This window comes from Bufo gargarizans, chromosome 1 (assembly GCF_014858855.1).
Source record: "Bufo gargarizans isolate SCDJY-AF-19 chromosome 1, ASM1485885v1, whole genome shotgun sequence".
In the NCBI taxonomy this organism is placed as follows: Eukaryota; Metazoa; Chordata; class Amphibia; order Anura; family Bufonidae; genus Bufo; species Bufo gargarizans.
In genome coordinates this window covers 281702587-282279302 of record NC_058080.1, presented here as the reverse complement: position 1 = coordinate 282279302, position 576716 = coordinate 281702587, and the positions used below count along the sequence as shown (strand labels likewise).

General features: G+C 44.1%; 2 protein-coding genes across 6 annotated transcripts; one reads left to right on the top strand and one right to left on the bottom strand.

Moving 5' to 3' along the window:
- The first annotated feature begins 91052 nt into the window (after positions 1-91052).
- On the top strand, positions 91053-177346 carry CDS1 (CDP-diacylglycerol synthase 1). The gene is made up of 13 exons (XM_044304238.1): positions 91053-91454; positions 127506-127636; positions 134425-134521; positions 137421-137518; positions 139623-139762; positions 142702-142760; positions 154775-154857; positions 163076-163163; positions 164371-164439; positions 167413-167565; positions 172190-172309; positions 172438-172541; positions 174264-177346. Exons 1-13 carry the CDS (start codon positions 91395-91397, stop codon positions 174373-174375), a joined length of 1314 nt encoding a protein of 437 aa, XP_044160173.1. The 5' UTR covers positions 91053-91394; the 3' UTR covers positions 174376-177346.
- A 25248-nt stretch (positions 177347-202594) lies between these two features.
- WDFY3 (WD repeat and FYVE domain containing 3) lies at positions 202595-517641 on the bottom strand. 5 transcript variants are annotated; one of them, XM_044304189.1, is made up of 67 exons: positions 517240-517641; positions 485167-485269; positions 437673-437778; positions 398152-398362; positions 396988-397111; positions 395534-395643; positions 393776-393937; positions 382113-382305; positions 354395-354581; positions 340158-340324; positions 337579-338046; positions 335612-335713; positions 334642-334835; positions 327956-328413; positions 319704-319881; positions 318870-319084; positions 318025-318137; positions 312885-313113; positions 308131-308231; positions 307496-307714; positions 305069-305250; positions 302339-302570; positions 298799-298959; positions 293205-293316; positions 291625-291815; positions 288446-288598; positions 284918-284991; positions 282916-283077; positions 282499-282593; positions 282128-282248; positions 280253-280470; positions 278260-278495; positions 276953-277087; positions 276671-276850; positions 267599-267832; positions 265869-265968; positions 262762-262940; positions 259258-259487; positions 255797-255903; positions 254851-255033; positions 254191-254348; positions 252608-252685; positions 248738-248965; positions 248160-248222; positions 245279-245447; positions 244210-244373; positions 242781-242929; positions 242379-242499; positions 236738-236823; positions 236346-236426; positions 231194-231248; positions 230032-230151; positions 226648-226765; positions 225928-226034; positions 225592-225745; positions 222463-222554; positions 221715-221927; positions 219647-219794; positions 218535-218689; positions 218293-218451; positions 210774-210953; positions 209712-209894; positions 208465-208561; positions 208023-208355; positions 207174-207285; positions 204112-204309; positions 202595-203128 (listed from the first exon to the last, which is right to left on the bottom strand). In XM_044304189.1, the coding sequence occupies exons 4-67, from the start codon at positions 398329-398331 to the stop codon at positions 203008-203010; spliced, it is 10527 nt and encodes a 3508-aa protein (XP_044160124.1). In that variant the 5' UTR covers positions 398332-398362; positions 437673-437778; positions 485167-485269; positions 517240-517641; the 3' UTR covers positions 202595-203007. The 5 variants fall into 5 exon arrangements, with proteins under 5 accessions (XP_044160124.1, XP_044160132.1, XP_044160144.1 ...); XM_044304197.1 differs by having other exon boundaries at positions 262780-262940; XM_044304209.1 differs by having other exon boundaries at positions 278305-278495.
- Between the last annotated feature and the right edge of the window lie 59075 nt (positions 517642-576716).

The following is a 576716-nucleotide window of genomic DNA, read 5'->3' as shown; positions in this document are numbered from 1 at the left end:
ACTGCCCTTCTGGTGCTCGCCACTTCACCATGTTGTACGGCAGTGCTGGTACTAGGTCCAGGGTGGGCTGCGCTGCTGGTGTATGCCTCACCACGTAATACGACAGCGCCAGCCCCACTCTGCTGCCCTTGAAGCGGATCCTGCGCAACCTGTGGTGTAGAAACACGGGGCCGGGTACGCCTGTTGGTATCAGGGACCTCAACCTTCTCGTCCGAACTTTGGGTCAGACTGCCACTGCTTTCTACAGGTTCATATTCTGACCCGCTGGATTCGTCAGATGAGGGTTCCCATTCCTCATCCGACTGGGTCAGAAGTCTGTAGGCCTCTTCAGAAGAACACCCCTTGTTTGACATTTGGACTACTAAATTTAGGGGGTATTCCCTGAGACTACCCAAGAAAAAAAGCAAGCCTGTCTTACAAATGGGAGGCTAGCGAAGTACCGGAGGCTGCTGCGATTGATAAAAAATATCAAAACTGATTTTTTTTATCGCCGCAGCGCTTGTAAAGTGATTGTGCATTTATCAAAAAAAATAAAAGATTTTGTCACTGTGGCGGGGCGGGCGTGGGTGAACGCACGTGTGGGCGACCGATACTATTATAGATCTGACTGTGATTAGTTCTGATCACTTACAGATACTATAAAAGTTCAAATGCTGATTAGCGATACGCTAATCAGCGAATCAGTGACTGCGGTGCGGTGGGCCTGGGCGCTAAACGATCGCTAACTACCTAACCAAGGGGCCTAAACTGTCCTAAAACCTATCAGTCAATACCTTTCACTAGGTGATTGACAGGGGCGATCAAGGGGTTAATTGGGGTGATGGGGGGTGATCTGGGGGCTAAGTGTGGTGTTTGGTGTACTCACTGTGATGTGTGCTCCTCTGCTGAGACCAACCGACCAAAAGAATCAGCAGAGGAGCAGAGAAGCCATTTAACACCTTATATTTATAAATATAAGGTGTTAAATGGCCTGTGATTCGTGTTTTTAAAAATCATCAGCCTGCCAGCGATGATCATTGGCTTGCAGGCTGATGATGTAACTATCTTTTGCCGGCCCGCGATGCGCATGCGAGGGCCGGCTGTGAGCGTCATCCCGCGTCTCGCGAGATGACGCGTATATGCGTGACTCTGCCTCACACTGCCGCCTCCGGACCGCGATCCTGCATTAGGCGGTCCGGAGGCGGTTAAAGGGCTTCTGTCACCCCACTAAAGTCATTATATTTTTTTTGGGCTACTTAAATTCCTTATACTGCGATATATGAAAATATAATGCTCTTACTTACTTTCCTTCAGCAGTTTTTTCTAAAAACTAACTTTTATAATATATAAATTAGGTCTCTACCAGCAAGTAGGGCGTCTCTTGAGATGAGGAGGCTCGCCTGCGCCGATGACGTCTTCTCTTTCGGTGATGTCATCGGCGCAGGCGCACTGAGGGAGTTCTGAGGAGGCGAGCCTCCTCATCTCAGAGCGCCTGCGCCGAATGAACACAGGCGCGCGATTTTTGAAATGCTGACAGGGCCAGCCGGAGGAGGAGATTGCGGCTGGCCCTGTCAATCAACACAACGAGGGGGCGGTTTTTTAAAAGTTCGTTTTTAGAAGAAACTGCTGAAGGAAAGTAAGTAAGAGCATTATATTTTCATATATCGCAGTATAAGGAATTTAACTAGCCCCAAAAAAAAAAATGACTTTAGTGGGGGGACAGAAGCCCTTTAAGTAACTAGTAGGCAAAATAAAATGCTGAAATGTGACTACTCAGCTAGCATACTAAAGCTACTTCACACTGGCGTTTTGGTTTCCATTTGTGAGATCCGTTCAGGGATCTCACAAGCGGTCCAAAACGGATCAGTTTTGCCCTTAAAGCATTCTGAATGGATAAGGATCAGCTCAGAATGCATCAGTTTGGCTCCGTTCCGCCTCCATTCCGCTGCAGCGTTTTGGTGTCCGTCTGACGAAACTGAGCCAAATGGATTCGTCCTGACACACAATGTAAGACAATGGGGAGGGATCCGTTTTCACTGACACAATATGGCACAACAGAAAACGGATCCGTCCCCCATTGACTTTCAATGGTGTTCAAGACGGATCCGTTTTGGCTATGTTAAAGATAATACAAACGGATCCGTTCTGAACGGATGCATGCGGTTGTATTATCTCAACGGATGCGTTTGTGCAGATCCATGACGGATCCGCACCAAACGCGAGTGTGAAAGTAGCCTAATATGCATAAGTTTTCCAAGATATTTAAAGGGGTTTTCTTAATAATGTAAATGACAATACCTTTCTAACAAAGCTAAAACCAGCCCTGTACCTCACATGGGTCCAGAGATCTCCCCATTCATTGCTCTGCTAGATTTATATCAAGCTGGCAGCTCAAGGGGAGTGTATTTTCTGCTACAGATAGGGAGAGCATGGACATGCCCCCTTATCTCAGCTCAGGAGGCAGTTGAAGAACAAGACTGAGCATGTGCGGCCATCTCAGTGAGCAGGACAAATAAATAAGAAAAAAAAAAAAACAGCAGGTGGTGCTATACAGATACATTTTATTGAATAACTCAGTGGTTTTTTATTACATACAATTACAAAAGTGTTCCGATCCAAGTGCTGGTTTGAAAACTGTAGAATATTTTTTGTGGGACAATCCCTTTAAAGAAAAATTGCCACAGAGCAAGAACCTGTATAAAATAAGATAAAAAATATTGCTCACCCTTTAAAGGGACTCTCTCACCACATTTTCACAAATTAAACATCTTTTGAGCCATATTTCAACTAACTGAAAATATACTAAGAGGTGGTAGCCAGGGCCAACTGAGCCCACAGAACAATCCCTTTCTAGATGTCTTGTAATGATTATACAGTTTATTGTCTGTATCACCGCCTGATGTTCTACTGATCTTTACTTAGAACAGGCTCAGTAGATCCGTGGGTGGTCTGAATGTTGAGGCCATAATAAAATTGCTAAAGTGTGGCTGTCCTGTGCCTTGTGAATCCAGTCTTACGCTGGGTTCACACCTGAGCGTTTTACAGCGCGTTCCTACGCGCTGTAAAACGCACAACAGGCAAGAACCAATGATTCCCTATGGGAATGGTTCTCACCTGGGCGTTTTACAGCGCGTACGATCGCGCTGTAAAACGCCCGACGCTCAAACAAGTGCTTGAGCTTTTTTTTGGGCGTTTGTCGCGCGTTCCCGCACATAGAAATTCGGGAACGCGCGACAATGTGTGAACGCCAGTCTCTGTATGCGCGATTGTAAACGCCCGTACAATCGCGCATACAGAGCGCTCGTTTCAGAACGCTCAGTTCTGAACCCAGCGTAAGTGTGAGGCCTCATGCACACGACCGTTGTGTGCATCCGTGGCCGTTGTGCCGTTTTCCGTTTTTTTTTCGCGGACCCATTGACTTTCAATGGGTCCGTGGAAAAATCAGAAAATGCACCGTTTTGCAGCCGAGACCGTGATCCGTGTATCCTGTCTGTCAAAAAAATATGACCTGTCCTATTTTTTTGACGGACAACAGTTCACGGACCCATTCAAGTCAATGGGTCCGTGAAAGAACACGGATGCACACAAGATTGGCATCCGTGTCCGTAGGTTACTTTCATACAGACGGATCTGAAGATCCGTCTGCATAAAAGCTTTTTCAGAGCTGAGTTTTCACTTCGTGAAAACTCAGATCCGACAGTATATTCTAACACAGAGGCGTTCCCATAGTGATGGGGACGCTTCAGGTTAGAATATACTAAAAGAACTGTGTCTATGACTGCCCCCTGCTGCCTGGCAGGTGCTGCCAGGCAGCAGGGGGCAGACCCCCCCCCCCTCCCCCCTGTAGTTAACACATTGGTGGCCAGTGCGGCCGCCCCCCCCTCCCTCCCCTGTTGTTAACTCATTGGTAGCCAGTGGGCCCCCCTCCTCCCTCCCCTGTAGTTAACTCGTTGGTAGCCAGCCCCCCCCCCCTCCCCTGTAGTTAACTCGTTGGTGGCCAGCCCCCCCTCCCTCCCCTGTAGTTAACTCATTGGTGGCCAGTGGGCCCCCCCCCATCCCTCCCCTGTAGTTAATTCGTTGGTGGCCAGCCCCACCCTCCCTCCCCTGTAGTTAACTCATTGGTGGCCAGTGGGCCCCCCCTCCTAATTAAAATCTCCCCCCCTATCATTGGTGGCAGTGGAGAGTACCGATCGGAGTCCAGTTTAATCGCTGGGGCTCCGATCGGTAACCATGGCAACCAGGACGCTACTGCAGTCCCGGTTGCCATGGTTACTTAGCAATTTGTAGAAGCATCATACTTACCTGCGAGCTGCGATGTCTGTGTCCGGCCAGGAGCTCCTCCTACTGGTAAGTGACAGGGCTGTGCGGTGCATTGCCTAATGATCTGTCACTTACCAGTAGGAGGAGCTCCCGGCCGGACACAGACATCGCAGCTCGCAGGTAAGTATGAAGCTTCTACAAATTGCTAAGTAACCATGGCAGCTGGGACTGCAGTAGCGTCCCGGTTGTCATGGTTACCGATCAGAGCCCCAGCGATTAAACTGGGACTCCGATCGGTACTCTCCACTGCCACCAATGATAGGGGGGAGATTTTAATTAGGAGGGGGAGGGAGGGGAGAGGGCCCACTGGCCACCAACGAGTTAACTACAGGGGAGGGAGGGGGGCCCACTGGCCACCAATGAGTTAACTACAGGGGAGGGAGGGGGGGCCCACTGGCTACAAATGAGTTAACTACAGGGGAGGGAGGGGGGGCTGGCTACCAACGAGTTAACTACAGGGGAGGGAGGGGGGGCCCACTGGCCACCAATGAGTTAACTACAGGGGGGAGGGGGGGGCCGGCCGCACTGGCCACCAATGAGTTAAAAAAAGGGGGGGGTCTGCCCCCTGCTGCCTGGCAGCACCTGCCAGGCAGCAGGGGGCAGTCATGTACACAGTTTTTTAGTATATTCTAACCTGAAGCGTCCCCATCACCATGGGAACGCCTCTGTGTTAGAATATACTGTCGGATCTGAGTTTCACGATGTAACTCATATCCGACAGTATATTCTAACATAGAGGCGTTCCCATGGTGATGGGGACGCTACAAGTTAAAATATACCATCGGATTGGAGAAAACGCCGATCCGATGGTATAAAGGGACTCCTGACTTTACATTAAAAGTCAATGGGGACGGATCCGTTTGCAATTGCACCATATTGTGTCAACGTCAAACGGATCCGTCCCCATTGACTTGCATTGTAATTCAGGACGGATCCGTTTGGCTCCGCGCGGCCAGGCGGACACCAAAAATCAAGGAAGACCCACGGATGAAAAAACGGTCACGGATCACGGACCTACGGACCCCGTTTTTGCGGACCGTGAAAAAATACTGTCGTGTGCATGAGGCCTTATGGTCACACTGAGGGTCATTTACAAAATATGTAAAAAATGTTTTCTGACACATACAGTTTTTGTGTAAATGCAAGTTTTGGAGTTTCATCCCACCATTACAGCCCCCCACACTATACAGTACAGCAGTATAGCACTCCACAATATACAGCACCCACAGTATATAGCCCCCCACAATATACAGTACAGCAGTATAGCACTCCACAATATACAGCACCCACAGTATACAGCCTCCCACACTATACAGTACAGCAGTATAGCACTCCACAATATACAGCACCCACAGTATACAGTATACAGCCCCCACAGTATACAGTACAGCAGTATAGCACTCCACAATATACAGCACCCACAGTATACAGCCCCCCCCACAGTATACAGCCTCCCCACAGTATACAGCCCCCCCACACTATACAGTCCCCCCACACACTATACAGGCCCTCACACTATACAGTACTTTACAGTATATTAGCATAACAGCCCCTGTCACCTTTTTCTGATGCAATATTCACAAAAAAAGCTCCACAGTTAAGGCAAACTTCTCCTGCAACACTCCTGGTAGAAAGGACCTTGATGACCTCATAGCCATGTGACCAGTAATATTGCTAGGTTACTGGTCACATGGTGATTATGTCATCTAAGGTCCTAGAGAATCACAGCTCTCACAGTACGCTGCCTGGAGTGCCGGCAGGCATGGCATGGCAGCACCCCCTGTGTAGCTGACAGCCTGACACCCGGGGCAGTGGCTAGCAGGGCTCAAGAGGCAGCTGCCTTGGGCCCTCCAGGAGCAACTGGGCCCGGGCAGCTGCCCCTTTTGCCCCTTGTTAAAGATGGCCCTGTCTATCTCTATGAACGTATCTATGCTTCAAGAGGGACAACTGATTAATTCCTTAACATATGGAAGCTCATAAACTCTCAGAAGAATCTTGTCACCCACACTTTTAAAAATATGAGGTTCTTAGCACACAATCTGGTGACATTGTGTGAGCCCATCTGCCACGTCAAGGCGACCTCATTCAGATAGGTCCCTACACTAAGACTGTTTTTTTTTTTTATAACATGATTTACACTGATTTGCACTATTAATTTGAAAAGCCAAACTGATAAGCAGTATATTGGTGTTTCTCTATAACAACTGACTACTGTATATAAAATAATGTAAAAGCACACTGTAAGTGATAACACCAGTTACACTCAATATATCCTGTTATATGTATAACGTGTTAGTGTAGGGACCCACCTAAACAAGGAGGGATTAAGCACTGCAAAAGGGCTAACAAAACAGATGTGAATTTAATATATGAAATAGAATTCAACCCATGTAATGTTATAACAATATTGAGTGCAACTGGTACACCATGCAATGTTTGTATAGTCAGTCACTGCAGAGGAAAAGCTTTTTTGTTTTTGGTGCATTATGTGGCGGAGGCCAAGCTTTGATTTTTCTAAAATGTAAAATTTAGGACAGAACTTTTCTCCTATAACTGTGTAACATTTTATGGATATCACGCAGGAAGTGATATCATACACTATATACACTACACTTAATCTATATACAGACACTATATAAATTACACTGATCCTATATACACACTGCATACATTTACCATATACATAGACTACACTTACCTTTCACATACACTATACAGATAGCACTTACCCTGTGTATGCACAGAATATATATATATATATATATATATATATACACACACTACATTACACCACTACATTACACTTACCTGATATACATACTATATAGACTACACTTACTGTAAATATACACTAGACTATTCTTACTCTATATATATATATATATATATATATATATATATATATATTACATAGAGTACATGTACCCTAAATATACACTATATACATTATACTTGCCTTATACATACACTATATACTGTACACATACCTTATACACACAATATTGACACACTTACCATATACAAGCACTATATACATGATATATACACTATATACTCTACACATACTCAATATACAGGCTAACTATAAAGATTACACCTATATACACACTACATAGACTACACTATACATATGCTATATACACTACATTAATCCTATATGCTGACACTATATAGATTGTAAAAAAGGTAAGTGTAGTGTGTATATAGCATGTATATGGGATAAGCAGACATTAAATATATTACACTTTTCCTAAAAGCACACTATATAGATTATACCTATCCTATGTACACACTATGTAGACTACCCTTACCTTACACATAAACTATATACACTACACTTACCCTATACACACTATATACACTATACAAACACTATATATACTACACTTACCCTATATACAGGCACTTTATAGAAAAATTATCCTATATACACACTATATACACACTACACTGCATATGTAACGCTATAATGACTACACATATCATATACACTGAACCTACACCATATACAGAAACTATATAAATTACACGTATCCTATACATGCAATATATACATTGCACTTACTCGACATATATATATATATATATATATATATTCACACACTACACATACCCTATATACAGATAATATATAAATTAACACTTACCCTGTACAAACACTATATACACACTATACATTTACTATATACTCTACACATACCAAATATACAGACTAGTTATAAAGATTATACTTATATATACAAAACATAAATACTAAATTTATGCTATATACATACTACATAGACTACACTATGCAGATATACAATACACTTACCCTATACATAAACTATATACACTGCATTTATCCTATATGCAGACACTATATAAATTGCTTACCCCTATATACACACTATATATACTACACTTACCTTATATACAGACATTAATTAGATTACACTTACCCTATAAGCACACTATATAGATTATACCTATGTACACACTATGCAGACTACACTTACCCTACATAAACTACACTTACCCTATATAACAGTATATACACTATACATACACTAACTACACTACACTTACCATATATACAGACACTATGTAGATTAATTATCATATATACACATTATATGCACTACACTTACCGTATGCTCACATTATATTAACTACACATATCATATACATACACTATATACACTACACTTACCGCATATACAGACACTAAAAATTACACTTATCCTATACATACAAATTATACTCTAAACTTACCCTATATACAGACACTATATAAATTACACAACACTTACCCTATAAAAACACTATGCATACACTATATACAGACTAACTATAAAGATTACACTTATCCTATATGCAAAACAAAGACAACACTTATCCTATATACACACACTACATATACTAGACTATAAATATACTATATACAGTACACCTACCATATGCATAAACTATATTTATCCTATATGCAGACACTATATAAATTGTTTATCCTATATAGACACTATATATACTACACTTACCTTATATACAGACATTAAAAAGATTAAGCTTATCCTATAAGCACACTATATAGATTATACCTATCCTATGTACACACTATGTAGTCTACACTTACCTTACACATTCACTATATACACTACACTTACCCTAAACACACACTATATACACTATCCATACACTATATATACACACTACACTTACCCTATATACAGGCAATATATAGATTAATTATCCTATATATACACACACTAAATGCACTACACTTACCGTATATATACACTGCATTGATGAGACATATTATGTGCATACACTATATACACTAAACTTACCCAATATACAGAAACTATATAAATTACACTTATTCTATACATACAATATATACATTACACTTACCCTACATTTATAACATATATACACTACACTTACCCTATATACAGACAGTATCCAGAAAACAAAGGATCAATTCCAGCTTCTGACGCATAAAATAGTTTGTTCTTTATTTGGCTTCCAAAATTTAAGATCCAACATACATCACATGGAGAGACACAAGGTAATTGTGATGCGTTTCAGGCTATAGTATTGAGCCCTTTATCAAGACAAGTATGTAGAATAACTATCATATATGCACACTATATGCACTACACTTACCGTATGTACACACTATATAGACTACATATACCATATACAGACAATATATATATTACACTTAGCCAATATACAGGCACTGTATAAATTACACAACACTTACCCTATAAAAACACTATATATACTATACATACACTATATACTCTACACATACCCAATATACAGACTAACTATAAAGATTACACTTATCTTATATATAAAACGTAGACTACAGTTATCCTATATATACAATACATAGACTACACTATATATATACTATATACAGTACACTTACACTATATAAACTATATACAGTACAATTACACTATATATAAACTATATACACTACATTTATCCTATATGCAGACACTATATAGATTGCTTATTCTTATATAAACGCTATATATACTACACTTACCTTATATGCAGACATTAAATATATTACGCTTATCCTATAAGTACACTATATAGATTACACCTATCCTATGTACACACTATATAGACTACACTTACATTACAAATACACTCTATTCACTACACTTACCCTGTGTACCCACTATATTAACTACACATACCCTATACATACACTATATACACTACCCTTATCCAGTATACAGACACATTATAGATTACACCAATCCTATATACACACTACATAGACTACACTTACCCTACACATACACCAAAATCATTGCACTTACCGTATAATACAATATATACACTACACTTACCCTATGCACAAACACTATAAAGATTCACTTATCCTGCATACACACTATGTAGACTACACTTACCTTATATACTGTAAGGGATCATCTCTCTTTCAGGGGGTCACACTCACAGACAGCTTCACAGACACCAGTATTTAAGGGCCAAACCTGTGTTTTATTGCGGCACAGTGAGACCACACACAGAGCCTCTGCTCCAGTATCACAGACACTTCTCCCTCCTCAGACTGACCTACTCTCAGGCGCTTTATGCCAGCCTGATTACAGCAGGCCTCACCTGCGATAACCTCAGGTAGAAAGGAAAACCCGTACTGGAAGGGTGTGGACTGGCAACTCCCTCTACCAAGCCTAGCCACCAGTCCAAGTAAAGCCCAGCCCAGAAAATGTATAAAAAAATATCTCAGCAAACTATGCTTTGCTGAGACTACTGCCACTCTCTGGATTTTCTGTCTCACCTATCTGAGGTACCTGAAGTGGGACAACACACCTTCCAGCACTGTGCACATTACCACAATACACACACACTATGTAGACTACACTTACCTTATATACACACACTATGTAGACTACACTTACCCTATGTACATACTGTATAGACTACATTTACAATATATAGAAACTTTATAGACAATACTTACCCTATATATACACTACATATATTATAGTTACCATATACATACACTATGTACACACTACACTTACACTATATAGATTACACTTATCCTACACACATACGCTATATACACTACGGTTATCCTATATACACACTATTACACTACACCTTATTCATACACTATATATACTTACCCTATATACAGACTAACTATAAAGATTATACCTGTCCTATATACACAACATAAAGACAACACTTATCCTATACACAAACTACATAGACTACACTTTTCCTATACATACACTATAGTTACACATATGTACCTTATACATTCACTATGTACATGACACATACCCTATACACACACTATATACACTACACATACATCATATATAGACACTATATTGATTACATTTTTCTATATACACACTATATAGGCTACACTGTATATACATACTATATACACTACACTTACCCCACATACAGATTAACTATAAGAATTACACTTTTCCTACATACACAACATAAAGACTACACTGATCTTATATATACAAACTATATGGACAAAACATGTCCTATAAACAAACTAAATAAACTACACTTACCCTATATATACGCTGCACTTACCATATAAATAAGCTATATACACTACACTTACTCTAGATACAGACACTATATAGATTACACGTATCCTTTATACACACACTAAATAGACAACACTTACCCCATACATACACTACACTTATCTTATACATACACTCTATACACAACACTTACCCTATACAACCACTATATACACTACATATACACTATATAAACTACAAGACACTGTATATATTGCTTATATAAACTACACTTACCCTATATACACTATAATTACCACATATTCACACTCTATAGACTATACCTAACCTATATATACACACTATATAAACAATACTTTTATTATATGCAGATTGCATAGCCTACACTAACCCTATACATACACTGTATACCAAGGATGCCCAATCTGCGGTCTTCCGGCTGTTGTAAAACTACATCTCCCACCAAGTCCAGCTGTAGGCTGTCCAGGCATGCTGGGATTTGTAGTTATGCAACAGCAGGAGGGCCGCTGGTTGGCATCCATGCTATATACACTACACTTACCCTTTATGCAGACGCTATAAAAATTATACTTATACTATATTCACACTATATTGACTACAGTTACCCTATACTGTATATACACACTACATAGACTACACTTGCCCTATACATACACTTACACTATATACAGACACTTTATAGATTACACTTATCCTATACACACATTATATAGTGCGTTTACCTTATAGACACACTGTATACATTACACTTGCCCTATACATACACTACACTTCCCCCTAACTATAAAGCTGACACATTCTATAAACACAACACATAGAGTACACTTACTGTTTATACACTAATACATACTACATAGACTACACTTACCCTATACATTATCTATATACCCTAGCCCTAAGTCACATGACAGTGACATTACTTACGGCAGCAGCTATTTTCCAATATTGAGGACATGTTGAGGACATATTGCAATAAAAACAGAGTAAACAGAGCTGTGGCAGGGACGTGGACTGTGACTCGGCACTTGTGCACATTGATCTGCTGCCACTTCTCAAACAGTGCAGATCCAGAAAGTGCATGCTCCAATGATGCAAGACTTCACCTGAAAGTGAAGGCACCGAACCTGGCACCTTCACTTCAGGGTGGACTGACATGTCTCGGTGCATGTGCAGTCGGAATCTGCTCAGGAAGCAGTAGATCAGGTCCACAAGAACTGAGTCACAGCACAGGCACGAAAATCCTGGGCTAGGCAAGATGTCAGGCCCTGTCAATCAGAGAGGAGATGGACATTTCAAAAGCGGAGCACCAAGGCTTCTGGCCATCCCCTTCTGCTCGAAAGAGCGAACTTGCATAATAATAAAAAAACTGATATTTAAGGAATGCTGCTATATATAAAGATACTAAGGTATCATTTTAATGGCATGATCAACCCTGCCAGGCAACATGCCTGGTTTAATAGGGTTGATCATGCTGACAGACGCTCTTTAAGAATATACTTTACACTGAGAATATATGTAATGCCTGTTGATGTTTTCTCCTGTGGTCCGTGAGAAGGTTCTCTGTGAAGACTGCGGAGACTGCGGAGACTGAAGATTGTGTCTGAATTAAAAAGAAAACATGACATAAATATTGCAGCAGTTGTTGGACTCTTTAACACATACTGTCTATCAGGATGGACCCCGTGCCTCAATCTTGTATCAAACAACGAGTGACCCCGATGTCCATTGTAACTTGTCACACCTCACCTTTCATTTGCTAGGTGAACTGGACAACTGCAACTTCTGATACTCACTAATTTCCAACATTCTGTCATTTTCTGTGATTTTGTTGATGTCGTCACATAAAAAATGTACATGTAGCCTCAGCCCAATGGAGACTTGGAAAGGGTTGCAAAAAGAGGTATAAAAAGTATTCCCAAATCGTGCACCGAGACCCTAATTAGCATATTCATTAAGATATCTCTACAACAGCAATTTGGGCAATTTGGGTAATAAAAGTAGCAAGCATATTTATATTTGTTATTCACATAGCCGTATCAGGGCTTGTCTTTTGTAGTACAAGATGTACTTTCTAATGGCGCCATTTATGGTTGCATACAATGTGAATGGGAAGCGGAAACAAATTTCAAATGGGGTGGAATTAGAAAAAACTAAACAATTCTGCAACAGTTTTATATTTGTTTGTTTTTTAACACCGTTTCCTATGCATTAAAACTGACCTATTATTTTTATTCTTGGTCATTACGATCACATTAGTCCCAGGTGCCTGCAGTTTAAAACAGAAGGCCCCTGGCGGATATCGCGCCCGCTCTGCTCATGCGGTTTTTGTTGCAGAAGCGCACAGAAATCCCTACAGAAATTTGTGCTGACTTTCTGCACCTTACCCTACACCTGTGTACAGGCACCCTAAGGCTTGGAGGGGAGTATGCAAATTAACTCATACCAGCCCAACCAACTGAATAAAAAATTACCCTTTTTGGGAGGGTTTTTCCGATATTTATATGACTGTGTCTGTAGTAATAGAGCAAGATTTGCATTTATGGGTTCAATACAAAAAAGCTGGTTTCACAAGCTAAGGCCTCATGCACACGACCGTGCCTTTTTTGCGGAAGCCGCCCGTGTTGCCTTCCGCAATTTGCGGAACGGAATGGGCGCCGGCAATATAAAAGCGCGGACAAGAATAGGACATGTTAGATTTTTTTAGCGGGGCCGCGGAACGGAGCCACGGATGTGGATGGGTCTGCATCTGAGCCGTCGAAATGGCGGCTCGGATGCGGACCCAAACAACGTTTGTGTGCATGAGGCCTAAAGCTGCAATGCATATGAAGAACCTCACTTACAGGCAACTACATGAGATGAGTTTAATGAGTTTAAAGACGCCAAGAATTATCAAAATTTTTCACACAGTCAGTGTTTGGTCAGTGATTTCCATCAGTGATTGTGAGCCAAAACCAGGAGTGGATCCTAGACAGACATAAGGTAGAAGGGAAAGATCTGCACCTGGTTTTGGTGTTTTGGACCAGCACTTGGTTTTGGCTCAAAATCACTGATGGAAATCACTGACCAAACACTGACTGTGCGAATAAGGCCCTAATGCAATCATCTGCAGTGTCTGCCATTCTTTATACTTCACCTTTCCTTAGGTAACTTCACCACAAGTGTTGTAGACCTGACCAAAAGTCCTATTTTCCCTAGACACATAATAAACTGTTCAAATTTAGGGAAAACGCTAACCATCTTTTCCTGTTTTATTGTATTTATTGTAGCTTACTAAAAACACACCAGTTTTATACGGAGATATCGCACACCCGAATATAACATTTAGATATATCTCAGTATCTTACCCCAGAAATCCCACCGTGAGCAGTGGGCGTAAAAGCAGCTCCTCCGGGTGTCTCCGAAATCCATCACTAACCATAAAATCAGTTTCATCTCCCAAGGAGCCAACTGATGATTTTTAGATTCAAGCCGACCAATAGCTGTCTGTTTACTGCTGTTGCCATGGTGATGTCAACATCAGAGTTAAAGGGGACATTACCTTCCTGATCACTTTTTCTTTTCAAATACTAATCTTGATGAATTCCTGCACTTGTGTCAAGTGTGAATGAAATCCAAATAATCTTTACATTTTATGCCATGGAGAGGTAGAAATTAAAGGGGGTTTGTCACCTATTTGTGCTGCCTTATCTCAGGGCAGTATATAAAGGTGACAGAAATCCCGATTGTTTTTTAAGTAGTGGCAATCTCCAACGGGATCTTAGTGCTGGAGCGCCTGTTAGGCCAGGTTCACATCACCGTTTAGCTTTCCGTTCTTCTGTATTGTAAGCATCCGTTATGCTCAGTTATGCACATGTTGCATCCTTTTTAGCTATTTCCGTCTGGGATCCGTTATTTTAGAGGGAAAAAATTCCGACATAAAGTGTTTTTTTTTGCAGTCTGAAATAACGGATCATAGACAGAAATGGCTAAAACGAAGGCAACATGTGCATAACAGATGCTTAAAATACATGTGAACTCAGCCTTAGGCCTCATGCACACGGCCGTTGTGCGGTCGTTCCGTACATTGGGGACTGCAATTTGCGGTCCCTAATGCACGGGCAATGTCCGTGCGGCGGCCATGACGAATCGAGACCTATTTAACTTGAATGGAACTGTGATTTGTCCGCACCGCAAAAAAACAGAACATGTATGAACCCGCAGCTCTGGATTACTGAAGTGACACAATCCCTTTAAGGCCTAATGCACACAGCCGTTGCCCGGCTGTGGGCAACGGCTGTGTGCATGAGGCCTTAAAGGGATTGTGTCACTTCAGTAAATAGTATTTATCATGTAGAGAAAGTTAATACAAGGCACTTACTAATGTATTGTGATTGCCCATATTGCCTCCTTTGCTAGCTGTCATTTTTCCATCACATTATACACTGCTTTTTCCCATGGTTACGACCACCCTGTAAACCATCAGTGGTGGCCCTGCTTGCACACTATAGGAGAAAGCACCAGCCTATGTGAGTTTCCACAGTCCTGGTCACCAGAGAGGATTACAGGGTGGTCACGCACCAGAGTGGCATTACCACTTCTTCACCCCGCTACTATCTCTAATGTGCTAATATCATGTCATCTTGTGTATTTATTTCAGGTCCACTACACTGTGCATTTCTAATGTTTGCAACTGTTGTGTTTAAATGTAATTTGCCTGGTTTACCAGCAGGTGGCAGCAAATACGGCAGAGCTATAGTTGGGTAGAATGGAGCTTTCCATTCCAAACCCCCTCGGTGGAGGAGTGGGCCAGTCCCACTTCCTGCAGGAAGGGTGGGGATTAGTGAGAGTCAGTTCCAGCTTACCCCCTGCCAAGGGAGGGTGTGCTGGGCACGTCTCTCCTGGACATGCCCAAGCCAAGCCATCCAGAGCACCCTCAGCTCTGCTGGACATGGAGGCCAAAGCTTGAAGCCTCAGGAGCCAGGAGGAGTATTTCCTTGCCAAACAAGGACTACTAAGTGTTGTGCAGCATAAAGAAGAAGCAAAGTTATACAGAAAGCCTGATAGTACAGCAGAGCCAGAGAGCAACAAATGTAGCAGTGATGAGTTTGCCTGCCAGAGTTTTAATGCTAAAGCCTGCTGGGACCAAGGCAAAATTGGAACTGCATCTCAAGATCTGGACTCAAGTTATTCTTTTATCCCTCAACTATTCCCCATATTTGTTTGCTTCGGATCCAACGCCTTTGATCCAGCCGTATCCATGTAGGAGCACCGTGACACTCACACCTCATATAAAGGGACATTTTAGGCCACCCTATACCACTCGGCCGTTCCTACACCTGGGACGCGACATAGAGGGCCCAGTGGCGCGGCCGCCCATTGCATATATTGTGATACCTCATCCACTTGCACACAAAGAGACAGTAACTCCTCTTTTGATTGAAGAGGATCTGTCGCGCTGGGAGCGTGCAATGACATCATCACGCTGAGCGCCGGTCCTTCGGCAGGTCCTTTTCATTCAATAGAGGAGCAAGAGGATGAGGTGAGTATATATTTTTTTTTCTGAAATGAAACATTACAGCAGGGAGCCACTATGGGGCATTATTACTGCAGGGGTCACTATGGCGAACATTATGGGCCACCATGGGGAACATTAGTACTGCTAATGGCCACTATGGGAGACATTATTACTGCCGGGGGGCACTATGGGGGATATTATTACTGCTGGGGGCCACTATGGGGGACATTATTACTGCTGGGGGGGTATTATGTACACTGAGGGCACTGCAGGGGTTGGGATCTTTGTTTTTTTTAAAAAAGCCATTTTTAACAGCCGTGAATAACAGATGCAAAACGGGCATTAAAAACTGACAGTGTGCCTTAGGAAATGGTTGGAAAATGGCCACAAAAATCTGACAGTGTGCCTTAGGCCTCATGCACACAGTCATTGTTTGGGTCTGCATCCGAGCCTGCTGGTCCAAAACACAGAACAGGTGCAGATCTTTCCCTTCTACCTTATGTCTGTGTAGGATCCACTCCTGGTTTTGGCTCACAATCACTGATCGAAATCACTGACCAAACACTGACTGTGTGAATGAAGCCCTAAAATTTGAAAATTCTTGGCGTCATCTCACGTAGTTGCCTGTAAGTGAGGTTCTTCATATGCATTGCAGCTTTAGGCCTCATGCGGATGCGGACCCATTCATTTCAATAGGGCCGCAAAAGATGCGGACAGCACTCCGTGTGCTGTCCACATCCGTGTCTCCGTTCCGCGGCCCAGCAAAAATATATAACATGTCCTATTCTTGTCCGCGATTTGCACCGTTTGCCATCCGCATCCGTGATCCGTGGTTCCAGTCCGTCAAAAAAATATAACCTGTCCTATTATTTTCGCAAAAAAGGTTCGCGGACCCATTCAAGTCAATGGGACCGCTAAAAAACGCGGAGGCGCACAAGATTGTTATCCACGTCCGCGTGTCAGTTTTTTTCCTATCATTTGCATTGCAAACCTGTCTTAGACTTTTTTTTACTTTCCTTTATGTCTGGTGGTCCTCCAAAAATAAAGGAAGACACACGGAAACAGATCACGGAACAACGGAACCCCATTTTGCAGAATGGAACACAACAACGGTCGTGTGCATGAGACCTAAATCTGTGAAAAGGGGGTCGGTGATGCCTCCATGAAGATATCTGTGAAGGATCCATGTGTGGTCCGTGTGTGCATATTTTGCTGTCCGTGTGTCATCCGTGTTTCACTGCACAGCTGAAAAATTATTTTCAAAGCATCTCTTCCTAATGATCCGTGAAACACTGATGGATCCGTGTTGCATTCGTGGTTTTCACGGATACATAAACTATAATGGGCATGATGGATCCATGAACACGGACAAAGTAGAGCATTTATCCGTGCTGAAAACACAGACCCACGGACCGTGCTAAAACTCTGATGTGTGAAAACACACATTAAAATGAATGAGGACGTGAGCTGTCTGTGGAGAACATGCACAGCGCACATGCGTGGAACACTGAGGTGTGAATGAGGCTTTATAGAGCTCAGAGCGTTTAGGACTGTACGGTAAAAGAATTCAGACATGTCGGTTCAGCATGTTAGGGATCAGCTCCCTGAAAAGATTGTACTGAAAGGCCCAATAGCCTTGTGCCATTTCCACTCATTAGTAGCTACAGTAGATGCATTTCTCCAGGGTGGAAATGGGGCCAGTTTTTTCCTTTGTAAGTAAAATGTATTTCACACCTCCACTAGGTGGCAGCAGTGTACTGGTTACCTGTTCATATGACTGCTGATATTGCCAGATATTCAGACAGACAACACAACACAGGTGTGAATACAGCCTTACCATAACTTGTTAACCCCTTCTCACCCTGTGACATTTTAATACATCATGGGAACTATGTAGTTCCAGCCAATTGACATAATAGCAGAAGTTGTTCCTGTGTGGTCGCTGTGGGAGGACAGTTTTGACTGAAAAGGCCTGGCTGTTTAATGCCTTGGATGCTGCAAACAATAGCAACCGTAGCATCTAAGGAGTTTAAGAGATGAAAGGGGTACCTATGTCAGCACGTTGCAACAAAATGGTGTGGTGCCACTGGGTTGCTATAGGAGTAGGAGGCCTGACAAAGGCCCCCAGGTCAGCCATGTGCAGAAGTGTAATAGCACCTATGGCAGAGTCTAATAGTATACTTTTTTATCTGTATTTCCCGGCCTGACCACGGTCATCTTAAACGGGTTGTCTCACTTCAGCAAATAGCATTTATCAGGGGCGTAGCTATAGGGGGTACAGAGGTAGCAGTCGCTACCGGGCCCAGGAGCCTGAGGGGGCCCAAAGACCCTTGTGCTGCATAAGAAGACACACAAAGCACTGAGGGAAGGGGGGCCCAAGCCTAACTCTTGCACCAGGGCCCATGAGGCACTTACTAGTGTAGTGGTATTATCCAAATTGCTTCCTTTGACTGGATTCATTTTTCTATCACATTATACACTGCTCGCTTCCATGGCTGCGACCACCAGCCTATATAAGCTCCCACTGTACCAGCCACCAGAGAGGCTGGTGTTTTTTTCTACAGTGTGTAAGCACGGCCACCACTGATGGATTGCCGGGTGGTCGTAACCATGGAAACGAGCAGTGTATAATGTGATGGAGTCCAGCCAGCAAAGGAAGCAATATGCACAATCACAATACATTAGTAAGTGCCTTGTATTAACTTTCTCTACATGACAAATGCCACTTGCTGAAATGACACAATCCCTTTAAAGGTAGGTTTTGTCAGCTCCAAAATCTTCTGTGTATCCCACGTCAGAATCCGATGAGCTGTGTTTTCTGCCACTGAACGAAGCTAAACCACTAGCAGGCTCTGGGTACGGCTTTGTGGGGGGCAATAACCCTCGGCTGCATGAACTGCCGCTTGGCCTCCCGTTGAATACAATGGGAGGCGGTTTCAGCGCATATTCAGACAGGTTTTCTGCACCAATGAAATGAACTCAGTGAGAGAGTGCAGTGAGAGAGTGCAGTGAGAGCACAGCATGGACACGCAAGATAAGGTAGACCTCGCGGCACATTGCATTTGCCACTCTAATATTTTGGTCAGTTATTTCTATCAGTGATTTTGAGCCAAGACCAGGTGCGGGTCTAACCACAGAACAGGTGCAGATCTTTCCCTTCTACCTTACGTCTGTGGAGGCTTCACTCCTGGTTTTGGCTCACAATCACTGATGGAAATCACTGATCAAACACTGATGTGTGAATGAGGCCTAACACTGCCCTCACTGATTGCACAGTATCAGCAGGGCCGGTGCAAGGATTTTTGCACACACAAGCGAAGCTACATTTTGGCACCCCTCCACAATTCGGTGGGGGTGATGTAAAAAGGAGGGCGTGATATGACATGGAGGGGGTTGAAATGTGACATGGGGGGGGGTTGAAATGTGACATGGGGGGGTTGAAATGTGACATGGGGGGGGGAATGTGACACGGGGGGGAATGTGACACAAAGCGGGTGATGTAAAAAGCAGGGGGTTATGTGACATGGAGGGGGAGAAATGTGACATTTCTCCCCCTCCATGTCACATCACCCCCTGCTTTTTACATCACCCGCTTTGTGTCACATTCCCCCCCCCATGTCACATTTCAACCCCCTCCATAGCGCATTTCTCCCCCCCCCCCCCATGTCACATCACCCCCTCTATTAATGTTGTGTAAAAAAAATAATTATGCCCCTCACCTGGGCCTGTTCCCATCTGCAGCAGCTCCCCTTCTCCTCTGTGTGGTCCTGGTATCTTCTCTCTGTGCTCCCGACAAGTCTTTGAGGACCTTTCCCACTCAGCCAATCAGTGGCTGCAGCTGTGTCATGTGCCAGAACAGTGAATGGCTCAGCAGGAAATCCCTGCCGTGACACAGCTGCGGCCACTGATTGGCAGAGTTGGAAAGGTCCTCAAACAACTTGTCAGGACTCGGGAGCCCAGAGAGAACATATGAGGACCACCACACAAAGGAGAACAGCCGCAGGTGGCCGGCGGCATGCAAGTGATTAATGAAAAAAAATAAAAAAGTTTCATTTTTCTGCCCCCCCTTCTCAGCGCCCTAAGGCGGCTGCTTGGTCTGCCTTATTATAGCACCGGGCCTGAGTATCAGAGTGGTAAAGAGAAATGAGAGCTGGTGGCCGCCCCGTGATATATAAATGCCCCAATAACAATAAGATCTCTTTCACACGTCCGTGATGACATCTGTGACAAGCTGGTCAGTCTTTCATCCGTGAAAATGTCTGTGAAGGATCCGTGTGTCCATTTTTTGCCCTCCAGGTGTCATCTGTATTCCATATACACTGCTAGGCTGAAAATGAAGTTTCAATCACAGCTCCTACCAATGGTCAGTGAATATCACTGAGAGAACGAAGTGGTTTTCACGGACCCGTAGACTCCAATGGGCTGGTTTGGTTTTAGGCAGTTTTAGGTAACAAGCTGCATCTGAGCAGCCTCCTATTTAGTTCACCACAGTGGAGAGGTCATGTTAGAATACCACAGCACCTGCCGCAGGAGCAAAGTAGTAGCTGTCGCTCCGAAATTATGGCTCAAATTCTTTGTCTTCCCTACCATCCCAGTATTTTGAAGCAATGTACCCACCTTTCAAAAACAGGGAGGATGCTGCATGCACGCCTGGACACATGGCATACTGCGGAAGACGCTTGTGGGTGCTTATTTTCCATGTTGTTAGCTGTTGTCTCCCAGTTGTTGACAAGGCAGGCGGATAGGGCTGATCTGACTGGTTAGGCGATAGGGCTGATCTGGCTGACTAGGCGGGCGTCCCCTTCCTCCCTCTACAGATGGTGAAGCTCCAGGTCTCCAGACACATCAAGCATGGCTCTGCAAATGGCCGTTTGTCCTTCTGTTATGGAACCTTCATCTGTGGGTTCTTTATGTCATAGACTTATGCATCTATGACATCAGCAGCACAGTTGCCATAGTTACTACAGGGGCTTATTATCGATACCTACCTCATGCACTTTAACTGTGAAGTCAGCCACAGTGGTCCCAAGTATTAACCCCTTCTTGACTGACTGGAGACTCTACAATATACTTGTCACTAGAAAGGCCCCTAATCACTATGGCATTTAAAAGCTGCCCTAACAATAGTAAGTTAGGGAGTGTAATGACAGATTTGAGGTGTAATATGCACACCCATGCCCTCAAGTCCATTTGCTACATCTGAATTTACACAGATTCCGGTGGACTTTTCTTTTGGTGCCAATAAGTAGCGATCTACCAAACCATCACAGTAACAAGATTTTAGTATAACCAGTTTCTTATACATTGTCTTTGAAATGACCAATAGCTCATCTAAAAATCAGCAAGGAAGCTTCCGCAAAGAGTACACATTCAAAACGAATAGGAATCAGGATTGGTACAGAGAAGAATTAAGGGGGTCATTTATCAAACTGGTGTAAAGTAGAACTGGCTTAGTTGCCCATAGCAACCAACCAGATTCCTCATTACATTTTCCAAAGGAGCTGTCCAAAATGAAAGATAGAATCTGATTGGTTTAATTTATGCTACAGATTTCCACTGTATATTTCACCGTTTGCAATGCGTAGGGTTAGATCTTTGGTAAATCCGCACCGAAATCCACTGTGGAATGTCAGCAACATCTGCAGTAAAATTTCCATGTTCGGCAATTTTCCCCATGTGGCCATGCCATAGCAGCCAGAACTGGTAGTGTACGTGCGTATGTCCTACCAGCTCTACAACATAATGAAGGTGACATTCCAGGATCTGCTTAGAGGGTGCTGTGTCCTCTGTTATTAAAGGGCTTGTTCTATCTGGAAATGTATGGCACATTCCCAGGTTACAGTGTCTAGGTTCCTACCTCTGACACCTGCTGTTGTCTCAAGAACGGGACCCTGTCACACACGGCCAGGAAAGGGGAAAGTGGCCAACGTTGTGCTGCTCTCTCCTTTCACTTTAGTGGGGCTTAAGAAAATAGCCAAGTAGGCGAGCTCCGCTCTTTTCGGATGTGACATTTTATATATGTATATAGCGTTAATGGGCAGATATTTTACCCCGCAGCGCAGGTTTTGTCTATCAATCTGAAACAGTTAGTTTCCAACCACATATTTACTATGCTTTTCTGTGCTTCTATAGGAACTTGACTTTATGGATTAAACACACAGCAGTCATAGCATCACCAAAATTTATGATGCAGCGACCAAGCAGGTCCAATCACCAACCACACAGAGACGCTTCCAACAGTCTTCCTATCTGCGTGGCATGCCGGTGGACGCCAGGCTGATAGTTAAGGCAAGAAGCTTTCAGGATACAAGCCCCAGACCAGCAACCCAGATGGAGAAACCAAACCGAGTCAACAGAGATCACAACAGTCTTCGTCTCCGTGTGCACATCCAACATGGAGGTCAGATGGGCATATTTCAATATATTTCCATCCTTCACAATATGTAAGTGAGATATACAGGTAAGTAGACCCCAATCAGGTGGAATTATCAATGGCTCTGATCCAGGGTCTTCCGACCGATGGCCTTTTCTCAGGGTCAAGAAGGATTTTTTTCCCTGTGACACAAACTGGCCAAATGTGTCCAGGTTTTTGCCTTCTTCTGGATCACAATTTTTCTCTGCAGGGATTTTGTTTTAATAAATGATTTTGAAATGGATAACCGTGTCTTATCGTATTTTTCGCCCTTTAAGACGCACTGGCCCATAAGACGCACCTAGGTTTTTGGGGGAGGAAAATAAGAAAAAAAATATTTTTAACCAAAAGGTGTGCTTTTGGTGGGTTTGGAACTAATGGTGGTCTGTGGATGGCACTATTACTGGGGATCTGAGGATGACGGACACTGTAATGGGGGGATCTGTGGATGACGGACACTGTTATGGGGGATCTGTGGATGACGGACACTGTTATGGGGGGATCTGTGAATGACAGACACTGTTATGGGGGGATCTGTGGATGATGGACAGTGTTATGGGGGGATCTGTGGATGACAGACAGTGTTATGGGGGATCTGTGGATGACGGACTGTGTTATGGGGGGATCTGTGGATGACAGACACTGTTATGGGAGATCTGTGGATGACGGACACTGTTATGGGGGGATCTGTGGATGACGGACACTGTTACGGGGGGATCTGTGGATGATGGACACTGTTACAGGGGGGATCTGTGGCAGGCACTGTTACAGGGGGGATCTGTGGCTGGCACTGTTATATATGTGCCATCCACAGACCCCCCACCCAATAACAGTGCCATCCACAGAACCCCCCAGCCTAAAACAGTGCCATCCACAGACCCCCACCCCTTAACTGTGCCATCCACGGATGTTATCCACAGATCCCCCCCCCCCCCGCCGCTCCAGTGCTGCACAAATATAAAATGTCTTATTCAATTAAAAGTGATTACACATGCCCCCTCACTCCTATTAGTACCGTACATCCTAACAGCTTCAGTAGAATGCCAGCAGGCAGGCCGGATGGCCGGCGCGTCACTCACTGACGTCACTTGCCTGCGCCGCCTGCTTCATTCATAAAGTAGGCGGCGCAGGCACGTGACATCAGGGAGATACGCTTATGGGGCGAAAAATATGGTATGTTTATTTCTCTATGTGATAAGGAGCCCAAATAAAAGTATCCTGCTGTTTTCCCCTATGACCACTTACACTGAAGTAAGCTATGACTTTCATTTTGAAACAGAACTGGTTAAGTGACATCTAAGAATTTTCAGGACAGTTGGAGGACTTTGAGGTTATTCATCAAGAATGGAATTTTCTGACCAGTTAGGTAGACGGCCTATCTTGTAGTGTGTATTATATATCTTATTGTGTGAGTTGTATCTCATATTGCAAACTAACAAGTGGTCCATCTGGACCTATTTACGTCTTTTTAGCATGTGCCTTCATGTAAATAAAACTTTACTTTTATCAGTGTGCCTTTAAAATCCTATATTATTACACACAACTTGTACTAGACAAATTAAAACCATCAGTGGTACGGGTAGCTCCGAATTGGGCTGTTACTTCACAGCTGGTGTGTGTCACCTCTATTGATTATACTCTGTATAGTTATATACCTCTTGCTTGTGGTTCCTATACTAGCTGTACATTAACTCCTATTAGGGAGCTCCCTGTCTACCACTTTTAATAGTTCGTATTGTGTGTCATATTCGTCACCACCAATGGGATAGCTTGGCGTCTTACACGCCTTCCTCATTACCCCTTCTACTATCTTCCTATAGGTTCTCCTTGATTGAGAACTTTTAGGCCAAGTCTCGCAATGTAACAGGTTTATTCGCGCATGCGCCCGATCTTTGAAATTTTCGGATCGGGTACCTGGCCTTCACGCATGCGCGCGGACTTGATGTTCTTGCGATGTGACAGATATACTTGTGCATGAGACTTTAGGATTTCCGGATCTTGTACCTAGCATTCACGCATGTGCTCAGACTTAGCCATTGATGGAGAATGTCTCTCAATATATCTGATACACTCTCGGGTAATATTTTCTTCCCAATTGTCTTATTACGTTCACCTATACTGGTACTGTTGTCTGGACATCCCTATATGTATTTTTTATACCCTTACACTTGTGCACGAACTTTGATGTTTTTAATCTGCCAATATCTATTGTCTATTTGCACCTGTGCACGAACTTAAAGCATTTCTCTCTTCCCTATATTTCCACTTACGTGGGGACATTTGAGGATGCTGTAGTTTTAAGTTGTCTACTCGCATCCATCTCTAGCTGGCGGTACATATCTTATTCTACCTATTTATACATATGCTTCTTCTTACAGTTTTTTGCATATTTTGTATTGTTATTCTAATATTCCCTCTATTCCCCTCTATAGCTTTTTTATATCTAGATCATCGCATAATTACATGGACGGTTCATCTTGTTTATGTCACATACAGTCATTCCACATCTAAGTGTTTTAGGGAATTTTTGATATCTATTTTCTATCCTGCATTGATATCTCGATGTTTACCTTCTTCCATAAACTGCTCTAGCACATGGGCACTTTGTCAGATCTATACTCTAATTTTTTCTTTTTACCCTCAGGGGTCTCTTCCAGATGATGTTACAGCCCATCTGGACCGGAGGAGGGACGAGCATCAGTCTTGATGGTAATTATTTAGTTTTTCTTGTGTAATTTTATTTTTCTTACTTTTTCTTTTAGTAGTATCTACATAGAAATGGTCCCCTATCTGTCTATGCCATTTGTATTTTATTTTTAGTTACTTCTATTTTTTTTAACTATTTTTACTGTTCTTTTCATGGTTATCTTGCTGTTCCTTTATTTTTCAGTTTGTTTCTATTATACATTATCAGAGAAATGGAGAGAAGGTGAACCCTTCATTTATTCCTATTGGTGATAGAGATTTCAGGCGGTATATCCATTTAGCTTCCTCATGTTGTAGCCTTATGTCGATATCTCCCTGTCTTGGGCCTGATTTTACTTTCTGTATTCCCCAGATTCTAAGGCCTGAGGAATTACCTCTATGATATTTATTCAGATGTCTTACAAGAGGGGTGTCATCCTTGGTTGTAAGGTTGCTGAGATGTTTAGAGATTCTCCTTCTCAGTTCTTGTATCGTCTTACCCACATATATTTTGGGGCATTCTCATTGTATCGCATATACTACTCCAGTAGTTCTACAGGTAATGTAGTCTTTTATGATGAATGTTTTCCCGTCATGGAGGTTTTCAAATTCTTTTTTTGTGCCATATATTTACAAAATGTACATCCTCCACAGGGATAAGATCCCTGTGTTGATAGCCAAGTGGTTTTAAATTTTTTCTTTTGAAAATGGCTATGCACCATGATCTTAGATTTTTCCCCCTTCTATAGGTAATGGATGGATTGTTGGATATTACCTCCCTGAGGTCCTTATCTGATCTGAGAATATGCCAGTATTTTTTAAGGATAGTGTATACCCTTTGGCGTTGGGAATCAAAAGTCATTATGCATCGTATTGTTTTTTCGTTATTTCTCTGTTCCTTCCTCCTAAAAAGGCTGTCTCTCTCTATATGTTTTGCTCTGTTGTAAGCCTTGTATAGTGTCTTCCTAGGATAACCTCTGGCCAAGAATCTCTGATATAGTAATTTGCTTTCCTCCTCAAAGGCTGCTTCATTTGTGTTATTCCTCTTTGCCCTCAAGTATTGGGCTACTGGTATGCCTTTTTTAAGGGGCCGAGGATGACAACTTTCCCAATGGAGGAAGCTGTTGGTTGCCGTTGGTTTCCTATATATCTCTGTGCTGATTTTACCACCGTTTTCAAGATTTATTTTCAAATCTAGGAAGTTGAGACTTTTCTTCTGTATCTCTGTTGTAAGTGTTAGGCCTAAATCAGATTCAGTGCCATCCCAAAAAATTAAAATATCGTCTATATACATTCCCCAGTATAAAATGTGATCAGTGTGTTGTGATTGTGTCTCAGTGAATACAAATTTATCTTTCCACCACCCCAAAAATAAATTAGTGAAACTAGGTGCACAAACCGTCCCCATCGCGGTGCCTGTTGTCTGTAAATAAAACCGTCCATCAAACATAAAAAAGTTGTGTGTGAGAAGAAAACGTAATAACGTGATAAGAAAATTATTGTGTTTGTGAAATTGGGTGCCCTTTGTGTATAGGTAAGTGTGAGGCAGGGACATGCCTCATGGTTGTTAGGGGAGATATATGGCAGGATTTGCTGTGTCTTTCCTCAGAATCGCCAGGTCTGAAGAAAGACCAGGTGCAGTAATCACCTGGGGATAAAGGAATCCTCAGAGTGAGAGGGGGTGGGGACTTGCACACAGAAGGCTGGAGTGGCTCTGTGTGGTCTGAGCCGGGAGGGCTGAGAGACCTCTATCCCCAAGGAGACATTGTTGTGGGAGCAGCCAGGAGGCTGTGGGACATTGGCTGACAAAGCCGCATGGGTTCACAGGGTGTGGACTGGGACTTAGGTGAGTCAGGAACGTCATGTTTAGTTAGAGCCCAGCCAGGCAGGTGTTTATTTTGTATTTATGTTTGGTTTGCTGAGGCGCAATAAATGCACTGTTTGGACCTGAAACCTGGTGTCCTGAAGCCGTATCTGTGAGAATGACCCCGAAGAAGAGCTAAACCCCCACAGTAATATTCTACCGCTTTGATACCTATTTCATGGTGTATGCTCGTGTATAATGCCTCAACATCTAGGCTTGCTAATAAGGTATTCTCATTCACATGTATATCCTGTAATTTAAGTACAGTGTCACTGGTGTCCTTAAGGTAGGAAGGGAGCGTTTGTATGAAGGGTCTGATGATTGCATCTACATAGGTGCTGATGCCTTCACACATATTATTATTACCTGAGATTATGGGTCTTCCAGGTACCGGTTCTCTTTTTTTGTGAATTTTTGGTAATGCATAAAATGTTGCTATTGTTGGATGTGGTCTGTATAATACTTTATACTCCTCTTTTGTTATTAATTCTCTGTCTCTGGCCTCTGTTTTTTTTCAGATCTTTATTATATTTCTCTGTGGGATTACTTTCTAGTTTTTTATATGTTACTTTGTCATCCAGCAATCTCATAACCATCCCTATATACTCTTCTCTATTCATCAATACTACATTGCCCCCTTTATCAGATGGCTTTATTATAATATCCTCTCTCTCAGTGATTTCTCCAATAGCCCTCCTTAGTATCCTATATTGTTCTGATCCTTCTGTATTTGATAAAGGATGACTTTCGGCTCCACTGAATCTGGGAGGCTGTGTGGTGATAGGAACATCTATTTTTTGATCCAATTCAATTATGCTAATACCAGATGTTGGGTCAACTGGGCCATTGTGGTATTGTTTAATAAGATAAGCACCAATCTTCACACAAGCAAATCACTTAATCCCATGGAACTGTATGGAGATCTAGAGATAAAGTCTCCACTAACAGCATGAGGTGGAGAGGCTGTAGGTCTACATAGGAATACGAGTAAATATACATATTAGGGCTCATGTACGCGGTCGTAAGTGTTTTATTGTCTGTAAATGGCGGATACGCTAAAAGCAGGATCCCAGCCGAGTGCATGCCACCATTTATTTTTAAACTTCTGTAGAAATTTCCAATCCTTGTCCACAAAATGGACAAGAATAGGACATGTTCTACCGTTCTACAGTTATTGGAGTGACTGTAAACACATTTGTGTGATCCTCTGAGGTGGAAGCAGGTAGACACAGACCCTGTTTTATCCTTAAAGGGGTTATCCCATGACTAATGTAAAAAATTCTAATCAGACATCATATAGTACATGACAACCTCTTTCTAACAAAGCTAGAACCAGCCCTGTACCTCACATGGATCCAGAGATCTCCCCATTCATTGCTCTGCTAGATTGATATCAAGCTGGCAGCTCAAAGGGAGTGTCTTCTCTGCTGCAGCTAAGGGGGCATGTCCATGTTCTCCCTATCCCAGCTCAGGAGCCAGTTGAAGGATGAAACTGAGCATGTGCGGCCATCTCAGTGAGCAGGTCAAAGAAATAAGAAAAAAAGCAAACAGCAGGTGGCTCTATACAGATACATTTTATTGAATAACTCTGTGGCTTTGCTAACTTTTTAATTACATATAAATACAAAAGTATTCAGACCCAGGTGCTGGTTTGAAAACTGTAGAATATTTTCTGCGGGACAACCCCTTTAAATGCTGTGGGGAGAAAAAATGTTTCCCTCTGTAATGGAGATCGCAAATTTGAATAATACATCTGGTATGTCACTGTCCATGTTGTGGGACTATTTGTGAGGTATTCCAGCTCCGCCTGCCTTTAAAGCGAATGGGGCCCGCTGCGAACTTGCGGTTTGCGAACATTTGGTCGCGTTCGCGAACCGTCCCGGCCGATGTTCGTCCATCGCTACACCCGGGACCCCTGTTTGAGAAGGCAGTAGTGCCACAGCTTTCTCTCAGCTTTCCCTAGGCCATGTGACATCACATTCATTGGTCACATGGCCTAGGTGCAGCTCTATACAATGTACAGCGCTCTGATTGGTAAACTGTGAGAAGGTCTGTTGCATTCTCAAACAGCTGATCAGCGAGGGTCCCGGATGTCAGACCACCACTGATCAGATATTGATGACCTATCCAGAGGATAGGACATCAGTATAAAACTCCCAGAAAACCACTTTAATGTGTGGAGGCTGACTCAAGGAGGAAGATGTTGAGCCAGACTGAAATTATCAGATATACAACTACATTAGGCATATTAATCCTAACATCTCCTTTTAGAGATGGATTGCACAAGGTATTAAATCATTCGTTGATATACAGTATGTACTAATTTTAGTTATATACCTTTAAAAGGGTATTGCGGTAGGAAAAAGTTATCAGATCAGGTTGGTGGGGGTACTACCTGTGGGACCCCCACCAATCACAAGAACAGGGCCCTGTACCCCCGGCAAGCCCCCTGCTGCTCCCCTGAAATGACCTGCGTGGCCGGTCGCACAAGCGCACGGCTGCTCCATTCATTTCTGTGGGTGTTCCGGAGATAGCCAAGCACTGTACTCGCCTATCTCCGGAACTTCCATAGAGCAGGATGACTTTCACCTACCGGAATACCCCTTTGAGAAGTTTTAGCCAAAGGCCTCTGATTTGTTAGCATATCTTCAGATTAAGGGCTTGTTCACACAAACGTGCCGTGTTTTGCGGTCCTCAAATTGCGGATCCGCAAAACACGGATGGTCCTTTATAGAAATGCCTATTCTTGTCAGCAAAACGGACAAGAATAGGACATGATATATAATTTTTGCAGGTCTATGGAACGGAGCAACGGATGCGGACAGCACACGGAGTGTCTTGGCGCTAACATGGACCTGTAAGGCTGAGTTCATACTTGAGTTATTTGGTCCGTTTTGGCCCCGTAACTGCCCAAATAAGTGAAGTGTGCAGTGATTCTAAGGCCTCTTTCACATGTTAAAACCGCCCTAAATTAGGGCATTTAAGATACACTCTGGTGTTCCAAATCAATGTACCCCCCCAGGGGTTAATATCCACGCGTGGCTGAGAGACTGGACACTGACACAGAAGTTGGTCAAGGCAATCTCTAACTTTAATTACATGGGGTAAGCGTATATACATTTTCAGAAGAGGGCAGTCCTCACTGAGGCTAAAACATTGTTTCATTGGTCAAAAAGGAAGAAGAGATAAGAGAGAGGAGATAGCACCCTGGCTTCTGCGCACTGGGTCCTACTTTGGAATGTGAACTAATGTAAACATCTGGTTACCATCGCCATTTTGTAATGGAGTTTATTCTAAAAAGAATACTGCCTACGTCATATGTGACACTTCAAAGAGGTGCTTCTCTATAGGCAGTGAATAATATATACATATCATCAAGCCATATGATTGGCTTACGCATTCCACCACACTCTATGGGACACCTGTAGAAAGATGAGAAATCAGACACTTCCCACAGCACAGCTCTTTGCCCCCCTCTCTCTCCTCTCCAGTCTTGAAACAAAGAGGGGGGTGGGTGGGCACTTGGAAGTAGAAAAAGTTAACTCATTACAATCCTAGATATACAAAATATAGAATAAAATTCACACATCTTTAACAGTCCCCCCTTGAATTTCATTCTCTCCCTAAACCTAAACATCTGTCCCAATGCTCCGCCTCCTCATCACCAGCTTCCACGACAAGCCATTCCTAGCGAACAGCCTCCCGTGACACTGGATTTGAGCACAGGGAAGTCAGATGATCTTTCCCTAACTGTCGTTGACATTATATGGGGGAGACTGGAGGTCATCAGTGCTTCTGATTTTCTGGATCAAAGTTTTCATACAATTTTTCCATATTCTTTTGAGTCATGATCAACAGTCACACAAGGGAAAACCAGTCTCAACACTTCCTTGAAATCAATCCAATTATCCTTGTCTTTGAGCTTCACTGTGCATGTGGTCAACAACACTCGGAATGGACCATCAAACCAGGGTTTTAGGACTTTTCTAACGTGTCTTTTTCTACCACCCAATCTCCAGACACAAGTGGGTGGGTTCCTGGTACTTTATCAAAACCTGGAAGTGAAGCAAAAACTCGAAAATGTACTTTAGTCAAATGCTTATACAAAACCGATCACATAATCTGTCAGACAACCATGTTGCATCTGAAGCTGCTGTGGGAAATAAAATCCTATTCTAGGGGCTGACCCAAAAAGGACCTTATAGGGACAAAGGCCTGTCTCACGGTTAGGCGTATACCTTACTAAAAGAGGGATACCAGCAGGCACTCTATTAAGCTACACCCGGGACCCCTGTTTGAGAAGGCAGTAGTGCCACAGCTTTCTCTCAGCTTTCCCTAGGCCATGTGACATCAATGGTGAGTGGTTTGTTTTTCTCAGCTTCTGGGAGTACTGATACAAACATGGACCAGGGAATTTTATCACTAATGGCCAACAAACAAAGTTCTTGGTCGTGGAGGGCACCTGTAAGCTTCACAGTGCCGTCCTCCTGATGTGAGATACCAGCATGTACTTTTGCAAACAAATCTGCACCTAGGAGGCAACAAGGGGCGTTACCACTGACCAGCAAATGGGCAAGCGCATCTTGGTTAGGGGCAAATCTAATATGGATGGTTTCTGTTGAAAAAAAGGGAGCGTACTACTTTCCCATCCACTTCTACCCAAAGGCTGGTGTCCTTGGAGAGTAAATCAGGGGAGGCCATGTTTGCTGTGCACAACTGTCTTGGCTGCTCCAGTATCAATCAAAAAACGGGACTACTTCTTTATCACCCAGAGTGAGGGATATCATTGGGCCAGACTGAATCTGCTAAAAATGTTTAAAAGTAGGGCCGATACTGGATTTCCTGTTTCCTAATCTTGATCTAACTCCCCCCCCCCCTCACCTGTCTGTGTTCTCCTTATGACAAAAAAAAAATATAGGTGTCTGTGGGGACGGACAGTGATCCGGGCATGGTCAACATAGAATACAATCCTCTCGTGTGGTGTGGACGAGGAGTACGAAACACAGCACAACACTCTCTCTTCTGGGATCTGGGTCCCACAGACTCTGCAGGCCCACCATAGGGTGGCAGACTTACTTTTCCCTCACTTCAATGAGGCGTTTGACATCAGGGCTGAAGCAATGTCAAAGGAACACTACCTATGGTTGGCACCACTGAACCACCCAATGCTGCTTGATGTTACTCTGCATTTTGGCTTACAGAAGTATCCAACTTTTCCTATCGCAGAATTAATAGACTGGAAAACAAAACAGGACTTCTCATCTTCCATGGGAGTGTCTTATAACTAGGGGATGGGCACAAGGGCTGTCGTTGTCTGTAACGTCCACCCCTATCCTCCTCCCTCCGCTCTGAGTCATCTAAGTCCACCCCCTTCAGTCCTCCTTTTGCTCGTCAGTAATCTGCCAGCTATCCATAAGAACAGAACTTTGATGTTTAGCACAACACTTAACATGTAACACGTAACTTCAAACATTGAAACAAACAGATCTGACAATACAGACATGAACACACAAAGGGCCCATAAGAAACTTTTCATTGACTTCAATTTAAAAATAAAATAAAATAAATAAATAAAAAAATGTACAGCTTGATCAATGCTGTTGGCACCAATAAAAACCAAAAGCTTCCAAGAAAAATAAAATAAAATCCTCAATGCGCATATTATTTAAAAATCAAATATCGTACTCCATACGCATTCATATGTTCATGTACTCATTTTCATTTTCACAAACAGCTCATAACCACGCCCTCATACATAAAATATGAATTGCATTCACAGCTCTGCTAAAAACCTCCATCAGTCTTCACACATATTTGCCTCAACTACAACTCAAAGCCACACCCATTCACATTCCACTGAATCATTTATGTCTTCCAACCCACATTGTTTAATCCCAAAACTTGCAGCACAGACAAACACAGCTTTCCTGGAAACAGATAGCCACACCACACCCAGAATTGCTGATGGTCTGTCGCTGTAAGACAATATACATGTTATAATCATACAATCATTTTGTTAAAAGCTGGATTCCCACAGTACCTTGCTTGGGAAAGAAGAAAGAAAATTATTGAACAATTCTTTGTCTTGTATAATATATTACACATCACTTACTCTGCATCATTCCCTCATTCCCTCCCCCCTTTTTCCTTCGCCTGCTCCCCTTATCTCAGGAATGTTTTTGTTAAGGTGGGGGAAGTGAGTCTCTGTAGCTCACACTGGATACAACACCTATCCATTAACTGACCATCTTTTACTGCTGTAATCTCTAGGATATTCCCTATTTAAACACACACATATTATTAGGGTAACAAAACTTAACCGGTTCATTTCGGAACATTTAACACAAGCGCCGTTCTGATTGCAGACACTGGGGCACTTTCTTTCTTTCTTGTTAATGCCATCAATTAACATCCTGACACTGCTCTGTTTCTCACTCATTAGAACTCCCCCCCCCCTCAAAATCACGGGAGTTCTGATGCCCACAGTCTGTAAGCTCTAACTTCACAGATTCTTACAGACTTTCATCCCTGTTGCCAGGGGACGACCTCTGTCCGAGTCTACACTTTCTCTAACATTCTTTGTCACATTTTTAACTTTATTTGTCACATTCTTAACTGTCTTTGTCACATTTTTTTTTTCTTTTCTTTTCAATTTTCCTTCTTTATGTGAGTGGGACTGACCCATCTCAAAACAACAGTATTTCAGACTGACACACACAGAAAACAGAGGAGTGATCAGCACCTTTAACCCTTTCCTCCGCAGACAAAGGATTCACCCTCCCCTCTGGTTGGCTCAAATCTGACTATCACGTCTGACTAGTCAGCTGGGACTCCCCGCACGTCTTCCCCAAGACCAGGGGTCAGAAGGGCTCCGTCGCATCTTCCTGGGGTCAGGTCAGGTGGAGAATATCTCCGCAGTCTTCCCTTATCTCAAGGATCTAAGGATCATACGGCTCCACGCGTCTTCCTAAGGTCAGGTCAGATGGAGAATATCACCGCAGTCTTCCCTTATCTCAAGGATCTAAGGATCATACGGCTCCGCGCGTCTCCCTGCCAGGTCAGCCGGAGTTTACTTTGTCCCACACCTCGGCGCTACAGCGCCCCCTTCCCAACCAGGAGGTTACTGTCCCCTCCCTTGTCTGTGGTCTTACTGTCTGTGCTCAACTCACTCCTCACATAAATCACAGACACACACAAAACATATACACACCAGAGTGATCTATCATTTCAGACTATTGGTTCTATAGACTCCAAGCTTTCAGCATTACAGCCGACTACTATACTTACATGGGTACCACCTCACAGCAGACTGAGCCATCTGAGCATGATGAAGTAACTAGCAGAAAGGCAGATGAGATAAAAAGTTTTCTCACCTTTCTTTGAGGTTGCAATCCTCTCTCCTCTGCCGTTCGTCAAGCTCAGGGGCCCGTCTTGTCAGCTGTTTGACGCTACGTTCACTCAGAGTGCCATCTGGGGTGCCATTTGTTAAAACCGCCCTAAATTAGGGCATTTAAGATACACTCTGGTGTTCCAAATCAATGTACCCCCCCCCCCCAGGGGTTAATATCCACACGTGGCTGAGAGACTGGACACTGACACAGAAGTTGGTCAAGGCAATCTCTAACTTTAATTACATGGGGTAAGCGTATACACATTTTCAGAAGAGGGCAGTCCTCACTGAGGCTAAAACATTGTTTCATTGGTCAAAAAGGAAGAAGAGATAAGAGGGAGGAGATAGCACCCTGGCTTCTGCGCACTGGGTCCTACTTTGGAATGTGAACTAATGTAAACATCTGGTTACCATCGCCATTTTGTAATGGAGTTTATTCTAACAAGAATACTGCCTACGTCATATGTGACACTTCAAAGAGGTGCTTCTCTATAGGCAGTGAATAATATATACATATCATCAAGCCATATGATTGGCTTATGCATTCCACCACACTCTATGGGACACCTGTAGAAAGATGAGAAATCAGACACTTCCCACAGCACAGCCCTTTGCCCCCCTCTCTCTCCTCTCCAGTCTTGAAACAAAGAGGGGGGTGGGTGGGCACTTGGAAGTAGAAAAAGTTAACTCATTACAATCCTAGATATACAAAATATAGAATAAAATTCACACATCTTTAACACACACGAGCGTGACGGATTAGGTCCGGATGCGTTCAGGGTGCGTTCTGTGAAACTCGCACTATTTTGCAAGCAAGTTCAGTCAGTTTTGTCTGTGAATGCAGTCAGTTGTTCATTTTTTTTCCGCACGGCTGCAATGCGTTTTGATGCGTTTTTCAAGCGCGTGATAAAAAACTGAAGGTTTACAAATAACATCTCTTAGCAACCATCAGTGAAAAGCGCATCGCACCCACACCTGCTTGCGGATGCATGCGTTTTTCACGTAGCCCCATTCACTTCTATGGGGCCAGGGCTGAAAGACGCAGAATGAAACGCGTGTGAAAGGGGCCTAAGAGTGACGCCTGTCATCTGCAGGTCATACTAACTCACACTATTATTTTACTACCACAGCAGACTCCATATGTGTGTAACTGCAAGGCACGGTGTTCTACATCACTAAAAAGGCTCTCTGCAGCCAGCAAATAGTTTTTTTACGTAATTCGCTGGGAATTCATTCGGATCGAACCAAATTTTTTCAAAAAAATTTGGCGAAACAGCGAATGGAATTTTTGAAAAATTCACTCATCTCTAGTTGCCAGGGGAGAAAGGTCAGCCTTTCAAATGGGAGACTATTTTGTTGCGTTCCAGTCTTCTGGACTCACAAAGGAGTGTCTTCGACTCCTATACACTGGGCATTCCATGACTGGTTTCATGATCCTCCCATCAATTGGTCCAGCAATTTCATTTATTCCTCTTATTAAAAATGTGATACAGCAATATTAATGTTAAATTAAAAATATCAATGTTTAATACCCTGAAGCACAAAAACACTTTTGTATTGATTCATCCAAACAAAACTAAATAAAAAAAATAATAAAAAGGAGGACAAAATTTTCTTTGGGCAAAAACACTTGTCTCACTTCAGCAAATGGCATTTATTATGTAGAGAAATTTAATACAAGGCAATTACTAATGTATTGTTATTGTCCATATTGCCTCCTTTGCTGGCTTGATTCATTCATTCAGTCACATTATAGACTGCTCATTTCCATGGTTACGACCACCCTGTAATCCAGCAGTGGTGGTCGTGCTTACACAATATAGGAAAAGGCACTGGCCTATGTGCACTCCCACAGTCCTGGCCACCAGGTGGTGAGGTGACAGGTTCTCTTTAAGTTCTGTTGAAATTAAGGGGGACATTTATTAGGCCCGGCGTTTTAGACGCCGGTCATAATAAAAGCCTGTAGCTAGCGGGGTATCCGCCGAAGTTATGAAGAGGCGCATGCCTCTGCATCACTTCCCCGCATCCACTTTCTACGCCTAAAACAGCAACTAAGCATTGACCCGCCATCTGTACCTGAAATAAGCCTAATTTAGGAGTATTTCAGTATAGTAAATGACCCCCTAAATCTGTGCAGCAGCTCTAGCCATTCTGACAGCTCCCTGACCGGATGTAGCTGCTTGCAGAATTGTTATATGTAATGTACATTCCAGGGGCATAGCAAGTAACTGTGGGGCTTCATAGCAAAATTGACTTGGGCCCCACTCTATCATGACCACCTTCTGCAGCAATTCCAGTACATGAATCTTATGATTATTATGGTCTCCCTGATGCACAAGGATAATGTAAAAGTTGAAGTCACTTTATTGTACATATTGTAGATAATTTTCACAGTCATGTCACAAAATAGCAATAATGCACACAGTGATGTCACTAGTAGGAGAATATAGGTCATTGCATAGGAATGACACACATAGAAAGGTCATCATGTATCCCTTCTCTATGTTGAGAAGGGGTAATACAGGGTGGCCCAGGAATTTTTGGGCACGTCGGAATATGTCGGCTGATACTACTTGTAATGTTGCGGATAGTGTTTGGGATATTTTCCTTGAGTTCATCCAGGGATGTGGATTGTTAGCGGACATTTTTTGAAATTCCCAACAGATAAAAATTGCATGAGGACAAGTCTGAGGAACGTGGTGGCCATAACCCCTTGCTCACAGTTTGCTCCTACATCAACAGTTCATGAATCCGTATGACCCTGTATACCCCTAGGTCATTATCATTTTCCATGCAATTTTTTTGGCATGGTAAATGGCTTAAATGTACACCAGCAAGAGGGCTGACTTAGAGTTAAATCTGTCGCATGGCCTGCCATACAAAGAGCCAAACTTATGTAGAAGCCTGCACCTCTACGTAACTTAGGCACTTCATCCAGCAGCTCAGAGGGACTTAATACCAGGGTGGAAAACGCTGGTCTTAATAAATGTCCCCTGATGTGTTTTATTTAACATGGGGTCCTATACATGACATACCGCCATAAGAGATACAGTATCATATTGAAGGACTGCAGTCTAAAGGCTGTGTTAGACAGCCCGATTTTGCCAATGATTTGCAGGATGGAAGTGTTCTGTCCCGGCAATAGCCTGCTCACTAGCAGAGGAGACTGCTGCTATTTCATGCAGCAATCTCCTCCTCAGTATAGGGAGGAGCAATCGTTATACCATCTCTCTTCCCTATAGTGAATCACTGTTTTGCCGGCAGAAGATCGTAATTAGACAGCACAATCTGCCTCCTGCAAACGATAATTTTTAAACCTGTCAAAAGATTTTGAGAGAGAGTGCTCTAAGATCTCAATTCCATGCACTTTCAAGGCAGTAAATAGCAAGAAAATTCTGTAATATTGCCAAAGGGATTTTGTATATTGATCGGATGCCTTATGTAGGTAGAACATAGTTTAGTTTGCTCCAATAGATTTTTCCTACAGTAAGCTAGAAATTAAGAATAAAATGTTAAACCTAATGATGGCACACAGAATTTCATTACTTACAAGACTTGGCATCCAGTGTCGTGGAATATAAAGATTATGGCTTATAAAGTGAATGATGTGTGAACCTCACCCCAGTTTTCAGACAAACCCTGCTACATATTACTGAGTAATGGGCATGTGACACCCTTAGACATTATCGTGTTATCTTAAAGTGAAGAACTTGAAACCATTTACCTCTTATAACCCTCATGGAATTGAATCTAGCATGTGAACATACAGATGCTCAGCTTTCCATGGATAGCTTTAAAAGTGTGGCGCTTGAGCAGCGAGCCCCTGATGAGCCAGTGTAGAAAATGGGAGTGATCATGGCCCTGATGACGTGTTATGTCATGGTGTACTCCCTCAGGCTGTTGCTCCCTGGGAATCAGTAAAGTGAAATGGTAGGTTAAAGAATCGGGCCAGAAGTAAAAGAATAAAAGCCTCTCTTTACTCAGTGCAAAATATACATTTGAGTACATCCAGCAGTAGTTTAGAAAGTGCAATTTCTATTCCAGATGATGAGGTGTGGTGGTAGGCAAAGTTAAAGTGGTTATCCCATGATTATTACAAAAAATGAATACCAGACATCATATAGTACATGACAACCTCTTTCTAACAAAGCTAGAACCATCCCTGTACCTCACATGGATCCAGAGATCTCCCCATTCAATGCTCTGCTAGATTGATATCAAGCTGGCAGCTCAAAGGGCGTGTCTTCTCTGCTGCAGCTCAGGGGGCGTGTCCATGCTCTCCCTATCACAGCTGAAGGGGAGTGTCTTTTCTGCTGTGTCCATGCTCTCCCTATCACAACTCAGGAGGCAGTTAAAGTATGAAATTGAGAATGTGCGACCTTCTCCGTGAGAAATTAGAAAAATAACAAACAGCAGGTGGCGCTATACAGATACATTTTATTGAATAACTTAGTAGCTAAACAAAATTTTAGAGGGAAGGCTGTCAATCACTGATAGGACCGTCTCCTTGTCTTCAGTCAGTGACTGACAGCTATCTCTGTATACAGAGTCATAGATGGAAGGCTGTCAGTCACTGATAGGACCGTCTCCTTGTCTTCAGTCAGTGACTGACAGCTATCTCTGTATACACAGTCATAGAGGGAAGGCTGTCAGTCACTGATAGGACCTCCTCCTTGTCTTCAGTCAGTAATTGATAGCTATCTCTGTATACACAGTCATAGAGGGAAGGCTGTCAGTCACTGATAGGACCGTCTCCTTGTCTTCAGTCAGTAACTGACAGCTATCTCTGTATACACAGTCATAGAGGGAAGGCTGTCAGTCACTCATAGGACCGTCTCCATGTCTTCAGTCAGTGATTGACAGCTATCTCTGTATACACAGTCATAGAGGAAAGGCTGTCAGTCACTGATAGGACTGTCTCCTTGTCTTCAGTCAGTGACTGACAGCTATCTCTGTATACACAGTCATAGAGGGAAGGCTGTCAGTCACTGATAGGACCGTCTCCATGTCTTCAGTCAGTGACTGACAGCTATCTCTGTATACAGAGTCATAGAGGGAAGGCTGTCAGTCAATGATAGGACCGTCTCCATGTCTTCAGTCAGTGACTGACAGCTATCTCTGTATACACAGTCATAGAGGGAAGGCTGTCAGTCACTGATAGGACCGTCTCCTTGTCTTCAGTCAGTGACTGACAGCTATCTCTGTATACACAGTCATAGAGGGAAGGCTGTCAATCACTGATAGGACAACCTCCTTGTCTTCAGTCAGTGACTGACAGCTATCTCTGTATACACAGTCATAGAGGGAAGGCTGTCAGGCACTGATAGGACCTCCTCCTTTTCTCCAGTCAGTGACTGACAGCTATCTCTGTATACACAGTCATAGAGGGAAGGCTGTCAATCACTGATAGGACCTCCTCCTTGTCTTCCGTCAGTGACTGACAGCTATCTCTGTATACAGAGTCATAGAGGGAAGGCTGTCAGTCACTGATAGGACCGTCTCCATGTCTTCAGTCAGTGACTGACAGCTATCTCTGTATACACAGTCATAGAGGGAAGGCTGTCAATCACTGATAGGACCTCCTCCTTGTCTTCAGTCAGTGACTGACAGCTATCTCTGTATACACAGTCATAGAGGGAAGGCTGTCAGTCACTGATAGGACCTCCTCCTTGTCTTCCGTCAGTGACTGACAGCTATCTCTGTATACAGAGTCATAGAGGGAAGGCTGTCAGTCACTGATAGGACCGTCTCCATGTCTTCAGTCAGTGACTGACAGCTATCTCTGTATACACAGTCATAGAGGGAAGGCTGTCAATCACTGATAGGACCTCCTCCTTGTCTTCAGTCAGTGACTGACAGCTATCTCTGTATACACAGTCATAGAGGGAAGGCTGTCAATCACTGATAGGACCACCTCCTTGTCTTCAGTCAGTGACTGACAGCTATCTCTGTATACACAGTCATAGAGGGAAGGCTGTCAGTCACTGATAGGACCTCCTCCTTGTCTTCAGTCAGTGACTGACAGCTATCTCTGTATACACAGTCATAGAGGGAAGGCTGTCAATCACTGATAGGACCGCCTCCTTGTCTTCAGTCAGTGACTGACAGCTATCTCTGTATACAGAGTCACAGAGGGAAGGCTGTCAATCACTGATAGGACCGTCTCCTTGTCTTCAGTCAGTGACTGACAGCTATCTCTGTATACACAGTCATAGAAGGAAGGCTGTCAATAACTGATAGGACAGTCTCCTTGTCTTCAGTCAGTGACTGGCAGCTATCTCTGTATACACAGTCATAGAGGGAAGGCTGTCAATCACTGAGGACCTCCTCCTTGTCTTCAGTCAGTGACTGGCAGCTATCTCTGTATACACAGTCATAGAGGGAAGGCTGTCAGTCACTGATAGGACCGTCTCCTTGTCTTCAGTCAGTGACTGACAGCTATCTCTGTATACACAGTCATAGAGGGAAGGCTGTCAATCACTGATAGGACCGCCTCCTTGTCTTCAGTCAGTGACTGACAGCTATCTCTGTATACAGAGTCACAGAGGGAAGGCTGTCAATCACTGATAGGACAGTCTCCTTGTCTTCAGTCAGTGACTGGCAGCTATCTCTGTATACAGAGTCACAGAGGGAAGGCTGTCAGTCACTGATAGGACCTCCTTCTTGACTTCAGAGCCCAGAATGAGCAGGAATTTAAATGAACAAAATACAACATTTTACCATAGCTTTACTGGAAAATGGGAAAAATTCTTTGTGCAGTTGAAAAAATGCCAATTCCACCAAGATTTTTTAGGTTTTATTTTTACGACATTCACTGTGCACTAAAAATGATATTATTCTGCGGGTCATTACATTCACCTGCACTAGGTCTACATGGCACTCTGCCTGGTTTAAAGGGGCTGCCCAAGACAATTTAGAATCTCGGACAAGCCCCCGAATTTCCTACAATAAAAAATCATGTTATACTCACCACTTTTTTACCTTTTCCAACTCGTTCAGGACCCGACTAGAGGGACGGCCATACTGGACTTAATATTAATCAATAGACCTAACAGAACAACAGACATGCAGGTTGGGGGAAACCTGGGAAATAGTGACCATAAAATAATAACCTTCCAATTATCATTCAAAAGAGTGTCTCTTCAGGGAGGAACAAAAATACCAAACTTCAAAAAAGCTAAATTTAGCCAACTAAGTGAGGTAATTGGCCACACAAGCGTTTCTATTTTCCGGTATTGAGATCCGTCATGGGGTATCAATGCCGGAAAAAAACGCTTCTGTTTTGTCCCCATTCATTGTCAATGGGGACAAAACGTAACTGAATAGAGAGCAATTCGCATATTGGGACACCAGAACGCCTCAACGTTTCTCAGATATATGGGGTCCATGGAAGAAGTTTAGAGGGTTTGTAGACTAAATCCAATGGTAACGTTTAGAAAGATATACCGTTCTCTAGTAATGGTGTTTGAAGTAACGATAATAGGAGATCATGATTTACATTATTCCCTACCCTCCACCTTTCAGACTCTCCCCCCCCCCTTTTGTCTTTCCCCTCTCTCCACTTTGTAATGGTTCTCCAAGTTCCTGTTCTTCCAGACAAAGTGGCACAACGATTATATAATTATCTTTACGAAGAATGTATTAGTTGTTGTAATAGCATGCCAATATACATTTGACATAGCCATTGTTAAATTTTCTTCTACCTGTCGGTATATATTCACTTTGAAACAATAAAAACAATTTAAAAATAAAATAAAACGTAACTGAACATAACGGAATGCTCCAAAATGCATTCCGTTCCATTTGGTTGCGTTCCCATACCGTAGAGCAAACAGCAGCTTTCTTTCCATCATGGGATACGAAGCAAGATGGATCTGTCATAACCCACAATGCAAGTCAATGGGGACCATGATGGATCCGTCTTGGCTATGTTATACAACCGGATCCGTTCATAATGGAAGCAGATGGTTGCATTATCAGTAACGGAAGCGTTTTTGCTGAACCCTGCCGGATCCAGCAAAAACGCTGGTGTGAAAGTAGCCTAACTGGGACAAACTTCTCAAAAATAAAAAGACAGCCACAAAATGGGATTTTTTAAAATATCCTAAAATCTAATTGTGAGAGGCACATACCTTATCGGAATAAAAGGGTAAGGAATAAGATTTTTTTTTTTGGATAAATAGAATTGTAAGGAAAGCAATAAATGACAAAAAGAAAGAATTAAAATCACTAAAACAGGAGGGTAGCGAGAAAGCATTGGAAAACTATAAGAAAAAAAAAGAATATGTAAAAGACAAATGAAAGCAGCCAAACTACAGACAGGGAGATTAATTGTCAAAGAAAGTAAAACTAACCCTGAAATGTTCTTCAATTCTATAAATGGTAAAAAGTATAAACCTGAAGGTGTCGGCCCTTTACAGAGTAATGAGGGGGGAGTTGCAGACAGCAAAGCTATTAAATATATAGTTTTTCTACTGTATTCACTGAGGAAAAGAAACTGTCAGATGAAATGCAGAATGTAAAAGCAAATTCTCCATTAAAAGTGGCCTGTCTGACCCAGAAAGAAGTACAATAGCATCTTAAAAAGATTAAAATAGACAAATCGTCGGCACCAGATTGCATACACCCCCGTAGCCTAAGAGAATTAAAGGTGTTGGCCACCATACACATAAAAAATAAAGGGTCCCAGATAAAAAACTAAATCCACAAGGTATTTGTATCATGAGAGATATACTGTGTACATATAATTTTTCTAATGTGTTCAGCATAGCATGCTCCCATTGATGAGAGGCTGTGTGGGTGGAGCAGCTTCAAAGTGAAAGTAAAAATCCCAGCATGCATCACCGCAAGCATCTTCAGAGGAGTGATCACATGACATCCCTGTCAAAACAAAACAAATCATGTTTTTTCTGTGTTACCATTTTCTGAAAGCTATACTTTTTCTGCCAATCATCTTGTGCATGCGGTCATTTTTTGTGGGAAGAGTTGATGTTTTTATTGGTACCATTTTTGGGTACATATGATTTTTGGATCATTCAATATCACTCTTTACGGGTCAAGGTGACCAAAAAAATTGGTTGTTTTGACACAGTTTTTATTTTATTGTTTTACGTCCCATTCACCTGAGGGGCTATACCATGTGATATTTTTTATAGAGCAGGTCGTTACAAATGCAGCGATACCTAATATGTCTACTTTAAAAAAATATATAATCTGTTTTACACAATGAAAGCATTTTTGAAAAAAAGTCAAGTTTTAGTGTATCCTTTTTCTGAAAGACATCTTTTTTTATTTTTTGGGCGATTGCCTTATGTAGGATGAGATAATGGTTTTATGGGTACTATTTTAGGGTACATGATTTTTTGATCGCTTTATATTACGCTTTTTGTTAGGCAAGGTAACCAAAAATAGCTGTTCTGAAACAATTTTTATTTTTTGCTTTTGTTCCAATAATTTTTAGTTTCAATAGTTTTTTATTTTATCAATAAAAACAAAGAGGTATGCGGGCATGGACAACATCACAGCAGTCCGCTGAGAGCATGAGCAACGACAATACATCTGTGGACGCAGCCACTGTTAAACAGTAATAAACAATAACTGTTATCAGAGGTCTGTCAAGTATAATCGACACCAAAACCGTACATATCAATAGTAAGACAGGTGTAGCACTAAAACACCTACAAGTGTTATCCATATTCCGCAGCATAGGCATTGCAGTCATAACAAACTGAGAGCACATAAATACACAAAAGAGTGACCCATGAGGTCGCTGTTTAGTGACAACCAACAGTATAAACAACAAACAAAACCAAGAGCTGTGGGTTACCACAGAGCAACCTAGGGTAAGGCCACTTCAAGGGAAGAGGAAATAATGGAGAGAGGGAAAAGGAGGACGCAGAAGGAAGGGGTTAAGAAATACCCGAATCATATTTCAGTTGTATCTCCGCTGCTTCCGCCTTTATCCAGGGTTCCCCCTCAAGGGGAGTAGAAGGGACTACGGATCCACCCACTCCAAGTCGCCAGCCTCAATTTAATGGGAATGGTTGATGAGGGTAAAGAATGTTCATACCTGCAAGTCTGATTAATCTCTTGCATAACTTCGGAAATTGAAGGAGGGACCTGGTTTTTCCAGTGTCGGGTAACTACCAGTTTGGCGCTGAGCAGAATGTGGCCTACGATGTGTCTATCCGGAAGCGGTATCCCCTTAATCCCAACGAACAACAAGGCTAACTCTGGGGATGGGTCTATTTTTCGCCCCACTAGATTGGAAACTAAACGGAAGACTGACTTCCAATAGTCATTGAGAATGGGACATGACCAAAGGATATGGAGTAAGGATCCGCCACCTCCACAGTTTCTCCAACAGTACAGTTCCAATAATTTTTATTAGTTTTTTTCAGGTAATTAACATATTCAAATATGTCTGTTGCCAGACATGTGTCATATTTCGCAAGAAGATGTACATAACAAAATATTCTTGTACATGTTCAGTAGTTTGTTACATAAAATTAAACAATAAATCATGTTTAACCGCCTCCGGACCGCCTAACGCAGATGTGCGGTCCGGAGGCGGCAGCGCTGCGCACAGTCACGCATATACGCGTCATCTCGCGAGACGACGCGCTATGCGGCCCGCGCATGCGCAGTTCGCGCCGGCATTTCGAAGAGGACCATTTCGTCATCAGCTTGCCAGCCAATGATCGCGGCTGGCAAGCTGATGATTTTCAAAAAAGCCAATCACAGAGCTATATATCAGATCATATTTGTAAATATGATCTGTTATATGGCTGCCTGCTCCTCTGCTGGTTCTTTTCGTCGGTTGGATCCAGCAGAGGAGCAGGCTTCACAGTGAGTACACCAAACACTACACTTTAGCCCCAGATCACCCCCCTGAACCCCAATTAACCCTTTGATCACCCCTTTGTCAATCACTAGTGAAAGGAAAAAAGTGATCAGTGTAAACTGTCACTTTTTTTTTTCACTGGTATTGACCGTTAGGTTTTAGGTATAGTTTAGGCCCCTCGGTTAGGTAGTTAGCGATCAGTTAGCGCCCAGCCCACCGCACCGCAGTCCGTTATTCGCTGATTAGCGTATCGCCCACGCCCGCCCCACCGCAGTGACAAAAAAAAATTTTTTTTTGATCCCTGCACAATCACTTTACACGCACTGCGGCGATAAAAAAATCAGTTTTGATATTTTTTATCAACCGCAGCGGCCTCCGGTACTTCGCTAGCCTCCCCTTTTTTTTTCTTGGGTAGTCTCAGGGAATACCCCTAAATTTAGTTGCCCAAAATGTCAAACAGGGGGTATTCTTCTGAAGAGGCCTACAGGCTTCTGACCCAGTCGGATGAGGAGTGGGAACCCTCATCTGATGAATCCAGCGGGTCAGAATACGAACCTGTAGAAAGCAGTGGCTCTCTGACCCAAAGTTCGGACGAGGAGGCTGAGGTCCTTGATACCACCAGGCGTACCCGGCCCCATGTCGCTAGACCACAGGTTGCGCAGGATCCGCTTCAAGAGCAGCAGAGTGGGGCTGGTGCTGTCAGATTACGTGGTGAGGCATACACCAGCAGCGCAGCCCTTCCTGGACCTAGTACCAGCACTGCCGTACAACCTGGTGAAGTAGCGAGCACCAGAAGGGCAGTTGAAGCTGGTACGGTGGCACGTGCAGTAGTGACCCTGTCGCAGCCACCGCAAAGACGTGCCCGTAGAGCCCCTAGAATCCCAGAGGTGCTGGCAAACCCTGATTGGCAGTCCCCAACTTCAGCCGCACCTGTAGTTTTCCCTTTCACTGCCCAGTCTGGAGTTCGGGTTGAGACAGCTCAGATCGGTTCGGCCCTGGGATTTTTTGAGCTGTTCTTGACTGCGGAGCTCTTAGACATAGTTGTGGCCGAAACAAACAGGTATGCCACACAATTTATCACCGCTAACCCGGGAAGCTTTTATGCCCAGCCTTTCCGGTGGAAACCAGTCCAAGTTTCCGAAATTAAAACTTTTCTGGGCCTCCTCCTCAACATGGGCCTGACAAAAAAGCATGAATTGCGGTCATATTGGTCCACGAACCCGATTCATCACATGCCCATGTTCTCTGCTGCTATGTCCAGGGCACGTTTTGAGGCCATCCTGCGTTTCCTGCACTTTAGTGACAACACCGCCTCCCGTCCAAGGGGCCACCCTGCTTTTGACCGGCTCCACAAAATTCGGCCCCTCATAGACCATTTCAACCAGAAATTTGCAGATTTGTATACCCCAGAGCAAAACATCTGCGTAGACGAGTCCCTGATACATTTTACCGGGCGCCTTGGCTTCAAACAATACATCCCAAGCAAGCGCGCCCGGTATGGGGTCAAATTGTATAAGCTCTGTGAAAGGGCCACAGGCTATACCCACAAATTTCGGATCTATGAGGGAAAAGATCAGACCCTGGAGCCGGTCGGTTGCCCTGACTACCTGGGGAGCAGTGGGAAGACAGTTTGGGACTTGGTGTCACCCTTATTCGGCAAGGGGTACCATCTTTATGTGGACAATTTTTACACAAGTGTGGCCCTCTTTAGGCATTTGTTTCTAGAACGGATTGGCGCCTGTGGTACCGCGCGAACTAGTCGCGCGGGCTTCCCCCAACGGCTCGTTACCACTCGTCTTGCAAGGGGGCAGAGGGCCGCACTGTGTAACGAAGAACTGCTCGCGGTGAAATGGAGAGACAAGCGTGACGTTTACATGCTCTCCTCCATTCACGCAGACACGACAATACAAATTGAGCGAGCAACCCGTGTCATTGAAAAGCCCCTCTCAGTCCACGACTATAACCTTCACATGGGAGGGGTGGACTTCAATGACCAGATGTTGTCTCCGTATTTAGTTTCCCGCAGAACCAGACGCTGGTATAAGAAGGTGTCTGTATATTTAATTCAATTGGCTCTGTACAATAGTTTTGTTCTCTACAGTAAGGCTGGGAGAACTGGATCCTTCCTCAAATTTCAGGAAGAGATCATCGAGAACCTCCTGTACCCAGGAGGTTCCGTGGCCCCATCCACCAGTGTAGTTAGCCGTCTACACGAGCGACATTTCCCCAATGTCGTTCCTGGTACCTCAACCCAACCGTCACCCCGAAAAAGATGTTGTGTCTGTAGCAGGAGTGGAATAAGGCGTGACACCCGCTATTTCTGTCCTGACTGTCCTGACCACCCTGCCCTATGCTTTGGAGAGTGTTTCCGGAAGTACCACTCACAGGTACACTATTAGCATAGGGATCATCTCACCAGGACAGGCACACAGGGCTATTAGGGCCCATTCACTCACTGCTGCTGCAAACGTCTCCTTTCACATGGGACAAAGTGCATAACGCACTTCGCCACATCTTTGGGCGATTTGCGCTTTGCACATTGACCCATGGGGAAGGAGAGGTTTGTTCTATAAAGGTAAAAAAACAAAAAAAAACACCAGTAAGCAAAAAGGTTAATGTTCAGTTAAAAAAAGTTAAAGTTTATATGTTCTGTTGCAAAGTTAATAAAATTATTGCGTTGCGGCCTGGTTTTTTCTTTTTTTTTTTTTTTACCTTCCAGGTGGACCAACCGATCGACCAGCTGCAGCACCGATGTGCATTCTGACAGAAGCATTGCGCTGCTGTCAGATTACACGCAAGTCGGTGTATGCGGCGCTGCAAGACGGGATTTTCTCCTCTGCAGTAACAGATATGTTTGCCGAGGCATACGAGCTGAGGAGGAGGCGGCGTTCCTATGCTTTGGCAAACACTTTGTATATATATTAAAAAAAAAAAAAAAAAAATCCCGGCAATGATTTATTCATCCACATCGATTGATGTGAATGGAGAAATCTGGTTTGCCAGGGCATACGAGCTAAGTGGGTATGGATGTAGGGCGGAGCTCCTATGTCCTGGCAGACGCCTTTCCCCTCCATTTTTTTTTTTTGGCAGAGATTTTTTCATCCACATTGATCGATGCAAATGAAGAAATCTGTGCCGTTCATTTTCTTCTTTCAGCCCAGAGGCTGATAGGAAAAAAAATCTCATTACCTGTATGCTCAATATAAGGAGAATAGCAGAAACTCCTAATGCTGGCCATACATGTAATGATTGCGGAGACCCTCAAATGCCAGGGCAGTACAAACACCCCACAACTGACCCCATTTTGGAAAGAAGACACCCCAAGGTATTTGCTGAGGGGCATATTGAGTCCATGAAAGATTTAAATTTTTGTCCTAAGTTAGCGGAAAGTGAGACTTTGTGAGAAAAAACAAAAAAAAAAACAATTTCCGCTAACTTATGCGGAAAAAAAAAAATTCGATGAACTTGCCAGGCCCCTCATTGGATACCTTGGGGTGTCTTCTTTCCAAAGTGGGGTCACATGTGGGGTATTTATACTGCCCTGGCTTTTTAGGGGCCCTAAAGCGTGAGAAGAAGCTTGGGATCCAAATGTCTAAAAATGCCCTCCTAAAAGGAATTTGGGCACCTTTGCGCATCTAGGCTGCAAAAAAGTGTCACACATCTGGTATCGCCGTACTCAGGAGAAGTTGGGGAATGTGTTTTGGGGTGTCATTTTACATATGCCCATTCTGGGTGAGATAAACATCTTGATCAAATGCCAACTTTGTATAAAAAAAATTGGAAAAGTTGTCTTTTGCCAGGATATTTCTCTCACCCAGCATGGGTATATGTAAAATGACACCCCAAAACACATTCCCCAACTTCTCCTGAGTACGGCGATACCAGATGTGTGACACTTTTTTGCAGCCAAGGTGGGCAAAGGGGCACATATTCCAAAGTGCACCTTTCAGATTTTGCAGGCCATTTTTTACACATTTTGATTGCAAAGTTCTTCTCACACATTTGGGCCCCTAAATTGCCAGGGCAGTATAACTACCCCACAAGTGACCCCATTTTGGAAAGAAGACACCCCAAGGTATTCCGTGAGGGGCATGGCGAGTTCCTAGAATTTTTTATTTTTTGTCGCAAGTTAGTGGAATATGAGACTTTGTAAGGAAAAAAGAGAAAAAAAAAAATCATCATTTTCCGCTAACTTGTGACAAAAAATAAAAAAATTCTAGGAACTCGCCATGCCCCTCACGGAATACCTTGGGGTGTCTTCTTTCCAAAATGGGGTCACTTGTGGCGTAGTTATACTGCCCTGGCAATTTAGGGGCCCAAATGTGTGAGAAGTACCTTGCAATCAAAATGTGTAAAAAATGGCCTGCAAAATCCGAAAGGTGCACTTTGGAATATGTGCCCCTTTGCCCACCTTGGCAGCAAAAAAGTGTGACACATCTGGTATCGCCGTACTCAGGAGAAGTTGGGGAATGTGTTTTGGGGTGTCATTTTACATATACCCATGCTGGGTGAGAAAAATATCTTGGTCAAATGCCAACTTTGTATAAACAAATGGGAAAAGTTGTCTTTTGCCAAGATATTTCTCTCACCCAGCATGGTTATATGTAAAATGACACCCCAAAACACATTCCCCAACTTCTCCTGAGTACGGCGATACCAGATGTGTGACACTTTTTTGCTGCCAAGGTGGGCAAAGGGGCACATATTCCAAAGTGCACCTTTCGGATTTCACCGGTCATTTTTTACACATTTTGATTGCAAAGTTCTTCTCACACATTTGGGCCCCTAAATTGCCAGGGCAGTATAACTACCCCACAAGTGACCCCATTTTGGAAAGAAGACACCCCAAGGTATTCTGTGAGGGGCATGGTGAGTTCCTAGAATTTTTTATTTTTTGTCGCAAGTTAGTGGAATATGAGACTTTGTAAGAAAAAAATAAAAAATAAAATCATCATCATTTTCCGCTAACTTGTGACAAAAAATAAAAAGTTCTATGAACTCACTATGCCCATCAGCGAATACCTTAGGGTGTTTACTTTCCGAAATGGGGTCATTTGTGGGGTTTTTCTACTGCCTGGGCATTGTAGAACCTCAGGAAACATGACAGGTGCTCAGAAAATCAGAGCTGTTTCAAAAAGCGGAAATTCACATTTTTGTACCATAGTGTGTAAACGCTATAACTTTTACCCAAACCATTTTATTTTTTTTGCCCAAACATTTTTTTTTTATCAAAGACGTGTAGAACAATAAATTTGGCGAAATTTTTTTATATGGATGTCGTTTTTTTTGCAAAATTTTACAGCTGAAAGTGAAAAATGTCATTTTTTTGCAAAAAAATCGTTACATTTTGATTAATAACAAAAAAAGTAAAAATGTCAGCAGCAATAAAATACCACCAAATGAAAGCTCTATTAGTGAGAAGAAAAGGAGGTAAAATTAATTTGGGTGGTAAGTTGCATGACCGAGCGATAAACGGTGAAAGGAGTGTAGTGACGAAGTGTAAAAAGTGCTCTGGTCATGAAGGGGGTTTCAGCTAGCGGGGCTGAAGTGGTTAACAAGCCAGAGTATTGTGAAGGTTTCATTTCTGTTCAACGGACATAATGCGACCTAGGTAAGGTAGATCTATATCAGGTCAACTTCTTGAGCTATATGTACTCTTAGACCATAAGTGCCATGTATTATGTAGAGAGTTGATTGACATAATAGAAGGTGTCAATGCTTTTTCATATTGCCATATGGTATTAATGGTTGATATTGCTTTTTCTATTGGAGGAGCTATGTGTTCCTTCCAATGTCTAGTAATCACTAGCTTAGCGATCACTAGGATTTTACCGCATAGTGTTCTACCTTTCTGAGGAATTTCATCTAGGTCTAAGTATAACAATGCCATATATGTTGAGTTGTGTATTGTAAAGCCCATAATAGAGGCTAGAATATGAAAAATTGCCTCCAAACATATCTTTAGTCTGGGACAGGACCATAGCTTGTGTATTAGAGTGCCCTTCTGGCCACAATTTCTCCAACACATTGGAGACGTTGTAGGATATATCTTGTGGAGTCTGTCTGGAGTCATATAACATCTTAGAAATGTTTTCATTGCCGCTTCATAGTGTGAGCTGCATTTGCATGGTGTATTTTTAATTTATTTTTAAACATATTTTTATTGAGGTAGACAGAGGATATCATGTTAACAAATTATACAGCGACAAATTACATCGATTTTGGTAACACAAATACTGCCAGTTTCTTTCTGAATACATCAAAACCGCGTTTGAGACATACATGACATTTTACTCTCTGCTGCCCATTTTATTTCTCAGAATCCCCCCAACCAACCGAACAAAACATAAAACTTCAAAACACATTTAGCTGAGTTCCATGGCTGAACCCGCCTCTTCCTGTCCTCCTTACTTTGCCCTATCTTCTTTGATTGGACCTTTCCTCATTCAGTGTCAATTCTCCCAGGGTACCTCTAATCTGTTCCTCAAGGAACCACTTAGTGTCCTTAAATGGCTTCAACACATCACTTAACTCTTCTTTTGTCAGGGAATTAACCATGAATTTTTTCCACTTCTGGAAAAAGTTTTTAGTCGCCTTTTCCTTATGTCTTTCTGTATCTAATCTGTCCATGTATAGTAAATGTTTCATGGTATCTATCACTTCCTTGAAGGTTGGAGAGGTAGGAACCAACCAATGTCTTAATATGTTCTATTTGACAGATAGCAATAGAAAATGAATTCCCTTTATGTTTATCACCTTTGAGGAGTCCCCATTAGGATCCAATGGGATATAATGAAAAATACAATGTTGTGGATCAGGTTGCATTTCCAATTCCCACATCCTCTTTATATAGTCAATAGCCTCCTTCCATACTTGGGTTAAGTTAGGACACTCCCATAATCCGTGTAACAGATTCGCTTTTGGTAATCGGCAGTTTGGGCAACAGCGAAGGTAATGTGCTGGGGCGTCCCTATAGGAAAGGTCATAGGCATATGTGGCTTTATGTATTATCCTGAAGTGCATTTCTCTCCAAGTCTCACTATGAGTTGCCTGTCTCACCCTCCCCACCCATTCTGATCTTGTATGTCAAGGAAGTGTTCCCTTTCCCACTTCTTATAAACCCTGTCTGCAAGTAGGTGTTTTGAATTTTTCAGTAGAGGGTCGACAGGGAGCTCAGCTCCCCTTCCCGTCCCATCAAGGCCCCAAATCACACCAGTTTTTCCGGGTCTCCCAATGTGTTTGCCTGTGATCTACAGTACGAAATTATCTGGCTGAAGCGGAGGAAGTGGGAAGTCGGGAGTTGATATTTACTTTGGAGCTCCTGCCACGAGAGTATCCCTGTTCCCGAGCACGATAGTAACTCCTTCACTGTGTGGATCCCCCTTTCCCTCATCCTCCTAAACATCTGAGATTGACTACCCGATGGGAAGGCCGGTAGGGACCATATTGTCATGTACGTGTGAGATACATGGGTAACCCATAGAGTTTTCTGACCGCCCTCCAGGTTGCAGTTGTATCCTTAATCAGAGCAAAGTTTTTAATCAAGGGTGGTATACCTTTAACTTTAGTGTGTATAGCGCCGTTAGGTCCCAATGGGCCACTAGCTCACTTTCCAGAGGTGTATTGGAGTAATATGACGTGTTAAAACAAAATCACAGAAATATAGTGGCAAATATGGGGGAACTGCTTAAACCCCAAACACTGTAACGTGTTTCTCATTGGGGGAGCAGTCCCACCGCATGTGGACCGCAGCAAACGACCATCCCCAGCAAAAAATGCGTACAATGGAGGATGCCGGCGCGGTCCACATGCACCACAAAGGAATCCTACACAAAACGGAGCATTGTGCGGATGAAAATATAATTATATAAATCACAGAAAAAAATGCACCAAACGGATATGCCAGTGACTATACTAGCAAGTCATACAAGCAGATATTAAAAGCTGAGGTTTTCATCCGCACAATGCTCCGTTTTGTGTAGGATGCCTTTGTGGTGCATGTGGACCGCGCCGGCATCCTCCATTGTACGCATTTTTTGCTGGGGATGGTCGTTTGCTGTGGTCCACATGCGATGGGACTGCTACACGCTACAGTGTTTGGAGTTTGAGCAGTTCCCCCATATTTGCCACTATATTTCTGTGATTTTGTTTTATATATATTGAATGTGCCTTTACCTGGCATTTAAACATTCTTTTGCACCTGGTAACCTCCATCACACGGTCTGATATGGGTGTGGCTTACAGTCTGGCTTTATTCACATTGCATTAGTAGTCCTGCTATGCGGTTGTGTGGAAGCTTGGCTGTGAGCTGGATTACATCACCTTCAGACCGTGTTCACACCATACTTAGCGTAGTGGTAGGACCCTTGCCATGCTGAGAGACCGTGACGTGGTGCATGATGTGCTCCGATATGTTCCTGACAGGAATATATTGGCAAAAGTCTCAGCTTTTAATATCTGCTTGTATGACTAGCTAGTATAGTCAGTGGCATATCCGTATGGTGCATTTTTTTCTGTGATTTATATAATTATATTTTCATCCGTACAATGCTCCGTTTTGTGTAGGATGCCTTTGTGGTGCATGTGGACCGCGCCGGCATCATCCATTGCACGCATTTTTTGCTGGGGATGGTCGTTTGCTGCAGTCCACATGCGGTGGGACTGCTCCCCCAATGAGAAACACGCTACAGTGTTTGGGGTTTGAGCAGTTCCACCCATATTTGCCACTATATTTCTGTGATTTTGTTTTATATGTATTGAATGTGCCTTTACCTGGCATTTAAACATTCTTTTGCACCTGGTAACCTCCATCACACGGTCTGATATGGGTGTGGCTTACAGTCTTGCTTTATTTACGTTGCATTAATTGTCCTGCTAGGCGGTTGTGTGGAAGCTTGGCTGTGAGCTGGATTTCATCACCTTCAGACCGTGTTCACACCATAGTTAGCGTAGTGGTAGGACCCTTGCCATGCTGAGAGACCGTGACGTGATGCATGATGGGCTTTGATATGTTCCTGACAGGAATATATTGGCAAAAGTCTCAGCTTTTAATATCTGCTTGTGTGACCAGCTAGTATAGTCAGTGGCATATCCGTTTGGTGCATTTTTTTCTGTCATTTATATAATATGACGTGTTCCCTATCCAATCTTTGACGTGTCTAATCAGAGCTGCTAAATTATAGTTTCTAATGTTAGGTAGTTGTAACCCCCCCTCCCATTTCAACAAACATAACTCTTCATAGGCAATTCTAGGTCTCTCATTCTTCCCAGGGCCGTCTTTAATATTGATTGGACCCTGGGCAAAAATTTACTTGGGCCTCCTGGATCCCGCCTTCCCACACCTTAGCAGGCAATCACACCCTCCACCACAACACATACAAAAAATCCACACATCTGGTAGAGTCCAGTGAATGACTGTAAATACTTCCAGTTCTGAAGACTCCAGCGGCTCAGGATCAGTGCTCTGGGCAGCTGGGCTCAGGCTGTAAGTGGGCACCACTTTGCAGGAAGGAGACCAGGGCTCGGCTCACCCCAGTGTTACAGTGCACCCAAGCACCCCAAAGTATGCAGTATAGCACCCTATAGTATACAGCACCACACAGTATGCAGTATAGCACCCCACACTATACAGTACCCCACAGTATATAGTAGAGCAATATAGCAGCCCACAGTATACAGCACCCCACAGTATACACCTTACAGTATACAACACCTCACTGTATACAGCACCCCAAACTATACACGATACAGCCCCCCACACTATACAGTACAGCAGTATAGCACTCCACACTATACCGCACCCACAGTATACAGACCCCCACAGTATACAGTACAGCAGTATAGCACTCCACAATATACAGCCCCCACACTATACAGGCTCCCCACACTATACAGGCCCCCCCCCACACACTATACAGCCCCCCACAGTATACAGGCCCCCACACAGTATACAGGCCCCCACACAGTATACAGCCCCCACAGTATACAGCCCACCACACAGTATACAGCCCACCACACAGTATAAGCCCCCCACACAGTATACAGCCCTCCACACAGTATACAGCCCCCCACACAGTATAAGGCCCCCCCACAGTATACAGGCCCCCCCACAGTATACAGACCACCACACAGTATACAGGCCCCCACACAGTATACAGCCCCTCCACACAGTATACAGACCCCCCACACAGTATACAGCCCCCACACACAGTATACAGGCCCCCCACACAGTATACAGGCCCCCCACACAGTATACAGCCCACCACACAGTATACAGGCCCCCACAGTATACAGGCCCCCACACAGTATACAGCCCCCCACACAGTATACAGCCCTACCACACAGTATAAGCCCCCCCCACAGTATACAGGCCCCCCCACACAGTATACAGCCCACCACACAGTATGAAGCCCCCCCCCCCCACAGTATACAGGCCCCCACACAGTATACAGCCCACCACACAGTATACAGGCCCCCCACAGTATACAGCCCCACACAGTATACAGCCCACCACACAGTATACAGGCCCCCACACAGTATACAGCCCACCACACAGTATACAGTCCCACACAGTATACAGCCCCCACACAGTATACAGCCCCCACACAGTATACAGCCCACCACAGAGTATACAGCCCACCACAGAGTATACAGCCCCACAGTATACAGGCCCCCCACAGTATACAGCCCACCACACAGTATACAGTCCCACACAATATACAGCCCCCCACTATACAGTAGTTTACTGTATATTAACATAACAGCCCCTGTCACCTTTTTCTGATGTAATCTTCACACAAAAAAGCTCCACAGTTAACTTTTGCAACACCCCTGCTAGGACCTGTGATGACCTCATAGCCATGTGACCAGTAATTGCTAGGTTACTGGTCACATGGTGATGATGTCATTAAGGTCCTAGATCACAACGTTAAAGTACACAGACAGCTTGACACCCGGGGCAGTAGCTAGCAGGGCTCAAGAGGCAGCTGCCTTGGGCCCCCCAGGAGCAACTGGGCCCGGGGCAGCTGCCCCTTTTGTCCCTTGGTAAAGACGGCCCTGATTCTTCCAGAGGAAGGACACAAAGACTTTTTGTAATTTCTTAATGTCTGCATGTTTTATTAATAGGGGAATCGTTTTCATGGGGTAAAGCAGCCTGGCAAAACTGATCATTTTTAAGAGGTGTGCTCTGCCAAAGAAGGATAGTGGTAAAGTTGACCATCTCTCCAGCTCCTGTTCTATTTTCCTAATCAGTGGTATATAATTTATTGTGTACAGTGAGGAGGGTTGCTTATCTATCCCAATACCCAGATATATCAGGTGATGTGACATGACCTCCACTTGATGGCAGAGTGTCAACCCAAGTTCTTGGCCTCGGAGGTAGAGGAGTTGGCTCTTATTTACATTAATTTTATATCCCGTGGCTTTCCCAAAGTAAAGGAATGTCTCCAGCACTTTTCCCAGGTACTTTTCTGGGGAATTCAAGAACAACAAAAGGTCATCCGCAAAACAGACAAGTTTTACTTCCCTTTGTCTTACCTGGATTCCTTGGAATGCATCCGATTGAATCAAGAAACGTGCCAAGGGCTCCAGTGCTATATTAAAGAGAAGGGGAGAAAGGGGGAAGCCCTGTCTGGTACCCCTTTGGAGGATAAATATCCCGGAACACATATTCTTGCCTGCGGACTTTTATATATGTCGTCCAAAAAGGATCTACGAACCCCTTATGCCAAAAGCATCAAGAGCCCGATTGAGCCACTTCCAGTTCACATTGTCAAACGCCTTTTCCGCGTCTACTGACAATAAGGCCGGATGACAACTTCCCTTATGGTTATAAGCAATGTGATCTTGGACCACTAGGACTGTCCTTATATTTGTCACTGCTGCTCTCCCTTTTGTGAACCCTACTTGGTGTGGGCCAATAATCACTGGCATGAGGTCCACTAGTCTATTTGCTATCAATTTAGATAAGATCTTTAAATCCTGGTTTACAAGGGATATTGATCTATACTAGCTTACTAGGGTTGAGTCTTTGCCTGGTTTTGGGATTACCCTTATGTGGGCCATATTTCCTGAGGACATTATTTCCCCTTCTTGTAAACAATAATTAAATAGGGTACAAGGGTCGGGGTTATCTCTCCACATAGTGCCTTAAAGAATTCAGCTGGGAATCCATCTGGCCCCGGTGCCTTTCCATTATGTAGTGATTTAATAGTTTTCTACACTTCCTCATTTGTTATCTGGGCATTAAGATAACCTAACATTTACTCTGTGACGTGAGGTAATTTCACGCCAGTCAGAAGCTCCTCTGGTAGCATCATACTCATCTTGTTGGTATAACTTAGCATAGAATCACCCAAAACAATCTCTTATGTTTTTGAGGTCAGTTAATTTGTCACCTGACTCACTGAATACGCCCTTAATCTGGGAAAACGATTTTTGGGCTCTTGTTAGGTTTGCTAGCATTTTGCCTGCCTTATTTCCGAATTTAAACAGTTCTGCTGACTTCTGGTCTAAGAACATTCTTGTTTTCTGTTCCAAGTAATAATCATTATTATGCTTTGTTTTGTTCTCATCCGTTGGATCTGACAAGAAAGTTGTGAATGCCTCTCTTAGGCTGCTTTCACACTAGCGTTCGGGTGTCCGCTCGTGAGCTCCGTTTGAAGGGGCTCACGAGCGGACCCGAACGCAGCCGTCCAGCCCTGATGCAGTCTGAATGGAGCGGATCCGCTCAGACTGCATCAGTCTGGCGGCGTTCAGCCTCCGCTCCGCTCGCCTCCGCACGGACAGGCGGACAGCTGAACGCTGCTTGCAGCGTTCGGGTGTCCGCCTGGCCGTGCGGAGGCGTGCGGATCCGTCCAGACTTACAATGTAAGTCAATGGGGACGGATCCGTTTGAAGATGCCACAATATGGCTCAATCTTCAAGCGGATCCGTCCCCCATTGACTTTACATTGAAAGTCTGGACGGATCCGTCCCAGGCTATTTTCACACTTAGCTTTTTTTTGCTAATATAATGCAGACGGATCCGTTCTGAACGGAGCCTCCGTCTGCATTATTACGATCGGATCCGTTCAGAACGGATCCGATCGAACGCTAGTGTGAAAGTAGCCTTAACATGTCAGTAGCTTGAGCATAGTGCGCTTGTACGTTCTTTTTTTTTTCTTGCTTGTGTAAATGATATTATGTCCCCCCCCCCCAGAATAACCTATGTTCATTTTTGCTCTTTGTTCTTGTCAAAGAATTCCCAACACCATCCACTCAGCCTGTCATTGAATTCCTCATCAGTGGCCAGGTGACCGGGAAGACGCCATATATAATCAGTTCCCCTAGGTATATTTTCGGCTATGTGTATGATCACTGGAGCATGATCTGATATGACCATGTCCACAATTTCTGCCAGATCCATTCTATGCATAAGCCGCGGAGAGGCCAAGACATAATCTAGCCTTGCCCATGACTGTTGGACATGGGAGTAGTGTGTGTATTCCCTTTCAGTCGGGTTATAAAATCTCCAGACATCTGTTAAGTCAGTGGACTCCAAGAAGTGTGTATACTCCTGAGTTTCTATTACAGGGGACGTGTCTATGATGGCGAAGGTCTTCTTGTATATCATGGACTACATTTATATCTCCTGCTACTAGTATTTGTTCCATTCCCTCTTGTATTATATCTATCGCCAATTCTTTAAAGAAAGTCGCCTGTGCTGAGTTGGGCCCATATAGTAAGCAATCCCGCATCTTTTGCCATGTTTACTTTTAATAAACAACCTTTTTTATCCTGATCTACTGAAATAATCTCATGGCGTAATCTTCTATGAATCAACAGTAAAACTCCCGCCTTCCTACCCTCTGAGCCTAATACCAGTCCCACCTAAAAATATTTCATTCTCCAGAAGTCAGTCTCCTCGAGGTGTGTCTCCTGCAATAATGCTATATCAACATTTAATCTCCTGAGGCGACGCAGGACCATTATCCTTTTTTGCGGGGCTCTCAGTCCCTTCACATTCCACACCACTACTTTCATGTTATAATACTTGGATATGATGCTTTTGGATAGCCGCCTGGAGGACCCTGCCACCCGTTTCGCATTCTGTTCCCCTTGACTTTAGTGCATCCACAGAGCTCAGCACAACTTTTAACTCCCCTCTCCCTCTCACCCTTCCCAATATTCAACATCTGGATCCCCTTTCTGGGGATAAACATCCAACGTGTCTCCCATTTGGACTTCACTTTTCTGGCTGGAATCGTTGTGCACTCCTACTTCAGAAAGTTCAGTTTTCTCCATATTATCTGCCTACTGTCACTCGTGTGACCTCAGGGTGTACTTAAGACATAAGTGTAACACTTCTCTCCTTTTTCCCGTGATGCTTGCCCCACGAATACTCAAGTGAGGAGGGGGAGGGACAATCAAAAAGGGAAATGTACAGAAGTAATAGTAGAACATATCTATCCGTATATATCAATTTTTACATTTCTTTTCAACTCCAGCTCTCCCCTCAATTATAACCTGTTGCCTATTGCTACAGTTTCATTTCTATTGCATCTTTATTGTCTCCCCTCCCTCTTTTCACTTAGTGCACCAAAGGATATCACCTCAGTCCCAATCTGGGCCCGAGTTCTGATGTGAGTCTTGTCTGGCTGGGGTGGGGGAGGATCCAAAGGACCTTTTTCGAGGTACTCCTTGGTGATGGTTTCCTCTCAGTGAGCAGTCCACTCTGGATGAAGAATCCCCTCTATTGCTGTTATGGGCGATTTCGCCCTCCAGTGCTGCCATGGCATCTCCCGGCGACATATACGTGTCAATGACATCTCCCGCTTTGAAGACTCGCAGGACAGATCAATGCAAACTTGATTTTCTTCTGTACCAGCTGTGTACATATGGAAGAGAAAGACCGTCTTTTCCTGGCTATCTCTGCTGAGTAATCGCCAAAGAGTAATATCTTGTGCCCCCTCACTTTTAGGGGCTGGGTTGCCCGTCTGTATTTAATCATAAGGGACTCTTTTTAAGCATAGTTGAGGTATATCACAATTGTAGGCCTCGGCCTCTGTATGGCTCCCTCCTCCCTGGTGTTTCTTGGGGGGCCTACCCAATGCGCTTTTTCAACTGTGAGTGGGCCTTGAATTCCTAGAGCCTGGGGCAATTCTACCGCGCATATCTGAGCAAGTTGGTTTGGTAAAATCGACTCCGGAATCCCAATAATTCTGAGGTTATTCCTTCTGGAACGGTTTTCCAGGTCCTCTACTTCATCTTTCAGCGCTTGGTTTGTCCTAAGCGTCTCCTGGACCTGTGTCTGTGCACTCTCTAGTTCGTCTCCTATGAGGCCTACTCTATGTTCCAGCTCCTGGATCTGCGCCAAATGGTGTATCACTTCGGTTTGGAGCTGTTGCATAGTGGAAGCCACGGTTACTTTTATATCTGGTGCCAGGAGTTTGGCCACTGCCATGGCCAGCTCTTTACACGGGATTGTCAGTCCCTGTATTTGTAGGGGAGCGTCCGGTGCTGAGGCGTTAGACTCACTATCTGTTGGTATCGGGGGAGGTTACGGTGACGAACGCATGAGTCTTGTCGGCCATCTTGCCTATCGGCTGGTTGCCGCTCACATGCTGCGAGAGAAGAGTTTCAGGTAGTGGGGAGCTGATGCGCACAATAAAATTTTCCATAGATATCTGCTGACTTGCGGGCACTGTTCTGGGGGTTCTGGTTCCCCGTTCTGCGGCTAATTCTACTGATATTGGGTCCCAGATCCTCTTCCCATTGTGTATATGGTTGGGATTTATAGAAAGAAACATGGGAGTCAATTAAACCATATGCATATTTCATAATCTTAGTTTTATTTTGGAGGATTGGTAATATTTGTGGATTCCCTGCATTGATTCTTTGATGGTGATTGTTGAGAAAATGTCTTATTCCAAATACTTAAATAATTCCATGTTCGGAATGGAGTATGTTTCCTTCAATTGTTCAAAAGTAAGTAATGTTCCATCATTGTATAATTGGGAGATTTGTGTAATACCTGTATCTGACCATTTAGAGATTTCTAAATCGCAAGTATGAATGTTCAAATATTGCAATAGTACCGTGTCCCAAGATGGTCGGTTTTCTCCCAAAGTTTTCAGGTGGAAATCCCTCCAGCATGGTAGTGTAGCCTGCGTCAATAGTAAAGCTTTTTCTATTTGGGGAGGCTTTTTTGTATGTTCAAAAGTAAGGGCTTGGAGAGATGTTGGGCGGACTCGGCTGTTTTCTATCTGTTTCCAGTTCGTTACTTCTCCCTTTTTCCATTTAGCTATCATTTCAATTTGTATCGCTATGTAGTATGCTTTAATGTTGGGTACTCCTATGCCTCCATATAATTTGTTTAGTTAACAATGAATAAGCTATTCTAGGTTTGCGGCCTGCCCATATAAATTGTGATATACAATGTTAGAGTGCTGTGAAGAATCTGGCTGGTATTTTTATGGGTACTGTGCGGAATAGGTATAATAATTTTGGTAATAGTAACATTTTAAAGGCTGCAATTCTGCCTATCCATGAAATTTCAGATTTAGATAGTCGGGATGTTTCTTCTCGTATATGTGATAGCATTATATTTGCACAAATGGCCAAATGTAGAGGAAATATTAGTGCCAAGATATCCTATCTTTTCTGTTTGCCAATCTAGTGGGAAATGTGTTTTTAAGTAATTCACGAAGGAGGAAGTGGGGGACACTGGCATGACATGTAATTTGGATGTGTTAAGTTTATATAAGGATATGCATCCGAACTGCAGAATCCATTCCAAGGCTTTGGATAATGAACATTCGGGATCAGATAGGGTCAATATCACGTTGTCTGCATATAACGAGATGGTATGTTCACGGTTACCTATACGTATGCTTTTTACCTCTGGGTCTGTCCTGAGAAGAGTCGCCAGTGGTTCTATGCACAGTGCAAATATTAATGGAGAAAGAGGGCAGCCTTGGCGTGTGCCATTGGTGATATTAAAGCTGTTTGATAAAGTTCTATTAGTCAGTACCTTGGCTGAAGGGGCCAAATATAGAGCTTTAATGGCCTGTAATATTCCATCTCTAAAACCAAATTGTTCCAAGACCGAGAATGCATGATACCAGTTGATACGGTCAAATGCCTTCTCGGCATCTAGGGATACCAACACTGAAGGTATTTTGTATTTTGTTTACCCATCAAGCATTGGGCAGCTGCCACAGCACAGCAGCAGCCTGATGGGAGAGGGAGGAAGCTCCCTCCATCTCTTAACCCCTTCTATACAGTGGTCCCTAAGGACCGCAGTATGGAAGGGGTTAAACGGCCGACATCGGTGCCAACACCGATGTCGGCCGTTTCAAGCATAGTGTGAGCTGTATATTATAGCTGATACTGTTAACCGCTTGGCCATCCTGAAACAGATCGGGGCGGTGGGGGGGGGGGGCAGAAGGGGGATCAACAGCACTGCCGCCGGCCATCCCGAAATTAGGGGGGCACAATGGGGGCTGGAGCCCACGGAGGGGAAGGGGGATATTATATACACACACATTTTAGAAGGTTCTGATCCTTTCAGCAGGCATTAGGACCCTGTGATTGACTAGTCTGTACAGACTAGCCAATCAGAGCGATCGCCAGGGAGGCAGACTGGGCATGCGCTGCTCTTAGGCAGATTAGGAAAATGCAGATACAATAAAGGCTCTCTCAGGGGGCGTGGCTTACTATAAAAAGATTACCAGACTGATTTTTTAAATAAAGTATATTTGGAATCTATTTTTTACCCTGCCTCCAACAATGTTGTGTAAAGTACTGATATAGTGGCCAACCCCTTTAAGTAATGTCATAGCCAGACCCTTATTTCTGACATTTAAGGACTCTATATTGACAGGGAGTGTTCCACAGGATTGGCGCATAGGAAATGTGGTACAAATATTCAAAAACGGTTCAAAAACAGAGCCCAGAAACTATAGGCCAGTAAGTTTAACACCTGTCGTGGGTAAACTGAAGGTTTTCTAAGAGATGCTATCTTGGAGTACCTCAATGAAAATAAGCAAATAACGCCATATCAGCATGGCTTCTCGAGGGATCGGTCATGTCAAACTAATTTAATCAGTTGCTATGAGGAGGTAAGGGTACTTTCACACTAGTGGCAAGGAACTCCGGCAGGCTGTTCCAGTGGGTGAACAGCCTGTCGGATCCATGCTGCCGCTAGTGCACGTGTGCCCGCGGACTACCACTCTGGCCCAATCGACTACAATGAGGGCAGGCCGGACTTTCGGCACCAGCACGGCAATGTCGTAGTTTTATTCCGGTCGCCTCTTGGCAAGTTTGCCGTGCTGCCGCCAGAACTCCTCCTATTCTAGTCAATGGGGCCGGAGCGGTAGTCCGCGGGCACACGTGCACTTGCGGCAGCACGGATCTGACAGGCTGTTCCGGCGGGTGAGTTCCTTGCCTCTAGTGTGAAACTAGCCTTCGTTCTAGACTTGACCGCGGCGAATCAATGGATATTGTATATCTGGACTTCTCCAAAGCATTTGACTGTACCGCATAAAAGGTTAGTATATAAAACGAGAATGCTCGGACTGGGAGAAAACGTCTGTATGTGGGTAAGTAACTGACTGAGTGATAGAAAACAGGGTGGTTATTAATGGTACACACTCAGATGACAGATCACTGTCACTAGTGGAGTACCTCAGGAGTCAGTACTGGGCTCTATTCTCTTCAATATATTTATTAATGATCTTGTAAAAGGCTTGCACAGTAAAATATAAATTTTCGCAGATGACACTAAACTGTGTAAAGTAATTAACACTGAAGAGGACAGTATACTGCTACAGAGGGATCTGTACAGATTTAAGGCTTGGGCAGAGAAATGGCAGATGAAATTTAAGGCCTCTTGCACACAACCGTATGTCTTTTTCAGTATTTTGTAGTCCACAAAAAACGAATCTGCAAAAAATAAGGATGATGTCCGTCTGCATTCCGTTTTTTGCTGAACGGAACAGCTGGCCCCCGATAGAACAGTACTATGCTTGTCCGTTATGCGGACAATAATAGGACATGTTCTATCTTTAACGAAAATACAGAAACGGAAGGCATACAGAGTACCTTCCTTTTTTTGCGGATCTATTGAAAATAATGGTTCCATATATATGGTCCGTAAACGGAACGCAAAAAACGGAACGTAAACGGAAAAAAGGCCTAACACCCTGTGCAAGAGGCCTAACACTGTCAAATGTAAGGTTATGCACATGGGAAGGAAAAATACATGTCACCAGTACATACTAAATGGTAAAACACTGGGTAACACTGACATGGAAAAGGACCTAGGAATGTTAGTGAACAGCAAACTGAGCTGTAGAAACCATAGTCAGGCAGCTGCCGCCAAGGCCAATAAGAAAATGGGTTGCATCAAAAGGGGCATAGAGGCCCGTGATGAGAACATAGTTCTACCACTTTACAAATCACTAGTCAGAATACACATGGAGAACTGTGTACAGTTCGGGGCTCCTGTGAACAAGGCAGACATAGCAGAGCTGGAGAGGGTTCAGAGGGGGGCAACTAAAGTAATAACTGGAAGGGGTGGACTATAGTATCCTGAAAGATTATCAAAATCTAGAGGAAAGTAGGTTTCTACACAAACATAGAAGAGGATTCTTTACGGTAAGAGCAGTGAGACTATGGAACTCTCTGCCTGAGGAGGTGGTGATAGGGAGTTCACTAAAAGAGTCCAAGCGGGACCTGGATGTACTGTATTTCTGGAGGGCAGTGCAACAGTAGAATAAAGGAGTGGGGGTGGCACTGCTGAATGTCCCTCTTACAGGTGATGGTCTCCCTCGTACCTTGTCAGACGCACAGTACAGGTGGTGCTCAGCCCGATGTATATGGGTTAATAAAATCACGTAGTAATAGATAAAGGAAAGAAGGCAGCACTTACCACTGTTGCAGTTACGTTTCTTTATTCTTTTCTCTTCCATGTACAAACAAGTATAAAAGATAGGGCTGGGGCGGACTATTTCTCACATAGAATGCTGAATGGTGAAGGCCGTTTCGCGCTACCGTGCTTCCTCGGGCCACTGACCTCATTGCGCAAGTCTGTGCCTCTTTTTAACGGCATTGCGCATGGTTGTCATAGTAACCTCGGATGCTTTTTCATTCATTAAAAACAAGTCTACACATTTACACACTATAATAAAATACTACGGATACATTTCATATAAAGACACTCAGGAATCATGGGGACCCATGGCTGCCGCCTGGATGATCCACCTAGACTCCTTTTGTAACAGTAAGCGGTGAATACCTGCAAAGGTTAGACAATTTGGGTTGCCTCTATGGGTCTCGCGTACATGATTAATAAGTCTCGGACATCCCTTTCCTGTTTTTACGGAATCCACATGTTCTCTGAACCTTTCATATAGGGGTCTAATTGTTTTACCTATATACACTGAACAAAAATATAAACTCGACACTTTCGGTTTTGCTCCCATTTTGCATGAGCTGAACTACATACACAAAATATCCATTACTCTCAAATATTGTTCATAAATCTGTCTAAATCTGTGTTAGTGAGCACTTCTCCTTTGCCGAGATAATCCATCCCACCTCACAGGTCTGGCATATCAAGGTGCTGATTAGACAGCATTAATATTTCTCTGGTGTGCCTTAGGGCTCTTTCACATCTGCGTTCTTTTCTTCCAGCATAGAGTTCCGTCGTCGGGGCTCTATGCCGGAAGAATCCTGATCAGTTTTATCCTAATGCATTCTGAATGGAGTGAAATCCGTTCAGGATGCATCAGGATGTCTTCAGTTCCGGAACGGAACGTTTTTTGGCCGGAGAAAATACCGCAGCATGCTGCGCTTTTTGCTCCGGCCAAAAATCCTGAAGACTTGCCGCAAGGCCGATCCGGAATTAATGCCCATTGAAAGGCATTGATCCGGATCCGGCCTTAAGCTAAATGTCGTTTCGGCGCATTGCCGGATCCGACGTTTAGCTTTTTCTGAATGGTTACCATGGCTGCCGGGACACTTGCGTTTTTCCGGATCCGGCGTGTAATTCCGGCAAGTGGAGTACACTCCGGATCCGGACAACGCAAGTGTGAAAGAGGCCTTAGACAGCGCACAATAAAAGGACACTCTGAAATGTGCACTGTTTTGCCTTACTGGGGAACGGGGGGGAAGGGGGGGGTCAGAAAACCAGTCAGCATTTTTGTCACACAGTGCAACACATCTCTGTCAAATAGAGTTGCTCAGGTTGTTGATTGTGGCCTGTGGAATGTTGGTCTACTCCTCTTCAATAACTGTGCGAAGTTGCAGAATATTGGCAGGAACTGGAACACGCTGTCGTATACGCCGATCCAGAGCATCTCAAAGATGCTCAATGGGTGACATGTCCGGTGAGTATGCTGGCCATGCAAGAACTTGGATTTTTTCAGCTTCCAGGAATTGTGTACAGATCCTAGCACTATGGGGCCGTGCATTATCATGCTGCAACATGAGGTGATGGTTGTGGATGAATGGCACAACAATGGGCCTCAGGATCTCGTCACGGTATCTCTGTGCATTCAAAATGAATGCCATCAATAAAATACACCTGTGTTTGCTGTCCATAACATACGCCTGCCCATACCATAACCCCACCGCCACCATGGGCCAATCGATCCACAATGTTGATGTTAGCAAACCGCTCACCCACACGATGCCACACACGTTGTCTACCATCTGCCCTGAACAGTGAAAACCGGGACTCATCCGTGAACAGAATGCCTCTCCAACGTGCCAGACGCCATCGAATGTGAGTATTTTCCCACTCACGTCAGTTACGATGACGAACTGCAGTCAGGTCCAGACCCCGATGAGGACGATGTGCATGCAGATGAGCTTCCCTGAGATGGTTTCTGACAGTTTGTGCAGAAATTCTTTGGTTATGCAAACAGATTGTTGCTGCAGCTGTCCGGGTGGCTGGTCTCAGACGATCATGGAGGTGAACATACAGGATGTGGAGGTCCTGGGTTGGTGTGGTTACACGTGGTCTGCGGTTGTGAGGCCGGTTAGATGTACTGCCGAATTCTCTGAAATGCCTTTGGAGGCGGCTTATGGTAGAGAAATGAACATTCATTGCATGGGCAACAGCTCTGGTAGACATTCCTGCAGTCAGCATGCCAATTGCATGCTTCCTCAAATGTTGCGAAATCTGTGGCATCGTGCTGTGTGATCAAACTGCACATTTCAGAGTGGCCTTTTATTGTGGGCAGTCTAAGGCACACCTGTGCAATATTCATGCTGTCTAATCTGCACCTTGAAAAAAAAAGTGCTCACGAACACAGATTTAGACAGATTTGTGAACAATATTTGAGAGTAATGGGTCTTTTGTGTATGTAGAAAATGTTTCAGATCTTTGAGTTCAGCTCATGCAAAATGGAAGCAAAACCGAAAGTGTTGCGATTATATTTTTGTTCAGTGTAGAAGGTAGGTACAATTTTGAAAAAAAATCCTTGATGTTTGGAGGTATGTATATAGCATAAAGTAACTCAATTCATTAAGTGCAGAAGTAATATGTAGTGTATCTACTGTTATGCTTCTGTGGTGCCTTCTATATAGGTAAAACAATAAGACCCCTATATGAAAGGTTCAGAGAACATGTGGATTCCGTAAATATAGGAAAGGGATGTCTGAGACTTATTAATCATGTACGCGAGACCCATGGAGGCAACCCGAATTGTCTAACCTTTGCAGGTGGAGTTAGGCACCGCTTACTGTTACAAAAAGAGGCTAGGTGGATCATCCAGGCGGCAGCCATGGGTCCCATTGGTCTTAATGAGAAGAATGACCTGAGTGTCTTTATATGAAATGTATCCGTAGTATTCTATTATAGTGTGTTGATGTGTAGGGACGATATGGATAAAATACGCTCCAGAGTTAAAGAAACAGAATTATCCCTAATTACTACTAAAAATGAAGTCTCCTTAATGGGGGAAAAAAGTAGAATCTTTTTCATCATTATTTATAGTCGAACGGGCACACAGGGTTCCTAACAAAAAACCGCCTGTCGGAAGGTCCCCACGTAGCCGTCTTGCTAAAACTCTCTGTACCAGTGATCGAGATAAAATATTGAAACGAAAGAGAGAACTAGGCGATTTGATGTATAACGGGAACAAAATCTCGATCTACCCAGATTATTCTTTCTCTACTCAACTTAGGCTACTTTCACACTAGCGTTCGGGGTTCCGCTTGTGAGCTCCGTTTGAAGGGGCTCACAAGCGGCCCCGAACGCTTCCGTCCAGCCCTAATGCATTCTGAGTGGATGCGGATCCGCTCAGAATGCATCAGTCTGGCACCGTTTGTCCTCCGCTCAGCAGACGGACACCTGAACGCTGCTTGCAGCGTTCGGGTGTCCGCCTGGCCGTGCGGATCCGTCCAGACTTACAATGTAAGTCAATGGGGACGGATCCGTTTGAAGATGACACACTGTCTCAATCTTCAAACGGATCCGTCCCCCATTGACTTTACATTGAAAGTCTGGACGGATCCGTCTGAGGCTACTTTCACACTTAGAAATTTTTTAACATTATAATGCAGACGGATCCGTACTGAATGGAGCCACCGTCTGCATTATATGAGCGGATCCGTCTCAGACGGATCCGCTCTGAACGCAAGTGTGAAAGTAGCCTTAAGAGGAAGCAATTTGGGGAGATTAAGAAACGTCTTATTAATGCCAATATTAAATATTCAATGCTGTTCCTGGCTAAATTGAGAATAGTATATAAGGATTCTGTTATCTTTCTTCCTAGTACTGAGGAAGCCTCCACCTGGCTGGATGCCAAGGGGCTATGAGAATCCTAGTCGGAGGGTCTCTCTATTTTTTATTTTTTTTTGCTTCTCGGTTTTCTCTTTTCTTTCGTGTTCAATCAAGAGTTATTTGTTCAGGGTATTTTTTGTTATTTAGGTATTGGTGATTCTCTGTACCGTATATATAACATGAAAGAAATTGTTTAGAGCGTCGGGGAGATGGAGGGGGGGCTGGGGGGAGGAGGCCTAGGCGATGTGTAAGAGAAGCATGGAACTTCATTGTCTTGTGCACCATGGGGTGGGGTTTCTTTCACTGCTGCGGGACCCGATGCAAAATTTGGGAAGGAAGCAGAAAAGCCTGACCATCCCCCGTTACTTTGTAAATGTCACGTATACTGACATGGAATGTCCGCGGATTGGTGGACAAATTTAAATGGAGGGTGGTATACGATACCATCTCCAGACATTAACCTGCTATCGTGGGGCTGATTGAGACACATTTCACTGTTGAAAAATTGAAATATATGCGAAAACCTTGGACGCAGTACGAGTACCACTCCCTCTACTCAGCCTATTCGCGAGGAGTTAGTGTCTACATACATAAGAAGGTGGATTATGAGCCGTATGATCAATAGATTGATAAGGAGGGAAGATTTGTTTTTCTATATGGCCAGTGGATGGGACTGGTATGCGTACTTGCGTTTGTATATATTCCTCCCCCTTTTCCTCGGAAGTGTTGAGGAAACTTGCAGAATATGTAGGTAAGTGGGATCCGTGCCCTATATTAGTGTCAGGAGATTTTAATTCCGTCATGGATAACAAGGATAGGGTATCTGAGCATAGTGGAAAGGGGAGCATCAACGTTCAGCCCACGACCCTTGGCAGGATCTGCCAGGAGATGGGCCTTATAGATGTGTGGCAGTCTCTGTACGGGAAAAAAAAATGGCCTTCTCCTGTTTTTGCAGATCCTGCAAGGCCATGTTTAGGATAGATTTATTTTTAGCAAGTCCAGAATTCCTGGAACTGATTCAAAAAATGAAGTACGAGCCACATGGTATATCCGATCATACTCCAATGTTACTTTCGAGGGCTGACTCTCTACCCTCAGTAGGGAGAAAATATTTTAGGTTAAACCCACATTGGATCCATGTGGTTGGTGACCAAGAAAGGATTGGGAAAGATATTTTAGAATTCTGAGCACTAAATTATGGATCCACACACATACATTACGTGTGGGATTCCCTGAAGGCCATGATAAGAGGGGCATACAGTATGCGGATAAGGAAGAAAAGGGCGGAATATGCAAAACTGAAAAAGAATTGGTAGAGAGAGTTGGGGCCCTTGAGGCGGACTTGGCTAATCAAAATGCGGAAAATACCCAATTATTACTAATAGAGGCGAAGAGGAAATACCAGACTTTTCTTTACGAAAAAGTGCAGCACAGACGCTTTTTTGCTAGACAGCAAGATTTTTTTGAGAAAGGAAAAACAGGTAGAATGTTGTCATCTGTAATCACTAATCAAAAGACCCAAATCCCAATAAAGCAAATTAAATTGCCCACTGGTGTACTAACCAACGACTGTTTTAAAATTAAAACTGCTTTTATAGAACATTTCACTAGAGTATATCGGTCGGATCTTGGGGTGGATGACGAAGCCCAGGCTCTTTTTTTTGATAGTGTGGCACTCCCTTGCCTTTCCGATCAAGATAGCTCCAAACTAAATTTGCCAATGACTCTTGACGAGGTGGAGAAAGCCGTTGATAGCATAATAAAGCAATACGGCTCTGGGCAGGGATGGCTTACCCTTTGAATTCTATAGAGCATATCACAAAACGGTACTGCCTCTCCTTCTTCCATTTCCTTAATTTTGAAGAAATATAAAGATAAGACTGAGGTGGGGGCGTATCGCCCAATTTCATTACTCAATACCGACTACAAGATACTAGCGAAAGTGCTAGCAAACAGGTTAAGTGGGTTGTTCACTGCCTGATCCATCCGGATCAGACGGGCTTTATCCCAAAACGAGATATACAATCCAATATCCGTAGGGCCTTTCTTAATGTATATGTTGTGGAAGGGGAGGACCGCTCCATCCTGTCTCTGGATGCCGAGAAGACCTTTGACAGGGTGGAGTGGCCCTTCCTTTGGGGAACTTTGGATAGAATGAATTTGGGAGAACACTTTATTAAATGAATACAATTGCTTTATTCTGATTCCATGGCCAGGGTTAAGATAAATGGGATTGACTCGGAACAGCTTCCCCTACAGCGAGGTACACGGCAGGGATGTCCCCTCTCACCTTTGATATTTGCCCTGGCTTTGGAACCTCTCGCTTGTAAAATCCGTCAATCAAATCAGATCGTAGACTTTGGAGGGAGAGGTGAGGAAGACTAGATCAGTTTATACGCGGATGATATTCTTGTATTCCTGAGGCAGGGATGGAAGGCTGTTACACCTGTCATGAATATCCTGAAAGAATATGGGGCATTATCGGGGTATAAAGTAAACTGGGATAAATCTGAACTTCTCCTCCTTGTCCGAGCACCTCCTGACAGCCCCTTAGGTATTAAGTTACTTGGACCAACTGACTCCATTCGATATCTGGGTATTAGAATAAGTGCGGATCTGTCTCGATATAATCTCTTAAATATAATTCCTATGATTAATAAGATCAGGGAGAAGATCCGGTCTTGGCAGAAGCTGCCCCTGTCACAGGAGGAAAGGATTGCACTGGTCAGGATGGTGGTCCTCCTTATCGCACTTTACCCTCTGACAGCATGTCCGATATGGATTGATGATTCCTTTTTTGGGTTGTTGGATAAACAGTTGAATGAGCTAATCTGGGGGAGGGGAAGGGTCAGGATCAAGCAAAAATATCTCTGCCTTTCGGAGAGAAGGGGTAGCCTTTCCCTTCCATTCCTCCAGGGATACTATATTGCAACACAGATAAAGTGGTGTTGGGGGGGGGGGGATCATCAGGCCGCTTTGCTACTAGGTTTCCTTTCAAGGGACTTTCAGGGGCCATATGGGGACATTTTTTCTATTTTGGAGACTGGTCACCCGGGCAAGAGGAAAAAACTGTGTCTAATTAGAGATACATTAAATAGGGTTTGGAATAAGATTAAAAAAAATATGAGGTGTAACATGCCCTACTCACTTTACCCCACTTTGGCACAATTATAATTTAAAATAATTTAAGTCAATTGTAGATTATAAATACTGGAAATCACGTGGAATTAACCGCTTAACTCATATAATATCACACAGTAATATTATTTCTTTAGATGAATTAATAAAAGGTATACCGGTAACCCTTTTAGATAGATATAGGAATGCACAAATTAGTCACGCATATATGAGCACTCAGAATAAAAGCCTATTGACTATTAGGGCAAGCCCTTTTTTGGATTATTGCTTTAGATCAGGCATGCCCAACCTGCGGCTCTCCAGCTGTTGTAAAACTACAACTCCCACAATGCCCTGCTGTAGGCTGATAGCTGTAGGCTGTTCGGGCATGCTGGGAGTTGTAGTTTTGCAACAGCTGGAGGGTCGCAGGTTGAGCATGCCTGCTTTAGATTTAAGGACACCCAACTTACACTCTCTCAAATATATCATAGATTTCGGGATTGTCTGGGGGAAATAACTACATTTAAAAGTGAGGGAGGCTGGGAAGCTGAACTGGGCGATGGGAGCATCCTGGAATGGGATACAGTATATCAAAATATAAAAAAAGTATTGATCTCTCAGATATATAGATTGATTCAGTTCAGGATTGTACATCGCCTATACTACTCCCCAGCCTTCCTCGCCAAAATATATAAGGAAAGGAAGGACTTGTGTTGGAAATGTTCATCAGAAAATGCGGATTTAGGTCACTTACTATGGAATTGTCCAGAAGTGAGTGGGTTTTGGACCAGTATTTATGAGGAATTATACAAAAGATAAAAGATTAAACTGAACCGAAGCTTTACGCAGGCAATACTTGGTCTCTTTTCCCCTTCTGAGTTGACCCCCCACCAACTACGAGTCAGTATGGAAGGCTTCATGGTCGCAAAGGCCTTAAATATTGGGGTACAAAGAATAGCCCTAGCTTCCACGAATGGAGGGCCCAGGTAGACACTATTGAGGCCTACAGAAGAATAGCAAGGAAACCGGTGTGACAATACTTTGAGAGGACAGGTTCTCTTCTTTGCTCCAGGTTCCCAAGACCACTTACAGTGGAAATTTTTGGAAACAGAAATTAAGGTAGAAATCAAAATACGGGCCCGCAGCAGTGAATTAAAAAGGGGAGGGGTGGGTTAAAAGGATCAAATGTATTAAATTGTGTAAAATATTTCTGTAGACTTGAATTGTTTGATATGGAAATCTATATATTTGGTTCAGAAAATAATAAAGGATTTATATATATAAAAAAATAATAATAATTGTGTGATGATGTGTAAACTTGTTTTTAATGAATGAAAAAGCATCCGAGGTTACTATGACAACCATGCCTAATGACGCTAAAATGAGGCGCAGACTTGCGCGATGAGGTCAGTGGCCCAAGGAAGCGCAGTAGTGCGAAATGGATGTTGCCATTCAGCGTTCTATGTGAAATAGTCCGCCCCAGCCCTATCTTTTATACTTGTTTGCACATGTAAGAGAAAAGAATAAAGAAACTTAACTGCAACAGTTGTGAGTGCCGCCTTCTTTCCTTTATCTATTACTACGTGATTTTATTTCTGGATAGCAATAATATTACAAGTTATAGTTACTAGATTTATGGAGAGGGGCCGTTGATCCAGGGAGTTATTCTGATTGCCTGATTGGAGTCGGGAAAGATTTTTTTCCCTTAGTGAGGAAAATTAGCTTCTATCTTACAGGGTTTTCTTCCTCTTGATCAACCTGGAGGATAACAGGCTGAACAGGTTGGACAGATGTCTTTTTTCAGCCTTATAAACTATGTTCTCCAGCGCCACTGCACGGTCCTCCTGTCGCTGCTTTTTTACAAACTACAGTGGTGATGTGCAGTATACCTGCATGTTACTGTGCATGTGTTAGGTAACTCTATGGCACATGACTACTGCAGCCAATCATTGTCCTCGATGGCAGACCACTGAGCACCACTTGTGCAAGCTTCGATGCCTGGCTCTATGAAGCTCACTGGGAAAAGAATGGCAACAGGGAAAATAGGTGGTGAAGTGGTGCCCTGAAGGGCTAGGCAAGCCTCTTGGTGCTCCCAGTACCTTTTTTGCATATAACTAATCATAAGTATTTATCTGCATTGGTAACACTAATTACAGAGATAAAGGGCTCCTTTAAGTCACCATGATCAACCCATTAACAAACATCACAGTCACACAGTAAGGCCTCCTGCACACGAACGTGTGCGTCCCGTGGTCGTGCTGCGGCCCACAAAATGCGGGCTGCAATGCACGAACACCGTAAGTGGGGCAGCCGCAGCGGATCGGAGACCCATTCACAAAAAGATAGGACATGTTCTGTCTTTTTGCGGAACGGAAGTACGGGACGAAACCCCACGAAAGCACTCCGTAGTGCTCCCGTAGGGTTCTGTTCCGCAGCATTCTCCAGATTTGCGGACCCATTAAAGTGAATGGGTCTGCATCCGTCATGCGGAATGGCCACAGAACGGGGCGCCCGTGTATTGCGGATCTGCAAATGCGGTCTGCAATACGGCAACGGGAAGCACACGTTTGTGTGCAGGAGGCCTAAAGCAAACAGCAGTCTCTGCGATCCTCTGTCTCCCCACCTCTCCTTTCACTGTGTTTTAGTGACAGAAGAGACAAACATCTGCAGGGAACGTGGAGAAAATCTTTACCGACTCTGTAACAATTAAAAAAAAGTGTAAAAAAAAAGAAAGAACATTTTATGATAGTTTTAGAAAACCATTAGGACTTGTATTAGAGGTTAGGTTGGACTAGGTATAGTGCTGCAAAAAAAAAAAAAAAAAATCTGTTACTGTTTTTCTTTTGTTCCTACATACTAAAAAAAATTGTTTTACATTTAATGTTCTGTATTTGCAGTCATAAAATATTACAATGGCGCATAGAAGCTACAGCGCAGAGGAAGGTTATGCTATTTAGTGCTCTGATTTGGGTAGCGACACTGAGACCTCCTCAAAAGGGAAATATTCCTGTAGTGATGACACCTCAAGTACTTCATCTGAAGCTTCTGTCGTAAGACCCTATAGTCCAATGGAGGAATCCAGTTGCCAAAGGTGCAAATGTGGAAAGTAGCGGTCATGTACTATCACCAAATATTTTTTGGCATCCTACAGAAAATTTTCACCACAGGTTCCCCAATTTATGGAAACTCCAGGCAGAAAAAAACTGATATTTCTGATTTTGCCCCATTCAATTATTTTCTAATATTTCTTATGAACGAGCTTCTACAATCTACTGCGAGGCAATATTTTAACAGAAAACTGCATCCTGTTATGCAAGGGTCTGGGCTGTATTTAAAATGTTTTTAGGGCTCATTTTGAACATGGGCATTGTGAAAAGCCGTTCAGCCCTGCATATTGGTCCACAAGATTTTCCCATGCAACCCCATTCTTTAGTTCGGTAATGTCAAGGGGTTGATTTGATCAATATGCTTGCTTTTATGCCATAGATTCACGGATAACAGTATAAGCACGCGTTGCGGCCCGTCCAGCCTTCATCAGTTGGACGGGCCGCAAAGCGTCCTTATACTATTATCCGTGAATCTATGGAATAAAAGCAAGCATATTGATAAAAGAGATAACGTCCGCTGAGAATTATTATACGAAGTACTGGAAGTTCTCCTCCTCGTGCGGACTAAGTCAAAAGTAGAGTGCCGACTGCTCTTTATCTTGATCAAGGGGTTGATTTGAGACATTAACGCAGTTCCTGCATTTTAATAACAATTTAAAAAATCCCCAAAGTGATCTAAGCTGTGATCGCCTTCACAAACTGTGGCCACTTATCACCACATATATGTGGCAGACGACTATATCTGTTTTGTGGTCTGTAAACTGCGGATTCACAAAACACTGACACTGGCTGGGTGCATCCCCCACTTTCCCGTCCCACCCTATTGTAAAAATGCCCATTCTTGTCCACGAAATGGGGAAAAATAGAACATTCTATTTTTCTTGCGGGACAGACATACGGCCACATGAATGTGGACGGCACGCAGATGACATCAGGACACCAGAATGTCCAGAAAACCGTGGTGCTGGTGGAAAAATTGTCTGGGACCTAATGTAGAGGTTTCTTCACAGGCTACAGACCATACATGGACAAATTTTACTCCAGTGTATCGCTATTCAAAAGCCTTCATGCTGCTAAAACAGGGGCCTGTGGGACCATCCGCAGAAATGAGAAAGAACTGCACCTACTTCTCTCAAATTGTCTAGCATAGGAAAAACCATTTGCTTTAGCAATGACCGCAAAGAGGTGTTCATGCTAAGCACTATACTTGCTGACACTAAGGTCACCGTAAGGCCTCTTGCCCACGAACGTAATGCACGGGCACAGACCGTGGGGCAGCCGCATGTGGATCATGGACCCATTCACTTAAAAGGGGTCCGCGATCCGGCCGTTCCGCAAAAAAGATAGAACAAGTTCTAATTTTTTGTGCAACGGAAGCACTTCGTAGTGCTTCCATGGGGTTCCGTGCTTCCGTTCCTCACCGCACCTCCGGATATGAAAGGCGCTCCTGTGGAGAGACACTATCACAGGGTACAACAGGTTCATGGGGGGTGTCGACCTCTCAGATCACGCTCTCCAACCTTACTTAATAAAAAGAAAAACATAAGCCTGGTACAAGAAGGTGGCATTATACCTGACGCAGGTGGCTACTTTTAACAGGACAGGATCCTTCATTACATTTCTTCTAGGTTTTATTCTGGAACGCCAAAGAACCAGGTATGGGAAAAAGTCTCCACTGGGCCGCTTTTCTCTGGCTTCTTCCACCTGACACAGCTTGACTGACAGGTCTGCATCCTCAGAAGACACATGTCTATGAGGCCAATCCAAGCAGGGAGAAGCCAGAGAAGAGCCGCCTAGTGGACAATTCTCTCTTTGCCTGGCAGCGTTTCAGAGTAAAACCTAGGTAAGGCCTCTTGCCGTATAGCTTTTTCATGGATCCATGGTTCAGTTTTTTGTTTCCGTTTCGCAATCCGTTTCTGTATGGTTTCCGTATGCAATCCGTTGTTTGCAGAATGCAAACAGAAACATAACATTTTTAATCATTAATGTAATGTACAGTAATGTGTTTTAACAGTATACACATGGGAAAAGTGGGCATGGATCCGCAAAAAACGCATGACATACGGATGTGTTCCGTATTTTTTGTGGACCCGTTGACTTGAATGGAGCCAAGTATCGTTATTTGCGGCCAATAATAGGACAAGTTCTATCTGTCAGCGGAACGGATATACGGAATGCATATGGAGTACATTCAGGTTTTTTTGCGGAACCATTGTAATGAATGGTTCCGCATACGGAATCTGCAAAAACAGAAGAAAAAAAAAACGTTTGTGTGCAAGAAGCCTAATTGGAATGAGGGAGACTGCCGGTATTTCATGCTGACTATAGTTTCTGACAAATTCCCTAATGTATCTTAAAATGAAGATAAATCCCTGGATGAATATCTTGTGCTGTATAATATAATACACGGGGACATAACTATCAGGGTAACCGGCACAGCAGCTACTGTGGGGTCTAGTAACTAAGGGGGCCCATCTCCACTCTCTGCATTTATTTCTGGGTTGATTCTGTACTGATTTATTTGTGTACATTACCATGCATTTTATCATACTGTAAAATAATGACATTACTGTGAGCTTTATTGCTATACTGTGACATCACTTTGCCCATTATGCCCACTGATGCAACATCGATTTGTCCATTATTCCTCTGCAATCGGAAAAGCCAACATAATCATGAGCTTCTGTGGTCATGGTGGACTAGGGTCCCATTCCAAGCTTTGTTGTCCTAGTTACACCGCACACAATATCTCAACAGTAATCTAGGAAGTTTGAAAATAGATGTTAGTTCATCAAGGTCAACCAATAATTCTACCTGGTTGATCTAGAGCAGGCATGCTCAACCTGCGGCCCTCCAGCTGTTGTAAAACTACAACTCCCACCATGCCCTTCTGTAGGCTGTCTGGGAATGATGGGAGTTGTAGTTTTACAGCTGGAGGGCCGCAGGTTGAGCATGCCTGATCTAGAGGAAGCAAAAATTTGAAAGAACTACACCTGTTGTAAGCACCCTGCAGGGTATTCTTCCCAGGTGGAGTCATGCACTCTTTATGATTTGACACCTCAGCCTCAGCAAACACAATATGAGGCTTAGGGTACCAGCACACGGGTGCAGGTAAACGCATGGAAGATCTGCACAACTTTCCATCTGGATTTCTGCACCCAAAACTACAATTTCTAATAGCAGTTTTCGGCGTAGTGTTGCCACAGATCTCTCATTAGAAAGGGTTAAAACTGCAAGATACAGTAGGTCAATTTCCGTGCAGAAAAATGGCAGATTTGTCTAATCTCTTACACTTTGCTGGTACTGTGCTATGCTGCTTTTTCCGCACTGGAACCCACGAGGAAAAACTACACGTAACCCCCCAACGTGTGCCAATACCCTTAGGCCAAAATGCCCCAATTCCGTTCTAGGCAATGCCAAGTGCCTAGTAACATAAAAACAGGAGGGATAGGAGAATTTTTATTTTATGTTATATATATGTATATATTTTGCTACATTTTGTGTGTCACTTTTCAGCAAAAGCCTGAAAAAAACTAGAGGAAAACAGGGCAAACTCTCCCCATTGGCGTGTACTTTTGGATGTGTGGTAATGCAAGTAGTGTGCTTTAGGGATGTTTATTCTTCTGCTTTTATGCTTTGCTCAACCAAGTAATGTCAGTTTATATCCCCTTTTTGAAAATATGATTTCCTTTTTAAATTTAAAAGACAACAACATATTTTAACCCCTTCAGGACCCTGCGATTTTCCGTTTTCATTTTTTACACCCTGCCTTCGCGGAGCCATAACTTTTTTATTTTTCCATTCACATGTGGGGTTTGTTTTTGTGGAACAAGTTGTACTTTCTAATGGCAGGATTTAATGTTGCATACAATACAGTGGGAAGCTGGAAAAATAAATCCAAATGGGATGAAATTGGATTTAAAAAAATGCAATTCCACCATAGTTTTATGGGTTTCGTTTTCACGGCATTTCCTATGAGTCAACACTGACCTGTACCTTCATTCTCTGGGTCAGTACAATGACAGTGATGCCACATTTGTATAGATTTTCTTGTGTTTTAAATACAAAAAACTTTGGAATTTTTTTTTTCTTTGAATTGCCATATTCCAACCCCCACATATTGGTTCTGTCTACAGAGCTGAGTGAGGGCTCATTTGGAGGGGGTGGGGTGATCTGTATTTTTACTGTTCTGAAGTCAATACGACTTTCTGATCACTTTTTGTGGTGAAGCGAATTGGTCTTTTTGATTTTCTTCTGTTACAGCATTCCCCGTACAGGATAGGAAGATGAATATGCCTTAGTAATGCTCATTAACAGAGCGCTGCTAAGGGACATTTCTGGGCAAGTTTTCAAAATAAACTATATTACAAAAATAAAAATTGACAGTCATGACAGTTACACTTTAGGCCCAGAATACATACAAGGGGAAGGGGTTAATAGGGTTGATCATGGTGACAGATGCTCTTTAATCCCTTCCCGAACAGCTGCGTTATAGTACGGCGCAGCGGGACATGACTTGCCGGGCAGCGCAGTACTACTACGGCGCGCTGATCAGGTGGGTGCAGATGCTGCGCCCGCCCGATCAGCTGTAACCGTTAGCCGGATCCCTGCTGTATGCGCCTGCATCAGTGAAAACACAGATGCCGGTGCATTAACCCCTTATATGCTGCAGTCAGCGCAGACCGCAAAATAGAAGGGGTTTGCTGCAGGTGAGGGAGCCAATGGTGACAGATGCTCTTTAACCCCTTCCCAACCAGCGCCGTAATAGTACGGCACAGCGGGACGTGACTTGCCGGGCAGCGCAGTACTTTTAAGGCGCGCTGATCGGGCGGGTGCAGATGCAGAAAGGGTTTGCTGTGGGTGAGGGAGCCCATCATGTCCCCACGCTGCTGTGGCGGGGACCCGATGGGTGAGAAGGCAGCCCGATGCCATCAAGAGGCTGCCCAATGCCTTGTACGGCATCGGGACCTGCCTTCTACGGGTGCCCAGGAGATCCAGCCTCAGGCTGGGTCTCCTAGGCAACCTGTTAGTGTATTACTCAGTGTAATACACTAGCAGGCAATGCATTATAATACAGATGTATTGTAATGCACTGCAGAGGGGATCAGACCCCAAAAGTCCGAAATAAAGTAAAAAAAAAAAAAAATAAGTGTTTAATAAAAAAAAGTTAAAGAAGAAAATGACGCCCCTTTCCCCTGATTTTTATATATATATATATATATATATATATATATATATATATATATGTATAAAAAAAAATAATAATAATATGAAAAAACACACATATTAGGTATCACAGTGTCCGTAATGACCGGCTCTATAAATATATCACATGATCTACCCTGTCTGATAAACACCATTAAAAAATGTTTTTTAAAAATGCCAATAAAAGCAATTTTTGTCACCTTACATCACAAAAAGTGCAACACCAAGTGATCAAAAAGGCGTATGTCCCACAAAAAGATACCAATAAAACAGTCACCTCATTCTGCAAAAAATAAGCCCCTACATAACAAAATCGTATTGTTTATTGTGTTAAAGTGAAATAAATAAGGTAGGTATTTCCGCGTCCGTAACAACCAGCTCTATAAAAATATCACATGACCTAACTCCTCACATGAACCGTAAAAAATAAAAACTGTATAAAAAAAAGCCATTTGTCACCTTACATCACAAAAATTGCAACACGAAGCGACCAAAAAGGCATATGCACCCCAAAATAGTAACATTCAAACCGTCATCTCATCCTGCAAAAAATAAGACCCTACCTAAGACAATCGGTTAAAAAATAAAAAAGCTATGGCTCTCAGACTATGGAGACACTAAAACATAATTTTTTTTGTTTCAAAAATGCTATTATTGTGTAAAACTTAAAGGGCTTCTGTCACCCCACTAAAGTGATTTTTTTTTTTTGGGCTGGTGAAATTAGTTATATTGCGATATATCACAATATAATTGTGTTACTTACTTTGATCCAGCAGTTTCTTCAAAAAACGAAGTTTTATCATATGTAAATTCGGTCTCTAACAGCAAGTAGGGCGGCTACTTGCTGCTAGCTGCTGCAGAAATCCGCCCCCTCGTCTTGTTGATTGACAGGGCCAGCCGGGATCTCCTCCTCCGGCCAGCCCTGTCGGCATTTCAAAAATCGCGCGCCTCTGTTGATTCAGTGCAGGCGCTCTGAGATGAGGAGGCTCGTCTCCTCAGCACTCCCTCAGTGCGCCTGCGCCGATGACGTCTTCTATTTCGGTGATGTCATCGGCGCAGGCGCACTGAGGGAGTGCTGAGGAGACGAGCCTCCTCATCTCAGAGCGCCTGCGCCGAATCAACAGAGGCGCGCGATTTTTGAAATGCCGACAGGGCTGGCCGGAGGAGGAGATCCCGGCTGGCCCTGTCAATCAATAAGACGAGGGGGCGGATTTCTGCAGCAGCTAGCAGCAAGTAGCCGCCCTACTTGCTGTTAGAGACCGAATTTACATATGATAAAACTTCGTTTTTTGAAGAAACTGCTGGATCAAAGTAAGTAACACAATTATATTGTGATATATCGCAATATAACTAATTTCACCAGCCCAAAAAAAAAAAATCACTTTAGTGGGGTGACAGAAGCCCTTTAAATAAATAAGAAAAAATATACATATTAGGTATTGCCACATCTGTACCGATCTGTTCTATAAAAAATATTACATGAGCTAACCCATCAGGTGAACGCTGTAAAAATAAATAAATATTAACTGTGCCAAAATTACAAATTTTTGGTCACCTTGTCCCATAAAGTGTAATCATGAATGATCAAAAAAATCATATGTACCCAAAAATGGTACCAATAAAAACGTAAACTCTTCCTGCAAAAAACGAGCCCCTGCACAAGACAATCGGCAGAAAAATAAAAAAAATAAGGCGCTCAGAAAATGGAGACACAAAAACATTTTTTTTTTCAAAAATGATTTATTATGTAAAACTAAAACAAAGAAAGTAGACATATTTGATATAATTGCGTCAGTAACAACCTGCTCTATAAAAATAGCACATGATCTAACCTGTCAGATGAATGTTCTAAAAAATAAAAACGGTGCAAAAACAGGCATTTTTTGGTTACCTTGCCTCACAAAAAAATGTAATATAGAGCAATTAAAAATCATATGTCCCTCAAAAAAGTACCCATAAAAAGGTCACCTTATCCCATAGTTTTCAAAATGGGGTCACTTTTTGGGAGTTTCTACCGTAAGGGTGCATCGGGGGGGGGGGGGGGGGGCTTTAAATGGCACATGGTGTCTAAAAACCAGTCCAGCATAACCTGCCTTCCAAAAACCATATGGCGTTCCTTTCCTTCTGCGCCCTGCCGTGTGCACTTACATCAGTTTACAACCACATATGGGGTGTTTCTGTAAACCGCAGAATCAGGGCAACAAATATTGAGTTTTGTCTGGCTGTTAACCCTTGATGTCTTAAAGAACAAAATTGATTAAAATGGAAAATGTCAAAAAAGTTACATTTTTAAATTTAATATCCATTTTCTTTTAATTCTCGTGGAACAACTAGAGGGTTAAAGTTTGTAAAATCAGTTTTGAGTAACTTGAGGGGTGTAGTTTCTACAACAGGGTCATTTATGGGGGGGTTTACACTATGTAAGCCCCCACAAAGTGACTTCAGACCTGAACTAGTCCTTAAAAAGTGGGTTTTGGAAATTTTCTTGAAAACATTTTAAGAATTGCTTCTAAACTTCTAACGTCCTAAAAAAATTTAATGACATTTACAAAATGATGCCAAAATAAAGTAGACATATGGGGAATGTTAAGTAATAAATATTTTATGAGGTATCACTTTCTGTTTTAAAAGCAGAGAAATTGAAATTTTGAAAACTGCTAATTTGTCAAAATGTTTGGAAAATTTGGGATTTTTTCATAAATAAAAGGCGAAATACAGTACAGACCAAAAGTTTGGACACACCTTCTCATTCAAAGAGTTTTCTTTACTTTCATGACTATGAAAATTGTAGATTCACACTGAAGGCATCAAAACTATGAATTAACACATGTGGAATTATATACATAACAAAAAAGTGTGAAACAACGGAAAATATGTCATATTCTACGTTCTTCAAAGTAGCCACCTTTTGCTTTGATTACTGCTTTGCACACTCTTGGCATTCTCTTGATGAGCTTCAAGAGGTAGTCACCTGAAATGGTTTTCACTTCACAGGTGTGCCCTGTCAGGTTTAATAAGTGGGATTTCTTGCCTTATAAATGGGGTTGGGACCACCAGTTGCGTTGTGGAGAAGTCAGGTGGATACACAGCTGATAGTCCTACTGAATAGACTGTTAGAATTTGAATTATGGCAAGAAAAAAGCAGCTAAGTAAAGAAAAACGAGTGGCCATCATTACTTTAAGAAATTAAGGTCAGTCAGTCCGAAAAATTGGGAAAACGTTGAAAGTGTCCCCAAGTGCAGTCACAAAAACCATCAAGCGCTACAAAGAAACTGGCTCACATGCGGACCGCCCGAGGAAAGAAAGACCAAGAGTAAGCTCTGCTGCGGAGGATAAGTTCATCCGAGTCACCTGCCTCAGAAATCGCAGGTCAACAGCAGCTCAGATTAGAGACTAGGTCAATGCCACACAGAGTTCTAGCAGCAGACACATCTCTAGAACAACTGTTAAGAGGAGACTGTGTGAATAAGGCCTTCATGGTAGAATATCTGCTAGGAAACCACTGCTAAGGACAGGCAACAAGCAGAAGAGACTTGTTTGGGCTAAAGAACACAAGGAATGGACATTAGACCAGTGGAAATCTGTGCTTTGGTCTGATGAGTCCAAATTTGAGATCTTTGGTTCCAACCACCGTGTCTTTGTTCGACGCAGAAAAGGTGAATGGATGGACTCTACATGCCTGGTTCCCACCGTGAAGCATGGAGGAGGAGGTGTGATGGTGTGGGGGTGCTTTGCTGGTGACACTGTTGGGGATTTATTCAAAATTGAAGGCATACTGAACCAGCATGGCTACCACAGCATCTTGTAGCGGCATGCTATTCAATCCGGTTTGCGTTTAGTTGGACCATCATTTATTTTTCAACAGGACAATGACCCCAAACACACCTCCAGGCTGTGTAAGGGCTATTTGACCATGAAAGAGAGTGATGGGGTGCTGCGCCAGATGACCTGGCCTCCACAGTCACCGGACCTGAACCCAATCGAGATGGTTTGGGGTGAGCTGGACCGCAGAGTGAAGGCAAAAGGACCAACAAGTGCTAAGCATCTCTGGGAACTCCTTCAAGACTGTTGGAAGACCATTTCAGGTGACTACCTCTTGAAGCTCATCAAGAGAATGCCAAGAGTGTGCAAAGCAGTAATCAAAGCAAAAGGTGGCTACTTTGAAGAACCTAGAATATGACATATTTTCCGTTGTTTCACACTTTTTTGTTATGAATATAATTCCACATGTGTTCATTCATAGTTTTGATGCCTTCAGTGTGAATCTACAATTTTCATAGTCATGAAAATAAAGAAAACTCTTTGAATAAGAAGGTGTGTCCAAACTTTTGGTCTGTACTAGGGGTGGGCGATATGGCCTAAAATGTATATTGCGATATAATTTTAAGCATGTGCGATATGCAATATATATCGCGATATATTGTTTTCTATATTTGGGGGGGGGGGGGGGCGTGTTTAAACTTTTTTTTTTTTTTTAAACTTTTTATTTAATAACTATTAGCCTCCTTAAGGGCTTGAACCCTTGTCATATTCACCCTAATAGAGCTCTATTAGGGTGAATAGGTCTTTACACTCTCCCTGCTGCCCTGTGCTTTGTGCACGCAACAGCAGGGAGCTGAGTCCCCTCCCCTAAACAGTGCCATCCACAGATTCCCCCTCCCCTAAACGGTGCCATCCACAGATCCCCCCTCCCCTAAACGGTGCCATCCACAGATCCCCCCCCCCTCCCCTAAGGCTGGGTTCACACCTGAGCGTTTTACAGCGCGTTCCTACGCGCTGTAAAACGCTCAACAGGCAAGAACCAATGATTCCCTATGGGAATGGTTCTCACCTGAGCGTTTTACAGCGCGTACGATCGCGCTGTAAACCGCCCGACGCCCCGAGAAGTACAGGAGCTTCTTTGGGGCGTCTTGTCGCGCGTTCCCGTACATAGACTTCCGAGAACGCGGGACAATGGGCGTTCGCTTCTTCAGGAGCCGCGATTGTAAACGCGCAGACAATCGCGCTCCATCCCGTACGCTCAGGTGTGAACGCAGCGTTAACGGTGCCATCCACAGATTCCCCCCCCCCCCCTACGCTCACAGGAATACATTTATAAACTAATCAGTAACTTTAACTTTATTCATTGGTAATCTCTTTACTGTATACCTTACTAGGTCTTAAGCCTAGTGGGAGGAGCAGGCGCGTGACGTCAGTGAGTGAGCGCCGCCCGCACTGCCTGCTGTTACGGAGTTAAGACAGAGTAAGGTATACAGTAAAGAGATCACCAATGAATAAAGTTAAAGTTACTGATTAGTTTTTAAATGTTCTACTGTGAGTGGCGTGACCCTGTATATTCTAACCCCCAGGCAAGCGTCCCTGTCACCATGGGAACGCCTGGGGGTTAGAATATACCATCGGATTTGAGTTTTCACAAGCTCACTGAGATCGTGAAAACTCAATGATTTACTGTCAGTCCCTCCCCTCCTCCTCCTCCTTGGTCATTGGTGGTCAGCGGCAGCCGCGCACAGTGGGGAGGGAGGGACTCTCTCCTTCTCCACTGTGCCCAGTGTGCCGGCTCAGGAGAACATAGTGCGCACAGAGAGCGCGATCATATCGCGGTCCAGCGATATGCACAAATTTATATCGCATATCGCCCACCCCTAGTCTGTACTGTATATCGACTTAAATTTATGACTGTAATGAAGTACAATGTGTCATGAGAAAACAATCTCAGAATGGCTTGGATAAGTAAAGGCGTTTCAAAGTTATTACCACATAAAGTGGGCAGGAAGGTGAAAACTGGCCCGGGGTAGAAAGGGTTAAAGGGTTGTGCAGTGTCATGATATTAATAACCTATCCACAATATCAGACTGACGGGGGACCAACTCCTGGCCGATCAGCTCCTTGAAGAGGCTGTGGCACTCATGCGAGCCCTGCGTCCAATATTTACCTGCATGCCGTCTAGTGAGGAGTAATTACTGCTCATTCGTGTGAACGGGAGACACCGCAGCACAATGTAGACCGCAAGCAGGCAATCAGGGGAAAGGACACAGCGCTCGCACAAGTGCAGCAGCCTCTTCAAACAGCTAAGCGGCCGGGAGTTGGTCTCCCGCCAGCCTGATATTGATGACCTAGTGACTTCTGCCCCCTCCCGGCAGTGCTTGCACTGGTGACCTCTGCCCACTCCCGGCAGTGCTTGCACTGGAGACTTCTGCCCCCTCCTCGCTGTGCTTGCACTGGTGACTTCTGCCCCCTCCTCGCTGTGCTTGCACTGGTGACTTCTGCCCCCTCCTCGCTGTGCTTGCACTGGAGACTTCTGCCCCCTCCTCGCAGTGCTTGCACTGGTGACTTCTGCCCCCTCCTCGCAGTGCTTGCACTGGTGACTTCTGCCCCCTCCTCGCAGTGCTTGCACTGGTGACTTCTGCCCCCTCCTCGCAGTGCTTGCACTGGTGACTTCTGCCCCCTCCTCGCAGTGCTTGCACTGGAGACTTCTGCCCCCTCCTCGCTGTGCTTGCACTGGAGACTTCTGCCCCCTCCTCGCTGTGCTTGCACTGGAGACTTCTGCCCCCTCCTCGCTGTGCTTGCACTGGAGACTTCTGCCCCCTCCTCGCTGTGCAAGCACTGGAGACTTCTGCCCCCTCCTCGCAGTGCTTGCACTGGAGACTTCTGCCCCCTCCTCGCAGTGCTTGCACTGGAGACTTCTGCCCCCTCCTCGCAGTGCTTGCACTGGTGACTTCTGCCCCCTCCTCGCAGTGCTTGCACTGGTGACTTCTGCCCCCTCCTCGCAGTGCTTGCACTGGTGACCTCTGCCCCCTCCTCGCAGTGCTTGCACTGGTGACCTCTGCCCCCTCCTCGCAGTGCTTGCACTGGTGACCTCTGCCCCCTCCTCGCAGTGCTTGCACTGGTGACTTATGCCCCCTCCTCGCAGTGCTTGCACTGGTGACTTATGCCCCCTCCTCCCAGTGCTTGCACTGGTGACTTATGCCCCCTCCTCCCAGTGCTTGCACAGGTGACTTATGCCCCCTCCTCCCAGTGCTTGCACTGGTGACTTATGCCCCCTCCTCCCAGTGCTTGCACAGGTGACTTATGCCCCCTCCTCGCAGTGCTTGCACTGGTGACTTCTGCCCCCTCCTCCCAGTGCTTGCACTGGAGACTTCTGCCCCCTCCTCACTGTGCTTGCACTGGAGACCCCTCCTCGCTGTGCTTGCACTGGAGACTTCTGCCCCCTCCGGGCTGTGCTTGCACTGGAGACTTCTGCCCCCTCCTCGCAGTGCTTGCACTGGAGACTTCTGCCCCCTCCTCGCAGTGCTTGCACTGGAGACTTCTGCCCCCTCCTCGCAGTGCTTGCACTGGAGACTTCTGCCCCCTCCTCACAGTGCTTGCACTGGTGACTTCTGCCCCCTCCTCCCAGTGCTTGCACTGGTGACTTCTGCCCCCTCCTCACTGTGCTTGCACTGGAGACCCCTCCTCGCTGTGCTTGCACTGGAGACTTCTGCCCCCTCCGGGCTGTGCTTGCACTGGAGACTTCTGCCCCCTCCTCGCAGTGCTTGCACTGGAGACTTCTGCCCCCTCCTCGCAGTGCTTGCACTGGAGACTTCTGCCCCCTCCTCGCAGTGCTTGCACTGGAGACTTCTGCCCCCTCCTCACAGTGCTTGCACTGGTGACTTCTGCCCCCTCCTCCCAGTGCTTGCACTGGTGACTTCTGCCCCCTCCTCCCAGTGCTTGCACTGGTGACTTATGCCCCCTCCTCCCAGTGCTTGCACTGGTGACTTATGCCCCCTCCTCGCAGTGCTTGCACTGGCGACTTCTTCCCCCTCCTCGCAGTGCTTGCACTGGAGACTTCTGCCCCCTCCGGGCTGTGCTTGCACTGGTGACTTATGCTCCCTCCTCGCAGTGCTTGCACTGGTGACTTATGCTCCCTCCTCGCAGTGCTTGCACTGGTGACTTATGCTTCCTCCTCGCAGTGCTTGCACTGGAGACTTCTGCCCCCTCCTCGCAGTGCTTGCACTGGAGACTTCTGCCCCTCCCAGCAGTGCTTGCACTGGTGACTTCTGCCCCCTCCTCGCAGTGCTTGCACTGGTGACTTCTGCCCCCTCCTCGCAGTGCTTGCACTGGTGACTTCTGCCCCTCCCAGCAGTGCTTGCACTGGTGACTTCTGCCCCCTCCTCGCAGTGCTTGCACTGGTGACTTCTGCCCCCTCCCAGCAGTGCTTGCACTGGCGACTTCTGCCCCCTCCCAGCAGTGCTTGCACTGGCGACTTCTTCCCCTCCCAGCAGTCTTTGCACTGGTGACTTCTGCCCCCTCCTCGCAGTGCTTGCACTGGTGACTTATGCCCCCTCCCAGCAGTGCTTGCACTGGCGACTTCTTCCCCTCCCAGCAGTCTTTGCACTGGTGACTTCTGCCCCCTCCTCGCAGTGCTTGCACTGGTGACTTATGCCCCCTCCTCACAGTGCTTGCACTGGTGACTTATGCCCCCTCCTCGCAGTGCTTGCACTGGAGACTTATGCCCCCTCCTCGCAGTGCTTGCACTGGAGACTTCTTCCCCCTCCTCGCAGTGCTTGCACTGGAGACTTCTGCCCCCTCCTCGCAGTGCTTGCACTGGAGACTTCTGCCCCCTCCTCGCAGTGCTTGCACTGGAGACTTCTGCCCCCTCCCCGCAGTGCTTGCACTGGAGACTTCTGCCCCCTCCTCGCAGTGCTTGCACTGGAGACTTCTGCCCCCTCCTCGCAGTGCTTGCACTGGGGACTTCTGCCCCCTCCTCGCAGTGCTTGCACTGGTGACCTCTGCCCCCTCCTCGCAGTGCTTGCACAGGTGACTTCTGCCCCCTCCTCGCAGTGCTTGCACTAGTGACTTATGCCCCCTCCTCCCAGTGCTTGCACTGGAGACTTCTGCCCCCTCCTCACTGTGCTTACACTGGAGACTTCTGCCCCCTCCTCGCTGTGCTTGCACTGGAGACTTCTGCCCCCTCCGGGCTGTGCTTGCACTGGAGACTTCTGCCCCCTCCTCGCAGTGCTTGCACTGGAGACTTCTGCCCCCTCCTCGCAGTGCTTGCACTGGAGACTTCGCCCCCTCCTCGCAGTGCTTGCACTGGTGACTTCTGCCCCCTCCTCGCAGTGCTTGCACTGGTGACTTATGCCCCCTCCTCCCAGTGCTTGCACTGGCGACTTCTTCCCCCTCCTCGCAGTGCTTGCACTGGAGACTTCTGCCCCCTCCTCGCTGTGCTTGCACTGGTGACTTATGCCCCCTCCTCGCAGTGCTTGCACTGGTGACTTCTGCCCCCTCCTCGCAGTGCTTGCACTGGTGACTTCTGCCCCCTCCTCGCAGTGCTTGCACTGGTGACTTCTGCCCCCTCCTCGCAGTGCTTGCACTGGTGACTTCTGCCCCCTCCTCGCAGTGCTTGCACTGGTGACTTCTGCCCCCTCCTCGCAGTGCTTGCACTGAAGACTTCTGCCCCCTCCCAGCAGTGCTTGCACTGGCGACTTCTTCCCCTCCCAGCAGTCTTTGCTCTGGTGACTTCGGCCCCCTCCCAGCAGTGCTTGCACTGGCGACTTCTTCCCCTCCCAGCAGTCTTTGCTCTGGTGACTTCTGCCCCCTCCTCGCTGTGCTTGCACTGGCGACTTCTTCCCCTCCCAGCAGTCTTTGCTCTGGTGACTTCGGCCCCCTCCCAGCAGTGCTTGCACTGGCGACTTCTTCCCCTCCCAGCAGTCTTTGCTCTGGTGACTTCTGCCCCCTCCTCGCTGTGCTTGCACTGGCGACTTCTTCCCCTCCCAGCAGTCTTTGCTCTGGTGACTTCGGCCCCCTGCCGGCTGTGTGTGGTACAGTCCCGTCTGGTTTGTTTTGCTCGCCTACTACTTGAATGGTGCTCGGTGTGCTCTCCTCGGTATCCCCGCCCTGCTGTCAGGAGTGGAGGCGGAAGGAGGGGTAAAGTGCACGGGCGGCAGCACCTCAGTCACCTGGTAACAAGCGACAGTGACGCCGCTTATTCCCTCCCGCTCACCTCCCGGGAAGAGAGTCCCGAGCCCCATAGAGGGGAGGCTGCAGCTCTCGAGCGTCTCCAGTGGCATGCTTCCGGGTGCAGCGCGGACCGCCTTGTCAGCCTGCAGATCCATCTGAGCTCTTCTATCCGCTTACCTGCACCTCATCCGCGCGAGACATGGCCGCGCTCCGGAGAAGAGGGGCCGCTGGAGAGGCCGAGCGCGACCACAGTGACCGGGTAAGTGAGCCCTGCATTCCACCTCCCCGCCCGTCACTGGCCTTGGCCTCATTCTGTCACCGTGCACTCGCCTGACACATAAAGTTTATTCATGAAAACTAGCAAAAGAAAAAAGGAAAAAAAAAAAAAAGACATCGCTGTTGCCTGTAGCAACCAATCAGCTTATCTATCACTCCAGGAAGCCGCCTCCTTGGTTGCAACAAGGAAATGCTGCATTTGACCTTTCCACTAGTTCCACATACCTGTGTTGTGGTTACACTTCTGGAGTTGGCTGTGTTCACACCTTGTGTTTATAAAGGAAGCCATGCTGCTTTGTTGGGTCCTTACTGCAGTACCATTGTCCTGTCAGAGCTGACGCAATGGGGGGTCTGGAGATAAATGTGAACAGGACCATAGAGAACCAGCAAAGGGCAGGTTGAATTGAGCACAGTTTAGAAAAACAGCACCATTCCTCTGCATGTGTTGTCTCTGGTATTGCAGCTTGGTTCCATTGGAGTCAATGGTGCAGGGCTGCAGTACTGCACACAATCTGTGGACAGGGGTGGTGCTGTTTTTGAAAAACAAAGAAAAACCAGCCATGTTTTTTTAACACTGGACAACCGCTTTAAGGATACAACCGCACTGTCCAGTCGTGTGGTGCTTGTGACACGGCCGGTAAAAAGGGCCTATGGTCTCAGCGGGCTCTAATTAGACTAATGAAGGATTGCTCGTTTCTTGCTAATCGTGAGTTTCATCCTGCTAAGGCCTCATTCACACATACGTGGATTTTCACGGAAACCCTGCCTGCCTTCCTTCCTGCTGAGGTTATGGCGCCATTGGTTGCTATGACGCTGTGCGCTTCGTGCCCCCCACTGCTGTACAGTAATACACTCGTATAGATCAGGGTATTATTGTACAGCGGTGGCAGCACGAAGCGCACAGCGTCATAGCAACCAATGGCACAGGAAGCAAGGCAGGGTTTTCACGGACCGTGGTCTGTGAAAATCCACGTATGTGTGAATGAGGCCTAAAAAAATGATCTTTCCTTAGTCACAGATCCGTTCGTATAATATGAAGTCCTCTACTTCACAGATCACACAGAGATGTGGTACTTTATAGTGAGCGATTAATGTGCAAGAGTGCGAACATCACTCTGTGTAATAAGTCGAAACATCTTTGCTCTATAATCGTTATCTGCTGGTCTAATACCAGCAACTGTTCTAAAACTACAACTCCCAGAATCCTCCTTTCACTCCAATGAGAGTTACAAGAACAGCCGAGTAACTGTGCATGCTGGGAGTTGTAGTTTCACAGCAGCTGGCGTGCCGAAGTTCGCTGATCCCTGATTTAGAGGGGATGTAAAAGTTAGGTTCTCTGTATCCCTTTAGCACTCCATGATGGAGGCAGCTACACGTCGCCATACCGTAAGCAGACTGCCATTGCATAAAACGATACCAGGCGGCATACTTTCTTTGGAGTCTGTGCTTATGTTTGCCTATAACGTAGCCTTCCATTGGAAAACTTCCAGACGTACACCACCCACGGCATGCACAGGGTAACATAGGACTCTTGGCTGCCCTCATCTCTGCCCCGTCATCTGCAGATAGGGCTCTCATTGATAAGATCTGGTTGTCACAGAAAGGAAACGGTGATCGGAGGCGGCACGAGCATAATGTGGCCCAGTGATTGGCAGTTGTCAGATGCCCCTACAAGGAGCGATGTTGTAGTGACCGGTGTTTAAAGTCTGATCATCCTTAGCCCCGTTCCCAGTTATGTGGCATCATTTTACATCAGAATCCTATGAGGAACACACAACTTTTCACACTTGTTCCTATAAAATGGTGTAGTGCAAGGCTGGAAAAATCCAGGTCGCCGGGGCGGAAAGTTTAGTCGGCATCCCTGCAGTCCTCCCAGACATTCAGTGTGGTGGAGTCTTCCTTTCTACCAAACATGTGGGAAAGGTGGTGCTACTACTGAGCGGAAGGCTGAGGGACCTACTACTACTACTACTACTACTACTACTAGCATTTCACCGAGGGGTGTATTTTTTACGTCTGTCTATATACCACTCTTTGTAATGACACCAGTCAGGATTGTTCCTAGCCCTGCCTGCTGCTATGTTTGGGTTAAGGGCATGAGGTTGGCCCCAATGTCCTGGACATGTAAAAACCTAAGAGAAGAATTAGGATGTACCGTAATAAAATGAGTACTGTATTACTCACCCGGAAAAGCTGCTGGTGATCCGGTGTTCTTGTCGGTCTCTGTGCTGCAGTGATGACATTGCAGGACCTGGCTGCTGCTGGAATTGCTGATTTATTTTATTTTATTTTCCCCATTTACCCACCCTCCCAAAAAAGAGTTAGGCTAGGAAAAAACCACGACAAAACGCACGGATTACATGCAGTTTCTGCTGCGGAAAAGCCAGCAGATTTTACCCTCTCCATTGAGAAGGGTGAAATCTGCAGGAGAAATCTGCTGTATAAATTAACATGCGGCAGATTTCAAATACGTAATACCGCTCTGCGTGTGGATGGAAATCCTCTCTTTGCTGGCACTGTACAACGCTGTGGATTTTTTACATAGTTTCATAGGTAACATGGTTGAAAAAAAGACATAAGTCCATCAAGTTCAACCAAGGGATAGGTGGGGACGCGAATCCCAGAAGGAAGTGAGACTCAGATTTCTACACATTTTCATTTACTTTTAAGAATTCGTCTAAACCCTTTTTGAAACTGTCCACTGTTCCTGCTGTGACCACGTCCTGAGGAAGTCTATTCCACAGCTTCACAGTTCTTACAGTAAAGAAGCTTTGACGCTTCTGGAGAACTGCCCCCTTGTCTTATGAGGGCATTTTTCATGGAACAGTTTTTCACCGTATTTTTTGTACGGCCCATTTATATATTTGTATAGGTTAATCATGTCCCCCCTTAGACGTCTCTTCTCAAGACCAAATAAATTAAATTATTTTAATCTTTCTTCATAACTAAGCCCCTCCATGCCCCTTATCAGTTTAGTCGCTCTCCTCTGTACTTTTTCCAGCTGCAGTGCATCCTTTCTATGGCCTGGTGCCCAGAACTGAACTGCATATTCCAGATGAGGCCGCACCAACGCTTTGTAAAGTGGTAATTACATCCCTGCTCCTTATCAATTTAGTCGCTCTCCTTTGTAATCTCTCCAATTTCCCTACAAAAATCCACATTCAGTGACTTGTGACCCCAGCCTTATAGATATCCAAAATTAATCAAGCCTTCTCGGTGAGATTGTTTGTTTGTAGGCCAGAACGGTACCACTGAAAAAATATAACTGGTCCTGCTAAAAAAATAAAAAGCCCTTATGAAGCTACGTGAACAAAAAACAACGTTGTGGCTCTTGGAATATAGTGGTGCAATTTAAATAATTATTATTTATTTTTTATGAAAAATGCCTTTATTGTGCTAAATAGGGATGAGCGAATGTTTAATCCAAAGTCAATTCGCATAAAACTTTGTTTCATTCTGTACGGGTCTCCCGCTCCGTACAGTATTAGAATGTATTGGCTCTGGTGAGCCGAAGTTATTACTTTGGAAAGTCTCATGAGACTTTGTGTTATAACTTTGGGAATAGATTTTTACTGTAAAAAACCTTGATACAGAACTCTGGTTCGGTTCCAAGGTAAACAAAAAATAACATGGTGCAATATATATAATATATATATATATATATATATATATATCATTTTTTATTTATTTTTTATAAAAAAATTATTGTACTAAATAGGGAGGAGCGAGTCGACTACCCAAGTTCGCTCCGTACAGTATTAAAATGAAGTTCTATGCGAATCGGCTTCAGATGAAGCATCCGAAGTACATTCGCTCATCCCTAGTGCTAAAGTAGTGAACTAAATAAAATAAAAAAACACTGAAGGAGATTTATCAAACTGGTGTAAAGTAGAACTGGCTTAGTTTCTCATAGCAACCTATCAGATTCCACCTTTCATTTTTCACATCTTCTTTGCAAAATTAAAGGTGGGATCTGATTGGTTGCTATGGGAAACTAAGCCAGTTCTACTTTAAACCACTATATATACCTGGTATAGTATTGACATAAATCTAGGATGCTGTAGAATAAATTTTAAAGGGTAACTGTCATATTTTTTTTATTTTTTATTTGCTAGTTTATTACTGATAGGCATGTATACCTGAGTTAGTCTGTTAATGATTGTCAAAAGATCTGTAATTACCTTATAATAACAGCTTTCATTAATGTCTCCTGTCCCTTTCCACTGCTCCCTTAAAAGACCTTTGCTATGGCGGCTCATCTGTCTCCGGCTAGGAAGACAGAGGGGCGGTCCTTCACACTGCATTCCTGCATTAGGCTTCAGAGTGAGGAGGCGTGTCTCTCAGTAAACCAATCTGATTGGCTGCAGGAAGCTGCTGGCTATAGCAAGTTTGTATGTCACCTGAGGGAATGCAGTTTTGGCCTCAGAGAACTGGCAAAGGAGCCATCTTGAAAAGGTACTCACCATGTAGGATTCAAAACAGCCGTAACTAAGGGGAAAACTCAAGGAAAATAGTGGTAAGTGAAGAAACTAAAGATTGCTTTATGCATAGTGCTGCAGCAGCAGTAACATATGCTAACATAGATTTTTTTTGATGAAAACATGACAGTTATCCTTTAAATGTATGCTGTGTGTTGGTGGCAATGACTGGCTTAAAGGGGTTGTCTAGGATTTTGATATTGATGGCCTATCCTCAAGATAAGGGCTGTTTTATACGAGCAAGTTTTCGGTATGAATGCGATGCGTGTAGCGAACATATGGCATCTGGGCTGAATCCTGACCCATTCTTTTCATTGGCTCTGTGTACATGTTTTTCACACATCATCTTTGCGTTCAGGAAAATCGCAGCATGTTCTATATTGTACGTTTTTCAAACAGCTCTGGCTCCATAGAAGTGAATGGGGCTTGTGTGAAAAACGGAAGGCATCCAGATACAATGTGTTTATCCCTGATGAGTGCTACGAGATGTAGATTGTTTTTCTTCATGCTTGTAAAAAAAAACGCCTTCAATGTGGACAAAAACAAACAAACGCTGATCGCAGAATAAACTGATTGAACTTGTGTGTAAAACCATCATTTTTTTCCTGAACAGATCCTGACAAATCCGTGTCACTCGTGTGAAAGAAGTTGCATGTGCGAAATGAATGGGGTTGAGCTGCGATACCAAGCACAACCACTATCAAATGGGCAGCGCTGTGCGCAGAGAGAAGGCCGTGACGCTCACAGGCGCCTTCTCAAACAGCAGATTGGCTGGGGTCCTGGGACTCCCACTGATCAGATACAGAGGATACGTCATAGTAACATATCGTATTTTTTGCTTTATAAGACGCACCTAGTTTTCAGAGGAGGAAAATGGGGGGGAAAAATAATTTGAACTAAAAGGTGGGATAAAACATTTTAATAAAATAGCATGTAATGTGTAGACATTACCAAACAGCTAACAGCAGCATTAGGAAACATTATTACTGTAATTAACGGTAACAGATGAGGAAAGATTTAGAACAGTTTCTTCCTTCACTGACTGCCATGAAGACTTCACCCACTCGCAGACTTGGGTGATAGTGGGCCTTTTCATCCGTCCACTGGGTGTACGATCGGGATTCCCAGCAGCCATCCACTTATTTCACTCCTCTCTCCTAAAAAAAACCTTGAATGGCTTGTTGCGTGACACATCCAAAAGGCTGCAGCTGGCTGGTAAGCCCCCCAGGAATCACCGCTAGATGAGTGTTCACATCCCTGAACCCCTTTTTTGTGGGTTCACTGATATGTGCCCTAAACTGGTCAAGCACAAGTAGGGCCGGTTTCTTCAGAAGCCCTCCAGGGAGTTTGGACCACACTTTGTCAACCCATATTCTCATTCCATTTTCGTCTATCCACCCTTTGTCGTGTACATGCACTACGCCTCTTGGAATCGCCTCTTTTGGCATGTTCTTCCTCTTGAAAATCACCAGTTTGGTCCAGTCTGTGCAGCAGGACAACACAAACGTGTAATGGGTTTTCTCTTGTCCTGAGGTCTTCACCATTACGTTTTTTTGCGCCTCTCACATCAACGGTCCTGTTCGATGGAACATCAAAAGTTAAGTGGACCATCCATATTCCTTATCTGGCCTATTTCATAGCCATTTTTCTTTCTTGCATCCAGCACATATTTGTGAAAAGAAAGATTCTTGGACTCATATTCTTTTGGCATTTGTTGCACAATTCTAGTTTTGGTGCGCATAGCAAGGCCGCACATCTCATGAACCTGTAGCACCATGAAGGGGATCCAGTGAACTCATCAATGCCTTTCTTCAGCTAGACACTTGGCTTCATATATGATCATTTTTGTAGATACGGAGAAGACATTGTTCCTGTGACGTGTGATCTACTCTTTCATTTCCACATCAGTCTGTGACCATTTTGCAGTATGCCCACGAAAAGTGTCTGATTTTATCTTCCTTTTGCAGCTGATCCTCCTGTTTCCTCCACTGTTGTATCATTTTTCTGTTGGAGGCGGCCCAGAATGTCTCTCAGCAGTCCTGTTTCCATGTTCTTTTGGCGTATTTTATCACCTCCAGTTTAAAAGGGATCTTATATGAAAGCCTTTTCTATCTTTCTAAGTTTGGATGCAGCAGGAGACTACAGTACGGTAGTTTTCTATGACAAAATACAGTAATAAAAGAACTGTCAGCATTGTGTCCTTCATAGTCATGGGGACACTGTAGGTGAGAATATCTGCGGATGACGCACTGTTCTGGGGGATCTGCGGATGACGCACTGTTCTGGGGGATCTGCGGATGACGCACTGTTCTGGGGGATCTGCGGATGACGCACTGTTCTGGGGGATCTGCGGATGACGCACTGTTCTGGGGGATCTGCGGATGACGTACTGTTCTGGGGGATCTGCGGATGACGCACTGTTCTGGGGGATCTGCGGATGACGCACTGTTCTGGGGGATCTGTTATGTGATTATAACCCCCCCCCCCCCCCCCCAGTAATATAAACACTGTCCAGGGACACTTTTGTAATTTGCATGTGTTTATATTAAATAGGACTGTAACCCCCCTCATCCATAGGAATCCACCCATATACTGCAGTACATGGGTGCATTCCTATGGATGAGGGGGGTTATAGTCATATTTAATATAGACCCATGCCAATTACAGAACAGTGTTTATTTTAACCTGCTCAGGACCGCCGTACGCAGGATTGGGTCCTGCCGGCGGCCCTGCTCTTCTGGGTGGACGCATATACGCGTCCTCCCACGAGAGCCGAGATTTCCTGTGAACGCGCGCACACAGGCGCGCGCGCTCACAGGAACGGAAGGTAAGCGAGTGGATCTCCAGCCTGCCAGCAGCGATCGTTCGCTGGCAGGCTGGAGATGTGATTTTTTTTTTTAACCCCTAACAGGTATATTAGACGCTGTTTTGATAACAGCGTCTAATATACCTGCTACCTGGTCCTCTGGTGGTCCCTTTTGTTTGGATCGACCACCAGAGGACTCAGGCAGCTCACTAAAGTAGCACCAAACACCACTACACCCCCCCCCCCCCTGTCACTTATTAACCCTTTATGAACCACTGATCACCCCATATAGACTCCCTGATCACCCCCCTGTCATTGATCACCCCCCTGTAAGGCTCCATTCAGACGTCCGTGTGATTTTTACGGATACATGGATCTGATCCGCAAAACGCATACGGACGTCTGAATGGAGCCTTACAGGGGGGTGATCAATGACAGGGGGGTGATCACCCATATACACTCCCTGATCACCCCCCTGTCATTGATCACCCCCTGTAAGGCTCCATTCAGACGTCCGTATGATTTTTACGGATCCATGGATACATGGATCAGATCCGCAAAACACATGCGGACGTCTGAATGGAGCCTTACAGGGGGGTGATCAATGACAGGGGGGTGATCACCCATATACACTCCCTGATCACCCCCCTGTCATTGATCACCCCCCTGTAAGGCTCCATTTTTTGCCCAAACATTATTATTATTTTTTTATCAAAGACATGTAGAACAATAAATTTAGCGAAAAATTTATATATGGATGTCGGTTTTTTTGCAACATTTTACAGCTGAAAGTGAAAAATGTCATTTTTTTGCCAAAAAATCGTTAAATTTTGATTAATAACAAAAAAAGTAAAAATGTCAGCAGCAATGAAATACCACCAAATGAAAGCTCTATTAGTGAGAAGAAAAGGAGGTAAAATTCATTTGGGTGGTAAGTTGCATGACCGAGCAATATACGGTGAAAGTAGTGTAGTGCAGAAGTGTAAAAAGTGGCCTGGTCATTAACCCCTTAAGGACCGGGCTCATTTTCACCTTAAGGACCGGGCCATTTTTTGCAAATCTGACCAGTGTCACTTTAAGTGCTCATAACTTTAAAACGCTTTGACTTACCCAGGCCGTTCTGAGATTGTTTTTTCGTCACATATTGTACTTCATGACACTGCTAAAATTGGGTCAAAAAAGTTATTTTTTTTGCATAAAAAAATACATTTTTTACCAAAAATTTAGAAAAATTAGCAAATTTCAAAGTTTCAGTTTCTCTACTTCTGTAATACATAGTAATACCCCCAAAAATTGTGATGACTTTACATTCCCCATATGTCTACTTCATGTTTGTAGCATTTTGGGAATGATATTTTATTTTTTGGGGATGTTACAAGGCTTAGAAGTTTAGAAGCAAATTTTGAAATTTTTGAGAAATCTTCAAAATCCCACTTTTTATGGACCAGTTCAGGTTTGAAGTCATATTGTGAGGCTTAGATAATAGAAACCTCCCAAAAATGACCCCATTCTAGAAACTACACCCCTCAAGGTATTCAAAACTGTTTTTTCAAACTTTATTAACCCTTTAGGTCTTCCACAAGAGTTAATGGCAGATAGAGAAACAATTTTGAAATTTCTATTTTTTGAAAATTTTCCAATATAATCAATTTTTTCCAGGAGTAAAACAAGGGTTAACTGCCAAACAACACTCAAAATGGGTTGCCCTGATTCTGTAGTTTGCAGAAACACCCCATATGTGGTCGTAAACTACTGTTTGGCCGAACGGTAGCACATAGAAGGAGGGGAACACCATATGGGTTTTGGAAGGCAGATTTTGCAGGACTGGTTTTGTTTATACCATGTCCCATTTGAAGCCCTCTGTTGCACCCCAAGAATAGAAATGTCAGAAAAGTGACTCCATCTAAGAAAGTACACCCCTCAAGGTATTCAAAACTGGGTTTACAAACTTTGTTAACCCTTTAGGTGTTCCACAAGAGTTAATGGCAGATGGAGAAACAATTTAGAAATTTCTATTTTTGGGAAAATTTTACAATATAATCAATTTTTTCCAGGAGTAAAACAAGGGTTAACTGCCAAACAACACTCAAAATGGGTTGCCCTGATTCTGTAGTTTGCAGAAACACCCCATATGTGGTGGTAAACTACTATTTGGCTAAACGGCAGGACATAGAAGAAGGGGAACGCCATATGGTTTTTGGAAGGCAGATTTTGCTGGACTGGTTTATTTACACCATGTACCCTTTCAAGCCCCCTGATGCACCCCTAGAGTAGAAACTCCATAAAAGTGACCCCATCTAGGAAACTACGGGATAAGGTGGTTGTTGTTTTGGGACTATTTTAGGGGTAAATATGATTTTTGGTTGCTCTATATTACTCTTTTTTGAGGCAATGTAACAAAAAAATTAAATTCTAAAATTGTTTCTACATTCGCTATTTAGTTTTGTGGAACACCTAAAGGGTTAACATAGTTTGTAAAGTAACTTTTGAATACCTTGAGGGGTGTAGTTTCTTAGATGGGGTCACTTTTTTGGAGTTTCTAGTCTAGGCTACATCAGGGGGGGCTTCTAATGGGACATGGTGTCAAAAAAAAAACTGTCCATCAAAATCTGCCTTCCAGAAACCGTATGGCGTTCCCTTCGTTCTATGCCCTGCCGTGCGGCTATATAGCCATTTACGACCACATATGGGGTGTTTCTGCAAACTACAGAATCAGGGCCATAAATATTGAGTTTTGTTTGGCTGTTAACCCTTGCTTTATTACCGGCAAAATGGATTTAAATTGAAATTTTGCCCAAAAATAGGTGTTTTGGCACAGTTTTTATTTTATATTTTTAACACCGTTCACCCGAGGCGTTTGGTCAAAAGTTATTTTTATAGCGACGACTTTTACGCACGCGACGATGCCCAATATGTATGGCTCTCAGACTTTGGACACACTAAGCAGGCATCCTAAAACTGCGGCCCTCCAGATGTTGTAAAACTACAATTCCCACTATGCCCTGATGATGGCTGTAGGTTGTCTGGGCATGCTGGGAGTTATAGTTTTACAACATCTGGAGGGCCGCAGTTTGAGGATGCCTGCACTAAAACTAATATTTTTTGGGGAAAGAAAAATAGTTTTCGTGTCTCCAAAGTCTGAGAGCCATAGTGTTTTATGTTCTCTAGTGAACTGTTGGGGATTATAAAAATTTAGTACTCCATGGAAGTGTGATACTCCCTGAAGCAATTGATAATGCAGAGGCCCGGATGATCGGGGCACGTGTCACACTGAGTTGTGGTGTCCTTCCGTATCCCCCTCTTGTGACACACTCTGCACTTTTTTTGGGTTCGTCCCTTCTTTCCAGTATGGGGGACCACACCTGGAAAGTGTTGGCCAGGGACGATCCGGGCGCCTCCAGTTCCCGAGGTACTCCAGCCTGCTCTTTCCCGGTCCGAAAAGATCAGGTCCTTGAGGACTGCCTCATAGAATTGGAGGAATGTCCCTGTGCTGCCAGCGCTTCGGGATAGTACAAAAGAGTTGTACATGGCAACCTGCACCAAGTAGACCGCAACTTTTTTGTACCATGCCCGGGTTTTGCGCATGGCGTTATATGGCGTGAGGACTTGATCAGAGAGATCAACTCCTCCCATATACCGATTGTAGTCGACGATACAATCGGGCTTGAGGACCGTTGCCGCGGTACCTCGCACAGGGACTGGGGTGGTGCCGTTACCGTGGATTGTGGACAGCATAAGGACATCCCTCTTGTCCTTATACCTGACCAGCAACAGGTTTCCACTGGTAAGTGCACGGGTCTCACCCCTGGGGATAGGTACCTGGAGGGGGTAGGCAGGGAGGCCGCGCTGATTTTTCCGCACGGTCCCACAAGCGAACGTGGATCTGGCGGCAAGGGACCTGAACAAGGGAATGCTGGTATAAAAGTTATCCACGTACAAGTGGTAACCACTATCCAGCAGTGGGTACATAAGGTCCCACACGAGTTTCCCGCTAACACCCAGAGTGGGGGGACATTCTGGGGGTTGAATACGGGAATCTCGCCCCTCGTACACACGAAATTTGTAAGTGTACCCTGAGGTACTCTCACAAATTTTGTATAGCTTCACGCCATACCTCGCCCGCTTTGTGGGAATATATTGGCGGAAACTGAGTCTCCCCTTGAACGCAATGAGCGACTCATCAACCGCGACCTCCCTTCCAGGTATGTAGGCCTGCTGAAATGTGGCCCCAAAGTGATCGATGACCGGCCGTATCTTATACAGCCGGTCATAGGCAGGATCACCTCGGGGTGGACATGCTGCATTATCGGAATAATGCAGACATTTCCGGATGGCCTCAAACCGGTGACGTGTCATGACCATACTGTACAGTGGGGTCTGGTACAAGGACGTCCCCACTCCAGTATTGTCCTGACACTGGGTTTTTGGACTAGACCCATATGCAGCACGAGGCCCCAAAATGTCCTCATTTCGGCTGCACTGACCGGCGTCCAGCCACCGGGTCTAGCCAAAACTGAGCCTGGGTTTTGAGCGACGAACTGTTGCTGGTGGGGGGGGGGGCAAGTGGCAGGGGGGGGTCTGGGTTAGGGTTAGATGGATAGATGGAAGTTTGGATAATTTTTTTTTTTTTTTTTTTTTTTTTTTTTTTTTCCTAACTTACTTTTCCCTTCTTTCCCTGCCTAACGGTGCCTCTCCCTCACTGACCCTAACCTACCTGGGTGGCGATGGGTGCAGGAGGGTGATGGATGCCGATTAGGGGGACACAGGAGCTGGTGCTGGACGATGCTGCCGGGTGCTCGTGCAGAACAGGAAGAGGAGGGGAGAGAGGAGCGCAGGAAGTTTGAATCTCGCGCCTCTCTCCCCTGCACCAATCAGCACCCTGGACAGCAGTGTTCAGCACCAGGGCCAGCACCGCCTCCTCAAATCCTCGGACTGCGATTGGTGGTGTATAATTACGCCACCGATCGCAGTCTTTTTCCGGTTCATCGGGTCACAGGACACCCGAATGGACCGGAAACGCAGAAAACCGCAGGTCTGAATTGACATGCGGTTTTCTGCGATCGCCGATACGGGGGGGTCAAATGACCCCCCCCTGCGTTGTTACGGGATGCCGGCTGAATGATTTCAGCCGAAATCCCGTTCCGATTAACCCCCGCGGCGCCGGAGTTACGGTTTTAAGTCAGGACGTACCGGTACGTCCTCGGTCCTTAAGGACTCGGGAAATAGGGCGTACCGGTACGTCCTCGGTCCTTAAGGGGTTAAGGGGGTTTTAGCTAGCGGGGTTGAAGTGGTTAAATATGACTATAACCCCCCACATCCATAGGAATCCACCCATATAGTGCAATACATGGGTGGATTCCTATGGATGAGGGGGTTATAGTCATATTTGGCACACCTTTTTCATTAGGGTACCATATATTGCCCCTGAGGTGTCCTCCACCAAGGGACTTGGGCAACAATCTATGGTACCAGGAAAAGGGAGAGCTGGCGGGAGAAATGTGGGGAGCGCGTCACCAATCAGCTGGATGGCCAGGCAGCACAGAGAAAGGGATCCTCCTGCTGCTGTGAGTAAAGGACATGCGGGCTGGTGGCAGTACAGTGCATACAGAGAAGCCGCCAGCCCGCCCAGCGATGTCAGTGAAAGCATCATTTAGTGAAGCCCCCAGCCCACCCACGGTGTTGCTTAGTGCCACGATGTATGCGCAGGCTGGAGGCTCCTGCTCGCCCACAGTTTGGCAGCTCAGAAGCCGTTAGTGAGAGGTCCTGAGCTGCCGCAGCCTGCACATTTGGGGTCACCTTGCGTTTATAAGATGCACTGACTTTTTCCCTCCACTTTGGATTTTTTGGGGGGACAAGGTGGCAATTCGCGTAGTTTTTATTAAATTTTTTCTGTTACGGCGCTCACCGCATAGGACATTTTAAAAAATATTTATAGTTTAGACTTTTCAGATGTGGCGATATGTTTATTTATTGTTTATATATAATTTTTTATGTAAAATTGGGAAGGGTGGTGATTGATATTTAATATCAATCTTTTTTTAAAACTTTTTATTTAATAACTATTAATCCCTTGTCTATTCACCCTAATAGAGCTCTATTAGGGTGAATAAGGCTTCACACTGTCCCTGCTGCCCTGGGCTTTATGCACACAGCAGCAGGGAGATCACCATGGCAGCCAGTAGCATCCTGGCTGCCATGGTAACCAATCGGAGCCCCAGGATTACACTGCTGGGGCTCCGATCAGAAGCTGCCACTGCCACCAATGAGGAGGAGGGGAAGGGACCCTGTGGCCACTGCCACCAATGATTTTAATACTGGAGGGGTTGAGGTGACGGGGCGCACTGCACCACCAATGATTTTAATATTGGGGGGGATTGAGGGGAGGAGGCGCACTGCACCACCAATGATTTTAATACTGGAGGGGTTGAGGTGACGGGGCGCACTGCACCACCAATGATTTTAATATTGGGGGGGTTGAGGGGAGGGGGCGCACTACGCCACCTATGATTTTAATACTGGGGGGGAGGGCGCACTATAATATAATTTACATTTAATACAGTAGGCGGTTACGGCACCTGAGGGGTTAACTGCCGCTAATCGCAGCTCTCCGCCAGCACCCGCCTCCGGGATTTGTATTAAACATTTAGTTTCATTGGTGGCACAGTGTACCCGCCCCTCTCTGGCGGCGGTTGAATGGTGGAATTGAGCATGTGTACCCACCTCTGTGAGGTGTACAGAAAAGTACAAGACTAATTGCTAGCTTTCATACGACTATTAAAAACTGTGCACCATTCTATTGCGCAGCCAATTCCGCCATCTCGACTGTGTTTATGTGCCTGCCTGACTGGCTGTGGGCTCTTCCACATATCTCAACCAGATATGCCCCAACGGCTCCCTGTTTAGCTGCATGTACATCATGTAGCTGAACAGGACGACATAGGAGCATATGTGGCCAAAGGCATTAGCCCAAATTGCGGAATCGGCGGCGCAGCGGAACTGTAAGTAGTTGTGAAACAATCTTCCTTACAGGTTATATGAAAACTAGAATTTTGTCAAAGCTCCGGTGGACCCCTTTATGAAAGGCCAGTAATATCACATTGTTGGGGATCCATATGATTGGTGGTTTGAAATGTTGCTACATGTAAGTGAGCATACTGTAAGGCTACATGCACACGACCGTATGCGTCTTGTGGTCTGCAAATTGCGTATCCCAAAAATAAAAATGGATGACATCCGTATGCCATCTATTTTATTTTATTTTAATTTTTTTTGCGGATCCATTGTAACAATGCCTAAAACGGACAAGAATAGGACATGTTCTATTTTTTTTTTTTTGCGGGGCTACGGAACGGACATACTGATGCGGACAGCACACAGATTTAAAGCGGTATCCCCATCTGGGACATTGATGATATATCACTAGGATATGCCATCAGTGTCGGATGGGTGCGGGTACCACCTTTAGGACCTGCTCCTATCTCCAGAAAAAGGCCTTTTAAAGTGAAGGAGAGTGTGCACTGCGCATGCTGCTTTTTCACCGTTCACTGCAATGGGACTTAAGAAAATAGCCCAGTAAGTGCACTTAGTGCAGAAGTCCCACAGCGGTAAATGGAGAGCAAGTCTCACAAGTGCGGCCACCTCTTCATTCGCCACTATACGATTGCCGGAAATAGCGGAGCCAGCTTTTCGGAACTCACAAAGCGGTGAGTGGCGGGTGGCTGCTCTCCGTTCACTTCATGGGCCTCATACTGGAGATAGGTGCTGGTCCCAGACGTAGGCCTCGCACCTGTCTAACATTGATGGCATGTCCAAGTGATATGCCATTAGTGCCCCAACGGAAAAACCCCTTTAAGCCAGATGTATCAACTGAGAATTGTCACAGGCGTGCTCCAGCAAATTGTGCAATATTTGATAAATTTGGTGCAAATTACAGCAACCCGGACTTCTGCAAAACTAACTGTAGAAATTCTCCTCAAGATAAATCTCGCTGTAAAAAAAAAAAATATATATGGTGTCCATTCCCTATTACTGAATCCAGCTAAGGTGGATTTCACAGGACCAAGTTTTCCGTTCGGATGCGATACATGTAGTGAGTCCTGACCCGTTCCTTTCAATGTGTCTGTGTACATGAGCGTCCTTTTTCATGTATCATTTTATGTGTTCGAGAAAAATCCCAGTGCGTTCTATCTTGTGCGTATTTCACACAGGCCTGGCTCCATAGAGGTGAATGGACTTTGCATGAAAAACAGAAGACATCTGGATGTGGTGCGGTTTTTCACTGGTGGCTAGGAGATGTTGAGTGTTATTTTATTTTTTTTCAGTTTTTCTTCACGTGCAGTAAAAAACTGAAACGCTGAAGGCAGTCGTAGACAAAAGTTATTCCATCCATTTTTTCCCTGTACAGATCATGATCATGGTGAACTCAGAAGTAAACTGCTTGATCCTTATGTCCCTCGAAATCTGCAGTTGGGGGGGAGGAAGGTGTCGGGAGGCCTTATACACCATCTAGGTCAGCCAGTCTCACCATAATTGGGGGGTTTAAGCCAACCGTAATTTAATGTGTATATATGGCCAACTTAAATGGGTTGTCCAAGATAATTAAAAATCTCGGAAACCCCTATAATGTCTTCACATAAACATGATAGGCTCACCCGTTTCTCCAGTGCAGTTCTCTGTGGCACTGATCTGGTATTCCCACCTTGGCTTCTTTTGTTTGCAGCGATGTACCAGTAGCGGAAAAGGCTTCCTGCCCACAGGTACTAATTTCCCAGCCGGCGGTGAAAATATCTTAGCTGATCTTATCTTACTATTATGGTTGTTGCGTGCCAAGCCGTGCTCGCCTGCAGCAAAATCGTGCAGCCATTGTCTGCCACTGGTAGGTATGGCTTGGCTGTGCGTTGTCAGCCATACCATCATGCCATATGCTTAATGCTTATTGTAGCTAGTGGAATTATACACTGATCAGCCCTGCCTGATACTAAGTAGGTCCTGCTCGTTACGCCAGAAGAGCTCTAACCCATCAATGCATGGACTTCACAAGACCTTTTGAGGGAGCCCTGTGATATCTAGGTCAACCTATTCCTGAACAAATTGTTTTCAATGTGACAGGGGGCATTATCCTGATGAAAGAGACCTCTGGCATGAAGGGGTGTACTTGGCCTGCAACAATGATTAAGTAGGTAGGTGCTACGTGTTAGGGAGCATTCACACAACCGTAAGTGTTTTGTGGTCCGCAAATTGCGAATCCACAAAACGGAGATACTGGCCATGTGTGTTCCGCATTTTGCGGACCGCACATGGCTAGGGCTATATAGAGAATGCCTATTCTTTTCTACAACCACGGACAAGAATAGGAGATGCTCCATATTTTTTTGCTGGGCTGCGGAACGGAAAAACTGTCCGCATCTTGAAATGAATGGGCCCACACCCGTTTTGCTAAATTGCGGAACGGATGCGGATCCGTTTATACGGTCGTGTGAATGCACCCTTAAAGTAACATCCACATGAAAGCTAGGGCCCATTTTTTTACAACAGAACATTGCCTAGTGTATCACAGTGCCTCCGCCAAGTTGTCTTCTTGCCATAGTGCATCCTGATGTCATCTCTTCCCCAGGTATACGATGTACATGTACCCACCTTCCACATGATGTCAAGAGAAATGTGATTTATCGGACGAGGCCATCTTCTACTATTGCTCCATGGTCCAGTTCGTACTCTCATGTGCCCATTGTAGGCAAACCTGAGTGTTGGTGCAGAATGGGCACTGTCACTGGTCTGCAGCTACTCATGCCACATAGGCAGCCAGCAGTGATGCACTGTTTTGTTATAAAAACTTTCTATTATAGCCAATGTAAACTTCTTCAGCAATTGGGGTGTGGCACCACTACAGGAGACCAGACAGGCTAGCCTTCACTCCCTACATGCATCAGGGACCCTTAGGTGCCGATGACCACCCTGTCACCAGTTCATTTTCTCTCCTTCCACTTATGGAACACCCCACAAGACCTTCCGTTTTGGGGATAAACGGACCCAGTCGTCTTGCCTTCACATTTGGCCTTTATCACTGTTGCTCAGATCCTTACATTAGCTTTGTTTTTTTGTTTTTTTCGCTATTGTGATGAAATGATTTTAATTCACTTTAGAGTTATGGCTGATCAGGTATGTCATTGCTCTAGATCAGAAGTCCCATAGGTTATGCATATAAGACATGAGCAGGTCAGGCTTTTGGAAGGACTTCTGCTCTACTTTGGAACCTTTGGCTTTCTGGAAGGTACATTCCCTGGCCACATGTTGTCTACCTCATATCTTTAGATAATAATGAGATAGCAGATACTGGATGACGGCCAATACAGTGATCATAGGGGTTGCCACCAAGTTATCCTCATATATTGAACGGTATTCTTGTTCCTTTGCAAGTGCTATTGGTAGAGACCGAAAACTCCTGGTGTATAAAAAGCTGGGGGACATTATGCTTGGGAAGTCCCAATATCCGTTACAAGAAAATACCCTGGCAAGTGCTGAATAGAGAAGATTACTTCTCAGGGACTTGGATTTCCGGGATATTTTTTATTTTTATTTGGAAAAATATTCTGGAATGATATTTTCTATTCCTTATATATTTGATATGTTACCGTTGTGTTTGAACTACTACTTTATTCCAAAGAAAAGAGCAAAGGAAATCCAGCGTATTATATTGTCACCTACCAGCTACATGTGACATTTAGTAGCTGCTAAGGCTGATCGGTGAGTGCTCCTAACAGAGGAGTCTTGTTTCAACACGTGGCATTGTGCCCTAGGCAAACAAAGGAGCGGAGATGCAGATGGAGTAATCCACCTTGGCTCCGTGGAAAGTCAATGCTCCTGTCCCACACTGGACTTTAGATCCATTGCCAGTGAAAGTCTTATCAGGACTACTACTTTCTAGGGGATCTCTGCACCTGTTAACAGCCACAGCTATGGATTATATTATCCGTTTCATACAGGGTGTATTTTTGACCTTATTTGCCACTGATTAATTTTTTGTCTCGTCCAGCGTTGATGAGTTGAGATTGCATTCATTGTTTGCTGTGGGTTTGCAGCAGTTTCAGGGCATGCTGTATGGGAACGTGTCGATGAACACGGTGTTTAAGCTACAGGCAGCATGTTATAGGATGGAGGAGCTGAGCAGATTTATATATAGTCATGTAGGAAAAGATTGAGTATAAGGGCTAATTTACACGACTGTGGACCGAAAATTGCGGCCAGCAATGCACAGGCACCAGCAGTGTGAATCCTGTATTGCAGTGCGGACCCGTTTAAGTCAATGGGCTGCAATATACGGCACGTTCTATCTTTTGCGGTGCAGAAGCACGGAATTGCACAGGTGTAGACCCATTGACTTGAATAGGTCTGCAAGATACGGCGCAGGGAGGAACGGAGGCATGGATTGGAAGCGCTTCATGTGCCTCTGCTCCGCACTGTGCTGTATCTTGCAGATTGCGGATCTATTAAAGTCAGTGGGTCCACATCCGTGATACGGGATTTACAGAGCCAGTGCCCATATATTGCGGACCTGCTGTTTGCAGTCTACAATACGGGCACGGATGGCCTACGGTCGTGTGAATGAGCCCTTGCTTGTACTTTATTCCTTTTATATCCATGCTCATACTGGGCTTTTGAAGCTAAGGAGGTGCTTCTGTAGCTCACATTGCATTTTCATGGTGACAGGTGCCCTTTAATTATTGTGATGGCATGGAGCTTGGGGCAGAGCACTTTGACCTTTGTTATCCTGAGAGTCCAGGACTCCGTGTGGTGAAGCGGCAGATTTTACTTCCCTGGTGACATGGAAGAGCGGCGTTTTCTCCTGGACCTTTTTTTAGGACTAGTGAACTTTAATGGGATCATTAGATGGCTATATATGGCCAAAATGATCCTCATCATTGCGTTGGAATAATAATAAAAAATTGCATGTTACAGATAACCGGTCGATTTCCACGGGCAGTATGTTATGTATTATTTACCTTGTGCTGCAAAGACATTGATAACTTGCTAAACAAGTTTCTCTGCCAATTGCTGTTCATGGCTTTAGATTCACAGTAAAAACAAAATTTTTATTTTTTTTTCTAATTTTTTTGCACAGTGGTATTTAATGACCTACATATGCCACTGCATACAATGGCATACATCTCTGTATACCTCTGATGTGCCTAAAACACTAAATAGAACGTGAAAGGCCGATAACCCCTGTGCGGTGTATTCAGACAGTGTGGCTGGGTTAGATAAACATGCATGCAGCTCTGCGATGGTTTTTGGCGCACTTGTATTAAATAAATGTTTCGCCTGTAAAAAAAACTCAACTGTATCAAAAAATAACGGCAAAAGTCCATCCAGTCCATTTTATTATTTATTTATTTTTTGTGCTGCTGTAACCACATTTAAGGGTAGGTTCACACCGCTATTAAAGGGATCCAGTGGGCTGTTACGGCAGAGAACTTACAGAGTTCACTATAATGGGATCCGGCAAGGATTCCGCCACTTTCCGGCATAAGTGCCAATTTTTGGCTAGACATTGCATGCAACGGTTTTTGTCCGTATGAAAGCTGGCATTTCACCTTATAGTAGCCGGATCCCATTAGAGTCAATGGGATCCAGCAGTGAACAGCAGTACCTGGCTAGGCCGGATCCAGTGAACTCCTGAAGGCTCTTCGATGCCTTAATGACGTGGCAAATCCATTCAATGGAGGTGTCAACCTACCCTTACCACACAGTCCTGTATTTTTCTGTATTTCTGTTCCATCTTAAGAACAGGAAGGTGAAAATAACTGCAGTGCACATGATGGACACCGGCGACGAGTGGAATAGCGTGGTAAACTAAGCTATACTGTCCAGGAGCGGACTGGAAACTTAAAATGGTCTCATGTTGTAAGCGGGTCCAGATTGACAGGAGGCAGGGACAACAGAAGTAGGCAGGGCCATCAGCACCGTAGTGCAACACAAAATACCGCTCCAGCAGAACCAAATATCACAGCGCAGCACAAAATACTGCTGCCCCCGCTTCAGTATTAAACTGTATCAGTTGGATTCCTGAAGGCTGCTGTGTTCTTTAGCCCGGTCCATAAGTACCTGATATAATCCTGAGAGCATCAGATATATACACTCACCTAAAGAATTATTAGGAACACCATACTAATACGGTGTTGGACCCCCTTTTGCCTTTCATTCTACGTGGCATTGATTCAACAAGGTGCTGATAGCATTCTTTAGAAAATATGTTGGCCCATATTGATAGGATAGCATCTTGCAGTTGATGGAGATTTGAGGGATGCACATCCAGGGCACAAAGCTCCCATTCTACCACATCCCAAAGATGCTCTATTGGGTTGAGATCTGGTGACTGTGGGGGCCATTTTAGTACAGTAAACTCATTGTCATGGTCAAGAAACCAATTTGAAATGATTCAAGCTTTGTGACATGGTGCATTATCCTGCTGGAAGTAGCCATCAGAGGATGGGTACATGGTGGTCATGAAGAGATGGACATGGTCAGAAACAATGCTCAGGTAGCCTGTGGCATTTAAATGATGGCCAATTGGTACTAAGGGGCCTAAAGTGTGCCCAGAAAACTTCCCCCACACCATTACACCACCACCACCAGCCTGCACAGTGGTAACAAGGCATGATGGATACATGTTCTCATTCTGTTTACACCAAATTCGGACTCTTTGAATGTCTCAACAGAAATCAGGACTCATCAGATTAGGCAACATTTTCCAGTCTTCAACAGTCCACTTTTGGTGAGCTTGTGCAAATTGTAGCCTCTTTTTCCTATTTGTAGTGGAGATGAGTGGTACCCGGTGGGGTCTTCTGCTGTTGTAGCCCACCTTTCTTTCCCATTCTGACATTCAGTTTGGAGTTCAGGAGATTGTCTTGACCAGGACCACAACCCTACATGCATTGAAGCAACTGCCATGTGATTGGTTGACTAGATAATCGCATTAATGAGAAATAGAACAGGTGTTCCTAATAATTCTTTAGGTGAGTGTATCTGGCTGATGATGTAAGGAGCACTTGGGCGGCCCACTGGACATCGGTCCACCAGGAAATTTCCCTGTAGACTCTATGGCTAGTCCGCCACCTTTACTTTCTACGGATAGAAAAGAACGCAAAGTAGGTGAAACAGAGTCCAAAGATGAATCCTTTGACGTATACCCTTGAAGGAAAGCCCAGTGGGGGGCTGAGCATTGTGTGAACTGCTTAGGCGACTTTCACACTAGCGTTAATATTATGGCTGCAACGATTAATCGACTTTATCTATAATATTCGATAACTGGATTCGTTGTCGGCGAAATCCAGTTATCAAATATTTGCCGATTCGTTGCTATGCGGGCGGGCGGTTTACTTTAAATCAGCACATCTTTATTTTACCTTACAATGAAGCTCCAGTAACAGGCAGAGCGGATGGCGGCGTAACGTCACTTACTCACATGACGCGCCTGCTCCGCCTCCTTTATTCATAAAGTGGGCGGAGCAGGTGCGTCACATGAGTAAGTGACGTTACGCCGCTGCCCGCTCTGCCTGTTACCTGAGCTTCATTGTAGGGTAATAAAGATGCGCTGAGTAAAAGTTACTGCCAGAATAGTCTGCTGTAAGCAGCGGGGCCGGGGCTGTTATGGGGAGGGGGATCTGTGGATGGCACTGCTATGGGGAGGGGATCTGTGGATGACACATATAGCATAAGATGCTATCATCCCCCTCCCCACAACAGTGCCACCCACAGATCCCCCTCCCCACAACAGTGCCACCCACAGATCCCCCTCCCCACAACAGTGCCACCCACAGATCCCCCTCCCCACAACAGTGCCACCCACAGATCCCCCTCCCCACAACAGTGCCACCCACAGATCCCCCTCCCCACAACAGTGCCACCCACAGATCCCCCTCCCCACAACAGTGCCACCCACAGATCCCCCTCCCCACAACAGTGCCACCCACAGATCCCCCTCCCCACAACAGTGCCACCCACAGATCCCCCTCCCCACAACAGTGCCACCCACAGATCCCCCTCCCCACAACAGTGCCACCCACAGATCCCCCTCCCCACAACAGTGCCACCCACAGATCCCCCTCCCCACAACAGTGCCACCCACAGATCCCCCTCCCCACAACAGTGCCACCCACAGATCCCCCTCCCCACAACAGTGCCACCCACAGATCCCCCCTCCCCACAACAGAGCCACCCACAGATCCCCCTCCCCACAACAGAGCCACCCACAGATCCCCCCTCCCCACAACAGCGCCACCCACAGATCCCCCCTCCCCACAACAGCGCCACCCACAGATCCCCCCTCCCCACAACGGCGCCACCCACAGATCCCCCCTCCCCACAACGGCGCCACCCACAGATCCCCCATCCCCACAACGGCGCCACCCACAGATCCCCCCTCCCCACAACGGCGCCACCCACAGATCCCCCCTCCCCACAACAGCGCCACCCACAGATCCCCCCTCCCCACAACAGCGCCACCCACAGATCCCCCCTCCCCACAACAGCGCCACCCACAGATCCCCCCTCCCCACAACAGCGCCACCCACAGATCCTCCCTCCCCACAACAGCGCCATCCACAATTTTGTTTTAATATGGCCTTTGAACATAATTTTTCAAGTAAAATCATATAAACCTCTTTGTTTTGTAATTTTTGTGTTTTTTCCCGATTTAATCAATTAAATCATCGACAACTAATCATATATTCAAATAATTGTTAGCTGCAGCCCTAGTTAATAATATTTTCTGTTAATACCAGAAAAAAACGCTTCCATTTTGTCCCCATTCATTGTCAATGGGGACAAAACGTAACTGAACAGAACGGAATGCTCCAAAATGCATTCCATTCTCATACCAGAGAGCAAACCAAGCATGCTGCAGTCTGCTTTCCGTCCTGGGATGCGGAGCAAGACGGAACCGTGCAAGTCAATGGGGATGGATCTGTTTTCTCTGACACAATAGAAAACGATCCGTCCCCCATTGACTTTCAGTGGTGTTCATGACGGATCCGTCTTGGCTATGTTACACATAATACAATATCAGTAACGGAAGCGTATTTGCTGAACCCTGCCGGATCCAGAAAAGACGCTGGTGTGAAAGTAGCCTTAGAAGTGCTGTTAGAGACTTGTGGTCTTGTTGAAGTCCCATTAAAAATGACCTTTTATTACCATGCTGTAGATGAGTACACTTGCCGTGTGCCCCATGGTTCACTGCAGACAATGGACAGATCTGCATAGAAGGAACTTGACTCCTCTCCATTATCCTCACGTTCCTGTCATCTGATTCTTGTAACATTTGCTCTTGGCATGGGTGTAAAGTTACTCTATTCACATGGCCGACCCGTAACTCAGCTTGATGTAAACTGGAATGGCAGCCAAGCTGAAGCGCCTCTCGAGTTTTCCTAAGCATGTGCTCTTGAGTTGGCAGTGGTTCTCACAGATTCTTTAGGCCTCTTTCACATGAGAGATCTGGAATATGTCAGGGTCTGATGGTTGTGCATGCACGTTCAGTCCGCTTTCTCTGTGATTGTATTCAGTGTTTCAGCTTTTTCTGTCAGGACTGCATCCACTTTGCATCCGTTTTTCACACGCGTGAAGAAAAACTGAAGAATAAGGCTTCATGCACACGGCCGTTGTTTGGGTGCGCATCCGAGCCGCCGTTTTGGCGGCTCGGATGCCGATCCATTCACTTTAATGGATGCGGACAGCACTCCGTTGCTCCGTTTCGCGGCCCCGCTAAAAAAATATAACATGTCCTAACGGAGTGCTGTCCGCGCTTTGCGGACAAGAATAGGCATTTATATTGACTGTCGTCCGTTCCGCAAATTGCGGTCCACAGTTTGCGGACCACAAAAAACAGAACTGTTGTGTGCATGAGGCCTAAGACACATGTGGTGTGTTTTTTTTTTTTTTACTGACCGATTGACCATAATGGACCAGTCCTGCATGAAAAACAGAAAAATAGAACAGGCAGCAATTTTTCCGGAATAGACAGATGGTCAGTGAAAAAACGAATGAATGAAGGGGTCAGAGTTCAGTCCGGAGGCTGTCCAATCGCAAAACAGATTGCATCCAGACGGAAAATTCGCTCCTGTGAAAAGTGTGCAGCTGGAACTAAAGTATGAAACTTCATTCAAAAGACAGCTGTTTAGGTGCTGTCAATAGGGGAGATTATCAAAAACTGGATTGGTTGCCCATAGCAACAAGTTAAAGGAGTTTTCCGGGATAGTAATATTGATGACCTATCCTTAGGGCAGGGGTGCAGGGTGTCGGACAGCTGATTGAAGAACGCAGCCTTCCCTTCATTGTTTACCTGCTCGCAGCTGACATCGCAGCGCTAAGCAGGTGTAATTACAAACTGTCCTATTCACTGCTATGGGACGGCTCCTGTCTGCACCATAGGTCCGTACCGAGAAAATCGCATGTTCTCTATTTGTTCGCTTTTCCTGAAAGACTCATTGAAATGAACGGGCCCGCAGGAAAAATGGACCAACCACAGACTTTATCCATGTGCGTTCTGTTTAAACATTTCTTTATGTTCACCATCTGGAACATGGACGAGTTTGCTATTGGCCGTCTGAAAGAGGCCTAGGGATAATTCTGCCTGTGGAGGACATTTACTAAGCTAAATGTGCCAGAAATTTGGCTTGCCGTATTTTTTGCCCCATAAGACACACCTAGGTTTTAGAGGAGGAAAATAAGAAAACAAATATTTTTGATTAGACCTCAGATAAGAAACATAGAAACATAGAATGTGTCGGCAGATAAGAACCATTTGGCCCATCTAGTTTGCCCAATATACTAAATACTATGGATAGCCCCTGGCCCTATCTTATATGAAGGATGGTCTTATGCCTATCCCATGCATGCTTAAACTCCTCCACTGTATTTGCAGCTACCACTTCTGCAGGAAGGCTATTCCATTCATCCACTACTCTCTCAGTAAAGTAATACTTCCTGATATTACTTTTAAACCTTTGCCCCTCTAATTTAAAACTATGTCCTCTTGTAGCAGTTTTTCTTCTTTTAAATATTCTTTCCTCTTTTACCTTGTTGATTCCCTTTATGTATTTAAAAGTTTCTATCATATCCCCTCTGTCTCGTCTTTCTTCCAAGCTACACATGTTAAGGTCCTTTAATCTTTCCTGGTAAGTTTTATCCTGCAATCCATGTACCAGTTTAGTAGCTCTTCTCTGAACTCTCTCCAAAGTATCAATATCCTTCTGGAGATATGGTCTCCAGTACTGAGCACAATACTCCAAATGAGGTCTCACTAGTGCTCTGTAGAGCGGCATAAGCACCTCCCTCTTTCTACTGGTAATTCCTCTTGCTATACACCCAAGCATTCTGCTAGCATTTCCTGCTGCTCTGTGACATTGTCTGCCTACCTTTAAGTCTTCTGAAATAATGATCCCTAAATCCCTTTCCTCAGATACTGAGGTTAGGACTGCATCACTGATCTTATATTCTGCTCTTGGGTTTTTACGTCCCAGGTGCATTATCTTGCACTTATCAACATAAAATTTTAGTTGCCAGATTTTTGACCATTCCTCTAGTTTTCCTAAGTCCTTTTCCATTTGATGTATCCCTCCAGGTACATCAACCCTGTTACAAATCTTTGTATCATCAGCAAAAAGACACACCTTACCATTGAGGCCTTCTGCAATTTCGCTGATAAAGATATTAAACAATATGGGTCCCAGAACAGATCCCTGAGGTACCCCACTGGTAACAAGACCTTGGTCTGAATATACTCCATTGACTACAACCCTCTGTTGTCTGTCCCTCAGCCACTGCCTAATACATTCAACAATATGGGAGTCCACTTTATTGATAAGCCTTCTATGTGGGACAGTATCAAAAGCCTTACTAAAGTCTAGATAGGCGATGTCTACTGCACCTCCTCCATCTATTATTTTAGTCACCCAATCAAAAAAATCAATAAGATTAGTTTGACATGATCTCCCTGAAGTAAACCCATGCTGTTTTTCATCTTTCAATCCATGGGATTTTAGATGGTCCACAATCCTCTCCTTAAGTATGGTTTCCATTAATTTCCCCACTATTGATGTCAGGCTTACTGGCCTATAGTTGCCCGATTCCTCCTTACTACCTTTCTTGTGAATGGGCACAACATTTGCTAATTTCCAATCTTCTGGGACGACTCCTGTTGCCAGTGATTGGTTAAATAAATCTGTTAATGGTTTTGCTAGTTCACCGCTGAGCTCTTTTAATAGCTGTGGGTGTATCCCATCAGGCCCCTGTGACTTATTTGTATTAATTTTAGACAGTTGACTTAGAACCTCTTCCTCTGTAAAGACACATGCGTCAAAAGATTCATTAGTCTTCTTTCCTAACTGAGGTCCTTCTCCTTCATTTTCCTTTCTAAAAACTGAACAGAAGTATTCATTGAGGCAGTCAGCTAGTTCTTTATCTTCTTCCATATACCTTCCTTTAGTTTTTAATTTGGTAATTCTTTGTTTTAGTTTCCTTTTTTCATTTATGTATCTGAAGAATGCCTTATCGCCTTTTTTCCCGGACTGAGCTAATTTCTCTTCTGCCTGTGCTTTAGAAGCTCTTATAACTTGTTTGGCCTCTCTCTGCCTAATCTTATAAATTTGTCTGTCATCCTCATTTTTGTTTTTTTTTATAATTCCTAAATGCTATCTTTTTGTTTTTAATAATTTTGGCCACTTCTGCTGAGTACCACAGTGGTCTCTTCCTTTTTTTGCTTTTACTGACAAGCCTAATGCAATTTTCTGTTGCCTTCAATAGTGCAACTTTTAAGTAGCCCCATTTCTCCTGGACTCCTATCAGACTGTTCCAGTCTGATAGGGACTCGTGTACCACTAATCTAATTTTAGAAAAGTCAGTTTTTCTAAAATCTAAAACTTTTGTTTTTCTGTGGTGTGACTCAGTCACTGTACTTATAGTAAACCACACTGACTGGTGATCACTAGATCCCAAGCTTTCCCCTACAGTAATATCAGATACTAAATTCCCATTTGTGAATACTATATCTAAAATGGCCTCCTTCCGGGTTGGCTCCTCCACTACTTGCTGTAGAGATAATCCCAGTAGGGAATTTAGAATATCTGTACTCCTGGCAGAACTAGCTATTTTGGTTTTCCAGTTTACATCAGGAAGATTGAAGTCTCCCATAATGATAACTTCCCCCTTCAATGTCATTTTAGCTATTTCCTCAACTAGTAGATCATCTAATTCTTTGACTTGGCTAGGTGGTATATATATCACACCTACACGAGTTACCTTATGATTATCAAGCTGCAAGGTAACCCAAACTGACTCCAAATTGTTCTCGCTAACTTGTATCAAATTAGATTTTATGCTATCTTTCACATACAGGGCCACCCCTCCCCCCTTCTTGCCTACTCTGTCTTTCCTGTATAGAGAGAACCCTGGTATTGATGTATCCCAGTCATTACTCCCCTTGAACCATGTCTCAGTAACAGCCACTACATCTATATTCTCAGATGCCATTATAGCCTCAAGTTCATTGATCTTATTCCCTAGACTGCGAGCATTTGTAGACAAGACTCTGAGCTTGTCATTTCTTAACCTTTGTGCTACTGGCCTCTTCTGGCATTGTTCCGGGGGGCAGTCGGACTGCTGGATTATCACTCTTTTGCCCCCCTTTCCTAGTTTAAATGATTCTTAGCAAATACTTGGAACTGTTCACCGAGGACATTCGTTCCCTTGAGAGAAAGATGCAAACCATCTTTCTTGTACAGTTCTTTTCCATTCCAACAAGAGCTAACATGAGACACAAAGCCAAACCCTTGGTTCAGACACCATTCACCAAGCCATACATTGAATTCCTTAATGCGCATCTTCCTGTCAACTGCAGAGAATGAAACAGTTGATGCAACCTCCTGTATATCCTTTCCAAGTGTGTGAAAAGCTTCCCTCACCTTTGAAACCTCATTGCATGCCAGATCGTTTGTCCCAAGATGGAGAATAACATCCACTTCCCTTTCCTGGGGAACCAGACCCACAATGTTAATAAGACCCTCAATCAGACCTCAGTTCTGATCCCAATGTACAAACCGGATTCCAAAAAAGTTGGGACACTATACAAATCGTGAATAAAAACTGAATGCAATGATGTGGAGGTGCAAACTTCTATAATATTTTATTCAGAATAGAACATAAATCACGGAACAAAAGTTTAAACTGAGAAAATGTACCATTTTAAGGGAAAAATATGTTGAATCAGAATTTCATGGTGTCAACAAATCCCCAAAAAGTTGGGACAAGGCCATTTTCACCACTGTGTGGCATCTCCCCTTCTTCTTACAACACTCAACAGACGTCTGGGGACCGAGAAGACCAGTTTCTCAAGTTTAGAAATAGGAATGCTCTCCCATTCTTGTCTAATACAGGCCTCTAACTGTTCAATCGTCTTGGGCCTTCTTTGTTGCACCTTCCTCTTTATGATGCGCCAAATGTTCTCTATAGGTGAAAGATCTGGACTGCAGACTGGCCATTTCAGTACCCGGATCCTTCTCCTACGCAGCCATGATGTTGTGATTGATGCAGAATGTGGTCTGGCATTATCTTGTTGAAAAATGCAGGGTCTTCCCTGAAAGAGATGACGTCTGGATGGGAGCATATGTTGTTCTAGAACCTGAATATATTTTTCTGCATTGATGGTGCCTTTCCAGACATGGAAGCTGCCCATGCACTCATGCAACCCCATACCATCAGAGATGCAGGCTTCTGAACTGAGCGTTGATAACAACTTGGGTTGTCCTTGTCCTCTTTGGTCCGGATGACATGGCGTCCCAGATTTCCAAAAAGAACTTTGAATCGTGACTCGTCTGACCACAGAACAGTCTTCCATTTTGCCACACTCCATTTTAAATGATCCCTGGCCCAGTGAAAATGCCTGAGCTTGTGGATCTTGCTTAGAAATGGCTTCTTCTTTGCACTGTAGAGTTTCAGCTGGCAACGGCGGATGGCACGGTGGATTGTGTTCACTGACAATGGTTTTTGGAAGTATTCCTGAGCCCATTCTGTGATTTCCTTTACAGTAGCATTCCTGTTTGTGGTGCAGTGTCGTTTAAGGGCCCGGAGATCATGGGCATCCAGTATGGTTTTACGGCCTTGACCCTTACGCACAGAGATTGTTCCAGATTCTCTGAATCTTCGGATGATGTTATGCACAGTTGATGATGATAAATGCAAAGTCTTTGCAATTTTTCGCTGGGTAACACCTTTCTGATATTGCTCCACTATCTTTCTGCGCAAGATTGTGGGAATTGGTGATCCTCTACCCATCTTGGCTTCTGAGAGACACTGCCACTCTGAGAAGCTCTTTGTATACCCAATCATGTTGCCAATTGACCTAATTAGTGTTAATTGGTCTTCCAGCTCTTCGTTATGCTCAAATTTACTTTTTCTAGCCTCTTATTGCTACTTGTCCCAACTTTTTTGGGATTTGTTGACACCGTGAAAATTTGAATCAACGTATTTTTCCTTTAAAATGATACATTTACTTGGATTAAACGTTTGATCTGTCATCTATGTTCTATTACAAATAAAATATTGACATTTGCCATCTCCACATCATTGCATTCAGTTTTTATTCACAATTTGTTTAGTGTCCCAACTTTTTTGGAATCCGGTTTGTAAAAAAGACCCCCCAATGTGAATTACCACCTAGACCTCAGATCAGAGCCCCCACATGAATGAGACCCCCCCCCTCATTTAAAACATCAGATCAGACCCCAATGTGAATGACCAAAAGACCTCCGATCAGAATCCCATTAAAGTGTAACTGCCGTTTCATTGTTTATTCCCTAATGGGTACACCCTGCTGTATAAGTGCTTTTGTGATTTAAAATTTAAACATTTTCTGTTTCACCTGCTAATGACTCCCACAAGTGCATGCTACTTTCCTATTCAGCAGCTCTCATCTCACAGCGTTGCAGTGTGCAGTCCGTCTTCTCAGTATTATAACAAGAGACAGATGAGCTCAGCCCTGACAGCCTGGAGCTGGGCTGGGGGAGAAAGTGGAGGGGGAGGGCTGCTTTAGATGGTGATGTCATCTCAATGGTAGCAGCTAGAAATATGCAACTGGTCTTGTTTGAAAGCTGACAGTCCAGCTTTCATACAAGACTAGAATGACCGCTCTAGTCCAAGGAGAAACAGAGGAGAAATCGCTGTTAGAAATAGAATCGGGAATAATACCTGGTAAAATCTGCTTTTACTGTCGGCTTCATTCACAGTACTGAACAGATTTATGTCATTTTGTTATTGTCAGCCTTCAGACAATACAAAGTGTCATGTAAATCACGTGCCTGCGCCGCCCCGTTTAGTATTGGGCGCAGTAAGTGAAGGACACGCTCCTGCTGCCGGCTTCCTTCCTTCGGCACAGGCGCAGTGAGGAAGCCGGCAGCAGGAGCGCGTCCTTCACTCACTGCGCCTGTGCCGAATACTAAACAGGACAGCGCAGGATTTACGGGACACTGAGGAGAACTCGAAAGTCAATCAACTAGACCTGGGTGTGCCAAAGGGTGCATAGACCGAGCCTCTAGGTGCTGAAGCAAGCCCTCATAGCACCTTGAGGCTCATTAGCATATTATAAAAGTCTTTATTTTGAGGGAACAGCGGCAGGCAGGGAGATTCTATTATGTACTGCTGCCATTAGCACATCGCTAATGTCAGCCAGATACATAACGTTATTTCTCATGACAGAAACCCTTTAATATTGGACTAATTTACTATTCAGACGCACAAACCTTTATACATTTGGTGTATCCTAAATCCTGTGCCAGATTTACACAAGAGATGATGTCCATCCACCAAAATTTTGTTCAACTTTCAGAACTATGCCGTTTTTTCCAGCAATTGAGAAGGCAGTGGGGATATAATCATGGTGAATACAGGACGAGTAAATTTGCCTCAGTGTTGATTTCAGTTCCCTAGAATTTACCAGGCATTCTGAAAAGGCTTCTTCTTTTTTATCTGTCATGGGTACAATTGGAAAACTTCTATAGCCAAGACGACTACAGTTGTCATAGAGTGGGGTCACCTACTGTGTGAGCTAGGACTGAGAACCACAAAGTGCTAGTGGGTGACGCCACCCCTGCAGTGGTGACTGGTGGTAAAATGTATGGCTGGTTTAACTTTCAGCTTTTATACAGATGCCAGCTTTATACCTAATAGGGTTGGTCCTGGTGAGAAATCTTTGCTAGAATTTCTTCAGTTTTCCATGGGTATTGGGTGAACGTGCAGTGATCTCTACCTGGCAGTAGATGATTCACTCCATACTGTAGAAGTTTCAGTTTCGGGATAGATGTGTCATCTTCATTACGGCAGGCACCTTTCTTGATTGCACAAAACTGACCTAATTCTAGTCTGATGTCGAAGTACCAGTTATTCAGACAATTCTTTGTTTCTTTATACGTGAATATTGGCTAAAATTCATACTCCGCCTTTCCAGTCACTTTAGTGATAAATGCTGCTGGAATGTTCTGCTGATGGTACAGCAGGATGTGCCCATGCCCAGCATCCCCATACACATATATACTCGACGAGCATGCAGGGGTTTTCAGTGGAAAGTTAGGAGAAAGCAACTGCCAGACACATATGGCACCTTACCTGCCAGAACTAGTGTTGAGCGAAGCGAACTTCGGATGCTTCATCTGAAGTCGCTTTGTTCAAAACTTCGGAATAATACTGTACGGAGATCCGTCTCGTACCTCGGAACCGAAGCCAAGTTCGGTGTCAAGTTTTAAAGTGGTTTTTCACTTTAAAAATCAACTACCGAAGTAATTCAACGAAGTCTCGCGCGACTTCGCAACTAACTTACTTTGCCTCATCGGAGCCCATACATTCTAATACTGTATGGAGATGGATCTCCGTACAGTAGTTTTCCAAAGTTTTTAATGAATCTACTTCGGATTAAGCATTGGAAGCTCGCTTCACACAACACTAGCCAGAACTAAAGGATCGAGCGTTGGAATTCAGATTGCTTGAGCCTTTTCTCCCCTCATGTCAGGAGGCCACCATACACATTAGACAGTTGGCCATCCCTGTAAAAAAAAAAAAAAAAAAACTGTGTTCAACTGGCAATAATCTTCCGTTTTCATATTTTTGCTCACAGCCCTGCCAAAACCATAACTGCTTGTTTTTTGCGGGACAAGATGCACTTTCTAATGGCACCATTTACAAATTGGGTGGAAACACCATTCTACCACAGTTTTATGAGGTTTTGTTTTTACACCGTTTCCTATGCGGTAAAACTGTCCCTGTTACTCTTATTCTCTGGGTCACTATGATTACAACGATACCACATGTTTATAGTTTTTATCACGTTTTAATACCGAAAAAAATTAAACTTTGGGGAATTTTTTTTTTTTCCCTTTAGTATTGCCATATTCTGACCCAGATAACTTTATTTTTTGCAGAACAATTTTGAGGTGTGTACGACTTTTTATTTTTTTATCACTTCTTATTAAAAAAAATTGTGGGCGGCGAAGCGACCCCCCCAAAAAACGGCAAATCAGCCATTTTGACTTTTTTTTTTTTTCATTTTGCAGTTTGCCATAAAGGATAAATATTTTAATAGTACGGGTGTTTTAACATGTGATTATGCCCATGATGTTAATTTTTTTACATTATTTATGTATTTTTATTTAAATTGTAGGGAAAGGGGGTGATTTTGAATTACATTTATTTTATTTTTTTAAAACTTTTTTTTTTTTTTACACTTTTTTAATAGTTCTCAGATTGCTTCTCTAAGGCCCCTTTCACACGAGCGAGTATTCCGCGCGGGTGCGATGCGTGAGTTGAACGCATTGCACCCGCACTGAATCCTGACCCATTCATTTCTATGGGGCTGTTCACATGAGCGGTGATTTTCACGCATCACTTATGCGTTGCGTGAAAATCGCAGCATGCTCCTCTTTGTGCGTTGCGGTGCGATAATCCACGCAACGCAGGCCCCATAGAAGTGAATGGGGTTGCGTGAAAATCGCAAGCATCCGCAAGCAAGTGCGGATGCGGTGCGATTTTCACGCATGGGTTCTAGGTGACAGTCTATTCACTGTATTATTTTCCCTTATAACATGGTTATAAGGGAAAATAATAGCATTCTGACTACAGAATGCATAGTATAATAGTGCTGGAAGGGTTAAAAAAAATTAAAAAGTTAACTCGCCTTATCCTCTTGTTCGCGTAGTTCGTTCCCGGTCTGTTCTTTGCTAGCTGTGGGCTTGGGCTAAAGGACCTTTGATGACGTCAGATCACATGCTCCATCACCATGGTGATGGACCATGTGATTGGAGCATGTGATCTGACATCACCACAGGTCATTCAGCCCAAGCCCACAGCTAGCAAAGAACAGACCGGGAATGAACTACGCGAACAAGAGGATAAGGCGAGTTAACTTTTTTATTTTTTTAACCCTTCCAGCCCTATTATACTATGTATTCTGTAGTGAGAATGCTATTATTTTCCCTTATAACCATGTTATAAGGGAAAATAATACAATCTTCAGAACATCAATCCCAAGCCCGAACTTCTGTGAAGAAGTTCGGGTTTGGGTACCAAACATGCGCGATTTTTCTCACGCGAGTGCAAAACGCATGACAATGTTTTGCACTCGCGCGGGAAAATTGTGCATTTTCCCGCAACGCACCCGGCTCTTATCCGGGCAAAAAACATGACGCCCGTGTGAAAGAGGCCTTATAGACTTCAATGCATTAGCATTGGAGTCTACTCCATGTTCCAAATTAATATGCAGATTTGATGTAAGTGTCACAAAGATGTAATTTTTTTGTTTTTCAATTGGACTCCTGGATGGTATTGTGTCTCAGGGCTCTTAGATCACTATGATTCTGTAGAAATAAGGTCAAGCAGAGGCACACAGCATTATAAGTCCGTATAATGCCGTGCGCTCCTGCAAGTCCAGAACAGAGGATCACACTCGCACACGGAGCACGATTCCTGCAATTGACTCGCTCATGTGAAACAGCCCTAAGAAGGATGTTCCACATTACTAAGGAGGCCATAAGTTTCAAGCAATATGGGAAAGAACAAGGATTGCTCTGCTGCTGAAAAGCGTCAAATAGTGCAATGCCTTGGACAGGGTATGAAAATATTAGATATTTCATGAAAACTCATCTTACTGTGAAGAGATTAGTGGCTGATTCAGAGCACAGAGGAAACTCAACGTATGGCCACCATCCTCCCCTGACCTCAATGCTATGGAATACCTTTTAGAGTATCCTCAAGCAAAAGATCTAGGAGGGTAGAAGGCAATTCACATCAAAACGTCAGCTCTGGGAGGCTTTTCTGACATCCTGCAAAGAACACCACGGCCAGGAGCGCGCGCTGCCGGTCTTTAACTTCCCAGATGACATGGTCACATTTGACCACAGCATCATCGATTGCATACATTAGTCCAGGGTGCCTGCTGTTTAAATGCCCGACTGCTGATGTAAATTTACGTGGTGTGGCCAGGAAGGGGTAAATCCTTTTCCGTTCTGTAACGGGCTATTAGTGCACAGACTGTGGGTAGTTAATGCTCTGTGCCGTAATAGCAGGAGCTGAGTCCGCACCATCGCTTGCTGGTGCCAGCTGTTTTATACTGCAGACACCCGGCTCCCACTACCTCTGATCAACTCTGATCCCGGAGTTTAGATGCCACAGTCAGTGTCGACCACAGCATCTGAGGGGTTAAACAGGAAGGTAGCATGCTCTATCCTGCAATTGGCAAATAGTTGCCATGTCCCAGCCACTATTATATCCTGCCTCTGACTGGATTTGGATGTGGTAGAGTCTACTTGTCAGAGTCACTACGTACATAAACATAATTGGTATCACTACGACCCAACCTATTAAAGGCCTCTGTCAGCAGATTTGTACCTATGACACTGGTTGACCTGTTACATGTGCACTTGGCAGCTGAAGGCATCTGTGTTGGTCCCATGTTCATATGTGCCTGCAGTACTGAGAAATATGTTTTACTATATGCAAAAGAGCTTCTAGGAGCAATGGGGGGCCTGTTAATTGTCTGGCCTTGTCAATCCAAATGAAGAGGGTGCACCTTGCCGGTGTCCGTGTTTTGCAGATCTGCAATTTGCGGATCCGCAAAACACATGCGGACGTGTTCAATGTGAGGGGCCCGGCATATGGGGGCATTTTATAGTCTTTGATTAACCCTTTAAATATAAATGCCTAATAGACGAGGGCTCTACCTTTTTGAACGGCTCTGTGACCACCTTTCACCAATTCACGTCAGCTGCTTTCTCCATAAAATTGAAAGGAGAAGTGGTGAGGACCATACCAGCTTGGCCTCCACTTTTTTACTTCAGTGTGAATCAGTCACGTAACCTCTGTTCCTCCAAAGTAGTAGGGTCCTAGGGGTGACATTTATGTTGCAGCCACCTTGTGACATGTCTATGAGGACTGCCTGACTATATCATCTCTCATGGTAGCACAGGTTCTAATACAGTCTTGCCCTGTTGTGTCCTCCAGACAGGCAGGTTATTGAGTAAGATGTGTGAGGTACAGTAGCTGTTTAGCTGCTCTGTGTCATACATCTGGTCCATGGAGAAGTGTGTATGGCCCTTGTGCCTAGGCAGCTCTAGGACATGTAGTGCTGTACTTCACTTCCCCTAAGTGAAACCCATTAGTATAAGTGGCTCCTTTATTTCAGCGTGGCCTGTGAAATCCTATGTACTTATCTTTTATCTTATAGGAACCGGTGGAGGACAAGTATGTCGAGGCAGATGCTGACTCAGCATTTGAAGGTGATGTTGCAGATGCCCCGCCTCCTACAGATGGCACCCCACAGCTGCTGAACAATGCTCTATCTGGCATGTCATCTAGGTACGTACCATATGTCCTTGTCTATCAGTCATTACAACATGGGTCAGGAAAACCGTTTGGAAATGAGAGACATCAGTAGATCATTGTAGAAGTGATTATATTAAAGGGGTTGTCTCACAAATGGCATTTATCATGTAAACAAAGTTAATACAAGGCACTTACTAATGTACTGTGATTGTGCATATTGCCTCCTTTGCTGACTGGATTCATTTTTCCATCACATTATATCACTTATACACGTTTACATAGATTACGGGCACCTCTGCAGCGCAGATATGAGGTGGCCTGTGTGCGTTCTCATGATCTTGGGCCACCAGGGAGCCTGGCACCTTTTCCTATACCGTGCAAGCACAACCACCACTGCTGGATTGTAGGGTGATCTTAGCCCCTGGATATGATGGGTAATGTGATGGAAAAGTGAATCCAGCCAGCAAAGGAGGCAATATGGACAATGACAATACATTAGTAAGTGCCTTGTATTAACTTTCTCTACATGACAAATTGCTGAAGTGAGACAACCCCTTTAACCCCTTAAGGACACATGACTTACCGGTACGTCATGTGTTGTTCCGATCACTGCCGTGCGGCCGGCTGTGATCGGAACAAGGTGCCTGCTCAAATCATTGAGCAGGCACCTCGGCTAAATGCGCGGGGGGGTCCCGTGACCCCCCCATGTCCGCGATCGCAACAAACCGCAGGTCAATTCAGACCTGCGGTTTGTTGCGCTTTCTGCAGTTTCTGATCGCTGCGGTCCCTGACCGCGGCGATCAGAAACTTTAGTGTGGCGAAAATATATATTTATCACCCCCCCCTGCACCTCTGAATGATTTTAGCCCGGTGGGAGGTGCAGGGGGGGTGTTGCGGGCGGTGGGGGCGGTGCGGGAGGCGGGCGGTGCGGCAGGCGGGATCGCGATCCCCCGCCCGCCTCCTATTGTGTAATCGTTGGTGTACAGTGGGTATACCAGGGTGCCAGCACATTGCTGGCACCCTGGTATAAACGGCTGACATCGGTGATGCGATGTCAGCCGTTTAACCCTTTCCATACAGCGGTCCGTACGGACCGCTGTATGGAAAAAGTTAACAGTAAGAGGGAGCTCCCTCCCTCTCCGATCGGGGGGCTGCAGTGCATTTGCAGCCCCCCGATGGAGAGGGAGAGAGCCCCCAGACAGCCCCCCAGAGCCCCGTCCTTACCCTTCCCCGTCTGCGCAGTTCTGACCATAACTGAGCAGACGGGGAAGGTTCCCATGGCAACAGGACGCCTGCTCAGGCGTCCTGCTGTCCATGGTGCTGAACAGATCTGTGCTGAAAGCATAGATCTGTTCAGTGTAAGTAAAATACAGTACAGAGCCCTATATAGAGTACAGTACTGTATTATACAGACATCAGACCCACGGGATCTTCAAGAACCAAGTGGGTCTGGGTCAAAAAAAAAGTGAAAAAAAGGTAAAAATCAAAAAACACATTTATCACTGATTAAAAATTAAAAAAATAAAATTCCCTACACATGTTTGGTATCGCCGCGTCCGTAACGACCTGATCTATAAAACGGTCATGTTACTTTACCCGAACGGTGAACGCCATAAAAATAAAAAATAAAAAACTATGATGAAATTGAAATTTTGTCCACCTTACTTCCCAAAAAAAGGTAATAAAAGTGATCAAAAAAGTCGCATGTACGCCAAAATTGTAACAATCAAACCGTCATCTCATCCCGAAAAAAATGAGACCCTACTTAAGATAATCGCCCAAAAACTGAAAAAACTATGGCTCTTAGACTATGGAAACACTAAAACATCATTTTTTTTGTTTCAAAAATGAAATCATTGTGTAAAACTTACATAAATAAAAAAAAAGTATACATATTAGGTATCGCCGCGTCCGTATCGACCGGCTCTATAAAAATATCACATGACCTAACCCCTCAGGTGACCACCGTAAAAAAATAAAAATAAAAACGGTGTAAAAAAAGCCATTTTTTGTCATCTTACGTCACAAAAAGTGTAATAGCAAGCGATCAAAAAGTCATATGCACCCCAAAATAGTGCCAATCAAACCGTCATCTCATCCCGCAAAAAATGAGACCCTACTTAAGATAATCACCCAAAAACTGAAAAAACAATGGCTCTTAGACTATGGAGACACTAAAACATTTTTTTTGTTTTAAAAATGAAATCATTGTGTAAAACGTACATAAATAAAAAAAAATTGTATACATATTAGGTATCGCCGCGTCCGTGACAACCTGCTCTATAAAATTACCACATGATCTAACCTGTCAGATGAATGTTGTAAATAAAAAAAATAAAAAACGCTGCCAAAAAAGCTATTTCTTGTTACCTTGCCGCACAAAAAGTGTAATATAGAGCAACCAAAAATCATATGTACCCTAAACTAGTACCAACAAAACTGCCACCCTATTCCGTAGTTTCTAAAATGGGGTCACTTTTTTGGAGTTTCTACTCTAGGGGTGCATCAGGGGGGCTTCAAATGGGACATGGTGTAAAAAAAAACAGTCCAGCAAAACCTGCCTTCTAAAAACCGTATGGCATTCCTTTCCTTCTGCGCCCTGCCGTGTGCCCGTACAGCGGTTTACGACCACATATGGGGTGTTTCTGTAAACTACAGAATCAGGGCCATAAATAATGAGTTTTGTTTGGCTGTTAACCCTTGCTTTGTAACTGGAAAAAAAAAAATAAAATGGAAAATCTGCCAAAAAAGTGAAATTTTTAAATTGTATCTCTATTTTCCATTAAATCTTGTGCAACACCTAAAGGGTTAACAAAGTTTGTAAAATCTGTTTTGAATACCTTGAGGGGTGTAGTTTCTTAGATGGGGTCACTTTTATGGAGTTTATAATCTGGGGGTGCATCAGGGGGCTTCAAATGGGACTTGGTGTCAAAAAACCGGTCCATAAAAATCAGCCTTCCAAAAAACAAACGGCGCACCTTTCCCTCTACGCCCCGCTGTGTGGCCGTACAGTAGTTTACGGCCACATATGGGGTGTTTCTGTAAACAGCAGAGTCAGGGCAATAAAGATACAGTCTTGTTTGGCTGTTAACCCTTGCTTTGTTAGTGGAAAAAATGGGTTAAAATGGAAAATTAGGCAAAAAAATGAAATTCTCAAATTTCATCGCCATTTGCCAATAACTCTTGTGCAACACCTAAAGGGTTAACGACGTATGTAAAATCAGTTTTGAATACCTTGAGGGGTGTAGTTTCTTAGATGGGGTCACTTTTAGGGAGTTTCTCCTCTAGGGGTGCATCAGGGGGCTTCAAATGGGACATGGTGTAAATAAACCAGTCCATAAAAATCAGCCTTCCAAAAACCAAACGGCGCTCCTTTCACTCTACACCCCGCTGTGTGGCCGTACAGTAGTTTACGGCCACATATTGGGTGTTTCTGTAAACGGCAGAGTCAGGGCAATAAAGATACCGTCTTGTTTGGCTGTTAACCCTTGCTTTGTTAGTGGAAAAAATGGGTTAAAATGAAAAATTAGACAAAAAAATAAAATTCTCAAATTTCCTCCCCATTTGCCAATAACTCTTGTGCAACACCTAAAGGGTTAACAACGTATTCAAAATCAGTTTTGAATACCTTGAGGGGTGTAGTTTCTTAGATGGGGTCATTTTTGGGTGGTTTCTATTATGTAAGCCTCGCAAAGTGACTTGAGACCTGAACTGGTCCCTAAAAATTGAGTTTTTGTAAATTTCTGAAAAATTTCAAGATTTGCTTCTAAACTTCTAAGCCTTATAACATCCCCAAAAAATAAAATATCATTCCCAAAATAATTCAAACATGAAGTAGACATATGGGGAATGTAAAGTCATCCAAATTTTGGGGGTATTACTATGTATTACAGAAGTAGAAAAACTGGAACTTTGAAATTTGCAAATTTTTCCAAATTTTTGTTAAATTTGATATTTTTTGGTGCAAAAAATATAATTTTTTTGACTTCATTTTACCAGTGTCATGAAGTACAATATGTGACGAAAAAACAATCTCAGAATGGCCTGGATAAGTCAAAGCGTTTTAAAGTTATCAGCACTTAAAGTGACTCTGGTCAGATTTGCAAAAAATGGCCTGGTCCTTAAGGTGAAATAGGGCTGTGTCCTTAAGGGGTTAAGAGATGAGCAATGATAGTTTCTAGATTATAAAAAAAAAAACTTAAGACACAGTGTTATGCAATGTTATGATGGAACTGTCTCTTGAGAGCTTGGTGGGGTTCTTTTGCAGATTCTCTTATTTCTGTCTTTCCGTGTTATTCCGGCCAGCCAGCCTCAGTAATGTTTAGATCAACGCACTATAATTTCAGAACTGTTTGTTTTACCTTGAATTTTGAGATCGAAGAAAAAAAACATAAGCTTAGCACAGGCTTGAAGAGGACCTTTCATCGGTCCAAACATTGTGAACTAAGTATCATGACATGACATATACAGCGGCGCCCAGGGATCTCACTGCACTTACTATTACCCCTGGGCGCCGCTCCGTTCTCCCGTTATGTCCTCCGGTATCTTCGCTCACTTGGTTATAGTAGGCGGAGTCTGCCCTTGTTCTGCTGGGCGTCTCCTTCTCCTAGGCTCTAGCACTGGCCAATCGCAGCGCAGAGCTCACAGCCTGGGAGTTTTTCTCTCCCAGGCTATGAGCTCTGCGATGCAATTGGCCAGCGCTACAGCCTAGGAGAAGGAGACGCCCAGTAGAACAAGGGCAGACTCCGCCTACTATAACCAAGTGAGCGAAGATACCGGAGGACATAACGGGAGAACAGAGTGGCGACCAGGGATAATAGTAAGTGCAGGGAGATCCCTGGGCACCGCTGTATATGTCATGATACTCAGTTCACAATGTTTGGACCGATGAAAGGTCCTCTTTAAAGGGATTCTGTCATCAGACTTAACCCCTCTAACCTAAACATATGCTCATGTCCAGACTTATAAGAAGAATCCTAAGCTGGCCTTATTAAACCTCACTGTGGCTCTATTTGCCCAAAAAACAGGTTTTTATAACCTGTCAATCACTTACTTAAGGTGCCCAAGGGAGGTCCGTTAATAGAGGGTGCCCGGCCGCACCACTCGCCATCCAGTGCCCAGCGCCGCCTTCCCCGTCTTTAGCGCCGCCTTCCCCGTCTTTAGCGCCGCCTTCCCCGTCTTTAGCGCCGCCTTCCCCGTCTTTAGCGCCGCCTTCCCCGTCTTTAGCGCCGCCTTCCCCGTCTTTAGCGCCGCCTTCTACAGCTCAGCCCCGCCTCCGCTATCCTCCCTGTCCCTCTGCCAGATCCCGCGCCTCGCACTAGTCGCAGCCTGATGCGCCCGTACGGACTCCTGGCAGCGGCTTCGTTGCGCGAAGTGCGCATGCGCCGGCCTGATGCGAAGCCGCTGCCAAGAGTCCGCACGGGCGCATCAGGATGAGCCTAGTGCGCAGGCACGGGATCTGGCAGAGGGACGGGGAGGATTTAGAAGGCGGCGCTGAAGACAGGGAAGGCGGTGCTGGGCACCGGACGGCGAGTGGTGCGGCCGGGCACCCTGTATTAACAGACCTCCCCTTGGGCACCTTAAGTAAGTGATTGACAGGTTGTAAAAACCTGTTTTTTGGGCAAATAGAGCCACAGTGAGGTTTAATAAGGCCAGCTTAGGATTCTTCTTATTAGTCTGGACATGAGCATATGTTTAGGTTAGAGGGGTTAAATCTGATGACAGAATCCCCTTTAAAGGAGTTGTCTCACTTCAGCAAATAGCATTTATCATGTGGAGAAAGATAATACAAGGCATTTACTAATGTATTGTTATTATCCTTATTGCTACCTTTGCTGGCTGGATTCATTTTTCTATCACATTCTACACTGCTTGTTTCCATGGTTACGCCCACCCTGCAATCCATCAGCAGTGGTTGTGCTTGAACACTATAGGAAAAAGCACCAGCCTATGTGCGCTCCCACGGTCCTGGCCACCAGAGAGGCAGGCACTTTTTCCTATAGTGTGCAAGCACGACCAACTACTGATGGATTGCAGGGTGGTTGTAACCATGGAAGCGAGCAGTGTAGAATGTGAGGGAAAAATGAGTCCAGCCAGCAAAGGAGGCAATATGGATAATAACTCTGAGGCAATATGATCTTATGAGTGCAGGACAATAGCCCCATGATGCTGTGCGCACAATGTATGCCGCTCCGGGACATATGACCTGCTCACGGACCGGATGTCTCGGATGGCATACGGTGGTGTGCATGAGCCCTTAGACCATTTTCTACACCTAAAACAGGCTTAAAAAATGGTAATTCAGACGGACCTGCTGGCCCGTCTCCTTTCCCATCCTTGCCACAGCTCCTTTTTTAAACATGGTGTGACCGGCCTAAGCAGCACTGCAAGTGGAGGCAACCAGTCCTGCTCGCATTTGCTGGCGGCCATTTTAACTGATTCCTGGAGAACCCCTTTAAGTTAATAACAACTCAGTCGTAATAGTAAATTTTTAATTACATGCAATTATTAAAGTATTCAGATCCAGGTGCTGGTTTGAAAAATGTAGAGTATTTTTCGTGGGACACCCCCTTTTTTTAAAATAAAGAAACTGCACCATGTTTGGACCAAGTAGACCTTTTATTGCAGAACAAACACATGCGGACAGTATCAGTCTACATAGTCTTCTCAGAGTAGAGATTGATGTAGATGGTCTACTGAACTGATGCACATCTGATGTGCTCCGCTGAATTTTCACATCACTTACAGGCCTTGTTGTAATTCTGGCTGATTGGATCACAGATCATAATGTTAAAAGCTGATTTAATATTTTTATATTTCAGATGGAAAAACTGGTGGATTCGGGGTATTTTCAGCTTAACAATGATTACATCGTTTTTTTTCCTCATCTACTTGGGTCCTGTCATGCTGATACTTTTGGTACGTTTTCCAGCTTGTTTTACATTTCAGCGAGTTGTTCTGTATTTCCAGAAACTGCGCCAAGCTTGTCTATGGGCTGCGTCTAGTATCTCAGTTCAGTCCCATTAACTTGAACAAAGCTGTGTGGGCTTTAACTAAACCGAAAACGAAAAATGCTGTTGTGATAAAATACCTTTTTACCACACCCTTCTTGTTTTGACCATTGCTTTGGCAAGGTTTACAGTTTTCTTTCCACTGACTTTTCATTGCAATCTGTTAAAAACCATAGCAATCCCAGAAACCCACTTTAATATCAGATTACACAGAAACTGCTGTTAACTGGAGCTTTTAAAGAGCCAATGAGTTGTGAAATTGGCCATTTAAAGGGGTTGTGCAGTGGAGTAATATTGAGAATTCTTGTATTTCCCATAATCTACTAATTTGGGATCCTTCGTTCTTCTATCTCTGCTATCTGCTGTTACTCCTCTTGTACATTTAGAATTACATTGATAACTGGGAGTCACCAGTTGAGGGTGTGTCCCTACACAGTCTAGCACTGTCAATGACCGTGTCAGATTGTGTAGGGACACACCTGTTGACAACATGAATGGTAACAATGTCAATTTATTAAGAATAAGAAGTACTGGATAATGTGGCTCTATTCAAGTCAACGGGTCCGTATAAAAAAACGGAATGCATACGGAATACATGTTTGTATGTCATCCGTTTTTGGGAGAAATGCTATGCCCAGCCCATTTTGCACATGTGTTTGGTGTTTGCAATGATTAGAAAGTTCCTGTTTTTGCGGAAAAATGGAACGAAAACAAAACGGAAACGCAACGAATTCCAAAAAACTGAACAACGGATCCATGAAAAACAGACTGCAAAAAAGCTTTCCAGAATTGATATTTCTCTCTCATAGACTCTAATAGTCAGGAGAGGTGACAGGGCCTTTTTAACAAAAGGTTTTTGCCATGCAGTGTTGAGTAGATGTAGAAGATATAATACTGCATTGTTATTTTGCATGTACAGTATGTGTTAGGCATAGTGATGGTTTTCATTTCTTACATAGGGATAAATGCTGAACTTGGACCTCCATGATATCAAAGGTTATATAAGGCTCTTGGCCTGTTCATTACATCTGCCGCCTTGTATTATCACCCTGCAGGCAAAGTCCTCATGTGTTCCTGTCTTGTTGTCTGTAGTTTATGGCTGATAAATTCACTAAATTGCTCTTGTTACTACATAGCAGTTGTACATTACTTAAAGGGATTCTCACTTTTGCATATTTTAATGTCTTATTGCACTAATGAGAGAATGACTTCTGTTACTATGCAAAAAGTTACTTTTACCACACATTGGGGCAGATCTAGGAAGACTGTCTCATCTCAGACAATGGGGGTATATCGCTAGGATATAAGGGCCTATCGCTTTATAAGTGTGGGCCCCACCGCTGGGACCTGCACCTATATTGGGAATGGAGCCCCACAAAGTGGTGGCTGGAGTACTCCGCACCGCGCCTGACTGGTCAGTGCTCCCATTCACTTCTATGGGCCCGACAGAAATAGCCGAGCCAGTGCTCGGCTATTTTTGGTGGTCCCTTAGAAATGAATGGAGGGCAGCTTCGCATGCGCAGTGAGCCCTCCTGTCACGCCTTGCCCTGTGAATGTGTGGAGATCTGTTAGACTGGCTGCACATGTCTGACTTCTTTGTTTTGATTTGGGTTTGAGCAGGATCCACCTTCCTTCAGGTGTACTGGGTTTCATTGTTAGTGAGGCTATTTATCCCTCCCCCAGTGGCCTGTGCGGGTTATAGTTCTTTCCTGGGAGCTCTTGATTTCTGGTGGATGCTCTGCTCAAGATAAGATAAGTCCTCTCCTTTATTTCCCTTTGTGTATTTTATCTAGGCCTCTAGGGAGACGCTTGCTTCCTTCTGGTTTGAAGAAGCAGGTAATATCTTCCCTTTTCCCTGCTGCTTAGGGTTTGCCCAGGGCGCTTAGGTTTTAGGCCCGAGGGCATGTGCATATCCACCCTTAGGGTATGCACATGGGCACAGCAGTTTAGGGAAAGCTTTTAGGGATCGCTAGGAGGTGACCCTTTTCTTGCTAGCTTTTGGGCCTAGTAGTTTGTTCTGTTTGTTTTCCCGTGTTTGGGTTTTTCCTCGCTCACCTAGCTGTCGTGACACCTCCACCACTTTCGGGGCTCCGTTCTCGATATAGGTGTGGGTCCCAGCATCAGATAATAGGGGTATATCCTACTAATATGCCCCCATTGAGATGAGACAACCCCTTTAAGTACTTTAATAAATGTGACCTGTCCATGCACCACAAACTGAAATCTATGCCAGCTATGAGTTGGTATGCATTTTAAGATCATTTGCCAGTTTTCTGTCCTAAATTATGATAAATCTATGTGCCCGAGGAGGCCCAGATCCTTTCTTTAATATCCACAAACATATTGAAAAGTGCCCTGAGAGGCATCAAAACTCAAGTCACAAAATTTAATTCAAAAATGGCGTTTTCAAAGTGTGCTACATTTTTCCACCTGAAAACTGGTGCACATGCCTTGATAAATCCCCCCTTTTCCCCCTTCCCCCTTTGAGTTTGAAAGGGAACTTCAGCTATAACAACTCTTTTTCACATTTCTAGTCCCATGGAGTAAACTGGTGGACATGCCTTGATAAACTGGTGCACATGCCTTGATAAATCCCCCCTTTTCCCCCTTCCCCCTTCCCCCTTTGAGTTTGAAAGGGAACTTCAGCTATAACAACTCTTTTTCACATTTCTAGTCCCATGGAGTAAACTGGTCTCTGGAGATTGAACATCCCCAGATGTTCAATCTAAACTTTTCACCAGGATGGGCAGATTAGATGGATATGATATATTTCCTTTGTAATGCTGTCATTTACTTCTGTGTTTCAGGTATCTGCGATCCAAGTGAAATGCTTCCATGAAATAATATCTATCGGCCACCGATTCTACAAGTCTTATGAGCTACCTTGGTTTAGAAGTCTTAGTTGGTAGGTAATAGTGTATGTGTTCTTTTTGGTTAAGTTGTAATTTCTAGAAGCATCTATGAAATATATGTGCTGAAACCACGAGAAGAATGTTGTTGTTGTGTTTTTTTTTTTTTTTTCCAGCTAAATGAATTTCATACATAGTTACCATTAAAATCAATAGGAGGCTGATTGGGAGCAGTTTCTGTGCTATTAAATTGAACATCTCCAATATTTTCTATTGTGCGCTTTTTAATCACGAGCTAAGCTGGGGCTGAGACTTAGATATGTACTGGATGTCCGTGTTTCCGCTTTGAAGGCTTGGCATGCTCCTTCCTGTTCTCTCCTTTCACTTAAGATTAAAATAGGCCAGAACACAGTGGGACTTAGGATGTTAACACACTGCATGAAAATCCTGTTCTTGCTCTGCTGCTGGGTGTAGCTGGCAAACACCTTACATTTGGCAAAGGTTGTTTCTGCAGTCATGAAAGCCCTGTGCTATATACAAATGTGCACATCGCTCTTTGCAAGGAATCAGGAATTGTTATCCGGGATAAAGAACGGGATATTATTTATTGTATACCATATTGTATTATACTGTCGCGCCTGAACTGCATTAAATCACCTGCTTGTCAGATACCCGGTAATTTGTCTCTGCATTTGCAGCATATACAGATTGCGGCTTCTAAGTATACAAGAAGTAAAGAAAACTTGCTCCAAATGTTTGAAGAAAAAAACATATAGCCTACATATGGTGTAATGCAGATCTGTTATCATAATGATTAAAGAAGTACTGTAGCATTTTTTCCTTAAAGGGGTTCTCTGAGAATTAATAAAATTAAAATTACTAAAAATACTAAATGTTACGTTATTATAAATATATTTCCAAATACCTTTCATTAGTTCTAATGGCTCATTTTGTCTGGAGGGCATTCATCAGAGGAAATAAAATGGCCGCTGTCCTATTAGTACACACAAAACCTGTCCTAATCACAGAGCAGGACAAGTTACTTCACAACACTGAGCTAAAGAGCTGCCTCACCCTCCTCTCTGCTCTACTTGTCAGGGATTAGGATCCTGGATACACTGATAAGATCTTCAGCTCAATCTCTGTAGGAATGGAGTTCATGAGGAGACATAAAGTACAGAGAGGAGGGTGGGGTATATAATGAGCAGTGCTTGTATGTAGTCGACTACATTACCATAGCCCCACATTACCACAGTCTGTCATATCTGTCCATCCTCTGCTAAAGAAGAATGTAGAAGCTCTTTTATATGGCTCCACTCTTTATCTCACCTCTTTCTTTACCTTCGATATAGGTCCCCGAAAGCAGCCTGCAATTGTCCTTATTTTTTGGCTCATCAGAGTCGTAGGGTTCACACTGCCCTTGCTCTCACTCCAATCTAAGGGCAGCAAGTGATAGATCAGCTGTCCACTAACTCATACTGCAGAGTCGCCTCTGTGTTCTATGAGATACTGCCTTACACTGCCCTTCCTAGTCCCATGATTGGCATGTACTGTATTTCTCCCTTTCAGCTCTTACAAGCAGGAGGATGGAAGAGCAGTGTGACGCAACATCTCATAGGATACTCTGGAGATGCTGCACACAGCAGATAGAAGAGAAAATCAGTGCGAGTCAGGGGAGTTGTATAACTGCAGCTAATCATTGTAGGGTCTTGCTTACTAGATCACTGTATGTCTGGTCTCTTAGATAGGACAGAAATGACATCTTCACCAACACTATATACACGTGGGGTATACAGTGAAACAAGGAAGGAAGAGCTTAAAGATTTGATAGATGATGATGCTGTCTAGAAGTTCAAAGGAAGTCAGCCATACAGGGAAGACTGACATCCTGTCTGCACAGAAGAGCAATCTCTGGATTGCTGGTTAGACTGGTGATCCCATGACAGAAGCTGCTCGTGATGATGGGGTTCTAAATATATGGATGCCACTGAGTGCGGATGAAACAAATCACATTGCTAGTAAGGTCTATTAATATATGTCCAAAAATTATGGAATGCCTCTTTAAGCCACTTTTCTGTGTAAATATCTACACCAAAATCACATGATAACTTCTATTAAACATCTTAACAGGTTCAATCATCTTAATGTCCTTTCTTTCAGGTACTTCCTTCTGTGTGTTAACTACTTTTTCTATGGGGAGACTCTGGCAGACTATTTTGCTACTTTTATACAAAGGGAAGAATTTCTCCAATTCCTCATCCGCTATCATCGTTTTATATCATTTGCACTTTATGTCATAGGTAAGTTGCCATAGTGTACTACCTTACCACTTTATGTGCAGTCATTATGTTTCGCTTCTTTGTTGACTATGAATGGAAAAGCAAACTATTGTAAGGTGGAGTTAGAATACTGAAGACCATGTATATGAAGACTGTCAACCACTCCTCTAACGTACAGGCATTAGCAGTTGTTTGACATACATCTGTGGTATGTTGTCATGCTCTGCAAATATTAAAGGGGTTGCCTTGGAGCCAGCAATCCCAGGGGTCCTAACCTGTGGTCCTTAACATAAAAAACCCTATTCATTTGTATGTGGACCTGTCATTGCTTCGTTCCTGAATGCTTCTGGTTCCATGACCACTGCAGCCAATCAAAGGCCTCCGCAGTCACATTGACTTAAATGATATGGCATACTTGTGTGAGTCCAACGGCTGGGACCACCATCAGTATGTAAGGGGTCCTATGTCCTCAGTTTGACACTACTATGCCAGCAGTGAGGAGGAGTTTAGAATGGTAGTCCACCATGCCTCCCACTGTCATACAGCTCTGTGGGAGATACAATACTTGGCATATAGATTTGTGTACTTACTCACTTCTCCCATAACCCCAGCATTCTTACTTAAAGGGCACCTGTCAGCAGATTTGTACCTATGAAGCTGGCTGACCGGTTACATGTGCGCTTGGCAGCTGAAGGCATCTGTGTTGGTCCTATGTTCATATGTGTCTGCATTGCTGAGAAAAATATTTTATTTTATGCAAATGAGCCTCTTTTGCAATTGTCGTGCCCTCTCCACTTTAATTGACAGGGGCAGGCATGACAATGTTTACACTTCCTGAATCTGTCAATCAAAGTGGATTGGACGTGGCAGTTGCAGAGAGAGCTGAGCCTCTAGGAGTAACAGCAACGCCCTCGTTGCTCCTAGAGTCTCATTTGCATATATAAAAACCTAATTGTTCTCAGCAATGTGGGCACATATGACCATGGGACCAACATAAATGCGCACATGCCACAGGTCAGCCAGTTTCATAGGTCCAAATCTGCAGACAGATCTCAGCTTTTCCTAGGACTGTGACTAGGTGCAGCTCAGCCCCATAGAAGGGAATGAGGCTGCGTGCCGTGGTGAGCACGGAGAAGGCCGCAGCGCTCACACGAGTGCAGGTGCCTTCTCAAACAGCCTTCTCAAACTCTTGGAAAACCCTTTACTGCAATTTTATGACAAAATTTAATTTTTTAAATAAAAAAAATTATTTAAAAATTGATTAGTGGTTAGCGGATAAAAATCGAACAGAAAGCTATATGCACCACACCTCCTAAAGTTCAACATGTGCAGAGTTGCCACAAACAACTTGGGCCTAAAGTTACATACACATAACTTCATGAAAGCATCAGAACTGGAAAAGACCAAAAATCGGATTTTAAGATGGAAATTTTAAAAAGTAACAAAAAATATAGGGATTACACTCCTTGAAAAGTAAGTGAACGCCCAAAACCTATATATTTGCAGAAAACGGATATACTGATGATTGCAGTTGCCTTGATGGACTATGTGCACCTTGATGTAATGTTGTGAAAAAGTGGAATTATAAAAAAAAAACTAAACATAAAAAATGCACCTCAAACACATATCTAAGCAGAAGTGTACATACAAAAGCAATGTGAAAACAATATATTGTGTAAAGCTCATATATGTGTACATCACAGCTTGTGCTCTTAAAAACACTGGAACAGAGGCCATGCAATGCAATTTGACCGTTATCCATAAACGCATTAAAAATGCCTGTTGTACGTGGTAAACAGCTGCCATGTTGCCAAAATCGACACAAAACATACTGTGTATACAATGATAACTTAATAATTAATAAACACTACCACCCTCACAAGCGACCTTGGAGCAAACCGTGCTTATATCGATAATTGGACGAAAATATGGGAGTAAAATGTGTACCCTAATCTTCAGGCCCCATGATAAATAAAATATAGGAGGTCATTTATTATACTGAAATAGGCATATATTAAGTTAGTTGCGCCACCATCTGCAACCCCGCACATGCCAGGTCTAAAATTGTGGGCAGGGAAGGGGATGGGCAGGGAGGCCAGTCTCATTTACCATTCTCTGCGTCTGTTTCAGGCGTAGAAAAAGGTCTAAATGTTAGACGGCTCGGAAGCTGTCCTACATTTAGAAATGGCGCTGGATGTGCCGAAGTTATGGAGAGGCCAGCTCCCCATAGTCCTCTAAAAACCATAAGATGGAAGGAGTTCATACATACCACACATGTCTACACACTAAAGAAATGCAAAAAAACCGCAGGAATGCCCCAGACAACTTTTGCATACAAAATTGGGAATTATGTAGTATATTCTGTAGTTTCCATACCCCTATACACACTGTAACCTTAATAAAAAAATGCTACATTTCGACAAAAAAACGAACGAAGACGGGTATAGTACGTGTGCTTTATTGTCTCCGTATTATATACACAACACCTCCTGGTTACCTCCATAATACGGGGAGAGAAAAAGCCCCTGTACTACACCAGTCAGAAAAGCGGCTGGATACATTTTATTTATATATTTTTTAATTTATTTTTTATTTAAAAAAAACAACGGTAAGTGAATATGATTGTTGGCAACAGTGAATAAGTGAAAATGTCTTTTCTGACGAAAATTTTTTCCATTGTCAGAAATATGTTTTCGCTGTTTATGCAGTGTGTAACTGGTATCGCTAGAGAAGTGCCCTGTATATTGTTCCCTGGCACTCATGCTGGAAAGCGGCTGGATCCCTGCCGGATGCCATTATAGTCTATGGAGTCCGGCGGTGAACAGCAGTATCCGGCAATGCTGGATCCGGTGAACTCCACGTTTTACCAGAGATGTGAACGAAGCCTTAGATGTTTCCTCTCGCTGGATGCACAAATGTATATTAAGCCGTCTGAATGTTTTTATTTTTCTGTCACACAGGTTTCTGCATGTTTGTCTTGAGCCTAGTGAAGAAGCACTACCGTCTCCAGTTTTACATGGTTTGTATCCGTTCTTTTTTTTCCTGTCTAATGATATCCTTTGCCAAGTGATAAGACTCCTGTATATACACTGGACTGCATATATCCATTTAATCCAATGCTATCTGTGAGCGTTGGTGCTTTTGGAGAACCATTTAGGTTACATCCACACAGGAAGGATACACAGCAGGTTTGTTTCTGTGGATTTTTGTGCAGGAAATCTGCAGCGTATTGGGGTATGACAAATCACTGAACTGACCGGGCAGGAGTCCGTATCCCAATATATAAGCGGTTAGGAATCAACACGTTTCTCATAGAATGGCCATCTATAAAACATAACCTTTATTATACTGTTAATAAAATGAAAGTCTCCTATTGTTAAAAATACTTTAAACGCAACAGAACCAACACCCTACAATCAGCCAATGTAACTAATAGCCCTGCCTATCAAAAAGGAATGGCCGCCCCAATAAGGCCGATCCCGTATCAGGAACCTCCTATAATTCCCTGACTGGAAAGAAGACCAACCCCGACAAAATGGCAGTACGGGTGAACAACACGTTTAACAAACTTGGCACAAATGTAACTCGTGGTGCTAGGTCATGTGGTCTGAGCCTGATTCCACAGGAGCAATACCAGGCTCAGACCACTTGACATAGGACCCATCATCCAGGACATAAAATACATAGTTCCTTGGGCTCATGCAAGTAACAAGCTTTCCCCATACCCCGGTGGAAGCTCCTATTGTCTATTATATGTAGTGGCTATAGATACCTTATTTATTGTCTTAGGGTGCCACTGGAGACACTATTATGTGGTAGTGGCTGTATCTGGGCAAGGTATCTTCTATCATGTACCCCAATTATCTTAGTGAGTGTGCTTTGAATGTCTTTATTGCCCCCTGATAAACTGTGGAGGAATCTACAGGGAAACGGTCAGGACACATGATTTGTGAATACGACAATATTTTAATCTGTCTGATTTAATGGATATATAGGAGAACACATAATTGGATATCAGTATGTGATTGTGGGGTTTACACCTCATTGTAGAAAGTATTTAAGGTACAGTATTGCTATGTTTCTAGTGACAAGCATTTAATTCACGGGTGATACTGAATCACAGCACACAAGTCCTAGTATGCACCTGTGGTGACTATCAGCGCCACGAGTGACATTTGTGCCAGGTTTTTTAAACATGATGTACACCCGTACTGCCATTTTTCAAGGGTGGCCCTCTGTCCGGTCAGGGCCTAGGAGGTTCCTGATGCAGGATTGCCCTTATCATGCGGCAATTCCATTTTTGATAGGCAGGGCTATTAGTTACATAGGGTGATTGTAGGGTGAATTTAACCCATCGCTAGCCCTTTTTGTTCTTCTGTGTTTAAAGTATTTTTAACAACAGCAGACTTTCTTTTTTATAGCAGCATAATAAAGGTTACGTTTTATCGGTGGCCTTTCTGTGAGAAGGCATATTACAGTACCAGAAATTTGGATATTTAAAGGGAACCTGTCACCCAAAAATCGCCTATTAAGCTGTTTACAGTACCTTATAGTGCTGTATAGTCGTTTCCTGATGCACTTTTTGTTAGTTTTGCAGCATGTATGCTCAGTCAGAAATCGATGTTATATTCAGCTGCTGCCCCGTGCTTCAAGTCAGGCTTGAAGTCACGGGGGCAGCGGCCTCGGCGTCTTACATGGCCCTCTCCCCGCCCCCTGCCTCTGTGACTGACAGCCGAAATCCGATTTCGGGACCGCGCTCAACGGCCGCATGCGCAGTAAAGGGCGGCAGGAGCGCGGTCCCGGCTGCCGCGCGTACTACGCGCCGTCTTACTTTCGCCGCACTGCGCATGCGCCCGACATCCTGTATCAAACGCGCCCGCGCCCGGCATCTGGGCGCGGGCGCGTTTGATACAGGATGTCGGGCGCATGCGCAGTGCGGCGAAAGTAAGACGGCGCGTAGTACGCGCGGCAGCCGGGACCGCGCTCCTGCCGCCCTTTACTGCGCATGCGGCCGTTGAGCGCGGTCCCGGAATCGGATTTCGGCTGTCAGTCACAGAGGCAGGGGGCGGGGAGAGGGCCATGTAAGACGCCGAGGCCGCTGCCCCCGTGACTTCAAGCCTGACTTGAAGCACGGGGCAGCAGCTGAATATAACATCGATTTCTGACTGAGCATACATGCTGCAAAACTAACAAAAAGTGCATCAGGAAACGACTATACAGCACTATAAGGTACTGTAAACAGCTTAATAGGCGATTTTTGGGTGACAGGTTCCCTTTAAGCGTAAATTGACCTATGAATTGATGGTTTATGCGGTGGATTTATCACAGCTGATTCCACCCTTTGCAATGCGGAGGGTGAAATCCACTTCAGATCTGTGGCAAAATCAGTTTCCTGTGTGGACGTACTTTTTTAAAGGGTTTCTTCACTTTTTGAACAAATTTTGGTTCTCCCTCTTCTCTCTGGACCTTGAAGTCACGCATACTTACCTGATCCCTTCAGAGCCGCTATTTTGTTGGTCAAGTAACAACATTTGCTGGTGAATACCTGTCTCCCAGGTTTAAGAACAGCTTAAAACTTATGTACACCTTTACAACCATTTTTATTTATCCAAAGTATCTAGAATTAAAAATGAAGCAACCTTTTAAAAAAACATCCTTCTGCAGCGTATATGCAGTCCTATGTGTCACCTTGGTTACAGACTACAAACAAGATCTGTGTTGTCTGATCCTGCAGATAGTCTCCTTTCACACTAAAGGAAGTATGACTGTAGGATCAGACAACACAAGGCTTGTTTGTAGTCTGTAAACAAGAGGACCTATAGGACAGTATAGAAGCTGTAGATTTTATTTTTTGAAGTTTCATTTTAGATCCATTGGAGCTATAAAATGGTTGCACATAAGCTTATGTAGCCCTCATTTCTGTTTTTTGGTGCTCTGTGATTATGACTAGGAGGGAAGATGTGGGATAAAGTGTGACTGGAGTTGTTCCTTTTAAGGGGTTCTCCGATTTCATAATGATCATTTTATGTGCCCAGTATATCCCAAACACTGCATATTTTGGCCCCCTATACCTATATCTTTCATGTCAACACTTTCCTTGCTCTTTTCTCAGCTTCACTGCATCCTGGCAGGATGTTTACATGCAGAGCTTCCTGGTTTTCTCAGCTTCCTGATGGGTTTTTCTAACCAAAATGCTTTGCTATGTAATGTTTCACAGGGCCCGCTAGCTAACTTGGAGAATGGAGTTCTAGAGGGTGTGGCTGCTGCCGTGAAAACAGTGGGGCAAATCATGTGACACATTACGGAGCAAAGAATACTGGGTTTGGTTATGTAACCCAGTAGGAAGATGAGAACAGGAAGTTCTGCTTCTAAACATTTTGCCAGGATGCAGCAATGCTGGGAAAACGGGAAGGAACGCGCTGGCATGAAAAACGGGTATATGAGACAAAAATATGCAGAGTTCGACATATGAAGAAGATAATAATGTGAACTTCAGAATGCAGAAAATTTTTGATTTAAAAAGAGTCCATGTTATTTCATAAACATATTAAAAACAGAAATTAAGTAGATTGCTTTTTGTTTGTTTTTTTACAGTGATGCGTGCATCCTGTTTTTTATTATGTTTTTGAAATACAATTATTTAAATTAAAAAATTCTACCTATTGTGGATGTTGCAGTTCAAATTATTATCTTCTCCTTCATATCAACCTGAAAAATAATCACAAAAAGGGGGGATGCTAAAAAGCTAAAATATTAAACGATCATCAATGTAGGAATAAGTGAATACCCCCCCCCCCCCCCCCACCCTTGTTAGTTCACACCAAATGCTACTTACTTATATAATAACTTCAAGCTGGGATACTTTTTCTTTTACAAAGGCCGAAGGTTGAAATAGAACAACCCCCAGGGCAACTATCCCTTAAAACCAAATTGAGTCAGCAATGGTGTAATGATACTGGTAAGCGGACGTAGGCAGCTTATTTGAGTTATAATATATGCCCAAACGTCCCAAACCACAACCAAAATAGGAACTATTTCTATGGAGACTGTTGTTATACCGTTGTGCCCTCATCTCTCCTGTTATTTATGAGAGCAATCGGCGATTTACCACTCGCCAAAACTCGTCATCTCTATGAAATGTTACTATTAATGTAGCAATTTGCCCTCTTTACTCTAAAAGGCTACACATCAACTTGTAATTGCGGCTCAGCGTGTTTCCACATCTATAATGATGTCTCATCAGGAGCCTAGAATGTGACCGAATATCTAGAGCCAAATCTAAGTGTACATAGGCAATAACAATGCGCAGCCCCTCCCTCACAGGGACGGCGCTATGATGGCCGTGGGCTTTGAAAAAGAAAGTATCCCAGCTTGAAGTTATTATATGAGTAGTAGCATTAGGTGTGAACTAACAAAGGTTTTTTTTTTATTTACTTATTCCTACATTGATGATCGTTTAATAAATATTTTTTGATTGGTCCTTTTTAGCATCTCCCTTTTTGTAATTATTTTTAAAGTATTAAGGGGTTGCAAACCTGGTTTGTTTGATTCTTTATGTGAGTTCATAACCACCTGGCCTCAAGTCCAGTGATTCTTCGGGCAACATGACTTCTGTAAACATCTTAACAACGGCTGTTTAATTTTGTGGACCGGTGAGCTGATTTCATTTTTTCCCTCAGTGTATGGGGTACTCTGGGCAGATAAAGTATTATTTATGAAACAGGAGAGCATCTTTAAACACAGCATAAGAGTACCTTAAATGATAGTAGGCTAAATAAGCAGCAAACAGCAACAAATGCTACTAACCACTTAATGACTGTGGTATTTTGACATACAATTTGTATGCGTATAATCTTGTTATTATTAGGGCTAAAAAAAAAAGCTTGTTTTGCTTCATTTTGCATCTAACCAGACTTTTCTGTGTGTGTATGTGTGTGTATATGTATATATATATATATATATATATATATGGGTATGGATCATCTTTACCTTGAATTGCTTCCTAATTGCAATATCATTTGCATCTGCAGAGTGTGAGTATGTGTAATTCCTTCATCTAGTTGTTGGTGCTGCTGAATGTGACATATCTGCCACGGCTCTGCTCCTGTTTCTGATGGCTCTCTCTGCTCTCCACCCTCCCTTGTGACAGTGCTAGAGGTAACAGCAGGAGGTTATTCACAGCATATGTGTGTGGAGGGGAGGAAAACGCACACCAGGCAGTTTTCAAGGTGAAGACTGCAGCATCCTGGACACACAGATCCTGCATGTATTACTAGGAGAGATCACAACAAACATAAGAATAGTCTATAGCCTCATTTTTTCCAGGTCAGAGGTGTCCGTAGTCTTTTTGTGTATATTCAATGGCCTGATTCATTCGACCCATTGGTAATTGTGTGGAATGATATGGTATTTAGGAAGTAGAGCTGTACCCTGTGCTCTTCCTCTAATGCCAGCTATGCTCTGCTGGTTGCTTGGCATATCTTCACCGGCACAGACTGGGGGTCTCTTTTGATATGCAGGCTGCATGCCACACTTTATTGATGGAGGAAGCGTTGATCCCTGTTTGCATGAGGAGAATTCTCTGGGAATCTGTAAAAGTAGGGTTCATCCTCAAGACCTTTCTCAATGGCTTTCTATACTGTACTCCAGCCTCCGGTATTCACTTTGTACTATTAATTCTATTAATCTGTCTTTCCATCCAGACATTATTTAATGTGCTATGTGACCTGCTGCGCGTGATTTATGTTTCTGAATACATGTATATGTCACTTTTTTGTTTCGTGTTTACCCCATTTCAGATATTAAATAAGGATTCACTTTTCTCTTCCCTTTTTGTCGGATGTCTGCTGTTTAGGTCACCCCAGAAAAATTAAAAATGTAAATAAAAAAATGGGGTCATATACCAATCGCCACAGAACTAGTCTGTCAGAAGATTTATGTCTATTAATTGATTGCCAGTGTATTGTAGGGTACTTCTGCGTATATGACACGGTATTAATTATACCAACACACTGTGAAGATGCGTTTGCGGTATATGTTCACACCCAAATATAACTGAATTGTATTGTGATTAGGAATTTTAAAACATAACATTTACTAAATCATTTAAAATAAATGCCACTTGGTGAGAAACATTGAGGACAAACACCTCCACTATAGCATAAATAAATAAAGGGTGGATCTTACCCCGTTTGATGGGTTCCACAGCCTGTGGAGGACGGTTCAGGTAGTAGGTGGACCACCGGAACCTGTGTGACCAAGGTGCTGATGTCTATAGGCAATATGGCACTCCTGTATAGCCCTAATATGTCTTTCCTACCTACATACAGGTGGGGGGCTACTTGAGCAGCTGCCTAGCACACATGGAACACCCGCCCCGACAGGGGCGACCCCATACCGATCCTGTCCCTCAGTATGGGCCTTGTGCTATTTTTTCCCTAATACAAAACCCTACATGCCATGTTTCGGTCCTAGACTCCAGACCTCCTCAGGGGTTTCATAGACGTATTCAGGGGTAATGAAAGAAGATCGTTTTTAGCCTCCTACTTTCAATCCGGATCTATGGTGTATGGTATCCGAGCCTTGACATGAGAGGTGTCCCAAGCAAGTGCTGTGTCTCACCTCAAATAGTGGCCTATTGAGGTGAGACACAGCACTTGCTTGGGACACCTCTCATGTCAAGGCTCGGATACCATACACCATAGATCCGGATTGAAAGTAGGAGGCTAAAAACGATCTTCTTTCATTACCCCTGAATACGTCTATGAAACCCCTGAGGAGGTCTGGAGTCTAGGACCGAAACATGGCATGTAGGGTTTTGTATTAGGGAAAAAATAGCACAAGGCCCATACTGAGGGACAGGATCGGTATAGGGTCGCCCCTGTCGGGGCGGGTGCTCCATGTGTGCTAGGCAGCTGCTCAAGTAGCCCCCCACCTGTATGTAGGTAGGAAAGACATATTAGGGCTATACAGGAGTGCCATATTGCCTATAGACATCAGCACCTTGGTCACACAGGTTCCGGTGGTCCACCTACTACCTGAACCGTCCTCCACAGGCTGTGGAACCCATCAAACGGGGTAAGATCCACCCTTTATTTATTTATGCTATAGTGGAGGTGTTTGTCCTCAATGTTTCTCACCAAGTGGCATTTATTTTAAATGATTTAGTAAATGTTATGTTTTAAAATTCCTAATCACAATACAATTCAGTTACTTCTGCGTATATGCCTTTTTGGCACAGAATAAAAAAACTTTAACCACTTGCCGACTGCCCATAGACTTTAAAGAGGCTCTGTCGCCAAGATCAACCCTATTCCAGACATACTGCCTGGTAGGGCTAATTATGCTTATTAAAAATATAACTGCTGCAGAGATATCAGCTTTTTTATACAGATGCAAATAAGCAAGTTTGAGCACCAGTAGGTGGAGCTGAATCCTTTTGAGCACTGCTTTGTAACGCCCTTTGTTCTCTGTACACCCCCCCTCCACTTGATTGACCGGGCTAGACTTCATGCTGAGTGCAGAGCCGTGTCCTAGCATCTACATATCAAATACACTATGTATTATAGCATTCCCACATTGAGATATGCTCAGAAAGCTAATATGCATATCACTACTTTATTCACAAGCACAATATATGATTCTAAAGACATCAGTAATATCTGTTAGCTTAGAAGTATATAAAAAAACATGCATCTCTATGTGTTAATGCTATAGCTTTGTGGTAAGTGTTTGGTTTTGTATGTAGAGATCCCAGGTTTGAATCTTCGGAGACACTTCAAGTTTTTTTTTTTTCCTTCAGATATTTTATTTTCTACCACATTTAACCCATTATAAAAGATTATATTCTTTAGCCTATCATGTTTCTAGGCTTAAAAAGCTAATATTGCTGGTTTCTTTATAATCATACAGTAATAGGTTTATGTAAGTCTCTCCTGGGACAGGAATTTAGGATCTCTACATGCATGGCAGACCACTTATCACTAAGCTATAGCATTACCACCTAGAGATACATGATTTTTCTGTGCTTAGAAGCTAACACATATTACTGGTGTCTTTTATGATCATGTGTTGTGCTTGTGAATAAAGGAGTAGTGTGTATATTGGCTTTGTGAGCAGCTCTCAGTGTGGTGAAGCTATAGTACATAGTGTATAAGATGTGTAGATGCTAAGACATAGCTCTGTCCTCAGCATGTCTAGCCCTGTCAATCAAGGGGAGGGTGTGTGTGCAGAGCACAGGGGGGTGTTACAAAGTAGTGCTCAAAGAATTCAGCCCCACCTCCTGGTGCTCAAACTTGCTCATTTGCATATGAATCAAATGCATATTTCTCTGCAGCTGTTTAACATACGGACAAGTACAGTTTTAATCAGCATGATGAGCCCTACCTGGCAGCGTGCCTGGTTTTAATAGGGTTGATCCTGATGACAGAGCCTCTTTAAATGTCTTGGCTGACAGCAACTAACTGTGAGGACGTCCCTGTCACTACTCTTCTTTGCTAGGGGAGGTTTTTCCTTGCTGTGACGATCCCTGTCACAGAGAAGCAATTTGTAGCATGATCTCGCGAAAACTGCGAGTTCTCACAAGACTGTGCGGGATCATAGTTCTGACGGGCCACCGTCTCCATAAGACACAGCTGCTGCCGGCCTGTTCTCGGCAATGTCTCATTCTGGTCTGAGTGAGACGCTGTCCTATCTGTACTATGACGTTGCCTGGACTCGTGAGAACTCCCAGTTCTTGCGATATTACGCTGCAACTTGATTCTCTTAATGGAGATCACAGAGAATCAAGTTGCAGCATCACCTAGCAAAGAAGAGGAGTGAATGGCACCACTATTCTCAGCGGACATAACTCCACAGTGGAGGGGAACCACATTCATGAAATACACAGTCTAAAATGCTGTGCCATACTAACCCAATGGAGCGCACTCCTGTGCACATGCACAGCAGTCCTGACAATGTATTTCAGAGCAGATTAAAACACTTACAGCAAGGGAACGGGGGGGCAGTAGGAAAATAAAAACTACCTTTCTTAATTCCTTATCTGCAGTACTACCTATGTATTACAGCATTTTAATAGTCCAGAGCTGTGGTGACAGATTCCCTTTGACAGAACCAGATCAGCTCTGTGGTAAGGCTCAACAGTCTTGTTGAAGCCAGAAAGGGCTGTATTCCCTTGTAACTGGGCCTAAAATTTCAGCACCAGTTACAGGAGAAATCAGCAATTAAAAAAATGTATTATTAAATGCCCCCTTAAGGTTTTATATGACCTTATAGGGGCACAAAATATAAAATAGTGAAAAGAAAATTAAAAAAACACCCCCACTGCAGCTTTTAGCTTTGCCCCGGCAGCTACAACTCATACATTCCCAGTATGAAAATTACTAATTTGGAAAGGGGACATTATTTAAAAAAGGGATTTTAACACTATTTTCCCTTTTTTTTACATTTACATTTACAAAAGTTATGGCTTTCAAAGCTGCATATGCTAAAAAAAATGCATTTGGTCTTGGTCTTGAGCTGGTTAATTGTGGATTCAAATTAGTTTGCACATGCCCTGAGGGGGGTCCCAGTTCCATCAAGTGCTCCAGTTCCCGCTTGTAAATCCTGCTCTCTGCTCCTCCCCTCTTTGTCCTTATTAACTTTAAATAGGTACAGTGCATTCGCAAAGTTTTCATACCCTTTTACTTTTTTCCCCATTTTGTTATGTTGTGGCCTTGTGTTAAAATAAAAATAAAAAGTTTAAATTGTTCCCCGTTATTTTATACTCGGTACCCCATAATGAGAAAGTGAAAGAAGAATGTTTGTAGCCTCCACCATGCTTCACTGTAGGAATGGTATTGAGCAGTGCCTGTTTTCCTCCAAACGTGATGCTTAGAATGGAGACCCAAAAATTCAATCAGTTTCATCAGGCCTTAGAATCTTGTTTCTCACAGTCTGAAAGTCCTTTAGATGCTTTTTTCATGTGTCTTTAAGGCTACATTCACACGACCGTAAATGTTTTGTGGTCCGCAAAACACGGATGCCGGCCCTATGACAGAAATGCCTATTCTTGTCCGAATAGGACATGCTCTGTTTTTATGTGGGGCCGTGGATCAGAAGTATGGTCCACATCTGTCCGCATCTTATGCGGCCAAATTGAAATGAATGGGTCTGCACATGTTCTGCAAAATACGGTCGTGTGAATGCACCCTTTTTGAGGAAAGGCTTTTTTCTGACCACTCTGCCATAAGGCCCAGATTGGCGGAATGCCGCATTGATGGGTTTCTCCTATCTGCACACAGGATCTTTGGTCTTTGGCCAGAGTGACCATTGAATTCTTGGTCGCCTTTTTTACCAAGGCCCTTGCCCCCGATCACTTAGTTTGGGAGAGGGGGGCAGTCGGCTTTAGGCAGAGTCCTGGTTGTTCTAAACATCTTCCGTTTAAGAATTCTGTAGGCCACAGTTAAGCAGAATTTTTTGTACACTTTTCTAGATTTGTGCCTCCATACAATCCTGTCTCTACATGCAGTTCTTTCCTCCTCATGGCTTAGGTTTTGCTCTGATATGCAATTTCAGCTGTGAGACCCTAGACAGGAGTGTGTCTTTCCAAATCATGTCCAATCCACTGAATTTACCACAGGTGGACTCCAATCAAGATGTAGAAACATCTCAAAGATGTTCAAGAGCAATTTGAGGCCCCCATAGCTAAATTTTAAGGGTCTGGATACTTAAATGCATGCAAAAGTTTGGGTTTTCTTTTGTAATAAATTTGTAAACATTTCTACAATTCTGTTTTTATTTTTAATATGGGGTATTGAGTGCAGATTAAGGGGGGAAACTTTTTATTTATTTTATCACAAGGCTGCAACATAACAAATTGTGAAAAAGTGAAAGTTCTGAAGACTTCCCAAATGCATTGTATAACAGTTGCAATTAAACCTTATTCATACCATATTGAAAGTTTTATTAAATTTTCCAGTATACTTTCTAGATCTGTTCCTTGTTTAGTAGGAACCTTCACCATTGGATATGAAGCTCTCCTGGTCATGTGATGGACACACAGGTACACGTTGCGGTCTCACTGCAGGATCTGCATGTGGATTACTGCTAATACCTGGGCCGTATTTGAACTTGTTGAAATAGTAGCAAGAACAGGTGCAGTCCAGCAATTATTGATAATCCTCCTATGAGTCCTGTTGCTGGACCACACTATGTAGGGGCACCCTTAAAGGGAATCTGTAACCTAGTTTTACCCTATAGAGCTGCGGACATGCACGGATAGATCTCCGTTAGCATGTCCGCAATATACCAGTCCCAAAGGGCTGTGTGGTTTTATTTAGTTTAAAAAATGCTTTTATTGATATGTAAATGAGCAAAGTTAGGTGCCCAAGGCGTGGTTACTTACTGTTAAGGAGCCAAGCCACGCCCCGTGAAGGAGCCCAGCACTGCCTGCATCCAGGAATCTCCTTGCTCACGAAGTTACAGTGCCATAATCTCGCAATGCGCAAACTGGTGCATGCGCAGTGTCGGCAAAGTGTTTGTTCCCTTTGCTGGCATCAGCTTCAGTGAACGAACTGCGCATGCGCTAGCTCGGGCATCGCGAGATTACAGCGCTGTAACTTCATGAGCAAGGAGGAGATTCCTGGATGCAGGCGTGGCTGGGCTCCTTAACCGTAAGTAACCACGCCTTGGGCACCTCACTTGGCTAATTTACATATCAATAAAATCATTTTTTAAACTAAATAAAACCACTCAGAGATATGGGACAGGTATATTGTGGACATGCTAGCGGAGATCTATCCGTGCATGTCTGCAGCTCTATAGGGTAAAACTAGGTGACAGAATCTTTAAAGAGCATTTTTCAGAGCTGTACTTTGCAACAAGCGGTCCAACACTGTGTCCGTCACATGACACAGAACCTTTCCATGGTTTATTTGTTTTACCGTCTTTCTCACACGTCCTCTCTGCAATTGACTTCATGCCTGTGAGTTGTCCTTGCCTCTAGCATAGTTTTGTCCTATTTACTGATTGTTGTGTTGTCTCCCCTATTAACAGTTTGGATGGACTCATGTCACTTTGCTGATTACTGTCACACAGTCTCATCTTATCATCCAAAATCTTTTTGAAGGGATTATCTGGTAAGATCTCACATCTGTGCAGTTACATATTTAATGTGCTCATTGACAGACCAAAGGTAACCAAAAGATAGTGTCCTCTGCAGTTGAAACTCAATTAGCTCGATTTACTGGATACTTTTTAATTGCTTTTCAGTGGTTTCATTATATCTCTGTTTCACAGCATATATAACTGTATGACACAGCAATGACATTTTCAATGTAGGCCACAAGGAAGGTTCTAAGGACAGGTTATTCCAGGTCATGACCATTTGCAGTACCCGAAAACAAAAATGCAAGCACAAAATCTGCTTATCGCTAAGAACAGGGTATTTATGGTAGATTCTGCAATTACAGCAGTTGTGTCAATGTAGGCCATAGAGACCCTTATAATGTATAGGTTTTTAGTTTGTGCTTATTTGAGGCCTGGAAAAGAATCATTCTCGATACAGTTTATTTATGTTACTATGTGTTTTGGTGTGTGTATAATAACCTTAGAACAGCAGAGCACAGTCTAAAATATACACACATACTATAGTGACATCACAACAGAGGAGTCAGGAAATATACACACATACTATAGTGACATCACAACAGAGGAGTCAGGAAATATACACACATACTACAGTGACATCACAACAGAGGAGTCAGGAAATATACACACATACTACAGTGACATCACAACAGAGGAGTCAGGAAATATACACACATACTACAGTGACATCACAACAGAGGAGTCAGGAAATATACACACATACTACAGTGACATCACAACAGAGGAGTCAGGAAATATACACACATACTACAGTGACATCACAACAGAGGAGTCAGGAAATATACACACATACTATAGTGACATCACAACAGAGGAGTCAGGAAATATACACACATACTACAGTGACATCACAACAGAGGAGTCAGGAAATATACACACATACTACAGTGACATCACAACAGAGGAGTCAGGAAATATACACACATACTACAGTGACATCACAACAGAGGAGTCAGGAAATATACACACATACTACAGTGACATCACAACAGAGGAGTCAGGAAATATACACACATACTACAGTGACATCACAACAGAGGAGTCAGGAAATATACACACATACTACAGTGACATCACAACAGAGGAGTCAGGAAATATACACACATACTACAGTGACATCACAACAGAGGAGTCAGGAAATATACACACATACTACAGTGACATCACAACAGAGGAGTCAGGAAATATACACACATACTACAGTGACATCACAACAGAGGAGTCAGGAAATATACACACATACTACAGTGACATCACAACAGAGGAGTCAGGAAATATACACACATACTACAGTGACATCACAACAGAGGAGTCAGGAAATATACACACATACTACAGTGACATCACAACAGAGGAGTCAGGAAATATACACACATACTACAGTGACATCACAACAGAGGAGTCAGGAAATATACACACATACTACAGTGACATCACAACAGAGGAGTCAGGAAATATACACACATACTATAGTGACATCACAACAGAGGAGTCAGGAAATATACACACATACTATAGTGACATCACAACAGAGGAGTCAGGAAATATACACACATACTACAGTGACATCACAACAGAGGAGTCAGGAAATATACACACATACTACAGTGACATCACAACAGAGGAGTCAGGAAATATACACACATACTATAGTGACATCACAACAGAGGAGTCAGGAAATATACACACATACTACAGTGACATCACAACAGAGGAGTCAGGAAATATACACACATACTACAGTGACATCACAACAGAGGAGTCAGGAAATATACACACATACTACAGTGACATCACAACAGAGGAGTCAGGAAATATACACACATACTACAGTGACATCACAACAGAGGAGTCGGGAAATATACACACATACTATAGTGACATCACAACAGAGGAGTCAGGAAATATACACACACAGTGCAGTGACATCACAGCAGAGCACAGTCTAGAAATATATACATTTTCTACAGTGACATCACAACAGAGGAGTCTAGAAATATACACGTTCTACAGTGACATCACAACAGAGCACAGTCTAGAAATATACACATTCTACAGTGACATCACAACCGAGCACAGTCTAGAAATATACACATTCTACAGTGACATCACAACCGAGCACAGTCTACAAATATACACATTCTACAGTGACATCACAACAGAGCACAGTCTAGATTAAATATACACCTTCTACAGTGACATCACAACAGAGGAGTCTAGAAATATACACATTCTACAGTGACATCACAACAGAGCACAGTCTAGAAATATACACATTCTACAGTGACATCACAACCGAGCACAGTCTAGAAATATACACATTCTACAGTGACATCACAACCGAGCACAGTCTACAAATATACACATTCTACAGTGACATCACAACAGAGCACAGTCTAGATTAAATATACACCTTCTACAGTGACATCACAACAGAGGAGTCTAGAAATATACACATTCTACAGTGACATCACAACAGAGGAGTCTAGAAATATACACATTCTACAGTGACATCACAAGAGAACACAGTCTAGAAATATACACACATACTAATGTGAAATACGGATAGTGTGAAATCATTATCATGCATTTATAAACACACAAAATGGTGATATCAGCGTGGGACATACAATATTAATACAGGCAGTACTGTTAATATTCACACCATTGTGATATTACCACAGTAGCACACAACCTTTGAATACACACAGTAATATGACGATATCACAATTGAGTGCAGCCATTAACCTTTTCACTGCCCGGTCAATCGTACACTTTTCACACAAATATAACCTAAATTATATAAAAAAAAATAAACCATATCATACCCACACCCATAATTTCTTGAAGTAGGCACCTGGCACCGTGTGCAAATACCACCCAGTACATTATAGTCATGGGTGCCTTCATGCAATTTTACATAAGTGTTAAAAAAGGAATAAGATTCGTGATTGTGCTAGAATATAAAGGTATACATATCACATATGTACCTATCATCAGAACACATTCACCAGATCTCAATAGACTAAAAGTCTCCATGATCCAGATGCCAGTTAACAAGTTAACTTTTGAGCCACAGAATTGAGAAATGTCCTGATAAGGCATGGGGAGTGATTAGATGTGTAAGTGTCCATCTTCTCAGTTCTTTGGTTACAACCCTCCCCCCAAAGGTGAGAACACATGTACACCCTGACTGATAAGAAAGGTGATAACATGAAGAAAAGTCCCTGTATTAAAGGGGTTGTCGTGAGAGTGGCATTTATCATGTAGAGAAGGTTTATACAAAGCACTTACTAATGTACTGTGATTGTCCATATTGCCTCCTTTGCTGACTGGATTCATTTTTCTATCACATTATACACTGCTTGTTTCCATGGTTACAGACCACTCTGCAATCCATCAGTAGTGGTATAGTCACACTATAGGAAAAAGCACTAGCCTATGTGCACTCTCATTGTCCCGGCCACAAGAGAGGCTGATGCTTTTTCCTATAATGTGCAAGCGTGACCACCACTGATGGATTACAGGGTGGTCTGTAACCATGGAAACAAGCAGTGTATAATGTGATGAAAAAATAAATCCAGCCAGCAAAGGAAGCAATATGGACAATAACAATACATTAGTAAGTGCTTTATATTACCTTCCTCTACATGATTAATGCACCTTACTGAAGTGAGACAACCCCTTTAGGCCTATTGCACACGGCCGTTTTTTTTTTTCCCGTTTACTGGCCGTTTTTTGCGTTCCGTATACGGAACCATTCATTTCAATGGTTCCGCAAAAAAAACTGAATGTACTCCGTATGCATTCCGTTTCCGTATTTCCGTTTTTCCGTTCCGTTTTAACATAGAACATGTCCTATTATTGCCCGCAAATCACAGTCCGTGGCTCCATTCAAGTCAATGGATCCGCTAAAAAAACGGAACACATACGGAAATGCATCCGTATGTCTTCCGTTTCCGTTCCGTTTTTTCCTGAACCATCTATTGAAAATGTTATGCCCAGCCCAATTTTATCTATGTAATTACTGTATACTGTATATGCCATACGGAAAAACGGAACAGAAACGGAAACACAACGGAAACAAAAAACGGAACAACGGATCCATGAAAAACGGACCGCTAAATACTGAAAAAGCCATACGGTCGTGTGCAATAGGCCTTAAGTTTCTAGGGAAGGCTAGAGCTAGAATATCGGGTCAATCCCTTTTAACGTGGTGTGGGACCTTTGTGTTTCATACATTCTGGACCATCAAATTCTGATTAATGTAATTATATAACTTGATAGAAGTTGAAATGTTTTTTCTTTTCTGATACTGAGCTTGGAATCTACTGAATTAAATGATACAATTCTGGCTGCCTGCAGCTGCTCCTCAGGGGTGCTTCTGGTCTACCATGTATACAGTGAAGTCAGTAGTAAAGTACACCGCCAGAATGTTAGCCATTAACTCCATCTATGCAGGGGATCTGGAGCTTTGTATAAAAAAAAAAGCCCCAGAGCTCTGACAGCACCGATTGTTAGATCTAAACATGCCATGGAGTTAAAAGGTGGAGGTATATGTTCAGACAAACAAGCTCTTGTTACCAATGATATCATCTTGCAGTTTTTCTAATTATTTCCGAGGAGCAACTCTCCATCCTAAATAGGTCTAGTGAAGGGGTGACTAAACCTTTGATGGAAAAATGAAGGGACAGAGAACTCTGCCCTTTCGGCTTTCATCCGCTACACCCCGGCATTTGGAGTGTGTGGAGTTCAGATATTTTCTATAGATCCGTACCCTTCACGCTCCAAAAGCCAAATGAGCAGTAGTTAGTATTTTAATCAAAGGTTTAGCTACCCTATAACGGTGTCACAATCTTGTGTCCTGAAGCCACTAACCGGACAATGTAGCGCTATATAGGACGGAAATAGGTTTGTAAAAATGTTACACTCTGAGGACTCTTGCACACGACCGTACTTATTTTGCGGTCCTCAAAAAACTGATCCGCAAAACATACGGATGACATCCGTGTGCATTCCGTATTTTGTGGAACAGAACAGCTGGCCCCGTAACGCAGACAATAATAGGACATGTTCTATTTTTGTCTGTGGATCCGCAAAAAAAACCTTATGCCATCCGTTTTTTTTTTTTTTTGCGTATCCATTGTAACAATGCCTAAAATGGACAAGAATAGGACAGGTTCTAATTTTTAGCGGGGCCACAGAACGGACATACTGATGCGGTGCTGTCTGCATTTTTTGTGGACCCATTGAAATGAATGGGTCCGCATCCTATCTGCAAAAAAACAAACGGAACGGACACGGAAAAAAACTACGTTTGTGTGCATGAGGCCTTATGCGGACAATAATAGGACATGTTCTATCTTTGAACGGAAATACGGAAACAAAAGACATACGGAGTACCGTTTTTTTTTTTGCAAATCCATTGAAAAGAATGGTTCCGTATACAGAACGCAAAAAACGGAACGTAAACGGGGAAAAAGTCATGCAGTGCCAGCTTGCAAACGCAGGCATGTGCAGTGCAAATATGGTGCCAAGGTCAGTACACCTCAGTAGATGCTGCTTGGAATTTTGAAGTGTAGGACTACTCCTGAGACTAGGACTATTCACAGGTAGTGTTTGCTACGTAATAAGTGATGTAAAAGTCTTACAGTCCTGGACTGGTCATAGTATTCATTAGGCCAATTGCACTTCAGATCACTAGAGCTTGGCACATTCTCATTTTATGGGTGACTGTGTTCCCACAGTAGAAACCAAAACTATATACAGCCAGGTCCATAAATATTGGGACATCGACACAATTCAAAAATTTTGGGCTCTATACACCACCACAATGGATTTGAAATAAAACGAGCAAGATGTGGTTTAACTGCGGACTGTCAGCTTAAATTTGAGGACATTTACATCCAAATCAGGGTGAATGCTGTAGGAATTACAACAGTTTGCATATTTGCCTCCCACTTGTTAAGGAACCAAAAGTAATGGGACAATTGGCTTCTCAGCTGTTCCATGGCCAGGTGTGTTATTCCCTCATTATCCCAATTACAATGAGCAGATAAAAGGTCCAGAGTTAATTTCAAGTGTGCTATTTGCATTTGGAATCTGTTGCTGTCAACTCTCAAGGTGAGACCCAAAGAGCTGTCACTATCAGTGAAGCAAGCCATCATTAGGCTGAAAAAACTAAACAAACCTATCAGAGAGATAGCAAAAACATTAGGCGTGGCCAAAACAACTGGAACATTCTTAAAAAGAAGGAACGCATCGGTGAGCTCAGCAACACCAAAAGACCCGGAAGACCACGGAAAACAACTATGGTGGATGACCGAAGAATTCGTTCCCTGGTGAAGAAAACGCCCTTCACAACAGTTGGCCAGATCAAGAACACTCTCCAGGAGGTAGGTGTATGTGTGTCAAAGTCAACAATCAAGAGAAGACTTCACCAGAGTGAATACAGAGGGTTTACCACAAGATGTAAACCATTGGGGAGCCTCAAAAACAGGAAGGCCTGATTAGAGTTTGCCAAACGACATCTAAAAAAAGCCTTCGCAGTTCTGGAACAACATCCTATGGACAGATGAGACCAAGATTAACTTGTAACAGAGTGTAGGGAAGAGAAGAGTATGGAGAAGGAAAGGAACTGCTCATGATCCTAAGCATAACACCTCATCAGTGAAGCATGGTGGTGGTAGTGTCATTGCGTGGGCATGTATGGCTGCCAATGGAACTGGTTCTCTTGTATTTATTGATGATGTGACTGCTGACAAAAGCAGCAGGATGAATTCTGAAGTGTTTCGGGCAATATTTTCTGCTCGTATTCAGCCAAATGCTTCAGAACTCATTGGATGGTGCTTCACAGTGCAGATGGACAATGACCCAAAGCATACTGCAAAAGCAACCAAAGCGTTTTTTAAGGAAAAGAAGTGGAATGTTATGCAATGGCCAAGTCAATCACCTGACCTGAATCCGATTGAGCATGCATTTCACTTGCTGAAGACAAAACTGAAGGGAAAATGCCCCAAGAACAAGCAGGAACTGAAGACAGTTGCAGTAGAGGCCTGGCAGAGCATCACCAGGGATGAAACCCAGTGTCTGGTGATGTCTATGCGTTCCAGACTTCAGGCTGTAATTGACTGCAAAGGATTTGCAACCAAGTATTAAAAAGTGAAAGTTTGATTTATGATTATTATTCTGTCCCATTACTTTTGATCCCTTAACAAGTGGGAGGCACATATGCAAACTGTTGTAATTCCTACACCGTTCCCCTGATTTGGATGGAAATACCCTCAAATTAAAGCTGACAGTCTGCAGTTGGATATTTATGGACCTGACTGTATGTGAAGTGATATGGTAGATTGTGTACCCATCTTTAAATTGCATGGGTAGTGGAGGCAGAGCACATGAAAATCCTTGTTACCTATATCCATAAGAATATGTTCAGACGCTCAAATTGCATTTTGGAAAATCGGACCTGTATTTGCTGTGGAATCTGCAGCAGAAATCCTAGGCCGACCCTCAGAATTGTGCCACAGATTTGTAGGCTAAATGCCGTAGAGCCAGCTTCAGCCCAAGGCTTATCCGGGTGCAGACACATGCTACGGTTTCAGCTCGATTTCCACAAGGAAACCATGCCATGAAGGGACATAAAGAGCAGCCTGGATTCCTATTAAATACAATGGGAAGACGTGTGGGGAGAGAGGCTGAGTGAACATGGGCTAATAATTCCATGTTGGGCGTATATTTTGTCCTACATGACCTCTTGATATTGAATATGGTCACATCTCCGTTGGTTCAGGGCCTCTGTCACACATTCTACCAAAAAGAGCGAACAAGATGCAGGACTTTTTCTCCTCTAAAAAATAAAATAAAAGCGGACACCTGAACGGACTTCATTATAGGTAATGGGATCTGTCCAGCTATTGGTTTCAGTTTTATGTGCCAAATTCGGCATTCCATTATATTTGGTCTTCTGCTCCTCTGACCGAGCAGAACAATGGCATAACCAGTGGTGGTGTAAACATGGCTTTACCTCTATAGTGGCTGGCTATTAGCAGGATGTGATTTTTTATTTTTATTTGATAAGACTTTTATTAGGTACATTTTGTGATATATTGCTGTTTTCACAGTATTTGTTAAATCTGAATTGCATGTACAATGCAGTATAGAGCTGACCTGTGGTTTGTTTTATAGGTTTTTAGTTCCAGTTTCCATTGTCATTTGTAATGACATCATGGCTTATCTTTTCGGGTTCTTCTTTGGTAGGACCCCGTTAATAAAGGTAAGCAGCAGCTAATCAGTTAGTACGGTCAGGATCGTATATCTGCTGCCCCCCCAGGCGAGCTCTCAATATTCATTAGGGGACAGAATGTGCCACAGAGAGTGCTAGCCTTATGGAAAGCAATGTTGTGTCCATGGATGTGTAGGAGGACTGATTAGTGATGTGACGCTTCGGTGTGACTTGTGAGGCGTCATCAGAAAATTACCTATTGTTTAAATCACGGGTTTCTGTTAAACATTTTTTATTTTTATTTTGCAATTTTCTGTGAGTTTTTGGTTACGTTTTTACATGTCACTCTCTAGATTAAAAACGTATGTAATCTCTGCAATTTCCACACGGGCCACTAGGTCTAATGAAAGGTCATGATTTCCTGTCCTATACAGGTAACTATTATCACTACAATGACAAGTAACACTTCTGTATAGATAACACAGGATCCACCATTCACATTAGGTGATATCACAGCTTGTCACCTCCCTTCTGATCTCTGCACAGGTCACAGAGCATGCCTAAAAAACTCTCCCCTACAAGCCAGTAAGGTCAGCTCCTGTCCATTGGGTCTATGGCCCATGTAGGTGCTTTCAAAGGACAGGAAGTCGTATTAATATTAGGCCTAGTGGCCAGTGTGAGAACTGCAAGATTATATGTTTTTTTTTTTTGTTTTGTTTTTATATAGATAGTGACAGGGGGGAAAAAAACTCACCACCATTAAAACGGGATTTAAACAATAGGTCAATTTCTGGTGACCCTGAAAAACGCAGTTTCATGACGTCCATTATTTTTTCTGGATAGCACGCTCCTTTTGCCTACTGTTAAGGGGACATGTAACATTTAAAAAAAACTTTTTCCCCCCCCCCCCTTTTTTGGGGGGAATATGAGTTGGTGGAACATGAGTGAGCGGGTGACAATGTCTGCCTATAATTGTTCTACTGAGTATTAAAATTCTGCTTAAAATTGTTCAGTGGGGATTCTTAACATTCAGCAACCCCTTGGTTAAGCCACATATCCCAGCATGTCCTGTATTGTCCATTGTTGTGGTCAGTGGCTATGTTTGGGATAGGTGTTCTCCTAGGCTAATGTATCCCTATAATTTTACTGTAGGGATTTCCGCACCATATGATTCAGTGGTATGCTTAAATGAAGAAACCGAATACATTGAAATTATATTTGTTTTTATCTTTTTAATTGTTACTCTTTGATATTTTAGCTGTCGCCCAAAAAAACATGGGAAGGATTCATTGGTGGATTCTTTTTGACTATAATATTTGGATTTATGGTGAGTTCTCCGAGTTTATCATTGCAGTTTAGAAGATAAGCGGTTCATCGGTCACCATAATGAAAGATTTCAGAGTACTATCTCTGTATTTTGCCAACTTATATGGTGTCATCTCTGACTTGCATTGTAAGGTGGACTCATAGAGCTCCAAGCACTGTGCATACAAATGATGATAGAAAATGGGATGGAAACACAATACGTGTAATATTCATATGCTTCAATTTAGAACATAAACATACTTTAGCATAAATGTGTAAGACTTTCTACTTGAATTTAAAGGGGTTATCTCATGATGTAAAAAATCAGACATCATATAGCCCATGAAAATCTCTAGCAAAGCTAGAACCAGCCCGGTACCTCACATGGATCCAGAACGCCCCATTCATTGCTCCAATTGCTCTGCTAGATGTATTTCAGCCTTGCAGCTCAGGGGGCATTTCCTCACTCGGGGTGTGTCTTTTCTGCTTGGGGCATGTCCCTGCTGCTGCTCCCTTCCTGTAACTGTCACAGCTTCTATAAGAAGATCCATCTGGAGCAGTTGGAAGGATGGAACTGAGAATGTGCCACCACTTGTGGAACTGAGAATGTGTCACCATGTTACTGAGGTGGATGGAGGAATAAGGAAAAGAAGAAACAGCAGGTGGCGCTATCCAAATATATTGTATTGAAAAACTCAGTGGCTATCCAAAATTTTTAGTTACTTGCAGTATTCAGATCAAGGTGCTGGTTTGAAAAATGTAGAATATTTTTCTTGAGATAACCCCCTTTAATCTAGCCTATATCTCTTCCATTCAGAACCGTGAAAGAGTGACAGAGGTAAACGGGTTATCTAACTTTAAACATTTTTTTTAACAGAGACCACTTCAGAATGGCAGACCCATGGTAGGGTTTATACTTGCTTGGTCCCCGTCACTGGGTTGTAGCTTCATCTCTCCATGGCGCGCCTCCGCATTGGCAAGTGATTGGCTGCAGCAGTCATGTGCCCCCCCCTCCACCTTCAACACGGTGTGGATTCCCAGAGACCCGGAACCTGCGGAGGCAGCCATGGAGTTATATAGGCCAGGACTCGGCAGCAGGGCCCAGGTAAGTCTAAACCCCACTGTGGGTCTGCCACTATGAAGAGGTCTGTTAAAAAAAAAAAAAAAAAAGTTTACAGTTGGATAACCCCTTTAAGATGGCTAAACATGCAAAATAATCTGGAGAGGCATAGTTCATGTATATCAGGGGTACTCTATCACTTTTTGTAAAGGTCCACAAATCTGGGACTGCTATTGGGTGAAGATCCATGCCAAAAATATGTGAAGAGAAACAGCACTAGTGGAGTGCATCTCACTCCAGAATTTTGTATTTTACAATAAGCCGCGATCACCTCTAGATCTGCCCATTCCCTTTTTTGCTCCCCACACAGTAATGGTGCCCCCTAAGTGCCCCACCACACAGTAAGGATGCTCTCTTAGTGCCCCAACACAGTAAGAATGTCCCATTAGTATGCTCCCTAATTCTCCCCCACACAGCCGGATGATCCTGTGGTGCTAATCTTTGCATATGTTGTTGCATTTTCTTTTTCATAGATTTAGCACCTGACGACATTGATGTCATTTAGAGTTTTTTCACTCATATTTTCTCACTTGCACTTTATATGCACTGGTCACTTTAGAGATTTATCTTTATTTATTTTTTCTTTGATTTATGTATTTGATGTGTTTGATCACTGAGATACAATACCTTATCAGGGGCAGATTGTGTGGGAGGTGGAGTTTTCTTTCATTATTATTTTTGCCGTACACCTCTCATGTAATCTTATTTTGTAATGTTTTTTTTAAACATTTTTTTTGATCATGTTTTGAATACATTTTGGGATTTAATCATGGTGTGCCCCATTTTCTTCATGTGCCCTTTATTATAATTGGTTGTAGTGCTTTTGCACATGGGCAGCATTCTTCTTTTCAATTGATATTGTGGTGCCTGCTTTCTACTACATTTACAATTCAAGTGAAAGGGCCTGAGCTGCAATACCAAGCACAGCCACTAGACAGTGTATGGAGCTGTGCTTGTGAAGAGACCGGAGCTCTGGTGAGCGCAGTAGCCTCTTCAAACAGCTGCTCACCGGGGGTGCCAGGAGTCAGACCCATCCTGAGAATAGGCCATCAATATCAAATTCCTGAATAAGGCCCCTTTCACACTTGCGTTGTCCGGATCTGGCATAGAGTTCCGTCGTCGGGGCTCTATGCCGGAAGAATCCTGATCAGGATTATCCCCATGCATTCTGAATGGAGAGAAATCCGTTCAGGATGTCTTCCGTTCCGGAACGGAACGTTTTTTGGCCGGAGAAAATACCGCAGCATGCTGTGCTTTTTGCTCCGGCTAAAAATCCTGAACACTTGCCGCAAGGCCGGATCCGGAATTAATGCCCATTGAAAGGCATTGATCAGGATCCGGCCTTAAGCTAAACGTCGTTTCGGCGCATTGCCGGATACGACGTTTAGCTTTTTCTCAATGGTTACCATGGCTGCCGGGACGCTAAAGTCCTGGCAGCCATGGTAAAGTGTAGTGGGGAGCGGGGGAGCAGCATACTTACCGTCCGTGCGGCTCCCGGGGCGCTCCAGAGTGACGTCAGGGCGCCCCAGGCGCATGGATGACGTGATCGCATGTACACGTCATCCATGCGCCTGGGGCGGTCTGACGTCATTCTGGAGCACCCCGGGAACCGCACGGACTGTAAGTATGCCGCTCCCCGCTCCTACTATGGCAACCAGGACTTTAATAGCGTCCTGGCTGCCATAGTAACACTGAAAGCATTTTGAAGACGGATCAGTCTTCAAATGCTTTCAGTACACTTGCGTTTTTCCGGATCCGGCCTGTACCGGATCCGGCAAGTGGAGTACACGCCAGATCCGGACAACACAAGTGTGAAAGGGCCCTAACCACTTTACGGTCAATAAATGCTCTTCTTCTTTTTTTATTTTTTTTTAGTTTTCGTACATTTTAGCACAGTTCCATTTCTTTGTGTGTCCTGTGGAGTATAACGGTGAAATCAACAACTTCTCGGCCAGCTGTAAACCATCCGAGCTGTTCAGACTCCATGATTACACAGTTCCCCCATTTCTGCACTCACTGTTGGGATGGGTAAGTGCTCGTCATTGTTTTTATAGAGACATTCTCCATTGAATTCCATAGGAGAGCGTAAGTCTAGGGAAGTGCACTGCTTCCTATTGTAACGTACGTGACCTGTGCCCGTTGGCATCCTCCTGTTTCCCCTGGTGGACACAGCTGCCAGAGCAAATCCCCTTGTTCCTCGGATCTCAGGCCTTAGGCTGCCTGGTCTCTCTGCCTTTTAACGCACAATTTTCGGCTCTTGGGGTGCCAGCGTGCATGCACCATCACTTGAACCTTACCGCCAGGCTATAGCTTTACCATATTTGGAATTGTGGAATTTCAATACTTAGAAATCTAAGATGTATTGCTAATTTCTTTATATTGATATATTGTGCTTGTGAATAAAGCAGTGATGTATATTCTGAACATAGAAATACACTTTTCTCCATGTGGAAAGTCTATAGTAAGTAGTGTTTGTAACAAAATCGATGGGAAAATCCAGCTCTTTTAAACAACAGGAAGCACTTAAAAACTTTCCAATCCTCATACGCAAGAAACAATCTACGCGTTTCGGACCCTCATGTTTCGGTCCTAATCATGGCATAAATGACATATACCAAGCAGTTGCTTATATACTCCTCCCACACCATCCATAGTGGTTTAGATGTCACATGACTAGAAGCTGCTTGATAAGATCAGAACACATAATATTATTTTAAAAAACTTTCACAATCTAATCAAATGAAAGAAAAATCTTCAATGCAATATTCGGCTGCAGACATATAATCAGTTATACTGCAAGATCAGATCCTGTCTTTTATTTAAACCTATTGGGATGCATGTACTTAGTTGGAACATCTCTGTTTAGAAGCTTCCTCCGATGGTCTCCACCTCGCAAGGGAGCGGTAACCCTTTCTATACCTTGTGCAATCAGGGCTGAAAAATCGCAGTGCAAAGTGCAGACACAGCAGGCAATACAATATTCCATGTCACTCCCCACGTGTTATTCGCAACATTCCCAAAGGGGAGATGATCCGCACCAGACGAAGTTGCACTGATGCGGATACATTTAGAAGGGAGTCCAATAAGGTTAAGAAAAGGTTGGAACACAGACTATATGCCCCAAAGATGATAACAGGCCATAGAGATCTAGCATCGTCACTGGATAGAAAAGTTCTGTTTTTTCCGGAAAATAAAAGTAATAATAATAAATATAAACAAGATGAGAACAATTCATCTAGTGACGATGCTACCATGTTCTCCACGTGTTACAGTGAGGAGTTTAGGGACATATGCCAAATTATTAAGAAACCTCTTCCTGTACTGAGTTATAAAAACTGGTCTAAGTACACAGTATTAAGTGTGTGGCGCGACGGGCGCCAACACTGGGAAATATGCTGAGCCCCAGTCTCTATGTCGATAACCAACAGAGGAAGCTATAAGTGCGGGCATGGCCGGTGTATTTGTTGCAGCCATATGAGAAAGAGCAGAACCTTTGAATCCACAGCAAATGGTAAGACATTTGAGATAAAGTCTTATCTGAACTGTAATACCAGATTTGCCGAGTATTTAATCACATGTGAGGTCTGCTCACTTCAGTATGTAGGCTGCACAACAAATGAAATAAAAACCAGAATAAGAAAACCTATTTCTGACATACCCCATTTCAAGACTAGAAACGTCTCTGCCGCCAGTCTGCACTTGGCTGTAGTGCATGGAGGCGATTTTATTTTTTTTCAGCGGCCCTGATTGCACAAGGTATAGAAAGGGTTACCGCTCCCTTGCGAGGTGGAGACCATCGGAGGAAGCTTCTAAACAGAGAGGCTTTCTGGATGTTCCGACTAAGTACATGCATCCAAATAGGTTTCAATAAAAGACAGGATCTGATCTTGCAGTATAACTATATGTCTGCAGCCGAATATTGCATTGAAGATTTTTCTTTCATTTGATTTTATTAGATTGTGAAAGTTTTTTAAAAGAATATTATGTGTTCTGATCTTATCAAGCAGCTTCTAGTCATGTGACATCTAAACCACTATGGATGGTGTGGGAGGAGTATATAAGCAACTGCTTGGTATATGTGATTTATGTCATAATTAAGGTCCGAAACGCGTAGATTGTTTCTTGCGTATGAGGATTGGAAATTTTTACCGCATCAATAAAGTGTTTCCTGTTTAAAAGAGCTGGATTTTTTTTCATTGATTTTTTTGTTACAAGTCCTAAGCAACAGCCGTGTCCAGGCTGGCGTCCGTGCTCACAACAGGTGCGAGCTGCAATTTTCTGTTTTCATAGTAAGTAGTGTATATGATATGTACATGTTAGGACACAGCTCTGCCATCAGCATGTTGATGTCTAGTCCTGTCAATCAAGCAGAGGGGGGAGTGTGCAGAGCACAAGGGCATTACAAAAGATGTGCTCCGAGGATTCAGCCCCGCCCACTGGTGCTCCAGACACCTATTCTGCATATGAATAAAGAGCAGATATCTTTGCAGCTGTTTAACTTATAGACAAAATAAAGGTGTTGGTTTCATCAGCATGATCAACCCTACCAGGCAGTTTGTCTTGTTTAATAGCATTGATCATGCTGACAGAGGCTCTTTAAGGGGTTAAAGGGTCACAGATTTTTCAGAAAACTTTTAAAATGTAATAGAGAAAGTTTTGATCGGTGGGTGTCCCAGCGCTGGGACCCCCACCAATTGCTAGAACGAGGAGTTGGAATTGAGATGGTCCCATAGACTTTATATTGAGCCTGTCTTCATTCCTCTCCTGCAGCAAACAGAGAGTGTAATATGCAAGCGCTTCCCTTCCCTCTCCTCTTTCTGGAGATCAGTGGTCTCAGCACTCAGTTGGGGTCTCAGCCTCTATAACATTCTGAAAACTCTTGAATATCAGCACGTTTGGGGCCCATCGTATTATGGATGTCCTCGACAGCATTAAATGGATATTCCGATTGTAGCAAGTTATCACCTATTCACAGGATAGGAGATAACCACTAGCTCGGTGGATATTTCTACTGCTTGGACCCCTGCAAACAGGGCGGCAGGTCAAGTATCTGCGCTGTCGCTCCATTCACCCCTATGAGAGTTTTGCTAGCTAATAGCTAAGCATCTATCATGGAACTGCCATAGAGGTGGAGTAGCATTCCCCATTCTCATGATCAGTGGGGGGGGGGGGGGGGGTGTCCCCATCGGTAGGACCCCTACTGATCTAATGGTTATCCCCTATCTTGTGGTTAGGGATAACTTGATACAACTGGATTACCCCTTTAAGCAGTAATCGTTATACCGCACACAGTGTAATTTGCAGAGATACTACAGAGACTAGACTATACTACAAATATTGCAGAGACTACAGTACTATGCCATGTGGTGGCCCCACTTGCACAGCTATTAAAGGGCTTCTATCACCAGAATCATTGTAGTGAAACAGGTTGATCTCTGACATTTGTGCAGGTTAGCAGAAGCTAGCGTCATCACGTCTGGCCCTGACTTCCCCTAGTCTTGCTTTTGCCATGCCCTTCAGTACCTGGTGAGGTCCAGGAGAGAGGCTCACCAGCAGTTCTTCTCTTTACTGCGCCAGGTACTAAAGCATGAGACTAGAAGAAGTTGGGGTTAGGCATGATGACGTTTACATTGCCTGGTCCTGTCAATCAAAGTGCAGAGAGGCGCAGCAGGTAAAATGGAGCCTGTAAGGCAGGCATGTCCAAACTGCGGCCCTCCAGCTGTTGCAAAACTACAACTCCCAGCATGCCCGGATAGCTGTAAGCTACCCAGGCATGCTGGGAGTTGTAGTTTTGCAACAGCTGGAGGGCCGCAGTTTGGACATGCCTGCTGTAAGGAGTAATGGCAATGCCCCCGTTGCTTTTAGAGACTCATTGTCATATATTAAACGTTCAGTTTTATCAGAAGTAAAGCCACAGATGGGGATGGGACCAAGACTGCTAGCTTTTGCTGATCTGTGCACGTGCCGCAGATCAACCTGTTTCACAAAAATGATTCTGGTGACAGAATCCCCTTTAACCCCTTAAGTCCCAGTGCTGTACATGTACAGTGGAAGGAGGGGTTTGAAATACGGTGCCTGCTCATGTTTCAAATGGCGGAGGCCCGGGGTTAATATCTGTGAATGGAGATAACAGACATTTAACCCTTTAGATGCCGTGGTCAAGTGCGACCATGGCATCTAAGTGCCGAAAAAAACAGAATCGCACGCTTCCAGGTCAGGAATGGCTCCCCATGCGGCGAACAGGGGAGCCGTTCCTTCACTGTCTTCAGAGAAACCCAGCCTATCATTGCTGTAGTTCCTATGGAGGCCTGCAGGTGTCAGGCCTCCATTGGATAACCGCAAATGGTCAGGTTTCTTAATGCAGTTTTGGAAGCCAAAACCAGGAGTTCAGAATAGAGAAGTCGTATTTGTCCTATGTACTTTCTCCCCTTTCCTGATTTTGACTTCCAAAACTGCATCATAAAACCTGACCTTGTTGCCGTACCCTTTTTCCATTCCTTTGCCTCCCGTGCTCATCACATAGGCCACTCAGAAATACTGTGTAAAGCTATATGTCAAGGGTTGCCCATGGTCATTGATTTCTCTATATTATCTGAGCGTTTAAGATGCAAGAATTTCACACTTACATTGACAATAATGCCTGTTTTTCCAGACAACTGTCCGCCTGTACCCATTTCAGATACACAGCATCGCCCTATCAACTTTTGGTTCACTGATTGGGCCATTTGGAGGCTTCTTTGCTAGTGGCTTCAAGCGAGCCTTTAAAATTAAGGTAGGCCCCATTTTTTTTTAAGGAAACGTGATTTCCACCACTTTGACAATATTCTTTCATTGTTCATGCCTATACTCCCAGAATAAAGTGCAAATGCCTAATGATATTTTCGGTATGATATTTTCCAGGATTTCGCTGACACTATTCCTGGGCATGGCGGGATTATGGACAGATTTGACTGTCAGTATTTGATGGCCACCTTTGTCCATGTGTATATTGCCAGCTTCATAAGGTAAAAAGGTCTCCCATTACCTTTAGCATAAGGGGGTGTAGGGAGTTATAAATTTTTTTTTAATGAGAATGATGCTGAAAAAAAAATATTTGAGGTTTAGAGGGGTCTCTGTATCACCTACACTACTGAATTGTACATTGTAATGTTAAAGAGGTTCTCCTGGCTTTTTAAAAGATCCATTTTATGTTCTGCCCTGTGGAAAGAAGATTGTTTAATAAGTGCTTACCGGTCCCTCTCGCCACTGATGCCGCCCTCCCCGCTGCACTCACACAGGCTGCAGGCTCCTATACCAGGGTTCTGACTGGATGTGTGTGCTTCTTTTTCTATTCAGCGGCCTTATAGTAACTGAAGCTGAACAGGAAAAGGGTGCACAACTGTCCAGGACCCTGGAAGAAGAGACCACAGCCTGTGTGTGCAGTGGGGATGGCCGCTTCAGCGGAGTAAGGGACAGATCTTTTCAAAGAAGGCAGTGGAACCCCCTTCAAAAAAATGTCCCTATTAGTTTTTGCTAACCAAAAGTTAAAATTTGGAGGCAGATACCAGTTAGTTGAGAGAATTTTGATGTAAAACATGTGGAGAATGCCGTTTCCTTGTGAATATTTGAAGTCATGATGTCTGAAGCTGGGGCTTCTTGTTTTGGATTTGGCATAATCAGATTATCTGCTAGAACTTGCCTATATGTATGATATTTCAATATTTAATATTTCACCTGACATCGGTCTCTCCGAAGTGTGTATGTATTTTCATTTTGAAGAGGGAAGAAAGCCTCTGCCAGACACCTCAGGAGGTGTCTTATCTCCCTAAAGAACAAAAGGATTGGGAGAAGAAAAATTATTTGCTAGATCCTTCTCTCACCCGACATCATCTGTTGGGACATTTGGGAGCTCCCCATACATGTTAGATTGTTGTCCTGTCCCACCAAAAACTGCAGGTTTGGTTGACAATACACAATGTGTCTGTGGGACTTACCAGCTTGAAAGAACATTGAAGAAACTTCAGACCCCCCAGTCCATTTTTATAGTTCTGACGGTATTTGGTATTACCAAAGAATTCCATATTAAGACACTGTTAAAGGAAATATTAATTATTACATGCAATCAGGGGTTACAGGAATGGCCCTACAAGGGTTAATGCAAGGTTGATGGCTAGGTAGGGAAAAGGGTTAACCTAGGGTTGGTGAAAGAGTTAACATAAGGTAATATTGCAGGGATATCGCTAGGTGGGCAGAATGTAGGGATATGGGAATGTATATGGTTGGTGGTATAGGGTAATGCGGGGGTTAATGCTGGGGTAGCTGTGGGCTATGGCAGGGGGGAGAGAGTTAATGTAAGGGTAATTAGTGGCAGTAGTATGCAGGGGTAAATGATTGGTGGCAGGAAATGCACCACATTTAAGCTAATATAAGTATATATACGTATATAGACCAACACAAACACACACATATATATATATATATATATATACACACACACACACACACAACCCGAGGCATATTAATGTATATATGGACATGCACACAATACAGGGCATATATGCATATCCATATATACACTGGGCCCAAATACAGGGGACATATACATCACACATATATCCCCACTGGCCATATAGGGCAAATAGGTAGAGATAAAAAAAATATATATCTATATAGTGTGTTTATGTGTAAATATATACCACTTCCCTCTACAGACACTGTATTTTTAACCCATCTTTTACTTTCTCCAGAGGTCCAAATCCCAGCAAAGTCCTGCAACAACTATTAACTCTGCAGCCAGAACAACAACTAAACATCTACAAAGTATTGAAGACCCACTTGATGGAGAAAGGGGTCCTCTAAGGAGCAACACTGACCTGACCTGTAACCTGTGTTCAAAGACTATTTCTATGGCGCCGGAGCTATTGCACTGACCCCAGAGCATTCAGCCAAAGCCGGTCAGTTTTCCCTTGCTAGTTCCCTGTAGAAAAGGCACAAGGCTGCCTTCCTCATGCACACTGAAGCATTGTAGCTGACTGCGTGAAGCTCTGAATGTCCATTATGGATACTGTGATCCAATAGCTCTTATTTCCATGTGCGTATACTAAAGAAGGGGGCAGTTTTCCTTTAGTGATGACTATGCACAGTTTCTCGCAGGAAGGGACTGACGTACGGTTTGCTGTTCACATTGTGTACCTCCTCCTGCCGAATAGATGGAATCCTGACTCCACTTTCTTCATATTGCTTTTATGGGATAGATTTTATGTTTTGCAATGTTTAAATGAGCATCAACATTTTTTTTAATAGATTGTATTCTTTTTAAGTTTTGTCCTTGGAGACAATGTAATGCATTTATGGTATTTATTGACTGTACCCGTGACACATTGAAGTCATACAGTGCTACCACATAATGCTGATTTAGAGCAGCTTTACATGAGTAGAAGGTTATGATGGCCTGCAATGCCTTCTTCTCATCCTTATCAAAAGGGAAATGGTTTTACATAAAAACAAAACTCCTAGGCATGGCATAGTCATGGAAGGAGGGGAACTTGTTCATGACAACCTATGTACTGAAATAGTACAGGATTATGCTAAAACCTGTGAACTCTTTCAGTTCTGTCCAAGTAGATTAGTGAATAATGTCCTCAGAATGTGGATATCTGTTTCTACACCCCATGTTGTACCCCAGCCAGAGTTCCTGGGGCTTTAGTATAGGACACATCCCTTGGATCTGAGGAGTCTGTCCTGTTCATGCCTCATGTTGTTCTTTCCTTTTGCATATACAGCCTTTGTGTGCACTAAATCCTTCTTCCTGAATGAAAGTTTACTGCAGTCGTGCGCTTCATGCTGCCGCTGCACTACAGTAATACACGTATAGATCATACGAGTGTATTACTGTAGTGCAGCGGCGGTATGAAGCGCACGGCGTCATACCAACCAATGACGCCGTGTGCTCCTGCTGTTAGCAGGAATCTAGGCCGGCATACCACGGACCGTTCACGGCTGCGAAACACGGCCGTGTGCATTCGGCCTAATACTGAGAGTCTGTGAGTAGAATATCATGTTTAGAGGGAAATACTGATCCTCACTGGGAAGGGTATGTAACCACAAGGGCTGACTATGACGAAGAGAGAAGTCTAAGTATCTTAAGTTTCCTGACGTCCTGATCCATCACAGCTAGGCATTATTTAGTTTTAAACACTGCGCAAAATTGCTTGAAGGGGTATTCCCATCTCAGACATTGATGGCATATCGCTAGGATATTTAATCAATGTCAAATAGGTGCACGTCTCACCTCTGGGACCTACTCCTACCTCTAGAATGCGGCACCCCAAAGTGAAGGAGAGCACACCATTTAGCTATTTTCAGAAGTCCTATAACTGCGAATGGAGAACGCACTGCGCATGCACGGCCACCTCTCCATACACCGATGGGAATGCCGGAAATAGACGCTCCAGCGCTCCGCTATTTTCAGTGTGCTTTCCTTCACTTTGGAGGGCACGATCTCTTGTGAGACTTTCATCGGGGACCATCAGTCCGTGCCCAAGAAGATCACAGTATTTCTGTGAAAAAAAGGAAGCTATCCGGACAGGTCGGAATAAGTATAAGTGTTCATATGGTTTGTCTGAAAGACCCCTCCATTATATATGATATAATGTGAACCTAGCACTCCCCTTAGGACCCTTTTATCAGACATGTCACACCACAATTGACTGTAGTCAAACTGGTATTTCTTCACTGGTGATTCTGTACATACTGGGGCAGATTTACTTATAGTGTCTTACTTTGCACTGTGTAAGAATATGAATCATATACGTAATGTTAGACAAATGTACTAGTTGTGGTGCGTGGACCTTTGTAAATTTGGAGTGTCGTAAATCCCGCACCAGATTTATGCTTGAATTTTGTCCCTGCGCCAAAAAACTGTCTAGTCTAAGTTATTGCCACATATAAGTTGGCTTAGTTTTACTCCAAAAATGCACCAACATTTTTGTGGCCACATTTAAGCTATGCCCCCTTGTTAGACGAGGTGAAAAAGGTTACAATAGTGTGTAAAATGGTTAGTAAATATGATACAAAGCATGCACCAAGTTTTTTGGCACAAACTGGCGCAGAGAATCTGCCCCTCTGTTGGTATAATCTCCAAGAATGAACTTGCATTTTAAGTTGAAAGATCATTTCCCATGGAGAATGTCTATGGTACTTATAGATATGTGTCATAAAGTTCAGATGGGTTGAGTCCTAGAAAGGGGATGCCTTCCTCCAGCCATATCAAGTGGGAGAGTGCCCTCACTCGGCTGTTTCTGTATCTGTCATATACTTCATTAACATTGGCAGTTTAGGAGGAAGACATAAAAGGATACCTTAAATCTGTATACATATACCGTATATCATGTAGTCTTATGGTCCACAGCAAAGTCCATGTCTAGAAGTAGCAGAACAGAAGGATGTCCCCATTAGTAAATCACCCTTTGTAGATGTGGTTATGTAACAATATCACTTTCATTGCGGTTCCTAAAGGAGATTACACTACTAGTAGTATTGAATTGCTAGTTAGGATAGTACTTCAATATTAGGATATCCCAAAACTCATTAAAGCATCTCTATATTAGCAATGAAATAGGTAGAATATATTCTGCTTCTTGCTGGCACAATGTCCAATATTTCTGAACCATCCAGTACTGTGATGCACAACATGTTTCTTCATAATCTGTTCTGTCGGGCACACCTCTTGTTACATTGCGTTCCAAACCTCTTCTATCCTATGACGGTTTATTGTCGGCAGATTTTACATTTACGTTTTAACTAACAGAATAGATCCTTTTTCATTATGGGAGAAGACATTAGAAAGCAAGTTCTAGTTCATGCCCTGAAAGATAAGCAGATAACTGCAATTTATCCATACACTGTAGCCCATTCTTCGGGTCTACATCTTCATGCTTCTATAAGCATATACTGTCATGGAGTAAATGCCAGATGTTAACAAAAGCCACATTTCCAAGGCATCTAAGAATTTAGTTTTTTGCCAACTTATTTTTTGCCCTTTTTCAAATCGGTATATATTTATTGGTGCCTTGGAAGTTTGGCTTTTCATGACATATGTTAGGATATTAGTAGAATACTACTCCACGTTGCACAGATTGGAGTTTGGTGTTGGAGACTCCATAGCCTACAGTAGGTAGAGGACATCTGTCAGCAGATTTGTACCTATGAGACTGGCTGCCCTGTTGCATGTGTGCTTGGCAGCTGAAGGCATCTGTGTTGGTCCCATGTTCATATGTGACTGCATTGCTGAGAAAAAAGTTTTACTATATGCAAATGAGCCTCCAGGAGCAACGGGGGCGGTGCCGTTACACCTGGAGGCTCTGCTCTCTCTGCAACTGCTGCACCCTCTCTACTTTTGATTGACAAGGCCAGGCATGAAAATGTTTACACTGCCTGGCCCTGTAAATCAAAGTTGAGCTGAGCCTCTAGGTGTAACAGCAATGCCCCAGTTGCTCCTAGAGGATGATTTGCATACAATTAAACTTCATTTTTCTCAGCAATGCAGGCACATATGAATATGGAACCAACAAAGATGCTGTCAGCTGCCAAGCTCACATGTAAGGGTACTTTCACACTAGCGTTTTGTTTTCTGGCACTGAGTTCCATCAAAAGGGCTTAATGCCGGAAAAGAACTGATCAGTTTAACCCCCATACATTCGGAATGGAGAGTAATCCGTTCAGGATGTATCAGTCCTTTTGACTGATTAGGCAAAAGAAAACCGTAGCATGCTACGGTATTCTATCTCCGGCGAAAAAAACTGAAGACTTGCCTGAATGCCTGCATTTTTTCCCATAGGAATGTATTAGTGCCTGATCCGGCATTCAAAATACCGGAATGCCGGATCAGTCCTTCCGGTCTGCGCAGAACCGAACAAAAGGTGAAAAAAATAAATGCCGGTGTCATCCCTTTTGCCGGATAACACCGGAAAGACTGATCTGGCATTTCAATGCATTTTTCTGATTGATCAGGATCCTGATCAGTCTTACTAATGCCATCAGTTGGCATACATTTTGCCGGATCCGGCAGGCTTGTCGGATCACTCTGCCGCAAGTGTGAAAGTAGCCTAACAGGTCAGCCAGTTTCATAGGTACAAATCTGCTGACAGATGCTCTGTAAAGAAAACCTGTCAAATCTCATCTGCAGGCAACGTATTATATAGAAGGAGGATGTGAGATGATATATGTAGTCTTCTGGGAAAAGATTCTGTACTTACTGACGATGCTTATTTTGGACTTGGGGTCCAGTGGTGGTACTTCTCAGTGATTGACAGAGTCATACAGTGGGTTATTAAATCATTGAGTAGGACCTCCCACTGGAATCCTAAGCCCGACAAGTTTATACAGAGTCTTTTTTCCATTAAACTATATATCAATGTGCTCCACTCCTCCTGCTCTAGAACATGCAGCTCACACACCATGTTCAACCTGACAGGTTCTCATTAAGTTACCATTAAGAACTAGATATGGTTTCAGTTAGATGAAGACCTAATATGTTATTCATCTATGTGAGATGTTTAACTAATGCAGTTCAAAAGCTCCAATGTTGAACATGTGAAAAAGATTTAATAAAATGTCCAATGCCAGAACTTTTAATAGGGACTGTTCCACGTATGCCATAGCAATTTAGAAGCTTCCCCATGTTTTGGTGCTGTATATATATTGATTTCTCTCTTGGAAACCCAACATGCACTAATGAATCATAACCAAGAGAAAAATAAATAACAGCACAGTCTCACATCAACGTCTTGTTTTCTGTTCTTCTGATCCGTTAGAAGAACAGAAAAAAAATAACTGTTGCAGGACTTTTTGTCCCATCAAAAATAAATGATCTCTGACAGAAGTGACACAAACGAATCATAGCTGAAGCTCAAAATAACAGATCCTATATTTTTTCCTGATTTGATGGATAGGAAGAACATAAATGGTGATTTGAACTCAGCCTTAAGCCTCATGCACACGACTGTATGTATTTTGCGGCACAGAACAGCTGGCCCCTAATAGAACAGTACTATCCTTGTCCGTAATGCGGACAATAATAGGACATGTTCTATCTTTTTGCAGAACGGAAATGGAATGCACACAGTAACTTCTGTTTTTTTGTGTGGAACAATTGAAATGAATAGTCCCGTATACGGTCCGCACCAAAAAAACTGAACAGAAACGGAAAAAAATATACGTTCGTGTGCATGAGGCCTTATCGGCACATCAAATAGAACTATTAAAAGTCAAGATATCCACCTCTTCTCATATATCGCCTGATGCAAAGGCTGTGAATAAACTGGGTTTCCTTCCTTTTCAGAATCACAGCTTAAACTAAAACCGGTTCATATCTGTAAGACCATATTCACACATGCCATACTTATTTTAAGAAATATGTGTTATTCAGTTTGTGAAATTGGGAGAAAACCCTATTCATATGCAATGGAATACATCAGCATGTATTTGAGAACTTGCTACAGATTTCACCTGCTATATTGTGAGAGGTGAAATCTGAGGCACAATGCACATGTGAATACAAAGGGAATATACAGCAGATTTTTACAGGATTCACGGTTTGGTAATGGAGCTTAAACTGCCCAGGAACCTTAGTTGGCTAGTCCACCAAACTCCCCTATACACATTCATGCTTGATTCAGCATGTGTCCTTGATGGAAAGTGGGGAATAACCTGCTGGCAGACACCACGGGAGGCAGCTTATATCCTGTGGGAACAAAGTATAACGCTTGTTGAAATCATTTATCTAATGTTTGTGGCCAGTTTTATAGTAATATTATAGGGACACATTTATTTTTTGTTTCATTTCTCAGTAACGAATACATTGCTGGTTTTTAAAGGAAGTCTGTCAGCAGTTTCAACTAGGCTAAACTGCTGACAGCACTAGGTGGGGGCTGGGGAGAGCAGTGCAAACATTTCTTTTGTGGAACTTTTATTTTCAGGAGTAGTGAGAATATAAACTTTTATTCACTGTTAAGTGATCTCTTCATAGAGTTGCTTCACAGCCCCTCCCCTGTGCTCTGAGTGACAGCTGTAGCACCCAACCAGGAGACTAGTACAGCTGTCACTTAGAGGAGAGGGGCTATGAAACAGTTCATTGCAGAGAACCTCCACCTGGGGAACCCACTGGAGCAAAATCTGGCAGAATAAAACTTCTTATTCACACTACTCCTGATAATAAAGACTCCACAAAAGACATGTTTGTACTGCTCTTCCAAGGCCCTACATACTGCTGGCAGCAATTTAGCATGGTCATAACTCCTGACAGACCCCGTTTAAAATTATACCCTCAAGCTGGTTTCACACGGGCGTTGCGGGAAAATGTGTGATTTTTCTGCTCAAGTGCAAACTGCTTTAATGCGTTTTGCACACGCGTGAAAAAAATCGACATGTTTGGTACCCAGACCTGAACTTCTTCACAGAAGTTCGGGTTTGGGATCGGTGTTGTGTAGATTTTATTATTTTCCCTTATAACGTGGTTATAAGGGAAAATAATAGCATTCTTAATACAGAATGGTTAGTGAAATGTCCATTGAGGGGTAAAAATAATAAACAAATTTAACTCACCCCATCCACTTGATCGCGTAGCGGATCTCCTCTTCTTTCTACTTTCTTCAGGACCTGGCTAAAGGACCTTTTGATGACGTCACTGCGCTCATCACATGGTCCATCACCATGGTGATGGACCATGTGATGAGCGCAGTGACGTCATCAAAAGGTCCTTTTCATCAAAAAAGAAAGAAGACTTGCCAGGCTGAGCGTTCAAGTGGATTAAGGTGAGTTTATTAATTGTTTTTGATGATTTTTTTTTTAACCCCTCCACCACTATTTTACTAAGCATTCTGTAGTAAGAATGCTATTATTTTCCCTTATAATTATGTTATAAGGGAAAATAATAAAGATCGGGTCCCCATCCCGATCGTCTCCTAGCAACCGTGCGTGAAAATCGCACCGCATCTGCACTTGCTTGCGATTTTCACGCAGACCCATTCACTTCTATGGGGCCTGCGTTGTGTGAAAAACGCACAATATAGAGCATGCTGGGATTTTCATGCAACGCACCAGTGATGCATGGAAATCAACGCTCACGTACATAGCCCTATTGAAGTGAATGGGTCCAGATTCAGTGCGGGTGCAATGCGTTCACCTCACGCATTGCACCCGCACAGAATTCTCACCCGTGTGAAAGAGGCCTTAAAGTTAAATTTAAGTCACAAGTAGCATTCCCTTCGAGTTCTGATTGAATATAGCCTATTAGGCAATATAACTACAGTACTTCCAAGACAATATTTTTTTAAGAGACCAAAGTAACCTAAGTAAATATAAGCACAAAAAACAAGGGAAACAAAGTATATATTTTTTCAGTTGGCTTTTAGGAAAAACATATTGTAACAAGCACTATTATTATTTTTTTTCTTAAAATGAAAAATTGCTGCTTTTTGATGCCAGACATGTAAGGGTACTTTCACACTAGCGTTAAAGTTTTCCAGTATTGCGTTCCGTCACAAAACATCAGTTTTGTCCTAATGCATTCTGAATGGAAAGCAATCCGTTCAGTAGGCATCAGGATGTCTTCCGTTCCGTCCCTTTTACGGTATTTGGCCGGAGAAAATACTGAAACACTTGCATTAACTTCCATTGAAATGTATTAATGCCGGATCCGGTACCAAGTGTTCAGGAAATTGCCGCATTGACTGATCCGCAGAACTTTAAAAATGTGAAAAAAAAATATTCCGGATCCGGTTTTCTGGATGACACCGGAGAGACGGACCCGGTATTTCAATGCATTTGTCAGACGGATCTGGAAACAAATGATATTCGCTTGCATACGGATTTCCGGAAACGGCAGGCAGTTCCAGCAACAGAACTGGCTGCTGGAGTACAGCAACGCTGGTGTGAAACTAGCCTAAGTAAACTAATTTAGGAAGACTTGAATATTATTTTTAAGTTTGATTCGTTAAATGTACATATTTATTTTTCTTGTGTTTATATGAAAATAAAGTATATTGAAACATATGTCTCTTTGTCTTGGTCCTGCATAAGAGGGATAATCCTCCAAAGTACTGTTCTTTGTATTTGATTTAAAGAGGACCTTTCATGGAATTTGTTTTGTTTAATTAAGTACCTTTACTTGTGGGGTACCTTCCGCTGATGCTGCCATCCTTTTTATTTTTTTTCAAATACCCCTCACATGAACTGCTGTGCTCCCCTGCTGAGCATCGGTTCCCTTGCAGTCCTCTGGCCCACACTCCACTCCTCTCCTCAGTCACCCTCCTCTGGCTTGGAGTTTCTCGCGAGCGCCGGCCACTACTGGGCCTGCGCATGTACAATGCTCTGCCCACTATGAGCAGAGGCACTGATCTTAGTGCACATGCACAGGCCCAGCGGTGACCGACGCTCGCGAGAAACTGCAGATCAGGAGGATGAGGCAGTAGGAGAGAAGAGTGGGCCAGAGGACTGCAAGGGGAGCGGTTATCTGGGCACATAGCTGAAGGTCCTGGGAACTTGCAGACATAATTCCGCCCGTGGGCACTTGCAGCAGCTAGTTTACATACCTTTTATAAAGTACTTTTTTCAGGATCTACGTGGGACAGATACAAGAGAGGTATTATTTTAATGTGGGGGAAACATTCTATAATGCAATCTGAGCAGTCTAAAATGTTCAGAGCAGGTGATAGACTCCCTCTAAGCTTAAAGAGGACCTTTCACTAGAATAAAACTTCTAAACTAACTATACAGACATGTAGAGCTGCGCCCAGGGATCCCCCTGCACTTACTGTTATACCTGGGCGCCGCTCCATTCTCCCGGTATAGCCTCCAGTATCTTCATAGTTAGGCTCCACCCAGGGGAACCTGCCGGCGTCTCATTCTCCCATGCTGTAGCGCTGGCCAATCGCAGCGCTCAGATCATAGCTTGAGAGGCTTTTTTTTCTCTCAAGCTATGAGCTGAGCGCTGCGATTGGCCAGCGCTACAGCATGGGAGAATGAAACCCTGGCAGGTTCTCCTGGGTGGAGCCTAACTATGAAGATACCGGAGGCTATACCGGGAGAATGGAGCGGTGCCCAGGTATAACAGTAAGTGCAGGGGGGTCCCTGGGCGCAGCTCTACATGTCTGTATAGTTAGTTTAGAAGTTTTATTCTAGTGAAAGGTCCTCTTTAATCACTGTATAAGGACTTATGCACCATATCCGTTTTGTGGCCAGAAAATCGTGGATCCGCAAAAAAGTAGATTTTTTGTGAAACTCACCTGTAAAATCTTTTTCTAGTCTTTTCCATTGGGGAACACAGACCATGGGTATAGCTTAGGCCACCACTAGGAGGAGCCACTATGCAAATAAGAAAAAACAGCTCCTCCTCCACTGGCTATACCCTCATGCTCCAACAGGAGGACCTCAGTGCGTGCAAAAGCAGTAGGAGAAGGAGACCAAATCCAAATATTAACACAGAAAAACTGAACCGAGGAATACAGCCATCTGGCCATTAACCATAAGGTTTTTTGTACAAAAAAAAGAGCAAGGATTTAACAAGGTAAAAAAAAACTCATTTTATTCAATATAAATCACATGATCATTACAGGTGAGACTCAAAAGGGACAGAACATGGAGACACAATGTGGAGAATCATAATGGGACCATATACAGCAGGTAAAAGACAATTGACAGAAGCTGTGAATATTGGAGTAGTTGCGGGTGCAATTGCTGTTCCCTAGTGTTGAACAACTACCTGACTCTTATTCACAGCATCCAAACAATGGATGCTGTAGAGTATACTAGGACGGTGCAATACTGCTCATAAAGATGGCATATAACAATAACTGCAAACCACTAGTCCCACCCTAATCCAGATACCATGTTACCTACCCATGTTGCTGCTGAAAAGTGGTGACACGGTTCCCCCACTGCTTCAACCTCGGCACGTGTTTCACCATGTAGGCTTCGTCAGGAGGTACGTTAACCATAAGATCCCAATAGAATAGAACCAACCCCTCCTGCAATAGACAAGAATGGGTGGGAGCTGTGTCCCCCAATTGAAAAGACGAGAAAAAGATTTTACAGGTGAGTTTCACAAAAAAAAAAAAAAAATCTCCTTTTCTCGCCCATTCCATTGGGGGACACAAACCATGGGACGTCCTAGAGCAGTCCATGGGGTGGGAAGACCAGCACCTCCAGAGGGAAACGTCCAACCGGTAAACAGGAACCACAGCCTGCAATACCTTGCGCCCTAGGGCAGCATCAGCCGACGCCAGAGAGTGCAGCTGGTAGAACTTGGTAAAAGGTATGGAAGGACGACCAGGTGGCCGCCTTACAAAGTTGTGATGTAGAGGCTCAATTGTGCCTAGCCCAGGAGGCCCTGGTGGAGTGCGCAGTAACCCCCGCTGGAGGAACCCTACCCCGGGACCGATAGGCCATGGCAATAGTCAACCGAATCCACCGAGCCACAGTGGCCTTGGAGGCTGCCAGACCCTTACTAGGCCCCTCGGGAACCACAAAAAGGGAGTCAGAGCGGCGAAATGGGACAGTAACCGACCGGTACACCCGCAGAGCACGGACAACATTTAGAGAATGGAGAGAGCGCTCCTTAGGGTTCGCAGGGGTGGGACCAAAAGGACGGCAGAATTATGTCCTCATTAACCGCCTAACGCAGATTCGCGGTCCGGAGGCGGCAGCGCTGCGCAGACTGACGCATATACGCGTCATCACGCGAGATGACGCACTTATCCGGCCCGCGCATGCGCAATGCGGGCCGGCATTTCGTCAAGGGGGGGTCACGTCATCAGCTTGCCAGCCAATGATCGCGGCTGGCAAGCTGATGATTTAAAAAAAAGCCAATCAGAAGCCAGATAACAGATCATATTAGTAAATATGATCTGTTATATGGCTGCCCTGCTCCTCTGCTGGTCCTTTTTGGTCGGTTGGATCCAGCAGAGGAGCAGGCTTCACAGTGAGTAGCACCAACACCACACTTTAGCCCCAGATCACCCCCTGCACCCCAATTAACCCTTTGATCCCCCTTGTCAATCACTAGTGAAAGGAAAAAAGTGATCAGTGTAAACTGTCACTTTTTTTTTCACTGGTATTGACTGTTAGGTTTTAGGATAGTTTAGGCCCCTTGGTTAGGTAGTTTAGGGATCAGTTAGCGCCCAGCGCACCGCACCGCAGTCACTGATTCGCTGATTAGCGTATCGCTAATCAGCATTTGTACTTTTATAGTATCTGGAAGTGATCAAAACTGATCACGGTCAGATCTATAATAGTATTAGTGTAACTTTAGTTCGCCCTCCACCCAAAACGCAGTGTTTGCCCGATCAGGCCTGATCGGTCGCCCACACCCGCCCCACCGCAGTGACCAAAAATATATATTTTTTGATCACTGCACATTCACTTTACACGAGCTGCAGCGATTAAAAAAATCAGTTTTGATCAATCGCAGCGGCCTCCGGTACTTCGCTAGCCTCCCATTTGTAAGACAGGCTTGCTTTTTTTCTTGGGTAGTTTCAGGGAATACCCCTAAATTTTGTTGCCCAAATGTCAAACGGGGTATTCTTCTGAAGAGGCCTACAGGCTTCTGACCCAGTCGGATGAGGAATGGGAACCCTCATCTGACGAATCTAGCGGGTCAGAATATGAACCTGTAGAAAGCAGTGGCTCTCTGACCCAAAGTTCGGACGAGGAGGCTGAGGTCCCCGATAGCACCAGGCGTACCCGGCCCCGTGTCGCTAGACCACAGGTTGCGCAGGATCCGCTTCAAGGGCAGCAGAGTGGGACTGGCGCTGTCGGATTACATGGTGAGGCATACACCAGCAGTGCAGCCCTCCCTGGACCTAGTACCAGCACTGCCGTACAACCTGGTGAAGGGCAGTTGAAGCTGGTACGGTGGCACGTGCAGTAGTGACCCCGTCGCAGCCACCGCAAATACGGGCCCGTAGACCCCCTAGAATCCCTGAGGTGCTGGCAAACCCTGATTGGCAGTCCCCAACTTCAGCCGCACCTGTAGTTCCCCCTTTCACCGCCCAGTCTGGAGTTCGGGTTGAGACAGCTCAGATCGGTTCGGCCCTGGGATTTTTTGAGCTGTTCTTGACTGCGGAGCTCTTAGACATAGTCGTGGCCGAAACAAACCGGTATGCCACACAATTTATAACCGCCAACCCGGGAAGCTATTATGCCCAGCCTTTCCGGTGGAAACCAGTCCAAGTTTCCGAAATTAACATTTTTCTGGGCCTTCTCCTCAACATGGGTCTAACTAAAAAGCATGAATTGCGGTCATATTGGTCCACGAACCCAATTAATCACATGCCCATGTTCTCTGCTGCTATGTCCAGGGCACGTTTTGAGGCCATCCTGCGTTTCCTGCACTTTAGCGACAACACCACCTCCCGTCCCAGAGGCCACCCAGCTTTTGACCGGCTCCACAAAATTCGGCCCCTCATAGACCATTTCAACCAGAAATTTGCAGATTTGTATACCCCAGAGCAAAACATCTGTGTAGACGAGTCCCTAATACATTTTACCGGGCGCCTTGGCTTCAAACAATACATCCCAAGCAAGCGCGCCCGGTATGGGGTCAAATTGTATAAGCTCTGTGAAAGGGCCACAGGCTATACCCACAAATTTCGTGTCTATGAGGGAAAAGATCAGACCCTGGAGCCGGTCGGTTGCCCTGACTACCTGGGGAGCAGTGGGAAGACAGTCTGGGACTTGGTGTCACCCTTATTCGGCAAGGGGTACCATCTTTATGTGGACAATTTCTACACAAGTGTGGCCCTCTTTAGGCATTTGTTCCTAGAACAGATTGGCGCCTGTGGCACCGCGCGAACTAGTCGCGCGGGCTTCCCCCCAACGGCTCGTTACCACCCGTCTTGCAAGGGGGGGGGAGAGGGCTGCCTTGTGTAACGAAGAACTGCTCGCGGTGAAATGGAGAGACAAGCGTGATGTTTACATGCTCTCCTCCATTCACGCAGACACAACAATCCAAATTGAGTGAGCAACCCGTGTCATTGAAAAGCCCCTCTCAGTCCACGACTATAACCTTCACATGGGAGGGGTGGACTTCAATGACCAGATGTTGTCTCCGTATTTAGTTTCCCGCAGAACCAGACACTGGTATAAGAAGGTGTCTGTATATTTGATTCAATTGGCTCTGTATAATAGTTTTGTTCTCTACAGTAAGGCTGGGAGAACACAATCCTTCCTCAAATTTCAGGAAGAGATCATCGAGAACCTCCTGTACCCAGGAGGTTCCGTGGCCCCATCCACCAGTGTAGTTAGCCGTCTACACGAGCGACATTTCCCTAATGTCGTTGCCGGTACCTCAACCCAACCGTCACCCCGAAAAAGATGTTGTGTCTGTAGCAGGAGTGGAATAAGGCGTGACACCTGCTATTTCTGTCCTGACTGTCCTGACCACCCTGCCCTATGCTTAGGGGAGTGTTTCCGGAAGTACCACACACAGGTACACCTAGCATAGGGATCACATCTCACCAGGACAGGCACACAGGGCTATTAGGGCCCATTCACACAGAGCTGCTGCAAACGTCTCCTTTCACCTGGGACAAAGTGCATAACGCACTTCGCCACATCTTTGGGCGATTTGCGCTTTGCACATTGACCCATGGGGAAGGAGAGGTTTGTTCTCTATAAAGGTAAAAAAAAAAAAAAAACACACCAGTAAGCAAAAAGGTTAATGTTCAGTTCAAAAAGTTAAAGTTTATATGTTCTGTTCCAAAGTTAATAAAATTATTGCGTTGCGGCCTGTTTTTTTTTTTTACCTTCCAGGTGGACCAACCGATCAACTAGCTGCAGCACTGATGTGCATTCTGACAGAAGCATTGCGCTGCTGTCAGATCACACGCAAGTCGGTGTATGCAGCGCTGCAAGATGAGATTTCTCCTCTGCAGTAAAAGATACGTTTGCCAAGGCATATGAGCTGAGGAGGAGGCGGTGTTCCTATGCTTTGGCAAACACTTTGTATATAAAAAATAAAAATAAAAATCCCGGCAATGATTTATTCATCCACATCGATTGATGTGAATGGAGAAATCTGGTTTACCAGGGCATACGAGCTAAGTGGGTATGGATGTTGGGCGGAGCTCCTATGTCCTGGCAGACGCCTTTCCCCTCCTTTTCTTTTTTTGGCAGAGATTTTTTCATCCACATTGATCGATGCGAATGAAGAAATCTGGGCTGTTCATTTTTTTCTTTCAGCCCAGAGGCTGAACGGAAAAAAAAAATCTCATTACCTGTATGCTCAATATAAGGAGAATAGCAGAAACTCCTAATGCTGGTCATACATGTAATGATTGCGGAGACCCTCAAATGCCAGGGCAGTACAAACACCCCACAACTGACCCCATTTTGGAAAGAAGACACCCCAAGGTATTCGCTGAGGGGCATATTGAGTCCATGAAAGATTTACATTTTTGTCCCAAGTTAGCGGAAAGTGAGACTTTGTGAGAAAAAAAATAAAAAAAATAACACAATTTCCGCTAACTTATGCAAAAAAAAAAAAATTTTTATGAACTCGCCAGGCCCCTCATTGAATATCTTGGGTGTCTTCTTTCCAAAGTGGGGTCACATGTGGGGTATTTATTACTGCCCTGGCTTTTTAGGGGCCCTAAAGCGTGAGAAGAAGTCTGGGATCCAAATGTCTAAAAATGCCCTCCTAAAAGGAATTTGGGCACCTTTGCGCATCTAGGCTGCAAAAAAGTCTCACACATGTGGTATCGCCGTACTCAGGAGAAGTTGGGGAATGTGTTTTGGGGTGTCATTTTACATATACCCATGCTGGGTGAGATAAATATCTTGGTCAAATGCCAACTTTGTATAAAAAAATGGGAAAAGTTGTCTTTTGCCAAGATATTTCTCTCACCCAGCATGGGTATATGTAAAATGACACCCCAAAACACATCCCCCAACTTCTCCTGAGTACGGCGATACCAGATGTGTGACACTTTATTGCAGCCTAGGTGGGCAAAGGGGCACACATTCCAAAGAGCACCTTTCGGATTTCGCAGGCCATTTTTTACACATTTTGATTGCAAACTACTTCTCACACATATGGGCCCCTAAATTGCCAGGGCAGTATAACTACGCCACAAGTGACCCCATTTTGGAAAGAAGACACCCCAAGGTATTCCGTGAGGGGCATGGCGAGTTCCTAGAATTTTTAATTTTTTGTCGCAAGTTAGTGGAATATGAGACTTTGTAAGGAAAAAATAAATAAATCATCATTTTCCGCTAGCTTGTGACAAAAAATAAAAAATTCTAGGAACTCGCCATGCCCCTCACGGAATACCTTGGGGTGTCTTCTTTCCAAAATGGGGTCACTTGTGGCGTAGTTATACTGCCCTGGCAATTTAGGGGCTCTAATGTGTGCGAAGTAGTTTGAAATCAAAATCTGTAAAAAATGGCCGGTGAAATCCTAAAGGTGCTCTTTGGAATGTGTGCCCCTTTGCCCACCTAGGCTGCAAAAAAGTGTCACACATGTGGTATCGCCGTACTCAGGAGGAGTTGGGGAATGTGTTTTGGGGTGTCATTTTACATATACCCATGCTGGGTGAGATAAATATCTTGGTCAAATGCCAACTTTGTATAAAAAAATGGGAAAAGTTGTCTTTTGCCAAGTTATTTCTCTTACCCAGCATGGGTATATGTAAAATGAAACCCTAAAACACATTCCCCAACTTCTCCTGAGTACGGCGATACCATAATTGTGACACTTTATTGCAGCCTAGGTGGGCAAAGGGGACACACTCCAAAGAGCACCTTTCGGATTTCGCAGACCATTTTTTTTTACACATTTTGATTGCAAACTACTTCTCACACATATGGGCCCCTAAATTGCCAGGGCAGTATAACTACGCCACAAGTGACCCCATTTTGGAAAGAAGACACCCCAAGGTATTTCGTGATGGGCATAGTGAGTTCATGGAAGTTTTTATTTTTTGTCACAAGTTAGTGGAATATAAGACTTTGTAAGAAAAAAAATAAAAAATCATTTTCCGCTAACTTGTGACAAAAAATAAAAAGTTCTATGAACTCACTATGCCCATCAGCGAATACCTTAGGGTGTCTACTTTCCGAAATTGGGTCATTTGTGGGGGTTTTCTACTGTCTGGGCATTGTAGAACCTCAGGAAACATGACAGGTGCTCAGAAAGTCAGAGCTGCTCCAAAAAGCGGAAATTCACATTTTTGTACCATAGTTTGTAAACGCTATAACTTTTACCCAAACCATTTTTTTTTTTATCAAAGACATGTAGAACAATAAATTTAGCGAAAAATTGATATATGGATGTCGTTTTTTTTGCAAACTTTTTACAGCTGAAAGTGAAAAGTCATTTTTTTTTTGCAAAAAATCATAAAATTTCGATTATCAACAAAAAAAGTTAAAATGTCAGCAGCAATGAAATACCACCAAATGAAAGCTCTATTAGTGAGAAGAAAAGGAGGTAAAATTCATTTGGGTGGTAAGTTGCATGACCGAGCAATAAACGGTGAAAGTAGTGTAGTGCACTGGTAAAAGTGGCCTGGTCATTAAGGGGGTTTCAGCTAGCGGGGTTGAAGTGGTTAAGGTGGAAGGCGGAGACCACCTTGGGCAAAAAAGAAGGGACTGGGCGCAGTACCACCTTACCCTTGTGAAAAAGGGCTCCTTAAAAGAAAAGGGCGGCCAGCTCAGATAACCTCCTCATAGAGGTAATGGCCACCAAAAAGACCACCTTCCAGGTGAGATAACTCAGGGAAATTTCCCTCGGGCTCAAAGGAAGCCGCCTGGAGAGAAGACAGAACCAGGTTCAGATCCCAGGGGGGCAGGGGAGGGACCACCCCCTGTAGGAAGGTCCGGACCGAGCAGAGGCAGAGACCGCTGAAACAAAATGGCCAGAGCGGAGACCTGGCCCTTCAGAGAGCTCAGGGACATTCCAATCTCAAGGCCCGACTGGAGAAAGGAGAGGACCACCGGAACAGAGAAACGAAGGGGAAAAAACGCCTATCTTCTCGCAAAAGGCAAGAAAGGAGAGTCTGAGTCTGAGAAGCCCCTCTTGTTCAAGATGGAGGTCTCAACAGCCACACCGTTAAACAAAGTGGCTGTAAATTCTGGTGGAAGAGCTGTCCTTGAGACAGCAGGTCCTCCCTGAGAGGAAGAGGCCACGGGACATCTGCCAGCATCCAAGTGACCTCCGAGAACCAGGCGCGGCGAGGCCAATCGGGGGCGATGAGGATGATCGGGATTCCTTCTGCCGCAACCCTGCGAAGATCCTTTGGGAGTAGAGGCAGTGGTGGGAAAACATATAGGAGTGCGAAGTCTTGCCACGGAGACACCAGAGCGTCCACCCCGTACGCCTCCGGATCCCGAGCTCGGTCCAGGAACGTAGGAACCTTGTTGTTAAGCCTGGACACCATCAAGTCCACGTTTGGGCGGCCCCAACGGCGACAGACGTCCTCGAATACGTCAGGATGCAGAGACCACTCTCCCGGATCCACCCTGTTGCGGCTGAGAGTCTGCCATCCAGTTTTCGACCCCTGGGATGTACACTGCAGACAATATTGGAACGTGAGCTTCCGCCCACTGGAGGATCCTTTTCACCTCCTGCATCACCGTCCGGCTACGGGTTCCGCCCTGATGATTGATGTAGGCCACAGCTGTGGCATTGTCCGACTGGACCCTTACCGGGAGACCCGCTAGGAGAGGGGTCCAATGAGACAGAGAAAAATTGCTCTGAGTTCCAGTATGTTGATCGGAAGGCGGGCTTCCGCCTCTGACTACACCCCCTGAACCGTCCGAGCCCAGAGAACGCCACCCCAACCCAGGAGACTGGCATCGGTGGTGACGACCGTCCAGGAGATTGGGAGGAAGGATCTCCCCCGAAGTCAGATGCTGAGGGGACAGCCACCACGGGAGTTCCATGCGAACCCGAGGAGGTAGGCGGATCTGAGAGTCCAGACCCCTCGATGTCCTGTCCCAGAAGGACAGGATCGCCTGTTGCAGAGGCCGAGTGTGAAACTGGGCAAAGGGGACTGCCTCGAAGGAGGCCACCATAAGCCCCAGAACCTGCATGCACTCCCGGATGGAGATACACTGGGAATGCAGAAGGCGAGACACCGACTCCCGTATCCGTGAGAACTTATAATCCGGCAGGAATACCCGGGCTACCGTGGTGTCCAGAATCATCTCCAGGAAGGTCACCCTCTGGGAAGGTTGGAGAGAGGACTTCGGGAAGTTGATCAGCCAGCCGAACTGTTACAGAGTCTGAACAGTGATCCTGACGCTGTCTTCGGCCTGGGGACGAGAGAGGAGCCTTTATCAGTATGTCGTCCAGATAGGGCAACAGAGATATGCCCCTGGTGCGGAGAAGCGCCATGAGCGGCGCCATGATCTTTGTGAAAGGAAAGGGCGACGAACTGATAATGACGGCTGCCAATGGCGAAGCGCAGGAATCTGTGGTGAGATTCTGCGATAGGGACATGCAGATAGGCATCCCGGATGTCCACCGACGCGAGGAACTCCCCTGGAAGAAAAGAAGCAATAACGGAGAGGAGGGACTTGTTTAATAGCTTCAGGTCTAGGACCGGACGCACTGATCCCTCCTTCTTTGGCACTACAAAGAGATTTGAGTAGAACCCTGTTCCTTCAGAGGAACTGGGGCAACTACTCCCCGGACCAGACCGCTTGTAAAAGGGCCGAGGCCCGGGCCGGATTCCCTGGGACTCGAGAAGGAAAGAAACGTTCGAGGTCTGGAAGCGAATTCTATCTTGTAACCGGAACTTACAATTTCCAGCGCCCAGGCGTCTTGAACATGATCTCTCCAGACTTGTTGCTGAAAGGCGGTGGGGGCGCCCCTTCAGGCGGAGGACTGCTTGGGAGCCGCGGGGCGGGTATAACTCCCCTGGAATTGTGCCCGCGGGCACCAGGAAGGCTGAAGCTTAAAAGAAGGCCTCTTGCGGGAGTCCTAAGAGCCGTCAGAAGAGGGGGCTGTCACAGACCTGGGAGGAGAAAAAGCGCCGAAAGGACTGGTTTCTAGAGCCAGAGGGGCGAGCTCTGAAGGCGCGCTTGGATCTAGATTGGGGCAGGTGTATGCTCTTGCCCCCCGTAGCGTCAGAGATAATCTCGTCCAGCTTAGCACCGAAGAGCCTGGAACCTGCAAAGGGAAGGTTAGTGAGGGAGCACTTTGAGGAAGCGTCTGCGTCCCAGACCTTTAACCAGACCTCCCTGTGCTGCGTGATCGAGAGGGCCGAGACGCGTGCAAAGAGAGTGCTCACGTCCAATGAGTCCTCACAGAGGAATGTTGTCGCCTGGGACATCTGGAGAACGAAGTTCAGGGTGTCCACAGAGGCATCCTGCTCCGCGAGGTCCTGATGATGGCGCTGCAACCACACCGAAAGCGCCCTGGCTACCCAGGCCGAGGCGAATGCAGGCCGCAGGCCTCTGCCCGCCAGAGTGAAAATGGCTTTGGAAAGAGAGTCCAGACGCTTGTCAACGGAGTCCTGTAAGGAGGACCCGTCCAGGACCGGTATTGACAGTGTTCTTAGTCAATCTGGCCACCAGCAGGTCGACCATAGGAGGAGAAGACCACTGCTGCACGTTATCTGCCGGGAAAGGATAAAGTAAAGAGTATCCATGCGCCTTGTGGCAGAAAAATGGTGATTAGGGCGCTCCCAGGCCTTAGAAAGGACCTTGGCGAACTCGCCATGAATGGGGAATGTGACTGCCTCTGGTTTCCTGGAATGGAAAAGAGCGAGTTCTTGGCTACTAGTGGAAGATGGTTCCCCCTGGATTTCAAAGGTGTCACGGACCGCCGTGACCAAGTCTGTCACCATGGTGGAGAGCTTAGGCGAGGGTTCCGGCTCAGTGTCCTCGTCCGAGCCGGACCTTTCCCCTTCAGACCTGTAGTCCCTGCGAGGGGAAGAGACTGAACACGCCTCCAGGTGAGGGGGGGGAAGCAGAGTCATCCGAGGAGGGATGCTGCTGTGTACACTGCCTCTTAACAGTCGAGCATCCTCTGTGGGGGGCATCGGGAGGTGGAGCGGTGCTAACCACAGGATCAGTGGCCGCCATGTTTTCCATAAAGGCCATGGCCACGAGCGAGACTTGGGCCAAGTCTGCGGCCGTCCTAGATATGGCAGAGGCCCAGGAGGGCTCTGCGGGCTCCGAAGGGGCGGTGGATGGACTGGGCTGGATTGGTAGAGGAGGAGGAGGAGGATGATCCTGTCCTGAGGCAAGGCAAGAGTCACAGGATCCTGAAACCGTGGCAGGCAGCATACCTTACAGGATCCCAGTGGGACCCGAGTTGCCGCTTTAGATTTTTGGGGAGCCCCAGGTCTAGGCATGATGGAGACAATCCCGGAGTCAGGGTCTCCAAAGCTTTGCAGAACGCTACAGTCCTACCGTGACCTGTGAGGAGCAGCCAGGAGTGGAGAAGCGCTGAGGCAAAGCAGAAGCGCCGGAGCAGACACGATAGGCTCTGCCCCCCAGTTGCATCACAGATCGCGCGAAAAATATGAAAAAAGGAAGACCCCGGCTCCGAAAATGGCATCCACTGCCAGGGATGAAGGGGTTAAAAAATAAATAAATAACTCCCCCTCAACCCAGCAGGCCCACCCTGATCCACAGGCAAGCCCCAAAGAAGCATGCACTCCCCGTGTCACACAGCTAGTACGGGGAAAGGGGGAGATTGCAGGAGAGCCGTTGTACTTATCTGAGTCCTGCAGTCTTTACCCTCTGTTCCAGAGCAGCGGGGTCACCTCTTCAGTCATCTGGCACAAGGAGTGGCAGTGATCTGGATAGAGGGCAGGACTAGGTGATCCCGGATCTAGTAAGCCCCCGGAGCTGCAGGTCGAGCCTGGTTCCACTTATCTTCTGGGGGGAAGGGGAGGTAGCCGGGGACGTCCATTCGACCCCGGCGCTCGCTCCACTGAGAGACCAGGGACGCACCACGCGACCCTGCGTCCTCAATTGAGAAAAAAAAACAGGAGAAGAGAAACTACAAGGACAACCCTGCACCTCCTTATCCCACACTAATCTAAAACTGAGGTCCTCCTGTTGGAGCATGAGGGTATAGCCAGTGGAGGAGGAGCTGTTTTTTCTTATTTGCATAGTGTCTCCTCCTTGTGGTGGCCTAAGCTATACCCATGGTCTGTGTCCCCCAATGGAATGGGCGAGAAACATGGATAACGGCCAAGTACATGCTGCCATTTCTTTTTTTACTCCTGCATCAATGTCCTATGCTTGTTCACAAAACAAACAAGTGTAGGATATGTTCTGTCTTTTTTAAGGGACCACGGAACGGACATACGGATGCGTACAGCAGCCGTTGTGCTGTCGGCATCTTTTGCCACCATATTAAAAAGAATGGGTCTACAAAAATTGCAGATCGGATGTTGATCAAACAAACGGTTGTGTGCATGAGCCCTAAATGAATATCTATAAAGCCCATCATTTTATATGGCAGTCTATCCCTCTCTAGCATCAGATGTGCTACAGTTTATATATAATATGAAAAAAAAAGTGCATGTCTCTATTTTTGGTACATATGTGCAGGTCCGTGCCCCTGATATTTACACTAGAAAAGAAGCTCACGTAGACTTTAGGAATAATCTTCAGTTTCCTGCGGTAGATATAGAGTTGCACCAGGTATCGATACTTTTGTACCCGGATTGATACGATACCAAGTTTACTAATGATACTAGGCTGCGCTGCTGCACAGCCTAGTATCCGTTTGAGAACATGACATGCACCACTCTCAGCGGATCTCTATTAGGGTAAACAGGACAAGGGGACTAAAAGTAAATAAAAAAAAAGGTTAAAAAAAAATACAAAGTTTAAATTACCCCCTTTCCGAATTTACATATAAAATATATAAACAATAAAAAAATAAACATATTACATATCACCACACCCGAAAAAGTGCAAACTATTAAAATATTGAAAAGTAACAGGAAAAACAATAGAAAAATTGCGCAATTCGCCTTTTTTTTTGTCACCTTGCCCCCCCAAAAAATAGGGCTGGACGTTCCATAAAATGCAGACACAAAACCCCCAAAGAGTCACAAAAATGGCAAGCAGGGCATACACTAAGCTTTGCAATGCAAGTTTTCTGGCTTGGGGCTCTTTCACACGAGCGGATGCCGTGCGGGTAATGTAGTAATGCCCCAGTGTAGGAAAACGCTCTGTACACAGTGCAGACTTATAGGTAAATTTTTTTGATAGGTGTGAAGTACTTTTTCGACCAAAAGTTATTTTTATTTTAAATATCTCTTGGACCAGTACAAGCAACATTTGCCTCATTTGTTGGTACAAGGCGATAAACCCATGGATCGGATTTTGTGTGTTACACACTTAAAACGATTGTTCATTACATATTTTAGCAGTAAAGGTCCCTTTACACAGGATTATTATCAGGCAGATTATTGGGATCAAATGTTTTTAGGACTACTCGTTCCCGATAATTGGCCTGTGTAAAGGTGCTGCTGATCACTAAGCAGATACTCATCAATCAGGTGAAATCATGCATCAACAGCGATCTGCTGGCCAGAAACAATAAATCATGTATGAGGATGAGTGATAGCAGTAGCGATTGCTCGTCCTTGTACAGTCGACAATGGCCCAATACACTGGAGATCAAAATTAGAGAACATACAATTTCCTTAATGTCACTGTGTAGTCATATTTTAAATTATCCAAACAGGAGTAAAAGAGCAGTATTTTAAGCATATTTTATAAGTTATACATATATTCTGAAGCACTGTATAAAAAAACTTTGAAAAAACACAAATGAAAATTAGAGAACACTTTCAGATACTTTAATCTGGCACCTGGTGCTAATTTCTTTAATTATTTGACAAATCTTATTTAACTGGCAGCCTAACTTTCCAGTTTTCACTGACTTTTCAAGACTGGTGAGCCGTTCTAAAGTGACTGAAACCCTCATTGTCCAGATGAAGGCCAAAGGGATGACCCTATCATCCATAGCAAGAAAAGTTGGTCATTCCAAATCTGTTTGATTTCTAGAATATTGCATCTTTACAGGTCCCCCAAGAAGGGTGGTCATCCATGAAAGACAAATATAAGAGAGGACAGGATAATGTGGGGAATCCCAATAGGCAATCGCTTCAACACTTCAGCTGGAATATGTCGCCAGTTCCCCACTGTCTTATCAAACAGTGTCTCAATGTTTAAGAGCATTTGAACTGAAAACCCACTCTGCAGTGACCAAACCTCTCATTAGCGGAAAGAATCAAAACACTAGATTAACCTTTGCTGAGGAGCATGTTGTGTGGACAGAGAAGTGGTCCAAAGTTCACTTTAGTGATGAAAGAAAGTTTAAATTATTTGGGTCCAATGGGAAACATTATTTGTGTTGTAAAACTGGGGAAAGACTGAACCCAAAGTGTGTAAAGAAGTCAGTGAAAGGCGAAGGAGGAAGTGTCATGGTTTGGGGAATGTTTTCAGCAGCAGGAGTTGGGCTTCTTATTAAGCTACGTGGAAGAGTGAATGCAAATGTTTACCAGAACCTTCTTTGACAACATATGGTTCTTTCCTTCATTACTCAAACAGCCAGCAGCTTTCATGCAGGACAATGGTCTCACACAGTAAAATGGGTAAAGTAGTTTCTTGAAAGTGAAAACATTGAAATAATGAAATGGCCAACCGAGAGTCTAGGTCTAAACCCAATAGAAAACATCTGGAAAATCCTTGGCAACAAAGTTATGGCCAAGAAACCCACTACAGTCACCGAACTGTGGAAGAGTGAACCAAAATCACACCAGAGCAGTGGAAGAGACTAGTGATGTCCTGTGGCCGCAGATCTGCTGAAGTCATTCAAAGAAAAGGCCTGGACACTTCCTACTAATCTTTCTGTGTTCTACAGTCATTGATCTCTATTTTGCAGAACATACATTAGTCAAAATTAAAGTATTTTTTGTTGAAATGCCTTGGTTATTTTGTAAAACACTGTTCTAGTATCATGGTATAGCCACAAGAAAAATTCCTTTAACTGTTGAGCAATGAAGATTACCGTATTTTTTGCCCCATAAGATGCATTTTTACCCCCTCAAAGCGTCTTATGGGGCGAATACTGACAAGCACTTCTATTATGGAAGCGCTCATTAGTACCGGAGGACCAGGAAGCAGTGTACTCACCGCTTCCTGGTCCTCGGCTGTGCACAGTGTGAGGGCGCTCTGCGACCTCACACTGTGTGCGTCAGATTACAGTACAGAGGAGGAGGAAAAGCGCTGGAGTAGAGGAGCGGCATTTTATTTTAATAAACATGAGGCTATAGGGGCTGATCTGAAGCAATGAGAATTGCTGGTGGGGGCTAACATGAAAGGCAATGGTGGCTGCTGGGGGCTAATATGAGGCAATGGGGGTGACTATGAGACTGCTGGGGCTGATGAGAGGCATTAGGCTCTTATTTGAGGACTGATTGCTGGTCATTCACATTGGGGTCTGATCTGAGGTCTTGTTGGGATCTTATTAACATTGGGGGTCTGATTGGGGCTGTTAGTTGAGGTCTGATTAACATTGGGGGTCTGACCTGAGGTCTAAAGAAAAATATTTTTTTCTCATTGTCCTCCTCTAAAACCTAGGTGTGTCTTATAGGCCGGAAAATACAGTACATTATTTCTGAAAAAAATTAATTGTTCATAAATTGTGATCTCCAGTATACATTTGTTTGTAACAGGGCTTACACACCAATTCATAGAAAGAAAGAAAGAAAGAAAGAAAGACACAGAGACAGCCATTGTATTGGTGGTAAATAGCAGGTATTTATTCATAATGAAAAAAATTAACTTAAGTACCTGACCTATTGCATTTAGTCATGTATTGTAATCGTGTTACTCTACTTTCTTGACTTTGAGACAGATATACAATAAACATTCAGATATTACAGACTGCACATTAGTTTCTCCAGGCGGGGAACATTTAACCACCAAAAAAAACAGGTACTGAATTCTGTATTACAGTACAAAATTCCTCTCTCTAGTCATCGACAGCTATTAATCATCTGCTGCCATATAAATACATGGCTGTCTGTAAGGCCGTACAAATTAATAATAGGACAAAATAAAATATACATTGCACTGACACAAAAAGTCAGCTGTGTTAATTACTCATGCAACAAGTAACAAAACTTGCTGAAATGAAAAATACTTCCTAAAAATTTTTTGCTTCTTTTCACTGCATAAATAATGTTTTTATACACAGTTTTTATCCCCTTATGAATCCAAATGTTTCAAAATAATACAGAACAAAAATAAAAAAAATTGGCTGCTACTGCTATATTACATAAAGGTGCAAAATAATTTATTGATAGTGTTCTACAAGACTGAGGCAGGCCTCTTCCAACGCCTGTACTATTAGAAAGCATTACAATACAATTAGATTACAACTTACAAATATGCTGGAGGATACAAGGTTGTTTGTATAAGTATGTGAATAGTTATGGAATTCACCATTTGTCACCAAGATAAACTGGTCTCATGTTTTGGGGGTGACCTTTCACTATATATGGTCAGGGACAACATATCTGTATTTAAGTTTTTCTAGGGAAAATCCCCCTTCCTTCCCCTCCCAAAGTTTGCTGTTCTCCATGCATCCGTAGAATAACAAAAGGTACCACTGAGAGCTTTTTATTAACACTGCTCAAAGGCATAATCCCCAATAGGTATATACAAAATTGGAATATAGGTAATCTCCACCCCTGGTCAATGGGCTACACTGCTTTCACTAAGCCCCAGCCCTCGATCATTGGAAAGTACACAGAATGGCTGGGAGGAGTGTAAAACATATAAAACAAATATCTGTCTAGTGCAAATTTGGCAAATCTTTTAATGGTTGCATTTAGTGAACATTTACTCCACCGAGCAATGTTGGTAATTTTTGAAGATCTTAAGGATCATGTAAATATATAGGTGGTTTTCAGTTATAATTATCATTAGGTCTTATGTACACAACTGTATTTTTGGCCCTGGTCTGTCCCGCATTATTTGCAGATTGCATGTGGGCTTATTCGTTTCTATAAAAATGTGGACAGCACACTGATGTCATCAATGTGCTGTCCGCATCCCTGTGGAAGTTTTGCAAATTACAGAAGTCTAATTCTTCTCCGTTTTGCAGACAAGAATAGGCATTTTGACAATGGGATGTATACAGTCGATACATTTTACGGGCCGAAAAATTGATACGGCCATGTGCATGAGGTCTAAAACTAACATAAGTCCTACACTGCAGACCCAGGGAGTAAGGCTGGGTTCACACCTGAGCGTTTTACAGCGCGTTCCTACGCGCTGTAAAACGCTCAACAAGGAGAAACCAATGATTCCCTATGGGAATGGTTCACACTTGGGCGTTTTACAGCGCGTACGATCGCGCTGTAAAACGCCCGACGCTCCAAAAAGTACATGAGCGACTTTTGGGGCGTTTGTGGCCATAGGACACTGTAGTGAATCACACAAACGCGCGTCAAACGCGCGTTTACTATTACAAAAACGCGCATAAAAATGCGCGTCAAAAACGCGCGTAAAACGCGCGTTTGCGCAACGCTCAAGTGTGAACCCAGCCTAAAGGAGAGTATTGCAACCATCATTTATAAACTATAGCAAGATTTTGGAAATAAAGGCAAGCACTTATCAGGCCATGATTACTTGCTGAGATATCCTATTTGTATTGGATCTATAGGGTCACCTATTGTTCTACGTAATAAGAGTGTAAGGGGAAGGCCGATACACAATTTGGTTGTTCAGTTGTATTTATTATGGGATTAACTTATAAACTATTATGTCTCAAACGCTACTGAGAAAAAGCTACCTGTACCCCTTAGATGCTGTTGGCTGAACACCGATTCTGTTAAGCATGCGTGTGTTCAAAATGGAGAGAAAGCTGCTGTCAGACACCTTGAGAACAAAAGGGCATGCTGAAATCCAATATGACCAACCCTTCTTTCTCCCGACGGATTCAGGACATTGCCATTCTATGGTTGGCCCAATATAGCACAGTAAGATTCTCCATCTCGGTAGGAACCATCTCAGTGACCACTTATCTTGATGAGACATCTCACCAGTCAAAACGTTAAAGGGACCTGTATCCATAAGTCTAAAGCTTACCAACTAATAGATTAGATAACGAGGCTTCAGGTAAAAAAATAGTCCAATAATAAATAATGATAAAAATGTACTAAAATGCAAAGCAGCTTTACATCGATTGCTTTATTGGAGGGGGGATTCATTTTTGCAGTTTAGCACAGGTCTCCACAAGCCATACAGTGAACACGTCTCAGCAGCAGTCATCAATCTGAAAATTCCCTTTAGTGGTAGGAGATAAAATTCATAGAATTTCATTAAAAATGTTATGTGCCTTTATTTAAAATGCCCTGTGCTGCAGCACACGTCTAAGCCACAGATCAACTGTACTGACTAAGAAATGAATGCTAACATTTTTGCTATGCATGGGACAATCAGCCATGCAACCCAAAATCTACCCATTCCATTATACCAGTGCACTGCAATCGATTATGGTTTGTGAGTTTCATTAGAACACGAGGCCACTATACTGCCTCTCCATACTACTGGCCACATACTACTTAGCCTATTCATCCTGGTGCAGGTGGCCTGAGCCGCGAGGAAGGTAACACAACACTGGTGTATATCCTATCCTTTCTCTCTTTCACATCACAAGACATTCCACAGACAGGTCAAATGTGCGCAGCTTTACTATCCTAGAGTGCACAACCCCAGAACCCCTATACATGCACAGAATTAATATACTGAAACGTACTAATGGATTGAGAGCTACTAAATCTGAATTTGAGTGCCGTTTGCTTGGCGACTGCAGCACATATTAATTATGGATCAAACCTAAGCTAATACTGTAAATCCCCGTGATGCTTTGAAGCAGAGTTGGGCTGCGAAAGTGGAGGTAAAAGGGATGCCTCAAAAATACGTACATGTTGGAAGATGCAGAAGAAAATTATAGTATAAAACAAAAGTGTATTGATGATCTATTACTTCAGTTCCTTCATGAAGATAAGTCCCATGTAACAGGCAGGTTAAGGTGGAGATTTCGATAAAAAGGCCAATATTTTATTTACAATAAACTGTACACGACTGAGTCATTTCTTTGTAAGCAACTTATTTGTCCGAAAAGCTATCTATTGGGTTACTGCGCCGAGGGACTGCTCTACAAAACAAACACAAGGTAGTATGAGAGCTGTTGGTTGGGCACTTTCTTCAGCCGGCAGACGTAGCAGCAGAACTAGATTAGACAGAAGCTCACCATATCGGTGATTCATTCGTGGTGAAGTCATTAGTGAGCCTAGTGATCCCTTTTTTCTTGCGGTGTTCAGAACACAAAACAAAGTTGCATGTAAACTGTTATTTTTTTTGACGTTCCAACCCATTTGGAGAGAATGTTGGTTACAGCACAAAGTGGAGCGTCTTATGTAATTAATGATGGCGGAGAGCAGTCTAGTTTCTTGAAGACTCCTCGGAGCCTCGCTCATGCTGTAAATTATAGTAACAGTTCTGGCACACTCTCACTGGAGAAGAGATCTTCAGGCGCTTGATTTCTGACTGGAATCGACTGCACCTGAAGATGAGAAAAATACAGAAACGGCATTTATTTTAGACAAAGTGAATGCACTCAGAATTCAGATTATTGGGACTTGCATGTAATGTTCAAGCTTATTATCTGTGCTTAACACTGGTGTAAAATCATCAAATCATGTTATTATTTCCGAGGGATTAAAGGGGTATTCGCAACTAAAACATGCTATCAAATTCCGATTTGTGAAGGTCCAAACTCTGGGACATCATCTTCTAAAGTAGCTGTCTAAGTGCACCACAACTCCATTCAAATCCCTTTAAGACTTCGTTCACATCACCGTTCAGCCTTTCTGTTCTCCTGCTCCGTTTAGGAGCAGGAGAACGGAAAGAATGGAGAAGGCACATAACGGAGCCGAACGGGGCCTAAGGACCCCATAGACTATAATGGGGTCCGTTATGTTTCCCCTCAGAAGATGATTTTGAAGCGGAAACAAAAGCCCTGCATGCACTACTTTTGTCTCCGCTCCAAAATCATCATCTGAGCAGAAACATAACGGACCCCATTATAGTCTATGGGGTCCTAAGGGCTCAGTTTGGCGTCAGTTATGTGCCTTCTCCGTCCATTCCGTTCTCCTGCTCCTAAACGGGGAAGGAGAACGGAAAGGCTGAACGGTGATGTGAACGATGAAGCCTAACCTTCCTCTTTCACAAATTAAAAAATATATATCAGATAACACTGGTAAACAATGGTACTATTCACTAGACAGGGAATCTTGTATTAGGTGGCAGCAGAGTCTATGTGGAAAGTTTTAGACTACCACTTGCCCTGACAGGGGGTACAATATATAAATCATGTGGGCAGGTCTTTCAACCTATTACACAAATGTAATACTGATTGAACAGATGACTAGGTGTGCATTCACAATTACACAAGTGTACATTACATGGAATGTGCCAATGCCAGGAAATAGAAAAAGAAAGAAAGAAAATGCTTCCAAACACAAAGCTTCCCGGACAAATACTTACTTTTGGCAAAAGAGCTGCCCGCAGTTTCTGCAATGATGTCTCCTCTCAGTCAGGGAAAACCTCACTGCACATCCTGAGCAGCTGTCCATCCCTTCATCCTTTACCCAGTGGTCGGCAGCAGATCGCCCTGGCTGATCACTTACTGACCAGCTGAATACCCGTCCTCTGCTGTCTCCAACCAGGATCCTGCTGTGATCCCTGCAGAACAGCGGAGAATGTAAAATGGTCAAACGTTTAAGTCAAGAAGGTTCTAAAAGAAAAAGATCAAAGAAATGCAGCAGTGTGTCCTATATCACAAACACGTAAAGTGGATCATCATCTCTAGCAACAAATGCAACCAGAAATGAATCCAGGGACTCATCATCAAAAAGACTGTCTCCTCATTTGGTATCCTTTGTATAAAGGGTTATGGTAAAGCACTTGCTTATGCCCACATGTCCTTTTAGCCCACATGTCCTTTTAGTGTACATATGTGTCACAAAGGGGAGTGCCCTGCTACACAGCCTCTCTAGAGCAGATGGCCATTTAATGGCTGCCATGTGAGACTACATTGTGACATATTGGAGGTGTACAGTGCAAGGATATTGAGCTATCCTCAGGATAGGTCATCAACATCAGATTGGCGGATGTTCTACTTCTGGCACCCCCGCCCATCAGCTGTTTGAAGAGGTAGCGTGCTTGTACGAGAGTTGCTTCCGCTTCAAAATTATCTGTTTGCTGGCTTCTTTGAAGTGCAATTACATCTGCTTGTCCTATTCACTTGAATGGGATGAGCAGTTAGAATTACGCTGTGCCACCTCTACGAGCAAGACAACACGCAGGCAATTTTTAAGTGGAAGCAGAGCTCGTGCAAGCACCAGTACCTCTTCAAACAGCTGATCTACAGGGGTGCCAGGAGTCGAACCCGCTGATTTGATACTGATGACCTATCTTTGCACTGCACAACCCCTTTAATGAAGGAATAAAGATAAAAACTAATGTGACACGATCCCAGTACAAGACAACCTATACCTGGAGAGACAATTATGACATGATGCTCCGACATGAGATACCATCACAACAGAACACAGCCTATACATACACTATTATGACATGTGTAACTTGATAATAGAACATCCATAAAAGAACAGAAAAAGTACTGTGACGTCATCACCATAAAATACAGCCAATAAACAACGTTATGATAGATCTCACTGGAAATCTGCAAGGATGAAAGGCACTACCATACAACATAGCCAGTGAATACAGGCAAAGAGTAGTGCAACATCACGACAGAACACAAACCTGACTGGGGCATCAAAGCTAAGGAACAGCTGTTATTACTGAAGAAATTGCTAACTCCTTTTTCTGCCCATCAAAGCCTCTGAAGTGAAGCACCACTTAAAGGGAACCGGTCATGTGGATATTTGATTATAATCTAACTAATTACATACAACCATTAACTACTAAAAAGTACCTTAGATGTATTCACTTACTGGTGTGACAGATGGTTACCTCATAATATACACACAAAGATGCTGCATGCTACATGCTAATGAGCCTGATTCGAGTCCGGGGTGATGTCATTGAGTCCAGCGTATATTTAATTCAGAGCTATAGCCACTCCCCTGCCCACCTGCTGCTGATTCATATGGAAACAAACTGTCATTCAGCAGCAGGTGGGCGGGGAGAGTCAGGAGCTCATGAATATTCATGACTCATCATTATGAGCTGGAGCTTTTCAATACAAGATGTTGGCAGATTGACTGGGTCAATTAAAGAAAGTGACCCAGCATTTTGCTAAGCGAATCAGCCACTTATTTATGTTGCCCTTAGTTAGGACACCATAAAACTGGTGACAGGTTCCCTTTAAGTCCAAGAACCACATGACAAATGGAAATTGATCACCTTCAGTCAATTAGAGATAACGCTCCAGGATTTCTGTTTGCACTTTGGATATTTTATTTAGTTTCACTGTCAAGTACATATACAAAGCAACATTTTTGGATGATGTAGCATCCTCTTTCAAGCAGGTAGCATTATTTGGTGAAAGTTCCTGTCCGGTCAATCAAGATAGTATGACCTCTGTCCCTGAAGTAGTCTGAAGGTGAACAGAGGGCCTACTACCTGGACAGGAGATTGAAGTTCACTGTAAAGATCATTGAATAGAGGAATAATGGGTGTGCTCCATACCTACAGAAGAAGTGCCTCAGTCCACTCGTGTTTAAAGGGGTTGTCCCATCCCGACCTTGCATGGCTGAGATGGGAACAGGCCACAATAAGCATTTGCCCGTGGTGAACAGAACTGTGGAAAAGGCCAAGCATCTGCTGTTATCTATGACTCTCATAGCAGTGAATGGGAGTTATACAAACAGCGACTATGCTGAAGAGTAAATGAACATGCTCAAGCGCAGAAGAGAATCTATCCAGGGACAGCATAGAAAGCGTTCACATAGGTGAATCACATCACATTGGCTAAGGATTGTTATAGTTTACACAGCCCAATGAGGGGGACCCATGGATATTCTGCTGCATGGTGGGGGTAAGTTATAGTGACATACAGACGTATGTCACACCAACCATAGATTAGGGGCTACAGCAAACCATTTTTAGAAATTGAGCAACCCCTTTAAGAAATAACTGAATGTGCAATATCCCTCTGTAGATCCCTTATATGACATTATTATTACGTGTACAGCAGATTGTAAAATGAAAAACTAATCAACTTTGATGCTCATCTAATAGATGTTAAAATCCCATAAGCCAATGAAAGTTTTGTTATCAACTCCAAATGAGACCAACCTTGTATTAATTAGATCTATGAGAGTAAGGGAGATCATTCATTCACCACAACCACATGAGGGCAGTGTAATGAGGGCAAGTATCTTATGAAGACGCCCTGTACTGTCAGCATGTCACCATTCAACACTGCGTGGTGTTCTGCTTCAGTTGTGTACTAGATGACAGTGTATGCCAAATATAAATCCTTCTTCCTGGAATGGATCTGTATCAAAGATCTACCAGTTTCATACATCTGGAACATTGACTGGAATATGCACAACATCTGTATTACAATCACTTACTTGGAGATGCCCAGTGATGTGATCTCTGCAGGGTGAGCGTTGTCTTTCCGATCAAATGCTGTGTGCATAGTAAGTTTGCTTCTAAATACTAACTGCCGCTCCCACCGGTATCCTGAAATAAAGCATTTGTGCATCAGAATAAAGCCATACATAGCAATACTGGGGCCTCCCACACTAAGATTATGTATCACGGTATGGTATTAGTGGCTGGGATTTCCAAACCCCTACACTACACGCAGTACATCGAGCGGACATGTCTGTTGTACTAAATATGTGTATCCTCCATCTTTGTCATGATTCTATGGTATAGATTCTCTGAAATTTATGAATGAATATACATGTTGGAGGGCACTCAGTTATCTGGTGTTGCATAGAATAATCAGATGCACATTTATATAAAAATAGAAATATTTTTATTACCAAAAATACATAAAGTAAAAATAAAATAAAAATATGGCTAAAAATGCATACGACTATGTATAGTAATGGTTTGCAGGGTGTAAATCTACATACAATGTTTAAAACTAATATCTTTAATAGTGAGCAAGAGGATATAAAGAAAATGATTATTATAATATATTAATATCATTCACTAGCTTCAATATAGTGACGAAAAATATAAATGTCTAATGTCCATGGTTTTTCAGACAAAAAATGAAGTAGATAATGGTATCTCATACACTAATATTTGTAGATGTTGGATAAATAAAATACTGTTTTCTACTGTATAGACAGACTAGACAGCTGTGGGGTCATTTTATTTTAGCAGGGCAGGACTGTTCCCCACTGGAGACTAGAGGAACAGGTTTCCCATAAACCATTGTGCCCAATACGATTAGTTCCCCTTACCAGTTTTCAGTTTGTTATAGTGTCGGCCTTCAGCTTGGGTTGTTTGACCACCACTTTGGACCTGTGGGAACTGCACTTTTGATTGACCTTCAGAATAATTAACGAAGACAAATCCATCTTTTTCATCCAAACTGAGATGATCTGACCAACGTCTGGAATCATCAGAGCTGCTGTCTGCGGACCATGCTGCCAAGCCGGCTCTGGCAGATGATGCTCTTGTCCTGGGAGTGACATTGCTAGGCTGAGTCTGAACATCCTTCAATCTGGTGTCCTGGCTTGAGCTCTGATCTTCCACATCTGAGTCGCTGCTGTCATCTTCCTGGGCTTCATGCCCTGTGTTTTGTTAGGGGAGAAAAAAGAACCAAAAAAAATTACATATCTGGTAATAGTAATAGTTGCAAGTTACAAGGACTAAGAAAAGTGAGGAGCAGGGTCCAGATACCTATTTGTGTCTCTGAGCATTCATCTGGCAGTTCCATGGTATCAGCTGGCTCTGGTGCTGGCGTCTCCGGAACTTGTAAAAACTCCATCCTCCAAAACTAGAATAATTAGGAACTTATTACTCTTCTATGTAACATACAGTATCTAAATATTATTGTGACAAGATAAAATTTGCCATACTGACCGCTGCTGCATTACTCTGATTGACAGATTTGCACTCAGGCACTGTTATGCCACAATTCCCTACAGGACTAGTGGACAACTACTAGATGTCATGAAAACGAGGGCCCCAGAACTTTTAGTGGTTGCTGTGAGATAACCCATAACTACAACCTTGACTCATCATTTTTGACCTGCTCTTATAGCTTTCACAGAGTTTAAAATTTCAGCATTTTGGTTCAACGCCTTAGACTCCAGAAGCAGTTTGATGCCCACTGGCCAGCTACAGACTGAATGCGGACTACAGGATGCCTTACATAAGGCATACATACTGTCTTGTCACACTATAAAAAAAAAAAGTGAAGGATTTTTTTTCCCCTCATATTCCGTACTGGTTGCTGCTGTGGTAGGTGTCATTTATATAATGTGAGGGCTGGGACTACTGCAATGTGATTGCCAGCTCTTGCTGAGCAGTCCTGTGCTGAGAGGTAATCTAATACACGACTATCTGTATAAAAACAGTTGTTGAAGGTTGTGCTCAAGTTTCTCCCAACTTAGCAGAAGATGCATAAATGAATCATAATTATCATAAATTCTAGTAGCGCTGATTAAATGTAAAGTTAAAGGGGTTGTCTCACGTGAGACATTGGTGGCATATCACTAGGATATGTCACCAATGTCAGATAGGAGTGGGTCCCAGATCTAGGACCCGCACCTATGTCCAGAACCGTTCCCCCCCTGAAGGAAGATTGTGGCTTCCTCTCCATTCATTTATATGGGAGTTCCGAAAATAGCCAAGCAAGCGCCATATTTAAAATTAAATGAATGGAGAGCGCATCACACAAGCGCGGCCACCGCTCCATTGACTTTTATGGAACTTCAGGAGATAGCTGAGCCCAGGCTCCGCCATTTTCAGCAGTCCCACAGAACTGAATGGAGAGCAGATGCACATGCACAACAGCTCTCTGCTCACTTTGAGGTCCCATTCTGTAGGTGGTGGGACCTGCACTTTTCTGACATTGGTGCCACCAATGTCTTAGATGAGACAACCCTCTTTAATGTAAAGTGCAGGCAGATGTATTCACTTACACGCACTACTCCGTCTGAATGTCCGGTGACAATAACATTCTGCGTGTCCCACTCATTCATTTCAGATAAGCAGCAGCACAGGATCTGTTGGCTTCTTCCGGTAAATGTATTTACACTGACAATTGGGTTACCATTAATGCTCCAGACATGAATGTAAGTACCAGCACACGACACAATGTCACCCTATAAGAGAATAGCTTAGGGTTACATAAGGACAATGCAGTATTGCAGTTTTTGAGTATTTCAGCTGTTATTTCCTACCCTCAGAAGTCCCAGGGATACAAGTCAGTTTTCAGATATAGGCATCTGTATTATGTTACTGTATTTATGTCATGTACCATCTGGTGTTAAAGGGAATCTGTCGGCTCCAAAACACCCCCCAATTCTAGAGTAAGTTGTGTATAGTGTACGTGGTACAGAGTACAGGTATATAATTTTCATCTTCATATTCATCTGCATTCCAACTCTGTACTCTCACAAACCAGCAGTATAACGCAGAACGGACTCCTCTTTGAGTCCTTTCTATTATGTGCATGGGCACGGAGGGGGTCTTCTGAATGCATTATACTGCTGGTTTGTCAGAGCACAAATTCAGTATGAAGATAAAAATTATATAACCAGAATCGGCGCCACTTACACTAGTTTGGGGGGTGTTTTGGAGCCGACAAATTCCCTTAAAAAGGTGCTTCATCCAGAATATGCCAGTTTATCAATTTCAGGTTTATACACAGAAGTGCCCACCCTGAACTTTCTGCAAATTTTCACAATACAAACTCAATACAATATTTTGACATGCCAGGCAGCAATTCACATCACAACCAGTGGGTGTCCATAGATAGACATATATCGCCTATGTATCTCCTGAGTGGCAGACTCATGTTTTTCCAAAACTGATCATCTTGATCCATACCTCAGGGATATGTCAAACCAAAAGGAAAGGTGAGGAAGGACACATCTGTGTTAAATACAAATTTCTAAATGAAGAACTCACGATTCCTTATATGCAACTACTTCCTGCATTGATCTGTATATTACAATCTACACCAATACATAGACACTCACTGTTAACTCATTTATACAGAGAGCCGACACTGGGGCTCTGTGGCCGCGTAACTGTGTCACAAAGGAAAGCTTGTTCAGGTCCCAGATGATGCAGGTGCGGTCACGAGATCCGCTGACAACTATGTGATATGCCAACGAAGCAGTCAGGCATGTTACTGTGTCTGTATGTCCAATCAGTGCCTGTACAGAACAGATAGGAATATCACAGTCATGTTACTGTATATTACTTACTATGTACATAAATCTAAGCTACAATGTAAAAAACTGAACTTAAAGGGGTTATTCAGGTTTTAGAATCGATGTCCTTGGCTTTGAATAGGCCATCAATGTTAGATGGTTGGGGTTATGGCATTCCACATATTGGCTGTTAATGGGACAAGCACGGCCACTATGAAGAGTACAGCATGTGCAGTGCCAACCAGTCTAAGAATCATTGTACACAATGGTGAGGCTGTGGCGCTGGCTAAGCACTGCAGTTCCTTCAAACAGCTGAGTTGAGCGTGTGCTGAAAAGGAGATTTTTGTATAACTTACCAGTTAAATCTCTTTCTCGCTCTTCCTTGGGGGACACAGACCTTGGTATAGCTCAGCTCCCTAGGAGGCGTGACACTAAGTAAAACTGTTAAGCCCCTCCTCCATCAGCTATACCCTCAGCCTGGAGATAGAGGCTACCAGTTGCGTGTCCAAGTAGTGAAAGGAAAACAACCAATAACGGAAACAACCAGCCAGCAACCCAACGGGGCGCCAGACCATAACCCTGTAACAAAACACAGAAGGGTGGGTGCTGTGTCCCCCAAGGAAGAGCGAGAAAGAGATTTAACTGGTAAGTTATACAAAAATCTCCTTTTCTCGCCCATTTTCCTTGGGGGACACAGAACTTGGGACGTTCAAGAGCAGTCCAAGAAGGGAGGGACCACAAACCCAAGGCGGACCACCACCGGAGCATCAGGAAACCGCTGCCTGCAAAACCAGGCGGCCCAAAGCAGCATCCGCTGATGCATGCGTATGCACTCTATAGAACCTTGTGAAAGTGTGCAGAGAGGACCAAGTGGCTGCTTTGCACAACTGTTCAGCCGAGGCCCGATGCCTCTGCGCCCAGGAAGCTCCGACTGCTCTGGTGGAATGAGCAGTGACGCTGAAAGGCGGAGCTCTACCCTTGGCTCGATAAGCCTCAGACACCGCCAGTTTAATGAAACGGGCAATAGCCACCTTGGAGACCGCCAAACCCTTGCGCGAACCCTCCGGAACCACAAACAGGGAGTCCGTGCGCCGAAAGGATCCGGTGACCTCCAGATAAATCTTCAACGCCCTGACCACATCCAGACGGTGCAGTTCCCGTTCTCTGGGGTGGGAAGGAGAGGGACAAAGCGACGGAAGGACGATGTCCTCATTGATGTGAAAGGCGGAGACCACCTTTGGCAGGAAGGACGGGACAGGCCGAAGCACAACCTTATCCTGGTGGAAGATCAGGAAAGGTTCGGAGCAAGAAAGAGCCGCTAACTCCGACACCCGTCGGAGAGATGTGATGGCCACAAGAAAAATGACCTTGCAGGACAGAAGGCGAAGGGAGACCTCCCGTAAAGGCTCGAAGGGGGCTGATTGGAGCGCCGAGAGCACCACATTCAGGTCCCAGGATGGAACTGGAGGGCGGTACGGCGGAACAGAGTGAGCCACCCCTTGTAAGAAGGTCTTAATTGGCCCCAGAGGGGCCAGGGGACGCTGGAGAAGAATAGACAGCGCCGAAATCTGTCCCTTCAGAGAACTGAGGCTCAGCCCCAGGTCCAGACCCGACTGGAGGAAGGACAGGATCGTGGGAAGAGAAAACCGGAGAGGTGGGATGCTCCGGGACTCACAGAACCCCAGATAGGACCTCCAAACCCGATAGTAGATCCTAGAGGACACGGGCTTACGAGCACGGATCATGGTGCGGACTACGTCCGCGGAGAAACCCCGTCGCGTTAAGACGGCGGTCTCAATAGCCACGCCGTCAAACGTAGCGAGCCTAAATGCTCGTGGAAGATCGGTCCCTGAGAGAGAAGGTCTTCCCTGGAGGGCAGTGGCCACGGTGCGTCTGCCAACAGCAACATTAGGTCGGCGTACCAAGACCGGCGGGGCCAATCCGGGGCGATCAGAATCGCGGGAACGCCCTCTGCCGCGATCCTCCGAAGAACCCGTGGCAGGAGGGGGAAAGGAGGAAAGACGTACAGAAGGGAGAAGTCGCGCCACGGAAGGACGAGCGCGTCGGCGCCGTACGCCTTCGGGTCCCGCGCCCTGGCCAGGTATCGGGGGACCTTGTGGTTGAATTTGGAAGCCATGAGGTCCACGTCGGGGCGACCCCAGCGAAGACAAAGGGCTTCGAACACCTCTGGGTGCAGGGACCATTCTCCCGGGTCGATGGTGGACCGGCTCAGGAAATCCGCCGCCCAGTTGTCCACCCCCGGGATGTAAATCGCGGATAAGGCCGGCACATGCGCCTCCGCCCAGAGGAGAATGAGGGTCACCTCTTGCATCGCTGCAGCGCTGCGAGTGCCTCCCTGATGGTTTATGTATGCCACAGCCGTGGCATTGTCCGATTGGATCCGAACAGGGTGGCCCCGCAGTAGATGGGTCCAGTGTCTGAGGGACAGAAGAATCGCCCTCAGTTCCAGAATATTGATTGGAAGTCTGGACTCCGATAGAGACCAGACGCCCTGGACGGACCGGGGAGGGAAAACCCCCCCCACCCCCGTAAGCTGGCATCGGTGGTAATCACCAGCCAGTTCAGTGGGAGGAAGGACCTCCCCCGTAGAGGGATATGCAACCACCAGCTGAGGGAAGCCCGAGCCAGGGGAGGCAGAAGAAAGGTCCTGTCCAGACTCCTCGGTGATTTGTCCCAGGCCGACAGAATTGCCCTCTGAAAGGTGCGGGATCGGAATTGTGCGAACGGCACCGCTTCGAAACAGGCAACCATCTTCCCCAACAACCGCATGCTGGATCTGAGGGAAGGGCGGTGATGACGGAGGAGACTGCGAACAGACCCGCAAAGGGCCAGACGCTTGTCCGACGGGAGGCGGACCTCCGCCAACTCCGTATCCAGGAGCATCCCCAGGAAGATCAGCCGTCTGGAGGGGGTAAGAGAAGACTTGGGGTGGTTGATGATCCAACCGAACCGCGTCAGGGTCTCCAGAGTGAGTCCCACACTGCCGGATGCCTGAGAGAAGGAGGGTGCCTTGACCAAGATGTCGTCCAAGTAAGGGAGAAGAAAAACACTTCTTGAACGCAGAAGGGCCAAGACAGGGGCCAGGACCTTGGTGAATACTCGAGGAGCCGTCGCCAGACCAAAGGGAAGGGCGACGAATTGGAAGTGATCGTCCCCTACCGCGAAGCGCAGGAAGCGGTGATGACATGGAGCAACCGGAACGTGGAGATATGCATCCTGAACGTCGATTGAGGCCATGAAATCCCCTCTTTCCAGGGAGGCCACTGCGGACCTGAGAGACTCCATCCGGAATCTCTGCAGTCGGAGAAAACGGTTCAGGCGCTTTAGGTCCAAGATCGGTCGCACTGAGCCTTCCTTCTTGGGAACCACAAAGAGGTTCGAGTAGAACCCCCTGAACCTTTCCGACGGAGGCACGGGGGCGACGACACCCTTGTCCATTAGAGAGCGAATGGCCGTGAAGAAGGCGGCCGCTCGTACGGGATCCCGCGGAGGACGGGACCGGAAGAAACGGTCTGGCGGAATGGACGCAAATTCGATCTTGTATCCGCAAGATACAATCTCGAGCGCCCATGCGTCTGAGATGTGGGCCCGCCATACGTTCCTGAACAGTAGAAGGCGGCCCCCCACCCGGGTGGGTGGGGGCGCACCTTCAGGCAGAGGGCTGCTGGCCTGTGGGAGCCCGTGTGGGCTGGGGCTTGCGCCAGGTAGATTGCGTCCGAAAAAAACGGCTTCTTGCGTCTATCCTGGGCTGGGCCAGAGGAAGAAGAACCGGCCGCGGGTCTAGACCCGGTGGGCTTGCGAAAGGACCGAAAACGGGACCACGGGGGGCGCCCCTCAGCCTGGACTGGGGGAGGAGAGTACTCTTCCCACCTGTGGCCTCAGATATAAGTTCGTCCAGACGGGTTCCGAACAAGCGGGAACCCGTGAATGGTAGGCCAGCCAAAGAGCGTTTGGAAGCGGCGTCCGCCGCCCAAACCTTCAGCCAGAGTTCCCTCCTGACAGAAACTGCCAGGGCAGAGGAACGGGCAATGAGGGCACCCGCATCAAGAGAGGCCTCACAGACAAATTTTCCGGCCTGGACAATTAGTTGGGCTAAGGAACGGAGGTCCTGTAGAGGGACGTCCGACCCTAACTCCCGTTCCAGTTGCAAACCCCATTCAGAGACCGCTTTACCAGCCCAGGCGGAGGCAAAGACCGGTCTAAGGGCCGAACCAGAGGCAGTAAATATGGCCTTGGAGAGGGATTCCGTACGACGGTCCTCAGCAGACTGGAGGGAAGATCCGTCTTGTACAGGAATAGTAGTGCTTTTGGACAGGCGAGCCACGGGAGGATCAACCTTAGGCGGGGACGTCCACGTGGTCACAGAATCCGCTGGAAAGGGATAACAAATGTCCAGCTTTTTGGGTGTAACAAAGCGGACGTTAGGCCGGGTCCAAGCCTTGGACACCACAGAAGAAAAATCAGCGTGGATGGGAAAGACCTTGGAGGCCTGTCTGGGGCGAAGAAAGGACACGCCGGCCTGTTCAGAGCTGGGGGGGTCATCGTGTATGTGAAAGGTATCACGGATGCTAGTGATAAGATGCCCCACCGCGGACGCCAATTTGGACGGAAGCTCTGAGTCCATGTCCACGTCCGAATCCGCCAGTTCTCCCTCAGAAGGCGTATCCCTTTGAGAGGATAGACTTGACTGAGCTCGCACGCATGGCGGAGAGAGCGAAGCATCTGGAGAAGATGTGCGCTCAACCCTTGAACGTTTCTGAATATGCCGGGCCCTGGAAGATTCGCTGGGAGGCAGGGAATCAGTGGGGGCGGCAGAAACGGTAGTCCCAGCGGGTGCGACAGGGATTGTGGCAGCCTGCGGGAGAGGCGGTCTATCCACGAGACGGCCCACTACGTGTGTAAGGCTTTCCACCGCCTGAGACAGAGACCTAGCCCAGTCAGGGGGTTCAGAGGCACCGGGGGGCGCAGCAGAAAGCGGGCCCTGCACCGGGGCCTGACATGCAAGGCAATGCGGCTCAGATTGCCCACGCGGAAAAAGTTCCTTGCAGGCGGTACAGGCATGGTACCAGGGTTTGGGGGCACCCGTGGGATCTGACATGTTGAAAGAGTGGTCGTACCCTGATACAGAGACCACAAGGGGTTGCAGCAGCTATGACCAGGAGGGTTAGGAGAGGGTTAACTGTCCTACCAGTGTCAGAAGAACGTCAGGAGTGAAGTCCAGATCAACAGCTGCAGAAAGGCAGCAACAGCAGAGAGCGTGCGTCCCAGAACGCAATCTATGCACCAGGAGTCTCCCACGTGGCTCAGCTTCCAGAACGGAGTGAGGAAGCGCGGCAAAAAACCTCAGCAGAGGCGCGGGAAGAAGCTCCGCCCCCTACACGTTTGAATGTCTCCTGTGAAGGAGAACGTAACCCCGCCCCCAATGACGCGCGCGCGCGCGAAAAAAGAGCACGCCCCCTGCTGCCGTGACTCTCAGGTTTATGTCCGTAGAATAAGGCCCGCAGGCCCAAGTGCGCGGCGATATGCAGGTGGGTGACCTCACCGAGCCTCCTCTGTCACAATGTCCCCCGCCGAGCCCGAACCGCCGATGTCGGGCCTAAGCCCCGCCCCCCGATCACGCACGGAGCGGCGGCGGCGGGGAGGGAGAAGGATGTCAGGAGAGTAATCCGGGCCCAATAAACAGCGTGGGGAATCAGCCATTGGGGAGCGGAAGCAGCCGCAGATGGGGAGATCTACAGAGCGCTCAAATGACGACCACGGGTGCCCCCCCAAACCCAGTGCAAATAGGGACAGGGTATGGGCTGGAAAAGCCATCTTACCTGTCTTCACCCTCAGTTCCTTCCAGCAGGGTCGCCCCTACAGCTACTGGCACCGCAGTGGCAGGAAGCTGGGAGAGGGGCTTTGCGTGCGGGCGACCCCCTAGCTGGCGGGATGTAGGGGAGCCATTGCTGCCCAGATCCCCTATTGCTTCTGTGGGGGAGGCAGCAGTGCAGATAGTTGGCACTGGCGCAGCTCACCCCGGGAGAGCAGAGAGGCCAATGCGTCTCTGGTATCCCTAGGAAAAAACAAAAATAAAATAACAAATTAGAGAAAAAATTACAACAAGGAGAAAACAGCCCTGCAGTAGCAGGGAGTGTCTTGCCTCCTTGGACACTAAGCTAAAACTGGTAGCCTCTATCTCCAGGCTGAGGGTATAGCTGATGGAGGAGGGGCTTAACAGTTTTACTTAGTGTCACGCCTCCTAGGGAGCTGAGCTATACCAAGGTCTGTGTCCCCCAAGGAAAATGGGCGAGAAAGTCGGATTCCCACCAATCTAATGAGAATAGGCCATCATAAAAATAAAAATAAATCTAGATAACTACACAGTTGGACTCCTGTTATAGGATCACTTCAAACGACACAACCAGACTGCTGTAATAGGAGGTGGTCCAGACTACAAGGCCATACTGTTATTATAGGGGGAGGTTCGGACTACACAATCAGACTGCTATTATAGGGGGAGGTCCAGACCACACAACCGGACTGCTATTATAGGGGGAGGTCCAGACTACACAGCCAGACTGCTATTATAACAGGAGGTCCAGACTGTACACCCAAAGTGCTATTATAGGGAGAGGTTCGGACTACACAACCAGACTGCCATTATAAGGGGAGATTCAGACTACACAACCAGACTGCTATTATAAGGGGAGGTCCAGACTACACAACCAGACTGCTATTATAACGGGAGGCCCAGACTGTACACACAAAGTGCTATTATAAGGGGAGGTTCAGACTACACAACCAGACTACTATTATAAGGGGAGGTTCAGACTACACAACCAGACTGCTATTATAAGGGGAGGTCCAGACTATACAACCAGACTGCTATTATAAGGGGAGGTTCAGACTACACAACCAGACTGCTATTATAAGGGGAGGTTCAGACTACACAACCAGACTGCTATTATAAGGGGAGGTTCAGACTACTATTATAACGGGAGGCTACACAGCCAAACTACTCTTATAGGAAGTGGTCTAGACTACAAAACTGTTAGAGTGTGTGGGGGAAGGATGGGGGCGTCCAGATGACATAACCAGACTGCTGTTATAGGAGGTGGTCCAGACCACAAAACCAGAATGCTGTAATAGGTGTTGGCTCAGACTACCCAACCAGACTGTTGTTGTATGTAGATGTGGAGACTATACAGCCAAATTTCTGTAATAAAGGGGTCCGGACTATATACTCAGACTGCTGTTAAAGGGGGGAAAGTCCAGACCAGACAAACAGAATACAGGTATATGTGGTGCTTCAGACTACACAGCAAGTTTTTTTACAAACCTGTTTCAATGTAAGGGATTTTGCCTTTTCTTTTGATGTTCCCATCTCCCATACACAGATCACCGTACTTGTTCCCCCAGTGATAACCATTTTGGGGTTTGGGCAAATGGCACAGAGAATCTGCCCCCATTCAGATAGACATTCATAGACAACAACAGCCTGGAAAACAAGAGAAATATTTTGTACCAATGTAACAAGCAAACGTTGCCTTAATATCAGCAGAGAAGGTCAGTATTACAAACCTTGTCGGACTCGTATGTTCCCAGTCTGCAACTGAGGTCTGCATAGCCCCATGCAAAAGTCTTGTTCCAGGTGGGTGGAATGAGAACTTTGTTCTGTTCTACAGCCAGAATGCCCTTATCTGTGCAGACAATCTGACCAACGGGCTCTTTCAGTTCTTAGAAAAATGACAGAGGTTTATGAATGCATGGATATTAATAAGCCTATATAACACATGCAGAGGTATAGGAGTGTAACAATAGGTCTTTTTCTACTGACACGTCACACTGGGGTGGGTGAATATGTAGCAGTACCATAATTTGCACACAGAGCCACTGGTCACGTGACAGGTGTTGTGTGCAAGATTGCAGGGCCATCACAGTGTAGTGGTGATCTCATACAAATTAATGGGGTCGCAGCACAAGTCGCACGTGTGCCGCAACTGGAAGCCCCGAATTGCAAAAAATCCAGCAGAGTTGGAATTTTTTGCGATTCAGGGGTAGCAGTCGCAGCACACATGCGACTCCCGCTGTGCCCTCCAACATTTCTATTCAACAAACATATCTAAATAATATCATTTTGTATTATGTCAAATAGAACGGGTGTATTTATGAGCTGGAGTTTATTGCAATGAAGACACAATGTATAGTACAGGCTTTGTTCTACTGTTATACTAGCTTGTGTTGATTTTGTGGTTAAAGTATTTTTTAGGGTGTGTTCACATCACGTTTTAGGATACCAAAACACAGCACATATACATTTTTTTTTTTTACAATGGAACTCTATGGTGAACAGATGCCACTTTATGGCATCAGTCTGAGGCATCCGTATAACCTATACTTTTTTTGTATACGTTAAACGGATGGGAAAAACGTGATGCGAAGCCACCCTTATTGACATCACAAAACTGTATTGGTAGGCCATGTGTATGTATAGGCTGTGTTCTGCTGAGATGATAAAGGTCTGTGTGTATTTATAGGCTAAGCTTATGTCTGATAGTATAAGTATATAGAGTGCTCTCTATAGTGAAGACACAATACTGTTTGTATTTACAGCTTGTGCTTTACTGTGATGCCATAATTGTGTAATAATAGCTGTAAGGATGTTACTAGTGTGTATTCTCTATTGTCAATACCTTTGACCGGAGCCAAGGATGGCCTCAAATTATCCAAATGATGAAAAAATATCTTGTCACATGCAGATCCCAAGGGCATAGACACTGATGATATGTCTCCATTCATGCGACTCCTAACACGTTTTGGTGGATGAGGTTTTTTAAATAGCTGAATGAGGAAGGAAAGGTAAGAAACATTCATATTAAGATATTAAATATGTTGAATTCAATAAAGTGAAGTCCACTTTTGCTGAATTAGCTACATGATGTTGAATATAGTTTGGAAGCATCTGGATTCATATACTTAAAAGTGAAGGCGTAACTGGAGCATTACGTCTAAGGGTACTTTCATACTAGCGTTTTTCTTTTCCGGCATAGAGTTATGTTCTAGGGGCTCTATACCGGAAAGGAACTGATCAGTTTTATCCCCATGCATTCTGAATGGAGAGCAATCCGTTCAGGATGCATCAGGATGTCTTCAGTTCAGTCATTTTGACTGTTCAGGACGAAGATAATACCGCAGCTTGCTATGGTTTTATCTCTGGCCAAAAAAACTGAACACTTGCCTGAATGCATTTTTTCCCATAGGAATGTATTAGTGCCGGCATTCAAAATACATTTTGCGCATGCGCAGAACGAAAAAAAATCAAAACGGATCAGTTTGTCTGTATGACAAACGGACAGACGAATCCGTTCTTGCAATGCATCTACAAATGCTGTCCGGTTGCATGCTGATTCCCTGATCCGGCAGGCAGTTCCAGCGACAGAACTGCTTGCCAGATCATTCTGCCGCAAGTGTGATGGTACCCTAATTATTTAGGCTTCAGAGTACTGGGCATTTGGTGTTTTCACATCTCATACATGAATGGCATGGAAAAGATGGGAAGACCAACAGTAGTGCACCCCCCCCCCCCCCCCCCACCACCACTCAATTAAAATTACAGATAAGGCTACTTTCACACTAGCGTTCGGGCAGATCCGTTCTGAACGGATCCGCTCATATTAATGCAGACGGTGGCTCCGTTCAGAACGGATCCGTCTGCATTAAAATGGCAAAAAAAAGCTAAGTGTGAAAATAGCCTCGGACGGATCCGTCCAGACTTTCAATGTAAAGTCAATGGGGGACGGATCCGCTTGAAGATTGAGCCATATTGTGGCATCTTCAAACGGATCCGTCCCCATTGACTTACATTGTAAGTCTGGACGGATCCGTACGCTTCCGCACGGCCAGGCGGACACCCGAACGCTGCAAGCAGCATTCAGCTGTCCGCCTGTCCGTGCGGAGGCGAGCGGAGCAGAGGCTGAACGCCGCCAGACTGATGCAGTCTGAGCGGATCCGCTCCATTCAGACTGCATCAGGGCTGGACGGCTGCGTTCGGGTCCGCTCGTGAGCCCCTTCAAACGGAGCTCACGAGCGGACACCCGAACGCTAGTGTGAAAGTAGCCTAAATTAGGCTACTTTCACACTAGCGTTCGTCGGTCCGCTCGTGAGCTCCGTTTGAAGGGGCTCACGAGCGGACCCGAACGCAGCCGTCCAGCCCTGATGCAGTCTGAATGGAGAGGATCCGCTCAGACTGCATCAGTCTGGCGGCGTTCAGCCTCCGCTCCGCTCGCCTCCGCACGGACAGGCGGACAGCTGAACGCTGCTTGCAGCGTTCGGGTGTCCGCCTGGCCGTGCGGAGGCGTGCGGATCCGTCCAGACTTACAATGTAAGTCAATGGGGACGGATCCGTTTGAAGATGCCACAATATGGCTCAATCTTCAGGCGGATCCGTCCCCCATTGACTTTACATTGAAAGTCTGGACGGATCCGTACGAGGCTATTTTCACACTTAGCTGTTATATGCTAAAAATAATGCAGACGGATCCGTTCTGAACGGAGCCTCCGTCTGCATTATTATGATCGGATCCGTTCAGAACGGATCCGATCGAACGCTAGTGTGAAAGTAGCCTTAAGGAAGTAAATAGCATATATGCAATACAACGGCCAGACAAGACGGAATCAATGCCGTGTGGTTGAATATAAGGCCCTCCATTCTTTCTTATAAGTATAATCCTCATAAATAGAAATACTTCAAAGCTTCTTTACCTGCTTAGGTATCTGGCCAAAATTATTAATGAAGCCTATGGTAGCGGTCTCTTTCAAAGGGTCATTAATGTTGTAGATGTCCACTTGTCCCTCATAGAAAAGGTGATGAAAAACATTGACAGCATCTACAGCAGCTGGCCCCTGTTGCTTGTACCCGAAGATCAGGTCTATCCATTCATGCAGGTGGGCACTGACGTAGTCACATTCCAGAGCCTGAGTGAACAGTAATAGCCTTTATGCTGAAAACTGGGACACATTGTCCGCTAAAGTAATAGACATTTATCAAAAGGAAAATATCTATAACAATTCTGGTACGCATTTACAAGCAAAAAGTGATATAGTTAAAAAATGTATTATATACTATATAAGTTGTTTTTATTTCATTTTTTAATTAATTATTCATATCATACTACGGATCCCATGTATAGAACGAGTGAGGGGCAGTAACGTTTTAAAATTTAAAGTTTAAGTTTTAAAACGTTACTGCCCCTCACTCGTTCTATACATTCCTTGTTACAGAGCAGTACACCTTGGGAGAGTGTTTAAACACCATCTCCCTCTAGGGACCACCCTTTTGGTTTTCAATACTACGGATCCCATAAGAGCAGCTCATAAAAAAAATGTACAGATAAACAAAACAGGCAACAGGTACCGATACAAGCACTATTTTGGAAAAGAAACTGGTATCTATTCAGTTGAAAACATCCATAGAATATAATGTATGTATGACATTGCCTTCTCCCTTTACCTCTCTATGCACACGGATAAATTCCCGAGGGTCCCCTTTGGCCCATGGGGGTAGTATTACATCACCAAGCTTTGTTCCATTTTGTTTACAACCTGCAGAAATAAAGGACAGGCAATACGGGATAATTAATTGGTTCATTTAATGGTACGTTGAAAATAATAATGCTAATTATAATAAAATTATAGATGATATGTTAATAACGGAAAAAAAACGAATCCAAAATGAGGTCTTATAAAATTCATATTTTCGCCATAAGAATTTGTCTTGCATTTTGAAGATTTTAATTTTCTTATTATTTCATTGTCATCAGTCTGAGCTGACGGGAATGCAATACAGTATTTCAGTTTAAAAGGGTTTTCTGAGATTTTGATACTAATGACCTCATCAGTATCCGATCAGTGGGTGTCTGACTCCCGGGACCACAGCCGATCAGCTGTTTGAGAAGGCACTGGCGTTTCTGTGAGCGCTGTTGCCCTCTTGCAGCTTACCAAGCACAGCACCGTACATTGTATAGCTGCTGTGCTTGGTATTGCAGCTCAGCCCCATTCACTTCTATGGGGCAGAGTTGCTCCTAGACCACGTGACTGATGAACGTGTCGTCACTGACATAGGAAAAACAGTGAGAAGACCTCGGTCATCAGTAGGAAAAGCTTGGAAAACCCCTTTAATACCAAAGACAACACATAGGGAGAAATGTATCAACCCCCATGCGTCGGAAAAGTGGCATCAAAAAGTTGCGCAACCACCATTTGCGCAAAAAAAAAAAGTTTTTTTCCACCATGCTCGCCACTTTTCTGAAAAGATAGCGTGGCTAGTGGGAGGGGAGGTGTCCTCCTGTGCAGTGATGGCCAGTTCGCATTGTTCGCCCACCACATGCGGGCTGCCATCTTAACTCACAAGTCCAGCGATGCACAGGTAAGCCCTTACCTGTGCCTGCGCCGCAAGCCGGTCTGAAACAAATGTGGTCACCCGGAGCAGGCAGTTCTGAGAACAGCCCGATGAAGGCCCGCAGCGGCTGTTCTCGGGACTGCCTGCTCCCGGTGACCGAATTTGTTTCAGACCGGCTCCCGTCACAGATAAGGGCTTACCTGTGCATCGCAGGACTTGTGAGTCAAGATGGCAGATCGCATGTGTTCGTTGGCGAACTGGCCATCACTGCTCCTGTGGCCAGGGAAATTTACAATAATTTATACCAGAAACTGGTGTAAATGATAGCTTACAGCTAGCATAGATTTGACTCTGGTTTATAAAGGTCCAGATGTGTCCTAAAAAGTAGGCACTTCTCACTTTAGCACAAGCTAGATCAAGACTGTCGTATAAAAGGCCTTGATAATGAACGTCTTGATAAGTTTTCCCCATGGTATATACAAATTTACAGGTTTCCCATAACCAGCTAGATGAAGAAGTGCTGACCCATCGGGGAAAATTTATCAAAATGAATGTAGGGAAAGGTAAAGAATTATACAAATAATTTGATTCCAGCTCTCAAATATCACTGGCTCATTGTAAAAAGTAGCAGCGAGCTTAGTTTCTACCTGCAACTCCTCCAGATTTCCCTTGCCTTGTAACATATTTGTTTTATTAACTACTGGTTAAGTCATGTACATGTATATAATAGAGGACGATATTACATGCTGTTTTCTTCCTATTCAGGGCTCATGCACATGACCGTTGGATGTTTTGTGGTCTGCAAACTGCGGATCCGCAAAACATGGATACTGGCTGTGTGCATTCTGCGCAACAGCTGGCCCCTAATGGAACAGTCCTATCCTTGTCTGTAATGCGGACAAATTTTTTTATTTTTTTGCAAGAACGGCCATGCGGACACGTATTTTTTGTGGCCCCATTGAAGTGAATGGTTCTGCATATGGGCCATGATCCCTTATGCATATGGAATAAGATTTAATACAGAAAAAGTAACAAAGTTTGTTGAGATTTGTAGATGTAGGTTCTGGTTACATCTCTGTACTGGTTAACATTCATAATGGAAGCCACAAACTTTATTGCAGATTCTCCCAAAAGTAACCTGACAGACCTCATTGATGTATAATGGGGTCCACTGGGGCTCCCATCATGTTGATGTCAACAGCAGCGCTGCATACTGTAGAAATCTTGCCATCAAAAGTGATGGAACTGCCGTCAGAGACTCAGAATAAACATATAGTCTTAAAGGTTTTTTTTTAGGCTCCTGATATTGATAACCTTTAGGATAGGTCATTAATGTCCAAATCAGTAGGGGCCCGACACCCCGCACGGTCGTACCTCCAGCGTCTAGCATCAGCACTAGCTCTTGGATGGAGCAGGAAGCAGAAAGCTCTGTTCCAAGTATAGTGGTTGTGCTGAAGTGAATGGGAGCTGAGCTGCCGGCACTCGATATGACCACTACACTTTGAACAGAGCTGTGCTTCCTTTTCCATTCAAAGTGCTACTTATAGCGCCAGAGGCTGCAGGAAACACCCGATTGCTGTGGGGTTTTGGGTCCCCATTTATCAGATATTGATAACAGGATAAGTCATCAATATCAGGAGCATGGAAAACCCCTTTAACCACAGCATGTGAATTTTTTCATTATGTTAAAATTTAGGCTACTTTCACACTTGCGGCAGTGTGATCCGGCAAGCAGTTCCGTCGTCGGAACTGCCTGCCGGATCCGCCGATCTGGATGTGATAAAGCATTCGTGAGACGGATCCAGATGAGGATCCATCTCACAAATGCATTGCAAGAACGGATTTGTCTCTCTGCTTGTCATGCGGATAGACCGATCCGTCTTGTATTTTTTTTCCACAGTTTTCCCGGTCTACGCATGTGCAGACCGGAAGGACGGAGTCGTCCTTGAGGCGTTTCTTATTGCCGGATCCAGCACTAATACATGTCAATTCCGGCAACTGATCAGGCATTTTGGACGGAGATAATACCGTAGCATGCTGCGGTTTTATCTTTTGCCTGATCAGTCAACAAGACTGAACTGATACATCCTGAACGGATTACTCTCCATTCAGAATGCATGGGGATATGCCTGATCAGTTCTTTTCCGGTATAGAGCCCCTAAGACGGAACTCTATGCCGGAAAAGAAAACCGCTAGTGTGAAAATACCCTTATTGCTATTTATTATTTTATAAGCTCATACCAAGGTCAAAGTTGTTGGAGTTGAGAAGAAACTCAGGCAGGTAGAAAAATTCCGGAATTAGTTCCTTCACATCTGCCATGTTGTGTTTGGATGCAGAGTACCAGGCCTCACGTACACTGTGGAACATTCGATCGGCCAGGTCAAAGTGTCCACCCTACAATGGGGAAAATGGATGGGTGTAATATTTACTATCAATATTTGTATTTCAAACTTATTTCCATTGATATATAGATTGCATAGAGAGAGTTAAGACAGATCAATAAAAGATGTAGATAGATTAGATATAGAGATATTGTTTTAAAAAATTAGGTCATTATGTTAACAGTAAATACATACCTGAAGCCTGAGGAAGATCTGAGTAAATGGCTCCATTCGGACTAGATACGATGCCACAATCATAGCGGAGGAATAATGTGTCCCGTAGTGATAAGCTGGTGTCTCTCCTACATAAAAAAACGCATAGTGAAAATGATAAATATTGAGGGTTTACAATGATGTAGACAACTAATAAACCTGCTTCAGTAATCGGAGGCTGAAAAGCAAAAAAAATAAAATAAAATTTAAAAAAATTATAATTGTTCCTACAGCAGTTGTTTTCACTGAGGCAAGTGCCATTGATGTATCTGCTTAGTGTGATACTCCTAGTTAAAGGGGTTGTGCCATAAACTAATAATCACTTTAAAGTGTATTTTTTATCAATTACTCTAGCTCCTGTTCATCCAATTTTTTCAGATTTACCCCATTTGCAGTTTTCTCTTACCCCCCATGCTTGAATCCTACTTCCTGATTTGTCATGTGTCTGCTATCCCATTATACCTTAGGGCAGTGAGAGGTGTCCTGACATCAGCAGGACATGTGACACTAACCTACGTCCTACATTACCAGGCTCCACTACAGGACGCAACCTACAGCAACTGAATATCAGAACAGATTTGCCCTAGAGTGTAATAGTAGGCTAATAACTTTAGAATAAGGCAGTTTTGATAAATGGTGGTATCTGGGGAAAGCTCAGGTCATCTTTGGCATTATCTGAAATATGGTATTACAAAAACTCACCATTGGGATCTTCCCAATCTTTGTAACGCTTCTTATACTGTGCCAGTCTGTCATCAGTTTGTGCTCCCATAGGCTTGGCAAGGTTTCTAAAAGTCTTAGGATTGATCAAGTCCAGCTCCTTCAATAGAATATAAGAAGTACACGTTATTAAATGGCCTCCATAACCGATACATTACGTTTTCCTAAAATGTTTAGGGGGGTTTTATCATCTGGGATATTAGTGGAATATCGCTAGTATATGCCACCAATGTCAGATAGGTGCGGGTCCTACTTCTGGGACCCGCACCTATCTCCAGAATGGGCCCCTGAAATTGAGAGAGAGAGTACCGCACATTTTCAGCAGTCCCAAAGAAATGAATGGAGGGCGGACATGCATGCGTGGTGCGCTCTCACTCACTTTGGGGGCTCTGATCTACAGATAAGTGTGGGTCCCAGAGGTGAGACCCTCACCTATCTGACACTGATTGCATATACCAGGATGAGTAGGTGCTCATTATTGACAGTTCTATCCCAGCTTGCAGAGTGCCGCCATGAGATTGTGGGAGAACAATAGATTTATTTAATGGTTGTCCAGTTTAAGATGAAAATGTTTAATTTTAATTCTCCTCTGCTTAGAATGTGTTACAATTTTATCCAGTCTAGACAATCCTCTGAAAGCTAAGTACCTCAGCAACACAAATCTCATCTGTCTGGATAGTTTTCTACAATGTATTAGTGTAGTTAAAAAGTGTTAGGCTACTTTCACACCAGCGCTTTTACTGGATCCGGCAGGGTTCAGCACAAAACGCTTCCGTTACTGATAATACTGATACTGATAATCCATTATGAACGGATCCGGTTGTATTATCTTTAACATTGCCAAGACGGATCAGTCATAACTCCATTGAAAATCAATAGGGGACGGATCCATTTTCTTTTGTGCATTGTGGGTCATGACTGATCCGTCTTGCGCCGCATCCTAGGACGGAAAGCACACAGCAGCATGCTGTGGTTCGCTCTCCGGTATGAGAACGAAACGGAATACATTTTGGAGCATTTCGTTCTGTTCATTGACAATGAATGGGGACAAAACGGAAGCTTTTTTTTCTGGTATTGAGACCACGGAACTCAATACCGGAAAATATTAATGCTAGTGTGAAAGTAGCCTTAAATGGTTTTTTTTTAAATCAAAAATGACACTGCACTTTGTGATCATATGCAACCTGCGGCCTTCCAGCTGTTGCAAAACGACAACTCCCAACATGCCCGAACAGCCTACAGCAGTGCATTGTGGGGGTTGTAGTTTTACAACAGCTGGAGGGCTGGAGGTTGAGCATGCCTGCTATAAAGCAAAGTAAGTACCTTGATGCATGTTTCGATCAAGATGAGCTTTCCTCATTCTTCCTGGTTGTGGGCTTGTCAGTTGCGATGCATGCAGCTCTTCTCAGCATCCACCCACTGCACCTCCTAGCAGCGATGATCCACACCCTCTACCTCTCATTCTCCCCCACCCATTACACCAACTGACTGCGCAGGCTCCTAAGGCTTGTTTGGGGGCCAGCTAATACACTCTGCTCCTACAGCGCTTGCGCAGAGATCCACTCTTGCACATGTGCTGCAGTAAATGAGCACAGGGGCAGACAATAAACGTGTTGCCGGTTATGATAACAGCTTCATTTTGAATTGGATGTAGCCATCACATGCACAATGAATGGCATGTGGTCTGGGCACTTAACGGAACTGCATTTACTCAGCTACCTCCAGCAGTCCCATAAAACTGAAGGGAAGTTGATAGTGCGCATGAATGACTGCCGCTCCTTTCAGACAGGAGAACACATGGTCCACATTCTCAAAAGGTGGGGCCCCCACCAATCAGACACTTATCCCATATAGCATGGATAAGGGATAACTGTTTGTCATGAGAAAACCCCCATAAGTCCAGAAGCGGCACAAAGATTAACGGAACACTATGGTGTTGTCGATTGTAGCAGCAATAAGAGCTGCCATATAAACTATTGTATTCCATGTGACATATCCATCACATAAAATGGACACCAACACCACCGACTGGGTTCTGTCACATTGTCTGTCACTTTGACAGGAAGAAAAGCGCTTCATGTTGCACTAATCTTCCCATTAAAGGGGCTGTGCAATGTGATGATATTAATGACCTATCCTCAGGATAAGTCATTAATAGTAGATTGGTAAGCGTCTAACTCACAGCACCTCTGCCGATCATCTGTTTGAAGAGGTTGCAGGTGGCTCGTGCACACGCTAAATCCACTCCAGTGTTTAATTGCGCGCTGTGTAGCATGTAGCTGCAGTGTAGGTTAATTATAGCTTCCTCTCCCATTCACTTAAATGGGACAAGCAATTGTAATTACACTATGCCGCCATCATGAGTTAGACAGCGTGTAGTTAAACCATGAAAAGGACGCTGCGCTCGTCGGCAGGGAGTTGGATCCCTGACAATCTGATATTGATTACCTATCCTGAGGATAGGTTATTAAGGGCTCATGCACACAAACTTATTTTCTTTCCGTGTCCATTCCGTTTTATTTTTTTGCGGACCATATGCGGAACCATTAATTTCAATGGGTCCGGGAAAAATAACAGAAGTTACTCAGTATTCATTCCGTTTCCGCGTGTCCGTAGTTCCGTTCCGCCAAAAAATAGAACATGTCCTGTTATTGTCCGCATTACGGACTAAGATAGAACTGTTCTATTAGAGGCCACCTGTTCCGTTCCACAAAATACAGAATGCACACGGACGTCATCCGTATTTTTGTGGATCTATTATTGCAGACTGCAAAATACATACGGTCATGTGCAACAGCCTTAATGTCATCACACTGCAAACCCCTTTAAAGCGGACCTGTCACCACAAAATGCAGTGCAATCTGCAGGCAGCATGTTATAGAGCAGGAGGAGCTGAGCAGACTGATATATAGTATTATAGGAAATGATTCAGTAAAACCTGTAATTTATACATTTATATCTTTGCTTTTTCCACCTCCTTTGAATACCTATTGGCACAGGAGGGAGGGGTTATCAATGATTGACAGCTATACACACAATGCTATCAATCAGTGATCACATCTCCTGTATGTACCTATTGTTCACAGGAAATGGAAAAAGCAAAGACATAAATGTATAAATTGTAGGTTTTACCGACTTTTTTCCCACAAAACTATACATCGATCCTCTCAGCTCCTCCTGCTCTATAACATGCCGCTTTCAGATTGCACTGCATTTTCTGGTGACAGCTCCTCTCTAAATCTGACATAACCTGCAAGGCTGATGTGAACAGAGCCTAACCGGACACCACTAAGAACAGTTCAGAAGGGGAGCTTTACCATTAGACCCATATCATCAGTTTTAGAAAGGTTTGTGAGCCCCAATTACCTCAGAGTCAAAATCTGCCAGGATCCACGGGAAGACCGGGTACTGCATGAGATCATTGTATGAGCGGCCGGCCAGAGTGTTTAAGTGCATCAGATACTGGAAATTGCTGATTTCTCCTCTCTGGATAGACACGAGAGAAGAGGATTAGACACACACCACAGAGGAAGACATTCAATCTCCCCGATTTTATGGAGCTCATCTCTACGGTGTTGCTGTGGTGAAATGAGGTACAAATAACATGCCAGCCAGGTGCACAGATTTAAGGGTCATGCCGGGCAATGGTTTGTAGAAATGCCAGCCCTAAAAGACCCAAAACTCAATAACAGCCCCACAGAGAACATGGGGGAAACTTGTCAAACTAGCGCAAAGGAATTGGTTGCCCTTAGCAACCAATCAGATTCCTCCTTTCATTTTCCAAAGGAGCTGTCCAAAATGAAAGGTGAAATCGGATTAGTTGCTATGGGTAACTAAACCAGTTTTGCTTTGTGCCAGTTTAATAATTCCCTCCCTATGTCTTTATTTCTCAAGAAAATAACATACAATGCAAAAGAAATGACACATGTAGATATGCAGCCAGCATCAGTGACCTGTACCGGATTAGGGTGGATAATGCGGAAAGACTACAGGAAGGTACGGTGATAACAAAAGATAGAAAATAATAGAGGGCACTATCCAAATATGCAGTCTCCATGGCTGGTCCTTCTAGGCCTCGCCAAGCTTACGGAGGGGTAAGGTTACTGGGGCATCCATTATATGGGTTATATATGGTCAATTCATTTCATGGTTCACTAAATATACGTATGATACAATATTATATGTTGGTATGTCACTTTAGACCGCTTTATTCCACAACGGCACGTGTCCATACTGTATAGTACCGTATTCTACAGGTAAAGCAAAGCTTCTATGGTATAAAACCTCCGTAATATGGCATGATGATGGAACATGTCATATATGAACTTGGAGGTACATTATGGGCCCCTAGATCTCTATGGGGTGCTGTATTGCAGATTATTACAGGGATCTGCTATAAAGCTGTGTGCATGTAATTAGGTATACCATGTTGTGCTTCTCATCTTGTAAGGACCTGGATTGTTAAGTAGTACTGGACAATTAAATGCCAGATTATAGGCATACTACTAAAATATGCCTTCTTCCTTACCTCCCATCTTTGAGTAACAGACTTTTCTCCAACCAAAGTGCTTAGAAGCCCAGACCTAAAAATGTAAAAAAAAAAAATTATGAGATAGATACGAGATAGATATATGGATATGAGATAGATACGAGATAGATATATGGATATGAGATAGATACGAGATAGATATATGGATATGAGATAGATACGAGATAGATATATGGATATGAGATAGATACGAGATAGATATATGGATATGAGATAGATACGAGATAGATATATGGATATGAGATAGATACGAGATAGATATATGGATATGAGATAGATACGAGATAGATATATGGATATGAGATAGATACGAGATAGATATATGGATATGAGATAGATACGAGATAGATATATGGATATGAGATAGATACGAGATAGATATATGGATATGAGATAGATACGAGATAGATATATGGATATGAGATAGATACGAGATAGATATATGGATATGAGATAGATACGAGATAGATATATGGATATGAGATAGATACGAGATAGATATAAGGATATGAGATAGATACGAGATAGATATATGGATATGAGATAGATACGAGATAGATATATAAATATGAGATAGATACGAGATAGATATATGGATATGAGATAGATACGAGATAGATACGAGAAGATATATGGATATGAGATAGATACGAGATAGATATAAGGATATGAGATAGATACGAGATAGATATATGGATATGAGATAGATACGAGATAGATATAAGGATATGAGATAGATACGAGATAGATATATGGATACGAGATAGATACGAGATAGATATATGGATATGAGATAGATACAAGATAGATATATGGATATGAGATAGATACGAGATAGATATAAGGATATGAGATAGATATATGGATATGAGATAGATACGAGATAGATAAGATAGATACGAGATAGATATAAGGATATGAGATAGATACGAGATAGATATATGGATATGAGATAGATACGAGATAGATATATAAATATGAGATAGATACGAGATAGATATATGGATATGAGATAGATACGAGATAGATACGAGATAGATATATGGATATGAGATAGATACGAGATAGATATATGGATATGAGATAGATACGAGATAGATATATGGATATGAGATAGATACGAGATAGATATATGGATATGAGATAGATACGAGATAGATATATGGATATGAGATAGATACGAGATAGATATATGGATATGAGATAGATACGAGATAGATATATGGATATGAGATAGATACGAGATAGATATAAGGATATGAGATAGATACGAGATAGATATATGGATATGAGATAGATACGAGATAGATATATAAATATGAGATAGATACGAGATAGATATATGGATATGAGATAGATACGAGATAGATACGAGATAGATATATGGATATGAGATAGATACGAGATAGATATAAGGATATGAGATAGATACGAGATAGATATATGGATATGAGATAGATACGAGATAGATATAAGGATATGAGATAGATACGAGATAGATATATGGATACGAGATAGATACGAGATAGATATATGGATATGAGATAGATACAAGATAGATATATGGATATGAGATAGATACGAGATAGATATAAGGATATGAGATAGATATATGGATATGAGATAGATACGAGATAGATATATAAATATGAGATAGATACGAGATAGATATATGGATATGAGATAGATACGAGATAGATACGAGATAGATATATGGATATGAGATAGATACGAGATAGATATAAGGATATGAGATAGATACGAGATAGATATATGGATATGAGATAGATACGAGATAGATATAAGGATATGAGATAGATACGAGATAGATATATGGATATGAGATAGATACGAGATAGATATATAAATATGAGATAGATACGAGATAGATATATGGATATGAGATAGATACGAGATAGATACGAGATAGATATATGGATATGAGATAGATACGAGATAGATATATGGATACGAGATAGATATGATATGAGATAGATATATGGATACGAGATAGATATGATATGAGATAGATATATGGATATGAGATAGATATGATATGAGATAGATAGATATATGGATATGAGATAGATATGATATGAGATAGATAGATATATGGATATGAGATACATACGAGATAGATAGGATATGAGAGAGATAGATAGGATATGAGAGAGATAGATAGGATATGAGAGAGATAGATAGGATATGAGAGAGATAGATAGGATATGAGAGAAATAGATAGATATATGGATATGAGATACATAGATAGATAGACATTAGATAGAGAGATAGAAATATATGAGATCGATATGAGACAGCTATATACCGGTAGATATATATGAGATATAGAGATAGACAGACATTAGATAGAGATACAGAGATGGATGGATAGATAGGCAGCATTGAGATAGATAGGAGATGGATAGATATGTAGATATATAGGAGATGGATAGATACATATATATTCTAGATATATAGACAGATAGTTGCTGCATAAAATTAATTCCCTAGATTATGAAGAATTCCCATGAATATCTGGTACAAATAAACAGGAGATGTCTCTTTCTGTTACATAAGACAACCAAGGTGGGTTCTGAAGTTACATAGTGTGTGTTCAGTCATCTGATTACAATGAAGTTCTACCTATTTCCCAGATGTCCCAGTTCACCAGTGTCCACAAGCCACCATTGACGGATCTGTAATTCTTATGATAGGTCTCAACTTAGCATTTTAAGAAAATAATGTACCCTTGATGTATTCTGTGAGTCTGATTCAGTCATGAATAGCCCGATTCCCCCTGCAGCAAGGATTCTAACACATGAATTAATTCACATAAATGAGAGAATCCCCAGTCCAAATAAAAAAAAAAAAAAAAAAAAAAGACAATATTTCAGTATCTGCGGGCTGCTGTGATCTATCCATTCGGTAAATGACCACAGGAAGTACATCCTATTGGTTGTAACTTTTGAATGATGGCAAACTATGACTTAACTTACTTATTTAGTAGAAAAATGAGAGTTGGACGACATTTTCTGAGAAGTTGAAGTGATAATCAAAACGGCTGCACAAATATCAGCTGCAGCAACTGAACAGAACTATTGGTATCGCTGTATTGCTGCACACTCAGATTTACCACTATATGGCCATTTTACATTGATGGGTGAAAGAGTTCTTTACCTATGGTTTGCTGCTTTTCTATAGCAGCAGCGCCTTCCCCATAGACAGGGACATTAGTCCTGTCGCCCCTGATGGCTGTAGTAGCTATTAGAGAGATTAACACACCAGAATGTGCTTTTTGTGTGTTATTTCTCCTCATTATTAATAGATGTTTGCATCTCCAGTAATTTCCAGTGATGAATAACACAACTCACGTTTGTCCCATTGGTTTTCTCCCTGACAATATAAGTACTTGCTTCCAAAGATAATTGCGGCAAAGTAAGTGCTAGATGATTATAGTGACAGGCAAAGGACGACGTCTCCATGTTTTCTATGCAAAGCTTTATAAAACCGTTTCACTCATATTGTGTCCTCAGTGTACAATAGGGAATATGAAGCACATGTTCAACTTCCGTCTACACCTTGAAGGCTATTTTCTTAAAACTGGTATACTTAAAAGTTTAATAGTGGCTATCATAATATGTTAAGGGAAAAAAATAAATCAAGGTAAATTATGGTTCTGTTCACATCTGCATCACGGCCGTTCAGGATCTATTATACATCGGATACCAGCTCATAACTGTTGTAGAAATATTAATAGTTGTAATCCACTCGCATCAAAGTTTTTGTAAGGAAAAAGGTAAATCCCTATTCCCTTAGCCGCAGTCAGAGCCAGATCCAAGTGTTACCATATTGATTGAATTCTTGCTGAGCACCCCCCTCCTCCCTGCTCAACCTGTTCCTTTTATTTACTCACAAAAGGTGTAAAAGGGGCTGGCCCAAGACAAGGATACAGGAAGTGATGACATATCAAAGGACAGGGAGGGGCAATTAATGTGGCTGGGAAGACAATGGAGACACCCCATCCCTGTATAAGGAAGGATGAGTCATGCCCATTGCCCGACCAGCCAGGTGGCCGCCCACCCCTTATCACTGTCAGCATGGACCTCATTCAATACTTCTCAAAAGTGACCAGTATCTAATGAAGATCATTCTACTGGTTCTTATAGGTTTGAGATTATCTGCGAGACATTGCTACGGCTATTGTCAGTATACGGTACGAGTATACCGACAAGGCAGAGATGCAGGTCTTAAAAGCAGATATGTATCCAGAAAGGGATAGCGAAGCCGCAGCAGGTGTATAATATGTATCTCTCGTTATGCAAACTTCACTTCTCTAATGTGTATAGACATTTGAAGGGAAGAAGCCCAGTGCTTGCACTTAGTGCTCACAAACCGGCAAACGCCCCCCTACACACTGAGAACACGTCTCCAAGCCCATGAGAAGGTTTTCATACTGACGGTTTTACCACTGGTCCTGATTCAGCCAAAGTACCCTCTGCTAGAGCGCTCTTTGGCTAAATCCGACACAGGGAGACAGATGACAATCTATAAAAACACACACATCCTAAAATAAAATGTCTGCATAATAAAATTTCCACAACAACTGCATTCTCAAATATGACAACTGCTGACAGAGGCTTCAAATAGACAGGCTGATGTAGAGGTAAAGAGAGTCTAAAACTTAGTTTTAAAACAACTTATTAAAAATAAAGTGGTTGCCTAGAGCAACAAAAGCAACTAATCAGATTCATGCTTTAAATTCCCCAAAGACCTCCTATAAATGTGCATTTCCTCCCATGTGCTAGGTTTAAAGTTTTTTTTTTCCGAGAGTTATGTTTACTATGACCTATCCTCAGGTTATCAGATTAGGGAGGATCCAACCCCCGGGACTGCTGCCGATCAGCTTCTCCAGCTTTGCCTAATCCATGTGACATCACGTGGCCTAGGTGCAGCTCAGCTCCGATAAAGTTAATGGGGCTGAGCCGAGATACCAAGCACAGCCGCTGTATAATGGACGGCTCTGTGCTTGGTGAGCAGAGGGAATGCTCCGGCGCTACTGGGAGTCAATGATGCTTCATCTGTAATACACATTAGGTAGAATACTGCATTTCTATAAAAATATATACATTACCCTTGCTCCACACTGGTATTAGGACGCTGCCCTGAAACGGACTCTGAGCTGTCTGTCAAAGAGGGTACAACTGCCAAGAACCTGCAAGGTGAGGAAAGAAGTTACCAGATTACCTTTTCAACATCCTTACTTTAAGGCAGCCATTGGTATTTTGTTAATAATGGCCGTATATTGCGTTTTACCTCTAAATTTCTAAATTGAAGGGCTCATTCTACATAAGTTTGTGGCAGCTCCAGCCAACGGTGATGGGGTCTGATAAATTTGATTTTTTAACATGTTAGAGCTACGACAAAGCACCCCCATTTTTGAGACCCTTCAAAATGATGAATTATTAAAATACCAGAGAATAATAAAACACTTATTATTTCCTGTCATTTTCATTGTAGACTCGCCTCTGGTAAACTTTGTTCCGAACTCCCTTTTGAAAAGACAGCAAATAGTTGCGTCCATCTGCGGAGAAGACTTCAACTGCAATTGGCTACAAAGAGAAAAAAAAACTCATGTTAAAATAACTCTGTATTAAACTACATACAAAAGTGCTAGGCCTCATTCACACAGTCAGGGTTTGATCAGTGATTTCTGTCAGTAATTGTGAAGCCTGTGTAGCCTCCAGTCCCGGTTTTGGCTCCCAATCTCTGATGGAAATCACTGATCAAACACTGACTGTGTTAATGAGTGAGTCCTCAACAAGGGTATATACAGGTCCTTCTCAAAAAATTAGCATATTGTGATAAAGTTCATTATTTTCTGTAATGTACTGATAAACATTAGACTTTCATATATTTTAGATTCATTACACACCAACTGAAGTAGTTCAAGCCTTTTATTGTTTTAATATTGATGATTTTGGCATACAGCTCATGAAAACACAACTTTCCTATCTCAAAAAATTAGCATATTTCATCCGACCAATAAAAGAAAAGTGTTTTTAATATAAAAAAAGTCAACCTTCAAATAATTATCTTCAGTTATGCACTCAATACTTGGTCGGGAATCCTTTTGCAGAAATGACTGCTTCAATGCGGCGTGGCATGGAGGCAATCAGCCTGTGGCACTGCTGAGGTGTTATGGAGGCCCAGGATGCTTCGATAGCGGCCTTAAGCTCATCCAGAGTGTTGGGTCTTGCGTCTATCAACTTTCTCTTCCCAATATCCCACAGATTCTCTATGGGGTTCAGGTTAGGAGAGTTGGCAGGCCAATTGAGCACAGTAATACCATGGTCAGTAAACCATTTACCAGTGGTTTTGGCACTGTGAGCAGGTGCCAGGTCATGTTGAAAAATGAAATCTTCATCTCCATAAAGCTTTTCAGCAGATGGAAGCATGAAGTGCTCCAAAATATCCTGATAGCTAGCTGCATTGACCCTGCCCTTGATAAAACACAGTGGACCAACACCAGCAGCTAACATGGCACCCCAGACCATCACTGACTGTGGGTACTTGACACTGGACTTCAGGCATTTTGGCATTTCCCTCTCCCCAGACTTCCTCCAGACTCTGGCACCTTGATTTCCGAATGACATGCAACAGTCCAGTGCTGCTTCTCTGTAGCCCAGGTCAGGCGCTTCTGCCGCTGTGTCTGGTTCAAAAGTGGCTTGACCTGGGGAATGCGGCACCTGTAGCCCATTTCCTGCACACGCCTGTACACGGTGGCTCTGGATGTTTCTACTCCAGACTCAGTCCACTGCTTCCGCAGGTCCCCCAAGGTCTGGAATCGGTCCTTCTCCACAATCTTCCTCAGGGTCCGGTCACCTTTTCTCGTTGTGCAGCGTTTTCTGCCACACTTTTTCCTTCCCACAGACTTCCCACTGAGGTGCCTTGATACAGCACTCTGGGAACAGCCTATTCGTTCAGAAATTTCTTTCTGTGTCTTACCCTCTTGCTTGAGGGTGTCAATGATGGCCTTCTGGACAGCAGTCAGGTCGGCAGTCTTACCCATGATTGCGGTTTTGAGTAATGAACCAGGCTGGGAGTTTTTAAAAGCCTCAGGAATCTTTTGCAGGTGTTTAGAGTTAATTAGTTGATTCAGATGATTAGGTTAATAGCTTGTTTAGAGAACCTTTACATGATATGCTAATTTTTTGAGATAGGAATTTTGTGTTTTCATGAGCTGTATGCCAAAATCATCAATATTAAAACAATAAAAGGCTTGAACTACTTCAGTTGGTGTGTAATGAATCTAAAATATATGAAAGTCTAATGTTTATCAGTACATTACAGAAAATAATGAACTTTATCACAGTATGCTAATTTTTTGAGAAGGACCTGTACAGTACATCATGGAGTTGCTCCAGCCTAGCTTAATCCAGACATACAGTAAACCAAGCCTGCTCAGATTGGCTTACCAGAGCACTAGAAGATCCTCTGGTGGGTCCAGGTTCTGACACAATAATGGGCTTCTTGGAGAAGACAATCCCATTTGGTGTTGAACTTGGAGACTTGCTCTACTTCGCAAGATGTGAGATGTGCTTAATTTATTAAAAAGGCTTCCGTGCAGAGGGTAGACACAAGCCATTATCACAGCCATATGGGTCCCATACATTTATTATAGTGGCACAACGGGCAAGTGATGTTGGGTGGCGCTCAGCATTCGCAGTCCATGGTAATCCAAATAACAGAAACAAGGTTGTGGCATATGCAACGATGAAAAAATCAGGCACTTTATCATATTCAATTAAAAGGAAGGCCTGATGAAGTGTAGGTAGTGCGAAATGACCATTATCTGACTGTACACTGGAGCGATCATCTGTTTTTATCAATATTTAAATTTATTAAGAGGTGTAAGCCTCTCAATAAATTAGGCACATCCCTGGCCCAGTTTAAGTCATAGTAAATCTTCCAAACCAGGCATGCTCAACCTGCGGCCCTCCAGCTGTTGAAAAACTCCAACTCCCACATGCCCGAACAGCCTACAGCAGGGCATTGTGGGAGTTGTAGTTTTACAACAGCTGGAGGGCCGCAGGTTGAGCATGCCTGTTCCAAACCATGGGACCCCATACCCCTTTCTGCTTAGGCCACACCAACATACCAGAAAGTTCAGCATACAAGCACAAGTCACACATTTTTGCACAAAATAGCTTGTGCCATAATTTTAATCACAAAAATGGTCCAAAGCACTTCACCAAGGGAAGTACAACGGTACACTCCTCAGCATACTAACAAACCACTATAAAAATTGGAGTGCAAAAACACCAGAATCATTAAAAATAGAATTTTTTTTTTTTTACAATGTTAAAAAATAATCATCAATTATATGACATAATAGAAGGGGACAACAGCCGCACAACACTTCTGTAGCTCACTCAAAATCAAGGTACAAAAGGGATATATAGGCCGATCTGTAAAGTGAATGGAATCAGAGCATACCCCCATCTATCTAAATAGAGCTGACAGCACTTACTAGTTTACTGGGTGCTCATCTGATGCCGCACAAATAAGCAGCCAAACTCATGCCCAATATCCTACATAAATAATCAAATTCCAATATATGGTACACATACCTAATTAGAAAATGGCGGCTACAGAGGTGGTGGCGCTCCTCGACACGCGAGTGTCGCGAGTAATCGCTTCCTCAGGAGGAGTGGTTATTAACAGGGGGACGTGATTACTTAAAAACGAAGTCCATACCAATAGAAAGGGTGAGCTGGAATCATGTGGTAGATGTTGCATTGAGTCATCACGCAAGCGGCGCATGACCAGAACTGAACCGCCACGTTATGATGCTTTCGCCCTCACTCAGAGGCCGACGCAGGAGAGGGCGATCAATGCGTACACACATAGATCGCCGTCGCCTCCGTCATGGCCAATTGGGAGAAGGGCGGAAACAGACGGGCGGGCAGAGGGGTCATGCGCACGGACGACTACAGAAACATGCAACTAATACAGACTCCAGGTCCAATTTCATATAAAAAAAGAGCTCTTTAACATTGTTGACAACTATGGTATTAGCAGGAGAGCAGGAGAAAATGGATGTCAACCTATAATTAAAATGTTGACAATAAATTTATATATAAGTTCTATAATTAAATATATCACAATCAGTTACTAAAACTGAATGAAAGTGCATCGTGCTCACCCTCAACACTAATATCAGTGGATAAATCAATATCAAAGCTGATTCTCAAAATGCTAAATGCATCCTAACCTAACCCTAAAGTATCACAAGCCATAATATACGTGCATAGTGTACATGATAAATAAAGTGCATGTTAGAACAAAAACTCACAATAAAGTGCTTGAATAAATAAATAATAAAGTATTATACAAATGCATATTGTGCCATCATTTGCAACTTTTTGATGTGGCTTCGGCATGGTGCAGAATCTCCATAAAGCAACCAGTTCTGTATGGAGACTTACTGGAAGTACTCGATGGTATGAAGACTTATTGGCAATGTTCCATGGGAGATGAATATGCAAAGAGTTATCTCCTATGGAGCATTGCCAATAGGTCTTCATACCATTGAGTACTTCCAGTAAGTCTCCATACAGGACTGGTCTCTTCATGGAGATTCAGCACCCTGCCTAAGCTGCATTCAAGGCATTGCACTCAGCCAGCCAGAATCCTACACCATATTGATGAGGGGCAGCACCCCGAAACAGCCGTCTATGGATGGATATTTGGCTTGGCAATATTCCCTTGTCCAAACCCAATGGTTGTTGAAAAGTCAGAACTTGATTCATAGAGAGATACTTCTTTGCATATTTGTTTCCCGTGTAGCATTTCTCTTCCAGGGAGTCTCCATACAGGGCTGGTCTCTTCATGGAGATTCAGCACCCTGCCTAAGCTGCATTCAAGGCATTGCACTCAGCCGGCCAGAATCTTACACCATATTGATGAGGGGCAGCACCCCGAAACAGCTGTCTATGGATGGATATTTGGCTTGGCAATATTCCCTTGTCCAAACCCAATGGGTTGTTGAAAAGTCAGAACTTGATTCATAGAGAGATACCTCTTTGCATATTTGCTTCCCGTGCAGCATTGCCAATAAGTCTCCGTAATATGGTATACTTCCATTGAGTCTCCATACAGGCTGGTCTCTTTAAGGAGATTCAGCACCATGCCTAACTGGCATTTAAGGCATCACACCCAGCCAGCATTAGTGGCACATCACCATTGAACTACTTTGTCTGAAAATGTTGAGGAGTGGTGGCATGGACCAGTGGCACGTGGGTGGCTGATTTAGAATTTTACTATGAACTCTATAGTCTCCTCCACCGTTTCTTTTTTACATGTAATTTTGTCAATGTAGAGGTAGACACAATTTAATGGGAGGCATTATATATTTCCAGGAGATACACATCTGTTTTATACTATAAACGCCCATAGATGTGCAGTGCAAATGTAAAAACAAAAAACCCTAAATATTTATCAGGCACATAACCATGTGCCGGCTGCCTCAAAGACTGGACAGCCGGTCACCGACAGCTAATACCCAATCACATATGTATTTATGGGTGCACAAAATATGTGCAGCTGTCAGCTCCATGTCAGCATACAGTACAGAACACTGCCATATGCACACCAACAAAGCCAAGTCTTGTCATTTGTGCCTGCGTATATTTTCATCAGACAGAGGTTAATGATTTTTAAATGCCTATATTACTAATAGTAAACTAAAACGATGCAAGCTTCCATGCATATTCACTGTCTGAATGAACATTCAGATATTCGCCTCCGGATCCCTATTCACTATAATGGGATCTGGACGCTTTCAGCCATATATGCTGGCTTTCGTCCAGAAAATGCTGTGTGTGTAGTATTGTTTTGTCCAGCCAGAAGCTGGCATATATATGCTGGATACAGTGACCGGAACAGAGTACAGAAGTTCACAACCTAGATGTGAACCCAGCCTAAATTTCTAATAATATAAAATAGGGAAATCTAAAAATCATATACAGTAGGTTATTATTATTCTTGTTGGTGATCATGCATCTCTTTGTAGTCATGACTCCCTAAATGAAAGCTTATCGTACATCAGCAATGACATAGATTAGATACACATCTGCATCCATTAGAAGACTGAGAGGTCTACCTGTAATAGATATCTTCGTTTATGAACCTCTTTGATGTCTTCATAGGCAAAAATGCTGCAAGTTCTTTTCAGCTGGCTGGGGCCCTGTCTTGCTCCTCGAGGAATGATTGGCTCATGCATGCTAAAATAAGAACGTCCATTGTTAGGAAAGCAATGAAAATGCATATCATATAACTCATGTTGTGTAAGCATCGAGCCACCTTGGAATGATGGCGGACCCCTGTAAACTGTGTTATTAAACTACTTTCACATTTGCAGAGAATAAAAATGTATCTGTAGCAAAAGTATCCATTGGCCCCCATTCAACGAAAGAAGCCAAACCATGTCTTTTTGGCCTCTGCAGGGCAGCATACTTCAAAATGCAAGGTGAAAGTAGCCTCAGATATTGAGAGAGCCACTTACTTCACTGGTAGAGTTTCAATATCCCGAATTTCTCTGTTGGCTGTCAGTGTAAATCCATCAACAACATAGAAGTGTTCTTTGCCAAACAACAGGAGCCCTTCACCAGTATCCAGGCCCTGAACCCTTGCACAGCGGTACATATGCTGAATCTGAAATAAATGTGTAAGAAACGGTAAGTAAATCAATCGAAATGACATTAAAATATTGCAAACGATATCTGAGAATAAACAAGAAATGTTTTTTTCTCAAACTGGTACATTATTCCACCAACAGGTGGCGCCATTGTATTCATAATTATAAAGTGTTGAAAAAAATTGCATAGAGGGGAATTCATCAAGCCTGGCACTTCAGGGCTCTGGCTTCAAAAAGTTGTAAAAAAAAAAATAGAGGCTTACTAAAATATTTAGCTTTTTTTTTTTTTTTTACACCACTCCAGTTTGGGAAAGTGTGTAAGTTAATTAACTTCACTCCAGATTCATTTTATTTATTTATTTTTAAGTCGCAAACTTACTCCAGTAATAGTGAAATATAGTAGAAAAAACCCCTGGAGAAATCAATGCAAAACTGACTTCAAATATTACCCTCATGATTTAATGATAAAATTACCCCCATAATCTTGCAACTTAAAAAAAAAAAAAAAAAAAAAAAGGGAAGAGAAATATGAAATGAAATATTTATTAATGTTAAAGTATCTTAGGCTATGTTTGCATCAGAGTTATGACCTCATTTTATAATGGAAGCCACAGCGCTGTGCCAAATCAGCCTCATGATAGACACTGACAATGCCCGATGGATCTACTGACTTAGGCCAGTTTCAGACGAGCATGTTCACTGTATGCTCTGTGTGGGAGAGTGAATTCCCATAGTAAACTCTGCTCCTTGGACCGGACCTCATGACATTATAATGATTTATAATGCTGTGTGTCTCTGTCCAACCTCAACTGCAATGATTTGTACTGATGGAATTATGTGAAAACAGATCTTTACAGCTGAGGACAGGCACACAGAATTATAAATTATTACAATGCCATGCGTTTTAGTTAAAGAAGCAGAGTTCACTACAGGAATTCACACTCCCACATGGAGCATGTTTTAGCTGGCCTTACAATGGGGCTGCTGCGGTATCCATTGCTTCAACAGGATCAAAAATAACACTGTATTTTTCCCATCTAAAGTTACAGAAATGCACAAAGCATGTAGACACAGATGTGAACAGAGTGAAAAAGTATATAAATGCTTACAATATAAAACTAAAATATTCTGTGCCACCACTGCCCTACATCATCATTACCAGCTACAGACACACCAATAAAAACTTCTCTATTCATGAATTTCTCACCTAAATTAGATTCACTTTCCACATTTCGAGCAATGAGCAAAAGTACACCAGAGGAAAACATACAAGTACACCGTCATTCACACTACCTACCTTCTCTCCTTCCTCAAGGAGCCTCAGAAGGGTCGTGCTGTCCATCTTCTCTTCCTCATCTATGGAAGAGCCTTCACTCAACTGGTCTTGTAAAAGCTCCTGGTTCTCATCTTCTCCACCATCAGGAGCAGATCTTGATCGTTTAAGAGGTGCTTTTACAAGGCCTGGAAGAATTACAATACTTTAAGTCTCTAATTAAGAAGATAATCAAGACTGTACTAAAATAAAAATCCTAAGATATCCTATCAAGATAAGGTTACCCTTAGAAGTCCTAATAGGCTAAGGACATCTTTGACATGAGAAAAACGAGTGACATTTCTACAGATTTTATGCTAAAGCAGTTGGGCTACATTTCATGTGGACATGTCCATCCCAGTTATACTTGCTGAATGTAAAGGTCTGTGTGTTGTGGATACTGCTTCCCTCTGTAAACTGCTTTGCTTATAATTTCCTCCATAGCTAAACAAGTGTGAACTACCCTCTGTGGATCCTCTTCCCATCTCCACACACATCTGCTATGTACAACAGAGAGAGCCGCTACAAAGTGGAGCAGAGCTCTGATGGATTATATGACATTCACCAGCGCCACCAGCTAGGTAAGAGACTCAAACTCTGCAGGAGCAAACCGGCAGGAGATTTTTTTAATGTAGATTATTGAGAAAGTTGCTTAATTTTGCATTTAGAAGGCAAACTGAAAATAAAAAAAGTTACTTAAAAGTTTTGCTGACTGTTACAGCCCTCCAATATCCTACTGACAACTGCAGAGATGTAGCACCAGACTAGAGCATTCTGGTCCCTCCATTCTGTCTAATTAGTGGGGTTCCTTGGGGGAAGACCTCCACCAAATAAGAGACTATGGGTAATTGTTTTAGGTCTATAAGTACATCAGATTACTTCCTCTTTCTCCCTCCCATGCTGTCAGTCAGTTTCATGTATAATATCCGCATAGTAATAACCCTTGAGTGCCTGCTTGGATTACCATTTCTGTGTAATACCCCAGGCAAAGACCTGATGAGACGTGGAGTGTTATAGACTGTAATAGCAGTTACTAATGCTTATGTTCTGCTACCTTTCACTTTGGCAATGGTGTCTTCTCCATGTTCCGGCTCATGGTGAGCTGCTTCCCCCTCCGAGCTGTCCTCCACTGTATCCTGAAACACTGCTGGGTTCCCTGGCATTAGGCGCATGTAATAATCTTTACTGTCATAGCTAATGGCACGACGATAACGAGCAGGTTTCTGTGGTGTACATAATGACAAAGAGAAAACATTTACCGGTACGTTAAAATATATACTGTTCCAACTACCATATCTCACTAATACTTATCTATGAGCACAAAGGAGGATATAAAACTGCGCTGATCGTGCGCCGTTTTTACACAATTTTTTTTGTGCAACACATACCATTATTGTGACTGTGCAACATAGTCCACCGTACAGTGCAGTACACCATACCTGAGCCATGTCCTGTGTATTTGTGTACTTCATGACGGCATCTGTAGAACACATTCTGTGCTAAGGAATGTAAGACACTTGGTCCAGACTCCTTTGACAGCTGCTGGTTTCTATACTAGATCACCCAGGCATGTTTGGCATGGCCGTATCAAATAAACCAGTCGCTCAGCCCCCTGGTATTCCCACAGGCACAAAGGGGCAGTGTGCAGAGAACAGACACACCACCGCCGGCCTGGTAACCTGTAATACACCGGCTGCAGAGAGAGAGGCTCTAGACTGCTCAGAGTAGCAGTTAGCTCATGCATAAGCGGAGAAGAATCCCACATCCTTGAAAATGAACATATAACACAGGGCAACAACATCGTGGTCACTGCCAAAATCCATACTTAAAGGCATTGCAACCTCACCTTATACTGTAATGGGATTTTACGTTATTACCTGGTTATAGCAGTAGTATGCCAACCAATTAAAATAAATTCCATTGGTCACTAACATTTATCGGGCATGGCGGCACATTTCTCTTGGGACATAAAGGTTACATTTGATACGTGATAAATACTGGGGCAGACTTGCAGTACTATTGAAAATGCATTTTTTTGCCACAATTTGTGCCAAAAATGTTGCAAATGCTTTGTAGTGGATAAAATGTTTTAGACACTTTTCCAACCTTTTAACACCTCGTCGGATGTGGGGGGGGGGGGGGGCTTTAATGTGTAACAAAAAGATGAAATGATCATAGCAGCAAACCATTCTATGTAAAAATATGTATCCTACTGGCTCCACCAGAGGTGACCCATGCAATAAAATTATGACATGGAGTAGAGGTGGCGGATACCTAACCTTTAAAGGCTATGAACAACTTCAGGGGCAATTTTTTATCATTGTATTTTACTAATTGCGAGATAAAATCCCTTTTTTTTTAATTAAAAGTTTTCGTTGCCTAGCCGTGAGCATCTTATTTGGACTGAGCCATTATCTGCCGGCTATGTATATCCCTTATCTTTGAACTACTAACAGCTCATAAATACTTATTTAAGCCACTTTCTTATTAGTATGGTGATAACTGAAGCAATAATGAGTTTTTGTGAGGTCAGGAGATCAGAAATAAGGAACTGTCAGCTGAGCTGCCCTGATGAGAAACCGTATAAACACAGAGCCGGACACTAGAGAATCTCAAGGCTGTACAGAGAGAGGGGCTGAAAAGTTTGAATAAAGCCCAATTGAATTTTTGCAATAATAAAAAATTGCTCCCAGAGTAATATTACCGCACTGACAGTGTGTAATTTCTCTCCTGAAGCAATGTGCAAATTCTCTCCTGTTGGTGTAAAACTACTCAAGGTCCAACCTGACATTATTGTATCAGCACTGATAAATGAGTTCTATTTCTTGAGACTATATAGACTTTCCCTCTTCTCAAAACCTTTGTATGTTTCAGAGAAATTAGCACAGGGGTTTCATATTTATGTTGTTTGGACTGGGAGACATATCTTTCCATCTATTAATAACTGAAAACTAGTATAAAGGCAATGCCCCGATATCTTGCTTGATATGCTTCCCAATTCTAATTATAATATCACTTTTATATTTGACATTACAATGCCTTTAATTATGTAAATCTGGCACCAGTTTAAAAGGGGTTTTGCAAGGATTTAAAAAATTGCGCAGGACGGATAGAAGTAGTAAAAAAAAAAAAAAAGTCATTGCTCATTTCACTAATCCCCTTCACTGCCATTCCAACACTTTGCCAATCCCCTGCTGAGCTCTACTTACCAGTCCTAGGCTTCACACACAACAAATAGCTTGGGATGCCTGCTTAGCCAATCACTGACAGGAGTGGGTCACTGCTGCAGCCAACGATTGGCTTAACAGACAGTTGAAGCCATTTCCTGTGTGTTAAGCCTGGGAGCAGCAAATGTAGAGCATCGGTGGACTGGAGCAGCTTTGCAACAATTTTTTTAATTATCCCCCTGGAAAAGCCCTTTTAATACCACAAAAAACAACAGCACAAGTAATAAAACACATCTGGTGGGATTTAGTCATCCTAAGATTCTTTACAAAAGTTAATTATGGTATTTTGCATTCCCAGAAACAGCCATGGTCTTTTTAGGGTCTAAGTAGGGATTTGAGAAACATGGCTGCTTTCTTCCAACACAACCACCATGCTTGTCCATGGGATTTGTCTGGTATTCCAACTCAGCTCCACTGAAGTGATGGGGCTAAGCTGTATTATTACACACAACCTGTGGACAGGCGTGGGGCTGTTTTTCGAAGAAAGCATCCACGTGGCTCTATAATTGTGGACAATCCATTTAAGTCATTGATGCTATACTCATTTTCAGAGTGGAACTTGTGACCTCAAAGATACTGGTGAAAAGCACTAGTTGTGTTATTATACATATGCAGAGCAGCCTGGATGTGAAGCTTCAGAAAGCTTTGTTAGAACATGCTCTAGTGATGCTCTTTAGTACAGAAGACTTCTTTACTGCGTTCTTTTACCTTCTCAAGAGATACAATGAAGACACCATCAGAGGATTCAGGCAGTGAACATGGAAAGTCAGACTAAAAAAATCATCAGAAGCGTACATTATAATAAAGTCCTATTGATATACCATACAGTAGATAGAGAAGGATTATAGAGTTCTGTCTGGTCAACTCTATTATTACATAAAGGCCATCAAGTCTTGCAAAATATTTAATACTACTAAATCCATCCAATCATGGCACAGCCAGTATGTAGAGCACATTGCTTAATCTTTGGATCATATGGAGGCAACAATTTAATAGTTTTCTATATTAATAAAAAGTGAACCCCGTCGATTCATTACAATTCTGTGACATCATGGAAATGGCTGAAGTCAATGACCTTTAGTGAAAGGATAGGCTCCAAAAATGTGTGCTTCTTTAAGAGAAGCACCTACAATCTATATACTGATGTAAAATATATATATATATATATATATATATATATATATATACATACACACATTGAAGACAACATATACTACTCTTATAGTCTACATTAAAATATAATAAAGTAATAAAGAGGTGGGATCTTTGGCCCAGAGGATGCTCACCATTGTGTTAGTATCTTGCTCCATTTCAGGGATGTAAGGATAATGAATATAGAACATGTCATTTCTCACAACTTTCTTCCTCATTCTACACGGCCCTTCTGTCATCTCCAGCATCCATTTATCTAGGTGGGAACCAATGGGTGGTCCCCACAGTCCTCTTTCCCGTAGTAGTTCATACTCAATCTGATTCCATTCTTCTGTCACATATTTCAAGACATTTTGTTGACGCTGTTTATATAAAAAATCATAAATAAAAAAATCATAGTAAGGATTTTATTTTAACAGTCAGATACATGCACATAGAAGACTACATAAAAAGGTCAATGTCGCTGTGCTTAAAGGATTTCATGGTCACTTGTCACCAACTAACATTGCACACATTGTCCTTGCTCAATGGTTTCCTTTGCGGTCTCACTAGTCAACCATAGTGATGGTTAAGAAATATAGGATACTTGATGCAGACAGCAATTTACTTAGATCCTTGATGCCCCATATCACAATGCAACTCACTACAATCTCACAGATATCCACAGAGCCCCCATATCGTAATACTATCCACTATGCTCCCGTTGATAATGCTTCCATTGACATGCACAGTGCCCCCATATCGCAATGCTAACCACTACACTCCCATTAATATCCACAGTGTCCCCATATCATATTATCCACTATGATCCCATTGATATCCACAGTGCCCCATACCATAATGCTATCCACTACACTCCCATTGATATCCCAGTCCCTCCATATCATAATGCTATCCACTACACTCCCATTGATATCCACAGTCCCTCCATATCATAATACTATCCACTATGCTCCCATTGATAATCCATAGAGCCCCCATATCATATCAAGCAATCCATTATGCACTCATCAATATGAACATAACCCCCATATAACAATGCTATCTAGTACACTCCCATTAATATCCAGTGCCCCCATATCATAACACTATTTTCCCAATGATATCCAAAATGCACCCATATCATACTGCTATCCGCTAAACTTTAATTGATATTCACAGTCCCCCCATATCCTTATGCTATCCAGTACAATCTATTGATATCCACAGTGCCCCCATATCATACTGTTCGCCCAATAATATCCAAAATGCCCCCATATTATAATGCTATCCACTACACCCCACTGATATCCACAGTGCCCCCATATCATAATACTATCCACTACTCCCATTGATATCCACAGTGCCCCCATATCATAATGCTATCCACCACACTCCCACTGATAACCACAGTGCCCCCATATCATAGTGCTATCCAGTACACTCCACTGATATTCACAGTGCCCCCATATCCTATTGTTCTCCCAATGATTTCAAAAATGCCCCCATATCATAATGCTATCCACTACACCCCATTGATAACCACAGTACCCCCATATCATAATGCTATCCACTACACCCCACTGATATCCACAGTGCCCCCATATCATAATGCTATCCACTACACTCCCATTGATATCCACAGTCCCTCCATATCATAATGCTATCCACTACACTCCCATTGATATCCACAGTCCCTCCATATCATAATGCTATCCACTACACTCCCATTGATATTCACAGTGCCCCCATATCATAATGCTATCCACTACACTCCCATTGATATCCACAGTACCCCCATATCATAATGCTATCCAGTACACTCCATTGATATTCACAGTGCCCCCATATCATAATGCTATCCACTACACTCCCACTGATCTCCACAGTGCCCCCATATCATAATGCTATCCACTACACCCTACTGATCTCCACAGTGCCCCCATACTATAATGCTATCCACTACACTCCCATTGATATCCACAGTGCCCCCATATCATAATGCTATCCACTACACTCCCACTGATCTCCACAGTGCCCCCATACCATAATGCTATCCACTACACTCCCACTGATCTCCACAGTGCCCCCATACCATAATGCTATCCACTACACTCCCATTGATATCCACAGTGCCCCCATATCATAATGTTATCCACTACACTCCCACTGATCTCCACAGTGCCCCCATATCATAATGCTATCCACTACACCCTACTGATCTCCACAGTGCCCCCATACTATAATGCTATCCACTACACTCCCATTGATATCCACAGTGCCCCCATATCATAATGCTATCCACTACACTCCTACTGATCTCCACAGTGCCCCCATACCATAATGCTATCCACTACACTCCCACTGATCTCCACAGTGCCCCCATATCATAATGCTATCCCCTACACTCCCATTGATATCCACAGTGCCCCCATATCATAATGCTATCCACTACACCCTACTGATCTCCACAGTGCCCCCATACTATAATGCTATCCACTACACTCCCATTGATATCCACAGTGCCCCCATATCATAATGCTATCCACTACACTCCTACTGATCTCCACAGTGCCCCCATACCATAATGCTATCCACTACACTCCCACTGATCTCCACAGTGCCCCCATATCATAATGCTATCCACTACACTCCCATTGATATCCACAGTGCCCCCATATCATAATGCTATCCACTACACTCCCACTGATCTCCACAGTGCCCCCATATCATAATGCTATCCACTACACCCTACTGATCTCCACAGTGCCCCCATACTATAATGCTATCCACTACACTCCCATTGATATCCACAGTGCCCCCATATCATAATGCTATCCACTACACTCCTACTGATCTCCACAGTGCCCCCATACCATAATGCTATCCACTACACTCCCACTGATCTCCACAGTGCCCCCATATCATAATGCTATCCACTACATTCCCATTGATATCCACAGTGCCCCATATCATAATGCTATCCACTACACTCCCACTGATCTCCACAGTGCCCCCATATCATAATGCTATCCACTACACCCTACTGATCTCCACAGTGCCCCCATACTATAATGCTATCCACTACACTCCCATTGATATCCACAGTGCCCCCATATCATAATGCTATCCACTACACTCCTACTGATCTCCACAGTGCCCCCATACCATAATGCTATCCACTACACTCCCACTGATCTCCACAGTGCCCCCATATCATAATGCTATCCACTACATTCCCATTGATATCCACAGTGCCCCATATCATAATGCTATCCACTACACTCCCACTGATCTCCACAGTGCCCCCATATCATAATGCTATCCACTACACTCCCATTGATATCCACAGTACCCCCATATCATAATGCTATCCAGTACACTCCATTGATATTCACAGTGCCCCCATATCATAATGCTATCCACTACACTCCCACTGATCTCCACAGTGCTCCCATATCATAGTGCTATCCACCACACTCCCACTGATAACCACAGTGCCCCCAAATCACATTACTACTCATTATGTTTGCATTGATATCCACTATGCCCTCATATCATAGTCCTATACACAGTTCTCCCATATCATAGCGCCATCAACAATGACCACGATATCAAAGTCCTATCCAAAGTTACCCTTTCAGATTCTTGCCTCTTCTGCCACAAGCAGGAAGTAACAAGCGCCATACGATGCACCTGGGTGAAGTATTATGTGACAGATGACATCTGTACTGAGTCGGCAGGACTGTACTGCTCAGTTCAGAAGACTTTTGTGAGGCATGCTGCTCCTCATACCGAAATATAGGGGGTGTTACAGTATATGGTGTACTTAACACATAATGTATAACTGTTGGCTGATTTCTATCTTGATAAGAAAAGGCAAAATCTTAAAAGAAATACAAAATTATAAAAATAAATGTCACCTGACCGCACAAGAATTGTAAGGAAAAATTGTAAGAAAATTCAATACAGAGGGCTGAATGTTTAATACTATGGTAATGAGCACACACTTGACGGTCCCTTACCTCTTGGTATTCTTTATACTGCATTTCCACTAGGTCACGTACGACGGCAATGTGAGTGAATATCCACTGGGAGATCTCCTTGGTAACAGAAAACATACCGCACATTACTAACAATGTCGCCTTGCGAACATGCTTCATTGTCTTCCCACATTTATACAGAACCTACATGGCCCTGACTAATGAACGCTATTAAATCCCAAAACGTACATGCATCTTCAGCAAGTCCACAATACGGGGACTATGTGACCTTGGCAAAATAACGCGCAGTGTTTCTAATGTAATATATTCCAAAAGAACACAAATTGCGCAAATTCTAAGACAGTTTATAGCGGATGTGCAAGAAAGGAGGGGGGGGGGGCATGGTTTTGGCAGTGAACGGATCCCTTTGGTTCATGTGACCATTTGTCATGACATAAGGGGAGCCGGTCACCTCCCTGGATATTTTCATAGAGGGATCCCAACAGAGAATCACAGGCCATGTAGAGAAGGAGCAGGGAACCAGTGCCGGGAAGCGGGTAAGTAAGCCTCTCTTTACAGGGCCAGCCAAGTGGGGAGGTTTGCCAAACATCATTCCTGTACAACCCCTTTAAAGAGAGTCTGTCTCCAGGAAATCCACTGATAAACCAGGTACAATGTCTTGTAGTAATAGATTAGATAAATGTAATGATACCTTTCACTTAAAGATCTGTTGGAGAAAGGGTACTTTTACCATATCCAAAAGAGCAGAGGGATTCTGTCACTAGGTTTGGGGCTATAGAGATACGGACATGCACGGGTAGATCGCCGCTAGCATGTCCGCAATATATCTGTCCTATAGGGCTGTGTGGTTTTACTTTCTTTAAAAAAGGATTTTATAGATATGTAAATGAGTGTTGAATGTGTCCAAGGGGCTGTACGAATCTTACTTGTGCCCAGCCGTGCCCAGGCAGGCCCGCCTGTGAAGGAGCCCAGCACCGCCTATGTCTCCTCCTTTCATCAACGATAGATAGCAGTAATCTTGCGATGCGCGAGCTCACACGTGCGCAGTTCTTTCCGTGAGGCTGATGCCAGCACAGGGGAGGAACACTATACCGGCACTGCGCATCGCGAGATTACGGCTATCTATCGTTGATGAAAGGAGGAGACATAGGCGGTGCTGGGCTCCTTCACAGGCAGGCGTGCCTGGGCCTGTCTTGAAGATAGACCATCAATATTACAATTAAGGAATAACCCTTTAAGGCTTATTTGCATGAAAGGCCTTGAACTTGAAGTCTATCTGTGTTGTGCAGCTGAATGTGTGTAAGCAGCTGATTCAGGATGTGATGACAAATTTACTCATTTATCTCCAGCCATGAAAACCTCTGGAGACATCTTCACATATGACTTCACGACATACAGAGCTCAGTTTATAGACTTTACATTCATCTGCTAGGTTTTGTACGCCATGAATGTACCCGATTCCAGCTACAAACATAGAAGAATACTAAAGAATTGTGAATAATTACTCATTTTGGTAAGGTATTTCTCCACATAGGACAATGGTAAATTTACAGCAAGAGAAGTCCCCTGTAGAGGTAGAAAGAAGAAAGTTCTCTTACGCATACCTGTGTGGAGAGATTATGTTTGTTGAGACCACTCTCCTTACGGTTTCTTCTTGACCCAGTTAGTTTGGAAAGACCAAAGCCACTACTGACACGTGACAACTTGGATTGAGAACTCGGGACTAAGGCTTCCCCTTTACTGATGCACTTCTTCTCATAAGCTGTTGGGACCAAAAATAAGCTTCATGTTAAACCTTTTTATTATTTTTAAACTTAAAATGCATCTGTCTGCATGGTGCCCATAAAGAGTTACACGGGATACTTCCAGCAGTGATGCTAGAACTCAGTCATTTCCATTTCTGCAATGGCCTGTGTTTTAATTCAGCCGGACAAGAGGAAGCTCACGTCTGAGAACTCTAGGAAGAGTTAAGTCAACTAGGAGGAGTCCCACCAATATGGTGTGCTGTAAGCACTCTGAGCTCCAATTGTGTTAATGAGGTTTTCCAGCCCATCCATCTAATAGAAAGATGGACTGGATCTACAAGAGCGAAGTGTGAATACTGAGTAGAGTCATGGATGGTCACAACCCCTTTAAAGTTCCACAAATATAAAAAAGAGTCAAGCAGAAATAGTAGCAAGAGAAACTGCTCACTTTTTGGTAGATGAAGAACAAAATGAAACCATTCTAAATCATAAATCCTTCACCTTTTTGAAATGACTTACCAAGATGATTTTGCCAAGCACGTAATGTTGCCTCTTCAATGAAAGGCCTGACAATAGCAATGTCCACATGTCCCCGTTCGTTGACAGGAAATGTCACTTTAAACATATCCTCCAGAACTTGTTTTTTGCTATGAATCAGCTCTATCCAAACTCTGTTGACAGCTTTTAAAAGGAGCTGGCGTCCTGCAAAACAAATTCAGTGCCCTTAATACAATTTTTGACCACATTTTATTCACATTTTTTAAAGTAAAATATGCAATTTTTTATTTTCCTCCATTACTGCGAGTGAAACCAATTGTTCGATCACGTATACCATAAGACTGCAATAGCATACTATTGCAGTCTATGGGATTTTTTTTTATTCTGGCTTCCTATTACACCCCGCTACAGGCATGGCCTAACAGACAAGCTGCCACAGCGACTTATTGGAACCCCATATTTTTGCTGTGGGCGTCCAATCAGAGGACAAAGGGAACCCCACTCTCTGTCTAACCTCTCAAACGCCATTGACAGCAGTATTTGATGGGATAAACGACTAGTTATGTCCGATCCAAGCCATTGTGGCCAGGTGTCGGCTGCATTACACAGATGTCACTCGCCTGCTCCATACATTCCCTGCATGTGTATGATGGATATATCCGTACTTCGTTATTAAGGCGTTAATGGAAATTTGTTGGTGGATCACTTATAACTTGCAAAATGGTGGATCGACCTATAACTTTGGAATCATTTATATAGACATTTGATGATGGACCACCTAGAACTTTGCTGAAATTTGGAATTTTTTATTGTTGGTAAGTCACAACTTTCTTTGACACGCCTCTGATTATTTTGCCATCTATTTCTTTTTACAATATCCAAAGTTCAATCACACAAAGGAGAAATATAAAAGGGATCATTCCATGTGCTTCAACATGGATTAATATACCAGCATTCCTATATTTACCTTCACTAACATCCTGGTATAGTCCATCTGGTTCTACTTCTGAGGGCATCATGATGTGCCAGGTGGTCATCCTGGCTTCAGCCTCCAATCCAAAGCCATCAGGGTTGCTGCAACGTGACATAGGACACAATTATTTGTTTGCTTTCTAGGGCAGCTGATCAGTAGCATACAATCTGCAGGGCTCTATTATGCACACGTTTCCATAGTAACAAAAAATAATTATGTTTTCAAAACTGTTAACCTTATTTTCTTGTTACATTGAAAGTAACTCAAAACTGCAAAATGCAAATTTACATGAGTAATCCTGTGGACTACTTACTTTTTCCCTAATACTAATTAGATCTATAAGCTAAGGTTTCCGACGGGTTGGAAATAAGCCCATTTAATGAAATTGTGCAGTGGGTAGATAATGATGACCTATCCTCAGGATAAATCATCATTATCAGATCTTTGAAGGTCTGACACCCAGCACCCCCTCCGATGAGCTGTTTAAAGAGGCGGCAGTGCAGTGTAGTTATAAGGGCTGATCCCATTCTCTTGAATGGGACGAGCACTTGTGATTACACTTCGCCGCCACTACAAGCAAGACTACGCGCAGTGTAATCTCGAAGAGGAAGCAGCACTCACACGTGTGCCTCCTGTTCAATCAGCTGATTGGCAGGGGTGCCGGGTGTTAGATTACCACCAACACGATCGGATTTCTAAGAGTGATTCTGAGGATAGGTCATCAGTATTTATCCACTGCACAACCCCTTTAACTCCTTGCCATCTCAGTGAGTTTTGGCCACAAAGAAACTATTCTTCTCATTATCTTTTTTTTTTACAATCTTTATTTTGAATTTTCATCAGTTACAGTTTGGAGGCACATGATGGTGGAGGCACTTGAGGGGGCACATGATGGTGGAGGCACTTGAGGGGGCACATGATGGTGCAGGCACCTGAGGGGGCACATGATGGTGCAGGCACCTGAGGGGGCACATGATGGTGCAGGCACCTGAGGGGGCACATGATGGTGCAGGCACCTGAGGGGGCACATGATGGTGCAGGCACCTGAGGGGGCACATGATGGTGCAGGCACCTGAGGGGGCACATGATGGTGCAGGCACCTGAGGGGGCACATGATGGTGCAGGCACCTGAGGGGGCACATGATGGTGCAGGCACCTGAGGGGGCACATGATGGTGCAGGCACCTGAGGGGGCACATGATGGTGCAGGCACCTGAGGGGGCACATGATGGTGCAGGCACCTGAGGGGGCACATGATGGTGCAGGCACCTGAGGGGGCACATGATGGTGCAGGCACCTGAGGGGGCACATGATGGTGCAGGCACCTGAGGGGGCACATGATGGTGCAGGCACCTGAGGGGGCACATGATGGTGCAGGCACCTGAGGGGGCACATGATGGTGCAGGCACCTGAGGGGGCACATGATGGTGCAGGCACCTGAGGGGGCACATGATGGTGCAGGCACCTGAGGGGGCACATGATGGTGCAGGCACCTGAGGGGGCACATGATGGTGCAGGCACCTGAGGGGGCACATGATGGTGCAGGCACCTGAGGGGGCACATGATGGTGCAGGCACTTGAGGGGGCACATGATGGTGGAGGCACTTGAGGGGGCACATGATGGTGGAGGCACTTGAGGGGGCACATGATGGTGGAGGCACTTTGGTGGCTGATGGATGTAGCAGAGCTGATTATGCTGCTGTTCAGCCATAGTTCGAGTGGGGAAGGGACTATTACAGATGTCAATGCTGGTGAAAGAGAAACAGATGTAGCAGAGCTGAATATGCGGCTGTTCAGACTGAGATTTTGTGTGTAAAACTGCAGAACAGCCACGTGTTACTGTGCACTGAGCTCACTTCACATGGCTCTCTGAGTGACCATTCCCCTCAAACACTGCAGGCTGCCGGACTGATGAGTCATACTCTTCACATGAACTAGCAGCAGGACTCAGCTCTCAGTGTGATGTCATAAGGAGGTGTGGCCGGCCTTCACTCTAGCTGCCTAAGCCCGCCCAGCCTTAGCTGCAGAAAACCAGGAAGTGAACAGCTAGCTGGCAGCAATTGAGACTGAAGTAGCAAGATGAGAAAACCCCTTTAATGTAAATAAGAAAAAGCATACATATTAGGTATTGCCACATCCGTAACGATCTGCTCTATAAAAATGTCAACTGACCCAACGCCTCAGGTTAACGCTGTAAAAATAAATAAATAAAAACTGTCCTTGGCTTTCTCCTTTGTGTGTATTCTCACCATAGTGCTGGGATAGTGCTATGAATCAGACTTTAGGGAGTTTAATGGTGGGAGAGCTCACATGAAGCAGCCACCATCCAGCGTGATCAGGCTCCGCTCCCCCCTTCTCATTATCTTTAATTAAACACACATCTGAATTGTTTTTAAACTTTTTTTTGTTTCTTAGTCACATAAGGGACCTAGAAAATGAACTGCAGCGATCAAGAAGGTATTAACCCATATATTTGATTGCCATGGTTACATATGCTAGTGGAAGATTAAGTGAATGCAAACTTTAATTTTCATTTATTTATTTTCAACTACTGTAAATGTCACAATGGACAGCTGTTATATCACAAAATGTTACAAAATGAAAACGACGAACTTTAATTTCATTTAAAGACCAGCCTGAGAACAAGAGATGCATATCATTACTGTAGAAATCCCTACACTTTTACAGTTAGATTACATGTCCTTGAATTTTTTTTAAAGGGGACTTGGGCTTTGAAAATGAATTTCCAAACATCCTATAAAGCATTCTGCATTAACAAAGGCGAGTTCCTCATTTATAAACCTGAGCAAATTAGTTGGAAAGAAGAGCAGTCACAAAAGAGCCCCTCTTTCTTGGGAGGATCTGGCATGTCCATGTGTTCTATAATTGTCTATTGATGCTTCATTTCCCCTGCGGTGGCACTGCAGGGGAACTGAGATCTTGGCTGCCAGATTCCCTTGCAAATTACAACTAATCGCTGCCGGCACCAGGAGTCCATATGATCAACTTATTTTCAGGGGATCAACCTAACAAGAATGGACTGTTCAAAGTAGACAATCCCTTTAAATGGGTTGTCCTAACTGAGACACTGGAGGCATATTGCTAGGATATGCCACTAATGTCAGATAGGTGAAGGTCTCAGAGGTGGGCCCTACACCTATCTCCAGAACAAGAACTTTGAAGTGAATAGAGTGCTAGCAATATGCCATCAATGTCCCAGGTGAAACAACCGCAACATCCAAGAAGTGCAATCAAAGTTTCATTTTTAGATGTTTTATCTTTGCAAAACCCTACTGATCGGTTACCTTTATGCTTTGAACAACTAGCTACACATAATAGCCCTGAAATAAAGGCTCTCAGTCACATTTGTATGCATGCAAAATCCGCAATGTAACAATTTTCTGTTAATCTGGTGAGATAAATGTCACAGTGATTGTGGTAGGACAACCAACCTACCTTCCAATGTAGAGGTTAATCAAGCAATGAGCAAGGCATGCAATGAAGTCTTGGTCATGATTCCCGGGTCCTAGCATCAGATTTCTATTCACTGTAAGTACTCGCAAAGAATCCAAAAGGGCTACTTGCTGAGGCACGGTTTTGTGGGCTCTGGAGAACTGGTATAGCACAGTCCGGTTCAAGCAGTTGTAAACTGCTTCAAGGGACACACTTTGGGAACGTCTTTTTGACTGCAGGAAAAGAAAAAAAAAATCTTCAAATTCATTGTCTACCATTGATGAAAATGCAACAATTTATTTTATTTACTCAACAGATACATTTGTTCCACATATCAAAGATGACCCTGGTTTCAGACACTACACTGCTACCATGAAAATGCAGTGGAATCTGCAGACAGCATGTTCTAGAACTGAAGGAGCTGAGCACACTGATACATAGTTTTATGGAAAAAGATTCAGTATAACTTGTATAATTCATTTAGCGGCATCCTCTGGGAATAATGTAAAATGGCTACCTGCAACCTGTCCTAGAAACTGTTTGCCACCACTTACAGGCGGGCGAGGGGCATGGTCTCACTACATGTTATGCTCTGGCACTTGCCTATACTACATAGTGGTGCGTTTTCCTTTCAGGCTGCCCAGCCATGATGACATATCATAGGCGGGATCACATCATTACCATCTATTGTAGAACTGTGCATACTGAGATAACTGTCAATTACGGATAGAACTGCCCACTGGGCGCCTAAACACATATTTATATGAATAAAATACAGCATTTTTTGCAAACACATTAATTTCAATGACTTAAAATATATCAGATATATTAAAGTCTCTCCTACAACAAAACAAGACTTTAATTACACTACAAGTCCCAGCATAAACGTGGGAACGCTGATAAACTTTATGAACAGCACGTATACCCAATTAATGAATCAGAATCTCAACAAAGCTATACTTGTATTATCATTATATGTGAATTTTTATGCGCGAGCTCCGCATCTAAAAATATACATAGGGACCAATTATTATTTTTATTGTTGTATTGCTGTATAATTTTATGCAAAAATTGATTGTGAGCCAGCCAAAGTTTCTTTTTTACGTTTTATTGATTTCAATGAGTCTGTATTTTGCAGCCAAGTATAGGAAATGTTCTATCTTCTTGCAAAACAGACATACGGATGCTCACCGTGTGCTTATCACATCTGTATGTCCCCATACTGTGGAGGAGATCTCTGCATGTACTGTAAATGCAGTGCTCTCCTCTGCTGAAGAGCAAGCCATTGTTGGGAAGGAATGCTGTGTAATACCAGCCTAAACTTTTTTTTTTTTTTTTTTTATCTGCTCTAATATTGCTTGATGAACAAGCATTTACTCATTAATTGGGTACTCGTCAGCACTATTACTGAAGCAGATCATCGCTAACGAGCGTTCCTATGAAGCGATGATCTGCCCAACTATTGCTAGGTCTAATACAGGTTTTGCAGTCACATCGTCCGTGACTGGTGGCTCTCCTGGTTAAACATGATTGGCGTCATTAGTTTAGGCTTTAGACAGTGGTGGATTGTCAAGTGGACGGTCCTCGGGATCAACAGATAACATGGCATCCACACCAACACACCACAAAATAAAGGCTATGGCTACACAGCAATATCGGTTGTGCAACAACGGTCACGCCCAAGTATCGTTGTGTAGCAGGACAGCCATAGAAATGAATGGGGTTGCAACATGACTGACTGTGACCCAAGAATCGCGGAAAAAAAAAAATGTATAGGTGAAACAATTCCTCTTGCTCTCTGCTCTTATGTTCCGAAGGAAGAATTGTCCATGGCCGCTTGACACATTTAATTGTTATTGTCTATTGGTACAATTACTGTTTACCACCTCCGGAAGGTGGTTGGGCATATTGACCTATATATGAGATCTGCTTGAGCATGTCCTATTATTCCCGGGTGGACATCTATAGTCCATTCTTTTGATTGTATACTTAATCTTATAAGATGTAAGTGTATTCTATGCAGAACAATAAGCTGAAGGTGTCAATACACCCAGTATCCGCATCTACAACTGCCTGCTCCTGGTGACCGCATTTGATTTTAGACCAGCTCCCGGTACAGGCACAGGTAAGGGCTTACCTGTGCGTCGCCGGACGGGTGAGTCAAGATGGCAGCCCGCATGTGTTTGCTGGCAAACACTGCGAACTGACCATCACTGCTCCTGAGGAACCTTTGTATAGAAAGATATTAAAGCCTGAGCTGTGCGCAAAAACCATTGGACTCTTACTGTTAATGTATTGCAAATCCTCTCTTCATTCTGGAAGTTCTACCTCTACCCTATAGGCTGTGCATTCTTCCCATACTCATGACCATTTCCTCTCCATAAAGGGCTGATTTTCCCAGGAGAAACTGCAGTCAGCAACGCGTTTCCCATAAAATAGGTAGTGTTACATGACAGCCATTCACATAAATAGCTTGTCTATGTAATATGGCAGCCATTCAGATGCATAGCTGTCCATGTAATACAGTCTAGTCTGCCAGAACAGGTGCTACACTTGCAGAGCAGCTTTTAGGCTAGGTCTACACGACGACATTTGTCGCGCGACATATAGGGCGCAACAGTTGTCGCGCGACATTTTGTTGCACCAATGTCGCGCGACAATTTTTATAATGGCAGTCTATGGTGTCGCACTGCAACATGCGACATGTTGCGACTGCGACGCGACAGTCGCAGAAAAATCCATCTTGAATGGATTTTCTGCGACTGTCGCAGTCGCAGCATGTCGCATGTTGCAGTGCGACACCATAGACTGCCATTATAAAAATTGTCGCGCGACATTGGTGCAACAAAATGTCGCGCGACAAATGTCGTCGTGTAGACCTAGCCTTAGGCTCATGGAGGGAAATCACCTTCTAAGGCTACTTTCACACTAGCGTTTTTACTGGATCGGCAGGGTTCAGCAAAAACGCTTCCGTTACTAATAACACAACCATCTGCATCTGGATCCGGTTGTATCATATTTAACATAGCCAAGACGGATCCGTCATGAACTCCACTGAAAGTCAATGGAGGACAGATCAGTTTTCTATTGTGTCAAAGAAAACGGATCTGTCCCCATTGACTTGCATTGAGTGTCATGCCGGATCTGTCTTGCTCCGCATCCCAGGACGGAAAGCAAACTACAACATGCTGAGGTTTGCTCTCCGGTATGGGAACGCAACTAAAAAGGAACGGAATGCATTTTGGAGGATTCCGTTCTATTCAGTTACGTTTTGCCCCCGTTGACAATGAATGGAGAGAAAACTGAATAGTTTTTTTTTCCGGTATTGAGACCCTAAGACTGATCTCAATACTGGAAAATATTAACGCTAGTGTGAAAGTAGCCTATGACACTCAGATATACCCTCAAAAGAAAAATGAGACAACTCCTATCAAAAATCTGTAAACCTGCCACCGATCATTGTAAAAAGTCAATGAATAAGTACAATAGAACAAAACGGTTCAATACCTGCAGTCTGTCCCTCACCTGTGAGATGAGCTGGATGATACAGTCTACTACCAGTTTAGAGTCTTTATTAAACATTCCTTGCCACAGCTTGTCCACCACTCGTTGGGTGAAATAAAACACATTATTTACCAGCACCTGATAACTACCTCCAGAGGTTACTGGTAATGAAGCGTCTTCCCCTATAAGAAGGAAAAAAAATATCACACATCTATACAAAAAAATAAAAATAAATCATCAATGATTTACATTTTCACTGCCTGGCCCTCTCAATCAAAGTGCAGAGGAGAACTGGCAGTTGCAGAGAGAGCAGAGACTCTGGGTGTGATGACAACACCCCCGTTGCTCCTAGAGGCTCATTTGTATATATTTAAACTTCATTTTTTCTCAGCAATGCAGGCACAACTACCCTAGATTATTAGATCTCAAAATGACATGATGTTAAAAGGTGACCATTACCTTGAAGTTAGTAGGTACATGCCATACAAGAGAAGATTTCATATGGCTATCCATTTTTAACGTGGCCATGCACATTAGATTAACCAGCTGAAACTGACAATTTCGGCAGTATTAACTGACCACCTTAAGGTTATGGAGCTGTACAAACAATCAACATTTGCAGATGCCGAAGGGTGGGGGAGTTTAAGGGACTAGAATGTCGGATTTTAACACGCTGAACCCTATTGTTCTTAAGGTAGAGGAGTCTGGCAGTGGCTTACTCTCCTCTCCCCCCAATGAAAACACATTCACGCTCAGCTGAGTGTATATATATATATATATATATATATATATGCGCAAAGTGAGATATTCCAAGCCTTTATTTGTTATAATTTGGATGATTATGGCTTACAGCTTATGAAACCCCAAAGTCACAATCTCAGGTCCCCTTTGCTCAGGGGGTACGGATTAATTAGCTGACTAGAGTGTGACACTTTGAGCCTAGAATATTGAACCTTTTCACAAAATTCTAATTTTAAGCTGCATGAATGCAATTCCTTTTAATTTGCATTACTGAAATAAATGGACTTTTGCACGATATATTCTAATTTTACGAGTTTCACTTGTATATATTGTGAGGGGTAGCTTACTTTCAGGGGATCATCCTCACAGATACGGCTTCAGGACACCAGATTTAAGGTCCAAACAGTGCATTTATTGTGGCACACCAGCAAAATCAGAACAAAACAATAAACACTCGCCCGTCCAGGCTCTAACTAATACATTAACATCCCTGACTCACCCATTAGGTACAGTTCACACCCTGTGAACCGATGCGGCTTTCCCAGCCAATGTCCCACAGCCTCCTGGCTGTACAGAGCACAGTACACCCACTGTCTCAAGTCCAATGTCTCTTGTGGGGGATTAAGGCTCAGTAGTCTGCCTGACTATGGCCCTGCAACCCTCCCAGGCGTTGCTGCGTCCAACTGTAGGCTACCACCCAGCCTCGTGGCCCCTTAGCCTTGCCCGGCTGAAACCACATTCCCAGAGCCTTCAGGCCTCTGTCCACAGGTAACACACTCCCCCTTTACTGACCCCCTGGGAGGTGCTTTATGCCAGCCTAAGTACCTCCAGCTAGTCTCACCTATAGTGGAATAGGGGTGTGGACTGCACCATCCACACCTTCCTTGACTCTAACCTGTGTAAGATCTGTGTGTATATATATATATATATATATATATATGTATATTATATATAGGTTTTGGCTGTAGATGACAGCTGTCTGAAGTGTATGGCCAGTTGAACATTTTCACAGTTTTTAGCTTATCTATCCTCGAATACAGTCTAGATTTCTCTTGGGAACTTCACAGTGCGAGTTTAGATCGAGTTTCAGTTTTTCTCATTTCATTAGAAGTGGCTCTCATTTTCAGATTGAAGTTAAACTTCTCTTATGTCAACTGGAAAAGTACAAACTTGAAATGTTCTTTATTTTAGTTATTATTTAAAAAAAGATGCTGCCAAGTTAGTCACCAGAAGTGCAAATGACCAAGTCGCTGGCACTAAAATCTCAGTATCTCATTTTTGAAAGCAACAGGTCAGAATATTAATATCTCCTACTGGTCTTACTTGTAGCTTGAAAAATAGAAATGCATATTAAAAAATGAGAACCCTGGAGCTAGTCTATGCTAATCACATAATTCAAAAAGAGCCCCCTCTATAGCACCTGAGACTTGTTGTAGGGAAGACCTCAGATCAGACGCCCAAGCTCCATCAGCCTGTCAGACCCCTTAACCTCCATCAGCCTCAGATCAGACCCACCCAAGCCTCCATTAGCCTCCCATCAGATCCCCCAGCCTCAGATCAGCACATCAGACTCAGATCAGACCCCCAATCGGCCTCAGATTGGACTCCCCAGCCCCCATTAGCCGCCTAATCAGACTCAGATCGGAACCCCCAGTCTGCATCAGCCTCAGATCAGCCCCATTAGACCCTTCTTCCCTATCAGACTCAGATCAGACCCTATCAGCTTCTAATCGGACCCCACCACCACACAGCCTCAGATCATACCCCCAGCCCCTATTAGACCTCAGATCAGACATTTCAAAAAATAAAATAAACTTACCTTGTGTGCTCCTGGCGGCGCCGTATATCCAGGATTTGACAATCAATTGCTTCTTCCGGGTCCCAGTGTGTACTGAGACCCGACAGATACCACAGCAGGACCCAGAAGAAAACCAGGGGAGGTGAGTACAGCCAGTGCAGCGCTGCCCTCACCTCCCCGTGCCTCCCGCATTCTAATGACAGCTTCCATAATAGAAAAATGTAAATATTCCTCCTAGCATTTTTAAGTATTTTCAGCAAAGCAGGGGTATGAAATAAGAAGCTGGGCGTTTTTCTGGCCATAACTTTTTTTTAACGTTGTCACTTGAGGGCTTGTTTTTTGTGAGAAAAATAGTATTTTTAGTGACACAATTTTGGTGTACATATAAATAATTACGTTTTTATTTTTATTCTCAGGTATCTGGCACTATTTCCTCTGATCCATACTGTAGCGTAGCTTAGTGGCTACCCTTCTAGCACCACTGTGTCTGATTATGGGATGTCTCTCTTCAAAGGAAAGTAGGTGAACACATGCAATAATGTGGGGTCCTTCACATTTCTGGTATACATACCTAACAGAACATCAGCAGCCAGTAGATGGTCCATTACACTGTCCAGTATATAGGTCTGGAATTCCTTTTGCTGAGCTCGTGTAGATCTTTCAGGAGAAGCCTGCAAAACAATAAATGTCAGCCATGACACTGTCTACAAAAGGTACAGTATTTTGGCAAGCTAATGTCGGTCACCTCCAAAATCGGCTTTAAAGTAAGCACACCTCCATGTAGGGTAGGTGCTCTGAAACATAACCATACTTTTTTTGTGAAAATCCATTCCTCTAAGGTTCCATTCACACGTCCACAGTGTTTTGGGGATTCGCAAAACACCGGGCCGGCACCCTAATAGAAATGTCTATTCTTGCTCGCTTTTTTTTTCCGGAGCTGTGGACCGGAAGTTCGGGGTGCTGTCCGACAGATGATCCTGTCGTTCATGCAGGCACTCCAATCATTGATCCTGGGCAGCAGATTGTGCTATCTAAACAGCGATCTGCTGCCCACAAACAATGATTCTGTATGGGGACGAGCGATCGCTATGGCAATCCCTCGTCCTCATACTGTGGAGGAGTTTGCTGCATGAGATCTTTAACCTTTTAATGGCAAAAGTAGCGGAATATAGGAAGGAAGGGAGGCTATGGAGGAAAATGCAGACAGGCGGCTGCAGGGGTTACACTGTTCTCATAGCACAAGTCTGTATGCAAGAGCCGGCCGAGCTCCACAGATGACTGTACTACACCCACACCAGTATGCACAATGCTGGTGGTGTGCAGGGGTATTCAGTAACTACTGTGAGACCTACAGCCTAAGGCTACTTTCACACTCGCGTTTGGTGCGGATCCGTCATGAATCTGCACAAACGCATCCGTTCAGATAATACAACCGCATGGATCCTTTCAGAACGGATCCGTTTGTATTATCTTTAATATAGCCAAGATGGATCTGTCTTGAACACCATTGAAAGTCAATGGCGGACGGATCAGTTTTCTATTATGCCAGATTGTGTCAGTGAAAACGGATCCTTCCCCACTGACTTACATTGTGTCAGGACGGATCAGTTTGGCTCAGTTTCGTCAGACGGACACCAAAGCGCTGCAAGCAGTGTATTGGTGTCCACCTCCAAAGCGGAATGGAGGCGGAACGGAGGCAAACTGATGCATTCTGAGCGGATCCTTATCCATTCAGAATGCATTAGGGCAAAACTGATCTGTTTTGGACCGCGTGTGAGAGCCCATGACGGATCTCACAAACGGAAAGCTAAAAGACAAGTGTGAAAGTAGCCTAAGTAGGTTAAAGTTGGCTTGTCATGCACTGGCTGTTACCACAGAGCAAATGCATGCAAGGAACTGTACAAAAAAAACTTAAAGTGGTGTGAAAGCCTCGTCCCTCTGCCAAACACCTTAGATTGCGCAGTCACTTGGAAAGCGAACAACGCCAACCAGAGAAGATGTACAGTCACTGCATTGTAATCCCCAACTGCTACAGCTGCATTGATAGGTCGCTTAAGCTACCTAGTGATGATGCTAAAAAGGTATGGACTGCAACGGGTGAACATTAGGAGAAGTTGTGCAGGAGTTCAAAGTTGAACTTTTGTACTGTAACCTTTTCTCTTTTTGCTCAGGCTTTTACTTCTAAAGGATAATTATGCCTTTTTGCAATTGCACGTTGTAATTTTAAAAAGATTTTACTTCTTTCTGTTGTATTTCTTCTCAATGAAACACAACGTCCCAATCCTCCATTCAGTGGATTACCTCTAAGAGAAGGTCGATCAAAGGGGTTTGCTTGCTGGCAGGAGTCAGGCGAATGTTTTCAATCACAAGGACTCTCATGAAATCAAACACAAACTTCTTGGCGGGGTGGCTGGACAGATAAGTCTTGGAGCCGACATTACAATATTCAGACTGGCTTCTGTTCATGCCCGAGTCTGATGAAAAGGCTTTAAATTCTTCAGCAGGCGATCCGACGTCATCATCAAGGTCAGTGACCTGGAAAATTCGGAAGGCATGGCACATTATTAACTTCAAGCGATACCTTACAAAATTATCGGAAGCTATTAATTCCATACATGGTAATAGAAAGACTTAAAAGGGGTTGCCCCACGAAAAACATTCTACAGTTTTCAAACCAGCACCTGGCTCTGAACATTTACATATTAATTTGTAATTACATGTAATTTAAAATGCATTACAGCTGCTGAGTTATTGAATAAAATGTATCTGTATAGCGCCACCTGCTGTTTGCACTTTTCCTAATTTCTCTGTCCTGCTCACAGAGATGGAAGCACATGCTCAGTTCCATCCTTTAACTGCCACCAGTTGTAGCTGAAAGGACATGTCCCCTGAGCTGACAGCTTGAAATCAATCTAGAAAAATAATTGGAGCAATGAATGGGGGGATCTTTGGATTCATGTGAGCAAGGGTGGACTGGAAACTTAAAGTGGCAATGAAAAAAAAACTTTAAAAAAAACTTAAAGTGGCCCCATGTTTTAGGCGGGTCTAAATTGATAGAAGGCATGGACAACAGAGGTAGGTCGGGCCTGCAATACTGTAGTGCAGCACAAAATACTGACCCAGCAGAACCAAATAGTACAATGAACAGCTCAGTTCAGGAGGGCCCCTGCGGACGTTGGCCAGGTGTATAAGTATCTAATGCTCCTAGCATTAATTAATGCTTAGAAGAGCATCAGATCAGGATTTCACTTAATAAACTATTACCAGTACCTTATAGATTATCCTCATTGTGTTTCAATGCATTCTTGTGCCGCTTTCCTGGGATGGATATTCATGAAAAAAACAAGTTATAAAGTCCTCATCTCCAGCTCCTGAAGTCAAGGGGGTAGCCCTTCCCTCACTCCTGGCTGTACCTCCCCTGCCCTAACCCCTCCTCTAAGTAGTGTAACTGACACCCGGCTCAGTCGCCGGGACCGCGCTTGTACAGGCGGCGCATGCGCCGTCGGACTCGAACACGATCCTGTAACTGAATTGCGCGTGAGGAAGAGAAGACAGGCAGGCATCGGGGACGGCGCATGCGCGATTCAGTTACAGGATCGCGCTCGAGTCCGGCGGCGCATGCACCGCCTGTACAAGCGCGGTCCCGGCGACTGAGCCGGGTGTCAGTTACATTACTTAGATGCGGGGTTAGGGCAGGGGAGGTACAGCCCGGAGTGAGGGAAGGGCTACCCCCTTGACTTCTAGCGTGACTTCAGGAGCTGGAGACGAGGACTTTATAACTTGTTTTTTTCATGAATATCCATCCCAGGAAAGCGGCACAAGAATGCATTGAAACACAATGAGGATAATCTATAAGGTACTGGTAATAGTTTATTATGTGAAATCCTGGTGAAAGGTTCGCTTTAAGTGTCTTCAGACTGGATTTTGCATTGTCTGATGGAGGTATACAATGGGAGAATTTCTTGATGTATATCTCTGATGGATGCCAGTGTACAGACAAAGTAGCATACGCCATCCATAGGCTCTCATGTATACCATGTGGTATATGTTTTGGCACTGGAAGCCCATGTATGGAATAGCACAGTATAGACACGTACCAGACACTCTTTAAAGGGAACCCGTCATCGACTTTATGCTGACCTCACTGAGGGCAGCATAAATTAGTGACAGCAATGCTGATATCAACAGAGCTAAAAGAAAGCGGTTTCTGAGAACCAGCATCATAATCATTGCAGCCCAGGCCTTGAAAAGAGTCCAATCTACTTGAGAAGAGTCCTGGTTATACATAAGCTCCTGCACTCTCACCCATCTGCTGATGATTGGCAGGTCTCTCCTAGAGAGAAAGGGAGAAAACTAGGTAGAAGACGGTCAGTCGTCAGCAGGTGGGCAGGGGAGCAGGAATAACCAGGACACTTCTCAGGTGGCCATGACTCTTTTCCAGGCCCAGTCTACAATTATTGTAATGTTGGTTCTCGGCAACCACTTACTTGTAACTTATAAATGACAGACCACTGAAATCATCTCTCCTGTCTGTACTTTATTCTGCCGTTCGTATGGGCAGCATAACGTTGATGACAGGTTCCCTTTAAGCCTCCAGTGGGTGAATGGAGGCCTATGGATACATTTGAAGCTCTTGGCGCAGCGGATATTGTAAAGTCACAACAGGACACCAATGACTAGGGAATAACATACCATGGACATTACATCTGCTATCCTGCGCTATTGTGTACAATGATTTCCCACTACATTAGTGATGTATTCATTCGTACGGTAAGATCAGCTCTGTCTACAGTTAGAATATCACAAGATGCCATCTGTTCTCGCCTGTGCCAGAGGGGATGGCAGCCCAGAAGTTTCTGCACCACCTATGGTTACTTCACTGCATCACACGCTTGGTTTTAGCAGCCGACATCAAATTTATTGTGTAGTGATACACAGAAATAATCAGGGATCTGTGACAATGCAGCGGATACAGATGGAAATGTGGTGCCAGCCACCTGCATAATGCTGCTACTTGGCACCAGAGGCCTGGCTAACATTAGGCAGATGAACGCACTGACACAATGAGCACAGGCATGCTCCAGACCATGTAGAAACAGCCTCCCATCCTCAGAGGCCTATTCAGCTCCATCTGTCACACACGCCGATCAGTAATACAAAGACATCTTTATAGTTTCCGGAAAATGTCTGCGCCACAGGCGTATACTAACAAGTGCACGCATATGTGGAGTAAAGGGACTCTTATTATCAGGGTCAAACAACCCATCCATCAAGACTTCCAATAGACAGGATCAGATGTCATGGTTAACTATAAAAATTCTCACAGGGTAATATTTAGAGATTGCCAATATACATAATGGAAGTCCTGTAAAATGCTATGGTAGTATGGTCGTCTAAGGCCATGTTCACGCCAAGTCTGGAGTCCGTCTTGCCTATATGGTTTGAGGGGAAGGACTCCACTGCTCTACCCATCAAAATAATACAGTCCAGTGGACTCCATGGACTTCTTTGTTGCGCAAAGGATCCAGCTAGGTATTGTGCATTCAGTTATATAGAGCGAACACAGCCTATGTGTGGACTATTTCCTATCCGACCCCGCTACCTCTGCTGATACCCGTATGAAATATAGGATCATTTTTAGTGAACTGCATGGGTGAGTGCCGCCTCCTTTACCTTCTACTACAACAGCCTAATAAACACACATCACTGGCAATAACTTACAGCCAACAACATCCACCATTCATTAAATGCAGTACTAATTCTCACACCATGGGGGGAGATTCATCAGAACTGGTGTCAAGTAGAACTGGCTTAGTTTCCTATAGCAACCAATCAGATTCCAATGGAGCTCTGAATATTGAAATGAGGACTCTGATTGGTTGCTATGGGCAACTAAGCCAGTTCTACTTTACACCAGTTTGATAACTCTCCTTCCATATGTACAGTACATTCAGCTCAGTGGAACATATCATTTTAGTAAGAGCTGCAGGTGACGCTTGATGCCCTCTCCCTCTACCTACTTATAACCTCAGGAGAATATTTCACCACCTCAGAAAGGGCAGCATAATGTGGTGGTGGAGGGGAGGGGGGGGGGGGGGCAGTTTTAGAGAAAGATACTCTTTACCATCCAGTCCTTGCTGTAAGCCAGGGGTCAGCAACCTTCGGCACTCCAGCTGTTGTGAAACTACAATTCCCAGCCTGCTCCATTCATTTCTTGTTTCACAACAGCTGGAGTGCCGGAGGTTGCCTACCCCTGCTGTAGCCTAACCCCGCCTTTCCGCCCATGATTGCCAGCTTTCTGCCTATTACTGTGTTGAGTGTACTTGTTATACATCATACCGTAGGCAGGGGATCTATACCCTGTATAATGGGGTCCGGGGGAGGTCCATGTGCATTCTGGCAGACAAGAGGAGAACCGGACGGACACAAACCACTGCATGCTGCGGTTTGTGGCCGCCGGATCCTCCGCTGCTGCTGGGACGGCCATGCTGAAGTTTCACACTGGAGGTGTCAAAATAGCCTAATCTAAAAAGTGGTTTGTCCAAATTCAACAATGAATGCCACTTTTAATGACTACTGCAGTCTCAGAATGATGGGAATACCCTTTAACTTGGACCATGCTCTTTACTTATGTCTTAAAGGGCTTCTGTCACCCCACTAAACAGTTTATTTTTATTTTTTTGTTTACTTATAATCCCTATACTGCGATTTATGCCTACATAATCTAAATAATCATTTTGGTTCAGTAGATTGTGTTAAAAACGTGCTTTTAAAATATGCAAATTACCTTGCTACCAGCAAGTAGGGCGGCTACTTGCTGGTAGCAGCCGCATCCTCCTCCGATCCTAAAGACGCCCCCTCCTCATGCTGATTGACAGGGCCAGTGAACGGGATCGTCCTCTGGCTTGCCCTGTCTGCTATCAAGATCTCGCGCCTGCGCCGTAACGGTATTCAGTCGGCGCAGGCGCACTGAGAGGCGGCCGCTCCATCCTCAGCCGTGCGGATCCGTCCAGACTTACAATGTAAGTCAATGGGAACGGATCCGCTTGAAGATGACACCATATGGCTCAATCTTCAAGCGGATCCGTCCCCCATTGACTTTACATTGAAAGTCTGAACGGATCCGCTCAGGCTACTTTCACACTTAGAATTTTTTCTAAGTTATTAATGCAGACGGATCCGGCCTGAACGGAGCCTCCGTCTGCATTAATATGATCGGATCCGTTCAGAACGGATCCGATCGAACGCTAGTGTGAAAGTAGCCTTAGGCTACTTTCACACTTGCGTTCAGGGCGGATCCGTCTGGTGTCTGCACAGACGGATCCGCACCTATAATGCAAACGCTTAGATCCGTTCAGAACGGATCCGTTTGCATTACCATGATAGTGCATGATAGTGTTCATGATAGTGCAAACAGATCCGTTTTGACTTTACATTGAAAGTCAATGGGGGACGGATCCGTTTGAAAATTGAGCCATACTGTGTCAACTTCAAACGGATCCGTCCCCATTGACTTACATTGTAAGTCTGGACGGATCCGTTTGCCTCCGCACGGCCAGGCGGACACCCGAACGCTGCAAGCAGCGTTCAGGTGTCCGCCTGCTGAGCGGAGGACAGACGGAGCCAGACTGATGCATTCTGAGCGGATCCGCATCCACTCAGAATGCATTAGGGCTGGACGGATCCGTTCAGGGCCGCTTGTGAGAGCCTTCAAACGGAACTCACAAGCGGAGCCCCGAACGCAAGTGTGAAAGTAGCCTTATATGTTCAGTTCCTGCATTTTTTTTCCGCAGTTGATGTCATCAGTTTTCTTGCATGTGAGAAAAAAAAACAAACAAACAAACAACTGAAGAATAACATTAAGCATCTCCTAGCAACCATCAGTGAAAAATAGACAGTCCTTCAGTGTGCTTCAAGTTTTTGTTTCACTGACGCATTGGCCTCTTTCATACGGAACAAAATCTGTCCATATTCCATCTCCAGAATACACATGGATTCCGGAAGACATACCATCAAGATTGTCATCGGTATTGCTTCAGTAATTCATCAGGATTTATATGCGTATTCCGTTCTTCCTACATTTTTTATGTACTCCCATAAGCTATAATGGGTGTGTTCGGAAGCAATTGCAAAACGAGGACATGCTGCGCATTTCAAATACTGACGGAAATTAAACGTCCATGTGAATAGCCTTATTCATTAACATTAGCAGTGGATTCACAAAATATGCGCCATATATGAATTGTAAATACGCTTGTGTGAAAGAGGCCATTGACTACAATGCACCAGTCCTGAGTGGAAAATAAATAGAGAGAACATGCTGCAATTTTACCTGGACAGACCAATGGTCAGTGAAAAACAATGCTCGTGTGCATATACCCATTGAAGTGATGGGTCAGTCCGGGGGCTGACCGCCGTAAAACCGAATCGGAACGGAACCATCCCCTGTGTGAAATAAGCCTGAAAGTGTCTCTTTGTGTTGAATCTGGAGAAACCACTTAGAGTTGAAAACTTAAAGTTGAAAAGTTCATAAAGGGCTCATTCAGACCGTCGTATGTTGCTTTCTGCATCTGATTTGCAATTTAGTGGATTAGATGTGGAGCCATTCACTTCTATGGGGCCCCAAAATATGCGCACAGCTCTCGGTGTGCTGCCCGCATCTTTTCTTCTGTTCAACGGCCCCGCAAAAGCCGTCTGAATGAGCCTAAATTTGGATAAAAATAGGGGGTTGCCACTGTAGTAACAGGCACTACTGATTTTAAGTGTCAGGGCGGCCTAAGGTACCCGTACATTTTTGAAGGTTAGTTGCAAGAAGTACATCCCCAACAGCTATGGAAGAAGTAGCTATGGAAGAGTGGCTACCTACATCTGCGTTCTGACTTTTCCAGTGTTTGTGCTGATTATAAAGCCCCAAAGAATGCCAGGGTGCCATAAAGTGCATATGGTATTCATAGGCCCTCAAGTGGAAGAAAAATATATAAAAGTACGCCAATGTGCACCTGCTCAATGGTTGTCAGCATCCAATGAGTCAATGGGGTCCTATGGATATTCTCAGTGTATACACCATCTTACCCAGCATATGTACCAAATGCATACTGCAAACGCAGGGTGAACATAGTCCAGGATTCCCATAATCTATATTAAAAGGGTATTCTCCGGGTATTCCGAAAATGAAAATACTTAAATATTACTTCATTATAAATATATTCTCAAATACCTTTCATTAGTCATGAAGGCTTGTTTTGTCTAGGGAGCAATCATTAGGAGAAATAAAATGTCCGCTGTCCTATTAGTACACACAAAACCTGTCCTAATCACACAGGAGGACAAGTTACTTCACAACACTGAGATAAAGAGCTGCCTCATCCTCCTCTCTGCTTGTCAGGGATTATGATCCTGAATATAGTTTAATATGGTTATCAGCTGAATCTCTGTAGGAATGGAGCAAATGTGGCTAATGAGTGCATTCTCCATTACCACAGCCCCACATTACTACAGTCTGTCCTCTCTGTACTTCAGGTCTCCTCATGAACTCCATTCCTACAGAGATTCAGCTGAAGATCTTATCTGTATTCAGGATCATAATCCCTGACAAATAGGAGAGGAGGATGAGGCAGCTCTTTATCTCAGTGCTGTGAAGTAACTTGTTCTGTTGTGTGATTAGGATAGGTTTTGTGTGCACTAATAGGACGGCAGCCATTTTTTGTGTCTCCTAATGATTGCTCCCTAGACAAAACGAGCCATTATAACTAATGAAAGGTATTTGGGAATATATTTATAAAAAAGTAATATTTACATATTTTCATTTTGCCAATTCCCGGAGAATAAGTCATCTAGATTCTTACTTCAATATCACAGTCACAGATCTTGCTTGTAAATATAATTTAGTCAAAACTGAAAGGCAGAAAAAAGATTGCATCTGTAGATGTAAATTAATACAGACAGGTCACAGCATAAATGTCAGGTACACAGGTATTCTACTAATGAACAGGACCCAACTGTGACGTGCCATTTGCAGTTCTATGTGAAGGGGTCCGCTGGTGCCATTTTCCACGTGGCCTGTTTACAAGACTAGAGAGGCTAATATGTATCACGGTCATTTCATTCCTGGTTTGCTAACTGCTTTCTTGTCCTTACTTTGCTGATGAACGTCAACGTGATATTTGTTCATACTCTACCAACTCACAGGCGTAAGCTTAGGAGTAATGTGGATAAATAAGAGAAGGTGAAAATAAAATTGACAGAACACGCAGAAGAAATAAAAGTTGGCTGTCAATTTCTAAGAAGACAATTCGAAAGTGACAACCAAATGTCAGCGCACTTCATGTTGCCGCTTACGCAAAAATGATTGTCACAACTAAATTAGAAAAATGATATTTCTGTGAGTAAAGAAACATAATTACCAGAATTTGGCCACATCTCGAATCTTCAGATTTACTTATATGTGGTTCATTTTTGTAGTGCAGGATAATCAGTAGAATTTAAGTGTGATGGGATGACTCAAGGTAGTCCATCAGCTGATACTGACCCTACAAAGCAGCTGACCGCTCTAGGTAGGAGACCTCAAAAGCTTTTTGAATGGTTTAAATAGCAGCATGACTGAGAAAGTGAGGTCTTTATCTTGCCACTACAAGTGTCATGTGGGGGTTCTCTAGTGCAAAGCACTTGGCTCTCTGCAATGAGCGCTCCAGAACCCCTCCGCTCTGATCTTCAGTGACAGCCATAGGTGGCTGTTAGATGAGCGCTACAGTCATTACTCGGGGGCAGAGGGGAGGGGTTGTACAGCAGCTCAATGCACAGATCTGAGGGTACTTCAGCGTGAAAGACTATCTTCAGGGCACTTGAGGCATAAGCACACTCTAGATTAAAACATCTCCCTTAGGGTCCATTTACACATCCGCAAAATGGGTCCGCATCCGTTCCACAATTTTACGGAACGGGTGCAGACCCATTCATTTTCAATGGGGCCGGAATGTGCTGTCCGCATCCGCATTTGCAGATCCGCACCTCCGCATCCGCATTTGCGGATTCGCACTTCCGCATCCATGCTTCAGTTTCCGCCAAAAAATAGAACATGTCCTATTCTTGTCCGCAATTGCGGACAAGATTAGGCATTTTCTAGTATAGTGCAGGCGATGTGCGGTCAGCAAATTGCGGAATGCACATTGCCAGTGTCCGTGTTTTGCAGGTCTACAAAACACTTATGGATGTGTGAATGGACCCCTAAAGTATCTCTAAAACTACATCAACCCATAAAGGAATGTTTAAACAGCTCTTCTATCTAGCGCCGTCAGCAGTTTCGCAGGACCAAAACTGCTAACAGACTCCTTTTAAAAAGGAAATGCAAATACAGTAAAAGTAAAGGACCATTACCATTTCAGAGTACGGTCGAATGTTAAAAGGGAACACAGTGGCTGCCAGGCCACAAAGGAAGTCAGGGCTGATCCACATCGGGGCAAGATCTGGAACATTGTGATAAAGGTAGCGGAAGAACTGCATCAATGTCACTGGATACTCCCGGAGCCAGGAGCCTTCTTCCTCAGACTGCCAGGGCTATGTTCAAAAGGGAAAAAAAAAAAATTAGGCAAATCTTAGAAAACACGTGAATTAGATATGGTTACATAGTCAAATCTACTGAAGCAAAACATCACTTACAGAATTCAGCATGGTCCTGAGCATGCCCAGTAAGAGAAGTGCGGCTTCTGTGCAAACATTGTGGATAGAGGAGAACACGTTTCCACCGGAGGCAGGCACCCCAAAGATAAAACTCCAGATGGAGTCCAGGTCAAACTAAGGAAGAAAAACATTGTCTTAGATTTGATGGCATGTGTGCTGATACAAAGAGCCTGGAACCCAGCAGGCGTTAGAGGCCTGGAAAACTTAAGAGCCTTTTTTATATTATTGCTTTACATTTTGTAATAGGCTTTTATTAACATTTTTGCACTGTTTGGCTGATACAGTGTCTCGTATTTCACACTATAGCAGCTACAGAAAGATGTCGTCAGACAGGCTGCTTGAAAGCTCAGTCTCCAGTCCCTCTCTGACCTCTCCTGCACGATCTTCTGAGTTGGCGCTTAAATCGGTTTAGAATATGGTTCATAAAACACTACCAACTGGGCCAAAACCAAGCAAAAAACGGTCAATTGTAATGTGTTGGAAGCCAGGGAAGGATTAGGATGTCAAAGTTTTATCTGGTCTGTAACATATTAAAAGAAACAGTAAGAACGCCTTTTAAAGGGAATCCGTCACAAGCGACCTCCCCATCAAACGGTTTGCATGGACACACAGCTGTGGTCCACTCGATTAAAAACACAGTTTTTCTTTTGTTACTCTGAAGCTCCGTTCTTGAGTTATGATACTTTTTCTTACTATGCAAATTAGGCCTTTGGTGCAATGAGGGTGTCTCCATTGTTCTTGTTGCACGCAAGCTCCTTTCTGTGACCAGCCCCTGATTGACGGGGCAAGGCAGTAAGAAAGCAGAGAGGGAGAGGCTGGCCACAGAAAGAAACTTGGAGGTAACTAGAGCAATTGTGATGCTCTCATTGCACCAAAGGCCTAATCTGCATATTATAAAAAATTATTGAGGACTTGGGAACGGAGTTTGGGATCAACAAAAGAAAAACTGTGTTGAACCACAGCTATGTGTCTATGCAAAAGGTCTGGATAGGGAGGTTGCTGGTGACAGATTCACTTTAAGTCTTGGTACCCCAGTGTGATGCTGGCATTGTTCCCATTTTTTTAGAAAGGGTACTTGGAAAAGTAGGGTCGCATTGCACAATAGGCAATCAGTTCATTTTTTTTGTTGTAGTGCCAGCCTTTAAATTGCCAGTATACATGGGCCTAGATGCCAAAGGATTTCCAGTTAATGGCTTTCATCACCCTATTACCTCTATAAAGCTAAGAAGGTCAAAACTAAAAAAGAGAAGGACAAACATACACTTGTCTTACTGGCTAATTCCTACCTGGCCACCCCGGTTACTTCGGTTGCTGGTGACAGGTGCACTGACCTGCAAGTTTTCAGGCAGTTCAGTGACCGGCTGCTGTAGGAACAGTGCCATGAGCATAAAGTAGAGTGCAGGTACGTTAGTGTGCTTGGGGAGAAGTGACTGAAGAACCGGGAAGCCGGGGAAATGACAAGCATCGCGGTTAATCTCCCTGACCGTTAACCTGCCTCCAGCGCTCCTTCCGACGTTGAAGCCTGTAGGGCAAAAATAGAGAATCTCAGAATTCTGAACCAATTTAGGTGACCTTAAAATAGACATTAGCCTATTTAACACAACTTCAGCAACAAAAGCACTGTAAACGGACCCACATACCTACATTGCTAAGTAAATTCTATGACTGATTACACCAGTTTGTCAGATCTGTAAAACCAGTTATTCATGAGCATGGTTCAATGTGGACAACCACCTTCTATACACCCAAGTAAGGATCTTGTCTATTTGGCAAATTACTTCAAAGAACTGCCCTCTCTCTGGAGGAGTGTAACACACCCATCTAATATACAGGCCTTCGCTGAACGCCATGCAAGGTTTTTATTTTCCCTACAAATTTGTCAAATGGTGTCCTATGATGACTGCTGCTTTTAGTGAATAATGTCTTGAGTGCAAAACCTTAAATTTTTAAACAACTGGGGTTATTTGGGGCATATATCATAAATCTCTTTGCCCATGCTGGTCCCATTGTTCCAATCAATATTCATGAAAAGCTGTTAAATTCAGCCCAAGCAGATTATAAAATTAAAAGCATTTTTGGTCCTTAAATTGGGGTCCAAATCTGACGCCCCTACAAATCAGCTGATTGAAGAGGATGCAACGCTCTGGGCCACTTCACTGTTCACCAGCCACAACTTCAGATATTTATTAACCTCTCCTGACAGGTCTGTTTTTTTTAGCTTCATGCATTCCCCATGTAACAACAATTCTGGAACATCTATTCTTATGTCTGTACATTGTGCCATTCCTTTATTATTCCTGCTAAAAGTTCTGAATGAATTCCCAGCAGTCTGCAGTAAGGATACAGAAAGGTGTTAACCAGTTGGGGGGGTGTCTCTGTACTGATTCACTCTATCCAATGACTGCTGCCATTTTCAGACTGTGCAGGGACACACCTCTAACTGGTTACCTCCCCTCTGTACCCTTACTTCAGACTGCTAGCAATTCATTCATAACTTCTAGTAGCAATAATAAAGGAATGGTACAACATAGGGACATAAGAATAGATCCTCCAGAATGCATGAAGCTATTAAAACAGACAAGTCAGGAGTGGTGAAAGGTCCTCTTTAATGTATGTTCCTGGTACTTGAACTGAGTCCCTTTCACTTGAATGGTGCAATACCAGGCACAGCCACTACAAAAGGTCTAGAGCTGAACCTGGTAAACAGTAAAGAAGCCAAAGCCCCTGCCTTCCCCCTTATCTGATATTGATGGTCTATTCTACGGATACGTTATTAATAGTCCTGGAAAACCTGTTAAAAGGGGTTGTACCACGAAAAATATTTTACAGCTTATAAACCAGCAAATGAGTCTGAATTCTTTTGTAATTGTATGTAATTAAACATTTAGTACAGCCACTGAGTAATTCAATAAAATCTCTCTGTATAGTAGCACCTGCTGTTTGTTTTTTCCTATGTCTTTGACCTGCTCACTGAGCTGGCCGCACATGCTCAGTTTCATCCTTCAACTGCCTGAGCTGTGATAGGGAGAGCATGGACACGCCCCCTTAGCTGCAGCAGAAAAGACACTCCCCTTGAGCTTCCAGCTTAATATAAATGTAGCAGAACAATGAATGGGGAGATCTCTGGATCCATGTGAGGTACAGGGCTGGTTCTAGCTTTGTTAGAAAGAGGGTATCATGTGCTATATGTTGTCTGATTTACATTTTTACATTAGTCATGGGATAACCCCTTTAAGATAATATATGGACTGTATTAACAATGACACTTAAGACACTTACCTAGTACTGTCCCGATCTTATTGGTCAAGACAGAATCTGTTTGGTCAAGCCATCCTCCTCCACTCACTCCTTCCTTGAACTTAATAAGGATTGGCTGGTTGCTCAAGAGTACCACCAAAATCCTCATGGCTGCAGTGACGGTTGTTGAATGCAGGTGTTCCTCCATGAACATGATGACCCAGTCAAAGCCAAGGGTCTTGACTAATTCTTCACAAGCTCTTAATAGAATAAGAACAAAGCAATGTTAGTAAATCATGTTGTGCAGTTACGCCTAAAAAGTGAGAATACATGCTGACCGTCCATATCTGCAGAGCTCATCTAAACTAGTGGATCCACATTTCTTCCTATAAATCGGTCAGCAGTTTAGGTGGGGGAGCCATTCTGGTTGTCACATTAGTTCACAAAAATGATCAGATATGAGCCCTATTAATATGATAGTCTACTACTGATCCATCAACTGACTCGTTCTTCACTGACACTTGCAGCTTCTCATACATCTTGACGACAGTGTCCGTATAGGATTAAATACAGAAAGCTGCCATTTGAGCAGTGAGTGCTCTCATGTGGGAATCAATCAAGTGAAAAGTGTATTTCAGCAAACTTCACTGTCCGTTCTCTAGGAGGGATGTTTTCTGTAACTAAATTCAAACACCTCAGCCTTAGGGCTCATGCATAGGAACGTAAGGGCTCAGTGCCCATGCTGCGGACAGCATACGGCGGTTCCGCAATACACGGGTCACAAGCAGTGTGCATTCCGCATCACGGGTGCAGACCCATTCACTTGAATGGGTCCGCAAATACGGAGATGCGGTGCGGAAGCACGGATCGGAACCCCACGGAAGCACTACGGAGTGCTTTTCTGGCCTTGCCTCCGCACCGCAAAAAAGTAGTGCATGCACCACTTTTTTGCGGTGCGGATCGTTGGATGTGGATCGCGGACCTCATTCAAGTGAATGGGTCCGTGATCCGCATGCCGCTGCCCCACGGTTGGTGCCCGTGTATTGTGGACTGCAATTTGTGGTCCGCAGCACGGGCACGGAGCCCTTACGTTCGTGGGCATGAGCCCTTATTCAAAGGATGAGCAAATCTATTAGCACTTTAATTGTACTACTTCAATAATTTACTTATTTTATTAATTTATACAGTGCCATATTCAGATTATCATCACTCACAATCTAAATTTTGTATTAACCTATCTGAATGTGTTTGGTGTGTGAGTACCCGCAGGAAACCTATGCAAATGAAAGTAGAACACACAGTCAGTGTAGATGATGCACTTGGTCAGAGCCGAACCCATAAATGTGATTCCATCTCTGGGACCCACATCTGTCTCAACTAGGCCCCGACTTACTCTGCCTGGCATGGAGAGGTGGCCACCCAAGCATGGCTCTCTCCATTCACGTCTAGGTAAGATCTGAAAATAGCTGAGAAAACGTCTATATATAAGTGAACAGAGAGAACCTTAAATGCATGGCCACCTTTCTATTCCCAGCTGCACAAGTTGGGGCTCCATTCTTGAGATAGAAATGGGTCCCAAAAGTGGGATATGCACTTATTGTACATTTGTGGTATATCCTGTGGATATGCCGTAAATGTATAGATCGGACAACCCCTTAAAGGCCTGTTTTCACAGGCTGAAGATCAGTGGAACAAGAGCTCAATGAACGTGTTTCCGCCATAATGTAAAGTGAACGCCCAGAGGGGGAAGGAGCAATCCTATTACTAATACTACAGTATACAACCAAACAAGGTTAGAAAATCCCAGAAGACATAAAATGTCTTGCAGAATGGGCCAAGGGTGGAGTTTTTTACTTTTTCCTAGTCTAAATGGCCACCAGTGGTCCTACATTGGGTATCCCATCAGAGACTACTTACTGGAGATTGACTGTGGTCTTTTCCTTTGTAGTATACAGGAGTTTTAGCAGCATATCCAACAGCCTATTTCTTAGAAGAATAAGACTGGCAGAAACGAGTCCCCCAAAGTCATCCTCATTTCCTTATTGGATCACACATATAAAATATATATATATTAAAATACAGTGACTTATAACCGGTCAGAACAGAAAAGAAAGCAAACCAGAAACGGCTCTTCAAAAAAATCTATTGTACAAATAGTTTTACATTGGAAAGTTTACACCGTCATCCATGTACTGTAATAATACTATAAAGTATTCCATAAGGTCACATAGTATTAAAAAAAACTACCGTAAAAATGTGGCTGTGGGTGGCAGAACTGCTCTCCTTACCTAGCTCTAACTTCTCCTCATTATTTACTTCCATTACAACAAACTTCTCACATACAGCAAAGGTTGGTAGTGTTGATGAGATGAACTGTCCAAACCTTCAAAGGAAAAAATGGACTGCATTTTAGGGACAATCTAAAAGGTAGGAAAGAAAATTGAGGACTGGGACAATTACTAGGAATGTACGTTCATTTCTGATCACTGCCCCATGTAAATGCAAATGTTTGATGTTGGGTAAACACATCTTTCATATAGCACCTAAAAACAATGAATCTGTATGGGGATGAACAATCACAATGACGATCATTCATCCCCATACAAAGGGGAGGATTGCTGCATGTAAATGCAACTGAATGAGCAGACAATGTTTGGGAACGAATAGTTCATAAATGGGACCGTAGTCCATCAACTAAATATTACCTGAGCAGGTCATTGTTGTTTGGAAAACCCTGTAGGAGATAACTTAGGACATTACTGATAGCAGATATGGTGGGCTGTGATAGGGACATGTCTCGCAGGGTCAGTAGCAACTTGGGTATTAGTTGGAATTCCCTCATGAGCTTTGCGTTCTTTGCGGCTTCACTGCAAAAAGATGACAATACGATTCAATGCAACATGTTTCTCTTGGTCTAAAGGTTCACCTATAATTTCTTGCAATCAGAAAATAGCATCCTTTTCGTTTTGCCAGTTCATGATACTACACCACAGATCGAAAGGCCAAGAGTATGTTCGCCCAAAATTCCTTCCAATGCCATGCGGACGAAGGGCATAATGGCCCATGGGTTGGTTTACACAGTCATTATTATTAGCTCATGCAATGCTGCTTGGTGGAGAAATATGGCCTAATTCACATGACTGTGCTCGGCCCGGGAAACATGGCTTGTGTATCGGCCGCATCTCCTGGATCAACGACAGCCTCCCTGACCCGAAACGCCTGCATCATAGTGATACAGTCAGTTCCCATCGCATTGCGGGTGATGATGTCAGTACAGTACATACGAGCAGTGATCAGACAGGAACTGGCAGTTCGGGTCAGCTGGTCCGGGAGATGCAGCCAATACACGGCCCATGTTTCCCGGACTGAGCACGGTCATGTGTATCAGGCCTAAGGGATCCACTTGAGCTGTGCTCTCCTACATTAAACACAGAAAAAGCTCAGAAAATAGGACAGCACTTCCACTCTTCATCTCTTTCGTTCCCTTGGTTCTATTTTGTATCTTATTACAACTGAGAAATATATGAAGACAGTTTCTCAATCAGCCCCAGATCAGTCATCCCCTCCCGCGTCCTGCTGCTCCGCCTCACTGTGCTGTAAGACAACTGGCCGGAGCAGTGCCCTGTCTTTTGTAGGACAAAATGACAAAGCCCTGTCCTGTTTGCTAAATCCCGGCCACCAGTCACAGATAGAACAGATAAGCAGAAGATTGACCCCTTTGTCCACTGCAGCATTTCTACAGGACGGTCTATGTCAGAAACATGCAAATGCTGCAGACTGACCGTCAGGCCAAGCACATGTCTACTTTTATCATTCACTTCTCTACCTCTGTACTGTGCAATCATGTGTACTTATATTTTAACACAGTATGCGTATTTTGGTTCAGTGACATCATTATGAGCATTATCCCTGCTCTGTGACATCACTATGTCATGTATCTTACATAGTAAGGAGATAGAGCGCCGCACATCGTTGTAGCTGGTGCCCGCAAAGACTGAATAGTTGTAATCAATAATTGCGTCACACAGGATATTTGCTTGCAATTTTGTTTATTTATCCATGATATCTCTGTGAAGGTTCTCATTTATTCAGATCATGGTATATCTGTAAAGAATAAATAAAGGCAACTGGATGTACTGTAGATTTCTTGAAAACGTTTCACTCGTTCTTCCAACAAGCTTTCTCAATTCTGAGTGACTGTACAAAAATTCTGGGAATAAATATGTAACTGAATTCACATCTGGTAATTATACACATGCTGGATGTGGATTCATTTACATATTTATTCCCAGAATTTTTGTACAATCACTCAGAATTGAGAAAGCTTGTTGGAAGAACGAGTGAAACGTTTTCAAGAAATCTACAGTACGTCCAGTTGCCTTTATTTATTTTTTACAGATATATCCATGATATTACATGAATAAATAACCAAAATTGCAAGCAAATATCCTGTGTGCCGCAATTTACACATTATTTATCTTCCGTAATGATGATGCTTATTACCCCTATATTTGGGCGTCACCATCATTATTATACCTGGCCGTGGTCCTTTACCTTTTCTTGTGACTTATCCAGTCTAGTTGTGAGCCTCTGTGACAGATTTTACAACAGGGCCCAGGTTCTGGAAGCAATTTTATTACAAAGTGCTCTGGTTTCAAACTATTAGGCTCTTTTCGCATCTGGGCTGGAGGCTGGGTTTGGACCTACCTTGATTCAGTGAGAAGTTCAATGAAATGTTCAAAGAGCGAAAGATGGAGCTCATATGGTGCATGGAGCCAGACCTAAAACACGTAGAAGGAAATGTAATTAATAATCATTTATATTATAACCATATTTAAATAAAAACATATAAAGGTCATTACAATTTCAAGCAAACCGCTAGACAATACACCGCTCCCAATTTCCGAGGGTGGGTCCCAGTGTTCTAGTTTTGCAATGGTTGACTTTAACATTTTCCCTTCTTTATCTGATTTACAACCATTATTTAGGCTTTCCAGGTCTTTTTACTCCTCTGTCCATTGAACAGGACTGCTTAAAGGGGTATCCAAGGATTTTGTTTTTGGTGGCCTATCCTCAGGACACAGCCGATCAGCTGTTTCAGTGCTGGAAGTACACAGCTCTGTCCATTGTGTAGAGCTGGTTACTGCCCCAATGAGGTTAATGGGAGCAGCACTGTGGTAACCAGCATCTAACCACTACGCAATGCATGGAGCTGTGCATTTCTGGTGCTGCCTTCCAGCTAATCGGCAGCGTTGCAGCGGGTCGTACCCTGACAATCAGGGTTCAAAATCCCAGACAATCTCTTTAAAGTGGATTTGTCAGGGTTCTTATGCCCCCCTATCTGAGGGCATCATAGGATAGAGGGGGAGATAATGAGCTTCCAGAAATGTATACCTTTTTTTATGATCTGATTCAAAAAGCTGCTTAAAGACCTTTCACCACTCCTGACATGCCTGCTTTAATAGCTTCATGCATCCCCCATGTAATAACTCTGGAGCATCTATTCTTATGTCTCTATGCTGTACCATTCCTTTATTATTGCTACTAGAAGTTATGAGTGAATTGCTAGCAGTCTGCAGTAAGGATACAGAGGGGAGGTAACCAGTTGGGGGGGGGGGGGTGTACCTGCACATGGCAGCACTGATTGGATAGAGTCAGACTGTGCAGGGACACACCTCCAACTGATTACCGCCCCTCTATACCCTTACTGCAGACTGCTAGCAATTCATTCATAACTTCTAGTAGAAATAATAAAGGAATGGCACAACATAGAGACATAAGAATAGATGCTCCAGAACTGTTATTACACGGGGAATGCATAAGGCTATTAAAGCAGGCATGTCAGGGGTGGTGACAGGTCCTCTTTAAATATTGCCAGGCCTTAAAGTAATTTTACAATGACCTATAATCAGGCCGATTATATGGGATGAGCGTTTGTATAAATGCTTGTTCCTGATAATTGGATTGTGTAAAAGGAGCCGGCAATTACCCGATGAATGAACAAACACTTCAGTGATAATGTCTTTCAGCCAGCATCTAAAACCATTGTTTCTGTGCAGCAGACTGAGGCTACTTTCACACTCGCGTTTTGGGCGGATCCGTCAAAGATCTGCAAAAATGGATCCGTTGCAATAATATAACCGCATGCATCAGTCACGAACGGATCCGTTTGTATTATCTGTAATATAGCCAAGGCGGATCCATCATGAACTCCACTGAAAGTCAATGGGAGACGGATCCGTTTTCTATTGTGCCAGAGAAAACGGATCAGTCCCCATTGACTTACATTGTGTGCCAGGACGGATCCGTTTGGCTCAGTTTCGGCAAACGAACAGCAAAATAGTTGTAGGCAGCGTTTTGGTGTCCGCCTCCAGAGCGGAATGGAGACTGAAGGGAGGCAAACTGATGCATTCTGAGCGGATCCTTTTCCATTCAGAATGCATTAGGGAAAAACTGATCAGTTCTGGGCCGCTTGTGAGAGCCCTGAACGGATCTCACAAACGGAAAACCAAAACGCCAGTGTGAAAGTAGCCTGAGCTGTGTGGGCAGGGATCCGCTGCCCAGGAGCAATGGTTATCTATGGGGATAAGTGATCACTGCATCACTCTTCATACAGTGGAGGTGATTGCTGCAGGTAAATGTAGCAATTGTCGGGAATGTCTAGTTCATTCCTGATAACGGTCTGACACGTTGGTCCATTAAGGCTGGTTTTGCACTAGCGTTAAAGAGATCCGGCAGGCTGTTCACACCTTGTGGGCATGGGAAGCACATTTGAGCTGAAGCATTTAACCACTTAAAGAGGACCTTTCACTAGTTTAAAAACTAAAAACTATCTATATCAGTGGGCAAAGCGGCGCCCAGGGGTCCCCCTGCACTTACTAGTATGTCTGGGCGCCGCTACGTTCGCCCGGTATAGGCTCCGGTGTCTGCAGCTCCCTCTGTTGTACTGGGCGGAGTTTTTGTAATAGGCGTGTCCCTTGCTGCAGTGCTGGCCAATCGCAGCGCACAGCTCATAGCCTGGGACTCCCAGGCTATGAGCTGTGCGCTGCGATTGGCAAGCGCTGCAGCAAGGGACAACCCTAATACAAAAACTCCGCCCAGTACAACAGAGGGAGCTGCAGACACCGGAGCCTATACCGGGCGAACGTAGCGGCACCCAGACATACTAGTAAGTGCAGGGGGACCCCTGGGCGCCGCTCTGCCCACTGATATAGATAGTTTTTAGTTTTTAAACTAGTGAAAGGTCCTCTTTAAGAACAATACAGGATAAATGTAAGCTATGTGACCATTGGGCTGTAAAACCATTTGGCATTCGCTTCTGTCTGCACAGATTCTTCTACTATCCTCTGATAATATTAGCTGGCACAGATACAAGTGTAACAGCCCACAGCCCCTAGTAGAAATACAGTGACAACTGGGTGTTACCGGTTCTGGCTGTGTCCCTGCACACGCTCACACCAGCCCGCCAGGGACATAACTTCCGCAAGGGGAATGGTAACACCCAGTTGTCAATTTAGGAGTACTCAGGAGGAATAACAGAGGAATGGCGTAATGCAGAGATACTCCAGACATGTTATTTAATTAAAACAGATATTTCAGGAAAGGTGACTGGTCCTCTTAAAGAAGACCCGTCACCACAAAATCCAATGCAATCTGAAGGAACCATGTTATAGAATAGAAGAAGCTGAATGGATTTATATATATAGTTTTGTGGTAAAAGATTCACTAAAACCTGTAATTCGGGGATGGCTAACCTGTGGTACTACAGCTTCCACCATGCCTACAACTTCCACCATGCCCTCCTGTAGGCAGTATGTGCATGCTGGGAGTGGTAGTTTTGCAACAGCTGGAAAACCTCAGGTTGGCCATCTCTGCTGTAATTTATACATTTATATCTCTGCTTTTTCTATCTCCTGTGAAGAGCTATGGGTACAGGAGGGAGGCGTTATCAGTGATTGGTAACATTCTGTATATGTGTGTGCATAAGAGATTGCTGTCCGTCACTGGTAACCCCTCCCTCCTGTACTTCTAGATCTAGATGTATAAATTACAGCTTTTACTGAATCTTTTCCCATAAAATGATATATCAGTCGGCTCAGCTCCTCCTGCTCTATAACATGCTGCCTGCAGATTCCACTGCATTCTGTGCTGACAGGTAGAGCAAATGTTAACTAGATGATATGCTGAACGTGGATTTCTTCCTGGGCCTCTTGGTCAGTCATGTTGGCCACTAACCTCAAAGTCACAGAGCAGGTCTTGGAAAGCTGTAGAGTTGGGTATAATGGATGTTTCATGACCACTGTCCACTGTCCCAACCAAAGAAAACGTGAGATGTAAAATGTGGCTGTTGAGAAGACCTCTCTTCTTCTTCAGCAGCATTGCCAGCAGCTACAAAAAAGGAAGATTATCAGTGCGTACATATCACAAAGTGCATACAATTTATGGCTAAGCCTCACTGGCACTACTAATTGATTGTGCCACTTTAACCACCACCTGAAAAATACTATGCAAACATAATTTTAAAAAGTTGTACCGGAAGATGTTTCAATGACCAAGGCCTGGACATGAAGGTGGTCCCATGTGAAGGCTGCATTACACCGGCCGATTTTTCAGCCGATGAAAGCCCATTAGCGATCATCTTACAGTGTAAGGGTCCATTCACACGTCCGTAGTGCATTGCGGATCCGCAATACACCCGGCCGGCACCCCCATAGAAATGCCTATTCTTGTACGCAATTGCGGACAAGAATAAGACATGTTTTATTTTTTTTACGGAGCTGCGGACCGGAAGATCGGCGGCGCGCTTCGGAAATGCGGACAGCACACTGTGCGCTGTCCGCATCCATTCCGTCCCCACAGAGAATGAATGGGTCCACACCGGTTCCGCACAATTGCGGAACAGATGCGAACCACAATTGCGGACGTGTGAATGGAGCCTTAACACTGCTGCCGAATGCCCGATGAACGAGTAACTCAGATTTTTAAAAATCAGTGCTTGCAGGTGGCAGATCGTGCTGTCTAATTGCAATCTGCCGCCGGCAAACCACTAGACAGTATGAGGACGAGCGATGCCATAGTGAGCACTTCTCCCCATGCTGTAGAGGAGATCTCTACATGTAATAGCAGTGGTCTCCTCCGCTAGTTAGCAAGCGATTGCCGAGAGGGAACGCTTCCCTCCTGACAATCGGCCTGTGTCATACAGGCATATGGGGTAGGTTGTCAGGAATTTACAATCACTGTTCCCCTCTCCATTCCTCTGTCTTTACATCCTGAACTCACACACATTAGACGAATGTCATCCAAACCCATTGACCAGTTAATCTGTACAATGGTGTCCCGATGGCAGATGTTGGGGGAAGTAAGGCTGGGGCTGTTGGGTTTCAACGTGACCAATCCTTTGTTCTGACAGCAGCTTAGTCCCTTCTTCCTACTGTAAACACATGCAGGCTCAGATGGACTGAGTATGCATGTGCATGGGGTGGGGGGGGGGGGGTCTCAAGCATTCAGAAGACAGTTATCTAAAGCACATGGCCTGCTATAGTAACCAAACCAACTCTCTGTCTTGCATATGATGTGCATCCGGCACAAAAACGCCATCCCCCAACCACTACACGACTGGATAAATATTCCCATATGATATACTACGTGAACCCAATTAACCTGAAAACTACTACAACCTTGAAATGACCATGTCTTGTAATTTTCTTCCCTGTGAGCTTAGACGGAATTCACAAGGCTTGTCAGCAGTTTGATGAATGTGTTAGCCCAAAGCAAAATATGCAAATTTAGCTTTTTGTAATAAACTTAGCCTACAGAGTATAGATGGATTTATTTAGTTTCCCTCCATTATACCTGGTCATCAATTCCACGAATAATTATCGAACTATCCCTGTACCTACCGCTCATCAAATAAGTCCTACAGACATGTCAGGGCTAATACATGGTTATTTATCAGTAAAAAACTAAAGGTGCGATGTTACAGCCGATTGTCGGGAAGGAACACTTCCTTCCCCACAGTCGGCTGCTCGTTCAGTGAAGGAGACCGCTGCATTTTACATGCACATTTCAGAAAAATTAACGTTTTTTTTTTTTTTTTTTTAAATTAAGCCAAAAAAGTAAAAAAATAAATAAAAATGGAATAAAAACGTCACCAACTTTATCCGATTCTAGGCCAGTAAACTGGAATAGCTCCTTCAAAAACATGGTGCTCATTCTGAAAACTATATTTTTCAAGTCTGGCAAAAAATACATAGAAAAATCCCCTGCTTCCCATCTGCCTGCAGACACCACTAGAGGGAGCTAAGTGCACAGGAATGTATACAGTTACAATTGGCTGAAATGGAAGCTGTAATCATCTGTTTTCATTTTTGTGCAAACATCATTAGGGGCATAGGGGGAGCTTAGTGCAGTGTTTTTTTTTTTTTTTTTAACATTGTAAAGACAAGGGGCCAGATTTATCATGACTGACAGCTCACTCCACTTTCACATATGGCTAAAGTCAGTTTTAGCCAAGTCAGATTTATGATCGACCCTTTAAGACTGTAATAAATGTGGTTTGAGGGTAGCAGTTTATCCGTCAGTAAGCAGCTTTACAAAAGTCGCACATCTTTACAAAAAAGTTGCACGTCTTTACGAAAAAGTCGCATGTTCTATTAAAAAGTCTCATAAGATAAGCATGGTCCTCACTGGAGTGAAATTGCGCAATTTTTTGCGACTTTTTTGCAACTTTTTAAATAGTCTCAATAGTAAATCTGTCTAGAGATTAATTTACATAAGAAAACACGCCCACTTTCAGAAAACTGGCGAGCATAGTGCAGAGCAGAAAAAAGTCGCAAATTTTTGCGCAGTTTTAGTGATTGCGCAAAAATTTGCGACTTTTTCACTCCATTATTCTGACTTGAGCTAATGATAAATCTGGCCCAAGGAGTTCCTCCCCTCATACCCCCCCTTCCTTCCCCAAGGCCCTGTGGCAGTCACGTGGTCTGCCTTCACTTAAAGTACACCACTGCTAGAAAGATTTTGGATTATCTATAAAATAATATTTCAGCCTCATTCCACTTTTTTGCAGCCAAATAATTATAAAACACTAAGCAAAATGCAACGTTCCCATCTGTATAATCTGATAAAGCCTCGCCAGCTGTCAATCAATAGAGGCTTATTCAGTGAGCACTCGATAAAGAACATGCAATTCACTCTGTTATTCTATGTAGCAAAGAAGAATAGTCCATGATATAGGTGAGGTGCATCAAAATGGTGTCTGGTTACTGCATAAACTAGGAGTCACATAAAAAGATGATGCATTAGGTTTCATCGGTGGAGTTATGCCACGTAATATTATATTACATATACTTGACAACATGTAGCAATATTATATAATCTTTGATGTCATCAGTCTTTTTTATTAGCCAGCATACCTGGTAACCTTTAATCCTTTCCATTTCTTTGCTGGCCAAAGGATTGCTCTTCACCACACACACAAGTGCCTTGACAGCGGCATAGAGACCTTCAACGTCAGATGCCATAGCTACTAGTCCAAGAATGGCTGCTGCACCTCCTATATACTGCAAGGTTGTGGCCACAGGTTTGGGGACAAATGTTCTTACTCCTAAAGTAAAACACAAGTGGGTCAAATATTGACACTAAATCATGATAGGTGCTCTAAAATATAAATCCTATTTAGTTTTTGTAAAGCTTTTGGAAGAAAAATGTTTTTTAATGGAAGTTCTACTTTAGCCAGAACTCCTGAATTTAAGGTTCTGATTGCTTCAAAATGAGTGACCAGTGTGAGAAGACCGTAGACTATCTAGAGATATATCCAGCAAAAGAAGGGAGACTGATCCTGTTGTAAGAGCTGTAGTGTGACCACATCTAGAGTACGGTGCTCAGTTCTGGGGACCTCACCTTCCAAAAGACACGTGTCCAAAGAAAAGATACAAAAATGGTGGGATGTCTGCCACATGGAACTCAAGAAAGACTTAAAGAACTTGAAGGCTGTAGACAACTTTTGGGGCATTCCTATTGCATTCTGCTCATTTTGGGCTAAAATAATTTTTTTCATTTGGTCTTTACTAATAATTTCCAACAGTTTTCCCGATACGGTTTTTTCAGATTGTGTATTTGCAGACTAGCAGGCTCCATAAATCGATCAAATAACGGCTCTCTCTGCTGGATCTGTAGCCTTTATCTGTGCTTTCCTAACATCCCATCTCAAATTCGTTTTTATGAGCTGTCAGAAGTTCAGAGATACGGGCTACAGACGAAGCCTTCAGAACAGGTCCTGCCAGTCCAAGTAATCTAGAAATTAGCGCACATAGGTTAAAGACATGGCCGCCTCCAAGAGGTAACAATTGTAGCAACACTGCATATGTGCGAGTTCTGCTCTCCTGAATTGAGATGCCCATACGACAGAGATAGGTATTACATACAGTGGGTTCCTGCCTGGACTGAGGTCACCTCGCCAGGGTAGGTGGGCACAGATATTTTTTTATCAAAATATATTTGCTAAGAACCTCATATTTATTTATCATATTAAATGCAGTGCTAGTTTATATATAGATTTTACATTTAATGCTATTTAATTGTAGCCAGGTACATCCGCATATCTATCATATCGTGCAGGATGTGTTTATCATTTTTGTGTTTGTTTGGTTGAGCAGAAGACCTAAGCCAGCCAGCCTCCTTCATAACGCTCTGACCCACAGGGAGGGAGATGAAGCTCCCGTTACCTGAGACCATGTCAACATGTCACAGCTTACAAGAAAATCTCAAATCAGGAAAGGGAAGTAAGGCTGCCAAGGGAAGCTGCTTTATTTCATAGCTGGACTACCCCTTTAAGGGGGTCTGCTGTTTTCTAATTGCATGCATGCAGAGAAACATAAAAGGACAAAAGATGGAGGTTGAATGAGGTTAAAGGCGTGCGTCCTCTCCTCAGTCACAGTGAGACATGAACCTGATCCTGACCTTTTTATAGATAAATGAAGGGTACAAATGTTACCTAGGTAGCCAATGAGCGCGGCTCCAATTGTCCGAGCAGGGCCATTCAGATGTCCAGCCGAGTTATGCAGCAGCTTCACAGGGGTGGCATTCTCATGAGATGATATTGCCAACTAACAAAACAAGAAATAAAAAGTTACATATTTCTGCAGTGCTTTTTATGCCACATTTTTTTGAATATCCACATTTTTTAAATGCTATTAGGCGTTAAAGGAAATCTGTCACCAGAATCGTCACCATTAAACTAAAACTATTGTCTTGCAGCACTTACTTCCTCCTTTCCAGATGTGCTTTTCTTTCCTTGCTGCTTGGTTTCTATCTTGAAAAAATCCACTTTATTCCTTGTGCAAATGAGCCAGTAAGGTGTCCAGAGGGGCGTTAATTTTATTCAAAGGTGACCAGGAACGCACCCATTGAGTGCCCAGGGCCCAAGCACGCCTCTCCCCGGCTCATACTCTACGCCCCCCAGCAGCGCCGTTGCCGACGCCCACTACATCGCCAACAGCAGATAATCCCGCCCACCCTTGCCTTCAGTGTTACTGACAAATCTCGCTGCGCTTCTTCTCTTCCAGCAGAGAATGAAAACATAACTAGGCACGGCGCATGCCCAGTGAAACATTTGAGGCTGAACACTGCCTGTTGCCATGCATCTGTCTGAATCCTTCCCTTGAGGGGTAAATCATAAGGCATCCTTCTGGAAACTAGGTATGTTGGATTGACCCATATAGGTTAGATTCATGAACTGTCCTTATTAGCAAGGTTAAATGTTTTCATTCCACAGCCACAATTAAATCGCGCTACCTGGTCCGAGAGTCGACCCGCAGGGTTATAAACAGGGATGTCATGTGACCATCACAGCTACACTTTACCGTACTACTATCTATCCAGTACGCTGCACTGAATTGGACATTGGGCACAGTGAGTTGCCCCCCTGATTACGGTGCTTATTGGTGATGGCCATATTGTGCATTTCCAATATACAAATGTGTATATACACGTCTTTCTTTCACAGAGACCCTCCCTCTATTCATGACCGCTACGAGACCCTTATCTGCTCTTTGAGTGGTCACCTGATCGTATATGCTTCGTCCTCCTATACATATCATCGCTGGGTCTAATATAAAAGCACCAACAACGGTGCTTTGCACCCGATCAACGGAGCTCGGTCTATTTACTTGCTCTCCGTTTTTTGATTATCTAGGTTTATCTGTTTTCTTTGATTATCCATATATCTAACTTCATCACCCCCTGATGATCCCACTCTGTGGGGGAAACGCGTCGGGGTTTTATTTGATTACTATCATATTATTGGGTGTTTTTTAGAATACTCAGTGCACCGTGTACCTCTTGATGTGGTCTCACATCATTAGGGCTGTATACATTGGGCACCTTTTCTATATGTTTGTTTGTCTGTTTTTTTGGTAGCCCACCACTTAGCCAGCATCCACCACCTGTCACCATTTTAGAGAAGGCAGGAGGCGGTAGTTTAGGCTCGAGGACAGGGAGTCCCCACCACCAGGTGGCGTCCCTGGGCTGAGGTGTAGCTCAGGGTATCAGCGTAGGGATACTATTCCCCCACCCACGATTAGCTCACCTAGCCATTTGAGGGTCTACCCTTTAATCAGCATAGTGGAGTTTGTCATGTCTTGCGTGTTTGATTCTCATTAAAATTAGTTATATTTTCTCATAAGGGTTGACTCTATTGCTGGACTAGATTGAACACTGCCTGTGCCTCTACTCTTCCAGTTCAACTGAGGGCATCAGCCTCTAATGTTTTACGGAGCATGCGCCGAGCCCAGTGACAGTTTCTATCCTCTGCTGGAAGAGATGGAGAAGAAGCGCGGTGAGATTTGTCAGCGACGCTGAAAGCAAGGGTGGGCGGAGTTATCTGCTGTTAGTAATATAGTAGGGGGGGGGGGGGGAGAGACCAACGGCGCTGCTGGGGGCGTAGAGTATGAGCCAAGGAGAGGCATTCTGGGCGCCTTTGAACAAAAATAACGCCCCTCTGGGCACCTTACTGGCTCATTTGCATAAGGACAGAAAAGCACATCTGGAAAGGAGGTAGTAAGTGCTGCAAGACAATAGTTTTAGTTTAATGGTGACGATTCTGGTGACAGATTCCCTTTAACTCACAAAGTGGCCCAAACTTGGCGATTCACAAAAATGCTAAATTACTAACCCCCATGCATCACAGTATGTGGTGTCTGTGCCTGCCTTTAAGATGTACGGTAACATATTTCATGATTTACAGTTGTGTTCAAAATTATTCAACCCCCACTGAAATTGAGTGTTTTGGCCAGTTTGACATTGATTTTGATCATTTCAGTCATCTTGTTTACAATTAAATCAAAGAGGCACTTGTAAGTCAGACAAATATAACATAACATTTATAATGAAATAACCACAAATGTCTTTTCTGTGCTCTCATCATTATCCGTTTTATTCAACCCCCAAGTGACATTCAATCTTAGTACTTAGTACAACATCCTTTTCCAGTTATAACAGCTTTTAAACATGAAGCATAGCTTGACACAAGTGTCTTGCAGCGATCTACGGGTATCTTCGCCCATTCTTCATGGGCAAAAGCCTCCAGTTCAGTCACATTCTTAGGCTTGCGCGCTGCAACTGCTTTCTTTAAGTCCCACCAGAGGTTCTCAACCTGATTTAAGGCTGGTGACTGCGATGGCCACTTCAAAATGTTCCAGCCTTTAATCTGCAACCATGCTCTAGTGGACTTGGAGGTATGCATGGGATCATTGTCCTGTTGAAAGGTCCAACGTCTCCCAAGCCTCAGGTTTGTGACTGACTGCATCACATTTTCATCCAATATCTCCTGGTACTGAAGAGAATTCATGGTACCTTGCACACACTGAAGCTTCCCTGTACCTGTAGAAGCAAAACAGCCCCAAAGCATGATTGACCCCCCGCCATGCTTCACAGTAGGCAAGGTGTTCTTTTCTTCATAGGCCTAGTTCTTCCTCCTCCAAACATAGCGTTGATCCATGGGCCCAAACAGTTCTAATTTTGTTTCATCAGTCCACAGAACACTATCCCAAAACTTTTGTGGTTTGTCCACATGACTTTTGGCATACTGCAGTCGACTCTTCTTATTCTTTGGAGACAGCAAGGGGGTGCGCCTGGGAGTTCTGGCATGGAGGCCTTCATTACGCAGTGTGCGCCTTATTGTCCGAGCTGAAACTTCAGTACCCACATCTGACAAATCTTTTTTCAGTTCCTCAGCAATCACACGGGGACTTTTCTCCACTTTGCGCTTCAGGTAGCAGTCGAAGTCAGCATCTTCTTTCTGCCACGACCAGGTAGCGTTTCAACAGTGCCCTTTGCCTTGAATTTGCGAATGATGCTTCCTATGGTGACTCTTGGTATGTTTAAAGAGGACCTTTCACTCGTATATAAACTAACTCTATCTGTGGGCAGGGCGGCGCCCAGGGGTCCCCCTGCACTTACTAGTATGCCTGGGCGCCGCTCCGTTCGCCCGGTATAGGCTCCGGTGTCTCAGCTCCGTCTGTTGTACTAGACTGATTTTTTGTAGGAGGCGTGTCCCTTGCTGCAGCACTGGCCAATCGCAGCGCACAGCTCATAGCCAGTCTATGAGCTGTGTGCTGCGTTTGGCCAGCACTGCAGCAAGGGACACGCCTCCTACAAAAAATCTGTCCAATACAACAGACGGAGCCGAGACACCGGAGCCTATACCGGGCGAATGGAGCTGCGCCCAGGCATACTAGTAAGTGCAGGGGGACCCCTGGGCGCCGCTCTGCCCACAGATAGAGTTAGTTTTTAGTTTATATACGAGTGAAAGGTCCTCTTTAACATCTTTGCAATCTTCTTATAGCCATTGCCCTTCCTGTAAAGAGAAATCACCCCTTCTCTTGTCTTCCTGGACCATTCTCTTGACTTCACCATGTTTGTAAACACACCAGTAAATGTCTAGAAGGAGCTGAGTATCACAGTCCTTTTAAATCTGCCTAATTGGTGCTTATTATGCTTGATTGCTGCTCCTTGACATCCACAGGTGTTTTCAATACCTGATCGAAAACACTTGAATGAACCTCTGTTCTTAAGAGTGGTAGTCTTTAAGCGGTTGAATAATTGTGTCAATGAAGAAATCACAAAAAAAAATAAAAATTAATACTGTATTACAAAAACAATTGATGTCATTTTAGTTGCATTTGGTTCTTTAAAAAGTCCTTGTAAGATTTCATTCTGAACACAATTACAAATGTACACTAAATTTCCTAAAACCCTTTATAGCATTGGGGTTTGAATAATTTTGAACACAACTGTATACCCAGTTATGTACTTATTCTTAATTTTTTTTTGACATTTTTTTGCTTTGTCTTCTCTTTCAAGGGAAAATTCAATTTAAAAAGGGGTCACTAAGACAATGTAAAATATATATATCCCAATACTTGCTCTTTTCATTCCCTCTTAGTTCCCTGTGTCTTGCTGGAGCAGGAGTGGGATTGTTTAGAAAAACCCCATCCCTATGTTGTTTGGAGCAGGTCAGTTAGATTACCCCTGTGTTCTCTGAAGGATTCTTAGAAGACTGATTAGGCCCTATTACATTACACCAGGGATGCTCAACCTGCGGCCCTCCAGCTGTTGTAAAACTACAACTCCCACCATGCCCTTCTTAGGATGATAGCTGTAGGCTGTCAGGGAATGATGGGAGTTGTAGTTTTGCAACAGCTGGAGGGCCGCAGGTTGAGCATGCCTGCATTACACAATTTTGGGCCAATTATAGGCAATACGAACACTTGTTCCCCATAATCATCTAGTATAATCGAGCAGCCGATCAGCTAATAAGTGAGCAGACATCAATCACTGGCTGATCGGCATCTTTCATCAGGATGAAAAATGACAATTATCAGCAGCACATCTCACTGTGTAATCAGAGGCGTGCTGCCATTAATGAACAGACTGTGGTAGCAATTGTTCCTCCTACATTTACGTAGTATGCGTTACCATGTGTAATCAGACCTGTGCCAACAAGCGCCAATGGATGTGTTATCTTCCACTGGCACTGCTCGAAGATTGTGCAGTGTAAGGGTGCATTCACATGACTGTAAGCGTTTTGCGGTCTGCAAATTGCGGATCTGCAAAACACGGATACCGGCCGTGTCTGTGCCACAATTTGTGGACCGCACATAACCAGTGCTATATAGAGAATGCCTATGCTTGCTATCCCCATCTTTTGCAGCCCCATTGAAATGAATGGGTCCGCATCCGTTCCGCAAAATTGCGGAACGGATGAGGATCCATTTATACGGTCATGTGAATGCACCCTAATACCAATCTTTGCTTCAGCAAAACAAAGAACATGCTATAGACTGACAAAGCGTGCAGGCACGTTTATCTCCCGATTACTTTTTTCTCCATATCTAGACTTGGGGTTCTTTTAACATACCCTTAGATGTTTATGCTTTTTTAAATTACTTTTTAATTACTTCTTTTTTATCATCAAGCATACCACTGGTTTCTGATACTTAGGATTGCCAGTTGCATTTTTGTATTGCTGGACACACAGAAATCACATTATTTTAGAAGATCAGACAACAGCTACCCAGTGGACCTCACCTGCTTAGCAATTGCTTTGCTGTCCAGTTTATTGTAAACTTTTCTTATTCTTGCCACAGTTAGAGAAGACACTGAAAGTGCATATAGGCCAAAGGACACCTTTTCTTCAGGCACCAGAGAAACCAGCAATGGAGTACCCGATTCAGGCTTCGAATCCTTACCTGTAATATAAATCAGAAGAGAAAGGGTTGATCCAAATAGGCAAACATTCAGGGGTTTTCTGGGTGTCTAATACTGATGACCTACCCTAAGGATAGATCATCAGTACCTGATAGGTGGGGGTCAACACCCGGCAACATCCAGTGACGTGTCGATTCATTGGATAGCTGCTGTGCTATAGCCACAAGACCCATGAAACTGACTTCACACCCTGGGATCAAACAGCTGTTCGGTGTTGGACCCCCACTGATCAGATATTGATGACCTATCCTGAGGACTGGTGATCAATATCAAAAACCCGGAAAACCCCTTTAAGCGAACCAAAAAATAATAATAATAATAAAAAAAAATCTAATGGAGCACTTGTACATATTGTATTTGTATAAAGGAAAAAAAAATTAAATTTTAAACACAAGGGAAATTATGGAAAGTGGTCAGGGCACTGGGTCGGTTCAGAGATAGATGGTTGCTTAGTGAAACCACTAAAACTGATGTGTTTCTTTTACCTGGTTGATCAAGGTAAAGAATTTGAATTTAGGAAGAATATTTAAAGGGATTGTCCCAGGCAGGAGATTAATCACCTACCCATAAGTGATAAAATGTTTGATTCCTGAAGTCCTCATTGATCACAAGAATGGAGATCTTGAGAACCACCTGCCTTTCACCCCACTGCATGACCTCAGCGAGGAGGAGTTCGAATGAAGCGTTGGTCAGAGGGCACCCTCCCAATACATTCAATGTCTATGGGACTGATGGAAACAGTAAATACAGTGCTCATCTGTTTCCAATGGCCCTATAGGCTAAAGCAGAAAGTGCACATTCGTGAACAATGCTCCATTCAAACTCCTCATTGTAGTAATGCAGTAAGGATGACAATGGGGGCCTCAGTTCTAGTGATCCCATCAATGAGACCCCACGCAATTAAACATTTATCACCTATCCACAGGATAGGTGATAAATGTCCTTTTTGGGCAACCTCTTTAAGGAACACTCCAGGTAAACAACTACTATATATGGTGTTTAGCCAAGTGTAGGGCTACACTTGGCTAAACACCATTACGCAGGAATTTAAAGAACATCAAGAAAATTATCCATGAGTCATACAAGTGACTTAGAATTTACAAATGGCGACAAGACTTTTTAGTCTTGTCGCCATTTGCGACTAGACCCGCAGCTCTGCAGTTGAATACAGCGGCGGGCACAGGAGATGATAGTTCTCTGCCCCGCCGCCGATGTTCTTCTCAGCAGCGCAGTGGAGGAGTCTCTCCCTTCCCCTGTGCTGCTGCCGCCGCCGCCAGTAAGAAGAGAGACGAGAGGAGGAGGGGAGGGGCTGTGGCCACTGTGCCACCAATTTTTATTATACTGGGGTGTTGGGGGGGGGGCGGCACCTGACCTCTATGACCGGGAGCTGCGATCAGCTGCAGTTAACCCTTAAGGTGTGGTACTTGAGGGGTTAACTGCAGCGGATCGCAGCTCCCTGTCATAGATGTCGGGTGTCTGCTATTTGATTCCGGCACCCACCTCCTGCATTTGTATTAACAGGTCAGTTATCTTCATTGGTGGCGCACCCCCACCCCAGTATAATAAACACTGGTGGCGCAGTCCACCCCCCTTCCCCCAGTATAATAAACATAACTCACCTCCTCCAATTGATTGCGTATCTGCCGGTCTCCTGTTCTTTCTTCAGGACCTGTCAAAGGACCTGTGGTGACATCACTGAGCTCATCACATGGTCCATTACCATGGTGATGAATAATCTGATGTACCATGTGATGAGCACAGTGATGTCACCACAGGTCCTGAAGAAAGAACAGGAGATCGGCAGCTACGCGATCAATTGGAGGAGGCGAGTTAATTTTTTTTATTTATTTTTTTAACCCTCAATTGACCTTCTACTAAGAATTCTGTATTAAAGAATGCTATTATTTTTCCTTATAACCATGTTATAAGGGAAAATAACACAGTGAATAGACTTTCATCCTAGCAACCATGCGTGAAAATCACACAGCCCCATTACCTTCTATGGGGCCTGAGTTGCGTGAAAAACGCACAAGATAGAGCATGCTGTGATTTTCACGCAACGCACAAGTGATACGCGAAAATCACCACTCATGTGCACAGCCTCATAGAAGTAAATGGGTCCGGATTCAGTGCGGGTGCAATGCGTTCACCTCACACATTGCACCCGTGCAGAAATCTCGCCCATGTGAAAAGGGCCTAAGGGTGAATAGGACAAGGGTTCCAGCCCCTAAGGGGGCTAATAGTAAGTTTTAAAAAACAAACAAAAAAAAAACACAACACAAACACTAAGGCTACTTTCACACTTGCGGCAGTCTGCCACCTGGATCTGCCGATCTGCATGTGACTGAAAGCATTTGTGAGACGCATTCGCATGCGGATCCATCTCACAAATGCATTGCAAGAACAAATCCATCTCTTCGTTTGTCATGCAGACAGGCGGATCAGTCTTGTATCTTTTTACACATTTTTACCGGTTTGCGCATGTGCAGACCGGAAGGACGGATCCGGTATTTTGAATGCCGGATCTGGCACTAATACATTCCTGTGGTGAAAAATGCCGGATCCGGCATTCAGGCAAGTCTTCAGTTTTTTTCGCCGGAGATAAAACCGACTGAACTGAAGACATCCTGATGCATCCTGAACGGATTACTCTCCATTCAGAATGCATGGGGATATACCTGATCAGTTCTTTTCCGGTATTGAGCCCCTGTGACGGAACTCTATGCCGGAAAAGAAAAACGCTAGTGTGAAAGTACCCTAAAATATTAAGTTTAAATACCCCCTTTCCCAATTTTACATATAAAATATATAAACAATAAATAAACATATTACATAGCGCTGCGTCCGAAAAGTCCAAACTATTAAATTATAAAAAAATATCTCCTATGCGGTGAGCGCCGTAACAGAAATAAATTAATAAAAACCATGCGATTTGCCATTTTTTAATCACCTTGTCACCCCAAAAAATAGGATAGGACTGTTCTATTATGGGCCGAACGTTTCATAAAATGCGAAATGCACGCAGCTTTTTTTGGTGTTTTTTTTTTTGTGGTATTGAGTATCGCAATACTTTTTTATGGTGACGAAAGCTAATCAAAATTTTGGTATCGAAACAACCCTACGCCGATCTGATCGGAGTAGCGTTGTCATGATATCAAAATTTTGATTCGGTTTCGATTTGGGGACAAAATGTAATTTGGCTCCTAAATTTTTCAGTTCAGGAGCCACTAGGTATTTTTTTTTTTGTCTGGAGCACTGCCTCCGAGACCCTTCACTAGACACAGAGTAGCGGTTTTGCCAGGAGCATTGTTTAGCACTGATAAATAGTCAACTGTAGAATCAAAGATAAAATAAACTCACATGGAGAACAAACCGCTTGAAAACTTCCAACATAATTTGGTCCCAGTTCATAAATGACAGCGACACTTGCTGCAGTCAAGACTTCCTCTAAAAAGTGAGTTGGCCCCAGGCGCCAAACAAGGGACGAGAGCTGGCGTTGAGCTGGAGGAGTGCCAACGTATGCGTAGACAGTGCTAACCACTGGGGGATTAGCTGAACCAGACACACCTGGACTGCTGTGTACATAATGCAGCTGTACGGATTAAAAAAAAAAAAACGCAATAAAATAATTATTACATTGTATTTAAATAAGACACAATATTAATACTCAGTTGATTACAATTGCTTAAACCGTGAAATGCTGTGAAAATCAGACCACCACTTTAAAGCAAACCCATCATGTTGAACATGCAGTCCGCACTACAGCATGTTATAGTGCAGAAGGAGCTGAGCAGATTCATATATAAGTTTGTTGGGAAAATATGCTGTATAAGGGCCCATGCACACGGCCGTGTTTCACGGCCGTGTGCGGGCCGTGGAACCGCGGCCTGGATCCCTCCTGAGAGCAGGAGCGCACGGCGTCACTGGTTGCTATGACGCCGTGCGCTCCCTGCTGCCGCCGCAATACAGTAGTACACTGGTATGATCTATACCAGTGTGTTACTGTTCTGTGCCGGCAGCAGGGAGCGCACGGCGTCATAGCAACCAGTGACGCCGTGCGCTCCTGCTCTCAGGAGGGATCCAGGCCGCGGTTCCACGGCCCGTACACGGCCGTGAAACACGGACGTGTGCATGGGGCCTAACTTGTCATCATTCATTCATTTAAATTCCTAGTCAGTGATTGACCGCTATCTCTGTATACAAACTTATACGGAAAAGGCTGCTCATCACAAATGAGCCCACCCACTGGACTACTAAGGCCAGAAAGATCACAGGCTTAAAGGTTACAGTTTTTTTAATTTTACTCATTTTGGGCTAAATTTTTTTTTCAATTGGTCTGTATTAAAAATATTCAGCCGTTCTATAAAAGGGTTAAATGTTTTTCTAGCAGTGTGACTCGTACTTTTGCTTTTACTTTGTGCCGGTCATCGAATGACCATTATCTCTAAACTACTAATAGGTTATAAACACTTAAATAAGTCACATTCTTAGGCTACATGCACACGACCGTATGTGTTTTGCGGTCCGCAATGGCATCCATTTTTTTTGCGGACCCATTGTAATAATGCTTATCCTTGTCCGCAAACTAGAAAAAAATAGGACATGCACTATTTTTTTTGCAGAGCAATGGAACGGACATACTGATGCGGACAGCACGCGGTGTGCTGTCCGCGTTTTTTGCGGACCCATTGAAATGAATGGGTCCGCATCCTAGCCGCAAAAAAAAAAAAAAAACGGAACTGACACGGAAACAAAATACGGTCGTGTGCATGAGGCCTTACCAGTAAGATGAGAATTGAGCTATAATGAGTGTTTATAAGGTCAGATATCAGAGATAAGGGGCTGTCAGTTGACATTCTTGATGGAACACAGTAAAATACAGAGCAGAGCATTCTACTAGAGAATCTCAAGGCTGTACAGAGAAAGGGACTCAAAGTTTTTAGTACTGACCTATTGAAAAAAAAATATTTTGCTCAAAATGAGTACAATTCAATAATAAAAATAATAATTGTACATAGCCTGCAATCTGCACTGCACGTGGCACTTGATAAACTATAATGTCTCCCTGTTGCCCCCATACAGTATAACGTCTCCTTGTGGCTGCCCCCATACAGTATAACGTCTCCTTGTGGCCCCCATACAGTATAACGTCACCTTGGGGCTGCTCTAGTGCCCCATACAGTATAACGTCACCAAGCGGCTGCCCCCGCACAGTATAACGTCACCCTGTGGCCCCTGCCCCCATACAGTATACAACCGTATACATCCTACAGATAGAACCGGCCCTTTGAGGGTGACCAAACTGCTGATGCGGCCCCTGATGAATTTGAGTTTGACACCCCTGCTTTACGGTAAGAGCAGTGAGACTATGGAACTCTCTGCCTGAGGAGGTGGTGATGGTAAATTCACTAAAAGAGTTCAAGAGAAGCCTGGATGTATTTCTGGAGCGTAATAATATTACAGGCTATAGCTAGTAGAGAGGGGTCGTTGATCCAGGGAGTTATCCGATTGCCTGATTGGAATCGGGAAGGATTTTTTTTCCCCCTTACCCTAAGTTCAGACCTGAGCGTTTTACAGCGCGTTCCTACGCGCTGTAAAACGCTCAACACGGAGAAACCAATGATTCCCTATGGGAATGGTTCTCACCTGGGCGTTTTACAGCGCGTACGATCGCGCTGTAAAACGCCCGATGCTCAAACAAGTTCTTGAGCTTTTTTTGGGGCGTTTGTCGCGCGTTCCCGCACATAGATATTCGGGAACGCGCGACAATGTGTGCACGCCTGTCTCTGTATGCGCGTTTGTAAACGCCCGTACAATCGTGCATACAGAGCGCTCGTTTCAGAACGCTCAGGTCTGAACCCCCTGTGAAGTGAGGAAAATTGGCTTCTACCTCACAGTTTTTTTTTTTTTTTTGCCTTCCTCTGGATCAACTTGCAGGATGACAGGCCGAACTGGATGGAGAAATGTCTTTTTTCGGCCTTATGTACTATGTTACTATGTTTAATTCTGCTCAGCTCCACCTGCTCTACAAACTTTAAATACTAGTCAGTAATTATGAATAAGTAAAATTATCTAAAAAAGCAAACCTACCTTTACAGTACTGACTAGCTGCCCATCAAGGTAGAGAGTGGCGGTGCTATTTTTCAACATGCCTTTACTCATGACTAGAACCAGATGATGCCATTGACCTTCCATTATCAGCTCGCTGCATCGAAATCGGGCACAACAAGGTAGGATTTCATAGAAAGAGGACTCTTCACTAAAGTCATCCACTGAAGAACAAATAAGTAGATATTCATTACTGACAATAAGACTCCAACGTACTTTAAACAAAAAAAAAAAAAAAAAAAAAAAAAAAAAAAAAGAGAGACCTAGAAACCCTTAAAGGGAACCTGTCACCGGGATTTTGTGTATAGAGCTGAGGACATGGGTTGCTAGATGGCCGCTAGCACATCCGCAATACCCAGTCCCCATAGCTCTGTGTGCTTTTATGGTGTAAAAAAAACGATTTGATACATATGCAAATTAACCTGAGATGAGTCCTGTACGTGAGATGAGTCAGGGACAGGACTCATCTCAGGTAAATTTGCATATGTATCAAATCGTTTTTTTTACACAATAAAAGCACACAGAGCTATGGGGACTGGGTATTGCGAATGTGCTAGTGGCCATCTAGCAACCCATGTCCTCAGCTCTATACACAAAATCCCGGTGACAGGTTCCCTTTAAGTAATTTTGGTGTCCACAGAGAGTGTACGGAGGTTTATCTGCTTTTTAGGTAATACATATTACATTCTGTATTCCATGGCTGATACTAGGAAAAGGTTGCTTAAAACAGTGCTGTTTAAACTTCTGCAAATGGCTGATTGGCTGGGGAAGCTGGGAGTCAGACCGCCTGATATTGATCAGCTATCCTAATGGAAACCCCTTTAATAGTTCTTAGACAACCCTAAGCCCAGGTTAGGAACTTGTGCAGAGCCAGGAATTTACGCTTCTGTGGCAGATATTGGACAACTGACCCTCTGATAGAATAGTAAAATCTCTCTTCTGACTCATGGGTAGAGTGTTAGCATAACAACTATTAAACAGCTCAGAAAAAGTAAATTTGCTTCTCTGAATCTAACGTCTTTCAATAAGATTCTATCCAATAAAGATTCTATCCAATAAGGCCTCATGGACACGACTGTGCAGTTTTTTTTGCGGTCCGCAAAAAACGGAAGGCGCCCGTGTTGCCTTCCGCAATTTGCGGAACGGAACGAGCGCCGGCAATATAAATGCCTATTCTTGTCCGCAAAGCGCAGACAAGAATAGGACATGTTATATTTTTTTAGTGGGACCGCGGAACGGAGCCATGGATGCGGACAGCACACGGAGTGCTGTCCGCATCTTTTGCGGCCCCATTAAAATGAATGGCTCCGCATCCGAGCCGCCAAAATGGCAGCTCGGATGCGGATCCAAACAACGGTCGTGTGCATGGGGCCTAAAGGAGATATTCCTACAGTTATTGCATATCCATCCACAGGATATTCCACAAAAGGTTTACACCTATCTGTAGAATGGGATTCCCCCGAGCCCCATCTTGGCCAGTGAGGCAGCACCCAGACGGACAATGAATGAAGAAGTGGCTGCACATGTTGATGCAGCATATAGTGCACACCTCATCAGCCAGGACAGAGTTTGGAGACCTCCGGAGAGGTGTAGGTCTCATAGGGGTACTCACATCCACCAGAAAGTTATGGCATATGACATAGATAAATATCCAGGGTGTTCCATTAAAGGGGGTACCCAGGAAATGGTAATGATGAGCGTTGCGCGCTCCGGGCAGCTTTCCAAGCATAGCACTATACATTATATAGTGGCTGTGCTTGGTACTGCAGCTCAGCCTCATTCACTTCTATGAGGCTAAGGTGCAGCTAGACCATGTAACCGATGTATGGTGACATCACTGGCCTAAGAAGAGGCTGCAGCACTCACAGTATGCCCGGCCTTTCCTAAAAGCTGATCGTCAGGGGTCGGGCCTCTGCTGATCCAATATGGATGACCAATCCGGAGGACAAATCCAGAATAACCCCCTTAAGGATCACACAACCATCCGAGGTCCCATTTGAGAGTTCGGGTATGCCCACTAGTTGAGGTTTCTGCATGCAGTTTTGGAAGTCAAAATCAGGAGTGGATCAAAAAGGACAGATACAATTTCTCTTTTTTGAATTCACTTTTGGTTTTGGCTTCCAAAACTGCATGCAGAAACCTGCCCGTGAGGCTGTACCCTTCTGTCAGGTTTGACAGCGGGGACAGGGCACCATAAAGTGGTAATATTTGCATGGAAAACTTCAGAAACTATGATGGATCCTATTAAAAGTCAATCCATCATACGTCTGATCTGGACCATGCCATGGCTTCTGGTTAGAAAGGAAGCCACTATGCAGACGTGAATAGAGCCCGATTTCACTAGTTTTTTGTATTGCACTTGTACAGTTTACTAACTAGAAAATGATTGCGCTCAAAGCTGGTATTTACCATGATTCTGAAGCAGTTCTTCCTTTGTGGACACCATCAGGGACTTGTCTTTTGCAGAAAGTACAATGGCTAGACAGACGTAGTGCTGCTCAGAGGAGTTTGCGCGCCGCACAATGGTGAGAAGTCTCACTGGGTGATTGTTTGGTGGAGTACTGAAATGCTCAATGCAGAACCAGGTGGAATACGATAATCCAGATGGTGGTGGAAAAAGATGTTCCCCTAAATGAAAAAAAAATAAAAATAATCATAATAACGTCAAAAAGTTTACAGAATGCTCACATGTATGAGGATAAGAAAGTACTGTATACTGCACTTAGGTTTGTATGTTCGAGAGCGGCATCTGATCTGTGGTTTGATATCATTTATGACAAATGGATGTCATGTCCTCCAGAAGGCACTTACTCACTGACATGAATTGGTGACGACATAATATAAATCTATATAGTAGCTGTGGTCAGCACTTTGCGTCACATCTCTATGTATTTCTAGTCACATTACCCAGACTGTGGGAGTGTTTATGCAGTAATAAGCATACATTAAGTAGTACACTTAGTGGATATCCCCAAGTACAGTACTATTTCAGTGCTGTACATGCTGTGTATTCATTAGCATGACTTACTTGAGAAGCCCATTACCTGTTCCTATGCCACTCAGCACTGTGCCATCCATAAGCCCTGTAGTAACTGCATTACTGTTTGGCGCATTGTGAGGAGCCAAACTTGGCAAGAAAAGGCACCTATTGAAGAGAAAATACATTGAAATCTTGAAAACCTGTCAATCAATTCAAACATTTCTGAAATACATGTGTTTCTACCCATGGGGTTCAAATAATAAAAAGCAGCATTTACTATATAACAATATCTTTTGGACTATAAGACTCACTTATAGTCTGCAGTCACGGTGCTCCAGCAGTGCCAGACCTCCGCCACTGCTTCCTTAATGATCCAGCAAAGAGCTCATACAGCACTTTGCTGGATTAGTGAGAGGTGTGCGTCTGGACAGCTCTCCCTCCCTGTCTCACACCAATCTATGTGATCAGAGCAGACGGGAGAAGAACATGCTGAAGGTCCCCAGGCAGTAGGAAAATATATGAAAGTTCTGACTTACTGTAGCTAAAGGATCTCTGGTGATGTCACCACTGGCAGGAGTTAGACCAGAATAAGAAGAGGACTACACAATGGGTACTGTACTATACACTGTAACGTGCGATTTTTAATTAGTATTTATTTTCTAATTTCCTGTTGTCTAAACCTGAAGGAGGAGTGTTAAAGGGCTTCTGTCACCCCACTAAAGTCATTTTTTTTTTTTTGGGTACTTATAATCCCTATACTGCGATAGATCAATACGTAATGTTATTAATCATTTTGGTTCAGTAGATAATGCAAAAAACTGACTTATCATATGCAAATTACCTGTCTACCAGCAAGTAGGGCGGCTACTTACTGGTAGCAGCCGCATCCTCCTCTCATAAAGACGCCCCCTCCTCATGTTGATTGACAGGGCCAGCGGTTGCGCTCGTTTTCTGCTGGCCCTGTCTGCATTCAAAATCTGGCACCTGCGCCGTACCGGTCTTCAGTCGGCGCAGGCGCACTGAGGGGGGGATGGCCGCTACATCCTCAATGCGCCTGCGCCGATGACGTCACATCTACACCTGGCGCAGGCGCACTGAGGAAAGAGCGGCCGAGTGAGCGTCCTCCCCTCAGTGCGCCTGCACCGACTGAAGACTGGTACGGCGCAGGCGCCAGATTTTGAACGCAGACAGGGCTAGCCAGAGGACGAGCGCGTTCGCTGGCCCTGTCAATTAACATGCGGAGGGGGCGTCTTTATGAGAGGAGGATGCGGCTGCTACTAGCAAGTAGCCGCCCTACTTGCTGGTAGACAGGTAATTTGCATATGATAAAAGTCAGTTTTTTGCATTATCTACTGAACCAAAATGACTAATCACATTATGTATTGATATATCACAGTATAGGGATTATAAGTACCCAACAAAAAAAAAAGAAAAAGACTTTAGTGGGGTGGCAGAAGCCCTTTAAGGTCCAAAAAATACAATCTATTTATTTTATTTTATGCACTGATATAGCGCTGACATATTTCGCAGCACTTTACAGGCATCATTACTCACTGTCTCCAATGGAGCTCACAATCAGATCACTATCAGTATGTCTTTGGAGTGTGGGAGAAAACCGGAGTACCCGGAGGAAACCCACACAAACATGGGGAGCACATACAAACTCCATGCAGATGATGTCCTTGGTTGGATTCAAACCTAGGACCCCAGCAATGAAAGGCACCAGTGTTAACCACAGCCACCATCATGGGAGTCTCTCCTTATACATAACAGATGCAGCATTACTTACTGGTTACAATATTCAAAACACTGGCCAATCAATTAAAATCAATAATTTTTCAGTGAACAGCTTGCATTTTTTATCTGACCAGACATGTTGGCCAGGAAAAATCCCATTAAAAGTAAAAAAATAAATAAAAAAAAATGAAATATATATATATAAAAAAATTATATATATATATATATATATATATATATATATATATATATACACATATATACACACACACACACACACACACACATAATAAGCAAGCTACCATAGCAACTATGTAGAAAAACAAATAAGTAGCAGCACACCTCTAAATGTACTAAGGTAAACAGATGGATGTGTGAACAGGGTCAAATACATGACTACCATAATTACTATTAAGCGGAGTAGAAGATCTTAGCTCATATAATTGATCAAAAATATGTCGGGCTCATCTACCAAACGTCAAGGTGACTTCTCATGAGATGGGACCTACTCTAACACGGAGTGTCCAGCTCCATTGTAACTCTGATTAAAAGCACCAGGCAGGTAGGCGGGAGTGTTAAGTTCCACAGAGGATGCCTACTCCTCTGCTATATATACTCTATATCCTCTGTGGAACATTCACCTGTTTACCTTAGTGCATTTAGTGGTGTGCTGTTACTTATTTGTTATATATATATATATATATATTCAGAAGAAAAAAATATTTTAAAGGCTGTGGACAACACTGACACGTTAGTAATTACTTTAAAAAAAGTTGCAGTGTATACTTAAATCCTTGATTTATTTTCATACCAGATTGATATATAGTTTTGTGGGAAAACATTCATTATAACTTGTATTTCATGCATTTAAATTCCTGTTCATTCTGGACTTTGAAGTCAGGGGGCGGTCCTATCAATGTTCGACAGCCTTCCCTCTATGACTGTGTATACAGAGATAGCTGTCAGTCACTGACTGGAGACAAGGAGACGGTCCTATCAGTGACTGACAGCCTTCCCTCTATGACTGTGTATACAGAGATAGCTGTCAGTCACTGACTGAAGACAAGGAGACAGTCCTATCAATGTTCGACAGCCTTCCCTCTATGACTGTGTATACAGAGATAGCTGTCAGTCACTGACTGAGGACAAGGAGACGGTCCCATCAATGATCGACAGCCTTCCCTCTATGACTGTGTATACAGAGATAGCTGTCAGTCACTGACTGAAGACAAGGAGGAGGTCCTATCAATGATCGACAGCCTTCCCTCTATGACTGTGTATACAGAGATAGCTGTCAGTCACTGACTGAAGACAAGGAGACGGTCCTATCAATGATCGACAGCCTTCCCTCTATGACTGTGTATACAGAGATAGCTGTCAGTCACTGACCGAAGACAAGGAGGAGGTCCTATCAGTTACTGACAGCCTTCCCTCTATGACTGTGTATACAGAGATAGCTGTCAGTCACTGACTGAAGACAAGGAGGAGGTCCTATCAATGATCGACAGCCTTCCCTCTATGACTGTGTACACAGAGATAGCTGTGAGTCACTGACTGAAGACAAGGAGACGGTCCTATCAGTGACTGACAGCCTTCCCTCTATGACTGTGTATACAGAGATAGCTGTCAGTTACTGACTGAAGACAAGGAGACTGTCCTATCAGTGACTGACAGCCTTCCCTCTATGACTGTGTATACAGAGATAGCTGTGAGTCACTGACTGAAGACAAGGAGACGGTCCTATCAGTGACTGACAGCCTTCCCTCTATGGCTGTGTATACAGAGATAGCTGTCAGTCACTGACTGAAGACAAGGAGGAGGTCCTATCAGTGACTGACAGCTATCTCTGTATACACAGTCATAGAGGGAAGGTTGTCAGTCACTGACTGAAGACAAGGAGACGGTCCTATCAATGATTGACAGCCTTCCCTCTATGACTGTGTATACAGAGATAGCTGTCAGTCACTGACTGAAGACAAGGAGACTGTCCTATTAGTGATTGACAGCCTTCCCTCTATGACTGTGTATACAGAGATAGCTGTCAGTCACTGACTGAAGACAAGGAGACGGTCCTATCGGTGACAGCCTTCCCTCTATGACTGTGTATACAGAGATAGCTGTCAGTCACTGACTGAAGACAAGGAGGAGGTCCTATCAGTGACAGCCTTCCCTCTATGACTGTGTATACAGAGATAGCTGTCAGTCACTGACTGAAGACAAGGAGGCGGTCCTATTAGTGATTGACAGCCTTCCCTCTATAACTGTGTATACAGCGATAGCTGTCAGTCACTGACTGAAGACAAGGAGGAGGTCCTATTAGTGATTGACAGCCTTCCCTCTATAACTGTGTATACAGAGATAGCTGTCAATCACTGATTGGACTGCCTCCCTGACCTCAGTCACCAGGTTCAACGTGACAAGTTCCCTGCTACTAGTACACACTGTCCTCATGTGGACATGTTACTCCCAGTAACACATGCTGGATGTAAGGTCTGTGTGTCCAGGATAATGCTGCCTTCACTAGCTTTTATGTATCATTCACAGCTTCATTCTTGGACTGATTTCCCAGTCCCCTTCCCCTGCAGACTGTCATGTGTGCTCTCAATAGATACATTTTGATAGAGTACAGCTTATGTGATCTGCCACCCCTGGGCACACCACTCCCCCTTGCAACACTCTGATCTGAAGTATACTACCACCTCCTCCCCCTCCCTTCTATCTATAAAACTGTAAGATGGGCGGGCAAGAGCAAAGCGAATTGACACAGCCAGGGGTTGTGTGCTGTCAGATCTATGTTAGAAGCAGGACAACCAGCTATGTAAGGTCTTGTTCAAATTTCCGTTCTTCACTGATGTGTGCTGTCCGCAAAAAAAAAAAAAAAAAAAAAAAAAAAAAAACCCACTTGTGTCCACAGACTTAAAAAAAAAGTTTTTCCTTTTACTCCTACAGGGATAGGATACAATTTTTCGTAAACTAAAAGAAGGAATATGGCATTTACATGAATGAACTGCGGCACGGATTCAATGCTTATGCAAATATAAAGGTAAAAACTTCATTACACAAAAGAAAACAAAGCATTACCCAAAGCCTTCCAGAGAAGTGTCAAATTCCACAAAGGCAGGAGTGACTGATGATCCATGAAGCCTAATGTCATGTGGTGTTGTCATAGAAACCAGGCACTTCACCCTGGTCAGGGGCACAGTGCATCCTTCTGCTGATTTTACCAAGCTGCGGCTTATCCGGTAATGCTTGTCTTCTACACAGAACACGCTGTCAGAGCCCAGCCCCTCGGTGGACATGATCATGCTACCTGTGTACAGGACGGAAACAGATATGTCACAGCCAAAATGGACAAAAAAAAATGTGCCAGCTTTCTATCTCCGCTACATTTACAACCTTGGCATCGAGTGGCACCTACTCAGCCAGGTGACAAATGAATATTATTGTCATATTGCTTACCGGGGCACCATTATTTCTGAATGACCTATTGTATTAATTATGTTTTTTATGTTAACCATATTTTGAAATAATTTTTTATTGTTAATTTTAATTTGCCATGTCAAAATCTGTATTCAAACAAAAAACATAAAATCCTGCAGTTTGCGCACTGGCCACTAAGCCTAAGAACAGGCGCTACTTCTTGGTCTGTACAGATCCCTTTCCTGCAGTCACCTCCTTATCACTACAGACAGGGTTACAATGACAGATATCTTCTATATAAAGGTAACACAATAAGGGACATTCACAATAGGTGATTGACTAAGCTTATCTATTCTTTCCTTGTACAATGACAGCCGGTCACAGAGCATGCCTAGAAAGCATCTCCCATAGAAGTCAGTGAGGTTCTCTCCTGTCCATTATGTTTATGGCGCATGGTGGCTGCTGTAAAACATATCTCTAAATGCTGTTAAGAGCAGCTCAGACAAGATGGCAGACCCCATAATCGTTTTTAGGGAATAGACCCCCAAAAAAATCTGCAATCAGAAAATAAAAACCACTTAGAAAAAGGATGTGTGTCACTATCTGGTTTTAACTGGTAGAAAAAAAAAAAATGTGACACATCGCAGTTAAATGCTACGTACACCTTCGGAGGCAATTAGTTTTTTTATGATTGCATTTTTGGCTAAAAATCTTTTTTTTCAATTGGCCTTTATTAAAAAAAATATTGAGCTCTTCTGTCACTGGTTTTCTAACTGTGTGACTGGTACTTTCACTTTGTGTTGGTCATCTAATAACCCTTATATCTAAACTACATAATGAGTGTTTGTAAGGTCACAGAGCAGAGATAAGAATTCCGTCAGCCCCTGGTCTGACAGAAAATCCAAAGGCTGCTACTAGAGCATCTCAGCTCTGTACAGAAAAAAGACCAATTGCAAAAATAATTTTTAGCTCAAACTGAGTACACTGCAATAATTAAAATAAAAAACTGCTCCCAAAGGTGTACATAGCCTTTAAGACACATACAAATGTATATCATTTATCTCATGACCCAGAAGCTAGAGTCACATTTAGAACATGTGCATTGTTTCTGCTCTCATTATATTGTAGTGGTATTTTTATATATATATTTTTTCTATTCACATTTAAAACAGATTTAGGAACAATTCACCTAACTGTTTATGTGAGAAGTCACATACATTGTATTCACATACATTTTTTTCATATATGTTAATGCAAAAAAAAAAAAATATATATATATATATATATATATGTATAAAAATAGTAAGTAATAATAAGTGGAAGTATATCTACACCCATGATCAAGGGTTTAACACAGGCACCCGTCGCACCATAGGAGGAGTGCTGCCCCATTTCCACATGTATATATATATATATATATATATATATATATATATATATATATATATAGTTAGTTTAAATTAGGAATTCTTGAACTACAGAATCCAATGTTCTTTCGCACAAAGCTCAAGCACTTAAAGGGCATCTGTCAGCAGCTTTGTACCTATGAAACTGGCTGATCTGTTACATGTGCACTTGGCAGCTGAAGGCATCTGTGTTGGTCCCATGTTCATATGTGCCTGTATTACTGAGAAATATGATGTTTTAATATATGCAAATGAGCTTCTAGTAGCAACGGGGGTATTGCCATTATACCTAGAGGCTCTGCTCTCTCTGCAACTGCCACGCCCTCTCCACTTTGATTGTCGGGGCCAGACAGTGTAACCATCATCACGTCTGGCCCTGTCAAAGTGGAAAGGGCGTGGAAGTTGCAGAAAGAGCAGAGCCTCTTGGTATAATGGCAATACCCCCGTTGCTCCTAGAGGCTCATTTGCATATATTAAAACGGCATTCTTCTCAGCAGTGTGGGCACATAATGAACATGGGACCAGCAGATCAGCCAGTTATTACATAGGTACAAATCTGCTGACAGATGCCCTTTAAAAAGCACAATCATGGATATTCCCATTCCTCCAGTCTCTGCTTTCAAGGTTCCGGTTTCAGCAAATAAATGTTACTTTTTGTACAGTAAAAAGTAAAACAATTCACTGAAAGAAAATAAAAAAGGTTCCCAATGGATGGCAGCAAGCAGATATAGTGTAAATGAGGAATTCATATACAAAGTATAACAATTGCTGAAACCAGAATACCTATTTATGAAATTGCTTAAAAGGAAATCCCGTAATATTCTGTTACCCTTTAGATGCGGGGAGTGATTTAATGGTCCACCCTGGAAACAATTAGCTCCATTCATGAAGACTTGCCATAGCCCTACAGATTTGTATGGGAAGGCTCTTGCTTTTCTGTGCAATTCCTCAATGTCAGTGACCTGACGGGTATAGGCTCACATTATGAGCAGTTTTCATTACATTAGGCAACTAAGCAAATGAATAATTATTTCAAATAATTCAAACTGGGGGCGAGATTGGAAAAACGTAAAGTGGCACTGATGAGTCACAAGACTAGAGCCACGCACGATAGATTACTAATAGGGATGTTTGCGGTAACGTCATATGAGCGTAATGCTGAATGGAAAGCTCTGAGGTGCATACTGTGATGAGGACTATATTAATATGCCAGCAGTGCATCAGGAAACGCGGGACAGCGTGTGGGAAGATAATCAAACAGATTGCATTTCCATCTTATCTACGGCTAAACCGTAATTTTGGAACATACAGGCTGACCGAACAGTTGTTCAAACTTGGAAAACTGAAAAGCAAATAAGCAATTTAAAGAGGAGGAGGGAAATGTCTACAAAATTACTATTGGGAATGAAGAGGGTTAGAAAAGGGGGGCTATGTGTAAAATCGGATTAATTTAGCCGTCTCAGACTGCTTCAAAATGATTACTTTGTAAGCATGATGAAAAGCCCTTAAATGTATGCCATTCTACTCATCAATGGCCTAACTGGTGACTTCAAGGCTAAACCGACACTGCACCATTAGCTATACATTGAGTTGAAATTAAATTGTGCTGGGACTTCCTGCTTGGAGAGGGGAAAAAGTGCTGATTCATTCATATATTTTAACAAGTTTTCTGGGATTTTATTACTGATAACTAGGGATGAGCGAACTTCAGTTCAGACATGGGTGTCGGACCCCCACCGATCTGAAATTGATGACCTATCCTGAGGATTGGTCATTAGTAGGGATGAGGGAAATTCTGTTTTTGAAGTTCGGGTTCAGGTTCCGGTCTACGCTGAATTTCGTTATGCATTCCGTCATAATAGAAGTCTATGGCCAGTATAACGGATCAGAGTCCTCTCCTGCATAAAGGAAACCAGACGGATCTGTTATGGCGGCCATAGACTTCTATTTCGACGGAATCCATAACGAAATTCAGCGTAAACCTTAACCTGAACTCAAACTTCAAAAGCTGAAGTTCGATCATCCCTACTGATGATCTATCCTCAGGATAGGTCATCAATATCAGATCGGTGGTGGTCAGACACCCACGTCAATCAGCCATTTGAAGAGAAGGCCGTGCTCTCCATCTACATTGCAGCGGTAAGCTGGTGTAATTACAAGCCGTCCCATTCACTTCTATGGGACGGCTCCTTCCTATATGCTTGAATACTACAGAGCTGTCCCATAGAAGTGAATGTGACGGCTTGTAGTTACACCTGCTGGCCACTGCAATGGGGTACATGCACACGATGCAGACTACATGCAATCTTTAAAACTGACCCGCTGTGGGGATTTTCAAATCTGCAGCATGTCAATTGTTTGTGCAATTCGATATCCTTATGTGGAGTGGCTTTCCCCATAGACTTTAATGTATTTATTAAAATAAATTGAAAATTTGCAGAAAAAAAAGCAAAATAAAACCTGCACAAAGAAATGCACAAAAGGCACAAAAAATAGTGCAGATTTATGTTCAGTTTTATCAGGTTTTCATGCATTTAGGGGACTGCCAATTGGGAGTAATTTTTTTAGGGTTAGTATCCAGGGTACAGCCGTCGATAAGTGGGGTCGCTCCAATAGGGAGTGATACTTCTGCATTTAGGCGGGGGCCATCTCCACTTTTAGGCAGGGATAGCCATTTGTGTAGGGCTAGATCTCCCATTTTTTGCGCCCTAATATATCCCTTCTTTTGAACCCTGGAATACCTACAGCCGGAAGGATCATATCTCCAGCACGAACAAGACATCAGACGACCAGGAATCTGGGAACCTTGCGAATATCCGTCAACAAACACCGAACGTCTGAATCGTGAGTGGTCAGATATGACCTAATATGTATTAATCATGAGTGGCCACATATGACCTAACGTGTAGTATATGTGTATCCGGAGTACTGTATACCCTATCTATACTTCGCTAGATTTATTTGCAGCTATCTAAAATAACATTTGTTTTTGTGGGAATTATTTTACTAATATCGTTATATAAAAGTTACGTTTTAAAGTAGGTTTAATACTTCAGTGATTTTTTCATGCAGTTAGCCTTAAAGAGGACATGTAACCTCTACTAATATATCTGTTCTAGTAACTACTTGCATTCCCCATGTAATAACAATCGCTGATTGCATAATGTCAGACTGTACAGGGACACCCCCCTCCCACCCAAATTGGTAACACCCATCTGGACCTTCATTACAAACTGCTTGTAATTCATTCATAACTTCTAGGAGAAATCTCATCATAGCGTTATAAGAATAGCTGTTGGCTTAATGGGTGAACAGGCCGATATAAAAATAATGGAAAATATTATGGAAAACAGATATGTTATATAAAAAAGGTAGAACAAAATCTGTCCACTCACTTCTCATTTCTGGCTCATAGCTGAGAGAACTAGGCTTGTGGACACGATACTGTTTTAATAGGCGTTTATCCCATGCTGCACAATTCAAGGGATTACCAAGACGAAGGAATTCTCTGAAAGCAGAAAGAAAGGATGAACTGGTTTAGGAGTATGATATGTAAAGCCCAAATATTCTCCCACATCTTTACATGCAGTGGACATTTTTAAGCAGGTTTTTTTTGGCAAACTGCCTGCTTGGCTGGAGCTGTAGAGATCACTTCCCTGCATCCAGGCGCCAGTTCCCCGCTCCTTCTCCTCCAGGCCTCTGATGTTCTGCTGGAGCCAGTCACTCCTGAGACCAGTTATTGGCTGCTGTAGGCAATGGCAAACTGGATGTTGACAGCGAGGGACGCTGTCAATATCCAGTTTGACATTGCCTGCAGCAGCCAATAACTGGTCTCAGGAGTGACTGGCTCCCCTTACATCATGACAAGTGGTCACACGATCAAGGAGATCCAGTCTTGAAATGGACCTTTATAGGTCCAGCCAAGTGTGGGGGGGTTGTCAAAACCTCCCTTGTTCTTGCATGACCCCATTAAAGCTATGATTGCCAAGGGATGTTCCTGACGGCCATACATTTCCCCCTGCAAAAAAATCTATAGTATTACAAGACAGCAACTTGTAGATTTCTGCTTTCGTTCACTGAAAGGGGTCCCAAGACAAAGACACCTCTCTATCTATGATAATAGGACATATATCCAGCGGTATCTGTAATGAGACAACTTCCTTGCCTTAGAAGTAAAAAATAAAAATAAAAACATAATTATTTGTAAGTCATTTATATAACATTTAGTTGAAGTACATACCTCAGCACCATGGGCTCCAGAGCTTGAGAAGCCAATCTTTCAAACATGCGCTGAAGTGGAGGGTGCAATGTATGGTCCTCATCAGCCAGCGCAGCGCTACATCGGTGTAATAACCGGGCATGCAGTCCTCCTTCACACATAACCTGCTGATTCCGCTCCGTGTGTACCAAGGACTGCAAGATGTTTGCGACAGCCACCTGGAGATCCAAGGCATGCTGCGAAAAGAGTCAATGCAAAAAAAGATTAAACAAGAAATATTGTATAACTAATTGATAAAGCACAGTCTGGAGTTTTATCAGTCATATATTACATTTTAACTAATAAAACTAGATCATGAAATATAATGTTTTTTTCTTCTAAGGTGTTCTATTTTCTGATTGTAGATGTGTTTATTCAACATGTATTTTCTGTACACAATTATGGGGGAATCTATCTTACGTGACAGTAGCCATGTGGTCATAGTAAACCTGTAGTCTGGAGATGACTTCTATGGGAGAGTGTTATGAGCATGCTCTGTGACCTGTGCAGAGGTCATTGTGCAGGGAGGGGGATGAGGTGAGCTGCTGCCATAACCAATTGCGTATGATGGATTCTGTGTTTTTTTTTATCTATAACTGTTACATCTCAATGTAAACCAGTCTGTGATGATAATGAAAAGCCTGCTGAAAAGTGATCTCTACATTTTTAAGCACATTAAAAAGGCATAACTCATGCGCTTTGCAACAAATAAAAAAGTGACAAAAACTGTTTAACATAATAAATATTAAAGAAATCTATGTATATAAAAAAAATATTTGGAATGAAATTTACTAGACTGCCACTTGAGATACATACCTCAGGTTGGGAGTCTGAATCCACAGATGCCAAAAGATCAAGCATAGAAAGCATGGCACCCGGGTGTATGATTACTGCATCTGATGTTGAAAAGGATGCTGGTCCGCCAAGAGGTTTTAGATCACTGATGTTTTTTGGAGGCATCAGGGAAGATGTGGACACTGTATGGTAGACATGTCTACAATAGAAAATTCATATACATATATTTCATGAAGATTAGTCTAAGCAACTTGCAGGGTATAATATAGCCTGTCGAAATGACATGACATGACATGATTTACAACATGTCTCTAAAGAGTGTAGGCATAATGAATTTCCAAACAGTGACAGCTTGTGTCACGTGAATTCTTCTTATAACATGGTTACAATAATTAGTCTGTATATATGGACCCCTAGAAACAGTCTTAACCTACTCACTGCAACAGAAATGAGAGGACAGTCACATTCTCTCTTCTCTGCTGCAAACATTTTGCTAAGAAATCTGGCCATGCCCATCTAACTACCATGTCTGGTATCGCAGCCCAGCTCCATTAAAGAAAACCACAAAATGCAATAGAAACACCTATGAAACCAATCCTGTGCACAATTATTAATGACAGCTATGTCAGTATATATACTTACACAGAGAATGCTCTCAAATCACTGGTAACACCTCCCCCGCGTAAAGCTATCAGTGACTGACCGCTATCTATGTATACACACTTACACAGAGAATGCTAAATCACTGATAACACCTCCCCTGTGTACAACTATCAGTAACTGAGAGCTATGTATACACACTTACACAGAGAATGCTATCAATCACTGATAACACCTACTATATGTATACACACATACACAGAGAATGCTATCAATCACTGATAACACCTCCCCTGTGTACAGCTATCAGTGACAGACAGCTATATGTATACACACTTACACAGAGAATGCTATCAATCACTAATAACACCTCCCCCATGTACAACTATCAGTGACTGACAGCTATCTATGTATACACACTTACACAGAGAATGCTATCAATCACTAATTACACCTCCCCATGTACAACTATCAGTGACTGACAGTTATCTATGTATACACACTTACACAGAGAATGCTATCAATCACTAATTACACCTCCCCTGTGTACATCTATCAGTGACTGACAGCTATATGTATACACACTTACACAGAGAATGCTATCAGTCACTGATAACACCTTTTCTGTGTACAACTATCAGTGACTGACAGCTATATATGTATAGGCACACAGGGAATGCTATCAATCACTGATGACACCTCCTCTGTGTACAACTATCAGTGACTGACAGCTATCTATGTATACACACTTACACAGAGAATGCTATCAGTCACTGATAACACCTCCCCCTGTGTACAGCTGAAGTCAACATACAAGGTATTGACCCCATCTTCTTGCATTAGTATGATAATAATCACACATTAACAACATACAGTAAAAAGCTTCAGCCAGCAACATTAATAATGTAAATCCTTGCGTGTGAGAGCCCGCCATCCCATGGAAAATAACGGCTTTCTAAAAATAAAAGCAGCTTAAATATTTAATTGAATGAAAATCTGCTGCATTATTCACCACCGTGTTTGAATCTGTGTTTCTGTTGTCTCTAGGCATTTTCAGAGATTTTTAATGAGGCGTTGTAAAACAGTAAAGGAGAGACAAAACACATTAATAGCAGAAAATGTAAGTGTTTCAGGAAGAAAAAAATTAGAGCGGCATAATTAAGATCATGCTGAAGGAATCGCAGACAGATCAAAACAAAGTGTAGGTAAAATGTGAAGCAGATGTGCAGTGGTGAGCTTAAAGGGGTTATCCAGGAGTACAATATTGATGACCTACCCTATTCTTAGCAGCAATCAGGGCCAGAAATAACAGTGGAGTGAGTCGGAAGCAGAAGGCTCTCTTCTGCTTTGAATTGGCTGTGCCAGGTTCCTTCAGCTCCACCGCCCTTACACAGTCCAGTGCCTCCTCAGAACCGCTGAATGGTGGGGGTGCCAGGTGTAGGACCCCAACCGATCAGACATTGATGACTTATCCTAAGGATAGGTCATTAAAATCTAGAGCCTGAAATCCCCCTTAAACAACACACAAAATGTTCCATCGATGATATAGGAAGTCGATTGACGGTCGTTTACTTTTTAGTTTCATTTGGCAATTATCGGGAGGGGTTTGAACAAATAATTGTTCTTACGATCTTTCGTTCAAATCCTGCTTGTCAGGAGCACATTACGTTTACATAGGGGGATGTGTTGTCTACAAGTGATCATTTTTAGATACTACCATACCGTGCGTTCTATCGCACCACAGCAGAAGTAGTGATGCTGGGGCTAGTATCAGACTGTTGAAACTGGCTCCCAATGCCTGAAAGGGCCAGGATATAATTGGCTGCATTTCTCTTTGATCTCCAGAAGGCTGCCACTGACCCTTTGTAAATGGACAGTGTAAGGGTCCATTCACACGTCCGCAATACTGTTCGCATTTTGCGGAACGGAATTGCGGACCCATTCATTTCTATGGGGCCGCACGATGTGCTGCCCGGATCCGTAAATGCGGACCCACACCTCCGGGTCCGCATTTCCGTTCCTGAAAAAAATAGAACATGTCCTATTTTTGTTCGCAATTGCGGACAAGATTAGGCATATGCTATTATAGTGCCGGCGATGTGCGGTCCACAAAATGCCGAACGCACATTGCCGGTGTCTGTATTTTGCGGATGCGCAAAACACACAAGGATGTGTGAATGGACCCTTAGGCAGCATTCACGGACCACAGTGCACGAGCGCACGGAGTCATTGGTTGCTATGACGCCGTGCGCTTCGTGCCGCCGCCACTGTACAGTAATACACTCGCATGATCTATACGAGTGGATTTTTGTACAGCGGAGGCACAAAGCGCACAGCGTCATAGCAACCAATGACGCTGTGCGCTCGTACACTCAGCAGGACACAAGCCGGGTTTTCACGGACCGTGGTCCGTGAAAATCCACGTATGTGTGAATGAGGCCTTAGAGAGAACAGTTGTGACGGTTCATATGAAACCTTATCTCTGACTTCCTGACCTCATAAACACTTATTTTGAGAAGAGTTTCGCTATAATGAGTGTTTATGAGGTCAGAAGATCAGAGACAAGGCTTCACACGAGCCATCAGCTGATGGGACTGAGAAGCGGCACTCTGCAAACAAACAGTTTTTGTTTTTTTTGCGTCTGTCGGAGGTACACATTAATAGCATTTATATATGTCCAAAGGAAGCTTTCTTGGCATACAGCCATTGACTTCCAATGTTAAAAAAAGTATACTGGGGGGTGCAAATATTTTTTTTTTACTCTGTCCATCTATTTAGAAAAGTATAGCGGACTACTCTTTCCTACAGAGTAATAAAAAAAGGTATGCCAACACAATGTTTTTTGGCATAAACTGGGCTGGGCGCCAGTGCACATTTTAAAGGGTCCATTCACACGTCCGCAACCATTCCGCAATTGTGCGGAACGTTTGCGGACCCATTCATTCTCTATGGGGCCGGAAGAGATGTGGAGAGCACACTATGTGCTCTCCGCATCCGCATTTCCGGATCGCGCCCCCGATCTTCCGGTCCGCAGCTCCGCAAGAAAATAGAGCATGTCCTATACTTGTCCGCAATTGCGGACAAGAATAGGCATTTCTATGGGGGTGACGGCCCGGTGTATTGCGGATCCGCAATACACTACGGACGTGTGAATGGACCCTAAATGTGACGTGAAAACAAGATGTGAACAGAGCATAACTCCCCAACATCCCAATCTGGGCACCTTCAACACCATGAAGTTGTATGATTTTTACTATATAGCAGCTGTAATATGAATCTGCTCCTCCTGCTCAAAGGAACAGACGGAATACCCAATGACAGATCAGTACCTTTTCCTGGATAGAGCAGGGGTGCCCCAGGGTGAAGGGAGAGTGGTTTCATTTGTCAAGCATGGCGGGATCTGTTCTGCCCGACTACAAAGGTGATAGGCATGAGCAGGATAGAAAAGTTAGAAAGACAAATGAAAAAGTTGGGTTAGTTGTACAGTGAGAATAGAATGGGATCACACAGAAAAGCACAAAGGACAGATACAGTATAGCAGACTTGAGACACTCATGCTGATTTCTTCCCCCACTGCTGAGAAATAGAAGGTCATCAAGAGTTAGTGCAAGCCCAGTTCTTCTTCCAGTCTGAAGAGGTCACACTAGATCACATGTAAGGTCCATGACTTATTCATGTGCGCCAAAATTTATGAAAATATTTGCCATAACTCCATAAACATGTTACTCAGTTTACGCTTCCTTACATGGGTGGTCCAGGCTCTACTAGGGGATGATCAATCCTCAGGACATCAACAGGATCAGTACTGTCCACTACAAGGTTGACAGAGCTGTGTAGTCTCGGCATCAACGGAGCTACACCCGAACAGCTGATCGACGGGGTGCCGGGTGTCAGACACCAATCGATCAGTCAGGATGGCCTATCCTGAGGATAGGCCATCACTTAGTAAAGGCTGCACAACCTCTGGGTTTCTACCACTTGGATTTCACCTAATTAGGTGTCAGACACTAGCGCTCCGCTAGTGTCTGCTCTGCCAAACTATCCTGCTATAATAGCTTTTGGGGCAGCCGTTTACCTAAAAAAAGAACTTTTATTAATATGCTAATGACCCTCTAGGTGCTATGGGGGCGTCATTAGCACCTAGAGGATCGATCGGACGTTATCGGCGCAGGCGCAGTGGAGATGTCTGAGCAGGGAAGCGGTCGGACATTCACTGCGCATGCGCCGAATACAGCCGCGCACGGCGCATGCGCGTGAAGTCGTCCGTTTGATGCATTCCGAAGCAGATGGGCGGGCTGGAGGGAGGCGCTGGGCGGCGGCATCTTGAGAAGGTAGACCGATCCTCTAGGTGCTAATGATGCCCCCATAGCACCTAGAGGGTCATTAGCATATTAATAAAAGTTCTTTTTTTAGGTAAACGGCTGCCCCAAAAGCTATTATAGCAGGATAGTTTGGCAGAGCAGACACTAGCGGAGCGCTAGTGTCTGACACCTAATTAGGTGAAATCCAAGTGGTAGAAACCCTTTAAAATCACCAATAGCGTATGCAAAATAATAATAATAAAAAAATAATAATAATTGAGCATAGCATTAATACATTTGGCACACTTTAGACTTTGCGCATACCCTCTTTTTCCAGACATTTTTCAAAATAGGTCACATAATACATTTTTATATTGGGGGAATGCATTATCATTGTACACCAGATCGTTGCCATGCTAAAATAGAAAATTTGGCGTAAACGCTTTTTTTGTGCCAAAATTTGCAGCTTTTTTCCCCATCACCCTTTGCCACTTTTACAAAAAGTAGACAGGCAGGTCACCTGAGACCCGACACATTTACCAATATGTGTGCCAGAAAAGTGGCGCACATTACACCTGACACCACTCCTGACTTGTCTGTTTTAATAGCCTTATGCATTCCCCATGTAATAACAACTCTGGAGCCTCTATTCTTATGTCTCTATGTTGTGCCATTCCTTTATTATACTAGAAGTTATGAATACTTGCTAGCAGTCTGCAGTAAGGGTACAGAGGGGAGGTAACCAGTTGGGGGGGGGGTGTACCTGCACATGGCAGCACTGATTGGATAGAGTCAGACTGTGCAGGGACACACCTCCAACTGGTTACCTCCCCTCTGTACCCTTACTGCAGACTGCTAGCAAGTATTCATAACTTCTAGTAGAAATAATAAAGGAATGGTACAACATAGAGACATAAGAATAGATGCTCCAGAACTGTTATTACACGGGGAATGCACAAAGCTATTAAAACAGGCATGTCAGGAGTGGTGACAGGTCCTCTTTAATAAGACTGGCATAAGAAATGCCAGTCCAGAGGTCGCAATAATGTTTGTACGGTCATTATAGATGCCTGTACAACCAATTTTATGCTTTGCAAAGAGTATCATGCAGCACCGAATGAGACAACGATACCGCTGGTGCCTGACGCAGCCAATAGTAAAGCGACTTACTTGAACCTAATGGTAGGTGGAGTCGGATGGCAAGCAAAGAGCTTGTTGTTACTATCTCTCTAACACAAAAGGACGCAACTGTATGCCAAGTATGGAGCGGGCGCAAAAGTGGAGTCTGCCCCTTACAAGATGGGTGCTGGCTGTGTAATACAGTTAACACCCGGCCGCAAATACTGGGATCAGTACCCCTCAGATGAAAAGTAAAAAATCCATGTGACTAAAGAAGGTGATGTCCCTGGCGTAGGAAGAGGCCGCAGTGCTCACCTCTTCATACAGCTTCCGGGAGTCAGACTCTCCCCAATCAGGTATTGATGACCTCTACTGATAAGAGGCCAGCAATATCAAAATCTCGGCCAACTCCTTTAAGTTTAAGAACACAGGATATGGTTTAACTTTTACAACCTGGATACATCAGATTAATTTAATCCCCTTCCAGATGTAAATCCATAAACTGACAAGATCTGAGGCTGGTTACATAATAGACAAAGCTGTAATGTTAAATACTTCAAGCGCCTCAATGTGATGTGACAAATGAATAAGAACATGCCCAGCAGGGTTACACTGCAGACATTTCACCTACAGACACTGACGGCAAGTATAAAAATGGAGTAGACAAACTCCTCCTGGCTTTGACAAGTTTTTTTTTAAAAAGAAACATTTTACAGGTCACTATTCTTGACAAAATATGAAAATGTAGCACCTAAAATATGGTTTCTAAATCTTTTTCTAATGGGGTCTCATCCACCCATAACAAGGATCATTGGTTGTCGTCCATTCAAAATTTTAAAAAGTTTCCTTTATCTTAAAATGTTGCTTCTCAAACCCAGCAAAACATTAAAATAAGCAAAAATAAAGGTTATGGACACCTTCTTTTTTATGATTACATTATATTATATTTCTTCAATTTTTATTAAAAATATTCTGACATTTTTGAGATACAGGGGTTAAAAATCCATCTGTTTGCATAGAAACAGGGGTTAGAAATCAGTCTGTTTGCACTGTATCACTTCTCAGTCCTAGCAGCTGACGGGACATGTGAAGCTTTATCTTAGATCTCCTGACCTCATAAACACTCATTTAAGCCATATTCTTATCAGGATAGGTCATCAATATCAGATCGGTGGGGATCCAACACCCGGCATTCCTGCCAATCAGCTGTTTGTAGAGAAGGCCGCGCTCCGCTTGAGCACCTTGAGAGGTGAGCAGGTGTAATTACAAGCCAAGCCATTCCCTTACATGGGACAGCTTGTTCCTGTTCAAGTGTATACTACAGGGCCATCCCATAGAAGTGAATGGGACGGCTTTTAATTACAGTACATCTGCTTACCTACAGCAAGCAGGTAAACAATGATGAGATGGCTACGCTCGCACGGAGCATGGCCTTCTCTTCAACCAGCTGATTGGCGGGGGTGCCGGGTGTCGGACTCCCACCGATCTGATATTGATGACCTATCCTGAAGATAGCTCATCCATATTAAAAATCCCCAAAAATCCCCTTTAAGCAAATAGACTGATTTTTAACCCCTGTATCTAAAAACATTTGAACATTTTTAATAAACACCAACTGAAAAAAACAATATTTTTTTAGCCCAAAATGAGTAAATTCAAAATCATAAAAAATCAAATGTGTCCATAGGTTTTAAAATGGGGATACACCACAGACTGCTGAAGCCAGATAACGGCCTTTGCCCAATACTTGCTTTCACCAACCACTAGGGGGCACACCACATTTTGAGAATCGTTGATTTAAAACAGCAGTTTCATTGATTTACATTGTAATACCAACCATAATTACTAGCATTTGGAGAGATGGAGATAGTAGTTTGTGAGCCTGTCCCACAAATGCATGGAACCCACTGGTTGAAGACCTGTGATCTACAGAATGGGTATGGTTTATCATTTTGTAATTTACTAAATTTCTAGATGGAGCTTGTAATGACTAGTAGTTAAAACCAGCTCACAATACCTATTGCTCCTCATGCATTTACTATTGAGATACAAACTGTAGTCAAATGTTTCGAAACAGCAAATATCACACATTGCTAAATATCCACCTACATAAAAAACATATATAGTCCAAGATTATGACTGAATGGAGAAGACTTCAGAGAACTGATAGAAATACGAATGTGAATAACTGCATTTATAATAAGTTTTTCAGATGCACCCCCAGAGTAGATATACTGTAGTTATAATACCTACCTGTCAAAGGAGTCTGTAGATAATTTATACAGGTATACAAAAAGTTTGCTGCAGTGCCTCAGTACTGGGCACACGGAGTCCAACTGCACCAGGTCTTCTTCTAGAAGTCTCTGAAATGGTTGATTATTGGATGGGAAGACATTTGATGGTCTAATTTTGCGGCATTCGGCAAAGCAGCCAAGTAACCGAATAGCATCAGCCAGTTTTTCATACTGGATTTCGGTTTTGAAGAAGTGCGAGTTTGCAGGTTCATATCGCATAGCTGCTGTTAAAGTGCAGAAAACAGTGTGCAGAAGTTCAAAGACCTGGTTCTGGTTCACTTTTTCCCAACCATTCCTTGGTGGAGCACTAAGAGACTTCTCCATTGCAACTAACAGAGATGTGACATAGACAAATCCACCAACTTTCCGAAAAACAGTCCTGGTCCGATGGCTTTCCCTCAGGACTATTAAAAGTGCCTAGAAACAATGACAAGAACATCTGAGATTATTTAAATAATGTAACAAACATAAAAGATAGGAGAATGAAAGATTTCCATAGGGTGACACCTTCAAAGTTGGTACCATGGCTTTTCAGTCAGTCATTCTCCTCATGCCGTTTTAAAAATAACTAGAACCCAAGCAATGCCCACATTCCTTCCAGTCCAAAGGAGCCCATACATGTTCAATAGCTGTTCAAAAGATGGCCTGACCGGTGGCTATCTCTCCTATACTTTAGCTCCCCATACATAATCAGGTGGTCCTTCTAAAAACAGCAGGTTTGGTCATACACTAATGTGTAAGAGGGTCTCAAAAATTAGCCAGATGTATCACAGTGGCTCATGCTGGATGATACATTTGTTGCATCTTTAGACTCTTTAGTCTAAGTTTATACCACCAAATACAGTGGATATAAAAAGTCTACACACCCCTGTTAAAATGTCAGGTTTCTGTGATGTAAAAAAAAAATGAGACAAAGATAAATCATTTCAGAACTTTTTCCACCTTTAATGTGACCTATAAACTGTACCACTCAATTGAAAAACAAACTGAAATCTTTTAGGTGGAGGGAAGAAAACAAACAAAAAAAAAACTAAAATAATGTGGTTGCATAAGTGTACACACCCTCTTATAACTGGGGCTGTAGCTGTGTTCAGAATTAAACAATCACATTCAAAATCATGTTAAATAGGAGTCAGCATACACCTGCCATCATTTAACCACTTCAGCCCCGCTAGGTGAAACCCCCTTCATGACCAGAGCACTTTTTACACTTCGGCACTACACTCCTTTCACCGTTTATCGCTCGGTCATGCAACTTACCACCCAAATGAATTTTACCTCCTTTTCTTCTCACTAATGGAGCTTTCATTTGGTGGTATTTTATTGCTGCTGACATTTTTACTTTTTTTGTTATTAATCAAAATGCAACGATTTTTTTGCAAAAAAATGACATTTTTCACTTTCAGCTGTAAAATTTTGCAAAGAAAACGACATCCATATATAAATTTTTCGCCAAATTTATTGTTCTACATGTCTTTGATAAAAAAAAAATGTTTGGGCAAAAAAAAAAAATGGTTTGGGTAAAAGTTATAGCATTTACAAACTATGGTACAAAAATGTGAATTTCCGCTTTTTGAAACAGCTCTGACTTTCTGAGCACCTGTCATGATTCCTGAGGATCTACAATGCCCAAACAGTAGAAAACCCCCACAAATGACCCCATTTCGGAAAGTAGACACCCTAAGGTATTCGCTGATGGGCATAGTGAGTTCATAGAACTTTTTATTTTTTGTCACAAGTTAGCGGAAAATGATGATGATTTTATTTTTTATTTTTTTTCTTACAAAGTCTCATATTCCACTAACTTGCGACAAAAAATAAAAAATTCTAGGAACTCGCCATGCCCCTCACGGAATACCTTGGGGTGTCTTCTTTCCAAAATGGGGTCACTTGTGGCGTAGTTATACTGCCCTGGCAATTTAGGGGCCCAAATGTGTGAGAAGAACTTTGCAATCAAAATCTGTAAAAAATGGCCTGTGAAATCCAAAAGGTGCACTTTGGAATATGTGCCCCTTTGCCCACCTTGGCTGCAAAAAAGTGTCACACATCTGGTATCGCCGTACTCAGGAGAAGTTGGGGAATGTGTTTTGGGGTGCCATTTTACATATAACCATGCTGGGTGAGAGAAATATCTTGGCAAAAGACAACTTTTCCTATTTTTTTATACAAAGTTGGCATTTGACCAAGATATTTTTCTCACCCAGCATGGGTATATGTAAAATGACACCCCAAAACACATTCCCCAACTTCTCCTGAGTACGGCGATACCAGATGTGTGACACTTTTTTGCAGCCTAGATGCGCAAAGAGGCCCAAATTCCTTTTAGGAGGGCATTTTTAGACATTTGGATCCCAGACTTCTTCTCACACTTTCGGGCCCCTAAAAAGCCAGGGCAGTATAAATACCCCACATGTGACCCCACTTTGGAAAGAAGACACCCCAAGGTATTCAATGAGGGGCCTGGCGAGTTCCTAGAAAGTTAGCGGAAATTGATTTTTTTGGTTTTTTTTCTCACAAAGTCTCACTTTCCGCTAATTTAGGACAAAAATTTCAATCTTTCATGGACTCAATATGCCCCTCAGCGAATACCTTGGGGTGTCTTCTTTCCGAAATGGGGTCACATGTGGGGTATTTATACTGCCCTGGCTTTTTAGGGGCCCTAAAGCGTGAGAAGAAGTCTGGAATATAAATGTCTAAAAATGTTTACGCATTTGGATTCCGTGAGGGGTATGGTGAGTTCATGGGAGATTTTATTTTTTGACACAAGTTAGTAGAATATGAGACTTAGTAAGAAAAAACAAAAACAAACAGAAAATTTCCGCTAACTTGTGCCAAAAAAAATGTCTGAATGGAGCCTTACAGGGGGGGGTGATCAATGACAGGGGGGTGATCAATGACAGGGGGGTAATCACCCATATAGACTCCCGGATCACCCCCCTGTCATTGATCACCCCCCTGGTAAGGCTCCATTCAGACGTCCGTATAATTTTTACGGATCCATGGATCGGATCCGCAAAACACATACGGACGTCTGAATGGAGCCTTACAGGGGGGTTATCAATGACAGGGGGTGATCAGGGTGATCACCCCCCTGTCACTGATCACCCCCCCTGTAAGGCTCCATTCAGATGTCCGCATGATTTTTTACGGATCCATGGATACATGGATCGGATCCACAAAACACATGCGGACGTCTGAATGGAGCCTTACAGGGGGGTTATCAATGACAGGGGGTGATCACCCCCCTGTCACTGATCACCCCCCCTGTAAGGCTCCATTCAGATGTCCGCATGATTTTTTACGGATCCATGGATACATGGATCGGATCCACAAAACACATGCGGACGTCTGAATGGAGCCTTACAGGGGGGTTATCAATGACAGGGGGTGATCAGGGTGATCACCCCCCTGTCACTGATCACCCCCCCTGTAAGGCTCCATTCAGACATCCGCATGATTTTTTACGGATCCATGGATACATGGATCGGATCCACAAAACACATGCGGACGTCTGAATGGAGCCTTACAGGGGGGTTATCAATGACAGGGGGTGATCAGGGTGATCACCCCCCTGTCACTGATCACCCCCCCCTGTAAGGCTCCATTCAGACATCCGCATGATTTTTACGGATCCATGGATCGGATCCACAAAACACATGCGGACGTCTGAATGGAGCCTTACAGGGGGGTGATCAATGACAGGGGGGTGATCAGGGAGTGTATATGGGTGATCACCCGCCTGTCATTGATCACCCCCTGTAAGGCTCCATTCAGACGTCCGCATGTGTTTTGTGGATCCGATCCATGTATCCATGGATCCGTAAAAATCATGCGGACGTCTGAATGGAGCCTTACAGGGGGGTGATCAATGACAGGGGGTGATCAGGGAGTGTATATGGGTGATCACCCGCCTGTCATTGATCACCCCCCTGTAAGGCTCCATTCAGACGTCCGCATGTGTTTTGCGGATCCGATCCATGTATCCATGGATCCGTAAAAATCATGCGGATGTCTGAATGGAGCCTTACAGGGGGGTGATCAATGACAGGGGGGTGATCAATGACAGGGGGTGATCAGGGAGTGTATATGGGTGATCACCCGCCTGTCATTGATCACCCCCCTGTAAGGCTCCATTTAGACGTCCGTATGCGTTTTGCGGATCCGATCCATGTATCCGTGGATCCGTAAAAATCATACGGACGTCTGAACGGAGCCTGACAGGGGGGTGATCAATGACAGGGCGGTGATCAATGACAGGGGGGTGATCAGGGAGTTTATATGGGGTGATCATGGGTGATCAGGGGTTTATAAGGGGTTAATAAGTGACGGGGGGGGGGGGGGTGTAGTGTAGTGTAGTGTGGTGTTTGGTGCGACTGTACTGACCTACCTGAGTCCTCTGGTGGTCGATCCTAACAAAAGGGACCACCAGAGGACCAGGTAGGAGGTATATTAGACGCTGTTATGAAAACAGCGTCTAATATACCTGTTAGGGGTTAAATAATTCGGATCTCCAGCCTGCCAGCGAGCGATCGCCGCTGGCAGGCTGGAGATCCACTCGCTTACCTTCCGTTCCTGTGAGCGCGCGCGCCTGTGTGCGCGCGTTCACAGGAAATCTCGCGTCTCGCGAGATGACGCATATATGCGTGACTGTGCGCAGGGCTGCCACCTCCGGACCGCACATCTGCGTTAGGCGGTCCGGAGGTGGTTAAAGTGCCTCTGATTAACCCCAAATAGAGTTCAGCTGCTCAACTTGGTCTTTCCTGAAATCTTCTTAGTCGCATCCCACAGCAAAAGCCATGGTCCACAGAAAGCTTCCAAAGCATCAGAAGGATCTCATTGTTAAAGGGCATCAGTCAGGAGAAGGGTACAAAAGAATTTCCAAGACATCAGATATACCATGGAACACAGTGAAGACAGTCATCATCAAGTGGAGAACAGTGACATTACCAAGAACCTCCAAAATTGATGAAAAGAAGAGAAGAAAACTGGTCTGGGAGGCTACCAAGAGGCCTACAGCAACATTAAACGAGCTTCAGGAATATCTGGCAAGTACTGGCTGTGTGGTCCATGTGCCAACAATCTCCTGTATTCTTCATATGTCTGGGCTATGGGGTAGAGTGGCAAGACGAAAGCCTTTTCTTACGAAGAAAAACATCCAAGCCAAGCAACGTTTTGCAAAAACACATCTGAAGTCACACAAAAGCATGTGGGGAAAAGGTGTTATGGTCTGATGAAACCAAGGATGACTTTTTGGCCATAATTCCATAAGAACACTGCACATCACCAAAAGATCACCATACCCACAGTGAAGCATGGTGGTGGCAGCATCATGCTTTGGGGCTGTTTTTCTTCAGCTGGAACTGGGGCCTTAGTTAAGCTAGAGGGAATTATGAACAGTTCCAAATACCAGTCAATATTGGCACAAAACCTTCAGGCTTCTGCTAGAAAGCTGAACATGAAAAGGAACTTCATCTTTCAGCATGACAGCGACCCAAAGCATACATCCAAATCAACAAAGGAATGGCTTCACTAGAAGATGATTAAAGTTTTGGAATGGCCCAGCCAGAGCCCAGACCTGAATCCGATTGAAAATCTGTGGGGTGATCTGAAGAGGGCTGTGCACAGGAGATGCCCCCACAATGTGCCATGCTGATAGACTCATACCCAAAAAGACTGAGTGTTGTATTAAAAGGTGCTTCAACAAAAGTATTAGTTTAAGGGTGTGCACACTTATGCAACCATATTATTTAACTTTTATATTTTTGCTTCCCTCCACCTAAAGGATTCCAGTTTGTTTTTCAATTGAGTTGTACAGGTCACAGGTCACATTAAAGGTGGGAAAAGTTCTGAAATGATTTATCTTTGTCTCATTTTTTTTACATCACAGAAACCTGACATTTTAACAGAGGTGTGTAGACTTTTTATATCCACTGTAATTGGCTTGCTTTGGGCAAGAATTTAACAGCAAAATTCTGGCACAATTTTAGTGCACAGTGTTGCCACATCCTTTCCAGTAAGCCACACTCACTCACCAAGCAAGACAAAAAACACTCAATAAATGTGGCTCACATCATGTGTACCAGAATTTTGGTTCAAGTTGAGCCATAATACTCATGGGTTTTTCAGATTCTGCTCAGTGTTCCTTTAAAGGGGTTGGCCCATCTCACACATTGGTGGAATACACTTTTATGGGAGTTCCAAGACGAGCTGAGTGAGTGACATGTCACCAGTGTGCGAGATGGGCCAACCCTTTTAAGCAGACTGTCTTCTGCGTTTATGCTGTCACTTAGGAGACCCAGATGATGGGCCCTGAGATTTAATGAGATTTAGTTCGGTAACTGCAAAACTTGACATTTCATATGCTAAATTTGTTTCTGCAGAGGAAAACAATTGAAACCTTAATTATTCATCGCGCTGTTGTCTATGAGTAAGTGTGATACATTAAAATCATTATTGGCTACCAATATAATCCATTTAAACTGAGCTGGATTATGGAAATGTGAAATGATGATGGCAATTTATCATAAAACAAAGCTAGACAGAGCTAATGTGAGAGAAGGAGTTATTTTATGTTAGATATTTTTGTTTTTTTCCACTCCAAGTCACAAGAAAATCACAAATTTGACAAAAATGGTAGCACCTTACCCTCAGAATGTCTGTCTTCAGCTGCAATTCTGTTGGTGGTGCTGAATGCATTAATCCTAAAAGGGTCCCCATGTCATCATCTCCACTGGGAGACAACATCAGTTGCTGGATCACCATGAGTGCGTGCTCTCTACACTGGGGGTACTTGACAATGTTGTGCACACACCTTGCGCCTCCAAACTCTCTAAAGACACCTATTAGGAGAAACACATCCACACATAACTTACATATATATCAATATCAACTAGTCACAAGGGATACTCATTTATCAAAGAACAACGTGTAGTTGGATTAAGGAAATATCAAGGCTAAGGGTATGACCCGATGGTGCATCTGGTCACATGCAGCCAAGCCATGTCCACTCATGGCAAGCAAATTTAGCAGTAAAATTGTGCAGCAATTGGCTGAGACAGGTGGGCGTGGGTTGGCCGCATACAGCCAACTGCACCATAGGGTTGTACCTTAACACCCGATGAACAAGTCATTAGTGTCAGGTGACACCACCAACTGTGGGACTGACAAGAATGTATCCTTTCAAAAGGGAATGTGCCCTGTTTACCAAACCTGACCCTCCTCTGCCCAACCCAACCACTGCCTATTTACCGCGATGACCATTCACTGCCTGCCATGACCTTGGATTAGTTTCATGGATTCACACAAACTCTGCCTGCCCTGACCAGTATTGCCTGACACGTTGGTGCTTTGCACCGGTGTCTCTAACTCTCGTGGGTCAGAAGCCGACCACACTAAGACTATTCCAAGAGGCCTCATGGCTCCCCTGCATCGATCCCTGTACAGGGTAAAAACCAAGAACAGCCAGGGTAACGCCCTTAGGACTAGCCCAAAGTCAAACAGGTTGGTTGGTACAGTGGTTCAACACCCCCTGTCCATAATAAAGGTAAAGGCCAGATACAAATAATCATTTACAGTATGGAAGGTCTTCCATGTCAAGAAGTTATGAGAAACTTACCAGCATTGGTATTTGATCCTTGTAGCAAAACCGTAAGAGTTTCCATCACCACTAATGCCAATTGCCTTTGGTCCTCAGTTGACTGTATTACATTTGTGGACCCTGTTAAAAGACATGTTTTAATAAAAACTGATGAAGAACAAAATGTATCATACAGTTGCCATAAAAATACACAACGTCTATACCCAAACTGCACAAAGATATAGGGCCAGATTTATCATTAGCTTAAGTCTAAATAATGGAGTGAAAAAGTGGCAAATTTTTGCGCAATCGCTAAAGCTGCGCAAAAATGTGCGACTTTTATTGGCTCTGCGCTATGCTTGCCAGTTTTCTGAAAGTGGGCATGTTTTCTTATGTAAATTAATCTCTAGACAGATTTACTATAGCGACAATTTAAAAAGTCTCAAAAATTTTTGCAATTTCACTCCAGTGAGGACCATGCTTATCTCATGCGACTTTTTAGTAAAGATGTGCGACTTTTGTAAAGACGCTTACTGAAGGATAAACTGCTACCGTCAAACCACATTTATCACAGTATTAAAGGACCATTAATAAAATCTGACTTAGCCAAAAGTGACTTTGGATATATGTAAAGGTGGAGTAAGATGGAAGTGTAATGATAAATCTGGCCCATAGTGTTTTAGGAGTTTATGGATTCATTACAGAAGGAGAACTCAACCTTAAAGAGGACCTGGCACCATAAAATGTACTGCAATCTGCAGGCACCATATTATAGAGCAATTAGATATATAGTTTTATTGGAAAAGACTCGGCAAAACCTATTTATTCATTTAAAACTTTGCCCTTTCTATGCTTAGGAGTCATATAGGTGGTTCTACTCACTGAGTGACAGCCTTCCCTATATGCTTAGGCATGCAGAGTTGACTGTCAGTCACTAATATTATCAACTAGAGAAGAGCCAATTTCATACTTTGAAATTTGTTCACGCTTTGTTTACTGGTAAAAGGTGAATTGCGTTATGGATTCCATTACCACGGACCATAACGTAATTCTATGATGGAATGCATATTGGAATGCCTTTAGAGGCATTCTGTTATTCATTCTGTCATAATAGAAGTCTATGGGCTGCATAACGGATCCGTACCATTTCAGTTTTGAAGGGAAGGCCTCCTCTGCATAACAGAAACGGAACGGATCCATTTTGCAGCCCATAGACTTCTATTATGACAGAATGAACAACGGAATGCCTCTAAAGGCATTCCGTCATAGAATTGCGTTATGGTCCGTGGAAATGGAATCCATAACGCAATTCACCTTTTACCAGTAAGCAATTTTCATAACCAAAAATTGGCTCATCTCGAGTGTCAACCACATGACTCCTAAGCACAGTATGAGCAGAGATTTAAATAAATAAAATTACAAGTTTTACTGAATTTTATTCCATAAAAAGTAGACCTCAATCTGCTCCGCTCCTCCTGCTCTACAACATGCTGCCAGCAGACTGCACTGCATTTTCATGGTGAACACCGTACGTTCAGATTCAAATGATATAAAGGTATATAGGTTCAGTCATAAAAAAAAAAGAGGCTATAAAAAGACACCATTCTGTAGACTTTAGGAGGCAGTCTGACCATTCCTGGAGCCAATTTAACCATTTTAGTGTCTACAGACATCAATTTAAAAATCTTTGGAAATTTAGACGTCGGTAGTCCATTCTGTAGGCTACCTGGCTCCTGGCTTGTTTCCAGCAGTGCATTAGTATATCAGTCCAAAATAGTATCAATCATTGTGGAGGTTAAGGGGAAAAAAAGTAGATCCCTAATTTGCATTGTAGGAAATGGTCTGACAATACAAATACCGCACAAGATATTGACTTACAATGCACTCAAAGCTCAGTAGATATTAAAAATTAAATATATATTATACACATTTTAAGGTACAATAAAATGCTTGGTCTTAATACCTCCTTCAGTGTATTAAAATAAGATAAAGCTTTAGGAGTCTACCTTGTTCAATATATGCTTGCGCTGGGTCCTTTAATACAGCAGCATACTTGTGCAAAAGGTTGACCATTACTTCCAAGAGTCCCACCTCTTTGAAAACATCTTTAAAAATGTGGTGATGCCGAATAAATTTTAGAAGAGTTTTGGTGGCTATAATGCTACAGGAAAAAGAGGTGTTGGACTTTAAAAGGATGCTGACACTTATCAGTTCTTTGCAAGGGATATAGTTCAAGCTGAAAACCACAAACTCGAGCATCTCAAAGTATTTCATTTGGACATCAGGCAGTTTAGTAATCTTCTCGGCAAACTGGGAAAGTGTGTGCTGGGATTCCAGAATGAAGTAATTGGAGTTGTCTGACATGTAAATATTGGTGATGGCATCCAAAATGATCTGTGCAAGGTAGCAGGTCTTTGCTTTAAGAAATGCATTCTGGAGGACTGCAAAGGCTTGGATGTTCCTCACACTCAAACCTGAAAATGAACATAAAACTGTTGTAAATGGTCATCTAAATGTAACCACGCTCGGCCACAATACGCCTCCACAGACCAAAAACCGAAGCAGTTTATTAGAGTTTTGATACTTATGTGTAATACTTTTGATGTTTTTTCTCATGCTCACTACTGTTTATAAAAAGACCTACTTGTTTGGGGTAAATGAAGCAGAGCAAATAGTTCGACAGAGAAGAAGGAGACATGCTCAATGTTAGCTCTTTTGGTAGTCTGCTGCTACAACATGACCACAAAGTGACTGCAGCCCAGTTTAAAGCTGAATTCTTATCAATTTGATAAGAACTCAGCTTAAAACATAGTGTTTATGAGCTGTCGAGAGTGCAGATATAGGGGTCAAGGAATGAGCCATCAGACAGGTTCTTTCAACAGATTTCTCAGTCAAAAAGAAAGAGCAGCCTACACTATATGCTGGTTATAGAGGACAAACTATTTAAAAAAAAAATCACTAAGACCTATTGGAAAAATGTTTTTCAGCCCAACATAAGTACAGTGAAAAATGCCCCCAAAAGGTGTCCATAGCCTTCAAAGAGGTTGTCTCACTTCAGCAAATAACATTTATCATGTAGAGAAAGTTAGTACAAGGCACTTACTAAAGTATTGTGATTATCCATATTGCTTCCTTTGCTGGCTGGATTTATTTTTCCCTCACATTCTAAACTGCTCGTTTTCATGGTTACGACCGCCCTGCAATCCAACAGTGGTGGCTGTGCTTGAACACTATAGGAAAAAGCACTGGTCTCTCTGGTGGCTGGGACCAGGGGCGTGCACATAGTCCAGTACGTTTTCCTATCGTATGCAAGCACGACCACCTCTTAAAGAGTGGTCTGTAACCATGGAAACAAGCAGTGTATAATGTGATGGAAAAAATTATCTAGCCAGCAAAGGAAGCAATATGGATAATCACAGTACATTAGTAAGTGCCTTGTATCAACTTTCTCTACATGATGAATGCCATTTGCTGGAAAGAGACAACCCCTTTAAGCTATGACCATATGCATTTGCTACACATTAAGGATTTGCAATTTCATGATTTCTCGTTTCACTACATTTGAAGGGATTGTAGGAGATAAAAAAATAAATAAAAAACAAAAAAGGTTGTTTTCTTCCAGAAACATCAGCATTCTTCTCTTGAACGAGGCCAATTTGCAATGCCAGACATAAGCAGATAGGCACTGTTTCTAGAAGAAAGCAACCATGTTTTGAGTTGAATGTGGCTCCTAAGATACAAATAGCTGTGGACCTCTGTTGTTGAAGTAAGGATACATGCCAAATAAAAGTAAAAGGCTTTCTTCATAAAAAAAACTATTACGGTAATGATTTTAGAAGATCAGTAGATTACAGGCAAGACATTGGAGACATAGTCATCCATGTTTCAGCTGCACAATACTGTATTTTTCAAATTGGCTTCCAATAACAAGAATATTTTTATTAAGAGGTGCTTTATGTAGGAATCCACCAATATACACTTTATAGTAATGTACAGTTAAACATTGATGGAATTGAGCTGTAAAGCACAGACGCTAATCTGATGGGGCCACAGTTGGGTGCCATAAAGACGCAAAACTCAGAAAAGCAGCAACAAAAAACATGGTGGGCCTGAAACCCAATGTAAACATTGAAGAAGCTGAGGGACTCGCATAAGCGCCATAGCCCCTTCAAACAGCTAATTGAGGGTGCCAAGAGTAAGCCCCCCGCACCACAGATCTAATATTGATAGCCTGTCCTAATGGTAGGATAGGAAATCAATTTTACAATGCTGGAAAACCCTGTTGACAAATACCATAAATCACAATGCAAAATGGACCGTAAAAAGGAGAGACAAAATGGCATAAAATCGGCTATTCCTTTACTTTTAAGTTTGGAAAGGCTAGGTCTAAGCGCTACAGATAGTATACATTGGCATGATTTATATTATTATGTGGTTTTCTTCTTCCACATAAATATGTTTACGGAGTTTGTTTTTATGACTCCAAACTTGGCGTAATGTAATCATACAGCGCACAAAAAAGTTAGTATGATGCAGTACACAAGGCTTTTCAAATCTGGAAAAACATGTCAATTCAGCTTCTTACCTTTGCCAGCAGGCTGTGGGACAGCAAAGCCTGGCAACAAAAAAGGTGCCCCCGTGGTTAAACCAGCTGGTTTCAGTTCATTGACACCGTATGTTGTTAAAGAAGTAATTAGGTTAACCAAGTCCTTCAGTGCATCTTTGGATTCGTTCTCTTTAGCTTGTTCTAGCCTACAGGAAAGACAGCATTACATTTCCTTCATGCACTATGCATTTAATCGCACCTAAATATAGACCATAATATTGCTTCTTAGCCGAGAAAGACATATGATGCTGGGGGAAAACACACATACGGTTTTATAGGCATACTTTTCAGTCTACACAAAAACATCTTCAAGTGTCTCCTCAGACAATAACATTATTTCCTATGAAAACAGAAAAAAGATTGGCCATCACAAACTAAATATCTAATTACGCTTGCCTTTAATTCTATAAACAGTAGATATCCAAACTATTTAACTATTTCACAAAGAGTGAACATCTGCAGATTTACTTGCACTGGCTTGAAAAATCTGAAGAGTCCAGAAAAGTCCTTGTAAGTATAGATCAAAGACAGAACCAAAATCCTTGGTCATAATTAGTAGCATCCGCCAGCAAATGAGAGCTGATTCCGTAAGTAACCCGTTAGTATTAACAAATGAACCCTGCCATGTACAAATAGGTCAAACATGATTCGTATGAAATGGACCCATTTTACTATGGACAATTACCCACTTTGCATTCATTACACTTCTCATTTTGTCCCCAAAAATATATTTTCCTATTGAATTATATATTATACACTGTATTTTTTGCCCTATAAAATGCACCTGCCCATAAAATGCACCTAGGTTTTAGAGGAGAAAAATAAGGAAAAACATTTTTTTTTCTCATCAGACCTCAGCTCAGACCCCCAATCATACCTCAGATCAGACCTACATAATGAATAAGTCCCCCAATCAGACCTCAGATCAGACCTACATAATGAATAAGTCCCCCAGTCAGACCTCAGATCACAACTCTATGTGAATGATCCCCATGCTCAGAGAAGATTAAAAAAATAAAAATAAACGTACCTTGCCTGCTCCGGATGCCGACGCAGCTCCCATCATGCACACTCTTCTTCCTGCCGCATGCTGTAACCCGACATGCACAGCATGAGGTCACAGAGCGCCGACGTCCTCACGCTGTGCGCAGTCACTGCACAGCAAATATCCGAGGAAGAACAGGTAGCGCTGAGTACAGAGCTTGTGGAGCACTGCATTCATCCCTTCCCAGTCCTCTTGTACTAATCCATAATAGAAGTGCTCATTAGTGTTTGGCCCATAAGACGCACTTTGGGGAGGGGGGGGGGGGGTCTTTTAGTGCGAAAAATACGGTAATATTATAAATATATATATATATATATATATACATACATACATATACACACACACACACACACACACACACACACTTTATACCTCCATACATGTACGGTACATGCAACGTTGACTTTACGGACAAAGTTTCTATTTAAAGAGCAATCCTCTTCACCCACTTTTATTACATCTATCTTAGGCACAGATATACCAGTCTGCAAGTGTTTTGCGGTCCGTAAATTGAGGACTGCACATGGCCGGCACTATAATAGAAATGCCTTTTCTTGTCTGTGTCTGTGGACAAGTATAGGACATGTTCTATTTTTTTTGCGGGGCCGCGGAATGGAAGAGCGGATGCGGACAGCACACTGTGTGCTGTCTGCATCTTTTGCAGCCCCACTGAAAATGAATGTGTCCGCACCCATTTTGCGGACGTGTGAATGGACCCTTAGTCTGATATGCTCGGCTACTTTCGGAACTCTTCTACTAGTGAAAGGCCGGAGGCCATGCAAGTGCAGCTACATTCTTTTCACTTTGGGAGCCCCATTTTGGAGATAGGAGCAGGTCCCAGAGGTGGGAACCGAACCTATCTGACATTGATGGAATATCCTAGCCAAATGCCATTAATGTCCCAGATAAGAATACCCCTTTAAGGGTCCATTCACACGTCCGTTTTTTCTTTCCTGATCTGTTCCGTTTTTTGCGGAACAGATCAGGACCAGATCAGGACCCATTCATTTTCAATGGGTCCTGGAAAAAATCGGACAGCACAATGTGTGCTGTCAGTTTCCGTTGTTCCGTTCCGCATGTCCGTTTAAATATAAAACATGTCCTATTATGTTCCTGAAAAATCGGATCCTGGTACAATGCAAAGTCAATGGTTCCGCAAAAAACGGAAGACATTCGGATGTCATTCCGTATGTCTTCCGTTTTTTGCGGAATCCGTTCCTGGAAACACATAGCAAATTTTTTTTTTTTTTCAAAGAAATCCAAACAACTTTATTTGATTATTGAAATGTATACATGTTTCCGTTTTTTGCGGATCCGCAAAAAACGGATGACATACGGATGACATACGGAAACATTTTCAGGAACAACGGATCCGCAAAAAACGGACCGAAATTCGGATTATAGAAAAATACTGACGTGTGAATGTAGCCTAAGTCTAATATCAGGTGTCTCCTGTACTAAGCTGCCAGGAATCCATAAAGGAGAGCCGCTAACAAAAACCAGCTCTTGGCTTCCCATAACAACATTTTCAATGGTTTCTGATCTGGGGAAAGACGTGGGGAAAGATGAGGAGATTGTTGACATATAGTTTGGATTAATAAGGAAAGCCTACAAGATCCTCTTCCTCCCAATTGAAACTTCACAGGACATTCAGGCTTTTATAGATTTCTCAGGCAGATAGACATGACAGTAGCAGATTGGTCATGAACAGTGGGTTCAGTTTAGGAAATAGTTCAATCTATCTACCCGGCTCAAACACACACACAGTAGCAGTTACATTCAGGGCACGTAAGAAGCCGTCTGCCAAGCTGAGAAATGTCCACCTTCTGCTAGAAAATAATATTGGTAATAGCAGAGGGATGGTAATGGTTCTTTGAACTTTCTACATATCTGTCCACTTGTTCACCAGGCTTGTGTTTCAGAGTGTGAAGCATCGGGCACCTCTCTGATAAGCAGCTTTTGTCAGAGTATAATTGCTGCTGCAATCTGGTTCCCGCAGTGTTCAGATAAAAAGAACATTCCGGACAATTGACGGGAGAAGCTTCCTGTATGCACCGACATTTATCAGCGCAGTAAAACCTGCGGACATTTGGATCTACAGCTACAGTAAAGGGGATTAGTTCTTTACATCCAAAAGCAGAAGACTGCTACCAATTACTTGCTAAATAATGGCTGTCAGGTATTATCTGCAGTGAGCTTATCCCTTTCCAATGGCATAAGTAAATATCTTACAAATTGTCAAGGGACACAATTCCAGGCCAATCTCACAGACATTCAAAAAACCCTGTGTGTATATATAGTATCTCTTATTTATAAAAATGAGTTTCTGCCTGTCTGTCTGTTCTTTATGCGCGACCAAACGACTGGACCAATCTTCACCAAATTTGGCACACAGGTACATCAGGTGTCCGGGAAGGTTTTAGACCAGGTCTCACCTCTCTAGGACGTACTGTTCCTGAGATATTCCCCAAAAATGACCTGCATTAGCCAATAGAAGCCTGCAAATCTTTCTCTTCATATGCCGACTGCCATACACACGGTCACATGTCCCTTATCAGCCAATAGAATCTCGCAGGCCATTAGTCTCCACATACACACAGTTTTACTCCAGGTTTCCATAACAACCCAGCCATTTTTCTTCACTGCTCTAGGTCAGCTTTAGGCTAGGGCTACACAGCGACAATAAGTCGCACGACACAGAGGGCACAACTACAATTTTTCTAATGATAGTCTATGGTGCTGCACTGCGACATGCAACATGCTGCGACTGTGATGTGACAGTCGCATAAAAATCCATTGATGGAATTTTTGCGACTGTCGCAGTCACAGCATGTCGCAGTGCAACACCATAGCCTATCGTTATAAAAATTGTTGAGACAAAATGTTGTGCGACACAGGTCGTCGTGTAGCCCTAGCATTAAAGGGGTAGGGCGCTGTGTAGGTCAGTGTTAAGGGGAACGGGCAATGTGGCGGTCACTGATAAAGGGGCAATCACTGTGGATGTTACTGTTAAGCGTGCAGACACTGTCAAAATCACTGTTAAGGGGGCAGGGGCCACTATTAAAGGGGCAACTGCTGTGGAGGTCACTGTTAAGGTAGCAGGGTACTGTGGAGGTCACTTAAGGGAACGGGGTACTGTGGCGGTCACTGTTAAAGGGACCGGGTGCTGTGGAGGTCTCTGTTAAGGGGGAAGGGAGCAGTGGAGGTCACAGATAAGGGGACGGTCCCATATGGAGGTCACCGATAAGGGGCAGGGTGCTGTAGAGGTCACTGTTAAGGGAGCGGGCCCCTAAGAAGGTCACCATCAAGGGAGTGGGGTGCTGTGAAACTCACTGTTAAAGGGGCGGGCTGCTGTGAAGGTCAAAGTTACAGGGATGGGCTGCTGTGGAGGTTCCATTTTAAGGGGGGGGGGTCAGTGTTATGGGGGATACTGTTGATATCTTTTAACGACACACACAAACATTAAATGAAATAGATGAAATATACCTTCTGCTAGTAGATTATAAAATACAGTAGGAAATGTGTTTACTTTCAATGGACAAAAATATCTACTAGCCCTAATGAATGACTTGATCTTAAAAAAACTTGTAGACAATAATAGAAAATGTTAGCATTCTTCAGGATACAAAAGAATAAACTACACCCCCCCCCCCCCCACCTACTTCTGCAAGACCAGTTGACCATCTGATGTGTATAGGGGTGTCCCATCATTTTACTAACAGCAGATGTCATGAGAGATAAACATTGAGTGCTTGGATTTCAACATGCTTCAACATGCATAGCCATCAGAAGGCTCTGGAGGCATCTTTCTCCCTATTCCAGAAATATCTATTAGGGGACTGGATGTTTGGCCAACAGATATCTAGAGTGTATGACCTGCTGATATGTAGGGGTGGATTTATTGATTGGGAGCCCCCTGTTGTACCTCTAAGCTCCACCCTGTCAACCTGCTAAGCCCCACACCATCAGCCCACTAAGCACTACCCCTGCTGGCCCACCTAGACCCACTCTTGGCTTAGGAGTGCAGCCTGAGCTCTTCTACTACTGCTCAACAGATGGGAAGTGCCCCCACTGGGTCCCTGTGCAGCTAAACCAGCTGGTATTTCTGCCCTTTTAGTCAGTTTTTTCAGTCACCCATTTGTGGCCAGAACCTGGCCCTCAGATCCAGGGGAGTAGCTATAGGGGGTGCAGAGGTTGCAGTCGCTACCGGGCCCAGGATCCTGAGGGGGCCCAAAACCCCTTGTGCTACATTAGACACTGGCATTATAGAAAGTGCATATTGGTCAATTTACACCTCTGGCTGGAGGGAAGGAGTTAGGTTAAGAATTTGGCATGGGGGGATGCCCTTTCAATGTTTGCCTCAGGCAGCAGGAAGGCTACGTGCTCCCCTGTCCCTTGCCAACAAGCACTGAGGGAAGGGGGGCCCAAGCTGAACTCTTGAACCAGAGCCCATGAGCTTTTAGCTATGCCCCTGCTCAGATCACTTGGGCCCCAAGCATTAGTTTGGTTTATTTGGTGGTAAAGTCCACCACTCAGATATGCCATATGCTGTGGTGAATTGTCTCCTCAGGTTGCAGTTTTGCTACTTCAGCTTTCAGTAAAAGATGGATAACTCCTTGTATAGTCTATATATTAATCCTTTTTAAGGCCCACTTATACAAGGCCATTTTATTATCTATTGGAACACGAAAATATTTTTGAGTACTACCCAATCATTTGCATACCTCCCCTGCCCCCCTCCTCACCCCAAAAAAGTGCTTATTGTATCACAATAGGCTTCTCCATCAGTGAAGCCGCAGCCTGTGAATGGCTGCGGCGATGTCAAACCGGATGTTAACATTGTTGGAGCCCAGGGTAGCATTGAAGGCCAGGAGAAGTAGTAGCAGGGTGGCAGCGCCGGGAAGCAGGTAAGTAAGCTTCTCTTTGAAGGTCCCGCTGAATAGGGAGGTTTGCCTAATACACCCCCATTCTTGCACACCCTTTTAAGCATAGTTTGCTGTATGAGCAATGCATTAGCAAATTGTGTAAATGTTCATAGTTTAGAAAACGGGTAAATGAGCCTTTAGTTAAAGGGAGTCTTTCACGCATATTCACCCTATTAACCTAATAACAGTGTTATGTCCACGGTATCCCCCCTATTAAAAATGTGCTTACCGTTAGTTCCTTGCTAGCATCGTTGTGCAGAAAACCACTTTTAATCAGTATACAAATTAGGCTGTGAAGGTGCCCAGGGGCGGCGTTACAACGGTCAGTGCCAAGGCCTCTAGGTCATTTTCATACGAAGCCACTCCCCCTCCGCCGCGTCTGCCCGCCCTTAGTCTCTGCTCTAACCTCCCGTCCGTAATCCCGCTCATGCGTCGATGAACGCGATATCGGCGCGCGTGCATTGAATGAGCACAGTCGGACCAGGGCATCGCAGTTTACCGTGCGTTATCGTGTTCATCGGCGCATGCGCGGGATTACAGACGGGAGGAGGGAGGTTAGAGCAGAGACTTAGGGCGGGCAGACGTGGCTGAGGGGGAGTGGCTTCGTATAAAAAAAAGAACCCAGGGGCCTGGGCACCTTCACAGCCTCATTTGCATACGGATTAAAAGTGTTTTTCTGCACAACGATGCTAGCAAGGAACTAACGGTAAGCACAGTTTTAATAGGGGGGATGCCGTGGACATAACACTGTTATTAGGTTAATAGGGTGAATCTGCGTGAAAGACTCCCTTTAAATATTTTGTCTGATCCCGCATTCATTTACAGCCATCTGTCATGAATGTGTGTAGGAGCAATGCACCATTTTTTTGTGTTATTGAAAGGCAGTGTCATCAAAAATTAAGTACCGGTACCTATCTCTCGCTAAAAGATTTTTGGTGAATTCATTCATTTTCAATACCACTACCTAAGTTAAAAAAATAAAATAATCCTAGAATCTTGCTGCTTTCACACCAGCGTCTGAGCCTAATAATAGGCGCCACTTCTTGGTCTCCACATATCACTTTCCAGCAGTCATTTCAATATCATCACATGCAGGAATACAAAGACAGGTAACATATGTATAGGTCACAGAGCGTGTTGTAAATCAAGATGGTCACTCCATAAATATCCACAAGAAGCAGAATCAAAAATCTAAATTAAGAATATAAAGACAGATTAGAAGTCAAGATGTAACCTAAGATGTCTGTGTTGTAAACTCTGCAGAGGCAAGACGCGGCTGAAAGAAGTTATCATGGCAGTTTGGGCTGAATGGAGATGATGAGGACAGAGGATGTGTATAATCACAGGAGATATCACTGGATGGAACATGTATGTAGAGACTATAAGCTCCTGTATGTTTGGTAGCAATGAATGTAAAGTTCATCCACATACTGTATGTCTTTAGCGCTAGGACTTTGGGGCGGGGGGGGGGGGGGGGGGCTGAGGGAGAGTTTGGTTCAAGAATTTGGCAAATAAGCATTGGAGAAATAAAACAATAGCTGCAACAAAGCACGCATCATTTGTGTTCTTTACAGACACTACATGACAAAATTTTATAGAAGGATGTCCGAATCCACTTTAATTTTTCGCTGAAAGTTTCATCTTTACAATTTGAATATATTTATGGCCAAGCAAACAGAAGCTCAACTTCACAATATCTCATTTGACTAGAACTGCCTGTACTGGCAAAGCATCACTTAATATAGAAGGATGCTTGCTACTTTGAATACAGAAGAGGAGTGACCTGCATATCAAGTTCTTCTTCTTGCCTATGAAAGCAGATATACTTCTCCTTACTGTTTCTACAGTGATCTATGAAGAGCTGCCAATCCACTGACTATTTCCTATTTCTGTCTTTTCTGGACATAGATTTACATACGTGCGATTTCTGAGGTGGTGGTGAAGAGTTAAAGGGGTTCTGCACCTTCATTTAACTGATGATCTATCCTCTGGATAGATCATCAGCTTCTGATCGGCCGGGGTCCGACACCCGGGACCCCTGCCGATCAGCTGTTTGAGAAGGCAGCGGCGCTCCAGCAGCGCCGCGGCCTTCTCACTGTTTACCGCCGGGCCGCCCGCCCACTGACGTCACGACTTGTATCAACTAGAGTGGGCGTGGCTAAGCTCTGTTCACTTGAATGGAGCTTAGCCGCGCCCACTCTAGTTGATACAAGTCGTGACGTCAGTGGGCGGGCGGCCCGGCGGTAAACAGTGAGAAGGCCGCGGCGCTGCTGGAGCGCCGCTGCCTTCTCAAACAGCTGATCGGCAGGGGTCCCGGGTGTCGGACCCCGGCCGATCAGAAGCTGATGATCTATCCAGAGGATAGATCATCAGTTAAATAAAAGTGCAGAACCCCTTTAAGCTATCCAGACACATTATACTTTTGTCGGCTGAACCCGTCAAGAACAGGGGATTTGGCCAACACACTATTGTGTGTGGGGAGCTACCGACTTCCCCCTTTGCCCCTGGAAGGAGACGAAGATCGGGCAAGATAAGGGCTCTTTCACACCTGCGTTCTTTTCTTCTGGCATAGAGTTCAGTCGTCGGGGCTCTATGCCGGAAGAATCCTGATCAGTTTTATCCTAATGCATTCTGAATGGAGTGAAATCCGTTCAGGATGCATCAGGATGTCTTCAGTTCCGGACCGGAACGTTTTTTGGCCGGAGAAAATACCGCAGCATGCTGCGCTTTTTGCTCCGGCCAAAAATCCTGAAGACTTGCCGCAAGGCCGGATCCGGAATGAATGCCCATTGAAAGGCATTGATCCGGATCCGGCCTTAAGCTAAACGTCGTTTCGGCGCATTGCCGGATCCGACGTTTAGCTTTTTCTCAATGGTTACCACGGCTGCCGGGACGCTAAAGTCCTGGCAGCCATGGTAAAGTGTAGTGGGGGAGCAGCATACTTACCATCCATGCGGCTCCTGGGGCGCTCCAGAGTGACGTCAGGGCGCCCCAAGCGCATGGATCACGTGATCGCATGGCACATCATCCATGCGCATGGGGCGCTCTGACGTCACTCTGGAGCGCCCCGGGAGCCGCACGGACTGTAAGTATGCCGCTCCCCCGCTCCTACTATGGCAACCAGGACTTTAATAGCGTCCTGGGTGCCATAGTAACACTGAAAGCATTTTGAAGACGGATCCGTCTTCAAATGCTTTCAGTACACTTGCGTTTTTCCGGATCCGGCGTGTAATTCCGGCAAGTGGAGTACACGCCAGATCCGGACAACGCAAGTGTGAAAGAGGCCTAAGTCTTCATTCTCAGGATCATTGGACTCTTGATATAGTTAGACCCCTACCAATCAGAAAGTAATGGCATATAACCTCTGAGACTGGGTACCCCTTTAGTCATACTAATAGAAGATGACAGCAATGCTTGTCTAGGAGGAGAAAATCCATTCCCTCGAATGCTGCAGTTCTCTGCAGAGTGGCTGGTCGTGAGCAGAGCTGTTTTAGAGAAAAGTCTTCTTTCTAATAATCAGTGTGGTCAATCTAGAACTCAGACTCCCCCAATTCAACATTAATGGCATTCCCTATTAATTTGTCCTCGTTGTATGGACTAGGACAAATAAATAATGCACAGAGGCAAGAAAAAAAAATCCCAAAATAAAAATAAAAAACGTCTTTTACACTTTACATAAAAGATATAGTTGTGTATAAAATAATAGCAGTGTGTTTAAGTCAATAAAGCTCAAAATCCTTCTAATAGCTTTTCTTTCCATACACACAAATGCATTGGGAACACTACACATTCTATTCCAAATCAAAACATAAAGAAAAATATATCAAATTTGTGTTGCTTCTCAAAAACAATTAAGAAAAGTGAATATTAGACTGTTCAAAAAAAAATAGCAGTGCTTGTATTCTTCTTTACAAACTCAAATATTCACTATATAAACTGAAACATGTTTGAAGATTTTGCTTTCCTTTGAATCACTTAAAGGGTTCTCCGGGTTCAGAGGTGAACCTCCTGAGGCTAACATCGGAGCATCTCATGCTCCGATGCGCTCCCTTGACCTGCGGTACATCGCGCAGGGCACAGGCTTTTTTGTTTTCAATAACACACTGCCGGGCGGAAACTTCCGCCCGGCAGTGTGTTCGGTGACGTTACTGATGGGCGGGCTTTAGCTCTGCCCTAGCCATTTAACCGACTAGGGCAGTGCGAAATCCCACCCATCAGTGCCGGTGACGTCACCGGGCTTCCTGACAGCCCCATGGAGAGCCCAGGTAAGTCACTGAATCTCCCAAAAATGCCTTTGCCCTTAGTGATTTAGTGCAGGGCAAAGGAGAGCACGGAGCATGAACTGCTCCAATCCTCAAGTCAGGGGGGCTGCCTGGGTGAAAATGGGGGTATGTCCGGGTTCTGCTCTGAACCCGGACAACCCATTTAACTAATATTTAGTTGTATAACCACTGTTTCTGAGAACTGCTGTACATCTGTGTTGCATGGAGGCAACCAACTTCTGGCCCCTGTGAACAGGTATTCCAGCCCAGGATGATTGGACTACATTCCACAGTTCTTTATTTCTTGGTTTTTCCTCAGAAACTGCATTTTTGATGTTACACCACAAGTTTTCTATTGGATTAAGATCCGGGGTTTGGCCTGGCCACTCCATAACGTCAATCTTGTTGGTCTGGAACCAAGATGTTGCACGTTTACTGGTGTGTTTGTGGTCGTTGTCTTGTTGGAACACCCAATTTAAGGGCATTTCCTCTTCAGCATAAGGCAGCATGACCTCTTCAAGTATTCTGATGTATTCAAACTGATCCATGATCCCTGGTATGAGATAAATAGGCCCAATACCGTAGTATGATAAACATCCCCATATCATGATGTCTGCGTCACCATGCTTCACTGTCTTCATAGTGTACTGTGGCTTGAATTCATTGTTTGCGGGTCGTCTGACAAAATGTCTCCAGCCACTAGACCCAAAAAGAACAATCTTACTTTCATCAGTCCATAAAATGTCTCTTTAGCCCAGTCAATGTGCTCTTTGGCAAATTGTAACCTCTTCAGCGCATGTCTTTTTTTCAACAGTGGGACTTTGCGGGGGCTTCTTGCAGATAGCTTGGCTTCACATAGGCGTCTTCTAATCTTAACAGTACTTACAGGTAACTTTAGACCTTCTTTGATCTTCCTGAAGCCGATTGTTGGCCGAGTCCTTGCCATTTTGGCTATTCTTCTATCCATTCGAATGGTAGTTTTTCGCCTTCTTCCATGTCTTTCAGGTTTTGGTTGCCATTTTAAAGCATTTGCGATCATTTTAGCTGAGCAGCCTATCATTTTCTGCCCTCTCCAATCAACTTTTTAATCAAGGTACGCTGTTCTTCTGAACAATGTCTGGAACGGCCCATTTTCCTCAGAATTTCAGAGAGAAATACACTGTAACCAGGATGTACTACATTTGCTGCCTTCCTTCTTTAAAGGGGTTATCCGACTTAAATAAATCTATTCTAATTGCTTTTATTGTAGTCCAGTGAAAGTTTATTAAAATCACTTTCATAACCTATCACTATTTGGCCAGTTAATTTCTGGGTCATGTGACCCCCGACGTCAGCAAGCCTTCTCCCTGCTTGAGGGAGTGGCCAGGCTCTGTAAACGAAACGTCAGAGCCTCTGGTGCCCTCCCCCCTCCAGCTCTTCTCACACTGCCTCGGCTCTGGTATGCGATCGCTCATGCTCAGTACATACCAGAGCCAAGGTGATCTCTTCTCCAGCAGCAGGGTATGTCATTCCCTCCTGCATTCACTGGGGCTAGAGGTGGCAGTTTGTAAACGTTCCCCTCTGCATCTGGGGATCGGTATTATTTTTTTATTAACTCGGATAACCCCTTTAAATAAGGGCAATAATTGTCACCTGTTTTTCAAAGAATGAATGACCTCACTAATTAAACTCCACACTGCTAATATTTTGAACATGCCCCTTTCAATAAGTGATTGAATTACAGAGAATCAGCATCATGTATGTCATGACTGTTGGGTCTGTTGGGTTTCTATTACTCTACTACACCTGCTAGTTATTTTCCATGTAGAAATATCATTTCTACCAAAAACAGTGATTGATCAGGTTAGTGATGTCTGACTGCTATTATTTTTAAACATAACTGTATGTAATGGCAGTGCAGCAGCTCAAACTTCTACCAATCTCCAGTAAGATGGGTTAATAACCCAGAGAGTTATGGAAATCTATGTGAGAAGTTCCCAACACACCTACTCATTTCAATGGGCTGCTCCCGTTTTTATCCTTAATAAGGGTCTGGTTGCCATTCTTAAGAAGAAAAAAAAAAGAAGATCCTTACATCTGGACCCCACCAACAAACACAACTGCTAGAAAATAGAATCGTAGAAATACTCTTGAAACTGTGTCATGAAAAGATCCATCCTTCGAAGACTAAATTTTCCACAAAATGGCGCTGTGTCAGCTTAAAGGGGTTTTCCTTTTTCCTCAGGATAAGTCATCAATATCAGATTGTGGGGGTCCAATACCTGGTAGACCCCACCGATCAGCTGTTTAGGGCAGCCGCTGGCGCCGTAAAGTATACAGCAGATGGAAGACTCTATACTTTGTAGTTTTAGGTGCCGGCATACTTCAGCCCACCTACCATTCACATGAATGGAATTGAGCTGCTGTAACCCAGAATGGTCACTACATAGTGGATGAAATCTTAGTCTTCTGGTTCTGTCCACTGTATAGTTTCTGGTGCCAGTGTATTCCCAAAAGAGATGACTGCTGTGGTACCCGGGTTTTACACGCCACCCACCAATCTGATACTGATGACCTATTCTGAGGATAGGTCATAAATATTTAAGTACTGGAAAACCCATTTAAGACAACCCTGTATTAGTTTGCAGGTTCAAACTAAATAAACTGATCAATGGAGTCTCACTACTGGGCACTCTAGTACCACAGCTGCGCTAGCTATAGCGGTTTCTTCACAATGTGTGTGTGTGTGTGTATAAGGTATCCATCAAGAGGATTTGGGACAGTTCGCGCCACTATTCCACATAGCACAAAATGAAAGCCATAGCTTATACTGCTAGCCAAAAAAAAATCATTCCTTCTTCGTTTGATGTGATAATCTGAATACATGGGCCCACTTACAGTACAAGTCTCAAAAGCACCCGCTTCATATATTAAAGCGACCCTCTGGTTCAAGAAAAAAAAAAAATCACACAGATACTAAGAAACAAACAGAACACTTACCTGGTGTCCTCCATTTCATCTTTTAGCTGTAGATCCGCTAATTCCTGGCTCCTCTTCTATCATCCATCTTTTCAGACTATCTGGTGCACACTGTAAATTGGTAGTCCAAGACACTTCTTGCCTGTCCAGCCTTGCTCTTGGATTGGCCCGCACTGCTTACATAAGTGCTCACATGAGTAGTGCTGACCAACCTAAGGGCATCAAGAAGTGTCTTGGGCTACCGAATGCACACAGTCTGAAAAGTGGTGCGCCCATCTTGGATGGCACAAGGAGCCAGGGAATTTATGGCTCTCCAGCTGAAAAGGAGGACGCAGGTAAGTGTTCTGTTCATTACCCACTTAACATGAATGTTTTTCTTCAACCAGAGGGTCGCTTTAAAAATACACTGCAAAAACAGTGTAGAAGACCGTAACCTTTTCTTTGGGATTTAGCATTACTGATGTAAGGGAATCTGTCACCACACTTTGGCCCCTATTGCCAACATTGCTATACAGGTGAAGCAGTAAGTAGATCAAACATATGTAAGTTGCCGATCTAAGTGGAAACCTAACGGAAAAAAAAGTTTTAAGCGATCATATGTGCCATATGCTAATTAGATGGCAAGTGTCCAGTGGGCGTTGAAGAGTCCTTGGCTCTCTGCTGTAAACCCTCCCTATCCCAACTCTTTGCTTTTGAGGACACACATGATGCAGGCGAATGCGAGAGCCATCACTAAAGACCAAAGGGGATGGGGTGGGGTGGGTTTACAGCCTAAAGCCCAGGAATCTTGACTGTCTGCCGGTATCAGATACGCATACCGCAAGTGATCGTTTTCTTAGTTTTTCCGATAGTGGAGTAAGAAGTTTTGGGACAGGGAGGTAAAAGTGATGATCAGTTCCCTTTAAGGGACCATGATAAGGCACACGGCATGAAATCAGACAACGAACTTAGGAACAAGAAAGTTACACACGCTACATGACTTCTAAAATCGGCACAACCACATTCCTGTGCTCCTAACACAGTTACCTCAGAAGGAGGTCAGACAGGAAGACGTATCCTTGGCATATTCTGAAGTCGTCCAGCAGAGTCTGAGATACTTCACTGGAATCTTTTAGAAAACAGGAAAGTCCTGCAAACATCTCCACAATTTCCAGAGGTGACAAATCATTTGACTGCTGCATGTTTTGGACACATGTGGCCAGGCATTCTTTCTCTGAAAGGGAAGAGGTGACGTCAAGTCAGCAACATGATTTAAAATAGACATTGTGAAAAGTGACACCATATTGTTTTTCTGCCAGATAGTGACATATCCTTTTTTCCTAATTTTCTGTTTTTATGATTTAATTGCCGATTTTTTTTATTCCATTTCCTGAACATGATTATGGGGGCGGCCATCTTGCCTGAGCTGTTCTTAACAGCATTTACAGATATGGATGAATAAAAAAAAATAATAATAATATATATATATATATATATATATATATATATATATATAGATATATAGACATCAGGTGCCCGCCCTGCACACTGTATGGAAAAGGTGCACTAATCTCTGACTGTCACCGGATAAAAATGTTTCAATAAAGGTAAACGAGAAATAGGCACTCTTCATCCAGGGTCACTATAAGATACAGATTATTCCATATACCATTCACCCTGGATGAAGAGTGCCTCTGTTGTTTACTTTTATTGAAACATTTACAGATCAGCTTTACAGCAGCCACGTGAGCCATTGACAATAGTCTGGAGCTGACTCACTGACTTCTATAGGACAGTTTTCTGGGCATGCTCTGTGACCTGTGCAGAGGTCAGGAAGAAGCTGATAAGCTGTGATATCACCTAATGTGAATGATGGATCCCATCTTATCTATATATTTAGGTGATATCTGTTGTTCTAATCCTGCCTGCAATGATAGGGGAAGATGACTGCTGAAAAGTTATCTGTACAAAACACAAAGTGGCTTAGCAACCAAGCATGATTTTTATTTTTTATTTTTTGTTTTTTTACATATAGATATTGACATGGAAAACCACCTAAATTCTTAAACGATAAGTTTAACATAAAAACTTGAAAAACTTGATTGAAACAGCAAGCCATTTTCTGATAACACATTTCCTTTAGAAAATGAAGTGAGCGTGATTCCTCCTCTTGCATAGCTGTATGCTTTGGGTATGCTGTGACCATGTTTTCCTCAAGGGAAAGACTCATTCCCTCCAGTATGGAAGAGTCAAGATAAAGAATTTGGGTGAAAGTGGCTGAATTGCAAGGAGCTTTGAAATGGAAACTCATATAAAACCTTGCACTTCATATAGACCGTGCAAAAACTTCAAGGGGCAGATTTATCAAAACTGGTGTAATGGAAAACTGGCTTAATTGCCCATAGCAACCACTCAGATTCCAGATTTCATTTTTCAGAGCTCCTTTTTGAAGATGAAAGGAAGAATCTTATTGGTTGCTACGAGCAACTAAGCCAGTTTTCCTTTACACCAGTTTTGATAAATCTCCCCCTAAATGTATATCTCAGGGATGGCCAACCTGCGGTTCTCTAGCTGTTGTAAAACTAGAACTCCCGCCATGCCCTAATGTAAGCTGATAGCTGTAGGCAGTCTAGGCATGCTGGGAGTTGTAGTTTTGCCTCAGGTTGGCCATGCCTGGTATATCTGAATCTAGGGCTTGGGTTCTATTGCCATTCACTTCTAAACTGCATGTAACAAACTAATATTTAAAAAGCATTTTATAACGATTAGTATCTTTCAAAAGATACCGTACCAGGAGGGAATGTTGATCGCATTCTTCAAGGTCTCAAAAGATTATGGTTCTACTATTACAAAAAGAAAACCATACAACCAGGTTCATATAAGGACATTGAACGTGATCAAGAAAGACGTTTACTGTCAAATCACAAAAAAACACAACCAAATATTCATGTGGTTTGGGGTTTTATTCATGCAACAGTGGCACCTCTATTTAAAAAACAAACACTAAAAAAGCCAAAATGATTTCCTATTAAAACACAAGCAATAACCCACATGGAAAAAAACTAAAACCTAAAAATAAGCTTGAAGGGAGTCTGTCACCAGGAAATTCACAGGCACAGTGCCTTGCAGTGCTAGCTCCGTTGAATGTAATGATACCTTTCACTTAGAGATCTATTACCTTATACTGGAGAAAAAGTACTTTTAACCACTTCATAACACTCACTGAACACGTACGGTGGATGTCAAGAGTTTAAATATGGCGCCTACTCCGGAACAGAACAAGCCCATAGCCGCCGGGTGCCTGTTTCAAACAGTAGACACCCGCAGCTAATGCCGACCGTGGACATTTAACGCCTCAAATGCCATGGTCAAATGTGAATACAGCGTCTGAGAGGGCTAAAACCCAGAAGCAAGTGCGCACTTCTGGGTCAGGAAGCCTTCCCTAGCAGCACTGAACTGTAATATAGTGATTTCTGTACAGAATAATGGAGCAAATTCTATTATGCTATACAAATAGCAATCTGATGATTCCACCAATGATTCAGGGTTTTGACATCACAGTGTTCACTATGCACTAAAAATGACCCGACGCTCTTATTCTGCAGCTCAATACGAATGTGGCGATACCAAACTTGAACATTAGTTTTTTTTTTTTTTTACTACTTCTGATAGTCAGAACTTTTTTATATTGATCGATTCAACTTTATTGTCATTACACATGTATAAATACAGAGTAACGAAATGCAGTTTGAATCTAATCAGAATTTTGGTCTACAGAGCTGTATAAGGGCTTCTTTTTTGCGTAACAAACTGTAATTTTCATTGATACCATTTTTTGTAGTAAATACAATGTTTTGATCACCGTTATTCAATTTTTTTAGTGGACAAAACAAAAAAAAAAAAAAAAAGGCAAATCTCGTGTTTTTCATTTTTACGGCGTTCACCACACAGGTATAAAAAAAAGTTCTGACATTTTCGGATGAGGCGATACCCAATATGTTTTTAAATTTTTTATTGTTTATGTATTTTTATATGTAAAATTGTGAAAGGGGGGTGATTCAAACTTTGAATATATTGGTGTGTTTTTTTTAACATTTTCTTTTCACTAACTATTAGTCCCCATAAAGGCCTCCTACATGGGATCTTTTGATCCCCTCTCCTATTCACCCTAATAGAGATCTATTGGGGTGAATAAGATTTTTACTCCCTCCCTTCTGAGCTATGCCTCTTGCATAGCTCAGCATGGAGAATGCAATGGCAGGCTTGGATGGCTTCAGAAGTGTTCAGGCTGCTATGGCAACCTATCGGAGACCTGCAATTTCACTGCGGGGGCTCAGATTGTGTGCCTTCACTCATGATCACGGCACCCGAGGGGTTAAATGACGAGGGGGGCGCGATTGACACTCCCCGTCAGTGCAGCCGGGTACTGGCTATATGATACAGCCAGCACACGGAGCGTATGGAGCATGGTCACTGCAGGGGCCCACTCCGTACACCCTGCGGGCATATACCGACGTATATATACATACAAGGTTATGGGTTAAGAGGTTAAAATGCAAGAAAAACGACACAAGTGTGGTATCGCCGTAATTGTACTGACTGGCAAATAAGAGCACAAGTCAGTTTTACCGCATAGTGAACACCGTAAAAGCAAAATCCATAAAACTGTGGTGGAATTGCATTTTTTCCCAATTCCACCCCATTTGGAATTTTCTTTCCAGCTTCCCTCTACATTGTATGCCACTGTGGCATTAGAAAGTACAACTTGTCCCACAAAAAACAAGCCCTGATACGGCTATGTGAACGTAAAGATAAAGTTATGGCTCCGGGAAGGCAAGGAGGGAGAAACGAAAATGCAACAATGGAAAAACGCTGCGCCTGGAAAGGGTTACTGTGTATGCAAATGAGTAGTGCATCAAAGGCAGTTCTAAGCCACTCTTTGGACCCTGCTCCTGTTTCCTGGGAGGGGCCTGGCAGAGAAAGCAGGAGGAGCAAGGGAGCACACAGAGTGGCTTTGGCCCGCCTTCGCTGCACTTAACTGCTTATTTGCATTTGGATTGAAAGTACATTTTCCTCAGAACGAAATAACAGATATCTAAATGAAAGGTATCATTACATTCAGCTAAGCTAGCCCTACAAATTAGTGGGCCTGGTTTAACAGTGAATTTCACATAGACATATGTCCTTTAAAATTATTGCCCATGCTTCCTTATTGGATTTTTGCCACACTGATTTTAATAGGTATGTAAAGACCTAAAAAAAAAAAAAACATCAGTGGTAAAGCATTTCACTATAGATAATAATATAATCCAACTACAACACTATTGAAGCCCAACGCGTTTCCCCCATATGTACACAAATGGGGTTCATCCGGTTACTTCTAAGGAGTATAGCTGGACATCTTAGGGGTTACACGTTCTTCATTGGTGACACTTACGTCAAAGACATTGTCCTGTGCACAACCTCACTGCCTTCATCTCCTTTTTGTACTGGGTACCATCCAACATTGTCTAGGTTATCAAAAGAGCCTTGTTTGAAGACAGAAGGATTGTACTTGTCACGGTGGCTATTACCCTCCCTAGGCAGGGATAGCACAGGGATATACTAGGCCACTTTGTTTTGTACGTAAACTCCTCTGTCTAGGTACCGCCCTGGTGATCTGTATTGTCATCCCTCATCCTGGTGTGACCCCAAAGTCTGCATTTACCACACCTGAATATCATGGGATGGTGTAGGGAGTCTAGGGACATCACTGAAGACAGTGGGATTGCCTTTTCAGGGTTGCTGTTCTGCTCCCTAGGAAGGGACAGTATAGTAATATTTTAGGGAAGGGTTCAATTGGATATTTTTACTTAGTTTTAGGGAATAACTTTTGTGATTTTTTTTATGTGTAGGTCTACTGTGCTGTAACTGGTTATTAGCAAACCTGATGAAAGCTGTGCTGTGACTGGTAGCTATGGGCATCAAACAGTTTGACTTTTAGCAAATGCAGGGAGATGAGAGGCAGACTGAAATGCAGGGAAGATGTAAGATCCAACTGACTAAGCAAAGAGGCACTCCCAAAATTAGCGTAAAGATGTTTCCTCCGTGAATGGGCATCTCAGGCAGAAGCAGGTTTTGCAAAGTTTGCAAGCATGACCAAAGTGTTAGGATAGCCTTACACATTCAATAGCTGTTGGCTGAACAATTAGCTATTTCTCAAGATTCCCTCCTGGCTCCCCCATACATATACGCACCCTGCATGGCCAAACGTGTATGTGTATTCAATGGGAGAGAGGACAAAGCCAATGCCAGACACTTCTGACAGTGGCTCATCTCCAGGGAGAACAAATGGATCAGGCGAAAATAATAATTTTGCCTGATCCTTCTCTCCCCTGAAATCATCTGCCGGGAAAGAGTCGGGAGTTCCCGAAACCACCAAGAATGGTGGTTTCTGCTAGCAATACACTAAAGTGTATGCAGGGCCTTTAAAGAAAAAAAAAAAAAAAAATAATGATTTAAAAATTAATGGAAGTTTTCTTTACCTCTCTAATGGGCCAAGACAACAAAGACTATTTCTAGGTAAGAAATAGTATTAGAAAATATTGATATAGATGTATATACGGTACACCCAGACAACGCCAGGTATATACACTAGTGTACAAAAAGGTGTTAAATTTACTACGTGGATGCAGTCAATGTGAAAGCTGCTTATCTAGGATCAGGCATCAGATCACATCTGTCATTTTGTCACTAACCCGCTGCTTACTAATAATGAAGTGCATGCTGTACAAGGAAAAACATGCAGGCGAGTATCATTTTGTACTGATGTTAACTTCCTCAGGACCGCCGTACGCAGGATTGCGTCCTGGCGGCGGCCCTGCTATTCTGGGTGGACGCACATACGCGTTCTCTCGCGAGAGGCGAGATTTCCTCTGAACGCGCGCACACAGGCGCGCGCGTTCACAGGATCGGAAGGTAAGAGACTGGATCTACAGCCTGCCAGCGGCGATCGTTCGCTGGCAGGCTGGAGATGCGATTTTTTTAACCCTTAACAGGCATATTAGACGCGGTTTTGATAACAGCGTCCAATATACCTGCTACCTGGTCCTCTGGTGGTCCCTTTTGTTTGGATCAACCACCAGAGGACACACGTAGCTGTGTAAAGTAGCACCAACCACCACTACACTACACTACACTACACCCCCCCTGTCACTTATTAACCCCTTATTCACCCCTGATCACCCCATATAGACTCCCTGATCACCCCCGTCATTGATCACCCCCCTGTAAGGCTCCATTCAGACGTCCGTATGATTTTTACGGATCCACGGATACGTGGATCGGATCCGCAAAACACATACGGACGTCTGAATGGAGCCTTACAGGGGGGTGATCACCCATATAGACTCCCTGATCACCCCCCTGTCATTGATCACCCCCCTGTCATTGATCACCCCCCTGTAAGGCTCCATTCAGACGTCCGTATGTTTTTTACGGATCCACGGATTGGATCCGCAAAACACATACGGACGTCTGAATGGAGCCTTGCAGGGGGGTGATCAATGACAGGAGGGTAATCAGGGAGTCTATATGGGGTGATCACCCCCGTCATTGATCACCCCCCTGTAAGGCTCCATTCAGACGTCCGTATGTGTTTTGCGGATCCGATCCATGTATCCGCGGATCCGTAAAAATCATACGGACGTCTGAATGGAGCCCTACAGAGGGGGTGATCAATGACAGGGGGGTGATCAGGGAGTCTATATGGGTGATCACCCCCCTGTCATTGATCACCCCCCTGTAAGGCTCCATTCAGAAATTTTTTTGGCCCAAGTTAGCGGAAATTTATTTATTTTTTCTTACAAAGTCTCATATTCCACTAACTTGTGTCAAAAAATAAAATCTCACATGAACTCACCATACCCCTCACGGAATCCAAATGCGTAAAATTTTTTAGACATTTATATTCCAGACTTCTTCTCACGCTTTAGGGCCCCTAAAATGCCAGGGCAGTATAAATACCCAATATCACTGAAATACGACTACCTAAAATTTAACATTTATTTAGGTCAATTAAAATTCCCTGAATGAGGGACACCTTGTACCGCAACACACAAAAAAAAATACATACAAAACAATAACCACACGAATGAGCAAGATCAGACAGGTGGGTTAGTATGAGAGGAAGAAAGGGGGGGAACGCGCCAGGGCAACCCGTGCCATGGCCCACTCAATCCCTACAATATCCCTTTAAAAACTTTTCCTCAGCCCGGAGATGTGTCTTGATGGTAGGCACACTCCGTCCCCGTACCTGTACTGTCTATCCTTAAATTGCCCTTTATACACTATCCCATATGGATATCCGGGTAATAGTGTATAAGAAAAGATATCGTTTGGATAGTCACGTGTCCCGACGCGTTTCCCCCCTTCCTCTCATTGAAGGGGTTCTTCAGGGGACAAAAACAGTGTCCATCGAGCATATAAAATGTTCAACAGTCGTCTGACGGATATCAGCCGAAAACGGATCAATCTGACGACCCCACACCAACAGACCAAGGGTCAGAAAACTGACAGAAGAGAAAGTCCGTACAAAACTATGTGTATAAACACAGACTTAAATACCAGTAATGAATATACTTAGCTGGCACAACTCCAGGTCAGCAGGTCCAGATACACCTGTTGTGGTGTGAGGCCTCCAGGGGGCAAGATGTGATGTAGCTCCAATGTGTATGGAGTTCCCACTGAAGCTATATAGCCATGTGGGGTTCGTCCCAATCATGAGGGACCAATCAGTGTTGGTAGTAACAATCATGTGGTACTCCAAGGGGGAGGAGCCACTCTAGAGTATCGAAACTATTGATCTAAACTAAAAGTAGGGATCAGGAATTAATCGATTGCAGCCAGGCTATAATATGCTGTGGCTCTTGTCTCAAAGTATGCACATCTATTGAGAAATGTGCTATCACGGCCGTCCGAGATACTGATGGAACGCACGCCATATGGTAACATGGCTGTGCGTTCCAACTTAGACCAATCAGGACGTTCCCGGAAGTGCGTCACAGGAAGTGACGCATTGGGGATTACCGTATGTTCTCCCAGCGGCCATTAGAAAGCTGCCACCAGGACGTACACCCTAAAGGACGCCCCGCCCGGGATGGCAGCTGGAACGCACGCCAACTGGAAAGATGGCTGTGCGTTCCAACCTCTGCCACTGGGGACGCGACCGGAAGTAGCTAGATGGAGCGCACGTCACAAGGAAGGTATCGTGCGCTCCACCAGCAGCCAATAGGGAGCCTCAGTCGTCCCGGATAGACACAATACTAAACCAGAGTGCTTCATACTAAAAACCATACAAAAGCAGGGTGTTTAATAAAGGTTGCAATCGAGAAAACCTAATTAAAGGCCCCCCGCACCATAGATCGATATAGCTATAATTATAAGGGCCAAACCATTTTTGAGAGATTATTGACCCTATCTATCACAGGGCGTGAAGGGCATCAATAGTTATAATTCGACACCAATCATGATACTACACTTATTGTCCACCTTAATTTGAACCTTTTGGGGAACTACCACATGATAATAAATAACGGTGTAGTTTCAATTAATGTTATGTTAATGGCACAAGCCGATTATAGCGTACGATAAAAAATGGGTAAATGATACATGTCACCCCTAAGATAAACACAAAAATGACACTTTACGTGTCGATGATAATTCTATCCTTAATATTAGGACCCAGTGCATAGGAGTATGCTAGGTATTTCCAATAGTATCTCTATAGACTCTAAAAATGCCAGTCTACAGAAAACATGTAAATGAAAGTTTTTCGTTCAAACCCCCAGGGGACTGGGATCGCAACCGATGAATCCATTCGGCTTCCTTCTGTAGGATCTTGCGGTCCCAGTCCCCTTTTCTAGGGGATGCTCTCACGATCTCCAGGGCTGCAAATTTAATAGATTTAGGATCCCCATTATGGCATTCCCAGATATGATTGGCCACAGGAGTTTCTTTACGTTTTTTAATATCATTAATATGTTCCAGAATGCGTCTACGGAATTCTCTGAAAGTTTTTCCCACGTAGTCCAGAGGGCATGTACATTGCGCCAGGTAGATCACTCCTTTGCTCCTACAATTCGAGAAATCTCTGATGACATAGTTCGTGCCAGTCGCCGAACAAACATTAATTTTTGTATTATTGATGTAACCACATGCCATACAGGCTCCGCAACGAAATGTTCCCAAGGGCTTACGGTCCAGCCACGTGCCCTCAGGGGTAGGTCTTATATAGTGGCTGTGTACCAGGCGGTCCCGGAGACTCCGACCCCGCCTGAATGTAATACTTGGACGTGCGGGAAGCACGTCAGCGACACCAGGGTCCATCAACAAGATGGGCCAATATTTGGTGATGATATTACGGATTTCCCTATTCCTAATATCATAAGTAGAGATAATCCTCATTATGTCATCATCCTTCTTGCTTGATTCCCTTGGTACTAATAATGTCTCGCGATCCCTAGAAACCGCACTCTGGAAAGCTCCCCGGAGTACGCTCTGTGGGTAACCCCTCGTTTTGAAACGTTCTTGTAGTTTTCTTGATTCTTGATAGAAACTATCATGACTGGAGCAATTTCTTTTCATGCGCAAATACTGTCCTCGTGGAATGCCTTTTTTTAGATTCATGGGGTGATAGCTCTCCCAATGAAGGAGGCTATTCGTTGCAGTTTCTTTTCTAAAAGTGGTGGTAACTAGTTTGTCACCGTTTTTGGTAATTCTAATGTCCAAAAAGGTGAGGGATTCATGGTGGAATTCAGATGTGAATGCCAATCCTAGGTCGTTGGTATTAAGTGTTTTTACAAAGAGCATGAATTCCTCCTCATTACCATTCCATATTATAAACACATCATCGATGTATCTTGTCCATAATGTGATCTTCTCTGCCCACCATGTCTGTGAATCTGGGAAAACCACTTTGTCCTCCCACCAGCCCAGGAAGAGATTAGCATACGACGGGGCACATGAACTCCCCATCGCAGTCCCCCTGAGCTGGTGGAAGAAACGCGTATCGAAAAGAAAAAAATTATGCGTGAGAACGAATTCCAAAAGCGTCAGAACAAAGATATTATGGGGTCTATGTGAGACAGCTCTGGTTTTTAGGAAGTCGGACACCGCCATCAGACCCCTATCATGAGGAATACAACTATATAAGGATTCTACGTCTATGCTTGCCAACGAGCATGATGTTTCAATACTAATAGATTCAATCTTTCGTAGAAAATCCATTGAATCACGTGTGTATGAAGGGAGAGCGGATACAAAACCCTTAAGTACACGATCAATATAAATTCCGCTATTTTGTGTTACCGAGCCCACCCCAGATACAATCGGGCGTCCCTTTAATGGGGAAGTCCCTTTGTGGATTTTTGGTAAACCATAAAAAGTGGCAATCTGAGGTGTGCTCGGCAACAGGAAACGGTATTCTACATCAGAAATTACCTTTTTGAAGAGGCCATCCCTCAAGATATTTTCCAATTCATTCAGGAAAATGTCTGTGGGATCCGAGGGCAAAATTCGGTAACAACTGCGATCATTCAATAGGTGTTCACACATATGTTTATATTCTATGTGACCCATAATCACTAGATTTCCCCCCTTATCCGCCGGCTTGATTATTATGGTAGTGTCTTTTTCAAGCCCGCGAAGGGCCTCCATCTCAGGACCAGAAAGATTATGATAATAAGGTGAGTTCGTGGGCAGTCTTTCAATCTCCTCTATGGCCATTTGTAGAAAAATTTCTATGTGATCGTAATTCATAGGAGGTGCAGGTTTTTTGCTTTTAGGTCGCAGATCAGTAAATGGACCTTGACCAGGTGTCCGTGTACCTTCCTCCATCAGATCACAGAGGATTTTGAAATCAGCATAGTCACTCTCCTGTAGGCCCAATTGTTCACATGTAGCTTTATTATTATTTTTCATGAACTTGTGCCATTTGAGTTTCCTTGAAAATAAATGTAAATCCTTTGTCCACACAAATGGATCAAATCTGGTAGTGGGGACGAAGGACAGGCCTCTTTTCAGAATATTTTCTTCAATAGTACTGAGAGACCGTGAGGAGAGATTAATAATTTGTAATTCATCAACAGCGACCTTACTGGTTATCTTTCCTACACGCGATTGCGAAGATCGTAAGGCCCCCCCCTGGCTAAAAAATTCCCCTGCGACGTGAGAGATGGGATAGATGTAGCAGAGGAAGAAGAGGACTGGGAGGGTGCCGAGTAATCGCCACCTTTCCCCCCTCTGTTGTCCGATTTTGCCCATTTTTTGTTGTTATAGCGGCCTCTTCCACCTCTTCCACCTCTTTTATGGCCTCCTCTATAATTGTTGTTAACCCTATTTTGTGGGGGTTCTGAGTCAGAGAAATCCTGCTCAGATGAAGAGACGTCCGTTTCAGAGGGGGGTTGGGATCCCCCAGTAAATAAGTACGCCCTGTTCTCCTTGAATTCTTTTAGGTCCTTGTTGAATTGTCTATGTTTCCTTTCTTTGATCAACCCCTGAAATCTTTCCACTGCCGTCTGCAGGGAAGCCTCCCTTCTATTGAAGTCAGGGTCCGTATTATGGGAAATAGCCAAATCAACAAGGCCTTTAAGTTTCTCTGAGGATCTCTCAAAATATAATCGTTCCTCTGCTAAGAGTATGTTCATTAATCTTAACGAGCTATTGGTCAATTCCTGCTCCCAAAGGGTAAGTAAACCTGGTGATCGTACCCTCTCTGCTGGTGTGATCCTTATTCGTAATCCTTGAGGGACAATTCGATATTCAAGGTAACTTTCGATGGACTTAATCTCCCACCATGATTTTATGTTGTTCTTGTATTCCTCATATAAGTCAGTAAATGTGAGTTTACATGTTAGTGAATTGGAAAGACCCGGCAACTCCTTATCAGAGAAAATATCCCTTGCTTCTTTAACAAGATCCTCTGTATACAATGTACCGGATAGAAAACTAGCCATGAGGACAATCAAAATAGTAAAGCTCTATTTATAGATGAAAGGGGTAGTCGTAGAATTATTAAATCAATATCACTGAAATACGACTACCTAAAATTTAACATTTATTTAGGTCAATTAAAATTCCCTGAATGAGGGACACCTTGTACCGCAACACACAAAAAAAAATACATACAAAACAATAACCACACGAATGAGCAAGATCAGACAGGTGGGTTAGTATGAGAGGAAGAAAGGGGGGGAACGCGCCAGGGCAACCCGTGCCATGGCCCACTCAATCCCTACAATATCCCTTTAAAAACTTTTCCTCAGCCCGGAGATGTGTCTTGATGGTAGGCACACTCCGTCCCCGTACCTGTACTGTCTATCCTTAAATTGCCCTTTATACACTATCCCATATGGATATCCGGGTAATAGTGTATAAGAAAAGATATCGTTTGGATAGTCACGTGTCCCGACGCGTTTCCCCCCTTCCTCTCATTGAAGGGGTTCTTCAGGGGACAAAAACAGTGTCCATCGAGCATATAAAATGTTCAACAGTCGTCTGACGGATATCAGCCGAAAACGGATCAATCTGACGACCCCACACCAACAGACCAAGGGTCAGAAAACTGACAGAAGAGAAAGTCCGTACAAAACTATGTGTATAAACACAGACTTAAATACCAGTAATGAATATACTTAGCTGGCACAACTCCAGGTCAGCAGGTCCAGATACACCTGTTGTGGTGTGAGGCCTCCAGGGGGCAAGATGTGATGTAGCTCCAATGTGTATGGAGTTCCCACTGAAGCTATATAGCCATGTGGGGTTCGTCCCAATCATGAGGGACCAATCAGTGTTGGTAGTAACAATCATGTGGTACTCCAAGGGGGAGGAGCCACTCTAGAGTATCGAAACTATTGATCTAAACTAAAAGTAGGGATCAGGAATTAATCGATTGCAGCCAGGCTATAATATGCTGTGGCTCTTGTCTCAAAGTATGCACATCTATTGAGAAATGTGCTATCACGGCCGTCCGAGATACTGATGGAACGCACGCCATATGGTAACATGGCTGTGCGTTCCAACTTAGACCAATCAGGACGTTCCCGGAAGTGCGTCACAGGAAGTGACGCATTGGGGATTACCGTATGTTCTCCCAGCGGCCATTAGAAAGCTGCCACCAGGACGTACACCCTAAAGGACGCCCCGCCCGGGATGGCAGCTGGAACGCACGCCAACTGGAAAGATGGCTGTGCGTTCCAACCTCTGCCACTGGGGACGCGACCGGAAGTAGCTAGATGGAGCGCACGTCACAAGGAAGGTATCGTGCGCTCCACCAGCAGCCAATAGGGAGCCTCAGTCGTCCCGGATAGACACAATACTAAACCAGAGTGCTTCATACTAAAAACCATACAAAAGCAGGGTGTTTAATAAAGGTTGCAATCGAGAAAACCTAATTAAAGGCCCCCCGCACCATAGATCGATATAGCTATAATTATAAGGGCCAAACCATTTTTGAGAGATTATTGACCCTATCTATCACAGGGCGTGAAGGGCATCAATAGTTATAATTCGACACCAATCATGATACTACACTTATTGTCCACCTTAATTTGAACCTTTTGGGGAACTACCACATGATAATAAATAACGGTGTAGTTTCAATTAATGTTATGTTAATGGCACAAGCCGATTATAGCGTACGATAAAAAATGGGTAAATGATACATGTCACCCCTAAGATAAACACAAAAATGACACTTTACGTGTCGATGATAATTCTATCCTTAATATTAGGACCCAGTGCATAGGAGTATGCTAGGTATTTCCAATAGTATCTCTATAGACTCTAAAAATGCCAGTCTACAGAAAACATGTAAATGAAAGTTTTTCGTTCAAACCCCCAGGGGACTGGGATCGCAACCGATGAATCCATTCGGCTTCCTTCTGTAGGATCTTGCGGTCCCAGTCCCCTTTTCTAGGGGATGCTCTCACGATCTCCAGGGCTGCAAATTTAATAGATTTAGGATCCCCATTATGGCATTCCCAGATATGATTGGCCACAGGAGTTTCTTTACGTTTTTTAATATCATTAATATGTTCCAGAATGCGTCTACGGAATTCTCTGAAAGTTTTTCCCACGTAGTCCAGAGGGCATGTACATTGCGCCAGGTAGATCACTCCTTTGCTCCTACAATTCGAGAAATCTCTGATGACATAGTTCGTGCCAGTCGCCGAACAAACATTAATTTTTGTATTATTGATGTAACCACATGCCATACAGGCTCCGCAACGAAATGTTCCCAAGGGCTTACGGTCCAGCCACGTGCCCTCAGGGGTAGGTCTTATATAGTGGCTGTGTACCAGGCGGTCCCGGAGACTCCGACCCCGCCTGAATGTAATACTTGGACGTGCGGGAAGCACGTCAGCGACACCAGGGTCCATCAACAAGATGGGCCAATATTTGGTGATGATATTACGGATTTCCCTATTCCTAATATCATAAGTAGAGATAATCCTCATTATGTCATCATCCTTCTTGCTTGATTCCCTTGGTACTAATAATGTCTCGCGATCCCTAGAAACCGCACTCTGGAAAGCTCCCCGGAGTACGCTCTGTGGGTAACCCCTCGTTTTGAAACGTTCTTGTAGTTTTCTTGATTCTTGATAGAAACTATCATGACTGGAGCAATTTCTTTTCATGCGCAAATACTGTCCTCGTGGAATGCCTTTTTTTAGATTCATGGGGTGATAGCTCTCCCAATGAAGGAGGCTATTCGTTGCAGTTTCTTTTCTAAAAGTGGTGGTAACTAGTTTGTCACCGTTTTTGGTAATTCTAATGTCCAAAAAGGTGAGGGATTCATGGTGGAATTCAGATGTGAATGCCAATCCTAGGTCGTTGGTATTAAGTGTTTTTACAAAGAGCATGAATTCCTCCTCATTACCATTCCATATTATAAACACATCATCGATGTATCTTGTCCATAATGTGATCTTCTCTGCCCACCATGTCTGTGAATCTGGGAAAACCACTTTGTCCTCCCACCAGCCCAGGAAGAGATTAGCATACGACGGGGCACATGAACTCCCCATCGCAGTCCCCCTGAGCTGGTGGAAGAAACGCGTATCGAAAAGAAAAAAATTATGCGTGAGAACGAATTCCAAAAGCGTCAGAACAAAGATATTATGGGGTCTATGTGAGACAGCTCTGGTTTTTAGGAAGTCGGACACCGCCATCAGACCCCTATCATGAGGAATACAACTATATAAGGATTCTACGTCTATGCTTGCCAACGAGCATGATGTTTCAATACTAATAGATTCAATCTTTCGTAGAAAATCCATTGAATCACGTGTGTATGAAGGGAGAGCGGATACAAAACCCTTAAGTACACGATCAATATAAATTCCGCTATTTTGTGTTACCGAGCCCACCCCAGATACAATCGGGCGTCCCTTTAATGGGGAAGTCCCTTTGTGGATTTTTGGTAAACCATAAAAAGTGGCAATCTGAGGTGTGCTCGGCAACAGGAAACGGTATTCTACATCAGAAATTACCTTTTTGAAGAGGCCATCCCTCAAGATATTTTCCAATTCATTCAGGAAAATGTCTGTGGGATCCGAGGGCAAAATTCGGTAACAACTGCGATCATTCAATAGGTGTTCACACATATGTTTATATTCTATGTGACCCATAATCACTAGATTTCCCCCCTTATCAATAGAAGGGAGGCTTCCCTGCAGACGGCAGTGGAAAGATTTCAGGGGTTGATCAAAGAAAGGAAACATAGACAATTCAACAAGGACCTAAAAGAATTCAAGGAGAACAGGGCGTACTTATTTACTGGGGGATCCCAACCCCCCTCTGAAACGGACGTCTCTTCATCTGAGCAGGATTTCTCTGACTCAGAACCCCCACAAAATAGGGTTAACAACAATTATAGAGGAGGCCATAAAAGAGGTGGAAGAGGTGGAAGAGGCCGCTATAACAACAAAAAATGGGCAAAATCGGACAACAGAGGGGGGAAAGGTGGCGATTACTCGGCACCCTCCCAGTCCTCTTCTTCCTCTGCTACATCTATCCCATCTCTCACGTCGCAGGGGAATTTTTTAGCCAGGGGGGGGCCTTACGATCTTCGCAATCGCGTGTAGGAAAGATAACCAGTAAGGTCGCTGTTGATGAATTACAAATTATTAATCTCTCCTCACGGTCTCTCAGTACTATTGAAGAAAATATTCTGAAAAGAGGCCTGTCCTTCGTCCCCACTACCAGATTTGATCCATTTGTGTGGACAAAGGATTTACATTTATTTTCAAGGAAACTCAAATGGCACAAGTTCATGAAAAATAATAATAAAGCTACATGTGAACAATTGGGCCTACAGGAGAGTGACTATGCTGATTTCAAAATCCTCTGTGATCTGATGGAGGAAGGTACACGGACACCTGGTCAAGGTCCATTTACTGATCTGCGACCTAAAAGCAATAAAACCTGCACCTCCTATGAATTACGATCACATAGAAATTTTTCTACAAATGGCCATAGAGGAGATTGAAAGACTGCCCACGAACTCACCTTATTATCATAATCTTTCTGGTCCTGAGATGGAGGCCCTTCGCGGGCTTGAAAAAGACACTACCATAATAATCAAGCCGGCGGATAAGGGGGGAAATCTAGTGATTATGGGTCACATAGAATATAAACATATGTGTGAACACCTATTGAATGATCGCAGTTGTTACCGAATTTTGCCCTCGGATCCCACAGACATTTTCCTGAATGAATTGGAAAATATCTTGAGGGATGGCCTCTTCAAAAAGGTAATTTCTGATGTAGAATACCGTTTCCTGTTGCCGAGCACACCTCAGATTGCCACTTTTTATGGTTTACCAAAAATCCACAAAGGGACTTCCCCATTAAAGGGACGCCCGATTGTATCTGGGGTGGGCTCGGTAACACAAAATAGCGGAATTTATATTGATCGTGTACTTAAGGGTTTTGTATCCGCTCTCCCTTCATACACACGTGATTCAATGGATTTTCTACGAAAGATTGAATCTATTAGTATTGAAACATCATGCTCGTTGGCAAGCATAGACGTAGAATCCTTATATAGTTGTATTCCTCATGATAGGGGTCTGATGGCGGTGTCCGACTTCCTAAAAACCAGAGCTGTCTCACATAGACCCCATAATATCTTTGTTCTGACGCTTTTGGAATTCGTTCTCACGCATAATTTTTTTCTTTTCGATACGCGTTTCTTCCACCAGCTCAGGGGGACTGCGATGGGGAGTTCATGTGCCCCGTCGTATGCTAATCTCTTCCTGGGCTGGTGGGAGGACAAAGTGGTTTTCCCAGATTCACAGACATGGTGGGCAGAGAAGATCACATTATGGACAAGATACATCGATGATGTGTTTATAATATGGAATGGTAATGAGGAGGAATTCATGCTCTTTGTAAAAACACTTAATACCAACGACCTAGGATTGGCATTCACATCTGAATTCCACCATGAATCCCTCACCTTTTTGGACATTAGAATTACCAAAAACGGTGACAAACTAGTTACCACCACTTTTAGAAAAGAAACTGCAACGAATAGCCTCCTTCATTGGGAGAGCTATCACCCCATGAATCTAAAAAAAGGCATTCCACGAGGACAGTATTTGCGCATGAAAAGAAATTGCTCCAGTCATGATAGTTTCTATCAAGAATCAAGAAAACTACAAGAACGTTTCAAAACGAGGGGTTACCCACAGAGCGTACTCCGGGGAGCTTTCCAGAGTGCGGTTTCTAGGGATCGCGAGACATTATTAGTACCAAGGGAATCAAGCAAGAAGGATGATGACATAATGAGGATTATCTCTACTTATGATATTAGGAATAGGGAAATCCGTAATATCATCACCAAATATTGGCCCATCTTGTTGATGGACCCTGGTGTCGCTGACGTGCTTCCCGCACGTCCAAGTATTACATTCAGGCGGGGTCGGAGTCTCCGGGACCGCCTGGTACACAGCCACTATATAAGACCTACCCCTGAGGGCACGTGGCTGGACCGTAAGCCCTTGGGAACATTTCGTTGCGGAGCCTGTATGGCATGTGGTTACATCAATAATACAAAAATTAATGTTTGTTCGGCGACTGGCACGAACTATGTCATCAGAGATTTCTCGAATTGTAGGAGCAAAGGAGTGATCTACCTGGCGCAATGTACATGCCCTCTGGACTACGTGGGAAAAACTTTCAGAGAATTCCGTAGACGCATTCTGGAACATATTAATGATATTAAAAAACGTAAAGAAACTCCTGTGGCCAATCATATCTGGGAATGCCATAATGGGGATCCTAAATCTATTAAATTTGCAGCCCTGGAGATCGTGAGAGCATCCCCTAGAAAAGGGGACTGGGACCGCAAGATCCTACAGAAGGAAGCCGAATGGATTCATCGGTTGCGATCCCAGTCCCCTGGGGGTTTGAACGAAAAACTTTCATTTACATGTTTTCTGTAGACTGGCATTTTTAGAGTCTATAGAGATACTATTGGAAATACCTAGCATACTCCTATGCACTGGGTCCTAATATTAAGGATAGAATTATCATCGACACGTAAAGTGTCATTTTTGTGTTTATCTTAGGGGTGACATGTATCATTTACCCATTTTTTATCGTACGCTATAATCGGCTTGTGCCATTAACATAACATTAATTGAAACTACACCGTTATTTATTATCATGTGGTAGTTCCCCAAAAGGTTCAAATTAAGGTGGACAATAAGTGTAGTATCATGATTGGTGTCGAATTATAACTATTGATGCCCTTCACGCCCTGTGATAGATAGGGTCAATAATCTCTCAAAAATGGTTTGGCCCTTATAATTATAGCTATATCGATCTATGGTGCGGGGGGCCTTTAATTAGGTTTTCTCGATTGCAACCTTTATTAAACACCCTGCTTTTGTATGGTTTTTAGTATGAAGCACTCTGGTTTAGTATTGTGTCTATCCGGGACGACTGAGGCTCCCTATTGGCTGCTGGTGGAGCGCACGATACCTTCCTTGTGACGTGCGCTCCATCTAGCTACTTCCGGTCGCGTCCCCAGTGGCAGAGGTTGGAACGCACAGCCATCTTTCCAGTTGGCGTGCGTTCCAGCTGCCATCCCGGGCGGGGCGTCCTTTAGGGTGTACGTCCTGGTGGCAGCTTTCTAATGGCCGCTGGGAGAACATACGGTAATCCCCAATGCGTCACTTCCTGTGACGCACTTCCGGGAACGTCCTGATTGGTCTAAGTTGGAACGCACAGCCATGTTACCATATGGCGTGCGTTCCATCAGTATCTCGGACGGCCGTGATAGCACATTTCTCAATAGATGTGCATACTTTGAGACAAGAGCCACAGCATATTATAGCCTGGCTGCAATCGATTAATTCCTGATCCCTACTTTTAGTTTAGATCAATAGTTTCGATACTCTAGAGTGGCTCCTCCCCCTTGGAGTACCACATGATTGTTACTACCAACACTGATTGGTCCCTCATGATTGGGACGAACCCCACATGGCTATATAGCTTCAGTGGGAACTCCATACACATTGGAGCTACATCACATCTTGCCCCCTGGAGGCCTCACACCACAACAGGTGTATCTGGACCTGCTGACCTGGAGTTGTGCCAGCTAAGTATATTCATTACTGGGATTTTAGTCTGTGTATCTATACATTATTGTGTGCGGACTCCCTCTATAGTCAGTTTCTCAGCCTTTTTGGTCTCTTTTTTTGGCCTTTTGGTCTTTTGTTTTGTGGCCTCCAGATTTAAGATCCGTTTTCTGTTTATATCTATCAGACGACTGTTGAATACTTTATGTATTCAATGGACACTGTTTTTGTCCCCTGATGAACCCCTTTGATGAGAGGAAGGGGGGAAACGCGTCGGGACACGTGACTATTTAAGCGACATCTTTTTTCTTATACACTATTACCCGGATATCCATATGGGATAGTGCATAAAGGGCATTTCAAGGATAGACAGTATAGGTACGGGGACGGAGTGTGCCTACCATTAAGACACATCTCCGGGCTGAGGAGAAGTTTTAAAGGGATATTGTAGGGATTGATTGTGTCATGGCACGGGTTGCCCTGACGCGTTCCCCCCCTTCTTTCCTCTCATACTAATTTACCTGTCTGATCTTGCTCGTTCGTGTGTTTATTGTACTGTATGTATTTTTTTTGTGTGTTGCGGTACAAGGTGTCCCTCATTCAGGGAATTTTAATTGACCTAAATAAATGTTAAATTTTAGGTAGTCGTATTTCAGTGATATTGATTTAATAATTCTACGACTACCCCTTTCATCTATAAATAGAGCTTTACTATTTTGATTGTCCTCATGGCTAGTTTTCTATCCGGTACATTGTATACAGAGGATCTTGTTAAAGAAGCAAGGGATATTTTCTCTGATAAGGAGTTGCCGGGTCTTTCCAATTCACTAACATGTAAACTCACATTTACTGACTTATATGAGGAATACAAGAACAACATAAAATCATGGTGGGAGATTAAGTCCATCGAAAGTTACCTTGAATATCGAATTGTCCCTCAAGGATTACGAATAAGGATCACACCAGCAGAGAGGGTACGATCACCAGGTTTACTTACCCTTTGGGAGCAGGAATTGACCAATAGCTCGTTAAGATTAATGAACATACTCTTAGCAGAGGAACGATTATATTTTGAGAGATCCTCAGAGAAACTTAAAGGCCTTGTTGATTTGGCTATTTCCCATAATACGGACCCTGACTTCAATAGAAGGGAGGCTTCCCTGCAGACGGCAGTGGAAAGATTTCAGGGGTTGATCAAAGAAAGGAAACATAGACAATTCAACAAGGACCTAAAAGAATTCAAGGAGAACAGGGCGTACTTATTTACTGGGGGATCCAACCCCCCTCTGAAACGGACGTCTCTTCATCTGAGCAGGATTTCTCTGACTCAGAACCCCCACAAAATAGGGTTAACAACAATTATAGAGGAGGCCATAAAAGAGGTGGAAGAGGTGGAAGAGGCCGCTATAACAACAAAAAATGGGCAAAATCGGACAACAGAGGGGGGAAAGGTGGCGATTACTCGGCACCCTCCCAGTCCTCTTCTTCCTCTGCTACATCTATCCCATCTCTCACGTCGCAGGGGAATTTTTTAGCCAGGGGGGGGCCTTACGATCTTCGCAATCGCGTGTAGGAAAGATAACCAGTAAGGTCGCTGTTGATGAATTACAAATTATTAATCTCTCCTCACGGTCTCTCAGTACTATTGAAGAAAATATTCTGAAAAGAGGCCTGTCCTTCGTCCCCACTACCAGATTTGATCCATTTGTGTGGACAAAGGATTTACATTTATTTTCAAGGAAACTCAAATGGCACAAGTTCATGAAAAATAATAATAAAGCTACATGTGAACAATTGGGCCTACAGGAGAGTGACTATGCTGATTTCAAAATCCTCTGTGATCTGATGGAGGAAGGTACACGGACACCTGGTCAAGGTCCATTTACTGATCTGCGACCTAAAAGCAAAAAACCTGCACCTCCTATGAATTACGATCACATAGAAATTTTTCTACAAATGGCCATAGAGGAGATTGAAAGACTGCCCACGAACTCACCTTATTATCATAATCTTTCTGGTCCTGAGATGGAGGCCCCTCGCGGGCTTGAAAAAGACACTACCATAATAATCAAGCCGGCGGATAAGGGGGGAAATCTAGTGATTATGGGTCACATAGAATATAAACATATGTGTGAACACCTATTGAATGATCGCAGTTGTTACCGAATTTTGCCCTCGGATCCCACAGACATTTTCCTGAATGAATTGGAAAATATCTTGAGGGATGGCCTCTTCAAAAAGGTAATTTCTGATGTAGAATACCGTTTCCTGTTGCCGAGCACACCTCAGATTGCCACTTTTTATGGTTTACCAAAAATCCACAAAGGGACTTCCCCATTAAAGGGACGCCCGATTGTATCTGGGGTGGGCTCGGTAACACAAAATAGCGGAATTTATATTGATCGTGTACTTAAGGGTTTTGTATCCGCTCTCCCTTCATACACACGTGATTCAATGGATTTTCTACGAAAGATTGAATCTATTAGTATTGAAACATCATGCTCGTTGGCAAGCATAGACGTAGAATCCTTATATAGTTGTATTCCTCATGATAGGGGTCTGATGGCGGTGTCCGACTTCCTAAAAACCAGAGCTGTCTCACATAGACCCCATAATATCTTTGTTCTGACGCTTTTGGAATTCGTTCTCACGCATAATTTTTTTCTTTTCGATACGCGTTTCTTCCACCAGCTCAGGGGGACTGCGATGGGGAGTTCATGTGCCCCGTCGTATGCTAATCTCTTCCTGGGCTGGTGGGAGGACAAAGTGGTTTTCCCAGATTCACAGACATGGTGGGCAGAGAAGATCACATTATGGACAAGATACATCGATGATGTGTTTATAATATGGAATGGTAATGAGGAGGAATTCATGCTCTTTGTAAAAACACTTAATACCAACGACCTAGGATTGGCATTCACATCTGAATTCCACCATGAATCCCTCACCTTTTTGGACATTAGAATTACCAAAAACGGTGACAAACTAGTTACCACCACTTTTAGAAAAGAAACTGCAACGAATAGCCTCCTTCATTGGGAGAGCTATCACCCCATGAATCTAAAAAAAGGCATTCCACGAGGACAGTATTTGCGCATGAAAAGAAATTGCTCCAGTCATGATAGTTTCTATCAAGAATCAAGAAAACTACAAGAACGTTTCAAAACGAGGGGTTACCCACAGAGCGTACTCCGGGGAGCTTTCCAGAGTGCGGTTTCTAGGGATCGCGAGACATTATTAGTACCAAGGGAATCAAGCAAGAAGGATGATGACATAATGAGGATTATCTCTACTTATGATATTAGGAATAGGGAAATCCGTAATATCATCACCAAATATTGGCCCATCTTGTTGATGGACCCTGGTGTCGCTGACGTGCTTCCCGCACGTCCAAGTATTACATTCAGGCGGGGTCGGAGTCTCCGGGACCGCCTGGTACACAGCCACTATATAAGACCTACCCCTGAGGGCACGTGGCTGGACCGTAAGCCCTTGGGAACATTTCGTTGCGGAGCCTGTATGGCATGTGGTTACATCAATAATACAAAAATTAATGTTTGTTCGGCGACTGGCACGAACTATGTCATCAGAGATTTCTCGAATTGTAGGAGCAAAGGAGTGATCTACCTGGCGCAATGTACATGCCCTCTGGACTACGTGGGAAAAACTTTCAGAGAATTCCGTAGACGCATTCTGGAACATATTAATGATATTAAAAAACGTAAAGAAACTCCTGTGGCCAATCATATCTGGGAATGCCATAATGGGGATCCTAAATCTATTAAATTTGCAGCCCTGGAGATCGTGAGAGCATCCCCTAGAAAAGGGGACTGGGACCGCAAGATCCTACAGAAGGAAGCCGAATGGATTCATCGGTTGCGATCCCAGTCCCCTGGGGGTTTGAACGAAAAACTTTCATTTACATGTTTTCTGTAGACTGGCATTTTTAGAGTCTATAGAGATACTATTGGAAATACCTAGCATACTCCTATGCACTGGGTCCTAATATTAAGGATAGAATTATCATCGACACGTAAAGTGTCATTTTTGTGTTTATCTTAGGGGTGACATGTATCATTTACCCATTTTTTATCGTACGCTATAATCGGCTTGTGCCATTAACATAACATTAATTGAAACTACACCGTTATTTATTATCATGTGGTAGTTCCCCAAAAGGTTCAAATTAAGGTGGACAATAAGTGTAGTATCATGATTGGTGTCGAATTATAACTATTGATGCCCTTCACGCCCTGTGATAGATAGGGTCAATAATCTCTCAAAAATGGTTTGGCCCTTATAATTATAGCTATATCGATCTATGGTGCGGGGGGCCTTTAATTAGGTTTTCTCGATTGCAACCTTTATTAAACACCCTGCTTTTGTATGGTTTTTAGTATGAAGCACTCTGGTTTAGTATTGTGTCTATCCGGGACGACTGAGGCTCCCTATTGGCTGCTGGTGGAGCGCACGATACCTTCCTTGTGACGTGCGCTCCATCTAGCTACTTCCGGTCGCGTCCCCAGTGGCAGAGGTTGGAACGCACAGCCATCTTTCCAGTTGGCGTGCGTTCCAGCTGCCATCCCGGGCGGGGCGTCCTTTAGGGTGTACGTCCTGGTGGCAGCTTTCTAATGGCCGCTGGGAGAACATACGGTAATCCCCAATGCGTCACTTCCTGTGACGCACTTCCGGGAACGTCCTGATTGGTCTAAGTTGGAACGCACAGCCATGTTACCATATGGCGTGCGTTCCATCAGTATCTCGGACGGCCGTGATAGCACATTTCTCAATAGATGTGCATACTTTGAGACAAGAGCCACAGCATATTATAGCCTGGCTGCAATCGATTAATTCCTGATCCCTACTTTTAGTTTAGATCAATAGTTTCGATACTCTAGAGTGGCTCCTCCCCCTTGGAGTACCACATGATTGTTACTACCAACACTGATTGGTCCCTCATGATTGGGACGAACCCCACATGGCTATATAGCTTCAGTGGGAACTCCATACACATTGGAGCTACATCACATCTTGCCCCCTGGAGGCCTCACACCACAACAGGTGTATCTGGACCTGCTGACCTGGAGTTGTGCCAGCTAAGTATATTCATTACTGGTATTTAAGTCTGTGTTTATACACATAGTTTTGTACGGACTTTCTCTTCTGTCAGTTTTCTGACCCTTGGTCTGTTGGTGTGGGGTCGTCAGATTGATCCGTTTTCGGCTGATATCCGTCAGACGACTGTTGAACATTTTATATGCTCGATGGACACTGTTTTTGTCCCCTGAAGAACCCCTTCAATGAGAGGAAGGGGGGAAACGCGTCGGGACACGTGACTATCCAAACGATATCTTTTCTTATACACTATTACCCGGATATCCATATGGGATAGTGTATAAAGGGCAATTTAAGGATAGACAGTACAGGTACGGGGACGGAGTGTGCCTACCATCAAGACACATCTCCGGGCTGAGGAAAAGTTTTTAAAGGGATATTGTAGGGATTGAGTGGGCCATGGCACGGGTTGCCCTGGCGCGTTCCCCCCCTTTCTTCCTCTCATACTAACCCACCTGTCTGATCTTGCTCATTCGTGTGGTTATTGTTTTGTATGTATTTTTTTTTGTGTGTTGCGGTACAAGGTGTCCCTCATTCAGGGAATTTTAATTGACCTAAATAAATGTTAAATTTTAGGTAGTCGTATTTCAGTGATATTGATTTAATAATTCTACGACTACCCCTTTCATCTATAAATAGAGCTTTACCAGTATAAATACCCCACATGTGACCCCATTTCGGAAAGAAGACACTCTAAGGTATTCCGTGAGGGGCATATTGAGTCCATGAAAGATTTAAATTTTTGTCCCAAGTTAGCGGAAAGGGAGACTTTGTGAGAAAATACAAAAAAAAAAATCAATTTCCGCTAACTTGTGCCAAAAAATAATAATAATTTGATGAACTCGTCATGCCCCTCATTGAATACCTTGGGGTGTCTTCTTTCCAAAATGGGGTCACATGTGGGGTATTTATACTGCCCTGGCATTTTAGGGGCCCGAAAGCGTGAGAAGAAGTCTGGGATCCAAATGTCTAAAAATGCCCTCCTAAAAGGAATTTGGGCCGCTTTGCACATCTAGGCTGCAAAAAAGTGTCACACATGTGGTATCGCCGTATTTAGGAGAAGTTGGGGAATGTGTTTTGGGGTGTCATTTTACATATACCCATGCTGGGTGAGATAAATATCTTGGTCAAATGCCAACTTTGTATATAAAAAAAAAAAAAAGGGAAAAGTTGTCTTTTGCCAAGATATTTCTCTCACCCAGCATGGGTATATGTAAAATGACACCTCAAAACACATTCCCCAACTTCTCCTGAGTACGGCGATACCACATGTGTGACACTTTTTTGTCGCCTAGGTGGGCAAAGGGGCACACATTCCAAAGAGCACCTTTAGGATTTCACAGGTCATTTTTTACACATTTTGATTTCAAACTACTTACCACACATTAGGGCCCCTAGAATGCCAGGGCAGTATACCTACCCCACAAGTGACCCCATTTTGGAAAGAAGACACCCCAAGATATTCCGTGAGGGGCATGGCGAGTTCCTAGAATTTTTTATTTTTTGTCACAAGTTAGCGGAAAATTATGATTTTTTTTTTCTGACAAAGTCTCATATTCCACTAACTTGTGACAAAAAAAAAATTTCTAGGAACTCGCCATGCCCCTCACAGAATACCTTGGGGTGTCTTCTTTCCAAAATGGGGTCACTTGTGGGGTAGTTATACTGCCCTGGCAATTTAGGGGCCCTAATGTGTGCAAAGTAGTTTGAAATCAAAATCTGTAAAAAATGGCCGGTGAAATCCTAAAGGTGCTCTTTGGAATGTGGGCCCCTTTGCCCACCTAGGCTGCAAAAAAGTGTCACACATCTGGTATCGCCGTACTCAGGAGAAGTTGGGCAATGTGTTTTGGGGTGTCATTTCACATATACCCATGCTGGGTGAGATAAATATCTTGGTCAAATGCCAACTTTGTATAAAAAAAAATGGGAAAAGTTGTCTTTTGCCAAGATATTTCTCTCACCCAGCTTGGTATATGTAAAATGACACCCCAAAACACATTCCCCAACTTCTCCTGAGTACGGCGATACCAGACGTGTGACACTTTTTTGCAGCCTAGGTGGGCAAAGGGGCACACATTCCAAAGAGCACCTTTCGGATTTCACCGGTCATTTTTTACAGATTTTGATTTCAAACTACTTCTCACACATCTGGGCCCCTAAAATGCCAGGGCAGTATAACTACCCCACAAGTGACCCCATTTTGGAAAGAAGACACCACAAGGTATTTTGTGATGGGGATAGTGAGTTCATGGAAGTTTTTATTTTTTGTCACAAGTTAGTGGAATATGAGACTTTGTAAGAAAAAATAAAAAAATAAAAATAAATCATAATTTTCCGCTAACTTGTGACAAAAAATAAAAAGTTCTATGAACTCACTATGCCCATCAGCGAATACCTTAGGGTGTCTACTTTGAAATGGGGTCATTTGTGGGGTGTTTGTACTGTCTGGGCATTGTAGAACCTCAGGAAACATGACAGGTGCTCAGAAAGTCTGAGCTGCTTTAAAAAGCGGAAATTCACATTTTTGTACCATAGTTTGTAAACGCTATAACTTTTATCTAAACCATTTTTTTTTTATCAAAGACATGTAGAACAATAGAGAAAATTTTATATATGGATGTCGTTTTTTTTGCAAATTTTTACAACTGCAAGTGAAAAATGTCATTTTTTTGCAAAAAAATCGTTAAATTTCGATTAATAACAAAAAAAGTAAAAATGTCAGCAGCAATGAAATACCACCAAATGAAAGCTCTATTAGTGAGAAGAAAAGGAGGTAAAATTCATTTGGGTGGTAAGTTGCATGACCGAGCAATAAACTGTGAAAGTAGTGTAGTGCAGAAGTGTAAAAAGTGGCCTGGTCATTAAGGGTGTTTAAGCTAGGGGGGCTGAGGTGGTTAAAAGTGTAAGGTTTCATATGTGGCGATAAACATGGTAAAATAAAACAAACACTATAAAAATTAAAAATATGTCATTTCCTGAAGCTTTTTTCTATGCAAGTACACTTAAAAGTTTAGGTTACTTACCATGTATATATTTAACTACATTTAAGCTAAGTCCATGTCGAGAAATGGTCATCAAGACTTCACCAGCACTTTTTCTCCAAGGAAGGTTATAAGGTGGACACCAAGATGTTATTGCACTGAAGAGGAGTTGAAGATCATCTTTTTGCGCTAGCTCCTCAGCTGGAGACACAAAGCTACACAACTTCACTAAAATCTGGGGGCAAAAATGTACATTTGTTAGCATAGACAGAAATGACATGGGCAAGATCTTGTAGTAAGGATTTAAATTAGTTTTACAATTTGAAAGATTGCAAAAAATTGGAATTTTGACACATCCTTCTATTCTGTGTAACTGTAAAATGAAAACGGCCATTCCCCAGCTTATGTCTGTAGTGCTTGTAATGAGGTTACAAGGGAAAAAATTTAATATTATATTTTTTATATATTATTATACATTAACGTTCCCCTAGCCCTTCAAATCTTTCATTTCACTAGACCTCTACACCATGCAATGAACTAGTTATCTCGACTCTCCGTCCCCTCCATCGTCACCTGGCTACCTTCGCTGACCTCTTAAGTATTAAAACCTCCCTCTCTAATCACAGTCAGTCACCTCATGCCCTATCCTACTCACAGATCGTATCCCTCTTTCTACTTCCACCTCATGCCCTATCCTACTCATGGATACCATTCCTCTCTCTACTTCCACCTCATGCCCTATCCTACTCATAGATACTATCCCTCTCTACTTCCAGCTCATGCCCTATCCAACTTACGAATACTATCCCTTTCTCAACTTCCAGCTCATGCCTTATCCAATGCACAAATACTATCCCTCTCTCACCTTCCACCTCATGCCCTAGACTACTCATGGATACAATCCCTCTCTCTCAACTTCCAGCTCATGCCCTATACAACTCACAAATACCATCCCTCTTTACTTCCAGATCTTGCCCTATCCGACTCACAGATACCATCCCTCTCTCTACTTCCAGCTCATACCCTACCCTACTCACAAATACTATCCCTCTCTCTACTTTCAGCTTGTGTCCTACCCTACTCACAAATACTATCCCTCTCTCTCTACTTCCAGCTTGACCCCTATCCTACTCACAAATACTATCCCTCTCTCTACTTCCAGCTTGAGCCCTAGCCTACTCACAAATACTATCCCTCTCTCTACTTCCAGCTTGAGCCCTAGCCTACTCACAAATACTATCCCTCTCTTTACTTCCAGCTTGAGCCCTAGCCTACTCATGGATACCATCCCTCTCTCTACTTCCAGCTCATGTCCTATCCAAGTTCTCACAAATACTATCCCTCTCTCTACTTCCAGCTTGAGCCCTAGCCTACTCACAAATACTATCCCTCTCTCTACTTCCAGCTTGAGCCCTAGCTTACTCACAAATACTATCCCTCTCTCTACTTCCAGCTCATGCCCTACACTACTCAAATACTATTCCTCTCTCTACTTCCAGCTTGAGCCCTATCCTACTCACAAATACTATCCCTCTCTTTACTTCCAGCTTGAGCCCTAGCCTACTCATGGATACCATCCCTCTCTCTACTTCCAGCTCATGTCCTATCCAAGTTCTCACAAATACTATCCCTCTCTCTACTTCCAGCTTGAGCCCTAGCCTACTCACAAATACTATCCCTCTCTCTACTTCCAGCTTGAGCCCTAGCTTACTCACAAATACTATCCCTCTCTCTACTTCCAGCTCATGCCCTACACTACTCAAATACTATTCCTCTCTCTACTTCCAGCTTGAGCCCTATCCTACTCACAAATACTATCCCTCTCTTTACTTCCAGCTTGAGCCTTAGCCTACTCATGGATACCATCCCTCTCTCTACTTCCAGCTCATGTCCTATCCAAGTTCTCACAAATACTATCCCTCTCTCTACTTCCAGCTCATGCCCTACACTACTCACAAATACTATTCCTCTCTCTACTTCCAGATTGAGCCCTATCCTACTCATGAATACTATCCCTCTCTCTACTTCCAGCTCATGCCCTATCCTTCTCACAGATATTATCAATCTGTCAACTTGTTATTACTGCTGGGGACATCTCATAATACTGGGCCCCCTTCAACTAATCCCCACCTCTCCATCTAAAGTTTGGCATTGGAGATGTAAATCTTGCTCTTGGCGCACAGTGTTTATGCTAATGTTAATGCCAGAGGCGATATGGACTCTGCAGCTATTGAGTCACCAGAGTGTTGGTGAATTCTATGCAACCACACTCTAATTTTGTGGTCTGATACTTTGTGGCTGAGTTGCTGTGGTTCCTAAATGCTTTCATTTTCCAATAATCCAATGGCTAGGAAGGGAAGACATTTCACAAACTGACTAGTTACAATGGTGGCATCTTATTTAAAGGCAACCTGTCATCAGTTTTCTGCTGCCCTCACTTTTAAATCCTAACAACTCCAGCACATGCCAATGAGTCCTCATATTCATGAGCTCACGGCTCTCCCTGCCCACCTGCCTCTGACTGACAGTTTAGCAGCAGGTGGGCAGAGAAATCCAGGAGCTCATGAATATTCGGGGCTCATTATGCACTGGAGCTGTTCAATACAAGATTTGGGCAAAACGGCTGGGTCAATTAAAGAAAGTGACCCGGCATTTTGATAAGGAGGATCTGCCACTTGTTTATTTTGCCCTTAGTTTTGATTCACAAAAGCGAGTTCATTGCAGGAATCACGCTCCATGTGCGAGTGTGATCCTCTGTTGTTGCTCCTGCAGTCCAAAACCAAGAATCACGCTCACACTCGGAGCGCGATTCCCGCAATGGACTCGCTCGTGTGAAACAGCCCTTAACGAATCACACTGGTATTCAGCAAGCTCCTTGCATGGCTGTGTGTTTGACAGTTTACTCATGTGGCAATAGCAGTGTATTAAGAGGTGTCATCTGAACAGTGATATGAACCACATGGCTTCTCTATTGCAAAGCAGAACCTGAAAGGGACATGTTGTACTTAGATTCCCTAAGAAGTACAGCTCGACAATTGAGCTTAAAACTTCAAATGCCCCCAACATGGCCACCGCACTTCACGTAATATCCGATGCACACTGTGCTTTGGTAGTCAGAGACACTCATCCAGTTGTCAGATTTCTGAGAAGTGGGAACGTTTCTTAGACTACTGATGCACAGTGTACAACGGTGTAGGAATTGGTGGATCAGCAACACAATGAATAAAAGGGACGGCTCCAGGTAATGGGCATTTCCTAGATATGTTATATATTTTGTGTCACATTGGAGGGACTCTGTAATGTATAATAAAGGGCCTTTTCAGACTTTTCAGTCTCTTCTGGTTTGTCTGCTATTAGGCAAGTACTACTGTAGAGGCAATTTGGGAAATCCTCAACATAAGTAACAGATCTGATGAGTCATAATTTCTTCCAGTTATGTCAGATTGCCAATACATGATTCTACCATGTGCCCAAGCAACAGCCGACACAAGTTGCCTACTTACAAAAACATATTTTTCTTCTGTGTTAATATAGGACTTATAATTCACGAAAATGTTGCTAACATTTGGTTTCTGAATGTATAATTTCCTTGTAATATTAGCCACACAAAGACGTTCAAGTCAACCACCGCCACAGAATATAATGAAGATGAAGTTTCTAAACTAGGACTGAAAATTCTCATTTAGACTGGCAATGATCACTGAGGCAGATGGCTTATCAAATATTCTATTAAGAAATTGCAGAGGGGATATTAAGCAGATCGATAACTGCTGACGCCAGATGGAAATAACTATTGCAGAGGCAGCAAGCAGTTCACGTAATGATTTCTGATGCAGATTCAGTTAAAGGGTTTACTTCATTCAACTCAACCAAGGTCTTAGTATTCCTGGTGCTGTTCCTCCAAGTTCTAGATGGCAAAATCACTTTATTGGCACCATTCCACCAAGTCAAAATCTCTGTAATGCAATATTCTGAACTCCAAAGCATATGAAAAAAGTACAAGAAAAAAAAAAAAAAAAAAAAGTACAATTTCCATAGCCTTTAATTTTCGGAACATTTTCTGTTAAATCCTATTAACTTAGTTGTTGCACCGGTATTGATACCCTCTGAGCTGCCAGAGGAAGCAACTAATAAAAAAATTGCAGGGGGCGCCAGGCAGCAAACACTTCAATGAGGGTCATAGGAGCCTATGGCTCCCGTCCCCTCCGTTCTTCCTCATAGGTTTCAGGCTAGTGGACTGCCTATGAGGCAGTAGAGCAAGCGTAGTGTCAAGAATGTAGTTGATCCTGGGAGGTATGATGTCAGGGGAAGAGGCGGCGTCTCGTCATCCAGGGGGCAGGGCCTAACGATGTGCGGGAGATTCTACAGAGCAGGAGCAGAGTCTGCAGGTAAGTATGTGGAGGAGAATAGTGACTGTTATTTTTACTTGGGGGGGCTTTTTGCAGGGGCTGAAGGGAGAAGGAATAATCTTTGTATTGGAGACTGTATGTTAGAGGGGTATGAAGAGAGGGTAGTGGGGATGATATTTACATGGGACTGTATGCTGGAGAGGCTGAAGGCGGGGGGGGGGGTGATATTTTACATGAGACTGTATGCTGGAGGGGCTAAGGCGGGGGGGGGGTTGTATCTTACATGGGACTGTATGCTGGAGGAGCTGAAGGCAGGGGGAGTGATGTGTTTTACATGGGACTGTATGCTGGAGGGGCTGAAGGCAGGGGGTTGTATCTTACATGGGACTGTATGCTGGAGGAGCTGAAGGCAGGGGGAGTGATGTATTTTACATAGGACTGTATGCTGGAGGGGCTGAAGGCAGGACGAGTGAGCATTTTACATGGGACTGTGCAAGAAGGGCTGGAAGGCAGGGGTGTGATGCATCTTACATGGGACTGTATGCTGGAGGGGCTGAAGGCAGACGGCAAAGAGAGGGAGTGCGATATTATTTACATAGGACTTATGTTGGAGGGGCTAAAGGCGGAGAGTGATGTATTTTACAGGAGACTGTATGCTGGAGGGGCTGAAGGCAGGGGGAAGGTTGTATCTTACATGGGACTGTATGCTGAAGGGGGGCATAATTATTACTATAATACTACAGAGGGGGCCATTATAATATTAATACAGAGGAGGAAATAATAATAATATAGAGGGGCCAGTATATATTATAATTATACAGAGGGCATTATAGTTATGGGCACTACGGGGGAGGGGAGGTCTGTTATCTGACGATGATAGTAAAGTGAGGAATCTAAAAAATAAATAAAAAAAATTGTGAAACTCTACAGAGATGAGACGCGGCTGATGGAAGGTGTCATGACGGTCCTATCTCCGAATGAAGATGCTGAGAAAAGTCTACATCACAGGAAAGGTCACTGGATGTAACAGCTATGGTGAGGTATTCTCCTGTATGTTATGTCCATCCAAATATTTGTTTGGGGGGGGGGTTGGGGGTGTGGATATAGAATTTGGGCCACACTGCCTCAGCCCGGCCCCAGACTTCAGGTCACACTGTGTGTGTTCTGAATTCTGGGGCCTCACACCCATCTAACACATTATCTGTACTCAGAGTTATCGCTGTGTTATCTGAAGTGTTACATAGGACTGCAGTTGACATCTACTGCATTATTTGTAAAAAGGGGTGTGGTCACAGGTTGGGGGCGCAATACTTGGCTTGCCCCGGGTGCTGGCAACCTACGCTACGCCACTGCAGAGCTGTCGTATATTTCAGTCTTCATTTGTGCCAGAAAACTGGCAAAAGTGCAGATAAGGCCCCATGCACACGGCCGTTGTTCACAGCCGTGTGCGGGCCGTGGAACCGCGGCCTGGATCCCTCCTGAGAGCAGGAGCGCACGGCGTCACTGGTTGCTATGACGCCGTGCGCCCCCTGCTGCCGGCACAGTACAGTAATACACTGGTATAGATCGTACCAGTGTATTACTGTACTGTGCCGGCAGCAGGGAGCGCACGGCGTCATAGCAACCAGTGACGCCGTGCGCTCCTGCTCTCAGGAGGGATCCAGGCCGCGGTTCCACGGCCCGCACACGGCTGTGAACAACGGCCGTGTGCATGGGGCCTTAATCTGTCACGCCCAGAGGCCATGAGCCCTAGACAACGCTAGTTTTACCAACTGTTCACTAGACTACAGGGACACCACTGTTGAATCACATCTCCGTAATAGTGGCAAGGCCTCTCTTCCTTTCACCCAGTCTCCTACCCAGCTTCATTTTCATCTCTTACTATAATCAAGATCCTCATCAATTCCACTACTCTCGTCCATTCACCATTACAAAGACTTGGAGAAGACCAGTTAACAACTGGCGCACACCAGAGAGATCAGTGTGCTAAATAGCTAGAATGAACATGGTGTTTGAGCTGCAGGCAGCATGTTACTGAGCAGGAGGAGCAGATTGTTATATCATTTTATGGGAAAAGATTCAGTGTAACTATCAGTGACTGACAGTCTTCCCTCTATGACTGTGTATACAGAGATAGCTGTCAGTCACTGACTGAAGACAAGGAGACGGTCCTATCAGTGACTGACAGCCTTCCCTCTATGACTGTGTATACAGAGATAGCTGTCAGTCACTGACTGAAGACAAGGAGACGGTCCTATCAGTGACTGACAGCCTTCCCTCTATGACTGTGTATACAGAGATAGCGGTCAGTCACTGACTGAAGACAAGGAGGAGGTCCTATCAGTGACTGACAGCCTTCCCTCTATGACTGTGTATACAGAGATAGCTGTCAGTCACTGACTGAGGACAAGGAGACGGTCCTATCAGTGACTGACAGCCTTCCCTCTATGACTGTGTACACAGAGATAGCTGTCAGTCACTGACTGAAGACAAGGAGACGGTCCTATCAGTGACTGGAAGCCTTCCCTCTATGACTGTGTATACAGAGATAGCTGTCAGTCACTGACTGAAGACAAGGAGACGGTCCTATCAGTGACTGACAGCCTTCCCTCTATGACTGTGTATACAGAGATAGCTGTCAGTCACTGAGTGAAGACAAAGAGGAGGTCCTATCAGTGACTGACAGTCTTCCCTCTATGACTGTGTGTACAGAGATAGCTGTCAGTCACTGACTGAAGACAAGGAGGCGGTCCTATCAGTGACTGACAGCCTTCCCTATATGACTGTGTATACAGAGATAGCTGTCAGTCACTGACTGAAGACAAGGAGACGGTCCTATCAGTGACTGACAGCCTTCCCTCTATGACTGTGTGTACAGAGATAGCTGTCAGTCACTGACTGAAGACAAGGAGGCGGTCCTATCAGTGACTGACAGCCTTCCCTATATGACTGTGTATACAGAGATAGCTGTCAGTCACTGACTGAAGACAAGGAGACTGTCCTATCAGTGACTGACAGCCTTCCCTCTATGACTGTGTATACAGAGATAGCTGTCAGTCACTGACTGAAGACAAGGAGGAGGTCCTATCAGTGATTGACAGCCTTCCCTCTATGACTGTGTATACAGAGATAGCTGTCAGTCACTGACTGAAGACAAAGAGGAGGTCCTATCAGTGACTGACAGCCTTCCCTCTATGACTGTGTATACAGAGATAGCTGTCAGTCACTGACTGAAGACAAGGAGGAGGTCCTATCAGTGACTGACAGCCTTCCCTCTATGACTGTGTATACAGAGATAGCTGTCAGTCACTGACTGAAGACAAGGAGACGGTCCTATCAGTGACTGACATCCTTCCCTCTATGACTGTGTATACAGAGATAGCTGTCAGTCACTGACTGAAGACAAGGAGACGGTCCTATCAGTTACTGACAGCCTTCCCTCTATGACTGTGTATACAGTCACTGATAGGACCACCTCCTTGACTTCAAAGCTCAGAATGAGCAGGAATTTAAATGTATAAAATTACAGCTTTTACTGAATCTTTTCCCACAAAACTATATATTCGTTGTTAATTCCGGTATTGAGATCTGGCAGAGGATCTAAATACCGTGATTAAATGGATCAGTTTTGATTTTGCACATCAGGATGCATCCGTTCCATTAGGATACAGTTCTGTGAAATCAAAACATAAAAAAAAAAAAGGGATCAGTCACTAAATACATTTAAAGTCAATGGGTGTGGTTTTTTAGACACCATTGTTTTCAATGCTGGATCCGTTTTTATGACCGGACACAAGATCGCAGCTTGCAGCGGTCTTGTGTCCGGTCACAAAACAGAAAGCTGATGGAATGGAAGACATCCTTATGCATCCTGAACGGATCTCTTTCCATTCAGAATGCATGAGGACTAAACAGAAACCTTTTTTTCCGGTATTGAGAACCTCTGACCATTCTCAATACTGGAAAACAACAACGCAAGTGTGAAAGTAGCCTTAATCTTCTCAGCTCCTCCTGCTCTATAACATGCTGTCTATAGCTTACACTGCATTTTCATGGTGACCGGTTCTTTCAAATGGCCACCAGCAACCTGTCCTAAAACGTGAGAAAGACTGGTTGCCACCACTTGCAGAGCTGCCTCGGGGTTGGGACCTCACTACACTGCTGTACAGTAGATGGTAATGATGTGATCCTGCCTATGATATGCAATCATGGCTGAGCAGCCTGACAGGAAAATGCACCAATGTGTAGTATATACAAGTGCAAGAGTGTAGTGTGTAGTGAGTCCAAACCCCTCACTCCATAGGCAGCTCAGCAAGTGGAGGCAACCAGTCCTCATCATAATCTAGGACAGGTTATTGAAAGCCATTTTAAATAATTCCTGGAGAATCTCTTTACCATCTGTTAGATCATGTAAAATGTAACAACTATTGAATTGGAATCATTAAAAAATCTGTTCCAGTGTCTAGATATTGCAGTTATATGCTTGCTATGGCGCACACAGTGTTCTTTTTTCTTATGTGTCCAGTGCTTGTTGACACACGTGCTCAGTAGCCCAGTCATACCAGCTGGTTCATCCAGTACACGGATAGCAGAGTGATGCCCACTATTGTGCAGGCCAGCCAATAAGAATTAGAATAGCGGACTTTTAATCAGTCTAAGGAAGAAATATCCCGCAAATCATGCAAAGTTTTTCAGTTACAATTGTTTTAAAAAAAAAAACTACTGCTGTTATATAATGATAGGGTGCCCCCAGTTTTGTAGCATTCCCATTATATAACAGCAGTATTTAATTGTAACTGAAAAACGTTGCATGATTTGTGGGATAAACCCTTTGAAGGGCTATTTCCATTTAAAAGGTACTTTCACACTTGCGGCAGAGGATTCCGGCAGGCAGTTCCATCGCAGGAACTGCCTGCCGGATCCGTCAAAATGTATGCAAACTGATGGCATTTGTCAGACTGAAAGGACTGATCCTTATGACAAATGCATTGAAATGCTGGCTCCGTCCCTCCGGTGTCATCCGGAAAAACTGATCCGGCATTTATTTATTTTTCAATTTTTTTGCGGTCTGAGCATGTGCAGACCGCAAAAACAAATCCGTTTTGCCGGAACACTCAGGCCAGAGTCGGCATTAATGCATGTCAATGGGAAAAAATGCCGGATCAGGCATTTCAGCAAGTGTTCTGGAGTTTTGGACGGAGATAAAACCGCAGCATGCTGCAGTATTATCTCCGTCCTTAAAAGTCAAAAAGACTGAACTGAAGACATCCTGATGCATCCTGAATGGATTGCTCTCTATTCAGAATGCATGGGGATATGCCTGATCAGTTCTTTTCCGGTATAGAGCCCCTAGAACATAACTATGCCGGAAAAGAATAACGCTAGTGTGAAAGTACCCTTAGACATTTATGGCATATCCACGGGACCTCTGGTACCCGCACCCCTCTCCACAATGAAACCATGACTCCAACAGAAATAAAATATCCATGGCCACCACTCCATTCACTCTCTAGTAGGATATGGCAGCAGATGGCGGCTCCATCAGACACGACAGGAGTCAGGGGAACTCATGTTCTGCAGAGGTGGGACCCTCATGTATATACAAAATGTCCATTTAGAGAGGACATGCCACCTCTTGTGACATGTTTAGTAAATAATTGTATTCCACATTAACTTACAACTGACTGGTGATCTACCCCCAACTGAAAACAGCCAGTTGTACTTGTATTGCAGACTAATGGTAATTAGTTCATAAACTTCAGATAGGAATAACAGAGGAACAAAACAGTTATATAAAAATATGCTCCAGAATTGTTATCACATTGGGAATGCAAGCAGTTCATACAACAGGCATGTCAGGAGAGGTCACAGATCCTCTTTAAAGGAATCATGAAAAACACAACACGTTTCCAGTTGGACTCATTAAAAAAATCCTCCTAGACTTTGCCATTATGTACATGTTATGACGCACCCCCCCCCCCCTCCCCCCAAGTTTTCTTTTGACTCTTCATCAACATAAAATGCAGTATTAACAATTCATTTAGAGAAGTGTGTGGCCTTGTCTAGAAAATTCCTGAAGCAATCCATCCATGAAATCAGTTAAGAACAAGGGCCCAGTAAAACTTTAACGTTCTCCCATGAATACACATTAATAAAACCTGGTTGACCAGTAATGGAAGTCACACCACAATGTGCAGATAAAAGGTTGTGATGGGCAAACTTCAAATGGTAACACTAGTCAAAAAAATAATAATAATTACTCTGTGATCTTCATATGGAGTACCATTGTATAGCCTTAGAGAGATTGGAGTTTCAGCCCGGTCATGGTCACTGCTTCTGCAAACCGGCTAGCTCAGGTCACACTTGCAACTCTTCCTTCAACTCCTCCCCACTGCTTGATTCAAGCCAATGAAGCTGCACCTCTGTTGAACCTTACAGATACGGTGGTGCTTTAGCAAGATTATGATCACCGATTGGACAAGACTGCTGGCTCACATCACACTTGCAACTCCTGCCTTCACCAATCTTAGTTTATGTCTTCACAGTGAGTAAATCAGTACCAAGGATGCCGTCATCACAAGACTTAAAGGGGTATTCCAGTTTCATAAAATTAAGGCAAATCACTAGGATATGTCATCATTTTATTATCACGGGGGAAGTAGGGGGGGAGGCATCAGTCTGACCACCCCCAAAAATCCTGAGAGCAAGAGGGCTGTTCAAGGAATTGAAGCTGGGCCTATACGGTTGAACTTAACTCTTGGGGTCCTGGAACCCACAATAACAGGTCATTTCCTGATTAGGGAAGATATTCAAGTTATTTTAGCCCTCTCCCTGTCTATGTACTTCTACAGCAAACAGACAGGGATGAAGTAAAGAACTGCAGTAATTGAAATCTCCTCCTACTTTGGTCCATATTGAATGGATTGTGACATACATTAAAGGAGTTTTTCAAATTTTCTGTATTGAAGGACCATCCTCAGGATAGGTCTACCAATACCTGATCGGTGGAAGTTCAACTCCCGGAACCCCTGCCAATCAGCTGTATGAAGAGGTTGTGGCACTCTGGTGAGCACTGTGGCCTCTTCCTAGGCCAGTAATGCAACACTGTACTTGGTAAGCTGCGAGGAGACTGCAGTGCTCACTTGAGCGCCACAGTCTCTTTAAAAAGCTGATCGGCAGGAGTACCAGGAGCCGACCCCCCCCCCCCCCCCCCAAATCACGTTTTGATGACCTATCCTCAGGAACTATCTTGAGTTCTTAGAACTCAAACAACTTTTAAATTTCCATTCTGAGACTGCTGTAATTATGTATTATCATATATTCTGTGGCTGCTACGGAAACCGAATTCATTTTTACCTGTACAAAGACTTTCTGGAGCAAGGCTCTACGCTCCGCCAAGGGTAACTCATTCTCTGCTCCTCCAGGTACCTCAGGCACATGCGGGAGGTCAAAAAACAGGTACAGGCATTTAATTAGGGTGGAAGGCACGGACATCGTTGTCATGCAGTCCACAGTTTTCTAAGGATAAAGAACATATAACATAATGTACACATATCAAACAGAGGAAGCAGCAACTATGCCTGAAAAAACTTTCTATATAGAGGTCTTATAAAAAGATATTGTAAACCACTGATGAACAGTTTGACCTATTGCTTCATTGCCATTGCCATTATTTCGTTTTTATGTTCTTCAGGTTTTTTGGGGTGAATTTTAACTAAAACTAAATTGTAATGTAACATAACATAAAAAAAAATCAAATAAAAAAAATCTGTTGTAACATTTAACATGTAAAAACAATTATAGTTCTGGAGGCAAAAAATAAATAAATGGATGCATAGTCCCATTTCTGATTTAGGAGAGCTTTAGAATTTGGCTGTACATCTTGCAAAATTAGTGCCATGCAAAAGAGCATGCCAGATGCTGAATGAAGCGATATGTCCTTCAAGAGCATCTGTCAGCAGGAGCAGCCCTATTAAACCAGGCATACTGTCTGGTAAAGTAGATCCTGCTGAATAAAATACCTGTCTTTAGAAATCGGTTGTGACGTTCCCAAGAAAAAATGCTTTTATTCTGTATGCAAATGAGGGCTTCAGTGTATAGAGGGGTGGGGCCTAGCATCACTGTCCAAATAAGCTCCTCAGCATTTCTAGTGCAGTCACGCCCCTCAGGGTAAGTAAATTAAGTCCTCATTTACTTAAAGGGGTTGTGCAGGTGATAATATTGATTACCTATTGTCAGGATAGGTCATCAATATCTGATTGGAGGGAGTCTGACACCCAGAACCCACATCAGTCAGCTGTTTTAAAGAGGAGACAGTGCTCCAGGCTTCCTGTTCATGTGTCGTCTAGCTTGCAGTGGCAGCATTCAAGTGAATGGAGCGAGTACTTGTCATTACACTGCACTGCAGAAATTTTTGAGACGAGGGGCAGTGTAATGAATAGGAAGCAGCGCTCATATGGAGCACCACCTCCTCTTCAAACAGCTCATTGGCAGGGTGCCAGTAATCAGACCCCCACCGATTAGACATTGATGACCCATCCTGATAAACCAACGTGCCCTTCAGATGATCTGGAAAAGGAGTTTATAGTACAGGTGCCCTGAGTTATCACAGTGGTGGTGGGTACATTGTATGTTGCTGTATGAATATGCTGTCAAAGTAAATCCACTGATATTAGTTCCATATGGAGAAGAAAGGTTTCAGGAAACCAAACATTCTTGGATGAGAAACGTTAGGTGGGACGATGCTCAAGATGACAGATTTAGGCCTGCTACATACACAAAATCATTGATACTGGACAGCCAACTTTGTCCTTGGCATTTGACAGCACACGTACCATAGAACAGCAGATTATTATAGCATTCTTGCCTCTACAGTGTTTTGTTGGCACCAGTCAACCATATACCAGACTGGTGCCAACTTTCATTTACCTCCAACTGAAGTCAGTCTACTAGACTAGAATCCTCTCATCGCTGTACCACTACTGAATATCGTAATTCTACGTTTAGTGGTTACAAGAAGTAATTAACAATATCTTTTTTTCTTTATTACTATTACCAATGTGCTTCATTACTACAATTGTATGTAGTCCAGGGGCTGGGTATAGAAGAACATACCTGCCCAGATGAGGCCAAGAGATTAATCACTGTAAGAAGCATCCACCCTCTGCTGGTCTCTTCACTCTGGTTGATTTCAAGGAACTGGACTATAGCTCGACTTGCAGCCTCTGGAAAAAGAGAGATGGAGGGTAAGGAATGTGATCAATTTGCCCCATATAATCTGTATGGATTTATTGTATTTAGACAAACGGATTAATCTTAGCATGGGCGTTAGGTCATGATCCAGAGTTCAAGGATTGCACATTAACACTTCTATATCAATTATACTAGTTAAACAACATCAGAAGTTGTTTTTTTTTTTTTTCATTTCTACACCTTTATTGATGGCAAGGCGCAAAGGTTGACTAGCATCCAGATTGCAGAAATCTTTGGCACACATGACTGTAAAGTGCTGGGTGGTATTTTCACTATGTTCTTGTTATCTAGTAACATAGTTTATAAGGCTGAAAAAAAGACATTTGTCCATTCAGTTCGGCCTGTTATCCTGCAAGTTGATCCAGAGGAAGGCAAAAAAAAAAAAACTGTGAGGTAAAAGCCAACTTTCCTCACTTAAGGGTAAATAAATTCCTTCCCGACTCCAATCAGGCAATCAGATAACTCCCTGGATCAACGACCCCTCTCTAGTAGCTATAGCCTGTAATATTATTACACTCCAGAAATACATCCAGTCCCCTCTTTTAGTGAGCTCACCATCACCACCTCCTCAGGCAGAGAGCTCCATAGTCTCACTGCTCTTACCGGAAAGAATCCTCTTCTATGTTAGGCCTAGTTCATACAGTAGATTTTGTAACTGTAAATGTACTAATTCCAGTGCACCAATGTTATTAGTCAGGTTTCTGACATAAGTATAACCCCTCCATTCCACCCCAGTTCCATTACTTGACCCTAGGTGACCATCTTTTCCTCCTATAATGTAATTACGCTCGCACTAGTCTATAGTTTGAACACTCCTCCAACCATCTATCCTCCCAATACAGTTACACCCTCCCCACTGAGGTGCAGTAAATCCCTAATGTAGAGCCTCCCCAACAGAAAAGTCGGTCCAGTTATCCAGAAACCTGCTACTCTGTCCATTTCGGGGGGCCCAGAGAGGGTTATGGAGTCCCTGTTCTTGTAATTAGTGGAGGTCCTAGCACTAGGACCTCTACTGATCTAATCGCTATCCCCTATCCTGTGGCTAGTGGATAATTTGTCGCTACCACAATACCCCTATATGGGTTATTCATCAAATTTTTGAAAATGTGTGTATGGCTATATGACATGATTTATAATGAATATTTGTGTTTGTTAAAAGGGGGAACAGTGTGCTGGCGGGGGAAGGGTTCAGCTAGAGTTTCATTTTAAGTAAACTGTTAAAAAATCCTGAGATTTCCAAATAAGGGATGGCTGACACGAAATCAAGTTGGGTTAATAGAATTGACTAACACCTCAGCTATGTTCTAGCAACAAACCTGTGGACTTGTTGGATGCTCTCCTTCGTATCTCAGTGACCATCAGTCGTGAAACTTGTGTAGTAAATTGTAACAGGTCAGAGAACTTTTCAGTCATTGTGCTAGGAGGTGCACTTCCAAACACCTAAAAACAAAAGCATTAAATTACTTATTTTCTGCATATGTCCCATTTACATACTTTGCAGCCCACCCCTATATGGGTGTATAGGTAGCAAATTCAACCTGAGCTCAATATATACGTAATTAAAATTGCATTTTACATGGGTTCTCTGCCATCCCTCAAGTCCATGGGCACCTTTTTTTTTTATTGCGTTGGCTGTATTATAGGATATAAAACAAAAAAAAGTCTTCTGCATCCTGCATGTATTTTCATTGCAGGCTGCTCGGTTCCAATCAGAGTGAAAATCGCTCAGACAAGCTGTTTGATAGCCCGGAACTCTGCTGTCCTGAATGTTCTTTTTAAGCCGACATCTTTAGTAACAAAGAAAAAATCTTAAAATCTAAAAGTTGTCAGCATTACAAATGTCTAGGAGAGAAGAGAGATGGACTACAGACTAGGTCTTCAAGGAAATCATTACACAGAACAGGACAGAGCAGCCTGCAGTGCAAGACAATACACGCAGGTAGCAGAAGAGAAATGGTACTCATTTTGTAATACAACCCAACTGCAAATAGATTTTTGATTCCAGTTTTTGATGACTAATGCAAAGAGGCACAGAAGGAGCACAAGCTGTGGGTTTATATTGACTAGGGGACTAAGTGACTATAAGAGTAAAACAAAAAAAATGAGAAGTAGAAGTGGGAACGAGAGAGAAGGGAAGCATTAGTATATTCCCTTCTTACAAAAGATGAATGGTTGATGAAAAATAAAATGACAGCTCCCCACAGTGTGAATACAGAAGGCTATGACCGCTACATTCTGGTCACCAGTAACTGAAGGAAAAGAAGCTCTGGAGAGCAAAGTACTGCTCTAGAAAAAAGTTTTATTATTTTTCCCTTTTACATGATCTTGCTGGGCATTTTAAAACAATGTAGAAATAAGAGAATCCATGATTTACTATCACACACATCATAATATTACAATACTTAGATTGAGGACAATGTGACATCATAAAATTGCTAATAATGTGCAAACCAGGAAATCCTAAATAAATTTCACTTTACCCTGTTAAAGACTGGCAGCATCATGTAAAGCTTTTCTTCCTGTTCCTTCTGGGTCATGTGTCTGGCAGGATGGCAAAGCTCCGAGAAGAGCCGCCTTAGATGCATTAAGCCAAGCGCATTGTCCTGCGGGCTGCACTCCTCTTGCCGAGGCCGGCCCATAATTCTCTTCACCATATTCATGGTTGCACTTTTGTTGATGCAACCCTCTCACCTATAGGAAGATAAAGAACATAAGTAAATGCATAATATGAATACAAGGTGACAGTTGGGGTGCCCCGATACACATTAGATTGTTGGAGAATCCCACCTTGAAGGTATGAGGTTCCCACAATGTAACGTTTGACTTTGGGGACTCTCTGCAATTAGGACGGTCGTAATCAACTTATCTTTTAGGGACAAGCAATTTCAGAATGGTTAGCAAACAAATTCTTTTGAAACCTTTACACCAGAGAATGAAAGCTGAATTTAAACATTTTAAGCAATATATTCAATAAAACCATGATTGAGACAAAAGCAGCATCCAACTGTCCCTCAACAGCAGATGTCAAGGGTGAGAAGGATTGATCCTTTGTCAGTTCTTGAAGGTCACCCACGTTTAGATGAACATGGCTGCTTGCTTCAATGGAGCTGGCTGTAATACCACACACAATTCCTGTACAGGTGTGGTCCCATTTATGGAAGAGCATATCTAGGTGAAAAAACTAGTCACAGGGCAGAGGTTTCCCAAAATCAGTGTAAAAAGTGAGGCATATATTGATAGTTCCAAGACAAGCAACCAATTTTACTGCCGACTACTGAAGACAAGAAGCTGTCTGCGATCAAACTTCCTCTCAAGACATGACTTAAAGGCTATGGACACCTTTGGGACAAATTTGTTTTATTTTATTGCATGTAATTTGAGCAAAAACAAATTCTTGTCATCTGTTTTTGTTAAAAAATTCTGAACCATTTTTGTTTTGCAGCCTGCAGTTATTCCAATACAAAGCAAGCTGCAAAATGCCATTTGCTGTAAAATCCATTAGTCAGGTTGTCTGATAGCTCAATCTCCAATGGCTCCTGTGAACTTCTAAATGCTGACATGAGCTCGGTTATGATAAAATCAGTTGATGACCATTCTGTAGATCACGGAAGTCACTGGAGAATAAGCCATTAGACAGTCCTATAGATGCATTTTGATGTGATCAGCATTCTGAAGCCTGCTATAAATTGAAATGCATTCAGGCTGCTAAACGAAAAATATTTTTAGCTCAAAGTCAAAATACCGGTACATGCAGTAAAATATATTTTTTTCCCTGTCCACAGCTTTTAAGGCAAACATACACTTCCCCACTACCGCACCTGTGTAGGGAAGCATACACTTACTCCATGCCTCTCTGTTCCAGGTCCTTTGGTCCAGAACTGCATTTTTTGGGGTCACGTGTGCCGCTGCAGCCAATGACTGGCCACAGCAGTGACTCTTCAGTATTGCGGCCAAATGTTACAGCGACGGCTGCAAGCCGGTGCTCCACTCGCCCTACCTGATAGCCTGGACCTGCCTCTCGCTGTCTTTTTCCAGGTTGGCCCAGCTGCTGGTCTTGCTCTGACCCTCCATGAAGGTTGCAGTCTTAGCTTGCTAAGTTTCTGCAAAGGTGTGCTGTATCCTGTTCTGCCTGTGTTCTGACCTCTGCCCATTTACTGTATTCTGACCCTCCACTGTCTGACCTGTGCCTGTCCTACGTATTGACCTTTCACTGCCTGCCCTCAGACTGTTTACCGTATTGCTCATACTCTGTTTGCGCTAACCTCGGCCAGTTCCCGACTTTGATTTTGCCTCACTCCTAGCGTCCCCCTGCATAAAAGTCCAGATCACGGTATAGGGGTTAAAGGGTGAATACCAGGTTCTGCCAGGATAATGCCCTTAGGATCAGGCCTAACTCAAATCTGTTGGTTGACACAGTGGTTCCACACCCACTGCCATAACACCAAAAAGTGTTAAACAGCTGCTTGCCAACAGATCCTTCCAGTGAAAGTGGTCGCATGCCTGACAGGAGCTACCGTATATGCTCCACACATACTGCTCTGCTATGAGAAAACAGGGTTACGAGGCATATAACAATGAAGGTTGAAATAAGAAAAATATTTTGCATATGTAAGGAAGTGAATTTCAGCTTGATACAAATTATCATTTCAGTTGTACTCTGTAAAATTTGTTTTAGCAATATCAACCCTTGGCATTCCTAAACCAGGGAGTGTGTGCGCACCATAATAGAGTACGTTTTCTCATCAGCCCATTACCGCACCAAAAAGCGGAGATAATATCATAGCACGCTGAGTGCCCCTCAGCATGCCTACAAAAACTAAATTATGTTGTCATATCCAATAAATCTCAAAGATGAACCCAGACCATTTTATTTTCCCCAAACAAAAAGAGTCTTTCGGCTTCTTTTCTCATTAAGCTTAAACTATACACTTCCAATTGCTGTAGTGTAGAAGCAAAGAAACATTCATATCCAATGATTAACCATTTAATTCCTGGTGAAACTTGGAAATCAGGATGAACACTCTACATTAAGCAAAAAAAAACTCTGCATTAACTCATAGGTATTTCAATATACATTGCCATGTATGTGAATGCTATCCACAAAGCATAACGATACACTGAATGGGGTCAGCAAAGGCAAACATCGCTTTTGTATTATTGTGAAAATTAAGTTGTATGGTTATACCACCCAAACAATTATCCAGCCAACAACTACCGTATCTTGATTTTATGGTCAGATTTAAAAAGGGAACCTGTCATCAACCTTATGCTAACCTCACATCATAAAATAGTGACAGAAATGCTGATTTCAGCGGTGTGTCTCTCATGGGCTAAAAGTAAGCGGTTTCTGAGAACCAGCATCATAATCATTGCAGCCCAGGCCTGGAAAAGAGTCAGATCTACCTGAGAAGAGTCCTGGTTATACATAATCTCCTGCTCTCCCGCCCACCTGCTGATGGTTGGCAGTTCTCTCCTAGAGAGAAAGGGAGGAAACTAGGTGGAAGACTGTCAGTCATCAGCAGGTGGGCAGGGAGAGCAGGAGTCCATGAATAACCATGACTCTTCTCAGGTGGCCGGGACTCTTTTCCAGACCCAGGCCCAGTCTGAAATGACTGTGATGCTGGTTCTCGGCAACCACTTAATTTTAACCTTTAAATGACAGACCGCTGCAATCAACTCACCTGTCTCTACTTTATGCGACCGTTAGTATGGGCAGCACAAAGGTGATGACAGGTTCTCTTTAAGGCTTGGTTCACACCTGAGCGTATTCGGTATGCGCATTTTACAGGCGTTTTTTGGGGCGTTTTTGTATTTAGGAAACGCTCGTAATACGCGCGTTTGTGTGATTGACAACAGAGGAATTCAATAAAAAACTGGGGCATCTGTGGAGGAGAGCGTTATGGGGCATCTGTGGAGGAGAGCGTTATGGGGCATCTGTGGAGGAGAGCGTTATGGGGCATCTGTGGAGGAGAGCGTTATGGGGCATCTGTGGAGGAGAGCGTTATGGGGCATCTGTGGAGGAGAGCGTTATGGGGCATCTGTGGAGGAGAGCGTTATGGGGCATCTGTGGAGGAGAGCGTTATGGGGCATCTGTGGAGGAGAGCGTTATGGGGCATCTGTGGAGGAGAGCGTTATGGGGCATCTGTGGAGGAGAGCGTTATGGGGCATCTGTGGAGGAGAGCGTTATGGGGCATCTGTGGAGGAGAGCGTTATGGGGCATCTGTGGAGGAGAGCGTTATGGGGCATCTGTGGAGGAGAGCGTTATGGGGCATCTGTGGAGGAGAGCGTTATGGGGCATCTGTGGATGGCGCTGTTATTGGGTGGATCTGTGGATGGCACTGTTATAGGGGATGTGTGCTATGACAATTAGGGCCATGAGGGGGGCCAGCATAAGACACACATATAGCATCTTATGCTGGTCCCCCTCATAGCCCTGTGTGTCCCCTCATGTGTCCTAAATTGCGCACATAACTGGCTTTGTGTAAAAAGTATTTTACTACTGTGTGAAACGAGCTCTCTCCTGTTGATAAAATGGCCAACCTCTGTACTCACTTTTATGAATACACTGCAGCGAGCTGGCCGGCCGGCACATGACTGATGTCACTTAGTAACGCTCCTCCCACTTAATTCAGGAAGCAGGAGCGTTACTAAGTGACGTCAGTCACACGATGGCCGGCCAGCTCGCTGCCGCTCGCTGCAGTGCATTCATAAAAGTGAGTAAAGAGGCTGGCCATTTTATCAACAGGAGAGAGCTTGTTTCACACAGTAGTAAAATACTTTTTACACACAAAGCGGCGCGTATGTACGCGCGTTTTTAAATTAGCAAACAAGAAACGCCCATTGTCGCGCGTTCCCGCTGAAGTCTATGGGCGGGAACGCGCAACAATACGTCCCAAAGAAGCTCCGTACGTGCTGTAAAACGCTTAGGTGAGAACCATGCCCATAGGAAAGCATCGGTTCTTGCCTGTTGAGCGTTTTACAGCGCGTAGGAACGTGCTGTAAAACGCTCAGGTGTGAACCCAGCCTAAAGGGCATTACCACTAGGTACTGTGCCAACAGCATATCCACAATAGCACAAACGTTTTCAGCTATTCCTATAACTCCCTTAGAAAAGAAGGAGAGAGCTATGTACATGTGCAGTTATCCCTCCATTCTTTTCTGCTTGGATGTAGTGGTCTCTTCACCATGAGGAACAGAGGTCAGGATTCATATTCTTTAGATTGGTGATCCAGGAGATGGGATCTACAACTACCAGACAATTTATGAATATCATCTGTGAGTATATCACTGCCATGTATGGCAAGTATAGGCTAGTGTTACAATGTGATTTGTACACCTTGTTGAGGATGTGAAAGGTAAAGAACCTTTAAAAAGGATGTATTCACAATGCAGTGAACATCGGAGGCGGACATTAGTAGGATTTCCACATGTATGCCGCTGCAGTGGCAAATGCTGCTCATAGGCTCCCTATTCAAAATTATCAGGATGTCTCTGGAGTCAACTTAAAAATGAGAACCACTATACTGAGAAATCAAGCACAAGAACAGAAGATGCAAAAGTAAGATCATGAATTACGACTACACATATATTTTTAGCTGTTTAATGCTGTAAAAAACAAAAGCTGTAATTATTTCTCTCCGATGCTAATCTTTAAGGCTCACCGATCGAGCAAGATTCGGGAAATGAAGCAGAAGATATTGACCTTCTCCAACTACAACTGCTCAGTATTACAAATGTTACAAAAGATTATTGAACTGTTTGCAAGTCTTTTTAGGACTGTGTAGGAGAGACCAAGATATACATACAGTGTGTATATACAGGTCCTTCAAAAAAATTAGCATATTGTGATGAAGTTCATTATTTTCTGTAATGTACTGATAAACATTAGACTTTCATATATTTTAGATTCATTACACACCAACTGAAGTAGTTCAAGCCTTTTATTGTTTTAATATTGATGATTTTGGCATACAGCTCATGAAAACCCAAAATTCTTATCTAAAAAAATTATCATATCATGAAAAGGTTCTCTAAACGAGCTAATAACCTAATCATCTGAATCAACTAATTAACTCTAAACACCTGCAAAAGATTCCTGAGGCTTTTAAAAACTCCCAGCCTGGTTCATTACTCAAAACCGCAATCATGGGTAAGACTGCCGACCTGACTGCTGTCCAGAAGGCCATCATCGACACCCTCAAGCAAGAGGGTAAGACACAGAAAGAAATTTCTGAACGAATAGGCTGTTCCCAGAGTGCTAAATGATAAAAGAAAACGAATTCCAGCTCTTCACAATAAAAGGCTTCTTTATTCCACTTCTTTAAAAACAGACATCAAAAGCAGAGTAGTATGCTGTGACGCGTTTCGGGCTGTTATATCTTAGCCCTTCATCAAGAGAACTAAACAAACTTAAAATCTCCTTTTTATACACAGTGAGGAACAACCCTTCCCATCTGATTGGTCAGCTTCCATGCTCCAGAACAGCATCAGGTGTTCCTGACCTGTTAATTACTAAGGAAAACACCCCAATCAGGTGGGAAGTGATCCACAGTTTCAGAAAAGACAGAAAATACTTCATTTATATTGTAAAGTTAGGTCATGTTTCCTATTCAATCCTCTAGGTATACATGTTCCTAAATTAAACATCCAGTATGTTTCACGACTGTACAATTTTCGCCTACGGTCTCCTCCTCTAACTGGAGCCATGACTCTCTCAATTCCTTGCACACAAAACGCAGAGGTATCGCCCTTATGTACTACCGCAAAGTGTGATGTGGCTGCTGAAACATTGCGTGTTGCGATATGTGGGATGTCGCTCAGATGCTTCCGAATTCTTACTTTGAGCTGGTTGATTGTACATCCCACATATTGCAGCATACAAGCACGGCATGTGATGACAGATTACATACTCAGTATTGCAATTGATATATTGCCGCATTTTATGTATGCTGTTATTCGATGTAGATGCAATATCTTTACTCACTGACATGTGTGTGCAACATATACATTTTTAGCTTCCACATTTGAAGTTTCCTTTAGTACTCAGCCAGACTGGTTCACATCCTGCGTTTTCCATATATAAACTAGGACTGACTTTTTGTCCTACAGTTGGTGCTTTTTTTGCGATGCATCTAATACCTGCCTCCGCGATGTTCCCCCAACCCTCATCAAAACCTATAACCGGGAAATGTCTACGTAAAATGTTGCAGATAAGGGGGTACTCTACACTAAAATTAGTGACAAAAGTCGCAGGATTGCTTGAATTTCGACTGCGGACCTGCGTGTTATTATTTTTTCCTCGATTTTTTCTTTTCTTTTTGTTCGCATTCTTAGCTCGAGTAAATATAAGTGACTCTCTGTTCACCGAAGTTGCATATTCCTTGGCTTTTCAAATATTTTCTCTCGAATATCCCCTGATCTGCAACCTGGTTGAAATGTCAGATGCCTCCTTCTCAAATAGATCGAAAGATGAGCAATTTCTACGTGCCCTCAACATCTCCCCTTTGGGTATATTCTTGGCCACATGTGGGGGATGGCAGGATGATGCATGAAGCAATGTATTCCCAGCTGTAACCTTACGATGGGTACAGGTGTCAACTTTTTTGGTCATATGATCAGCTGATAATACTAAATCCAAAAAGACAATTGAGGTAGGATCGCTGGTCATAGTCAGTTTTATCGATGGAATACAACCATTCAGAAAATCCATAAATATTATCAAGTCTTCTGCATCACCCTGCCAAACCCACAACATGTCATCAATAAAGCGCCCATACCATTTCAGAGATGTTAAATAGGAGTTATGGTCCGAAAATAAAAAATTCATTTCCTACCATGACATGAACACATTTGCCACTGAAGGCGAAAATTTAGCACCCATTGAAACTCCGGATATCTGTAAGTAGTATAAACCATTAAACATAAAATAGTTATGCTTAAGTAAAAAATCAGTACATACACAGACATAATCACGGAGTTCCAAGGTGTAATTGCTAAATGTATCTAAAAACCATGTTAGGGCTGAGATTGCCAAGTGGTGGGGGATATTGGTATACAAAGAGTTAATGTCTGCAGTGACCCACATGAACTCCTTCTCCCATGTGAATTGTTGGAAATTCTGAAGTACACTGCATGTATCTCTCAAATAGCCAGAGTGCTGTATCAAGGCCCCTCAGTGGGAAGTCTGTGGGAAGGAAAAAGTGTGGCAGAAAACGCTGCACAACGAGAAGAGGTGACCGGACCCTGAGGAAGATTGTGGAGAAGGACCGATTCCAGACCTTGGGGGACCTGCGGAAGCAGTGGACTGAGTCTGGAGTAGAAACATCCAGAGCCACCGTGTACAGGCGTGTGCAGGAAATGGGCTACAGGTGCCGCATTCCCCAGGTCAAGCCACTTTTCAACCAGAAACAGCGGCAGAAGCGCCTGACCTGGGCTACAGAGAAGCAGCACTGGACTGTTGCTCTGTGGTCCAAAGTACTTTTTTCGGATGAAAGCAGATTTTGCATGTCATTCAGAAATCAAGGTGCCAGAGTCTGGAGGAAGACTGGGGAGAGGGAAATGCCAAAGTGCCTGAAGTCCAGTGTCAAGTACCCACAGTCAGTGATGGTCTGGGGTGCCATGTCAGCTGCTGGTGTTGGTCCACTGTGTTTTATCAAGGGCAGGGTCAATGCAGCTAGCTATCAGGAGAATTTGGAGCACTTCATGCTTCCATCTGCTGAAAAGCTTTATGGAGATGAAGATTTCATTTTTCAGCACGACCTGGCACCTGCTCACAGTGCCAAAACCACTGGTAAATGGTTTACTGACCATGGTATTACTGTGCTCAATTGGCCTGCCAACTCTCCTGACCTGAACCCTATAGAGAATCTGTGGGATATTGGGAAGAGAAAGTTGAGAGACACAAGACCCAACACTCTGGATGAGCTTAAGGCCGCTATCGAAGCATCCTCGGCCTCCATAACACCTCAGCAGTGCCACAGGCTGATTGCCTCCATGCCACGCCACATTGAAGCAGTCATTTCTGCAAAAGGATTCCCGACCAAGTATTGAGTGCATAACTGAAGATAATTATTTGAAGGTTGACTTTTTTTGTATTAAAAACACTTTTCTTTTATTGGTCGGATGAAATATGCTAACTTTTTGAGATAGGAATTTGGGGTTTTCATGAGCTGTATGCCAAAATCATCAATATTAAAACAAAAAAAAGGCTTGAACTACTTCAGTGGTGTGTAATGAATCTAAAATATATGAAAGTCTAATGTTTATCAGTACATTACAGAAAATGATGAACTTTATCACAATATGCTAATTTTTTTAGAAGGACCTGTATACATACACAGTACAGACCAAAAGTTTGGACACACCTTCTCATTCAAAGAGTTTTCTTTATTTTCATGACTATGAAAATTGTAGATTTACAGTGAAGGCATCAAAACTATAAATTAACACATGTGGAATTATATACATAACAAAAAAAGTGTGAAAATACTGAAAATATGTCATATTCTAGGTTCTTCAAAGTAGCCACCTTTTGCTTTGATTACTGCTTTGCACACTCTTGGCAGTCTCTTGATGAGCTTCAAGAGGTAGTCACCTAAAATGGTCTTCCAAACAGTCTTGAAGGAGTTCCCAGAGATGCTTAGCACTTGTTGGCCCTTTTGCCTTCACTCTGTGATCCATCTCACCCCAAACCATCTCGATTGTGTTCAGGTCCGGTGACTGTGGAGGCCAGGTCATCTGGCGCAGCACCCCATCACTCTCCTTCATGGTCAAATAGCCCTTACACAGCCTGGAGGTGTGTTTGGGGTCATTGTCCTGTTGAAAAATAAATGATGGTCCAACTAAAAGCAAACCAGATGGAATAGCATGGCACTGCAAGATGCTGTGGTAGCCATGCTGGTTCAGTATGCCTTCAATTTTGAATAAATCCCCAACAGTGTCACCAGCAAAGCACCCCCACACCATCACACCTCCTCCTCCATGCTTCACGGTGGGAACCAGGCATGTAGAGTCCATCTGTTCACCTTTTCTACATCGCACAAAGACATGGTGGTTGGAACCAAAGATCTCAAATTTGGACTCATCAGACCAAAGCACAGATTTACGCTGGTCTAATGTCCATTCCTTGTGTTCTTTAGCCCAAACAAGTCTCTTCTGCTTGTTGCCTGTCCTTAGCAGTGGTTTCCTAGCAGATATTCTACCATGAAGGCCTGATTCACACAGTCTCCTCTTAACAGTTGTTCTAGAGATGTGTCTGCTGCTAGAACTCTGTGTGGCATTGACCTGGTCTCTAATCTGAGCTGCTGTTAACCTGCGATTCCTGAGGCGGGCGACTCGGATGAACTTATCCTCCGCAGCAGAGGTGACTCTTGGTCTTCCTTTCCTGGGGCAGTCCGCATGTGAGCCAGTTTCTTTGTAGCACTTGATGGTTTTTGTGACTGCACTTGGGGACACCTTCAAAGTTTTCCCAATTTTTCGGACTGACTGACCTTCATTTCTTAAAGTAATGATGGACACTCGTTTTTCTTTATTTAGCTGCTTTTTCTTGCCATAATACAAATTCTAACAGTCTATTCAGTAGGACTATCAGCTGTGTATCCACCTGACTTCTCCACAAGGCAACTGATGGTCCCAACCCCATTTATAAGGCAAGAAATCCCACTTATAAAACCTGACAGGGCACACCTGTTAAGTGAAAACCATTTCAGGTGACTACCTCTCAAAGCTCATCAAGAGAATGCCAAGAGTGTGCAAAGCAGTAATCAAAGCAAAAGGTGGCTACTTTGAAGAACCTAGAATATGACATATTTTCAGTTGTTTCACACTTTTTTATGTATATAATTCCACATGTGTTAATTCATAGTTTTGATGCCTTCAGTGTGAATCTACAATTTTCATAGTAATGAAAATAAAGAAAACTTTGAATGAGAAGGTGTCCAAACTTTTTGTCTCTAATATATATATATATATATATATATATATATATATATATATATATATATATATATAAATAAATACAATTTTATTTCCTTTGGATTTATAAAAAAAAATTATATAGCTTTGTAGGCATAACTTTAGGCCTAATGCACGACTGTATTTTTAGTCCGCGTCCAATCTGCATTTTTGCAGATAGCACACAGACCCATTCATTTCTATGCGGATGTCATCCTTGTGCTGTCTGTACCCATGCGGCCATATGTCTGCACCGCAAAATAAATAGAACATGTCCTATTCTTGTCCGTTTGTCAGACAAGAGTAGCATTTTAACAATAGGGCGGGACACATGGGCCGCTTCCATATTTTGCGGATCCGCGGTTTGAAGATTACAAAATGGTTACAGTCATGTGCATGAGACCTTAAAGGGGTTGTCCCACAAAAAAATATTCTTAAGTTTTCAAACCAGCACCCGGAATCTGAATAACTTAGTAATTGCTTGCAAATAAAAATGTAGTATAGCCGAGTAATTCACTGAAGTCTGTATATCACCACCGGCTGTTTTTTTTTTTCTAATTTCTTTGTCCTGCTCACTGAGAAGGTCGCACATGCTCAGTTTCATCCTTCAACTGGCTCCTGAGCTGTGATAGGTAGAGCTGAGACACGCCCCCTGAGCTGCAGCAGAGAAGACGCTCACCCTGAGCTATCAGCTTGATATAAATCTAGCAGAACAATGAATGGAGAGATCTCTAGATCCATGTGAGGTACAGGGCTGGTTCTAGCTTTGTTAGAAAGAGGTTGTCATGTACTATATGATGTCCGATTTTCATTTTTTTACATTAGTCATCGGATAACCCCTTTAAGAGCTATTAATTTAATGGTTTCCCAGGCGCCAACTAGAGAGACGATATTAGATCCTACAGGGTTCAAATCTTCCTCAGTTCCATTTGAGAGCTCAAACGTTCAGGTCACACAAAAGGGATGAGCTCTGAATACCGCAAAACCTTTCTAAATAAATCAAGTGGACAAGCCTAAAATTCAACTTAACTCAACTCAAACCATGGACCGCTCATAACTTCAATACCAAAACAAATTATCTAAAAATACTTGAAAAAGAATATACTGTTTTTTTTTTTTTTATTAAATCAGTATTATAACCTAAAATAGGTTTACCAACACAAAAACGGAGAAGAAAATAAAACTGCACACAGAGGTCATCTTCAGTCCTATGTGAACCCAGAGCCCCTTTTCTGCGAGACAACCATGTGAACCAGGCAGACACGTCCCACCTCATTTCCAAGAGAACTCAATTTTTTCTAAAGTAAAGAACTGTCACCTCTCCTAACATGTCGGTTTTAGTAAATACTTCAATTCTTCATGAAATAACAATGCTGCATCATCTTTTCTTATAACACTATTTTGTGCCATTCCTCTCTTACTCTTCCTAGAAATTTAAAGTATAACTGTCATATAATTTTTTTTGGGGAGTATTGGATTGTGGTGAATAATATCACCTTGGTGGCCCTATTTCAACTTTTTACTGTGTACTCAATTACCCCTTAATTCCACATTTTTGTTCCCTGTACTGCCTACTTTTACCTGTGCTTAAAATAGAGTTGCTAGGCATGGTCCGTCTATCTGTTGAAGGACGGAGGACGCAGAAGCAGGCTGCGTGCAAGGTCACATTACTGACAGCCGGGGACTGTAAGTAAATGATTAAAGCCAGGTCCTCCCCAGCAGCTAATAACAGTGCCTGGGCTGTGTGCACTTCTCCTTGTCCCTGCGCTTGGCAGATGCTCCCTCACTCAGCAGAGCTGGAGAATGCAGAGTTGGTGCAGCGCAGACCAGGGAAGGGAGATCTGCCATCTGCTCAGTGTATAAATGAAAGCAACATGTGGTAAGAGGACCCCTTTGTGCTGCAGGAGATTAACCCTTTAGGGGGAGGGCTGTGGTTACTGACACTTTTGGGGGCTATTGTTACTAGCTAGTGAGGGCAGGCGGGATTAGCCTCAGGTTGAGGGCAGTGGCGGCCATCTTAATTGAATAGTGAAATTGCAGTTTTATGCAGACTGGTTGCTAAGGGCTGAATCTTATTAAATATGGGGTAAGTCAGTCTAATAGTAACTGATTCTGGAATATCATGTTATTAGTAACTACATATATGAAAATTGAAATTGGGGTCTAAGTGTGACAGTTATCCTTTAAGGATCAACTGACCTCCTGTTACCAGTTGATGGGTGTTGCTATACACTGTCCAATCAGTCCTCACGCTGACAGGCAGTGTAGGGACACGCCCCTTGGCAAGGGGAAATTTAATGCAACATTTTTAATTTTAGTCATAAAAAGTCAGGAGGCATAACAGAGCAACAATGCAACAGAGTTAGGCTACTTTCACACTTGCGTTGCTAATTCCGGTATTGAGATCCAGCAGAGGGTCTCAATACCGGAATTAAACGGATCCGTTTTGATTTTGCACATCAGGATGCACCTTTGTCCGTTAGGATGTGGTGGTGTGAAATCAAAACGGAAATAAACAGATCCGTCACTACATACATTGAAAGTCAATGGGTTACAGAACCAGTTTTTTTTAGGCTCCATAAAAAAACGGATCCGTCACCATTGACTTACATGGTTTTCAGTGCTGGGTCCGTTTTTATGACCGGGCAGAGAACCGCAGCTTGCAGCGGTTTTGTGTCCGGTCACAAAACAGAATGCTGACGGAATGGAAGACATCCTTATGCATCCTGAACTGATTTCTTTCCATTCACAATGCATGAGAACTAAACAAACGTTTTTTTCTGGTATTGAGACCCTCTGCCGGATCTCAATATCGGAAAACAACGACAGGACAAGAGTGAAAGTAGCCATAGGAGACAAGAATTTTTAAGGTGTGATGATCTAGTAAGGTTCAGACCCTATATGTGGAAAATAAACATGGGTCCTTGTATAAGCGCAGATATTGTGCCCGGTAATGCATGTCAATTGGCGCTCTTCAGTATGGGTACGAATATTGGTGTTTCCATGGGGCGGTGTGCCATAATTTTTAGCGGTGCATACAAGATCCGATCACCCAATGGGTGACCATTTGATAATTGGCAGGATGTTTACATGTGGCAACAATCGGGATCAAGCGTTGTTCATTCCCAATCATCGGCCAAGGTAAAACACCCCTTAGTAGCCCTTGTTGAATCTGATACATTTAATAACATGTTGGAAAACCTAGGTTGAAGGAAATGAAGCTTCCTTTTTGGAACGTGCCCATTTATAGCTACGCAGCCTTCTTTACCCTTATATCAAAACAGAGCACAAACGGCTTGGCTCTTTTTAAAGGTGAATCTGTAATTAAAAAGACAATAGGAGGAAGACACTACGGAATTACCATAAATACACAATTACAATCATGTGGAGAGATAAGTGAAAAACAGCACAGAATTAATTAGCATGTTTGAACACTACATTTGCAGACGGGAGTGGGCGGCAGCAACTGGTCGGCATGGTATTTTTAGTGATAGTAGTCTGGAAAAGCACTGTGCAGTATGGCCGCTGCAAAAAGGGTTTTTATTTAATTAAGGTCTCCTATAATTACACTAAATAAGATCATAAATTGTTTTACTACAAAAAAAAAAAAAAAATACCACTAAGATGCACCAATGCTTCCATCCTTATCTTCCATGTCTACATGTCCACGGAGCAAGCCTCTTACAATGTACAATATCTTTACTAGAGGTGCTGTAAGGAATATGGATTAATGTTTACCGTCAGCCATGTTCCCACACCAGCCATCAGCTGTCAGATAGAGGTAGTGAACTCCACAGGAGGGCCCTGCTTCAAAGCCCAGCCATCTGGCAGAGAACTTCTTGCAGGCCACCTTTGTTTACAATTTCACACATCCATTCAGCCAGCCAGGAACCCAGCTAATGGAACAGGAAAGACCTCTCTGCAGGGGGTCTAAGCCAGTCCCCAGTCCAATCAAATTTAGCAGACAGCATGGAACCGGCGATTTATAGGGAATTATAAATCGCCCGTCCATCACAGGCATAAACCCGAGAGCTATAAGCATTAGCAATGCGCTGCACAGACAGAAGAAGGAGCGCCCAGCGGCCACGGCACACGTGAGTATAATGCTGCTCACTGACTTACCATGGCAGCCAGGACTTCAGTTGCGTCCTGGCTGCCATGGTAACCGATCGGAGCCCCAGCATTACACTGCTGGGACTCCAATCGGAACTGCCGCTCCGTGGTCATATCGCAGTCTGGCGATATAGGCGATATGCACAAAATCCATATTGTGGCACAAATTTATATTGCATATATCGCCTATACCGCCCACCCCTACCTCAGATCACTGTATATATTCCTTGTGTGTATAGTGTTAATTCTAGTGAGCCCTTAAGGCAATTAAATATATAAAATTTAATCTTGTGCTGTCTGGTATCTCGATCACGAATCCCCACGTCCTTGTTTCAGCCTAGTAATACACTACCGCGGGTTGGTTTCTTACCCTATATAATCCTGTTAATGGACCGGGCTTATATCCATCAAGGATCTGGTGACAGTCTTTCCGGGCTGTGAACGCGCTGTTTCACTGGGGCAGTGAAAAGGCTCTCTCAGCTTGTTGCCTCTCTGTGCCCGTGTGGACAGGAGGAATCTGTAAAAACTGTAACAAGACTGACCTTACCCGCTCTCCCAGGAGCGAGTAACGTCACGCCTTGGTAACCAGTGACCATACCGTATCTCGTGAGCTCGACGTAGTTGATGTCAAGCGGGCACGAGGTATGGTATTTGTCACAGGTGCCCATACCAATTACACTACTGTCCACCAAACCCGACTATTATGGCAGGACTGACCAACCATCTAAGGGCCCGATTACACTGCTGAATGCGCAGGCATTGATGAGGACACATTCATCTGAGCTTGTTTGCACCAGTCTGAATACATAGGCCGATGCAGCTACTACAGTCATTCATCCCTCATTAAGTTTTGTTGATTATTGGCATTACATCCCTGATTACACAGGGAGATGTGCTACTGGTAATTGGGCATCCTTCATCCTGATAAAAGATGCCCATGAGCCGACAAATTAGCGTTTGTTCGTTCTTTGGCTGCTAAACTATACAAGCCAATTATTGGGAATGAGCATACCTATCCTGAGAACTGGCCCGAAAATTGTGCAATCTATTTGGGCCCTAAAGGGGAGACTCCTGATTCTCCCCCAACCGCAGATGTCAGGAAAAAGAAAGATCGGGCATGTTGGATTTCAATAAGTAGCTCATCTCCTTGAGAGCACATGCACACTTTGCTGAGCATGCTCATTTATGGAAAGTTGGGAAGAACTAAAACATAAGTGATCCAATAGGAGGGAAATTAGGAGCTAGTCATTACATTTTACTAAAAAGTAACCAAGGACGAGTACAACGCTATTATCATATGGTCAACGTATCAGATCATATCTGCATATGTAATTTCTATGGGAGTTGTAAGACATCTTTTGCCATCTCTTACCATAGGAGATATGAAGCATTACACAATGCACAGTCAATAAGCTGCTCATGTAATACTGGATCTTCCAGAAGAAAAGAAGCTGGCCAAACACATTAGACTGATTTCGGCAGCAACAGACAACCTTCTAAAGTATACCGGACCCTTCCGACTCCCCTGATGACAAACGTTGGGGGAAAGAAGAGTCGGACCAGATGGAGTTCAAGACGCCTGATCCTTTTGTTCTCAATGGAAGATAAGCTATTGCCAGGCGACCATCTCCACATAGAGAACATATAAAACTCAGTCTGAGTATGGGAAAGTCAGAAGGCTGGCCAACAACCACAGTATCTTAGATGTATGGCCACCTAGTTTTTTGTAGCTGCTTTCCACTCTGGCTAACAAAGGTCAGAATGGGGTATTTGACCTTTTGCAGCAGGTGGAAGAGCACTCATTTTAGGATGCCCTGTCCGGCAGTCTTTTCACTTTTCAGAGACCATAGGATTTTAAGACTGAGGACCTATCCTCAGGATTATGTTCTCTTACCGACTACCAATTTTTCCCTATTTCGTCCTACTTATTTTACTTTATGTTGTTCCAGCATATGCTCCCATAGCGGTCTACCACTTGATCCAACCCTGACAAGTGTGTCACACAGTCTACAGGGAGTGCAGAATTAATAGGCAAGTTGTATTTTTGAGGATTAATTTTATTATTGAACAACAACCATGTTCTCAATGAACCCCAAAAACTCATTAATATCAAAGCTGAATATTTTTGGAAGTAGTTTTTAGTTTTAGCTATTTTAGGGGGATATCTGTGTGTGCAGGTGACTATTACTGTGCATAATTATTAGGCAACTGAACAAATAACAAATATATACCCATTTCAATTATTTATTTTTACCAGTGAAACCAATATAACATCTCAACATTCACAAATACTGTATACATTTCTGACATTCAAAAACAAAACAAAAACAAATCAGTGACCAATATAGCCACCTTTTCACCTATACACCATGCTTGCCTGTATCCAGATTTGATAAGTATTTAACATTATTTGAGGTCATATTTATCGCATAATATGAATTTTGTACCTCTTTGGCGGCGTACATTTGTCCATATATTCAGGACTTGGTGATCATAGGGATGTGTATTGGATGCCGTTTTGTCCTAAGGCTACTTTCACACTAGCGTTTTTCTTTTCCGGCGCTGAGTTCCGTCCTAGGGGCTCAAATCCGGAAAAGAACTGATCAGTTTTATTCCCATGCATTCTGAATGGAGAGTAATCTGTTCAGGATGCATCAGGATGTCTTCAGTTCAGTCTTTTTGACTGATCAGGCTTTTCAGAAAACCGTAGCTTGAAACACTTTGACTGAACGCAGGATCCAGTCTTTTTCCCATTGACTTGCATTAACGCCGGATCCGGCACCGTGTGTTCCGTCAAACCGGATCCAGCTTTTGCATGGTAAACCAGAAAAATTTGAAAAAAAAGTTAAAGTCCATAAATGGCGGATCCGTTTTTTTCTAATGCATTTTTTGATTGTTCTCAAAATCCTGATCAGGATTTAAATGTAATCAGTTTTCACACGTTTTTCTGGATCCGGCAGGCAGTTCCGGTGACGGAATTGAACGCCGGATTCAAACAACGCTAGTGTGAAAATAGCCTTACACATGGCCTTAATTGTAAACAATGATTTTAACTTTTGTCTTGTGTTGACAAATAAATTATACATTTTAATATTAAGATGTGCAGCCTTTGTATGCAGTCTTGCGTTTTGTCATTTCACATTAAAGGTCTAAATCAACCGAATTGTCTTCACAGACATCAGTCTGTAAGAAGTTCCTCAAACCTCATTACATGGAGATACTGATTAATACCGAGCACCATATCAGCGCTCCAGACTAAAACAGTCCTATACTATGTTGTTTTTTGGGGGGAGGGAGGTGAATGGCAAATGGCGCGTTTTAATTTTTTTTCTGTTACGGCGTGCACCTCCCACCTCATAGGAGACATTTTTTCATATTTTAATAGTTGCCACTTTTTCAGGCGTGGCGATATGTAATATGTTTATTTTTTTTATTGTTTATAAATTTTATATGTAAAATTGTTAAAGGGGGCGATTTAAACTTTTAGTATTTTTTGCGTTTTGCATTGCGCCACCAATGAATATAATTAACACATTAATTTAAGTGAATACAGTTTATGCCTGAATACAAACGCAGGCTGCGGGTGCCGACCATATCCCATACCCTGCCTCTATGACTGCGCACTGCGATCCGCCGCAATTAACCCCTCAGAGGCCGGGTATGGGATATGGCCGGCACCCGCAGCTTGTGTTTGTATTCAGGCATAAACTATATTCATTGGTGGCTCAGTGGCCACAGTCCCTCCTCCCTGCTATCAGTTCATTGGGGGGGGGGGGGGTTGGACTGCCTCCTTCTCCCCTGTGCTGCTGAGGAGAACATGGCGAGCGCTGAGAGCAGCGCGTGCCATGTCGGTGCAACTCGCGTGCGTCTGCTGGATGAAAGCCCTTTCTTCTTAAAAAGAGGCAGAACAGCGGATGGTCTAGGCGAAATGGCGACAAGACTACAACGTCTTGTCGCCATTTTGGAATTCTAAGTCGTATTGGCGACCATTTTGGTCGCCATCTGGAGCCATGCATATTAGGATTTCTTTTGCTTTATTTTGATCTCTGATTTTTATTTTGTTTATGCACAAAATCTCACATAAAACCTTTGTTCGCAAAGTGTGTGTGGCTTTATTTGCTCAACTATCCTCAGGATAGGTCATCAGTATCTGATCAGTGCGGATCAGATACCCGAGAACCCTGCAGATAAGCTGTTTTGCGAAGGCACCGGTGCTCCTGTGGGCGCTGCAGCCTTCTCTGTGCTTTCCTAGTACAGAGCTGTACATTGTATAGCAGCTGTGTTTGGCATCGCGCTCAGCTCCATTCACTTCTATGGGGCTGAGCGTGATACCAAGCAATGCCGCTATACAATGTAGAGCGCTGTAATTAGTAAGCTGCGAGAAGGTTGCGGGGCTCACAGGAGCACCGGTGCCTTCGCAAAACAGCTCATCGGCAAGGGTCTCGGGTGTCGGACCCCCACCGATCAGATACCGATGACCTCTCCAGGGGGTGGGTCATCCGTTTTAAAATCTCTCGAAAACCTCTTTAACAACTGGCTTCTGAATGACAATTTTCCACTTCTATTGTCTGTGGGGCAGCACAGTGGCTGAGTGGTTAACACTGTTGCTGAACACTATATATAAGCAACCACAACAAATAATAAAATATAGCGTTCATATTACATTAATGTACCAGCATACGGACTGCAATTCTCTCTGGCGTTACTGGTCCCCTAAGCCTCTATGTAAATCTTCTGCATCATTAACAAACGCCGGAAGAGTCCTCATAGCACTATGCAGAGTTCTTGAAGAACTCGATTATAAAAAGAACAACACAACTAAAAATAAGCAAAGTGACATCATTTTTACTTACACTGGTTCTACTGACATGCACATTAAAACTAGGCTAGAGAGAGCAAATTAGGTGTGGACAAATCCCAGGGTCCAGGTAGAAAACCACCCAGATTTACTGTGTCTGCACCTAGAATCGGTTTAAAAAGTGGTACAAATAGGGCTTCTACGATTTTTCTGACTTGCTCGAAAATGGGGTGGAATTTAACAGGAAGGGAGCCCAGCTTTGATGAAAAGGCGGCATGGCGTAAGATGTGCCATTTTGAGCCAAAATAGTATCACAACTGTGACAAACAATTCTGTTGCAAAGTAAGCCAACTAATAGTCTATCCGCGCACCACATACAGTATGTCATCCAGCCTGAGCCACTGTGATAAAGCTAGTGACTTACCTGCCCCAACGTGCCTACATATTCTGTCTCCTCTAGAGCCAATCAAGTTCCTGCATTCAGATGGAAATTAAAGGGGTTCTGCACTTTGTTTAAACTGATGATCTATCAGCATCTGATCGAAGGGTGTCCGACACCCGGGACCCCCGCCGATCAGCTGTTTGAGAAGGCAGCGGCGCTCCAGCAGCGCCGCGGCCTTCTCACTGTTTGCCACAGGCCGAGTGATGTCACAACTTGTATCAACTGGCCTGGGCGCAGCTAACCTCCATTCAAGGGAACGGAGCTTAGCCGCGCCCAGGCCAGTGATACTAGTCGTGACGTCGCTGGGCCTGCGGTAAACAGTGAGAAGGCCACAGCGCTGCTGGAGCGCCGCTGCCTTCTCAAACAGCTGATCGGCGGGGGTCCCGGGTGTCGGACCCCCGCTGATCAGAAGCGGATCATCTATCCAGAGGATAGATCATCAGTTTAAACAAAGTGCAGAACCCCTTTTAACTTAGAACTGCACCACGAAATGAAGGGCAATCTGCAGGCGACATGTTATAGAGCAGGAGGAGCAGGGCAGACTAATATATCGTTTTTGTGGGAAAAGATACAGTTTAAATTGTAATTTATGAATTTAAATCTCTGACACTTCTAATGATGCAGTATTAATCTCCTTATTAGTGCCATAATCTTGTGGAATGATACCAGGTCTGATACCATATAATCAGAAGTGACGTCTATAGAATTGCAAGTAGGTGTTTTTTCTCAGCAAAAAATAAAATAAAAAGTGCTCCCGAATGTAAACCTCTAATGGATTCCATTATAGTGAATGGGATCTGTTACACTTCATTCCTGTCAGTTATGTGTCGCACCTGGCACTTCCGTTATTTTTGCTCTTCTGCTCCTATAACGGAATTAATAGCGATAATGTGAAAGGAGCCTTACCGAACTTCAGCAAATGGCATGTATCATGTAGAAAAAGTTAATACAAGGCTCTTACTAATGTATTGTGTAGGGATCAGGGAATCGAGGTACCAAGGTCAGGAAATGTTTTTTTTACAGTAAGAAATGAATTTATGAAATTATTTTGCAAACTCTTGAGAGACTTCGCGAAGTAATAACTTCGGCTCATCGGAGCCAACACATTCTAAGACTGTACGGAGCGCTCAAAGTTTTATGCGAATCGACTACGGATGTTTCATGCGAAGTCGATTTGCTCATCCTAAGGCTACTTTCACACTTGCAGCAGAGTAATCCGGCAGGCAGTTCCGTTGCCGGAACTGCCTGCCGGATCCGTCAAAACGTATACCGGAAGGACGGATCCGGCATTGCGGTATTTTGAATGCCGGATCCGGCACTAATACATTTCTATAGAAAAAAATTGTGTTGTGGATTTTTGGCCGGAGATAAAACCGTAGCATGCTGCGGTATTATCTCCGTCCTGAACAGTCAAAAAGACTGAACTGAAGACATCCTGATGCATCCTGAACGGATTTCTCTCCATTCAGAATGCATTAGGATAATCCTGATCAGTTCTTTTCCGGTATTGAGCCCCTAGGACAGAACTCTATGCCGGAAAAGAATAACGCTAGTGTGAAAGTACCCTTCGTAATGTGACCGTCCATATTGCCTCCTTTTCTGGCTGGATTCGTTTTTCCATCACGTTATACACTGCTTGTTTCCATGGTTACGACCACCCTGCAGTCCAGAAGGTTTGGCCGTGCTGTCACACTATAGAAAAAAAAAAAACGGTGGTCAGAACCATGAGAGTATGCATAGTCAGGCGCTTTATCCTGTAGTGTGCAAGCACGATCGATTGCAGGGAGGTCGTAACAATAGAAACGAGCAGTATATAATGTGATGGAAAAATGAATCCAGCCAGCAAAGGAAGCAATATAGACAATCACAATACATTAGTGCTTTGTATTAACTTTCTCTACATCAGGGATGCTCAACCTGCAGCCCTCCAGCTGTTGCAAAACTACAACTCCCGACATGTCCTAATAGCTGTAGGCTGCCCAGGCATGCTGGGAATTGTAGTTTTGCAACAGCTGGAAGTCTGCAGGTTGAGCATCCCTGCACTAAATGCTAAATGCCATTTGCTGAAGTGAGACAACGGCTTTAACTGTGAGGCCGCGAGTCTCAGCATTCACACATGTAGGTAGAGGAGATCACAAGTTTTCGGCCGACTATACTTTGGAATATTACTGCATACGCGTGCACTTATCAATTTTGGAGATACCAGGAAACCATGTGGAAAATTATAGAGCGGTAAGCAACGCTGCTTCTACGCAAGAACAGCTGCAATACTGGTAAGCCTTAGGCTACTTTCACATTAGCGTTCGGGTGTCCGCTTGTGAGTTCCGTTTGAAGGCTCTCACAAACGGCCCCGAACGGATCCGTACAGCCCAAATGCATTCTGAGTGGATAAGGATCCGCTCAGAATGCATCAGTCTGGCACCGTTTGGCCTCCGTTCCGCTCAGGAGGCGGACACCCGAACTCTGCTTGCAGCGCTCGGGTGTCCGCCTGGCCGTGCGGAGGCAAATGGATCCGTCCAGACTTACAATGTAAGTCAATAGGGACGGATCCGTTTGTCCTGGCTCCTCTTTGACACGGATCTGTTAGAAACCGTTCACGTCTCTGCGCATGCCCAGTACCTTCCTGTCCCTCCCCTCATCGTCGGCCATTTTGGATCATCGACTTGATGAGCCTGGTAAGTATATGAAGTTTTGTCTCTCTTTCTTTTTTTTCTATCTATCTCTCTCTCTATTTCTAGGAGGGGGAGGCTGCTGGCATTTGGGAAGGGGTGTGTATGTGTGTGGAACAGTGGGGGCTACTGGCACTGCGGGGGGGCTGGAACTGGGGGGGGGGGGGGGGGGGGGTCTGCTGGCACTGCGATGATGTTTGTGCCTGGAACTGTGCGGTGCTTCTGGCACTGCCGGGGTTTATGTGCCTGGAACTGTGCGGTGCTTCTGGCACTGCCGGGGTTTATGTGCCTGGAACTGTGGTTGCTGCTGGCACTGCGGGGGTGTTTGTGGCTGGAACTGTGCGGTGCTTCTGGCATTGCGGGGGTGTTTGTGGCTGGAACTGTGCGGTGCTTCTGGCACTGCCGGGGTTTATGTGGCTGGAACTGTGCGGTGCTTCTGGCACTGCAGGGGGGGGGGGGGGGGGGCGGTGTGGCTGAAACTGGTTGCTGCTGGCACTGCGGGGGTGTTTGTGGCTGGAACTGTGCGGTGCTTCTGGCACTGCAGGGGTTTTTGTGGCTGGAACTGTGCGGTGCTTCTGGCACTGCGGGGGTGTTTGTGGCTGGAACCGTGCGGTGCTTCTGGGACGGCATGGGTTTTTGTGGCTGGAACTGTGGGGTCTGCTGGCACTGCGGGGGTGTGTGTAGCTGGAACTGTGGGGGCTGTTGGCATTGGGGGGGCTTAGGGCACTGTGGGAAGGTTGTTTGGAACTGGGGGGCTGATGTCAATGTGGGGGGCTGCTGGCACTATGCGGGGCTGCTGTCTCTGGTGGTGTTTATGGCACTTGGGGGGGATTATGGCTACTGTTGGATTAATTTTTTTAATAATTTTATTATTAGGGTTGTTCCAAAAAAATAAAAAATAAAAAATAAATTGCTATTTAAAGAAAGTTCTGCGGTGGGCAAGCACCAATCTATATTTTAAACAGTAAGTATTAAAAAAAATATAAATTGTTGATATATGTGGAAATAGTGTTCTAAACAGGTTCCTTTAACGTTATCTGGATTTTGTCTGGTATTATGTTGCGTACAGATGTCATCAAAGAAGACATCGATCGATTGGAAAAACCCACCCAGAAGGCGCCAGCGCATTCAGTGACCGGTAAGTATAAAATCAACACTTGGAGTTTGTATTGTTTGATTCGTTGCATTAATCAGTATGTGCTCTTATTATAGATTTCTTCATCATCAGCGTCGCAGCGTCCAGGGAAGGTGGACCAAGCCCGGACCCGGGGCTGTCAATACGTATATATATAATAATTAGATATACCGTATTTTTCGCCGTATAAGACGCACCGGCCTATAAGACGCACCTAGGTTTTTGAGGAGGAAAATAAGAAAAAAAATATTTTGAACCAAAAAGGTGCACTTTTGGTGGGTTTTGAACTAATTGTGGTCTGTGGGTGACGCACTGTTATGGGGGATCTGTGGGTGACGCACTGTTATGGGGGATCTGTGGGTGACGCACTGTTATGGGGGATCTGTGGGTGACGCACTGTTATGGGGGATCTGTGGGTGACGCACTGTTATGGGGGATCTGTGGGTGGCACTGTTATGGGGGATCTGTGGGTGACACTTATGGGGGAGCTTGGTGGCACTTAGGGGGGATCTGTGGGTGGCACTTATGGGGGATCTGTGGGTGGCACTTATGGGGGATCTGTGGGTGAGCACTTATGGGGGATCTGTGGGTGGCAACTTATGGGGGATCGTTGGTACACTTATGGGGGATCTTGTGGGTGGCACTTATGGGGGATCTGTGGGTGGACACTTATGGGGGGATCTGTGGGTGACACTTATGGGGGATCTGTGGTGACACTTATGGGGGATCTGTGGGTGACACTTATGGGGGATCTGTGGGTGACACTTATGGGGGATCTGTGGGTGACACTTATGGGGATCTGTGGGTGACACTTATGGGGATCTGTGGGTGACACTTATGGGGGATCTGTGGGTGACACTTATGGGGGATCTGTGGGTGACACTTATGGGGGATCTGTGGGTGACACTTATGGGGGATCTGTGGGTGACACTTATGGGGGATCTGTGGTGACACTTATGGGGGATCTGTGGGTGACACTTATGGGGGATCTGGTGGGTGACACTTATGGGGGATCTGTGGGTGACACTTATGGGGATCTGTGGGTGACACTTATGGGGGATCTGTGGGTGACACTTATGGGGGATCTGTGGGTGACACTTATGGGGGATCTGTGGGTGACACTTATGGGGGATCTGTGGGTGACACTTATGGGGGATCTGTAGGGTGACACTTATGGGGGATCTGTGGGTGACACTTATTGGGGGATCTGTGGGTGACACTCTATGGGGGATCTGTGGGTGACACTTATGGGGGATCTGTGGGTGACACTATGGGGGATCTGTGGGTGACACTTATGGGGGATCTGTGGGTGACACTTATGGGGGATCTGTGGGTGACACTTATGGGGGATCTGTGGGTGACACTTATGGGGATCTGTGGGTGACACTTATGGGGGATCTGTGGGTGACACTTATGGGGGATCTGTGGGTGACACTTATGGGGGATCTGTGGGTGACACTTATGGGGGATCTGTGGGTGACACTTATGGGGGATCTGTGGGTGACACTTATGGGGGATCTGTGGGTGACACTTATGGGGGATCTGTGGGTGACACTTATGGGGGATCTGTGGGTGACACTTATGGGGGATCTGTGGGTGACACTTATGGGGGATCTGTGGGTGACACTTATGGGGGATCTGTGGGTGACACTTATGGGGGATCTGTGGGTGACACTTATGGGGGATCTGTGGGTGACACTTATGGGGGATCTGTGGGTGACACTTATGGGGGATCTGTGGGTGACACTTATGGGGGATCTGTGGGTGACACTTATGGGGGATCTGTGGGTGACACTTATGGGGGATCTGTGGGTGACACTTATGGGGGATCTGTGGGTGACACTTATGGGGGATCTGTGGGTGACACTTATGGGGGATCTGTGGGTGACACTTATGGGGGATCTGTGGGTGACACTTATGGGGGATCTGTGGGTGACACTTATGGGGGATCTGTGGGTGACACTTATGGGGGATCTGTGGGTGACACTTATGGGGGATCTGTGGTGACACTTATGTGGGGATCTGTGGGTGACACTTATGGGGGATCTGTGGGTGACACTTATGGGGGGATCTGTGGGTGACACTTATGGGGGATCTGTGGGTGACACTTATGGGGGATCTGTGGGTGACACTTATGGGGGATCTGTGGGTGACACTTATGGGGGATCTGTGGGTGACCACTTATGGGGGATCTGTGGGTGACACTTATGGGGGATCTGTGGGTGACACTTATGGGGGATCTGTGGTGACACTATGGGGGATCTGTGGGTGACACTTATGGGGATCTGTGGGTGACACTTATGGGGGATCTGTGGGTGACACTTATGGGGGATCTGTGGGTGACACTTATGGGGGATCTGTGGGTGACACTTATGGGGGATCTGTGGGTGACACTTATGGGGGATCTGTGGGTGACACTTATGGGGGATCTGTGGGTGACACTTATGGGGGATCTGTGGGTGACACTTATGGGGGGATCTGTGGTGACACTTATGGGGGGATCTGTGGGTGACACTTATGGGGGATCTGTGGGTGACACTTATGGGGGATCTGTGGGTGACACTTATGGGGGATCTGTGGGTGACACTTATGGGGGATCTGTGGGTGACACTATGGGGGATCTGTGGGTGACACTTATGGGGGATCTGTGGGTGACACTTATGGGGGATCTGTGGGTGACACTTATGGGGGATCTGTGGGTGACACTTATGGGGATCTGTGGGTGGACACTTATGGGGGATCTGTGGGTGACACTTATGGGGATCTGTGGGTGACACTTATGGGGGATCTGTGGGTGACACTTATGGGGGGATCTGTGGGTGACACTTATGGGGATCTGTGGGTGAACTTATGGGGGATCTGTGGGTGACACTTATGGGGATCTGTGGGTGACACTTATGGGGGATCTGTGGGTGACACTTATGGGGGATCTGTGGGTGACACTTATGGGGGATCTGTGGGTGACACTTATGGGGGGATCTGTGGGTGACACTTATGGGGGATCTGTGGGTGACACTTATGGGGGATCTGTGGGTGACACTTATGGGGGATCTGTGGGTGACACTTATGGGGGATCTGTGGGTGACACTTATGGGGGATCTGTGGGTGACACTTATGGGGGATCTGTGGGTGACACTTATGGGGGATCTGTGGGTGACACTTATGGGGGATCTGTGGGTGACACTTATGGGGGATCTGTGGGTGACACTTATGGGGGATCTGTGGGTGACACTTATGGGGGATCTGTGGGTGACACTTATGGGGGATCTGTGGGTGACACTTATGGGGGATCTGTGGGTGACACTTATGGGGGATCTGTGGGTGACACTTATGGGGGATCTGTGGGTGACACTTATGGGGGATCTGTGGGTGACACTTATGGGGGATCTGTGGGTGACACTTATGGGGGATCTGTGGGTGACACTTATGGGGGATCTGTGGGTGACACTTATGGGGGATCTGTGGGTGACACTTATGGGGGATCTGTGGGTGACACTTATGGGGATCTGTGGGTGACACTTATGGGGGATCTGTGGGTGACACTTATGGGGGATCTGTGGGTGACACTTATGGGGGATCTGTGGGTGACACTTATGGGGGATCTGTGGGTGACACTTATGGGGGATCTGTGGGTGACACTTATGGGGGATCTGTGGGTGACACTTATGGGGGATCTGTGGGTGACACTTATGGGGGATCTGTGGGTGACACTTATGGGGGATCTGTGGGTGACACTTATGGGGGATCTTGTGGGTGACACTTATGGGGGATCTGTGGGTGACACTTATGGGGGATCTGTGGGGTGACACTTATGGGGGATCTGTGGGTGACACTTATGGGGGATCTGTGGGTGACACTTATGGGGGATCTGTGGGTGACACTTATGGGGGATCTGTGGGTGACACTTATGGGGATCTGTGGGTGACACTTATGGGGGATCTGTGGGTGACACTTATGGGGGATCTGTGGGTGACACTTATGGGGGATCTGTGGGTGACACTTATGGGGGATCTGTGGGTGACACTTATGGGGGATCTGTGGGTGACACTTATGGGGGATCTGTGGGTGACACTTATGGGGGATCTGTGGGTGACACTTATGGGGGATCTGTGGGTGACACTTATGGGGGATCTGTGGGTGACACTTATGGGGGATCTGTGGGTGACACTTATGGGGGATCTGTGGGTGACACTTATGGGGGATCTGTGGGTGACACTTATGGGGGATCTGTGGGTGACACTTATGGGGATCTGTGGGTGACACTTATGGGGGATCTGTGGGTGACACTTATGGGGGATCTGTGGGTGACACTTATGGGGGATCTGTGGGTGACACTTATGGGGGATCTGTGGGTGACACTTATGGGGGATCTGTGGGTGACACTTATGGGGGATCTGTGGGTGACACTTATGGGGGATCTGTGGGTGACACTTATGGGGGATCTGTGGGTGACACTTATGGGGGATCTGTGGGTGACACTTATGGGGGATCTGGGGGGACACTTGGGGATCTGTGGGACACTTATGGGGGATCTGTGGGTGACACTTATGGGGGATCTGTGGGTGACACTTATGGGGGATCTGTGGGTGACACTTATGGGGGATCTGTGGGTGACACTTATGGGGGGGTGGCACTGATCTGTGGGTGACACTTATGGGGGATCTGTGGGTGACACTTATGGGGGATCTGTGGGTGACACTTATGGGGGATCTGTGGGTGACACTTATGGGGGATCTGTGGGTGACACTTATGGGGGATCTGTGGGTGACACTTATGGGGGATCTGTGGGTGACACTTATGGGGGATCTGTGGGTGACACTTATGGGGGATCTGTGGGTGACACTTATGGGGGATCTGTGGGTGACACTTATGGGGGATCTGTGGGTGACACTTATGGGGGATCTGTGGGTGACACTTATGGGGGATCTGTGGGTGACACTTATGGGGGATCTGTGGGTGACACTTATGGGGGATCTGTGGGTGACACTTATGGGGGATCTGTGGGTGACACTTATGGGGGATCTGTGGGTGACACTTATGGGGGATCTGTGGGTGACACTTATGGGGGATCTGTGGGTGACACTTATGGGGGATCTGTGGGTGACACTTATGGGGGATCTGTGGGTGACACTTATGGGGGATCTGTGGGTGACACTTATGGGGGATCTGTGGGTGACACTTATGGGGGATCTGTGGGTGACACTTATGGGGGATCTGTGGGTGACACTTATGGGGGATCTGTGGGTGACACTTATGGGGGATCTGTGGGTGACACTTATGGGGGATCTGTGGGTGACACTTATGGGGGATCTGTGGGTGACACTTATGGGGGATCTGTGGGTGACACTTATGGGGATCTGTGGGTGACACTTATGGGGGATCTGTGGGTGACACTTATGGGGGATCTGTGGGTGACACTTATGGGGGATCTGTGGGTGACACTTATGGGGGATCTGTGGGTGACACTTATGGGGGATCTGTGGGTGACACTTATGGGGGATCTGTGGGTGACACTTATGGGGGATCTGTGGGTGACACTTATGGGGGATCTGTGGGTGACACTTATGGGGGATCTGTGGGTGACACTTATGGGGGATCTGTGGGTGACACTTATGGGGATCTGTGGGTGACACTTATGGGGGATCTGTGGGTGACACTTATGGGGGATCTGTGGGTGACACTTATGGGGGATCTGTGGGTGACACTTATGGGGGATCTGTGGGTGACACTTATGGGGGATCTGTGGGTGACACTTATGGGGGATCTGTGGGTGACACTTATGGGGGATCTGTGGGTGACACTTATGGGGGATCTGTGGGTGACACTTATGGGGGATCTGTGGGTGACACTTATGGGGGATCTGTGGGTGACACTTATGGGGGATCTGTGGGTGACACTTATGGGGGATCTGTGGGTGACACTTATGGGGGATCTGTGGGTGACACTTATGGGGGATCTGTGGGTGACACTTATGGGGGATCTGTGGGTGACACTTATGGGGGATCTGTGGGTGACACTTATGGGGGATCTGTGGGTGACACTTATGGGGGATCTGTGGGTGACACTTATGGGGGATCTGTGGGTGACACTTATGGGGGATCTGTGGGTGACACTTATGGGGGATCTGTGGGTGACACTTATGGGGGATCTGTGGGTGACACTTATGGGGGATCTGTGGGTGACACTTATGGGGGATCTGTGGGTGACACTTATGGGGGATCCTCTCTGGATGAGGATGAGGATCTGTGAATGACAGTTATGGGGGGGATCTGTGGATGACACATATATAGCATCTTATGCTGTCATCCACAGATCCCCTCCATAAGTGTCCCTGTAGTGAATGACCCTCAATACAGGGGGTGGGGGTCGCATCTGCTTTAATGACAGCGGGGCCCGTGCAGTGACTATTCTACTACACGGGCCCCGCTTACTGTATAATCATATCTCTCTAATAGTTAATTGTTCTATGCATGTAATCGCATAATGAGCGCTAATGAGCGCTGTGTATTACCGTACTTAAAACTAGCAGCGCTCGCCGTTCGGAGCAGAGAGGAGGAAGGAGGCAGGCCGGGAGGACGGGCGCTTGCAACGTGAGTCATACGTCACGCGCCTGCGCCGCCTGCTTCATTCATAAGTGGGCGGTGCAGGCGCGTGACGTATGACTCACGCTGCAAGTGCCCGTCCTCCCGGCCTGCCTCCTGCCTCCTCTCTGCTCCGAACGGCGAGCGCTGCTAGTTTTAAGTACGGTAATACACAGCGCTCATTAGCGCTCATTATGCGATTACATGCATAGAACAATTAACTATTAGAGAGATATGATTATACAGTAAGCGGGGCCCGTGTAGTAGAATAGTCACTGCACGGGCCCCGCTGTCATTATAAATGCAGATGCCGCCCCCAGCCCCTCCTCCCTCACAGCTGATACACCCGCCGCGCGGCATCGCGGCGGGTGTATCATTGAAAACTGGGCAAAATAAGCTACATTCGCCGTATAAGACGCACTGCTATTTTCCCCCCACTTTTGGGGGGGAAAAAGTGCGTCTTATACGGCGAAAAATACGGTAGATATCTTTATAAAATATAAAAAAATTGTTTCAGCAATCTGCACCTAGAGCCGCCAGCGAGGATCCCCCAGTCGCCTCCAGAGTCCGCGGGAATGAGCGTGGCGGTCGTAGACGTGTAAGTCTTGAATTAAGTAGTTTTAATTTGCATTTTGTATTAGGATTTACATTTAATTTTGCATTTCCTTTTTATCAGGGTTCCGTAGGCTCCACCAGGGAAGATGAGGAGTTCGGGGTTCCGACCATAAATAACCTGCTCCTCATCCAACTGGTGGAGGCGCGTCCATCATTATGGGACCACTCCGACCGCCACCATGCTGATCATCGTCGGACCTGGGGGGATCTAAATGCGGCGGCTCAGGAGAATTATGGTAAGTAAAACAATATGTATTTTAATACATTAAAATATTGTTCTTTTCTTTTCATCATGCCGATTATTATTTTTTTCTACAGTCAAACTGGTTACAACGCGTTGGCGATCTATCCGGGACCGCTTCAGGAGGGATTTTAATAAGGAGGTTCAGGCCCAGAGTGGCTCCGGAGGAACCTCAGGGACCACATACATCCATACGGCAGCCCTGGGGTTCCTACGAAAGGCGATGGCACCAAGAAGGTAAATATTTTTAACAACTGTTAAAAAAAAAAAAATTGTAAAGGGGCTGTCTGAGACAGGGTAGCAGTTTGGCTCCGCTGTTTTGGCCAGCCCCCTACAGTCAGAGGGACAACTGTTCTCTCCATCTGAGTGTAAGGGACTGTCTGAGACAGCGGAGCGTTTGGCTCCCCTGTTTTGGCCAGCCCCCTATGGTATACAGTAGACATAGCATAGAACATGGATGTTTTATTTAAAGAACAATTCCTAACTTTCCTTATTTTCTTCCTACAGAAGTGCCAGCAGCACTCGGGAGCCTGAACAACCTCCTGAGGCGGAACCGGAACAGATCGCCAGAACCAGCCCTCCTGTCCCTCATGTATCGGCTCAGGATAATCTCTTAGGTTTTCGCCAAAATTTGAGAGCCCTGGTGAGCGGGCAGAGATCTGGTAGGCCAAATCGAGCTGATTATGCGAACCTTGTAGAGGTCATTTCCGACGCTCTAGAAGGTTTTGCCGAACATCAGAAGGAGTTTGGTGCTGACTTGATTCGCTGCTGGGAGGGGGCAGAGTCGGCGATTCAACGCAGCCCAAACTACCATTATGGGCTATGCATGAACAGTTTGATGGACTCAATGACGCCCGAGCAGTTGCTTGAGTTTAAGATCATGCTAGAGAACGGGTCATGGGAAATTGTGCACCGCCACCCCCCCCCCCCCCCCACCTATCCCCCATCCCACACCAGTTGCCAGTACTGCCAACCTTTCCCTTCCCACCCCCCACCCCCGAGCATGTGTTACCTTCTGTTTCCTATTCTTCTCCTGCCCAGTATTTTCCTCCTCCTTCTTTTCAAACTCCCTCCACCTCTACACATGCTCGGGTCCCCTCCTCCTCAGACCCTTCCTTTCTCCATACCCCACAATTACGCCCTGCATCCTTTCCTGTGGCCCGTAGTTTCACCTCAGTAGATCGCCAGGACAAGGGAGCTACCATTGGCAGCCCCAGACCATCAAGCCCACGACAGTCCATCTCCCCTCGCCATTATGAAGACTTATAAAGATTTTTTTTTTTAATATTTAATTTTTTTATTGTATCAAAAATAAAACATTTTTTATAGTTTACTGCACTGTGTCTGTGTTTTTATTGTCCTGTACAGGGAACCTTGGCCACTACAGCCGTGTTGAAATTAAAACTACCCTAGTCTCACTACTGTGCATTTATTATAACACCCTTGGTAGTTACCGTATTTTTCGCCCCATAAGACGCACTTTTTCTTTCCCCAAAACGGGGGAGAAATGCCCCTGCGTCTTATGGGGCGAATGCTTGCCGTTTTTACATCGCAAGCTGCAATGTAGATGCGAGCGGGCACTCGGGGAGGGACTGGGAGGAGGAGCTGGGGCCGGCAATAGCGGCGGGGCGGTGCAGTCAGTGTAGTATCCCCGCCCCGCCGCTCCGGTATAGTAATATAAGATGTCATAATCATTTATTGGTTATTAAACATGCCCCCTCAGTCGTATTACTACCTTATATCCTAATCGCATCTGTAGAATTCATGCAGGCCGTGCGGGCAGCAGCAAGTCTTGTCATGTGCCTGCGCCGCCTACTTTATGAATGAAGCAGGCGGCGCAGGGAAGTGACGTCACTGAGGGACGCGCCGGCCGCCCGCCTGGCCTGCATGAATTCTACAGATGCGATTAGGATATAAGGTAGTAATAGGACTGAGGGGGCATGTTTAATAACCAATAAATGAATATAACATCTTATATTTGTATACTGGCGGCGGCGCCAGGGGTGGGGGCGGGGGCTGCGATCTGTGGATGGCACAGTTATGGGCTGGGGGGGTCTGTGGATGTCACTGTTATGGGCTGGGGGGGGTCTGTGGATGGCACATATATAACAGTGCCAGCCACAGATTTCCCCCCCCCTGTAACAGTGCCAGCCACAGATCCCCCTGTAACAGTGTCCGTCATCCACAGATCCCCCCGTAACAGTGTCCGTCATCCACAGATCCCCCCGTAACAGTGTCCGTCATCCACAGATCCCCCCCGTAACAGTGTCCGTCATCCACAGATCCCCCCCGTAACAGTGTCCGTCATCCACAGATCCCCCCCGTAACAGTGTCCGTCATCCACAGATCCCCCCCGTAACAGTGTCCGTCATCCACAGATCCCCCCCGTAACAGTGTCAGTCATCCACAGATCCCCCCCCATAACAGTGTCCGTCATCCACAGATCCCCCCCATAACAATGTCAGTCATCCACAGATCCCCAGTAATAGTGCCATCCACAGACCACCATTAGTTCCAAACCCACCAAACACACAGCACACCTTTTTGGTTAAAAATATTTTTTTTCTTATTTTCCTCCCCAAAACCCAGGTGCGTCTTATGGGCCGGTGCGTCTTATAGGGCGAAAAATACGGTATTATATCAAAACAGCATTAGTGCCAATGTCGTAAGATCCATTAACATGACCATCAATAATGAGCTATCTTTTGGCTCTTTATTGATCGTGGACCCTATGATTGGCACATGAACAAGCAAATGCTTGTTCATTGTTCAATCTTGTGCCCTTTCATATGAGCCCTTGTGGGAGTCACGGTCCATCAGCATCATCAGGAATTCATTAATAAATTGTGATTTACCGTTTAATGATTTCCCGATGACGCTAATATAACTAGTGTGATTACCACAAGGGACATACAGTTTTTAAAGGGGTATTCACAGACAATCGGGGGATTTCGCTTGAATATGCCACCATTGTCTGATAGGTGTGGGTAACATTGTTAGCACCCGCACCTATATCGAGAACGGAGCGGGGAGAACTGTTGCTGGAGGACAAGAAATTTGCCATTGTATGTCCACCTAATCCCCGCCTCTCCTATAGAAATGAATGGAGGGCGGCAGCGCAGTGCGACCTCATCCACTTTCTTGGCTCCGTTCTCAATATATGTGAGGGTACCAGCGGTGGGACCTAAGACAATGTGGGCATATTTTAGTGGTATGCCCCCATTGTATGAGATGAGAAAACCCCTTTAAAGGCCTCTTGCACACGACTGTATGCCCCAAGAGACATACGGTCCGTGCGCACGAGAGTACACAGCGTCATAGTGTACAATGATTCTGTGCAAGTTGAGCTGCCCGCGGGGATATAGTCTTGCACTAATAGATCATATGAGTGCGGGACAATAGCCCAGTTTGCGGCACAACATGGTCAGCATCATGATGCTCTGTACTCCCGAACGCACGATCAATGACGATCAGGGACATATGGCCCGCTAACGAACACTATACATTAAGTGCATGTAGTCATGTACAAGAGTCCGAAAGGTGTGGTCCATTATCAAAGCCGGACCAACTTTGAATTTCAACAAGATAGCCCTGGAGAAATATAGGCGCATTAGAACCCTATGGATCTGAATACATGAAGATGGAACCTAGAAATGCTTTTCATTCCAAAACGGATGCGCTAAATGGATGGCAAAACGGAAACAAACGTGACAAACGGATCAGTCTGAATGGCTTCCGTTTGTCTCCGTTTAGTCAGTTTATTGACGGATCCGTTTGAAATGCAAGTGTGAAAGTAGCCTAAGTAACACCAATATTTTTCTACAAGAGACAGACTATAATTAATAATTAGCAACTACTGACTGAGTGGCTTTCATTTTTTTTTAACCACTTCCAGACCGGGCCATTCACCCCCTTCCTGACCAGGCCTAATTTTGCAAATCTGACATGCGTCACTTTATGTGGTAATAGCTTTGGAACGCTTTTACTTATCCAAGCCATTCTGAGATTGTTTTCTCGTGACACGTTGTACTTCATGATAGTATAGTCATAAATTTGAGTCAATATATTTCACCTTTATTTATGAAAAAATTCAAAATTTACCCAAAATGTTGAAAAAAATTAGCAATTTTCAAAATTTCAATTTCTCTGCTTTTAAAACAGAAAGTGATACCTTATAAAATATTTATTACTTAAAGGGTTTCTGTCATGAGATTTTACCCCTATAACCTAAACATATGCTCATCTCTGGAGTAATAATAAGAGTCCTAAGCTGGCATTATTAAACCTCACTGTGGCTCTATTTGCACAAAAAAACAGGTTTTTATAACCTGTCAATCACTCACTTAAGGTGCCAAGGGGAGGTCCGTTAATACAGGGTGCCCGGCCGCACCTCTCGCTGTCCGGTGCCCAGCCCCGCCTTTCCTAGCTCAGCGCCCTCCGCAATCCTACCCGTCTCTGCCAGATGCGCTGCAGACTCCTGGCAGCGGCTTTGTTGAGCGAAGTGCGCATGCACATCAGCCGTGCGCTCCTGCAATGCCTGTCCGGTATCTCACGGACTGTGTTCCACAGTCCAGACATCTGCATGAGGCTTAACTTGTAAAAAGTTAAACGTTTTACTGACTTGAGTTGTATTTGGGAGCTGACTGTATTTGGGATCAGTGAGTGATAGCATTCTCTGTGTAAGGCCCCTTTCAGACGAACGTTTGTCACGCTGAGAGTCCGCAGCGCAGCTCCCGGCCTGACCATCCAGCATTGACTGGGTCACATAGCATTATATTGATCTATGATGCTATGTAACCCTTACAGTTCTGGAATGTATTGGATAACACTGGCAACATAATGTCAGTGTCATCTAATACATTCCAGAACTGTAAGGGTTACATAGCATCATAGATCAATATAATGCTATGTGACCCAGTCAATGCTGGATGGTCAGGCCGGGAGCTGCGCTGCGGACTCTCAGCGTGACAAACGTTCGTCTGAAAGGGGCCTTACACAGAGAATGCTATCACTCACTGATAACTCAGCTCCCAAATACAACTCAAGTCAGTAAAACGTTTAACTTTTTACAACTTAAGCCTCATGCAGACTTCCGTGGAACACAGTCCGTGAGATACCGGACAGGCATTGCAGGAGTGCACGGCGTCATAGCAACCAATGACGCCACCCGCTCCTGCAATGCCAGTCCGGTATCTCAGGGACCGTTTTCCACGGACGTCTGCATGAGGCTTTATACTGAATGTTTTCCCATAAAACTACATATCGATCTGCTCAGCTCCTTCTGCTCTATAACATGCTGCCTGTAGGATGCGATGCATTTTCTGAAGACGGGTCCTCTTTGACAGGACATTCTACTCTCCAATCAGCTACAGTCTATCTAAATAGCCACTGTATTTATTGATTAAATATAATGTTAAATTGGGTCACTAAATAGCTGCTATAATTTAACAACTACGTCACTTCATACACGCACACAATAAATTATTTGCACCATTAGTATTTTTATTAGCGTTTGATTTTGGTTTTATTCTAGCTTTGTATTTGACATTTACCTCCCGTCCAAACTGAGCCTAGTTTTCCAAATCTGCCGTTTGTCACTTTATGTGGGGATTTTAGAAACGGTATTAACCCTTTAGGTGTTCCACAGAAATTAAACCAAAATGGAAGTGAAATTTAAAAAGGTCTTTTTTTTTTGTGCAGAATTTCCATTTTAATCAATTTTTCCTGTAACACAGCAAGGGTTAATGGGAGTCTGTCACCAACTTAACACGTTTTAAACGGCTCATACTGCTCTGTGGGACACACATACATAAAAACAGATGTTACCTTTGTTTGGCTTTTGAGAGTCTGTAAAGCATAAAAAAACATTTGAAGCATGTGCAAATGAGGAATTGCAAGTGCCCAGGGGCGGTGTCTATGCTGGAAGTGCCCAGGCCCCTTGGTGTTACCCATGGCTAACTCCTCCCCCGTTTATACTACAACAAGCCCTGTAATCCTCTGATATCACTTTTCTGTGTCCGAAATCCCACACCTACACACATCACCACCAGGCCTAGGCATGCACGGTACACTGCCCAGTGCGGTACCCAGGGGTGTAGCTAAACGCTCATTCGCCCTGGTGCAACAGTTCAGCTTGGGCCCCTATTCCCTCAGTGCTTTGTGGCCAAGGGCAGGGAAGCACATAGCTTTTGTGCTGCCTGAGGCAAAAATTTTAATGGCACCCCCCCCATGCCAAATTCTTGAACTAACCCCTTCCCTCCAGCCAGAGGTGTAACTTGACCAGTATGCACTTTCTATGGTGTCTTCTTATGCACCACAAGGGTCTTTGTGCCTCCTCAGGCTCCTGGGCCCATTAGCGACTGCTACCTCCGCACCCCCTATAGCTACACTAGCTACATCCCTGGCAGTACACTATTCCCTTTCTTTTTCCAAAAATTACCATAGGCACTCAAAGATGTAGAACTAGCAGTGGCTTCTCTTTCTCCCCACAGAAATAGGAAGCCTCCTTGACCAATGTAAGTATGCATATTTTGGAAAGATGGACATCTGATGAATAAGCATTTGACCAAAAGATATTGAAAGTTTATGGCCAACCTTATTTCGCATATTAAAATAAAGGGTATAGTAGGCTTTGTAAACAGTCAGAAAAAGTATAAGAAAGCAAAAAGAAACAACACACATGGAGATACATTTTATGAATTAAGAGCGAAAGAAAAACTTGACTTCTCAACCACATCCCTGAATCATCTCTATCAACTTTGTATAGCGTTACAAAGTCATATGTATTAAGCTAAAAAAAAAAAAACTGGTGTAAAGTAGGACTACTGTCTTAGTTGTCCATAGCAGCCAATCAGATTCCATCTTTCATTCTTCACAGCTCCTTTGAAAAATGAAAGGTGGAATCTGATTGGTTGCTATGGGCAACTAAGCCAGTTCTACTTTACACCAGTTTGAGAAATCTCCCCCAATGAAATTATGTCACAAACAAGACAACTATAATTTCTTAGACCCAGCACTCACAACGTTTGCTTCAGCAGGCCCTTACAGAGTTCTAACTGCATACTGTCCACTTACTGAAGCACTTCCATATGGCTTCGCTGAGGAGGGCAGAAGAGCACAAGGTCTATATTCCAGCAGCCATCTGCCTTGCACGATGAGAACATGAATAGGGAGGGTAGAAGCAACAGCTGACTGATAGTTTCTTTAAGCACACTGCTACAAGATTCTGTGTGAGGCAATGCCATTCCATCCGCCCAAACACATACTTGTGTCAGGTCAGAGCCCACACAGTGGCTTCCTTGATGCATTTCTCTGCCAGCAATCTAATATAACAGCTGAGCTAATCTGCAGTACCATAGCAATGACTGCTGAATGCCGCAAGCCTCTGCCAGACAAAAGAAGAACTTGAGAACATAAAAAAAAAAGCATTGTGCCCATTTCAAGGACCAAAACGTCCTCGTAGATTTCAATGCTTCAAAGGAGTCATGTATGGCCATGCTAAATCCCGAAAACCTGTCGTTCCTGAAAACCTCCAATTTTGATGACCTCAAATTCATCAGACCAATGTAGAGGTATAAATAAATTAGCTAATCGGGGGGGGGGGGGGGTGAAGGGTATAAAATAAATAAATAAAATACTTTTGAAAAGTCCCGCCTTTCCAATGTGGTTACTCCTGTCCCCGATGCTTCGATTCGCCTGGTCCTGCTGCGACTGCATGTTGATTGCTCTTGGGTTTCAGGCCCAGCCAAGGCATTATTGCTAATGTGTGTATGAACGGCGTGTGACCGCATAGGCAAGCGACCTGTCATGTGAACGATAAATGGCACATGACGCTGCAGGACCACCGTAGGTCGCAGTAACAAGGACCAGAGCAAGGGAGCAGGATCGGTAGGACATTATCTCTGACAAATGTTAAAAGGTATCTGACCAGGTTTCTGTGGCCCCGAGACCAGAATAAAGTAGTGACAGATGTACAGCATGGGACAAGCACTGTGTGAGGCAGGAGCTCTAAGTATTCTTATGCCGCAAGCTACCTTGTCGACTAGCCACAGATTGACAGCTTCCTCATGCACCGAAAGCGGTCAAGCAGCAGAGAGAGATGGTAGGGATGAATGCAACTTTGGACAAAACAGGACCATCAAAATCTGAGAATGTTTCATATGTAACTAGATGCATATGGAGGAAGAAAGCCATCGGACAAACAGCCTGTGTCCATTCATGAGTGGCCAAACTTTAGTGATAATATTTTTGGGAAATTATATTCTGCTACTGTATAACCAAGTCCCTGAGAAGTGAGATTTGTTATCTAAAGACTGCTCCCAAATCACAGGGTTCAGACCGAGATGGCCACGAACATAGCCCATGTCTATGAATGAGGTGAGGGCAACCAATCGCCCACTCCTGCCACATGACTGGACAGTATAAAAGTGGACAAACATAAAAATAGATTACGGTACCTTTTATTTCTGCTCATCAAAGCTACAAATGGCAGGGGTCCAATTTCTCACTCAGAATCCCTGCTAAATTTGCTTTCCCATAGAAGGTAAAAGACACTAAAGATTCCTGCGAAAAAGCAAAAAAAAAAATGAAGCAAAATTTTGACCCAACACAAAAAAGTAAGCACTGAGTAACAAGCAGCAGGGCATACAATCAAACATGTCTAAACAGATGAAATAGTAAGGAAACTGGAGCCCCTCTGAACAAAAAAGATATACATTTGGCATGGGAATTATTTGGAAATGTGAATTGGTTGACATTCTGTTCAGAAGACAATCACTGGTACAAATTAATGGCAGGACATTATTTCAGACTGGGCCACATTCTGAACAGTAGTCATCCTTCCTAGGAGTGTGGCTACACAGACTACGACCGCGAGAATAAAAAAAGTCAATTAAAAGGGATTATACCATGAATTTAGAAAACAAAACATAAAAATATTTGGAGTAATGCAGACCACGATTTGGACTATATCAATGCAATCATGTTTTATCAATTGCATCTGCTTAGGCTACATTCACACTTGCGGCAGAGGAATCCGGCAGGCAGTTAACGTATGCCCACTGATTGCATTTTAAGACTGATCAGGATCCTGATCCTTCTTACAAATGCATTGCAAGAACGGATCAGTCTCGATTTTCATTCACATTTTTACCGGTATGCGCATGAGCAGACCTGAATGACGGATCCGGCACTAATACATTCCTATATAACAAAATGCCGGATCCGGCATTCAGGCAAGTCTTCAGTTTTTTTGGCCAGAGGTATTATCTCTATCCTGATCAGTCAAAAAGACTGAATTGAAGACATCCTGATGCATCCTGAACGGATTACTCTCCATTCAGAATGCATGGGGATAAAACTGATCAGTTTTTTTCCGGTATAGAGCCCCTATATCTGTAAAGAATAAATTAAGGCAACTGGACGTACTGTAGATTTCTTGAAAACGTTTCACTCGTTCTTCAAATATTCTGGGAATAAATATGTAACTGAATCAACATCTGGTAATTATACCCAGCATTGGGTCAAAGGTGTTGATTCCATTATCCTAATTGGAGTCAGTAGGTGATAAAGACTTCCCAGAAAAAGGTGTCAAGACAGCATTGTATGTGGCAGACAATAGATGTCTAACCCCCCCACCTCTATTCAAGCTTGGCTTCTCCATTTTTACGTAGATGGCCTCCTTCACGCCTCGTTTGTACCAATCGGCCTCCTTATCCAAAACATGTACTTGACTGTCTTCAAAGTGTGACCTGTTCCTAAGTACACGGCTGAATCTTGACCAGAGGTTTTGGCTCTTCTATGCTGACATATAGAGCCCCTAGGACGGAACTCAATGCCGGAAAAGAATAACGCTAGTGTGAAAGTACCCTTACTCACTCCCTCTGTATCTCTGGTCTCTTCAGTATTTGTGGGCGGGCAGCAGCTCCTCACATGACAATCAAGCAACTGCATCACCCAGGAGTGCACTGAAGTCATCTCATTAACCCCTATACCTCTGCATAGAAAATAATCCCTCACACACAGCCCCAGCAATTCCAATAATAAGTAGCACTATGGTATGTAACGCCCCTTCCGAATTTCCTTCTCCACTGCCTAGATAGAGATATATGTTTTTTTTTTTTTTTTAAGACAAAGTAATATCTATATATTTCTGTGACTTTATAAGTAGGGATGAATCAATCTATCAATGAATGGTACGTGGGCAGCTTCACTATGAGACGACTATGCTGGCATAGAGGGGGAAGGGAGCAGGGAAGCTACTGCACGTGTGTGCTCCACCACCGAATGCAGAAAAAGGTAAACAAGAATGATAAAACAGCAGGGGGCGCTACCAAAGTGGAACATGTAATGTATATAAAAAAAAAAAAAAACTTACAAAATGTTATAATAACAACCCTTCATTTGCAATGCCCTATTCTGTGCATAGTCTTTTTCCAGTCTTTTTCATGGGATAACCCCTTTAATAATCTTCAGAGAATCACGCGGCAGTCAAAACAAGTTTCAGTTTTTACTTTTACTTCGAGATTTAGTCAAATAGTTTATGGCAATGAAGCAAGTAAATAAAAATCAAAATAACTGAAGCGGCAGCCACTGCTTCTGGGAATTTGTTGCAGTAGACCCATTTTATGGAAAGATGTGGGACCTAATCATGGTGAGTAGAGGTATGGAGATGACTGACCTAAAGGAGGTGGTAATGGTCACTTAGCAGACAAAATGCCCTGGCTGGACCTGAAAGTCAAGAAAGACAATCTAAGTTAGGCCTCATGCACACGACAGTTTTTTTTCACGGTCCGAAAAAACGGGGTCCGTGGGTCCGTGATCCGTGACCGTTTTTTCGTCCGTGGGTCCTCCTTGATTTTTGGAGGATCCACGGACATGAAAAAAAATGTAGTTTTGGCGTCCGCCTGGCCGTGCGGAGCCAAACGGATCCGTCCTGAATTACAATGCAAGTCAATGGGGACGGATCCGTTTGAAAATTGAGCCACAGTGTGTCATCTTCAAACGGATCCGTCCCCATTGACTTACATTATAAGTCTGGACGGATCCGCTTGCCTCCGCACGGCCAGGCGGACACCCGAACATAACTACTTCGTGAAACTCATTTCCGACAGTATATTCTAACACAGAGGCGTTCCCATGGTGATGGGGACGCTTCAGGTTAGAATACACTGCAAACTTGGTACAAGACTGCCCCCTGCTGCCTGGCACCACCCGATCTCTTACAGGGGGATATGATAGCACAATTAACCTCTTCAGGTGGGGCACCTAAAGGGGTTAATTGTACTATCATATTCTCCTGTAAGAGATCAGGGCTGCCAGGCAGCAGGGGGCAGACCCCCACTCCCCAGTTTGAATATTGTTGGTGGCACAGTGTGTGCCCATCGCCCCCCCCTTCCTCCCTCTATAGTTAAAATTCGTTGGTGGCACAGTGTGTGCCCATCGACCCCCTCCATCTCCCCCCCCCCCCCCCATCATTGGTGGCAGCGGAGTTCCGATCGGAGTCCCAGTTTAATCGCTGGGGCTCCGATCGGTAACCATGGCAACCAGGAAGCTACTGCATCCCTGGTTGCCATGGTTACTTAGCAATAGTACAATTGTAGAAGATTCATACTTACCTGCCTGCTGCTGCGATGTCTGTGACCGGCCGGGAGCTCCACCTACTGGTAAGTGAAAGGTCTGTGCGGTGCATTGCTAAAGAACTGTCACTTACCAGTAGGAGGAGCTCCCGGCCGGTCACAGACATCGCAGCAGCAAGCAGGTAAGTATGATTTTTAACTATAGAGGGAGGAAGGGGGGGGGGCGATGGGCACACACTGTGCCCCCAACGATTTTTAACTATAGAGGGAGGAAGGGGGGGGGGGGGGCCATGGGCACACACTGTGCCCCCAACGATTTTTAACTATAGAGGGAGGAAGGGGGGGGGGGGGCGATGGGCACACACTGTGCCCCCAACGATTTTTAACTATAGAGGGAGGAAGGGGGGGGGGGGGGCGATGGGCACACACTGTGCCACCAACGATTTTTAACTATAGAGGGAGGAAGGGGGGGGGCGATGGGCACACACTGTGCCACCAACGATATTCAAACTGGGGAGGGGTGGGTCTGCCCCCTGCTGCCTGGCAGCCCTGATCTCTTACAGGAGAATATGATAGTACAATTAACCCCTTTAGGTGCCCCACCTGAAGAGGTTAATTGTGCTATCATATCCCCCTGTAAGAGATCGGGTGGTGCCAGGCAGCAGGGGGCAGTCTTGTACCAAGTTTGCAGTGTATTCTAACCTGAAGCGTCCCCATCACCATGGGAACGCTTCTGTGTTAGAATATACTGTCGGAAATGAGTTTTCACGAAGTGAAAACTTAGATCAGAAAAAGCTTTTATGCAGACGGATCTTCGGATCCGTCTGTATGAAAGCAACCTACGGCCACGGATCACGGACACGGATGCCAATCTTGTGTGCATCCGTGTTCTTTCACGGACCCATTGACTTGAATGGGTCCGTGAACCGTTGTCCGTCAAAAAAATAGGACAGGTCATATTTTTTTGACGGACAGGATACACGGATCACGGCCTCGGCTGCAAAACGGTGCATTTTCCGATTTTTCCACGGACCCATTGAAAGTCAATGGGTCCGCGAAAATAAACGGAAAACGGCACAACGGCCACGGATGCACACAACGGTCGTGTGCATGAGGCCTTACTAAGAAGCAGGGTGGATTTGATTTAAATCACTAGTCAGTAAGGCTTGATTTAAATCATAGTTTTTTACATAAAGATTCATATTTGGACATTTTTTCTGTTGTACTTAGGAAGGAGAAAAATAATCATTACCTTAATAACAATTTAAATAGGATTTATTCAACTGAAACAATAACATTACAGCATGTTATTTGCTTAAACATCCATGTTTGTTAACTAATTTGGCTAAAGAAAATATATATATTTTAAGAAACTTAGACTGTCAGCCCAGCCTACACAAGAAAGTGATATTTTGAAGTGAAAGTGATGAATAAATATTGTTTATATTCTATTCACTGTACTTTTTCTCAACTCTTTTCATGTTATAAATTCAGTTTTGAGAACTCCAAAATTAAACCAAGCATCTGTGATAATATCTTGTAGGCAGAGAAACTGCCCAGTAATCTTACAAAAACCTCTGGAAGAGCATGACATTGTGAATGGATTAAAGGGAACCTGTCACCCAAAAATCGCCTATTAAGCTGTTTACAGTACCTTATAGTGCTGTATAGTCGTTTCCTGATGCACTTTTTGTTAGTTTTGCAGCATGTATGCTCAGTCAGAAATCGATGTTATATTCAGCTGCTGCCCCGTGCTTCAAGTCAGGCTTGAAGTCACGGGGGCAGCGGCCTCGGCGTCTTACATGGCCCTCTCCCCGCCCCCTGCCTCTGTGACTGACAGCCGAAATCCGATTCCGGGACCGCGCTCAACGGCCGCATGCGCAGTAAAGGGCGGCAGGAGCGCGGTCCCGGCTGCCGCGCGTACTACGCGCCGTCTTACTTTCGCCGCACTGCGCATGCGCCCGACATCCTGTATCAAACGCGCCCGCGCCCAGATGCCGGGCGCGGGCGCGTTTGATACAGGATGTCGGGCGCATGCGCAGTGCGGCGAAAGTAAGACGGCGCGTAGTACGCGCGGCAGCCGGGACCGCGCTCCTGCCGCCCTTTACTGCGCATGCGGCCGTTGAGCGCGGTCCCGAAATCGGATTTCGGCTGTCAGTCACAGAGGCAGGGGGCGGGGAGAGGGCCATGTAAGACGCCGAGGCCGCTGCCCCCGTGACTTCAAGCCTGACTTGAAGCACGGGGCAGCAGCTGAATATAACATCGATTTCTGACTGAGCATACATGCTGCAAAACTAACAAAAAGTGCATCAGGAAACGACTATACAGCACTATAAGGTACTGTAAACAGCTTAATAGGCGATTTTTGGGTGACAGGTTCCCTTTAATGGAATTTAACAAAAAATTAAACATACACAGCCTTATTCTACATAATTAAAAAAGTAATCTTTATTTCATAATGAAATAACCTTTGGATGGTAATATATTTTCCTCAAAAAGCATTTTATATTAAAAAATCTGATTTAAATAAAAAAAATCTGATTTTTCCGATTTAAAAAAAAAATAAAAATCATTGATTTCTATCCACCCTGCTAAGAAGGTTAAAAAAATAAAAAAAATAGGACATGCTTCTATTTCAATGAACCTATTACACGGTAATAGGTTACACCATGTAAGGGTACTTTCACACCAGCGGTTTTTGTTTTCCGGTATTGAGTTCCGTCAATACCGGAAAAAAATGATCAGTTTTATCCTAATGCACTCTAAATGGAGAGCATTCCGTTCAGGATGCATCAGTTCAGTCCCTCTTACGTTTTTTGGCCGGAAAAAATACCGCAGCATGCTACAGTTTTCTCTCCGGCCAAAAATCCTGAACACTTGCCGGAATGCCGGCATTAATTTACATTGAAGTGCATTAGATCCGGCATTAAGTGTTCCGGCAAAACGGATCTGGCTTGCCGATCTGCGCATGCGCAGACCATTAAAAATACAAAAAAAATAATAATTATTAATACCAGATCAGTTTTTTTTCAGATGACACCAGAGAGACGGATCCGGTATTTCAATGCATTTTTGCGGATCAGTCTGACAAATACCATCTGTTTACGTCCGGATTGCGGGATCCGGCAGGCAGTTCCGGTGACAGAACTACCTGCCGGAATCCTCTGCCGCAAGGGTGAAAGTACCCTGAGTAGGGTGCGATAGTCGGCAAGACAAACTTTAATTAGTAACTAGATTTGCATTTCCTGAAGGAAATACATAGTGCGTGTAAAGAGCTCAAAGAGTGTGTGCGCCTGTGCGTGTGAGAGAGGAGGGGCCCTACTTGTGTGTGCGCTAGTTAGACTGTGACATCATCCAAGGCAGTTAAAATTTGAATATCTGAACACGCCACCATTCATTTCTAAGGGTGTTTTTTTTATCATAACTTTATTAAAAAGTACAAATCTGATCGACTTTAAAAATATACAGCTCACCCCTCAGTGCCGTGTGCTGCGAAAAGCAATTTGATCGGATTCTATATTAGGGTTGTTTCGGGTATCGAATTTTCGATACCCAATCAATACTTTTGCCTGATATTGGACTCGATACCAGGATTTGCCTTTTTTTGATAGTAGGCTTCGCTATTGTGCAGTCTAGTAGCAGAGAACAATGAACACGCTGCGCTGCTCTCAGCGCGCTCCATGTCCTCCTCAGCAGCACAGGGGATCTCCCTGCACTTACTATTATCACTGGGCGCCGCTCCCTTCTCCCGTTATGTCCTCCGGTATCTTAGGGGACTTGGTTATAGTAGGCGGAGTCTGCCCTTGTTCTCCTGGGCTTCTCCTTCTCCCAGGCTGTAGCACTGGCCAATCGCAGAGCAGAGCTCACAGTATAACCAAGTCCCCGAAAATACCAGAGGACAGAATTTTTTGCCAGATGAAAGATCCTCTTTAATATAAATCCCGCCTCCTGTATTACATGTTAATTATATCATCATTGGTGGCGCAGTGTGCCCTCCCCATCCCCGTATTAAAATCATTGGTGGCACAGTGCGCCCCCTCCCCTCAACCCCCCCCCCCCCATATTAAAATCATTGTTGGCGCAGTGCGCCCCCCAACCCCCCGTCAGTGTTAAAATACAAATAAAATAAAAACTGTGCAATTCGCCATTTTATTTGTCACCTTGTCCCCTCAAAAAATAGAATCGGACTGTTCTATTATGGGCCGGACGTTCCATAAAATACGGAATGCACGTGGCTTTTTTTTTTGTTTTATTTTTTTGCGTGGTATCGAATGGTATCGAGTATAGCAATACTTTTTTATGGTATCGAAACAACCCTAGTCTATATGGTAAGCGGTTTGGTCTGTGGTAATCGCAGAAAACATGGCCCACGTGTCCCCCCTGACCCGAAATGGGGAGGGATTCAAATTACAGTCAGTTCGTATCAGATCACAGGTTTATTGTACTGTACTCAAGTAAGGGCGCCTAAAGTTGATGATTGTTTCCATTTAAATGTGGTATGCATACAGAAAGCACTTCAAAAAAGGAATGCTGAATAGACCAACCATGCCTGCCAAAAATAATATTTAAAATAGTTCTTTATCTAGCCTTCAGGCCAATATTGCTAGATAATAGCGATAATGTTTCATATCTGTGTTACTTATGAGTTTTAAATTATGTGTAGGTAACATGGTTAGGTAAAATAAATGTAGATCGTTCATTAAAGGGTTTGTCCCACAAAAATGTTTTACAGTTTTGAAACCAGCACCTGGAACTGAATACTTCTGTAATTGCATGTAATTAAACATTTTGTATAGCTACTGAGTTATTCAATACAATGTATTTGTGTAGCGCCTCCTGCTGTTTGTTCTTTTTCTTAATTGTTTGTCTGGCTCACTGAGATGGCCGCACATGCTCAGTTTCATCCTCTAACTGGCTCCGGAGAGCATGGACACGCCCCCTTAGCTGCAGCAGAGAAGACACTCCCACTGAGCTGGGATAGGGAGAGCATGGACACGCCCCCTTAGCTGCAGCAGAGAAGACACTCCCACTGAGCTGGGATAGGGAGAGCATGGACACGCCCCCTTAGCTGCAGCAGAAAAGACACTCCCTTTGAGCTGTCAGCTTGATATCAATCTAGCAGAGCATTGAATGGGGAGATCTCTGGATCCATGTGAGGTCCAGGGATGGTTCTAGCTTTGTTAGAAAGAGGTTGTCATGTACGATATGATGTCAGATTTTAATTTTTTACATTAGTCATGGGATAACCCCTTTAATTAAAAGGGGTTATGCCAGTTTTCTGGCATATAAAAGTCACAATTTGGTACCAATCCAGTTTTGTGACAAAATTACAAACTTTGCTCTTTTTTGACACCCTTGCTATTTACTCAAAAGTAGAGGAGGCGGGCCATGGGAGGGACCTCAGCAGGTCAACTCATTTACCATTGTGCGCCAGAAAACTAACGCACATTACACCTGAAATCCAGGCTACCTCCTGGCTGGAGTAATTTTAGGTTCTGGTGAACAATCGGCCTGACATGTACTCCTCTTTATATTTGCGGGTCATCTTATGCTGGTGTCAGACAAATAAAGACTGGTGTACACAACACCAGTCTTAATAAATCTCTCCCTTAGGGCTAGTACATTGAGGGAAAGTTATTAGGACTGACGTTTCTAATGCAAGTCTTGGGGGGGATATTTATTAATACCAGCGTTGCGTATATTAGTCTTTACGTCATGAGATATGTTACAAATTATAATACACTTCCTGACACATTTTTTTTTACTCCCCGTCTTCCAGGAGCCATATTTTTATTAATTTTTTTCCATTCACATAGCCATATGAGGGGTTGCTTTTGTAGGACAAGTTGCAATTTGTAATGGCACAAGTCATTAGCTGGAAAAAAAACATTCTAACGGAGTGAAATGGGACAGAAAAATGCAATTCCGCCATAGTTTTATGACTTTTGTTTACCACTGCAGTCTATGGGAGAATTACTAAGTTCCTGTCAACTTCTGCCACGTCAACCAAACGGCTTCCGCAACCTCATTGCGGGGGAGCCGTTTGGTCATGGGGCTTAAAGTTCATCACTGGTGTTAAAACAGCAGGCACTTGGGGGCTATGTCGCCTACTCAGCTCCAACTTCAGACCCAATATCCACCATATATGTAGAAAAGATCCTTAATTCTTAGTTTGAGACAGCACACCAATTGATCTTCAAAGAATTGATTTTTATTGGTTTTTCAACATCAGTGGTACATATTATAGCAACGTTTCGGGCCCAAATTTGGTGCCCTTCATCAAGCTGTATAATGTGGATATCCGGTTTCACGGTGTGCATGTAGGAAAGATGTCGGGAAAAGGTTAAAGGGACACTGACAGGCCCAATTAGCATATTTAGTTATATATATGGCAGTACAGGTCTTATAAAGTCTATTAAAATCATCTAAGTATCCCCCCTGTCCACCTTATAAATAGGGAAATATAACGTTTTATAACCTGCTTGTCCGGTCACCAATCTGCCCAAGGGGCGGCGTTTCATCTGAAAATGCGCCCAGCCAGCTGCTCCCAACTGCCGTTCTGAAGCCCCGCCCAGCTCATCAATATTCACTTCGCTGGGCGGCGGCTACAACTCTCCACGGTCACGATCCTGCGCATCCTCCTGGCATCGATCATGTCTAAACTTCTGCGCCTGCGCCCCGCCGTGGTTAGATCGCGCCTGTGTACACACCCTGCCTGCGTCCCCGAGGCCGCTGCAGCCTCTGCCGCATGCGCCAGGCACTGTTCATAGCAGCGCTTCAGAGCGCTGCTCACTCACATCTCAAAAGGGGTTAATGATAGGTGCCCATGCGCAGGATCGTGACCGTGGAGAGAGTTGCAGCCGCCGCCCAGCGAAGTGAATATTGATGAGCTGGGCGGGGCTTCAGAACGGCAGTTGGGAGCGGCTGGCTGGGCGCATTTTCAGATGAAACACCTTGGGCAGATTGGTGACCGGACAAGCAGGTTATAAAACTTTATATTTCCCTATTTATAAGGTGGACAGGGGGGATACTTAGATGATTTTAACAGACTTTATAAGACCTGCACTGCTATATATAACACTAAATATGCTAATTGTGCCTGTCAGTGTCCCTTTAAGAAGCTCAGGCTTCTTAATAATTATATGTCGCACTGCCTGTGCATCAGAACTTAAATCTATTGCAGCCAGGTTTCTGGCGCATATGTTGTTAAAGGGGTTGTCCAGTTTCTCTATATTGATGCCCTATGCTCCGGACAAGTCATCAATATCAGATCGACTAAGGTCCAATTCCTGGCACCCCACTGATTAGGCTACTTTCACACCAGGGTTTTTGCTGGATCCGGCAGGGTTCAGCAAAGCGCTTCCATTACTGATAATACAACCATCTGCATCCGTAATGAACGGATCCGGTTGTATTATCTGTAACATAGCCAAGATGGATCAGTCATGAACTCCACTGAAAGTCAATGGGGGACGGATCGTTTTCTATTGTGTTAGAGAAAACAGATCCATCCCCATTGACTTGCATTGTGGGTCAAGATGGATGCGTTTTGCTCCGTGTCGCAGGACGGAAAGCAAACCCCAGCATGCTGCGGTTTGCTCTCCGGTATGAGAACGGAATGGAATGCATTTTGGAGCATTCCGTTCTGTTCAGTTACGTTTTGCCCCCATTGACAATGAATGGAGACAAAACGGAAGCGTTTTTTTCCAGAATTGAGACCCTATGACAGATCTCAATACCGGAAAATATTAACGCTAGTGTGAAAGTAGCCTTAGCTGTTTGAAAGGGTCGCAGCGCTCATGCGTTACTTTGTCTTCAATGTTTACCTGCAAGCCACTGACATTCTAGCGGCGGTGCAGGGTAAGTGCTACTGCCCATCCCATTCAGGTGATGGTGTAGAACCTTGATAAATCTCCAATGCGCTGGAGAGCCATGCGCCAAAATCATTAAGAGGTGCTCGCCACTTAATTATGGCACATCTTAGCGGGTCCATGCGGCAGGATCTGAAAGCTAAGTCAGCTAGGAGCTGGTGCAGGTTTTAAGCATTACGTGTTCCAGAAAACTGGCGTATGTGCTGAAAAATGTGTTGGGCCATGAACCCTCCCAACCATGCCCTGCCCAGCCCACAGTGGACAAGGGCAAAAAGCTGAACATTTTTGTGCAAACGGGATTTAAAAAAAAAAAAAAAAAAAAACGTGCAACTTTTTGACACCGGGGGTAGGATATATCTCCTTGAGTGGTAATTACGCAGGCAGGATTTAGCTTTCTTGCTGCTTATACTGCATATAGTGTATTCATTCACCAGTGCTGTATATGTTACCAGTTCTACCCAATCCCATTTCCTATCACACAGTCTACCGCAACTGAAAATTTATTCCATTAAAGGTTAGAAAAAAAGTGTTTGGAAACTTTGAAAGAAATGGAATATAGCGAATTAAGATTTCCTCTCCCCGGAAACAAGCGATCTACCAACCATGGATTTAGCGCGTTCGTTCTTATTTAACAGTTTTGATGTCAATCTGGGTAGTTAGTTGCTAATCTGCCTAATACGAAAAATCCAGAGCAAAAGCAATTAAAGAAATCTTAATCCATTTAAAGCAAGACTCCAGTATTAGACCAACAATGAGGATTTTCTCCACATACTTAGGCATCTTTCCCATCCGGATGGGATGTCTGCAGTGAATACACGGCATCCGGACTGAATCCTGACCGGAATTTTTACACATTATCTTTGTGTTCAAGAAAAATCGCAGCATGTTCTTTATTGTGCGTTTTTCACAAAGCTCTGGCTCTATCGGAGTGAATGGCGTTTATGTGAAAAACGGAAGACATCCGGATGCAATGCGTCTGTCACCGATGGTTACTCTTCAGTTTTTCTTCTAGATACAATCCGCACAGATAAAAATAAAAAAAATAAAAAACGCACACACCGAACGTAATTACTGAAAAAAAATATATAAATATATGATTACATTTGCGTGCAAAACCAACAGTTTTTTTCCTGAACAGATTCTGACACAATCCGTATCGTTCGTGTGAAAGAAGCTTGAGGGATCGCACAGTGATTTTTAAATGTAGATAAAATCTGCCACCGAATCCGGAGTCTGACGCTGGGATTACTGCCATGGAATTGCAGAATTAGCTTCCATTTAATGGTTAATCCGCAGGCAGCTAGCTCTGGTTTGCACTGGGAAACTTTTTCAAGAACTAATATGCCTAACATTTTTTCCCCCACAACGCGGATTTCAAATCCAAGAAAGGAAAAAATCTGCGTCTTGGGAACTACCGCAGAACGCATCCCAAAATCCACATGAAAGATTCGCTGCATGAACTGACCCCGTGTTGATATTGCGTTGAATCTGCATCTAATCCAGCTCACGCTGCTGTCTGCGGATATTCACACTGTAGTTTATAGGACACAGATTTTCCACACTGGTCGTAAAAGAAAAAAAGGTGGCATGTTAGGTATGGTGGCTACAAGAAGGTTATCCTCCCTGAATGGGGCTAAATCCACCTGCTAGATCCACTACATGGACAATTGCAAATCCATGGCAGAAATACAAGGGTCAGCCTTCGGAGTCCTGAAGCAGATTCCGTGGCAGATTTGAAAAACACATGTTATGATATGAGATACATTTTTTCTTGAGCTGCCAATGCTACAAGCATGCACATGGAGGTACAAGCACGTGGTAGACAACTGGCGGCCCTTCACTCCCTTCTTTCATCTGTATGCCGTACAACGCGTCCAGAAGACAGCTGCACCCTCTGCTGCATGGGCTACACAAGTAACGGACATGCACAAGGAAAGAAACACACATGCAGCTTCGCCATTCCAAATCCACAGGCAACAATATGGAGATGGTTCTTCTATATGCAGCTAAAAAACTGATTTTAACTTTTCTAGGAAGGCTTTCTAGATTTGTCTGTGGGAATTTTGATGCATGCATTCGATATTGTTTAGGCTACATGCACACGACCGTATGTGTTTTGGGGTCCGCAAAAAATAAAAATAAAAACGGATGACATCTGTATGCCATCTTTTTTTTTTTTTTTTTTTGCGGATCCATTGTAACAATGCCTAAAAGAATAGGACAAGAATAGGACATGTTCCATTTTTTTTTTTGCAGGGCTACAGAACGGACATACTGATGCGGACAGCACACAGTGTGTTGTCCGAATTTTTTGCAGACCCATTGAAATGAATGGGTCTGCATCCTATCTGCAAAAAAAAAAAAAAAACTGAACAGACACGGAAACAAACAACGTTCGTGTGCATGTAGCCCAAGACACAGATGCTGGACGGAAGGGCCTGATTTGCAATCTCTATTATAGCGCATGCTAATGGTGTTTGAGGTCAAGTCTCTGTACGGACCAACCAGGTTCTTCCACATCAAACTCTCCAAACCATGCTATTATGGACCTTGCTTTGTGCACTGGGAAACAGTCATGCTGAAAGAGGAAAGGGGCTTCCCCAAACTGTTCCTACAAAGTAGGAAGCATACAATTGTCCAAAATGTCTTGGAATTTCTGAAACAATAAGATTTCACTTCACTGGAAATAAGAAGCTTATGCAATTCCTGAAAAACAACCGCATAGCATTATCCTTCCGCCACCAAATCTACAGTTGGCACAATGCAGTCAGGCATAGTAACATAGTATAGAAGGCCGAAAAAAGACATTTGTCCATCCAGTTCAGCCTGTCATCCTGCAAGTTGATCCAGAGGAAGGCAAAAAAAAAAAAAAACGGAGGTAGAAGCCAATTTTCCCCACTTAAGACAGCAAAAATTCCTTCCCGACTCCAATCAGACAATCAGAATAACTCCCTGGATCAATGACCCCTCTCTAGTAGCTATAGCCTGTAATATTATTACACTCCAGAAATACATCCAGGCCCCAGGTAATGTTCTCCTGGAATTTACCAAATCCAAACTTATCCATCAGACTGAGGAGCACAATTTGTGATTTCACAGAACACATTGCCACGGCTCCAATGGTGTAGTGCTTTACGCCACTACATCTGACACGGTGTACATTGTGCTCGGTGATGTGAGGCATGAGAGCAGCTGCTCGGCTATGAAAACCCATGCCATGGAGCTCCTAACACAGCATAGTTTCTGGACTAATGTTATTACCAGAGGAGGTGTGGACTCTGCAGTTACGAGTCAGCAGTGTATCGGTGACTTATCTGCCTCAGCACTGACTGGTCTGACACTTCATGGCCGAGATACTTTTTCTAAAGATTTCTAGTAATAATACTACTCACACGTGGAATATCTAGGAGGGAAGAATTTTGCAAACCTACTTGTTATAATGGTGACTAGTGTTGAGCGAACTTGGGTTATCTAAGGATTCCACTACCAAAGACCATAACTTAATGGAATCCATAACGGAATTCTTAGATAACCCGAACCTTGTACGCCGAACTCGAAGCCACAAGTTCGCCCAAAACGAATAGTGACCTTTTATAATACCATGTGCTAGAATTCAGTGAGCTCTTTAGAAAAAACACATTCTTTCATAAATGTGTGTACAGGAAGACTACAGGAATAAGTGCTGGATTTTATACACCTGTTGCAATGGGACTGAATAAAACGCCTGAATTCAGTGACTAAAGTGCATCTGTCAGCAGATTTGTACCTATGAAACTGGCTGACCTGTTGCAGGGCTTCAGATAGCGACCAAAATGGTCGCCAGTGCGCCTTGAAATTTTCAGATGGCGACAAGACTTTTTAGTCTTGTCGCCACTTGCGACTGGACCGCCGCACTGCTGCGCAGCCTAGTATCAGTTAAAGAACATGGCACACGCCACGTTCTCTTCACTAGCACAGTGGAGAAGAAGGAGGGAGTCACTCCCTCCCCACTGTGATGCAGTGGCCACTGCCACCAATGGGGAGATAGCAGGGAGGGGGTGTGGCCACTGCGCCACCAATGAATGTAACATATTAATACAAGTATAGGCAGCGGTATTACAGACCCGGCCTCAATAATAGGGCATGCGATCCGCGGCAAATAACCCCTCAGGTGCCACATCTGAGGGGTTAAATGCCGCGGATCGCATGCCCTGTTATTGAAGCCGGGTGCTGGGTCTGTGATACCGCTGCCGACACTTGTATAAATGAGTTAAAGAGGACCTTTCACGGGTCCCAAAAATTTAATTGGCGACAATTTTTTTTAGTTTAGGCCTGGTTATTCTTTTTTTTGTCTGAAGCACTGTGTTGCATCTGCCCTTGAAAGCTGAAGGCATCTGTGTTGGTCCCATAATCATATGTGCCCGCATTGCTGAGAAAAGTGATATTTTAATATATGCATATGAGCCTCTAGGAGCAATGTCAAAGAGAGCTGAGCCCATTGCACCTAGAGGATAATTGCATATATTAAAACATCATATTTCTCAGCAATGCGGACACATATGAACGTGGGACCAACACAGATGCCTTCAGCTGCCAAGTGCACATGTAAGGGTACTTTCACACTTGCGTTGTTTGATTCCGGCAGGCAGTTCCGTTGCCTGAACTGACTGCCTGATCAGGCAAACTGTATGCAAACGGATTTCATTTTTTCTGACTGATCAGGCATTTTTCAGACTGATCAGGATCCTGATCAGTCTGAAAAATGCCTGATCAGTCAGAAAAATGCATTGCAATGCATTGCAATACCGGATCCGTTTTTCCAGTGTCATCAGGCAAAACGGATCAGTTTTTTTTTTCCCCCTCATTTTTAAAGGTCTGCGCATGCGCAGACTGGAAGGACGGATCCGGCAATCCGGTATTTTGAATGCCGGATCCGGCACTAATACATTCCTATGGAAAAAAATGCCGGATCCGTCATTCAGGCAAGTCTTCCGTTTTTTTCGCCGGAGATAAAACCGTAGCATGCTACGGTTTTCTCTTTTGCCTGATCAGTCAAAAAGACTGAACTGAAGACATCCTGATGCATCCTGAACGGATTACTCTCCATTCAGAATGCATGGGGATATGCCTGATCAGTTATTTTCCGGTATAGAGCCCCTGTGACGGAACTCTATGCCGGAAAAGAAAAACGCTAATGTGAAAGTAGCCTAACAGGTCAGCCAGTGTCATAGGTACAAGTCTGCTGACAGATGCCCTCTAAGGGCTGGGTAAACCTGGCGACATTAGCAGTTTCAGCCAAGTTGTGCTTAGTCATTGAAACCATTCCATTCTTGCTATACTCTTTTCTACTTATTGCCTAGGTCTTAGATACAGGACAATACAGACACACAATGATGTCCATTTCCAGTCTGTATGAGGCCACAGCTGGGAGTGCTTTTGCAGCCTTTATACTGTGCTCTTCCAGCCCACACAGCCATTCCAGAAATGGATAAGAATTAAATGTAAAATTCCATGCTTAAATCACATTACACATTTGGCTGGAGGACAGAAAGTTCATACCCACCAGTAATGCGATTACCTATCCATCCTATCCGATATGCCAATTATTATTATCATGTTAACACACCATACATAATCTTCCAGCCTATTGCTGGGTAGCACAGAGGCCAATGCTGGACTGAACAATGCACCTACTAATCTGTAGTGCAAATTATATGATACTAAAAGGAAAAAAATTGATAATGCCTCATCAATGACATATTATACAATGCATTTGGAAAGTCTTCAGACCCTTTAGCTTTTTTTTTTACATTTTGTTATGTTGCAGGCTTGTGCTAAAAATTAAAGTAAAATGTTAAAACATTTTCCCCATCATTAGAAATCCGAACATTAGAAATCTTTGCTAATTTATTGAAAAGAAAAACTAAAATATTGCATTGACATTCCATATTTTTCGCTTTATAAGATGTACTTACGGTAGGTATTCGAGGAGGAAAAAAAATAAAATAAAAAAAAGTTTTTTTTTTTTTTTTTAAATCAGACCCCCAATAATCATCAGACCTCAGATCAGACTCCCAATCTTCATCACACCTCACCCCAATCAGACCCTCAAAAATCATATGACCTCAGATCAGACATAAAATAAATAAATAAATAAATGAACTGTCCCTGCATATGTGTATTGATGACCTCTCCTAAGGATGAGTAATCAATATTACCCAAAAAAAATAAAAATGCAAATTCCACACAATGCTGCAACAGGTTATCAAAATCCTTGGAAGGCTTCAGCTCACATCACAAACACTGGGTGGTCGCACATAGACACATATTACACAGACACATCTCGTGACAGATATCACAAAATCATGCTTGGTTTTGTTTTTCTTTTTCCTTTTTTCAAAGCTTGTAATGCATCTGGTGTGGACCTAGTATGGTACCGAGCGGACTTGGCTTAGGGCTACCCCTAAGGAAGTTATCTAACTGGTCCCCCTGGTCTTCACCCTTTAACCCATATACAGGGATGTGCACTCTGCTGCAGGAAGACCACCAGGCCACTATCTCTTGGAGTAGTCTCTGCTCAATGACAGCTGACCCAGGTGGATCAAGAGAAACCCAAAAGGGCCAGTGAACAGTCAAAAGGTTGGGGCAGGCAGCTTAGGCTACTTTCACACTAGCGTTCGGGCGGATCCGTTCTGAACGGATCCGCTCATAATAATGCAGACGGAGGCTCCGTTCAGAACGGATCCGTCTGCATTATATTAGCAAAAAAAAGCTAAAGTGTGAAAATAGCCTGGGACGGATCCGTCCAGACTTTCAATGTAAAGTCAATGGGGGACGGATCCGCTTGAAGATTGAGCCACATTGTGGCATCTTCAAACGGATCCGTCCCCATTGACTTACAGTGTAAGTCTGGACGGATCCGCACGGATCCGCACGGCCAGGCGGACACCCGAACGCTGCAAGCAGCGTTCAGCTGTCCGCCTGTCCGTGCGGAGGCGAGCGGAGCGGAGGCTGAACGCCGCCAGACTGATGCAGTCTGAGCGGATCCGCTCCATTCAAACTGCATCAGGGCTGGACGGCTGCGTTCGGGTCCGCTCGTGAGCCCCTTCAAACGGAGCTCACGAGCGGACACCCGAACGCTAGTGTGAAAGCAGCCTTAGGATGACAATAATAAACAGGCCAAGGTACAGGGAAGGTGGGCAGAAATAAGCTAGGAAACCTTGTTGCTCAGGCACCTTTCCAACGAGGAGGGCGCTTTAAATACCCAGAAAAAAAATATGCCATACGCTGCGAACAGAATAGGGGCCTTTAAAAGCCAAAGAGAGCATAAATATGCCATACGCTGTGAACAGAATAGGGCCCTTTAAAAGCCGAAGAGAGCATGAGTGACCGAAGGCAGAGATGCTGCACACAGCAAGCGAATAGGCGGCAGAGGCCTAGAAAGGAGGGGTTGTAGCATCAGTACTTCAGTAGACGAGTCTGCCGGGAAGAAACCGCCAGAGAAGGCACAGCACACAGGTGAGCATTCCAGAAGCTGTGCCCACTGGGTGATGCCAGCGCTCTATATTAGTCAGTTAAAGGATAACTGTCACACTTAGAACCTAATTTCAATTTTCATATACGTAGTTACTAATAACATGATATTCCAGAATCAGTTACTATTAGACTGACTTACCCCATATTTAATAAGATTCAGCCCTTAGCAACCAGTCTGCATAAAACTGCAATTTCACTATTCAGTTAAGATGGCCGCCACTGCCCTCACCCTGAGGCTAATCCCGCCTGCCCTCACTAGCCAGTAACAATAGCCCCCCAAAAGTGTCAGTAACCAGAGCCCCCCCCCCCCTAAAGGGTTAATCTCCTGCAGCACAAAGGGGTCCTCTTGCAGCATACGGGTAGGCTACCCGACACTGCTAGATTGTAATGTGTATTTCCCTTTAAGCCAGTCAGGCCTGGTACAGGCGATCCTTGTCACAGCCAGCAGAGAGAGTCCCCAGTTCAGTATAAATAGGCTAGGGCCTAGCCCAGGAGGAGAGTTCAGAAGTTTCTAGACTCAGTGCTAAGAGGGTCAGAGCTCAGTCGGCAGTGCAGAGATTGCATCTCTGGTGTGGAGGGTCATACCCACCCAGCTTTCCAGGTTAGTGATACCTGAAGAACTCCAAAGACAGAGCCAGCCGTCAGGAGGGAAGAAGACCTCTACCAAGTATTTGCTCAAGGGTTATTACCAAGAATTAGGTGTCTGGACCTTGAGGGTTTTGCTGCAAGTAGAGTAAGAGGAAAGCCCTGATCCTAGGAGGCCTGTCTCGAAGTTAACCTTGTTGTAAGTGAAAGCCTGAACCACCACTGTTAACTGCATGATAAAGTGTGAAATAACTCGGGAACTGTGTTAGGCTACTTTCACACTAGCGTTCGATCGGATCCGTTCTGAACGGATCCGATCATATTAATGCAGACGGAGGCTCCGTTCAGTACGGATCCGTCTGCATTAATAACTTAGAAAAAATTCTAAGTGTGAAAGTAGCCTGAGCGGATCCGTTCAGACTTTCAATGCAAAGTCAATGGGGGACGGATCCGCTTGAAGATTGAGCCATATGGTGACATCTTCAAGCGGATCCGTTCCCATTGACTTACATTGTAAGTCTGAACGGATCCGCTCGCCTCCGCACGGCCAGGCGGACAGCTGAACGCTGCAAGCAGCGTTCAGCTGTCCGCCTGTCCGTGCGGAGGCGAGCGGAGCGGAGGCTGAACGCCGCCAGACTGATGCAGTCTGAGCGGATCCGCTCCATTCAGACTGCATCAGGGCTGGACGGAGGCGTTCGGGTCCGCTCGTGAGCTCCTTCAAACGGAGCTCACGAACGGACCTATGAACGCTAGTGTGAAAGTAGCCTTATCTGGCTGTTTACCCTACTACATATCCATGCAGTAAAGTTGACCTGTTGTATGAATACCTGAGTTACTCCATTATTCCACCTATCATTACACTGTGTGTCACCGTTCAATTGACACTGGCGTCACGACATTCATCACCTGCCTGTTCCAGTGCTGACCCGTTTGAAGACGACAGTGAGTCCCAGGTTAGTGGGTTACCCTGCACTATAAAGCCCAGCATACCTAAAGCTACACTACTGACCCCCTGGGACACTGCATCGCTCTTTTTGGCGTCACGAACAGGATCCGCATGCTTCTGGAGTGCAGAGAAATGTGAACTGTGTGCTTTAACTATTCCACCACCGTATTGCAAGGACTGTACCCTTTATTCCCAAGTCGGTGGATTACAATTGTGCCTGGGAGGAATCGGAGGCGCTGTGCTGTGTTGCGCTACCCCCAGGAAAAGAAAATCGTGGTTGTGGATTACAATTTATTAACTTCTCAACAACCCTGCTTGCTGTCAGGGAATGGTGACCAAGATGGCCACCGGCCGCCTGGAGTAAAGTTTCCCGCGCTGCTGAGGACCTTCGTGGGCGGATCCCTTCAAAGACACCGAAAATCCCGCCCCTCTTCATCATCGCACCGCCGCGGCCCTGTGTCTTCTACGTCACCGCGGTCTCAGGAAGTCCGGAGTCTCTCGAGATTTGGCCTGCGCAAACCCGGCGATACCGGTAAGAACTTGTAACCGGAGCGAAGAGGATTGTTCCGGCCCCTTTAGTCACCAGCGGCCACATCGTAATAAGTTAACATGTCAGATCCGGGAGTTGCCGAGCGGCCGGCCCCGGGAGAGCTTGCGGCTCCTAATCATCCTATAACCCACAGCGTGATGCCCTTTACTATGCCTTACTATTTTGGGGCCCCATGGTTTCCCCGCTATAAAGGGGAGGCCCATACCTTAAGAGACTTTAAAGAAAAGTTGCTGGCATTATTCAAACTGTACCCCATAAATGCCGATCAGCAAATGGAAATCCTGCTAGCACAACTGGAGGGAGCTGCCCGCAGAGAGGTATTATCCTGGCCTGCTGCTGAACGGAGTACTCTAGAGCAGATATTCACCCGCCTCAGGGCCACTTTTGAAACGAGGACTGCCTCAGAGATAAAGATGCACTTCTTTGGCAAGAAACAGAAGTCCGGTGAGTCCCTCCGTGACTATGCCCTATCACTTCAGGAGGCTTTGGGGGCTGTAATCCAGATAGATCCCAAGGAAGCTGATAACCAGGACCAGACCCTGAGGGAACAATTTATTACCGGAGTGTCTAGTGAGCAAATAAGGACCCAATTAAAGATGCTGTCCGCCCAACACCCTAACAGTACCTTTCTGGACTTTAAAGAACTGGCTATAAAAATTCTGGGGTCAGCAGTATCTACCGAGTTGAGCACACCACCTGAGTCATCAGCCTGCAGGTTAAAACCGCTTATCATTAACCGAGCTGAGGGCGGTCAAGCTGTTCAAGCTGCAGCTACCGATACTATCGCCATGCTGACAGAGCAAGTAAATCACCTCACTAACAGTCTAGAGAGAGTGTGCAGAAAAATAGAGGAATGGGAAAAACCCATAATGTCAGAAGAAGAGTTCCTGTCACCTCCTAGGCCGTTCCCACCTCCATACCAAGAGACTCACCCCAGGGATCCTGGGAGGCGTAATAGGGATCGTAAGCGGCCCGTGTGTACATACTGCAAAAAGGTGGGACACACAGAATTCACGTGCTGGCAGTTAAACGGGCAACCCCCGAGGCTGAGGACCACCCCTCGGGAGGTAGAACACTAGGTCCAAAGGATCCAAATTGGATGCCACAGTATGTAGGATCCCATCCTAAAATCAATGTAGAGATCAACGGGGTCCCCTTTGAAGCCCTATTAGATACTGGGTCTCAGGTCACTACTATTCAGCTGCCCGCCTTTGAAAGATTCTGGGACACCAACCAATTGACCCAGCCGCCTGAATCCTGGGTAGAGATTATCGCCAGCAATGGCAAACCAGTAAAGATTCATGGATACTGGGAACCCACCCTGCAGGTGGGAGAAGTAACCTTGCCTCAACAGGGGGTGATAGTAGTACAGGCCGGCGACAGAGGAGGACATCCTGTCATTCTAGGCACCAATGTCTTCAAAAACTGTTATTCAGAAATACTTGCCGTATTACACCAGACTCTGCCCACTGCTCCTCTGCATCCAAGAGGGTGATTCAAAAGACTATCACTGTGTTAAGTGCCCAGCAGAGGTTTGCTAACGGGAAAGGAGAAATTTGTACTGCCAGGATTCGTGATATTAAGCCTGTGACTTTGCCTCCTAATTCCCAAACTCTCTTATGGTGTCGTGCTGTCCTGGGAGTCCAAGGCCGAGATTATCCGGCCCTGGTGGAACCAATCCAGATGGAGAACTACCCTTATGTGAGAGCTGCCAAGTGCCTGGTGAACGTCTCCCAAGGTAAAGTACCTGTCCGTCTGATTAACCTGAGTGATCATCCTGTTGCGCTTACTAAGCATTACCCTGTTGCCCAGCTTTCTCAGGTGTCCTTCCAAGACATCATTCGTCTTCCAGTGACAGAAAAGCCGCCAGCTGCAGTCAGCGGATGTCCGCCGGAGCCCCAGTCACAAGTACCCTGGTGGGAAGAGCTCCATGTCGGGGACGAGACTACCCCCCAACGTCAACAAGAAGGGATACTACAGCTTGTCAAAGAGCACCATCAGGCCTTCAGTAAGCATGCTACTGATTATGGAGAGGTTAGTGCCATACAACACACCATACCTACTGGCTCTCATCCTCCTATCAAGGAGAGATACAGACCCTTACCGCCTACTTCATACCAGACTGTAAAAGAAATGATCCAAGAGATGAAAGACTCTAATGTAATCCGGGACAGTCGTAGCCCGTGGGCAGCACCCCTGGTCCTTGTAAAGAAGAAGGATGGTGGTATCCGTTTCTGCGTGGACTATAGGAAAATTAATCAAATAACCCACAAAGATGCATACCCACTGCCCCGCATTGAGGAGTCACTAACTGCTCTGGGCTCCGCTGCCTATTTCTCCACATTGGACTTGACTAGTGGCTACTGGCAAGTACCCATGGCCCCGGCAGATAGGGAAAAGACTGCTTTCACCACTCCCATGGGCCTGTTCGAATTCAATTGTATGCCGTTCGGGTTATGTAATGCCCCAGGAACTTTCCAGAGACTAATGGAGCGGTGTTTGGGTCACAAAAACTTCGAAACAGTGCTGCTGTATCTAGATGACGTCATTGTGTACTCAAAAACATATGAAGACCATCTGAAACATTTAGCAGAGGTATTTGAAATCCTTATCAAATATGGCCTGAAGGTAAAGCCATCCAAGTGCCACTTGCTCAAACCTGCAGTAAAATACCTGGGGCATGTGGTAAGCGGAGAGGGCGTGCAACCTGACCCTGATAAGTTAGCGGCTGTCCGTAACTGGCCGGTCCCCACTACCGTCAAAGAGGTGAGGGGTTTCCTTGGTTTTGCCGGCTACTATAGACGTTTTATCCCCCATTTTGCTCAAATAGCCGATCCTATCCAGGAACTCCTGAGGGGGCAGCCCAAGAAAAGTCCTAGAACTCCTGTGCCCGTTGAGTGGAATGAGGAAAGAGAGATAGCGTTCCAATTGTTAAAAAAGAAACTGACCGAGCCTCCCGTGTTAGGTTATCCAGACTACAGCAAGCCCTTCCATCTGTATACCGATGCTAGCAAGCGAGGCCTGGGGGCTGTGTTAGCCCAGATCCAAGAGGGAAAAGAAAGAGTGATAGCTTATGCAAGCCGCTCCCTGAAAGGAGCTGAGAAAAATGACCAGAATTATAGTTCCTTCAAACTAGAGTTCCTGGCATTAGTGTGGGCAGTGACGGAGAAATTCAAAGATTATCTAGCCGCTACCCCATTCATTGCATTCACTGACAATAACCCTCTGGCACATCTAAATACAGCTAAATTGGGGGCTTTGGAGCAAAGATGGGCCTCTCGCCTCGCCAACTATGATTTCTCTGTAAAATATCGTGCTGGACGTACTAATGATAATGCTGATGCTTTATCCAGGCTTCCCACGGAGACAGCTCCTGATGATGTGCGAGATGCTTGGGAAGATTTAGAAATGCCGGCCTTCTACAATAAATTTGCTCAACAGGATCAGGCTCGAGCTACCAGTGACAGAGCTGCAGTTCCTTCACCCTCCAGTAGGCCTGAACTCAAAGAAGAAAGGTGGGTGAAACTACAGTCTGAAAGTAGAGTGCTGGGTGAGTTGTTGGACTTCATTACTAGTGGCAGAGCCCCTGAGAGGATTCGGCGTAAGAGTGCAGATCCTGAGCTCATCAAACTGTGGAGACAGTGCCATCAGCTCTTCATACAAAAGGGCCTATTGCTACGGAGAAGCCTAGACCCAGTGTCCAACGAAAGAGAGTGCACCAGATTCTCATACCCCGACGAGATGCAGGTATGGGGTTGGAGATGTACCACGATCAATCCGGTCACTTTGGGGTCCAAAAGACTGAGGCTAATATCCGCCAGCGGTTTTACTGGGTGGGCATGAGAGAAGACATGGAGAAGTGGTGTCGGGAGTGTGTAGCCTGTGCCTTAAAACGAAGTGAACACCATGATCAGAGGGCACCACTGAGACCCATTGTAAGTACTCGTCCTCTTGAACTTGTCGCCATCGACCATGTGAAACTGGAGCCTAGTCGCTCAGGGTATGTTTATGCCATGACTATTATTGACCATTTCACTAAGTTTGTTGTAGCGGTGCCTGTGAGAGACCAGACGGCCAAGACTACAGCCAAACTGTTCTGGAAACACTTCCTCCTGCCTTACGGATGTCCAGAAAAGATCCTCACCGATCAAGGACCTGCTTTTGAGTCCCATCTGTTCCATGAACTGTGCCGCCTACACAACTGTAAGAAGATCCGGACAACGGCCTACCATCCTCAAGGTAATGGATTATGTGAAAAAATGAATCAGACCTTGATAGAGATGCTGAGGGCCGTGCCTCCTGAAACCAGAGGAGATTGGCCTAATCTGTTGCCACAGCTCATGTTCACGTACAATCATACCATACATTGTTCCACCGGGTATACCCCCTTTTATTTGATGTTTGGGCGCCAAGGGATATTACCTGCTGATTACTCCTTGGACGTACACGTACCTGATTGCATCAACCCATTACCTAATACCGACTGGGTTGCTGAGCACCAAAGGCGATTGAATACGGCCCAAGCTATTGTTCAGGAACGTATGGACTATGCTAGAGACCGACAGCAGAGAGACTATGATCAGGCAGCCCATGCAGAACCCTTGACAATAGGGGCTGTGGTATGGTTAAAAAATAACCGCCGTACCAGTAAACTGGACAGTAAATGGGAGCAAAGTCCCTATGTTGTCACTGCAATCCCAAATGTTGGAACTCACACTTATGAGATCACTCGGGAAGGCAGGGGATCCCAAATTGTACACCGAAACCGGTTAAAGCTCTGCCTGACACCAGAACCCAGTGCCAAGAGTTCTATATCTGAACTCCCTGTGTCAGAGTCATCAATACAGCCCGAGGATCCTATGCAGGCTGTCAGTAATCTAAGGTATGACGCTGATCCCATGCATTGGCTTCTGACACCATGGTTGAACTTGTTGGTGCCCGCTCCGGCACCTACTGTACCTTCACTTCCAGAAGAGCCGGTTCAAGATGCCCCGGATCCAGTTCCTCCTCTAGTGGATCCTGTTGTCCCTGTTGTTCCTGACCAAGGTCTCACGGATGGAGATCCTCCTGTTGCTCCTCTCTCTTCTACCTCGTTGCTAAGGGAAGAGGAGACCCCTGTGTTGAGAAGGTCCACCCGGATGACCAGGGGACGTCCGCCAGTCCATTTAGGAGACTTTGACTATGCTGGTGGTGTCTCCTCCCGAACAGTTGCTACTAGAAATAGCTTGCTTGACGTTTGTGCGCAAGAATGGACTCCTCCACGTGAGCCCTTGCCTGTTCTACACCCACAGGAAAACCCTGTGTAGTTCCTTATTATACTTCAGTCAAGAAAAATAGACTAACCTGGTTCACCTTAAGTCCGCTGTGCCAGGTCAGCGGCCGTGCCTAAGAAGCAAGAAGACGCCCCTTTTCCTTGCGTCATTTGTTCGTTAAGTCACAAATGTTATATTTTCTGTGTGAAATAGTTATTTATCATATTTATAATGTAATGTTTAAATTGTATACCATCTTATGCCGGTTCAGGCATGTGTGTGAGTACGAGGCCTTACTCACGTTAAAGTCTGGGGGTGTGCAGCATACGGGTAGGCTACCCGACACTGCTAGATTGTAATGTGTATTTCCCTTTAAGCCAGTCAGGCCTGGTACAGGCGATCCTTGTCACAGCCAGCAGAGGGAGCCCCCAGTTCAGTATAAATAGGCTAGGGCCTAGCCCAGGAGGAGAGTTCAGAAGTTTCTAGACTCAGTGCTGAGAGGGTCAGAGCTCAGTCGGCAGTGCAGAGATTGCATCTCTGGTGTGGAGGGTCATACCCACCCAGCTTTCCAGGTTAGTGATACCTGAAGAACTCCAAAGACAGAGCCAGCCGTCAGGAGGGAAGAAGACCTCTACCAAGTATTTGCTCAAGGGTTATTACCAAGAATTAGGTGTCTGGACCTTGAGGGTTTTGCTGCAAGTAGAGTAAGAGGAAAGCCCTGATCCTAGGAGGCCTGTCTCGAAGTTAACCTTGTTGTAAGTGAAAGCCTGAACCACCACTGTTAACTGCATGATAAAGTGTGAAATAACTCGGGAACTGTGTTATCTGGCTGTTTACCCTACTACATATCCATGCAGTAAAGTTGACCTGTTGTATGAATACCTGAGTTACTCCATTATTCCACCTATCATTACACGGTGTGTCACCGTTCAATTGACACTGGTGTCACAACATTCATCACCTGCCTGTTCCAGTGCTGACCCGTTTGAAGATGACAGTGAGTCCCAGGTTAGTGGGTTACCCTGCACTATAAAGCCCAGCATACCTAAAGCTACACTACTGACCCCCTGGGACACTGCACTCTTACCACATGTTGCTTTCATTTATACACTGAGCAGATGGCAGATCTCCCTTCCCTGGTCTGTGCTGCACCAACTCTGCATTCTCTAGCTCTGCTGAGTGAGGGAGCGTCTGCCAAGCGCAGGGACAGGGAGAAGTGCACACAGCCCAGGCACTGTTATCAGCTGCTGGGGAGGACCTGGCTTTAATCATTTACTTACAGTCCCTGGCTGTCAGTAATGTGACCTTGCACGCTGCGTACATCTGCGTCCTCCAACACAGACGGACCATGCCTAGCAACCTTATTTTAAGCACAGGTAAAAGTAGGCAGTACAGGGAACAAAACTGTGGAATCAAGGGGTAATTGAATACACAGTAAAAAGTTGAAATAGGGCCACCAAGGAGATATTAATCACCACAATCCACAAAAAAAAAAAAAATATATGACAGTTATACTTTAAAAAATGAGTATACCCCAATGAAAGTCTTAGGCGCAAAGCTTAAGTTAAGATCTAAACAGGAGCGTCTTCTTGAGAAGGGGTTAAGAAAATCGCAAGTATAAAAAAGCAAACTGGGTTGTTTCCCATGACCCAATACGGCGTACACTGCGGGGGAACGGTATGCATGAGTGTCGGCCACGAAGGAAGCCTCTCCTAAAGCCTATGCACAAAAAAGCCTGCCTACAACTTGCCAGGGCCCAAGCTGAAAAAGATGAAGACTACTGGTATTCTTTTCTCTAGAATGATGAAACCACGATGGCTTCAAAACTGTATGCCGTTGCAAAGGTCAGAAGTACAAAGGAAAAGTAATGGTGCCTACAGTGACACATGGTGGTGGCAGTGTCCTTATGTGGGGCTGTATGAGTGCTGCTGGTGTCCAAGAGCTGCATTTCTTTGATGGTAATCTGCTCTATATTGAAAGAAAAGATGCTACCATCATTCTGTGCCCTTGGTGGTCATGTCATTTCCAAAATGACAATCCAACACACATCCAAGGCCAATGGAGCATTATTGAAGAAGAACAGCGTGAAAGTGATTCAGTGGCCAAGTATGTCTCCTGATCTGAACCCAATCAAATGCCTATGGGGAATACTGAAGAGACATGTTGAGCAATACTCTACATCCAGCATCCAGGCTCTAAAAAGAGGTCATTCTTGAAGAATGGAAAAAGATAGATGTTACAATATCTCTCCAACTTGTTCCTTTCATACCTAGAAGACTTAGTGCTGTCCTTAAAACTTATGGAGGTCAAACAAAATACTAGATGTAGTAGTTTTCCATGTGGGGCGCATTCATTTTTGCATGAACAAATTTCAGGAAAACTGAAGATTTTGAAATCCTAGTTATATTATTAACCTTACTTTCATGGTATGGGTTAAACAAATGTTCTTTGAAACTCAGCCTTGTCAAAATCTGGGAAATTGCTCTTGTGCTCAGTGAGATATTGATTCAAATCTTATTTTTCCAAGGGGGTGTACTACTTTATGATGAGCACAAATTATATATATATATATATATATATATATATATATATATATATATATATATATATATATATATATATATATATATATATACACACACACACACACACACACACACAAGATCCTGCACAGTGCTTGGTAGTTGGCATGGTTTCTCAGCATCTCCAACTAGAAACCACTGGAGAGAAGGCCGATTTTATCAGCAAAGATAAACACCCAAGGGATCTAGCTCTGACATATGCAATCCTTTCTCTGAACACACAGAAATATAATACACGCTACACTACAATGCAAGTCTTTGTTTTCCGCAATAGAAAAGAAAACTGATGCAAGGTTACAAGGTAGAAGGTATTTGGTACTGCGGTAGATGTTCCCCTGAAATTCGTTGTAGAGAGCAGATGCTTCTTCCTTGACACAATTCAATTTCTTTCACTTTGCAGTATTGCTTAGAGGGGACGTCTAACGCAATGTATTTCAAGGTGAAGTCAAGGACAGACATTTTCAAAAGATTTATTGCTACTGGCTGATGTGAATACATTGGAAATCAGAGGCGTAGGATCTGCAGAGTGAAAACTGCTCTTTCCCGTGTCCTTGAGGGTATTGACCACGTAATTATACCTTGAAGAACAAATGCAACAGAGGGACATAAAGGCACAGCCAATGATAAATTATATATTGGACTAAAACACAAAACTGTCTAATAATCAGTTTCATCAACTAATTACAGCATGCTAAAAACATAAAACAGATGGACACCATCAAATGTGAGCAGTTCCATAATCTTCAGTGGTATCTAGTCAGGTCCGCCTGCATCCTATATAGAACGATTATGTAATGTCTGGCTGGGGAAGTGCTCTAGAAATCAATAGGGCAGATTTACTAATCCTGTGTAAAATGTATGTAGACAGCAATCCCAGATTAAGAGGGTGTATATAATATATATATATATATATATATATATTGTAGGAGAGTCCCCGGAATAATAATGGACGGACGATACGTGCCACCAGAGGTCCTGGCCTCGGTGGAGTAAGAACCGGATCATTGCGGTTACAGCGGCGAATGCTGCTGGCGCAGCGTGTCCGGGCCGGTTCTTACTGTTCCCCACGGCCAGCCCAGGTTTTTGGTGGAGCTGGGCCTTTAAGAACCCAGCCTGCTGATGATGGGGGTGGGGTGTGTCTTGCTGAGCTGGAGATTTCCACAGACAGAGTGAGTGCTGGTGAAGGAGAGTCTGGGCGCAGCACACATTGAAGGATAGCCCTGGGACCTGTGGTGCTACGAGCCGAAGGGGCTCTGGCCTGAGGGAGACAAAGGCAGATAGCCTAGAAGCCTGCAGAACTGCTGTGGTCTGTCCAAAACAAGGTGACTCAAACCTGCTGTTTATTTTCTATGGAAGGACTTTTGTTCTATGCACTATGTGGATATGCACCTGTGTGGTCTGCACATTGCCTGTTATGCCGTTGGTGTGAATAAAGTCACAGTGTATCACAAAGACTGTCTATGATTGCCTCAATACTGCCGCCGCTACCGTAGCCTACCACGAGCACATCCCCACAATTGGTGGCTTGGAGCGGGCATTCCTGCAGTGAGGCAGGCCTGAGGCAAAAGTTGTGTTGGACTGCATGTCATATATCAGGCCTGCAAGTTTTATGGTTCCTGACAAGATGGAGGAGGCCATTAAGCACCTGATTCAGAGTAATGTACAGCAGCAACAGGCATTGCAGGCTCAGAAGGAAAGACATGATGAGGCTATGTGTGCACAGCAGCAAACAAACACTCTCCTAATGCAGCAGCTGGTAGCCATGCAAGAGTCGGTGCGAACATCCCTGCAAGGAGTTTCAACTGCGACAACCCCGACTGTGTCTACCGCCAGGGACAAAGTCCGATCCGCCCTGAGGAAAATGGGTCCGGGAGATGATATAGAGGCATTCCTGATGGTATTCGAAAGAACCGCGGAGCAAGAGAGGCTGCCGTTGGAGCAGTGGGCCGAGGTGGTGGCGCCTTTTCTGGTGGGGGACGCACAAAAGGCCTATTTTGACCTCAGCTGCGATGAGGCCAAGGACTATGAGAGGCTAAAAACTGAGGTGTTGGCCAGGTTGGGGGTAAACACCTATGTGCGAGCGCACAGGGTGTATCAGTGGGTGTTTGCCGAGTCCCGACCCGCCCGGTCACAAGCCTATGACTTACTTCACCTAGTAAAAAAATGGCTTCAGCCTGAAATATTGAGCACTTCTCAGATGGTTGAAAGGGTCGTGGTCGACAGGTTCGTGCGTACCCTCCCGAGAGCCATACAGCGCTGGGTGGGACAAGGCGATCCAGGCAACCTGGAACAACTGGTTAGCCTGGTGGAGAGGTATATGGCCACTCAGGATTTGGTGCGGGACTCAGCGGTACTACCGAAGTCACGTCAGCCCCCGTTGCCGACCCGGGATCCTGAAAAAGGGATCCCACCACATAAGGAGGGGAGTGGATCTCCAGTCCGTGGGAGGAATACCCTGGGGAGGAGGGAGGCTGCGAGGATCAGATGTTGGCATTGTCAGGACTGGGGACATGTGGCATCCAACTGCCCTAGGGCATCTGAACCCATGGACTGCGGGTTCGCTCGCCGGTCCTCTTTTTATGCCCAACCGGTGTATATAGCTGACCCCCTGCTGGCGGCGGACAACCCTCCGGTGTGTGATGTCGTTGTTAATGGACACTCCGTGCAGGCCCTGCTGGACTCTGGGAACCTGGTAACTCTGGTCCATGAGTCGCTGGTAACGGAAAAACTCCCAGAAAGGCGAACCCTTACCATTGTCTGTATACATGGGGATCGCAGGGAGTATCCCACCACTAAGGTTACCCTGGCAGTGTGTGGAAAGGAGGTACCACATGTCGTCGGGGTGGGGAGACGGCTCCCTTATGCCGCAATATTGGGGAGGGACTTTCCCCTGTTCTGGACTTTGTGGAGGAACGGGTTGCCTACCTATGGGGAAGGAAAATGTCCAGGTCCCGAGCCCGAGGACCCCGAGGCAGGGACCCCAGCTGTAGGGGTCACCGTAGAGGAGGTAGAGTGTAACCCTGACCGGTTTCCCCTAGAAGTATTGGCGGGTGAGACAGTAGAAAGTTCGTCCATCCTGGATCTGGAGGTACCCCGAGAAACCTTCGGGACCGCACAGCTCCAGGATTCGACGTTATTGCGGGCTAGAGAAGGTGTGTCGGTGGTTAATGGTGTTGCCCAGCGTCCCGGCGCCGATACCGTATTTCCTCACCTGGCCTATAACCAGGACCTGTTATATAGGGTAGACAAGGTGAGGCAGGAGGTGGTGGAACAACTGGTGGTGCCCCAGCCTTACCGGCGAATGGTCTTGGATTTAGCGCATGCGCATGTGTTGGGTGGTCATCTAGGGGTTAAGAAAACGCTGGAGCGAATTCTACAACGGTTCTATTGGCCTGGGATATATGAGGAAGTCCGGAGGTTCTGTCAGTCCTGTCCAGTGTGTCAGCTGACTAGCCCCCAACCTCACTATCGCAGTCCACTGGTACCTATGCCCATTATAGAGGTGCCCTTCGAAAGGATCGCCATGGATCTGGTAGGCCCCATTATTAAGTCAGCCCGAGGTCACCAACACATCCTGGTAGTGTTAGACTATGCCACTCGCTATCCGGAGGCGGTCCCATTGCGCCATACGTCGGCCAAGGTAATAGCTAAAGAGCTCATGAGTATGTTTGCCCGGGTGGGGATACCAAAGGAGATTCTGACGGACCAGGGGACACCCTTTATGTCCAAAGTAACAAAGGAATTGTGTAAGCTATTAAATATTAAACACCTGCACACGTCCGTCTACCATCCCCAAACCGATGGGTTAGTAGAACGGTTTAATAAGACCCTGAAGTCCATGCTAAAAAGAGTCGTGGCTAAGGACGGGAGGGATTGGGACTTACTGTTGCCCTATGTTTTGTTTGCGGTACGGGAGGTGCCCCAGGCGTCCACGGGGTTCTCGCCCTTTGAGTTGTTATATGGGCGACATCCCCGTGGGCTACTGGATATCGCTAAGGAAGCATGGGAGCAACAGCCTACGCCTCATAAAAGTGTGATAGAGCACATAGGAAAAATGCAGGACCGAATAGGGGTCGTGTTGCCGATCGTCCGTGAGCACATGGAAGCGGCACAACTGGCCCAGAGTCGGGTATATAACCGAACCGCCCGGGTAAGGACATTTCACCCGGGGGACCGAGTTCTTGTACTCGTGCCCACGGTCGAGAGTAAATTCTTGGCCCGGTGGCAAGGACCCTATGAAGTTAAGGAGAAGGTGGGCCCAGTTGATTACAGGATATACCAGCCAGGGAGGCGGAAGCCCGAACAGGTATATCATGTGAATCTACTAAAACCTTGGAGAGACAGAGAGAATTTGTTTGCAGACAGCCCGCCCTCTGTCGGGACGTCAGGGAGTGACCCGGGGTCACCAGGTGTTCCGGAGAGCGCCGCTGGGGTGACGATAGGGGACGGACTGTCGACCAAACAAGCACAAGAGGTGAAAGAATTTGTTAGTCGGAATAGGGACGTATTCTCTGACCTTCCTGGACGTACCACCTTGATCGAGCATGACATTATCACCGAGCCCCGGGTGAAAGTCCGCCTAAGACCATACCGAGTACCGGAGGCTCGGCGACAGGCCATTTCGCAGGAGGTAAGATCGATGCTACGTCTAGGGGTCATAGAAGAGTCAAAGAGCGAGTGGGCTAGCCCGATTGTCCTTATTCCCAAACCGGATGGTTCATTACGGTTCTGTAATGATTTTAGAAAATTGAATGAGGTATCAAAATTTGACGCCTATCCCATGCCTCGGGTAGACGAGTTGATAGAGCGGCTGGGAAAAGCCCGGTATTTTTCGATCCTAGATCTCACGAAGGGCTACTGGCAGGTACCTCTGACGGAGGCGGCAAAGGAGAAGACGGCCTTTGTCACCCCGGAGGGGCTTTTTCAGTATAGGGTGTTGCCTTTTGGGTTACATGGCGCTCCGGCTACGTTCCAGCGTCTGATGGATGTCGTCCTCAAGCCCCATCACCAGTATACCTCCGCGTATCTGGATGATATAGTCGTGTTTAGCCCAGACTGGGAGGGTCATTTGTCAAAACTTCAGGCAGTGATAGATTCTCTAAGGAAGGCGGGGTTAACTGCCAACCCAAAAAAATGCTCGGTGGGACTAGAGGAAGCTCGCTATTTGGGGTATGTGATTGGACGCGGAGTCATTAGGCCCCAAGTAAATAAAGTTGAAGCAATCCGGAATTGGCCCAGGCCTCGTACGTCCAAGCAAGTACGGTCATTTTTGGGCCTGATTGGGTACTACATGAGGTTCATTCCCCATTTTGCCACCTTGGCAGCCCCGTTAACCGGCCTCTTGAAGGGTAGAAAGTCGGTGATGGTTCGCTGGGGGGAGAAGGAGGAGGAGGCGTTCTCCCGTTTGAAGTCGGCCCTATGTGAGTCCCCAGTTCTGGTGACGCCCGACTTCAAGCGGGAGTTTGTAGTTCAAACAGATGCCTCGGGAGTAGGACTAGGGGCTGTGCTTTCCCAGGAGCTCAACGGGGAAGAGCACCCCGTGGTTTTTCTAAGCCGCAAGCTTACCCCAGCAGAAACCCGGTATAGCATTGTGGAGAGAGAGTGCCTCGCCATCAAGTGGGCACTCGAGTCTCTCAGATATTACCTTCTGGGGAGAAGGTTCCGTCTGGTGACCGACCACTCCCCTCTCCAGTGGATGAGTCGGGCTAAGGAGGGGAGCGCTCGGGTTACCAGGTGGTTCTTGTCCCTCCAAAACTTTAAGTTCACTGTTGAGCACAGGGCCGGCTGCTTACAGGGGAACGCAGATGCCCTGTCCCGGGTACACTGCTGTGCGTGTGTTCACCCCCTCAGGCTTGAACGGTATGTTCAAGCCCTCAGGGGTGAACAAAGGGGGGGGATATGTAGGAGAGTCCCCGGAATAATAATGGACGGACGATACGTGCCACCAGAGGTCCTGGCCTCGGTGGAGTAAGAACCGGATCATTGCGGTTACAGCGGCGAATGCTGCTGGCGCAGCGTGTCCGGGCCGGTTCTTACTGTTCCCCACGGCCAGCCCAGGTTTTTGGTGGAGCTGGGCCTTTAAGAACCCAGCCTGCTGATGATGGGGGTGGGGTGTGTCTTGCTGTGCTGGAGATTTCCACAGACAGAGTGAGTGCTGGTGAAGGAGAGTCTGGGCGCAGCACACATTGAAGGATAGCCCTGGGACCTGTGGTGCTACGAGCCGAAGGGGCTCTGGCCTGAGGGAGACAAAGGCAGATAGCCTAGAAGCCTGCAGAACTGCTGTGGTCTGTCCAAAACAAGGTGACTCAAACCTGCTGTTTATTTTCTATGGAAGGACTTTTGTTTTATGCACTATGTGGATATGCACCTGTGTGGTCTGCACATTGCCTGTTATGCCGTTGGTGTGAATAAAGTCACAGTGTATCACAAAGACTGTCTATGATTGCCTCAATACTGCCGCCGCTACCGTAGCCTACCACGAGCACATCCCCACAATATATATATATATATATATATATATATATATATATATATATATATATATATATATATATATATATATATATATTTATTAATACACATACATACACACACACACACACACAGTACAGACCAAAAGTTTGGACACACCTCATTCAAAGAGTTTTCTTTATTTTCACGACTATGAAAATTGTAGATTCACACTGAAGGCATCAAAACTATGAATTAACACATGTGAAATTATATACATAACAAAAAAGTGTGAAACAACTGAAAATATGTCATATTCTAGGTTCTTCAAAGTAGCCACCTTTTCCTTTGATTACTGCTTTGCACACTCTTGGCATTCTCTTGATGAGCTTCAAGAGGTAGTCACCTGAAATGGTCTTCCAACAGTCTTGAAGGAGTTCCCAGAGATGCTTAGCACTTGTATGCCCTTTTGCCTTCACTCTGCGGTCCAGCTCACCCCAAACCATCTCGATTGGGTTCAGGTCTGGTGACTGTGGAGGCCAGGTCATCTGGCGCAGCACCCCATCACTCTCCTTCATGGTCAAATAGCCCTTACACAGCCTGGAGGTGTGTTTGGGGTCATTGTCCTGTTGAAAAATATATGATGGTCTAACTAAACGCAAACCGGATGGAATAACATGCCGCTGCAAGATGCTGTGGTAGCCATGCTGGTTCAGTATGCCTTGAATTTTGAATAAATCCCCAACAGTGTCACCAGCAAAGCACCCCCACACCATCACACCTCCTCCTCCATGCTTCACGGTGGGAACCAGGCATGTAGAGTCCATCCGGTCACCTTTTCTGCGTCGCACAAAGACACGGTGGTTGGAACCAAAGATCTCAAATTTGGACTCAACAGACCAAAGCACAGATTTCCACTGGTCTAATGTCCATTCCTTGTGTTCTTTAACCCAAACAAGTCTCTTCTGCTTGTTGCCTGTCCTTAGCAGTGGTTTCCTAGCAGATATTCTACCATGAAGGCCTGATTCACACAGCCTCCTCTTAACAGTTGTTCTAGAGAGGTGTCTGCTGCTAGAACTCTGTGCGGCATTGACCTGGTCTCTAATCTGAGCTGCTGTTAACGTGCGATTTCTGAGGCTGGTGACTCGGATGAACTTATCCTCCGCAGCAGAGGTGACTCTTGGTCTTCCTTTCCTGGGGCGGTCCACATGTGAGCCAGTTTCTTTGTAGCGCTTGATGGTTTTTGTGACTGCACTTGGGGACACTTTCAAAGTTTTCCCAATTTTTCGGACTGACTGACCTTCATTTCTTAAAGTAATGATGGCCACTAATTTTTCTTTACTTAGCTGCTTTTTTCTTGCCATAATACAAATTCTAACAGTCTATTCAGTAGGACTATCAGCTGTGTATCCACCTGACTTTTCCACAACGCAACTGATGGTCCCAACCCCATTTATAAAAGGCAAGAAATCCTACTTATTAAACCTGACAGGGCACACCTGTGAAGTGAAAACCATTTCAGGTGACTACCTCTTGAAGCTCATCAAAAGAATGCCAAGAGTTTGCAAAGCAGTAATCAAAGCAAAAAAGGTGGCTACTTTGAAGAACCTAGAATATGACATATTTTCAGTTGTTTCACACTTTTTTGTTATGTATATAATTTCACATGTGTTAAATCATAGTTTTGATGCCTTCAGTGTGAATCTACAATTTTCATAGTCATGAAAATAAAGAAAACTCTTTGAATGAGAAGGTGTGTCCAAACTTTTGGTCTGTACTGTATGTGTATATATATATATATATATATATATATATATATATATATATATATCTCATCATCTTTATTACATATCTATGGTTAAATGGGTTTTCCAAGATTTTTATACTGATGACCTAGCCTCGGGATAAGAGGGAGGGTCAGTGTCGGACCCCTACTGTTCAGATACTGAGGACTTGCTTTGAGGATAGGTCATCCGTATTAAAATCAAGGAAAACCACACCAAACAGGCCCACAACTGCTCCACGCAGCACCCCCTTGCGGAAATCTCCCTTGCCAAGGGGTAGATGTTCCGCAGTCTGGTGCTTTTTTGAAGAAAGTGCGAAAAGAATAGTCGTTTGAAACCTGTGCTATACGGAAATGAGCAATGACGTGAACACTAGCAACCTCACCACCACCAGCATGATCGCCACATGGCATCCAAGCACCGTAACAAGTGGGACGAACGCCTGGGCCCACAATCTGTGTCTGCAGGTCACACCGCTGCCTCCTCTTCCCTTGTGTTACATGCTGGCCAATCCCCTGTCGAGGGCGCAGGCCCGGATGCCTCCTGCCCTGCACCTGGATCTTCGCAAGCACCATCAGCGACCACATCAACTTCCGTGTCCCAGCGCAACGTCCAAATGTCCATGTAACCACGGACACATGGACAAGTGCATTCGGCCAGGGACGCTACATTTCCCTGATGGCACACTGGGTGAATGTTATGGAGGCCAGGAGCGAGTCGTACCCTGGGATGGCACAGGTACTAGCGACGCCAAGGATTGCGGGCCCTACGTCAATCAGGGTTTCCGCCAGCACCTAAGTTAATGGCTCCAAACCCCACTTCTCCTCCGCTTCTTCTTCCACTTCCACCAAAATATCCACATGCATCACCAGTAAGTCATCAGTCACTAGCTGGAAGCAGTGTAGCACTGCAGTGAGGAAGCGGCAACAGGCCGTGCTAAAGCGGATATGCTTAGGGGACAAACAGCACACCGCCGCAGAGCTGTGGCAGGGGATAAGAGATCAGACTGATCTCGCCACTCAACCTAGAACCAGGCATGGTTGTGTCTAATGATGGCCGTAACTTGGTGGCGGCTTTGGAGCTCGGCCAGCTTAGACATATCCCATGCCTTGCCTAGGTCTTCAACCTTGTGGTTCAGCAGTTTCTCAAAACCTACCGCAATTTTCCTGAGCTACTGGTCAAGGTTCGTCTCGAGTGTGCACATTTCCGCAAGTCACCAACAGCTTCAGCACTTGAAATTGCCAGCTCACCAGCTGTTGTGCAACGTGAGCACACACTGGAACTCTACGTTCCACATGTTGGCCAGGCTTTGTGAGCAGCAGAGGGCAGTTGTGGAATACCAGCTGCAACATGGTCGCTGCCTTTCCAGTCAGCTTCCGCTATTCACAAGCGAGGAGTGGGCATGGATGTTTGACCTCTGTGAGGTTTTAAGAAACTTTGAAGAATCAACACAGATGGTGAGCGGCGATAACGCCCTCATCAGTGTAACCATCCCACTTCTGTGTCTACTCAAACGCTAGCTGCTCACAATTAAGGACTAAGCTTTGCATGTGGAAGAGGTGGAAATGGGGGAAGACATTACACAGGGTGATAGCCAGACCACCCTCAGTTCGTCTTCTCAGCGCGAATTGGACGATGAAGAGGAGAAGGAGGATGAGGAGGAGATTGAGAGTGATCCTCCTGATGAGGACAGCGAAGTCTTGCCTGTTGGTACTCTGGCACACATGGTCGACTTTATGTTAGGCTGCCTTTCCCGCGACCCGTGCGTTATATGCATTTTAGACAACACGGATTACTGGTTGTTCACCCTTCTCGACCCCCTGCTACAAAGACAACTTATCTCTCATTCCTCTGGTGGAGAGAAGACGAGCAAAACTGTGCAATACCAGAAGATCCTTGTTTAAAAATTTCTCCAAAAATTTCCATCTGACAACGCTAGCGGTCCATAGTTCCTTGGCCAACCAAGGAGGGGAGACAAGGGGAACACACAGCAGTTCCAACAGAGACAGGGCAACACTATCCAAAGCCTGGGATATTTTCATGACACCCGCCAGCACCCTCACCCTGATGCGCGTAGTGTTACAAGGAGGGAAAAATTTTGGGAAGATGGTGAAGGAGTACATGGCAGACCGTTTCAGCGTCCTCAATTATCCCTCAGTGCCTTACAACTACTGGGTGTCCAAGCTGGACACGTGGCACGAACTGGTGCTCTACGCCTTCGAGGTGCTGGCCTGCCCTGCCGCCAGCGTTTTGTCTGAGCGAGTATTGAGTGCTTCTGGTGGCATTATAACAGATAAGCGTATCTGCCTGTCAACTGAAAATGCTGACAGGTTGATTCTTATAAAAATGAACAAGGCCTGGATTGACCATGACTTCTCTACTCCACCAGAGGAAAGCTGATGAACATAAAGGCACTTTAAATGTGTTGTTTATAATGTACTAAATACACTGTATTCACATGCACCCTTTCCACCACATTCTCCTCTTCCATCATATCAACATGCTTATTCGCCAGATATAATGCCCTCGGATATATGCCCTTCAAATAATGTTTTACAGGGTCAGCTCAGCTGCAGGCCCTCGCATATAATTTTTTAGAGGGTCAGCTCACCAGCAGACCCTTGCATACAATGTTTTACAGGGTCAGCTCACCAGCAGGAGGTCGCATATAATTTTTTAGAGGGTCAGCTCACCAGCAGGCCCTTGCATATAATTTTTTTTACAGGGTCAGCACAGCAGGCCCGCACCTAAAATCTTTTACAGGGTCAAATCACCTGCAGGCCCTCACCTAATTATACCTAATAGGTAATTTGCGCACATGCTGCCTTGCTTGGATGTGGCAGCCGTAGCCGTTTCTCAGGCTCCCTCTCCTGATTCAAACACTGATCCCCCGTTACCCGTAGTTACAATTGTTTGCGCTGAAAATAACATTGAAAGTTGATAGGCCAGACATCCGAATAGATCATCGCCATCACGGGGACGTGCAATCGGCCCTAGGTTAACTAGAGTCACCAAAGCAGCAGCAGGCCCTCACGCATAATGTTTTAGATGGTCAGATCAGCAGGCCCTTGATCCAAATGTTTTTAAGGGTCACCAGCAGGCCATCAATCATAATTTTTCAAGGCTGTGTATGATGCCCTCCTTTATGTGTAATAAAGGGTGTATTGGAGTGCCGGTTCCTTGTAATTTTTGGCAGCCCTTTCACTTAGCGCATAGGCTTTATGAGTGTCGGAGTCCGACTACCTGAACAATTGTACCACAATGTGTATGAGGCCCTCCTTTATGTGATATACAGTTTGTATTGGAGTGCCTCTTCCTTGTAATATTTGGCAGCACTTGCACTTTATATACAAGTAAATATACAGGAAAGAATGTTTCCTATCAATTTTTCCTCTAAAATAATTTTTTTTAAATTCGGTTTTGTGCGTTTTATCATTCCCAGCAGTGACCTGCGAGTCCAAGATGCATCCAGACATCCTCCCCATGCTGTTACAGAAGCATTTCGGTGGTGTTTCCATAAATTTCTGACATTTTCCTATGAACCAGGCACCCTCCCCTCTTCAGAGCAGGGGGTACCTGATTTAATGCTCAGGTTCTCCCATTGACTTCCATTATACTCGGGTGCTCACAGCCCAAACCCCCGTGCACTACGGTGCTCAATCAACACTATTGTCTAGTATTCCTTTCTGTGCTGTGTTATGTGTGCTTAGTCACTGCTTTTTAAATGAGTTATCACCATGAATATTTATTAAAGATGATTATTATATTACAAAGGGGAATGGTGTCAGTCTTTGTATGTTTGCTTTTTGGTTTTGTTTCTGACTGATTCAGATGGGCAATGTGACAAAAGGGCTATTTGTGCTAGTCAGAGTAAAACTAGACTAAACAGTCTAAAGATACCAGAAAAAAAAATACCCAATTTATCCCAGTGGCTCACACTAGATAATACACTTCATGTATTTAGATGCTGCAAGAAGCAGTCAGTTGTCGGAAAGGAAGCGTTCCTTCCTAACAATTGGCTGCTTGTTAAGTGGAGGTCAAGTGCTGCATTTACCTGCAGTGATCACCTCCACAGTATGAGGATGAGCAATGGCTACTGCTATCACTCGTCCTCATACAGAATCATTGTTCCATGGCAGCAGATCGCTGTTTAGACACCATGAGGACGATCATTGAGGTGTGCACATCTCAGATCAGTTCACCTGTTAAACAAGCATTTCATTTGTTTATTGGGGGATCTGCGACACCTTTAGACAGGCAAGTTTATTGGGAAGAAGTGTTAGTAGGACATGCGATCCAGCATAACTTTATACCACTAATCAACAAGGATTTTGTAGTGCAATTGTATTATAAAATGTCACGTCTTAAGGCCATGCCCCGTTCCCACATATAATGGATCCATTGAATAGCTAATTCTAATAATTATTAACAAGTGACAGTAAAGTCCCTTACTCATTATCTCTACTGAAGTGTCCAGGCTGGCCAGTGGGATACGTTGTTCTGGTGATGACAGTGTGACACATGGTGGGAATTTATCAAGCACTGCACTCCAGAATTCTGTCTTCAAAAAGTTGCAAAAAAAGATTTTGCTACATTTTTAGGTCACCTGCGCAAAAAAGTACCAAAGCTACACCAGTAGATGGAGGTGCAGAAATCTGGAGTACAATTTCTAGAGAAAAGTTATTATCCACATGATAAATTCCCCCTAAAATATTCAGAAATACATTTTAAAAGGGATTGTTCAGGATTAGAAAAAAAACATGGCTTCTGTCTTTCAAAACCAGCACCGTCACTGTCCACATATTGTGTGATATTACACCCCAGCCCCATTAGCTTCATTTAATAGGAGAACAGTATCATTTAATAGAAGAACTGTATTACAATAAATACAGTCGTGGCTAAAAGTTTTGAGAATTACATAAATATTGGAAACTGGAAAAGCTGCTGCTTAAAGGGATTCTGTCACCTCCCCTCAGCCAAAAAACGATTTTAAAGCAGCCATGAAGCACAGCTTACCTGGATTAGGCTGTGCTCTTTTATCTTGCAATCCGTCCAGCAGTTACTGCAAAAAACGACTTTTATTGATATGCAAATGAGTCCTGAGGGAAAGAGCTAAGCATCGGACGTCACTGGGCTCAGGCGCATGCCCAGTGACGAGGATGAAGCTCCTGCCCTCAGTCTCCTGCTGATCGCACAGGCGCAGCCCTCAGTGGGTACTGCGCCTGTGCGAAAGTTTGTTCAGCGTGAGGGAGGGGGAGGAGAGGGAGGAGAGGCTGTGGCAGGCTGGGGGCGGTTAGACAGTACAAGGAAGGCGGGCTGGGCACTGAAAGAGGGGCGGTACTGGGCTCTCTAAGGAACAAAACGCCCCTCTGGGCACATTCAGGACACATTTACATATCAATCAAAGCCGTTTTTTGCAGTAACTGCTGGACGGATTGCAAGATAAAAGAGCACAGCCTAGGGTTGGGCGATATACCGGTATCACGATATACCGCGGTATTAAAAAAACGGCGATATGGCGATATCGCCGTTTCCTAAATACCGCGGTATTTTCTGACATCATCAAAGCGGTCAGCGCACATTGTGCGCTGACCTCTTCTAAACGTGCAGTCCGCCCGCCCCTGCACCTTGCATAGCGCTGGGTAATTACTTCCTCTCGCTCCTGGCCTGCCTCCTTCTTGCTCCGCCTCCCTTAGTCAAGTCTCCACCCACCATCTGACGTCGTCATCCACCAGTGCCGGCTCTGTGTGTGGCGAACTGGCGATCCCCTGTGTGAGTACTGGTGTCTCTGGAGAGACTTTTTCTGCGGCTGTCTCACTAGTGTGTGCTCTGTCTGATGACGAAATTATAAACCTACTACTTCCTGCAGCGGCCGCCCTGACTCTCCCTCCTCCTCGCTCCCATAAGACCTTATTATAACGCCTCCTTGTGGCCCCCCATACAGTGTAACGCCTCCTTGTGGCCCCCCATACAGTGTAACGCCTCCTTGTGGCCCCCCATACAGTGTAACGCCTCCTTGTGGCCCCCCATACAGTGTAACGCCTCCTTGTGGCCCCCCATACAGTGTAACGCCTCCTTGTGGCCCCCCATACAGTGTAACGCCTCCTTGTGGCCCCCCATACAGTGTAACGCCTCCTTGTGGCCCCCCATACAGTGTAACGCCTCCTTGTGGCCCCCCATACAGTGTAACGCCTCCTTGTGGCCCCCCATACAGTGTAACGCCTCCTTGTGGCCCCCCATACAGTGTAACGACATCTCCCTGTGGCCCCCCATACAGTGTAACGACATCTCCCTGTGGCTGCCCCCATACAGTGTAACGACGTCTCCCTGTGGCTGCCCCCATACAGTGTAACAACGTCTCCCTGTGGCTGCCCCCATACAGTGTAACAACGTCTCCCTGTGGCTGCCCCCATACAGTGTAACAACGTCTCCCTGTGGCTGCCCCCATACAGTGTAACGTCTCCCTGTGGCTGCCCCCATACAGTGTAACGTCTCCCTGTGGCTGCCCCCATACAGTATAACGTCTCCCTGTGGCTGCCCCATACAGTGTAACGTCTCCCTGTGGCTGCCCCCATACAGTGTAACGTCTCCCTGTGGCTGCCCCCATACAGTGTAACGTCTCCTTGTGGCTGCCCCCATACAGTGTAACGTCTCCTTGTGGCTGCCCCCATACAGTGTAACGTCTCCTTGTGGCTGCCCCCATACAGTGTAACGTCTCCCTGTGGCTGTCCCCATACAGTATAACGCCTTGTGTTTTTTTTTCTTTTAAATGGGCATTTATCGCGATATATATCGTTATCGCGATAACTTTTTTAATATCGTTATCGTCTGAATATTTTTGATATCGTCCAACCCTAGCACAGCCTAATCCAGGTAAGCTGTGCTTCATGGCTGCTTGAAAATCGTTTTTTGGCTTAGGGGAGGTGACAGAATCCCTTTAAGTTTTTATAATAGCAATTTGCATATACTCCAGAATGTTATGAAGAGCGATCAGATGAATTGCATAGTCCTTCTTTGCCATGTAAAATTAACTTAATCCCAAAAAAAACTTTCCACTGCATTTCATTGCAGTCATTGAAGGACCTGCTGAGATCATTTCAGTAATCATCTTGTTAACTCAGGTGAGAATGTTGACAAGCACAAGGCTGGAGATCATTATGTCAGGCTGATTGGGTTAAAATGGCAGACTTGACCTGTTAAAGGGAGGGTGATGCTTGAAATCATTGTTCTTCCATTGTTAACCATGGTGATCTGCAAAGAAACGCGTGCAGCCATCATTGCATTGCATAAAAATGGCTTCACAGGCAAGGATATTGTGGCTACTAAGATTGCACCTCAATCAACAATTTATAGGATCATCAAGAACTTCAAGGAAAGAGGTTCAATTCTTGTTAAGAAGGCTTCAGGGCGTCCAAGAAAGTCCAGCAAGCGCCAGGATCGTCTCCTAAAGAGGATTCAGCTACGGGATCGGAGTGCCACCAGTGCAGAGCTTGCTCAGGAATGGCAGCAGGCAGGTGTGAGCGCATCTGCACGCACAGTGAGGGGAAGACTTTTGGAAGATGGCCTGGTGTCAAGAAGGGCAGCAAAGAAGCCACTTCTCTCCTAAAAAAACATCAGGGACAGATTGATCTTCTGCGGAAAATATGGTGCATGGACTGCTGAGGACTGGGGCAAAGTCACTGTGGCGAAAGCCACTTCGCCACAGTGTTTTGGAGGGGGCTGTTTGTTCGCCTCCTGCCCCTGGATTACAGGCCCTCTCATCAGACAGGCCTCCTTTATTCACAAAGGACTTGTACTAACTTGAACCCCTGGTCTAATTCGTGCCATTTTGGGATGTTAAATGTCTATGTGTATTGTAAAGGGTGGGACATTGTATACGTTTAGTGAGGTCTGTTCCATTGTCTCTCTGTGTGTATTGGCGATGTCCCTTTGTCCTGAGAGATAATTGAATTACGTCTCGGTTGTCTCCAGGACAGAAGATTATTGTGTATTCTCCTGCCTGTGATGATTGCATCAACCCAGTGTGAGGTAATTGTATCACAGGCAGAGGGGAGGATTTTGTGTGGGAGTGTCTGAGTGTATTGTACGTGGTTATTGGCTGTTTTTACAAAACCCTGTGGGTGGTAACCTTGTTGGAAGAGGTGTTTAAATCAATGCTTGTGTGTTCAAATAAAGGGTTCCTGCTTTACCCCTTCATGAAGTTTTGGCTCATGTTTGGGGAATGGGATAACTACACTCTTGGGGATTGCTATATCACAATACTCCCCTGAGTATAAGCTCTTGTAAGAGCTTGTTCATGGTTCCTGCTCTCTGGATTTAGGAGAGGTTCACTCACTGGAAGCTGAAGCCCGGTCTTGGGTCCAGCATGGGTGGAGGACGGTGAGACCCCAACCAAGCTGCGGCGGTTCGTGGGGTCTGTGGTGGTTATGGTGTCAAGTTGAGTGCTTGGAGCCCTCGGGAAGCACTAGGAGCATCCATCGACGGAGGTACCCGGTCGGGGTGCCAGGAGATCATTTACAGTCATATTCTCCGATGAAGCCTCTTTCCGATTGTTTGGGGCATCAGGAAAAAGGCTTGTCCGGAGAAGAGAAGGTGAGCGCTACCATCAGTCCTGTGTCATGCCAACAGTAAAGCATCCTGAGACCATTCATGTGTGGGGTTGCTTCTCATCCAAGGGAGTGGGCTCACTCACAATTTTGCCCAAAAACACAGCCATGAATAAAGCATGGTACCAAAACACCCTCCAACAGCAACTTCTTCCAACAATCCAACAACAGTTTGGTGAAGAACAATGCATTTTCCAGCACGATGGAGCACCGTGCCATAAGGCAAAAGTGATAACTAAGAGGCTCGTGGACCAAAACGTTGACATTTTGGGTCCATGGCCTGGAAACGTCCCAGATCTTAATTCCATTGAGAACTTGTGGTCAATCCTCAAGAGGCGGGTGGACAAACAAAAACCCACTAATTCTGACAAACTCCAAGAAGTGATTATGAAAGAATGGGTTGCTATCAGTCAGGAATTGGCCCAGAAGTTGATTGAGAGCATGCCCAGTCAAATTGCAGAGGTCCTGAAAAAGAAGGGCCAACACTGCAAATACTGACTCTTTGCATAAATGTCATGTAATTGTCGATAAAAGCCTTTGAAATGTATGACGTGCGTGTAATTATATTTCACTACATCACAGAAACAACTGAAACAAAGATCTAAAAGCAGTCTAGCAGCAAACTTTGTGAAAACTAATATTTGTGTCATTCTCAAAACTTTTGGCCACGACTGTACATGAGCAATTATGATAAGCAATTTTGATGCCATTGGAAAAATATACGGTAGATCATTCTTAGCTGGAAGCTTATGTAGCTTGTATATCTGCATGCACAGCAACTATAACATAAAAAGAGGCAAAAAAAATATATATAAAAAAAATAGCTAAACTAGTTCTTATATTTAATAGATACTAACATATAGTGGCCTCTTCATGAGAAATGTATAGGCGATAGAAACTTCCACCAGCTGTTGGATGGAGATGTGAGGAGCTGGATCTGTTGCATTGCATGAGGCCTTATTCAGGCTTCAGTAATTGTGAGCTAAAACCAGGAAACACAAAACATGTAAATCTTTCCTTTCTACCTTATTGATGGGTACCCTCCATTTCTGGTTTTGTTTCACAACCACTGATGGAAATCACTGATCAAACAAACAGTGACGGTGTGAATAAGGCCTAAAAGCTGGTGGGGGAAAAAAAAAAATAAAAAATATTATAATATATATATATATATATATATATATATATATATATATATATATATATATATTTTTTTTTTTTAACAGAACCCCCTCACTTAGCTGGAACTGTACTATAAATTATGAATGTACTGCAGAAAAATTCCAAATTTGCCAATCTCATTTTTGTTAATTTAAAGGGGCTGTCCACCTTTTCTTTCCAGACTTCCCATCGAGGCCAGATTCGCAGTTGTGAGCACAAGTTACCTGATCACTGCTGCTGGGTTCCGGTTCCATCGCTTTCCCTCATGCACCGCTGGTTTTGTAGCTACCCACATCAACAGGCAATGACTATTTGTGGTGGTGACATGTCACCCATGAGCCACCAGTAATTGGCTGTGGTGGTCACGTGACTCGCATCATAAAGGATGCTGACGTGGGTAGCTACGGGATCAGAGGCGTACAAGGGAGAGCGATGGAGTCAGAAGCCAGCAGCGGGAATCACGTATGGTCACCGGCGCAGGTCGGCCAGGCTGGGGTGGCCATTAAAGGGGAGAAAAAAAAAAAAGATGAAAAAAGGTGGACAACCTCTTTAAAAAGGGGATTTTCCGGGATAAATGTGATTTTCAACTTATATGCTCATGAAGGAGCTTACATTGTACATGATCCCCAATTTGGTCTCCCCTGACCTATTTTCACCATATAAACAAATCTTGTTTGTGTATATCCTGTGTGTAGCATTTCCTCTTACTATATCCAACCAAACCCATGATGCACTTCTCCTTTCTCTGACCATAGCTCCGGCTATGCCCCTAACAACACCCAGCTAGTCACATAGACACCCCTATCACTGCCACACTGTTGCTTTGATAGGTCCATGGATATATAATCACAGGAAATAAGAGCTGCATAATGCAAATGCCCGATCCAGCACGTAACCAAGACAAATATCATATAACAGATCCCATTGATATGGGGTCCATTAGGTATTCATTCGGTAGTCAGCATTTTGACATAATCTGTGATGGAGCCTCTGATGCAGATGTGAACATAACCTAATGTGTATGGCCAGCTTAACACAAGAATAATCAAATGTCAATGAAGACAGCACTGACCTTGGATGTTATGTCTGGAGCTAGATAGGATTCTATCCAGAACACGGAAGCCAGCACTGCCGCATCTTTACGGTTTGGTCATTTCATTTCTTGTCTGTGCCCCCTGTACAACAAAAGCAGTATTCCATCAATGCCAAATGCTAAAGTCAAAAATTATATTAATAAGTTCTAATTACTGAAAAGGAAGCATTAAAACTAAAACAGGAGGCTCGGAGTGGATTTAGGGTCCATTCACACGTCCGTTGTTTCTTTCCTGATCGGTTCCGTTTTTTGCGGAACAGATCTGGACCAGATCTGTACCCATTCATTTTCAATGGGTCCTGAAAAAAAATCAGACATTGTGCTGTCCGATTTTTTTCAGGACCCATTGAAAATGAATGGGTCCAGATCTGTTCCGCAAAAAACGGAACAGATCATGAAAGAAACAACGGACGTGTGAATGGACCCTAAAAAATAAAATAAAAAATAATCAATCACTCTACAGTTACGCACAGGTTCCTTCTGGTCTATACTTTCTGGCCTCTTTTTCCTGATGCAATAGCCTTTTTAATACAGCTTGTTAGGCAATGTTCTTTGGGTCTTATATTTTTGGTTCTTTTATTTTTATTTTTTCGAGCAGTGACTGAGGGTGTGGTGCATGACAAAAGGATTTCCTATTTGTCTTCTTAAGAGTCTGTGCCATGCACCACCCCCTCATCACCTCAAAGTGTTTCTTCAAACAGAAAAAGAGAAAACAAAATAAAAACAAAAAAAAGCAAAGAATAAAAGTCAAAACTTGACGGATCTATCTTAGAAATTTGTTTGCGAGCCCAAATAGAGCATCACTAGCAGGGATTTACAAATCATAGAGGTCAGGTAATCAATGGGACTGAAAAAATATTTCAGTATTTTTTCCAGAATGTTTGGTGATGTACTGTTTCTTTAGAAAATTTTGACTGCTGAACAGTATTTTATTCACTCTAGATAAGCTAAGTTTACACAGGACAATTCTGGAGATATGAAAGAATCGCGTCCGGTATACTGTTGAGGCCAGCGATTGGCTGCATGGCGGCTCATGCACATGGAACGTCACTGCTGCAGCCAGGAATATGACGTCACTGGCGGGAAAGACCAGAACACAGAGCTGGATGCAGGAAACAAAATGGGTGAGTATTGCTTCTTTTGAAATTTTAGCACATCTACATTAGCTTCCCAAGCTTTTATTTAACTAACCAACTAATGACCATTTTACTTAAGTTTTTCCAAGTTTTCCTCAAGTTAGGCTAAAAACGCATATTTAATAACTGCCTATCACTCAACACCACACAGGTCACAGAAGTTGTAACACAACTACAAGTAGGTTTAGAGCGAATAGACAGAGAGGCACAAGTTAGTCCATTCAGAGATTTTTTTTTTTTTTTTTTTTTTAAAAGGAGACCTTTTAATAGCTGTACTTAATAGAAGTACTGGTCAAGATCAGAAATAACAAAACTGATGGAGGTGTTGCAATACACAGAGTGGTGCCTTGGACGGAAACGTATGATTCTATGATTCTTTGGAGGCTCTCTTAGTAAACCATGGCCCAAACCTCAATACTTACACCTCTAGTGACTCATGAGCATTAATGTTTCTAGGTTCTCTAGAAGGCTTATTTTTTTACTTTTAAGTATAAAAATAAATATTCTGAACCTTGGGTTTTTAAATTCCCAGATTGCGGGCATCATGAGGAGCACTACATTGGATTGAGAGCTGACCAACCAAGCAACTTATGCCAATTTTAAATTGGAGCAGATGTGATCTACATGCGTATTCTCCCACAACTTATCACCGATATGCATTTATCCCTTTAAGGTCCTGCAATTCTGGCCTATCCTGTGGATAGGGGATAGCTTTTAAACTTAGCATAACTCCTTTAAGTCGGGCAATATCACTTCAACCTGCCATCTTGAGATATTTTCTTCGCTTATTTATCATAGTGCTCGGATCCTAGGTTTGAATTTTACCCAGGGTAATATCTACTGTTCTCCCTCTGTTCAGAGTGTTTTACCTCCGTTTACTCCACTTACCTCTTACCCACCAATATACATGCAGATATGTACATTTAGATTGTGAGCCCCAAAGGGGACAAGGACTGATGCGAGTGATCGAATATGATGGAGCTCTAAAGAAATGAACTTGTGTTTGACTTTCTTCTCATGGATCCATTATTTGTTTCTGGCTACCTTATGATTTTCTGTACAAGTCAATGAAAAGTTTATAGTAGAACTCGAAGTATGCTATGGTATTTCTGGATAGCCTATTACTAGAATTGATATCTTTTTTGGTATATAGTTTAGCGTCTTCTTGAAGTTTATAGTAGAACTTGCCGTTTTCTACTTGACAAAGTGGTAGTAATAAAACATTGGCTAGTTCGATGAGTAGATGGGCCATTCTTATTTTCGAAATTGTAATACAAGTTTCATCTTCTTCTCCAAAGACAGATCCATGAGGTCTAGCTCTGTCTTCAGCACTGGGTAATGCTACATTCCACAAATGACCCTCTACTCCTTTGTAGAGGTTTGTTTAAATTGAACATTTCGCCCTGATAGTCAATGGAAACGTTCCCGACATCGTTCCCACAATTAAGAATTTGTATATAAATTCACAGGGCTCTGTGGTTACTCTTACACCTTGCTGTTCGCTCCTTCACTCGCTCATCAATCAGAAAGTAAAAGGTATTTTTATATGTCTATTACAGAGAAGGCGCCAAACAGAGCATGAAAAGTACGTTTCATTTGCAAGCACGCCAGGAGCTGTCAAACTGCATGATTTCAGGAATTTAATTTTTTTTTCTTCCTTCTCGACGGACTGCACATCCTGTTTAATGAGAAGCATCAAGATCCCAGAACAAAACTGATGGGATCACGACACAAAGGCCAAGCACCTGTCCATCCTCTACTGTCCTCCTGTTATATTCTGCATAGATAAAATATCAATGGCCTCGACATGAAAATGGCAGACTACAATAAAGCTTATGGTGCAGAAAATAATATACAGTAATATTGTACAGCGAGCATTTGAAGAGAGCCGTTACATCTACACAGCAGATGAGCACGTTGAGAAGTGGTGGATTTGCGCCTAGAAGTTTAGCAATTTCATGTGGTGGCAAATAAATGACCTGTTGCCTCGTGATATATTTTCACATCGCCAACATCGAGAACAAATGAAGCTGCACCGAGGAAAAAATAAAATACTTGTCATCGCTACTTGTGTTACCAAACGCAGAACTGGCAGAGGTTTTTCTGTTTCTGGCCTCCTTCACCCATACATTATATTTGGAATCTGAGGAAGTGCCCGTGTTGCATTTTTTTCCGTTTTACATATGCGTTTGTGGCATTTTTTTTTTTTTTAGGTAGTTTTGGGCCAGATTTACTAATGTGTGTCTTAGCCAGAAATTAGTCTAAAAGAGTGGCAAAATTTGACGCATCTAGGGATTCTATACTTTTCTTTGAACATGCTAAATGGGGTGGTGCTTTCTAGAAAGAGGTGGAGATTTTACAGCTGATGACCTATCCTCTAGACAGTTTCTGATTGGTGGGGAGCAGATACCTGGTTTGAGAAGGCATCAGCAGTTCTGTGAACGCCGTTGCCTTCTCCTTACTTACCAAGTACAGCACAGTATATTGTATAGCAGCTGTGCTTGGTATCGCAGCTCAGCCCCACTCACAGGAGCACTGTGCCTTCTCAAACAGCTGATGGGGGGGGGGGGGGCGCTTCCTGGGTGTGGGACCCCCACCAATAAGATACTAATGACAGGTCATCAGAAGTAAAATCTCAGAACACCTCTTTAAGGCTACTTTCACACTTGCGGCAGTGTGATCCGGTGGGCAGTTCCGTCGTCGGAACTTCCTGTCGGATCTGCCGATTTGGGTGTGAATGAAAGCATTTGCAAGAACGGATCCGTCTCTCCGCTTGTCATGCAGACAGACGGATCCGTCTTGTATTTTTTTTTCACATTACCGGTCTGCGCATGCGCAGGCCAGAAGGACGGATCCGGCATTTTGAATGCCGGATCTGACACTAATACATTAGTATGGGGAAAAATGCCAGCATTCAGGCAAGTCTTCAGTTTTTTTCGCCGGAGATAAAACCGTAGCATGCTACGGTTTTATCTTTTGCCTGATCAGTCAAAACGACTGAACTGAAGACATCCTGAACGGATTACTCTCCATTCCGAATGCATGGGGGTATATCTGATCAGTTCTTTTCCGGTATAAAGCCCCTGTGACAGAACGCCAACCAAATAAGCCAACCAATAGTTGGTACAGAGTCAGATAAAACTGTCTATCCATGCACCACATATATCATCCAGCCTGAGGCACTGTGGTAAATAAGGTGCAGGTCTAGACAACCTGTCTATGTTTATGCCATCTACGGGTTTAATAAATCTGGGCTAGTGTTTTAGTACATCCGATCTTGTTGGCTTTTGTCTGCAAGTCAAACAGGAAAGTATGTACCCCACTAATCAAAAAAGACATAGAAAAACCAAAACATAAAACAATGCAATGTGCTATTTTGCCCTGCTTGAAAAGATCCAGTAGGTGTCCATGGATCATAAAAAACATCATGGATCCAAAGAGTATAGAGAAATAGCACTACAAAAAATGCATTTTTATACTGTGTTTCATAATTCCCATAGAATTATAGACATCAACTGATATAAAATATAACAAAGTCCCATCAAAACTCAAATATAACCAAAACAAAAAAAGGACCCTTAAAATATACTCTTTATTAAATTCATTAAAAACAGACTTGATAGATCTTACGGCCCACTTTTGCAGCGCTCAATAGTAGACACGTATATTAGATACTGAAAAACTACAAAAATTGATACAAAAAATAAATAAATAAAAAAAATCATCAAAGCATAGGGTCAACAAGGGGCAGAGGGGAGGCAGGTCAATCATTAAATATCCCTGCAAATGCCCTATACTGACCCTCAGCCCGGAGACAGCCCCTAGTGGTGGAGCCTCTCCATCCTGCTACCTTTACTGATTATCCCTAATGAATGACCTTACTCCTAATTACCCTTACGGGGAACCATCCCCATTCCTTAAAGATTGACGCTTGCGGGCAGATCATTCTCATGTTACCATACATGTACAGTTTGCAGATGAAACATCTGATACATTGCTAGAGGCACTGATAGAAGCCTCTGCTGAGGAGTCCTTCATATCTGTATAATGCTACATGCAGCAACAGACCCAACTGTAGATCAGTGGTGTTCATCGGTCACTGTTGGGGTCCATCAGGAGATGAATCCAGAACTGTGGAAAAGATGACGCAGATGTGAACAGAGCCCGAGTCGCGCACACCATAGCCCCTACATTCTTCAGATTGCCACAAGAAAGAGCGTGGCTTTGTCCGCTACTGCAGCTCTGACTCATTCACCTGATTCGGAGTAGGCCTGCATAAAATATAGGAGAAGCAACAGATGAGCCTGGTAAAACAGTAATGAAGAACCTTCATTCTGATCGGATCGGACCCCCACTGATCAAACAATATTGGCTTCTCATATGTTCAAGCTAGAATGGAAAACTCATTATATAAACAGTAATATATTTCCATAAAAAAAGGACCAGTACCATAGTACTATCATAGCGTCTGGCATGTATATATAGCTCCAGTGCACATCTTCAATAATGAACCACTGTTTACTACAGGGAATTCTCCAGCATGGCGTTTCCTGAAGAGGAGGGTTTGTCTGAGAGCAAGTACCAAGCAGAGCGGGGCAAGCAGCCAAACTTACTCTAACAAACTACAGCGAGAAATAAAGTGAAAAGAAGTGCTAGCCAGCAGACAGAAGTACTCACGTCATCAAGATTCCCCCCAGGGCATCAAAGGGTCCGTCCCTTCTAACACTCAGTAATTGGTTTCTAATTAAGAAGGTAGCAGTCGGGCTACTGTCAAAGCACTGGCCTTATTGTACTCGCTTTCAGGAGCATTTCCAAAGCAAGAACAGATCCAGAAGTGATCAAAATCAAATTAAAATAGCAATACTGCCTAATTTACTGTTTTCTAGTTCATCAAAATGCCCTCCAATGTGATAGGACTTGGGGTGAACTTAACAATCCATGTGCGCTAGAATTCTGGCAGGAAAACCGTCACACTCATTTTGGTGACTTATGATTTTTCAACGCCCTAGCCACTTTTGGAAATTAGGTGGAAAAGTAGACGTGGCCATTTTAATTAGGTGCACACTGCTATTATCAATTGCACCTTCTCAAAATTTTTTCGTAATCTCACTCCAGTACAGGGGTGGTGTCAAAAAGCCTGTGATTACAGATTTAAAGATGTGTCAAATTTATCAAACAATGTGCCACATTTCATAAATTTGGAGCAGATTATGGGAAGGCAGACTCTAGAAAAACTAAAAAAAATGATAGGATTGCCCAAAATTCTTGTGGCTTTGATTAAAGGAGTTTTCTGGGAATAGAATATTGATTACCACGAATATCAGACTGGTGGGGGTCTCTTGTACATCAATAATGGTCACAGCACTATTTTTGTTGGGTGCACGTCCCTTTCATGACCTTCTGCACCCAAGATAGAACTTCAGACGGCGCTCCAAAATTTGTGGTTTCACACGAAAATATTTAATTATCCAGCCGAAAGGTAGTGCAGCAGTAGTTGCACCAACGTTTTGGGCTTGGAATGTGTGTGGAGCTTTTTCAGTATGCCAGCTGTCGTGTGGTGCCTGACACCACCACCAATCAGCTGTTTGAAAAGGCCATGGTTCTCTGGCGAGTGTTGCGGCCTCCTCACAGCTAGCCAAGCACAGCGCCAGACGTTTCTAGTGGCTGTGCTTGGTATTGCAGCCCAGGTCCATTCTGAGCCACACAAAGGCCAAGTGGCTGATGAACGCAACGTCACTGCCCAGGAAGAGGCCGCAGTGCTCACCAGAATGCCATAGCCGATGGGCAGAAGTTCCAAGAGTCAAACCCCTGCGGTTCAGATCCTGATGGCCTATCCTGAGGATTCTACTCCTGGAAAACAAAGTCCAAGGGTAAGTAAAACTGCGCTTTAGATTAGACTTTGCTTTTAACTAGCATTCGGTTTGCTTGTGACATTGCTGTGTGTGTATCATAGTCACATATACAGTATACACATTTCAGTCGTAAAAGATGGTATTAATTGCTGTCAATGCCTCGACCTCCCTTTCTCCAGAACGACTGACTTCTAGCATTTATGTTCACAGGCTGCTCCTTGAGACTTGCATAAAAGGTCAGCTGATCGACCATCAGGAAACCATGAAAAGGAAGACTGGAAAGAACAGTCCCGAGTCAGCACTATCTGCTGGTCTGCACTACAGATGCCAGACAGGAGCCGTGTTATTCATGTAAACAGGCAGGCAGATAACACGCCGGTCCACCATTGTCATTGTTATATAGCAAAGAAAACAATATGGGTCATTACACACAAAAAACACAGAAATAGCAACTTGTACAGTATTTGTGCCAAGAACTGGCCTCAATGACAAGACTATTTCCGCTCGAGATGCTGCAGGCATTTTCCTGATCATGATCAGGTTTTTTTTTTAACCCATGCTATGATGTCACCATTTGCACAGTGCACATTTTTGCAAACAATATTCATATGCTATGCATTACTATTGTACATGCACATCACTGTATAATTCATGCTACCTTCACACTCGCGTTTGGTGCGGATCAGTCATGGATCTGCACAGACGCATCCGTTCAGAGGATAGATCATCAGTTTAAACAAAACTGCAGAACCCCTTTAAAGGGGTTGTGCCACTAATAACACTTATTCCCTATCCACAGGAGCGCTGTAGGGTAAGGTAGTGATGTAGTGTCCCAAGAAGTGAATGGAAAAGTGGACATAGTAAGGCTGCATTCTCTTGGGGGAGTTTGGCAGCACTTGCAGACCCCGATTCTCCTGATCGCTGGAGTGCCAGCGATCAAACACTTAGGAGCTCATTTATTAAGACCCGCTAATAACACACCAGTTTTAAGTGTCTCTGTACTGATGGAGGAAGCATCAAAGTTATGTGGAGGCGCAGGTCTCTACATAACTTTGGCCCTTCATCCAGCAGGCCATGCAATAAACTTGAACCTACACCTGCTCCCTTGCTGGCGTAGATTTAAGCTATTTTATTTACCAAAAGTTGACGTAGAAAATGATGAATGAGTTGGGCCTGCTGGCCACCCTCTTCTCCACCCACGTCACTGCCCATTTTCTCGACCTGTCAGAAAGGTGCCGGAAGCAGGAAAAAGTCACTGATTTTGTCTCACACTATTCTGTGACAAAAGCTGCAATTTTTTTATGTATGCCACGCATTTATAAATGAGCCCCTTAGTCTCTATCCTGTGGATAAGGATAACGTGTTAATAGTGGCAAACCCCCTTTAAAGATACAGTAAAATGTATCAAACATCTTGTGACATTTGATAAATTTGGCATGGCAGACTTCTGGAAAACGGACTTCAAAAATTCCCCCTAATGTGTCTAACTATCACTAGTAGGAACTCACACGGTAGAAAGTATATCCACAAATGTCAGATCATACCTTATGGGGTAAGTAGTACCATGCAATGGACATTCAAATTCGAGTTCAAATCCTCACTGGTGCAACTGCAGGCCATTACAATCCAACAGTATTCCCTATCAATTATATGCAGTCACCTTGAAGTATCCTAAGGAACACAAAATCAATTGTCCCATCTATCATGGAGCTGCAGTAAATTCAAAAAGAACACAAGCGGCGATCCCCTCATGGCCATAGCTCTATAATGAATGAAAGAAAACAGACTGTGGAGACCCTTGTTCTTAAACTTACTAAAATACAAACCAACTGCTTGAGGACTGGATCCTTCAAAATAAGGTCTGCACCTTGTTATGGCCTAGAAAATAAGCACTACATCCAAGCAGATGTGTGTTTGAACAACGCACTGACTAAACTATGATATCTTTATATAATCAGTACTGATACTACAAATGCTCAAAATAGTCCAAGGAAATCCATATTTACTACATTGAAGCCTGTAGGCACACAACCATTGAAGTCATGTCCACCTCCATGTTACTTTCCTAGCTTTTTAGGGGACTATCTGAGCATCATGGGAAAGCCCAGTGATGGCTAACCTTGGCACTCCAGCTGTGGTAAAACTACAACTCCCAAGATGCCCCCTTTGCTTGGTTGCTCTCAGAACTCCATAGAAATAAATGGAGCATGCTGGGAGTTGTAGTTTCACCACAGCTGGAGTGCTAAAGTTAGCCATCACTGGGATAGCCCAACCCCTGTAAAACTCAGCAATTTTTCATTTCTGCCTGGACATAGACTTAAAATGGAATAATGGTATATAACAGAATCTTAACTTCTGAAGACATGGTGTAGACCAGGAATCAGCAACCTTCGGCACTCCAGCTCCTGTGAAACTACGACCGCCATCATGCCAACTTACTCGGCTCAGGCTGTTCTTATAACTCTCACAGAGGTCAAAGGAGGATTCTGGGAGTTGCAATTTCAGAACAGCTGGAGTTCCGAATGGTTGCTGAACCCTGGTGTACACCAGTGTTCCCCAACTCCAGTCCTCAGGGCCCATCTGTCAGTCATGATTTGAGAATATCCCACAAAATGAATACCAGTGATAAGTCCTGATGCATTGACACTAATTATATCACCTGCTCAATACCAAGGAAATCCTAAATACATGGCCGGTAGGTGGGCTCCGAGGACTGAAGTTGAGAAACACTGGTGTAGACTATGAGGTGTACACCTCGAACAAAAATTCCATGCCTAACACCCTCTGACTTAAAGGAAATGTGTCATCAAAATTTGTTTCTGCCAGTTAAAAAACAGATAGTAAAGGTGGATTTAGACAGTCTGACTGAGCGGCCGATTGTCCTTCCCGACAGTTGGTTGCTCATTCAGTGAAGGAGACGACATATTTACATGCAACAATCTCCTTCACTGTATGAGGATGGGATCGCTATAGCAATCCCTCGTCCTCATACACAATCATGGCTTCTGAGCAGCAGATCTCTTCTTAGGCTACTTTCACACTTGCGGCAGGACGGATCCGACAGGCTGTTCACCATGTCGGATCCATCCTGCGGCTATTTCGCCGTGCCCGCGGACCGCCGCTACGTCCCCATTGACTATAATGGGGACGGGGGCGGAGCTCCGGCGCAGTACGGCGGTGCACGGAGAAAGCCGCCGGACTAAAAAGCCTGACATGCAGTAATTTTAGTCCGGCGCCCTTTCTCCGTGCACCGCCGTGCTGCGCCGGAGCTCCGCCCCCGTCCCAATTATAGTCAATGGGGACGTAGCGGCGGTCCGCGGGCACGGCGAAATAGCCGCAGGACGGATCCGACATGGTGAACAGCCTGTCGGATCCGTCCTGCCGCAAGTGTGAAAGTACCCTTAGAGTAGAATATAAGAGATCCCCCCCCCAAAGAAAAAGTCATAACTACAAAGACACAGGACTATTTCCCAACAAGAGCCATAGCTTATATCTACTACCCACGGCACCTGCCAATACACATATAGCTGCAAGCAAGTGGTGCAGCTCATTGTGCAGCTTGTGGATGTATAGCTGTCGATCATTTGACTCATCATTCATATAAAAAAAAAAGCTAATACTGCAAGACTAATATAGAAGAAGAAAAACAGTTTTTACATAATTCTGAATAAAATCAGAGAATAATATATATACTATTGAGCTTAGTGTCTACCCCTCCAGCCCTATGTTTTTTCTTACACAGAGATTAAACTTCATTTACATAAAAATTGACAAATTCTTCAGCCATAGAGGCAGACTGACTAATAGGGATATGGCCTTCCAGCTATGACCTTCTACGTGGGGTTTTCAGGCAGTGCATGTCTAGGATCCAGTCTAGCCTGAAGCTAACACATTGATCCAAGGGGAGAAAAATAAAGTTTGACAAAATTCTAACCAGGTTTTTCTATGTCCTTCTCCGTAATAGTTATGAAAAAGTTTAGTACAGAGTAATTTAGGTGCTGAATCTTGTAATATATGCTTCAGTTTCTCTTTAGGCGGATCGCTTTCCTTGAAGAGCCTGTAAACACACATTTATCTCAACTGGTTCTATGTGAAATTGTCCTTAACGTGTCTAAAAGGCAGAGTGTAATCCTCTGCATAAGAAACTATTTCAGGTTCAATTATACCGAAAATAGGTTTCTTTTTATACATTAAAACATATATTGAAAATAATTCCTTACAATAAAGATGCAAAAGCCTAACAGTTCTTCAATCCCACCGTTCTGTCCGCTAGGACAAATAGTCTCCACCATGTGAAAACAAACCCACTGCTCAGTTTCCATTTCTAGGTGGCAAGCTCTAAGTAGGCCAGTAGACAATGAAGAAACCTGGGCAGATATAACAACTAAATGGGGCATCAATGGTGTCAATAGATTAAAGCCAATCAACCAAAGATACAGTATATGTGCCCCTGGTGTCAGGTGCAAGAAATGTCACCTCCCTTACATAGGCGTCCTTCCTCATGTTTGCTCTCGGCTCAACATATCCATAGGTGTGTTGCATGAGGTGGCCAGCTTTAAAAAAAAAAGAAAAAAAAGAATTTTGCAATATTGTGCCACAAGATGTCTATCCTATATATACACATGCATATGTTGCCACCAAGTGGTTGTGCTGTGAATTGTAAGATGGAGTATGGAATAATCTTATTGAGGTATACATTTTACTTAAAAGGGGTTATACACTGGCATTGATGTCTTTTTCTCTGGATAGGTCATCAATATCAGATCGAGTTCACATGAATGAGAGCTGAGCAGCAGTACACCAGCATGGCCACCACTACACAGTATAAGGAGCCTTCTGCTTCAGGCGAAATACACAGTACATGCACTCCTTGTGCTAGAAATGCCACCTCCCTTACAGTATAGTCCATGAATAGCCAAAGCTCAAACATTGAATCCTTGACTAACATGTAAACCAGTCCCCTGCAGCTCGATGCTCACTACAGTGCTTTGGACTGCTCTCTTGCCCATTTAAAAACCATCATGTTCTGGAACCCCAGTGGATAGAGCAAAATATACTTTGCACACCAACTGTGGAGGTAAAATCCTGACCAGGTCAACATCTGTATAGGGTTAAATTTGCACCACAGGTTTCTCAAGAGTGGAGCTTCATCTTCATAGATAACAACATCCTGAAATTCTTTGTGCACCAAGTCACAGGTTTTGGGGGGATTAGTTTCTGCAAAGTCTAATGATGAAAACGTGCCCAACATTCCAGGTTCTCTCTGAACTTTGAAAAACATAGGCTCCACCACTCAAAGTCTCCAACCACAAGCCTCTCAAGAAGCCCCACAGCTGTAACGCAGACCCTGCATCTGTTCTCTATAGTCAGGTGGATAAGGGAATGAAGAATGTTGTGGTTTTATCTATTTGTTTGGCTGGGATCCTGCTTGAACAGACTATATGAGCTTTCCAAGGCTAGCACTAAACTGCTAAATCACTGTAATTAATGGGCACTTTGAAAATGAATGTTACTGCACATCAGTTTTCCCTTGTTTAGGATGTTCAGCTTTTTGACAATGGGAAAACTCTGCAAAGTCAACAGATTTAAACAGTAGGCATTCAGACATGAAGGATATGACCAAGGATGAAAAAAAAAAAAAATGGTGATATATAGAGCAATTTCATCCTCCTGTGCAGTCTGTGCCAGTTTCATCAACAGGGCATTTGTAAGGGTTCTATCTCTTGTAGTCCAATGTGTGCACCACATGTGCAAAACTGATAAGACTGGTGTCAATGCTAATATACATCTCAGGTCAACTTCTCCTCCTACACGGGCCAGATACTCCTATCTAATTAAGTGACGTGATACATGATAACTTTACACGATAGGAATGCCCATTTAAAGAAGCACAAATTTTATTCCCTTATAGAAAGGTACATGATGTAAACTGTAGTGAAGGTCATCTTGGTAATCTTCTCACCAGTAACTGTATTTGTGAGTTATAACTACCCTTCTGATCCTCAGCTGTGTCATGTGACCAACATTCTGATCTCCAACTGATACAGGAGAGGAAGTCAGAGTGATGGTCACATGATACAGCTGAGGAACAGAAGGGAGGTTATAACTCACAAATACAGTCACGGGTAAGAAAATTACATTCACTACAGTTTACATCATGTACCTTTCTAAAGGGTCAGAATTTATTTTATTTTTTTGTGGGAGTGCTAGTTTAAACCAGCCATTAGATGCATATCAGATGCAATGGATGTAATGAACCTTTGTCCTCACAGTATTCCATACATTCATAACCATGCACAGAGACAAAACACTCATTTTATAAGATTCCTCATTGATTGATTGTACCATAAAAGGTTATATTCTCATTTAAAGGGGTATTCTTAAAATAATACACCGTCTATATTATACACCACTTTTAATTTCTATTATTTATAAAGATAAAGAACTAAAATGTTATAAATGCCATATGGATAGAGGGGACTATAAACATCTTTTATGGGAATGCTCAGGTATAAAAGATTACTGGTTTAAAATATTCTGTAAAATACAGAACAGTTCCCCCCTTAAATATGAAGTCTGTATTGAATATGCGATTCTTGGTAATCTCCTAGAGATTAATAAACATAAAGAGGAGCAATTACTTTGGTTGAGGGGGATCACCCTCGCTAAGATTATAATAGTGAAGTATTGGGGCTCGTGCAAATATTCACCCTTCCAGGAATGAAAAGAGTATATTGATAGGGCGATGGAATATGGACTTGGCCTCGTCCGGACAGAGGGGAAGAAATCAACCTGGTTACGGATATGGGGTAATTGGAATTAAGCCGCACGATAGTGGCTCCAGGGAAATAGGGGTTGTTGGGAGGGAAAGGGGGGTTAAGATAAGAAGACGGATATTATGTAACGTTTTGTACTTTGTGCTTCGGGTATGCCCGATATATCCTTGTAATTGTTAAAACTAAATAAAAAAGAAATCCCCCCAAAAAGGGGTATTCTAAATGTGTAAAGGTATCCCCTACCCACAGGATAGGAGATAACTATTAGGTTAGTGAGGGTCCAGTGGTAGGACCACCGCCAATCACAGTGAGGCATGCGTTTGTGGCCGCTCCATTCATTTCTATGGGGAAAAAATAAATAAAAAATCAGGAGATAGCCGAGAAATGAATGGGGCAGCTGTGCACATACCAGACAGGGTGTAGGGTCCCTGTTCTTATGATTATTTGGGGTACCTGTTTTTATGATTATTGGGGGTCCCAGCAGTAGGAACCCAAACGGTCTAATAATGATCTCCTATCCTGTAGATACGGGACAACTTTACATAACTGGAATACACCTTTAAGCCATTTATGACCGATAATGGAATACCTATTTGATGATCAGAGATGGCCAGGGATATGGAAACAGACAAGTGTGCTGTGCCAGGGTCTCTCCACAATGCAAGCGAAGTACCGTTTTATGTTACAACTACCATCCAACGTGGCAGATTTTCTTTCAGTTATGGGTCACCTCCACTAAAGAACGCTGTCAATTAACAGCCAAAGATCTAGAGAAACAGTAGTCAGATGTTTTGGTAGTATTGATGCATGATGATCTTTTGAAAAAGAAATAAGCAAAAAAATAAATAAAAAAATCTAATAATCGTACTAAAACATGCATATTTTAACAATGAAAGTGTTCTTATGATTAAATCATGAAGAATTGTTCAAATATAGTTCTGTGCCTTTTTAAATTATGTACTCTTGGTGTACTAAAGTCTCATGACAGCTCCAAGCATTTGTACCAGCTATGATATATTTGCAATGACTTAAAGGCTATATACACCTTCGGGGACAATTTTTTAAAAATGATGTTACTCATTTTTGTCTTAAAATATTTTATTCAATTTGCCTTTATTAAAAAAATATTGAGCTGTTCTGTCACAAAGGGTTAACTGGTTTTCTAGCTGTGTGACTGGTACTTTCACTTTGTGCTAGTCATCTAATAAACCTTATCTCTAAACTACTAAGAGGTCATAAACACTTATTTAAGCCACGTTCTTATCAGTAACATACCAACTGAGCTATAATGAGTGTTTAGGAGGTCACAGAGCAGAGATAAGGAGCCTGTCAGCTCCTTGTCTGAAGGAAAAGACAGAAAAACAAAAGGCTGTTACTAGAGCATCTCAGCTCTGTACAGAAAAAGGACGCCATATTTTTAATAAAGACCAATTTAAGAAAAATATATTTTTATCTCAAAATGAGTACAATGTAATAAAACAAAATTGCCCCCAAAAAGTGTACATAGCCTTTAAGCTATGGAAGCGTATGAAAAGGTCTCATAAAACTTATGCACACACATTAAAAATATTGCACAAGGACACATATCATGTCATACACCTGAGATATGACAAAGAACAGAAAAAAGATTTAAAGGGCTATTCCAATATGGACATTTAGGACATACCCAGGCTACTTTTGCACACATTTTATCATCATGTATACACACACACACACACACACACACACAATCCTGTGGTAAAACATATAATAAAGAGCAAATAAAAATGTATAAAAGAAAAAGTATACAATGTATACGTCAGAGATAATATTCTGCACTCATCAGCACCCATATCCTTCAATGAAAATGTTATGATAATAATGCAGATTATACTGATCAGGCAGGGCGCAGGTGAAGGTTATCATAAGGGCTCATTCACACAACCTTAGGACTCCTGTTTCCGTATTGCAGACTGTAAACAGCGGTTCAGCAATATGGAATTCACACGGTCGGTGCCCGTATATCACCACTGCAGATCCACCGACTTGAATGGGTCTTCAATCCTCAAGATACGGCACGGTGTGGAGCGGAGGCACGTATCGGAAGACCACAGAAGCACTCTTAAGTGTTTCAGTGGGCTTTTTGGTCCGTGCCACCGGACCGCAAAAGATAGGACATGTCCTATCTTTAGCCATATATTGCGGATCGCGGACCCAATCAAGTCAATGGGTCCACAACGCAATACAGGATTTACAAGTCCGGTGCCCGCGCACTGCAGACCACTTACATTCGTGTGAATGTAGCCTAAAACAATAAACCCATAGCACTGGTTCAACTTTTCATTTTGGAAATTTAAAGTGTGTCAGATGTACAGAACCCAAAACAGTCAATTTTTTATTTTATTTTTTACTACTAGAACACTTGGGGAATGGGCATGTAGGGGAAATAGATCTTTATCACAAAGTGTGGGAAATATTTTGAATTTGCACTGCTCCACATGAATTAGTCAGTCGCCAGAAACTGTCGTAAATAAATAAATAAAAATTGTACGGCCCCATTTTGCTTTTTTAATACCTGTGCATATATATTTAGGGTGAGTTGTAGTCCCAGTTTGAGGGTGTGGCAGAGGTGGGACCATTAGCCCCAGCACATTCACTAACATTTACACCAGTTTAATGGAATAAACAATGACTGAACTCTACTTGTACCTAATTTATGATGAGGTCTACGCCTTGTCAAAAATATAGCACATCCACCAGCAGCACAGGGGATATCACATGGGCTCAGTCGTTAGAAATAGTGCCTTACAGCGCAGGTGTTCTAGGTTCGAATCCGACCAAGGACAACATCTGCATGGAGTTTGTATGTTCTCCCCGTGTTTGCGTGGGTTTTCTCTGGGTACTCCAGTTTCCTCCCACACTCCAAAGACATACTGATAGGGGACTTGGTGTCCCCCTGGGGCTCACAGTCTTTGATGGTAATGTCTGTAAAGTGCTGTGGAATATGTCAGTCCAGGTTCTCTCCGTAGATCATAGGCTCCACCTCTCAAAGTCTCCAACCACAAGTCTCTCAAGAAGCCCCAAAGCTGTAACGCAGACACTGCATCTGTTCTCTATAGCCAGGTGGATAAGGGAATGAAGCATGTTGTGGTCTTAACTATTTAATGCAAGACTTACAGGTGCTCCAGATGGCGACCAAAACGGTCACCATTTGCGACTGGACCACTGAATATTGCAGCGGAACACGGGAGGCAGGGTTTGAATCCTTCTTTTCAACCTTGTCCCGGCTACGGCCTGCCAGGTACCTTCAGCTTTGCAGGTTTAAGTAAGATGCTGCAAAGTTCTCCGGGCCCCGTTACGGCCTCCGCCTCCCTGTGGTCAGACACCAAACTCCAGCTGCCCTCACAATGTCTCTCATCACCGCCGAACGCCTGTGCGCTCGTATTCTCGGGGCTAAGGCGAGTATTAGAATTGGACTATGAGTGGCCATAGGCGGACGCTTCCTTCTCATTACCAAGGTGCTGAGTAACCCCTGCCCGGTGTGAGGGGAGCCCTGTAGGTGCCCATGTGGCTGGTCCTCCCTGGTTGCATTTTCTGTCTGGGTTCTGGACATGGGGTACGAGCCGCCCCCTCCCCGCTCCTTCAGCCAGTAGCCGTGTGACCTGGACTGTGGTCTAGCAGCCATACTGCTGCCAGTCTTCTGCATGGTGTCACATCAGGGAGCTGCCATTGTGATCGGTGACAGCCATTGATTTAGAATGGCTTTGGCTGCACTGTAGGGTCAGTGGACTCTTATTAGAGGACTGTCACACAGGAGACAATGTCAGTCTGTCACCCATCAGTTGTATTTGGGGTGAGGCACCCTTGATGTGCCAAACAGCCCCCTGAGCTTCCAGGCTGGGGGAGGGGGGAAGGTAAGGTTACTGTATAGAATAAAGTAAATGCACCATCTTTCCATGTTAGGGTACCTTATGCCAGCTGACTGAAATCTTACCCCCAGTGAAAGGTGACACCTCTGAATGCTGGGCCATGAAGACTGCGGAGTGGATCGCAGGGCACACACTGGCATTTCAGGGTCAGCTCCATGTGATTCCTCCCGCTCAGTAGGAGATCAGCGGAAGGACTTGTGAGGTCATTTATTAAACTGGTGTAAATTAGAACTGGCTTAGTTGCCCATAGCAACCAATCAGATTCCACTTTTCCTTTGGAAAATGAAAGGTGGAATCTGGTTGCTATGGGTAACTAAGCCAGTTCTAATTTACACCAGTTTGATAAATGATCCCATTGGTCTATAGATGGCACTGGCGGACATTACTGGCCAGAAGGGTGGCACTGGTGGACATTACTGGCCAGAAGGGTGGCACTGGCGGACATTACTGGCCAGAAGGGTGGCACTGGCGGACAGTGTGGGGGGGGAATTACAACTTTGGGGCATATTGCTATGTGCAGGCAGTGTGGGGCATATTACTACTGTCGGGCAGTGAGGGGGTAAGTTACTATGTTGGGGCAGTGTAGGGAAAATTACTATTGTGGGGGCAGTATGAGGGGAAATTACTATTGGGGAGGCACTGTAGGGGCATTTCTATTATAGGGACATTATTTTTGGGGACACTATACAGGCATTATTACCTGGAGCACAATCTAGGGTTTTAATATTATTACTGTGGTCATTTACAATAGCTGTTGACACTATAGGGACATTTTTTCTACTAGGATCACTATTTTGTCAGCACTATAGTACCTGGGGCATTGGGGAGCACACTGGGCACAGTATTGGGAGTGGCAGCAGGATGCCCAGGATGGGGAGGTTGATGGAAAAATTTAGAAATCTAACGTGTCTGTGTAACAAACTCTGTAGAGACTAAATGTGGCTGAAAGAATTTGCCATGGTGGTCTGGGTCAAATGGAGGTGAAGAGGAAAGAGAAGGTCAACATGACAGAAGAGGTCACTGGATGTGAGGTATGTGCTGCTGTATTCTCCCATATGTAGTGCTTGCTCACTACTGTGACCTGCATCTCATCTTCCCCGCCAAGTCCATTTTTTTATTAGAATTATATGCATTTTAACCCTTTCATGACCAAAGGTCATTGATGCCCCAGTGCCCAGGTCAAAATTTACAAATCTGACATGCGTCACTTTAAGTGGTAATAGCTTTGGAACACTTACTTATCCACGCCATTCTGAGATTGTTTTCTCGTGACACATTGTACTTCATGACAGTCTTAAATTTGAGTCAATATATATCACCTTTATTTATTAAAAAAATCCCAAATTTACCAAAAAATTAGCAATTTTCTAAATTTCAATTTCTCTGCTTCTAAAACAGAAAGTGATACCTCATAAAATATTTATTACATAACATTCCCCACATGTCTACTTTATGTTGGCATCATTTTGGAAATGTTATTTTATTTTTTTAGGACATTACAAGGCTTAGAAGTTTAGAAGCAATTCTTAAAATTTTTAAGAAAATTTCCAAAACCCACTTTTTAAGGACAAGTTGAGGTCTGAAGTCACTTTGTGGGCTTACATAGTGGAAACCCCCCATAAATGACCCCATTGTAGAAACTACACCCCTCAAGTTACTTAAAACCAATTTTACAAACGTTATTAACCCTTTAGGTGTTCCACAAGAATTAAAGGAAATGGAGATAAAATTTCAAAATTTCACTTTTTTAGCAGATTTTCTATTTTATTACATTTTTTTTCTTTAACACATTAAGGGTTAACAGCCAAACAAAACTCAATATTTATTACTCTGATTCTGCGGTTTACAGAAACACCCCACATGTGGTCGTAAACTGATGTAAGGGCGCACGGCAGGGTGCAGAAGGAAAGGAACACTGTATGGTTTTTGGAAGGCAGATTTTGCTGGATTGGTTTTCTGAACGCCATATGTTTTTTTTTTTTTCTACCGATAGTCTTGTGCAGGGGCTCATTTTTTGCAGAAAGAGTTGAGGTTTTTATTGGTACTATTTTTGGGTACATAGGATTTTTTGATCATTCATTATTACACTTTATGGGACAAGGTGGCCAAAAAATTGGCTGTTTTGAAACTTTTTTTTTTTTTTTTTTTACAGCGTTTATCTGAGGGGTTAGGTCATGTGACAGTTTTATAGAGCAGATCGTTACGGACGTGGCAATACCCAATATGTATACTTTTTCTTATTTATTTAAGTTTTCCAGAATAATAGCGTTTCTGAAACGCAAAAAATTATGTTTTAGTGTCTCCATAGTCTGAGAGCCATAGCTTTTTTATTTTTTGGGCGATTGTCTTAAACATGGGCTCATTTTTTGCGGGATGAGGTAACTGTTTGATTGGTACTATTTTTGGGTATATACGCCTTTTTTGATCGCTTAGTGTTGCACTTTTTGTGATGTAAGGTGACAAAAATGGCTTATTTTTTTACACAGTTTAAATTTTTTATGGTGTTTATTGGACGGGGTTGATGATGTGATATATTTATAGAGATGGTCGTTACGGACGCGGTGACACCACATATGTGTGGTTTTTGTTTGTTTTGTTATAGGAAAAGGAAATTTATTTTTTACATTTTTATTTATTTATTTTTATTATTATTTTCACTTTTTTTTTTATCAGTTCCCTCTTGGATCTTGAAGATCCAGTGGGGCTGATGGTTGTACTATACTTTGCAATGCTCTTGCATTGCAAAGTATAATACAATCAGATGCCTGTAGGTGGCAGCACTGGACGCCTATACCATGGCAACCGGACGCCTTTGCAAAGCGTCCGGTTGCCATGGCAACCATTGGGCGCTGCGATCGCAGCAGCCCTGATGGTTGAGAGAGAGGGAGCCCCCTCCCTCTATTAACCCCATGGATGCTGCTACCGCGGCATCTATGAGGTTACAGCAGTGTCAGCATAGAGATGACACACGCTGCTGATGGCGGCGGCTCAGGAATGGAGCCGCCGCCATCACACACACAAGGGGGACCGCATCGGGGGCAGGGGACAGGGGCCAGCGGACATGGGCAAGCGCTGGAAACGGGGGAGAGGGGGGCAGCATTTCACTTATTACAGATCGCGGCAGGAGGGGGCGGACCGCATCGGGGGGCAGGACAAGAAGGGGGCACAGATTGGGGGCTTCAAGGGGGCACAGATCGGGGGCTTCAGGACACATTACCGATTTCAGGCTCTGATCTGCAGAACGCAGATCAGAGCCTAAAACCGGCATTTTAACACTGCCGCGATCCGATTGGTTAGTCTGTGCAGACTAACCAATCGGATCGATTGCCGGCAAGGGGCCACTCTGATTGGTCCCTTGCCGGCATTACTGCACTGTATGCTGTCCGTGACAGCATTCAGAGCAGGGGCAGAGCTGCCAGAACGTATATATACGTGGTAGCTGCACGGGGTATGTGCAGCTATCACGTATATATATATATACAGATTGCAGTCGTGAAGGGGTTAAATTTGTCGACTAAACATTTTATTTGGCTGCAAAATTTTTCAGTTCAGGAGCCAATGGCTCCTGGTTATTTTTTTTGTCTGCAGTACAGGTACTGGTAACAAGTTAGGGGTGTACCTGCACAGTCTGAAAATGGAAGCACTGACTGGATCGAGCGAGTCTGTGCAGGTACACCCCCCCCCCCCCCCCCCCCAACTGGTTACCTCCCCTCTGTACCCTTACTGAAGGCTAATAGCAATTTATTCATAACTTCTAGTAGCAATAATAAAGGAATGGCAGAACATAGAGACATAAGAATAGATGTTCCAGAATGGTTATTACATAGGGAATATATGAAGCTATTAAAACAGGCATGTCAGGAGAGGTGACAGGTCTTCTTTAAGGCACCTCATTCAGCCATCTGGTATCCTGCTCGGTACTGATGAGAAGCAAGGTCTTCAATGAGATAAAACACATTTAAAGATGGTAAAAAAAAAAAATAATAGTCAACAATAAATCCTTATGGCCCATTAAAACTTGTGTATATTAATGAAACCAGCAGTAGAGAAGACCCTGAATAAGTAGTGACACCTTAGTGAATATCATAAAATATAAAAAAATCTTAATATAGACAAAGTGCTATACAGGTGAAATTTGAATATCGTGCAAAAGTTAATTTATTTCAGTAATGCAACTTAAAATTTGAATATTGTGAAAAGGTTCAATATTCTAGGCTCAAAGTGTCACACTCTAGTCAGCTAATTAATCCATACCCCCTGAGAAAAGGGTACCTCAAAAATTGTGACTTTGGGGTTTCATAAACATTTAATAATCATCCAAATTATAACAAATAAAGGCTTGGAATATCTCGCTTTGCATGTAATGAGTCTATCTCATATGTTAGTTTCTCCTTTTAAAGGGCTTCTGTCAGCCCACTAAACCCTTTTTTTTTTCCCGTTAATATTAATACCTACACTGCAAGCTCCCTGTACATATGCTAAATATTAATTTTCGTTCAGTAGATATTGTTAAAAATCAAGTTTTATCATATGTAAATTACCTTGCTACCAGCAAGTAGGGCGGCTACTTGCTGGTAGCAGCCGCATCCTCCTCTCATCATGACGCCCCCTCCGCCGTTTGATTGACAGGGCCAGGGAACGGGTTCGTTCTCTGCTGGCCCTGTTCAAATTCAAAATATCGCGCCTGCGCCGTACCTTTCTTTAATCAGTGCAGGCGCACTGAGAGGCGGCCTCTCTCTCCCGGCCGCTCCATCCTCAATGCGCCTGCGCCGGGTGTAGATGTGACGTCATCGGCGCAGGCGCATTGAGGATGGAGCGGCCGGGAGATAGGCCGTCTCTCAGCGCGCCTGCGCCGATTAAAGAAAGGTACGGCGCAGGCGCGATATTTTGAATTCGAACAGGGCCAGCAGAGAACGAACCCGTTCCCTGGCCCTGTCAATCAAACGGCGGAGGGGGCGTCATGATGAGAGGAGGATGCGGCTGCTACCAGCAAGTAGCCGCCCTACTTGCTGGTAGCAAGGTAATTTACATATGATAAAACTTGATTTTTAACAATATCTACTGAACGAAAATTAATATTTAGCATATGTACAGGGAGCTTGCAGTGTAGGGATTAATATTAACGGGAAAAAAAAAAAGGGTTTAGTGGGCTGACAGAAGCCCTTTAAGTTGCATTACTGAAATAAATTAACTTTGCACGATGTTCCGATTTTTCGAGTTTCACCTGTATACAGTATACAAGACTGAATTTGAGCCCTGAGGACACATTTACTAATGCCTTGTGAGACTCCCAGTTCTTACAAGAATAAGAATGAAAGGAGTGTGAATGATTGTTCTAATGTCTAGTTTACATTACCCTGGAGGCATTGGGACCAGATACTCAAGCTCTCCTCATAAAACTCTTCTGCTGCAACTTTGCTCCATAGGGACCCGCTTGGTAACCTGCCACCAACATCTAAAACGAGCTTATTTCCTAACAACATGTCCTGCCATATGAAAATACAGGAAATTTTAGAGATCAGTCGTCCTTCTTAGGTCAGGGCTGGAAAAATCCTGGATTGAGACCTAGCCGCTTTGCCATTTTAGGCCGTTTTCTACTGATACACATTAAATTACTGCTGGCCTATGAATCACGTCAAGTTGGCACCTGAGGTAATCGTAACTGGCTCCCAAAGCCCAGAGCATCTTGATCATCCATGGTGTATGTACAAATAGTGGAATCAAGTGGATTTTTGGTGGGGTAACATTAGTTTAAAGCAGGCATGCACAACCTGCGGCCCTCCAGCTGTTGTAAAACTACAACGCCCACAATGCCCTGCTGTAGGCTGTTCGGGTATGCTGGGAGTTGTAGTTTTGCAACAGCTGGAGGGCCGCAGGTTGATCATGCTTGAAAGGAATACTTTGGGCAGAACGCCTACATTCATTCAACTTATAGAATATCACCAATTTCAAATTACAGAAGGGCTAACATCTCCGACACCAGATCAGAAGAAAGGGAGTAGTGTTGCTATGAAAATCTAAGGGTAGGTTCACACTTTTTCTGGAGGAGGTTTTGAAGCAGATTCTCCTGCAGGTTTTTCAGCCGAAGTGGATTTGAAAGGAATGGGAAACAAAGGTCTTCTACTTCTCCTTCCTGCTGGATCTGCTTCTGGCTTTGGCTGAAAAAGAATATGTAGCAAAATTTGCCTCAAAGTCCTCTCCAGAAAACTCAATGTGAACCTACCCTAAGGGGCCTTTCGCACTGCATTTTTCTGTAGATAGCAGCCTCAAAATTTTGACAAAATCCCGCCGTCAGCCGAGTCTTTAATGCCTCCCATTCTTTGCGATAGAAGATAGATTTAAAGCCGAGGCGAGAAAGGACATGTCATTCCACGATCATCAGTGATGTCTCCCATTGCAAAGAATGGGAAATAGAATGGCCGGGGTTTCAGCGCAGCTGTCCGTGCCAACATTCTGGGTTACGAAACCCTTAAATGTATGTTCACACAACAAATTCAGCACTTTTTTTTGCAGGTTTTTAACTTTACAAAAAAAACAAAAAAAAAAAAACGGGTCAATACAAATAAATAAATAGAAAATGCACAAAAACTGAGTAGACACATACAGGTTTTTTTTTTATGCGTCCCATTTATTTTAATGGGAGGTTCGGTGTGGAATCTGCCCCAAGATAGGGCATGCTGCTTTTTTTTTTTCTCCACGTGAAAAAAAAAGAAAAAAAAAAAGGGTTGCATCCCATTGAAACGCGTCACATTGTGTGAACTCGCCCTTATAGTACTGATAAGTTCTCATATTGGGCTTTTATATACACGAGTATGTATTTAGTACATACAGGGCTGAACAAACCGTTCCAAATCTTGCGCCTGTGCCGTATCGGTCTTCAGTCGGCGCAGACGCTCGCTCGGCCGCTCCTTCCTCAGTGCGCCTGCGCAGGGTGTAGATGTGACGTAATCGGCACAGGCGCACTGAGGAAGGAGCGAGGTCCTCCTCTCAGTGCGCCTGCGCCGACTGAAGACCGACGCGGCGCAGGCGCGAGATTTGGAACGCAGACAGGGCCAGCCGAAGGAGGAGAGCGCTCGCTGGCCCTGTCAATCAACAGGAGGAGGGGGCGTTTTTTTTTTTTTAAAGCAGGATGCGGCGGCTACCAGCAAGCAACCACCCTACTTTCTGGTAGCAAGGTAATTAACATATTATAAAAGTGCAGTTTTTAAAGAAACTAAGTAACAGAAAAATGTAAGAACACTATATATTGAATAATCGCACTGTAAGGATTTTAATTAGCCGAAAAATGACTTTGGGGGGCGGGGGGGTGACAGAAGCCCTTTAATCACTTCTCATCTATGCATGTATTCATATTTTCAACTTTTTCCCACATTAGTTATATTCAATATTTGTAGATAAAATTAAAATAATTGCAACATATTTCATTTCCCGCTAAGTTATGCTAAATTCACAACTAAAGCTTTCTGTTAAAGAACAAAAAAAAAAAAAAAAAAAAAAAAGAGAAGTGTCTGCTAATATCACCATTGATTTCAGTAGCATCGGTAGGTGATCATTTTTACAGATGTGTTTGTAAATCTTTCCAGTCAATACTGTTGAAATATGAAGCTATGTTACCGTCATATAGGCTCCATTACAGTTCCATCATATCTCATGAAACATCATATAGGTTCCATCTAGAGATGAGCGAATTTCATATTTTGAAATTCGTTCACGCTTCATTTATTGGTAAAAGGTGAATTGCGTTATGGATTCCGTTACCACAGGCCACAACGCAATTCTGTGACGGAATGCATTCAGTCACAGAATTGCGTTATGGTCCATGGTAAGGCAATCCATAATGCAATTCACCTTTTACCAGTAAACAAATCGCAACTGAATTTCATAACCGGAAATTCACTCATCTCTAGTTCCATCGCATCACATGAAACCAATGGAAACGTCCTATAGGTTCCATCATGTCACATGAAACCGTCCTAAAAGGTTCTTTCATATCACATGAAACCAATAGAAATGTCCTATAGGGTCCGTCATATCACATGAAACCAAGGGAAATATCATATAGGGCAGTGGTGGCGGAGCCCTCTCTGTGGGCACCCGCACCCTGAAAAAAGTCTATGGTGTACCAATATGCCTTAGACTTTTCCTGCCATCCATCAGAGCAGGGCGCACTATGACCAGCACAGGCAGCGCATAGAATGTAGGCAGGCTATTACAGCTACATGATAAAGTATGTGGAAGATATACTATTGGTATTCAGGGTAAATTGCAGTGTTGGCACTTTGCGATAAATAAGTGGGTTTTGAGTTGAGGTTTGGGCATTTGGCCTCTAAAAAGGTTCACCATCACTGATATAGGGTCCATCATATCACATGAAACCAATGGAAACATCATATAGGTTCAATCATATCACATAAAAGCAATGAAAACGTCCTAAAAGTTCTTTAATATCAAATGAAACCAATGGACATGTCCTATAGGTTCTATCATGTCACATGAAACCAATGTAAATCTCATATAGGTTCCATCATATCACATGAAACAAAGTTTACATAACTTCACCATTTGAACAAGGTGACATATAATGTAATATCACATGATGGTAAAGCCACACGTTCAGGTTTCTTGATGCAGTTTTGGAAGCCAAAAAAGTGGAGAAGTTGTATCTGCTCTTTATACCTTTTCTCCTTTTATGATCCACTCCTGATTTTGGCTTCGAAAACTGCAACAGGAAACCTGAACATATGGACATACCTTTAGGGTAGGTTCATACGTATTTATTTGGAGGAGGTTTTAAAACAGAATTTCCGGCAGTTTTCCTGAACAAAGCCAGAAGTGGATCCAAAAGGAAGGAGAAGTACAAGCCCTTATTTATGATTCATTTCAAATCCGCTTTGGCTGAGAAACTTGCAGGAAATCTTCCTCGAAGGGTACAGCCAAACAGAATTTTTTGGATGAGGTTTTGAAGATCTGCCTGCAGGATTTTCTGTGGATTTGAAAGTTATAGGAAATATAAAAGGAGGGATTATTGCGGATCGGATTCAGACCCATTCATTTCAATGGCCCCACAAAGCCCGTGGCACCCGCGGAAAAAAAAACAGAACATGTCCTATTCTTTTCCGGACAAGAATAGGCATTTTTATGATGGAGAAGGATGTTCCGTTCCACAAAATGCGGAAGTCACAAAGCTGGTATCTGTGTTTTGCGTATACGCAATTAGAGGTCCAGGAAAACAGATATGGTCGTGTGAATGAGCCCTTACACTTCTCCTTTGGTCTCTGGCTGAAAATCCTGCAGAAAGATTGGCTTCAAAAAACTGTGTGTGGCCAAGAGAACCTCCAAAGAAATCCAAGAGAACCTATCCTAAATCTACCTTGTAATCTGGACCACCACCGCTCATAAATGCAGATAATAGAAAGATCTAAGGAAATATGCATTCACAAGATATAAAAGCATAGTTTCATCTCTGAACCATATTCCATGGACGGGAATTTAGAGAACTGCATAAATAACACTTCTCTAATTATATTTTTGAAATGTGTCCTTCAGAGTGGTTTCACATTTTTCTTTGTAAAAAGCATGCTTTTTTTATTTTATTTTTTACAGTGAAATATGAATATGCTATGCCACTTTTTTTTTCAGACTGCGCTGCCAGAGGCAGTCCAGGTGCCTTCTCTGGCAGTCCAGGTACTAAATTGAAAGTACTTCAGCTGGGAGCCGCCGCAGATTTCAGTCGTCAGTTACACCATTTTCTGGAGTAAAGGATGATGAATGTGCCGGAGCTAATGGCCCCATCTAACCCCACCCCACCACAACACCTTAAAGAAGCATTCACACAACCGCGCCGCAAAACACGGAAGGCCCGTTAAAGAGATGCCTATTCTTGTCTGCAAAACGGGCAAGAATAGAACACACGCTGCCTTTTTTGCGGGGCCACGGAATGGAGCAACGGATGAGGACAGCACACAGCATGCTGTCCGCATCTTTTGTAATGAATGGGTCTGCACCCGTTCCGCAAAGTTGTGGAACAGATGCATACCCATTAATTCCGTTGTGTGAATTCGAGAGCAGCATAAAAACACCAATTGTGACTAGATTTGGTAGCAACAGCGTTTAAAAAGTTGCCTAAACAGATTTTGCCAATTTTTTATGTCTGAAAACTGGCAAATGGGGAATAATAAATTCCCTCTGTATGTTTTTAGGTGTAATTGTATTAAAGTTCCCTGGCTTTGTTTGTTATGCTATTATTTTCCCTTATAACCATGTTCTAAGGAAAAAATAACACAATCTACACAACCTTGAACCCAAACCTGAACTTCTGTGAAGAAGTTCCGGTCTGGGTACCACATTCAGTTTTTTATCACGCGCGTGCAAAACGCATTGCACCCGCGCGATAAAAACTGAAGAAACGAAACGCAATCGCAGTCAAAACTGACTGCAATTGCGTACCTACTCGCGCGGGTTTGCCGCAACGCATCTGGACCTTATCTGGACACGCTCGTGTGAAAGAGGCCTTAGTCTAAAGTTGATCAAAATGGACGATTTCAACCAAAACGCTCATTCGTCGGGTGAAATTTAACAATGAACAATCATTTTAGCTGACCAGTTAGGCCTCTGAAATTTTTCTCAGATAGTCAAAAGGGGCTTGGATGTATTTCTGGAGCGTAATAATATTACAGGCTATAGCTACTAGAGAGGGGTCGTTGATCCAGGGAGTTATTCTGATTGAATGCTTGGAGTCGGGAAGGATTTTTTCCCCCTTAAAAAAAAAAAAAAAAAAAAAAAAAAAAGGACCTTTCATCGGTCCAAACATTGTAAGATAACTATCAGGCTGTGTAGAGCGGCGCCCAGGGATCTCACTGCACTTACTATTATTCCAGGGCGCTGCTCCATTCTCCCGTTATGTCCCCCGGTATTTTCGCTATATTGGTTATACTAGGTGGAGTCTGCCCTGTTTCTCCCAGGCTGTGAGCTCTGTGTTGCGAACTGGACAGCGCTACAGCCTGGGAGAAGGAACGCCCAGGGAGAAACAGGGCAGACTCCGCCTAGTGTAACCAATTCAGCGAAAATACCAGGGGACATAGCGGGAAAACGAAGCGGCACCCCGGAATAGTAAGTGCAGTGAGATCCTGGGGCGCCGCTCTACACAGCCTGATAGTTATCTTACAATGTTTGGACAGATGAAAGGTCCTCTTTAAGTGGGGAAAATTGGCTTCTACCTCACAGTTTTTTTTGCCTTCCCCTGGATCAACATGCAGGATAACAGGCCGAACTGGATGGACAAATGTCTTTTTTCGGCCTTATATACTGTTACTAGTCGGATGAAAGTTCTTTCTTTGAAAGACGTTTCCCGGAAAGATCTTAGGGGTAATTTATTAGGGGACTTGGGACTATTTTAGTCGCAAGTCCCTTTTTTACCGGCCGTGTGACAAAATAAAGTTGCATGGCCGGTTTTACGCCATGTTTGGCAGTTGGGGGACAGGGACTTCGGCCCCAGAAAATGTACTAATCTTTACAGGTGCCAAGCGCACAGACTGCCGTAGGTGCGCCTTAGCCATCAGAAGGCGCACGTCTCTTGAGATTTGGTTACTTTATGACAGCACCGTAGGTGAATCCAAGCCGATCTTCGTAAATGACCCCGCCTGGTTTCATTGTATGTAAAATATATGGGCAGTTTCAACTGTAATGACCAATATGGAGTAAAATGTGTCTGAGAAACCATAGTTTACCACAAGATTGTCTGTTCAAGCGCCATGTGAAATTGCAGGTCTGTAAAAAGACAGCAATGGGGGGGGAATTTGTGCCCAATAAGTATACATGCCTTGCACTGGATTTATCTTGTGTTTTAGACACTTTTCTAGCCTTTTTATGTCACCTAACATGGAGGTTTGACTTCGCTGAAGGGGCCTTGGTTTTGATGGGAGGGGGCATAGCTAAACTGCTCCTCCGTGTGCCAAACATTCCGGCGTAAAACTATGCCGACTTATCAATGGTGAAAACTGAGATTAGACCATCTAAAGAAGCTATAGATTTATTATCCAATATATCCGGCATATTGTAGGGCCTCATGCACACAACCATATTTTTCATCCGTGTGAAACCTGCATTTTTTGTATCCATAGCGCACTGACTGACCATTCATTTCCATGGAACCAATCACATATCCGTCTTTTTGGCCATCCTGCAAAGTATAAAACATGAGGGGTCATTTATCAAACTGGTGTAAAGCAAAAATGCCTTAGTTGCCTATAGCAACCAATCAGATTCCTCCTTTCTTTTTCTAAAGGAGCTGTCCAAAATGATAGCAGGAATCTGATTGGTTGCTGTGGGCAACTAAGCCATTTTTTCTTTACACCAATTTGATAAATGACCCCCCCATGTATTTTGGTCCTTACTGTGGATGAGAATGTGAAAAATATAGAATGCACACAAAAAGCGCCCATATTTTGCGGATCCAAACTTCGGCACGAATCCCTAATTTAGTATTAGGGTACTTTCACACTTGCAGCAGAGGATTCCGGCAGGCAGTTCCGTCGCATGGCATTTGTCAGACGGATCCGGATCCATCTGAAAAATGCATTGAAATACCGGATTCGTCTCTCCTGCGTCATCCGGAAAAACTGATCCGGTATTTTTATTTTTTTGTATTTTTAAAAGTCTGTGCATGCGCAGACCGGAAAACCGGATCCATTTTGCCGGAACACTTAATTCTGGATCCGGCACTAATACATTTCAATGGAAATTAATGCTGGATCTGGCATTCCGGCAAGTGTTCAGGATTTTTGGCCGGAGAGAAAACTGCAGCATGCTGCGGTATTTTCTCCGGCCAAAAAACGTAAGAGGGACTGAACTGATGCATCCTGATACATACTGAACGGAATGCTCTCCATTCAGAACGCATTAGGATAAAACTGTTTATTCCGGTATTGACCCTGTGACGGACCTCAACGCCGGAAAAGAAAACCGCTAGTGTGAAAGTACCCTTGCCCCCCTGTTGTCAGCCAACCTGGAGGCTTTCTCCACAGCACGGAAGGTCATTACACTACTACATAAGTAATTCCTCTATACGAGAGCAGTTCCTCCACATAAGGCACTTACTGCACTAATGACTGCAGATATTTCTCCAGACACAGGCCCAGATATTCCCATCTATCATGAGTACAAATGACCAGAAATCACAGGAACCCGCAGCATCCCATGAGCCGTCCATGCTACACAATCAATACACCTCTGCAGATTTTTACAGGAGGTCAAGATAGGACCGGAAGGCGGCCAGGATAATGCCCAACGTATGGGCAGCTCGGCACAGACCAGCAAAGGGTTAAACATATATATATATATATATATAACGAATCCATTATGTATGGTATACTACAGTGGTCTCCTCTTCTGTACGGCACTGCAGACTACGTTGGTGCTATACTCGTCGCCGGCAGTCATCTTCTGCTTATGCATTTCCCCAATTCATTTAACCTTTTCATGACTGGTTTAGCTAAAAATCAGCAAATTCACATATAACTCAAGAGGATGGAGAAAGTTGGAAAATGGGAAAGAACAAGGCCCAGTCTCTTCATGACATAACATTCCTCCATATCTGCTGGGGGCACTCAACGATGCCATCCGGGCATTAATCTGATGCCCAATGCCAGTCTACAGTAGGCGAGCTATTGGAGGTTGTCAGGTCTGAGCCAGGCTTACCAGATGGTTATTTTTAATACGGTACCTATAATCTATAGGCATAGATGCAGCACTTGTTCACCGATAACGATCCCATCCATTATTACTATCTCGCAATATATTCTTCTTAGAACCGACACCATGGCTCATCCAGAGCCTCCTGGTTCACAATCAGCACTATTGATAGGGTAGACAGGTGTAAATCTAAGCACTCATACGCATGTATATACTGTGACAACCCCGTTTAGCTGTGATAAACCACTCTGGGGCTGTGACAACCGTTATGGGGCTGCAATACCCGGCATCGGTGGTTGTCATTTCTGTAAATCCAGACAGATCCCATTTGATGGGGAAATGCTGCGCACAGAAACCACTTCTGCTTATTAGAGAAGTCTGACTATGCTGGTTCATCATGAGAATATTGGTCACTGGGGACAGGATGTAATACTCAGCACAATGGTGGAAAGGGGGGTCAAGAAGCCTCCCGGCTGGGCAATGCCACCCTATACAGAACAGAGATAGATATATATATATATATATATATTCCCTATTCAAGGGTCATGCACAGACCATCCAAACAGGAGTGCTTGCCTTGACTTCTCCTAGATCTGCAGAGGCCCCCAGCCATCACCAACCCAATGCTCACTGCTGGCCAGGCCTATGTCCCCAGCCCTGGGGCAGCACCCCTCATGGCATGTCCACTCACCTCACAGCAGGGTGGCACAGGGTGGCTAGCTTGCTCCTCTTCCCTGCCCTCCTCCTTTAATGCAGTGGCCCGGCTGCTGCTCCTCCCGGCATGCGATCCCTTCCCAGATAAATTAATCCACGGCCACTGGGATGAGAGTGCGGCCAGAAGACAGTGATCAGAGGAAACAATGCGATCATCCAAGTGTCAAGGTGAGGGAGGAAAGAAAGGGAAGGGGCTGAGGCTGCCTAGGATCCAGTGGGTGCCCCCTCTCCTGCGCCGTGCCTACAGATCAGTGCCAGCTTACTGCCCCTTCTCCCTTCCATCAATGCTGACCGGCCCTGCCAGTCTCCCTATCCCGGAAAGTCAGGAGTTGTTACTGTTGCCAGCAGCTGCTGGTGGCCATTTTTAATCTTTATTCCTCCTCCCTCTTCCTGACTCAGTCGGAGATCTTCCCTCTCCCTCCGTCCGTCCCTCCCTTCCCCCTCCGCCGTGTGATGACAGTGCCTGGCTCCTCTCTCCCTGTGTGGATGGCGCTGAGGAGAATGGCTGCGCACTTCCCTCCCTGTATGCTGCAGGCCATGGTAGACCCTGGCAAGCCTCAGCCTGGACCATGCCCGCTGAGAATGTGCCCCCTAAATCCACATACATGTAACCTATAGAAAAAACTGGCCTCAGCCTGGACCATGCTCCATGAGAATGTGCCCCCTAAATCCACATACATGTAACCTATAGAAAAAACTGGCCTCAGCCTGGACCATGCCCCATGAGAATGTGCCCTCTAAATCCACATACATGTAACCTATAGAAAAAACAGGCCTCAGCCTGGACCATGCCCCGTGAGAATGTGCCCTCTAAATCCACATACATGTAACCTATAGAAAAAACAGTCCTCAGCCTGGACCATGCCCCGTGAGAATGTGCCCTCTAAATCCACATACATGTAACCTATAGAAAAAACAGTCCTCAGCCTGGACCATGCCCCGTGAGAATGTACCCTCTAAATCCACATACATGTAACCTATAGAAAAAACAGTCCTCAGCCTGGACCATGCCCCATGAGAATGTGCCCTCTAAATCCACATACATGTAACCTATAGAAAAAACTGGCCTCAGCCTGGACCATGCCCCGTGAGAATGTGCCCTCTAAATCCACATACATGTAACCTATAGAAAAAACAGTCCTCAGCCTGGACCATGCCCCGTGAGAATGTGCCCTCTAAATCCACATACATGTAACCTATAGAAAAAACAGTCCTCAGCCTGGACCATGCCCCATGAGAATGTACCCTCTAAATCCACATACATGTAACCTATAGAAAAAACAGTCCTCAGCCTGGACCATGCCCCATGAGAATGTGCCCTCTAAATCCACATACATGTAACCTATAGAAAAAACTGGCCTCAGCCTGGACCATGCCCCGTGAGAATGTGCCCTCTAAATCCACATACATGTAACCTATAGAAAAAACAGGCCTCAGCCTGGACCATGCCCCATGAGAATGTACCCTCTAAATCCACATACATGTAACCTATAGAAAAAACAGTCCTCAGCCTGGACCATGCCCCATGAGAATGTGCCCTCTAAATCCACATACATGTAACCTATAGAAAAAAGGCATGACCACAAATGTGAACTATGCAAACAGGGATAGCCCAGAAAAAATTAATAAAAGTGGCCCTATGTTGTAAGGGCCCGGCACAGGCGGTTGTGATGACGTCATTGTGCCACCTGTAGCCTGGCGCTGGCAGCCATCATGGTACTGTTTAACAACCGCCATACCATTCATACCCCATAGGCTCCAAGTCTAGTGATCTAGACTCACAAGCGAGTTTTCCGCCGGGGTGCGATGCGTGACTGAATCCTGACCCATTCGTTTCGATGGGTCTGTGCACATGAGAGTGGTTTTTCACGCAATATTTTTGCGTTCAGGAAAAATCACAGCATGTTCTATATTCTGCGTTTTGCACGCAGCCCTGGCTCCATAGAAGTGAATGGGGATTACGTTAAAAACAGAAGACATCTGGATGCAATGTTTTTTTACTGATGGGTTCTAGGAGATGTAGATTGTTATTCTTCAGTTAATTTTTTTTCACGCAAGTGAAAAACACATCAAAAACTGAACGTAATCGCAGACAAAACTGACTGAACTTGCATGCAAAACCATCCGTTTTTTTCCTGAACAGATCCTGAGACAGTCAATATCGATTGTGTGAAAGAGGCCCAAGGGTGAATGGTGGAGCAGGGTCCCACCGCTATGTTCAGCTGTATTGGCATCCACAGTTGAATTTGGGAGGGCATCAGCGGCCGTCTGCCGGGTACATTGGACTGTCATGGGCTCTGCCCATTGCCAAGAAGAGGGCTCGAGTGGCCCCCTGGGTATCAGCCTACTGGGAAGTCCCCGGTCTGCTCCAGTATGCAAAATATTACCCATACTGATCTTCTCGATCATGCGTGTTTTGAAATAGACCGCCATGCGTGTTAAAAAAATACACATATAAAAAACTGAAATGTGAGTAAAACTAAATGTATTGTCAACGGAATGATTAAGGAACAGTTGTGCGCAACAGTGAAGAAGCCCTTAGTCAGATGCATTGAGGCTTCTGTTCTATAGCCAAAGCCACCGACTCAGATCCAATGTACGACTGACACCAGTGACAAGCAAAGGACTCCCATGGAGATAATGGGGTGATCGGATTCCTCCAAGGTCTTCGTCATTTTGAACACTGCTATATTTCCTGTAAGTGACTGAATCTACCACCATATAAGAACAATCAAAGGGCTGGGTGACACCTGAGAGTCAATATAGAAGCTATAATGGCAAATTGGAGGCTACCCGGCCTTCCCCAAACAGAAGAGGTCAACTCAAGGATTCTCTACTTAGTCAAATTCCAAAAATAAGTTGGCAGCATTTTCCTTCCTCCTGTGCTTACATTTCAGTGTAATATAGTGGTTGTATCACTAGGGAGCAGTACATTAATTTATGTACGTACAAGTACAGATAGTACTACCACCACATATATCACTATAAATGTTGGCACAGATAGTACTGTTTTTCCCTGCCAATAATATAGGTACAAAAGCAATGTCTCCTTTTTAATCCCTGTAAATGCTGTATCCATGAATAGTACTTCTTCTCCCTGTAGATGCTGTGACCGTGGATAGTACTGCTTCTCCCTGTAAATGCTGTAACCACGTTTAGTATTGCTTCTCCCTGTAAATGTTGTAACCTACGGATAGTACTGCTTCTCCCTGTAAATGCTGTAGCCACAGATAGTACTGCTTCTCCCTGTAAATGTTGTAACCACGGATAGTACTGCTTCTCCCTGTAAATGTTGTAACCACGGATAGTACTGCTTCTCCCTGTAAATGTTGTAACCACGGATAGTACTGCTTCTCCCTGTAAACGCCATAATCACGCATTGTACTGCTGCTCCCTGTAAATGTTGTAACCACGGATAGTACTGCTTCTCCCTGTAAATGTTGTAACCACGGATAGTACTGCTTCTCCCTGTAAATGTTGTAACCACGGATAGTACTACTTCTCCCTGTAAATGTTGTAACCTACGGATAGTACTGCTTCTCCCTGTAAATGCTGTAGCCACAGATAGTACTGCTTCTCCCTGTAAATGCTGTAGCCACAGATAGTACTGCTTCTCCCTGTAAATGCTGTAGCCACAGATAGTACTGCTTCTCCCTGTAAATGCTGTAGCCACAGATAGTACTGCTTCTCCCTGTAAATGCTGTAGCCACAGACAGTACTGCTTCTCCCTGTAAATGTTGTAACTATGGATAGTACTGCTTCTCCCTGTAAATGCTGTAACTATGGATAGTACTGCTTCTCCCTGTAAATGCTGTAGCCACAGATAGTACAGTCGTGGCCAAAAGTTTTGAGAATTACATAAATATTGGAAATTGGAAAAGTTGCTGCTTAAGTTTTTATAATAGCAATTTGCATATACAGTACTCCAGAATGTTATGAAGAGTGATCAGATGAATTGCATAGTCCTTCTTTGCCATGAAAATTAACTTAATCCCCAAAAAAACCTTTCCACTGCATGTCATTGTTGTCATTAAAGGACCTGCTGAGATCATTTCAGTAATCATCTTGTTAACTCAGGTGAGAATGTTGACGAGCACAAGGCTGGAGATCATTATGTCAGGCTGATTGGGTTAAAATGGCAGACTTGACCTGTTAAAAGGAGGGTGATGCTTGAAATCATTGTTCTTCCATTGTTAACCATGGTGACCTGCAAAGAAACGCGTGCAGCCATCATTGCGTTGCATAAAAATGGCTTCACAGGCAAGGATATTGTGGCTACTAAGATTGTACCTCAATCAACAATTTATAGGATCATCAAGAACTTCAAGAAAAGAGGTTCAATTCTTGTTGAGAAGGCTTCAGGGCGTCCAAGAAAGTCCAGCAAGCGCCAGGATCATCTTCTAAAGAGGATTCAGCTGTGGGATCGGAGTGCCACCAGTGCAGAGCTTGCTCAGGAATGGCAGCAGGCATGTGTGAGCGCATCTGCACGCACAGTGAGGTGAAGACTTTTGGAAGATGGCCTGGTGTCAAGAAGGGCAGCAAAGAAGCCACTTCTCTAAAAAAAAAACCACCAGGGACAGATTGATCTTCTGCAGAAAATATGGTGAATGGACTGCTGAGGACTGGGGCAAAGTCATATTCTCCGATGAAGCCTCTTTCCGATTGTTTGGGATATCAGGAAAAAGGCTTGTCCGGAGAAGAAAAGGTGAGCGCTACCATCAGTCCTGTGTCATGCCAACAGTAAAGCATCCTGAGACCATTCATGTGTGGGGTTGCTTCTCATCCAAGGGAGTGGGCTCACTCACAATTTTGCCCAAAAACAGCCATGAATAAAGAATGGTACCAAAACACCCTCCAACAGCAACTTCTTCCAACAATCCAACAACAGTTTGGTGAAGAACAATGCATTTTCCAGCACGATGGAGCACCGTGCCATAAGGCAAAAGTGATAACTAAGTGGCTCGGGGACCAAAAGGTTGACATTTTGGGTCCATGGCCTGGAAACTCCCCAGATCTTAATCCCATTGAGAACTTGTGGTCAATCCTCAAGAGGCGGTTGGACAAAAAACCCCACTAATTCTGACAAACTCCAAGAAGTGATTATGAAAGAACGGGTTGCTGTCAGTCAGGAATTGGCCCAGAAGTTGATTGAGAGCATGCCCAGTCGAATTGCAGAGGTCCTGAAAAAGAAGGGGCAACACTGTAAATACTGACTCTTTGCATAAATGTCATGTAATTGTCGATAAAAGCCTTTGAAACATATGAAGTGCGTGTAATTATATTTCACTACATCACAGAAACAACTGAAACAAAGATCTAAAAGCAGTTTAGCAGCAAACTTTGTGAAAACTAATATTTGTGTCATTCTCAAAACTTTTGGCCACGACTGTACTGCTTCTACCTGTAAATGCAGTAACCACGCATAGTACTGCTTCTCCCTGTAAATGCTGTAACCAATTATAGTACTGCTTCTCCTTGTAGACTCTGTAACCACTGTAGCCATGAGTAGAACTTCTCCTACCTGTAAATACTGGAACTACAGATAGTAATTCTTCTCCCTGTAAATGCTGTAACTATGTATAGTACGAGTACCGTCTTCTCCTTGTAGACTCTGACCGTGGATAGTACTGCTTCTCCCTGTAAATGCTGTAGCCATGGATAGTACCGCTTCTCGCTGTAGATGCTGTGACCGTGGATAGTACTGCTCCCTGTAAATGCTGTAACCATGGATAGTACTTCTTCCTGTAAATGCTGTAACGATTTATAGTACTCCCTGTAAATGCTGTAACCATGCATAGTACTGCTTCTCCCTGTAAATGCTATAAGCACGGATAGTACTGCCTCTCCCTGTAAACGCCATAATCACGCATTGTACTGCTTCTCCCTGTAAATGCTGTAGCCACGCATAGTACTGCTTCTCCCTGTAAATGCTGTAACCACGCATAGTACTTCTTCTCCCTGTAAATGCTGTAACCACGGATATTACTGCTTCTCCCTGTAAATGCTATAGTCACATGTAGTGTACATGCAAAATAAGTTCTCACCCCCCAGCCATCTGATGTCAGCTAGCAAGGGAGGAAGCCCCAGGGTTCAAGGAGGCCCCAGGTGGATGAAGTCACACCTCAACCAGCCAGGTTGGAGGCAAGCTAATCCTGCAGGAAAAAACCCCAGTAGGAGGTCTCAGCCCTTGCCTAGGAGCAATGATACCTCCTAGACATGTTGGCACCTACATTTCATAAGGAATTATGAATCGTCCGTCCATCCCAGGCATAATTTGGCTATCTTTTTGCGATCCTGGGACAAAGCCGAACATGGACGTGGACCTGGCTTGATGCTAGGATGCCTGGGAGGGGAGATATACATATCTCCCCACAGAAGCCAAATAACGGTACCATGTTTGGACTCTAGTTGTAGCCGACATTCTGGTCTGGGGCTATGAGCCCTAAGGAGTCTTATGGGTCATTTTCTGCCAGCACCAGAGAAGGAGGGGTGGACCCTACCCATAGACGGGGGCGGCCGGCTACAGGTCATAAGCCCATGCAAGCCAGTGGGCGGTGTCTTTTCTGAAGGGGGTCACAACGTGCCAATGTGTTTGGAGAGACCAGGAACCAGCTGACATCACTGCCCCCGCGTGAATGCAGCCAAGGACTATTCTACCCTCATAACCCAAAGGAACTTTCATCTACCCGGTAACTGACTTTTGCTTGGCTTAACCTTGTTGTACCTATATCATCTGTATCTGTAACCTCAGACCACTGTATATATTCTCTGTGTGTATAGTGTTATATCTAGTGTGCCCTTAAAGCGATTAAATATATAATTTAATCTTGTGCTATCTTGTATCTCGATCACGAATTTCCACGTCCGTGTTTCACCCTAGTTATAAGCTACCGCGGGTTGGTTTCTCATTCTATATAATCCCATTAGTGGACCGGGCTTATATCAAACGAGAAGCTGGTGGCAGATTTCCCGGGATGAGACAAGTCTGTGTAAACTATACCAAGCTGACCTTACCTGCCCTTCTGGAGGGCGTAATGGCACGTTTTTGGTAACAAGTGACCATACTGCGTCTCGTTACGCTCAACGTAAGTGACGTCAAGCAGGCACGAGGCGTGGTATTTGTCACATATTGGTGGCAGCAAAGTGGGATTAAGATACTAGTGTGTGAGTGTGGGACCCATACTCCCAGACACTAAACACGACCAGCAGTAGCTTTTTCCGCTGGAGTCTTAAAGAGGACCTTTCACCTGGAAAAACATTGTGAACTAAGTATCCTGACATATACAGTGGCGCCCAGGGATCTCACTGCACTTACTATTATCCCTGGGCACCGCTCCGTTCTCCCGTTATGTCCTCCGGTATCTTCGCTCAGTAAGTTATAGTAGGCGGAGACTGCCCTTGTTCTTCTGTGCTTCTCCTCCTCCTAGGCTGTAGCGCTGGCCAATCGCAGCGCACAGCTCACAGCCTGGGAGAAAAAAACCTCCCAGACTGTGAGCTGTGCGCTGCGATTGGCCAGCGCTACAGCCTAGGAGAAGGAGACGCCCAGCAGAACAAGGGCAGTCTCCGCCTACTATAACTTACTGAGCGAAGATACCGGAGGAAATAACGGGTGAACGGAGCGGCGCCCAGGGATAATAGTAAGTGCAGTGAAATCCCTGGGGCGCCGCTGTATATGTCAGGATACTTAGTTCACAATGTTTTTCCAGGTGAAAGGTCCTCTTTAAGATCAGCTTAACACTAGACAGGAGGACACGAGAGGAGGTAGAAGGCAACTTTATTCAAGGCGAAGGGGAGCACAGGCACAGCTACTCAAGGAGCCAGTTGCCGGAGGCGAGGTCCGCGGTGGGCCTCACTCCACCTGCCCATCCCCACTCCAGCCTGGCAGGCTCGGCTGCTCTCCTACAAGATGCCTTGGACCATCTCCAGGCTGGAGACCAGGTAGCCTCAGAGCTCCTCCTGGCGTCTGCAGAACGTCGGGAGAAAGCAGAAGCTGCAGAGCGAGAACATGAGCATGCAGAGCGTGAGTACCAGCTACAAATGCTCCAGCTGAAGCACCAATTCCAGCAGCCAGATGTGAGTCTCCAGAGGTCTGGAATCCCAAACTCCAGGCTGAGGACTTTCTCCTACTGGACAAGGATGGGGACCTGGACACCTTTTTGTTGGCATTTGAGACCGCCTGCATCAGTACCAGCTGCCAGATGACCAGTCGGTCAGATTCCTCACGCCACAGGTCAGAGGAAAATCCTGCCCAGCAAGACCATCCTGAGCTATGAGGACATCAAATAGGCTCTGGTCAGTCAGTATAACTTAACCCCTGAGTCGTACAGGAAAAAGCTCAGGAATTTGCAGCAGGGTTCTACCCAGAGCTGGGCTGATCACATGTTGAGAGCGGTCGACCAATGGACCACAGGATTGGAGATCACCACCGTCCAGCAGCTGAAGAAGCTCATTGCCACAGAGTAGTTCTTGTGGAATTGCCCGGAGGACCTACAGCAGTACCTCCGCGGGCATCTGCAACCGCAGCCCTGGATGATGAATACACCAACAACAGGACTTAAGAGGCCCAGAACCCTGTGGGCTTGAGAGGGGGTAATACACACACTGCCCCTAGGCCCAAGTGGGCATCAGCACCGGCTTCACTTTCTACGTCAGTGGGGGAACACCGACTTTACCACCTGTGTAAGCAGCCAGGAAACTTCAAGGCCACGTGTCCCCAGCGCCCAAGGGACCCGTCCAAGTTATCGACCCGGAAACCGTCCACTGTGTTGTATGTGGGTGGTGTTGGTGGGAGGTCGCTTGACAATGTTCAACCGGTCACCGCGGGCCAGGCCATGGCCATGGGACTTAGAGACACCGGCGCTGAGATGACACTGGTTCGGCCTGAACTGGTGGCACCCCATGATTTACTGCCCAGGAGATTCCTTACTGTCTCCGGGATTGGAGGAGTAGAACCGTCGCCAAGGTCTATTTGGACTGGAGTGCCGGTCGAGAAGTAAGGGAGGTGGTGGTATCCGTAAATATCCCTGCCAGTGTTTTGCTGGGGACTGACCTGGGGCGGCTTGTGTATAAGTACCTGGCCGCTGGTCCGATTCCCAAGAATGTGATGTAATGTCCACCCCTGATGATACTGTGAATGTTCATAACATGCCTGTTGATGGGGATGTGGGAGATGTAATGTGTACCTCTCCCCTCAGTGCGGAGGGGGTCATTCCTGCCAGCTGTGCTGAGGCCCCAGGGTATGGCCAGCAAGCCTGCTGGAACCTGTTGTCCTCTGGTGTGGTGACTGAGGGGACAAGCAGGGGGTATACAGCTGCGGGGGAGGAGGATACAAATGAGGTCAGGGCTGTCCCAGGAGAAGTAGTGCTGCCAGATGAAGCCTCAGTGCAGGGTTCCTCCACCACTGGGATGTCAGAGGGTCAGGTTAGTCCGTCTGGACTGGCAACTTTGTCGGAAGCCAAGGGGAAGCAGGCGGTGGCAGCAGCCATAGCTGGTGTCACGCGCAGTGGGAGTGCTGGGGCCCTAGGGGCCCCTCAAGGGTCTGATGGCTTTCCCCCTCCCGACCAAGTGGCTGCCAAGTCAGATGGTAGCCAGGAGACAGGTCCCGGAGACGTGGCAGTCTTGTCTATTCTTGCCACATCCAGTCAGGAGTTTCAGGCAGTGTTAGTGGCTGACGCCAGCCTGAACGCTCTCAAGGAGCAAGCGGAACAGCCCCCCTCGGACTCAGACCTCGAGCGGATGGTCTGGGACCAAGGGCGGCTGTACCGGGTCACGGTCCAGCAGGGCTCACCGGAGGCGTGGCCTAGGGACCGACAGCTAGTGGTACCCTATTAGTTCAGGACGGAGTTGTTGCGGGTTGCACATGAGATTCCGATGTCTGGACACCTAGGGGTCGCTAAGACAAAGGCCAGATTAGCCCAGCATTTCTACTGGCCAAAGATGGGGGCCGATGTGGTTGCCTACTTCCGTTCATGTGACACCTGCCAGCAGGTGTGGAAGACGGGCCGCGCCCCAAAGCCCCACTGGTAACGCTGCCCATAATTGAAGAGCCTTTCAGGAGGGTGGCTGTGGATCTGATTGGACCGCTGTCCATTCCCAGCAAATCCGGGAAACTCTTCATATTGACGGTAGCAGACTACGCCACCCGGAGGCGGTAGCCTTGTCATCCATTCGGGCCGACAATGTGGCCACCGCCTTGCTGGAGATTTTCTCCAGAGTGGGCTTTCCCCAGGATGGAGTCCCTTTGCAGGCAAACACAGGTGCAATATCTGGTGACTAGCCCGTACCACCCACAGACCAACGGCCTGTGCGAACGGTTTAATGGCACCTCAAAGCAGATGCTTAAGATGTTGGTTGACTCTCATGGGCGTGACTGGGTGCGGTACCTCCCACATCTGCTGTTTGCCTACCGAGAGGTCCCACAGGCCTCCATGGGGTTCTCCCCTTTCGAGCTTCTGTACGGGCTACGTGTGCGGGGGCCCCTGGCTTTGGTAAAAGAGGCCTGGGAGGGAGATGTAGCCACCCCTGGAGTGTCGGTTATCGAGCATGTCATGCGCTTTCGAAACAAGATGCAGGCCTTGTCGCAGCTGGTGCATGATAATATGGAGTGGGCCTAGGCCAACCAGAAGCGATGGTACGACCAGAACGCTTGTGAGAGGACCTACCAGGTGGGTCAAAAGGTATGGGTACTGGTCCCAGTACTTTAGGACAAGCTCCTCATAACAGTGCCAGCCACAGATCCCAGTCAGTTCCCTGGACTGGAGAAGATCGTCTTGAAGACAGGGAGGGCTGGGCATTCAGGGATAGTCTTATACGGCGAGTATAGCCCAAACCCTATATTTTAAATGGAAAAGTTGGGGGTCGTCTTATACGCCCAGTCGTCTTATACGCCGGAATATACGGTAACTAAAATCATGTATTGACGCGACCGTATGGTCGCCGTACCCATGTTGCGGACCACAAATAGCAGTGTGCAATGCACGGACACCGACCATGTGAATCCCATATTGCGGTGTGGACCCACTCACTTGAAAGGGTCTGTGATACGCAAAATACAGCAAAAGTTGGATGTCCTGTCATTTGTGGTGCGGAACCAGGGACCCAAAAGCCCACGGAAGAGCTTTGTAGTGTTTCCGTGGGCTTCCGATCCATGCCTCTGCTCCATAAAAAAATAAGACGTGTGCTATCTTCTGCTGTGTTTCGCAGATCGGAGTTCACATGGCAGATGCACGTGTATTGGCTGACCGCTTCTGGTTTTCGTTTTTTAAATAACGATGAAAAATAGTGACCAAAAAGAGAAAAAAATCCCACTGTAATTACACGGCTCCGCCGCTACAAAGCAGATAGCATACAAGTAAGCATTAAAGAGCCCTCGCCCAAGCACCACTGCTCCGATCGGTGGGGGTGCTGGGAGTCGTACCACCACCGATCTGATACTGATAGGTCACCAGTAACATGAAACCAGCAACACCTTTAAAATCTGAGGGCAACTTGTAGTTCGCTGATTGGTATTTGTTTGGGGCTGTAATCGCTCCATGTTAATGATAATGGTAATATCTGTAAAGCACTGCAGAATGTGACAGCCCTATATAAGTGTATGTACGTATAAGGGTATGTTCACACTGTAGATTTCTGGAAAGAATGTCAGAAACTCAAGGCTGACCCTTTGGTTTCTCTGCGGTTTTCTATGTTGCATGTTGCGTATCCACCGATGGCTTCAGCCCCATTCAGTCTGCTGCGGTTATCATCAGTTTCCACATGGAAGGACGCAGTCTGAAAATCTGCACATAAATATTTTGTCGCCGTGTGGATGGTAACGCAGACTCTCGTTGACAATGATTGGAGGCGGTTTCTGCGCAGAATTTGCACGGAAATCCACCATATAAAGCAGCTCTTATGTGCCTATACCTTCTATCCCCTGACATCTGAGAGAGATTCTAAACACCCCCATAAGCAAAACATTTGCCAAACAAAGTGCATAGGCCCACTGACCACATCATGGTTTTTCTTTGAGTGATCACAACCAAGGTCGGACTGGCCTACCAGAGTACCAGAGGATCCTCCAGTGGGCTCAAGCTGTGACAATAATGGACGCCTAATAAACCATAATTATTTACTCTGGTGGGCCAAAGCATCGTCAGTGCCATACTGGTCACAATAATATTTGCAGGCACAAGACCTAGCAGCCCAACAGCACCCCTGTTATGAGACTTAGGCTACTTTCACACTAGCGTTTCTATTTTCCGGTATTGAGATCCGTCATAGGGTCTCAATACCGGAGAAAAACGCTTCCATTTTGTCTCCATTCATTTTCAATGGGGACAAAACGTAACTGAAAAGAACGGAATGCTCCAAAAACTAGTGACCTAGTAATGGTGTGCATCAAAAATTGTATGTAAGCTAACCTGCATATCTTTGCCGGAGATCCCAGTGACTGCATTTTTATAAGTCATTATTTCCTGTTTGGAGTTTCAAGTTTCTAAGTCTCAGCAAGTTTGAAGTTCATTTTTTACCATTTGCATTAAAGTTGGCTGGCTGGTATCTGCGCAACACTGGCACCCTCCCCCTTCATTCCTCCTGTCCTTTCACTGTGCTGTCCTAGCTCAAGCCACAATTTGTGGATTAACCCATTATGTAGTAGTAACCAAGGTTACCAGACGTATTCAAAAGAGAGCATAATTTAACGGTAAAGTCCTGCCCTGTGTGTTTAAAACTTTATTCACTGAATCATCTTTGGTTTAGGTTTTTTCTTTTTAATTTTTTTTTTAGAAGAAATGGTTTAATAATAGAATAATTGGTTTAAACTCAATGCCAGATTTACCATTTTCAATTTTCCCCCTCAAAATTATTATAATTGTTATTAATATTTTTTTCTTTTTAAACGCATTTTATCCTGAAAATAAATTATATCTGGAAAACTGATGCAGACATTTTGTAGTCCATTGTCATTGGTTTCTTTGTTTTTAATGGTTTCAAGCAGTCTTTATGGCATTGTTGCCAGCTTTTTTCTATACTGAATTATGAAAGTCTCTACAAAGTATTTTTTGCACGGCTTTTTTTTTTTCTAGCATTTTTTGTTTCTTGTCATAGGTTTTCAAGCGTTTTCTCCTAGACTTTGAAAAAACATCTGAAAAGGTGTCTGTCTAAAACAAATGCTAAAAACAAGCTGAAAAATGAATTAAAAATGGTGTAAAAACAGCAAAAATGCATACCATTTTTACCACCAAAGGCCATGAAAAAACTTACTTCTACAGCATGGATGTCAAACTCATGGCCCTCCAGATGTTGCAAAACTACAACTCCCATCATTCCCTGATAGCTGTAGTATGCCCAGGCATGATGGGAGTTGTAGTTTTGCAACAGCTGGAGGGCCACGAGTTTGACATCCCTGTTCTACAGGATCATAGTGACATAATATGATCCTGTATCAGTAAGGTCAAGCAGAGGCACATAGCATTATAAATTATGATAATGCTGTGCACTCCTGCAAGTCCAGAATGGAGGATCACACTCACATAGAGCGTAGTTCCCGCAATGGACTTCCTCATGTGAAACAGCCCTCAGGTTGTCTTTACCCATTTTTTGTTGGTATAAAGTCCATTCATTTTTACTGCTATGTTATAATTTTTGTAGGGCTTTTTTTTTAGCTATTTTTGTGTAACATGCATATTTTGTCCTATACAAATGAATTTTGCAACAAACACCAAAAACACAAAAATAAATAAACACGAAACAAAAAAAGCTGTGAAAAAAAAATGCCTTTCTCTGTGGTCCACTTTATAAAGTAGCATCTGGCTGCAGCAAAATAGGCCACAAAAACAGTAAAAATGGGGAAAAAAGAACAATGGGGGAGATGCATCATGATGGAAATCAGATTTTCCGTAACGTGTCAATTTTATAAAATGTTGCATGCTGTGTGATAAATTTGGGGCATCTTTAGGCCTCCTGCACACGACCATAGGTGTCCCGTGGCGTATTATGTTCCGCATTTGCGGATCCGCAATACACCGGCACCGTTCCACGTGCAATCCTCATCACGGATGTGTGCCCATTCACTTCAATGGGTCCGCAAATCCGGAGATGCGGAATGGTGTGGAACGGAAGCACGGAACGGAACCCTACTGGAGGAAAAAGATAGAACATGTCCTATCTTTTTGCAGAACGGCCGGATTGCGGACCCATTAAAGTGAATGGGTGTGCAATCAGATGCGGCTGCCCCACGGTCGGTGTTCGTGCATTGCAGCCCGCATTTTGCTTGGCCGCAGCACGGCCATGGGGCGCACACGTTCATGTGCCGGAGGCCATAGGCCTCTTTCACACTTGCGTTGTCCGGATCCGGCGTGTACTCCACTTGCCGGAATTACACGCCAGATCCGGAAAAACGCAAGTGTACTGAAAGCATTTGAAGACGGATCCATCTTCAAAATGCTTTCAGTGTTACTATGGCACCCAGGACTCTATTCCTGGTTGCCATAGTAGGAGCGGGGGAGCGGCATACTTACAGTCCGCGCGGCTCACGGGGCGCTCCAGAGTGACGTCAGAGCGCCCCATGCGCATGGATGACGTGCCATGTGATCACGTGATCCATGCGCTTGGGGCACCCTGACGTCACTCTGGAGCGCCCCGGGAGCCGCACGGACGGTAAGTATGCTGCTCCCCGCTACACTTTACCACGGCTGCCAGGACTTTAGCGTCCTGGCAGCCATGGTAACCACTCTATAAAAGCTAAACGTCGTATCCGGCAATGCGCCGAAACAACGTTTAGCTTAAGGCCGGATCCGGATCAATGCCTTTCAATGGGCATTAATTCCGGATCCGGCCTTGCGGCAAGTCTTCAGGATTTTTGGCCGGAGCAAAAAGCGCAGCATGCTGCGGTATTTTCTCCGGCCAAAAAACATTCCGGTCCGGAACTGAAGACATCCTGATGCATCCTGAACGGATTTCACTCCATTCAGAATGCATTAGGATAAAACTGATCAGGATTCTTCCGGGATAGAGCCCCGACAACGGAACTCTATGCCGGAAGACAATAACGCAGGTGTGCAGGAGGCCTTACACAAAAAGTCAGTAAATCATGGACGTGCGCTGTCCGTGGTCTCGTAGGACAGCTCCTGTATCCATTCACTTTATTGTGTGTAATTCACACATCAGAAGTTTTCCTCAGACCATGGGTCAACGGTGACACTGTTTTTGTCCATGATTACTGATCCCTCACACACACATATAGTCTATGGGTCCGTGAACACCACTGACAACACAGATGGCATCAGTGGTCTGTCAGTGATTTTCCCAGACCATTGGTAGTAGATGCTCTTGAGATTAATTTTCCGCCTAGCAGTGTATGTGGAATAGACATGACACACGGAGGGCAAAAGCAAAGACATGGACCAAAAATGGAACCTTCATGGACATCTTTATTAATAAACCACAGACTGTGACACACTTTTATCTACAGAATGTTACTCCATTTTCTACTCCACCCCCAGACTTTACCACTTTTCGGTAATTAACATAAGTAACCACTCTCACTTTTCTACCCATTTTCAAACGTGGTGCAAAACATGGAAGATGTGCAAATGTTTCCATTTTATTTTTCTCTCTACAGATTCCACTCCTGCATTTTAGCAATCAGACCTCAGGCACACGACCGTATGTATTTTGCTGTCTTCAAAACACGGATCCCCAAAATATGGTTGACGTCTGTGTTGCATCTGTTTATTTTTTTGCAGACCCATTTACTCCAATGGGTCCGTCGTCCACATTTTGCAGACATACTCTATCTTTTTGCGGAACAGACATACGAACGCAGAAAGCACATGGATGATCCGTGTGCATTCCGCATCCGTATGTTCTTTCTGCAAAAGATATAACATGTCATATTCTTGGCTGCAAAATGTGGACCACGGACCCATTGAAGTTAATGGGTCCACAAAAAAAGCACATACTCATGACATACAACATGGACGTCATGAGTATTTTGAGGATCTGCATTTTGCAAACTGCAGAATACATACAGTCGTGTGCATGAGACCTTACTGATGGCTAATACTTACCAAATCTTGACCATGTGAAAGTGGCCTAAAAAGGAATAGAAAGTATGGGTTGGAAACGGAATGAACGGAGTGCATTTTGTTAACATGTCTTCACTCTTTCCACTTGAGTTGTTGTACACTTGTCAGTGCAGCAGAGAAAGTGCATGGTAAGTCTGTCTTCAGCGTTAGAACCATATTTTTCAATTCCTTCAGATAAATTTAGCTTATGTACTATAGCACAATAATACTGACCCGAATGTGAGACTAGAAAGTGCAAATTAGAACAGTTCTCACCTCACAGCAACTTGAAATATTTTATCCTGAACCAAGAACATCACTGTTACATTGTACCTCAATTTAGGACTACAGAATAGAAATTAAGACAGATTATAGCACATTTATTTTCGCCTTTATTTTGTAATGTAGTCTTTTAAGCCAAACGCAGGGCTGATTGCAAAAGAGACAATTAGCAGTCTTTCGCAGTGGCGTATGTTCAATAGAGGCAGAACACGCAACTCCTATGGGCCCCAGGAGGGGAGTAGGGGGGTGTCCTTACACTAAACTCATTTTCCAGACAACAGAACACTTATAATTTTTAAGGATTCTCTAGGGACTGGTACAGTGCCAAGTAATTGGAGCAAGGCAAACCTGGTGCCCATATTCAAAAAAGGATCAAGGTCTTCCACAGGTAATTATAGACCAGTTAGTTTACCTTCTGTTGTGGGAAAAATGTTTGAAGGACTCTTAGAGGACTATATACAGGAGTATGTGACTATAAATTATATTATAAGTGATAACCAGCATGGGTTTACCAAGGACAGAAGTTGTCAGACTAACCTGATTTGTTTTTTTGAGGAGGTGAGGAGTAGCCTGGACAGAGCGGCAGCTGTGGATGTAGTGTTTCTGGATTTTGCAAAGGCTTTTGATACTGTCCCTTATAGACGTTTAATAGGTAAAGTAAGGTCTATAGGCTTGGAAAGTATACTTTGTAGTTGGATTGAAAACTGACTGAAGGACCGTGCCCAGAGAATTGTGGTCAATGATTCCTATTCAGAATGATCCCAGGTTATAAGTGGTGTACCCCAAGGTTCAGTTCTGGGCCCTTTATTCTTTAATTTATTTATTAATGATATCAAGGAAGAGATTAATAGCACCATTTCTATTTTTGCGGATGACACTAAGCTGTGTAGTACTGTACAGTCTATGGAAGATGTCTACAAACTATAAGCTGACTTGAACACTCTGAGTGATTGGGCATCAACTTGGCAAATCAGGTTCAATGTGGGTGGTAGATTAAATTGCAGAATACAATGTCAATCAGCTGCTTCTAAGGCCACCAGGTTATTGTCATACATTAAATGAGGCATGGACTCGCGGGGCAGGGATGTAATATTACCACTTTACAAAGTGTTGGTGTGGCCTCATCTGGAATATGCAGTTCAGTTCTGGGCACCAGGCCATAGAAAGGATGCACTGCAGCTGGAAAAAGTACAGAGGAGAGCGACTAAACTGATAAGGGGCATGGAGGGTCTTAGTTATGAAGAAAGATTAAAAGAATTGAAGTTATTTAGTCTTGAGAAGAGACGTCTAAGGGGGGGACATGATTAACCTATACAAGTATATAAATGGGCCGTAGAAAAAATACGGCGAAAAGCTGTTCCATGTAAAATGCCCTCAAAAGACAAGGGGGCAGTTCTCCAGAAGCGTCAAAGCTTCTTTACTGTAAGAACCGTGAATCTGTGGAATAGACTTCCTCAGGACGTGGTCACAGCAGGAACAGTGGACAGTTTTAAAAAGGGTTTAGACGAATTCATAAAAGTAAAACACATTAATGCTTATGAAAACGTGTAGAAATCTGAGTCTCACTTCCTTCTGGGATTCGCGTCCCCACGTTTCTTTTTTCAACCATATTAACTATGTAACTATGTCACTTCATTTTAATGCAGCCGCCACTAGGGTGAGCTCGATACATAAAGATTATTTCAGTTTCTATTCCATTAAGTAGTAAATGTATAAATTCCTATGCACTGAGCTCCCCCTAGTGGTGGCTGCAGGCAGCCAGCTTTGCAATAGAAAGGAAGCAGATTTATGATGTATTTTTGCCAGTTGTCTGGTATAAATACATTTAATTATTTTTATTTTAAGCACTTACATAGCGCTACTATATTATGCAGAGCCTTACAGACATTAGCATCCAACTGTCCCCAATGGAGCTCACAATCAGATCCCTATCAGTATGTCTTTGGAGTGTGGGAGGAAACTGGACTGGAGTGCCCGGCAGAAACCCACGCAAACATGGGGAGCACATACAAACTCAATGCAGATGTTGTCCTTGGTTGGATTTGAACCTAGGACCCCAGCACTGCAAGGCACCAGTGCTAACCACAGAGCCACCGTGATATGGTGTTTTTTTTTTCCATAAAAATTTATTCCGTATAATAAAAATAAAACTACGTTTGTCGGAATTCTGGTGCGTTGCACTTTGTGTTGCCACAGATTGATTGTCACACATGTACTGGGAAACTGGCTGGGGCCCTATGAGATCTGTGTACACCCCTAGTCTATTCTTTATACTTTTCCTATTCAAGGGATCCACTCATGGCTTTGGTTCATAAAACTGCATTAAAAACTTCCATGAAAAACTGCATGTGCGATTCCAGCCTTAAAGGGAACCTGTCTACTGGTTTAGGACAACTTAATCACCAGCATGCCATTATGTATCTGGGTTAACTGGTTTTGAACCTATCCATCTTTATGAAGAATAATAAATGAAAATTAAATTTACCATGAAATTCGTCCGGGACTCATTTCCAGCAGCATCGGTCGCATGAACATTGTACTGATTAACCTGAAGACAGTATACCTTGCTTAACTCTGCATGCACTGCTCATCCTGCACATTTGCAGTGAGGTGAGGTGTGCAGTCCTCGGCTTCATCAGTGAGCATGCACGCAGTGCCACTGGAGAGAAGTCCTGGACTCACCTCCTGCTAGGTTCGATTTTAATTTTCTCTTCGTTACATGAGTTTCCTCTGGGCAGGTTTAGGCCCCTTGCAGACAAGCGTTCCTCCCGCAGCGAGTCCGCAGCGCAGCTCCCGGCCTGACCTCCCAGCACTGACTGGGTCACATAGCATTATATTGATTTGTGATGCTATGTAACCCTTACAGTTCTTGAATGTATTGGATAACACTGGCAGCATTATGTCAGTGTCATCTAATACATTCCAGAACTGTAAGGGTTGCATAGCATCATAAATCAATATAATGCTATGTGACCCCCATCAGTGCTGGGAGGTCAGGCCGGGAGCTGCGCTGCGGACTCGCAGCGTGACACACGCTTGTCTGCAAGGGGCCTTAGGCCAGACACAGACGAGCGTGGCAGTGTGAGTTCCTGTTCTGAACTCTGGTCCTCTGACCGGATTGCATAGTGTAATAATAATTTATAACTCTGTGTGACCCTGCGACACCTAGAATCTATTGAATTACACTGACATACTGTTGTCAGTTTACTTCAGTACATTGTAGGACTCTCAGGGTCACACAGCGTTATAAATCATTATAATGCCTTGCAATCCTGTCAGATGAGCCACACTCAGCGAGTTTCTCTCACTGAACCTGCTTGTCTGGCCTAAAACCCAACTGCGTAACTGCATGCTGGTGGTTTAGTGGCACCAAACCAGCTGAGAGGTTCCCTTTAAGGACTTGAATCAATTAAAGGGGTTGTCCGGGTTCAGAGCTGAACCCGGACATACCCTTATTTTCACCCAGGCAGCCCCCCTGAGGCTAGCATCAGAGCATCTCATGCTCCGATGCGCAGGGCACTGGCTTTTTTGTTTATCATAACACAAGTTTCCCCCCGGCAGTGTGTTGCCGATGCTCAAGTCAGGGGGGCTGCCGGGGTGAAAATGGTGGTGAGGGACGCATCACAAAGGGGAGAGAATTGGGGGGGGGTTAAGGGTTAAAACATTTTAATGAACCATTTTCATGTTTTATTTTGTCTGGAAATATTGTTTTGGTCTTTTCTAATAAAAAAGAAATATATATATATATATATATATATATATATATATATAAAAAAAAAAACTACGCTCATGTACACATACCCATTGAAATTCATCCGTCTACATCCGTTCCACAATTTAGCGAAATGGGTGCAGACCTATTTATTTCAATGGGGCCGCAAAAGATGCGGACAGCAGTAGTTCCGTTCCACGGCCCTGCAAAAAAGATAGAGCATGTCCTATTCTTATCCGCAATTGAGCACAAGAATAGGTATTTCTATTATAGTGCCGACCATGTGGGGTCAGCAAATTGCGGAACGCACACAGGCTGGTATCTGTGTTTTGCGGATCCGCAATTTGCAGATCAGTGCATAAATAGGTTTCTATGAGTGGAGAGTGGGGCCGCAGGGCAGTCATGGAAACCATTTTTTCTTTAAAGTAACAATCAGGCCACACATGCTTCATACAATCTCCCAGAAACAGCTGACTGCAGATGAGGTGCTGGCTTATCTAATATCCGAGTCATGTCTCAAGGCCTATTGAAAGGTACGACCATTGACTTATAGGATAGCTACCTTACATCTGGTGGCATCAGAAGCAGAACTTGTTAAAAGCTCATTTGAATCCCTTTCTTCCCAGAATTCCAGAGAAGCATGTATGGCCTATAAGTCTCCTCACTCTTATTGAGGCGCGCTCTCTCCCCATGGAGAAATAGTACCCCCCCCCCCCCCAAAATAAAAATAATTAGGCCTCTCACCCAGTTAAGCCAGTACTCTCTGTGCTGCATTGATGAGGGGCAATCACCCTGAAACAGCTGTCTGCAGATGGGGTGTTCGCTTATTTATTATTCAAGCCATGTCTCAAGGCCTATTTAAAGGGTTGAACATTGACTTATAGGATAGCTGCCTTACATCTAGCGGTATCAGAGGAGGAACTTGTTAAGAGATCATTTGCATCCCTTTCTTTCCCATACTGACCTCCTTCACGGATCACTGATGCTGGACTTCACTCTATACTACAACTTACTGATGTGCCTAATGAATATTGGGCCTGATACTAATGTTCAGATCACACTGATTTTCACTGTTCCATTTCACTGTGCTCCCTGATGTCCTCCTCTCTTATTCATTGAAGTCTTGGCTCATACTCTTTACTGATGTCTTTGCTGCTACTCCATGAAGTCCTTCTCCTGTCCTTCACTAAAGTCCCTATCCACTCCCCCCATCGCTGAAGTCCTGGATCCTGCCTTTCATTGAAATCCCCTATGCTCCAGTTCACAGAAGAACCTGCCCACCCCCCTCATAATATCCCAAGGTCCCTGCCCCTTTATCCAAATGCAGAAAGCAGCCTAGGACATGAAAAGAAAATACCCATTATGTATGTATGCTGTATAAGTTAACATATATGTTCATGTATCAGTATGTGAATGTATGTGTGAGACTATGAACAAGAGTGAATATATACAGGGAGTGCAGAATTATTAGGTAAATGAGTATTTTGACCACATCATCCTCTTTATGCATGTTGTCTTACTCCAAGCTGTATAGGCTCGAAAGCCTACTACCAATTCAGCATATTAGGTGATGTGCATCTCTGTAATGAGAAGGGGTGTGGTCTAATGACATCAACACCCTATATCAGGTGTGCATAATTATTAGGCAATTTCCTTTCCTTTGGCAAAATGGGTCAAAAGAAGGACTTGACAGGCTCAGAAAAGTCAAAAATAGTGAGATATCTTGCAGAGGGATGCAGCACTCTTAAAATTGCAAAGCTTCTGAAGCGTGATCATCGAACAATCAAGCGTTTCATTCAAAATAGTCAACAGGGTCGCAAGAAGCGTGTGGAAAAACCAAGGCGCAAAATAACTGCCCATGAACTGAGAAAAGTCAAGCGTGCAGCTGCCAAGATGCCACTTGCCACCAGTTTGGCCATATTTCAGAGCTGCAACATCACTGGAGTGCCCAAAAGCACAAGGTGTGCAATACTCAGAGACATGGCCAAGGTAAGAAAGGCTGAAAGACGACCACCACTGAACAAGACACACAAGCTGAAACGTCAAGACTGGGCCAAGAAATATCTCAAGACTGATTTTTCTAAGGTTTTATGGACTGATGAAATGAGAGTGAGTCTTGATGGGCCAGATGGATTGGCCCGTGGCTGGATTGGTAAAGGGCAGAGAGCTCCAGTCCGACTCAGACGCCAGCAAGGTGGAGGTGGAGTACTGGTTTGGGCTGGTATCATCAAAGATGAGCTTGTGGGGCCTTTTCGGGTTGAGGATGGAGTCAAGCTCAACTCCCAGTCCTACTGCCAGTTTCTGGAAGACACCTTCTTCAAGCAGTGGTACAGGAAGAAGTCTGCATCCTTCAAGAAAAACATGATTTTCATGCAGGACAATGCTCCATCACACGCGTCCAAGTACTCCACAGCGTGGCTGGCAAGAAAGGGTATAAAAGAAGAAAATCTAATGACATGGCCTCCTTGTTCACCTGATCTGAACCCCATTGAGAACCTGTGGTCCATCATCAAATGTGAGATTTACAAGGAGGGAAAACAGTACACCTCTCTGAACAGTGTCTGGGAGGCTGTGGTTGCTGCTGCACGCAATGTTGATGGTGAACAGATCAAAACACTGACAGAATCCATGGATGGCAGGCTTTTGAGTGTCCTTGCAAAGAAAGGTGGCTATATTGGTCACTGATTTGTTTTTGTTTTGTTTTTGAATGTCAGAAATGTATATTTGTGAATGTTGAGATGTTATATTGGTTTCACTGGTAAAAATAAATAATTGAAATGGGTATATATTTGTTTTTTGTTAAGTTGCCTAATAATTATGCACAGTAATAGTCACCTGCACACACAGATATCCCCCTAAAATAGCTAAAACTAAAAACAAACTAAAAACTACTTCCAAAAATATTCAGCTTTGATATTAATGAGTTTTTTGGGTTCATTGAGAACATGGTTGTTGTTCAATAATAAAATTAATCCTCAAAAATACAACTTGCCTAATAATTCTGCACTCCCTGTATGTAGGCTGTGTGCATGTATGTAGAGAACGTGTATCTGCATGTTTAGTTGTATGTAGTATGCATATGTGTGTAGAATATGTGCATGCTGGAAAATCACCCAGGAGCCCCACTAAGTGTCATGATCTGTACAGCGGTGCCCAGGGATCTCACTGCACTTACTATTATCCCTGGGCGCCGCTCCGTTCTCCCGTTATGTCCTCCGGCATGTTCGGGGACTTGGTTATAGTAGGCGGAGTCTGCCCTTGTTCTGCTGGGCGTCTCCTTCTCCCAGGCTGTAGCGCTGGCTAATCGCAGCGCAGAGCTCACAGCCTGGGATAAAAAAAAAGCTCTGCACTGCGATTGGCCAGCGCTACAGCCTAGGAGAAGGAGACGCCCAGCAGAACAAGGGCAGACTCCGCCTACTATAACCAAGTCCCCGAACATGCCGGAGGACATAACAGGAGAACGGAGCGGCGCCCAGGGATAATAGTAAGTGCAGTGAGATCCCTGGGTGCCGCTGTACAGATCATGATACTTAGTTCACAATGTTTGGACCGATGAAAGGTCCTCTTTAACCTCTTAAGGACACATGACGTACCGGTACGTCATGATGTCCTGGTACTTAAGGACACATGACGTACCGGTACGTCATGAATGGTTCCGATCACCGCCGCTCGGCGGGCGGTGATCGGAACCCGGTGCCTGCTCAAATCATTGAGCAGGCACCTGGGGCAAATGCGCCGGGGGGTCCTGTGACCCCCCCATGTCGGCGATCGCAGAAAACCGCAGGTCAATTCAGACCTGCGGTTTTCTGCGTTTCCGGGTTATTCGGGTCTCTGAAGACCCGATAACCCGGAACAGGATGGTGATGGTGGTGTGATTTCACTCCACCAATCACCATCCAGCGATCCTGAGTGGTGATGGTGACATCACCACTCAGGATCGCTTTCTGATTGGTCAGTGGGCGGTCCGGCGGCAGATTCAAAAGAGGCAGGCGCTCCTCTTCTCCTCCTTTTGTGTTCCGGAGCCGGAGGAGAGAGGAGCTGCCTGCACGTGTCTGCTGCCGCTGCCTGCACCCGATCTGTGCCCCCAGGACCCGATCTCTGCCACCAGCACCCCCCATCAGGTACATAGGGACAGCTAGGGAAAGTTTGGGTTAGGCAGGGAAAAAAAGGGAAAGTTAGTTTTTTTCACTTTTCATTGCATCACCCTAGTTAGGGTGTCTGGGGTCCACAGCACAGCTGTGTGACCCTAGACCCCCCAGGGGTGCTGCCACTTGCCCCCCCCCCCTGCCCCCCCTCCCCCCCCCCCCCCACTTTTTTGGGGTGCAGGATTTTTTTTTTTTTTTTTTGTGTACGCTGACTGTGGCCGGCACTCTTAGTGTCCGGCCACTGTTAGCGCATCGCACACCCCACCGCTGATCAACTTCGGACGGTTGATCAGCGGTTTTGTTGAATTTTTTTTTCCACATTTTTTGGCCTTTTTTTTAGTCAGTTTATTTTTTTATTTTTTTAGTTTTAGGGTGAGTTCGTGAACACCCGTGCCCCCACACACACGCACACAAAATAAAGAGTTACACACACGCACATATACACGCAGACACACACTCCCCTATGGCCCGCCGGACGTTCTCGGCCGAGGAGGCATACGCCCAGCTTGCCTCCGAATCCGAGAGTCCCAGTGAGGATGAGGATAACCCCACATTCCTGTTGTCATCCGCATCCTCCTCATCATCTAGCGATGATGATGAGCCCCCAAGGCGGCGGAGACGCCGCCAGGCGGATCAAGGGGACCGCCATGTTAGGGACCCTGTGGCCCAGCCTAGTACGAGCAGCTCTGGGGCTCGTACTGGTTTCCCGGCCCACCAGTTAAATCCACCGGAGCACCCTGCCGGTGAATTTATCTGGTGTAGCCCAGAGCGATACGAGCCCGTGATTCCTGATTTTGTAGGCCAATCAGGAATCCAGATTTCCACAGTGGGCTACACTGAATATGACTTTTTTCGTCATTTTTTCAGTGACCCACTGGTAAATCTGATGGTGGAGCAGACGAATCTGTACGCCCAACAGTTCGTCGCTCAACACCCGGGCTCCTTTTTGGCCAGGCCCGGTGGCTGGACGCCGGTCAGTGCAGCCGAAATGAGGACATTTTGGGGCCTCGTGCTGCATATGGGCCTGGTCAAGAAACCCAGTGTCAGGCTGTACTGGAGTGGGGACGTCCTATACCAGACCCCACTTTACAGTACAGCCATGACACGCTCCCGGTTTGAGGCCATTCGGAAATGTCTGCATTATTCCGATAATGCAGCATGTCCCCCCCGAGGTGATCCTGCCCATGACCGTCTGTACAAGATACGGCCGGTCATCGATCACTTTGGGGCCAAATTCATGGAGGCCTATGTACCTGGAAGAGAGGTCGCGGTTGATGAGTCTCTCATTGCGTTCAAGGGGAGACTCATTTTCCGCCAGTATGTGCCCACCAAGCGAGCGAGGTATGGCGTGAAGCTATACAAAATTTGTGAGAGTACCTCAGGGTACACTTACAAATTTCGTATATACGAGGGGCGAGATTCCCGGATTCAACCCCCAGAATGTCCCCCCACTCTGGGTGTTACCAGGAAACTTGTGTGGGACCTTATGTTCCCACTGTTGGATAAGGGTTACCACCTTTACGTGGATAACTTTTATACCAGTATCCCCTTGTTCCAGTCCCTTGCCGCCAGATCCACGTTCGCTTGTGGGACCGTGCGGAAAAATCAACGCGGCCTCCCTGCCCTCCCCCTCCAGGTACCTATCCCCAGGGGTGAGACCCGTGCCCTTACCACTGGAAACCTGTTGCTGGTCAGGTATAAGGACAAGAGGGATGTCCTTATGCTGTCCACAATTCATGGTAACGGCATCACCCCTGTCCCTGTGCGAGGTAACGCGGCAACGGTCCTCAAGCCCGATTGTATCGTCGCCTACAATCGGTATATGGGAGGAGTTGATCTCTCTGATCAAGTCCTCAAGCCATATAACGCCATGCGCAAAACCCGGGCATGGTACAAAAAAGTTGCGGTCTACTTGGTGCAGGTTGCCATGTACAACTCTTTTGTACTATCCCGAAGCGCTGGCAGCACAGGGACATTCCTCCAATTCTATGAGGCAGTCCTCAAAGACCTGATCTTTTCGGACCGGGAAAGAGCAGGCCGGAGTACCTCGGGAACTGGAGGCGCCCGGATCGTCCCTGGCCAACACTTTCCAGGTGTGGTCCCCCATACTGGAAAGAAGGGACGAACCCAAAAAAGGTGCAGAGTGTGTCACAGGAGGGGGATACGGAAGGACACCACAACTCAATGTGACACGTGCCCCGATCATCCGGGCCTCTGCATTATTGGTTGCTTCAGGGAGTATCACACTTCCATGGAGTACTAAATTTATATCCCAATTTAGGACTGACATGGGATAAAAAAAAAAAGGGTTCTCAGACTTGAGACACCCAAAAAAACTATAATTTATTAAAAGTAGACATATTAGGTATCGCCGCGTCGGTAATAATCTCCTCTATAAAAATACCCCATGATCCAACCCCCCCAGATTAACACGGTCAAAAAAAAAAAAAAAAGTGCAAAAAAAGATTTTTTTTTGTCACCAAACATAACAAAAAATTTAATAGCAAGCGATCAAAAAGTCATATAGCCCCCAAAATAGTGCCAGAAAAACCGTCCGCTCGTCCCGCAAAAAATTAGCCCCCACATAAGATAATCAGATAAAAAATAAATAAAAAAAATGACACCTAGACTTTAGAGATACCAAAAAAATGTTTGGGTATCAAAATGGATAATATAGTCAAAAACCTAAATAATTATAAAAAAAGTAGACTTATTAGGTATCGCCGCGTCCGTAAGAATCTCCTCTATAAAAATATCCCATGACCCAACCCCCCAGATTAACACGGTTAAAAAAAAAATATGAAAACGGTGCCAAAAACTCAATTTTTGGCACTTTTTCATTTCAATCCGTTTTTTTCGGTAACAAAACAAGGGTTAACAACCAAACAAAAGTTAATATTTATTACCCTGATACTGCAGTTTACAGAAATGCCATATTTGTGGTCGTAAACTGCTGTATCAGTAAAAGGGAGGCCGCAAAAGGAAAGGACCGACATGGTTTCTGGAAGGCCGATTTTGATGGCCTTTTTTATTGACACCATGTCCCTTTTGAAGCCCCCCTGATGCCCCCCTAGAGTAAAAACTCCCTAAAAGTGACCCCATCTAAGAAACTACACCCCTCAAGGTATTCAAAACTGATTATACAAACTTTATTAACCCTTTAGGTGTTCCTCAACAGTTAATGGCAAATGGAGATGAAATTTCAGAATCTCAATTTTTGGTAACCTTGCCTCACAAAAATGTAATATAGAGCAACCAAAAATCATATGTACCCTAAAAATAGTCCCCCAAATAATGCCACCTTATCCCATAGTTTCCAAAATGGGGTCACTTTTAGGGAGTTTCTACTCCAGGGGTGCATCAGGGGGGTTGAAACAGGACACGGTGTAAATAAACCGGTCCATAAAAATCAGCCCTCCAAAAACCAAACGGCGCACCTTTCCCTCTACGCCCCGCTGTGTGGCCGTACAGTAGTTTACGGCCACATATTGGGTGTTTCTGTAAACGGCAGAGTCAGGGCAATAAAGATACAGTCTTGTTTGGCTGTTAACCCTTGCTTTGTTAGTGGAAAAAATGGGTTAAAATGGAAAATTAGACAAAAAAATCTAATTCTCAAATTTCATCCCCATTTGTCAATAACTCTTGCGCAACACCTAAAGGGTTAACGACGTATATAAAATCAGTTTTGAATACCTTGAGGGGTGTACTTTCTTAGATGGGGTCACTTTTAGGGAGTTTCTACTCCAGGGGTGCATCAGGGGGCTTCAAATGGGACATGGTGTAAATAAACCAGTCCATAAAAATCAGCCTTCCAAAAACCATACGGCGCACCTTTCACTCTACGCCCCGCTGTGTGGCCGTACAGTAGTTTACGGCCACATATTGGGTGTTTCTGTAAACGGCAGAGTCAGGGCAATAAAGATACAGTCTTGTTTGGCTGTTAACCCTTGCTTTGTTAGTGGAAAAAATGGGTTAAAATGGAAAATTAGACAAAAAAATTAAATTCTCAAATTTCTTCCCCATTTGCCAATAACTCTTGTGCAACACCTAAAGGGTTAACGACGTATGTAAAATCAGTTTTGAATACCTTGAGGGGTGTAGTTTCTTAGATGGGGTCATTTTTGGGAGGTTTCTATTATCTAAGCCTCACAATATGACTTCAAACCTGAACTGGTCCATAAAAAGTGGGATTTTGAAGATTTCTGAAAAATTTCAAAATTTGCTTCTAAACTTCTAAGCCTTGTAACATCCCCAAAAAATAAAATATCATTCCCAAAATGCTACAAACATGAAGTAGACATATGGGGAATGTAAAGTCATCACAATTTTTGGGGGTATTACTATGTATTACAGAAGTAGAGAAACTGAAACTTTGAAATTTGCTAATTTTTGCAATTTTGGGGTAAATTAGGTATTATTTTGTGCAAAAAAAATAATTTTTTTGACTTCATTTTACCACTGTCATGAAGTACAATATGTGACGAAAAAACAATCTCAGAACGGCCTGGATAAGTCAAAGCGTTTTAAAGTTATGTGCACTTAAAGTGACACTGGTCAGATTTGCAAAAAATGGCCTGGTCCTTAAGGTGAAATAAGGCTGTGTCCCTATGGGGTTAAAGTATAACTGTCATATTTTTTTTGGGGGGGGAGTATTGGATTGTGGTGATTAATATCTCCTTGGTGGCCCTATTTCAACTTTTCACTGTGTACTCAATTACCCCTTAATTCCACATTTTTGTTCCCTGTACTGCCTACTTTTACCTGTGCTTAAAATAGGGTTGCTAGACATGGTCTGTCTATGTGTTGAAGGACGGAGGACGCAGAAGCACGCAGTGTGCAAGGTCACATTACTGACAGCCAGGGACTGTAAGTAAATGATTAAAGCCAGGTCCTCCCCAGCAGCTGATACCAGTGCCTGGGCTGTGTGCACCTATCCCTGTCCCTGCGCTTGGCAGACGCTCCCTCACTCAGCAGAGCTGGAGAAGGCAGAGTTGGTGCAGCGCAGACCAGGGAAGGGAGATCTGCCGTCTGCTCAGTGTATAAATGAAAGCAACATGTGGTAAGAGGACCCCTTTGTGCTGTAGGAGATTAACCCTTTAGGGGGAGGGCTGTGGTTACTGACACTTTTGGGGGGCTATTGTTACTGGCTAGTGAGGGCAGGCGGGATTAGCCTCAGGGTGAGGGCAGTGGCGGCCATCTTAACTGAATAGTGAAATTGCAGTTTTATGCAAACTGGTTGCTAAGGGCTGAATCTTATTAAATATGGGGTAAGTCAGTCTAATAGTAACTGATTCTGGAATATCATGTTATTAGTAACTACATATATGAAAATTTAAATTAGGGTCTAAGTGTGACAGTTATCCTTTAAGGTTATGTTCACATGTAGCAATTTTGCAGCAGATATTTTGCAGCATTTTACAGTACAAGCATTGTGGATGTTCTGTGATAAAATCTGCAAATTAAATTGACCTGCAGTGCAGATTTTAACCCCTTAGTGACCAGCCTGTTTTGGGCCTTAGTGATCAAGCGTTCACTTTTTCATCGTCGCCTTCCAAAAGCTATAACTTTTTTATCTTTCTGTCTATATAGCTGTATGAGGGCTTGTTTTTTGCTGGAAAAGTTGTAGTTTTGATGGCGCCATTTTGGGGTACACATAACTTTCTGATTAACTTTTATTAACTCTTTCTGGGAGGAAGATTGAAAAAACAGCAATACTGCCACTGTCTTTATTTTCTGGGTCAGTACGATTATAGCTATACCAAATGCATATAGTTTTCTTTTACATTTTCCTACTTTTGTGCACCAAAACCCCTTTTTTTCTTTTAAAGGAAGAAAATCTTTTTGTATCGCTGCTTCCCAAGACCAATAACTTTTTTTAATTTTTCTTTCTATGGAGTTGTGTGATGGCTTGATATTTGCGGGACGACTTATAGTTTTCATTGGTATCATTTTGGAGTAAGTTACGATTTTTGATTACTTGTTATTAAGTTTTTTCAGTGGTAACTAAGAATAAATTAGCAATTCTGTAATAATTTACATATTTATGTAGTGTGGATCGTTTAGGACCCTGCGATACCAAACATATGCGGAAGATTTCTCTTTTGTTTTTTTTATTTATTTATAGAAAAGTGTATTTTCAATGGGAAAAAAGTGTTATTTTTTTTAATGTAATTAATGTGTTCTTTTTTTAACTTTTTTTTTACCACTTAATAGGCCCACAAGGGGATCATAACAGACAATATTTTGATTGATATTAAAATACAATGCACTATTTAGGGTTGTACCGGGTATTGAACTTTCGATACCCAATTGATATTTTTACACCCAGATTGATCCGATACCGAGATTTGCTGTTTTCCGATACTATGCTGCGCTACTGCACAGCCACAATGCCGCCCGCTTTGTTTTCACGCCTAATATACTAATTAGTTGCATTGGTTCAGGGATGTGTCTCCTGCGTGGCTGTGATGCTTTCCAGTCGCTGCAGACCTCTTCACAGCTGTTCTCATGAGATTTGGTAAATCTCACGAGAACAGGTAATGAAAGCGGGTACAGCTTCCATGTGCTTCTGGGTCCATGTCTCCACGCTGCAAAAGATAGAGTATGTCGTATCTTGCAGATCGCTGACCCATTGAAGTCAGTGGGTCCGCACTGTGATGCAGGGTGCACGTTGATGGTTCCTGTGTTTAGCGGATCTGTGTTTTGCAACACGGGCACACCCATGCCGTGGTTGTGTGATTGCACCTTAAAGGGGTCCTCTGGGAATTAAGAAAGTGAAAATACTTAAATATTACTTTATAATAAATATATTTTCAAATACCTTTCATTTATAATGGCTTGTTTTGTCTGGGGAGCAATCATCAGGAGAAGCAAAATGTCCGCCGTCCAATTAGTTCACACAACACCTGTCCTGATCACACATGAGGACAAGTTACTTTAACACTGAGGTAAAGAGCTGCTGTACTTGTCAGGGATTATGATCCGGAACTTTAGCTAAATCTCTGGGGAATTTCGTTCCTGAGATGATATGAAGTACAGAGACAGACAGACAGGACAGGCTGTGGTAATGTGGGGCTGTGGTAATGGAGGCTGCATATAAGTGCTCCTCTCATGTCTGGCATCATTTCCTTTCCCACAGAGATTCACCTGTATTCGGGATCATAACCCCTGACAAGCAGAGCAGAGAGGAGGATGAGGCAGCACTATTGCTCATTGTGGTGAAGTAACTTGTCCTATGTGTGATCAGGACAGGTTTTGTGTGTACTAACAGGATGGCAGCCATTTTATTTCCCATGATGATTTCTCTTTAGACAAAATGAGCCATTATAACTAATGAAAGGTATTTTTGAATATATTTATTATAAAATAATATTTGAGTATTTACATTTTCTTAATTCCCGGAGAACCCCTTTAAGGTATTGATTTAAAAAAAAAGAAAACTTTTGAGTGACGGGTCCTCTTTAAATCTGCAGAACGTCAGTTTATTTAGCGGTCGATTTTGATTTCGAGTTTCACTCTTGCAATGCAGTAAAATCCACATGTAACAAATGCAGAATTTGTCGCGGAGTCACGTTGAAGTAAACCTGGCCTGTGTGACCATGCCCTCAATGTGCCACCTGGAAACCAAGGGAACATGGTATAGTCGACCAAAATAGAAGACTGCCCGCGTTCCCTGCTGTGTCTCTTGTGCGTATTTAAGCTTTTAGAGGAAATGGTTAATATGTTATAGTTGGAGGTAAAATTTAAGAATATATTCAGACGCTACAGATTTCAACAAGGCAGATTTTTCTACAAGTCCATGATCACAAGGGTTACATGTTGATTCTGCGGCAGATCTTCCCCCTTTCATATCACCAACAAAATCTGCAGGATGCCCAAATATCATTCTACACCTCATTCATTTTTGCATCATGTGAATGGATTTATGTAAAACCTGACATTGATGGAGGTACATGTGCTGCAGTTGTACTTTATTTAGCTCTTGGATGATTTTCCTAGATGCAACTGGATCCACCTCTAAGCAGTAACGAAGACTGGGTAGGTTGTTCATCCTCTGAACATTTTAATCCAATCAATAGCCAGTTGAGATCTTGCCAATGCCCATCACTTCCTGGTGGCAGCTTCACACCTTTTTTCTATACTGTACTTTACTACCATAATATCATGTGCGGGTGACTTGCCCATTTATAGCTTGCCATTGTTTTCAAAGTTGGGAATTCTGGAATATCAATACCCCAGGGCCTAATGTCACTTTCCACAAGATTCTGTCCATGAACATCCATTGCTGCCCTACCGTTTTAACCACAATGCACCTACTTTTGCATGGATTGTACACAGTGGCGACTCTAGGAACAATATATAGGGGGGGCACAAAGATACCACAGTCAAAAATGGGGGGGCACAAACAAAATAAGTATATATCAATAAGATTACAAAATACGAGTGAATTGCGATATGCAGGGATACAGTTATAATAAAGCAATTTACTTACAAAAGAAGCTACTCAGTCGTCTGCTGTGCCGTCCTCTGCTTGCATCCACGTATTCTTTCCCCTTCTTTCTGTCTCTCGTCAGTGCACAGGCACACTGTTATGGGGGATCTGTGGAAGACACACTGTTATGGGGGCATCTGTGGATGACACATTATGCCTCTCATTAGCCCTCATTATGCCTCTCATATCAGCCCCCATATCAGCCCTTATGCCTCATTAGCTCCCATATCAGCCCTTATGCCTCATTAGCCCCCATATCAGCCCTTATGCCTCATTAGCCCCCATATCAGCCCTTATGCCTCATTAGCCCCCATTATGCCTCTTATTAGCCCCATTATGCCTCTTATTAGCCCCATTATGCCTCCAATTAGCCCCCATATGCCTCCAATTAGCCCCCATATGCCTCCAATTAGCCCCCATATGCCTCCTATTAGCCCCCATATGCCTCCTATTAGCCCCCATATGCCTCCAATTAGCCCCCATATGCCTATTAGCCCCCATATGCCTCCTATTAGCCCCCATATGCCCCCATATGCCTCCAATTAGCCCCCATATGCCTCCTATTAGCCCCCATATGCCTCCTATTAGCCCCCATATGCCTCCTATTAGCCCCCATATGCCTCCTATTAGCCCCCATATGCCTCCTATTAGCCCCTATATGCCTCCTATTAGCCCCCATATGCCTCCTATTAGCCCCCATATGCCTCCTATTAGCCCCCATATGCCTCCTATTAGCCCCCATATGCCTCCTATTAGCCCCATATGCCCCCATATGCCTCCTATTAGCCCCCATATGCCTCCTATTAGCCCCCATATGCCTCCTATTAGCCCCCATATGCCTCCTATTAGCCCCCATATGCCTCCTATTAGCCCCCATATGCCTCCAATTAGCCCCCATATGCCTCCAATTAGCCCCCATATGCCTCATATTAGCCCCCATATGCCTCCTATTAGCCCCCATATGCCTCCTATCAGCCCCCATATGCCTCCTATCAGCCCCCATATGCCTCCTATTACCCCATATGCCTCCTATTAGCCCCATATGCCCCCATTTGCCTCCAATTAGCCCCCATATGCCTCCAATTAGCCCCCATATGCCTCCAATTAGCCCCCATATGCCTCCAATTAGCCCCATATGCCTCCAATTAGCCCCATATGCCCCCATATGCCTCCAATTAGCCCCCATATGCCTCCAATTAGCCCCCATATGCCTCCTATTAGCCCCATAGGCCCCCATATGCCTCCAATTAGCCTCCATATGCCTCCAATTAGCCCCCATATGCCTCCTATCAGCCCCATATGCCTCCTATTAGCCCCATATGCCTCCTATTAGCCCCAAATATGCCTCCAATTAGCCCCAAATATGCCTCCAATTAGCCCCAAATATGCCTCCAATTAGCCCCCATATATGCCTCCAATTAGCCCCCAAATAGCCCCCATATGCCTCCTATTAGCCCCCAAATATGCCTCCAAATGCCCCATATGGCTCCAATTAGCCCTTATATGCCTCCTATTAGCCCCCATAATGCCCCCAGCAGCCACATTTTCTATAAAATAAAAAATAAAAACACTTACCTCTCCTGCTCCTGGACGGACGCCGCCTGCCATTTTCTCCTCAGTCGACTGTGCTCTAAACTGGCGCGCACAGCGTGAGGTCACAGAGCGCCCTCACGCTGTGCGCAGCCCTGCACAGCCGACAGCCGAGGACCAGGAAGTGGTGAGTACAGAGCGTTCACCACTTCCTGGTCCTTCGGTACTAATGAGCGCTTCCATAATGGAAGCGCTCATTAGTATTCACTCTGGGGAATCAGCGGGGGGGGGGGCACCCGGGGGGGCAAGGGACAACATAGGGGGGGCAATTGCCCCCCCTCGCCCCCCTCTAGCGACGCCACTAATTGTACATACCTAATGATTCCGGTATCTCGATCCACTTGTACAGATGTGTCCTTACTTACTTTTCCTCTTTGCTCAGCATATCCCAAATTGTGTGGTGCGAGACAACCAGATCGAAAAAAATTTAATAAAATGATTTTGTAATACAGTAATACAATGTCCTCAAGATACAATATTTTCAACATACAATGGTCTTTTCTGACCCATCGTAAGTTGAAACTAGACTCAACCTACAATGCCTCAGACTCAGATCCAACCAGTCAAGGTCACTTCTCTGGTAAAATAGCTGTATTAGTTGCTAGTTAGAAGCTATTCCTGACTGTTTTCTGCTTATTTTTCTTAAATCTTCATTTTCTCTTATCTTGAATGACATTTTGGGGCTTTGGAACCAATTACTCAACTTACAATGGTTTCAACATACAATGGTGGTCCTGGAACCAATTAATATTGTATCTTGAGGGACCACTGTATTCTATAATGGGATGTATATGAGATATCTTTCAGTGTATGGCCACCCAGTGGTTGTGATGTAAATTGCAGCCTGTCAAAATTTGTCTACTGTGTCACAATATTGGAGAAATTGGAGACCTAAGCTAAGTCTGAGCAAAAGTGAGGCTGTACATATCTGTCTGTACATACTTACACCATGTGAATCTTGCTAAAAAAAAAGTGCCTGCGTCTTATAAACAGTCAGGAAGATTCAGCATGGCCGGACCCCCTGACAACGTGTCAGGGACCATGCATACCTCTCAAGTGTTACTCTTTTGGAGGGACAGTAACTAATTTGAACCCAAGTCCCTTTGTCCCTCTTTGCTGCTTCAATGTCCCCTTTTAGACCCGAGAAATTAATTTGCATTAATAAACTGTTCAGTTCCTCCCTGTGTACTAGACCTCACATTATATACTTTTTCATTATTTGGTGCAATTTTGACTTTACAATGTCTATAATCAGATGATTTTTACGCTAAGATTTAGGGTGGGTACACACTGGCGTTAGGGATTCCGTTATGGCTTTCCGTTATAGCATGGTTATAATGGAATCCATAAAACGGAAGGACGGATCCGTTCTTCTGGCCAAAGACTTGTATTATGACGGAATGCAAAACGGAAGCTTTTAAAAGCTCTCCGTCCTAATAGAAGTCTATAGGAATCAAAACGGTTCTGTCTGGATCCTGTTATGCAAGATGGAAAACAAAGTCCTGTCGACAGCACTTGGTTTTCCGTCTTGCATAACGGGACCCAGACCGATCCGTTATGCTTTCCCATAGACTTCTATTAGGACGGAATGCCTTTTAAAGGCTTTCGTTTTGCATTCTGTCTGGGGATTCCGTTATTTTCCGTCATAACCATGTTATAATGGAAAGCCATTACGGAATCCCTAACGCTAGTGTGACCCCACCCTTAAAGAGGTATTCCAGGGCAAGATATAAGCTATCCCAGTAGCTGCGCATGTACAAAAAAAACTGACAGTGGTGGGTCCCTGGCTGCACCCCACTTCCTGCTACTGTCTCATCATGCCAGGAAGTGGCTATTAAAACTGTCCAGTAAAATTAGTGGATGCAGCCATGACCTGCCTCAGTCAGTGATTGCATCTTTCAAATAATGAGCCTTAAAGGGGTTGTCTCACTTCAGCAAATAGCATTTATTATTGTGGGGATCAGCTCAAACAGTGACTTCAGGTGTCATTTAAACAATAGTCTTTTATTTTGTTCAAACACAGCTTTAAACAAATGCTCGCTTACTTCAGCGGGTAAACACAAAGAAACACAGTTCATAGGAAAATGGTCTAACTCACAGTCCTCTGTAGCTCCAGAGTTCCACCACCCGCTGGAGAGGGGGAAAAAAGATTAGGCCACGGCAGGCTTATCCACAGCAACACACCACACAGCTTTACTCCCAGTCTGTTACACTTCCAGAATAGGAACCACACCCCCAGCTCTCCTGGGATTCCTGGCTTAAATAGGCCAGCCAACACCTGGCCTGGATACGTGGGAGTAATCATCCCACCCTGCTCTTTGACTACTCCAATGAAACCCGGCCCGGATCAGCTGGCAGCTAAACTACCTCTAGCAACTGTCAGTAACCTAGGGTTACTGACGAAACATTACCGGTTCATTTCACTGAGGCCAGGCACCTCGGTGACACGTATCTATCATCTATTATGGCACCTTGTGCCTTCTCACATATCCCCCCCCTCTGTCCAAAGCCGGGGGCTTGGACATCTTTAGCCCCCAGACTGTGTACCCTTGACAGGGCGTCCGCATTCCCTTGCATCTTGCCTGGCCTGTGTTCTACTGAGAAGGAGAAATCTTGAAGTGCAAGGAACCAGCGGGTAACTCGGGCATTATTCCCCCTCTTCTCTCGCATCCACCTTAGGGGAGCATGGTCTGATACTAACCTAAACCTCCTTCCTATTAAATAGTACCTCAGGGAGTCTAGTGCCCATTTTATGGCCAGACACTCCTTCTCAACGATGGCATAATTCCTTTCTGCTGGGGACAGTTTTCTACTCAGGTACATCACTGGGTGCTCTTCTCCATTCACTACCTGAGACATGACAGCACCCAGACCCACATCGGAGGCATCGGTCTGGACCACAAACTCACGGGAGAAATCCGGGGCTATCAACACTGGTTGCTTACACAGGGCCTGTTTAAGCTCTTGAAAGGCCCTTTCCGCTTCTGGGGACCACTTCACCATAGCAGACTTTGTGCCCTTTGTCAGGTCAGTCAGGGGAACCGCTATTTCTGCGAACCTGGGGACAAACCGCCTATAGTAGCCCACAATACCCAGAAATGCCCTGATCTGCTTCTTAGTTAGTGGACGGGGCCAATTCTGAATGGCTTCTACCTTGTTAAGCTGGGGTTTAATCTCCCCACTACGTAGCCCAGGTATCTGGTTTCCTCCATGCCTAGGGCACATTTGGCTGGGTTTATCGTAAACCCCGCCTTCCTTAGAGCATCAAGGACGGCCTGAACTTTTCTGAGATGGCTTTCCCAATCGCGACTAAAAATGACAATGTCATCTAAGTACGCCGCGGCATACTCCTTATGGGGCCGTAGTACTTGGTCCATAGCCCTTTGGAAGGTGGCAGGGGCCCCCTGCAAGCCAAACGGCATTCTTACATACTGAAAAGACCCCTCAGGTGTAGAGAATGCAGTCTTCTCCTTAGCCTCTTGCGACAGTGGGATCTGCCAGTATCCTTTAGTGAGATCTAAGGTGCTAATATACCTTGCGGGGCCTAGCCGTTCGACCAGCTCATCTACCCTGGGCATAGGGTAAGTATCAACTGTGGACACTTCATTAAGCTTTCGGTAGTCATTGCAGAATCTCCACTCCCCGTTTGGTTTTGGCACTAACACTATGGGGCTGGACCAGCCACTTTTAGACCTTTCAATCACCCCTAGCTCCATCATCCTCCTAACCTGTTTGGAAATCACGTCCCGGCGGGCTTCAGGGATCCTATAGGGTTTTAAGTTCACCCTCACTTGGGGATCTGTGAGGATCTCATGTACTATCACATTGGTACGGCCAGGGGTTTCTGTGAAGAGATCCGTATTCCTCTGCAGCAGTTCCCTAAACTGTTGTTTTTGGGAGGGGGATAGGGTCTCTGAAATTTTAACAGCTTCAATGGTGGACCCCTGTTGAGCCACCAGGCAAGAAGCTTCAGGTGGGTCTCTCTCCTTCCAGAGTTTGATCAGATTGACATGGTATATCTGGTAGGGCTTTCTCTTCCCTGGCTGGTGTACCCTATAATTGACCTCTCCCACTTTTTCCACTATCTCGTAGGGACCCTGCCATTTGGCTAGGAATTTGCTTTCGACAGTAGGGACTAACACTAACACCCTATCTCCCGGATTAAACTGTCTTAGACAAGCGGACCTATTATATACCCGACCCTGTGCCTCCTGAGCCTGAAGCATATGTTCCTTTACAATGGGCATCACCCTTGCCATCCTCTCTTGCATCTGTGCTACATGCTCTACTACACTTTTGTAGGGAGTGGCCTCACTTTCCCACGTTTCCTTTGCCACATCCAAGAGACCTCTGGGGTGTCTGCCATATAGTAATTCAAAAGGTGAAAAACCTGTGGAGGACTGGGGCACTTCTCTAATAGAGAACAGTAGGTATGGTAACAGACAATCCCAGTCCCGCCCATCCTTCTCTACAACCTTCCTCAGCATGGCCTTTAGGGTCTTATTAAAACGCTCCACAAGGCCATCCGTCTGAGGATGGTATACGGAGATTCGCAGCTGAGTGACTCTTAAAACTTTGCACAGTTCCCTCATCACTTTTGACATAAACGGGGTCCCCTGATCTGTAAGAATCTCTTTGGGAATACCCGTTCGGGAGAAGACATGGAACAACTCCCGGGCAATATTTTTGGACGTGGGGTTCCGTAGGGGAACAGCCTCGGGGTTCCCGGGTAGCGTAATCAGCAATTACGAGGATGTACTGATGCCCCCTAGCGGACTTCACCAATGGGCCTACCAAGTCCATTGCTATCCTTTCAAAGGGGACCTCAATGATTGGTAAGGGAACGAGAGGGCTACGGAAGTGTGCTACTGGGGAAGTGACCTGACAAACTGGACATGATTGACAGAATTCCCTAATCTCTCGGTAACACCCCGGCCAATAAAATCGTTGTAGGACCCTCTAAAGTGTTTTGTCTGCACCCAGGTGACCACCTAACACATGGGAATGGGCCATGTCCATAACCATACGTCGATATGGTCCCGGGACTAGTAGCTGCTCTATCACTTCGTCCCGTATCTTGGTCACCCGGTATAATAGATCCTGATTCAGGGCAAAGTGTGGAAACCGTTGGTCGACCCCGGGCTCTTGCGGAACCCCATTAAGGACCTCCACATTCTCTAGTGCCCCTTTTAAGGTCAAATCTCGAAGTTGGGCCGTACCAAACTTTCCCCGGGATACCTCCAAGTCGGGGGATATTTTCCTCTGGGGTATCCTCTTCCTCATTGTCTCCTAGCAGGACAGTCAGAGGAAACTCCTGGGTCGCCTCTGGACTCCCACCCACAGGGTTGCATGGGCCGGCGCGGTGATTCGGCATAGCAACCTTTGCCCACAGGTCCCAGAACAGGGGGCAGTCACGGCCAATAATAACCTCATGCAGTAAGCATTTCACTACTCCCACATGGTGGGTCAGGGCAGTCCACTCTGTCTCCAGAGTAACCTGGGCCACCGGGTAAACTCTGGTGTCCCCATGAATACATGTGACTCACAGAACAGTCCATGGGCTCCGTGGTGAGGGGACACTGGGCTACCATGTGACCTGGGGCCCGACATCTCCAGCAAATGATTTCCCGAGAGATTCCTCTGGGTATGGGTTCAGGCATCCCCCTGGCCTTGACACGACCCTCTCGAGTAGGCTTGGCCCCTAGTCTCTGACTATCTGAGTCCTTCCGGGCCCCCCAATATGTTGATTTCAGGTTCCCTGGACCGCCCAGGGACTTCTCCATGGCATGGAATCTCTCCACTAGTCCCACCAGGTCATCTGCTGTCTGGGGGTCACCCTGTGTAACCCAGCACTGAATGGGGTGAGGAAGGGAGTGCATGTACCGGTCCATGACTACACGCTCCACCATTTCAGCAGGGGAGCAAACCTCTGGCTGCAACCACTTTTGAACCAGATGTAGCAAGTCAAATAGCTGGGACCTCGGAGGTTTGTCCAGGCAATAGGTCCAGTACTGTACCCTTTGGGCTCGCACCGCCAAAGTAACACCTAGCCGTGCCAGGATCTCAGCTTTTAATTTGGGGTACTCTTTTGCGTCCTGCAGGGCAAGATCATAATAGGCCTTTTGGGGCTCCCCAGTTAAATACGGGGCCAGGACTTCAGCCCACTGATCCGGTGGTAGCTTTTCCCGGTCAGCCACCTGCTCGAACACCGTAAGGAAAGCCTCGACGTCATCCTCCAGGGTCATCTTTTGTAAAGCTTTCCTCACAGTCCTCCTGACACGGTGACCATCATTCGGAGTGGGAGGAGTTGAACTCTCCCGGGTGCGAACGGCGTCGGTCAGAACGGCCATCTGCTGGATGAGCAGCTTATTGGTCTCTTGCTGGGCTTGCATGGCGTCCGTATGTGCTTTCTGTTGCTGCAAGTTTGCCTTCCTCCATGGCAGCTGGTGTGGGTTGGCTCTGTGTTGCAGCTTTGACCCAGGACATGTAATTCGACCGCGGGTTTATGCCCGCATCCGACACCACTTGTGGGAATCAGCTCAAACAGTGACTTCAGGTGTCATTTAAACAATAGTCTTTTATTTTGTTCAAACACAGCTTTAAACAAATGCTCGCTTACTTCAGCGGGTAAACACAAAGAAACACAGTTCATAGGAAAATGGTCTAACTCACAGTCCTCTGTAGCTCCAGAGTTCCACCACCCGCTGGAGAGGGGGAAAAAAGATTAGGCCACGGCAGGCTTATCCACAGCAACACACCACACAGCTTTACTCCCAGTCTGTTACACTTCCAGACTAGGAACCACACCCCCAGCTCTCCTGGGATTCCTGGCTTAAATAGGCCAGCCAACACCTGGCCTGGATACGTGGGAGTAGTCATCCCACCCTGCTCTTTGACTACTCCAATGAAACCTGGCCTGGATCAGCTGCAGCTAGCAGCTAAACTACCTCTAGCAACTGTCAGTAACCTAGGGTTACTGACGAAACATTACCGGTTCATTTCACTGAGGCCAGGCACCTCAGTGACACGTATCTATCATCTATTATGGCACCTTGTGCCTTCTCACATTATGTAGAGAAGGTTAATACAAGGCACTTACTAATGTATTGTGATTGTCCATATTGGCTCCTTTTCTGGCTGGATTTATTTTTCCATCACATTATACACTGCTCGTTTCCATGGTTACGACCACCCTGCAATCCAGCAGCAATGGTCATGCTTGCACACTATAGGAAAAAGCGACAGACTCTGTTGTGACCAGGATCGTAGGAGTGTGCATAGGCTAGTGCTTTTTCCTATAATGTGCAAGCACGACCACTGCTGATGGATTGCAGGGTGGTCTATAACCATGGAAACAAGCAGGGTAAAATGTGATGGAAAAATGTATCCAGCCTGCAAAGAGGCAATATGGACATTACATTATTAATTGCCTTGTATTAACTTCCTCTACATAATAAATGCCACTTGCTGAATTGACACAAACCCTTTAAAGTGTCCCTCTTTGACCATCCAAAAAGTTAGGTGGTATGCCTTAATGATCCGGCAGAGCACACATGCAGCGTTTTGCCTGATCAGTGATTGAGCCGTCAGGCAAGAAGGCAGTAGAACTGTCCGTTTAGCGCTTGGGAAGGAAGGTCCTGCTCTGTACTGAACAGAAATGAAAACTCTAAGTACAGCTTAGGCTTCGTTCACATCACCGTTCAGCCTTTCTGTTCTCCTGCTCCGTTTAGGGGCAGGAGAACGGAAAGGACGGATAAGCACATAACTGCATGCACAACTTTTGTCTCCGCTTAAAAATCATCTTCTGAGCGGAAACATAACGGACCCCATTATAGTCTGTGGGGTCCTCAGGCTCCGTTTGACTCAGTTTGGTGTCAGTTATGTGCTTATCCTAAACGGAGCAGGAGAACGGAAAGGCTAAACGGTGATGTGAATGTAGCCTTAAGTGATCTTTTGAACCCTATTCCCTTCAAAGAGGACCTAGAAAGTGTTTTTGTTGTTGTCTAAACCTGTGGTGTGTCTTAGTGTGGTGCGTCTAAAATTCTAAAAATAAATGTTAAAAAAGTGTAAAAAAAAAAAGTTTTTAAGAATATAAAAAAATATTTATAGATAAAAATTAAAATCACTCCCCTTTCCCCAAATCAAAAATACATAAATAATTTTTAAAAATTAACATCATGGGCATCACTGCATGCGAAAATGCCCGTTCTATTAAAATATTGAAATATTTATTCCATGCGGCAAAAACAGCGAAATGGAAAAAAAGTTAAAATAGCCAATTCGGCTTTTTTTTTTTTTATCGCTTCACCTCACACAATTTCTTTTATAAAAAGATCGTCCTGCAAAAAATGAGCCCTCACACAGCCCTGGATACATAAAAATAAAAAACTTATGGGGGTCGGAATATGGCAATGCAAAAGAAAAAAAAGTTTTTTCCAAACTTTTAAAAATTTTTCAGTATAAAAGCTCAAGAAAAACTATACATGTGGGGTATCTTTGTAGTCATAATGACCCAGATAATAAAAATAAAAGGTCAGTTTTACCGCATAGGAAACGGTGTAAAAAATATTACGTGGCTCATTTGGAATTTCCCCCCCCCGCTTCCCACCACATTGCAACCGTAAATAGTGTCATTAGAAAGTACATCTTGTCCAGCATAAAACAAGCCCTCATACAGCTATGTGAATGAAAAAATAAAAAAAAGTTATGGCTTTGGAAGAGCTGACAGTAAAAAAATTTAAATGGAAAACCACCAGGTCTTGAAAGGGTTAAATTCATGCTCAGAATATTAAATTCACTGGAGTATATATGGGTGGAAATTTAAAAAAGATTCGAGATTAAAGGTTTTTTGCACTATACACCTATTTGGGAAAATTTAAATTTAAAGGAACTACAAACGATTAGGACCTATATAGACTGGGAAAAAAAGGGGATAAAATATCTAGACCAGATATTTGAGGAGGATAAGTTGAAAGATTTCAATACACTGGTGAGGGAGTTCGGGATCCCCCAAAAGGATATGTACAAATATTTCCAGCTCAGGAATGCGCTACGGACGGTGAAACAGTTGGATAAGTATAGAAAGGAAAAATCAGATAAGCTGTACAAATTTACTAATGGAGGGGGAAAGAGGAGGACTAACTGCAAGGAGATATAAGATTTTGATGGAGGCAAAGAGTAAATGGACCATAATGCTCGCTGGGAAAAAGTGAATTACCTTTTTTTACGGAAGAGAAATGGAAAGATGCCTTAAGCACTTATGCTAGGGTCTCGGATAGGGGCTCACACAAGATCTCACCGTTTTTTATAGTGCATAGATTACATAGATCTCCGTGGATGTTGAATAGAATGGGCGTGTGTACCTCAGATAAGTGTCCAAAATGCAGGGGAGATAGAGCAGATTTAATACACTGTTTTTGGAGATGCCCCAGATTGTTTAGATATTGGACAGAAATAGCAGAGACCGTATTCTTAATTTTGAAGGTTCAAATATCGGAAGATCCAGTGACTTGTATATTAGGGGCAACCGAACATTTAAAGTTAAATAAAAAGATAAGACTAGTCCTTAGTAAAGTATTATTTCAAGCTAGACTCCTCATACTTAGGCAATGGGTAAAAGAAGATCCTCCGACAGTGGTTCACTGGAGAAAAGCAATTGACAAGTTGATTAAGGAAGAGCGGCTGATGGAGGGCTATAGTAAAAAATCACAAAACCTTGAGGAATTATGGAAAAATTGGCTATTATAGGGCTGGGCATGTGTTAGAGAATTTTTTTATTTTTTTATTTTTTTCTTCTTTTTTTTTTCCCTCTCTCTCTCCCTCCAGGGTGGTGGGTGGGTATTTAATAAACGGGACTGATAAGGGAGTAAAAAATCTTCTGTGATTTTGTAACTTTCATTGTTAACTTGGATATTTTGTATTGTTAAAGTTGATGTGTTTCATGTATAAATGTATATGTTTCTATGAGATTGAAATAAAAAGATATAAAAATAAATAAAATTCATGCTCATTCTGGGCATTGAGGTCAAGGAGGAGGTCCTATCAGTGATTTACAGCCTTCCCTCTTTGACTGTGTATACAGAGATATCTGTCAATCACTGACTGAAGACAAGGAGGAGGTCCTATCCGTGACTGACAGCCTTCCCTCTATGACTGTGTATACAGAGATAGCTGTCACTCACTGATTGAAGACAAGGAGGCGGTCCTATCCGTGACTGACAGCCTTCCCTCTATGACTTTGTATACAGAGATAGCTGTCAATCACTGACTGAAGACATGAAGACGGTCCTATCCCTCTATGACTGTGTATACAGAGATAGCTGTCACTCACTGATTGAAGACAAGGAGACGGTCCTATCCGTGACTGACAGCCTTCCCTCTATGACTGTGTATACAGAGATAGCTGTCAGTCACTGACTGAAGACAAGGAGACGGTCCTATCAGTGACTGACAGCCTTCCCTCTATGACTGTGTATACAGAGATAGCTGTCAGTCACTGACTGAGGACAAGGAGGCGGTCCTATCAGTTACTGACAGCCTTCCCTCTATGACTGTGTATACAGAGATAGCTGTCAGTCACTGACTGAAGACAAGGAGAAGGTCCTATCCGTGACTGACAGCCTTCCCTCTATGACTGTGTATACAGAGATAGCTGTCAGTCACTGACTGAGGACAAGGAGGCGGTCCTATCAGTTACTGACAGCCTTCCCTCTATGACTGTGTATACAGAGATAGCTGTCAGTCACTGACTGGAGACAAGGAGGTGGTCCTATCAGTGACTGACAGCCTTCCCTCTATGACTGTGTATACAGAGATAGCTGTCAGTCACTGACTGAAGACAAGGAGGTGGTCCTATTAGTGATTGACAGGCTTCCCTCTATGACTGTGTATACAGAGATAGCTGTCAGTCACTGACTGAAGACAAGGAGGCGGTCCTATCCGTGACTGACAGCCTTCCCTCTATGACTGTGTATACAGAGATAGCTGTCAGTCACTGACTGAAGACAAGGAGGAGGTCCTATCGGTGACTGACAGCCTTTCCTCTATGACTCTGTATACAGAGATAGCTGTCAGTCACTGACTGAAGACAAGGAGGCAGTCCTATCAGTGACTGACAGCCTTCCCTCTATGACTGTGTATACAGAGATAGCTGTCAGTCACTGACTGAAGACAAGGAGACGGTCCTATCAGTGACTGACAGCCTTCCCTCTATGACTGTGTATACAGAGATAGCTGTCAGTCACTGACTGAAGACAAGGAGGCGGTCCTATCAGTGACTGACAGCCTTCCCTCTATGACTGTGTATACAGAGATAGCTGTCAGTCACTGACTGAAGACAAGGAGACGGTCCTATCAGTGACTGACAGCCTTCCCTCTATGACTGTGTATACAGAGATAGCTGTCAGTCACTGACTGAAGACAAGGAGGCGGTCCTATCAGTGACTGACAGCCTTCCCTCTGACTGTGTATACAGTCCCTACCCAGTGAGATTTCCCTACCCTCGTCACTTCCGGCCGCACCGGACATGACCTGATGAGGTGTTCCGTTCCGCGCAGGCGCACAACGATGGGGTAGGGAAATTTCACAGCAGAGTTAGCTGGACACCGGTTGATACTGCGTATGCGCCCAGAGCCTCACCAGCGGTTAGGGTAGGGAAAAATTACGGGTCAGTGCGCAAGCACGGTGATCAGTTGGATGTTCTCAGCTGGACACCGGCTGACACTGCGCGTGCGCTGGGAGCCTCACCAGCGGTTAGGGTAGGGAAAAAGCACTGGCCCGTAATTTTTCCCTACCATAACCGCTGGTGAGGCTCCCAGCGCACGCGCAGTGTTGGTCGGTCTCCAGCTGAGAACATCCGATCACCATACCTGCGCACTGGCCCGTAACTCAGTTGTGCCGGAGTCTTAGATATTGTCCGGTGGGTATCCCTCCTTTCAGCGTGGTAGGGTGATTACTTTCCCATCATAGTAATGAATTAGTGGCCGTTGGTTTCCTATAGATAGTAGTTGTCAGGCTCCCATGTGGAGATCTATTGATACAGATATCCAAGAACAGGAGTCGATCTCAAACGTGAATCTGAGGTTAATGAGGTTGTTGTTCAATCTCTGTACATAGTCACAGAAATTCTTCCTGGACCCGCTCCATATGACAAAAATGTCATCTATGAAATGGGTCCTAAGGACAATATCAGCTGTGCCTGGCAGTGGTTCCTCGCCAAATACCAGTCTCTTTCCACCAGCTCAGGAGCAAATTTGCATACGACGGTGCACACAAACTGTCCATCTCCATGCCCCTGAGCTGGTGGTAGAAACATTGATCATAGAGGAAGAAATTCCGAGTCAGGACAAATCTCAGCAATTCTACAATAAAGATATTGTGTATTTCTAGGTATTGCCTTCTAGCCTTTAAAACGTATCGAATTACCTCCAAGCCAGCCTCATGAGGTATGGAGGAGTACAGGGCCTCCACATTAATAGAGGCCAGCTACCAGTTCTCCCCAATAGTCACCCCTTCAAGGCGCAGCAAAAGATCCCCCGTGTCACGGATGTATGACGGGAGACTTAAAACAAAGGGTCTCAAGATCATATCAATGTGAATCCCACAGTTTTGGGATAAGCTTCCCACCCCGGAGACTATAGGGCGACCCCTAAGGGGAGAGGTCCCCTTGTGGACCTTAGGAAGAGATGCTTTGCCTTCAGGAAGCAACTCTTTGAGTTCACCCATATATTCAGATATAGGGTTTGTCTGTAGAGATTAATATCCTGTACTGTCATTCAAGATGGTTTTGCACATAGCAACATATATCTTAGTGTCCATTACCACAATATTGCCCCCTTTATCAGAGGGCTTGATAACTATGGATCTGTCCCTTTCTAACACACCAATGGCTTTCTGTTCTTCCAGGCTGGTATTAAAGAAGACAGGGGTTGGATCCAGTTCCTTAAGGTCTCATATGGTGTTTCTCAGAAACACATCAATACAGGAAATGTCACTCTGGGGGGCATCTTAGTGCTTTTGTTCTTAAGTTCTGTGAAGGGGCCCTTACCCGGCATATCTCCAGGGTATATTATATAGTAATTTAGTAAAATATCTCAACTGGTATGCCGATTTCCGTCTCTCCTTCTTTTTTTGGGTTTGGAAGTGTTTGTGCCAGCGTAATTTTCTAGCAAAGAGGTTCACGTCCTTAACCCAGTTAAATAAATAAAAATGGGAGGTGGGTACAAATGATAAACCACGTTTTAGAATTGACATCTCAGAATCACTGATATTGCAGGGAAGATAAATTAAGCACTTGGGTTTCTGATTCTAGTGATCTTGACTCTTTGTGTTTACATTTCGTAAGGGGTATGGGGTTTCCTGTTCTAATAAATGTGCAGGGGGAGTAGTTCTCCCCATCTGCCAGCCCCCTCTACCTCTGGATCTCCCTCCGCGGCCTTTATTTCTTCCTCTGTTAGATCTACTGTATCTCTTTCTGAGTCTGACACCTCTGCCTCTGTTGAGGAACCTTCCTGTTCACGATCTCTTGGAGGTTCAGAACTCAGAAGTATGCCTTGTTGTCTCTAAAGTCTTGTAGATCCCTTGCAAATTGTCAATGTAGATGGAATTGAAAACATTCCACCGTATTTTGTAATTGTTTTTCTTTGAGAACTCAGCTTCCTGACAAATTTTTTTTGTTATTTCAATTTGTTCTTGTAATTAGTTTTGAGTTGTTCTAATATACTCTTTTCCCCTTCTAGTAGTAGCTGCATGAATCTAGTCGAGCTGCTGGTGGCTTCCTTCTCCCATTTATTCATGAGCGCAGGGGTCCTAGAACGTTTGGCTGGAGCTAATGTAATACATAGGCCCCAAGGGACTATCCCCTGTTTGATGTAGTTGGTCAGGTTTTGTACTTCCCACCAGGAAAATATATGTTCCTTAGGTTTTAGTGAGTTCTTTGAATGCTGCCCCAAATGTGGGGGTGCATCATTTCTGTGTGAATGTACCTTCAGAAAAAATTTCCTCTACCTTGCTGAGCCATTGGTTCCTGTCCTCCCACTGGGAGGAATCCTGCCATTTCCCAAGTCAATCAAAAATTATTATAGAGACTGTGTAATAGCGTATCAGTGATATAATTGAATCACCCGTACTAATCCCTTTGGGCTTTATGTTTTCTCATTATTGTAAATCCTGCCCCTTCGTGTGTCATCATTATCAGTTTTGCATGTTAAATTTCGTAGGCGCAGACCGCCTCCACTTTAAGTTGAGTTGGTGTGTCTTCTTCGTCGGCGTGCTGGTCAGCATTTTGGCTGCCTGGCAACGCTGACGTGGCACACACATCCCTGTGACATCTATCCTATACCCCTGGGTATATGATGACAATACCCGACCATTGTGACGCCAAGTAAACTATCAATGCAGTGTCAATCATACGGTTGTGTATAGCTTATCCAACAATCATCACACCGGTAAGACTGTTCTTTTTTATTTTTGTCATAGTGTGCTAATTGATCCATTGTTTTAGATTATCTATTAAAAGTGAAGTTTTAGATTATTCTTTCCCTTTTTTAGATTTATGCCATAAGCTCTGACAGAGATATTGCAGCCTTCTCATTGGCCCACAAGCAAGAAGGGTGGTTACTGTTGAAAAAAAAAAACTAGAATATTTGCGATTACGAATATATAGCACTATATTCTACATCTTCACGAATTCTCGAAGTGACGATATTCACAATAAAAATTTGCAATTAGAATGTTCGCGATCAACACTATTTGCTAAAAGACTCAGATTTTATCATTAGCGTGAGGGCTTAGTCCATATATTATGTTTGCATCTATTGCTTTAGTGCATTATTTTCTGTGACTTTATAAATGTAGCCATGCACATCTGCATATTTACTATCATATCGTGCAGGATGTTTTGTACAGGGAGTGCAGAATTATTAGGCAAATGAGTATTTTGACCACATCATCCTCTTTATGCATGTTGTCTTACTCCAAGCTGTATAGGCTCGAAAGCCTACTACCAATTAAGCATATTAGGTGATGTGCATCTGTGTAATGAGAAGGGGTGTGGTCTAATGACATCAACACCCTATATCAGGTGTGCATAATTATTAGGCAACTTCCTTTCCTTTGGCAAAATGGGTCAAAAGAAGGACTTGACAGGCTCAGAAAAGTCAAAAATAGTGAGATATCTTGCAGAGGGATGCAGCACTCTTAAAATTGCAAAGCTTCTGAAGCGTGATCATCGAACAATCAAGCGTTTCATTCAAAATAGTCAACAGGGTCGCAAGAAGCGTGTGGAAAAACCAAGGCGCAAAATAACTGCCCATGAACTGAGAAAAGTCAAACGTGCAGCTGCCAAGATGCCACTTGCCACCAGTTTGGCCATATTTCAGAGCTGCAACATCACTGGAGTGCCCAAAAGCACAAGGTGTGCAATACTCAGAGACATGGCCAAGGTAAGAAAGGCTGAAAGACGATCACTACTGAACAAGACACACAAGCTGAAACGTCAAGACTGGGCCAAGAAATATCTCAAGACTGATTTTTCTAAGGTTTTATGGACTGATGAAATGAGAGTGAGTCTTGATGGGCCAGATGGATGGGCCCGTGGCTGGATTGGTAAAGGGCAGAGAGCTCCAGTCCGACTCAGACGCCAGCAAGGTGGAGGTGGAGTACTGGTTTGGGCTGGTATCATCAACGATGAGCTTGTGGGGCCTTTTCGGGTTGAGGATGGAGTCAAGCTCAACTCCCAGTCCTACTGCCAGTTTCTGGAAGACACCTTCTTCAAGCAGTGGTACAGGAAGAAGTCTGCATCCTTCAAGAAAAACATGATTTTCATGCAGGACAATGCTCCATCACACGCGTCCAAGTACTCCACAGCGTGGCTGGCAAGAAAGGGTATAAAAGAAGAAAATCTAATGACATGGCCTCCTTGTTTACCTGATCTGAACCCCATTGAGAACCTGTGGTCCATCATCAAATGTGAGATTTACAAGGAGGGAAAACAGTACACCTCTCTGAACAGTGTCTGGGAGGCTGTGGTTGCTGCTGCACGCAATGTTGATGGTGAACAGATCAAAACACTGACAGAATCTATGGATGGCAGGCTTTTGAGTGCCCTTGCAAAGAAAGGTGGCTATATTGGTCACTGATTTGTTTTTGTTTTTGAATGTCAGAAATGTATATTTGTGAATGTTGAGATGTTATATTGGTTTCACTGGTAAAAATAAATAATTGAAAAGGGTATATATTTGTTTTTTGTTAAAGTTGCCTAATAATTATGCACAGTAATAGTCACCTGCACACACAGATATCCCCCTAAAATAGCTAAAACTAAAAACAAACTAAAAACTACTTCCAAAAATATTCAGCTTTGATATTAATGAGTTTTTTGGGTTCATTGAGAACATGGTTGTTGTTCAATAATAAAATTAATCCTCAAAAATACAACTTGCCTAATAATTCTGCACTCCCTGTATGTTTTTGCAGTGATTTCTTTAGTTAGATTTACTACAATTTCCATTTTGCTGTACAGTAAAGAGACCTTTTTATTTTCTTACCTCTGGTCTATTGGACTCCTACACCATACGCTTACCAATGAACTTTACATGCCCAGCCTTTAACCTATCCAGACACCTAACATCACGGGCATAGGTTCGTATTTATAATGCCCCCTGCAGTCCCCCTGAATCTAATAAAATGATATATTAGTCTGCTCTGCTCCTCCTGCTCTATAACATGCTGCATGTAGCCTACATTGCATTTTAATAACAGTGCTGCTAAGCAATATATCATTAAGAGAAATTTTCTAATGGATTACCAGTGGAGAAGTCTGTTTTGTATCCACATTTTATTTTTAAAGGAAAATGCATCATCAGAAAATTATCTATTATTTAACAAGTTTTTATGTTAAAAGGAATCTGACAATACATACCTGTAAATATGTAGATATGCAATTCCCCCTGAATACAGTGGACTTCCTCCCATCCTGATCAGTGGCCCTATTTCAGAAAAATACATTTTTAATTATATATTAACTCTTTCATGCCTAGTGACGTACATGTACGTCATCAGGCATGTGTTTAAACTTGGCGCCCGCTCCTGCCCACTGCCGGCGCCATAGCCGCCTGCTTCTTTTAGCAGACACCTGCGGCTTATGTCCACAACTGTCAGTAATGCCGATTGCGGACATTTCATCCCTCAGATGCCATGGTCAATCCTGACCACAGCATCTGCACGCGTAGAAAACCAAAAGTGAAAGCTTTTGGTTGTTCTCCGGCTCCCCCATGTGGCGTTCAGAGGAGCCAGAGCATGTATGCAGCAGCCTCTGTCTTTATGAATGACGAGGCTGCTGCCGAGTATTTCCTATGGAGCCCTCGCCTGTAATAGGGCTCCATAGGAAATAAGCAATTTTCTCATAGATTCCAATGCAAATGCATTGGAGTCCATGAGAATAGCAATCAGATAATTGCATGTTAAATTTTTTTATAAAAAAAGCATGTATAAAAAAAGTGTAAAAAAAATAATAAATATAAAAATTCAAATCATCCCCCTTTCCCCCCCCCCCCAAAAAAAAAAAAAATACACATCATGGGTGTCGCGATGTGCGAGAACACCTATAGTATAAAAATATATTCCCCATACGGCAAACAGCAAAACGGAAAAAAGCAGCTAAATGGCCGATTCGACGTTTTGGTCGCTTCATTTTTGCAAATAATTAAATAAAAAGTGATCAAAAAGTCATACACACCCCAGAATGATATCAATGAAAATTTCAGATCGCAAAAAATTAGCCCGTATACAGCGCTGTACACACAGTGGTGTATCTTGGTTTTGTGCTGCCCTAGGCGAGACTAAACTCGGGCACCCCCCCTAATATAAATTGGACCCACCCCTTCCTGTCAAGGCCAAACCCCTTTCTCTCTAAACCCCACCCCTTCCTATGTGCCATCCACAGATCCCCCTCCCCTAAATAGTGCCATCCACGGATCCCCCTCCCCTAAATAGTGCCATCCACGGATCCCAGCCCCTAAATAGTGCCATCCACAGATCCCCCTCCCCTAAACAGTGCCATCCACGGATCCCCCTCCCCTAAACAGTGCCATCCACGGATCCACCGCCCCTAAATAGTGCCATCCACAGATCCCCCTCCCCTAAACAGTGCCATCCACAGATCCCCCGCCCCTAAATAGTGCCATCCACAGATCCCCCTCCCCTAAACGGTGCCATCCACGGATCCCCCTCCCCTAAACGGTGCCATCCACGGATCCCCCTCCCCTAAATAGTGCCATCCACAGATCCCCCTCTCCCCTAAACGGTGCCATCCACAGATCCCCCCCCCTCCCCTAAACTGTGCCATCCACAGATCCCCCCCCCTCCCCTAAACGGTGCCATCCACAGATCCCCCCCTCCCCTAAACGGTGCCATCCACAGATCCCCCTCCTCTAAACGGTGCCATCCACAGATCCCCCTCCCCTAAACGGTGCCATCCACAGATCCCCTCCTCCCCTAAACGGTGCCATCCACGGATCCCCCTCCCCTAAATAGTGCCATCCACAGATCCCCCCCTCCCCTAAACGGTGCCATCCACAGATCCCCCCTCCCCTAAACGGTGCCATCCACAGATCCCCCCCCCTCCCCTAAACGGTGCCATCCACGGATCCCCCTCCCCTAAATAGTGCCATCCACAGATCCCCCCCCCTCCCCTAAACGGTGCCATCCACAGATCCCCCCTCCCCTAAACGGTGCCATCCACAGATCCCCCCCCTCCCCTAAACGGTGCCATCCACAGATCCCCCCTCCCCTAAACGGTGCCATCCACAGATCCCCCCTCCCCTAAACGGTGCCATCCACAGATCCCCCCCTCCCCTAAACGGTGCCATCCACAGATTCCCCCCCTCCCCTAAACGGTGCCATCCACAGATTCCCCCCCCCTCCCCTAAACGGTGCCATCCACAGATTCCCCCCCCTCCCCCTCCCCTATACGGTGCCATCCACAGATTCCTCCCTCCCCCCCTCCCCTAAACGGTGCCATCCACAGATTCCTCCTCCCCCCCGACCCTAAACGGTGCCATCCACAGATTCCTCCTCCTCCCCCCCCCCCCCGACGCTCACAGGAGAACATTTAAAAACAAATCAGTAACCTTAACTTTATTCATTGGTCTTTACTGTATACCTTACTCTGTCTTTCAGCTCCAGTAACAGCAGGCAGTGCGGGCGGGCTCACTCACTGACGTCACGCGCCTACCACTAAGAGCGTGAAAACTCAGATCCGATGGTATATTCTAACCCCCAGGCAAGCGTCCCCGTCACCATGTTAAAATATACCATCGGATCTTCTGAGTATACCGGAGGCAGATAAGACTGATGGGACAAGGGGCAAACAAGGCATTTTGCCGCCCCATTGGCAAGTGCCGCCCTAGGCAAATGCCTTGTTTGCCTCGTGATAGATACGCCACTGTGTACACATAATTACAAAGAATGTATAGGGGTCAAAATATGGCAACAACACAATAAAACCTTTTTTTTCCCACTTTTAATTTTTTTTATCACTATCGAAACGCAACAAAAACTATACATATAAGGTATCGCCTGATTCGATCTGACCTGTAAAATAAAATTAACCGGTCAGTTTTATCGCACATCGAACGTCGTAAATAGAAAATTGAGCACCCTCAACCTGTAAAACTGTGGTGGAATAGCTTTTTTTTTTACAATTTCACCCCATTTGGAATTTTGTTATCGCTTCTCACTACATCATATGCAATATTAAATGGTGGCGTTGGAAAGTACAACTTCTCCAGCAAAAAACAAGCCCTAATATGGCTATGTGAAAAGTTATGGCTCTGGGTAGGCAGGGAGCGTGAAACGAAAAAACAAAACAAAAAAAAAACCTCGGGGCTTGAAAGGGTTAATGAGCCTTTTGGTGCAACAAGGGCATTGTAGTTGCAGCTTGCTGCACCCAGAGGCTTTGCTTATTTTCCCTACCGGCATCACCCCCACCATTTGACTGAAAGTGCCAGGCAGTCTAGATGTAACTGCGCCTTGCCCTAAAACCTTGCAACTGCGCATTCAGCACACACATAGCGCAGGGCTGGAGAAGACTGGGTAAATTTAATCTGTCTACTCGGCGATCTCCATCCCTGTACTGCACTTGCACTGAACAGGCAGCCATGAGATTTCAGATGCAACTACATCTACACTGCCTGTGCAGAGAGTCCTCTGGGGGAGAACTGGGAGGAGAAAAGTGATAGTTGTGGCACTGATAGGAGTGGTAGTGGTTCATGATGCCTGTCCTGACTACAGCCTTCCTTTGGATCACACCTTGATATTGGTGCTCCTGTCTGGTATTAGGTGGTTTGCCCTTGATTTTAGGTGTGTGGGTGCAATCACTGGCCACAGTGTTGACCTGTCAGTGGCCGAAGCGGTCACATGATGCCCGTCAACAGGATGTTGATTCCCAGAGACCCGGGAGGCAACCATGGAGTGATGCAGCTGGAATCCACCAGTGAGGACCTGTAGTATGAACCCCATCATGGTTCCAGTCACTCTGAAGAGGTCTGTTAAAAAAAAGTTTAGTGCTGGTCTGGATAACCCCTTTATAGGGTTTGTCCGGGTTCAGAGCTAAACCCGGACATACCTCAATTTTCACCCAGGCAGCCCTCCTGACTTGAGCATCGGAGCAGTTCATGCTCCGATGCTCTCCTTTAGCCAATTGCGCAGGGCAAAGGCATTTTCAGGAGTTCCGGTGACAAACCGGGCTCTCCATGGGGCTGCCAGGAAGCCCGGTGACATCACTGGCACTGATGGGCGGGCTTTAGCACTAAAGCACGCCCATCAGAGCCAGTGACGTCACCGAACACACTGCCAGGTGGAAGCTTCCGCCCAGCAGTGTGTTATTGTGAACAAAAGAGCCCGTGCCCTGCGCGATCTAGCGCAGGGAAAGGGAGCGCATCGGAGCATGAGATGCTCCGATGCTAACATCAGGGGGGCTGCCTGGGTAAAAATATGGGTATGTCCGTGTTCAGCTCTGAACCCGGACAACCCCTTTAAGGGAGAGTTGTCAACGCAGGTCTTGATATCCCATGTGCTAGCACGCAGATGTAGGGCATTACTAGGTGTAATGCTCAGTATGCGCTCTTATTATGTATATATGACACTGCACAGTGCCACTTCTCTTATCCTGTGTGCATTACACTGCACAGTACCACTTTACTGTATACAGGTCCTTCTAAAAAAATTAGCATATTGTGATGAAGTTCATCATTTTCTGTAATGTACTGATAAACATTAGACTTTCATATATTTTAGATTCATTACACACAACTGAAGTAGTTCAAGCCTTTTATTGTTTTAATATTGATGATTTTGGCATACAGCTCATGAAAACCCAAAATTCCTATCTAAAAAAATTAGCATATTTCATCCGACCAATAAAAGAAAAGTGTTTTTAATACAAAAAAAGTCAACCTTCAAATAATTATGTTCAGTTATGCACTCAATACTTGGTCGGGAATCCTTTTTCAGAAATGACTGCTTCAATGCGGCGTGGCATGGAGGCAATCAGCCTGTGGCACTGCTGAGGTGTTATGGAGGCCCAGGATGCTTCGATAGCGGCCTTAAGCTCATCCAGAGTGTTGGGTCTTGCGTCTCTCAACTTTCTCTTCCCAATATCCCACAGATTCTCTATGGGGTTCAGGTCAGGAGAGTTGGCAGGCCAATTGAGCACAGTAATACCATGGTCAGTAAACCATTTACCAGTGGTTTTGGCACTGTGAGCAGGTGCCAGGTCGTGCTGAAAAATGAAAGCTTTTCAGCAGATGGAACTATGAAGTGCTCCAAAATCTCCTGATAGCTAGCTGCATTGACCCTGCCCTTGATAAAACACAGCGGACCAACACCAGCAGCTGACATGGCACCCCAGACCATCACTGACTGTGGGTACTTGACACTGGACTTCAGGCATTTTGGCATTTCCCTCTCCCCAGTCTTCCTCCAGACTCTGGCACCTTGATTTCCGAATGACATGCAAAATTTGCTTTCAACCGAAAAAAGTACTTTGGATCACTGAGCAACAGTCCAGTGCTGCTTCTGCCGCTGTTTCTGGTTTAAAAGTGGCTTGACCTGGGGAATGCGGCACCTGTAGCCCATTTCCTGCACACGCCTGTACACGGTGGCTCTGGATGTTTCTACTCCAGACTCAGTCCACTGCTTCCGCAGGTCCCCCAAGGTCTGGAATTGGTCCTTCTCCACAATCTTCCTCAGGGTCCGGTCACCTCTTCTCGTTGTGCAGCGTTTTCTGCCACACTTTTTCCTTCCCACAGACTTCCCACTGAGGTGCCTTGATACAGCACTCTGGGAACAGCCTATTCGTTCAGAAATTTCTTTCTGTGTCTTACCCTCTTGCTTGAGGGTGTCAATGATGGCCTTCTGGACAGCAGTCAGGTCGGCAGTCTTACCCATGATTGCGGTTTTGAGTAATGAACCAAGCTGGGAGTTTTTAAAAGCCTCAGGAATCTTTTGCAGGTGTTTAGAGTTAATTAGTTGATTCAGATGATTAGGTTAATAGCTCGTTTAGAGAACCTTTTCATGATATGCTAATTTTTAGAGATAGGAATTTTGGGTTTTAATAAGCTGTATGCCAAAATCATTCATATTAAAACAATAAAAGGCTTGAACTACTTCAGTTGTGTGTAATGAATCTAAAATATATGAAAGTCTAATGTTTATCAGTACATTACAGAAAATAATGAACTTTATCACAATATGCAATTTTTTTTAGAAGGACCTGTATATTACAATGCAATTACTACTTCTTTTGTTTTATATATATGTACACACATTATATGCGTATATATGCATACATACACACATATATATATATATATATATATATATATATATATATATATAGTGATCCTTCAAGATACAATTGCCTCAGGATACAATATTTTGAACATACAATGGTCTTTTCTGACCCATCGTAAGTTGAAACCAGACTCCACATACAATGTCTCAGACTCTGATCCAACCAATCAAGGTCACTTCTCTGGTAAAATAGCTGTATTAGTTGCTAGTTAGCAGCTATTCCTGACTGTTATACGTAAGGACTTGTTTTATCTGTCTTAATTATCTGCCTATTTTTCTTAAATTTTAATTTTCTCTTATCTTGAATGACATTTTGGGGCTTTGAAACTAATTACTCAACATACAATGGTTTCAACATACAATGGTCGTCCTGGAACCAATTAATATTGTAACTTGAGGGACCACACACACACACACATATGTATATATACATATATATATATATATATACACACACACACACACACACACACGTATATACAGTACAGAAATTCCACGGCACTCCAACCAGTAAAAAGAATTCTGTGTTTTATTCATCAAACAAAAACGTTTCGGTGCTCTTTATCGAACCTTTCTCAAGCAGTGATACAAAGTGCATGGTGCATATAAAAAGGGTAACCAATTTACCACAATAATTCATCCAATTATGTGCAAATCAATCCAAAACAACATGCTAATATAGTTCATATGTAAAAAATCATCAGTGTACATAATATAGTGCCGTCAGTTAATAAAAAATGTTAATGATGGTATATATATATTTTTTTAAATCTATAAATTTATAAAGAGTGCTACATAAATACATAAAAAGTGATTAGTAAATTATCAGGTGACCATTCTGTATATAATAGTGATCAGGTGCAGTGATGGCCAGTTTGCAGTGTTCGCCAACGAACACATGCGGGCTGCCATCTTAACTCACAAGATCGGCGATGCACAGGTAAGCCCTTACCTGTGCCTGCGCCTTGAGCCGGTCTGAAACAAATGCGGTCACCGAGAGCAGGCAGTTCCGAGAACAGCCACTGGGGGCCGTCATCGGGCTGTTCTCTGAACTACCTGCTCCCGGTGACCGCATTTGTTTCAGACCATCTTCCGACACAGGCACAGGTAAGGGCTTACCTGTGCATCGCCGGACTTGTGAGTCAAGATGGCTGCCCGCATCTATTCGTTGGCGAACACTGCAAACTGGCCATCACTGATCAGGTGTAGTTAAAATCATTAATCAAAAATGCTCACACAAATTGTTTGGACCGGCTGGGAACCCCCTTGCGCCATGAGGTTCTTGGCGTGCTAATGCCATTACCGAACGTGCGCATCGCTCATCTTCACTTCCGCTCCGAATGGAACGCATGTGAAGTGCATATGTGACCAATAACTTCCTTCGATGAGTGAAGCACAAGACGAAGCGCACACGTGATTAGCAGGTCCTGATCACGTGATTTGCCTCACAAGCTGCGCGCATATAGATAAATATTGAAATATATAATAGATTATAGCTATATTTTTATTAATCTTTATTTAAATTTTATTTTAAGGGGTCCGCGACACAAAATAACTCCATATCTGTATGCCAGGCATGGAATCAAATTATGTACGCCACACCTCCTAAAATCACCACTAAAGTAAAAAATATCTTTGCATAAAAATGGAAATAATGGAAAAGTCCAAAATCAAAGAGAATGGACTAAATCCAACCTTCCATTTTTTCAAAAGGGTATATAAAGGTGGAACTTTAGTATAAAGTGGTGTTTGCTGATGTTACTCATATTAAATTCCTCAAAAAGGCAAAGTAAAACCATGTAATATACTAGAGCATTCATTCCTATTCAGAAAGGGAAACATTAAAAACCACTATCTTCAGGGAAATATACCCTATATACATCTACTCGTATCAATAGAAGAATCCATGCTTGTTCAACTCTCCTTCATGTTCACATTAGTTTTCTCTCTTTTTTTCTGCAAGAGATCAAAAACAAAGTATCAATAATTTTTCTAAAAAAATGCACTTCACATATATACAGAAAGATCACTTACACAGATCAAAGGCATATCAGGGGAGAATACATTTCTATCCACATATCCAAGGTCTAACATCAACATTAAGCCCTTTCGGTTTCAGTATTTAGTTTTACAATCCACTCCACTTCCTGTTGTTTTAAAGCCATGGTTCAATTCCAGCCCCTGCGTGAGACAGGGATATGATCAATAATCATACATCTAATATCCTTCTCAGTATGTCCAGAGTCTACAAAATGTTTTGAAACAGGTAAATCAATTAGTTTTTTTTTAAGTATTGTTTACCTGTGTTGAATAAGACGAGTTTTTAAATCTAACGTA

Excerpts from the sequence above, each read along its gene's own strand:
- WDFY3 (XM_044304189.1), bottom strand. The coding sequence starts at position 398,331 with ATGAATATGGTGAAGAGAATTATGGGCCGGCCTCGGCAAGAGGAGTGC. Across the intron at positions 208,562-209,711 it reads ATTCAGACGGAGTAGTGCGT|TTTTGGAGGATGGAGTTTTT; the intron begins GTAAGTGAATAC and ends TAATTATTCTAG. Across the intron at positions 204,310-207,173 it reads ACATCACTGGGCATCTCCAA|GGATCACAGCAGGATCCTGG; the intron begins GTAAGTGATTGT and ends GCTGTTCTGCAG.
- CDS1 (XM_044304238.1), top strand. The coding sequence starts at position 91,395 with ATGGCCGCGCTCCGGAGAAGAGGGGCCGCTGGAGAGGCCGAGCGCGAC. Across the intron at positions 139,763-142,701 it reads ATTTGCACTTTATGTCATAG|GTTTCTGCATGTTTGTCTTG; the intron begins GTAAGTTGCCAT and ends TCTGTCACACAG. Across the intron at positions 142,761-154,774 it reads ACCGTCTCCAGTTTTACATG|TTTGGATGGACTCATGTCAC; the intron begins GTTTGTATCCGT and ends CCCTATTAACAG.